Source organism: Sorex araneus, chromosome 1, assembly GCF_027595985.1.
Source record: "Sorex araneus isolate mSorAra2 chromosome 1, mSorAra2.pri, whole genome shotgun sequence".
NCBI classification, from domain to species: Eukaryota; Metazoa; Chordata; class Mammalia; order Eulipotyphla; family Soricidae; genus Sorex; species Sorex araneus.
In genome coordinates, this window is record NC_073302.1 from 175,352,525 (window position 1) to 175,929,240 (window position 576,716).

Genomic DNA, 576,716 nt, shown 5'->3' on the forward strand with positions numbered 1-576,716 from the left:
TCCTAGCATATCGATGGTAAGATACACAGTGTAAATTCTTCCTGATGTCAAAGACAAGCAGAGCTTGGCTTCGCTAAGTACATATTTGATGAGAGTAAGTATTACAGGGCTCCTGAAGAATGATGAGGAAAGAAAAATGAACATTACCATGATAATAATGCCCCTTGGTTTGGCGAGTCACACTTCAGCTTCAAAGTAACTGAACCAAGTCAGTGCCCAGAGTCCTCAGAGGAGCCATCTCCTCCTGGGGTCCCTCTGAGGTCACACTCTCTTTCTGAGAGGCTGCTGGTGTCCCACAGATAAGATTTATACAGATGGCGAACTTCCTTCTGCAAGGGTGCCCTCTTGTGGGAATTTCATTTATTATCTTGCAAGGGAAAGGATCATATAGACACTCTGTTGCTTTAAACAAGATGTAATAGCGAAGAGTTCCATTTCTTATGGAGCTTTATTCAAAGGATCTCATCCAGAAGCGAGCTGCCCCTCCTCCTCACTTTGACTGAACTCGTCTGCTTCTTGATCCTTTTGTAACTAAGGATCCCTAGAGTTCCCTATCAAGCAAAGTTGGTGTCTTGAGTGTATGCTGCTAACACCCTGTTTGGGCACCCTCCCCAAGGGCACAGTGTCCTGAATTCACCTATATCTTCCCTGCCTCTTCCAAGGGCATCATCTTCATTCCCAGGGTCTCGCAGCACCTGCTACTCTACTTCCGGGCCCTGATACCCACGCTCAAGTCTTTATCTGTTTCTCACTTTGTCTTAGACTTCTCCACACCTCCGTGGTCTTTCAGGTCTGATTGCACCTGGACCACAGGGCTTCCACACAAGTGGACCAAGCGCCTTTCTCGTTCATTTCCACGGGCCCCTCTTTCCCAGTTTCTGCTGGGCTCCGCACTGCCTTTCTGCTTACCAGTGGTTTTTACCAGGCCAGGTTCCCCGGAAACAGAAATCCTATCTATTCTGCTCCTGGTCGTGACGCAGCTGCCAGGCGCTAGACAAGCGCTGGGGAACCAGTGACTGAGCGCGGCAGGTGCCCCGACAGCATGCTTCGACCCTGGGACACCTACTCCGTCCTCCAATGCCTGCGTAGCTCGTACAAGTCCCAGCAATATTTGATTACTATCACTTACCTATAGGCCTAACAATAACACAGCACTTACTTTGCATCAAACACTGAAACGAGTCAGATACAGAAGAATGAGCACAGAGTAGTGGGACAATAACGATGGGAGAATGTCTCTGACACAGGAGGAGCCGGTGCCCGCCACCCCGTGCGCCCCGCCAAGCCTGGAGCCTGTTCTCCAAGGCTGTATCCCACTGGGTTGGCGTTCAGAACACGATTACGAGCAATTCCAGGTAAGCAGTGAAAATGACGGTTTGCAAAGCTACTTTGAGCCACATTTTTAGGTTCCAATGAAAAATAAAACGGGTTTCCAGAACAGTCCCCTAATAGGTGATCCTTTCTGTTGAACCTTGTGTGGATCTAAGGAATGTGTCTGGTTTGCCCTGGGGCTCTACCTCCATTCGGGACAGGTGTGAGCTGAAAAGCACCCAAATCACATTTGGACTGTCTTATTTAGTTCCTCACTGTCTCTTCAGGTCCAGATTTAACCTGAGACTGTGAGAGTGGGCTTTGGAGAAGGATGACTGCTGTGTGACTAAAGAAGGCGTCTGAGCACTGAAGCACTAAAGCACCACGAGCTCTAAAACCTGAAAACCATATGATAATTATTCCTGAAGGTGTTTACGCATAATTACTGTGTAATCTGTAAGTCATGTGATATTTTCAAAACAAACAGGAATGGAAAAGAAAGCTAAGGAATCCCTCCCTTTTTTTAGGATCTGCTCTGGGGTAAAAGCTAACAAGGCAATAAGCAGCAAGAAGTCACGCTGAAGAAAGAGGTCTCCTGAGATTAGAGAGATAGTACAGTGGGTAGGGCATTTACCTGGCATGCATCCAATTCAGGTTTGACCCCTGGCATCTCATACACACCCTTAAGCCCTCCAGGAGTGATCCCCGAGTGCAGAACCAGGAGTCAGGTCTGGGCTAGAGCCAGGGTCTGAAGACTCAGCTCCATATGCGGAAGGTCTTACCAAACTCGTCTTTGAGTGTGTGGTTTCAGTGAGCCCGCAGACATCTATCTGTAGAATTTCTTATCTTCTGCTGTACATTCAAAAGGCTAGTCCTTAATTACCAAGTGAAAGCTCCCAGAAATGGAGGAAAAAGTAACATTTATAATTTAAAATGAGCTGGAAAGGTCGGAGATAATGCTATGAGATGATAATTTTCTAATGCTCATAAGGAGTATGATAATACTCATAACAAGTATTATAATATGCTAATACTGATTGCAAATAATACCGAGAGTCTCTTGCCCGCACGCCTGGCTGTCTTCCTCAGGGCCCCTTGGAGGGGATGGACTCCAGCTTCCCTCCCCACCCCAGCAGAGCTCTCAGCGGCCGAAGACCACCGGAACCTAGCTACAGCCATGCTCGAGGCCCCTCTCCACATGTTCGGACAGGCCTCATGCATGAAGGTACCAGCAGAGAAACCCAGATGTGTGTAATCCCATCAATAGCCAACATCCAGAGAGAGACTTAAAAGCAAGCTCCCAGAAGTGATATCCTGTAGCCTACTTCTCCCTCTGGGAGAAACTGGCAAGCTTCTGAGAGTTTCCTGCCCACATGAGACAGCCTTGCAATCTTCCCATGGTGTATTCATATGCTAAATACAGTAACAAGCTGGATCACATTCCCCTGACCCTGAATGAGCCCCCAGTTGGGAGGGCCGAGTTGAGATAGACTTCTAAGATCTCAGGGAAAGGATGAAATGAGAGGTTACTGAGCCCACTGAGAAATTGAAGATTAATGGGATTTCATGATCGTGAATACTGATTGAGTATGATACTACTCAAAATGAGTATGAAAATGATATGAATATTATAATTTGCTGAAATGTAAATAACAAAAGCAACTAAGTCTTTTGCATCAGTAAATTATTGATTGGTCATGTGTAGGATAACATGGGGTTTGTCCTTTTAGCCTTGCCACAGGGAACTTAGTTTACCTTGGAGCAATGGCCTTTCTGTATGGACACAGGAAGACAGTTAATAGTATGCTTTGTATCTTGGGAGCTGATTGACTCCAATAATATTTACTCCTGGGCATCTGCTTTCTCAATTCAGTTGCCCTTAGTTACTAACACCCCAAAAGCAGGGTCCCGATGAGAAATGGAATGGACCCAGGGCAAGCTGTGAGCTACCCTGGCATCGAAATGGGCCAGGCCAAACCACCACAATACTCAACTATAAGTTGAGAGCATGGTCATAGACAAATGCTATGATCCAAAAGTAACCACGAGACTAGGACTCTGCTGGGATTAGGAAGACTAGCCTGACCTGAGGACTGTGGTCTGGAATATATAGTGAATGTCCTCAGGAAGAACCAAACTTAAAGTCTAATATGTCTCTTACTGTGCTCATACAGAATGACATTGCTAGAAATATTAGAAGTAAATTTACTATAACTATTTACACGGATTACTAGCTGAGGAAAGAAGAAAGGGACACACCCTGACACACCCTTGTTTGGACCCCACCCTTGAGCAGACCCCCTAGTAATCTCATGAAAATCCTTAGATGAGGTTTTGTTGATCTCCTCGAGAAATGGTCTTACCCTTCTTTGTTGATTTGTTAATGTTCAACCCACCTTTGTGTCACCACCCTGTGTAATTTGCTATATAAACTAAGACTGGGGGGCACTGGTGAGAGACAGAAGAAGGAGACAGAAGAAGAAGACAGAAGACAGAAGAAGACAGAAGAAGAAGACAGAAGAGACAGAAGAGACAGAAAAGAAGACACACGAGATTGCAGATCCTGCACAGGAAGGGAGATGCGTGCTGAAAGTAGATTGGAGACTCAACAGGATAACCACTCAATACCCCTATTGCAAATCACAACACCCAAAAGGAAAGAGAGATTTCAAATTGGAATGCCCCGCCACAGAAGCAGGGTGGGGTGGGGGGGATGGAATTGGGAGGTCTCTTTCATTTAGAACATTTTATGCAAGAAATCCCATCATTAATATATTGTAAATCACAGTACATAATTTTTTAATTTAAGGCATTTACAATCTGAAAAATTATTTTTGTGTGTGTGGACTTATGACCAGGTATTATTTGAAGTTACTCCTGTCTCAGTGCTCGGGGTCCCTCCCAATAGTGTTTGGGGGAACATGCAGAACCCGGGGACCAAACCCAGGGTCTGCATATGTACTCTAGTCCTTTTACCTATTCTCCTGCCCCTCTAAGATCTTTTTCCAGGGGACCTCTTAAGCAATGCTCAGGAACCCAGAGGCCATTCTCAGTGACAATTTGCTAACCAGGCAAGACAGTTCAATATGGAGGCCCAAAGAGGTAGTGCTGCTTGTCAGCACTGGAGTGCCTGACCAGCAGGACTATAGCTGGGAGTACCAATGGACCATGTGGTAGAGGGGAGCAAGCCAGTCCCTATTATTTAATTAATATGAGTTATTAATCATAATCAAATCATATATTTTATGTCAAATGAATTTATATGTAACTTCTGAAAAACACACAAAAGAATGCAAAATGGAGAAATTCTCTTTTTTCAAATGGCATTGAAAAATGCAGTTGGTTATCTGTCTAACTAGTGGGAATCCTACTGAATGGGAGAAAATAGTCACATCCTACCTATGAAAATGGGCTTATATTCAATTTGTACAAAGAACTCTTTCAGAATGGTATGTGTATTCCTATATTGATTGCTGGTCTATTTATAATAGCCAAGATATAAACAAATGCCCAACCTCAGATAATTTGGTAATTTTTTTTTATTTTAAGTAATAAAAATAAGGAAAGATAAAATAACAACTTTTGAAACAATATGAATGAAATTGGAGAAGTTCACTAAGTGAAATAAGTCAAACAGATAAAGATAACTATAGAATAAACTCATTCAGAATATAAATAAATAAACAGACAAAAGCCAAACCAGGAGTCGAGATGCTGTCCCCAGTAGATGCTGTTTGGACTGAACTCTGGTAAGGATCCTAATCTGGGTGTTATTGGTATAATTTGTCTGTGAGGGCAGTGTGTCTGACCGCCTAGTGTGTGTGTGTGTGTTGAATGACTCAGTATGAATCTGTTTCACGGATGGAGTGGTCTCTATTGTTATTTTTTGTTTGTTTAATCTGTCCCTTTCTCCTGATCATTATGGATCAGGCCCAGTTGACCGTGAAATCTGTCCTCTAAACTAATTTTTATCTGGGGATCATGCAGTGAAGAAATCCATGAGGAAGGAGGAAATCTGCTATGGAGGTACACTCCCTTGGAAATATCTAGAGGAGAAGGGGGAGGAATGTGATAACCTCTGTGTGAATGTGCGTGTACATGAGCACCTCAATAGGTCCTCTTATCAGGCATGATTTTGTGGCTCCATGACCTGGCACTCTTAAATCCCCTCTAAGTCACAGAGCTCAAGTGGGTTGACTGCGATTCCACGAAGGATGTACAGTCAAGGGTGGCACTGACATAGATGCTGGTAGCAAGTCACAACGCTGAACCAGTACAGCTAAGTCCTCTACCCGCCAGGCAAGCACTGAGGATCTCTGAAAAGAGGTACCCCTCCTTTGTCTGTCTTGCATCATTGTTCACTAGGGGAGGGACAGAAGGAAAACCCACTAGTGAGAAGATTCAGGGAAACTAAAGCAGATCACCTCCCAGGCAGAAATCCTTTACCCACCCAGTCTAGGTCTAACTAGAGGATCAGCTAGAGTTCAACTGAAATGCTAATGAAGGCCACCAGCAGGTTTAGCTCTAGGCAAAGTAAGGCAAAAAAAAAAAAAAAGAGAAGAAGAAGAAGAAGAAGAGTAAAAGGCAAGTAAAAAGCCTGAGAAGGGCAGCAAGCCAGCACAAGGCAGGAAAGATGTCGAAAGCTAAGAACGGTAGTTTTGCCAAGGGACTATCCTTTTTCATTGCTGGCACTCAGTAAATATGGAAAATTCCTACATTGATACCCAAAGATTCTCCTTTGGGTTGCTTATTAAAACATCAGAGGAGCTTCAAAGTATGTAATTTAAATAAGGAGTATCTTGTTAACCTCTGTAACACCATATGGCCTGAGAATAAGCTAGACCACAGGAAAAGATGGCCAGTGAATGGCAGTTTGCACTACCAGACCATCTTGCAGTTCGATCTTTTTTGCAGGATGCAAAAGAAATGTATTTTCAAAGCAGAGGAGGACAGAAAACGTAAGATCATATGAATAACTGTTTATAGTCAGTTCATTGTCTGTCTGTCTGTCTATCTGTCTGTCTGTTAGAACCAGATTGAAATCAGAAGTAAAAGTGCCCAGGTAAAGAATTGTACTAAGTTCAGTGAGTTTAAACCTGTGGGATGACTATAAGGAATATAGATGTTTGTCTTAAATCAGAAAGATAATGGATGGAAATATCATCAGTGGGAAAAAGGAGAGGAATCTTGTTAAAGTGAAGTTGGTTTTGAAATGGGATGAAGGAAAGTTACAGGACAGAATGAATGTTAAGGAATGTGTAGAAGGTTTGAGGTTGTGTTTTAAGGAATGGAATTGATCAAATCATATTGCTATAAGAAACTCTTTAAAATAGATCTGCAGAATTGTTCTAGTACCTTTTTGGCTAGCTCTATGGAAAAAATATTGGACAGGTTATTCGGACTCCTGGTACAGTGCTCTTAGAAAATGAAATTCTTTAAAACGTTGCAGAAAATTAAAAGTTTTTCAACATAAGATTAAATGAATTAGACATGTTAAACTGTACTCTGGACTCCTGGTACAGTGCCCTTAGATAATGGGAAGTCAAGGTTTTCAACATAGGATTGACTGAATTAAACATGATGCGATATTGTATGCTTTATCTCTACAGATTTTAGCTTCTTTTGACTAGGACCCACAGCAAATGAGTCTTATTGCATTTCATTGAGTAAAGTGAAATTCTTGCTTTTCTCTTCTTTTTACCTTCAGTATGTTTGATGCTCCATGGCACTATGTTGGTTTGCATAAATGCAGATAAAAGTCTTTCTTCTCTGTAATAGGATCTACCCCTCATGCAAACAGGAAAATCACCTTTGGGACCCCAAAGCCCTCTTCCAGGGAAACAGTCAAGGGATTGGTCTAAATGACAATGGCAGGTATTAAATAGGTACTGTTTCAAGTACCTACAAATCTCAGGGCAACCCTAGAGGCAGGCCAGATCAAGGAAAGGCTGGATATTATCTCTGTTTTGGAAAAGGAGGAATCTGGAAATCTACAATGACTGACTGGCCTGGGCCCTATAAAAGCCTGGAAACCAGGATCTCTCCTAGCCCTGAAGAAGGGAAAGGGTGGGCTCCTTTTTGTCAGGATACACCTACAGAGGGCGAGAAGCCTGAGGCACATCCAGTTCAACCTGAAGGCTTGAGGCTACCTCCAGTTTATCGTGGGACCTGATCTTATGGCCAGGTCTGAATAGCTCTGATGTGCCAGATGAAAATTAATGCCGTTATTAGTGTGTCTCCTGTCTTTAGCCAACCCCCAAGACTTCTCAGTAAAAAACAAGGTATCCCAAATGGAGATTTTTTTTAAATCTTGCTGTGTTTGTGCAAAAGAACAAGTCAGGTTTGTTAAGTCATCTGGCAAAATTTTAAAATGAAGGTGGAGAGATAACCATGTTTCTGTAACTTGCTTTTTGTAAGAATCAGATTCTAATTCTACAGAGGGGATTGAATAAATGTATTCTAATCTTGGTTTAAAAGGTACCCCCTTTGGAAAATTCAGATAAAACTTGGTTTTCTGATTGTAGAAAAGCAGCCTCGCCTATAAAGGAATTCAATGTTGTACATGCTGCCACTAGTCTGACCAGGGTATTGGAAGCCAGAGCTTTAGCAGGGGAACCTCAGCTCAAACAGAAGGATCAATTGCTTCCCCCAGACTGTCAATTGGCTAAAGTGCTGAGAGTGGACATCTAAACTGGTTCTAAGTATTCATCCGTAGTTCAATGAACATATAGTCATTTGGAAAGAACAGGGCATTTTTTTAAACAGGTCTTAATTCTTGTTGCATTATGTGATTATTAGCTCCTCATTTAAAGAATATTTCCTCTAAGTCAGGACGCTCTTCAGAAGAGGAAGAATGGGCATTGGAAAGAGTTTTCCAAAGAGAAATTCAAAATTACTGACCCCCTAGACTAAAACAGTGAAATATTGAAAGGATTGAAACAAGGCAATAAGAAGGAAGTAACTCAGAACTGTGTCTCCTATGCCATTGATAATTGGTTCTTATACCCTGAGCATTTGAGCATTTGTCATTTGCTTCTCCACCTTCAAGGGTTGGTCCTTTCAAAGTAGCTTTCCTTAGCCTAACTGATCTGATTTTTTAAACTCATTGCCTGGGGCTCATTAAAAACTAAGCTAACTTGAGGTTTCACCCCTTGTGCAGGCAGGGCCAGTGTCCCTGTGTCAGCAGGAAGCAGCTCCAGAAGATTAAACTTCACCATTTTCCCTTTAAAGATTTAAGGTGGTGAAATCTCTAGGGGAATATGATGTAAGTAGATCAATTAAGGAAGACACCTCCCCACCTGAAAATCCCAATTGCCTGTTGTGAGTGTGAACCCCCCTTTATGGAGGAACTCTGCTTCCTTTAAAATTCTTGAGGGTTGATTGCACTACTCCAACTTAGCCTTGAATAAGGAAGTGTAAGCCAGAATGTATGATCTCTCCTTTCCGGTCATTTCTTGCCCTACAGGTGTCAAGGCCTATGAGAAGTGGGGCTTGGTGCCCCACAGAGTGAACTCCTCAGCCATACACATTGGGAGATCTGGCCTGAATTAGGCGACGACATGAGACTGCCACCCACGAGGTCCTTACACCATGATCCTGACCACACCAACTGCTCTGAAGGTGGATGGAAGCAAGACCTGAGTCCATGCTTCACACATAAAAGCTGCTTCTCCCTTTGGAGATGGAATGACACCAACCAGTGGCATGTCCAGACAATGGGAGATGACACCCCTCAGTATAAGACTGAAGAAAGTGGCTCAAAGGAACCATGAGAAGGTCACCGATTATTCTCTTTTTCTGCATGCTCGTAGTGACTGATAGCTGCAGAGCGAGCTCCTTACATGCCCCAGTTTGGGCACTGGGTACTCTCTGATACTGAGACAAGTAGAATTAGCCTCGATCTGTGCCACTTATGACCCATGCTGGGACGTGTGTTTGTTCAGGCACCTACCGAGCCTATTGTCTTGCACATAACCCCTTGCTTGTCCCCTTCCTACTTTGCCAACTCCAGTCCTCCTGAATTGTGTTTAATGGTAAAGATTGCACTACAGGAATATTGTAATAGGAGAAGAGCTGGGAAAGTCAACTTGTCGCTCTGATCTCATCCCCTCTGTGACCCTAGTACTTCTGCTTTTGCTCCTGACTGAGGACCTCTGCATCCTGAATAAGTTGGTGTCTTTCGTTAAAGGTAGAATAAAGGATACAGTTGATGGTCCTCAGGCAAGAGTACCAAAAGCTCCTGAACCTGGGGAGCCTACACCTGAGTGGTCAGAATGAGGAAATTTCCTCATTTTGAACAGCTGAAAGGGGGAATGTTCTCTTAGCCAGAGAACTGCCATGGCAAGCTTTGGGGCCTCTGAGTGACTAGGCCTCTTTCAGGAACAAGAAGCTAGTTCATTTCTGGTAACCAAGGGTGGAGGGTCACAAAGTGTTAAAGCAGAAAAACCAGATATTTTTTGTCAAAGATTAGGTCCCCAGAATGAGGTTAGGTCTCCAGAATGTAACTGTCAGGAATTGGGCTGGATGTTGTGGCCAAAACATCAACAAAAAGTATGTTCTCTAAAGGTAATAGAAAATTGCTGAGTAATGCCTACTCACTAAAATGAAAGTATAAGAACTTGCTGAATCTAGTACTCTGGGTTCTTGTTGAAATCCGCTGTGCTGAGCGGATACTTGGACCCTAGCTAGTTGGAAAAATAAATCTTAGTATGTGATTTGCATTATCAGCTCTGTTCTCTGTCCTTGAGGGCTGGTCGACTCCAGACCCTAACATTAGCAGGTACACAATGACTTATTTTACATTGCTTGTTTCAACCAAAAGCCTATAGCATTTTATAATTTATAAAATTATATAATTATACATTTATAAAATTTTATAAAATTATCAAAAATATTTCAGCAAAACAAAATTGTTTTAATTATTTTATCACATAATGGGTTGTTAAGTCTTTGCCTAAGGATTTACTATGTCACTGGTTGAGTCTTCTGTGTTACTGCTTTTGTTTGTTTATTTTAACGTAGTTAAAATAGTAACATAGTAACATAGTTAGCTTCTATGTTACTTTATCTTCTTATTTGGTGTGGTCCTACTGGAACTTCAGTATGTGCAATTTAGAGGTATCCAGAAACTTCAGGATCTGTAGAACTGGGAGGAGTCTGCAGAAATTCTTAGTGAAGCCAAGCAATCAGGCTGTTGGTGTGGTGGCAGCAGTGGGTGAGGTACAGCTGCCAGGGCTTTGACAGGGTGGGGATTGGGCCCACTCCTGTCCTGGGGGCACTCCAGAGTTTTCATCCAGGGTAACTAGTGTGTTTGTGGTTACAGCTACTTGGCTTGCATCTCCTCAGACATTTAGGTCATGAAGAGCAGAGCCAGTGGGTGAGTTGATATGGCAGCTATGGGAGGTGGGCTAACATTACTCACTTTTAAAAAGAAGAAATTAAAAATAAATAAATAAATAAAAAGAAGAAATTATGCCATTTGAGACAACATAAATGGGCCTTCAGGGCATTATAATAAGTGAGATAAATCAGCAATGAGTATAAAATATCATATGAAATCATTCATATGTGGAATAAAACATACAAGCAAATGAAAATGGAGCAATGATACTGAGAGCAGATGGGTATTTGCCAGAGGCAGGGGGTTGGTGATGGTCATAAAAAAGGTATAAACTTCCAGTTATAAAGTAAATAAATCATGGGTTTGTAATAAACAGCATGTCGACTATGGAATTCATCTCCATGAAGCAGGCCGGTAGGTAGATAGGGATGGCCTCCCAAGGAAATAAGTTCTTGGGAAGTATTAAAACCAATAGCACTAAGGCTGTCAGTTCTCACCTTGTGAGCATAGGAACTAAGGCCTCATGGCCTTTACCTGGGTCCAGCACAGACCCAGAGAATGCTGGACGCCCTCTGAGAAGCTCCAGCAAGAACTTCAGAGAAGACCATCAACTGCTCCCAACTCTACCCCCTTGGCAACCACCCTAGCAATGGAATCTTACCTAGGTGGAAAGTCGCACCCAGGACAGCTTGGGAGAAACCCTATAAAAGCCAGTTTCAACAAAGGAAGGGCACGGATCATATGTAGGCTTCCCAAGCCGTGTGCTGTGTGTGTCTGTGGAGTGTCTGAACATGTATTGCCCTCTTCCCCTCTTGAGATGTGTATTTTCATATCTAATGCTGGGGTGTGTACTGGGGCTCTCTCTGAACCTTTTCAGAAGCCCCTGTTCACTCTCAAATGGGTTACTCTCTTCTCTCTCTTTCTCTTTCTCTCTCTATCTCTCTCTTTCTCTTTGTCTCTCTTTCTCCTTCTGTCTCTCTGTCTCTGTCTGTCTGTTACTCTCTCTTTCCTTCTCTCTCCCTCTCTTCCCTTCCTCAAAACTTCTAAATAAAATCTGTTACACTCTGCTGCTTATCTTCTGAAATTCATTTCTCAGAGACAGGCAAGAACCCAAAAGGCCTGGGTGAGTTCCAGGACTGATGGCATTTCCTGAAAGGAGCAAGGCTCACGGCTCTAGATTTTCCCCAGTTGGTTCCAGGTGGCAGAGATGGATAAAGAAAGTGGCAGATTTCCTTCTCAAGGCTGTCACCTCTCCTTCCCACTTTACCTAAGTAACTCCCCACTCAGCATCACCCCTAACCTTTCCCCCACAAAAAAAACCCTAAACGATGGGATATGTCCCTAAATAAAATAGTATAGGTATCGGAATGCAAAGGGTTTATAATCCTGACCCCAGGAAAGAACAGCATAGGAGACAAATATCTGCTGCTGCAGGTGTGTGCCAGGCAAGCATAGAATACAACTGTTGAGGGTCTTTTAGATATAGGGGCAAGACTGGGCATAAATAGAATAGGAAACTGTCACCGACTTTATTTGTAAGGGTGTCTTCTTACAGACTATGTGACACAACCCAGTCTAAGATCTCATGTACTTATTTTATGCCGATGTACTCACTAACTATCCTTAATGTCTCTGTCAACTAAAACAATGGATCATGTGTCAGGAGCTAGGGTAGGTGAGTGAGTGATGTGCTATTGAGCAAATGAGGGGCCTGTGAGAGCAGTGGTGGCTGCCCAGGGAGCCCCAAGTTTGGACAGTCTGTGTGTTTGTCTCCTGATGTTTGTTTGTCTAATTCTCTGTAGCTGACCTATGCCCTTTCAACTTGCTTCAGACAGCAGACTAGAATCAATATACTCAATATGGAATTGCAATTTTTTAATTAAAAACTAAAATCAAATAAATATTAAGGTTTGGGGGATATACCCAGATGAGCTCAGAGCTTAATCCTAGCTCTACACTCAGGAATCATTTCTAGAAGGCTTACAAACCATACGGAGATTGAATCTGGGTTAGCTCCATGCAAGACCTTAACCACTGTACTCTCTCCAGTCCAAGTAAGATATATATTTTTTAAATAGTGGAATGCATTGTATAAAATTTAGTCTCTTATTCTGTGGGCAGAGGTCAGAATTTGTTGGGGGTTTGAATACACAAAATTTAAGATTCTTTACAATATTAATATTAAATTATCTATACCTAAACATACCTATGTATGTGGATACCTATACAAAATTATTCAATATATTATTCTCTTTTTTAGTATTTTTAAAAGATTTGGTAAAAAATTAGGGTTAAAGACTTAGGATATAGTGCCCCAGCATCCCACCACTCAGACCCAAATCCTCCTAGAAACCCCGGACCTCCATTCTGCTAGCCCCCAGTGCCACCCTCCAACATCAATGGTTTGCTCCTTCTTCCAGGTATGTGAGCCCCAGAGCCAGCACCCCATCTACAGAGCAGCTGGGGCGTGGTCTCCACAGCAGGGGGCGTGGCCTCTGTAGAAGGGGGCGTGGCCTCCTGGGAGGTCTCGACCACTAATAAGGCCGCACTTATTTTCCCCTTTTACTGCACTCTGGACTTACATCTGAATTTCCATTACTCCATACTAATTCTGTGGAGCACATCCTGGCTATCTCAACCACACCAGGTCAATAGTCCACTAGCCTATATTCCAATCTCACCAAAATACCGGTGAACACAAGAAGCTGTAAAAGCCCAATATAAAAGAACACATCCTCCAAAGCTTCACTAGAGGACTCACATAAGCCACAGAGGAGCAACACAGAGGAAGGAGATATTCCAGAAGGGGAAAAAGGCAACCACCATTGACTGAGCTCATCCGGAATCCTTTCTTGCAGTGAGAGGGAATAGTGATAGTGAACTTGTGGGTCCCACCTCGATACTACCACCACAACATTAAGAAATAGTGCAAATCACCACCACGAGGAGAGGATGAAGAAGAGTCTAGAAGACTCAAAGGGGCTACCCACACACATGATATCTCCAATAAAGAATGCAAAGATGAAATGTTGAACATGTTCAATGAACTCAAAGAAACGGTGGAATAGGAATCCAGTAAGTTAAATGAGGACACGAAAGAAACAATGGAATGGACATCCAAGAAAATACAGGAAGAAATGAGAGCAAAAATAAGAAAGCTACAAACAGAAGTGTCACTAATAAAGGGTTTGGTAGATGAAATTAAAAACTCAATGGGTGCCCTCAACAGTAGAATGGCTACAGTCGAAGACTGAATCAGTGAGCTTGAAGATGAGCTGAAGAGAGCTTACAGCCAAAAACAAATAATGGGAAAAGACCTCAAAATAGCTCTAGGGTGAATCAGAGACCTAGTGAATGAATTCAAGAGGAACAGCATAAGAATCATCGGAGTACCAGTAGGACAAGGAGGCAACTCCAATAAAAAAGTCACAGTTAAAGATATCATTGCTGAAAAGTATCATTGCTGGAGAATGCAGGCATTCAGATCTAAGGAGCCCTAACGGTGCCAACTAAAAGAGACCCTAATAAAAAAGACTACAAAACATATCAAAATCAGAATGATGGATGCCACAGACAGAGGCACAATACTGCAAGCAGTAGGGTGAAAGAAGAAAATCACATACAAAGGAGCACCCCTTAGATTGACAGCAGACCTATCAGAGGAAGCCTTCCAAGCCCAAAGACAATGATGGGATATAGTGAAAAAACTCAATGAAATGAATGCCTCACCAAGAATACTCTATCCAGCAAAGCTCTCATTCAAACTCGAAGGAACAGTACACTATTTTGTGGATAAACAACAGCTTATAAACTTCATAGACTCAAAACCAAACTAAAAATAAGGACTAAAGGGGCTAATATAATACAAGAAAAACCCCTACAAGCACAACAATCCTCTACAGAAAGATGGCAAAAAAAAAAAAACCAATATCAATGGTCTAAATGCACCAATTAAGAGACACAGAGTGACAAAATGGATTCAGAAACTGAACCCAACATTCTGCTGCCTACATGAAACACATCTGAATAGTCAGAGCAAACACAGACTCAAAGTCACAGGATGGAAAACTATCCTGCAAGAAAACAACACCCTCAAAAAAGCCAGGATGACCATACTAGTATCTAACAACATAGGTTTCAGATTGAAAAAGATCAGATGGGATAGTGAAGGCCATTTTTTTATTAATTTAGAGATATATGCAGCAGGTAGAAATCACATTCCTAAATGTATAGGCACACTATGAGGGGCCAGCTAAATTCTGAAAACAATTGCTAACAGATTTTAAGGAGGATATTTCTAGCAATACAATAGTAGTTGGAGACTTCAGTACCACCTTATCACCTCTGGATACATAAATGAGAATTAAAATCATCAAGAAAACACTAGCTTTGAAGGTAGAAATAGAAAAGAGACAGTTAATAGATCTATACAGAGCTTTATATCCCAAAAAGAAAGTAGACATATTCTTTTCCAGTGCACAGGGAACATTTACCAAAATAAACCACATTCTGGATAACAAAACATACCTCAATAGAATCAGAAAAATAGAAATTGTATCAACTATCTTTTCAGACCACGATGCACTGAAGATAGAAGAGAACCAAATCAAACACCTGGAAATTAAACAACTCAATTTTGAACAATGATTGGGCCAGGAAGGAAATCAAAGAAGAAATCAAAAGATACCTGGAAACAAATGAGAGTGAAGACACGAGCTACCAGATCCTATAAGACACAGCTAAAGCTATATAAAGAAGAAAATTTATAGCTCTACAAGCAGATCTCAGGGAGGAAGAAAGGGCCCACAACAGTAACTTGACTTCACAGCTCAAGATCTTAGAAAAGAAACAAAAAATTGATTCCAAACGAGGTAGAAGGAAATAAATAATAAAATTTAGAGCAGAAATTAACAACATGGAAGCCAAAAAACAATCCAAAAGATCAATAAAACCAGAGTTGGTTCTTTGAGAAAATAAATAAGATTGACAAAGCACTAGCAAGACTCACAAAGACAGAGAGAGTACCCTAATAAACAAATCAGAAATGAAAAGGGGGACATTACAACAAAAACCAAAAAAATTCAAAACATCATCAGAAACTACTTTGAAAGTCTGTATGCCATGAAATGAGAGAACGTAGAAGAAATGGATAAATTTCAGGAAACGTATAACCTCCCAAGGCTGAACGAAGAAGATCTGGAATACCTGAATAGACCTATCACTATCAAGGAAATTGAAACTATGATCAAAAGTCTTCCTACAAACAAAAGCCCAGGTCTAAATGGATTCACTGGCAAATTCTTCCAAATATTTAAAGAGGACCTATTGCCAGTTCTTCTCAAACTTCCAAGAAATTGAAGAAACAGAAACTCTCCTAGGCAGTTTCTATGAGGCGCATATCTCCCTAATCACTGTATCACTGTCATCCTGTTGCTCATCAATTTACTCGAGCGTGCACCAGTAATGTGTCTTTTTGTCCCAGCCCTGAGATTTTAGCAGCCTCTCCTTACTTGTCTTTCTTGATTGGAGGCTTCTTTCAGGGTCAGGGGAATGAGACCTATTATTGTTATTGTTTTTGGCATATTGAAACACCATGGGGAGCTTGCCAAGCTTTGCTGTGCAGACGGGATACTCTTGGTAGCTTACCATGGTTAATAGACATCAGCAACAGGGGTAGGAGGCAGGGCTCACCAAGTGGGAGCTTCACATGCAGGAAGCTGGGGTCTGAGGCACAGCAGAGCATGGCATGGACATCCACAAACCCAAACTATGTCACCAGTGTCGTGCTGCTCAAAGGCACCAAATATCCAAGACTGAGATCTTCCCTGGTCTCAGCCCCACTTTCCCCCAGCTGTCCTCCCTCCACTCTGCCAACTGGAAGCATAAGCACAGTACCCGAGTGCCAGGTTCTTTAATGCCATGTGTCTGCACATCACTTCCTCTGTAGAGAATCCTCAAGTCACCAGTCAGCAATCTGACTCTTCCAGTTTAAATGTCACAAACTCCACGGAGTCTTTCAGACTTCCCCCGTCAGCCGCTTCCCCTAGGAAGCATGCTGAATCCCCGTCTCACTGTACTCTAAGGATCCAAGTTTGTCAAGATAATCACGTCTCCTCAACATGTCTCTGAGGCCCTAAGGATGCTTATTCTTAGTGTCTGACCCAGCAGGAGCTTGGAAAGGCGTTTCCAAGTTTCCAAGGAAAGGTGTTGGTACTGGAGCTATAGTTCAGCGGGTAGGGTGCATGCCTTGCAGATTTGATGAATGATATTACCATCATATAGAAAAGGTAAATTATCTTTTCCTATGGAAAAGTAATTAAGGTTAAAAAATATTTAAAATGAATTCAGGGCCAGAGAGAGTCCAGCAGGCGGAGTGCATGCTGGAGAATGTCCAGCTTTGTTCCCTGCATGCCATGGTCCCCTGAGTACTAGCAGGAGAGCATTTAAGAAATTCTGGCTGGGAGTAGCCCTCAGCACAATCAGGTGTGGGACAAAAAGAAAAATTAAAGATTATTTAAAACATGATCATTATGGAGCTAAGAAGATAGCTTCTAGCACTTGTTTCATGCACAAGGCCTCTAGTTCAAACACAGTTGCCAAAAACACTGAGCCAAGTCTATGTGCCCTAGCTGTGAGGGATCTCCATTTGGGCAGAGACGGTAAGGCATCTAAGGCGGCAAGAAGCTTGCCTTGCATGCAACTGATCCAGTCCTAATTCCTGGCACAGGTCACTTCTGAGCACAGAACCTCCCTAACCAAAAGCAGACAAAGACACCACTAAGAAAGAAAATTACAGGTCGATATCCCTGATGAAAAAAATGTGAAGATCCTCAACAAAATATTAGCAAATAGAATCCAACAACCCATCAAAAAGATCATACACAGTGACCAAGTGGGATTCATCCCAGGGATACAAAGATGGTTTATCATTTGGAAATCAATCAACATAATCCGTCACATCAACCAAAGAAAAGATAAAATCATATGATCATGTCAATAGATGCGGAGAAAGCATTTGACAAGATTCAGCACCCGTTTATGATGAAAACTCTCACCAAAATGGGTATGGAGGGAACTTTCCTCAATTTCATCAAAGCCATCTACCACAAGTCTATGGCAAGCATTACCCTTAATGAGAAAAAACTCATTAAGAGCCTTCCCTCTAAGATAAGGGAGAAGACAAGGATGTCCTCTCTCATCACTTCTGTTTAATATAGTACTGGAAGTACTTGCAATAGTGGCTAGGCAAGAAACAGATATTAAGGGCATCCAGTAGGAAAGGAAGAAATCAAGCTCTCACTATTTTCACATGATATGACACCGTATTCTAGAAACAATAGACATGTATAGTAAAGTTGCAGGTTATAAAATCAATACCCAAAATCCATGGATTTTCTATAGGCAAGTAATGAGAGAGAGGATAAAGTGACATGAATAAAGCAATCCTATTCACAATCATGCCTCAGAAAATCAAGTACCTCTGAATCAGCTTAACTAAGGAGATAAAGGACCTGTACAAAGACAACTACAAAACGCTATTTCACAAAATAAAAGAGGACATGAGGAAATGGAAACATATCCCCTACTCATCGATTGGGAGAATTAACATTGTCAAAATGGCAATACTCCCCAAAGCATTATACAAATTCAATATGATCCCCTAAAGATACCCATGAATTCTTCAAAGAAATGGATCAAACACTCCTGAGATTCATATGGAACAACAAACCCCCACGAATAGCTAAAGAAATTATGGGGAAAAAGAAGATGGGAGGAAACACCTTCCCCAACCTCAAACTCAACTACAAAGTGGTAATAATTAAAACAGCATGGTACTGAAAAAAAAAGGGAGAACTGAAGACCAATGGAACAGGGTTGAATATCCTTACACACACCATCAAATATATAATAATCTAATCTTCAATAAGGGAGCAAGAAATGTGAATTGGAACAAGGAAAGCCTCTTTAACAAATGGTGCTGGCAAAACTGAACAACTACATGCAAAAAAATGGCTCAGACCTCTACCTAACACCATACACAAAAGTAAGATCAAAATGGATTAAAGACCTCAATATCAGACCAGAATCCATAAGGTACATAGGGAAAAAGGTCGGTAAAACCCTCAATAACATTAAAGCTAAAGGTATCTTCAAAGATATCACGCCACTAACCAAGTAAGTGGTAACAGAGATAAACAAATGGGACTATCTTAAGCTAAGAAGCTTCTGTACCTCAAAAGAAACAGAGACCAGAATACAAAGACAATCTACGTAATGGGAAAGGATATTCACCCAATCCCCCATCTGATAAGGGGGTGATATCAAGGATATACAAAGCACTGATTGAACTCTACAAGAAGAAAGCATCCAACCCCATCAGAAAATGAGGTGATGAAATGAACCAAAACTTTCTGAAAGAAGAAATACAAATGGCAAAAGGCACATGAAAAAAATGCTCTTCATCACTATTAAAAGGGAGATGCAGATCAAAACAATAAGATATCATCTCTCACCACAGAGACTGGCACACATCCGAAAGAACAAAAGCAACCTGTTTGGCATGGATGTGGGGATAACGGGACTATCCTTCAGTGCTGTGGGAATGCCAACTGGTTCAGCCCTTTTGGAAGATAGTATGGACATTTCTCAAAAAACTAGAAATTGAGCTCCCATTAGGCCCTGCAATACCACTTTAGGGAATATATCCCAGACATGCAAAAAGGTATAATAGAAATGACATCTGCACTTGTATGTTCATTGCAGCACTGTTTGCAAAAGCCAGGATCTGGAAAATACCTGAGTGCCGGAGAACAGATGACTGGTTAAAGAAACTTTGGTACATCCACAAGATGGAATACTGTGCAGCTGTTAGAAAAGATGAAGTCATGAAATTTGCATATAAATGGATGGGCGTGGAGAGTATCATGCTAAGTGAAATGAGTCAGAAAGAGAGGAATAGACATAGAAGACTGCACTCATTTGTGGAATACAATGTAACAGAATGGGAAACTAACACCCAAGGATAGTAGAGATAAGCGCAGGAGGATTGCTCTATGGCTTGGAAGCCAGCCTCATGTTCTGGAGGAAAAGGCAGCTCAGATAGAGAAGGGACCACCAAGTAGAGGATGCTTGGAGAGCCGGCTTGGGATGGGTTATGTGTGCTGAAAGTAGACTATAGATTGAACATGATGGTCACTTAATACCTGCATTGCAAACCACAACACCCGAAAGGAGAGAGAGAGAGTAAAATGCAATGCATCTAACACAGAGACCAGGGGTGGTGGGGGGAGGGATACTGGGAACATTGGTGGTGGAGAATGGGCACTGGTAGATGGATGGGCACTCAATCATTGTATGACTGAAATGTAAGCACGAAAGTTTGTATGTATGTAACTGTGCCTCATGGCGATTCATTAAAAAATTTATTAATTGATTAATTAAAAAAAAGATTTAGGATATGTATTTGCCTTTCATTCAGCAAACCCTGTCTTGATCCTTGGCACTACTTTTAGTCCTGTGAGTACTGCCAGGGGTGACCTCAACCAGAGCCTGGATTCACCCTAAGCGTTGCCATGTGATCCCAAGACAACTTGATAAAATTTGGTGTAATTATGCTGTATGAATGCATGCATATTTATAGAACCTATTAATAGGAATATACCTATATATTCTATAAATATGCCTATGTATGCAAATATCTAAGCTAGAACATATGTCCACATCTATAGTACTAACACCATATATTGTTTTATAGGAACTGTTTTGAAAATCCCAAGATTTTTGTTTTATAATTAATTTGAATATTAATTTATTTTTAATTAATCATGAAGTACCAAAGAACGGCATCTGGTCATTATGATCAGTAAAATACTTTTACTGTCCTTTATGTTTTCTACAGAAAGAAACTGAATATTTGGTGATTTTGTTTGCAACTTTGCAATAATTCTGTACACCATAGAACTGATGCAAATATACAACCTAAGTTTCAAGATCATACTTGAATTTTCATTAATCTTTTTATCAATAAATGTATAATAAGCATTTTTAGATAGATTCATACTTCCTAAATAAATATTACATATTCATTTATATGTATGCTTTGTCTACATATTATGGCCTATTTATTAAAGAACATTAGATTATAGCAATTTATTAACTATGTCCAAAATTGCTTAATTGAATACTCAGGTTAAAATTGTCAAAACTGAAAAACTCAGTTTTCTAATTTCTGATTTTACATTGCTTTCCACTACACTTATAAGTGATATATCTTTCCAGCAGTTTCTCTAAGGAGGTAATTTAGTTAATATGTGCTTTTGGTTTCTTTTGAATAGTTTTACTATAAAATGTAAGTATGCAATAAATGAAAATGCCAGAAAAATAAGCCCTGCAGAAATATTATCTAATTTAAACATTTTTTAACATTCATTCAAAAATTATAGCACAAATTTTTAATAAATGTAATAAGGAAGCACTTAAATGTTTTCAATATCTGAAACTATAATGAAATTACAAAAAAAACCCTGGCATGTTTCATGACTTTTTTTAACTCCAAAATAACCAGATTTTGATTTCTGACATTGCAAATTTAATTATTTAGTTTATATTTTCATTTTCTGCTATAATTTTTTATCTATCAAAGGTATAAGTTCCCCAGGGGCCAGAGAGCTAGTACAGTGGGTAGGACATGTGCATTGCATGTGAGTGACCTACCTTTAATCCCTGAGCACAACCAGTAGAAATGCCTGAGTGTGGTACCAAGAGTAAGCCCCGAGCACCACGGAGTGTAGTTCAAAAACATAAGCACAAAGCAAAAACTCAAAGACGCAAGTTTCTAGTAGAAAGAAACAAATATACATACAAAAACCTAAAGGTTCCATCCAATACATGAGCTTTCCTTATGTGGGTACTTGCTAACCATTTTTCTCATTTAAGCCTGTATATTTTTTAGTTGTTTTTTACACGTCTTGGAGACTAAAGATATATCTACAATGTGTTTTCCTTCAGTGAATTTTTAGAGAGGAGTGATTTGAAAATGGCTACTGAGTTGAATAAAACATCAAACAGATGAGTTTATACAATATCCTACTAACAGATCATTGGCAATTTTCCACAACTGCTTGCTTCCCAGAAAAATGCTATTTCTTTCAACGTGGGCAGTCACTACATTCCGAATACTCTCTCACTCCTAAGAACATGCGTTCTCTTGGTGTTAGACTTCCTTTGGCTTTTTCTTTCCCTGTAAAGTAAGTGTTTTCCAGGATCCTCTTTCCTGACTCTTTATTCCTGTTCCACATTTTCACTAGTTACCTTCATTTTAAAATTTAGTTGTATGGGCCCTAACTGTCAATTGAGTTCTCAGTCTATGTATTTAGTGACCTGCTAAAGAACTTCATGTCTTCCTTGAAAAGTACACAAATAACTCAAACCGAATTTACTCTTTTTCCCTACCATGATTCCTTCCATTGTGTCTATCATTCATTTAGAGTTCTTGAGTCTTTCTGTTATCATTTTCAATATCTTGTGGTGAATCTGTCTTAATATATCTTCATATTGACATTCTATTTTTTCTATTTCATTGTCACCATTCTTATCATTTCTCTTCAATGATTTGGTTTCACAACAAATATGTGTTCTCACTATTAAAAAAATATAACTAGCTCTACCTATCTCTGCTTTAAATTACACTTCATGGACTCAGTCTTGTCCTTGGATAAAATACAGCCCCTCAGCAGAACTTTACTCCCATCATCTGACACTTTTTCCTTAACTAGCATCTTCTTTTGCCACTATGCATCAGGAACAGTAATATTAATTTAATTTTATTTTCCTACATATACTCTTATGATTACACATACTCTTATGATTACATATACTCTTATGATTACATATACCCTTTTGATTACATACCATTTCAGGAATCTCATGCACTTGAGTCAGATATTAAGGAAAGTTGTGAGAAATCTATACTTTCTACCCAAGAAATTTGGAAGGAACAAGACATCCAGGGACTATTTGGAAAAGAGCAATTATCAAGTAAAGAAGAAAGCCAACTGGCACCCAGAGATCTAGGACTAAGAAGAAAATTAGAGTAGAAGGTAGTAGTTGAGACATCTTTGGGGGTTTCTCCAAGAGAATGAAAGTTAAAGTCAATTCCTGGAGAAAAAAAGAATAAATGAAATGCCCTTTTCCATTTACAGCCAACATGAGAACTAAGAGAACTCACATTATTCCTTCTAGAAATTCCTGATTCACTTAGTTCTCCAGTAGCTATTAAGTAATTGCCATTCAGAAATTTTCTCGTGCCCTCAAGTCTCCAAATTAATAACAGCATTAACAATGAAAATATTCACTGAGACTTTAACATTCTTTATTTTTCTTAATTGCTTTTTAGAATGTCTCATTTAATACTCACCTCAGCTTAATTAAAGTTTTTCTTATTTTAATTTACAAATATAAGCAGAGCTGCACTACAGTCAAATGACTAATAAATCTCCAGATTAACAGGGCTATAAAGTGTTAGAAAATTGACATAACTTAGCCAGTCTTATCTCTAATAAACATGTAAGGACCCTTTTTTTCCTGAAAGACTTCTTATCTATATTGTAACATAGACAAAATATATAAGATAAGAAGTATTATATATTTTAATTGACAATTAACGTATAAAATTTTGTCTACATAACGATTTCCATGTGATTAGCATAAAGATCCTCCTTAAAAAAAGACGAGTAGGCTGATTTCCTTTGTTAGATCATTCTATTACCCTTTGTAGGAAAAATACATAGATAAAGAAATGTTCTTTGGGTCTGAGTTCTCTTAACAAAATTGAATTTAATGCTAAATGAATTCCATCAATTGGATCAATGGGCTTTGTAGAGACTGACCTTAATCATGAGAGAAGCAGTAGTAAAGTTGACTAATGGCATTATTCCAAACCTCTGAGTTCTAACAAAAACTCAGCCTTAAAGAGCTTCCAGAGAAATGTAATACCAGAAACCAGACAAAGTTGAATATGTTAATGACAAAGTTTTGACATTAGAGTCTTGTCTCACAAAAAACCCTAAAATGACAGTTGCATAATAACAGAGATTATTTTGTATATAAATATGTTGTCTTTTTTCTTTCCTACCATACCAGATATTCAGGAGAAATTATTTTTAAAAAATATTAAATGACTCTGAGGTATTTGATTTTCTGGGGCACGATTGTGAAAGGGATTGCTTTTTTCATGTTCCTTTCCTCTGTCTCATTGTTTGCATATAGGAAGGCCATGGTTTTTTGGGTATTGATTTTATAGCCTGCAACTTTACTGTACAGGTCAATTGTTTCTAAGAGTTTCTTAGTAGAGGTTTTAGGCTTCTCTAGAAGTATCTAGTATCATATCGAAGACGATATCTAGTATCATATCGTCTTCGAATAGTGAGAGTTTGACTTCTTCCTTACCTATCTGAATGCCCTTAATCTCTTTTTCTTGCCTAATGGCTATTGCTAGTACTTCCAGTACTATATTGAAGAGAAGTGGTGAGAGTGGGCACACCAAGTAAATTGTGAGTGGAGATCCCATGTGGTAAGGGAGATGCGTGCTGTAAGTGGACTAGTGTCCGAACATGATGGCCACTCAATACCCCTATTGCAGACCACAACACCCAAAAGGAGAGAGAGAGAGAGAGAGAGAGAGAGAGAGAGAGAACAAATTGGAATGTCCTGCCACAGAGGTGGGGTGGGGGGATGGGATTCGGGGGTGGGAGGGATACTGGGTTCATTGGTGGTGGAAAATGGACACTGGTGGAGGGATGGGCTCCTGGACACTGCATGAGGGAAAAACAAGCACGAAATATTTGAATCTGTAACTGTACCCTCACTGTGACTCACTAATTAAAAAAAATATTAAAAATCTAAAAAAAATATTAAATGACAAGCCTCTCATCAACAAGCCTATCACTACTTAGACTCCAACTCAAAAATAAACAAATGGGACCAAATCTGTCACTGTCATCCTGTTGCTCATTGATTTGCTCAAGTGGGCACCAGTAACGTCTCCACTGTGAAACTTGTTATTACTGTTTTTGGCATATCAAATATTCCACGAGTAGCTTGCCAGGCTCTGTCGTGTGGGCAAGATACTCTTAGTAGCTTGCTGGGCTCTCCGAGAGGGGTGAAGGAATCAAACGTGGGTTGACCACATGCAAGGCAAATGCCCTACCCGCTGTGTTATCATTCCAGCCTATAGAGACCAAATCAAGCTAAAATTTTTTTGCATGGCTAAACAAACTAAAAAACAGCCTTGCCAAGTAGTTGAAAGCATAGAACATATCAGGTGAAGGGCTAATATGTGAGATATATATTTTTTTAAATCGATAATTTCATCAAAGCAGAGAAAGGAGATAAATATACACTTTGTCTAAGAAGATATGCAGAGGGTCAGTAGGCATATGCAAAGGCCTTCTGATAATGAATACTAATAATGTAAAAGTCCAAAGTTTTCTCAAGACCATAAACAATGCTCAAATCCTCATGATTGAAATAGAATTCTATACCTGGGCCAGTAGTCAAATATATAACCTAGAAAGGTCTTAAATAAAAAGATCACCCCCTAAATGGCAATGTAAAATATTAGGTCACCTTTTTTATAATTTTAAAATTTTATTTTTATAAAGTTGTTCACAATGATTGATTACAGTCAATATTTCAATACCAATCCCACCACCATTACACCTTCCCACCACCATTATTTCAAATTTTCCCACCACCACTCAAGCTTGTCCCACAAGCAGATGCTAGATCATTTATTTTTTGTTGTTATGAATAGTATGAGATCTCTGTAAGGGTCTATCTCACAGCGATTCAACAAAAAAGTTAAAAAACAAAAAAATAGTCGATGTTGCTTGGTTGCAAAAGTGGCTACACTCCTGGAATTCTAAAATTTTATTTTATTTTATTTTATTTTTTGTTTTTTGGGTCACACCCGGCGATGCACAGGAGTTACTCCTGGCTCTTCACTCAGGAATTACCCCTGGCGGTGCTCAGGGGACCATATGGGATGCTGGGATTAGAACCTGGGTCGGCCGCATGCAAGGCAAACGCCCTACCCGCAGTGCTATCACTCCAGCCCATTCTAAAATTTTAAATAATTGGGGTTTGGAAGAATCTCTGCAGTGAGATGCTCTGTTTCAAGATTCATCTGTGAGTCTTGGATCATGGCCGTTAAGGAGCTTAAGTGGAAACCTCAGGCAGTTCATAGGCGTGACAGCCATCCCCATAACTGGTTTTTCAGCAGATTCATTCTCTTGCGTTGAGGGCTTGGGATGAGCCTGTGAAGATCGGCCATGAGGGTGACGGCAATTGAGTTCTGGAGGTTTGCACTCACTTGAGTTCATTTAGAGCAGGCAGGGGCACAATGCCTGCTCCCATCTGAGGTGCCCCAGTGAAATCAACCTGGTGCAACGCATAGAGACATATCTGCAGGGACTGCTCTGTTTGCTCTTTTCGAGATTCATTTATGAGTCTCTGGATCATGGCTATTAATGCGCTTTCACTGTGTTCTTTAGATGTGATTTTCACATGGGTAAAGACTCCAAATGATTTTCTTACGTACTTTAAATGACCTCTTTGAAGCATCTGAGGCCTTTTTTTGCAGGCAGGGTGTTTGCCTTGAATCACCATGAGATATAGTTACAAGCTTTCATGTTTGAGTTACAATCATACAATGATCAAATACCCATCCTTCCACCAGTGCACATTTCCCACCACCAATTTCCCCAGTATATCCCCACTTTCCCACCCTCCCCCAGCCTCCATGGCAGACAATTTCCCCCATACTTTCTCTCTACTCAGTATCTCTCTTCTCCCTACTCTCTACTTTCTACTCAGTAACTACAGATACTGAGAGGTTATCATGTTTGATCCTTTATCTACTTTCAGCACACATCTCCCATCCCAACCGATCCCTCTAACCATCATTTTCTTAGTGATCCCTTCTCTATTACAGCTGCCTTCTCGCCCTGCTCATGAGGCAGACTTCCAGATATGGAGCAATCTTCCTGGCCCTTGTGTCTACTGTCCTTGGGTGTCAGTCTCATGTTCTGTTTATACTGTTTATACACACAAATGAGTGCGGTCCTTCTATATCTGACCCTCTTTCTGACATATTTCACTTAGCATGACACTTTCCATGTAAAATATCTTCACCGGGGCCCCTTGGAGGGGACGGGTTGTTTTTCTCTCCCCGCCCCAAGCAGAGCCTTGACAGTTGAAGACCTCCGGAACCCAGCCACAGCCATGCTCAAGGCCACTCTCCACATGTACGAACGAGCCTCACACATGAAGGGACCATTAGAGGAACCCAGGTGTGCAGGAGCCAGGACTGAGATCTCCAAGCCTGCTCAGATTGGGACTGGGACTTCTTCACCCAGACCCCCCATTTTCTAGTAGCTTGGAAGCCACACCCACAAACTGCTCCTGGCGCTGTGTAATCCCACCAACGGCCAACATCCCGAGACTATAAACCAAGCTCCCGGAAGCACGTGGCCACAATGTGGCCAAGAGACATCTAATAGCCTTGTTCTCCTTCTTGGAGAATCTGACAAGATACCAAGAGTCTATTTCCCGCACAGGAGAGGCTTACAATCTCCTCATGGTGTATCCATATTCCCAATACAGTAAAAGATATATACATACCTCTTGGAGTGCCCGGCAAGCTACTGAGAGTATCCTGCCTGCACAGCAGAGCCTGGCAAGCTATCTGTGGCATATTTGATATGCCAAAAACAGTAACGATAGGTTTCATTCCCCTGTCCCTGAAAGAGCCTCCAATGGTTGCGAAAGACGAGTAAGGAGAGGCTGCTAAACTCTCAGGGCTGAGTGTAATAGAGACATTACTAGTAACCACTCGAGTAAATCAATGAACAATGGGATGACAATGATGATACTTTCCATATCTATCCATTTAAAAGCAAATTTCATGACCTCATCTCCCCTAACAGCTGCATAGTATTCCACTGTGTTAGATGTATTAAAGTTTCTTTAACCAGTTATCTTTTCTTAGGCACTTGGGTTGTTTCCAGATTTTGGCTATTGTGAACAGTGCTGCAATGAACATACAGGTGCAGATGTCATTTCTACTGTGCTTTTTTGCACCCTCAGTAAATATTCCCAGAAGTGGTATTGTGAGGTCATATGGAAGCTCAATTCCTAGTTTTTGAAGGAATGTCCATACAGTTTTCCAGAAAGGCTGGACCAGTTGGCATTTTCCCCCACATCCATGCCAGTACTGGTTGCTTTTGTTCTTTTGAATGTGTGCAAGTCTCTGTGGTGTGAGATGATATCTCATTGTTGTTTTGATTTGCATCTCCTTGATAATTAGCAATGTGGAGCATTTGTTCATGTGCCTTTTGGCCATTTGTATTTCTTTTTTTATGAGGTTGGAGATTTTTTTCTTGTACAATTCTACTAGTGTCTTGTATATCCTGGATATTAACCCCTTATCAGATGGGTATTGGGTAAATATTCTTTCCTATTCTGTGGGTTATCTCTGTATTTTAGTCACAGTTTCTTTTGAGGTGCAGAAGCTTCTTAGTTTAATGTAGTTCCATTTGTTTATGTTTGTTTCCACTTGTTTATTCAGTGGTGTTTCTGCCTTAAAGATGTTTTTTGCTTCTTTGTCATGGAGGGTTCTGCCTACATTTTCCTCCATGTACCTTATGGATTTGTTTCTGATATTGAGGTCTTTAATTGACTTTGATCTGACTTTTGTGCCTGGTATGAGACAGAGGTCCAGAGTTCATATTTTTGCAGGTAGCTGTCCAATTTTCCCAGCACTCCTTGTTGAAGAGGCTTTCCTTGTTTCCTTCACATTTCTTGCTCCTTTGTCAAAGATTAGTCGGTCATATATTTAAGAGTCTTTGACAGAATATTCAACTGTTCCATTGGTGTGCAGGTCTGTTTCTAGCCCAATACCACGCTGTTTTAATTACTACTGCTTTGTAGCAGAATTTGAAGTTGGGTAACGTGGTGCCACCCATCTTCTTTTTCCCATGGATTGCTTTAGTTATTCGTGGGGGTTTATTGTTCCGATGCTAGTTCAATCTTAATATTAAAATTCTGCAACTTAACAAGATATCTCTGGGAAATTATTAGAATCCTCTGAAACTTTGTAATAGCCATGCAATTATAAGAAATACAAGGACTCATGTGTGAGGTTCGGCCCAAGTGTCTGGAAAGCGTCCTGGAGCATGGCAGTGGCTGGGTAGTGAGGTAGACACCTCATAGGTAGGCCAGTGAGGTATTTATCTGGCTCTGGAAGGGTGTGTCATCTGGGTTTGATCCCTGGGCCAGGGCACCAGAGATTGTAGGACTTTCCGGGTCTCATTGAGCGTGAAGTACAAGGTTCCAAAGTTCTGTCTTACCTGGTTCTGTGGACTCATGTGTGAGGTTCGGCCTGAGTGTCCGGAAAGCGGCCTGTTATCTGCCTGTTATCTGTTGTCTACAAGTTGTTAATGCAAGTCATCCTGAATAGAATTGGCAGAACACTAGATAAAGGACAACCATGCAAGTAAGGCAGGTTTGGAAAAGGATTCAGTAACATTGACCATATCCACACAGTGACCAAACTCACTGAAGTTTCAAGAGAGTTCAAGATGCCACTCTGTCTAACGTTCTTCGATTTAAAGAAGGCATTCGAGACCCACCGCCTAGATGTGATCCCGGGGGCCACATGCGTGTGCGGCCTCTCCGCAGCTGCACGAGCGTGAATCCAGACCCAGCAAAACCTCTTTCGACATGGGCAACTCCTCGCAGAATGTCTCCAGCCTGAGAACTAAGCCTCGGCCCCTTGCCCGCCCAGGAGGGGAAAGGTATTTCTCTCTCTCACCTCTTTCTCTCCGGGGATGAAGGGTGCGGTGTCCGCCATATTATGACGACCACAGATTGGGTTTATAAGCCTGCAATGATCCAATATCTGGAAGAAATCTCCCTGGACTTAGTTTTTAAAGTACAGAAATTCAAAACCGCGCGGCCGCTATAGCGGCCGCATGACCTCATTTGTCTTCACAGTAGGTCTGAACCTAGTGGGGTACTCCTAACAACAATAGTGAGGTTTGTGTTGAAATATTGAATGTAACCAAAGTAAACAGAAAGTAAAATGAAACTTATCAGTTACAAGGCGGGGGATGGGAGGGCGGGATGGGAGGTGTACTGTGTGTTTTTTTTTCTTTTTTTTTTTTTGGTGGTGGTATATGGGCACTGGTGAAGGGATGGTTGTTTCAGCATTGTATAACTGAGACCTAAGCCTGAAAGCATTGTAATCTTACACATGGTGATTTAATAAAATAAAATTTTTATTTAAAATAAATAAATTAATTAATTAAATTAAATAAATAAATAAAATAAAAATAAAAATAAAAAATAAATAAAGAAGGTATTCGATTCTGTTGAAACTGAAGCAGTCATCGAAGCCCTAGCCAAACAGGGAGTTCAAACTCAGTACATCAAGATCCTCCTCAAACTGTATTACAGATTCACACCAGGATCTCTCCATTTTATAAGGAAGTGATCACTGACATAAAGAGAGGGGTTTGGCAGGGTGACACCATTTCACCGAAACTCTTCAGTGCCACCCTTGAGAACATCATGCGATGACTGGAATGGGAAAGAATGGGAGTGAAGATAGATCGTTGGCAATTACACCACCTCCGCTTAGCTGATGACATCGTTCTCATAACACCAAACATTAGCCAAGCAGCCCAAATGCTGGCTGACTTTGCAAATGTGGAAAGGTCAGACTGCAGCTGAATCTCAGCAAAATGATGTTTATGAAAAACGAACTATTCCCTGACATTCCATTTACTCTCAATGGAACAAATATCTCCGAATTAAGCAGCTATGTGTACCTGGGTTGAGAAATCAACATGAGTAATGACTTGGCACTAGAACTGAGAAAGAGGAAGAGAGGAGCATGGAATGCCTTCAAGAGCATCAAAGAAGTAGTTAAAAGGATGAAGAACCTCCGGCTCTAGGCATATCTTTTCAACTCCACCGTTCTTCCTGCACTCTTCAGAGACCTGGGCCCTATAAAAACAGGATTAGAACGCTATTTGGGTATCCCAAAGAGGAATTGAAAGAGCCATGCTAGGAGTATCATGTTTTACTCAAGTGAGAGAAGGAATGTGGAGTTCTGACCTCCATCGATGGTCAAGAATCAGGGATGCTGTCTCGTTTGCCAAAGCGTCAAAAATCAGATGGGCCAGACACGTAATGCAATTTAGAGACGACTGCTGGACTAGAGCTGTTAATGACTGGATTCCAAGGAATGTCAAAAGACCACGCGGCTGCCCACCAACGAAATGGTCAGACTTCTTCATCAAAACCCTGAATGAATGATTTGAGGATCTTCCTGTTTCTAGAGCGAGCAGATATCATTAGAGTACACTAGCATGCGACAGGGACAAATGGAGACGTTACTGGCACCCGCTCAAGGAAACGGAAGATCAATGGATGACAAGTGATACAAGTGATACAAGGACTCAATTTTCCCATGATAACCCCTACAAAACAGCCATACTTAGTTTATGCTACATTCCTCCCCAGCAGATGGGTTTAATTTTTGCTCTTCCAGTTTTTAGTAAACATTTGTCTTTCCAACTATGAGTTTGAAAATTTTATTACACAATATTTTTAATTAATTTATTCTTTTATTGAATCATCATGTGGAAAGTTACAAAGCTTTCAGATTTAAGTCTCAGTCATACAATGCTTGAACACCCATCCCTTCACCAGTGCACATATTCCGCCACCAAGAATCACAGTATACTTCCCCCCAGCCCCCCACCTCCCCAGCCCCCCACCCCGCCTGTGTAACTGATAAATTTCACTTTACTTTCACTTTAATTTGATTACATTCAATATTTCAACAAAAAACTCACTATTATTGTTTGGAGTTTCTCCCCCCAAAGACGGACCTGCTGAAAAGGAAACATTTGATAATTTGTTTTCCATTGCTGAAAATGAAGAGATATGAGGTCGAGTGGCTGCACTAGTGGCCACAGGGTTACGGATTTCTGTATTTTAGTATTTTAGTAACTAAGTTCAGAGAAATATCTGCCAGAAATTGCATCATTGCAAGCTTGTACCTCTCAGCTACTTTATATTCCATATATGAGTGCAATCTTTCTATGTCTGTCTCTTTCTTTCTGACTCATTTCACTCAGCATGATACTCTCCATGTTGATCCACTTATATGCAAATTTCATGACTTCATGTTTTCTGACAGCTACATAATATTCCCTTGTGTAGATGTACCAGTTTCTTTAACCATTCATCTGTTTTTGGACACTCTGGTTTTTTCCAGATTGTGGCTATTGTAAAGAGTGCTGCAATGAACATAGAAATGCAGATGTCATCTCTACTATACCTTTTTGCCTCTCCGGGATATATTCCCAAGAGTGGTATTGCTGGGTCAAATGAAAGCTCAATTTCTAATTTTTTGTGGTGTGAGATTATATCTCATTGTTGTTTTGATCTGCATCTCTCTGATGATTAGTGATGTTGAACATTTTCTCATGTGCCTCTCAGCCATTCGGATTTCTTCTTTGGGAAAGTTTTTGTTCATTTCATCTCCCTATTTTTTGATCGGGTTGGCAGTTTTCTTCTTGTGGAGTTCAACCAGTGCATTGTATATCCTTGATATCAACCCTTTATCGGATGGATACTGCATAAATATCCTTCCCAATTCTGTCTTTGTATTTTGGTCACTGTTCCTCTTGAGGTGCAGAAGCTTCTTAGTTTGAGATAGTCCCATTTATTTATCTCTGTTTTCACTTGCTTGGCTAGTGGCATGTCAGCTTTGAAGATACTGTTGGCTTCAATGTCGTGGAGGGTTTTGCCGACCTTGTCTTCAATGTACCTTAGGGATTCTGGTCTGATGTTGAGGTCTTTAATCCATTTTGATCTGATTTTTGTACATGGTGATAGTTGGAGGTCTAAGCCCATTTTTTTGCATGTAGCTGTCCAGTTTTGCCAGCACAATTTGTTAAACATTCTTTTCTTGCTCCACTTCACATTTTTTGCTCCCTTATCAAAGATTAGATGATCATATATTTGGGGGTGTGTGTCAGAGTATTCAACCCTGTTCCATTGGTCTGCAGTTCTGCCTTTGTTCCAGTACCATGCTGTTTTAATTACTACCCCTTTTTAATAGAGTTTGAAGTTGGGGAGGTTGATTCCTCCCATTTTCTTTTCCCAAGAATTGCTTTAGCTATTTGTGGGGGCTTATTGTTCCATATGAATTTCAGGAGCACTTGCTCCATTTCTTTGAAGAATGTCAAGGGTATCCCTATAGGGATCACATTGAATTTGTACAATGCTTTGGGGAGTATTGCCATTTTGACAATATTAATTCTTCCAATCCATGAGCAGGGGATGTCTTTCCATTTCCTCGTGTCCTCTTTTATTTCCTGAAGTAGCGTTTTGTAGTTTTCATTATACAAGTCCTTTACCTCCTTAGTTAAGCTGATTCCGAGGTACTTGATTTTTTGAGGCACAATTGTGAACAGGATTGCTTTTATCATGTCGCTTTCTTCTCTCTCATTATTTGCATATAGGAAAGCCATCTTTCCTATATGCAGAAAAGAAAGACATCTGCATTGGGTATTGATTTTATAGCCTGCAACTTTAGTATATGAGTCTATTTTTTCTAGGTGTTTCTTGGTAGAGGTTTTAGGGTTCTCTAAGTGTAGTATCATATCATCTGCGAATAGTGAGAGCTTGATTTCTTCCTTTCTTACCTGAATGCCCTTAATATCTTTTTCTTTCCTAATCACTATTGCAAGTACTTTCAGTACTATATTGAACAGAAGTGGAGAGAGTGGGCATCCTTGTCTCATCCCTGTTCTCAGAGGGAAGGCTCTTAGTTTTTGCCCATTGAGGATGATGCTTGCCATAGGCTTCTATTACACAATATTTTAATTCCTAAAAATACTTAAGAATCTGAGAGCCATAGATCTATACACAGACTGTCTCAACACTACCTGCATTGACATCGACTCACATGAGTGAGAATGGAGCATTTCAAAAAAAAACTTGGAACAGTCAATGTTGGCAGAAAACAATCATTTTATTGTGGTGGAAAAAGGAATGTTCAGTCACTGTAGGTGGAATGTCATCTAGTTCAATCTCAGTGGAAAAAATATAGAACCTTCTATGAAAAGTAGGAATAGAATCTGCTAGTCAATCAATGTAATATACCATATAAATACAAAGAAAAATAAAAATCATATGATATCAGTAAATTAAGAGAAATATAAACAGAAAGCCTGACCTCTAAGATCAGGCCCAAAACAAGTTGCCCATTCAAACCACTGCTCAGCACAGCATTGGCGTCTATGGCATAGCTATTAGGAGAGAAATTAATATAAATAATATCTAAGTTGGAAAAGAAGAAGTCGAATCCCCATTATTTACAGAAAACATAATACTGTACTTAGAAACCTCTAAAGACTTGACAAAAATATAAAACTAGAAAGACTAGGCTAGTATAGTAAAGTGTCAGGCTACAAAACCAATGAACAGAAATCCATGGCTTTTCTATAAGCAAATAATGAACTCGAAGAGAATTTTATTTAATACCATTCATTGTGCCTCAGAAAAATCAAGAACCTTACAATTAGAATAACAATAGAAGTGAAATAGTAACACAAAAAAAACTATGAATCTCTACTTTGAGAAATAAAAGAAGACATGAGGAAATGGAAGCAGCTCCCCGCTGGGCCCCATTTATGGGTTGGAAGCATAATCTATGCTATCCCTATAAAAATACTAATGACATTTAAAAAATTATACTTTTTATTTTTAAAATTTTATTTTCATAAGGTTGTTCACACTAATTGATTACATTCAATATTTCAGCACCAATCCCAACACCATTACATCTTCTTACCACCATTCTTTCAATTTTCCCCACCACCTTTCAGGCCTGCCTGCTGGGGCAGATGCTAGATAAAATATTTTCTATTGCTTATTATGAATATCATGTTGGGGTCCAAAGACATCTCTGTAGGGAACTAATCCATTTTGAGATTTATTTGGGAGTCTCAGTACCAAGGCCATTGATACACCGAGATGGTGCCCAGAGGCAGATTGTGGGTATGACAGCCAGGAATCAATCAGATGGGGAGACGGAAAGGAATGGCCCCTCTCTGCTGCTGCTATATGGCCTGGAGTCATGGCATTTTTTAAAGATATAAGTCAAGGCACTCAGCAGTGAAGAATCCTGAGCAGCGGGCAACAAACACCAGAGAATGCTCTGGGTCCCAAACTGAGCCAATAACATCGGGGTGCCCCAGATGAAGGAGATGCAGTCTCCCTACCTTCTCCAGATGGAATCCCGGCAACACTGAGCTTCTATAAACATGGCTTTGGTATGTGGGGACCAGGACTATTTCTCCAAACTGCATGGGGGCATTGGAACCCAGCCCACCTCTGACCCAGAAGTCACTCCTTCAACCTACCCCCCAACACCATCTTGCTGCACTCAGCAATGAAAAATCCTGGTCCGAAAACTCATGAAATGAATGCCTCACCAATAATACTCTATCCGGCTAAACTCTCACTTAAACTTGAAGGAACCATATACTATTTATGGATAAACAACAGTTCAGAAGCTTCATAGACTCAAAACCAAACTTAAAAGAAGGACTAAAGGAGCTACTGTAAGTAAGACAAAGGAAAACCCTACAAGAACAATAAACCCTACAGAAAGATGGCACAAAATGCCATGATAATAATCTATATCAATGTCAAAGGTCTAAATGCACCAATCAAGATACACAGAGTGGCAAAATGGATTCAGAAACTAAACCCAACTTTCTGCTGCCTACAAGAAACACTCCTGAACAGTCAGAGCAAACACAGGCTCAAAGTCAAAGGATGGAAAACAATCCTGCAAGCAAACAACTCCATGAAAAAACCCTGGGGTGGGCATACTACTATCGAATAACATAGATTTCAGTTTGAAAAAGATTAGAAGGGACAGCGAAGGTCATTTTCTATTCATCAAGGGATATGTACAACAGGAAGAAATCACATTCTTAAATGTATGCGCACCTAATGAGCTACCAGCTAAATACTTAAAACAACTTATAATAGACTTTAAAGAGGGTATCCCTAGCACCACAATAGTAGGGCATCATTAGCACCACAATAGTAGTCAGAGACTTCAACACTGCCTTATCACCTCTGGATAGATCAACAAGAACAAAACTCAGCAAGGAAACAATGGCTTTGAAGGAAGAAATGGAAGAGAGAGGGCTAATAGACCTATACAGGGCTTCACACCCCAAAAAGAAAGAGTACACATTCTTTTCCAGTGTACATGGAACATTTTCCAAAACAAACCACGTGCTGGGTCACAAAACATACCTCAATAGAATTGGGAAGATAGAAATTGCATCAACTATCTTTTCAGACCATGATGTGCTAAACATAGAACACCAAATCAAACACCTGGAAATTAAACAAATCATTATTGAACAATGTGTGGATCAGGAAATAAATCAAGAAAGAAATAGAAAGAAACCTCGAAACAAATGAAAATGAAGACACAAGCTACCAGAACCCATGGGATGCAGCCAAAGCTGTGTTAAGGGGAAATTTTATAGCTCTGCAAGCATTCATTAGGAAAGAAGAAAGGACCTACATATATAGCTTGACTTCACAGCTCAAGAACTTAGAAAAGGACCAGCAAAAGAAACTCAAACCAGATGGAAGGAAAGAAACAATAAAACTTAGAGTAGAAATTAACGACATAGAAACCCAAAAAATAATCCGAAAGATCAATGAAACAAAGAGCTTGTTCTTTGAGAAAGTAAACAAAATTGATAAACCACTAGCAAGACTCACAAAGAAAGAAAGAGAGAGAATCCTAATAAATTGAATCAGAAATGAAAAGGGGGATATCACAACAGAAACCAATGAAATTCAAAAGATCATCAGAGACTACTTTGAAAGTCTGTATGCCATGAAACAAGAGTACCTATAAGAAATGGATAAATTCCTGGATTTCTACAATCTCCCAAGACTGAACCAAGAAGACTTGGAATACCTGAATAGACTCATTAATATCAAGGAAATTGAAACTGTAATAAAACATCTTCCCAAAAACAAAAGTCCAGGCCCAGATGGATTCACTAGAAAATTCTTCCAAACATTTAAAGAGGACCTGTTGCCAGCTCTCCTCAACTTTTCCAGGAAATTGAAGAAACAGGAACTCTCCCAGTTTCTATGAGGCACATATCTCCCTAATAACAAAAGCAAATAATGACACGACTAATAAGAAAAACTACAGGCCAATATCCCTGATGAACAAGGATGTGAAGATCCTCAACAAAATATTAGCAAATAGAATCCAACAACGCATCAAAAAGATCATACATCACGACCAAGTGGGATTCATCCTGGGGATGCAAGGATGGTTTAACATTTGGAAATCAATCAACATAATCCATCATATCAACAAAAGTAAAGATAAAAAACATATCATCATTTTAATAGATGCAGAGAAAGCATTTGACAAGATCCAACACCCATTTATGATGAAAACTCTCACCAAAATGGGTTTAAAAGGAATTTTCCTCGAACCTAAAGAAATGGATGGATTCCTTGATTCCTACAATCTCCCAACACTGAAGAAAGAAGACCTGGAATACCTAAATAGACCCATCAATGTTAAGGAAATTGAAACTGTAATCAAAAACCTCCCCAAAAACAAAAGCCCAGGCCCAGATGGTTTCACTGGCGAATTCTTCCAAACATTTAAAGAAGACCTATTGCCTGTTTTCCTCAAACTTCTCCAGGAAATTGAAAAAACAGGAACTCTCCCAAACAGTTTCTATGAAGCACACATCTCCCTAATACCAAAAGCAAACAAAGACACCACTAAGAAAGAAAATTACAGACGAATTTCCCTGATGAACACCGATGCGAAGATTCTCAACAAAATACTAGCAAATAGGATCCAACAACTCATCAAAAAGATCATACATCACGACCAAATGGGATTCATCCCGGGGATGCAAGTATGGTTTAACATTCGGAAATCAATCAACATAATCCACCATATCAACAAAAGCAAAGATAAAAACCATATGATCATATCAATAGATGCAGAGAAAGCATTTGACAAGATCCAACATCCTTTCATGATGAAAACCCTCGCCAAAATGGGGTTTGGAGGAACTTTCCTCAAGATAGTCGAAGCCATCTATCACAAGCCTACGGCAAGCATTATCCTCAACGGGGAAAAACTAAGGGCCTTTCCTCTGAGATCAGGCACAAGACAAGGATGCCCACTCTCACCACTCCTCTTCAATATAGTACTGGAAGTACTTGCGATAGCTATTAGACAAGAAAAAGAGATTAAGGGCATCCAGATAGGAAGGGAAGAAATCAAACTCTCACTATTTGCAGACGACATGATACTATATCTAGAGAAGCCTAAAACCTCTACTAAGAAACTGTTAGAAACAATAGACTTATACAGTAAAGTTGCAGGCTACAAAATCAATACCCAAAAATCCATGGCCTTCATATATGCAAACAATGAGGCAGAGGAAAGGGACATGAAAAAAGCAATCCCATTCACAATCGTGCCCCAGAAAATCAAGTACCTCGGAATCAGCTTAACCAAGGAAGTAAAAGACCTTTACAAAGAAAACTACATAATGCTACTCCATGAAATCAAAGAGGACATGAGGAAATGGAAACATATACCCTGCTCGTGGATAGGGAGAATCAATGTTGTCAAAATGGCAGTACTCCCAAAGCATTATACAGATTCAATGCGATCCCTATAAATATACCCATGACACTCTTCAAAGAAATGGATCAAGCAATCCTAAAATTCATATGGAATAACAAACGTCCAAGGATAGCTAAAACAATTCTTGGGAAAAAGATGATGGGAGACATCACCATCCCCAACCTCAAACTTTACTACAAAGCAGTAACAATTAAAACAGCATGGTACTGGAACAAAGGCAGAGCCGTAGACCAATGGAACAGGGTGGAATATCCCTACACACAACCCCAAATGTATGACCATCTAATCTTTGATAAGGGAGCAAGAGATGTGAAGTGGAGCAAGGAAAGCCTCTTTAACAAATGGTGCTGGCACAACTGGACAACCACATGCAAAAAAATGGGTTTAGACCTTGACCTGACACCATGCACAAAAGTCAGATCAAAATGGATTAAAGACCTCAACATTAGACCACAAACCATAAGGTACATTGAAGACAAGGTCAGCGAAAACCTCCACGATATTGAAGATAAAGGTATCTTCAAAGGTGACACGGAACTAAGCAATCTAGTAAAAACAGAGATCAACAAATGGGACTACATTAAACTAAAAAGCTTCTGCACCGCAAGAGATACATTGACCAGAATCCAAAGACTATCCACAGAATGGGAAAGGATATTTACACAATACCCATCAGATAAGGGGTTGATATCAATGGTATATAAAGCACTGGTTGAACTCTACAAGAAGAAAACATCCAACCCCATCAAAAAATGGGGCGAAGAAATGAACAGAAACTTTACCAAGGAAGAGATACGAATGGCCAAAAGGCACATGAAAAAGTGCTCTACATCACTAATCATCAGAGAGATGCAGATCAAAACAACCATGAGATACCACCTCACACCACAGAGACTAGCACACATCCAAAAGAACAAAAGCAACCGCTGTTGGAGAGGATGTGGGGAGAAAGGGACCCTTCTTCACTGCTGGTGGGAATGCCAACTGGTTCAGCCCTTCTGGAAAACAATTTGGACGACCCTCAAAAAGTTAGATATTGAATTCCCATTTGACCCAGCAATACCACTGCTGGGAATATATCCCAGAGAGGCAAAAAAGTACAATCGAAACAACATCTGCACATGTATGTTCATCGCAGCACTGTTTACAATAGCCAGAATCTGGAAAAAACCCGAATGCCCCAGAACGGATGACTGGTTGAGGAAACTTTGGTACATCTATACAATGGAATACTATGCAGCTGTTAGAAAAAAAGGAGGTCAAGAATTTTGTAGTTAAGTGGATGGGCATGAAAAGTTTCATGCTGAGTGAAATGAGTCAGAAAGAGAGAGACAGACATAGAAAGATTGCACTCATCTATGGTATATAGAATAACAGAGTGGGAGACTAACACCCAAGAACTGTAGAAATAAGTACCAGGAGGTTGACTCCATGGCTTCGAGCCTGGCCTCACGTTCCGGGGAAAGGTCAACTCAGAGAAGCGATCACCAACTACATTGTAGTCGAAGGCCATGTGGGGGAAGGGAGTTGCGGGCTGAATGAGGGCTAGAGACTGAGCACAGAGGCCACTCAACACCTTTATTGCAAACCACAACAGCTAATTAGAGAGAGAGAACAGAAGGGAATGCCTTGCCACAGTGGCAGGGTGGGGTGGGGGGGAGATGGGATTGGGGAGGGTGGGAGGGACGCTGGGTTTACGGGTGGTGGAGAATGGGCACTGGTGAAGAGATGGGTTCCCGCACTTTGTATGAGGGAAGTATAAGCACAAAAGTGTATAAATCTGTAACTGTACCCTCACGGTGATTCTCTAATTAAAAATAAATAAATTTAAAAATTAAAAAAAAAAAAAAAGGAATTTTCCTCAAGATAGTCAAAGCCATCTACCACAAACCCATGGCAAGCATTATTCTCAATGAAGAAAAACTAAGGGCCTTCTCTCTAAGATCAAGGACAAGACAAGGATACCCACTCTAACCACTTCTGTTAAGCATAGTACTGGAAGTACTTGTAATAGCAATTACAAGAAAAAGACATTAAGAGCATCCAGAAAAGAAGGAAGAAATCAAGCTCTCACTATTCGCAGAGGACATGATTCCTAAAACTTCTACTAAGAAACTCTTAGAAACAATTGACTTATATAGTAAAGTCGCAGGCTATAAAATAAATACCCCAAAATCCATGGCCTTCCTATACGCAAATAGCAAGATAGAGGAAAGTGACAAAAAAAAATTCCATCCACAATAATGCCCCAGAAAATCAAGTACCTTGGAATCATCCTTACTAAGGAGGTAAAGGATCTCTACAAAGAAAACCTAAAAGCGCTACTCCACAAAGTAAAAGAGGACAAGAGGAAATGGAAACATATTCCCTGCTCATGGATAGCAAGACTTAACATTGTCAAAATGGCAATACTCCCCAAAGCACTACACAGATCAATACGATCCCTATAAGGATGCCCATGAAATTCTTCAAAGAAATGGATCAAACACTCCTGAAATTCATATGGAACAACAAACGCCCATGAATAGCTAAAGCAATTTGTGAGAAAAAGTCAATGGGAGGCATCACCTTCCCCAACCTCAAACTCTACTACAAAGCAGTAACAATTAAAATAGCATGGTACTGGAACAAAGGCAGAGCCGCAGATCAATGGAACAGGGTGGAACATCCCTACACACAACCCCAAATGTATGATCATCTATTCTTTGATAAGGGAGCAAGAGATGTGAAGTGGAACAAGGAAAGCCTCTTTAACAAATGTTGCCTGCAAGAGTGGACACACATGTAAAAGAATGGCCTTAGACCTTGACCTAACACCATGCACAAAAGTCAGATCAAAATGGATTAAAGACCTCAACATCAGAACAGAATCCATAAGGTACATTGAAAACAAGGTCAGCAAAACACTCCGCGATATTGAAGGTAAAGGTATCTTCAAAGATGACACGCAGCAACTGATCAACCAAGTGGAAACAGAGATAAACAAATGGGACTATATTAAACTAAGAAGCTTCTGCACTACAAAGGATATAGTGACCAGAATAGAAAGACAATATACATAATGGAAAAGGATATTCACCCAATACCCATCAGATAAGGGGTTGATATCAAAGGTATATAAGGCACTGGTTGAACTCTACAAGAAGAAAACATCCAATCCCATCAGAAAATTGAGCAAAGAAATGAACAGAAACTTTCTCAAGGAAGAAATACGAATGGCCAAAAGGCACATGAAAAAATGATCTTTATCACTAATCATCAGGGAGATGCAGATCAAAACAACTATGAGATACCACCTCACACCACAGAGACTGGCACACATCCAAAAGAGCAAAAGCAACTGGTGTTGGTGTGGATGTGGGGAGAAAGGAACCCTCCTACACTGCTGGTGAGAATGCCGACTGGTTCAGCCCTTTTGGAAAACAATATGGTCGCTTCTCAAAAAATTAGAAATTGAGCTCCCATTTAACCCAGCAATACCACTTCTGGGAATATATCCGGAGAGGAAAAAGTATAGTCAAAATGACATCTTCATCGAGCATTGTATAACTGAGATTTAAACCTGAAAACTTTGTAACTTTCCACATGGTGACTCAATAAAAAATTTAAAAAAAAATGACATCTTCAGTTGTATGTTCATCGCAGCACTGTTTACAATAGCTAGAATTTTGTAAAAACCCAATCATCCAGGAACAGAAGACTGGTTAAAGAGACTTTGGTACATCTACCCAATGGAATACTATGCAGCTGTCAGAAAAGATGAAGATTGAACTTTGCATATAACTGAATCAACGTGGAAAATATCATGCTAAGTGAAATGAGTCAGAAAGAGAGACAGACATAGAAGAATTGCACTCATTTGCAGACTACAAAACAACAGAATGGGAGACTAACACCCAAGAATAGTAGAAATAAGTACCAGGAGGTTTGCTCCATGTCTTGTAAGCCAGCTTCACATGCTGGGGGAAAAGGCAACTCAGATAGAGAAGGGAACACCAACTAAAATGTGGTTGGCAGGGAGCCGGAAGGTGGAGGTGCAGCCAGCACACCTTCTCCAGATGGAGCCCTGGCGACACTGAGCAGCAACTAACACAGCTCTGGGATTCGGGACTGGGACTCATCCACGCGACCTTTTCTAAAACCTGAAAACATACAATCTTTTAATGGAAAACTAATTATCAAATGCTTCCTTAGTAGGGCTATCTTGTTTGGGGGTATAACTCCCACAACAATAGTGAGTTTTGTGTTGAAATATGGAACGTAATCAAGGTGAAGATAAAATGAAGTGAAATTCATCAGTTATACAGTTGGGGGTGCGGGGGGTATAATGGGGATCTTGGTGGTGGAATATGGGCACTGGTGAAGGGATTGTGTTTGAATACGGTATAACTGAGACATAAACCTGAGAACTTTGTAACTTTCCACATGGTGATAAAATAAAAAATATATATATGGTTAGAGGACCCACTTGGGATGGGAGAGGCATGCTGAAAGCATATTTGCCTAGCACTCATCTGATAAAGGGTTAATAGTCAAGATATATAAAGCACTGGTCAAACTTTACAAGAAAACTAACAAACATCATCAAAAACTGAGGAGAAAGAGAGCATGAATTTCCTCAAAAAAGACATATATATGGCAGGATATGTATTAAAAACTGCTCTGAATCACTTATCACTGGGGAAATGCAAATCAAAACAGCAATGAGCTATCACCTCACAGCAGTGAAGGATTAGCGTGCTCCAAAAAGAGCAAAAGCATCTGGTTGGACTTGGTAGTGCAGAGAAAGGCGCCCTCATTCATGCCTAAGAGGACTGGCTACTGCTCCAGCCATTTTGGAAAACAATAGGAACTGAACTTCCAAATAACCCAGAAATCATACTTCTTGGCATGTACCCATGGGCCCAAACACCCTATTCAGAAAAGACATCTGCACACCTATATTTATTGCAGCACTATTCACAATAGCCAAAATCTGTAAAACAAATGAAATGTCCAAGAAGAGATGATTATGTAAAGAAACTATGGTATCACTTGTATCACTTGTCATCCCATTATTCATTGATTTGCACGAGCAGATTATGGCGCCAGTAATGTCTCCATTCGTCCCTGTCACGTGCTAGTGTAGCCCAATGACGTCTGCTCGCTCCAGGAACAGAAAGAGCCTCAAAACGTTTGTTCAGGGTCTTGGTGAAGAAGTCTGACCATCTTGTAGATGGGCAGCCCCGTGGTCTTTCTTGAGTCTCGTAGAATACAGTCGGTAACAGCTCTAGTTCAGCGGTCATCTCTAAATCACATTGTGTGTCTGGCTCATCTGATTTTCGACGCCTTGGAAAACTAGACAGCGTCCCTGATTCTTGATCATCGACAGAGGTCAGAACTCCGGATTCCTTCTCCCACTTGAGTGGAACATGATACTCCAACCATAGCTCTTTCGATTCCTCTTTGGGAGACCCGAATAGCTTTCTCATCCTGTTTTCATAGGGCCCAGGTCTCTGAGGTGTATGTTAGTGCAAGAAGAATGGTGGAGTTGAAAAGATGTGCCCACTGGTGGAGGGATGGATAAATGATCACTGCATGAGTAAAATACAAACTCAAAAGTTCCTAAGTTTGTAACTGTACATCACAATGATTCTCTAATAAAAAATTTTTAAAAAAAAAAAGATGTGCCCAGAGCCGAGGGTTCTTTGTCCACCTAACTACTTCTTCGATGCTCTTGAAGGTGTTCCATGCTGACCTCTTCCTCCTACGCAGTTCAGGTGCCAGGTCATTTGTAATGTTGAATTCTCAACCTAGGTACACATAAATGTTGCATTCAAGGATGTTCATTCTGGTGAGGGCAAGTGGAACATCAGGTACTAGTTTGTTTCTCATGAGCATTGTCTTCATGAGATTCAGCTGCAGTTTGACATTTCCACACTCACAGTTGAAGTCGGCCAGCATTCGTGCTGCTTGGCTGATGTTTGGTGTTATTAGAACAATGACATCAGCAAAATGGAGGTGGTGCAGTTGCCGACCATCTATGGTATGTATACACAATAGAATAGTACTTGGCTATAAGAAAATATGAAATTGTTTAATTTGTTGCTACATGGATGGACTGTGCTGAGTGAATTTAGGCAGAAGCAGAGGGACAGACACAGGAAAACCCCTCTAATACGTGGGTTATACAGTAGGGAATAGAAGTGCCCCAGGACAATAGAAATGAAGATTGGAGCAGAGTTGGGGTAAGGACAGTGGCAGAAAATCATTGGCACTTTGGTGGTGGGGGCATGCACCAACTGTCCATCAAAACCACACACTTCAAACAAACAAACAAAAAAACCCACACACTTCAGCACTAATGTAGTCATATTACCCGTACAATCATTTAGTTAATAATAAAAATAATTTCTCCCGTGCCCCGCTTCCCGCCGCCTGGAGTCCCCGAGACCCTGCAGCCGCCCCACCCCGTGTCCTGCGCGCCCCGTCTCCTGACCTGGCCCCCTAACTGCGGCCCGCCCTCCCAGGTACCGTCTTCCCGACTGGCTCTTTAACAAAAGACGCTGGGGGCGTGGCCTGTATCTTAGGGGGCGTGGTCTCAAAGTGGGCGTGGCCTCCTCTCGGAGCAGCCAACGCTAACGCTGCCGCAGTTATTCTTTCTTATCTCAGCACAATAGTTATTGTCTATTTCTTTGAAAATCACTTTAGCCATCTCAACCACTCATGCAAAATATCCATTAGCTTAGTTTCACACTATAAAAGCTGTCAGTGAAGAAAGAAAGTTTAGCACAATCAGAGCCCCTCCTTTCCACAGCAAGAAGGAACAGGAATAGATAACTACAAAGTTCCAATTCTATACTTCCATAACAATATGAAGAAGCAGCGAAAATCCCCTCCACCAAGAGAGGGAGAAGAAAGAATTCCAGAAACATCAACTGGGGCTACTCACATCTACGACCTCTCAGATAAACAATTCAGAGAGGAGATATGTAGGAGAGTTGACCTACTCCAAGCAACCATGGAACAGACATCCAATAAATTAAGGGAGGAGATGAATGAAGCACTGGAACGGTCTACCAAGAAAATACAGGAAGAAATGAGAACAGAAATCTCAAACCTACGAACGGAAGTCACACAAATAAAGGAATCGGTAGACGAATTAAAAATCTCACTAGATGCCCTCAACAGTAGAATGACTACAGCTGAAGACAGAATCAGCGACCTGGAAGATGAGCTGCAGAAAGCTTATAGACAACAACAAATCTTGGCCAAAGAACTCAAAATGGCTATAGAGCGAATCAGAGCCCTGGGGGATGACTTCAAGAGGAACAACATAAGAATCATTGGAGTACCAGAACCACAGGGAAGTAACCTCAATGAAAAAACACAGTCAAAGACATCATTGCTAAGAAATTCCCAGAGCTGGAGAAGGCAGGCATCCAGATACAAGGAGTCCGAAGAGTACCAGAAAAAGAGACCTGAATAAAAGGACTCCAAGGCATATCATAGTCAGAATGACGGATGCTATGGATAGAGACACAATTCTGCAAGCAGCAAGGTCAAAGAAGGAAATCACTTACAAAGGAGCACCCCTCAGATTTACGGCAGACCTGTCAGAGGAAACCCTCCGAGCCCGAAGACAATGGTGGGACATAGTGAAAAGACTCAATGAAATGAACGCCTCACCAAGAATACTTTATCCGGCTAAACTCTCACTCAAACTCGAAGGAACCATACACTACTTCTCGGATAAACAACAGCTCAGGAACTTCATAGACTCAAAACCAAACTTGAAAGAAGGTCTAAAGGGGCTACTGTAAGACAAGGTGGAGCCACATAAAAACAACAAATACCACAGAAATATGACACAACATCCTATCACAATAATCTCTCTCAATGCCAACGGCCTAAATGCACCCATCAAGAGACACAGAGTGGCAAAATGGATCCGGAAACTAAACTCAACATTCTGCTGCCTGCAAGAAACACACCTGAACAAACAGAGTAAACATAGACTCAAAGTCAAAGGATGGAAAACAATCCTGCAAGAAAACAACCCCCTTAAAAAAGCTGGAGTGGCCATTCTAATATCCGACAACATAGATTTCAGGTTGAAAAAGATTAAAAGGGACAGCGAAGGTCATTTTCTCATTTTCTGTTTATCAAGGAATATGTACAACAGGAAGAAATCACACTCTTAAACATATATGCACCTAATGAGTGACCAGCTAAATATTTAAAACAACTCCTAGCAGACTTCAAAGAGGACATCACTAACAGCACAATAGTAGTCGGAGACTTCAATATGGCCTTATCGCCTCTAGATAGATCGACAAGAACAAAACTCAACAAGGAAACACTGACTCTGAAAAAAGAAATTGAAGACAGAGGCCTAATAGACCTATACAGGGCCTTACACCCCAAAAGAAAGAATACACATTCTTTTCCAGTGCACACTGAACATTTTCTAAAATAGACCATGTACTGGGCCCCAGAACATACCTCAATAGAATCGGAAATATAGAAATTGTATCAACCATCTTTTCAGACCACGATGCGCTGAAGATAGAAGCTAACCACTCACTGACACGGAGAATCAAATCAAACACTTGGAAATTAAACATTTCAATGTTGAACAATGTGTGGGTCAGGAAGGAAATCAAGGAAGAAATAAAAAAAATACTTAGAAACAAATGAGAATGACGACACGAGCTGCCAAAACCTATGGGACGCAGCTAAAGCCGTGTTAAGGGGAAAATTTATAGCTCTCCAAGCATTCCTCAGGAAGGAAGAAAGGGCCCACATAGACAGCTTGACTTCACGGCTCAACACCTTAGAAAAGGACCAGAAAAAGGAACCCAAACCAGATCGAAGGAAAGAAATAATAAAAATTAGAGCAGAAATTAATGACATGGAAACCAAAAAGACAATCCGAAAGATCAATGAAACAAAGAGCTCGTTCTTCGAGAAAATAAATAAGATTGATAAACCGCTAGCAAGACTCACAAAGAAAGAAAGAGAAAGAACCCTAATAAATAGAATCAGAAATGAAAAGGGGGGCATCATAACAGAAACCAGTGAGATTCAAAAGATCATTAGAGACTACTCCAAAAGTCTATATGCCACAAAACAGGAGAACCTAAAAGAAATGGATGGATTCCTCGATTCCTACAATCTCCCAAGACTGAACAAAGAAGACTTGAAATACCTGAATAGACCCATCAATGTTAAGGAAATTGAAACTGTGATCAAAAACCTCCCCCAAAACAAAAGCCCAGGCCCAGATAGTTTCACTGGCGAATTCTTCCAAACATTTCAAGAAGTCCTGTTGCCTGTTTTCCTCAAACTTTTCCAGGAAATTGAAAAAACAGGAACTCTCCCAAACAGTTTCTATGAAGCACACATCTCCCTAATACCAAAAGCAAACAAAGACACCACTAAGAAAGAAAATTACAGACGAATTTCCCTGATGAACACCGATGCGAAGATTCTCAACAAAATACTAGCAAATAGGATCCAACAACTCATCAAAAAGATCATACATCACGACCAAATGGGATTCATCCCGGGGATGCAAGTATGGTTTAACATTCGGAAATCAATCAACATAATCCACCATATCAACAAAAGCAAAGATAAAAACCATATGATCATATCAATAGATGCAGAGAAAGCATTTGACAAGATCCAACATCCTTTCATGATGAAAACCCTCGCCAAAATGGGGTTTGGAGGAACTTTCCTCAAGATAGTCGAAGCCATCTATCACAAGCCTACGGCAAGCATTATCCTCAACGGGGAAAAACTAAGGGCCTTTCCTCTGAGATCAGGCATAAGACAAGGATGCCCACTCTCACCACTCCTCTTCAATATAGTACTGGAAGTACTTGTGATAGCTGTTAGACAAGAAAAAGAGATTAAGGACATCCAGATAGGAAAGGAAGAAATCAAACTCTCACTATTTGCAGACGACATGATACTATATCTAGAGAAGCCTAAAGCCTCTACTAAGAAACTCTTAGAAACAATAAACTTATACAGTAAAGTTGCAGGCTACAAAATCAATACCCAAAAATCCATGGCCTTCATATATGCAAACAACGAGGCAGAGGAGAGGGACATGAAAAAAGCAATCCCATTCACAATCGTGCCCCAGAAAATCAAGTACCTCAGAATCAGCTTAACCAATGAAGTAAAAGACCTCTACAAAGAAAACTACAAAACGCTACTCCATGAAATCAAAGAGGACATGAGGAAATTGAAACATATACCCTGCTCGTGGATAGGGAGAATCAATGTTGTCAAAATGGCAATACTCCCCAAAGCATTATACAGATTCAACGCGATCCCCATAAGGATACCCATGACATTCTTCAAAGAAATGGATCAAGCAATCTTAAAATTCATATGGAACAACAAACGTCCAAGGATAGCTAAAACAATTCTTGGGAAAAAGACGATGGGAGGCATCACCCTCCCCAACCTCAAACTTTACTACAAAGCAGTAACAATTAAAACAGCATAGTACTGGAACAAAGGCAGAGCCGTAGACCAATGGAAGAGGGTGGAATATCCTTACACACAGCCCCAAATGTATGATCATCTAATCTTTGATAAGGGAGCAAGAGATGTGAAGTGGAGCAAGGAAAGCCTCTTTAACAAATGGTGCTGGCACAACTTGACAACCACATGCAAAAAATGGGCTTAGACCTTGACCTGACACCATGTACAAAAGTCAGATCAAAATGGATTAAAGACCTCAACATTAGACCACAAACCATAAGGTACATTGAAGACAAGGTCGGCAAAACCCTCCATGATATTGAAGGTAAAGGTATCTTCAAAGGCGACACGGAACTAAGCAATCTAGTAAAAACAGAGATCAACAAATGGGACTACATTAAAGTAAAAAGCTTCTGCACCACAAAAGATACAGTGACCAGAATACAAAGACTATCCACAGAATGGGAAAGGATAATTACACAATACCCATCAGATAAGGGGTTGATATCAATGGTATATAAAGCACTGGTTGAACTCTACAAGAAGAAAACATCCAACCCCATCAAAAAATGGGGCGAAGAAATGAACAGAAACTTTACCAAGGAAGAGATACGAATGGCCAAAAGGTACATGAAAAAGTGCTCTACATCACTAATCATCAGAGAGATGCAGATCAAAACAACCACGAGATACCACCTCACACCACAGAGACTAGCACACATCCAAAAGAACAAAAGCAACCGCTGTTGGAGAGGATGTGGCGAGAAAGGGACCCTTCTACACTGCTGGTGGGAATGCCGACTGGTTCAGCCCTTCTGGAAAACAATATGGACAATTCTCAAAAAATTAGATATTGAGCTCCCATTTGACCCAGCAATATCACTGCTGGGAATATATCCCAGAGAGGCAAAAAAGTATAATTGAAACAACATCTGCACATGTATGTTCATCGCAGCACTATTTACAATAGCCAGAATCTGGAAAAAACCCGAATGCCCTAGAACGGATGACTGGTTGAGGAAACTTTGGTACATCTATACAATGGAATACTATGCAGCTGTTAGAAAAAAAGGAGGTCATGAATTTTTTATTTAAGTGGATCGGCATGAAAAGTTCCATGCTGAGTGAAATGAGTCAGAAAGTGAGAGACAGACATAGAAAGATTGCACTCATCTATGGTATATAGAATAACAGAGTGGGAGACTAGCACCCAAGAATTGTAGAAACAAGTACCAGGAGATTGACTCCATGGCTTGAAGGCTGGCCCCACATTCTGGGGAAAGGTCAACTCAGAGAAGGGATCACCAACTATAATGTAGTCGAAGGCCATTCGGGAGAAGGGAGTTGCGGGCTGAATGAGGGCTAGAGACTGAGCACAGTGGCCACTCAACACCTTTATTGCAAACCACAACAGCTAATTAGAGGGAGAGAACAGAAGGGAATGCCCTGCCACAGTGACAGGGTGGGGTGGGGGGAGATGGGATTGGGGAGGATGGGAGGGATGCTGGGTTTACTGGTGGTGGAGTATGGGCACTGGTGAAGGGATGGGTTCCCGAACTTTGTATGAGGGAAGCATAAGCACAAGTGTGTAAAAATACATAACTGTACCCTCATGGTGATTCATTAATTAAAAATAAATAAATTTCTTATAAAAATAATAATAATTATTATTATTATTCAAATAAAAATTAATAAATTATAATTATAAATTATAATTTTTAAAAATTAGTGGCTGGAAGTAGTACAATGGTTAGCATGCACCCGACACATGTTCAACTCCCAGCACCACATGGTCCCCTAAGCATTGCTGGGTTTATTTCTGGAAGACCACAACACTGCTAAGTGTTACCCTAGGGGTCCCCAGCATCCCTCAGGTGGCCGGGTTGTTTCCTAAGACCAGGAGGAATCTCACTTCTTAGGTCCTTGCAGTGGTCAGGCTGCAGAGAATCACTGATGGGGCTCCAGGGCCCCCTGAGCACCGTTTTGGAATCCCCACAAGTCCTTTACATCATTTATTTTCCATGTAATTTATTTATAAATTCCATGTGAACAAATAATTTAATATAGATTTCTGTATTGCTTAATATATTACTGAATTACATAAATAAAGCATTGTGTATAAGAGAAAAGAGGTAGTTAGATAAATGGAAGTATGTGAGGGAAGGACATTTTTCTAATCAGTAGCCAACGTGCTTTATTTCAAAAGATCCTTATTTAGTTACGATTCTTTTTAGAATTTATTTAGAAACAATTATCTCAAAAGATATCTATTTAGTAACAATTCATATGTTTTAGCCACAGCAAAATGAATTCACATTCACTTTATCATTAGACTTCCACATCATGTTATTTCCTTATTATTTGGTGGTCTGGACATAATCAAATTAATGAGAATTTTTAAAAACACAATATGTGAGTAGAGCTCATATGCAACATACTGGAAATATTACAAAATACGAATCCAGCGACCCATGGGAGGTCTTGGGACATAATTGCTAAATTAAATCTTATAAGACTATAGCTATCAATTGATATACAAACAAGAACTACATGTTACTCCACAACTCTGTTGTGTACCTGTTTGTATTCCAACTTAAATGCATTTGCCTATTAGCATAATAAGAGAAAGGATGTGGGCATAGCATGTTCAGCTCTCTGAAATAGGATTACTCCTGACAGTGACCAGATTTTGAAGCAAAACAGATGCTGGATATGACAAATTTTAACCAAAAGAATGATGCTTCCTCCTCTAGAAAATTATTTGAAGAGAGAATTTAAATTCAAGACCAGGAAACTCTTTAAGGATCCCTTCACTATGTGTGAAGAGTTTTTGACTTACTGGGATTATTGGAGGAATGATCTTAAGGAATAGTTTTTCACTCATTGACAATTGTGAGCCGTTTTGTTTCTCAAGTTCCTTTTTCAGAAAAGGTTTTTTTTTTTTTTTTCCTGACCATCCATGAAGACTGCTAAAAGAAAAAGTAGAAAACTTAATGGGAAAAAAAAGTACAAATTTAAATGAGTCTTTAGGATTCAAGCTGAAAGATTAGAAAAATATTTGGTCACTTACCCTGTTTATCACAGCCCATTGAGGCTGCTGTTTTTATCTCCTTTGCAGAAAAGTAACCTGAAACCTAAAATGATCCAGCAAGTTGCCCCAGATATTTAGGATGTGGTCAGGCAAGAACTTGCAATTTCACATACCTGGCAAATGTGGGTGGGTTGTTCCAAATATACTGCAGAAAATAAAGCCCTACCACAATCACCAAGGCGTGACCTCTGCTCTAACGATCGATTGTCCTTTCTTAAGGGACTTGTTGTCTATTGTTGAAGCAAAATTATACTGAACAGTTAAACAGGTAAGAAAGACTGTATGTTTTAAGACTGCTGTAATACAATGGGGTGCCAGAGATAACTGAATTCAACTTCCCTCAACAAAAGGAAAAGCAGTTTTAAAGAGCTGAAGTGAGTTCATGAAAAGTGTTGGCAGTGTGGGGGATGTTAATCAACTGAATGTATCTAAGTTTATATCCTTCCTCTTATGTTCTGGCCTAATGAATTTCACTTGGGACATGCTCACAGTGAAATATCATAGAAGATATTTTTGTGGAATATCATAGAAGTTTTTACATCAATTGATTATATCAATTGATTCTAAAGAGACTTAATTTGGCAACTGTGACCCAACACTTCCCATTGATCACTGGAGTCATATTTTGTACCCAGCACCAGTATGTAACATATGAGCTCTACTTCATATTGCTTCTCCTCCTCCACCACAACTGCTTCCTCCTATTGACATATGTAGGCAGAGAGGGAAGGCCCCTTCCCAAGGCAATGGCAGTAAATCTCCTGGGAAGTAACAGCCCTGACCTCATGGAGAACTCGTGCCAGTCTACAACACATCCTGAGGAGGATGGACCAACCCCCTCCTACAGAAGCTCCTGAAGAAACAAAGGTCAGGAGAGGAATTTCAAAGAAGACTATCACCATGCCCACCCCCCTTGGCAACCTCCCTAGCAATGGATTTTTACCTAGGTAGAAGCCCTACATGGGAGCAGATTGGAAGAAGTCCTATAAAGGCCACCTTGAACAAAGGAAGGGCATGCATGTGCTGCCCGAGCCCTCTGCCTATGTGGCCGAGCACATATGGTGCCTGCGTCTCCCTTCTTGAGATGTGTACTTTCATGTTTTCATGTCTAATGCTGGAATGTGTGTAGGAACTGTCTCCATCCTTGGAGAAGCCCGGGTTCTCTCTTGATCACATTACTCTCCACTTTCTCCCACTTTCTTTCCCTCTTTCCCTTCAAAACCTCCAAATAAAAACGGTGTAATTTCACTGCTTGTCTACTCCTGAAATACCTTTCTGTGAGGGGAGACAAGAACCCAGTAATCCTGGGTCCCGGGTGGCAGAGGCGAATCGGAAGAAAGTGACCATCTTTCCCTCTTCACTTCACATGAGCCACTCTGTGGGGCCCACCAACATCACTCTTACTCCTTTCTTCTTCTTTGTCTGGTCTATTCTCTAGAAGCTAGAGATCCATCAATGGCTTCTCACATATAACTAATGTGTTCTATCTTCTAAGCAATATTTTTCAGCCCTAAGTTATTCTTCAGTTTGTGATTAGGCTATCTGTATTTGCTACTTGACCTCCAAACCTTAGCTATCCTCCAGGGAGCAATGGTACTATCTTTGTAAATTATTTTATTTCAACGGATTGGTTACCGTGAGATTGTAGAAGACTCAAGATTCAGAGAAATATCACAGCAAGTAAGGTATTTGCTGTGTACACAGCTGACCTGGATTCCACCCTCTGCATCCCCTGCATTCCCGAGTACCGCCAGGAGGAATTCCTGAGTGCACAGCCAGGAGTAAGCCCTGGGCATCTCTGGGTGTGGCCTAAGTACAAAAAGAAAAAGAAGAAGATCCAAGACAAAAAGAGAAGATCCAAGAAGAGTTCTACAACACTCCAAAGTTTTGTTTTAGAAAATGGATTACAAAAAGTGGACACAGAAATCATTTTCAGTTACACATTTTCTAAACTAAGCCCTCTAAGAAAAAGCAAGGGAGGGACCTGGAATCATATAAAAGGTTACTAAAATCTAGTCAAAGGTAACATGCTGGGTAAATTTTATCTTTAAATTTTACTTATTGTCCCTGACAATGTGACACATATTCTGATTCTTTCCCCATCCCCAATGCTTTATTTCAACATCTATATAAATTTTGATTCTTTTTCATTTGCCCATATCCATGTGTGAAGCGAAACTGAAGTATTCATGCATATATTTCACAAACAAAACAATGAAAAACAATCTTCCTGGGAACCTGATTCATGAATACTAACAGTGTTAGCCACGAATACAGGTCATGTTTACACTGATTGGGAAAACTGATCTAAACCTGGAAGCTATTCTTCCCTTGACCGCCCCTTCAACCAGCCCTCCCACTAACAAATAGAGTGGAATGTGATTCTTTACCCAATTCCACATACATGGCAAATGGAACCTTCAAAACTTTCTTCCTATAAATGCAGAGGAGTTTCTTAGAAATGAATGGCTGAAGTCACCTAGGAAAGAATACATCCCAGAGCTTTACATACAGTAGTCAGTCACCAAAATAGCTCTGAATGTTAGGTACTGCAGATATAGAATCTATGGATATTTTCCACTTGCAAATCATTCTAATGATCCTGAGATACTTAAGCCTATCCCTGAACTTGCATTAGCTGCTCGATGAATTTAGATCACCTCCCCAGCATTAATCTTTCTCTTTGCTGGCTGTTTGTAGCTCTCTGTGGTCAGACTCTATGGGGGGGAACACCCATAGAACAGTGAGTCAGCAGGAGGCTATATTTGAGGAAACCTTGATTGGCAGGTAGCCGTGGATGGAAAAGTCAAGAGTCCTGTCCCAGTGCATAAGCGGAGCAGGCAGAACCGCTTATAAAGCACAACCTTTCTGGCTTCCAGTCTGGATTTTCAGAAAACTAGTGAGTTCCCCCAAATAGCCTGGCCCAGGTCCCCAGGCACTAAGAGGAAGAATTCTGACTCCTGGCTATCTTTCTCTCCTCTCTATCTCACAATGAGGGGGAAATAAGAAATTATGCAAATAGATATGAAACATTAAACATGTTTTAAAATCATGTTTCTTTCAGTCGACCCAAATAAAAGCAACAAGAAAGGAGAAACAAAACCAATATCATACTGAATAGTTCATAGCCACCTAGTGGCCAAAAAAGGGTCATGCTGTTGGATAATTTTCTTTCTTTTTAATTGATTGAGGTTCTGTGATTTACAATACTGTTAATGATGGCTTTGCATGTACATAATTTCAACACCACACTCATAACCATTGTACCCACCCCCTTCCCTCAAACTTCAAAGCAAACACACAGCAATTGGAAATTTTAAAGCACAATAAAGTGTAAAAATTAACATCACCTTTCAATTCAGACCTTATTTGTTTTCTAAATACTAATAAAAGACAGATAATATAGGGAAAAATCTTAGATTAAGTAAAGGAATTAGTTGACATAGATAAACTAAATAAAAGAAAGTATAATATGGGAGTCATTTCAGGATACTTTCTAAAATATTAAATTTCTGGATTTTCCAAATGTCTCTGCAACCTGAAGTTGGTGGGTCCTCACAGGTGGTTTAGGTGAAGTAGGGAGGAGAGAGATGGTCACTGGTCCCAACCCGGCTCTGCCATCCAGGACCCCGTGGGAAAGCTAGGGCTGACAAAATCTGGCAGTCAGGACTAGGCCTTACCCAGAGTTTCCAGGTACTTTGTCCTGTCGTGCAGAAAAGAATTCCAGAAGTAGATGAGAAGTGAAGTAAAAACAGATTTTAATTGGGGTGTTTTTAGGAAGCAGAAGGAGTGGGAGAAAGCCAGAGAGGGCAGCACACTCACAAAAGAACAAAAGCTTCTCCAAAGGTGGAGGAAGCCTCAGCACACATCTCAAGAGGGGATATGCAGGCGACATGTGCCTGGCCAAGTGGGCACAAGCAGCACACGGGCTTGGGCAGCCTTTGCTCAAATGGCTTTATAGGGTTTTTCCCAAGGTACTGCACAGCACATGGGGCTTTCTAGCTAGGCAAGGGTTCCTTGCTAGGGTGGTTGCCAAGGGGGTAGAGTTGGGAGGGGTTGATGATCTTTGAAATTCCTTTCTTGACCTTTGTTCCTGCTAGAGCATCTCTCAGAGTGGTGAATCACTTGGGTGTCTGAAGGAGACTTCAGATCCTTAACTGCAGTCTCTGTCTCTGCTGGTTTGTGTCTCTGTAAGGTCCTGCCTCCTCAGGGTCTTCACAGGCTCCAGTAAGATCTTGTCAGGCCTAGGCCTCAATTCTTGCAGATACAGGGCTGCTGATTTTATTACTTCTCAGAAATTCCATTGCCATGAGGACCCTTCCCTGTCCACTTGCCTACATCATGTCCACACAACTGAAACTGATTTGAGATTACATGCCCGAGTAACAAGCATTATAAGAAAACAGTTAGCATCTATTGAACACTTACTATGCTCCAAACTAATACTAATGCTACGCAGCACTGCTTATTTAACCTTTCAATAATGAGGGAAAATATCTTATTATAACAGCTTTTTAAAGGGAGAATATAAAACAAAGAGAAGGAAAACAACTTTTCCCAAGCTCAGTCACCTCTAACTGGTAAAGCCAAGTCAGCAAAGAATTATATTTATTTATTGAATCACCATGAGATATGCTGTTACAAAGTTGTTCATGATTGGGTTTCAGTTCTATAAGGTTCTAATACCTGTCCCTTTGACAATGTACATTTTCCACCACCAATGTTCCCAGTTTCCCTCCCGCCACCCCCACCCCCAGCCTGTTTCTTTCTCTCTCTGGGATGTTGTTGAAAATGAACCCTGAGTAATGAGCCAGGATTATTTCCTGAGCACCATCTGGTGTGGACCCCCCCCAAAAAAAAACAATAAAGCAAACAAATGAATCCAACAGACTTAAAGACTAATTATGTGGGAATCCATCTGTCTCTAAAAGCAGTGTAATTTTTAGGTAAAATTGTCTTTACTTTCATCATTAAAATAGCTACTTCTTTAAAATTTCCTCTTGTCAAGCAATGTTTTCTGTATCACTGTATCACTCTCATCCCATTGCTCATTGATTTGCTCAAGCGGGAACCAGTAACATCTCCATTGTGAGACCTGTTGTTACTATTTTTGGCATATCGAATACGCCACGGGTAGCTTATCAGGCTCTCCGTTCCGGTGGGATACTGTTGGTAGCTTGCCAGGCTCTCCGAGAGGGGCAAAAGAATCAAACCCGGGTCAGCCACATGCAAGGCCTTACCTGCATGCAAGGCCTTGCCTGCTGTGCTATCGCTCCAGCCCAATGTTTTCTAATTTCTCAAAAAGGATTTCTTTATAGATGATCACATCAAGTTGGGAAAACCTCATATAAATCATTTGATTTTAGAGGGAATGGGATTTTTTGGGTTGTTTTTGGTTTTGTTTTGTTTTGTTTGGGGCTACATTCAGCAATGTTCAGGGCTCACTCATGGCTCTGTGCTCAGGGATCACTCCAAATGGGCTCAGGGAACCATGTGGCATGCTGCAAATGGAGCCAGGTTCAGCCAAGATAAGTGACCTACCCACTGTACTATCTCACTGGCCTCAGAAAGAATGGAATTCTTATATGTCTATATGACTTTATATGGAATTCTCCTGGTTTTGAAATATTTTCCCCTTTAAATTATATTCCAAGCAGATAAGAAATAGCAATTTTGAAGGATTTCTAGTCATATCTTACTTTTATGTCTTATCTTGTAATGTTTAAAAGCAAACTTCTCAGTCTCATAGCCAAGCAAAAGGAAATTAAAGCGTTTTTCCAATTAATGTGCTAGAAAGGATATAGCTCATCCAAAGCTCCCATGGGGCTCACATGTTCTTGGAGCACTGCAGAGGATGGAACATTGCAGGGCATGGAGCACTGCTGGGGCTGGAGCACTGCAGTTCAGTGAAGGAAAGATGTATGTCTATGCCGCTAAGTCCTATCTGGACATGCTTATTCCCTTTTTGCACCTCTGTGACACCACTTTGACCTTGTAATTAAAAAATCTATAAAATAGGCATTATTGGCACATTTACACAATTTATCTTTTATTTTAACTGGTGATTTACTTCTTTTCTTAAAATTCAAAACACAAAGATGGCTGATGCTATTTCAAGCTCTCTCCTGAAAGCCGCTGCCTTGGCCAAGTCCCCACAGCCAAAGTGATGTAAGAAGGGATGCCAGTGACTTGGAAGATGCTCTCTTCAGAGACATCAGCTGGAACTCAGCCCGCTGACAAAGAAAACAAAGCAAAATAAATTAATGGAACTACATCAAACTAAAAATACTTTTTACAGAAGAATATATGGCTAAAATAAAAGTATTTTCCAGAGTGGGAGAAAATAGCTGCACTCTAGACATCTGACAAAGGGTATCTTTGTCAGATATCTAGTATATCTGAAGCAGAATATAACTTATTATAAACATAGAGAAGTACCGACTAGACACTTCCCAAAGAGACATGCAGACAGCTGAGGGCATGTGAAAAATTGCTCACCGTTACTGGTTGTCAGGAAATGCAAATCAAAATAACATTGAGATATCACCTCACACCAATGAGAATGATTCATATCATATAAGACCATAAGCTAAGAGAATAAAATAAGCTGAGCAAGAAAGCCTCAAAACATGGTGTTCGGAAAACTGGCCAAACAATTTTTAAAAAATAAACTCTGACCTCCATCTTGCACAATGTATAAAAGTAAATTCAAATTCATTTAAAGATTTTTGGGGTACAGGGGCTGGAGTGATAGCACAGCGGGGAGGGCGTTTGCCTTGCATGCGGCTGACCCGGGTTCGATTCCCAGCATCCCATATGGTCCCCTGAGCACAGTTGGGGTGGTTCCTGAGTGCAGAGCCAGGAGTGACCCCTGAGCATCGCTAGGTGTGACCCAAAAAGCGAAAAAAAAAGATTTTTGGGGTACAATTGGAGCACACCTGACTATGTGGAGTCTCACTCCTGACTCTGCACTCAGGGATCACTCCTGGCAGGGCTTAGGACACCAATGGAGGGAGGGGGTGAGAATCTGAACTTGAATGAGCTGTATGCAAGGCAAGTGTCCTACCCACTGTATTATTTGTCTTGGCCCTGAATTAAAAGATTTTGATATTAAACCTGAATACATAAATTAGACTGAAGAAAACATGGGCCAAATTCATCATGACATTTAGTCTAGAGGCATCTTCAGTGACTTAATTCATTTGCCAAACAAGATAAATAAATGGGACTACACTAAATAAAGAAACTTCTTCACTGCAAAAGAAACAATGACCAGAATAATAAGGCACCCCACAGACTGGGAGAGACTATTTTACCATCACTCAAATGGCAAAGGGTTAATATCTAAGATAGAAAGTCTGGAAAAGCATTGGTAAAACTTAACTATAACAAAACCACCATAAAAAGGAGTGGAAGAGGAAGTGAATACGATCACACAGATGGCTGAGAAATACATAGGAAAAATACTCTATGACACTGATCGTCAGGAAAATGCAGATAAAAACTACAATAAGGTATCACCTGACCCAACTGAGACTGGCCCACATAACAGAGATTGAGAATAAGCAGTGATGGGGTGGAGGTAGGGAAAAAGGAGGCTTCACTCACTGCTGGTGGGAATATTGACTAGTTTATCCTTTTTGAAAAACAATGTGGACACATAAAAAAATTAAGAACTGAGCTTCCATATGACCCAGCAATTTCACTTCTTGGCATCTACCTCAAGGGCCCAAAAACTACTCAGAGAACTCAGGGAGATTATTTCTGTTCCTATGTTCATTGTAGAACTGTTCATAATAAGCAAAATCAGGAAACAACACAAACGTCCATGAAGGGATGGTTGGATAAATTTACTCTGTATACATACAACATGGAATACTATTCTGCTAGAGGAAGAGACCAAATCATGCAATTTGTTGCTATATGGATGTAACTGGAGAGCACCATGATGAATGGAGGCAGCCAGATGGTGAGGAACAGACACAGATTTATCTCTCTCATATGGCGGTATCAAAACCCATAGTAAGGGAGCAACAGTTGCTCAAAAGAAACAAAACTAAGAACCCATCTACAGGCTGGAGCTTACTAAGGCAGTGAGATGTGGGAGTAGGATGGGGATGTTGAGGAAAGGAGGGGGCCTGGACCATGGGAGAAGGAGACCTGCACTCTGGAGGTGACTGTGGTGTTGGCATGCAGTGTGCGGGAAACCTTACCATTGGCAGTGCTATCCAAGTGTAAATCATGGTGGCTAACCTCAACTTCTTAAGAGAGAGAAAAGAAAGTATCCAAGTGCATACAACCCTGAGGCAAGACCATAATGGTGATGACTGACATGTTAAAGATAAAAATACAAGAACAGAAATCATCTGCTGCTGGTTTTGCTCCTAGGTAGCACTGTAGCACTGTTGTCCTGTTGTTCATAGATTTGCTCAAGTGGGCACCAGTAACATCTCCATTGTGAGACTTGTTGTTACGAATACGCCATGGGTAGCTTGCCAGGCTCTGCCGTGCAGGCGGGATACTGTCGGTAGCTTGTCAGGCTCTCCAAGAGGGACAAAGGAATCAAACCTGGGTTGGCATTATGCAAGCCAAATGCCCTACCCACTGTGCTCCTAGGTTAAAAAAAAATGCTACTGTTATTGGTTTACAATAGTCTCCCTCACTGCTTCAAGAGTTTCCCTTTCAAAACTGTGCCTTGGGTCAGAGGATGGTCTTCCCTGAACAGACTGACCATTTCTCCTGAAAAGGGCCAGAGATTATATTGATTTTCCTGAGGAAAGAGATGGATGTGGGGCTTAAATAACACAAAGGTTACTTCCTACTAAGTTTACAATAACCACCTCACCCCCAAATAGCCAGAAGCAACAAGTGGTGAAAAGTGTGTGGAGTAAAAGGAACCATCATTCACTTTTGATGAGATTGTAAATAGGTTCAACCTTTCTGAAACACTGTAAGAATATTTCTCAAAACACTAAACATAGGAATATTATGTAATTCAGCCATTCACACCTAGATAGTTATCCCAAGAACATAAAAACTAATTTGAAAAAGCTATGCGCATACTTATGTTCACTCACAATGCTGAGTGACCTTTATGCTATTTACAATCAAGGTTTTTATAAACCACTGTCCACTAACAAATGACTTAATAAATTATAGTTTGTGTACACAATGGAATACTACTCAGTTATAAGGAAAGACAAAATCTTGCCTTTTCCTATAGTCTGTATGCACTAGAGCATACCATCTTAAATAGAAAAAAAAAGTCTGATGTTCTCTCCTATGTGGCAAGGAAATGACAATATGAAGGGAGCAAAGCCTTAGATTCTGACAAGAGAACTGATGTCACCAAGCTGACAGGGAGAGGAGGAGAAGAGGGAAAGATACTCTGGACCATAAAGTAGTATGGGCACTTTGATTGTGGGTTTGGTATGGCAGTATACTACTAAAAAAAAATTGCACTCTAAAACAATTGTGTGTGTGTGTGTGTGTGTGTGTGTGTATGCACTTGCTGGCTTCCCTGTTCTTAGGAGATCTAATTAATTGGCCAGTTTAACTCATTACACTAAAAATTTTTTTTAAAAAACTTCTATCCCAGATGGGGCTGGAGCGATAGCACAGTAGGTAGGGCGTTTGCCCTGCACACGGCTGACCCAGGTTTGAATCCCAGAATCCCATATGGTTCCCTGAGCACCGCCAGTAGTAATTCCTGAGTTAAGAGCCAGGAGTAACCCCTGTGCATCCCGGGGTGTGACCCCCAAAAAAAGCAAAAAAAAAACCAAAACAAAACAACTTCTATCCCAGGAAAAAAAGGAGGCACACTGCAAATTTCTTTACTTCCCCCCAAAATTTAAGTATTCTCCACTTGCCAAGTTAAACCATTTTTACTTTTACTGAAGATCTACTTACACTAATCTAAGAAATCTGAAGAGAACTTCACTTGCACTACAAGAGGAGAAATGTGAGACTGGTGTCAAGCCTGTTTTATAAAAGCAACTATTCTAGAGGCAAATGCCTGCCAACCTCCCTTCCTTACTTTATCCAAACTACATATCCATAATATCCTTTTGTCTTTAATATATGCTAATGCAATTATAGGTTTCATGTATTATTTGATATGATTTTATAAATTATTTTTATACCAGACGTATTCCATGGCCCCTATTATTTTCCATATAAATGAATGGTAATTGTTTCTTGGCTTTGAAGTAAGCAGTCAGGTTGGGGGAACCCTTGGCAATAAATATGAGGATTCCATAAAACCAAGATATGATCTGAAAAGGAGTTATCCACTATTCCTCTATTCTAGCCCTCAGAAAACCCAGTCCAACCAGAAGGCCAGTTGAAATGCACAACTGAGACTTTAAGGGAATATAACATCAGAAGGATAAAATAACTTGCCAAAATCAAGCCATCAAGGCATAAATGTCTATCAAAGAATTAAAATTTGCTATAATAAATAAATTCATAGAGGTTAAAAAAACCCAGAGAGACAGGTCTAAGTAACACAAGACAACTCAGAGAGGCTAATCTAAACTTAGAAAAATAGGCAAGGAAGCTCAGAAAAACAATTCAATGAGCTCAATAATATAATCAATAAAAGGAGAAAGAAGTTGAAATTTTGTAAGAAATAAAGTCAGGATGTGAAGATATCAATAGATTGAACATAGAGCAAGAAAAAAGCTAGAGAAATAAGACATAAAAATAAAAAAGTCTATGAGAATATCCACATTAATTAGGAAACAATATAAAGAATTAATGGATATCCTAGAGGGAGAAGAGAAAGAAAAGGGAACCGAGATAATTGCAGTAAACTTCCCAAACTTCCCAGAAGTTGAATATATAAGTGCCTGAAGCTAAATGAACACATGCATTTCCACATAGAGTCCTACACATAAGCATCAAGAGTATAAGACAAAATAAGATAATTTAAGATGAAGAAAGAATATTCAAACAAATAGGTTATTTATCTTCCAACTGACTTTCATTGAACTTCTAAGAAGAAACTCTCCAAGACAAGACAGAATGGAATGAGGCATATTTAAAGTAAGTGAACACATGGCCAAGGGAGTATGGGCAAGCGGTCCCACATATGCCTAGTATGTGCAAGACCTCAGGTTTAACTCCCGGTACTACATTACTCCCCAGTCTAGCACCACTGGGGGTTGCATTGGTAACTCCTGAGAATGACTGGTTGTGCCCTAGTGGTCCTCAAGCACAGCTGAACCTGAGCAATGAACCATCAAGCCCAAACCAATGGAGTGTTAACTCCAGGCTTGGCACAGTTCCTAATGTGGACCCTATTTAAAAAAAAAGCCTTCAAAGATCATTGTCATCATGGAAAAAATATATCCTGCAAGACTCTCTTTCATAGAGAAGGGATAAATAAAGGCCTTCACAGGTCACAAATTATGAAAACTAAAGAGATTTGCCAATACTAGACTTCCTCTTTAAGAAACATTGAAAAAGGTCTTCAATCTAAATTGAAAAATCAAAAGTCCACAAAGTTAGAATAAGAAAATAGATAAAAATCAAACCTCTGAAGACATAGTGAGCATAGCAATCTTTCTTATACAAATAATCAATAGTGTAAATGGACATAATTCACCAATCAAAAAGAATTACCAGATGGATGATGCCAAATTCAACAATATATTGTCTGTGATAATTCCTTTTAATCTCATCATACTAAACTTTTAATTTTTTGTTTGGTTTTTGGGTCACACAAACCAATGCTCAGGGGTTACTTCTGGTTCTGTGCTCAGGACTTACTCGGGAGACCATACGGGATGCCAGGGATCAAACCTGGATTGACTGTGTGCAAGGCAAACGACCTACCTGCTGTACGTTCACTCCAGCCCCCAAAACAAAAGTAAATAAAGTTAGTTGGCAATATTATGTAATTAAAGCATAATCTAGGCTAACATTCCACAATTCAGGAAATGTTTTGACCTACCAATGCCCAGGAAGACTGTACTTAATACTATTATAATTCATATGGCACTAGATCTAAAATAGATTTAGCTTGTCAATATTAATATAAAATGTCCATCATACTAAGATATAACATGGTTATATCTATTTGATCTCCAGAGTTTTTATGGTTGGATGTGCTAGAACCCAGATCTTACAATGTATGGATCATGAATCACGAAATCCCGTTAATCATCGATTACTCGAGCGGGCTCAGTAACCTTTCCATTCATCCTTTCCCTGAGATCTTAGAAGTCTCTCTCGACTCGGCCCTCCCAACGATGTCGCACTGGAGGCTCTTTCAGGGTCAGGGGAATGGGATCCAGCTTGTTACTGGATTTAGCATATGAATACACCATGGGAAGATTGCAAGGCTGTCCCCATGTGGGCAGGAAAATCTCAGAAGCTTGCCAGTTTCTCCCAGAGGGAGAAGTAGGCTATAAGATTTCATGCAGCTGCTTCACAGCCGCCCATTCTGGGAGCTTGCCTTTAAGTCTCTGGATGTTGGCCATTGATTGGATTACACACACCTGGGTTCCTCTGCCGGTACCTTCATGAGTGAGGCTTGTCTGAATGTGTGGAGAGGGGTCTCAAGCATGCCTGTAGCTAGGTTCTGGTGGTCTTCGGCCGCCGGGAGCTCTGCTCAGGGTGGGGAGGGAAGCTGGAGCCCATCCCCTTCGAGGGACCCCAGGGAAGACAGCCAGGTGTGGGGGCAAGAGACTCTCCACTTTTAAGCCTCTGGATGTTGGCCGTTGATAGGATTACACACACCTGGGTTCCTCTGCCGGTACCTTCATGCTGGGCCTCACTCATGAAGATATGGATATTTCAAAACAAACCTAATTCTAAATTCTATCTCTAATATGTTATTTCAGTTTCTCTCCATTTAATCTATAGAGATAATCACATAAAAATTCTTTCTTAGGTAGTTGTGGAAAATTCTGAAGGAGAAGCCATATATTGGAACACAAAATATTTTCAATAAATTTATGAAGACTAAAGTCATTTTTGAATGTCTTTTTTTTTTTTTTGCTTTTTGGGTCACACCCAGCGATGTACAGGGGTTACTCCTGGCTCATGCACTCAGGAATTATTCCTGGCAGTGCTTGGGGAACCATATGGATATTGGGAATCAAACCCAGGTTGGCCGCATGCAAGGCAAACGCCCTACCCACTGTGCTATCTCTCCAGACCCTGAATATCTTTTTGATCATGTAGTATTAAATTAAAAATCAGCTAAAGGAAGGGGGAGCACTGCACGGTTGCAGAGAATAAAGCAGATGCTATGTAACTGCTATTTGGTCAATGAGAAAATCAAAGATGAATTAAAAAACACTTGGAGATATAACTGGAGAAGTCCCTGAAGAACCTATAGGATGCAGTAAAGCTAAGAAGTTTATAGCAATATAGACTTAGGGGGTCAAATCACACACAAACAAAAATCCTCTTCTATTTCCTGTAGGTCAATTACACCTAAAAGAAACAAAGAAAAAACAAAATCAAAAGAACATAAGACCAGAATTGGTGAAACAAAAAGAGTAAAGATAATCCTATATATATATATATATATATGATATGTAATATAATATATTTTATATATATAAAGCAGGTGATTCTTTGAAAGGCTTACAAATTAGATAAGACTCAGAAAAACACAAATATATAAAATCAAAAGCAAATAGTAAGCTACAACAGATACTACAGAAAAATAAAAAGATGTTCTATGAATACGGCAACAAACTGAACATCTGGCAGGTATGGTGAATTTTTAGAGAGAAAATTCTAAGACAGAATCAGGCAAAAATGGAAAATTTTTAACAGACCCATCATGAGTAACAGAATTGAAACCTGTCATTAAATTGCTCCCATAACAAAGGCTAAGCTAGTGACTCAATGACACAGTACATAGAAAGTAGAAATCTGGGCTCAATTTCCAGCACAGCCAATTAGAAATGTAACCCAAACCACTATTTAATAACTTTACCAGTGGATTACACCAAACTTTTAAAGAATAATTAATACTTAATTCTCAAATTATTTTATAAATTTGAAAAGAAGGAAAAATATCAAAATAACTTGTAATTCTAAATCTAGCAGGGACATCACAAAAAAAAGAAAAACAAAACCAATACCTCAGATGAACATAAAACAATATAATAGCAACAACAATTCAAAAATACATTAATAATCATACACCATAATTATGGGTGATTAGTTGTAGAGGAAGTTTAACAAAATAAAAACAATAAATATGATGTACCACATTAACAAAAGGGGAAAAAATCACAATACCAATCAATAGACAGAGGAAAAAAAACTTTTTTTAAGTTTTATTGGATCACCATGAGATACAGTTACCCACCACCACCACCTTACCCCACTCTCTACCTCTGTGGCAGGTACAATCCTTCTTTATTCTCTCTCTCTACTTTGGGGCATTATCATTTGCAGTATAGATACTAAGAGGTCATCGTGTTTGGTCCTTAGTCTACTTTCAGCACACATCTCCCATCCCAAATGATTCCTCCAATCATCATTCACTTAGTGGTTCCTTCTCCAGCCCAATGGCCTTTTCCCCCAGCACATGGGGCTGGCTTCCAAGTGACAGCGTGATCCTCCTGACCCTTATCTCTACTGTTCTTAGGTGTTAGTCTCATATTATGCTACTTTATATTAATAAATGAGTGCAGTCATTTTATGTCTGTCCCTCTCTGACTCATTTCACTTGACATGATACTCTCCACGTCCATCTACTTGTATGCAAATTTCATGATTTAATCTCTTTCTAACAGCTGCATAGTATTCCATTGTGTCGATGTACCAAAGTTACTTTTACCAGTCATCTGTTCAGTTTTTTTCCAGATTCTGGCTATTGTGATCAGTGCTGCAATAAGCAGACAAGTGCAGATGTTATTTCTAGTGGATTTTTTTTTGCATCTCTAGGGTATATTGTTGGGTCAGATGGGAGTTCAATTTCTAGTTTTTGGAGGAATATCCACATTATTTTCCAAAAATGCTGAACCAGTCGGCATTCCCACCAACAATAAAGGAGAGTCCCTGTCTCCCCCTTATCTGGGCCAGCACTGGTTATTCTTGTTTTTGTTGATGTGTGCCAGTCTCTGTGGTATAAGATGATACCTCATTGTTGTTTTGATTTGCATCTCCCTGATGATTAGCGATGTAGACAATTTTGTCATATGCTTTTTGGCCATATGAATTTCTATTTTGAGGAAGTTTCTATTCATTTCTTCTCCCCATTTTTGTGGGGTTAGAGGTTTTTTTCTTGTGAAGTTCTACCAGTATCTTGTATATCCTGGATATTAAGCCCATATCTAATGGATATTGGGTAAAGACTTTTTCCCATTCTATGAGATCTTTCTGTATTTTAGTCAGTTTCTTTAGAGGTGCAGATGCTTCTTTGTTTAATGTAGCCCCTTTGTTCATACTTGTTTCCACTTGCCTGTCAGCGGTGTTTCATCCTTGCAGATGTCTTTAGCTTCAATATCATGGAGGGTTCTGCCTACATTTTGCTCCATGTACCTTATGGATTAATATCTGATATTGAGGCTTTCAACCCATTTTGATCTGACTTTTGTGCTTGGCATAAGTTCATTCTTTTGCATGTAGCTGTCCAGTTTTCCCAGAACCACTTGTGGAAGAGGCTTTCCTTACTCCACTTCACATTTCTTGCTCCTTTATCAGAGATTAAGTGATCATATACTTGAGAGTCTGTCTCAGAATATTCAACACTGTTCCATTGTTCTAATTTTTCAATAACATGTTTCTATTCCAATACCATGATATTTTAGTTACTACTGCTTTGTAGTACAGTTTGAGATTGGGGATGGTGATTCCCCCATATTCTTTTTCCCAGGGATTAATTTAGCTATTTGTGGGGAATTTTTACTCCGTATAGATTTCAGGAGTGTTTTGTCTGTTACTTTGAAAAATGTCATGGGTATCCTTATATGGATTGCATTGAATCTGTACAATGCTTTGAGGAGTTTTACCATTTTGATGATGTTAATCCTCCCAATCCATGAGCAGGGGATGTGTCTCCATTTCCTAGTCCTTTTTTACTTCTTGCAGTTGTGTTTTGTAGTTTTCTTTGTATAGGTCCTTCACCTCTTTAGTTAAGCTGATTCCAAGGTATTAATTTTCTGAGGCACCATTGTGAATGGAGTCTTTTTTAATTTCTCTGTCTTCTTTTTCATTATTTGTGTATAGGAAAGCCATGAACTTTTGGGTATTGAAATTGTTACCTGTGACTCTGCATCACAAACCTATTATTTCTAGGAGATTTTCTGTAGAGCCCTTAGGGTTCTCCAAGTATTGTATCATGTCACCTGTGAATAGTGATGGCTTGACTTCTTCCTTTCATTTCTGGATGCTTTTAATATACTTTTCTTGCCTTTTGATGCTTTTGATATACTTTTCTTGACTTTGATATATTGCATGCTTTTGACATACTTTTCTTGCCTTTGATATACTTTTATTTGATATACTTTTCTATGGCAAGTAATTCCAGTACTATATTGAATAGAAGTGGTGAGAGTGGGCATCCTTGTCTTTTCCCTGATCTTAGAGGGAAGGCTCTCAGCTTTTCCCCATTGAGAATGATGCTTGCCATGGGTAGATGGCTTTGACTATATTGAGGAAAGTTTCTTCAACTCCCATTTTGCTGAGAGTTTTTTTTTAATCATAAATGGGTGCTACATCTTGTCACATGCTTTCTATGCTTCTATTGATATGATCACATGGTTTTTATCTTTACTTTTATTGGTGTATTATGTTGATTGACTTGCCAATTTTAAACCATCCTGGCATCCCTGGGATGAATCCTACTTGGTCATGGTGTACGATCTCTTTGATGAGTTGTTGGATTTTATTTGATAGTATTTTGTTGATGATTTTTTCTTCTGTATTCTTTAGGGATATTGGCCTGGAATTCTCTTTCTTTGAAGTATCTCTGCCTGCTTTTGGTAAGAGGGTGATATTTGTCTCATAAAAACTCTTTGGAAGTGTTTCTGTTTCTTCGATTTCTCAGAAAGGCTTGAACAGGATTAGGAGTTGGTCCTCTTTGTAGGTTTGGAAGAATTCACCAGTGAATCCTTCTGGACCAGGGTTTTTGTTTTTTGGGAGACTTTTGATTATTATTTTGATTTCCTTGATAGTGATAGATTGTTCAGGTATTACAAGTCTTCCTGGGTCAGCTTTGGGAGGTTATAGGAGTCCAGGAATTTATCCATGTTTTTGAGGTTGCCTAGTTTCATAGTATAAAGATTTTCAAAGTAAATCTCTGGTTATCCTTTTAATTTCTGTGGGTTCTGTTGTGATGTCTCCCTTTTAATTTCTGATTTTATTTATTAGGGGTCTCTCTTTTACACTTTTTGTGAGTCTTGCTGGTTGTCTTTCGATCTTGTTTATTTTCTCAAATAACCACCTCTTGGTTTACTGATCTTTCAAATTGTTTTTGGCTTTCCATTTCATTAATTTCTGCTCTAAATTTTATTATTTCTTCCTTCCTGTCCAGATTGGGTCCTTTTGTTAGTCATTCTCCAAGATCTTAAGCTGTGAGGTTAAGTTATTTATGTGGGCTCACTCTTTCTTCCTGAGGAATAAAACTATGAACTTTCCTCCTAACATTGTTTTTGCTGTATCCTGTAAATTCTGGTAACTTGTGTCTTCATTCTTGCTCGTTTCCAGGAATCCTTTGATGTCCTCTTTGATTTCCTTTCTAAGCCACTCGTTATTCAGTAGTGAGCTGTTTAATTTCCAGGTGTTTGGCTGAATATCTCTTTCTGGGTCTCATTTACTTTTATTTTCAGTGCATCATGGTCTAAAAAGATTGTTGATACAATTTATACCCTCTTAATTTTATGGAGGTATGTTTGTGGCCCAGTGTGTAGTCTATCTTGGAGAATGTCCAATGTGCACTTGAAAAGAATGTGTATTCTGCTTTTGGAGGGTGAAATGTTCTATATATATATATGTATATATATACATATATATATATATATCTACTAGACCCCTGTCTTCCATTTCTTCCCCAGATAAAGTATATCCTTGCTGAGCTTGAGTCTAGTTGATCTATCAAGAGGTGATAAAACGATGTTCAAATCTCCAACTATTATTATGTTGCTATCAATGCCTTTCTTCAAGTCTATGAGCAGTCATTTTAAATATTTTGCTGGTTCCTCATGAGGAGTGTGAGTTCTTCCAGGTGTACAGATCCTCTGATCATTAAGAAATGACCTTCACTGTCTCTTGTAACCTTCAGTCTGAGTTCTATGTGGTCTGATATTAGTATGGCCACTCCCGCTTTTTTGAGGGAGTTGTTTGCTTGTAGGATTGTTTTTCATCCTTTCACTTTGAGTCTGTGTTTGCTCTTTCTGTTCAGATATGTTTCTTGCAGGCAGCAGAATGTTGGCTTCAATTTTTGGATCCACCCTGTCACTCTGTGTCTTTTATTTGGTGCATTTAGCCCATTGAGATTATTCTTATGGGGTTTTGTTCCATCTTTCTGCCAGTTTTCTGTATTTGCGGGGGCTTGTCTTGTCTTAAAGTAGTCCATTTAGCTTGTAGCCATGGTTTTGAGGCTATGAAGTTCCTGAGTTGTTGTCTGTGAAGTTGTCTGTTGTTCTTTCTGATATGAATGAGAGTCTAGCCGGAAAAAGTATTCTGGGTGAAGTGTTTATTTCTTTAAGTTTGTTCACTATATCCCACCACTGTCTTCAGGCCCTTAGGGTTTCATCAAATAGGTCTGCTATGAATCTTAAGGATGCTCCTTTATAAGCAATATCTTTCTTTGATCTTGCTGTTTTCAGAATTTGATCTCAGTCTACAGTTTCCATCATTCTAATCAGGATGTGTCTTGGAGTATTTTCATTTGAATTTCTTTTAGCTGGAACTCTTCTGGCCTCCTGAATCTGACTGCATGTGCTTTTCAGCTCTGGGAGCGTCTTAGCAATGATGTCTTTGACAGTTTCTTCTTTGTCAGGTTTTTCTTCCTTTCCCTCTGGGACTCCAATGATTCTTATGTTATTCCTCTTGGCTTCATCCCAATTTTATCTTGACATCTGTTGGTTTATTTTCAGGCTCTCTTCCATTTTCTGCTGTAGTCTGGAGATTCTCTGCACTTCATCTTGGAGTTCAATGATTCTGTAATCAGCAACTGTTACTCTGTTGCTGAGGCCTTCCACTGAGTTCTTCATTTCACCTGCCAAGTATTTTAGGTCTGTCATTTGTATTTTTGTTCCTATTTTCCTCACCTCCACTTTTATATCCTCTTGTATTTTATCAGTAGTGTGTTCCATTCCTTCTTTGAGCTCCTTATACATCCATAAAAGTTCTAGTTTAAATTCCTTATCTGAGAGGTTATAGAGTTCATTGTTACTGCTTGATTCATCTGGGCTAGCAACTTCAATCATTAGGTTTGGTGAGTGTCTGTGTGGCTTTGCCACCATTACTTTTGTGGTTTGGAGTTTTTTCTTCTGTTATTGTATGTTATGGCCCCTGCAATTTGGCTTTCTTTGTGTATTGCCGTGGCTTATTTTTATGTATGCGTGAGGCCTGGGTTAACTAATACCTCAAATGTGGGGTGTAGAGAAAATAAGTTCTTCGCATGAGATGCTAGGCAGAGTTGGCCTTGTGGTGCCAGTCTGAGGTGCAGGCACAGGCAATGGGTCACTGGCTAAAGCAGTCCACACACCTGATGGAGGAAGCAGGGGTGGCGCTGATGGAGGAAGTTGGAGAGGAAAAAATTTTGACATCATTCATCATCCTTTTATGATAAAATTCTCAACAAAATAGGTAGAAAAGAAATATTTCTTAACATTTCTTATTAAGGACACTTTCTGACAAATCCACAAACAATTTTGGCAAACTGTTTTTAAGATCAAAACCAACATATACATATATAAATATATATACACACATATATATGTGTATATATATATTTATAATCCCACCCCTACTATGCAATACAGGGTTTAAAGTCTTAGCAAGAAGAATTCGGTCCCTAAAAAGAATATAAGGATATGAAATTGGAAATAAAGAGGTAAAACTAAACACCATTTACAGATTATGTGATACTATAAATAGAAAATTCTAAAGCTAGAAAGTAATGAATAGATACAGCAGAGTCAGGCTAAAATACAAAATTTTTGTTCAATCTCTATGTGCAAATTTTGAGCTAGCAAAAAGATAAATATGAAAAACACTTCTGTTTACAATTATATAAAAAATATTTATTCTCTTGGAATAAATTTAACCACTGAAGTGAAAGATCAATACATGAAAAATTAAAAGACACCATAAGAAAAATGGAAGACACAAAAAGATGGATTGTTTGTGTTCATGGAGTGGAATAATTAACATTATTAAAGTGGATATATTACCTAAAGTACTATAAAAATTTGATGCAACTTCTGTGTAATCATAGGAACTGTCTTCAGTAGACTTGTGAAATTTATTTGGAACTGAAAAAGACCTCAAACAGCAAAAATACTCATTTAAAAAAGAACAAAATTGAAAGAATCACTTTTCCAGTCTTTCACAATACAAAATGATAATAACTAGAATAGCATGGTACTTTAGTAAAAATAGATCAAATGACAGAATTGAGCACATATTGACAGTTAATTTACAACAAAGGAAGCAAGATCCTACAATGGAACAAGGAAGATTTCTTCAGTACATGATGCTGAAAAAACTAGGGCAGTTATAGGCAGACAATGAACGTAGACTATTATCTAATGTCATACAAAATCTATTCAAAATGCATTAATGAGGCAGAAACCATAAAATAATCACAAGAAAATATAAGTACCATATTCCTGGTAATCAGCATTAGGGATATTTAGAAGGTGAGACTTCAGTAGCAAGGGAAAACTGAAAATAAACAAATGGAATATACAAAACTAAAAATAAACAAATGGGAATATAAAACCTTTCTTTATCTGCACAGCAAAAAAAAAAATGGCATCAGGATGAAAAGACAGCATTTGAGAATTGCTCCATGACAAAAATAACTTCCGTCAAAGCATGAGGACTCAAGTTTGATCCCTTGTATGTGGCAAGTGTAGGCTTGACAGTCCTGTCTGGGACTCACAGCATAGTAACACAGAAAAGTGATCTTTGCAGTACTGTAATCACGAATGTGCATGGATAGCAGCTAAATTATGCAGTCCCTGTGATCTTCAGAACTAAAGATACACCATCACCATGACCAGAAGTGCAACCCTTTGTCCCAGTGATTCCCAGTGAGATTGATGACCAGAATGTCCACAAGTACAACTTGTAGGTACAGCCTCTAGAGAGTAACACAACTAAGTATGTGTGTGATCCCTGTCATCACAGCAGCAGCGAAGAAAAAAGAAGGGTGAAGGACAGAATGAGAGAATAAATTATACTCTCATTCTGTCCTTTGAAAGAATATACAAAGAACTCATAAAAATCAATAATAAGAAAGACAATAAACCAAATGAAAAATTTGATAAAGCTTCTTGAAAAACATTTTTCCAGAGAAGACATGCAGATGACCTGATTGGTAGACAGCAATAGGTCCATAGGCTCTTATTATTATGCAAATGAATAAATCATCAGAAAGAGCAGCACACACTGGTGAGGGCATCCCAGGACAAGAAGCCAATGTTGGAGACAGAAGAGAAGAAAACCCTCCGCACTGTTGGTTGGTTGGAACTAGATCAGCTACTAAGGAAAGTAGTATGGAGATTTGTAAAACATAAAATATTGAAGTCCCATAGATTCATTTACCGCTCCCCAAATAAAAACATTCCCATCATATTTTTGAACAAATACATAAACTCATGATTTATTGCTACCCGTGGCATATTTGATATGCCAAAAACAGTAACAAGTCTCACAATGGAGACGTTACTGGTGCCCACTCAAGCAAACCGATGAACAATGGGGCTATAGTGCTATTTTAACAGAAAAGAATTGCAAAAAAATCCCTAAGTATCCATTTTCAGATAACTAGACCATGAATATGTAATGTATAACAAATATAAGTTATGTAGCATGTAAGTATACATAATATACAATTAAAAACTATTCAACTACTTTAAAAGATAAAATTGACAACAGGAATGACTCCTAAGTCATTAGTGAAATAAGCCAGATGGAGAAAAACAAGTTTGGCACATATTCTCTCATTTGTGATATGTGAAAAACACAAAGGTCAATCAAGTAAGAAAGTAAAATTTGGGGCTAAAAAGACAATTGGTAGTTACAGAAAAATTGACAAATTAATGAGGACAAAGGAAACAAATGTGTGAGGAAGTACCAAACTGGATTTTCAGTGATCTCTCTAATTTTGGACATACATGTGTTGATTTTCAGTGATACAAACTGAAGTTTATGTTATAAAGCAATGCTACTTCAATAAGAACAAGTATAAAATATAAATAAAACACACATCAAAAAGCAACAAAACACATCCCACAGTCATACAATGAACCAGGGCTTACATTCTTGGATGTGGCTCAGCAGTCGAACATGTGTTTTACATGTAAGGCAGTGGGTTTGATCCCCAGCACCACAAAACAACAATAGAATCATGCTCTCTCTCTCTCCACTTCTCCCTCCCCTCGATTCCTAATAACCAATTAAAATATTACTTGTTCGGGTTTGGGGACCACATCCAGTCATGATCAGGCCTGACTCCTGGTTCTGTGCTCAAGGATCCTGGTGGTGGTTGGGGAATGATATTGGATGCCAGGGGTCATACAGATTCATATATGTGCTAGTCAAGAGCCCTACCCATTGTACTATTGCTCCAGCCCCAGTATGATTTTTAAAGTTATGTATATGAAGCTTTATTGGTTCCTCTTCTTGAATAGGCTAGTAATTCTATTATTAACAGGGAAGAGTATTATACATGGAAATGTTACATAGAAACTCTACACATAGAAACTTTCTATACTAGAAACTTCTAAGAACTTTACATGTACTACCATTTTGTTGTTGTTATGCTAGAGGTGACTAACCCTACACCTACGTGCAACCTTTCTATACTCAGGAAACTACATGCCCATTTGAAGTTGCTAATGTGGTTACTACTTTTGAAACTGCCTTTTCTCAACCATTAGCATAAAAACCTCCCTGTAGGTAAGTCAGACCTCCTCACTGCCTCCACCTGGATTGTGCCTTTACAATGCATGTTACTGGCAAAAACTAACTCATGACCACACCTGCAAGGAGAAGGCTTAGAAATAGGGATTTTATTTGGAGTAGTCTTGCATCCAGATTTTAAAAATAGGATTTTTCTTGTAGATTAAAAGGACAAAATAACTCGTGGAAGGCATCTAGCAGGATGTCCTAAACCATCCATTTCTTTCTGTGTGATCTGTGGACACTTTTTTCCTTAGAGAATTTTATACAAAAGGAAGGAACTCAAAACATATACAAGAGGTATGGACTCAAAATACAATCCATAGACTGAATTCAACCCAAGAATGTCCCTACCCCTGGTGAGACAACACATTGGCTAAGGCACTTGCCTTGCACACAGTAGACCCAGATTTGATTCCGGGCACCTGTGTGTATAGTTGTCGATGCCTTTCCTGGAGTGATCCCTAAGCACAGAGCCAGGAGTAAGCCCTGAAAATAGATAGGTGTGGCTCATCCCCACCTCCAAAAAGTTCCCTTCCATAAACAGATATTGAGTAAAAGTTTCAGAAACCTCCATCATGACCTCCATCAGAAACTTCCATCATATTCTTGGTTTTCATTCCAATAGTCTCCAGTTCCTTGTCTCCCTAGATCCTAGCTTTATTTTCGTATAAATGTTTTTGAATCTGTTATTTTACTTGATTGAATCTCAACGGGATATTGAAGGTCTGTCCTTCTTGGGCTATGGAATTTTTTAATTCTGGTGTTTTATTTGTGTTTGATAGTCTAGGTTTGGGTACTATAGTTTCCTCTGTACTTAAGCAGGTAATGTTTATGATATCTCTGGAACAGAATTTTCACATAAGCTTAGATGATTTCCAGTCATCTGATTAGCCCCAAAGTGAAAATTGTACCCAAGGTACTCCTCAGACACACTCATGAATGTGCATGTTTTCATGTAGATGTGGATTCTCTCAAGACCTCTATTCAATATTTATGGCCTGAATTTTGTTTGCTTCCCCTAATGGATATGCTTGTCATACCTCCAAACCTCAAATAGGACTTTATTTGGAGAAGGGATATTCTTTTCGCATCCCCTCTTTTTTGTTTATGGTTTATGGATTACAATGGCAGTGCTCAAGGATCACTCCTGATGGGGCTTGGGGCATCATATGGGATTCCAGGAATCAATCCCAGATCAGCCACATGAAAGACAAGCACTCTACCTGCTGTATTACTCCAGCCCCAGAGACAGGGTTATTAGAAAATAAGGTTAAAGGAAGATTATTCAAGTGACCCCTAGTCATATGACCAATGACCTTATAAAAAGGGGAAGTTGAACATAAACATACACAAAATAAGAACGTCTTCTTTGAGGAAGTTTCTGTTAATTTTCTCTACACAAATGCACGTGAAAAAATGTACTATATCACTAATCCTCAGAAAGATGCAAATCAAAACAAACAGTTACCATCTCACACCACGGAGACTGGCATACATCCAAAAGAATAAGAGTGACCTGTGCTGGCACAAAGGTGGGGAGAAAGGGACTCTCCTTCACTATTGGTGGGATGCCAACTGGCCCAGCCTTTTTGGAAAAGAATATGAACATTGCTCAAAAAACTAGAAATTCAGCTCCCATTTGACCCAGCAATACCACTTCTGGGCATATAACCTGGGGGTCAAAAACATACAGCAGAAACATTATCTGTACTCTTATGTTCATTGCAGCACTCTTCACAATAACCAGAATCTGGAAATAATCCAAGTGCCCGAGAACTGATGACTGGATAAAGAAACGATGATACATCTATACAATGGAATACTATACACCTGTTAGGAAGAATGAAGTCATGAAATTGGTTTACCAATGGATGGAAATGAAGAATATCATTCATGCTGAGTGAAATCAGTCAGAAGGAGAGGGGCAGCTACAGAATGACTGCATTCATTTGTGAGATATAAAAAAATATATTTGTTCCATGGCCTTCATATATGCAAACAATGAGGCAGAGGAAAGGGACATGAAAAAAGCAATCCCATTCACAATCGTGCCCCAGAAAATCAAGTACCTCGGAATCAGCTTAACCAAGGAAGTAAAAGACCTTTACAAAGAAAACTACAAAACGCTACTCCATGAAATCAAAGAGGACATGAGGAAATGGAAACATATACCCTGCTCGTGGATAGGGAGAATCAATGTTGTCAAAATGGCAATACTCCCTAAAGCATTATACAGATTCAATGAGATCCCTATAAGTATACCCATGACATTCTTCAAAGAAATGGATCAAGCAATCCTAAAATTCATATGGAATAACAAACGTCCAAGGATAGCTAAAACAATTCTTGGGAAAAAGATGATGGGAGGCATCACCCTCCCCAACCTCAATCTTTACTACAAAGCAGTAACAATTAAAACAGCATGGTACTGGAACAAAGGCAGACCTGTAGACCAATGGAATAGGGTGGAATTTCCCTACACACAACCCCAAATGTATGATCATCTAATCTTTGATAAGGGAGCAAGAGATGTGAAGTGGAGCAAGGAAAGCCTCTTTAACAAATGGTGCTGGCACAACTGGACAACCACATGCAAAAAAATGGGTTTAGACCTTGACCTGACACCATGCACAAAAGTCAGATCAAAATGGATTAAAGACCTCAACATTAGACCACAAACCATAAGGTACATTGAAGACAAGGTCGGCAAAACCCTCCACGATATTGAAGATAAAGGTATCTTCAAAGGTGACACGGAACTAAGCAATCTAGTAAAAACAGAGATCAACAAATGGGACTACATTAAACTAAAAAGCTTCTGCACCGCAAGAGATACAGTGACCAGAATACAAAGACTATCCACAGAATGGGAAAGGATATTTACACAATACCCATCAGATAAGGGGTTGATATCAATGGTATATAAAGCACTGGTTGAACTCTACAAAAAGAAAACATCCAACCCCATCAAAAAATGGGGCGAAGAACTGAACAGAAACTTTACCAAGGAAGAAATACGAATGGCCAAAAGGCACATGAAAAAGTGCTCTGCATCACTAATCATCAGAGAGATGCAGATCAAAACAACCATGAGATACCACCTCACACCACAGAGACTGGCACACATCCAAAAGAACAAAAGCAACCGCTGTTGGAGAGGATGTGGGGAGAAAGGGACCCTTCTACACTGCTGGTGGGAATTCCGGCTAGTTCAGCCCTTTTGGAAAACAGTATGGACGATTCTCAGAAAACTAGAGGTTGAGCTCCCATTTGACCCAGCAATACCACTGCTGGGAATATATCCCAGAGAGGCAAAAAAGTACAATTGAAACAACATCTGCACATGTATGTTCATCGCAGCACTGTTTACAATAGCCAGAATCTGGAAAAAACCCGAATGCCCCAAAACGGATGACTGGTTGAGGAAACTTTGGTACATCTATACAATGGAATACTATGCAGCTGTTAGAAAAAAGGAAGTCAAGAATTTTGTAGTTAAGTGGATGGGCATGAAAAGTTTCATGCTGAGTGAAATGAGTCAGAAAGAGAGAGACAGACATAGAAAGACTGCACTCATCTATGGTATATAGAATATCAGAGTGGGAGACTAATACCCAAGAACTGTAGAAATAAGTACCAGGAGGTTGACCCCATGGCTTCGCGGCTGGCCTCACGTTCCGGGGAAAGGGCAACTCAGAGAAGCGATCACCAACTACATTGTAGTTGAAGGCCATGTGGGGGAAGGGAGTTGCGGGCTGAATGAGGGCTAGAGACTGAACACAGCGGCCACTCAACACCTTTATTGCAAACCACAAGAGCTAATTAGAGAGAGAGAACAGAAGGGAATGCCCTGCCACAGTGGCAGGGTGGGGTGGGGGGGAGATGGGATTGGGGAGGGTGGGAGGGACGCCGGGTTTACGGGTGGTGGAGAATGGGCACTGGTGAAGGGATAGGTTCCCGAACTTTGTATGAGGGAAGTATAAACACAAAAGTGTATAAATCTGTAACTGTACCCTCACGGTGATTCTCTAATTAAAAATAAATAAATTATAAAAAAAAAGAAAGAAAACAACAGGGCAGAACGTGGAGAGAAGTGAGGGTCCAACTCCCTCCACTATTTGCCTTGGAGAGTATATCCATTATCATCTGGAACCACTTCACTATTCCCCTCCACCCCCCCTTTTCCCCCAACAGTTCTGTCCTCTGGCTCCCACTACTGCCAGCAGGCCCCTGGGGTCAAGCTTCCTCACTTTGACCCTGCTAGGAACTTTGGCTCCAGGTACCCAGTCACACTGAAGCTTTGGCCCTTGGGCCCTGGGGTACAGCAGCATCCTGTCATACCAATGTCTCTGTGGCCTAATCATGACTTGAGAAGCCTCCAGCCCTTTCATCACCTGAGAGGTGATTAATTGTAAGAGACATTGTCCATTTAAGAATCTGAGTGATGATTTATTTTCTAGATGAGCACTTGGCTAATAAGGGGAAGAAGTGGGAAATCTAGCCGATAGGAGTTAGAATAAATGAGAACATTCTTTGCCATTGGATATAGTGCAAACTGGCAAAGTGATGGACAGTCATTGGACCAGATCTATAAATCTGTCAGCATTACAAATGTATGAGCTCCTTTGTCCCAGAAGTTTCACTTCTAGAAATTTCTGTATATACACTGTACATGTTTAAATAATGTTTGTTTGTTTAATATGATTCATTTCAGTATTGTTTGTAAAAGCAAAATATTGGAAGTTACCTAAATTCCCTGATAGCAAACACAAGTTAACTATATACGAGATTCTTAAACTATGGGTTGTAACCCCATATAGGGTGATGTAACTGAACACTCCCTCCCAAAGCATGCCCCCCTAAAAAAATTAGCAAAATTTAAAGATTTCTGAATGCAATGACCAAAACTTAATTCAGATTAATTCAAAGTCATATTTGTTATGAATCTGAGGTGTGTCTGAAAGCTTGTCCATGTTGCATTTCTTGGGTGGAAAGGGGTCACAAGCAGAAAAAAATTAAGAAGACCTGAACAAGATTAGTATACTTCAATAAAGTGAACCAATACACAGTTACTCAACAAAATGAGGAAACCTATTATGTACAGTTCAGATAAATCTCTAAGACATGAAAAATCATGCAGTTTGTACCTCAGAACAGTACAAACAATGCAATCCTGGAAAAAATATACATCTACATATCTCCATGTGTACATATATTTATATATATATTCACAACATATATCTCTAGCAAGAAATTCATAAGCTCAGCTTTTTCTGAAAAGGGAGACTGAAAATTCAGCTGTTTATGGAAAAAAGATAGAATGAAATGAAGAGGAAAATGTTCATTGTTTAGTCTTTAGAATATCTAAAATGTGTTTCTATCTGAGGGATTTCATATATATATATATCAAACTGACACAAAATTTAAATTTAAAAAAACTGTAGCTCTCTGCTTCTTATAAGAGATACCCTTAAATTATACACAAGCATGGAAAGGTAGAAAAAGAAGGGGGAAAAAAGAAAAGTTAAAAACAAATAAATGGAAATTATTTATATTATTTGTCAAAAAAAATAAATATATATTTGTGTGTATATATATATATTATGAGAGTAATGTCCAAGGGAAGGATTAACGGGAGCTAGGAGGACTGGCCAATGGTTGGAAGCTTGCCACAAGAGTGGGGAGGAAGGGACCAACATGACAATAATAGTTGGAAATAGTTGGGGGAGAAATTGAGTGTTGAAAATAAGTAAAGGGATATTACCTGATAACCTTTCATTAACTATATTACAAACAATAAGATCCCAAAGGAAAGAGAGTGAAATTGAGAGAGAAAGAGAGAGAGAGAAGGAGGAGGAGAAGGAGGAGGAGGAGGGGTGGAGAGAAAGGAAGGGGAAAGGGGAGGAGGAGGGGAGGAGAAGGAGGAAGGAGGAGGGAGGAGGAGGGAGGGGGAGGGGAAGGAGAAAGGGGTGGAGGAGGAGGGAAGAGGAGGAGGAAGAGGGAGGGGGAGAGGAAGGAGAAAGGGGAGGAGGAGCTGGGAGGAGGAGGAGGAGAAGGAGGATGAGGGGGAGGATGAGGGGGAAGAGGAGGGAGGAGGAGGGGAGGTAGAAACAGAGGAGGAGGGAAGAGGAGGAGGAGAAGGGGAGGAGGAGGGAAGAGGAGGAAGAAGAGGAGAAGGAGGAGGAAGAAGAAAGGAGAGGAGGAGGAGGGAGGAGGAGAGGAAGGAGAAAGGGGATCAGGAAGAGGAGGGAGGAGGAGAGGAAGAAGAAAGGGGGAAGAGGGAGGAGAAGGAGGAGGAGAAGGAGAAGGGGAAGAGGAGGGGAAAGAGAAGGGGGAGGAGGAGGAGGGAGGAGAATGGGGAGAAGGAGGAGGGAGGATAAGGGAAGGAAAAGAGGAGGAGGAGGGAGGAGAATGGGGAGAAGGAGGAGGGAGGATAAGGGAAGGAAAAGGGGAGGAGGAGGGAGGAGGAGGAGAAGGAGGAAGAGGGGGGAGGGAGGAGGAGGGAAAAAGTGGAGGAGGAGGAGGAGGACAGGAAGAAGAAGAAGAAGAAGAAGAAGAAGAAGAAGAAGAAGAAGAAGAAGAAGAAGAAGAAGAAGAAGAAGAAGAAGAAGAAGAAGAAGAAGAAGAAGAAGAAGAAGAAGAAGAAGAAGAAGAAGAAGAAGAAGAAGAAGAAGAAGAAGAAGAAGAAGAAGAAGAAGAAGCAACCGTGTATTTACAGCGATTCAATAAATAATATTAATAATTATAAAAAACAGAATAAAGAGGCACAGTTCAGTACAAAAAAATAATAAAATAAGTTTTGTCAGCACAAAGGCGCAGATCAAAATTATGTACCCCAAAGTAAAGGAACCGTAAAATCCCCAAAAGCTTGAGGAAGAACTGTGAATTATCCTACCTCAGAGTTTGCACAAGAAGCCAATTCTGCTGGTAGCTTGATCTCTCTCAGATATCCAGCCTCTAAAATTGTATAACAATAAATTTCTATTCTGCCACCTAGTTAATGGTACTGTTACAGTCACCTTTGTACACTAATTCATGTAACTCATAAAATAAGGGCCTTGGACAGGACATATATTCTTAGTTTAATCTAAGTTAGGGAACTGATTCTCATTGCCTAGTCTAGAGTGCTTTGGAACTTCGGAGAGGTCTACAGCCGAGGTCACAGTTCTCCTTCCAAAAAGCACTTATTATTTGTTAATATGCAGTCACAGATACAAGAAACTTGCTCACTTCTGTCTTGCATTAATTTATTAGACAAGTAGATTTGCAACTATTTTATATTCTCTATCACAGGTTGAGATTTTCTGCTACAGATTTTGATTTTCTGAACTTCCTCTAGCAGAGGTACTTCAACTTTTCTCATTTAAAAAAAAAACTTTGATTAAAGAAAAAGAAGCATAAACAACTCATACTCTCATCCATATTTCCAGTGATTTAACCTAAATCTGTGTGGGTTTTGTTTTTTGGTTTTTGGCCACTCCCATCAGCACTCAAGGTTTACTTCTGGCTTGGTCTCAGGGATCACTCCTGGCCAGTCTCAGGGGACCACATGGAGTGCCAGGGATCAAATTTGGGTTGGCTACAATGCAAGGCAAGTGCTTTATCTGCTGCATTTTTGCTCTCGTTGCTGTGTGTATTATCTGCTTATAACCTGCCAAAGTATTTGGGAGTAAAATATTGGTCACATATTTTGCAAGTAAATACAGGGACACTCAGTTTTACAATATTCCACACCTGCTTTGATCATCTGCTACAAACAAAAAAATGAAATAATAGCTTTTATAGCAATGCTCTGCTTTTAAATTATAAATTTTATGTTGGTCAGAATTGTCTTGCTCTTTTAGCTATTTTAAAAATATTTGGATACATATTGCTATCTAAATCAGTTAAAATCTCAAGGGATCTTTTGAGAACAGTACTATAGATGCAGTCGATGCAAATGTTAGCAGGGATATTGGGAAATCACCAAGACTCTCCAGATCACAAAGAAATCCAGAACTTGAGCAATGTACTGGGATTAAAACACCTATGATAGATAATTGCAAAACACAGCATAAGCATCTGTTAGCGGCCAAAGCAGAGTCAACACAAAGCTTAACTATCAGAATATTGTTTCTCTGAACAATATTCAGATATGCTATGCTCAGTCAAAACTTAAGATTCAGTTTCTATGAAAGAGAAAGCATATTACTGCAAATACAAATTTTAAGCTTATCTATGACAGAGAGAAGAGCCAGAGTCATTGCTAATTTTATGGAAGCATAATAACAATTTCTCTTTCTGAGAGAAAAATGCTGAAATCAGAAATTGGAGAAAAAGATCTATGAAAGGTGAATATGACAATCACTTTGTGATTTTACTAAATACACAAGTGCAATTGTGGTTTCTGCACTGAAATCCTAAAACAAAGTTCATTCCGTTTTTTAAAACTTCTCTTTTTTAAAATTGAATTACCATAAGATACACAGTTACAAAATTCATTCTCTAAAGGAATATTGATTTTACCAGTCAAAAGTTCTGATGGAAGAAGTACAGCTGCCCCTAATTCAATCGCTAGCACCCCGGCTGGTCCCCCGAGGCCACTAGTAATGATCTCTGAACACAGAGCTTGGCATAAGCCCTGAGCACCACCAGGTGTGGCTTCAAAACAAGTTCATATCCAATTGGATACTTCTCTCTTTATTCTTTCTCAAGCGGATTGCACTGTCCATTTTTTTTTTTTTACATAAACGATCTCAGAGTTGTGAAATATGTAGAAAGTAGAGTACTGGAGCTATAGCACAGCAGGTAGGGTGTTTGCCTTGATTGCAGCCGACCCGGGTTTGATTCCTCTGTCCCTCTCAGAGAACCTGGCAAGCTACTGAGAGTATCCTGCCTGCATGGCAGAGCCTGGCAAGCTACCCGTGGCATATTCAATATGCTAAAAACAGTAACAACAAGTCTCACAATGGAGATGTTACTGGTGTCCACTCAAGCAAATCAATGAACAATGGGACTGCAGAGGCTGGCAATATTTTTATATAAAGTCTCACATGTTCAGCTCTGCAGGACATATCTACTTACAACAGGGTGCTTTGAAAGCATAGATGAATGAGTGTACTTAGGTTCCAGTCAAACTTTGTTTACAGTGCAATTGGGATACCTAAACCGGTACACTGGACATAATTCTGCAAGAGGTTTTCTAAAGTAATTGCATGAAGTAAATAATTAAACAACAACATTTGGGATGAAGTACAGGGCTTATGGCATTTACCTTGTGCACGGCAAACCCTGGCTCAGAAAATGCCCTACGTACTCACAAGCACCTTCAAAAGTGATTCCTGAGCACAAAGCCAGGATAAGCCCTGGGCATGGCACTTTGTGGCTCAAAAATCTTATTTTTATAAGGCCCTTCTTCAGAGGTCTGATACTGATCACAAACGCTGGACCACTTAGGCTTGCTTCTTCCAGCCATGTTCTCCCTTGAACGTTTCTTTCTGTCTCTGCTTGCTTGATTAGCTTGCTCTTTGAAACTTGTATTCTCTCTGGAACATGTACTTTCTTCCTTCTCCCCTTTCCTCTCCCCCCTTCTCCCCTGCTCCACTCAGATCTAAATAAGTTTCCTTTAATAAAAACAATCTTGTGGGGCCATAGAGATGGTACAGTGGGTAAGGTGCTTGCTTTGCACACAGTCAATCTGGGTTTGATTCATGACATCCCATAAGGTTCCCCCAAGCACAGACAGGAGTAATTCCTGTTTGCAGAGCCAGGAATAAGCCAGGGGTATGGCTGGGTGTGGCCCAAAAAACAAACTAATCTTGCCTCTCTCTCTCTCTCTCTCTCTCTCTCTCTCTCTCTCTCTCTCACACACACACACACACACACACACACACACAAACACACACACACGGCAGTCTAACACACTTAAGACTATTTTAGTCAATATTATATCATCAAAACAGGGTTGTTAGGAGTCACATATCTAGAGCCACAACCTCATGAAATTTTGACTCAATACTTTTGGGGATGACTTAAAAACAACCTTTTTAAACACCTCTCATGATACAGATGTGTGGGAAATTTAGGTGCAAGTGTTCCACATTTTGGCTATTGTAAACAATGCTTTGATGAACAAAGTTATACTGGGATAACATTGTAGTATATTAATGTTTTAAAGTTCTTGGGATGGTATTCAGGAGAAGGTTCATTGGATCATATGAAAATTTTATTTTTAAATTTCTCAGGAGTCAGTACACCTTTTTTCTAAAAGATATACCTTTCAAATGAAACCATTTATGCACAAGGGAACGAGTGGTATTAAGTATACAACACATTGAATTAAATAGTTACTCAAACAAGGATAATTAATTCAGTTATATTATCATTGAATTTGAAGGTGTAAAACAAAACTTTACTGACAAATAATAGCTAAAGAAGTTCTTGGTTACTAAACTGACTCTATAAGAGTCACTAAATCACATACAAAAGGGTAGAGAAACAAAGACAACTGCAGAAACATCCAGAATCCATGTAAAAGATGACATTAAATTCTTTTATTTTAATGATTTTATTTAGTATTAATGTCCTGAACTCATTGATCAAAAGGCACAAAGTGGGTGGATCAGAAAACTGAACCCAGCCCTTTCCTGTTTAAATGAAACTCACTTGAGCTGGTATGATAAGCACAAGGTCAAAGTAAAACATATAGTAAAAAGTAAAACAATCAGATAGGTAAAGGGTAGGCTTTAAGAGGTGAGGAAAGCTATACTCATATGAGACATAATAGACTTAAACCTAAAAAAGGCAATAAAATATAGAGATGGGCATTATACAATGATCAAAGGATCTTATGCCAAAAAAGACAGCATGTACGCGTCAAACAAAGTCTCATTAAAACATGTAAAAAACAATTACTTGCAGGAAAATATCAACAGGAATATAATAGTCATAGAGGATTTTAATACATCCTCGTCATTAGATATATCAACCAGACAATCAAAAAGAAAACAGCAATCTTAAAAGAATAGAGGAAATGCATCTACCAGTCTCTCCAGACCCTAAAGATGAGTACACACATTCTTCTCCAGGATCCATGGAACATTCCTAGGATAGCCCACATGCCAAGGTATAAAACAGCCTCCAGAAGCAGATGAAAATAGAAATCATATCAAATATCCTCTCAGATCATAATGCTTTGAAGCTGGAAATAAATCACAAGCATTAATCTGGGAAAAACCTAAAGAACCTGAAAACAACACATTACATATTACTGAACAATCACTGGGTCAAGAAGGAAGTTAAAAAAAGAAATAAAAAGATTACAGATATAAATGAAAATGTAGATATGAGCTACCAGAACTTATGGACACAGTAAAATCTGTGAGAAAAACTGATAGCAAGTTGTTCATAATAAAACAAGAGCAGTGACAAATAGGTGACCTAAACTCATACCTCAATAATCTAGAAAAAGAACAAAGAAAGCCCAAAGTAAGCAGAAAAAATATTTTGGATAGCCAATACTTTGGATAGATAAGAAAGACATTAGGGAAGTAATAGAAATTCAAGCATAAATAAAAGATAAGGAAATAAAAACCACTGCAAAAATCAATAAAACCAATAATTGCTTTTTAAAAGAATTAGTAAGATTGACAGCTCCCAGCTAGAATCACAAAGGGAAAACAATAGAGAGGGAAAGCCATGATACATCAAATCAGAAATGGAAGAATAAATTACAAGTCACCTTCGAAATAAATAATCATATGAGATAACTGTGAAAAACTTAGTAACACTAAATTGAAAGATCTAACAAAAATGGATAAATTCATAAAATGTTATAATCTCCCGAGGCAGTGTCAGGATGAAGCAGAAAACTTGAAGAGAACTGTTGCTGTTAAGGTAGTTGAGAGTTTTCTAGAATGTCTCCAAGCACAGGAGAGGTAGTACAGCAGTTAAGGCAGTTTGATCACCAGCACATTTATGGCTCCCAGAGGACAGCCAGGGACACTCCTAAGCAGTCAGTAGTCCTGAACACAGTGGGTGTGGCCAGAACACAATCTCCCCAGGGCAGAGGCACACACAGAATCCACACAGAAACCAAGCCTGAGGCCACATGAATTCAGCAGTGATTTTTCTTAAATCTCAAGGAGGACCAGCCACCCATTTTCCCCAAACTCTTCAAGAAATGAAAAAGGAACTCTCCCACTTTCTATGAGACCCATATTACCTTGATCCCAATAGCTGGTGGACATAACAAGAAAATGTTCTAAAAATTTAAGTGGCTGACAATATTTGTGCGTGTGTTTTTATGTTGTTTCTCTATGACTAGTCAGGGCTTGCCAGAGGAGGGTTTTTGTTTTGTCTCTCCTGGTGGCTTTCCACAGTGGGTGAAATAAATTATGTCTTTCTTACTGGAACTTTAAACAGAAATCTAATTGCTCATTTTCACTCTATCTGGAGGAGTGGGCTCTGTTCCCAGCCCTATGCAGTGCGTTCCTACGGGATGCTCTCATGCTGGTCACTGGTGGCATTCCCACGGGATGCGCTCACGCTGGTCACTAGTAGCATTCCCACGGGGTGCTCTCACGCTGGTCACTAGTGGCATTCACGGGGTGCTCTCACGCTGGTCACTAGTGCACAGGCTGGCCCGGGTTGAGCCCTCACCCTCAGCAGCGGGAACTGCAACTGGTGCAGTCTCCCTCCTCGGCTTCCCGCTCCTCGCCGTGTTCGCATCTGTCCAGGGCCTGCTTACTGCCCGAGAAGTCCTGCAGTCCGCTGGCCACAGCCCCCTTCAGGAGCCCCGGCCACACCCAGCGCCCAGAGGACGCGCTGCAGGGAGGCGCCGGTCGCACCACGCGGGATCAGTCCATCTGCAGCGACCAATCAGCGCTGCACATGCCAGCTCCAGCCAATGGGAGCTCTCGCACGTGGCGGCGGCCGCACCTGCCGTTCCACCCCGAGCGCCAGAGCTGGGCCGGGGCGGGGGCGGGGCGTTGCGCTCTCTGCCTCCTCATTGGCCAGGACCCGCAGTGCCTGAGCTCTCGCTGTCTTCCGATTGGTCAGCCTTCTGGCAGCTCGGCCCGCCCACTGGCTCCAGCGCGGGGACCTGGACCGGGAAGTCAGCGGCCGTAACGGGCTCGTCCTGCGGAGAGTAGTCAGTGCTGCGCTGTCCGAGCCCCGCGCTGCCCAGCCCTGCGCCGCGCGAGCCCCCGGCTCCACCTCAGGTAGCGGTGGGCGCGTGTCGGAGCGCGTTTCCCGGGAACAGCTGGGCTGGTGCGGTGGCGTGGGCAGAGTGGGGTGCAGAGGGCACGGGGCAGGCAGGTCAGAGACAGGGGAGGGCAGCGCCCGGACCCCGGCAGTCGGGGCAGCTCTGCCGCCAGCTTGCGGGGCCAGCCACCACCCCGCGCCCGTTAGTCCGGGATGGGCGGGCGCTGCGGTTTGGGGAAACCCAGTTCCAAGCTGGGGGTGGGGGGGGTGGTAAGAGGCCAGAGGGTGTCCTTGCTTCGCCTGGGGGCACAGGGAGGCCAGGTGTCCCGGGAGTCTGGGGGATCTGGGTACCCCGACAGAGAGAGACCGGGGTTTCCTGTACTTATTGGTAGTGCAGTTTCTTCCAGCTCTTTGCGTTGGGCTGGGTTTGTTTCTGCGGGCAGAAACTCTGACTGGGACTCCCTTCCATCACTTCTGAGCTGCGTGATGCTTCTGTTCTTCCCCATCAAGTGGGCTCGGAAATCAGAGGATCGGCTCTTAAAGGTTGCTTATGAAACCACACAATTTGAAACAGCCAGAATGAGGGGGTCTGGTTGCTCTAGAGAACGCAGTAAAGCCCCCTCCAGACGCCTGGGCCCACCAGGACCTCCCTCGGAAAAGAACACAGACCAACCTACCTGTGCATTCTCACCAAGGGCCTAGGACTCCCCTCGGCCTTTATTTTAATCGGCGACTAGAGTGCTGGAGCTTGAATATTGTCTGACTCGCGCTTAAGGCTGTGAGTGCTGGACAATTTAAGCGTTGGATTGGCGAGCTGGAGGGCTAGTACAGCGGGGAGGGCGCTAGCCTTGCACAGGGGCCACCCTGGTTCCCTCCCCGCATCCTGGAGGGCCCGCCAGCCTCTCAGGACGAGGTCCCTGAGTACGGCGCCAGGAGTCAGCCCTGAGCACAGCTACCTGTGGCCAAAACAATAAGTCGGGTTTTCTTTAGCCTGTCCTAGAAGAAGTGAACGTGAGCACCAAAACAGCCTGGGTAATCATATTCCCCAGGTACACCCAGTGAGAGCCCTGCTTGTTACAGCCAGCCCTCAAGTGAGGAATGGCTGTATTTGGTTGAGGTGGGAAAGACAAAGTACTAACTCAAGGTCAAGTGGAAATCAGACTTGCTGAAGCTCTTGTTAGGCAGGAAATAAAATGCTTAAGGCTGTATTGTAGTTTGTGCAATATCGCAGGGGATATCCATAACATGTTAAAATGCAACTTTGCTTGGAATCCACATCAATCAGGAGCTTTAAGTGACTTCTTCTTTGTATTGTTTGGTCTTTTTCAACAAATGATACTTTGTCTTTATTAGCATGGAGATATTCATTGTATTTAGTATTTGGCAAAGATTTGTGTTGTTGATTAGGTGCGGAGAGAAAAAAAAATCAGTTTGTCAATTCTGCCCACTTGATTTCAACAGGTATTTTCTACACTAGGAATCACTTAAACATGGACATAGATAGAAAATATGGACAGAATGGTTAAAGTTAGGGAAAAATTAAAGGTGGGCCACCCAGCCTTTGAGCATGTGTCTATTAAGAGTTTATAACTTTTTATAGAAGCTTTTAGGTTCTGACTTGGCTGGGTGATGTAATTTAAGTGGTAAAGCTGGACTGTTTTCTACTGTAAGATCAAGAAAGGGAATACAAAATAGAATTGTAAGAGGGACTTGTGAATGGCAGTTTAAGCTCTTCCCTGACATTCTCCACAGATGGAGATTGCAGTGCTGCATATTGCTTATTTTCCTTTTTGTTAATGTTAGTGCCTGTTATATTAGGATGTACTTAAGCCTTGATAAACCCAGTACTGCCTCCATCTTTGATTCTGGAATATAGTTTTAGATATCCAGTCAAGCTTTCCACAAACAGCAGTTTAGGTAGTGATCATTGTTGCCTTTACAAGTTAATTTTAATTAAAAAAATCATGCAAGAATTAATTCCTTGCCTGAGAACTGGTTTACAGAATTGAACTTACCATAGTAGGGGTGGTGTGGGCTGGGATGGAGGGGGTGATGAGGTGGGAATACAGGTGGTGGATTGGATATGGGGTTGAAGCATTGTATTCGGGAATCCTTTCATTGACAGTGTTGTAAATCATGTTTTTAAATAATTTTTAAATAACAGCCGGGTTAAATACTTCAGTGCACTAAAAGTGAGTTTACCATGTCTGTACTTTTTTTTTTTTTCATTTCCCACATGTTCTACCACCCTATGGAACTTACTAATAGTTTTTAATGTTTTTTGTTGTTGTTACTGTGATTCATAATGAATGGTATTTGAATAAGTCAGCTTTCAAAGTAAAAATTTTATTTCTGTAGTAATTAGGCTTCTTAAGAAAAATATTTGTTGCATTATGATAATGGAATATTTGTTTTAATCTTTCAGGTACTAGGAATGACTAATTTGGTCTGCTTTGGGTATTTGGAAGTCTTTCATGAATAAGGCCAATTCTTGCACCCCCCCTTTTTGTGGGGTTCTTAAGTATACAGTTTATTGTATTGAACAAGTCACATTTCTGACCTCACAATTAGCTGGGAGATGATAGAAAATAATTTGAAGAAGTATTGGTCGGTAACTCACCTCTTTAGGGTGCTCGGGAATGAGGAGCAGGCTGAGACCGTGACCCTCAGCAAGGCCACAAGGTAGTTCAGAAGTCAAAGACCGTTGAATGCTTGAGCCAGCCATGTAGTTGTGAGCCCTGGGCTCATTCCCCAGCTCTCCCTACACCTTATACTTTGAAAAATTCCTCTTTTCACTTAGTCTTGGCAAGAATTCTGTAAAATCATTGTGTCCTTGTAGATCCTGTCCAGGGGTTTGCCCCACCCCATTGTGGCCTATTTAGGAGTGCCGCCCTCAATTTGTGTCGAACCTGAACTCAATACCGATAGTGGGAATGAGTGATAAGTAAGCAAACAGGTGTCAGCTCTTCACGTTTCTAGGGAGTTTCTGCTTTCTTAATGTGTGCTGTATTTACTCAAAGATAACATCTCCGTTGATAATATCTTTTCATTTTATTTTTGATTTTTGTCAAATAGTGCTGGGAGAGTGCTTATTTATCTCCCAACCACAGGAACCTGTCAAACGACTTAGCCTTTGAGTTTAAAGAATACTGTCTAATTATAATTATCCTAGTAATAAAATGAATTTATCTGAATTCTTTGTTTTTATTTTTTGCAAATCCCTATAAGAACTTTTGCTTGTTTGTAACATACCCTTGCGTAGGTTATTATTGAATTTTATATCAAATTGGCAGTCTCTTGAATGAAAATTAAATCTGTGTTATGGACTTTTTGTTGAGTGCATCAGCTTTTAGACTGTGGTAAATCTACACCTATTAAACATTTCTCATCACACATAAATCCTAAATTCACTTAACTCATTTTTCTGTGTATTGTTTCTAATGGGAGATGCCATCCCAAAATATGCTGTTTTGGAATAAAAACTATTTTTAGTTTAAGGTAATTAAGAAACAGCATGCACCGAAAAAGACATCTCTTCCTTAGTTACCAGATGCAGGAATGTAAGATCGTTTTGTGAATGCCTGTCCTCTCCCTTACAAGGAAAATAACCCTTATATTTGGATAAATAGAAGTTGATACTAAAATGACTTACACAAACCTTTTAAAAATAAGCCTTGTCTTCAGTTTGCTTCCCTTCCAATAAATTTATTTTATAATTTTCCTCTTGCATATAAGAATGAAATATTAATTTCAAATTGAATTATGTGTCTTTTATTTTCTGATCATTTGCTTTGTCATTTTAGTTTACGGTTCTAAGAGAGTAGAGGCAAAGTTTCTTTACTACATTTCTGTATGATCCCAGTATTATTTTTAATGTTTTTATTCTTTGTTCTACTTAAATATTGACTATGCAAAATTGATTTGCTTTGGTCATCTTTAGTTTTTAGACCAGTGATGCTTGGCTTGCCTATACAGCAAAATAATTCATGATGCTTTTGAAAAGACCTGGATTTCTAGGGCCAACTCCAGAACAGACCCATTGAATCAGACTATCTGGTCTTGAAATCTAATACCTGAAAACAGTATTAGATTTTCAAAGTAAATCACAAAAGAAAACTTCAAAGAAAATCAGAGCCAGATAGAAGTTAAAGAAAAAAAAGGCACTTGTGTGATAAAGTTATTTAAGGTTAGCAGTAATATCCATATAAAAATATGTTGGACAGCAGTTTATCTTGAAAATTACTACTGATCATCATTTTTGCATCCATTATGTGTTCTGATGGTTCTAAGAGTTCATGTGATCTTCTTTCTGACAAACTTCACTGACTCTGATATTTGTATTTCATCAAGCAAAATAAAATAGTGAAAACAGCAAATTTCTCTATATTCTAAACCTTATTCAGAGTTCTGCAGCCCTTTTCATCAAGTGTCCAGTTGCTGTCATTAGTTTTCCACGGAATTCTAAATCTATTGGATGGTAAATAAACATTTTCAGTGGTGGAAGTTCTCAGGAATCTTTGAAGAATATGTATCTTACACATAGTGGAAGCAACAATCATTTTTTTATTTTTGTTATCAGGACTTTTATATTTATTCCTTATATTAGATTCCAGTAGAAGGGGAAATAGGATTGTCCTTTTGCATGAATGATCTTCACATCTCAGTACATATGATTCTCGTCCTGGATATGTGGGACTGACTTGGGGACTCATAGAAGAAAACCTCTGCACAGGCCCCATTTAGGAAGTTAGGGTGGGAGCCAGGGGGAGATGGACCCCATAAAATGATCTTTTGTAATTCCCAGGTAACTGTTATAAGGCCATATTTGAAACCCACTTGGCTGCTGAATGAAACTATAGTATTTGCTGATGCCAATAGTGCTTTTTGTTCCAGGAACAAAAGAAATGGAAGAATTGTCAGATGTTGATGCCTTTGCAACTAGACTAAAGAATACCCTCATCCAGTACCATGGCATAGAAGATGATAATTGGCGAATGGTTAAGAAAATGGTAAATTGATTAAATTACTTAAACTTGAGGTATAGCTTCTATATGATGAGCTGGTTGATAGCCATAATGGAATGCAAAAATACAGATGATAGTTTAGACAGGTGTGCAGGGGAATCATTCTGCTAAGATCAGTAGTGTGACATCTTATAAAGAGGAAACAGTATTGATCCACAGTGCTGACACACTAAATGTGAGAGTAGGTTTATAGTCAAGATCCTAACAATGTATTGCTGACGACTTATGTTAAGTATGGATATTAATAGCAAAATATTTCACAAAGTCTATGAGTATGACCAGTTAGTATTTTTCCGAACTATCCTGTGGCTAAGTATTGACAGAGCCACCCAAGAACTAGGATACAAAAGTGCTTGACGTATTCTAATAGTCAAAATTCCTTGGAAAATAATTGAAAAAAAAGAAAAAATATATGTATAGTGGTTAATATACAGTAACACTATTAAGACAGTAGATTTGTAGTTGTCAGGGTTGATGGTGAAATTAGGCAGCAGTTGCTAAAGTGAGTAGTTCTTTTTGGAATGATGATAGTATTTCAATACCGTTTTAATGACTTTAATTTTATTTTACACACCCTAGGAAAATTTTATGGTATATGAATTAGATATTATAAAGCTTTTTTTTAAAGTGCTATTGCTAAATCCTAAAAGTATTTGAATTTTGAGGCCAGAGTGGTAGCACAGCAGATAAGGCACTTTCCTTGCACGTGGCAGGTCTGGGTTTGATCCCTGGCACCCCATATGATACTCTGGCCCACCTGGAGTGACCCTTGAGTGAAGAGCCAGGAGTAAGCCCTGAGCACTGCTGTGTGTGACACAGGATTTGAAAAAAAGAAAAAGTATTTAGATTTCATTAAGTCATTGACTAATCTTTTTTGAAGGACTATAAATAATGTGAAGAACTTTATTATACAAGGTAAATTAAAATCATGATCATTTTATGGTATAAATGATTTATCTAATTTTTTTAAATGTTAAATTTGATTTTAATGCAAAACTGGTGCTTTATAAAAGTATGTTTAGTTACATCTAAAATTTCACCTGTGTAATTATCACTACATATGGTTTTTATTTTTCTAGAAAGATGTAATAGTTTGGAGAAAACCTTCAGAAGAATTTAATGGATATCTGTAAGTTCTTATAGTTTTATGTTGACTTTTTAAAACATAACCGACTTCATATTCATATATGTGTACATATACATGCATATGTATATTTGTGTATGTCTAATCCTTCATATATAATGTGTATATATACACATAATCACCAAAATAATTGCCAATAAAATTGAACTTTTGATTTTAAACATTTTAAGAAGTGTTTTTTACTTTATAAATTCAAGTTTGAAGGTTTTAAAATGTCCGTATCTCTGGTAAACAGTTTATGATATAGGGGTTCATAAATAATGATTGAAATCTTAATTGATTAGAATGGTATGTAAGAAAGGCCCTTTAAAATTTATTCTGCACTTAATATTTTTCTAAGATTTTATCTAAAGTCATCACGAAGATAATATTGTCATTTTATCCGGTCATCTGTTCTTGGACACTTGAGACACTTGTTTCCAGGTTTGGGCTGTTGTTAATAGTGGTACAGTGAGGTGTTCTTTGTTTTTCTTTGACCAAAAGAAGAGAGGAGGAGAGGGAGGGGTGAATCAGGGAAGGGAAAGAAAGAGAGAGACAGACAGACAGAGAGAGAGAGAGAGAGAGAGAGAGAGAGAGAATAAGAGAGAGAGAGAAAGAGAAAAGAAAAGTGCCTGTCATAGAGCCATAGAGGTTGGTGGGGGGAGGAGAGAAACTGGGGACTTTGGTGCTGGGAAATGTACATTTCGAAGGGATGGGTGTTGGAATATTGTATGACTGATACCCAATTTTGGACAACTTTGTAACTGTACATCTCAAGGTGATTCAATATAAATTAATTAATTAATTATTTTTTTAAAATGAAGAGGTTTCTTTGAGGTGCTCTTGAAATAGACGCCAAGAAATGAAACTGCTGGATCATAATGGGAACTCAATTCCTATTTCTTTGCTTCAGTTTTCTTGGCCAATAGTATGGAGATGCCTCTAGATTCAATGTCATGAAGTGTTCTGCCTATGTTTTTCTTGAGGTAATTTATGGATTTAGGTCTCATATCAAGGTCTTTAATCCATTTTGAATTCATTTTGAGCATGGTATGAGATAGGGTCTAAGCTCATTTAAAAAAATATGTGACTGACCAGGTCTTTTGCTACCATTTGTTGAAGAGACTTTTGTCTGAGGGACTTTTGAATTGTAAGCTAAGTAATTATTTTTCTTATATTCTGCTCAATCTGGACTGAAAGTTTATGATATATGTTAAATTTAATCTGATAGCTCGAAATGTGGAAATGAGCTTAGAGAGTTTGAAGAGACTACTCTGGAAATCCAGAACAGCAATTACTCTGAGATAATGTGCAAAAATTTTGACAGTGTGCATATATATGTTATCAGAAGATATTGTGGCTTTTCTTAGAGTCTTAGAGAAATATGTCCCAATTCAGAGTTAGATCCAGAGTTGAATTGGACACAGGATGCCCAAACTAAGGATTTAATGTGGAAGTTCAGAAGTTCAGAGGTTTGCAAAGGACACTTAATAATAGTGACAGTGGTTTTGGTGGTGATGATGGTGTTGGTAACTAATTTACTCTAATCACTACATTTAGGAAAGCATCTTAATGAAACATTAGTGATTTAGTAGTTCCCGCTATTGAATGGGTAAAGAATCAAAGACATTTTGATTGGTGTCAAATGGGGATTCAGCCTTTAATTTTTCTCCTAGGGTAACTATTGAACCTAAGCACTATTCATAGAATAGTGCTATAGTGCTTCCTTTCATCACTTATGTGTAAATGCCGCTTTGGAACACTTTAAAATTGTTTGTAAGTCAATTCTAGGATAGTCTGTTCCTTGGTAGCCATTTTTTTCCCAGTTCACATAAGGGTTTTTTTTTTTTTCTCTTTTTGGGTCACACCCAGCATTGCACAGTGGCCACTCCTGGATCATGCACTCAGCAATTACACCTGGCAGTGCTCGGGGGACCATATGAGATGCTGGGAATCAAACTTAGGTCAGACACATGCAAAGCAAATGCCCTCCCTTCTGTGCTATGGCTCCAGCCCCCCACATGAGTTTTTAAAGGTTAGGGTAAAAGTATGTATTTACTAATACATGTTAGAAAGTAAGTGGGAAAAGAATACATAAAAAATAAACTGAACCCAAATCATAACAAATTTTTCTATATTCATGATATCAGATATAGCATATTTCACTGGAAAATGCCCTTTCCAGTGAAGTAATTCTAGAACTTACTCTATCAGAAAAGTTGTTGGGATTGCATTAAAAAAATCTTTGATGGGAGCCAAAGAGATAGTCGGGTATCTTAGCACTTGCCTTTCATGCTGTCAAGCTGGGTTTGATCCCCAGCTTGGCATGTGGTCCCCCAGATACCACCAAGAATGATTCCTGAGCACAGCATCAGGAGTAAGTGCTGAGTATCATGAGGTATGACCCCAAAACTAAAATAAATAAGTAAAAAATCTTCTTTTGCCAATATTTCTAAGAAAACTTTCAACTGTGGTGGCATGTCAAAGGTTTTCATACTAATTCTGTTTGATGTTCATATTTTTTCTGCAGCTTCAAAGCCCAGGGTATCATAAATGACACTGTCAATGCTGTCATAGATCATATCCGCCCAGGGCCCTGTCGCTTGGACTGGGACAGTCTCATGACTTCATTGGATATTTTGGAGCAATTTGAAGAGGTATTTGTTTAAAACCATCACTTCAGATTGTGTGTGTGTGTGTGTGTGTGTGTGTGTGTGTGTGTGTGAGAGAGAGAGAGAGAGAGAGAGGGAAGTGGGGGAACATGGAAGTATGAGCATGTGCACACACTTACCTCGATGGTCACAGCAGAGACCTCACTGTGGCAGACTTGAGTTTTCTGCTGTTAACTGAAGAATGTGTATTGCACTGTTGTTGCTGCTGAAGCAAGTTGGCAGCATATATAATTGTAAAACCTTCATTTAGGAGGTAGTTAAAATGTACGTTTTAACTTCATTTACGTTAAAATTTTGAAACATCATCAGATTCAGGTTTCCAGGTAAAACTATGTAGGCTTTCCACTTAATTGGAACCCTAAATCGGAGTCTGAAGATAAAAATGTCGCCCACATTACAAACCTCCACATTATAAAGTGCTTGCTCTCCTGTTAGCCATATTTGAACTTATTCATGATACCATTGGCATTTTAGCCAGAGTTTTTGTGGATTTTATCTTAAAATCCTACACCTACTTTCATGTTGAATATTAAATAAAATGCCAGGCAAATGTATTGAATTAGAAATTTGCTTACTGGGTAATTTATTTCCGTGTGTCTTTTTATATCTTGTTTATATCCATATGGTTAGCAGTGTAATTGAGAAAATAAATAAATAAAAGCCTGCCAGAGGCTCCATGTGAATCACTATAATGGTGACATGTTTTCAGTGAACACTTCTTACTGGAGGTTAACTTAGGGTCAGTGAGCTTGTATTTGTGATTCCTAAGGTAATAATACCTATTCCGTATTCCTTTTCAGAATTGCTGTGTGATGCGTTATACTACAGCAGGTCAGCTTTGGAATATAATTTCTCCGAGAGAGTTTGTTGATTTCTCCTACACCATAGGCTATAAGGAAGGACTTTTATCCTGTGGTAATGATCACAAAATTTTCTACTTAAGTTTGTTTTAAATATTTGTGTTTTTTAGACTGGGTGTTCTTTCTATGTAAAGTATATTTTTTATTTTAGTACTTATTTTGTGTTACTATGCTGTGTACATGCTAAACGTAGGAACTATTTTGTTGTTGTTTGCGGAGTCATATCCAACTTGCTTAGGGCTCACTCCTGGCTGCTTGAGGAACCATATGGGGGACCAGGGATTGAACCCGGATTTGCCATATGCAAGGCAAGCACCCTACCTCTGTACTATCTCTCTGACCACTAACCCTAGGGTTTATAATAATAATATCAAGAAGATGTTTGAAACCTTTCTGGAAAGTTTTTTCCTAATTACACGGTGTCACCCAGTTCATAGCTAACAAATTTGGGTGTCATGACTACCTCTGAGTAAGAGACCCAAGGATAGAGACATACTGAACCAGTGAGGTGCTTCTTGCTTTGCATGTAGCCCACTCAGAGTCCAACCCCTAACCACATACGGTCCCTGGGTCCTTCTCAAGAGTAAGCCCCGAGCACCGTGAGGTTTGTGCCCCCATAACAAAAACAAAACAAAAAACAAAATAAACAAACAATAAAGCAAGAAAGGAAGGTTCAAAAAATATATTTCCTCTCAAGTAACTCTCAGACATCAGCTTCTGAGTTACATACATAGAAAAAAATAGGTATCACATGTATTTTTTTAAATTTATTATTTTCTTTATTAATGAATCACCATGAGGGTACAATTACAGATTTACATATTTTTGTGCTTGTGTTTCAGTCATACAATGCTCGAGTACCCATCCCTCCACCAGTGCCCATTCTCCTCCACCGATGACCCCAGAATCCTTCCCACCACCCCATCCCATCATCCCCCCATCCCACCCCACCTCTGTGGCAGGGCATTCCCTTTTGTTCTCTCTCTCCTTTTGGGTGTTGTGGTTTGCAATAGGGGTATGAATGCCCATCGTGTTTGATCTATAGTCTACTTTCAGCACGCCTCTCCCATCCCGAGTGGGTCCTCCAGCCACTCTTTAGTTGATGTTTCCTTCTCTATCTGAGCTGCCTTTTCCCCCAGCATGTGAGGCTGGCTTCCAAGCCATGGAGCAAACCTCCTGGTACTTATTTCTACTATTCTTGGGTGTTAATTTCCCATTGCATTGTTTTATATTCCGCAAATGAGTGCAATTCTTCTATGTCTGTCTCTCTCTTTTGACTTATTTCTCTTAGCATGATACTTTCCATGTTGATTCACTTATATGCATAGTTCATGACTTCATCTTTTCTAACAGCTGCATAGTATTCCATTGGGTTGATGTACCAAAGTTTCTTTAATCAGTCATCTGTTCTCGGGCATCCAGGTTTTTTTCCAAATTCTGGCTATTGTAAACAGTGCTGCGATGAACATACAAGTGCAGATGTCATTTCAACTGTACTTTTTTGCCTCTCTGGGATATATTCCCAGAAGTGGTATTGCTGGGTCAAATGGGAACTCAATTTCTAATTTTTTGAGAAGCAACCATATTGTTTTCCAAAAGGGCTGAACCAGTTGGCATTCCCACTAGCAGTGTAGGAGGGTACCTTTCTCCCCACATCCACGCCAACACTGGTTGCCTTTTGTTCTTTTGGATGGATATCACATGTATTTGATATTTTTATCTCTGAATTTTTTTAAGACAAAAATTTAACTGTTAGATAAGTCTTCCTTTTCTCCGTTTCTCCTTTCTTTCCATTTATTACAATCCTCAAGATTCATTTTACTAAAGAAATTTTAAAAAATTTGAAATTGTATGTTAAAATCTATCAATACTGAAGAAAAATGTACATAAATAGTAATTTTACAAGTGAGAAGATATCTCAGTCTATGAATTTTTGTGACATCTTTCCAACTGTCTTATCAGTATCTTTCCCCTCTACATCACTTTACATATCAGGACAGTAGTTGAAAGGAAAACAGGTACCATGAAGATAGAGATATAAATGGCTTCGCATTCAGTCTCTTATTCCAGGAAAAAAATTCAAGGCATGTATTGTTTCATAAGAAGGGTAAAAAATTCTAGATTGCTTTGAATATAGTTAAATTCTCTCCATCCATCTTTTTAATGCAAAACATTTTAAAAAATATGTAGTTCCATTTGTTTCTTTTCATTTCTGTTGCCTTATCCATTGGAATTGTATCACTGGAAAGAACTTTGAGGTCTATATCTTGCAGTGTTCTGCTAATATTATCCTCACATTTTATGGATTCTGGTCCGATCTCAAGGTCTTTGGTCTTCTTTAAATTGTTTTTTGTGTAAGGTGTGAGATATGGATACAGCTTCATTTTTTTTTAACCTGTAGATATTCATGTCCAAGAGTCACCCACAGATAGAATATGTGTCATGGTTAATAGAACCAATATTGCAAGTGTTACAACCTCAGAGACGCAGAAATTTCCATTGTCTAAACATCATGTTTTTTTCTTTATTTTGTTCAACCTATTGATATGCCCATTTTAGAAAATATAGAAATTGCTGCATTCAATTAAAAATACACTTTAACTTATATTCAATAAGTCAGTAAAGAAGCTGGGAAGCTCCAGTTGCTTCCTCATCAACACCCACCTATCCAAACATTTTAAACTTCTTGTTCTTGGTTTCATCATGAGTATGCATAATTACTGTTACGGTACCTGGCACACAAATTAGTGCCATGAAGATGATAGAAACCATTGGGAAACTTTGTTGCTGACCAAGACTGAAGTTGTGATTTGGGATTGGGGAGGGAGTGCAGGTACCCAAAGCAGTTGGTCAATGGAAGTGACGTAAGGGTGAATCATTCCCCTCAAAGAGCATAAAGTCAGCAGTTTTCAGTGGCAACACGACATTGATGGGGGCTTCTGTCTGTTGACACTCTGGCGGACAGCCATCTTCATCAGAATGCATTGTTTGTTGCATACCCAAAACCACAGGACTTTCCAGCTTTCCAGGATCTCCTGACTTTATTGAGGCTTTATTTGAGGCTTCTAAGCTTCATTTCCCAGCATTCTTAGTTTTGATTGTTTTCCATGGATTCGATAAAATTGTATGGTTTCAGCCACCCATTCTCTGGAATGACCTGACCTTCCCACACTACTCTCTTTGCGTCCTTATGGGTAAAGTAAGCATTTTCATATATGCTGGAGTTGGCAGTTGTCGACAAACAGACCCTTCTTCCCTCTTCACCTGCTCGCTGTCCACAGGGAGTAGTAGCGGTGTCGTAGGTCTCATTATCGCCATCTTGAGCCAAGATTTGTAGTTTCCATGGAGTCACCAAGATGACATGATGTCATCTGTTCTGAAGGGAATAAAACTTTCCCTGTTACCTTTCTATCTGCGTCCTGTCAGAATTCCGCTTGGTAATTACCTTTTTAATTCCTCAGTGTTCACTCTTGTGGCTTATTTTTCAAATACATGGATAATGAGACAAATATTTAGACAAGAAACCTGATAAAAAATAATATTTTGAATAATATATTTAGAGTAATGTCAATCATTGTTAACAATGTTATTTTTTTATTGCCTTACAGGGATCAGTCTTGACTGGAATGAAAAGAGACCAGAATTTGTCCGTGGGTATAACCATCCCTGTGGGTGGTTTTGTGTGCCTCTTAAAGACAATCCAAATCAGAGTGTTTTGACGGGATATATTCAGACAGATCTACGTGGGATGATTCCTCAGTCTGCAGTAGATACAGCCATGGCAAGCACTTTAATCAACTTTTATGGTGACTTACGAAAGATTTTACAAAAGGCTTAATACACTCAGATTTCAGTATTATGTTCCCCTCAATCTGCATGGTCTGAAAATTTCCTCCTTTTCTTTCTTCACAAACTGTAGAGAAAGTTGATATATTTTTGGTTCCTTTTCTTCCTAAAGTATCTTTGAGAAGACGTTTCCATTTTCTTAAGTGGTCATTTGTATGTTGTTTGGTGTGGCATTGTGTCTGGGAATGGGAAGTGGGGAAACCCACACAATAGACACAGTCCTCAGACCCAGACTCCCAAAAAGTTGAGTAATGCCTTGATATGAATATTCTGGCTGCTGGAAAATTAGAGAAAGTATACATTTTATGTTACTAGATTAAGAAAGTCCAATTCAGTGCTATAAATGTTTTGCAAATATTTTTTTCATTTTTTATAAGGTAAATATTAGTGCTTTACTTTTTGGTGTACTCTGTGAGTTTGCCAAGATCTTGGACTAAAGAAAAATCTCTTCTCTATATTTTATAAAGAGAAACTTTATTATCTGTTGACCGATACTTCTTTAAGTATTAAAAGGAGCAGATAAAAGATATGATATTATCTATAGTGATCAAATGCAATTCTGTTTTGATACCTAGAGAGCATTATTTTATAGGTATCTTAAAAATATTTGTATCTTTATATGTATTTATTTTGGGAGTCTTAAAAGAATCTACACATGAATGAGACGGTATAGAAACTCAGAGAACTGTATTTTATATACAGAGAACTGTATATAGCTCCATTTTGATTGGGCAGTAGTCTGTGTTGTATGAAATGATTGGTGATATTCTTTAGTCACCAGTAGAGAACCGTCTCTCCGGAAAGTCAGATGCAGTGAATGTTATGTATTTCTTTCATTTTCAGAAGTAACATTCAAACTCATAAAGAATTACCAACTGTATTACATGCATTTACAGTTATGATATAACTCCAGTCTGGAATTGTAACAGATGTGATCATAGATGTATCCTAATGTCTAAATGTGTCAGCAAATCCCTTGATTCTGTGGTCTCCTTAAATGAAGTTCATAAGTGATTTTAACATTCCAATTTATTTCTCAACTTCTGAACTGCTCATCTAGTTTCCTTCTGAAATGAGCAGTCAAGGCAATCTAGCGTGACTGTTCAAATCCATGTATGTATTTGCGTTTGTGTACATGTATATGTCTTGAAATCTATTTCAGTGTACAAAGTGAGTTTTATAGTATTGTTTCTGTTTCTAGTGCTTCTTTTGTTTTTTTGTTAGTATTTTTGGTTAATGGGGTAAAGTAAGCTCAGAAGCATGTTTAGACACAAAAAAAAGCACAAAGGTGTATAGTAATTCAGATGCATAAAAATTTGATGTTTTATTATTATTATTATTATTTTTTGCTTTTTCTGAGTGTAAGTAAAGAAAGCATAAGTGGGGCTGGAGCAATAGTACCACGGGTAGGGCATTTGCCTTGCACACAGCCGACCCGGGTTCAATTCCCAGCATCCCATATGGTCCCCTGAGCTCCGCCAGGGGTAATTCCTGAGTGCAGAGCCAGGAGTAACCCCTGTGCATTGCTGGGTGTGACTAAAAAAGAAAAAAAAAAGGAAAAAAAAAAGGAAAGCATAAGTCATTAAGTCATTTTCTTCCGACTTACTGTGATAAACTACAAAAAGTAGAACTGATCTCTATTTTAAATTATTTCCTATTAAGAATGATGATTTCAAAAATCAAAAAGGCAGCTGTAACACTACAATATCCGTAGTGGAATGTTTCTAGAATAAAATATTTTTTGCAAGATCTAACGGGAGCAGTTTCCATTGATCCTATCTTGGTTGAGTTTTATTAATCTTTTGCTAAGTTGACTATAACTTTTGATTTGCTAGATTTCTTTGTTACTTTTTCCTCTTTTGCAACAGGGGAAAAAACTTGACAGTATAGATTTCATTTAATTTTGTCAATTTTCTTTCATTTGGTTTTATCCATGTGATTTTGGGAGGCCTTTTATATGTCAGTATTTTGTCTAGGATGGTGACATACCAGCAGATGTCCAATTAGAGGGTTCTAGATTGGGTTAAAAATTTGCAACAAGACTGTGCATTAAGTAAGGGCTACTGATGCCTGATCTAGACACCCTTGAGGGTAGGTCAACTGTCCAGTCACAGCTGCACTGATATCCCCTTTTAACTTCTATCTTGATTAGTTTTTATGCAATCCACTGTTGAATGTAAACTACTGCAGGCAGGCAAAAGGACACTTACAGCAATTTTTTAATTCAACATTGTCATTCAGATGGATTAAAAATTATATTTGAATTACCTGAAATTTATACATAGACTCTACATGTCACTTTAGATCTGTTGAGCTCTAGTTCTTGACTTTAAAAAACACAGCTTTATTGAGGTGAGTTTACAGTTTACCAGTGATAAGTATACGATTCAGTCATTTTTAAATACTTTTATATTTGTATGTGTCACAATAAATCAGATTTAGTACATTTGCATCACTGGGAAAAGATCCTTTTTGCCCATTTGTAGAGTCATATTAACTTTTGCCCATTGTAGAGTTATATATTAACCAAAGTTTAGCATAGTTTACAGTAAACTGGAGATTATGAAAGAGATGAGGTTTTATTTGGCTTTCTTTTTTTAAAGGAGGAGAGTTGTGTTTAATCTAAGCTCAGGAATCCTGAGATAATGTATGAAATATATTATCTCATATCATAATAGTATATAATATAATGTGTGTTGGATTAATATTAGCACAGTTGATATTTCCATTGTAGTGCTGTAGAATAGAAAATATGAGTCATGTACACATTTCAAAATTTTTAGTAGCCATGTTAAAAAAGTGAACAGAACTTGGAGCTAGTTTTATTAGTGTAGTTAGTCTGACTCAATATATCTTTGATATTTTCTTCTCAACATGTAATTAATGTAGAAATGCTGAAGATAATTTATATCCATTTCTTTCAATTGGGTATGTATTTTATTCATTTGTACTTCCAGTATTGTAAGTCTCATTCTTGCATGAGGGCAGTGGTCTATAGTGAACAGCACAGTTATATAGTTTATGCATAAATTGTTTCTCTATGATAAGAATTAGAGAATCTGATAAAATTAGATTTTTTAAAAAATCTCTTCTTGTCTCTGGATCCTTTAGTGCTGGCTTAGTGGAACCTCTGACGTTAGGAATGAATTAGTAGTTGTCAGTAAATTAAAAATCATAACAAAATATTTCTCTTAATGGTTAAATTTTATAGGGTAGTTAGTGAGATGAAGGAATATAGTCATCCTACATATGTGGCTGTTGGGTCCCCACTGGCACTGCCCCTGAGCTATCTGGCTATGCTGCCCCGTTGACTGCACATCCCAGGTCCTGGAGGCAGGAGAGCTCCTGAGACATTGCTCAGAGGCAAAGGGCAGTGCCAGAGGGGCACCTTCTCCCGTAATTTATAACCGTTGCTCCTCTGTTTTGAGCAGTTTGACTTGGCTCAGGCCTCTTCCTCTTCTTCACTAGGATGTTATGTTAATTGTTAACAAAAGTGGTTCCCTGCCACCTTTGTCTCGCCACTGCAGTGCTGCATGGCTCATGGACTCCCCAGCAGACTCCCACTTGCCCACGTTTGTTGAACGTCTCCTGTGTGCCACACTGCCCCTGCGTGGTATTCTGTCAGTCACTGTCCCTCCACTCTCAGGTGGCTCCTCCTCCCTATAATTATCCTGTTGAAATGGGAATAAAGGTTGTTGATTATTGTCTGGCCATTTGTCTGCAACCAGTTTGTCTATCAGCCAGGGACCCTCTATGAGCCAGGATGCACCCGGGGACCAGTCACTGCAGGATGGTGACTCGGACACGTGGCTAATTATTTTCTCTAACTTATAGCTACTTTGCATTAACAACATGTATATACAGTAAATATTTAGCATAGTATTGTTTTCAGTACAGGGTACCTATATTTTTAAGGGAGTTAGTTTTTATAAAAGAAAAAATAATTTATCATAAGTGATACTATTATAAAAACTTAGTTCAGAGGGATAATTAACTGTTGATTTTAATACAGTACTCAGCAAAAATAGTTATGGAATTTAATTGCAGTTAATGTTTAATGTATTTTGCTGAAGTAGATTGTAAATGTTAAAATTCTTTTTGTTTCAACATTCTGCATATATGAATTTGGATATATATGAAACTATACTTCAATCGCAAAATTATCTCCCAATAAAATTCCCCCTCCCCCCCCAAATTCTCTCCATTAATTGAAAGACATCTTATCAACTCTGTTTGAAATAAATTAACATCTCAGCTTAAGACCTCTGTAGTTCAGGTTCCTATGAAGAAGATAGGAAAGTGTTATAGAATCAAGCCTCCTGCCTATTGAGCTCAGGTATGGGTAGATTCCCTTGGATATAGGGACAAGCTTTAACTTTATATCAACAGCACACTAACATCCTTAGACACAGTTAGGAAAATCCAGTTACTTTTCCAACTCTGAATTAATAAGACAGCAATGAGAGATGCTGATCCGGCTTCTGTCAGACCCTGTGGAGAGTTCTATACCCAGTGTATCCCCCATGCTTTTCTTACTCAACTATTTGAAGAAGAAAGATTAGATTCCTCCTACAGTGTAGGAAGTCGGATTTAGAATTTTTTCATTATTTTGCTTTAGTGACTTTACATGTGTAGTTAAAGATTTATTTCTTGCAATTAAATGAAAGCTATATTACATATGTAGTTTATTTCTTTAGAAGCTTCCAATTGTTTTATAGGCTGGTATGTAAAACTAGATGATTTATTAAATAAGAGCATGTATTACTGTAAATAAAAAGTTTTTATTTTTAAATTGTTTTGAAACATACCAAAATAAAGTTCTAGATACTTTTATCAGTGATTGTGTGTGTAATTTCCTACAACCTTAAGGTAATGAACAAATTGTATATCATTCAATTTCATGTATTCTTTTTAAAAAATTTTATTTTATCACCATGTGGAAAGTTACAAAGTTCTCAGGTTTATGTCTCAATTATACAATATTCAAACACCATCCCTTCACCAATGCCCATATTCCACCACCAAAATCCCCAGTATACCCCCCGCCCCCACCCCCTACCCCCAACTGTATAACTGATGAATTTCACTTAATTTTTTCTTTACCTTGATTACATTCCATATTTCAACACAAAACTCACTATTGTTGTTGGAGTTTCCCCCAAGAAAGACAGCCCTACTAAGGAAGCATTTGATAATTAGTTTTCCATTAAAAGATTGTATGTTTTCAGTTTTTAGAAAAGGTCGCGCGGCTGCATTAGCGGCCGCGCGGTTCAGATGTGTCCCAGTCCCGCATCCAGGAGCCATGTTAGTTGCTGCTCAGTGTCGCCAGGGCTCCATCTGAAGAAGGTGTGGTGGCTGTACCTCCACCGTCTGGATCCCCGGTGTTGCTGGCCCGGTTTCGGGTCCAGAGCATTCTCTGGCCACATTGCTCACCCAGAACGCCCGGCTTCTTCTCTGTTGAATGTGGCAAGATGGCGCCGAGGGTGGGTCGAGGGCGTGACTTCTGGCGGCCGGCACCATTTGGAGGCTGGGCTGGTGCCGCCCCACTCCAGTGCCCCCCCGCAGTTTGGATGTGTCCCAGTCCTGCATCCCAGAGCCATGTTAGTTGTTGCTCAGTGTTGCCAGGGCTCCATCTGAAGAAGGCGTGGTGGCTGCACCTCCACCGTCTGGATCTCCGGTGTTGCTGGCCCGGTTTCGGGTCCAGAGCATTCTCCGGCCATGTTGCTCACCAGAACGCCCAGCTTCTCTCTCAATTTCATATATTCTTTAAAAAATGCTTGACACTTCTAGTCCACATTTTCATTTGTTTATTTTTGTATTTATTTGTATGTAACACCCACTTGTGGTCAGGGCTTCCCGGGGTAAACGCAGCTTCACGACAGCATGTGGGAGGCATCCAGCACCAGAATCCATTGGGGGCTCATGTGTTCTGCCACATTAGCTGTTTCCCTATCCCCAGACTCCCTAACTCATAGGATTCCTTCCTTCACTATGAAGTCAGTGGGCTCCAGTGGGTGGCTTATGTGAGCCAGGAGGAGAGAGACCGTCCCTTTCTTCTGATCTGCCTCTGCCTGGGACCAACTCGGAAGGCTCGGACTGATACAGACCCGCACCGCATGTTCCTTGTGTCTCACCAGCCCACGAGGTGGCCGTCAAGCACAGCTGACGTCTGCTTGGTCTTGGTGCAGATTTCATCCGCACCACCCAATCTCTCCTGGAGTCGCAGACTCAGCTGGAGCGAGGAATTGCTCTTTGCAGGAAAGTTAATCAATCCCATGCCTTCCCCAGGTTTCTGAGTCCTTGTCTTTGTCACAGGAAGGAATTTTGGGAGTAGAGAACAGGCTTTATGTGGAGGGTTTTAGGAAGGGGAAGGAGGGAGAGAAAGTGAGAGAGTAATGCATTCAAGAGGGAATGTGGGCCTCTCCCTCCTCAGCAGTGCTCAGGGCATCATATGTGTAAGAGGGGATAGAACAAGGTAGGCAAGTGCCCTCTCTGTCTGTCCTGTCTCCCCAGCTCCAAACTTCCTGTTAGAAGAAAAATATGTGAACTGAAAAATAAAGTTGAAAACCAGACATGCTAATATCCCACCACTGCATTCTATAAAATATTAGTCACAATTTGACTTGCTATTGCTTAGCAAGATGTGATATATATTCTGCCCCTTTACAGCAAAATATGGGTACTATTTATATTACATTAATTATTTAATTATTTAAACTTATTAGAAATTGTAATCATTTTATTACAGAGAAACCCTTGATATGATAATTATGTCATGGGCAGTCTGCATGAGATAATATGCTGTTCAAACAGTTTTAGTGGTTAGGTTATTTTTCTCATTTAACAAAACTTTGGATCTAGGTAGTTATTAGTGTCTATTAGTTAAAGGTATCAGGACCCATTTTTTACAGTTCTCTAGGCATGAGTTGACTGATTAGCCCTAAAAAGCACATATGCATCAGCCAAGGAGAAGCTTGGGGAAGACCCGACAACCTGACATGTGTTTTTCTTTTCTCTTTTTCTCTTTTATGTTTCCTTTTTTTCTTTTCCTTTCTTTTCTTTTTTCTTCTTTCTCTCTTCCCTCTCTTCCCTCTCTTTTCTCCCTCCCTCCCTCTGTCCCTCCCTCCATCCCTTCCTCCGTCCCTCCCTCCGTCTCTCCCTCCCTCCTCCCTCCCTCCCTCCGTCCTTTAATATTTTTTTAAGAGCAGGAGATAATTCTGTATTTCCTTTCAGTGTATGTCAACTAATTTTTTTTTATTAAAGGAGGTAGTTCCTTGGTTGTACAAAATGAGATTGAAAATTGTTTTTTATAAGTCACAAATGGACTTGCAGATGGGAAACATTCCTGTTTGTTTTCCATCATTTCCATCAATTCTTTGAGTTGAATAGTTGTTTAGAACAAATGTATCCTCGGTAAAGCAAGGATTTGGAACCTACTGGGAGTAGCAAGCTGCAGGGTTGTTAAATCCCTCTAGCTAACTTCCTCCCTCCGCTATTTCACACGCATTTTGCTAACAGTGGCTGAGCTCAAGAAAGACTTTCAGATCTTTTGATTCTCATACTGCTAAAAATATTTTCTTTCAGAAGTGCAATTTTTATTCCATCTTCAATCCTATAGTATCGAGAGCGTCTTCATAAATGCCCACTGAATGACTTTTGACCCAACAATTGCACATTAGAGTTATTTCCTTAAAGTAGATTTTCCCAAACATAGAAAAGACTTCAAAGATCGTTTGAGATAATAAAAATTGAGATTTACTATTATACTCAAATGTTTGTGAAGATTATACAGAAATGCTTGTGCTCTAGTGATAATATAAAAGGTCTTCTAATATGACTGCAAACTTATAAGAAAGATTAAAAGTTTTTTCTAGAAAGTGATAATTTTTCTATACTTCAGTATTTTCAGTTTCCCAGTGCAATCGTAGACTTATTTTTATTTTGGCAGGGCAGGGCTCTAAGCAGTGGGGACTTATCTTGCCATACTGTAGTTCAGAAGTGCAATACAGATATCTTTGGACTAAAATTAGGGTTTTATCAGGGTTTCATTTCTTCCTGAAGGCTCTAGGGTACACTTGTGTGTACCCTTGAGATGGACCCACCATTCCCTGCTGTCTTCAAGACCTCTGAATCTCTCTCCTTGCTTCAGGTCTCATTTGGGCTCCATGATTTACAATACTATTCACAGTAACGTTTCAGGCACAAATTCAGCACGGTGACCACCACAGGATGACCATCCCTCCACCCAGTCTCTGGGTCCCCCATCACCCCACCGCTCAGCAGACTTCGTTCTGTGGCCAACTCTCAGAGCCTGTCACCATTGGCCATTTCTTATTCCCTCCCCGTGTTTTGGAAAATTAGGTTTTATGTGAATTGTTGCATTTATCATGTATTCAATGAATCAACTTTCCAATGGTGAGTGCTGGACTGAAAACTGAAAATACAGAAGTATCTCTTCTCAGTCTCTGTGGTCTCAGACATACCATGGCTCTGGGTGTTGTCATTCTTCCAAATGAGCTTATTGAATTAAGGGTTACTAAGTTCCCCTAGTAACTCTGTTAGATGTCTAGCCTGTGTGATCTAATTGTATATAGTATTAAAGTTACTGGGCTGCAGCGATAGCACAGCGGTAGGGCATTTGCCTTTCATGCGGCCGACTCGTGTTCGATTCTTTTGCCCTCTTGGAGAGCCCAGCAACCTACCAAGAGTATCATGCCCGCACGGTAGAGCCTGGCAAGCTACCCGTGGCGTACTGGATATGCCAAAAACAGTAACAATAAGACTCACGATAAGAGACGTTACTGGTGCCCACTCGAACAAATAGATGAGCAATGGGGGGATAACCAAATTAAAATTACGAATTGAAACTACTACTATGAAGTTCAAAGTATAATCTTCTTCTTTGGGGAAAAAATCAAGGAAATATTCAGTGTAACATATCAGATACAAGAAAAATGTCTGTTGTGTTATTCTTGAATTGTAACATTTCGGATTACAGAATGCACAATTTTGATGAACTCTTTGATGATTTATTATTATACTGTACATGCAGATAGCTTTACAAACTCCCCAGCAGCAAAATACATGCTTCTTTTGTCTGGCATGTTCTGACACATCTGAGTGAACTTAACAGAGTAACACAGGCCCTTGCTAAGGTCACTTCCAATAATCTAACAACATCCAATTTGCCTCAGAAGTCACATATTCTTTGTGTTCCCTGGGAAACATCAACAAATGAGTGTTATTTCATCATTTAATTGGGCTGTCCTACCTGAGTTCGAGGGGAAATAAACCAGTTATCTGCAGCTGTCAAGTCTGCCTCGGCTTTGGGTGGCAAGAAGCAGTGACTACTGTGTTTATTCAGGGGCAGGGACCGCAGTTCAACCAAAAGCAAATGGGCATGATGTTGCTGAGTTTTCTACAAACATTCTCTGTATTTACATTTGTGACCAGGTCAGGTTTAACATATTTTCCTGAAAACGCTGTCAGATATATATGTAATAAGGAGTCAATAGCACCATTTTGACAGGATTAAAAAAATGTTCACAGGTCCTTACCAGTGCTTTCCATCAGAAGCAGAGAAGCTAGTAGGTCCTCTTGGTTGTGTAAACAAGTTTTTTAAATTTGTCCTCCAAATTCTACATTTACTTATTTTTGGCTAGTTTTTTGCAGTCTAAAGTATGCTACTGAAGAAATTCATTTCCTGTTCCACATTGTAATTCAACACTGTGATTGAATTGCTTATGCCCTTCCAGTCCAGAAAACTTGCAGCATCCCACAAATATAAATTTTCCTCTGGGAATAACTAGAAAAGATACACCAAATAATGTCACATAAGCTTGAAAATCCCTAGTAAGAATTTATTCTTTCTCAGTCTCTTTAATGTTTCCTCTGTGGTGGATCTCTAGGTATTAGTTCCTCATCCATCAGACTATAGTCAATCTTTATTCCCTTATTTCTTTGCCCTGAACAGTAATTCAGGCATTCACTAATCAAAGACATTATCTTAAGCAAAGTGCAAGACAGCTAGGTACATGTGTGTTTATACAGATCTCTCTCTCTTTATATATATATGTAAATATATATGTGTATATATATATATATATATATGTATACACACATGTAAGATCCTGATTGGTAAATTGTTTTTAAAATGTTTCTTGAAGGTAGCTACAAAATACTGCCTAAAACTGAGTGATACACAAAGGACTTTATCAAAGGGTGTATAAGGGGAAAGTAAAGAGGAATGAAGAAAGGAATGATCCAGATTATTTGGGGAATACAATTCTGAAAATTTTTATTTCTGAGACTTAGCTTTGCACATTTTTTCCCTTAAAATTTTTTTGTTTGTTTTGATTTGTATGGAGTCTAAGCAGTACTCAGGAGTCCAGGACCACTCCTGTGACTCAGCCAGTGAGGTGAGATGGTTCAGTGACAGCGTTCTGGGGCCACCAGAATCACACCCACAACACTTGGAAGACATACAGTGTCAGATATTGAATTGAGACCCTTGCCAGGAAATTAAAATGGCCCACATATATGCTACAAATTATCCTCTGAAGTCTAAATTTTCAATTCTGTCTCAAATTTAGTGGAGACCACCTTTTCCATTCAGGTTTCATTAAATAACGACTACAATAGGAACCTTGTGTGGACCTCCTTCGGCAAGAAGTGAAGTGAATTTCTGGAAACCAGGAACTTATTTGGAATTTGAGTTCTGCAAAACTTGGTCAGATAATTACTGTTATTTACTCCTTTGTTGGAGTCCTGGCCGACACAGCTTTTGCTTTCAGCCACAGGATTGTTTCAACTGATGACTTGCAAACATTTCTTCAATGTGTTGGGTGGTAATTTCTATTAGGGTGCTGATTAGCTATATTTACAGGAGATCCCAGGTAGTTAGGTGCTCCGAGGAAAGGCTGGACACAGTCCAGCATAGGAAAGGAATGAGGGGTCTGACTCTCTCACAAGATGGAGACAGGTCAGCAGATTAGCAGCTTTCACAGGGGCAGTGGTACAGCCTTTCATTGCCAGTGACTCCCTCAGTACTTCCACTTTATACTCAGCCAGACATCCCTCTGCTCCTCCTCCGTACAAAGCCGCTCTCCATCCTTCAGGTGCAGCCTATGAAATCAAGAGGTTTCCTTTACCATTTCAGGCAGAAGGGAGCTTTCCCTTCATTTTAGAGTTCTCTGCCTGCCAACAGGGAGCAAAGGGTTTTCTCCCAAACTACAAAGCTGTCTCCTTAAAGGTTGCACTGGGTTTAATCAATCTCTCACTCCGTCAGCAAACAGTTTCTCTGTGAATTTAGTAGGAAACCAGGTTGTTGGAATGAGCTAATCCTGCGAAGTTTCACAATTAGTAAATCATGCCCCTTTGTTGGCAAACTAATTCCAGTAGCCTCTGGACTATTATTGTTTAATTCGTCGTTCTGGAATGGTACTAGGGAAAATAGCTACTTACTTTGTATTTGTAAGTCTATTCATCACTTGAAAACTGAGCTAGAAAGAAAACTGGGCAGGTGAAAATGTGGAATCTGAATGTACATTTTGTCACCTTTTGTCTCTGATTCTAGTGAACTTTTCCTCTTGAGGAATAAGCAGAAATTCATTTTTGGCTATTGTTGTTCCTGAGTTTAATAGTAGCTATCTTATGTTATTAGAGTTGTAATGTAATATTATGCATTCCTAATAATAATCTGATACTATCCCATTATCTCATTTATAATCTATTGGCTAGGGCATGCATGCTCAACTACAAACCTCAAAGATCCCTAAATTTCTCAATATCTGGGTCATCTGCTTCCCTTAAGACAGATTCTCTGTAATGAATAATTTCTCTGAGACAAAAATAGAGCAAGAGAAGGGCCCTTCTTAAGATTTCTAAGTGTCTAAGAAAGGTAAAGCAAAGCATTTACTCAAGCCCCACTCTGAGTGAGAAATGAAATAGATAACCCTCAGAAGAGCATGGATATTGGAAAATTTCTTTTACCTAAAAGTTTTCTGTTGACCAACATATCAAGCATGCATTTATAACTGAAATTCGGAAATTGCAATTTTTTTTTAATTTCAAAACATTTCAACATTTCATATAGACACTGGCTGAGCTACTATTGATCAGCAAGTCACTGCAGCAGAATGTTACAAATAAAGCACCTTATGTAGCCAGTGCTTAAATAAAATCCCAATTGACATGCTACCTGAAAATATTTGGAAAGACAGAATCAGTCGCACCTCAGGTTCTTAGTTTACTAAATGACAGCTGCAGACAGACTTAAATGTGAGCAAGTGTATGGTATAATTTACCTGATTACATAACATTTCTGAAATATGCTTAAAATGCTAGAAATATTTTTAATTCTCTTTATACTTTGTTAGTTTTTTCAGGAATGACTCAATTTAGAAATTTTCATTCATTAGGGAAATTTTAACATTCCACTTTCCTGCCAATGCAGTTATTATTGTGACTCTGCTAACTTCCTAAGAAGCAAATGGAGTTAAGAATCTTAATCTAAAATTCTTAAAACAAAAACAGGAGTATGGTAATCCATATTCCTAAATGTTACCAAAAAGGGAATGAGTGATGTGAAATCGGGCTTATCCTGGTATGTGTGTGCATGTATATTCTGGTAAAGTGTCAGATGAGCATTTCAGGCTTACTATGGACATCTGATCTCTAGTGAAACTATCAAATCCGTCCTACCAGTGTGAAAGCAGGCACAGACTGTACATAAATAAATTAGAATGATTTTGTTCTAATAAAATTTTATTTATAAATACAGGCCTCTGGTGGATTTGCCTGACTTCTGAAAATTGTTCATTTGAGATTTTATTTCCTTGGGTAATAAGGAAATTATTTTTCTAAAAATGCACATTTAAGTTTTATATGCATATTACAAAGATCATAGATAAAATGGTTGGCATTAAAATAAGAAAGAGTATAAACATTAGCCCCAACTCCTTTACTAAAAATCCTTTTTGCCTGATACACTGAGTTCATTGGACATAGGAATTATTTAACACCTGTCTATCCATCCGTTCCTACTCTGAACTCACAGACATTTTAAATTACAAGGGTAACATCAACACCAACCAGCCAGGAATTCAGTACTAGTATTACATTGTTTTGACTTAACTACATAACAAATGGACAGACTAGATAATTCTTTTGGCTTTGAGGAGAAACATAAAAATTTTACTGAGACTAATGGTACATGAAGAAAAGTAAGCATGAACTTCTAAGATAGTGACCTTGACAATAAAAACATAAAACTGTACCCAACCCCTAAATATGTTATTTTTTTCTATACTACCATATATTAATTGCCTGATAGAGTATAAAACAGGCCGGGTTAAAAGGAACAGTTATGACATTGTAGTTTTAAATTTATAGTTATACTTGTATTCTTTGTAAACCACATTAACTACTATACACATACCATGTATGGCCTTCAGTTACTTAGAGAAAACATCTTTCAAAAATTCTCAACAATGTGAAGCATATTGTATTTGAATAGCCTGAAACAGTATTTTAAATGAAAAATGAAGATTATTTGACAGACAGGACATTACAATAGAGCAAATCATTTTAACAATATAGCAAAGATAATAGGAATCTAAGTGTCCAAATCCTTGGGTTTTCCAGGTCAAACTTTAAAAATGTGCTTAAGACAACTATTAGGAGGCATTACACGAGTTTTCAGCTTAGCATTGATGTTTATATTTTCACATCAACTTTTGGACTATCCAGGGAACATGTCTCTCCAGTTTAGGATAAACTTCCAGGTTTGTTCAGGATCTCACTTTCCTAGCAGGTGACCTGATAGTCAGAGAGAACAAAACAAAACATTCACCTAGGGACAAGTGGTTGCAAACTAAGACATGCAGAGATCTTATGGAATCTAAGACTTGTGGAATCCCAGTCTTTCATTAATCACTAATGGCAATAATCACTACACCAGTATTCAAGCAGTATCACTTTCATCAAAGCATGAAAAGACGATTTTCCAATTTGGCACATTTGAACTCAAGCGGAAAAGATGCCCAGAGTCCTGTGGTGTCATAGCTGTGAGGGGATCAGGTGGACCACTCTTGGGGCATGATTTCAATTTGGCCAAAGGAGGACTGACTGCTGGGGCAGATGACAGGAAATAGGATGGAGGAAGTTAAAAGTCAGGCCAACCAAACTTTCTGGAGTATACCACAAAGTGTTGAATTTGTGAATTGAGATTAAATGATGAACTAAGTTACCATCAATGGGTAGCTAATATATTGCTAATGCTCTTTTTCTATTTGTTGGGGAGAAGAAACTTACCCTGAGTTTTGCCAGGGGATGAAGAAGACTTTGAAAAATTTTATAGAAACTATTGGTACATTCCTGCCTATCATGTGATTATTCATGTTATAATACGACTAGGTTTTCTGTGCATACGTGTTTAAAAAATATGACACACATAAAGTCTAGCCAATAACAGAATTCAATGGTAGACATTTAAATGTTAGCAACATTCTTGATCAGAAACATATTAATGATGATCATTAAGGAAGCAGGAATATGACCAATTATAGATGTTCATAACAAAGATATTAAAAATCCAACTATGTAGGTAAATGTCTGAAAAATTTGCAACATCAAGTCAGATAGCCAGGGTGAACACTCTGAAATGAGTTATGCAATATGGCCTTATAATTATGAGACTTATTCTGCTCAGTATATTTATGTTAATTATGAGGAATCAACCTTTAAGTAAAATTTTGTGTTCATTCATTTTGTTGACTTTTTTTTAACTTTGCAAGAACAATCATAAAGCATAATGGTGCATTAATTTTATCCTTTTTTTTCAATTTGACATGCATTCAGATGTTTTTGTGAAAAGCTGGATTATGGAGCAAAATGGCTCTCCCTGAATATAAACCTATGTAAGTAATCAGCCTCTGCTTGCTTTGGCAGATATATACAAAATTAAGCCACCAACTTGGCCTGTGAAACTGACAAAACGGATTTCCAAATGAACATCCTAAATCACAAAATGTTTTAAATATTATGTAAATGAGGTCATAGTAAATGTGAACCATCCCTCCTTTTGATGCCAGCCTAGAATGGCTGTCGCAGCCATCTTGAGAGTATTCTAAAACAGCATTAAAACTACAAAAGTTTTTTAAGTATTATGAGTAATGGCAGTGTTGATTATATCTTTCTAAGAAAATTTAATAAAATGCTGATCAACAGTCAAATTCACATTTTGGAAGTAACTAGTATGATACCATCATTATACAATCTTCCCAGTTTGCAGTGTTTCAGTACAATGAAGGAAATACTGTGACAGAGTTGGTGTCCACGCCTGTCCTAGTTTCCAGAACCTTAGTAGATGCTATGTGCTGTTCTTCCTGACCAGAGTTGGGACACGGGGTGCTCACAGTAGATTTGGGTACAGACGAATACCATGCTCCATGGCAGTGCTCAGGGGACTCCAGCTTGTGGTCAGAGTCCAGGGCTCAGAGAGGTGTTAGAGGAACTATGGCCAAGCAACATTGCATCTATACCTAGGAAAGTATTATTAGCTAAAAGTCACGTTAGGAAACACGTCCTCTAAAGCATTAGAATGAGCACAAGGGGCCAGTGAAGTTCTCACTTTGGGTCTATGAGTTTTCTGAAACGCTCTTTTTGGCTTTTCTCCAAGTTCCCAAGTATGGAAAATTGAGACAGCTCAGTGAAGCATAGAAGTTCAGGCATCATTTTTCTTAAAAAAATATCCTCAATACCAGTTTTTTGCAAGCTTCTCCCTCTCTTGTTTTCTTCCTGTGGCATTCTGTTCCACTTGCTCGGCCCTAGGTTCATGCCACAGAACCCTATTTATGTTATTGTCACCTTGACCCTTGGAATATCCTGAAGTCCCAAAGGCTCCCAGCTGAGAAACACTGCTCTGGAGTACTGTTACTCCTGGGTGAGAAACACCGCTCTAGAGCATTATTACTCCTGGCTGAGAAACACTGCTCTAGAGTAATGTTACTTTAGTACAGCAACCACTTAGTCACATGTGGCTACTGAGCACTTGATGTATTAAATGGTTAACATGTATTCCTGATCTTGAAAATTTAGTATAAAAATTTTTTAAATTCAAAATATCATGTTCCTTTTTATAATGATTATGTATTGGACCAATAGTTTTAATATGTTGCATTAAAATATACAATTATTTTGACATTTAAAAAATTTATGTGATATGAAAAAAATTTACTTATGTGTCTTGCAATTTTTATATTAGACAATACTTATTTTAGATGATAACTTCTACTATCATATTATTTTGAGGCCTATCATATCTGTGTGATAAATAAACTCTTACCGTTGGAGAAAAATCACAAGATCCCAATTAGACTTTTTAAATAGGCAAATAATGCAAATATATATATACCTTATATATATGCAAATATATATATATACCAAATATATATATACCTATATATATACATATATATACCTTTTTTTCCAAAACAAAACCATCAATTTTACCTCTAAAATGCAAAACAATTTATTTCTCTTTGCTGAAATTCTCTATTTTGTTTTGTGACTATATTGGGGTGACCATATGGTATAGTTTTCTGAAGTATTTTGTTTTTTCACTATATTAAGGTGATCTTATGAAGTAGTTTGTCAAATAGGGATCTATTTATAATCGTACAGCATTATTTAGGTAAGGGACTTGGAGATAGATAATACATCCCATTTTGACAAGCAAAATAAGCATTTGATTCCTCAAAAAGTGCTAACTTAATTATTCTCCTTGGGTTGTATTTTTATGAAATCTTGGGTGAACCAACTTTCGTGAAAGTTTGACTTGACTTGTTTCCACCTGATGACTGAAAGTGTTCTCTGTGTAGGCACTTCCATCCACAGGGCAGCCAGGCCTGAGGTGGGCATGGCAGTGATGGCTGAGCTGGAATTGGCATGAGAAGGGTTGGGGAGGGGTGGGCTGTTCTGATACCCGAACTGCCACTTGTAATAGGACTCCTTTCTCACTCCTCCCTCTTCCACTACATGGAATGCTTACTTGGTATACCTACTACTAGGTCTCATTGGGATAAACACACGAGGAAATTGATTGAAAATCTTGGTGATAAGTTAAGTAGCCACCCTTAATGTTAAAAATAGACCTTCATAATGACAACAGAAAATCTGAGAGAGCATAAAGGAGGAATAAAGAAAAATAGAAGACAGAGTTAACATCAGTAATGTGAAACACAAATTAATCTTTCTTTGAGTTCTGATGACATGCCTTTGTTCGTTGGTAATCTGTCGGAGTGAGACCTTACACTGGAAGGTAGGAAACCTACCCAGTTTTCCTCTCTTAAGTGTTCTACAGGAAAATTTGTATTTGAGAAGGACAATGGCTATTGAGGCCCAGTAGCCCCTAGAAACCAGAGATTTATTTCTAGCTTCTAATTCAATTGTCTTGATGATAATTTTTGATTTCTTAAGGAAATTTTTAATATAAAATTAAGGAAATATACTAGGAATATGTCATAATAAGATTACTTCCAACTCAATTTACAAATACATCTGGGGAATTGACTAGAAATGTTTCTGTAAGGGAAATGTATTTAATGAACATCAAAGAAAAATCTAAAAAATGATAGTGAGATATTTGACTTAATGCTACAGTTCTCAAGAGTCTAATTTTTAATTCAGAGATTTTTTTCTTTACTTTTGATTTTTTTCTTTAGGATAAATAAAAATCTGCATAATCCTACATTTCTTGACATGAAAATGTTCAAAACTATCTTGTGAAATGCGGGCATTTCCATTTTAAGAAGGAAAAATGTTATACTAGCTTTTCAGAAGCACCTTTAGTTAACAAGCTATATTCAGATACCATCAATTTTTATCAAAAAATTGCTTCTCTAGTTTTGTAAAGTTGACAATAATCTCACAATAGAACATTCCCATCACACCCAGTTATTGTGTCCCTAGCCCATGTGGTAGCTAGATTTCCTAAGTATTGAAACCTTGGTAACTGCAGAGCTCATCAATGAAAGCGTTCCTATCTTTCAAATGTGCAACCTCATGAATATATTCATTTTTTCCTGGAATATGAAGCAGAGCCAATATTTGCTAATTTAAATCCAATTCTTATCTCCTTTCCTTCCCTACCTTTCTTCATTTCATGCTACTTCATTTCATGTTGTTTCTCTGAGGGATATCTCATGAGCTAGAGCAGGTAAAGAAAAGAATACATTCCTCGGCATGGGTTTGTAAAATCTTTGTCCAGAACTGTAGATGGCAGAATCATAGGACAGGACATTTTTGGCTACTGGTAGTATTGTATGTTTAAGTTAAGACATAATTTATAAAAGCATTCTCCATACAAGCTTAAGGGATATAATGTTTCATGACCTTTAAAAGTATGCTTTAACTCATGTCATTGTAAGTAGAAATTTGTTTTTCACATACCATACAGTTATAATTCATAAGCATATTCCTATAAACAATTATAAAAACATTAATGAAAAGTAAAATGTGATGGTTGCTCATGGGAACACATCTTATACCTAGCATCAGCTGAGCAATGGTTAAAAGCAATCACTACCCTGGGAAGAAATACAAAGAGAATAAACAAGATTTTCAAAGCAAAAACATGTTAATGTTTACCTCAAATGTGTGCCACTGGTCCCTGAAAATGTATGTTTTTTTCTTTAAATATTATCTTGTGTTTACTTGCAATTTCAAATTTAACTCATCGTATGAAGTATCCATAACAAACCATAGAAGACACTATTTTTTTCATAAAGCAGTCACATGCATTGAAGTTAAATTACCAACTGATATATATGTATTTTTTGCACCTCAAAACAGAATCACGACAGTGCATATCATGCTTCCACACTTTCTTTGCTGAGAGACAAAATGCATTAAACGCAGAGATTGGGTTTCGAGCCAAGGACGCCAGCTCAGTCCTCTGGCAGGACTACCTCGCTCTGCTGGGCAGCCCCCAGGGCAGGCTTCTCCTCGCTCTTGGCTTCCTCCACAGACCTCACAGCCACCAGGCCCTCCTCCTCCTTCTCCTCCTCCACTTCCTCCTCCACAGCGTCAGCCTCCTTGAGCCCATCCTCTGGTGCCCCGGGCACCATTCCAGAGCCCTGGGCGGCACCTCTAGCCCCATCCGCCGTGCCTGCCAGCCGGGCTGCGCCCCCCTCAGCGGCCCCCTGGGCTCCGTCTCCGGGTGCTCTCTCTCCTGGGACAGCTTCCACGTCCCCGCCAGCGGTGCCGAGGAACGGAGACGGCTCCGGGCTGGCCTTCTGGTTCTCCTGGACGTTGCTGTGACTGCTGCTGGCACTGCCCAACCGGGAGGAGGCCACCACGGCCTTCACCGCCGCCTGGCGGGAGACAGAGAGGGGCAGGGGTCAGCTTGGGGAAACCCAGTGTCAGTGTCCCCTCTCAGGGGCCGCAGGAGAGCCTGTGGGAGGAGATGCTCCATCAGGGTCACCCACGGGCCTGGACCCTTGGTGACCCCAGGCCCATGGGCCACGCCACCCCAGCACCTCGATGTCTTTAACAGTTTGTCCAGATTGGCCACGTATCTGTGGTTTCTGGGCCACTGACCATTATTTATGAGCCTCCCCCATGCCCTCCCATCTCTCCCCCCAAAAAATACCTACAAAAAAACACCTTGCATGGAAAATGAATAGCAAAATCTCTTTATTCACAGACGAGTACATTTAATCTGGACAACTGAAAAGTTGTTTTCATGGTTGTACCCATGGAGTACTAGTTTTATAGTTTAAAAAAAATTAGGTTCTACTTCTCAAAAGTGTTTGTACTTATTTTTATGAAACAGTAGCTCTGTAGAGGTTCATAGGAATTATGATAGGGATAAATGGGTTCAATGGTCCAACTTATTTTAGAAACCAGACCAAGATAACTATTTCATCCGGATTACTTAAAATTAATCTAACAATGAGACTTTCAGGCTTATTTACATCAGTAGGTTTTACCTGCTCTGTGATCCCTCCGGCCCAGAACATTGCTTTCGAACCTTCACCGTTCTCGGTTATGCCTGCACTTAAGCACTTACTGATAGTCCTAAACACTTATTGAGGCCAGATAAACAAAAATGTATTCCACAGAATCCTATTAAAAAATATCTATTTGGTATAAAAGTTTCTGCATCATTTGAATTAATGCTGACAAGTATGGTCACTATTGATCTATATTACTAAATATGACTTCTGCATTGATAATTTTTAATTATACTTTTAAATGTGTAATTTTCACATATTCAGAAAGATGGAAATGTTCCAAATAAATATTAGTTTCCTAACAATGAGAAGCAATGAGAAGATGTTTGTTGGGTGATTAAATGTCAGGATGATAGCGCATTCCCTTTGTGGGGGACTCCTGTGTTGCCCAGGGAACCTGGGGCATGCCATGCGATCCTCAGATAAGTGGGCTCAGGGTTCAAGGGAGGAGGTGGTGCTGCTTGGGGCTTGCAGTGCCAGGAGTTTCCTGGGCCACCCCAGCCATACTTCGAGGCCACCAGGACTGCACCCAGGGATCCCAGAGTGCTGGGGTTCACACTGAGGCTGGCACCTGAGAGGCATCACCCCTCACTCCCAGTAATTGGAGCCCGTGTGACAAAGAATCCCGTGAGAGAGTAAGCTGCAGTAGCTTCAGGCTACATGGGGGCTATGCTATCAGGACTTCAAGGCAGAATTTTCCGGTATCACAGGATAAATACTAAAGGATGCTGGGGTTGCCTTTGACAGTTCAGAAAAGAGAGAACCACTTCACAACATTAAATGAAACAAGTCAAGCACCATCTTGCCTTAAGCTTGCGCCGGGCATTGAATTCCTGGAGCTTCTTCTGAGCAGTGTCCATGTGAACAAAATTGGCTGCTTTCCCGGTGACCCACGGGTGCTGGAGAGCTTGGAAGGTTGTTAGCCGTTTCTTGGGGTCCAACACAATTAACTTTTTAACCTAAAATGACAAAAAATCATAGACTTCTGAGGGATGTTTTTATGGTTATCTGGGCTTGCCCCGGTCTTATTCTATTTCCCAATGGAAATAGGAAATATGCTTTAAAACTCTGGCTTCTCCTGTGGGGCCGTGCTTGCAGCAGCTGAGGGACAGCACAGTGAGCCTGGCGACCAGCGGGCTCAGTCGCAGGCCTGGCTTGCCTGTGCTCAGGGCGACATCTGGACAGCACAACCTCGATCATTCTAGGCTTTATGCTGCAATCACTTAGAATTCAGAACTTCATAGCATCTCGCTGGAGATGGCATCACCCTTACTTCCAGCATCCTTTCCCTGGGGATCAAGTGACTAACAAAAGGGTAATGGTATAACCCTTACAGTTATAATGCCCAGTATTTCCTGACTCTGCCAGGGGATAATTTTTTTTCTCTACTTGATATCACTGTATCACTGTCATCCCGTTGCTCATCGATTTGCTCAAGTGGGCACCAGAAACACCTCCCTTGTGAGACTTGCTGTTACTGTTTTTGGCATATTGAATATGCCACAGGGAGCTTTCCAGGCTCTGCAGTGCAGGCGAGATAGTCTTGGTAGCTTGCCTGGCTCTCTGAGACTGACCAGTGTCTTATTCATGTGTCAGGTCTGGTTCACCTTTTTATGTATGTGCTGTGATCTTCAAAAAGCTTGAGGTATCATCTTTTGAAAAAACACCCTTCCAGTGGATCAGAGCAATAGTACAGAGAAAAGGGTGTTGCCCAGCTGACCCAGATTATTTTCTTTAATCTTTTGAGAGCACCAACGAGTAACTAAGAGCTAGAGTGAAAAAAAAGTCAGAATCAAAAGTCACAGTAGGCCCGGAGTATGACTTGGGTAAGGGATTAATCCAAGCCAAGGCAGCCATTCTAGCAGATCTACTTCTCCCTGTGAGGATGAGCAAGAAACAGAGTGACAGAAGCTGGAAGCCGGGAGGGAGAGCTGGGCTGAAATCAGGAGGTATTCCCAGCCAGGGCTGTCTCCTCCAGGCTCATTTTTGTTCCCAGTGAAGAGTGTTTCATGTTCTCTCATCAACGCTCATGTGCGGCCAGGAGGCCCAGCTGTGGGCATTGTCTGCTCAGACATAAGATGGGCGAAGGAGAGGGTAAAATTTAGATGAGGCATAAAGTTGTTGCTTTTCTAATCTAGGAATAAATGGACAGGTCACGTGAAGAATATCTGTTCCTTCCCTAACAGTTGATAAGCGATACATGTCTCAGGTAAAGGGCTTCGGCTTTGCTGGCATCTGAGGGGTGTGAGGTGATTAGGAGCAGAATGCCTGGTAATGAAATCTTAGAACCACTATTGCGCTCATCTGTCACACTGGGGACAGCAAGGCTGTGCAAATGGAAAGTCATCTTTATGACACTTAGTGGTTAGGGATTCCTTGCTCATTCGACAATCATTCTTTTCTCTTCCTCAACACGACCACAATCCTAATCATGCTACAAAGGATTACGAAAAGTCAGTCCACCTCCAAATGAAAAATTCTTTGTTACTCTTCACATCTGGAGATACTGATGCACTCAGTTAAGAAATTTCAGTGCTATCAGGTGACCTCGGGATTCCAGCCCCAAATCTGGCTGCTGCTCCAAGTGCGCCCCTGACAGGCTGGCTGCCCCATGAACTGACTCTCAGGCTTTACTGGAGACACAGCAGAGGCCAGCTGGGCTACCAAATAAACATGTATGAAACTGTGAGCTTCTTTGTTCTCTGTAAGTTATATAAGTTCCCAATAGAGCTACCTTAATGAAGGCACATCACAGTTAGCCTCTTAATAATTTAATTTTTATTTTCAAAGAACAGGGAAGAGGGAAAATCAAGGAGTTATTGTTACATTCACTGGTGGTAGTTGCTTAACAGGCATTATTATCCTTAATTCTCCCAACAACATAAAGGCAGGTGCAGTATAATTCCTGATAGGAAATGTAAAGAAAATAAAAGTTAGATAACAAGCTCAAGGTTATAAAAAAGGGGACTTGAATTCAGGCATGTCAGACTTTCAAGTAATGAATGAGGAAATCCAGAGGCAAAGAAACAGCAAGGCAGAAGAAAACCTAACTGTGGGAAGGGGCAGCGGCTGGAGGGGGCAGAGCCAGGCCTCATCTGCGTGTAAATGCATGTACATCTTTGTGTACATGTACATGCATGTGTATGCATGTAACTGTGGGGGAGGAAGGAAGAGAATTTGATACAGAGCAGCAGAGTGAATAGTAACCTGACAAGGACTCGAAGCCCAGTGCATGGGGAAGAGGGGCCAAAGGACATGGTGTGAATGGTGGTGCTGGGGAAACAGGCTCCAGAGCCAGTGTCGGACAACCTCGGTGGACACTGGATTTCAGCCTGGGCATTCAAGCAGAATGACACACCTTGACACTGGAAGGCCCCTGTGCAACGATCACTTGAGCAGGGCACCCCAAGGGACCAGGAGTCCCATCGGGTTGTTGTGGTGATAACCCAGTGATCCGGGATGGCCAAGACAAGGAGATGGATGTAGGATATGGGAAAGTGCAGGGCCTGAACTGGGGAGAAGTCAAGATGACAGATCCAAGCAAACACACAAGCAAACAGCCTATTTCTTTTCTTTTAGTTTTTGTTTTGTTTTGTTTTATTTTGTTTTGTGGGCCATACCTGGTGATGCTCTACACTGATGATGATGCTGGAAATTTGGGGGTCAAAGAACATTGGCTAAAAGGGTCTGGAGTTCTGGATGCTTGATCGTGAATGTCATTCTGCAGAAAGGTGTGTGCTGGCAGAGGCAATACACTTCTCTGGCTCTCTCATGCACATGATCAAAACACAACTTTGTGTGTGGTACAATATTATTTATTGATCTTAGGGCTCCTAAGATCCTCAGATCCCCTGGAGATTCAACGTTTAGAGATTCAAAACTCAGTCTTCTGGTTTTTCTAACATGTTTTATTCTCTGGAGGACTGATGCCAAGTGTTTGCCTCTTACTAACATCCCCTTAGTGTAGACCAGGTGAGCCATGCCCCTCGAGGGCACATGCTTCCTGAAGACAAAGACATGTTAATATTCACTCAGGTGAGATACCCTGAAAACAAGCAACAAAAAGCACTGTTAGCTACTGTTACTTGTGTATAATGCCAGCTGGCTGTTATTATTACCATAATACTTACCATAATAGCATGTGAATGAAATGTCAGGGAGCAATACTAGTTTATTCAAAGCATAACCAAATCTAGTAACATCAGATCATATTTCAACAGAATTCTGGGCAAATTCTGTTAGGATTCACCAATAATATCTGTCCTCATCAGCCAGGCTCTGTAGCGACAAGGGAGTCAGATTCTTTGTTTGGGAACCACCCCAGTGTTGCTACGGGCTCAGTGTTCAGGACTCAGTCCTGGTCATGCTCAGTGCTGGGGACTGAAGCTGAGGTCCTTGCTGCAATCATTGTAATATGTAATATATGTAATAAATTATAATTTATTACAATATTTAACATAAATGTGTCTTTTTCATTATTGATAAGGAAAATATCTTGGCATCCACTGTTTGGTTAAAATTACAATAAGAAGAAATATAATACTTTATAAGAAACAGATATGAACTAATTTGTCAGGCTGGGAAGATAGCTCACAGGCTGAGCACCAGGTCTGTATGCAGGCAGCTATGGTTGTATTCCTGGCACTGCATGGACCCAAGAGCACTGTCACAAGAGCATCCTAAATTCCTCAGCACTGCTAGCTATAGCTCCCCCGCCAGAAATAACTGTCCATCAGTTAGTTAAAACTAAATGTAGAGAACTTTATATAATTCTGCTGAATTTCTTTTAGTGGCACTTACCAAGTCCTTGGCGTTTAGAGATACTTCATCCCACCAGGGGGAAATAAAATAATATTCACAATTCAGAATTCTTCTGAACATGAATTGATCACCTCTTTCATCATAGAATGGCTCGAATCCACATAGTCTAAGGGGATAAAACATAGAGAATTTAAAAACATCTTTAAAGCTTAAGCACATTTCACACACTTTTTCAGAAACCCAGAACTGTCCTTCCTTCATATTCAGCACAGGTGCGGCTCTCAGGCTCATGAGGCCGTGCAGGCCCCAGCCTGGGCTCCACAGCAGCCGCACAGGCAGTTCAGTCCCTGGGCCTGGCGGGATCACAGTGCGGGGGCTCCAGGTTTCCCCTGCAAGCGCTCTATCAGTTTCAGGGCTCTGGCGCATTTGGGGTTCTCAGACTAATCCCTTAGCTACTGCCCCCCCCAATTGGTCCCTGTGACTCGTTTTTGATTGAGTAAACATGAACTCACATATTTTGGAGATAATAATAAATACACAAACCAATTCAGAATTGCTACAAAATGTTATAAATAATATATTTATGACCTAAAACAAAAGCCATGATCACTAACAGAGGCACTATAGCAAGTTTTCAGATTTTGTTTTCAACAGGTATTAGGAAAACACAACTCCAATTTATTGAAAAGTTGGAAGAGTTAAAATTTTGAGAATAAGTACTGTAAAAGGTGCAAAGAAAATGTTTCCAGCCATTTTAATTTAGACTCAATTTTGAATTTCCACATGGAAATATTTATATCCCATTTCTGTTGTTTGGATTTCAGAGTGAACAGAACAAACATTTCTCTCAGGCAGCCCGCCTTTTGTTTTGTTTTTCTTTTGGACCACAAAAACAGTGGACGACAAAAGCTCTTGGGCCACTCGCAGCAGTGCTTGGGGAACACATGTAGTACTCAGTCTGCTTTGAGGGGTGCAAGGTATTCTGAGCTGTCCATCTTCATATTCAGCAAAGTGTGAGGCTGTTGGGGTTCACTTTCTTGGATGTGCCTTACCCCTTGTAAGGCACCAGGGAAATCTCTTTGGAAACTTAAGAGAGTGAACAGATGCAACCAGTAAGACAAGTGCTCAAGAATTACCAGTATTTCACTGCTTAATCTTTGCCATTTTGAAGGGGGTCCATGGGGCTTGGTCATACCTGGCAATACTCAAGGGTTCCTCCTGGTTACTCAGGGATGACTCCTGGCAGGCTTTGGAGCCATACAGGATGCTGGGATCAAACCAGCCGTGTGCAAGCAAGCACCCTACCTGCGGTACTATTGCTCTAGCCATGTTTTTACCACACCATAAATTTACATTCACGTATTATGCAGCATCCTAATGTTGCACCAAATACAGTCTAGTGATAAATGAATTTTAACATGTATGTTTTTTTAAACCTTCAGGTAAGGGTTGAAGCTCACATTTTTGCAAAAATAGCTGTCATAAAATCTGCAGTGGCTCTGCAGTTAGTGTGGTACCTGAACTGTGTAAATAGCTGCCTTGATGATGTTTCACTATGTCCCCATCATCTCCCCACACAGTCTCAGCACCGACGTGAAGGGAGGAGAGGAAGAAGAGGGCAGTGGCCCAAGAGGAAGAGGGTGCATGGGCTACCGTGGCACTGCCAGGCCCCCTCTGTCTCCTACACTGCTCAGATATCTGCAGGCTCTGGGATTTTTAGGGACCAGTGACTGGGACAGCCAGAGCATGCGCTGCACATGACAAGGAATGGGTTTGTGTGGAGGTGGACTAAGACCAAATCTGTTAGCAAATGTTTTCCCTCTGGCGGCTTGCAATCAAAGCCCACAGTGCTCAGCTGCTGCCCCCAGCTCTGCACTCAGCTGCTTCCAGGCTGTGTTCAGGAGATCAGGCAGTGTGCGGGGTAGAGCCTGGGCCTTCAGTGTGCGCAGTGAGCACCCAGCCCATGGGTTCTCTCTCTCTAGCACCCAGCCCATGGCCTCTATCTCTCCAGCACCCAGCCTACAGTCTCTCTCTCTCCAGCACCCAGCCCGTGGGTTCTCTCTCTCTAGCACCCAGCCCACAGGCTCTCTCTCTCTCCAGCACCCAGCCCACAGGCTCTCTCTCTCTCCAGCACCCAGCCCACAGGCTCTCTCTCTCTCTCTCTCTCTCTCCAGCACCCAGTCCATGGGCTCTCTCTCTCCAGCACCCAGCCTACAGTCTCTCTCTCCAGCACCCAGCCCACAGGCTCTCTCTCTCTCTCCAGCACCCAGCCCACAGGCTCTCTCTCTCTCTCTCTCCAGCACCCAGTCCATGGGCTCTCTCTCTCCAGCACCCAGCCTACAGTCTCTCTCTCCAGCACCCAGCCCACAGGCTCTCTGTCTCTCTCCAGCACCCAGCCCACAGGCTCTCTCTCTCTCTCTCCAGCACCCAGTCCATGGGCTCTCTCTCTCCAGCACCCAGCCTACAGTCTCTCTCTCCAGCACCCAGCCCACAGGCTCTCTCTCTCTCTCCAGCACCCAGCCCACAGGCTCTCTCTCTCTCTCCAGCACCCAGCCCACAGTCTCTCTCTCTCTAGCACTCAGCCCGCAGGCTCTCTCTCTCTCTCCAGCACCCAGCCCACAATCTCTCTCTCCAGCACCCAGCCCACAGTCTCTCTCTCTCTCTCTCTCTCTCTCTCTCTCTCCAGCACCCAGCCCACATGCTCTCTCTCTAGCACCCAGCCCACTGGTCTCCCTATTCAGTGCCCATTTTTTTGCTAAGGTTTTTTGAGTGTTTTGTTTGAAACTTTGACCTTTGACAGCCAAAAACAAGTGGGAGATAATCTTGGTAAACAAAATACCCTGAGAACATCCTAAATCATAAATCTATCCATTAAGAGGCTAGTTATTTACCCTTTTAAAATAATTAACAGGACAATTATTCTGATATGATGTAAATTAATAAGAACAAGTTTGATTGCTGGACTTCAATTTTGCATTCTTATTACTATTAAAAATAACTTGTTTTTCCCAAAATGGTACATCCCCAGCAGGATGAGATGTAGCAAAGCCTGGGATGGAGTGATGGCCCAAAGAAAATTACAATTCAAAAGTAGCTCATGCCTGAAAATTGCTGTAAGTACATTAGATATATCACACAAAACTGCAAAGGGTTGAAAAGCGATCTTGCCTTTATGGAAATTACGGTCCCTAGAAATAGCACAGCAAGGAGACAGCATGAAGGCTTTCTCCACTTACAGGATGTAGGTGATCACCCCCACAGACCACATGTCCACCTCGGGCCCATAGGCACAGCCTCTCAGGATTTCAGGTGCTGTGGGAAGAGGGAAACTGTTGTTAAATTGGACTTTAAATCTATCACCCACAGTTTACAAAGAAGCATTAGGTAAAAAAATGAACTCATTCATTTTCCCCAAACCGAAGTGCAATACTGCCAATTCTTCTCATAAGCCATAGTGGCCTGTATTTAGGATATATAAAATTAATACTATTAACTTTAATATTCTATGTGGGAACAAGTTGATTCTGCTCAAACTAGGCAGAAAACTTATATCCCCGCTACAAGGGATCCTGGCCTTACTTCAAAGCAAGCGACACAGAGAGAAAAGAGAGAAATGAAAGTTGAGCAGAGTACAGCAGAAGACGCAGGGTTATGCAACCTTGAGCTCTATATCTGCTGGTGCACCACGTGGCCCTGCATGTGTGTCTGGCCATGCACAGGGAGCGGACCGGGGCGGATGGTGGGGTGGGAGGAACTAGGGCTGAAGGGGGCACAGCTTCAGGAGTCAATAGGCCTGTACAGCATGTGTTCTGATGGGACACTGAGTTCTAGTCTGGACCTGGCCTCAGCTGGTTGGGGAATGCAGACTGAAAGGGGCTTGTGTCTAACAAGGCTGCTCCTTAGTCCTGCTCATCTCTGTGCAGATAGAGCATCTTCTCAGCTAGGACATTATTTTGTGGTTTAGTAAAGAGTGACCTTTCTTGGGTTTTCTTTTCTTCTTTGGATTGGTTTTAGTTTTGGTTTTGGTTTTGGGGTTATACCCACTGGTGTTCAGAACTTACCCCTGACTCTGTGCTCAGGGATCACCACTGGCAGCATTTTGGGGGAACAATATGCTATGCCAGGGATCAAGTCCAAGTTGGCTGATTGCAAAGCAGACATTTTTCCCATTGTTCTATGCTCTGGTCCCCAACCTTTCATGCTTCTATTACATCAGAGCTGTGAAAGCAGATGGTTAACTGGGTCTAGTCACATGGACTGAGGACTAGAGGTGGTATTTCTTTGCCAAACTGTAACAAAGGAGGGAAGGAATGTGAGGGCTCCATTTCAGTACAGCCTTATGGCTTGGGCCTAGAGCCCAGAAAATGACTTTAAAAACCTTAATGAGAATATGATAAGTATCTGTGGGATAGATAGACAGCTGAGGAGAGAGCTGGTGAGTGATGTCTTGTGCCTTGGAGGGAGGCCATGGGCTCAGAAAGCTACTTTCCAGTGCACAAGAGGCTGTGTACACTCCATAGATGGGCAAGGGCGGCCTAAGCTGCCAACACGAGTGCAGGAAGGAAACCACCTTCAGGTGAAAGGGCACAGTGGCTTTCCCCTCGCACCTTCCCAGACGGTGTCCTCTCTCCAGTCTCTCCCATCTGAATGGTGTCACGTAAAACAGGCAATGACGTGCTTGCATCCTGCACTGAGAGCAAGGACTCAGCGAGATCTGCTCTTTAAGAAACCATATCTGGGGCCAAGAAACATTCTCACCTATAGACACATTCTTCCTAGAAAACCATCCTTTTAAGATTTAATTAACATAATTAAGAAAAATGCATTGGCAATGGAATTGGCAAAGCCATTCCACGGTGAGGTTTGCTTTCATTCCTGGGGACTCTGGGTCCCCCAGAGGGCTCAGACAGGCCTCAACAGTAGCACGACTCCCACGCACATTTTGTTCACCAGAATGCGAAAGAAACTCAAAATTGTCCAGCTGCCAATTTCAGAAGGCTGCTGCCTCTGTGTGTCTGCACTTGGTCCTGGTGTGGGTGTGAGAACAGGAGGGTGTGGTCGCCTCACCAGCACACCAGGCCAGCCCCACGCAGGACTGTACGACCGAGACATGCTGCACGTCCCACGCTGACATTTAAGCAGAAACACAGAAATAACAGCAGACCAAGTCCTTGACAACTCTTGCTTCCTAGGCTTATAACCTCAGAACTAAGTGAACTGAAGATGATTATCGCCAAGCTTTCTTGCAGGTTGACCTGCCTGCCACAGTAACAGAACATACTATGTGGCAGGAGTGACAGTGGCTCTAGCAGGATCAGATCAATGAGTCACCCCAGCGGCTGCAGCTCCCGGCTTTGTCAGGTGCCCGCTATGTGTGCTGCTGGCCTTTCCCTCCTGGGCTGCCTGTTGACCCTCTGCCCCTCGGTCCTGTCCAGCTGCTGCCTCCAGACCACAGGCGTAATGAATAATACAGAGCAACATGTGTTTGTACTCTCTGAACAGGGCATTTGCGTTTCTTTTCAATTGTTTGCCTGGGGCCTGCACCCAGCAGTGTCCAGGGGGCTGCTCCTGGACATGGGCTCAGGAGTGACCCCTGGCCAGGTTCTGGGGACAGTGTGTGGTGTCAGGGATTTACGCTGGGATTGGTCCACATGCAAGGGACAGGCCTTAACTCTTGCAAATGTTGCTAGACTGCATCTGGGTCTCTCACCTGACAGATACTATAGTACCAAGAGTACTATAGTATCTGGCAGTGTCTTCCTGTACAGACTGACACAGCTCTAGATCTAGAGGGAAACTGAAACAACAGCTGATTACCTCCTAAGGCATGGTGCTACAGTATGAATTGCCTTGTGGTGTGAAAAGCTAAACTTTACAAGAAAAGGGGGCTGGAGAGACAGTGCAGTGGGTGGGGCAACAACTGCCTTGCACAGGCCGGCCTGGGATCCACCTCTGACACCTTATATAGTCACCTGAACACCACCAGGAGTGATTCCTGAGTGCAGAGACGAGTAACCTCTGAGATTCACTGGTGTGGCCCCAGAAAACAGAAACAAACAAAAAGACCCCAAAACTTTAGAAGATGAGGCTACCCAAGACAAGGATAATAATCTTTGTGAATTGGATCACAGACCCAAGAACTGCAGGTTGGTGACAATGATGAGGTGAACTGGAAGTGACAAGGAGCTCTAGGGTATACTGGCGGTGGCAAAGTGAGGTCACCGTGTGCACCAAAACTATCAACAGCCAGCTGTAGTAAGGGCGAGAGGAAGGAAGACTGGATGAGAGGTAACAGGGACAGGAGTGGAAGGTCACAAGCATCTCACTAGCAGGGATATTCAGCAACTCTGTACACTAATACTATACACTTAAACACTATTATGACCCTCCTACATAACCATAATCACAAAATAAAAATATTTTTTAAAAGATGCAATGCATATAGATGTATACATGCATGTATATGTACACAGACACACACAATCATGCTTAGTGAAATGAGTCAGAGAGAGACTAACATCCAAACATAATTATTTCACTTGAAACAAAAAATAATTTAGACTATAGACAAAACTACTGGTTACCAGAAAGGAAGGGGAGAGGTGGGTAAACTAGGTGAGAGGCCAGGACTGGCCTTTCAGTGCCTAACTTAATATACAGGCAGTGATGACTTAGTGAAACAGGCCTGAAACATGTAATGCTATAAATATTTCTTCAATTAAAGAGTAAAATGGGTAAAATAATCTAGCTCTTGAGGATCCCTCTAGAAATTGGAGTGGGTTCCATTTCATCAAACAAAACCCCTGTATCCAGCTCTGGAAATCATCCTATAATAAAGAGAATCAGTGTGACTGACCCCCACTTTCCATCACATCCTGACACTACAGACCACAGTCTGCTGTGTCTCCTTCACGTCGATGCATTGGTCACTGTCTGTGTTTTCATTTCACCAGAGGTCAGACAGATGATATTTTCCTAACTATGGGCCTAAAACTTGAGCAGATTTCTTTATCAGATGTCTCTGAAAATCACTACAAATGATTTTCAAAAAGAAACCAGAGAGGCTGCAGTGAATGAAGCTGCAGGCCCTCTCAGCCCCTCAGTCAATAAGTCTTGAGTACTAACAGGGTTAAAGAAGACTAGTCCCTCTGCCACCTTGGAGCCAATGGCTGGAGCAGGGAGTAGCACTGCAGAGCGCAAGAGGAAGTGCTCAGGAGGACGGTTCCTAACGGGTCTCTGAGATGCTGGTGGAGACCAGGGGCTCTGACAGGAGAAAGCAGAGTTTGAACAGAGACTCAAAGGACCCAGACAGTGGGAAAGGAGTGTGGGAGCGAGGAGAGTCCCCAGTGGCTAAGGGAGGAATGGGGAGGAAGAAGGCAGGAATAGCAGCAGCTGTGAGGACACCCAGGCTTGCAAAGTACGCTGGGGCCGGGTTGCACATCACCGTGTTGAAGGCTCTCTCTCTAGCCAGAGCATTAGTACAGAAGATCAGGCATTTTCTTGCACATGGCTGTCCTGGGTCTGATCCCCAGCAGCCCGTGAGTCCCCTGAACACTGCCAGACATGAGGAGCAGAGATCAGTGAGCCCTCCTTGAGCTGGGAGACTGCGGCCCCTTCTGCTGTAGAGACTGGTTCCCAAGCGGAGCCTGTCTGGGGATAGGCACTCATGGCATCCCTACACTGGAAGTCTCTTCAGAATCTGTCTAGGGGTAAGCACCCATGGCACCCTTACACCGAAAGTCTCTTGGACCTGGCCTTGAGAGAGCGGCAGTGTGGGAGAAGAAGAAGGGGAGTTCACAGACAGAAATAGTGTGTGCCGATGCTCTGATCTCCCCTGCTGCTAACCCGGCCCGCACCTGACAGAGCAGGCCCTCAGAGGCCTCCTGTGGGCCACAGCAAGGCTGCCCCAAGGCAGCCCCAAGGCTTGCTTTCCTTAGCATCATAGAAAATGGCCTCTTGTGACTGCTGCGAGCACTTGGCAATAACTGGGACACAGCCCTTTTTAGCTCCGTCAAGTGCAGTCATTCACTTTGTCAGCACAGAGAAGGCAGGGTCCTGGGGTGGTGTGTCAGTGTTAGCTGAATGAAGGTCTGCTCACATACAGCTGATGTGCTTCCAGAGAAATGCCCTCTGGCAAGCAAAAGCCTTGAGATTTTGACAGTGAATCTCAGAAAACTATCAATTTTTATTTGTTTGGGGGCCACACATGGCTATGCTCAGGGCTTAATTCTGGATCTTGGTTCAGTGGACTGAACCCAGGTTTGTTGTGTGCCTTAACTTCTGTATTATCTTTCCGGTCACAAGACTATCACTTCTACGCAGGTCATATTGTAAAAGCTTGAAAAGGATCGAAGAGGTTTTTGAGTTCACCCCTTTGTTGGTTTATGCAGTATTACTTACTGCAGCACAAGAAAAAAAATAGGAAGAGTGCTTGGAAACACAAGCAATAATAGCGTGTGTTCTAAACCATGTTTTCCTTCCCAGAGCTCCTGATATTCTGCACTTCAAGCATCATCCACTTACTCATCTTCCCTTAAGAGTTTCCACTTAAACTGGTAAGATAAGTCCTTGCCTCATGAACTATAAAAAATCCAGGGATTGTATGATTCACTGTATAATTCTTAGAAATAGATGGAGAAACAGAGCCTGTTTATTTTTCTAGTTATTATTTTTAAAATTTCTAAATTTTTAATTACACATTTTCATTTAGACACCATGATTTACAACTCTGTTCATGCTAGAATTTCAGTGTCCAATATTCCAGTATCAACTCCACCACAACGTCAGCTTTGCTTCACCAGTCTCTGTCTCCCGGCCCCTATCCCCACCAAGGCCGTCTCTTAATGAACACATCTTTCAGGCTGATGACTGTCTTTTGGGTGTCATGCTTCAGCACTGATGTCTCCGTGAGCTAGATATACACATACATTACACCCTGACAGCACCCGTGTGCCCCAGGTCTCCACCCTGCCCCATTCCTTCTACTCACCTCCTCTATTTTTCACCTTCCTTGGACTTTTCATTATGGCAATCTACAGCCCAGGGGAGCCAAAGTGGAAGTCAAATACAACAATTGAGCTTTCAGAAGTAAAGAAAAAGACATTTTCCAGCAGCCTCCACCCCCAACTGCACCAACTCCACAGGTCCACCGCACTCGGGAACCTCTGCAGGTGAGGCTAGCCTCTGTGACATCTTGGGGCCTACTCCAGAGTGGGAGAAAGAGACACTCCCTTGGCTGGGTTCCAGCAGCCTCCACACCAGGCCTGCACCAGATTTACGTGCTGCACGACAGATATACTCAGAATTACATGATGCTCATAATTATATTCCCTGTCATTTGGTAAAGACAGCAGAGAAGAGAGATGCTCAGCTTAATCCCTCAACATCTACAAGAATATGAGGAAATCAATGGGGAAAACATATAGAAGCCCACCAAGTTCAGTGCGCAAACACAATGAGGAGGGTATAAACAGCACCTACCAACCAACTCAGTGAAGCCTCATACAATAACGTTAGTGACATCACTGTGAGGAATTTATATATATATATATATATATGTACATATATATATAAAATGACTGCTATTTATTCAGTCATTGATTAAGTTGACTGAATTGGGCATGAACACTTTTTAAATTTTTTTTTAGATTTTATAAGTTAGTTCATAATGTTTCATTACATTCAATATTCAAACACCAATCCCGCCATCATTACACCTTCCCACCATCAAATTCGAGACATTTCCATTCCAAACCTCAATCCCTGTCCCAAAACACAACCAAAATAATATATTTTGCATTGTCTGTTATGAAGAACAGCGGAACATGCTTACAAAAAAGTGTTAACATAGGAAACAGTGTGAAGATTGTTCTATTTTGGCAGGAACCATTAAAATATTCTATAGGATATCACTAATATGTTGTTAAAGTTTAGGTGATGTGAACTTTGGTATATATACCTGAAAATATGTATATATGCATATGTATATTTCACTTTATGATTTGTTGCCTACTATCTGAACCCCATCAAATGTGGTGTGGTAATTATGGTTAATGGTTAGGAAGTTTTTTATGATGTGTTGCAGGAGTATGTCTTACTCATATGTGAGGCTTGGCCCGAGCATGTGGGGAGCAGCCTTGAGAGTGGTGGTGGTTGGGTTCTGGAGGTTTTCAGCTGTCTGAGATGGGTCCCTTGGGGTGAAGAGGGCCTTCACCCACCCCTCTGGGGCCTGTGTGAAACAGCCTGGCATGGAGTCCAGTGGCATAGTTATGGGGGCCTCATGTTATGCTCCCTTTCAGGAGAAGCAGCCATGTGATCTGGACGGTGGCCGATGATGAGATTACCTGGCGCCGGCAGGAGGTGGCTTATGGGCATGACCCCTGGGTCGCCAGAGACTGGGGAAAGCAGGCAGGTGAAGCCAGAGTTCAAGGATTGTGAGGATTTTTAATGATCTCAAATAAATAATGGCACATATCAGCAGACTACAAGAAAATATTGGTCAAAATAAGAAACTACTACAATCAGAAATGAAGAGTGTGGTATGTGATATTCAAAAGCTCAATAGAAGCTTGTGAAACAGAGTGATGGGCATTGTAGCAGGAAACCCCACCTTGCAAAGCGACCCTGAAGTGAAACTTTGCAAGAGGGAGTAACTGGGCAGAGAAAGCAAAACAGGGTGCCTGCATCATGTGTCCGGCCTTGAACCTCACTTGACCCCCTAGTCACATATGCCTGAAACAGAAACCATCATGTCCCCCTTAAGCCAGTCATTCTAACCACAACATATAGCCTTGCAGGGGATTGGACCAGGGGCAAAGCAGAGTAGAAAAGGTGATATGACAGTAATGTTAAACTCTATGCGATTCGACCTCCTGTAAACTAAGAACTTCTATAAAAATGTTTATGTTCGGCAATAAAGTGAGCTGTGACCAGCTGCTCCCAGAGAGGTTTCTCTGCATGCTCATCCTCCTTTGCCCCATAGCCAGGCTCCTGCCCAGACCTGGTACACAATGTATCGGGACACATTGTGATAACTGTTCCCCAACAGAAGCACTGAACAGCAGAATAATAGTAGCAAAATATCAAGGAGCTCCACAGAAAGTGGAAAATAGTCTGAAAACAAATGAAAGCATCCCAGAGAACTTTAGGATGAGCTCAAGAGGAGCAATATGAGAGTTGTGGGAGTCCCTGAAGAACAGGAAGGCAATTTTGATGAAGAAACAATGTTAAAGAAAGAACCTATAAGAAATTCCCATAGCTGAGGAATACAAGCATTGAGATCAAAGAAGGCAAAATGGTTCCAATGAAAAGAGACTCAAGCAGGAAAACTCAAAGACTCATTGTACATGAAGTGACAAAAGCCAAAGACTGAAAGCAGCAAGATCAGAAAAGGAATTTACATACAAAGGAAAAAGCATAAGATGTACAGCAGATCTATCAAATGAGACACTAAGAGTTAGGAGAGAATGGAGTGATATAGTTACAAAACTCAACGAAATGAGTAGCTCATGGAAAATACTCCATCCAGCTACATGATCATTCAGATCCGAAGGAACTGTACAGAGCTTCTTGGACAGGCAACTGCTTAGGGAAGCCTTGAAGTCAATTTCACAGAAGCACTGAAAGAGCTTTCCCACAGGTGGCACTGGCTCTGGTACTCCCTAAGGTGCTATGGTTGCCTTCTACTAGATTTAAAAAGGTATGTTTATTCGTAGATTGCCAAGAAATTTTATAAACTTCAAATGATGAATTAATGTCTCATTTATATTGATTGTTCTGTATCTGATCAGTTTTCTTTTCAACAGAGATTTTTATTGGAATCTTTTACTAATGCAGATACTTAAGCAATATCTACAATAAATCTTTTTCTTATATAAAACCAATATTTCCTTTCTTAGGGTAAACTCTTTGAACTTTTATAGGCCTATTTATGTTTTTCCATTTAAATTTAAAAAAATTATCTTCACTATTACTGTTTTAAGTTTGTAGGTTTTGCCCATTTCCTAGAAACTCTAAAATATACTAGCACAGAACTATAAAAGAAAGTTTCATTTATGACACAAAAGACAGGACAATTAATACAATAAGATTGAAGTACAAAATAAAATTTAATGAAATATATTTTAGGTACCAGGGTTAAAAACTTAATTATATAAATGAGAATTGGCAGTATACTATATTGTATTAAAAGATTAGAATTTACTTACGTAGGTTAAAATCACATAGCAATAATCATAAATTGACTTTTATTCATTTATTTTCTGATAATTCCACTTGTTATTCCTTTAAATTTTGTTGGAACAAGTAATATGAAATAAATTTATATATACTTGCCAACTGATGGGCCTGGAGACTTTGATGGAGGGAAGAAAATACTGGTGGTGGGATTATTGGTGAACACTGTATCCCTGAAACAACTCTATTATGAACAACTTTATAAATCATGGTTTTAATAAAAACAATATTTAAATAAATAAAAACAACTTTTTTTACCTTGTTGAATTTTCAATTATAAAAATCTCACTTTTCTATAATTCCATTTAATACTTCCCATCTTAAGAATAGCAATATGCATTGCTCCAAACGTTAAAAACAATTATAGTTTAGGTAGTAGAATAGTATTGTAGTGTTGACATATAAAGTTACTGTACCATATTACTACCAAAGTGATAGAAACCCTCCACCACTGTCCTCTGTCATATTTTGTCATTCTCCATACTCATCCATCCACACCAATCCACCCACTGTTCCTTAATCAGCTTTGCAACATAAGGGTAAGAGTTTGTATTAATCAGAGTGAGTCTCTCAGTCATTTTAGAATAAGGCACTGGTAGGACTTTACAAGAAAATATCATCCAGCCCCATCAAAAAAATGGGGAGAAGAAATGAACAGAAACTTCCTCAGAGAAGAAATTCAAATGGCCAAAAGGCACATAAAAAATGCTCTACATAACTAATCATCAGGGAGATGTAAATCAAAGTAACAATGAGAAATCACCTTGCACCACAGAGACTGGCACACATCAAAAAGGACAAGAACTAGTTCTGGCACAGATGTGGAAAGAAAGGGAAAAGGGACTTTCATCCACGGATAGTGGGAATGCGACTGTTCCAGCCTTTTTGGAAAACAACATGGGTATTCCTAAAAAGTAATATTAGAAATGAAACTTTCGGGGCCGGAGCAATAGCACAGCGGGTAGGGTGTTTGCCTTGCACACGGCTGACCCGGGTTCGATCCCCGGCATCCTATATGGTCCCCCAAGCACCACCAGGAGTAATTCCTGAGTGCAAAGCCAGGAGTAACCCCTGAGCATCGCTGGGTGTGACCCAAAAAGAAAAAAAAAAGAAATGGAACTTTCATATAACCCAGAAATGCCACTTCTGGGAATATACCCCGGGGATCCCAAAACACAGCAGAAACACCATCTGCACCTGTACCTTCACTGTGGCACTGTTCACAATAGCCAGAATCTGGAAACAACCCCAGTGCCCAAGAACATTCAACTGGTTAAAGAAACTGTGTTGCAAGCCATAATGCCCAAAAGTAGAGAGTATGGGAAATATTGTCTGCCATGGAGGCAGGGGGAGAGTGGGAAGTATACTCGGGATATCGGTGGTGGGGGATGTGCACTGTTGGAAGGATGGGTGTTTGATCATTGTGAGAATGGAACCCAAACATGAAAGCTTGTAACTATCTCACAGTCATTCAATAAAATAAACAAATAAAAATTAAGAAAAAATAAAAAATAAAGAAACTATGATACATCTACACAATGTAATACTATGCAGCTGTCAGTAACAATGAAGTGATGAAATTTGCTTATAAATTGGTGGAGGTGAATGGGCACTGGTGGAGGGATGGGTAAATGATCATTGAATGAGTGAAATGCAAACACAAAAGTTCATAAGTTTATAACTGTACATCACAGTGATTCTTTAATAAAAAATTTTTAAAAATAAATAAAAGCTAAAAAAAGAAAAAGAAAATAAAATAATAAGACACTGACAAAGTTGCATCAAAAAATATAAGTGGATGGACATGGAGAATGAAATGAGTCCAAAAGAGAGGGGCAGACATAGAATGACTGCACTCATTTGTGGGATATATATATATATATATATATATATATATATAAACATAGTATGAAACTAATATCAAAGGAATAATAGAAACAAGGGCCAGGAGGATTGGTCCACAATTGGAAGTCTTCCTCAAGTGGTGTAGGAGAAGGCAATGGGAATAGAGAAGGGACAATTATGATAAATATAGCTGGATATGATCACTCTGGATAAGAACTGCATGCTGAAAGTAGTTAAACATGATAATCTTTCAGTATCTGAATTGCAAACCATAATACCCAAAAGGAAAGAGAGGGAGAAAGAAGAAAAGTGCCTGCCATAGAGGCAGTTTGGAGGACGGTAAGGGGAAAGAAACTGGGACAATGGTGGAGGGATGGGTATTGGAAATTGTATGACTTAGTCCCAACCATGTGTATCTCATGGTGATTCAATCCAATCAAAAAGAAAGTTTAATTTAAAAAAATTGTGATGGCTGTTAGTCCAGGAACAGCCAAGTAATATTCATTTTGAAAAACTGCCTTTCTGTGAAATGAGATGGAATATACATAAATAAATAAATCCAAATGATCCTACTATTAACATCATAAAAATTTTTCTTGTCTATGAAGATAAAAATAAAGCTTAGAATTCACTCTGTCTCTTGTATTATACATGGCAAGTTATGCAGTTCTTTTTCCTGTAAAAAAGAAGTTATAATTCTTAATGATAATTATCACTAATTCTTTTGAAACTCTTATTTTTGTCATGCATATGGATCTTTTTGTGGGTGTTCAGTGCCAAATACTTGAAAGTCTCCTCCCACTTGCCATCAATCACCTCTTCCTTTGACCTCCTTCCCTTCTATCATTCCTCCCTCACACATGCAATAATAGAGCTAAATCCTCACAGGACTCAGAATTCTCTGGTATGGTAGTTTCTGTACTGAAAGTGACTCCTGCACATATAAAAAATCATGCACAGTAAATGGTTATGCCATGCACTCCAAAAATTAAAGATTACTAGTACATTAAAAACTGTAAATTACAGAAACCCAAAACTGAGAGGCCGATAAGTGTGGTCACTCTACCTCATACCTCTTCATCCTCAGCAATGGAAAACAAATTATCTAATGCTTCCTTTTCAGCAGGTCTGACTTTAGGGGAGAGACTCTCCAAACAATAATAGTGAGTTTTGTTGAAATATTGTATGCAATCAAAGTGAAAGTAAAGTGAAATTTATTAGTTACACAGGCGGGGGAGGGGGTTAGGGTGGGGGGGCTAGGGGCGTGGGGGGGTTAGGGGTGTGAGGGGGTGGGGTGGAGCTATACTGGGATTCTTGGTGGTGGAACATGAGCACTGGTGAAGGGATGGGTATTCGAGCATTGTATAACTGAGATTTAAACCTGAAAACTTTGTAACTTTCCACATGGTGAGTCAATAAAAAATTTTAAAAAATAAATAAATAAATATTCTAAAAAAAAAAAAGAAAAAAAACTGTCTCTAAACAAGGGGGACATACAGGACGGAGAAGGATAATGTTGGGGCATCTTTTTAAACTCATTTTCCTCGCTTTACTTCCAAATGCTTTTATGAGTTTAGGTTCTTTATTCTTCCTTAATTCTTTTCCTCCACATCCTCCCCCATTACAGGGACTGAAGCCAGGTCTTAAGCATGTACTCTGCCACTGAGCCATAGTCCAAACACTTATTTACTCTTAATTGAGGGTGCAGGGTGGGGGATGGTTGGGTCACACCCTGTGCTGTTCAGGGTTCACTCCTGGCTCTGTGTACAGGGATCCTCCTGGAAGTGACTGGGGAATTGATTATATGTGGGTACAAAGATTCAAATCCTGGTCAGCCATGTGCAAGCCAAGCAGTTTAACTGCTGCACAGTTTCTGGTCCTCAAAGTTACCTTTTCTTCTTCTCCTCTTGGTGGTGGTCATTTTCCATATTTATTCTTGCAAAGTTACATATTTTTTAAATTACTGGAATTTCAGCAACATGGTTACAATGATGTTACTATTCATGTTTTTGGTGAAGTCACTGCAACTTCACCATCACCAAAGTCCTTATGTCACTCTTAATCCACCTGTTCCTCGCCCCATCCCACCCTCAGCATGACCTTCAGATTGCTTATTAGTCTCAGTTGTATAATTTGAGACCAAGGGTTTGTCACCATTTGCTGCTATTAGCCTTGAATTCTCCTCTGCATAGCACAGATGACTGGGGTCACACGCTATTTGTCCTCCCCCCTCAGGCTTACTCATGCTCATGCCCTTCAATCCTATTCAACTTGCAATGTGTGGAAGTATGTTACAAATATCTCAGAGAGTCTTTATCCATTCACCTGTTGTTAAATATGTGGACTGTTTCCATTTCATAGCTGTGCATATTTGTTAAATAATTTATTTTGTGTCCTTGGGGTAGATGCCAAGAATGCTGGTCACAGGAAACTCAGTTTTCACTTTCTAAGCAATCACTGGACTGTTTTCCATGGAAATAGAAACTGACCTGAAAACAGTCTCACCCACAGTGAGTGGGTTTCCTTTTGCACCATGTCCCCTCCAGCACTGGTCGCTTCCAGTCCTGTATGTTTGTGCCCTGCTCCTGGTGTGAGATGACATCTCAGTGGGATTTGAATCTGCACTTCCTGGACAACAGTGATGGGGAACAAGCCTACAAGTTGCCTAGATGTTTTCTTTGAATAAGTGTTTGTCTCTTCTCTCCATTTTTAATGGGGTTACTTTTGTTGTTATTTAGCTTTGTGAGTGTTATATATATCCTGGAGGTTAGTGCTTTATCTGAAATATGGTGTGAACATATTTTATCCCATCCTATAGCATGTCACAATTTTAAATGGTGCAGGGTGTCTTGATTTTAGATGGAGGGATTTTTTGGTTTTGACATGCAAAACTTTAGGCTCAAGTTTATCAAAATTCTATTAATGTGTCTTGGGCAAAAATATATCTGGTGAACTCTGCAAATCTGCAACTTCACCATCACCATCACTAACTTCTTGCCATAATCCTTAATTTAATATATATATATATATATACACACACACACAGGACCTATAGGTAATTTTAGTGGCCATATGATGTAATATGATGTACTATGTGTTTACTGGATGCAAAGACAGAAGTTGGTGTAACTGCTCCTCTCCAGCCCTTACCAGCAGCCAGGATCCTCCCGGAGGATCTGATCCCCTCTCGTGACTGCCTCTCCAGCCCAGGAAGCAGCCCCTTTCATTGCTGTTTCCGATATTAGAATGTCATTTTATACACTGAGTCTAAAACCATGCATCAGTTTCTATTCCTAATTCTCTGTTCCGTCTTGTGGAGCTTCCTCTATGGTGACATGCCATGAGTGAGAAGTGTAGCTCCTCCTTGTCGGGTCTCCAGACTTTAAGTAGCACCAGTGTGATGGTAAGGCCTACATTGATATCAACAGGCAAGTTTTTGATACTAAGCTGCACTCACAGAAACGTCTGCCCATGGCACCTCCACCTGCATGTCTAACAGGTCCTAATGTGTGCTCTGAATGTCTCCCCACGTCTGCAGTTGTTCTGCTCTTGCAGTCAGAGTCCTCTTTTCTTCTCTCCCATCTAGTCCTCCCAATGTGACCGAGCCGCAGTTAGCTAGTCTCTATGCTGGACTTGAAAGATACTGGGGCTAGTCCTGTCTCAGGCCTGTTATGCTCCGTCCATGTGCTGGTTCCCTGTATTAGCTTCTTCAGGCCTTTCCTCTACGGTCCTTCTCTCTGACACTCCTTAAAATGCAACCCAAGCTCCCAGCACTTCTGACTCTCCTTCCCAACTGTCTTCACAGAAACAACCACTTCTTCCTATTTGATTTATGCATATTTCTACATAATGAATATTCATATAACCTATATGATATGCTTATTGCTACCTTTCCTCACTAAAATGTTTTATTATTTTTTGTTCATTTGTTTTAGGCCAAACCCAGAAATGCTCCTGGTCACTCTGAGCTCAGGGTCACTCCTGGCTCTGTGCCAGGGATTGAACTAAGATCAGCTACAGGTAAGGCAAATGCCTCACCCACTGTACTATCTCTTCAGCCCCTAACTGTTTTGGTCTCGAATAATTTTGCTGTTTTTTTTTTAAACCATTGCACTATAGCACCTAGAGCAATGGTTGGTAGGAGCTCATTAATAAAAAAGTGGAAAAAAGGACTGAATATCTGCACAATAAAACATCTACACAACAAACTGTTTAGGTCAGGCTTATTCCATGTGGCTTACACCCATATAGACTTATTTTGATCCAGATATACAACTTCCCTTTAGCCCTACACTCAACTTATTCTGTGCAAGGCCAAGACTAATCTGATTTCGCCACTTCCTCATCACTCCCCTGTCTTCAGTGCTGTGTCTCCACTGCTGAGCATTTTTGCCTGGGTGCAGCACAGCAAGCATGTTTGGACACTTATGCTAATAACTGCACACAGCCCAACTCTGAGGGAGGAAGGGTCATGGGCAGGAACAAAAGATGTGGCAGTGGTTTCTTGCCTACTTACTCTGCTCATTCCCTCTCACCATTCTCATTCCTCTCCTTGCTGCTGGCAAAAGAAGCAGGTCATGAGAAAAATCACTGGGCTGAGGCTTCCCTTCAGGAGCCCCAGGGAACACCAGCCTGGCACACTGAAAGGCAAAGACACTGCAGCTGACACCTGTGTGATTCACCAAGTTTTCTCTTAGGTTCTCTTGAAAAAGAAAATCATCTCTGCATTTAACTCATTCTCTGATGATATCAGTCCTTACTTGATCAGGTTACCAATGTAGCTAAATATTCTTGTTAGTTGACTTTAGCTATTTAGTTCTCTAGAAATGAACCCAAATCTATCTTTCATGGAACAATCCTTAAAGCAGGTATTTTAGATTATTTGATTTATTTATTTAATTCTGTTTACATTTTCCCTTATTTTTCACATCTGTTTGTGCTCCTCTAGACTGAAATCTCTTCGCTTTCAGTCGTCAGTTATTTAAAAATTGTCTTCATGCCTGGAATAGTGAACCTATTTACAGTGGTGGTACGGGGTGTGGGTGCCGGGGTGGTGGCTGCTCGTGGAAAGGTAACTTCCCCTTTCATAGCGCTTTGGACTCATATCTCAACCTCTGTTACCTAATACTTCCGAGGACAGCCTGGTTATCCCAACCACATTAGGCCAATAGTCCACTAGCCTATTTCAATCACAATGTTCCCAAAATTCATCAAAATAATGGTGAACATGAGAATCTGAACAAGCCTAATGTAAAAGAACACATCATCTGAAGCTGTACTAGTGGCCCCACATTAGTCACACAGGAGTACTAAAGTGGAAGTTAGTATTCTTGAAGGGAAAAAGGAGACCACATTAACTGAGCTCATCCAGAATCCTCCCTTGCAGCAAGGGAGAAACACTGCTAGCGAACTGTAGGAATCCACTTCCATACCACTACAGAAACACGGGAAACCACAGATCTCCACCACAAGGAGTGGATGAAGAAAAGATCCCAGAAGCCTCAACAGGGAATACCCACAAATACAATCTCTCTGATAAAGAATTCAGAGATGAAATGTTGAGGATGTTCAATGAGCTCAAAGAAACGGTAGAAGAGGCATCCAGTAAATTATTTTTTGTATGTTTTAAAAGAATTTAGATGATTTTTTAAACCATGTCACTATCACTATCATCCCATTGATCCTCAACTTGCTCAAGTGGGCCCAGTAATATCTCCATTTGTCCTAGCCCCGAGATTTTAGCAGCCTCTCTTTACTCGTCCTTCCCAATGGTGCTGCATTAGAGCTCTTTCAGGGTCAGGAGAATGAGACCCAACATTGTTACTGTATTTGGCATATGAATATGTATGAATACGCCATGGAGAGCTTGCCAGGCTCTCCTGTTTAAACCATGATTATTTTTTTAAAAAATGAATGACTGTGAGATACAGACTTACAAACTTTTGTGATTATGTTTCAGTCATACAATGATTGAGTACCCATCCCTCCACAAGTGCCCATTCTCCACCACCAATGTTCCCAGTATCCCTCCTGCCACCCTTTCATCCTCCTCCTTCACCCTCGCCTCTGTGGCAGGCATGTTTCCTCTTACTCTCTCTCTCTCTCCTTTTGGGCATTACGGTTTGCAATACAGGTACTAAGTAGCCATAATAGACTACTTTTGGTCCATAGCCTACTATCAACATGCACCTCCCATCCTGAGCAAGCTTTCCAAGCATCATTTACTTGGTGGTCCCTTCTCTATCCCAGCTGCCTTTCCCTCCAGCATGTGAGGCCAGCTTCCAAGCCATGTAGCAATTCTCCTGACCTTTAACTCTACTATCCTTGGGTGTTAGTCTCCCATTAAGTTACTTATATTCCACAAATGAGTGCAGTCATTCTATGTCTGTCCCTCTCTATCTGATTCATTTATACTTAGCACGATACTCTCCATGTCCATCCATTTATATGCAAATTTCATGACTTCATCTTTTCCTAACAGCTGCATAGTATTCCATTGTGTAGATATACCAAAGTGTCTTTAACCAATCATCTGTTCTTGGTCACTCAGTTGTTTTTTCCAGATTATGACTATTGTAAATAGTGCTGCAATAAACATACAAGTTCAGATGTCATTTCTACTGTATTTTTTTACATCTCTGGGATATATTCCCAAAAGTGGTACTGCTGGGTCAAACAATAGTTCAATTTCTAGTTTTTGAAAAATGTCCAAATTGTTTTCCAAAAAGGCTGGACTAGTAAGCATTCCCACCAGCAGTGAAGGAGAGTCCCTTTCTCCCCACATCCACACCAACACCGGTTGCTTTTGTTCTTTTGGATGTGGGCCAGTCTCTGTGGTGTGAGATGATATCTCATTGTTGTTTTGATCTGCATCTCTCTGATGATTAGTAATGAAGAGCATTTTTTCATGTGTTTTTTGGCCATTTGGATTTCTTCTTTGAGAAAGTTTCTGTTCATTTCATTGCCCCATATTTTTTATGGGATTGGAGGTTTTCTCCTTGCAGAGTTCAACCTTGTATACCCTTGATATTAACCCCTTATCAGAAGGGTATTGGGTGAATATCCTTTCCCATTCTGTAGACTGTCTTTGTTTTCTGGTCACTGTTTCTTTTGAGGCACAGAAGCTCCTTAGTTTAAGATAAACCCGTTTGTTTATCTCTGTTTCCACTTGCTTGGTCGGTGGCATTTCATCTTTGAAGATACCTTTAGCTTCAATGTCGTAGAGCGTTTTGCCAACCTTTTCTTCAAGGTACCTTATGGATTCTGGTCTGATTTTGAGGTCTTCAATCCATTTTGATCTGGCTTTTGTGTATGGTGTTAGGAAGAGGTCTGAGCCCAATTTTTTGCATGTAGCTGTCCAGGTTTGCCAGAACCACTGTTAAAGAGGCTTTCCTTGCTCCACTTTATACCTCTTGCTCCCTTATCATAGATTAGATGATCATATACTTGAGGGTATGTGTAAGGATATTCAACCCTATTTCATTGGTCTTCAGATCTGTCTTTGTTCCAATACCATGTTCTTTTTAAAAAAATATTACCACTTTGTAGCCCAGCTTGAGGTTGGGGAAGGCCTCCCATATTCCCTCCCACCCCAAGATTTACTTTAGCTATTCTTGGGGGCTTGTTGTTCCATATGAATTTCAGGAGAGTTTGATCAATTTATTTGGAGAATTTCATGGGTATTCTTATAGGGATCATATTGAATCTGTATAATGCTTCAGGGAGTATTGCCATTTTGATAATGTTAATTCTCCCAATCCATGAGCAGGGGATGAGTTTTTATTTCCTCATGTCTCCTATTATTTCTTGAAGTAGCGTTTTGTAGTTTTACTTGTGCAACTCCTTTACCTTAGTTAAACTAATGCAGAGGTACTAGATTTTTCTGAGGCATGACTATGAACGGGATTACTTTTCTCATATCATTTGCTTTTCTCTCATTATTTGCATGTAGGAAAGCCATAGACTCTGGGTATTGATTCTATAGCCTGTGACTTTTTATATAAGTTTCTAGGAATTTCTTGGTAGAGGCTTTTGGGTTCTTTAAGTATAGTATCATGTCATCTGCAAATGGTGAGAGCTTGATTTCTTCCTTTCCTAAATGGATACTCTTAATATCTTTTTCTTCCCTAATTGCTAAGGAAAATACTTCCAGTACTATACTGAATAGAAATGGTGAGAGAGGGCATCCTTGTCTTATCCCTGATCTTAGAGGGAAGGCTCTTAGTTTTTCCACATTGAGGATAATGCTTGCCATGGGCTTGTGGTAGACAGCTTTGACTATCTTGAGGAAAGTTCCTTCAATGCCCATTTTGCTAATAGTTTTCATCATAAATGTGTGCTGGATCTTGTCAAACGCTTTCTCTGTATCTATTAAAATTATCAAATATTTTTATCTTTTCTCTTATTGATATGATGGATTATGTTGATTGACTTGCAAATGTTAAACCATCCTTGCATCCCTGAGATGAATCCCACTTGGTTGTGCTGTATGATCTTTTCTATGAGTTGATTCTACTTGCTAATATTTTGTTGAGAATCTCTACATCTGTGTTCATAAGGGATATTGGCCTGTAATTTTCTTTTTTTGTAGTGTCTCTGTTTACTTTTGGTATCAGGGTAATATGTGCCTCACAGAAACTGGAAGAGTTTCTGTTTCTTCAATTTCCTGGAAAAGCTTGAAAAGGGCTGGCAATAAAATTCACTAATGAATACATATGGACCTGGGCTTTTATTTGTGGGAATATTTTGATTAATGTTTCAATTTCCTTGATAGTGACAGGTCTATTCAGGTATTCCAAATTTTCTTGGCTCAGCCTTGGGAGGTTATAGGAATCCAGGAATTACCCATTTTTACAGGTTTTCTTGTTTCATGGTATATAGACTTTCAAAGTAATCTCTGATGATCTTTTGAATTTCTTTGGTTTCTGTTGTGAACTTCGTCTTTTCATTTCTGATTCTGTTTATTAGGGTTCTCTCTCTCTCCTTGTGAGTGTTGCAAGTGGTTGATCAATCTTGTTTATTTTCTCAAATAGATCTTTTGAATTTTTTTTGGTTTCCATGTCATTATTTTCTGCTCTAAGTTTTATTATTTCTTTCCTCCTACCTGGTTTGGGCTCCTTTTGTTGGTCCTTCTCTAAGATCTTGAGCTGTGAAGTCATGTTGTTTATGTAGGTCCTTTCTTTCTTCCTGAGAAATACTTGCAGAGCTATAATTTTTTTCCCCTTAACACTGCTTTAGCTGTGTCCCACAAGGTCTGGTAGCTCGTGTCTTCATTCTCATTTGTTTCCAGGAATCTTTTGGTGTCTTCCTTGATTTCCTTCCCGATCCACTCATTATTCACCATTGAGTTGTTTAATTTCCAGGTGCTTGATTGAATTCTTCATTTCTGTGTATGATTAAATTCTATCTTCAGTACATCGTGGTCTGAAAAGATAGTTGATACAATTTTTATCTTCCTGATTCTACTGAGGTATGTTTTGTGGCCCAGCATGTGTCTATTTTGGAAAATGTTGCATGTGCACTGGAAAAGAATATGTATTTGATTTGGGGGGGATTGAAAGCTCTCTATACATCTACTAGCTCTCTCTCTCTCTTCCATTTCTTCCTTCAGAGCCAGTACTCCCTTGCTGAGATTTAGTCTTGTTGATCTATCAAGAGGTGATAAGGCGGTGTTTAAGTTTCTAACTACTATTATGTCCTGACTACTATTATATTATTCATTAAACAATAATGAAGCTCTGGCAAATGCCAAGTGAAAATAAATTCTTCACAGTTTCTAGAGGCTGAAAATATAATCTGGATAAACAGAAAAGTAGAAATATAATATAGAACATACAATTTAATTAAGACTATGGATAAATTAGATAACTAGTATCAGAAAAAAATCTTTCGAGACTGGCACACATTCAAAAGAACAAAAGCAACCAGTGCTGGTGTGGATGTGGGGAAAAAGGGACGCTCCTTCACTGTTGGTGAGAATGCTGACTCATCCAGCCTTTCTGAAAAACAATATGGACAGTCCTTCAAAAACTAGAAACTGAGCTTCCATATGACCCCTCAATACCACTTCTGGGAATAGATCCCGAGGATGCAAAAGAGCACAGTAGAAATGACATCTGTACCTATATATTCATTGCAGCACTGTTCACAATAGCCAAAATATGGAAACAACCCGAGTGCCCTAAAACAGATGACTGGTTGAAGAAACTTTGGTGAAAGTAAAGTGAAATTTATTAGTTACACAGGCGGGGGGCTAAGGGTGGGGGGTAGGGGCGTGGGGGGGCTAGGGGTGTGGGGGTGCGGGGTGGAGATATACTGTGATTCTTGGTGGTGGAATATGTGCACTGATGAAGGGATGGGTGTTCAAGCATTGTATAACTGAGACTTAAACCTCAAAACTTTGTAATTTTCCACATGGTGACTCAATAAAAAATTTAAAAATAAATAAAGAAAGAAAGAAACTCTGGTACATCTACACAGTGCAATGCTATGTAGTTGTTATGAGAGATGAAGTCATGAAATTTGCTTATAAATGGATAAACATGGAGAGTATCATGCTAAGTGAAATGAGTCAGAAAGAAAGGGACAGACATAGAGGGACTGCATTCATTTGTGGAGTTTAGGGTAGCATCACATGAGGCTGACACCCAAGGACAGTAGATACAAGGGCCAGGGGGATTGCCCCATAGCTGGAAGACTGCTTCATTAGCGGAGGGGAGAAGGCAGATGGAATAGAGAAGGGATCACTAAGAAAATGATGGCTGGAAAAAACAGTTGGGATGGGAGATGCATGCCAAAAGATAATGGACCAAGCATGATGACCTCTCAGTGTCTGTGTTGCAAACTAGAATGCCCAAAAGTAGAGAGAGAGTATGGGGAATATTGTCTGCCATACAGGCAGGGGGAAAGTGGGAAAGGGGAGGTATACCCGGGATACTGGTAGTGTGGAATGTGCACTGGTAGAGGGATAGGTGTTTGATCATTGTGAGATTGTAACCCAAACATGAAAGCTTGTAACTATCTCACGATGATTCAATAAAATTTTAAAAAAAGAAAAAATTATTTAATCTAACCCATGACTATATTGATCTCTTGTCTAACATCTTGTCCTTTTGTGATAGGCCTGCATAGGTTTGAATCTCTGCAGATTTCAAGCTTTAAATAGCTCACCCAGCAAACATACTTTGTAGTTGCCATTGCATAGTTTCACTGTAGAAGCCATGGCTCAGTGATTTTCTTATGACCCTTTTCTTTTGCCAGAAGCAAAAATTGAGAATTTCTTCATCCTTTTATGGATGATTTTAGATCTCTAGCCATTAATTTAATTGATCTGGAACCACAAATTTTAATTTTCTGGCATTGAGTTACATTTCTACTGGGCACATTTCCCAGAAAATAATGAGTATTTACTTTAAACAATCAGCATCTGTGATTTTTGTTTGGGTTCACTTCTAGGAGAACCCTTAGTTATTAACTAATAACTAAGGTCAAAGGTTCTATGAATGAAGCCAAAGAGGTGACTTTTCCTTTTTTAATTCCTGCCAAATGACAGACGGTACTAACATAAACACATAAACACCTGTTTTCTCCAATTATTGAATTAAGAGATCTTTCATGAAAAGCAAAAACCTGCCCCAGCATTCATGCAGACAATCACCTGGTTGTACTGCTTTCAGGACCAGCTCAGGAAAAAGGCCTGCCCCCAGCCTGTCAATTATGTGGGTTTTAGACTAGTGGTGAAGTGAAACACCTGCCAGGATTCCAGACGGAAATCTCTGAGTAAAGGAAAGTCTTCTGTAGTGCAGCCTGCTGTCGTGTAGGATTTCAGCTAGTCTTGTACTTGGGTCTCATTTCCAACCCCTCCCAGGAAAGGGAAATGTCCTTCTGCCTGCTACCCCTTAGGAGCACACTTGCCATCAAAGCACAGTCTGGGCACAGAATGGAGAGGTGCTGGGGGAAGAAGGGCAAGGGTGGAGGACAACCTTCAAAGAAATATTAGTCTGCTGAGTAAATGATCAATTTATTTGTATGATAGGTAACTGCAAGTGTTACATTACGGTAAAAAAAATAAATCCATGAATGTTGCCTCTGCTCCAGGCCCCTTGAATCCACGGAAGGACTCTTTCCGTCACTCATCTTTCCATTCTGCTGTCCTAGGCACAGCAGCACCTTGGATACAGCCTCTCCCATAAGTGAGAAGTGCTCCTCCCATAGGCCAGGCAATGAGCATTTTGGGAAGGGTGCTTGGTTAGCACTTAGCCAAAATGTAGGATTTCAATACTGGGAGGATAAAAGAGCATTTATAAGAGCTTGTTAAGTTGTCTTCTTTTCATTTCTTTTCTCTTTCATATCTATCTATCTGTCATAATGGGTCATTTTCAGCCTCTTCTTGGAGGCAGGGCAAAATGGCTTGCAACATTACAAGTCCTGAAGCCTCTGAGTACTCAGGCAGGGACCCAACAATGAAAGACCTTACCTTATAATGCTCAGAAATGGGGCTGGAGCAATAGTACAGTGAGTAAGGCACTTGCTCTGCATGTGGCAGACCCAGGTTTGATCCCTGGATTCCCATAAGGTTCCCTGAGCCTGACAGGAGTGATCAAGTATGGAGCCCAGTGTAAGCCCTAAAACCACTGGCTATGGCCAAGTCTGCTCCCAGATAAAAATAAAGATCATAAATAGCAACCAACCCACTCTTTATCTAATAAATGCCTTAATCTCAGGCACAGCTACTGGGAAAGAAAGAAGTAAATGACAAGGGCACATGGTTTAATTCTAATCGTGAAACACTCCCCTTTCCCTGTCCTCTTCTAGTCACTAACTTCCCACTGCAGTGTCTAAAGGCAGGTGCTGCCCCAAACACCAAAATGCAGACTCAGGGCAAGCAGTATTTCCTCCCGAGGGCCCTGCTGCTCGTGGGTCCTAAACCCACTGTCATCCACACCATCCTGTCCAACAAAGGGTCTGAGTGTCCTTAACAAGGTCTTTCCTCATAGAGACTTGCACCAGACTCAAAACATTTTAAGTAAGGGGCCGATGCATCATATTGCTAAAAGAAATGGGTTAGAAAGACAAGACGATTGGAATGTGAGCATTAAGGATCATACCGCAGTACCCGGGGGTTCCACATACTGTCTTCATGAGCACCTGATGCTCCACGATCTTAGACAACCCGAAGTCAGCTAAAACACACAAGCAAGAAGTAAGCACTTCTCAGCACTTCAGCTACTCAAAGTGTAACTCACTTTCATTCAATTTTTTTTTTTTATATTTGATGATGAGGTGAAAAGGACACAGAATTTCAAATCTTGTTTAAGCTGGAGGAAAATAGGACTCCCAGATATATTTTATGCTTTTATGCTCTTCTCTGTGATTCTCAGCTCCTCGTAGACGAGCTATGCTTTTTGATTTGCCATATATATAGACATATATACATATCCTTTATAATTTTTAGATTTATAAAATAGCACCTCTAGATAATAATACAGAATTAGTGATATGATCTAGTATTTTAATCAATTGCAATATATAAAAAATTTTACTTTCATAAATGTAAAACATTTCAAAATATTTATTCTGCTTCAAAATATATTTATTCCTTAGCTGATTTAATGAATAAAAATCTATTCTCATATGAAAAATAGAAGTTTATTTTTTCAAAAGTTCTCTCTATAATTCCTCAAAATACTACCTAAATAAATCATCAAAGGTTGCTGCCACTCTGCTCTACTTGCTGGGCTGTATCTCTCTGACTCAGGACGCATCAGGATGTCATTCAAGGCCCTTCTGCAAGAGAGGCAGATGCAGAATTGATGCCATTTTCGACTTCAAAGACACACCCACATTTCCAGGGAGGTGCCTGATCCTTATCAGAGAAGCAGCAGGGGTCCTTCAGGAAGAAAGGACTGTCTACTTTAGTATCCATTCACTTAAAGAACATTCTTTAAGGATACAGCCTTTGAAAGTGATGTTAAAGGAAATGAAGGCCACTGCTGTCCACTGCCTTTCAGGAGTGAGTCTGAGAACAAGGGACTCCCCACAGGCCGTCAGCACCCTTCCTTGCGTTCAAACAGCACATTATGTTGTCTGAGTTTTCCCATGATCTGTACAATTTAATTTTCAAGGCTGTTCACATTTATAAATGCAGTGCACTCATCAGGTTAGACTCATAAAGGAAAGGAACACATGAGCAATGCCTTTCAGAGGATTTAAAACATATACTCTTGAAGAGAAACCATCTACTATAGTGTTTATTTATTCATTTATTTATTTATTTTTGCAATGAGGATTTACTTTGGGATGAATACAGGATGTAACATTTCTTCCCCTAAAATGTTGATTTAAAGGTCACCTCGGATCAATAAGAATTTCCCAATGTTCATCTTCTCTAGCAGAAATAAAGAGCCTGTTGAACTTTAGGAGCAATCTGGAGGCACCAGTCTCCAAATTAACATTCCAGAAAAGAATACAAACTACTAGACACGACATTATTATTTATAGATACCAAATACTGAAGTAAACTGTTTATAGATGACAAGAGATAAAGAAATATCTTAAAATTCAGTGAAATAAGTTTCTTCTGATATAGGTTAAGACATCTGGAAATGCTCTTACCAATCTTGAGTGGTGCATCTGGGGCTGGAGTTGCATAGAGAAGGTTCTCTGGTTTGAGATCACGATGGACAATTCCATTTTCATGGAGGTACTAAATAGGGGGAGAAAAATTAAGTAAAAACTAATTATTCATATGGTCCAAACACATGTTTAATCTTTTCAGATATATTCATGCACCATTTTATTTTAATGCATGCAACAAGGCTCTACTCACTTTTACTTAAAAAGTATAAATGCTTCTGTTTTCCTAACATGAAGATGAGAAATATTTTTACCAATATCTACCTTTGACTTTTATTGGATTGAAGCAGGATGACTGTATCAAGCTTTTTGTTTGTGTTTGTTTTGTTTCTTGGAGCCACACACAGCTGTGCTCAGGGCTTATTTGTGGCTCCATCCTTAGGGACCACTCCTAGCAAACTCGGACAGAACAGAGGTAGGCCACATGGAGAGAAAATGCCTGGCTGCCTGTATTATCTTTCAAGTCCCAAGATGGCGTCATTTGATTTGTCTTTCTCTCTACTAGAATAGAAGAGCTCTGTGATACATGTATTAGTCTATTCTGGTTTTCCCTGCCTATTATTTGGGGGCATTAGAAGACAGCGTTGTCCAAATGCTTCTTAGTCTTTCTACTTTCCTTCCTTCATAAGGGGAAAGAGGCCACCCCCACAAACACCTTTCCACTCAAGTGGAATGTGTGCTGTAACAATTTATGGTGCCTGATGTGTCACTTGGGAATTTGGAGGATCAGAAACTGGTGTTTCATTCATGAAAAAAAAATAGATGGAGGAAACAGGTGAGTCAGAAGAGAGTGTCCCAATTGCCCTCAAACTATAGCTGGATAAGTGTGTGTGTTTCTCATGGACCCAATGTGGACTCTCATCAAGGGAACTGGGTACAGGTCCTCCTGAGATCCCTTGCAGGAATGAATGATACTTCTCAGGGATCAGACACGAGGAGAGAGGCAGTCTGATGCACCAGGTATGAGCAAGTGTCCTCAGCGGCAGTGTTGAGACTGAGAATCTGGTTTATGGACAGATTTTCAAGATCTGTGATCACTGACCCTTTTATCCTATGTTTCCTAACACTGCATTAGTGAGTGAGGTCGGCTGCCCTCAGACTCCTGCCGTTTCCATCCAGGGTGGGGAACTGCAGGCTGCAGAGTTCCCCGTTGTGCATACATGCTGCCGTTTCTTTGTTCACTCATATGTTGTTGGGCACTTGGGTTGCTTCCAGTCTATACTATCGAAAGCAGTGCTTCAAATGGTCCTTAGAGTGCAAACAAATACCTTTCTGGAGTAATGTTTTTGTGTTCTTGGGATAGATGCCAGTAATCAGCCCTCTTCAGTGATTTCTCATTGCTTTATCCTGGCTTTTAAGTCTTGATGATCAGGCCCCCAAGCCCCTCATCAGCCTAATATTTAGTCACTTTCCTCCTTCTTGCTCTGCTCTACAAATACTTTCACTACCATCAAAAGCCTTACTCTCTTCCCCATTAAAGATCTTCAAGCATCCTTCATCCTTGTCTAATTATCCCACTTTCTTAAATGGATATCTAAATCAATTTTTAAGCCCCCCTCCCCAGGACACAGCTACAGTGTCAGGTCCTGTGTGACAGACTTTGTTCCTCCAAATGCAGATATGGGCCACATCTTTCATACTTTTATTTATACACCTATTGTTCTTTAAAGCATATTTTTGTGGGAAGGGGTTCTTAGGTTGTCTCTCTTACTATCTGAATAACTCCATGAAGACAAATGTTTCTGGTTTCCCTGGTACTAGGTATGCAACAATAAACACTTTTGAGCGGTTAATTCAAAAAGTTATTTATATTAACTCAGTTTTTTCTCTAGCGATGTAGTCCCACTTTTTAATCACTAGCTTGTAGAGATTTAAATAATGGTGGTAATTATTATCTTTCATAAATTTGCCACATTAATTTGTAAGTTGAAATTAGTTTAAAATATGGTAGTTTAAAGAAATGTAGATATGTTGTAGCAACATCACTTTGATACATTTAAGTGAAATTGGTACATTTGAAAAATGTTCCGCTCTCCACCTAGATGTAATCTGGGCAGCCGCACATGTGTGTGGCCTCTCCGCTGCTGATCGACCATGATCCGGAGCCCAGCTAAACTACTTTTGGTACCAAGCAGCTTCTTGCAGAAATATCTCTAGACTGTGAACTAAGCCCAGGCACCCCAGGAGAGGAAATGATGCAATTTCTGGCATAAATCCCCCTGGACTTAGTTACTAAAATACTAAAACACAGAAATCCAAAATTATATCTCTTCATTCTCAGCAATGGAAAACTGATTATTAAATGCTTCCTTTTCAGCAGGTCTATTTATTTTTGGGGGAAACTCTAACAATAATAACGAGTTTTGTGTTGAAATATGGAATGCAATCAAGGTAGAGACAAAGTAAAGTAAATTTATCAGCTACGCAGGCTGGGGGGCAGGGGGGTATACTGGGGTTTTTGGTGGTGGAATATGTGCACTGGTGAAGGGATGGGTATTCGAGCATTGTATAACTGAAACTTATGCCTGAAAGCTTTGTAACTTTCCACTTGGTGATTCAATAAAAAAATAAATTATAAAAGATAGTTTTATATTTGTGAAATATCCTAAAATAACTGGAAAATGACATTTAGTCACTTCAAAGGTATTTACTATCAGTATATGATGTTTACAAAATCACTTCTAGAAAAGCCAATGTATGTGTATATACATATATATATAGAGAGAGAGAGTATTTTAAAACTCAGGCAGGAGTTTCACCTTTAAAATGACATTTTTAACAATTATATAACTTGTGGATCTTGCTCTCTAATAGCATTAACATAACTGTAATAACTAAATTAATGCATCCAGATCCTTTATTGTTGATCTGAGTATACAATAATATATGTATGCATATATGAATATATGAACTCAGCAAAAATTGTCAATATGTAAAGTTTATATGGGATCAGAGCAAGAACATATTGTGCAGCAACTTTCTAATGGGTACTGAGAATGTTCATTCTCCCATTCCAATATCTGTGGCTAGGTCTGGGTGTGGTGTTGAGAATACTCACGCTCCCATTCCAATGTCTGTGGTCAGGTTTCCAAAAAGATGAAATTTTAGAGATACTGGTTATGGAAAGGTTTATCAGTTTAACAGGGAAGTTGCATCAGAAAATTAACTTAATAAAAGGCCCCCAAATGTTCTGGAGTTTCGGAGAAAAAGGGGACATCCAAGAGAACAATGAGCTGAGGATGGAAAAGAGAGTAGAGGGAGCTCCTTCACCAGTGGTGTGAATGAACAGGACTCTCCAGGCTCAGCTCCTCCCACTGTCAGAGATGCTGGCAGTGGCTAGCTGGGAAGAGAGTGCATGTAGATACATTCTGTCCTCACGCAAAGCCATGAAGTTTAAATCTTGTAATATAAGAGGTGACTTTACTTTCAACTATAGCACAGGCTTTACACATTAATGAATTAAGAGAGGATGTTTGGGGTAATTTCAAGAAAAATATATTTTGGAGGCAAGTGAAGTATGTATCAAACAGAAACATGAAAATCTGTACATTTTCCATGAAAACATTTATATCTCCAGATACATTAATGCTTCCTACACTAAATATGCACTGATGTAGAAAATGGAGAGAAAAAACAAACATCATACCATTTGGTCTTTGAAAAAGGAAATAACAAAAAACTCAAACTCTCTTCAACAGACAAAAATAATACTGCTGCTCTGAGTTCAGGGGGAGTCTAGACATATAATTAAACTCTCTCTATGGTCCTAACAAAAACTGTGTCATTGTGTAATGAAAGCTACTGCACAGTAATTTAGTTTAATTATAGCTGTGCTGTGTTCGATGGGCTGTGTGTGGTTAATTGATAATGTCTCAGGAGTTGGTAGGAGGAAGTTTGATCTCTTAAACAATCTCACAGTCCAAAGAAGATCCAATCACTAAAGAAAAAAATGGTATTCTGACCACAGTTCCACTCTTGGGGGAAAAAAAGAACTATATAATCGTTTTAGGTTCAGAAAGTTTAGAACCAATACACATAAACTTAAGAACATCAAAGAGATTTTGTGCCAGACTATCTAATTTGGAGTCTGCCTGTCATCATTATCTTTATCCCTAACTTCTACTCTACAGCGCCTTTAGACTTATATAAGAAGGATGGTTTGTGATGTCTGTCTACCATGTCCAGATCAACAGCATGGTTAGGGTCTGCTGTGAAACTCATAGTTAGCATAGATCTGAAGAGTTCCCCAGGGAGAAAGGAATTCACATTAGGTAATAACAAGCAGATCTGGGCCTCTTAATACCTTTATTTATTCCATGTCTTATTTCTTCTTCTCTTAGTAGACTTGGTTGATAATTTTTTATCTGAATTACATTACAAAAAGGTCTCATTTTTTTCCTGGGGGCCAGAGAGCTTGAGACAGTTTTGGATAATGGAGGCTGCAAAGCCCTAATGAATGCCCTAGAGGAGGGGGAGGCATTAATTTTCCCCACCATATCCTATATGAGGAAAGAAGAGACCACTAAACACCAAGCTCCCCCACATTGCTCCCTGGCACTGAACTGGGGCAAGGGGGTATTACAAAGAACCATCTCCAGACCACCATAGGCACCATGGCAAAACTGCAGAACCCAACCACAAAAAGTGGATAAAGATAGGAGCCCCGAAGCCTCAACAAGGAATGCCCATGCACATAATCTCTCTGATAAAGAATTCACAGAGGAAATAGTGAGGGAGTTTAATGAGCTCAAAGAAACAGTGGAATGGACATCTAATAAAACACAGGAGGATGGAAGGAGAACAGACAGCCAATAAACACAGGATGAACTGAGAGCAGAAATAAGAAAACCACAAACAGAAATGGCATTAATAAAAAATTGATAGATGAAATGAAAAACTCAATGGGTGCCCTCAACAATTGAGTAACAACGTCTGAAGGCAGAATCAGTAAGCTTGAGGATGAGATGAAGAAAACCTCCAGGCAACAGCAAAAGATGGAAAAAGATCTCAAAATAACTTAAAGGCAGAACAGAAAACTATGAGATTAAGTCAAGAGGAACAACATAAGAATCATCAGAGTCCCAGAGGGACAGGGAGGCACCCCCAAAGAGATGGTAACAGCTAAAGACATCATTGCTGAAAAGTTCCCAGAACTGGAGAACACAGGTATCCAGATCCAAGAAGCCAAAAAGGTACCAGCACAAAGAGACCCTAATAAAATGACTCCAAGACATATCCTAATCAGAATGATGAAAACCACAGAGATACAATACTGAGAGCAGCAAGATCAAAGAAGGAAATCTAAGGAGCATTCCTTAGATTTACAGCAGACCTACTGAATGAAATCATCTGGCCCAAGGTCAATGGTGGGATATAGTTTTTTTTTTTTAAAAGGAGGTTTCATCAAGAATACCTTACCTAGCTAAACTCTCATTTGCATTTGAAGGAATGATACACAAATTTATGGTAAAACAACAGCTCGGGAACTTCACAGACTCAAAACCAATTTTGAAAGAAAAACTCAAGAGGCTACTATAAGGCAAGACATACCCAAAAAACACAACAATCCTCTAAAGAAAGATGACACAAAACCTCATAACAATAATCTCTTTCAATATCAATGGCTTAAATGCACCAATTAAGAGACATAGGATGGATGGCAAAAAGGATTATAAATTGAGTCCAACATTTTGCTGCCTATAAGAAACACATTTGAATAGTGAGAGCATATACACACTCAAAATCAAAGGCTGGAAAACAATTGTTCAAGCAAACAACTCCTTCAAAAAGGCCAGAGTGGCCATAGTAGTATCTGATAACATACATTTCAGGCTGAAAAAGGTTACAAAAGACAGTGAAGGGGCTGGAGTGATAGCACAATGGGTAGGGCGTTTGCCTTGCACATGGCTGACCCGGGTTCGATTCCCAGCATCCCATATGGTCCCCTAAGCACCGCCAGGGCTGATTCCTGAGTGCAGAGCCAGGAGTGACCCCTGCATATTGCCAGGTGTGACCCCAAAAGAAAAAAAAATGACAGTGAAGTTCTCTCCTTAATAATTCAGGGATATGTACATCAGGAAGAAATTACACTCATAAACATATATACACACAATGAGAGAAGAGCAAAGTAATTAATAAAAATGCTAGTAGACTTCAAGGAGCATATTGGTAACAACAAAATAGTAGTTGGAGACTTCAACACTACCTTGTAAACTCTTGATAGATCAATGAGAGTAAAACTCAGCAAGGAAATAACTGGCATTGAAAAATGAAATGGAAGAGAGAGGGGTAGTAGATGTATACAGGGCTTTTCATCTTTAAAAAGCAAAATACACATTCTTCTTCAGTGCACCTGGGACATTCTACAAGATATACCACATACTGGGCCACAAAACATACCTCGATAAAATTAAGAGGATAAAAATTGTATCAACTAGCTTTTCAGACCATGATGTACTGAGAATAGAAGTTAATCACACACAGAAAGATATAATCAAGTCAAACACCTGGAAACAGAACAGCTCACTACTGAAGTACCAGTGGGTTATAGAGGAAATAAAAGAGAAAATCAAAAGATTCCTGGAAACGAATGAGAGTGAAGACACGATCTACCAGAACTTGTGGAACACAGCAATAGCAGTGTTAAGAGGAAAATTTACAGCTTGACAAGCATACATCAGGAAGGAAGAAATGAACCACATAAATAACTTGACTTCACAGCATAAGATCTTGAAAAATGACCCCCAAAAAAGGAGCCCAAATCAGGGAGGAGGAAGGAAATAATAAAATTCAGAGCAGAAATTAACAGCTGGAATCTCAAAACAACAATCCAAAAGATCAATGAAACCAAGAGCTGGTTCTTTAAAAAAAATAAATAAACAAGATTGATAAACTAATAGCAAGACTCAGAAAGAGAGGGAAAAAGAGAAAGAGGGAGAGAGAGAAAGAGAGAGAAAGAAAGAGAGAGAGGGAGAGGGAAAATGAGAGAGAGAAAACCCTAATAAACAGAATCAGAAATGAAAAGGGGGACATCACAACAGAAACCAAAGAAATTCAAAGAATCATCAGAGATTACTTGGGGAATCTTTATGGCAAAAAGACAAGAGAACTTTGAAGAAATAGATAAATTCATCGATTCCGATAGCCTCCCCAGATTGAACCAAGAGGATCTGAAATACCCAAACAGACTCATCACTATCTAGGAAATTGAAAAGATTATCAAAACTTTTCCCACAAACCAAAGCTCAGACCCAGATGGATTCACTAGTGAATTCTTTCAAACTTTTAAGGAGAACCTACTACCAAAACTTTTCAAGCTTTCCCAGGAATCTGAAGAAAGAGAAACACTTCCAAACGGTTTCTATGAGAGAAAGATCATCCTGATACCTAAATCATACAGAGACACTACAGGAAAAAAAAGATAATTACAGACTGATACTCCTTATGAACACAGATGTAAAGATCTTCACTTCCAGCAAATAGAATCCAACAACCTATCAAAAAGGTCATGTGCTATGACGGAGTAGGGATTCATCTTAGAAATGCAATAATGGTTTAATGTTTGCAATTCTATCCACATAATACAGCATCACAATAAAATATGATCATATCAATCAATGCAGAGAAACCATTTGACAATACCTAGCACCCATTCATGATAAAAATTCTCAACAAGATGGGAGTTGAAGGAACTTTCTTCAAATCCATCTACCAAAAGCCCGAATCAAGAATTATCCTCAACAGAGATAAACTACAGGCCTTCCACCTAAGAGCAGGCACAGACAAGGCTGCCCACTCTTGCCACTTCTATTCAATATAGTACCGGAAGTATTTGCCATAGCAGTTAGGCAAAGAAAAATATAAAAGTGCATAAAGACAGGAAAGGAGGAAGTCAAACTTTCACTATCTGCAGATGACATAATACTATATATGGGAAACCCTAAAGAGTCTACAAAAAAAGATCCTAGAAACAAAAAGTTTGTATAGCAAAGTGGCAGATTATGAAATAAATATCCAAAAGCCTTTCCTATATAAAAACTAACAAAAAACAGCGCTGCTCACAATTGTGCCTTGGAAAATCAAGCACCTCAGAATCAAGTGGTGAAGAGGTGAAGGACCTACACGAAGAAACTAAAGAGGTGAAGGACCTACACGAAGAAAACTACAAAACACTACTTCTAGAAATAAAAGAGGACACAAGGAAGTGGAAACATATCATCTGCTCATGCATTGGGAGGATTAACATTGTCAAAATGGCAATACTACCCAAAGCATTATACAGATTTAATGCAGTCCCTATATTTCAAAGAATTAGATCAAACACTCCTGAAATTCATATGAAACAATAAACTCCCACAAATAGCTAACAAAATCCTTGGGAAATAGAAGATGGGGGCATCACTGTCCCCAATTTCAAATGATACTACAAAGCTGTAGTAATTAAACAGCATAGTATCAGAATAAAGACAGACCCACAGATAAATAGAATAGAGTTGAATATACTAAAACAGATCATCAAATATACTATTACTTAATCTTCTATTAAGAAATAAGAAATATGAAATGGAGGAAAGAAAACCTCTTCAATAAGTAATGCTATGAAAATTTGGGAGTTACATGTAAAAAAATGAACTCAAATTTCTAACACCATGCACAAGAGTTAGATCAAAATGGATGAAAGAGCCCCTTTTGGCGCGGCTACCGCTCGAGCATGATCGAAGAGCCCAAAAGAGCTCCTTTGGACTCCAGCAGCCCACTGAATTACTTCCAGAATGTGAACTGAGACCTTATGCCGGGCTGCGACAGTGGGAGCCGGGAATTTCTCTATTTTTTTAACCTCTCTCTCTCAACCCCTTCCTCCTGAGCACAGCACAGCTTCCACCACTTTTTGAGCACAAAATGGAGACGCCGATCCAGCTCTCTCTAGGTTTTTCCATCTTATGAGCACCATAAAAGGGTAAAAGTTTGCAGTGATGTAATTTCTGGCTGTACTTTCCCTGGACTTTATACAGAAACCCAAAACCGTGCGACCACTGCTGCGGCCGCACGACCTAATGTCATCTAATCATCAGCAATATGAAATGGTTCCTTTTTAGTGGGTCAGACTTTGGGGGGAAATCCTAACAAGAATAGTAAGTCTTTTGTTGAAATATTGAAGGCAATCAAAGTGGTAGCCATCTCTCTAGACTGAACTAAGCCATATCCCCATGACGGCTGAGGAGGAGAAATATCCTTCTTTCTCAGGAAGAAACGCGGTGTGGCGTTAACCATAGTATGATGTCCATTAAGCAGACACGGACCTGGTGGCGTGGGAATGAGATATAAGGGAAAAAATTATTATGTACATGGAACAGCGGGACGCTGGTGGAATCTCGAGCCAGGGCCGATACCAGTGCACTACTTCTGGTTCCAGAAACTGCTTGCAGACATTCTACTAGACTATCAACTAAGTCATAGCCCCATGCCGGCTGATGACGGGAAGTAACCATTTTTCTCATTTTTTTTTCCCTTTGTCAAGCAGCGTGGTGATTAATAAGCAGGCATGAACTCGGTGGCGTGGGACGAGGGGGGGAAAAAAGAAAAGTTATGTAACAAACAGCGGGACTTAATATCTCTACATTCTCAGCAATGGAGAACTATCAAATGCTTCCTTGGCAGTAGGACTGTCTTTTTCTTTTTGGGGGGAAACCCCAGCAACTATAGTGAGTTATGTGTTGAAACATGGAATGTAATCAAGATAAAGCATAAACGAAGTGAAACTTATCACTTACAAGGGCGGGGGCTGGGGGGCGGGAGGGGGCAGGAGGTATACTGGGGGGGTTGGTGATGGAATATGGGCACTGGTGAAGGGAAGGGTATTTGAGTATTGTATAACTGACATAATCCTGAGAACTATGTAACCTTCCACATGGTGATTCAATAAAATAAAAAATTTAAAAAATATCACACTTCAATAAAGGTATTTTTGTTGCTAAAAAAAAATGGATGAAAGACCTCAACATCAGGTCTGAACCCATGAAGCAAATGGAGGAAAATGTGAGAGGAACTCTTCATGACATTAAAGCTAAAGTCATCTTCAAAAATGAAATACCACTGACTAAGCAAGTGAAATGAAAGATAAATAAATGGGACTACATTAAACTAAGAAGCTTCCACACCTTAAAAAAATGGTGACCAAGATACAGAGATAGCCCATGGAATGGGAAAAATTATTTACCCAATACCTATCTGATAATGGGTTAATATAAAAGATATATAAGGCACTGGTAGAATTTTTGAAGAAAAAAATATACAATCCCATCAAAAAATGGAGAGATATAATGAATAGTAATTTACTGAGTGCCCAAGACAGATTACTGGTTAAAGAAATTATGGTACTTCTACACAGTGGAATACTGCACATCTGTTAGGAGAAAATAAAGTCTGCTTATGCATGGATGGATACAGAAAGTACCATGCTGAATGAAATGAGTCAGAGGAGAGGGACAGACATAGAATGACTACATTCATTTCTGGGATATAAAATAAAAAAGTATGAGACTAATATCCAAGGCCAGGAAAAATAAAGGCCAGAATGACTGGTCAATGGGAAGTTTGCCACAGTATACGTGAGACAAAGGGAACTTAGGACAGAGAAGGGACCAGTATGACAACAATAGTTAGAAATGATCACTCTAGACAAGAACTGAGGGTTGATAAAGACACATATATATATTAACATTTCAGTATCAACGAGACAGAGAGAGAGAGAGAGGAAGAGAGAGACAGAGAGAGACAGAGAGAGAGGGAGAGCATTCCATAAAGGCAGGTGGGCATGGGGTAGGAAAACTGGGACATTGTTGGTGGCTAATGTACATTGGTGAAGGAATGGGTGTTGTAGCACTATGCGATGAAAACCAATCATGAACAATGAACAACTTTGTAGCTGTATATTTCACTGTAATTCAATAAAAAAAGTCTCTCCTCCTTAGTTCTAGTATTTTTTAATACATGTCTATTACCTCTTTTCTTTTCATTCGCATTGTGATGCTTAGAACAGTCCTTAAAAATCTCCAATGTTGGCAATAGGACTGTCTTTTTCTTTTTGGGGGGAAACCCCAGCAACGGTAGTGAGTTGTGTGTTGAAACATGGAATGTAATCGAGATAAGCGCAAATGAAGTGAAACCTATCACGTATAAGGGTGGGGACTAGGGAGGTGGGAGGGGGCAGCAGATAGACTGGGGGGGTTGGGAATGTAAGATGGGCACTGGTGAAGGAAGGGGTATTTGAATATTGTATAACTGACATAATCCTGAGAACTTTGTAACCCTCCACTTGGTGATTCAATAAAAAAAAAAAAAAAAAAAAGTTTAAAAGCACACACACAAAAAAAAAAAATCTCCAATGTTTTCAGAAACATTTGTCTCTTAACTACCTGCTTACACTCACCTAGGTCTTAAAAAAATCACACATTAATTCATGTCAGTTCAACAGTGTTAAAACAAACAAAAATTTGCCTTTGGTAGCTTCTCATTGCCTGCAAGTTAAAAGCGTAACCTCTATATCATAATTAAAGGTACTTCAAAACTTTGTCCTTGACTTAAAATTATGCATTATCCTGAGACAATTCTTATGCACTGGCCACAGTCTAATTATGCCATACACATTCCCACACTAGACCTTAATAATGATCATCTTCCATGTGTCAAATTGTATTTTCTCAATCTTATTGAAAATATATTGCTCATCTCTCCTGCTCTTCCAGAATCCTGCTACTCCTCAAAGAACCTAATTGTCCTCCCCTTGAGTCTGGTAGGCAACACCAAACAGTGGTGACACAAGGACAGTAGAGATAATATCTAGGAAGATTTTTCCATGGTTGGGACCTGCCTCATGAGCTTGGGGAGAAGGCACTGGGAAAGAGAAAGGGTCACTATGTCAATAATGATGGGAGGGATCACACAGGATGGGAGATGTGTGCTGAAAGTAGATAAAGGACCAAACACGATGGCCTGTCAGTATCTGTATTGCAAACCATATGCACAAAATAAAGAGAAAGTAAGAGCGAAATAGTATGCCATAGAGGCAGGGGAGAGATAGGCTGGTGGGGGGGATGCTGGGGATATTGGTGCTGGAAAATGTGCCATGGTGGAGGGATGGTGTTCGATCACAGTATGACTGAAACTCATGTATGAAAGCTCTTTAACTGTATCTCACAGAGATTAAAAAAAAAAAACAGTGGTGACAGTATGTGACATTTGACGTTACATCATAAGAGTTGCTATACTTTTAATACTTTTAACACTTTTAACACTTTTTAATACTCATTTTTAGATCCCTTGGGTGCCAAGTAAAAGGTCTGTCTAAAGGCTGTTATGCTGTAAAACAACTGACAAGTGCAACACGGAGGAGCAAAGACTAGACATCACCTTGTTCCCTAGCACCACTCAGCCAGGCAAGAATACAGATGGCTCTAGATGAATCACCATCTATCAGGATTATTAAGCCCATGGATCAATAATCTTGGTTTGTTTTTAATAATCTCATCTTAACCTGCAATTTCTAGTTTTCTCTCTTCATGTCTATGGCCCTATAGGTCCTACAGAGTAGAACTAGCCTACAGCTAAGGGACCAATGATAATCTGAAGCAACTAGAAAAGCAAGGCATATGGGACGAGCCTCATGCATGAGTGAAGTCCCACAGAACCCAGGTAATGCAGAACTTTGTGATCTTGGACTCTGGGCTCAATGGAACCCAGGAGCAGAGATCCTCTGCCTGCTTCCCCCAGGCTCCAGTGATCCGGGGATGACACTGGCGCCAGATAATCACCTCATCGGCCACCCTCCAGAATTCATGGCTGCTTCTCCTAGAAGAGAGCATAAAGTGAGGCCCACATAACCATGCCACTGGACTCTGTGCCAGGTTGTTTTCATTCGGGGTGCCCCCGAGGGGGCTGCTGAGAGCCCTCCCTGCCCCAAGGGACCCAGCCATGGCTGCCGACCTCCACTACCCAACCATCACCATGCTCCAGGCTGCTTACCACACACTCGGGCCGCGCCTCACACATGAGTGAACATATTCCTGGACACATCATCATAGAAGGAAATAAATATATATGCCCTCGGAGAGCCCAGCAAGCTACTGAGAGTATTCCGCCTGCACGGCAGAGCCTGGCAAGCTCCCCATGGCGTATTTTATATGCCAAAAAAGTAACAATAAGAGGTCTCATTCCTCTGATACTGAAAGAAGCCTCCAATCCTTGGGAAAGACAAGTAAGGAGAGGCTGCTAAAATCTCAGGGCTGGGACGAATGGAGACATTACTATAGCCTGCTCGAGTAAATCGACGAACAACTGGATGACAGTGATACAGTGATGGGACAGCCCAGAGAAGGGGAGTTGGAGTGCACACCTCTTGCAGGTGGGCCAATGGCGGTCCTTGGAGAAGCTTGAATCCATTGTGATCCAAAAATAAGCCCTTCCCTCTACCATCAACTACACTTACCATCAACTAAATAGGTATAGACATATTAGTATAAAGCGATAATACCATAGTATCCTGGAAAGGCAAACATCTTCAGATTACATCCTGCAGTCAAAACTTCTGATATAAGTGATACTCAGAAAGCTAAGGAAGAGCTGTTCAAGCAGTCCACTATAGTCAATATACACCATTAAAGAAAATGAGGAAACAGAGGAATTTGCTGTAGGTGATGGAGCAAAAGAAACAGCGAGGAAAGTTCCGATGTTAGGGGAATAGCGTGGTCTGCTGAAGGAAAGTTTAAATTAGCAGTTAATGCAAATTACGTGAAATTTAAAAAAAATCAATGAAATGAGATTCATAAGAAAGAAAGACATTAAAAATCTTCCAAGATAAATGGCAAATTGAAAAGGCATCATCACTAAGCTAAAGTATACAGTACAGTGGCTTAATAGGCAAAAGTCAACGGAGCTGATGATTTTCACAGTAAAAAGAACTGTAACATACAAAAACAGTGGGAGAGTGCTATGGTACCACATCATAAGTAATAATATTCACTAAGTTTGAAAAATTGTACCGTAGGTAGGGTACCCCAACACCATATATGGTACCCCGAGCTCTCCCAAGTGATCTCTAAGTGCAGAGCCCTAAGTAAACCCTGAACACTGCCTGCTATGTCTCCCCCCACCCTTGCAATTTTTTTTTAATACACACACATATAGAGATCCCAGAAGAAAAGAGAATAGGCAGAGAAAGGTAAAGAAAGTCCACTTCAGGAAATAATAGCTTGGCATTTTCCTAATTTGGGGAGGAAAGTAAACATCCAGAAACAAGAGGCACAGCGGGTAGGGCATTTGCCTTGCACGTGGCCGATCCAGGTTCAATTCCCAGCATCCCATATGGTTCCCTGAGCACCGCCAGGAGTAATTCCTGAGTGCAGAGCCAGGAGTAACCCCTGTGCATTGCTGGGTGTGACCAAAAAAAGCAAAAAAAAAAAAAAGGGGGGGGGGCTGGAGCAATAGCACAGCGGGTAGGGCGTTTGCCTTGCACGCGGCCAACCCAGGTTCGAATCCCAGTATCCCATACAGTTTCCCAAGTACCGCCAGGAATAATTCCTGAGTGCAGAGCCATGAGTAACTCCTGTGCATCGCTGGGTGTGACCCAAAAAGCAAAAAAAAAAAAAAAAAGAAACAAACAGGCCAGGTGACAGACATTGGTGCTGCAAACTGTGTTAAGTAACCACGTTCAAGGGGACCCCAATGTATGTGCCAACTTCAAAATATTAAAGTTTTCATAACTAAAGATAAAAATGAGAAACTGCAAGAATCAGTAGAAAATTTGTAAAATTTCTTGTTAAATGTTGGGTAGAATTAGTCTCTTCTCTTCCTTTTACACCTTTTTCCATCCCTAAGTTTGTCTGACTAAATTTTACTGAGCTTAAAAAAAATCTTTTGAGTTAAATGATTTATTCTACCTATTCTCTGACTTCAGCAACTGATGTCTGCTCCATTGCTCCTTCCTTTCTTCTGATACCTTAGATTTGAGTACTTTTTGAAATTTAATTTTTATGAATTTGTAAGTACTTCATAAGTACTAGTTATTTAAAGAATTTTAGAAGTTAAAAATAAAAGTCACACGCAGTCATAGTGTAAGAAAATAGACAATAAGATTGAAAAAAATATATTCCTGTAGAAGTCATATAATCAATCTCAGAGTTAAAGTTCATGAGGTGACAATAATGCAGAAATCTACCATCAAACCAAAAGCAAATCAAGGCATCTTATTACAATGTTCTTTCAATAAAATTTCATCATAAAATTTGCAATTTTATTGTCTTATTGGTCACACCCTACAGTATTCAGAATTTTTTCCTGGCTCTGACCACATGAAATACTAGGTATTACGAGAATAAGCTATGCACAGGACAAGTGCTCCCTGCATCTGTACTATACCTCTGACCTTCAAATAATACTCTTAGGGCTAGAGACAGAGTACACCAGTACAGTGCTTGCCTTGAACACAGCCAGCCTGAGTTATTTCCCCTACATCGCATATGGTCCCCTGGGCACCTCCAGGAGTAATTCCTGAGTGCAGAGCCAGGAGCAACCCGAGCATTGCTGAATGTGGCCCAAAATCCAAAAATATATTTATTATTTTAGTTATGTACAAGACAAGTCTCCTACATCTATATTATATTTCTAACCTAAAATGATAACTACAGCTATAGAAGCTTGATAAGTTAACTGTAAAAAACTAACTATACAATATCAAATAATATATTTGTAGTATTTTATACTTCCCCCAAAGCTATGATATTATGTATTTATCCTGATGTATGGTACTTTTAAAAACTTGTATGTACCTGATACATCTGTCTACATAACGAAACTATGGAACCAATAATGTGGATATCACGAGACTCAAAGTACAACAACCAAACTGAAAAATGAACCTGTCAAGGAGGGAACCCAGGGGCTGGAGCAATAGCACAGCGGGTAGGGCATTTGCTTTGCACGTGGCTGACCCACAGCTGACCCAGGTTCGATTCCCAGCATCCCATATGGTCCCCTGAGCACCGCCAGGGGTAATTCCTGAGTGCAGAACCAGGAATAACCACTGAGAATCGCTGGGTGTGACCCAAAAAGCAAAAACAAACAAACAAACAAAGAAAAAAAACGGAAAAACGGAGGGAACCTTGGGACACTGGTGAAGGGAAGCAGACACTGGTGCTGGGACTGATGCTGGAATATGCCTGAAACTCAATTATGAATAACTTCATAAATCATGGTGCCTTAATACAAATTTTAATAATAAAAATAAGTTTTTAAAAAGTTGTTAAAAATAAACGAGAAAACAAAAAAATTTTGGTAAGAATGAAGAAAGAACTTAATTCCACAAAGCTGAGCTCTTGTCTTTCTGTTGCTGGACTTAATTTCAAGGAGAAAGGAATTTATTGTACATGTACAAAGGGGAAGCTGTAGGTGTTTTATGTTTTGGTTTGGTGTTTGGGCAAGTGTTCGGGCCGGGGGTGGGATCTGGGATACTCTTCGTGGTACTGGAGACTGAATGAACCCCAGACCTTCGCGTTCTTTCCCCTCTACCTAGAGTTGCTATTTTTGAAGGTTAGATGGTCATCACCAGGCTCTGAAGTCAGATGAGTCATGTGAAATATATGAATAATCAGTCCACAGGTTCAGCATAGTATTTTATGATGCCTCACAAAACTGGTGCATAAAAAAGTAACTACTAATGAAATGATACAATAATCTGAAGCCAGCTGATTTGGGCAGCAAGAACTGAAAAAGAATCCACTGACTCACATGAGGGATGGTGATGACAACATTCTGGCTATTGGCAGAGTTACAGAACTAATAATACTTTAAAGAGTTACACCTATCTGGAGATTATTCCTACCTACACTTATCTTAAAAAAAGAGAACATATTGGGGGCTGGAGAGATAGCACAGCGGGTAGGGCGTTTGCCTTGCACGCGGCCGACCCGGGTTCAAATCCCAGCATCCCATATGGTCCCCTGAGCACGGCCAGGGGTAATTCCTGAGTGCAGAGCCAGGAGTAACCCCTGTGCATCGCCAGGTGTGACCCAAAAAGCAAAAAAAAAAAAAAAAAAAAGAGAGAACATATATTTTCCCAAAGACCCTCAACAACATATCAGTGAATTAAATCAAAAAACACATTAAAATACACCACAAATATACCACAACACAGTAGGATTTATCCCGCTGATACAAGAGGTTTTAATACATGCAAATTAATTAATGTATCATATAAATACAAGAATAAAAATTATAGTGTCATATCAATGGATGCTGAGGAAGCATGTGATACAAAATTTACCATTTATTCATGAAAAAAATCTTAATAAAAGGGGGAAAAAGGAATTTTCCTCAATGGTTTTAAAAACATTTACCACTAACTCACAGCCAAAAGCCTTTCCTCTGATATCAGGCATAAAATAAGGTTTTCCACCACTATTATTCAATATACTGGAAGTCCCTGCCTTAGCAACTAAAAAAAGAGATAGTAAATATAGCAAGGGTATCAGATAGTAAGGGCATCAAATCAGAAAAGATGAATTAAACTATCACTATTTACAGAAAACATAATACAATACTTAGAAAGCCCTAAAGATGCTATAGGAAAAGAATATCCTAGAAGAAATAAACTTTTATAGTAAAGTGGAAGGCAATAAAATCAACACACAGAAATTCATGGAACTTCTATATGCAAACACTGAAGTAGATAAGATAGAAATTTAAAAAATCCTATTCATAATTGCACCTCAAAATGAATTAACTAGAAATCAGCTTAACAAAGGTAAAAGACTCATAAAAAAGAGTATAAATCACCAAAAAGAAACAGCAGACACAAGGAGATGGAAATATCCCCTATATGCAGAATCAAGGCAATCTTTTATAAAAATGGCTGTAGCATAGCATAGTTTTGGAGATAATACCAAATGGCATTCAAATGTACATGGAGTAATAACATGCCCCCCACCTCCCTCCCATGGCAAGAAATTTGGCAAAGGAGCAAGAGAGTCAAAGGCAACAGAACTGGGTGGTTTGTCTAGAGTGAGCTTCACGAGGGAAGGCTGTGGGACACTTCCTCAGTACTGATGCAGCACAGCAAGTGTGGTACTGGAACTGCACATGCACGGAATTATCACTGACGGTATTATAAATTACAGTACCTCAGTGAAAATAGGAGTATTACTTTTTTCTTCAAGCTTAGAAATTTAAAAATTGGGTGGATTTTACTCATCTAGGTCTTGAATTAGTGCCATATTAGGCTTCATGTACTCGAAGCAGGTTATGGTATTAAGCAAAACAGGAATTAAGAATAGGAACTTTGAAAACATCTTTTATTTTATATTCTAGATAGATTATAGCATGACGAAGTTGTGTGATTTTATAAAAGTAGCTTAGCCTTTCTGACCTATTTCCTTATCTGTGAGTGAATACAATGAGATTGAAAAATTTGTAGGTGTGACTAGTAAGTGAAATTATGCACATAAAGTTTTTAGTTCATATAAGTTGCTTAATAGCATAAGATAATGTTGACTTTCAGTGTTATTATTGAAATCGTCATTATTAGGTCTTAATCACTTATATTCCAACTATATGTATCTTTCAAAATTATGACTTCTTTTGCATTAGAGCAATAGTACAGCAGAGAGGGTGCTTGTCTTGCATTTAGCCAACACAGGTTAGATCCCCAGTGCCCCATAGGGTCCCCCAATTCCTGCCAGGAGTGAGCTCTGAGCACAGAGCCAGGAGTAAGCCCTGAGCACTGCCAGATGTCGCCCAGAATTTATTTTCTAAATAAAATTCATCCAGTCTATTGTAGGACTAACTAGGATACACACTTCCGAATAATGTGTAACTCTGCTCTTCCCTGGCCACACACAGATTACTGTAAGCGTTCTGAATTCTGCAGGATCAAGAGCCATTAAGTCTTTGTGGCTAGATTCTAATAATGTCAAGTTCACAGGAAAAAATTAGGAAAGAATATAGGAGTTTTGGATAGGTTTCAAAAAATCAAGACAACATTTCAAAAGATAAATCACACATAGGTTAACACTTTCATGATGCTCAACTTTTACTTCAAAGAAATGTGAGTCAAAGTAAAAGTTTAAGAACTAGAGACCACATCTGTCCATAGGAGTAGCCTGAGCACTACTGTCCTGAGGTTCCAGTCAGCTTGGCCACTCCCAGCCCCCCACGCCATCCAAACAAAGCAAGTTGGTAATAGCAGGAAGGCGCTTCCTGCCCTTTGAATGCCAGGCAATTCCCTGGGGCACAATGCCCAACATCACAGCCAAATCTTCAGGACTCGATGTTTTATATTATTCAGTTCTATGTGCAAGTAAACTGTGAGGCTATTCCAAAAAAAAAAAAGTAAAGACAAAGACTACAATGAAAATTTTATTTGTGAGATTATATTGTTCAATATGAATTTTCATTCTTGGTTTTGTTTCTGGTTGGAAAGCACATCCATTGGGGCGCAGGGAGTACTCTTGTCTCTGTGCTCAGGAGTGGTCTCTGATGGTGCTTGGGGACATACTTGGTACAGAGGGTTCATTGGGAAGCAAGGAATCTGCACTATCCCTCCCTTGTACCAGGCAGAGCTCTATAGAATTAAAAGACCCAAAATATAGTGAAATATGTCATACACCCCCCCACACACACACATATACTGAAAAGCAGCTAGAATCCATAAAGGTGCCAGCCTGCAGAGTTGAATTTCCATTGTCATTAAAAAAAATAGTATGACAAAATAGTTTCTTGAACCATTAATTCTTTGTTGAGGTTCCATTACCTACTACAATTCAGGATATAAGAACAATCTAGAATAATTCCAGCCTGAACATGCTGAGATCTTAAATTTTCTGTAATGGTTTGGATGCAGAGTCTTCTCCAGAGCCTTTTAAAAAGGTGGAGCCTTTGCTACAGCTGATTAATCTTAAAAATCAAGTCATGCCTTACTTAACTTCTAAACTACAGAACATTGGGATAATAAAATGTCAATCTTTTGAGCTTATGGTAATCTCCTATGCAGTAACCAAAAGCTAATGCATAAATGAAAAGATTTCCAAGACATATTGTTATGAGAAAATTGAGAGAGCCACATGGAAAACAAGTGCATATGGGTATACTGAATATTTACACCTTTAGGTGCCAAAATGCCCACATGCCTCAGCCACAGACACCATTCATTCTTCTTTTTTTTTTTGTAAAAAATCACTAGTCTGAATTTATTTTCCAAGAGGTGGAAAACCTTTTTAGAAAATTTTGAAACCTTTTGAAATACTTGCTGCAGTTAAAACTCTGAAGCAGCAGTACTGGCTCACCACACAGGGCAGCAGGAAGAGCACGATCAGATTCTGAGCTGCTTTTTGGAAATGACAGGTGCCAAGAGCAGACAGTGGATAAAGAAACTGTGGTACACATGCACAGTGGAACCCCACCCCACTGTAAGAAAGGGGAAGTCATGCAGATTGCTGCTATGGAGATCATATGAAGAGTTTCACGCTGAATGAGGCTAGTCAGGAGGAGTACAGGCACAGAAGAATGTCTATCATAGGTGAGATATAAAGAAACAGCAAGGGAAAGACAAATGCCCAAAAGAAACAGAACCTGAGAACTGGTCCTCAATAGGAAGCTGATTACAGTCAGGGGTTTGGTGGGGGCAAGGCTACGAGGACACTAAGGCAGTGGTAGAGGGAAGCGGACACTCTTATGGAGGAGTTGGGGCTGGAATGCTTTATGCAAGAAACACTGTCATTAATAGAATTGTAAACCATAGCACCTAAAATTAAATATAATTTTGTAAAGCTAAGTAAATAATCTGCTGCCTGCTTCTACCAATCTTTGGTGACCCAGGGGTCACAGCCATAAAACCAACCCTGCCAGAGCCAGATAAATTCCTTATCAGCCGACTTCCACTACCCAACTGCCGCCACGCTCCAGACTGCTTTCCTGACACATCATAAACACTTCCTGCCCATTTTCCATCATTACCACACCATATTTGATGGGGTTCAAATATGACATGAACCATCAGAACACTTATAATGGTGATTATAGGCCGCCCTAAAAGCCCCCATCCCTCTTGGAAAGCCCAACAAGCTACCGAGTGTATCCCTCACCCATGGCAGAGCCTGGCAACCTGCCCATGGCATATTCAATGTGCCTAAAACAGTTACAACAATGGGCCTAATTCTCCTGACCTTCCAATATGGCTCTACCATATTGGAAGAGCCCCCAATATGGTAGTGTTGAGAAAGACAAAGAGAGGCTGATAAAATCTCAGGGCCAAACTAGGCTGCCAAAACGAAGAAGGACTAAAATGACTGTTTGCACTTTTAACACATGCATGCTGGCATCAGAAGCATCCATCGAGGACTTGATGGTGCAAGCGCAGAAGATCAACTATGACGTCATTGAATTGACCAAGACAAGAAGGCATCGAGCACATCACACCGTTTTTGACACTGGAGAAGAACTGTTCCTCAGAACATGTGACATAGAGGCATCGGCAGTGTTCGTGTCCTTCTCAACACAAACTTAGCCATGAGCATTGATTCTTTCAAATGCCTAACAACCTGAATCGGACACTTTTGTTTGACTAGATGTCGCTCATTGCCAGCAGTTTCTATCTTTGTTGTCTACACACCAACATCCAACTATGACAAAGAATAAATTGAGAAGTTCTACATAGAACTGGAAAAGTTCTATAAAGAAGACCACACAAGGTCAATGTTCATGATTTTAATGCCAAGATAGGACCTAGAAGGTCACCCAAAAACTCCACATCAGGACCTATAGAACGAACAGGGTGAGAAACTGTCTGAGTTCATCATGTTGACCAAGACCATCCATGGTGACTCGCAGTTCCAGAAGGCCGAATCTAAACGCTGGACACGGGAGTCTCCCAGTTGACAGTTCCACAATGAACTGACCACATGATATTCAATTGACAGTTTTGTCGCTGTTGTCCCAAAATTCCAAATTGAATCAGACTACCATCTCCTTTGTGCGAAATTCTACTTCATGGAGTAGGGAGAAAGGGCTTCAAAGTTTATGAAGAGAACTCCCAGAATGACCACCAACTGGGAGCTCTTTGGCATTATTGAGGCTATATGGGAAGATGCTATTGTTAACAACATCAATGAGGAATACTATCAACTGTTTCAGCACCTCCATGAATGCAGAGAGAGAGAAAGCCACAAAAAGTCACCTATTCTCGGAAACTCTTGAGCCAAACGTAGTCTGGCACAAGCCTCAGGCAATTACAAGCTAATATCTGAGCTTGCAAAACTGTGCAGAGAAACAATAAAGGAAGACCTCAAAGAGAGAAGAGCAGCAGTGTTGGTCGATGTGGCAGAAGCCGGGCAAAGTATTTGCAAAACCCGCCTGTCCTTCACCAACTACAAGACCAAGATGACTGCCCTCCGACATACTGATGGATCTATCACATCTCCCAGAAGGGCAATGGAAAAGGTTATCCACGACTTCTACTCAGATCTCTTTGATAGCCACGTCCACCTGCCCGCATACCAAATTTCACAGGATGGATATGTCGTTCCCAGCATTCTTCCTACTGAAATCTGACATGCCATTTCATTGGTAAAGAAATGTACAGGTGTATAGTACCTGGTCCAGGTGAGGTCAGACCTGAACACCTGAAGAATCTGCTGCCAGTACTCATCAATACACTGGTTTAGCTCTTCACACACTACCCGTCTTAATGCAAGGTTCCATCCCAATAAAAAACCAGCAGGACCATCCTGTTGTACAAGAAGGGAGACATCCATGACATTGGCAACTATCGCTTGATCTGCCTGTTGTCCATATCGTCTACAAGTTATTAACTTGAGTCATCCTGAGTAGGATTGGCAGAACACTAGACAAAGGACAAGCATGCAAGCAAGTTGGGTTCCAAAAAGGATTTAACACGATCAACCATATCCACATGGTAACCACGATCATTGGTTTTACAAGAGTTCAAGACACCACTCTGTCTAGTGTTCATTGATTTAATGAAGGCCTTTAATTCTGTTGAGACGGAAGCAGTCATCAAAGCCCTAGCCAAACTGGGTATTAAAACTCAATACATCAGGATCCTCCGTGAGCTGTATTACAGATTCACCACCAGGATCTCACCATTCTACAAAGATGTGGTCATCGACGTAAAGAGAAGGGTTCAGCAGGGTGACACCATTTCACCGAAACTCTTCAGTGCCACCCTCGAGAACATCATGTGACTACTGGAATGGGAAGGAATAGAAGTGAAGATAGATTGTCGACAACTACACCACCTCTGCTTTGCTGGTGACATCATTCTCATCACATCAAATATCAGCCAAGCGGCATGAATGCTGGCTGACTTTGACTGTGAGTGTGGAAAGGTTGGACTGTGGCTGAATCTCACAAAGAAAATGTTCATGAGAAACAGACTAGTTCCTGATGTTCCATTTGCCCTCAATGGAATGAACATCTCCGAATGCAGCAGTTATGTGTACCTAGGTCAAGAATGCAACATGACAAACGACCTGGCACCTGAACTGCACAGGAGGAAGAGAGCAGCATGGAACACCTTCAAGAGCATCGACGAAGTGGTTAAGAGGATGAAGAACCTCTGGCTCTGTGCACATCTTTTTGACTCCACCATTCTTCCTGCACTAACTCAGAGACGTGGGCCCTACAAAAACAGGACGTGAACACTATTCAGCTATCTCAAAGAGGAATCAAAAGAACTATGCTTGGAGTAAGACATTTCACTCAAGTGAGAGAAGGAATCCAGAGTTCCGACATCCATTGATGATCAAGAATCAGAGACACTGTCTCGTTTGCCACAGCATTGAAAATCAGATGGGTCGACACGTAATTCGATATAGAGATGACCGCTGGACTAGAGCTGTTACCAACTGGATTCCATGGGACGTCAAAAGAACACCTGGCCGCCTACCAATGAGATGGTCGGACCTCTTTGTCAAGACCCTGAATGAACAATTTGAGGCTCTTCATGCTCCCAGAGTGAGCAGATGCCATTGGACTACACTGGCATGTGACAGGGACAAATGGAGACATTACTGGCACCCACTCGAACTAGTCAATGAACAACGGGATGACAAGTGATGACAAATAAATAATAATGAGTTTCTGAAGGATCTAGTAATCAATGACAGTTAAGTTTTTCCTGTGTCTAGATCAACATTCGGATACTTAAATTACTTTTCTATAAAAAGTATGTTTGGAATTTATTAGAATAATTTATTACAAGTGGATGCATTGCAACCTGATTATTTAAAAAGCTTATTTATAAAAAGTGGTAAAATAAGTAAAACTAAGCACCAGTTCTTTGAGAAAATGAATAAAATTGAAAAACTCTAGCTGGAATCATTAAATTTTTTAAATAAAATTATAAATAACTGAGAAGAAATTACAATGTATACCACAGGAATATAAAGGATATTATGAGCATCTAAATGGCAACAAACTAAAGAACCCATTAATATATAAATTATTCCCTTCTCCAGATGGAGTCCCAGCAACACTGAGCTTCTACTAATACGGATCTGTTATGTGGGACTGGGACATTTTCTCCAAGCCACGTGGGGGCACTAGAACTGGGAGGCGCCATCCCAGCCTCCAACCCGTCCTTGCCCCTGGAAGTCATGCCCTCAAGCTGCCCACGGTGCCACCTTGCCGCAGCAGTCTGCAGTGAAAAATCCGGGCCGGTGGGCACCGCAAGCCAGAGAATGCTCCAGGCCGGGCCAACAACACCAGGGTGCCAGATGGAGAAGGTGCAGCCACCCTGCCTTCTCCAGATGGAGTCCTGGCAACATTGAGCTTCTACTAACATGGATCCAGTATGTGGGACTGGGACATTTTCTTCAAACTGCGAAGCTGCTTAGGCGGCCACTTGACCTTTCCTGATATACAAAAAGCCGCTCAGGAACGGCTCCGCCACCTCTGAGTGGCCATTATCCCAGAGGCACAGAAACCAACTTCAGAACGCAGCGGCTGCTGGCAGATATACTCCTTAACTGTTAAAATCCCAGAAGCTCACAAACCAATCTAGGAATGCAGCGGCTGTGGGCAGAAATATCTCTGGACTTAATTACTAAAATAACAGAATCCCCAAACTGATCTGATCCCTAACAAATTGATGAGCAACAGGATGACAGGTGATACAGGTGATATTTTAGCCTTAACTATGTCTTAGACTATAGAGAGTTAATTTTCTCTTTTGTAAAACTAGTTACCTTACACTGGATATCTTTTTTCATTTCTATGGACAATTTATTACTGCAGCATCTCTTTTCTTTTTCCTACTAGATACTGGACATACAGATATCCAAATAAGTAACTCCATTATCTACAAAATTAATTTTACATTTTGATATTTTAATTGTTATCATTTGGGGTTTTACCAACTTGTGTGATTGCATTAAGCTACTCTATAAATCTATGATGACATATGAAGATTTCTATTTCTATTTCAAATTGGTGATTTATTAACAGATTGATCAACATCCAACTAGTTTCAACATAAAAATATGTATATCAGCACTCTATTACCTCCATATCTAAAGTGTTTAATAGATTTTAATACAAAGTCTTCCTTTAGCCAAACAATTTAAAATAGACTGAGACATGTCTCATTTAACAAATAAGACAAGTCAATTTCCCTTGTAGTTAATACTATCTACTTCTTAGTTTGGTGCTGAGGATGTGATGAAGCTATCTAGACACATTTCCAACATCTGAAAAATCTTCAGTTGTAGATTGGTGGCACAGAGAGGCTATTTTCTCCTGTATTTATGAAGAATTTCCCTGAATAATTTGTACAAATGTGCTGATTTTTCTTGCCTGGAAAATTCATGAAAATACATAGCTCTCAGAGCTGATACTCTATAATTCTGACTCTCTTTCAACTGTGTTATGTCTGATGTCATATTCCAGTGTCCCCTGTGTCCTTTCTTGCATATATTGATTTAAAATTCAAGGCAAACTTTAATGAATGGAGAAGAAAAGAGCTGAAATATACTTGGCAGTGAGACAAAAAGTTCAGATTAAATAGATGTTAGTTCTCTGTCTGTGTGCTATGTCACCGTCTCAGAAGGTTCCAAAAGACAGGCGTGATTCACCCAACTTGCTCCTGGTCCTGGCTTGCTTAATAGAATCCTCACTGTAATTTCCCCATAGCTGGGAGCCTGCTTCATGAGCAGAGGGAAGAAGGCAGATAGAATAGAGAAGGGATCATTAAGAAAATGTTGGCTGGAGGAATCAGTCGGGATGGGAGGTGTGTGCCAAAAGTAGGTAATGGACCAAACATGATGATCTCTCACTGTCTGTGTTGCAAGCTATAATGCCCAAAAGTAGAGAAAGAGTATGGGGAATATTGTCTGCCATGGAGGCAGGGGGAGGCTGGGAAAGGGGTCATATACCGGGGATATTAGTGGTGGAGAATGTGCACTGGTGGAGGGATGGGTTTGAACATTGTGTGATTGTAACCCAAACAGGAAAGCTTGTAACTATCTCACGGTGATTCAATAAAATTTTTTAAAAAAGAAAAGGTACAGAAAGAAATAGAAATGGGAGAACTATTTAGACAAACTGTGAGATGTAAGAGAACAGACAGAAAATATCAGCTGGAGGTGGGGTAGGAGAGGGAGCTTGGGGACATCAGGCTCAGATGGCTGGGGGCGGGGTAGGAGATGGAGCCTTGGAACACTGGTGGAGGGAAGTTGGCACTGGAGGTGGGATTGGGGCTGGAAAACTGTGTGTCCTAAACCCAATTATGAATAACTTTGTAAATAATGGTACTTTAATAAAATGAAATTTAAAAAAATATTAGAGAAAAGGAGGGAATGTATGGTAAAGGGTTAAAAGAAGTGAACAAGTTTGATAGGTTCTTACCAGTCCTCTAAATCCTGTTTTCTGCATGTTTTCTGCTCTTTTACATAACCCCAAGTCTTTCTATTTATAAGATTAAAAAAAAAATTACAGTGAAAATCTAAAGGGAATTCTGTGCTTAGCTTGTCAGAGCATCTCATTCATGGAAGCACCTACGTTGTCTCTTCATGTTTTTCATCTTTTGACAGTCTTACACCCTCTTAAGGTATCTCACTGCTCTTGGACTTCATGCTGTGATCCTGAAGTGATCAGCGGCAAAGTCCTCTGGAAGCACCAATCTGATGAACCAATGAGCCTCTGCTCTCTGAAGTCAAGTAAGGCCCTCATGCCAGAAGCTCCCCACTGGGCTCCAGTTCTCATCTTTGTTCCTTACTTTCCAACTATATCTGAAGACCAGAAGCTCCTGACTTTGCTCTTGAGTCCATAAAGTTATCTAAATTTTTTTAGGAGAAAGGACTACTCTGGGATTCCCTTTCTTCTGCCTATTAAACAGAACTTTTTCTGGAAAAGTCCAACTCATATATAATTACCTTTGCTTATATTTTTCTCACTCAATTTCTCTCTAGCTGTGCCAGATAGCTTTCAACCTCTCTAATGCCCCTGAGCCTGCAAATGCACAGACTGTGAGCATGAGCTACTATGTGTGCAAATGTGTTTATTGACCCTAGAAACTTAGGAAAGTTTGAATATCTTTAAGATTCTGACACAGGCCAGAGAATCATGGTTGAATTAAATTTTTGACATCATCTAACATTTATGAAACTCAAGCCACAAATTCAATCAGATAATTTTCTGTTGATATATATTTTTTGAGTGATTAGAAATTTCTAGATAGATGGTCCAGAATTTATTATTACTCTCTCAGTAATCAAACTGGAAAAGGCCACTTAGGAAGAATATAATGTAGTTTTGACATCATTTTTATCATTATAATAATTATCAATGAAAACATCTAAATTTTTTTCTGATTAAATCTCTCTCCAAGCATTAGACTAATAATGAAATTATTTGTTAATTATTTACTAACAAATGGGATCTCTCAATTATTTGTCTACAAAACCACATTTAATTTTTATTGGCAAGTGTATTATTACAGTATTTCAATATTTTAAGCCTTGTATTAAAATCTATTCTTCATTGGCTGGAGATACAGTACAGTGAGTGGGACACTTGCTGTCCATGCAACTCACCCAGTTCAGTCTCTGGCACCACATATGGTCCTTTGAGTATGACCACTAGTGATCCTCAGAGCAGAGTGAGAATTAAGTCAGGTGTGGCACTCAAATATATACTTCATCGATTTTTTTTATTTGCTCGAGCGGGGACCAGTATCATCTCAATTGTGAGGCTTGTTGTTACTGTTTTTGGCATATCGAATATGTCATGGGTAGCTTGCCAGGCTCTGCCATGCAGGCAGGATACTCTCGGTAGCTTGCTAGGCTCTCTGAGAGGGATGGAGGAATCGAACCCGGGTCAGCTGCGTGCAAGGCAAACGCCTTACCTAGTGTACTATAGCTCCAGTATACATACATACATACAATAAACATATAATATAGTATATATATAATAAACATATAAAATATTGGTATATTACATATAAACAACATATACATAATAATAATATATACATATATTCTCTAGGAATCAGTATTCAAATGGCACTCAAGAAAAAATTTCTCTAGAAAGAAGTTTTTAAAAACATACAAAATGAGGATTTTTGTTTTGGGTTTTCATCCAATTGAACTCTCAGAATTGTTTTACTGGCAATAAAAGTACACCAGAAGAAATAATAGCCACAAATACAAAGATGTAGGCTTAGTCTGAAAGATCTTTAAATCCCACATTGTCCAATCAAATTATATTCAATTCTGACTTAACAGTGTATGTGCTTAACTTTCAGTGAACTTAGTTCTTAGCAATTCATAGAGAGAATCTTCTTAGCAGAGTGGAGGAGTGGAGCTTGGGTCACACCTGGTAGTGCTCAGGATCTGTCCCTGGCCCTGAGCTCAGAGGTAATCCCTGGCAGTGCTCAGCGGACCATCTGTGGCACGAGGAGATTAACTGGGGTCAGCCAGAGGCAAGGCAAGCACCTTAACGCCTGGATTGTCTACAGCTCCTGGGGAGAATCCTTAAGCCTAGGAGTGTTTCTCTGCTTTATCTTTATAAGGATAGCATACAACTTGCTCTGTATTCAAAAGTGTTTTCAAGAATTTCAGTAGCTTATTGCTTCAAGTAATAGACTATTCCATTTAAAGAAGCAAAAATACCAAGAAATTATTATCCTCCATGAGATATGAAGAGAAGGAAAATCATAATAGTATTATTTTCTTTGCCTTATTCAATAATCACATAATTATCTTCATAATCACAAAGTATTAGCATTTCCCAATATTCTATGCAGAGTTAACTAAGACTACGAAAAATAAAGAGGACATTTTACCCTCTGGGTTCTCTTTGTAGTTCCTAATTCTTAGAAGGAACTTTCTCTAGAATTCTCAGGCCACTCAACAAAGCATTGGTCAAGAGCTGTCTAGCTTAGTTTCAAGGAATATTGGAAAAACAGCTCTGGAATTTTCCAGTTTTATCAAAGTAGACTGGTTCTGCCAATAAGGAATAAGAAGGTCAGGATGGGACATGGCTTAAATGTGCAAAATAATGTATGTACTGTCCATTAAGTCTACAAATTTACCAAGCATAGTACTCAGTACTAAATATAGATAGCAATTTTTTTAGTGTTACAAATGTTTTGATTTCATTGACTCCTTAGAACATTTTATGCACTTAGGTAAGACTTTGAAACACCCTGAATAGAAATAGAAACTTTGAGAATTTATTTTTGGTTTTGAATAGTGTTTGCTCCCATTGACTAAGCTATAGCCTTTCCATGTTACACCTATTCCCTGTAGTATATTTTGTGAAGCAAGGGTGTGAATTATAAGCCACACGTTTCCTTTTTCTGTGGGCTGCTTGGTCTGGCTCTGCCTTTAGATGAAAGAGTGGTCAGCTGAGAGAGAAAGAAGGGACTTTTTCTGGCGTATTTGCGTTCTTCGTCTGTTTTCCATGGTCAGACCCAGGAAATACAGTGGCACTTTTTCACCTTCTCACTGGAGTTACGGGTCATTCTTGCAGCAGCCACTGCCTTCAGTTTGTAATTGAGCTTACAAAGCTAACCTCCATGTCCCCCCTTGGCAGAACCTACAGCAGATGGTCAGAACATGCCTCAGAGGTTGGGGAACCCATGACAGGGGCAGCTCAGAGATGTTGGCACGAGCCACACCGTGGAGCACTTTAGTCACATATGCAAATCTGAATCATCTCCACTTTATAATTTGCTCCTGTAGTTGAAGGGATGCTGCTTCCTAACGCTGCTGCATAGCTCAGTGTTTTGTTCTTCCAGTTCTTCAAATTCTAGTCATCAACTCTTTACCACTTTATTCTCAAATAAAGTAACTGTTGAATTTTAAAGGGAAGTTACAGGTCCACAAGATGGTTTTGTTTTGTTTTGACCAAAAGCAATCTTAATGGTTTCATCTTTTTTTCTGAATCATGTCTATCTACCAGTTTTCTTTGAGAGAGAGAGAGAGAGAGATAGAGAGAGAGAAGAAAGGATGCATCAGGAGTGGGACAGCAAGTGGACAGTGACTTTTGGGAAGCAGAAGAACAATGGCATCTAAGTGATGACAGGGAAAGAACTAGAAGGTGGAATTAGACAGAGACGTCAAAGGAACCAGAATATGTCCTGGTTCTTTCTAAGTAAATGGGAAAAGGGCGCTTTAAGGCTTGCCATGTGTTTCATGAGAGATGTGGACAAAGTGACCTTTTGGAATATTTAGTCTGGTTTAGATCACTCAAGTTTGGAATGACATGGCTATCATTTCAAAAATAATGCTCATGAAAGCTTAAGGATCTGTCCTTAAAACTGAATCAAATGAACTACAACTCAAAGCAAGGAACATCTTTGAAATTCGCTGTTTAAAAATATTCTATACCGGCCCCCCTCCCCGCCCCCTGCCCGCCGCGGCTCGGGGCTTCTCCTGAAGCCCCTGCCTGGCACCTTTCCGCCGCCGCCGTCGGATCCTGACCAATCTCCATCCTGCAGGTAAACAGGCAATCCCTTGGAGAGCCTGCCTCAGCGCGGAGAAGCCCCCCTCCCCGCCCCCTGCCCGCCGCGGCTCGGGGCTTCTCCTGAAGCCCCTGCCTGGCACCTTTCCGCCGCCGCCGTCGGATCCTGACCAATCTCCATCCTGCAGGTAAACAGGCAATCCCTTGGAGAGCCTGCCTCAGCGCGGAGAAGCCCCCCTTCCCGCCCCCTGCCCGCCGCGGCTCGGGGCTTCTCCTGAAGCCCCTGCCTGGCACCTTTCCGCCGCCGCCGTCGGATCCTGACCAATCTCCATCCTGCAGGTAAACAGGCAATCCCTTGGAGAGCCTGCCTCAGCGCGGAGAAGCCCCCCTCCCCGCCCCCTGCCCGCCGCGGCTCGGGGCTTCTCCTGAAGCCCCTGCCTGGCACCTTTCCGCCGCCGCCGTCGGATCCTGACCAATCTCCATCCTGCAGGTAAACAGGCAATCCCTTGGAGAGCCTGCCTCAGCGCGGAGAAGCCCCCCTCCCCGCCCCCTGCCCGCCGCGGCTCGGGGCTTCTCCTGAAGCCCCTGCCTGGCACCTTTCCGCCGCCGCCGTCGGATCCTGACCAATCTCCATCCTGCAGGTAAACAGGCAATCCCTTGGAGAGCCTGCCTCAGCGCGGAGAAGCCCCCCTCCCCGCCCCCTGCCCGCCGCGGCTCGGGGCTTCTCCTGAAGCCCCTGCCTGGCACCTTTCCGCCGCCGCCGTCGGATCCTGACCAATCTCCATCCTGCAGGTAAACAGGCAATCCCTTGGAGAGCCTGCCTCAGCGCGGAGAAGCCCCCCTCCCCGCCCCCTGCCCGCCGCGGCTCGGGGCTTCTCCTGAAGCCCCTGCCTGGCACCTTTCCGCCGCCGCCGTCGGATCCTGACCAATCTCCATCCTGCAGGTAAACAGGCAATCCCTTGGAGAGCCTGCCTCAGCGCGGAGAAGCCCCCCTCCCCGCCCCCTGCCCGCCGCGGCTCGGGGCTTCTCCTGAAGCCCCTGCCTGGCACCTTTCCGCCGCCGCCGTCGGATCCTGACCAATCTCCATCCTGCAGGTAAACAGGCAATCCCTTGGAGAGCCTGCCTCAGCGCGGAGAAGCCCCCCTCCCCGCCCCCTGCCCGCCGCGGCTCGGGGCTTCTCCTGAAGCCCCTGCCTGGCACCTTTCCGCCGCCGCCGTCGGATCCTGACCAATCTCCATCCTGCAGGTAAACAGGCAATCCCTTGGAGAGCCTGCCTCAGCGCGGAGAAGCCCCCCTCCCCGCCCCCTGCCCGCCGCGGCTCGGGGCTTCTCCTGAAGCCCCTGCCTGGCACCTTTCCGCCGCCGCCGTCGGATCCTGACCAATCTCCATCCTGCAGGTAAACAGGCAATCCCTTGGAGAGCCTGCCTCAGCGCGGAGAAGCCCCCCTCCCCGCCCCCTGCCCGCCGCGGCTCGGGGCTTCTCCTGAAGCCCCTGCCTGGCACCTTTCCGCCGCCGCCGTCGGATCCTGACCAATCTCCATCCTGCAGGTAAACAGGCAATCCCTTGGAGAGCCTGCCTCAGCGCGGAGAAGCCCCCCTCCCCGCCCCCTGCCCGCCGCGGCTCGGGGCTTCTCCTGAAGCCCCTGCCTGGCACCTTTCCGCCGCCGCCGTCGGATCCTGACCAATCTCCATCCTGCAGGTAAACAGGCAATCCCTTGGAGAGCCTGCCTCAGCGCGGAGAAGCCCCCCTCCCCGCCCCCTGCCCGCCGCGGCTCGGGGCTTCTCCTGAAGCCCCTGCCTGGCACCTTTCCGCCGCCGCCGTCGGATCCTGACCAATCTCCATCCTGCAGGTAAACAGGCAATCCCTTGGAGAGCCTGCCTCAGCGCGGAGAAGCCCCCCTCCCCGCCCCCTGCCCGCCGCGGCTCGGGGCTTCTCCTGAAGCCCCTGCCTGGCACCTTTCCGCCGCCGCTGTCCGATCCTGACCAATCCCCCCACTCTGCTGCTTAGGGGCGTGTCCTCATCTCAGAGGGCGTGGCCTAAAAGTGGGCGTGGCCTCTTTCCAGAGCGGCGGCCGCTAACGCGGCCGCAGTCATTCTTTGCTACCTCAGCTCAATCCGTACTGTGCATTCCTTTGAAAACTCACTTTTGCGATCTCAAACATTTACGCAAAATAGCCATTAGCTTAGGCTGACAGTAGAAAAGCTATCAGTGAATAACGGAAGTTTAGCACAATCGGAGCCCCTTCTTCCCACAAAAAGGAAGAGGAATAAATAACTACAAGATTCCAACTCTGCACTTCCGTGACAATATGAAGAAACAGCGAAAATCCCCTCCACCAAGAGAGGGACAAGAAAAGATACTAGAAACCTCAAAAGAGTCTCCCAACATCTACGACCTCTCAGATAAACAATTCAGAGAGGAAATATGGAGGAGAGTCGACCTACTCCAAGCAACTATGGAACAGACATCCAATAAATTAAGGGAGGAGATGAATCAAGCGCTGGAACGCTCTACCAAGAAAATACAGGAAGAAATGAGAGCAGAAATGAGAGCAGAAATTTCAAACCTTCGAACGGAAGTCTCACAAATAAAGCAATCGGTAGATGAAATAAAAATCTCACTAGATGCCCTCAACAGCAGAATGACTACAGCCGAAGACAGAATCAGCGAGCTTGAGGATGAGCTGCACAAAGCTTACAGACAGCAACAAATCATGGCCAAAGACCTCAAAATGGCTATAGAGCGAATCAGAGCCCTGGGGGATGACTTCAAGAGGAACAACATAAGAATCATTGGAGTACCAGAACCACAGGGAAGTAACCCCAATGAAAAAAACATAGTCAAAGACATCATCGCTAAGAAATTCCCAGAGCTGGAGAAGGCAGGCGTCCAGATACAAGAAGTCCAAAGAGTGCCAGCAAAAAGAGACCCAAATAAAAAGACTCCAAGGCATATCATAGTCAGAATGGCGGATGCTGTAGATAGAGACACAATTCTACAAGTAGCAAGGTCAAAGAGGGAAATCACATACAAAGGAGCACCCCTCAGATTTACGGCCGATCTGTCAGAAGAAACCCTCCGAGCCCGAAGACAATGGTGGGACATAGTGAAAAAACTCAACGAAATGAATGCCTCGCCAAGAATACTTTATCCGGCTAAACTCTCACTCAAACTCGAAGGAACCATACACTACTTCTCGGATAAACAACAGCTCAGGTCCTTCATAGACTCAAAACCAATCTTGAAAGAAGGTCTAAAGGGGCTACTGTAAGACAAGGAGGAGCCCCATAAGAACAACAAATCCCACAGAAAGATGACACAAAACCACATCACAATAATCTCTCTCAATGTCAATGGTCTAAATGCACCTATCAAGAGACACAGAGTGGCTAAATGGATCCGGAAATTAAACCCAACATTCTGTTGCCTGCAAGAAACACACCTGAACAAACAGAGTAAACATAGACTCAAAGTCAAAGGATGGAAAACAGTCCTCCAAGCAAACAACCCCCTTAAAAAAGCTGGAGTGGCCATCCTGGTATCCGACAACATAGATTTCAGGATGAAAAAGATCAAAAGGGACAGCGAAGGGCATTTTCTGTTTATCAAGGGATATGTACAACAGGAAGAAATCACACTCTTAAACGTATATGCTCCTAACGAACGACCGGCTAAATATTTAAAACGACTCCTAACAGACTTCAAAGAGGACATCACTAACAGCACAATTGTAGTCGGAGACTTCAATACGGCCTTATCGCCTCTAGATAGATCCACAAGAACAAAACTCAACAAGGAAACACTGACTCTGAATGAAGAAATTGAAGAGAGAGGCCTAATAGACCTATACAGGGCCTTACACCCCAAAAAGAAAGAATACACATTCTTTTCCAGTGCACATGGAACATTTTCAAAAATAGACCATGTACTGGGCCCCAGAACATACCTCAATAGAATCGGAAAAATAGAAATTGTATCAACCATCTTTTCAGACCACGATGCGCTGAAGATAGAAGCTAACCACCCACAAATACGGAAAATCAAATCAAACACCTGGAAATTAAACAATTCCATGTTGAACAATGAGTGGGTCAAGAAGGAAATCAAGGAAGAAATCAAAAGATACTTAGAAACAAATGAGAAGGAAGACACGAGCTACCAAAACCTATGGGACGCAGCTAAAGCCGTGTTAAGGGGAAAATTTATAGCTCTCCAAGCATTCCTCAGGAAGGAAGAAAGGACCCACATAGATAGCTTGACTTCACGACTCAAGACCCTAGAAAAGGACCAGAGAAAGGACCCCAAACCAGACCGAAGGAAAGAAATAATAAAAATTAGAGCAGAAATTAATGACATCGAAACCAAAAAAACAATCCGAAAGATCAATGAAACAAAGAGCTGGTTCTTTGAGAAAATAAATAAGATTGATAAACCGCTAGCAAGTCTCACAAAGAAAGAAAGAGAGAAAACTCTAATAAATCGAATCAGAAATGAAAAGGGGGACATCATAACAGAAACCAGTGAGATTCAAAAGATCATTAGAGACTACTTTGAAAGTCTTTACGCCACAAAAAAGGAGAACCTAAAAGAAATGGATGGATTCCTTGATTCCTACAATCTCCCAACACTGAAGAAAGAAGACCTGGAATACCTGAATAGACCCATCAATGTTAAGGAAATTGAAACGGTAATCAAAAACCTCCCCAAAAACAAAAGCCCAGGCCCAGATGGTTTCACTGGCGAATTCTTCCAAACATTTAAAGAAGACCTATTGCCTGTTTTCCTCAAACTTTTCCAGGAAATTGAAAAAACAGGAACTCTCCCAAACAGTTTCTATGAAGCACATATCTCCCTAATACCAAAAGCAAACAAAGACACCACTAAGAAAGAAAATTACAGACCAATTTCCCTGATGAACACCGATGCGAAGATCCTCAACAAAATACTAGCAAATAGGATCCAACAACTCATCAAAAAGATCATACATCACGACCAAGTGGGATTCATCCCAGGGATGCAAGGATGGTTTAACATTCGGAAATCAATCAACATAATCCAGCATATCAACAAAAGTAAAGATAAAAACCATATGATCATATCAATAGATGCAGAGAAAGCATTTGACAAGATCCAACATCCTTTCATGATGAAAACCCTCGCCAAAATGGGGTTTGGAGGAACTTTCCTCAAGATAGTCGAAGCCATCTATCACAAGCCTACGGCAAGCATTATCCTCAACGGGGAAAAACTAAGGGCCTTTCCTCTGAGATCAGGCACAAGACAAGGATGCCCACTCTCACCACTCCTCTTCAATATAGTACTGGAAGTACTTGCGATAGCTATTAGACAAGAAAAAGAGATTAAGGGCATCCAGATAGGAAGGGAAGAAATCAAACTCTCACTATTTGCAGACGACATGATACTATATCTAGAGAAGCCTAAAACCTCTACTAAGAAACTCTTAGAAACAATAGACTTATACAGTAAAGTTGCAGGCTACAAAATCAATACCCAAAAATCCATGGCCTTCATATATGCAAACAATGAGGCAGAGGAAAGGGACATGAAAAAAGCAATCCCATTCACAATCGTGCCCCAGAAAATCAGGTACCTCGGAATCAGCTTAACCAAGGAAGTAAAAGACCTTTACAAAGAAAACTACATAACGCTACTCCATGAAATCAAAGAGGACATGAGGAAATGGAAACATATACCCTGCTCGTGGATAGGGAGATCAATGTTGTCAAAATGGCAATACTCCCTAAAGCATTATACAGATTCAATGCGATCCCTATAAGTATACCCATGACATTCTTCAAAGAAATGGATCAAGCAATCCTAAAATTCATATGGAATAACAAACGTCCAAGGATAGCTAAAACAATTCTTGGGAAAAAGATGATGGGAGGCATCACCATCCCCAACCTCAAACTTTACTACAAAGCAGTAACAATTAAAACAGCATGGTACTGGAACAAAGGCAGAGCCGTAGACCAATGGAACAGGGTGGAATATCCCTACACACAACCCCAAATATATGACCATCTAATCTTTGATAAGGGAGCAAGAGATGTGAAGTGGAGCAAGGAAAGCCTCTTTAACAAATGGTGCTGGCACAACTGGACAACCACATGCAAAAAAATGGGTTTAGACCTTGACCTGACACCATGCACAAAAGTCAGATCAAAATGGATTAAAGACCTCAACATTAGACCACAAACCATAAGGTACATTGAAGACAAGGTCGGCGAAACCCTCCACGATATTGAAGATAAAGGTATCTTCAAACGTGACACGGAACTAAGCAATCTAGTAAAAACAGAGATCAACAAATGGGACTACATTAAACTAAAAAGCTTCTGCACCGCAAGAGATACAGTGACCAGAATCCAAAGACTATCCACAGAATGGGAAAGGATATTTACACAATACCCATCAGATAAGGGGTTGATATCAATGGTATATAAAGCACTGGTTGAACTCTACAAGAAGAAAACATCCAACCCCATCAAAAAATGGGGCGAAGAAATGAACAGAAACTTTACCAAAGAAGAAATACGAATGGCCAAAAGGCACATGAAAAAGTGCTCTGCATCACTAATCATCAGAGAGATGCAGATCAAAACAACTTTGAGATACCACCTCACACCACAGAGACTAGCACACATCCAAAAGAACAAAAGCAACCGCTGTTGGAGAGGATGTGGGGAGAAAGGGACCCTTCTTCACTGCTGGTGGGAATGCCGACTGGTTCAGCCCTTCTGGAAAACAATATGGACGACTCTCAAAAAATTAGATATTGAATTCCCATTTGACCCAGCAATACCACTGCTGGGAATATATCCCAGAGAGGCAAAAAAGTACAATCGAAACAACATCTGCACATGTATGTTCATCGCAGCACTGTTTACAATAGCCAGAATCTGGAAAAAACCCGAATGCCCCAGAACGGATGACTGGTTGAGGAAACTTGGTACATCTATACAATGGAATACTATGCAGCTGTTAGAAAAAAGGAGGTCAAGAATTTTGTAGTCAAGTGGATGGGCATGAAAAGTTTCATGCTGAGTGAAATGAGTCAGAAAGAGAGAGACAGACATAGAAAGATTGCACTCATCTATGGTATATAGAATAACAGAGTGGGAGACTAACACCCAAGAACTGTAGAAATAAGTACCAGGAGGTTGACTCCATGGCTTCGAGGCTGGCCTCACGTTCCGGGGAAAGGTCAACTCAGAGAAGCGATCACCAACTACATTGTAGTCGAAGGCCATGTGGGGGAAGGGAGTTGCGGGCTGAATGAGGGCTAGAGACTGAGCACAGCGGCCACTCAACACCTTTATTGCAAACCACAACAGCTAATTAGAGAGAGAAAACAGAAGGGAATGCCTTGCCACAGTGGCAGGGTGGGGTGGGGGGAGATGGGATTGGGGAGGGTGGGAGGGACACTGGGTTTACGGGTGGTAGAGAATGGGCACTGGTGAAGGGATGGGTTCCCAAACTTTGTATGAGGGAAGTATAAGCACAAAAGTGTATAAATCTGTAACTGTACCCTCACGGTGATTCTCTAATTAAAAATAAATAAATTTAATAAAAAAAAAATAAAATCAATCAACCCCTTTCAAAATAATCAGAGAAGAGAGCAAACAGAGTATGCCAAATGGCTTATTTTAGAAGACATGATCGCTTAAATTCTCTTTACAATCAAAACAATCTCTAATTGGTAATGGTAATGACGCTTATTTAGTGCTTTTCACCCTGCAAAAGACACTTTTAAAGCAAAGATGAGAGCGTGATTCCTCATCTCTTGATGCTTTTTGGTTTCCCAAGGATTCTCCAGAGGGAGAGGCACATTAAAAAAAAAAAAATATTCTATACCATGTGAAAAAGCAGAAGAAACAATATAATTGAGAGGCAAATACTATAAAATATTTGGGACAATATTCAGTATAGAGGGGATGCAAGAGAAGGATAGAAAATTTTCAATATAACCTAAGGGTTATAATTGTGAATGAAACTGAACTTTTCTTTTTAAAATTTTTTTTTTAATTTTATGGTGTTTTTTTTTTTTTAAAGAATCGCCATGAGGTACAGGCTTACAAACTTCTGTGCTTATGTTTCAGTCATACAATGATGAGTACTCATCCCTCCACCAGTGCTCGTTCTCCACCACCAATGATCTCAGTATCCCTCCCACCCACCACCCCACCCTTGCCTCTGTGGTAGGCACATTCCCTTTTACTATCTCTCCCCCTTTGGGTGTTGTGGTTTGCAATAGAGGCATTAAGTAGCCATCATGTTCGGTCTATAGTCTACCTTTAGCACGCATCTCCCATCCTGAGTGGGCCCTCCAAGCATCCTTTACTTGATGGTCCCTTCTCTATCTGAGCTGCTTTTTCCCCCAGCATGTGAGGCCAGCTTCCAAGTTTTCAACCACCAAGTTCTCTTCTTATGTGGTCTCAAACACAGGTTAGTCTTGTGTGTGATGCAGAAACAATGTGAGATTTTTCACTGAATACTCTGAGTTCTTAACTGTCCTACTTTTTATAGCTCTCACATAGCTATATAGTTAACAATAAACTGTCAGAAATGTCAGCCACATCTCACAGGGTTTAAATTGCTTTCTGAGATAGGGAAACTGCTTTATTTTTTTCTCCAAATTAATACTTAGTTGCAAATCGAGAAAATTTGATTTTAGAAAATATATTTCAAAGTGCTTCACTGGAAGACAGCACCCTCATTGCTAACTTGGAGCTGTGTGAATTAGGAAACCAATGCTTCTTTGTTTTGCTTTTAATTTTCAATCAGCAATAGCATTAGCAACCCATCTTTGCAGAGCTAGAATAGAGGTCTTGATCTCTGATTCCTCTGCTCTATCTGGGTCGCCCTATCTGACCTTAATTACTTATGTGTATAACTCCAATAAGTACGAAATTCTGATGCTGAAAGCATTTATTTTTCATTCACTGAATGAAATGAGAGTCTCCCAGTCACCTATCACTAAATGAAGAATTTCTGCTGTGGGGACCAAAAAGAAACAAGAGCTGGCCTAAATGAACAGATGGAGGCCAGCAGAGTTAGCGAATAAGGAAAATTCTGGAGAGTAGGAGAATAAAGTAAGAAGAAAATAATTTCATGTATGGAAATTAATTATATTGCTTTGTTTCATATAAAAACAGTAGAAAATGATATCAAGGATCTCAGTAAATGCATCATCATTTATAATAAATAAAAAATGAAAAATCTTTTATTTTTACTTCAATGTCTTTATTTAAAAAATTTTTCAGTAAGGACTTTTTAAAAATAGGAGTTATTTCTGACTAATGGATAAAAATTAATCAAAATATTTAATAAGTATTTATTAAGCACATATTTCATGTTTGTATCATTTTACCACACCTAGCAGATCTTGAAATGATTACACTAAATATGAAGTTGATTATCATTATTTCCCTATCTGTTGAATATTTGTATGATAAGATAAGAATTTTAGTATGATTAGATAGTATTAGTATGATAAATATTAGTCTGATAAGATAGTATTAGTATGATAATTAGTATGAATATTAGTATGATAAGACCTTCCAAGCTTTATATCATTAATTTTCTCTGAGTGACCTATTGGATTGAATGTTACATTTACTTTACATGAAGAGATAGGCCCAGAGATGTTTTGTGAAGAGTCAGGCTTAAATATATAGAAAATTTAGCAGTTTCATTTGAGCTTCAATGTACTAGAATTATTATCTCAGCTATCTGCCTTATTTGAACAAAGTGCTGATGGACCATCACAAGGAAACTTGCTCAGATAATCTATGGCATCTTGTCACTAGAACTAGAATTCCAAGATATTATTTTAAACGGGAAGTTAGCTGATACTACTGACAAAATGAAGTGATTGCACAATAGAATTCTAGGCTTACATACTTAAGGATAGAAATTTAAAGCAATGAAAACAATATAAGCCATTCCAGAAGCAGTCTTAATAATATCAGGGAGCAAGATTATCTCCATGTGTATTTGAAGGAGGATTAAGCTAAAGTTGGAAAAGTATAAGATAATATCAAGGAGAGAAGTACTGAAAATGTTGAAAATCATACCTAAGTTAACAAGTTTAAAATCATACCTAAGTTAACATTTAGGGATCATGAATGTATTGATGAAAAATCTTGAATGGGGCAGTTATTCTGTGATGATGTATTTGATCATCAGTATTTATAGAGTAGATGCTGAATTGTGTATTATGTAAAATTTCACAGAATCCTCTACAAGCCTCTTATGCACCCCATTTTACCCCATTACCACCTACAAAGCAAAAAGACCAAAACATTTAACAGGAATAAATCATTTGAGAAAATAAGCTATAAGGTTAACTGAACTTGGCGTCAACAACTCAGTATGGATTTGGTGGTTTCTAATCTCTAGCAGTCCTGTGAAAGGTGAAAAGACTTCCCCCCCATCACTGACTCATAAACTAGTTATCAAGTCCTTCCATCCTTCACTCTGTCCTTCTCTTTTTCTCTCCCACTTTTCCTCCCTCCTTTCTTTTTTCCTTCCTTACTCTCTTTCTCACCTTCCATTTTTTATTGTGAGAAAATTCATTTACAGTGTGTTTCTGTCATTGTGACAAATTTCCAGAGAGACAATAATATTTTAGTCAATAATTAACTGGATAGGGGCCAGAGCGATAGCACAGCGGGTAGGGCATTTGCCTTGCACGCGGCCCACCCGGGTTCGATCCCCGGCATCCCATATGGTCCCCCAAGCACCGCCAGGAATAATTCCTGAGTGCAAAGCCAGGAGTAAACCTTGAACATCGCTGGGTGTGACCCAAAATGCAAAATAATAATAATAATAATAATAATAATAACTGGATAATACAATATATCTCAATTGTGTACACATTTTATATATGTTTCTGATTCTGATAAGTATCTATATTTGCACCCCATTCTTTTATATTCATAAAATAATCTGTTCTGGCTTTATATTCAATAAATCAGTTAATGAAGTGTTCCAAATGTATTAAACACCATGAAAAATGTGGGAATATTTTCACCAGCAGAGTCGATTGCAAACAATTTCTGATTAATTCAATCCAGAAAAGCACTTCAAAGTTATAAATTTTTTATAAGCATGTGTTCATTGGTTTCCATTACTAACTTACAAAATTTGATGTAGTTTAACACTGCAATATATATTTATTTCTCTTAAAACTAAATTACTGAGAATGACATGCCATAGAGATGCCTCCAGACCCTGCCCTAGGCTGTCTTATCTGGGGTAACCAGACAACGGGTGAGTTCCCCTCCCTACCCCAACCAAGTCCCAGCAGATGACAACCTCCAGAACTCAATCATTGCCATGCTCATGGCCGCTCTTCACAGGCTGGGATGAGCCTCATCCATGAGTGATCTGCTGAAAAACTCAGGTATGTGGGACTTGTGACCAAAATCTGCAAGCTCAAATGGAGTTGAGAATGGTGACCTCCCCCCATCTCCCTTTTCTTCCGGGAGCCTGGCAGTCATGCCCAGGAACTGCCTCTGGCACCATATAAGCTCTTTAATGGCCATGATCCAGTGACTCACAAATAAATCTCGGAAAAGAGCAACATGCTGCAGAGATGTCTCCAGACCCCAAAGTCACCATCCAGTTAAAAAATTAACTCCAGCTGTATCACCCTATTTAAAAGTTTAGAATTCCTGAAGCAACATCTCATACTCTATACCACTGATGTACCAAAAGTAGCACACCACATTGGATGGGGTATAAAGTAGAAGGCAACTGATCTCCAGGAGAAAAAAAATATGTAAATAAGCACACAAGGCTCAAACTTTAACATTTTAGTAATCTCTTATACAAGGGCCTAATGGCTCCAGGGTGAAATACAACAACCTTTACACACTTTGCTTTAAGGAAACTCTTTTGGATGATCTTTAGTGGATTATTCATAACAAGTAATACAAAATAAATTATTTAGGTCCTGCTTGGCAGCAGGGTTTGAAGGTCAGGGTAGAAATATTTGAGATCTGATGGTGGGAAGGTGTAATTTTGGTGGGATTGGTGTTGGAATCTTAAATGTAATAAATTATTGTGAACAATTTCATAAAAATAAAACTTAAATAATAGCCTGCAAAAAATTAAATTACTAGTTTTTTCTTGATTTATTTATAGTCTTAAAAGAGATATTAATTTCTATTCTCCACAGTCTCTATCTCTCCATTTTCCTACCTAAGAACAAAAACAATTAAAAATAAATAAAAAGACAAAAGGAACAATTAAAGGCACCATAGTCTGATTTGGTTTCATAGTAATTGAATAAGCATTTTTTGAGAAAGCTTGTCATATCATTCAAAGCTTGTATAATAAGAACATATTAATCCATTCAATATATCTTACAGTAAATATTTTGTTGTTTTTCTGTGAATTTTTATGGCTTTTCAGACAGATGGTTTTAAAGTCTGAATTTTCCTAAGAGGGGATGACAAACAATCCCACCACAGCTTCCTCTTATACTTACAGCAACAGCCTCCAGGATCTGCTTAACTGCATCTGCAGCATCTCGTTCACTATAGTATCCTTTTTCCACAATCCTAAGGAAGATAAATGATGAAATGATTCTCAAATATGTGCAATCAACTGAGTCGCCGTTTACACATCATCCACGAAGTTAATGGCAATGAAAATGCATCCAGACAGCTGCCGGGGGCCACCCCAACTCCATGTGAAAGGGCCTCACAATCTATAACCCTTGGGTCTAGCAATAAAATGAAAAGCACTTGCTCTCCCATGGGTTGAACTGTCCATCCCACTTGAAGAAAACATGCTTTTAAACTTCACATACACAGGCATTTGTAACCTATCCCAAGGAAAGAATATACCATGAACTATCTCATAAAACTGTCACACAGCTTCGACAATTATTGAAAATATGGCAAAGCTTGTTTATCTACTTATTTCTCACTTCTTTAGTATTTTCAAACAGCTACCAGAAACTGAAATTTTTATTTATAAATATTTAAGTATCTCTAAAAGATAAAATTATTTAAAAAATTTAACAATACCATAATAAATCACAAAAACTTCTTAGCCTCCAATGTTGTATGTCAAATTTCAAATTGTCTTGACAAGCTAAATATTTTGTGTGTGTCTTGTCTCAATCAGTATGCATACAATTTGATACGTTGGAATCTCTTTTCCCGTACCTATAGAGTTCTCTCTCTCTCTCTCTCTCTCTCTCTCTCTGTCTTTGTCTCTGTCCCTGTCTCTGTCTGTCTCTGTCTCTGTCTCTCTTTCCCTAATTTTCTGCATCTCTGTATATGTGTCAGTGTGACGGGATTCAGACCCAAAGCCTCAGGCATAAAAGGCAGGTGTTCTACAGTGAGCAACATCACGAGCCAACCTGGTTTTTCTTGCCTCTTTCTAATAAAATATTTGTTACTTTATCTATTTTGAGGCCCTTCCCTGCAACCTACAAGGTTCTAGGGGTCACTCCTGGTGGACCTTGGCCAGCAGCGAGGGCAGTCTGTGCAGTGCTGGTCCAGTGATGAGGTGCTGCTTGCTGGCACTCAGTGGGACAGCTCCGCAGAGCACGGGGGTCCTGCAGAGCCTGGTCAGGGCTGGGGGCTGGGCCCCGCTGGGCATGCACTCAGCCTTGGAGTTTCTTCCTCAGCCCCAAAATAAACAACGTGCTCTTTCTGCAGCAAAGTGAACAAAGAATTTTCTAAACTTCTTGTGAATTTCAGGAACACTCTCCCAAGATGCTTTGCCTTTGTTTTCAGGGACTGCTGCATAACATTTTTTCTAAGAAGGGGGAGCACACCAAGTAAGTCTGGAAGAGGCTGAAGGAAGCATTCTATGATTCTTAAAATCATTTTGTACTGAAATTAGTTGATACAGTTCTATGCTATTTAAAGACAAACTGCTTTGTACCTAAGATTTTAACAGTTAAAGGTCAGGGTATCTTTCTCGTTCCATGAGTCTTGCCTTTCTGGTTATTTGGATAAGATTAAAACTATGACTTATGAGATCGCATTTCTGTGTGGGACTGGATTCTCTGCATGTATACACCGATTGCTGGATTCTTTTCCCTCAGACTCTTCTGACTCCAGGAGATACTTATTTCAGAGATTCCTTAGCCTTGGCTACCTAGTCTGGGTAAACATTAGGTGAGTGGTGGCACCTCTCCCACTCAGGTTCTAGTGTCTGAAAAAAGCCCTCACAATGTGGGCACTGATTCATTGCTTTTTGTCTTCCCAGAATTTCAAGAGGAAACGCATTAATATAACTATCTATGACCAGGTTTTATAAGATGTTTTCATCTGGCAAAATTGTAAACACAAGTTTGAGAAAATTCCATTCAAAATATATAGATCCATCTTTAGGTGACACTCGGCAATGTTTTTGGCTTACTCCTGGCTCTGCACTCAGGGACTGCTCCTGGCAGGGCTCAGGGGACCACATGTCACGCTCGAGATAGAACCTGGGTTGGCTGCATGCAGGGCAAGCACCCTACCAGCTGGACTATGGCCCACCTGATGCATTTCTGAATAGAACTATAATGCGGACCACACACACAATTAAAACTGTTTCCAACAGCTACCATAAAAGCAAAGTAGGGAGACAGTAACTTTACAGCAAAGGGGACAAGATCATCCACTGGAGAATGGAAAATCTCCTCAACAAATGATAACACTTTGAGTTTAAATCCAGGCACTTGCACAGCTTTGAGAACCCCACAGTGCACCCTCAACACACCCTATGGGGAGCCCTAGAGCCTGGAAGGGTTTGCCAGGGTTTGCATAAATATTTTTCAGAAAGTATTCTTTGTTTGTTAAATACTTCAGCAAAAAATTGTAAGTTCTCAAAATAGCTGCAGTTAAAAGCTGAATTTTAAATTGATAAAATGTTTCCAAAATAGGGGATGGAAGAGGAGGAAAAGCAAAACTATGCACATGGAAAAATTAAACATTTTTGTATCATTTTAAATCACACACTAATATTATTTGCAATACAAAAACTACAGGCTGTGTACAAGAAAACAACTCAATAATATTAAATTCAGAAAAACTATACCAATTCAAAGCTTGCAATTATTTCATTTTCCCCATTCAATTATTTAGAACATTATCAAAGAAACTTAAGGTTGAGGTCAGGGAGACAGCACAGAGATTGGTGCTATGGGCATTTGCCCAACCTAAGTTCGACCCGTGGTACCACATGGCCCTTTAGCACTGCTAGGTGGTCCTGAGACCCCCACCCCAAGCTATACTAGGTGACCCAGGTGGTCCCAGCTGAGCAGCACTGACCAGACCTGGCATGGAACTGCCAGCCAGAAGCACTGAGAGTCATCAGGAGAGGACCCCTGGACTTCTAAGCAGCACTCCCACAAAAAGAAGTAAGAACTCATGTTCTCTAAGGACAAAATATGGGACATATTTCCAAATCTCTTTACATCTTGGATGACCATTATATGCTATGATCAAACAAAAGGTGAAAATAGATCATCATATTGGGAACTGGTCATAAACAGTTTCTTAAAAACCTATGATGTATTTTGCTCTAAGAAGGCAATTATTTTCCAGTTCATGACTAAATTGCACAGTCTACTCACTACAAATCCAAGTGGACTAGCCCTGAAGTACACTCCCAAAATGTTAGTTTTAGTATAAAGGATCTCTGTCAGAGTGCTCGGGGGCCTTGCCTCCCATTCCATCATTCCTAAACTTGGTTCTAATTGTGGGTTTTGTGGCTCATCCACCTACCAGCCTAATTTTCATCAGTGTCCCCTCCCTCTAAGCTGTGTCCGCAGCCTCACACTGTGGCTTTCTTTACTCCTGTGTGCAAGGAGGCAAGCTATTAAAGCGGCGATGGAAAGGAACGGCTGTGCAGGGGGAAGCTTCTGAATCATTAACTCCTGCAAACAGACAAGCACAGTTTCCCCCAAAGCTCCTTACGAGGCTTGGGAGAGCTCTACCATAGCTGCCCTGGGCAACCCCTCAGGGGCTTTCTCATGGCCTTGATGACTACAAGTGGCGGCATCAGTTTGCACAACCGCAGAGCAAACCTTATTTCATGTGCCATGGCCGCTGCCCCAGGGAGGTCGGGCACCACCCCACAGGATTCCCTCTACTTCACTCCATCACGGTCTCCAGCTCTGTTACACGAGGTGCCGTTGGTTTTCCTTTGGACATAATGTGGGGCGCTGTGTCTGTGTTCAGAATATGACCCATGTGTATGTCTCAGCTCTGTGTGGATAGAGGAAGGGATTTCATTTGGAGCCATTTTCAGGTGGGAGAGAAGTAGGTGTTTGAAGAACAGTTCATGGATTTTTTAGTCAACCAGGTATGGCTTACTATAAGTTCAACTTTTAGAATAACACTGGAGGTCTGTGGTTCAGAACCTTAGCTCTGTGACAATGTTAACAAGGCACGTGACAGACAAGCAGGTATGAGCTGAAGGCAGTTGGCGGTGTGAGTGCTTCTCTGAGGTGGGCTGGGAAGGGAAGCCTTGCTGGGCCCCTGCTGCACCCGTCAGGCCTAAGCTGAGTCTGTACCTACCCTCCCATCAGAAGAGACTGTCTGCCCTTCCTAGGGCCTCTTGGTCCTTCACCACCCTCGTCACAGACTCAGCACACATCTGGTCTGCCTGCTCACTAGTGAGTGCCCAGCACCCAGAAGTGATCCCAAGATATTTGCTGAGTCAACGAGATGGAGAGATGGATCTGTTAGAAGGCATTCTCCCCACTACCTGGTGAAGTATTTAATTAGCTTAACATTAATTGTGGAAAAATAGCAAACTTGCAAGGTTGCCAGTTCAGGATGTTAACTTAGAGCTGAGTTGCTAGCAATGTTAGCAGTGACCAACCACAGGAGCAAAGACTCACAGTGATCGATACCTGTTTAGACCTGATGACAGGCGTGGGCCCGGCACGCCCACTTACGGGAATTATGGTGGGATTCTTCAGCTACTCCCTAAATCAATATTCTCATTATCCACAAAACACAACTGCAAGCTTCCTCAGGGTAAACAGCCAAATCCTTGAGGGGCACCAGAAGAAAGTGCAAAGGGGTGGAGCACATGCTTTCACATCACGCCCCCAGTTTGTCCAGCACTGTGTCCCCCCCAGCCACCACATCCCGAGCCTCACTGGGTGTGGTCCTGACAGCCCCCAACATCACTGGGTGTGACACACAGTGTCTGCAGCAGGGCTGAGTGCCAATTAGAAAGCTTTCCAATTTCTTGGGCACTGCTGATGAGGCCTCCTCAAAAACAACTGTATACATGAGTCAACAAACAAACAAATAATGTAGAATCATTATCAATTGCCCACTCAATGGATTTTGGAATACTATCGCATGTAGGTTTGAATTCTGACAATTCCTTGCCTGTGTTCTATTTTTTTTTAATTGAATCACCGTGAGATACAGTTACAAGCTTTCATGTTTGAGTTACAATCATACAATGATCAAACAATGATCCCTCCACCAGTACACATTCCCCACCATAATATCCCCAATATACCCTCCTTCCCCACCCTCCCCCTGCCTCTATGGCAGGCAATATTCCCCATATTCTCTCTCTACTTTGGGGAATTATGGCTTGCAACACAGACACTGAGAGGTTATCATATTTGGTCCTTTATTTACTTTCAGCACACATCTCCCATCCCGAATGATTCCTTCAACCCTCATGGACTTAATGATCCCTTCTCTATCCCAGCTACCTTCTCCCCCCTCTCATGAGGTAGGCTTCCAATTGTGGAGAAATCTTCCTGGCCCTTGTGTCTACTGTCCTGGGGTGTCAGTCTCATATTATTTTATATTCTACAAATGAATGCAGTCCTTCTATGTCTGTCCCTCTCTTTCTGACTCATTTCACTTAGCATGATACTCTCCATGTCTATCTACTTATAAGCAAAGGTCATGACTTCATCTCTCCTGACAGGTGCATAGTATTCCATTGTGTAGATGTACCGTAGTTTCTTGAACCAATTGTCTGTTCTCAATGCCTGTGTGCTTTACCATGAGGAATTCAGCATTGCTGAAAGGATGACCTTACCACGGAACTCCTGAGTGACACTCATCACAAGTATGCTGTCCAGGGAAAGAATGTGCACTCGGTGTTACTTTGGCAAAATCTCCAGAGTGACTGGGGCCGACGTGGAATCCCACAGACTCTTGTCTGGAAAGCCTGCTCTGAGAGTGGCTCTGCTCCCTGTTCTCCTGCTGGCCAGGAGGGATATGGCGGCAGCCAGAAAGAAGCAGGAGGTGACCTGTGGGTGGTGACAGCGGCTCACAATGTGGCCTCCAGTGTGAAGACTCCTTTCAGCCAAGTCGCCAGCCTTCAGACTATGACTCGAATTCAGACCAGTTCTCTGCTTGGCCCCCTAGGAGACCCCTTGCCCGGCCCTGGTGGAACAGACCTGGAATGGCCCTGTGGCAATGGCCCAGGACAGCGTCTAGATGCTGCTGTGGTGCTGTCGTCACTCCCCACAGTGTGAAGGGGACGTGGATACGTGAACACCCAGTGCAGAGGTACTGCCGCCTTGGACGCACTCTCAGCACCGATTTCTTAGATATTACTGCTCTAACATAAAGTATTTCAGAAGCTTATTTTCAAATGAAGTGATTAAAACTTAGCAGAGTATATCATTTGTCTTACAAAGCAACAAAAAATGATTTCTATGTAAACTTAGTTCAAATCAGAAAACATAAAGCCGGTAAAATTGAACCATGGATAGACAGCTTACAGCTTAGACAAAATAGACTAGCAACTTCAATTTTTAGAAGCCATGAAGTAACCAATCACTCTAGAAGTTTTATTTCCCCCTCCCCACTGTAGAAATTTTGAAGATATAGACATATATCTTAACATATACATTCATATCTATAAAGCAATATACACAGATCGTTGCTGATCTATGTATTTATAGATAAATAGTCTTATAAATAAGAAGAATACTCAGGGAGTGTTGTAGTAGGCTGTGGCGCCAAGTGGGTAGAGGGTGTAGTCCAAAGTTTAAGCCTGGCCCAGAGGAAAGGTACCCAGTCATAAAGGACCATGAGAATACTGGGGCTGGGGGGTAAGAGCCGATAAACTAAAGCCTACAGACAGACACTCCCCGCCTTGAGTGCCTGGATGGACTGCAGGGTCAGGCCAGTGTGCCTGGACGGAACATGAGCACGGGGTCTCGCCCACATGCGCCTGTGGGGCCAGGAGACCAGGAAAGCAGTCATGGAACCGCAGGGTACAGTGCACAAAGGCCCTGACAGGGACAGGGCTCAAGGGCCTTGCCCCAGGGTCTAAGGAACACTGCGGCATTGGGGAACCACGGGGGCAGCACCAGGGAGCAGGGGCAGAGTGCAGGCGAGGACAGCAGATGCTGAGAGGGGTCTGCTGAGGGGCGCCCAGGCACAGCAGCAGGAGCCATGCGGTGACTGCAAAGGGCAGAGCCAGGAGAGTGCACATCTCTACGGTGAGACAATGTTTCCTCCTTACTGTCCCAGAGGACTGGCATATTAGAAGAAAACAGACAAGTGAATAGAAAGGAATTCTTAATATCATACATATTAAATTTTTATCCATATCAACGACATAGGAGAACCTTCCCCCAACATAAGAACAATAAAAACATGTTAAATAAAAAGTATTTCCGGAGCTGGAGAGTCAGCGGACAGGGCACTTGTGTTGCACTGGCAAACCCAGTTTGTTCCTGGCATCCATTAAGGTCTTCTGAGAGTCCCAAGAGTGACACCCGAGGGCAAAGCCAGGGGCAAGCCCTGAGCAATGCCTAAACTAAACCAAATTTACAAAGTCTCTTGAAGACACATATAAAAACATCAAAGGGGGAGAGAGAGAGGAAGAAGAAGAAGGAGGAGGAGGAGGAGGAGGAGGAGGAGGAGGAGGAGGAGGAGGAGGAGGAGGAGGAGGAGGAGGAGGAGGAGGAGGAGGAGGAGGAGGAGAAGGAGAAGAAGGAGGAGGAGGAGGAGGAGGAGAAGGAGAAGAAGGAGGAGGAGGAGGAGGAGGAGGAGGAGGAGAAGGAGAAGGAGAAGGAGAAGGAGAAGGAGAAGAAAAGAAGAAAAGAAGAAGAAGGAGAAGGAGGAGGAGGAGGAGGAGGAGGAGGAGGAGGAGGAGGAGGAGGAGGAGGAGGAGGAGAAGGAGAAGAAGAAGAAGAAGAAGAAGAAGAAGAAGAAGAAGAAGAAGAAGAAGAAGAAGAAGAAGAAGAAGAAGAAGAAGAAGAAGAAGAAGAAGAAGAAGAAGAAGAAGAAGAAGAAGAAGAAGAAGAAGAAGAAGAAGAAGAAGAAGAAGAAGAAGAAGAAGAAGAAGAAGACGACAACCTGCTATAGAGGCAGGCAGGGGGCGGGGAGTGGGAGGTTATAGAGGGAAATGTACACTGGTGGAGGGATGGGATGGGTGTTGGAACACTGTATGACTAAAATCCAATCATGATCAGCTTTTTAAGGGTCTCTCTCACAGTGGTTCAATAAAAAAGTTGTTTTGTTTTTTTTTTCAAGAAAAAAATAAGCCATCAAAGAGTTACTAAGAAAAGGCTCAGGAGCCAGACCCAGAAGGGAAGAGTGCAACCAAGCCCGGCTGATAGCTGAGGTCTCTGCTTCCCGCCAAGAATCTTCTGATTACAAATCAACACCCAACAAGCAGAGCAAAGATTCCAGCCACCTCACAGGGAAGAGGGAACAAATGTCACCAATCAGGGTCTGGAAGAAGAAAGGCCTGGAAAGCCCCACACTCCCTTGGGATCCTTCCAGTGCAGGAGCTCTCTGGGGAAAAGTTCACAGGAAGACCATCAATCCACCCTCAGGAGCTCAGCCTGAATCAGCCTGCACAAATAACTAACTGCTGAAGCATAAAATCTGCTCCTGCTCTTTAGTGTAAAGGATTTGAAGAAGACACACCCTCCCCCTTGCACCCCTTAAAGATTTACAGGGGTGAAATCTCCAGCAGGAAGCATTGCAGGAAGTAGAAGGGACTGATTATATACATTCAGAAATAATTAAAACACAACAGATTACCTAGCCCTGAAATAGCCCAAAGGCACGCAGGCCACGCCCCATGGCACACCCATCCTGAGCTCTGCAGAAGGGACAGGCCCACCTTTCCTGAGATAGAGCCCATGAAGCCTGTGGACTGCACATCTCCAGGGAAGCTCATCGGAAACAACTGTCTAAAGCTCTCCCTGCTTGTCTCCACTTTCGTCCTACTCTGGAGAAGCCCGTGTCTCTGGAATAGCATCTTCCTTTCTTTCTCTCCTCTCACTTCCTAAGCAAATTTCACTCAATAAAAAAGGAAATTTCATTCAATTAAAACTATCTTTCCTCACCAAGAGAATAAAATAAAATGTGCTCCTGTAGTAGATGACAGCACTCAAAGCTTAACAGTCTCAGACCTATGACACAGTTTCAGCGTCGCATATGGGTGCCCAGCTGAGCAGGAATGTCTTTTAGGAGAAACTGAAGAAGAAAGGTTTAGTCTGAGGTAGCCCAAATGCTTGAAGACCATATTCCTCTGACGTACAAGTCCTGAGCTCTTTGGAGAAGAGAGACTGAGACATCTGCCAGAGGCAGAAATCCAAGGCCCAACCCAGGGAAGGGAGGAACCCTCAAAAAGGAGAAGCTACAGAAGTCTATGGGGTTATGAAGAGGCCATCCACAGTGCAAGGGATGAGATTATAAAAGGACCATCCACAGTCAAGGGATGAGATTATAAAAGGACCATCCACAGTACAAGGGATGAGATTATGAATGAGGCCATCCACAGCACAGGAAGGAGATTAAGAGACCATCAACAGTGCTTTCCTGTGGCAGCATCCAGATTAACTTATGGATGCAAAACTTCAAGGAAAAAAACGAAAAGAATTGTCTAGGAATCTCCCTAATGGGGCTCTACCAGCCTGCACGCCCTTCAGAACTGCACCTCCCTGGTTTGCCCTGTCTCTGTTCTTCCTCTCTGAAGAATCCCAGTTCTCTCCTGAACATCTACTTCTCTTCTCTCCCCTCACATCTTTTCGAATACATTTTTTTCAGTAAAAACCATCCTGCTTTACCATTTTGCCTCTTCCTGAAATTCTTTTCTGTGAGGACTACCACATGCCCGCGGCCTGGGGTCAGTCAGGCTGGCACTGACTTGATCTGAGTCAGGCAGTTCCCAGAGTGCAGGTGCCAGGGCTGGTGGAGCAGAAAGAGGGAAACACTCTTTTCTGAGGTCCTCTGCCCTGAGTCATGCAAGACAGGGGCCTACACATGGTAATATTTTTCTGGCCCCATTAGTTATTAACTCTCACAAAAGAAAGCAATATATGGAAAATATGTTAGATATAGTTTTAGTCTGATATAATCTTAAAGATAAGTCTTAATTAAGAAATTTGATGAACAGGGCAGGGGAACAGTGCCTGACCCAGCAGCATGCTGTGAAGTAAAGGAAAATCGGAGACATTGGTGGAGGGCACCAATGTAGGGACTGGTGTTGGAACAATATATGCCTAAAAATCATATATGTCTTTGCAACTTTGTAATTCCTAAGGATATGATAAAAAATAATAACAAAAAGTTCCCCTCAGATATGTCATTGCTGTGAACAATACCTGGGGGCTGCAGATAAGGTCTGCCTTAAGACCACTGAGAACTTAGAGTTGTTGAATGCTTTGCTGGACGTGTGCCATTCTCTAGATCTTTTTGCTAAAAGAAATATAGCACTGTCTGCACTGTCAACAACTGTCGATTTAAATTTAAATTTCATCTATTTAAATTTGTAAATGCAATGTATCAGTAACATGTAGTTTTTCATTTTTATCTAGAGCCGAATTAACTCTACCCTTTTAAAACTACCTAGTCTACATGTTGAGAGAACCATAATTCTTTCATGGAACAAGACTGGGAAGAGGGAGAAAAGATTATCTTGATGACAAAATAATTTTAAAAAATAGAGTGAGGTGAATAAATAATAAGTAACTTTATAGATAACTTCAGTGTGAATTTTTGTCCTGCAAGTATATGCAATTAAAGAACACTGAAAAAAATCATTCAAAAACAGCATAGCTGAAATAAACACAATTATCAGAAATCAGAATCTTTTCTAATCACAAGGGAATGAGACTTCTGAAAAGGCAAGTCTGTGAGAGCATGTTAGCTTTCTTAGCAACATAGAACTATTTCAGATTTGCTGTCCAGGAGCCGGAGCTGTAGTATAGCAGGTAAGGCAGGTATAGCAGATATAGCAGGTAAGCCTTGCACAAAGCCGACCTGAACTCCATCCCTGGCACCCATCTGCACCCTCAGTCTGCAGGGGATCCCTGAGCAGATCATTGTGGGATGGGGGCCCCAAACAAAACAAAACAAATTTGCTGTAAGATTTATATAAATTAAGTACTTAAGTTTGGTTTTCTCATTAAGATTTAGATGTCACTCCATAGATTGCAGAAAAGTATTTATTTATGTCTTTGGATTACTGATGCTCATTTCAGTCCATTCATTTACTTGTAAAGAATAATATTACTAGTAATTTGGGGCTGGAGAGATAGTACAATGGGTATAGTGCTTGCCTTATATGTGACCAGGGTTTGATCCCTGGCATCCAGCATCACATAAGATCCCTCAAGAACCACCAGGTGTAACTCCTGAGTATTGCCACTTGTGGTCCCCAAACAAAATAAATAAAAATGGACAATTATACCAATAATTAAAATGTTACTGTTTTTAGATTGACTAATTTGGTTAGCCTGTTCTAAAGAAACTTCAATAAATATATTTGTTAATATTTTAATAAAACTCCCTCTTGATGGTTCACTGCCTCATCGCGGCTAGGGGGTGGCAATGGTGCCAACCGGTGAAGAGTGAACCAATAGGACATGTCACCACATGGCAGAGCCTGGCAAGCTACCTATGGCATATTCAATATGCCAAAAACAGTAAAAAAATGGGCCTCATTCCCCTGACCCTGGAAGAACCCCCAATACGGCAGCATTGAGAAGGATGAGGAAGGGAAGGCTGCTAAAATCTCAGGGCTGAACTAGTCTGCCAAAACGAAGAAGGACTAAAATGACTGTCTACACTTATAATGCATGCATGCTGGCATTGGGAGCAACCATTGAGGACCGGAAAGTGCAAGCGTAGATGATCAAGTACGACATCACTGGATTGACTGAGACAAGAAGGCAGAGATCACATCACGCCGTTTTCAACACTGGAGAAGAACTGTTCCTCGAACATGTGACAGTAGAGGTGTCGGTGGTGTCAGTGTCCTTGTCAACACAAACTTGGCCATGAGCATTGATTCGTTCGAAGGCCTAACAACCCAAATTGGACGCTTATGTTTGAATAGATGTGGCTCATTTCTGGCAGTTTCTATCTTTGTCATCTATGCACCAGCATCCAACTATGATGAAAAATAAATTGAGAAGTTCTACATGGAGCTGGAGAAGTTCTATAAAGACCACACCTTCTACAAGATCAATGTTAGCGATTTTAATGTCGAGATAGGAAATAGAAGGTCACCCAAAGAACTCTACATCGGGACCCACGGCTTAGAATGGAACGAACAGGGTGAGAGACTGTCTGAGTCATCATGTTAACCAAGACCATCCATGGTAACTCACAGTTCCAGAAGGCTGAATCTAAACATTGGACATGGGAGTCTCCCGGTGGACAGTTCTACAATGAAACTGACCACATCATATTCAATCAATGGTTTTTCCTGACTGATGTCCCTGTTGTCCCAGAATTCCAAATGAAATGAGACCACCGTCTCCGTGCAAAATTCTACTTCACAGAGCAGGGAGAAAGGGCTTCAAAGTTTTAGAAGAGAACTCCCAGAATGACCAGCAACTGAGAGCTCTTGGCACTATTGCAGCAATATGGAAAGATGCCATCATTGACAACATTGATGAGGAATACGATCGACTGGTTCAGCACCTCCATGTTTGTGCGAAGAACACCCAGAGAAAGAAAGCCACCAAAAGATGCCTGTCTTTGGAAACTCTTGAGCTCATTCACCAATGTGGTTTGGTGTGAGACTCAGGCAATCACAAGCTAACGTCCGAGCTTGCAAACTGTGCAGAGAAACAATAAAGGAATACCTTAAAAAGAAAAGAGCAGCAGTGTTGGCCAATGTGGCAGAAGCAGAGAAAAGTATTGGCAATGCCCGGCTGTCCTTCGCCAACTATAAGACCAAGATGACTGCCCTCTGATATCCTGATGGATCTATCACATCTTTGAGAAGGGCAATGGAAAAGGTTATCCACGACTTCTACTCAGATCTCTTCAATAGCCATGTCCAACTGCCCACATACCAAATTCTGCAGAATGGATATGTTGTTCCCAGCGTTCTCCCTTCTGAAATCTTACATGCCATTTTGTCAGTAAAGAAGTGTACAGCACCTGTTCCAGGCAAGGTCAGACCTGAACACCTGAAGTATCTGCTGTCAGTACTCATCAATACACTGGTTCGGCTCTTCACATGCTACCTGTCTGAATACAACGTTCCATCCCAATGGAAAACCAGCAGGACCGTTCTGTTGTACAAGAAGGGAGACATCCACGACATCAGCAACTATCTCCCAATCTGTCTATTGTCCGTCATCTACAAGTTGTTCACTCAAGTCATCCTGAATAGGATTGGTAGAACACTAGACAAAGGACAACCACGTGAGCAAGCTGGGTTCCAAAAAGGATTCAGCACAATCGACCATATCCACAGGTGACCAAGCTCACTGAGATTTCATGAGAGTTCAAGATGCTGCTCTGTCTAACATTCATCGATTTAAAGAAGGCCTTTGATTCTGTTGAAACTGAATCAAAGTTCAAATGAAACTGGTCATCAAAGACCTAGCCAAACAGGGCATTAAAACTCAGTACATCAAGATTCTTCATGAGTTGTATTACAGATTCACCACCAGGATCTCATCATACTAAAAGGAAGTGATCATTGATGTAAAGAGAGGGGTTAGGCAGGGTGATACCATTTCATCAAAACTCTTCGAGAATGTCATGCAATGACTGGAATGGGAGTAAAGATAGGCTGACGGCACCTATACCACCTCTGCTTCACTGATGACAGTGTTCTAATAAGACCAAACATTAGCCAAGCAGCACGAATGCTGGCTAACTTGGACTGTTAGTGCAGAAAGGTGGGACTGCAGCTGAATCTCACCAAGACAATGTTCATGACAAAGGGACTAGTTCCTGACTTTCCATTTGCTCTCAATGGAGTGAACATCTCCGAATGCAGCAGTTTCGTGTACCTCGGTCGAAAACTCAACATGATGACCAACCTGGCACCTGAGCTGTTCAGGAGGAAGAGAGCAATGTGGAACACCTTCAAGAGCATTGAAGAAGTTGTTAAAAGGACAAAGAACCTCCAGCTCTGGGCACATATTTTTGACTCCACCATTCTTCATGCACTAACATAGCCTCAGAGACCTGGGCCCCAATGAAAACAGGTCTCTGAAAGAGGAATCGAAAGAGCTGTGCTTGAAATATCACATTTCACTCAAGTGAGAGAAGGTATCCAGAGTTCCGACCTCCATCGACGATTAAGAATCAGGGATTCTGTCTTGTTTGCCAAGGTGTTAAAAATCAGATTGTCTGGACACATAAGGCAATTCAGAAACGACCACTGAACTACAGCTGTTACCAACTGGATTCCACAGGATATCAAAAGAACACCTGGCCGCCCACCTACGAGATGGTCAGACTTTGTCAAGATCCTGAAGGAACTGTTTGAGGCTCTTCATGTTCCTGGAGTGAGCAGATACCATTGGGTTACACTAGCACGTGACAGGGATGTATGGAGACATTACTGGTGCCTGTTGGAGCAAATTGATCAGCAACTGGATGGCAAGCAAGTGATTAACAATATATGCATATTGAAAATAAGTATGCAGGCCCACCGAAGCTGGACCATTTGAATCTGTTACCAGAAGGTAACAAATCTGTACTTTGTAACATTTATAAATAAAGAGGAACTTTAAAAAGCAATGTAAGTACTTTTGAAATTTCCAGAAATGGTAGCAAATATTAACTGGGTAAAGCTGAATTGGAAAGGAAGGGGTGGAATGTGCATCTCCAAGGAGTCTCAAGACCCTTTAGATATCATTAGATATCTTTATATATCTTGCTCAACACAGCCCATTCAAAGGAGCAGGTGCTCATTCATTCATTCAGTCAGTCAGTCAGTCAGTAAAACATTTGTTGAGCATTTTTTGTGATTCAGGCACTCAAGCTCTATCAACAACTTTATATCGATCTCTTTCTGGTCTCTGTCTGCCCTTAGCTCTTAACCTATTCTCAACACAAATTTTATACCAGAGCAGTTTCATGACCGTTGGTAATATAGATTTACTCAACATTTTCTTTTAATTTGTACTTTTTTTGTAAAGTTCATTTGTATCATAAAAAACTACTTATAGTAAATTTTTAATTTATGTAATTTTTATAAATTGTTTTCTCATAAAATGGTGTGGTAAGGGATGAAGAGAATTTTTCATGTATCTTTTGACCTTCTGTATGGTTTCTTTAGAGAAGTGACTTCATCTCTCCCCCACCCCATTATTTTTATAGGGTTGTTCAGGACTTTTTGCTGTTGACTACTCAGTCAAATGAGCAGTGAGCAAATATTTTCTCCATGCACACAGAGTGTCTATTTTTTCTATTCATCATTTCAAATGTGGTGCAGAAGCTTTTTCAATTGATGTTCAACTTGTTTATTATTGGGCACTGGCAGCTGCCCAATAATAACTGTAAGAATAACTGTCATCCCATTGCTCATCGATTTGTTTGAGCGGGCACCAGTAACGTCTCTCATTGAGAGACTTATTGTTACTGTTTTTGGCATATCCAATACACACGGGTAGCTTGCCAGGCTCTGCCATGCAGGCTCCATACTGTCAGTAGCTTGCCGAGCTCTCCGAGAGGGGCGGAAGAATAGAACACGGGTTGGCCACATGAAAGGCGAAAGCACAGTGGATAGGGCATTTGCCTTGCAAGTGGCCGACCTGGGTTTGATTCTCCGGCATCCCATATGGTCCTCCAAGCACCGCCCAACAATAGGTATATAAAAATGCTCCTCATCATTTATCATAAGGGAATTTCAATAAAAGTAATGGGATATCCCCTCACACTAGTGAGGCTGGCACATCTCAGAAAAGAACAAAACCAATGTAAATGCCTGGAAAGGGGACTATCTACTGCTGGTGAAGGTCAAATGGCTCAACCTCTTTGAAAAACAATAGAGACACATCTCAAAACATTAAGAATTGATTTGTCACACAGCACAGCAATTCCACTTATTGGCACGTATATATACCAAGGCCCCCCAAACACTAATTCCAAAAGACATTTGTGTTCCTAAGTTATTAATGTAAATTACAACACTATTCACAGAAAAAACAAGATCTGGAAACAAGAGTTTAAGAACAGATGAATGGATAAATAAACTGTACTGTTGACACGCATGCATACACACACTCATGCACACACACGCAAACACACACACATACACCCTGGAATACTTCTCAGCTAGAAGGATAATGTCATGCAGTTGGCCATGGTGTGGATGGAAGCAGAGGTATCATGAAGAGTTAAGCAGTCAGAAGGAGAGGGACAGGTAAGAATGGGCTAGAAGAACACATAACACGGGATTTTAAAATTTCCAAAGGTGACAGGCCTGAGAATTTGTCCACAGAACTGAGCTTAGAGGGGTGGGAGGAAAGTGGTGGGTAGAGGAAACCTTGCTGGAGGGAAGTGGTCTTCTGAGGGTGGTACTGGAATATTGTATTCATGAAACCCATCATCAACAGTATTGTAAATCATGGCATCTCAATAATAATTTGGGAAATATTTGGATAGATCTTATTGTTCATTTTTAATTTATTGCAGCTATAAATTTTTAATTGCTTTCTTTTCTTTTGTTTTGTTTTTCTGAGCCACACCCAGTGGTGCTTTGGGCTTTATTTATGCTCAGGGATCACTTCTGGCAATGCTCAGAGGACCATATGGGGGTGCCAGGGATTGAACCCCATATCAGTTGCATGCTCAAGCTTTACCCTCTGTATTATCTCTCCATCCCTGAAATTTCAGTTTTTAAACTAGGAAATAGATGCATTAAATATTAAACTGGTTTATTCTATTTCGCTCTTGTTTCCTTTTACTCACTCATTCAGCATCACAAATTTTGTCCACTGACAATTTTCACTCTCTCTTTACTTACAAAAAGATTTTTTAAATGAACATTTTTAATAGTGGCACAATCAGCATATGAAATTCCGAAGAGAATTTTTCTTTTATTCCTATAGGATAACATTGGCTTGTTGTTTCTCCCTGGTTGCAGGAGCTTAGGTTTATATTGGGTTACACGCATCACAGTGCTCCCAAAGCACTCCCATTCCTTTGTGTGTATCTTTAACTTCTCTGTTCTCTTTTCCCCAATTGATTAATCACCAATTTCCCCTTAGGACACCTGTGACTTGTAAAGTCAAATTCCTCAAAAACCTCTGATTTTGTATTTGTAAGTGAAATATTGCTATTTTCCCCTTCCTTTATGTCCTTTTGCATAGTTCATTTCAGAGCAATGTCCTTTTTGTATAGACACAGGAAGATAGGTAGTGCTATGCTTTTGTAACTTGGGAGTTAATTGACTTCAAATAATATTCACTCCTGGGCATCTGTTCTCTCAACTTAAGCCTCAATTGCCCTTAGTTCCTAGCACCCCAAAAGCAGGGTCCCAATGAATGGATTGGATGGCCCCAGGGCAAGCTGTGAGCTACACTGGCATTGAAAAGGGCCAGGCCAAGCACCATATTTAACTATAAGTTAAGAATATGGACATAGACAAATTCTGTCATGAACCAAAGAGTAACAACTGGATTAGGACCCTGCTATAATTAGGAAAGACTAATCTGGCCTGAGCACTGTAGTCTGGGATCTACAGCAAGATTTCCCCAGGAGAGCCACCCTATTAGATTAAGGTATCTCTTACTGTGTCCATAAAAAATGACTAGAAAGATTATTTAGAAGTAAAACTAAGATGAAGGTTGTTGGACTAAGGAAAGGAGAAACACCCCTAGATGGTATTTTGCCCTTGAGCCAATCTCCTGGCTGCAGGAGATCTTTATTTTATCTTAGAAGAGCTTCTCTCAGAAGGAAGGGCTTTCATTTGTTTATTGTGCTACCTCACCTACCTGTAGTTGCTACCCCCAATGCTTGGAGGTTGGGCCCAAGACCAAGGTTGCAAGATGGAGCATGGAGAGACTAGGATGGGGCATAGGAGGGGATGGGAATGAGGGGCAGTGTGAGACTGGTATGGGGCACTTAGTGAGACTGAAACAGACACATGGGGAGAATAGAATATATGGCAACTGATCACAAATCAGCCTGGCAGCCCTGTTCCTTCCTTCTTGAATCTGTTGGTGGGTAAGAGAGACTGCCACTGCCGCCGCTTGCTCACTTATTTATTTTGTGAGCATATACAATTAATTCCTTCTTGGTATGAGAAGCAAAACCTGTCTGCATCCTAGGACCACTCACCTGTCAAACAGCTCTCCTCCTGTCACGAGCTCTAGGACCAAACTGATTTCTGCAGGAGTCTCAAAGATCTCTTTAAGTTTGATCTGAGGAAAAATTTATAGAAGAGTTTTGAAAATTCCTTATTTTTCAATGTTTAAAAATAGCTACACTATGGCTATAGAACTGCTCCTGTAATGGTATAAAGCTGAATTCTAAGTCAGAACTCGATTTCTAGTGCAGGTAGACATTTGTCATGCTGATTTGCTTTTTTTCTTTCTTTGTTTTTTTTTTATCAGTTTCCTTACTTTTTCAAAGATCCATTTAAGCTTTTACATTTTTCCTGCCAAGAGTTGAAACACTCCTTAAAATATTTTTAAAACATGGAGCAATAGCACAGCTGGTAGGGCATTTGCTTTGGACGCGGCCAGCTCAGGTCCAATTCCTCCGTCCCTCTCAGAGAGCCCAGCAAGCTACCAAGAGTATTCCGCCCGCACGGCAGAGCCTGGCAAGCTACCCATGGTGTATTTGATATGCCAAAAACAGTAACAAGTCTCACAATGGAGACGTTACTGGTGTCCACTCGAGCAAGTTGGTGAACAACGGGATGACTGTGCTACATTGCTACTAATTTCTGCATTAATCCAGAATTTAAAAAACTTAGCAAATGTAACAAACAGTATTTTCTAAGACAGGGGCATGATTATTATAAGAAAAGCAAATACCTATTTTTCCTAGGAAAGAACTTGGAATGTGTAGTCTGAGGTAAAAGAGTGTCTCAGAGAGTCTGTAGGGAAAGGGTGCTCTCAACAGAGAGAACGTTGCTGGAGGAAAATGAACTTCTTAGGCAAATGAGAGTGGCAGGGACTGACTGTCCACAACAAAGTTCGCAGCACATTCCAGTGATCCACCCAATTCTGGATATTTTCCTCCTACATTTTAAAATTTACATACCAAGTTTGATCTAATTATATAAATTTCATATTGATTTCCATCTTTAAAAAAGGACAGATAATGCCAAAATGGTGACTGCACACATCAATGTGCTCATTGTTTACCCATAGCCCTCACCACCTAACCAAAGCAATAAGAATTCTGAGTTGACTCCTGGAAGCAAGGTTCTGAGCCCTCAGTTCCAAGTCACAACTGGTTTAGTCACTTCTTACCATCCCGTTTCCTGATCTTCTTGATGGCCATGAAAGTCTGAAGGGAATCAGTTTAGTTGGAAATTCTTGTAAAATATTTTCTTTTCTAATCAGAGTACTTTGGTGAGGCCTTTGATGACTATGGTGTAACCACATCCAGGTCATGAAATTGTGTATCAGTGTACCAAGAACAGTAGCATGGGTGGACAGCATCTGGGTCCTGTCCACACCCTGTGGTTATGCAGGAATAATAATTCCTGTTATGCAGGAATCATCCACCACTCCCAGGCTCATGGGTGTATGTGCCTATCAGAGGAACCACCCACCTCCCCGTTACCAGCCATGAGTTTGGCCATGGAAACCCAGAGGCAATCTCTAGGGAGAGAAGCAGGTTCTGGGAAAATGCTTCCTTGACTTTCTTGGAACCCTCAAAGGAGGTAGTTTCTCTTCATCCCATTGGAATTATTAGAGATGACTACTCTCTTCCCCTGGCAGTCCCAACCAGTTACCCCAAGTCCCACTCTAGATACACCCTCTCATTTCTGGTATCAGAAGAAACCAATTTTAGACCACCATATTCAAGTTTTAAGACTTTGCTGGTCATCTTGGATACTACAACTCTCAAAAAAATGAGTTAAATATATTTAAATATATATTTAGGTAACTCAGTTCCTAAAATCATTGAATATACCTGGAAAATAATTATGGTTTATTTTACTTTATTTTATTTTTACTTCATCTGGCCCACAAAGATTGCTGCCAGACCCCTCCTTAGTACCTTTGACTGGACACAGCGTAAAGAGAAGCTGCTGAGGGCATTTTATTTCCCCTATCCAGGTTAATCCTTTATTTGAATCCTCACATTGTTTCTGTAGCAGTCTTTCAAAGAATACTGAAATGAATTTGGAAAGCAGTGCAATTTTTCTGCAATGTTTTTCAGTGGTGGCATATTAATAATATAGATACACAAAAGAAGGGAAAAGCCAGTGTGCTATTAGGGTGATAAGGAATGCTCCTAATCTCAGTGATTGTTTCACCACAGATATAAAGAAGCTGCTCCATCCAGTTTGCAAGTTTTAGAGGCTGTTATTTTAAAATTTATTCAACAAAAGAATAAGAAAAAAAAGAGAAAGAGAGAGAGAGAGATAGAAAACAGTACAGCAGGCAGGGCGCTTGCCTTGCAAGCTGCAGAGCTGGGTTCAGTCCTGGCTCCACATCTGGTCCCCTGAGCCTCATCAGGAGTGATCCCTGAGCCGGAGCCAGGAGGAAGCCCTGAGCACTGCTGGGTGTGATACTCCCATGCTGCCTACAAAAAAAAAAATTGACAAAAATGATGAGGATAAGAGGTAGGTCACAGTGGTACTGGTTGGGGGCGAGGGGGTCCTCTTTAATTTATCAGCAAAGAACAAAAATTCCTTTCTAGAACTGTGAAGATCATTTGAAAACAAAGATGAAAAACCACTTACAATGTTTGGATGTGAGAGGCGAAGAAGAACTCCTATTTCAGTTCTCACGATTTTTTTGTCCACCTAAAAAGACAAAATAAAAGACAGACTGAAAGGAACTGTCTGCAGCAAGAATCAGAAACAACCATGCCCAGGTCCATCAGGGAACGGCAGAGGCTAGTACCTAAGCATTTCTCTGGTGCCTCTTTCTTCCCTCACCTTCAAACTCCAAGCCATTTTCCCGCCTTTACTGTGTGCTTCAGATTAAAGAAGAACAAGTTACAAACAGGAGTCGCCTTTGTTGGAGCCGGCACTCTTCCCTCTAGGAAAAGTCAGCCCATTACCATGGACATGAACATTCACCTCTACGCCTCCACTTCCATCTCTTCCTTTCTTTCATGACTCCGTCTCCCCAGCCAGGAAGCCCTGTCAACTGCCTGAGGACCTGGAAGTGGCATTCAGCATGCCTGACCCATCAGAGCAGGTTCCGGGCCTAGGGAGAGTCACCAGACAAAAACCATGCAAGCAGTGCCCTCCACAGAAACGCTGCTTAAGTGATTGAAAAATAAGTGCTTCTTTTTCTCTAAAACCATGAGAATAAAGTAAAAAAAAGAGAATAACATTTCTCACTACCAGTGACTAGTTTTAATACCGTGTGATGATTACCACTTAACTGAAAATAAAAAGGAAGACAGGGAGACAAAAGATAACATTTGTGAGATGAAAATAAGCAAATGTTGCCACAGCTCAATCCATCCACCCTCTGAAGTGTCCTGTTAGATGAACACTACGTCCTATTCTACTTAAGCTGCCCAGGTTGGTTTCTGCTGCCTACAGCTACCAACAGGACCCATCAAACAATATATCAATAGAACCTGCTGTCGAACAGGGCTCTACTTTCTGAAGCTACCCAGAATGCTTGACTGTCAGACTTCATGATTTTAGAAACAAATTTAAGAGACTTAAGTGTAATCTGCTGCCAAGCTTTGGGGGCAGAACCAGGAGTTGCTTCTGTAATGAAGAGTGAGGGCCAGGGACACAGGGCAGCACCTTTACAGGGCAGCGTACATATTAAGACTCGCTAGGACATACACAAGATAAATGAGAATGAATTCTACCCGTGTTTCCTCTGGGAAAGAAACAGGGCGCCAGACACAAATTTTAAGATGATGATATACAGCATCTATTTACTTGGTTTTTGTTCTCTAGGAAAACTTTTTTAAAATTTTTTATTAGTGAATCACCATGAGGTACAGTTAGACTTAGAAACTTTTGTGCTTGCATTTCAATCATACAATGGTCAAGTGCCCATCCATCCACCAGTGCCTATTTTCCACTGCCAATGGTCTCAGCATCCCTCCCACCACCCCCACTTTGCCCTCCCCCCACCCTACCCTGCCTCTGAGGCAGGGCATTCCCTTTTGCTCTCTCTCTCCTTTTGGGTGTTGTGGTTTGCAATAGAGGTACTGAGTGGCCATCATGTTCGGTCTATAGTCTACTTCCAGCACGCATCTCCCATCCTGAGCAGGCCCTCCTAGCACCCTTTACTTGGTGGTTCCTTCTCTATCTGAGCTGCCTTTTCCTCCAGCATGTGAGGCTGGCTTCTAAGCTGTGGAGTAATCCTACTGGTACTTACCTCTGCTGTACTTGGGTGTTAGTCTCCCATTCTGTTACTTTATATTCCACAAATGAGTGCAATCTTTCTATGTCTATCCCTCTCTTTCTGACTCATTTCATTTAACATGATACTTTCCATGTTGATCCACCTATATGCAAATTTCATGACTTCATCTTTTCTAACAGCTGCGTAGTATTCCATTGTGTAGATGTACCAGGGTTTCTTTAACCATTCATCTGTTAAATTTAACCAACAAAAAAATCTTTAAAAGTTTAAGAAATGTGTCTTGTTTTTTGAAACAACTAGTGTTTAAAATTCAGTGTTCTCAACCAAGGAAATGGATAGAAATTGAAATTGAAAGGAACAACTGTACCAAATAAAATGTACATACACATGATTGAATCAAAGACTGGGGCCAGTAATTCCCTGACACTAAGACAAAGGCCATTTGTCAGATTTGCATTTCCTAGGCAAGCCTAATTCTGGGGTAAGATAAAGGGTGCTATCCAGGTGTGTCCTGACAGCCACTGCATCACACCCTCCCAATATCCTGATGTCCCAGAGGCTAGTGTTTCCTTCCCACTTCTGATTTTGCTTTTCAGGCTCTTGGGGAGTGCAGGAGACGATCTGGGTTTTGTCACTACAATTTGTAATTAATGATTTTCCTAGAAAATAATTATCAAGCAAGCCACAAAAATAAATGGGCAGCTATCCGAACAGTCATTACTGATACTTGCAATTAACTTCCAAGTACTACTATAATTAGAATCATGAGATGCAACAACAGATGGCTCTATCAAACCAGTGCTACAATAATGACACCTATAAAATATACTTTCAGTATCTAGCAATTTTCATTGCTGATAATTTACAATGATAAGAAACACAATATATTTAACTCAAATTCTCACTAAAATAATAGTTTGGTGTAGGTTTTCCAGAAAAAAAATGTATGACCAGGATCAACGAGCTTGTGTTTTAGTGAGGGGCACAATCCCAGGGTGGTAAGCATAGAGACAGACAGGGGAAGCATGGGAAGAGAGTGTCTGGCAGAGAGCAGGGAGCACACAGGCTGTCCCAGGGAAGGGAGCATGCAGACAAGCAGTGCAGCAGGAGACTGGCACGGAGCAGTCAGCACACAGGCTGTGCATGGTCCGTAAAGACACGGGAGGACATGAGAGCTGTGTCTGCACTGCGGGAATGATGGATGCAGACAGAAGTGGTGAATGTGCTGAAACACGGGAGGAAAGGAGAGAGAGGGGCCATAACTCCAGATCTCTGCTGGACTCAGTCCCTTGGTCTACACGAAGACACTTAGGTCTGAGCCTTGCACCAAGAAACCCTTGAGGTGAGCTGCAGGAGTGTTCTCAGCCACAGCACTGTCAGACACAGCAGCGCTGCCACGTAAGCCTCATTTCATTTTCTTTGCAAGAATTTATGCTATGTTTTTTTCTTAACCTCACTATTCCTTCTCTGGCTTCGTTGACTAATTTTCTATTTCAGTTCTGACCAGAATACATTATATAAAGTTCAGAACAGTACTCCTCAAATTCTTCCTGGAAAAAACAAAACGTTCATTCTGTTTTTTTGTTTGTTTGTTTGTTTTTGGGTCACACCCGGCAATGCACAGGGTTTACTCCTGGCTCTGCACTCAGGAATTACTCCTGGTGGTGCTCAGGGGACCATATGGGATGCTGGGATTTGAACCCGGGTAGGCCACGTGCAAGGCAAACGCCCTACCTGCTGTGCTATCACTCCAGCCCCCAAAACGTGCATTCTGAATGGATGCATAAATGTGACCATTTTCTGAGTATCAACACTCATGCTGGCATGGCCATGCTTGATGAGATTTGACACCCAAGACTATGCTGAACCCAAGAACGACCATCAAGAGGCCGGGAAGACAGTAACAGAGCTCAGACTCATTCCTTGCTTGCAGCTGGCCCAGGCTCCTTCCCTGGAATCATATGATCCTGGGGCACTGCATGCCACCAGGAGGCACCCTCGGACCTCCTGAACATAACCGGTGACCATGCCCTGCCTGACCCCACCACTACTGGAAAAAAAAAAAGGCAAAGAAAGCTGGTGTGCCCCACAAGGAAAGCTATGAATTACTGTTCCAATGTGCAAAAATCAAATGTGACGCAAGACACAAATGTTAACGTTTTCCTACAAACAGCTATTAATTTACTCAATTTAACTAAGCATGCCTGTTCTCTTTTCTTCTTGGTCTAACAGAATCCTGAACACCTAATGACTGCCCCACCCTTGTCACAGTCTGCTCTAATAGTGACTAGCATTTGTTCCAGTAGTTGTTCTCGACCCTCCTTGCCATTCAACCATTTCTCCTTTAAAATTCCAGATGCTCTGAAATGCTGCCATCAGCCTGCAACTTCTGTGATAATCACCTCGCCACCTCCTGGTCACTCCCATACTAAAATATTTTAGCATATTTTGGCAACTGAACCTTGACTACCAGTCCAACCATTTTAACAGCTTCAACGTTCCTGCAGATGCTCAGTCCAACATTCCTGCCTGCCTCCTCCCTGTTTTTTCAAACTCTTTCCCTACATTTCTTCAGAAAACGCTCCTACAAGTATTATCATTGCCATCCACTCTACCAATTTTTAAAAATGTATTTCAAACAACACTCTTTACTTTTTATTTCTCAAGTTCTTACTTGGCTTGCGTACTGTGATCCATTAGTATCAGTACTCACCATTACATTCCCCCAGCAGCTTTACTCTTGTCTGCCCTTGTACATGTCAAGCAAAACACATAATCTGATCAACTCTACACCTCTCTAATTCCTTGTCTGTGCCTAAACTATCTAGAAGAAAAGGCAGGCTGTGTTAGCTGGTCCCATTTTAAATGTATCACCCCAAACCTCAAGTGGCCCATGATTCTCCCAATGTTCTACAATATGTTTTACACTTACTCCTTCAGTGTCTCACAACCTTCTGCTTCCCTTCACTTACTTATCAAAAGCTTGCATATAACTCACTGAAAAGGTATAAAAATACAAAGACATTGAACAAATAGAAAAACATTCACTATGTTTTCATCAGCCACTCTATCAATATATCTTATCTTCAATTAATTTCATTTATTTATTCCACAAATAATCCTAAGCATTTAATGTGTATTTATGCTATTCTGGACATGAGGATACAATAATGAACAAAATAAACATTCTAAGAAATTTAAGACCTAAGCTTAGGTTCTAGAGAAGATAGCAAATAAATATCATACACTAACTGACCACTCCCAACTTCAAGCTGATCTATCTAAGTCACCGTTCTGGTATGACTTGTCTTCTGCTTTAAAGACTGTAGAGTATCCCAAATTTTCCTACTTCCTACTTGTACTACTTTTGATTTCTCCATGCTTTGATTCTTACTTTTTTAAAAAATTTTAATGAATCATCGTGAGATACACTTAAAGACTTACAAACTTTCATGATTGTTTCAGTCAAACAATGTTCAAGTACCCATCCCTCCACCAGTGCCCATTCTCCACCACCAATGTTCCCAGTATCCCTCCCCTCACACCCACTTCTTCCCACCTCCTGCCTCTGTGGCAGGCACAATTCCTTTTACTCTGTTCTCTCTCCTTTTGGATGTTATGGTTTGCAATAAAGGTAACAAGCATCCATCATGTATGGTCTATACTCTACTTTCAACATGCATCTACCATTGAGTGATCCCTCCAACCATCATTTATTTAGTGTTTCTCTCTCCATCCCAGCTACCTTTACCCCCAGTGGATGAAATTGGCTATCAAGCCATAGGGCAGTCCTCCTGACCCTTATTTCAACTGGCCTTGGGTGTTAGTCCCATATTATGTTATTTTATATTCCACAAATGAGTGCAGTCTTTCTATGTCTGTCCCTCTCTTTCTGACTCATTTCACTTAGCATTAGCATGATACTCTCCATTTGTATCCACATATAAGCAAATTTCATTACTTCATCTCTGTTAACAGCTGCATAGTATTCCATTCTGTAGATATACCAGAGTTTCTTGAACCAGTCGTTTGTTCTCAGGCACTCAGGTTTTTTTCCAGATTGTAAATAGTACTGCAACAAACATACAAGTGCATATGTCATTTCTACTGTATTTTTCTGCATCTCCAGGATAAATATCCAGAAGTGATATAGCTGGGTCAAATGGGAGCTCAATTTCTAGTTTTTTGAGAAACATCCATATTGTTTTCCAAAAAGGCTGGACCAGTCAACATTCACACCACCAGTGAAAGGAGAGAACCTTTCTCCCCACATCCATGCCATCACCAGTTGTTTTTGTTCTTTTGGATGTGTCTTTTGGGTATGTCTTTTGGATGTGTCTCTGTGGTGTGAGATGATATCTCATTGTTTTGATCTGCATTTCCTTGATTATTAGTGATGAAGAGCATTTTTCATGTGTCTTGGCCATTCAATTTCTTCTTTGAGAAAGTTTCTGTTCATTTCATTGCCCATTTTCTGATGGGATTGGATGTTTTCTTCTTGCAGAGTTCAACCAGTGCCTTGTATATCCTTGATATTAACCCCTTATCAGAGGGGTATTGGGTGACTATCCTTTCCCATTCTGTAGACTGTCTTTGTATTCTTGTCACTGTTTCTTTTGAGGAACAGAAACTTCTTAGCTTAAGATAGTCCCATTTGTTTATCTCTGGTTCCAATTGTTTGGTCAATGGTATTTCATCCTTGAAGAAACCATTAGCTTCAATGTCAGAGAGGGTTTTGCTGACATTTCCTTCAATGTACCTTATAGATTCTGGTCTGATATTGAGGTCTTTAATCCATTTTTATCTGACTTTTGTGCATTGTTTAAGGTAGAGGTATGCACACTTTTAGTATGTAGTTGTCCAGTTTTTCCAGCACCATTTGTTAAAGAGACTTTCCTTGCTCCACTTCACATCTCTTGCTTCCTTATCAAAGATTATATGCTCAGATATTTGAGGGCATGTGTAAGAATAGTCAACCATATTCCACTGGTTTGCAGGTCTGTTTTTGTTCAAATACCATGTCATTTTAATTATTACCACTTTGTAGTATAGCTTGGAGTTGGTGAAGGTGCTCCCCCCATCTTTTCTTTCCCTGAGAATTGCTTTAGCTATTCATGGGGGCTTGTTGTTCCAAATGAATTTCAGGAATGTTTGATCCATTTCTTTGAAGAATGTCATAGGTACCCTTATAAGGATCGCATTGAATCTGTACAATGCTTTGGGGAGTATTGCCATTTTGACAATGTTAATTCTCCCAAGCCACGATCAGGGCATGTGTTTTTATTTCCTCATGTCTTCTATTATTTCGTGAAGTAGTGTTTTGTAGTTTTTTTTGTACAAGTCCTTTACCTCCTTAGTTAAGCTGATTCCGAGGTACTTGAGTTTCTGAGGCATGATTGTTAACAGGATTGTTTTTTTCATGTCACTTTCCTCTCTCACATTATTTGCATACAGAAAAGCCATGGACTTTTGGGTATTTATTTTATAGCCTGTGACTTTACTATACAAGTTTACTGTTTTTAGGAGTCTCTTGGTAGAGGCTTTAGGGTTCTCTAAACACAGTATCATGTCATCTGCAAATAGTGAGAGTTTGATTTCTTCCTTTCATATTTGGATGCCCTTAATGTATTTTTCTTGCCTAACTACTATGGCAAGTACTTCCAGTACTATATTGAATTGTAGTGGTGAGAGTGGGCATCCTTGACTTGTCCCTGATCTTAGAGGGAAGGCCAATATCCTCAATTTCCCCATTGAGGATAATGTTTGCTGTAAGCTTGTGGTAGATGGCTCTGACTGTATTGAGAAAAGTTCCTTCAATTCCCTTTTTTGTGAGAGTTTTTAATCATAAATGGGTGCTGGATATTATCAAATGCTTTCTCTGCATCTACTGATATGATCATATCATTTTTGTCTTTTCTTTTATTGATATGATGGATTATGTTGTTTGACTTGCTAATGTTAAACCATCCTTGCATTCCAGGATGAATCCCACTTGGTCATGGTGTATGATCTTTTTGATAAATTGCTGGATTCTATTTGCCAATATTTCATTGAGGACCTTTGCATTCATGTTAAGTAGGATATTGGCCTGTAATTTTCATTTTTTGTGGTATCTCTGTTTTCTTTTGGTATTAGGGTGATACATGCCTCATATAAACTGTTTGGGAGAGTTCCTACTTCTTCAATTTCCTGGAAAAGCTTGAAAAGGACTGGCAGTAGGTCCTCTTTAAATGTTTGGAAGAATCTGGTAGTGAATCCATCTGGACCTGGGCTTTTTTGGGGGGGAAAGATTTTTAATTACAGTTTCAATTTCCTTGATGGTGATAGGTTTATTCAGGTATTCCAGATAGTCTTGGCTCAACCTTGGAAGATTATAGGAATCCAGAAATTTATCCATTTCTTCTAGGTTCATTCTGTGGCATACAGACTTTCAAAGTAGTCTCTGATGATCTTTTGAATTTTATTGGTTTCTGTTGTTATGTCCCCCTTTTCATTTCTGATTTGGTTTATTAGGATTCTTTCTCTCTCTTTCTTTGTGAGTCTTGCTAGTGGTTTATCAATCTTGTTTATTTCCTCAAATAACTAGCTCTTGGTTTCATTGATCCTTTGTATTTTGGGGGGGTTCCATGTTGTTAATTTCTGCTCTAAATTTTATTATTTCTTTCCTCCTGCCTGGTTTGGGCTCCTTTTGTTCAACCTTTTCTAAAATCTTTAACTATTAAGTCAGGTTATTTATGTGGACCCTTTCTTCCCTCCTGAGAAATACTTGCAAGAGCTATAAATTTTCCCCTCAACACTGCTTTAGCTGCGTCTCACAAGGTCTAGTAGCTCATGTCTTCATTCTTGTTTGTTACAAGGTATCTTTTGATTTCTTCCTTGATTTCTTCTCTGACCCACTCATTGCTCACCATTGAACTGTTTAATTTCCAGGTGTTCTATTTGATTCTCTGTTTCTGTGTATGATTAACTTCTATCTTCAGTGAATTGTGGTCTGAAGAAAGAGTTGATACAATTTCTATCCTTCTGATTCTATTGAAGTATGTTTTGTGGCCCAGTGCATGGTCTACCTTGAAGAATGTTACATGTGCACTGGAAAAGAATGCATATTCGGTTTTTGGGAGATGAAAAGCTCTGTATACATATATTAACCCTCTCTCTTTCTCTCTCTTCCATTTCTTCTGTCAAAGCCAGTACTTTCTTGCTGAGTTTTGTCTGGTTGATCTGTCAAGAAGTGATAGAGCGGTGTTGATGTCTACTATTGTGTTCCTACCAATGTCTTCCTTAAAGTCTATTAGCAGTTGTTTTAAGTACTTGCTAGCATGTATATGTTTAGCAGTGTGATTTCTTCCTGATGTATGTATTCCTTGATTATTAAAAAATGGCCTTCATTGTCCCTTCTAATATTTTTTCAGCCTGAAATCTGTTGCTGCATACTAATATGGCCACCCCAGTTTTGTTGAGGGAATTGTTTGCTTGAAGGATTGTTTTCCATCCTTTTACTTTGAGTGTGTGTTTGCTCTGATTCTTTAGATATGTTTCCTGTAGACAGTAGAATGTTGGGTTCAGTTTCTAGATCCATTTTGCTACTCTGTGTCTCTTAATTGGCACATTTAGACCACTGACATTGAGAGAGATTATTGTCATGGAGTTTTGTGCCATCTTTCTAGAGGTTCGTTGTGCTTTTAGGGTTTTTTTTCTTGTCTTACAGTAGAACCTTTTAGTCCTTATTTTAAGTTTGGTTTCGAGTCTATGAAGTTCCTGAGCTGCTGTTAATCCATTAGTATATTGTTCCTTCAAATTTGAGTGAGAGTTTAGCCAGATAAATTATTTTTGGTGAGGTGTTAATTTCATTTTTCCCCCACTACATACCCCCATTGTCTTCGTGCTTGGATGGTTTCCTCTGGTAATTCTGCTGTAAATCTAAGGGGTACTCCTTTGTATGTGATTTCCTTCTTTGACCTTGCTGCTTGCAGTATTGTGTCTCTATCTTTGATATCCATCATTCTGATTATGATATGACTTAGAGTCTTTTTATTAGGGTATCTTTTAGCTGGTACCCTTTGGGCTCCTTGGATCTGGAGGTCTGAATTCTCAGCGATGATATCTTTAACTGTTGCTACTTCATTGGGTTGCCTCACTCTCCTTCTGGTACTCTGATGATGCTTATGATGTTCCTCTTGAATTTATCTTCTAGGTCTCTTATTTGCCCCAGTGTTATTTTGAGGTCTTTTGCCATTATATCTTGTTTACTGTATGCTTTCTGCAGATCATCTTCAAGCTCACTGATTCTATCTTCAGCTGCTGTCATTCTACTGTTGAGGGCATCCACTGAGTTTTTTATTTTGCCTACCAAATCTTTTATTAGTGACACTTCTGCTTGTATCTTTCTCATTTCTGTTCTCATTTCCTCCTATACCTTGTTGGCTGTTCGTTCCACTGTTTCTTTCATGTCCTTCTTTAATTTTCTGGATGCCTGTTCTATTGTTTCTTTTAGTTTATTGAACATCCTCATCATTTCATCTCTGAATTCTTTGTCAGAGAGATTATATTTGTGGGAATTTCCTGATGAGGATTCAGGGCTCTTTTCTTCATCCACTTCTCGTGGGAGGAACCTGAGCTCTTTCTTCATGTTCCTGTGGTAGTATGAAGGTGGGTCCCTCCAGTTCACTTTCATTGACCCCCTCTTGCTGTAAGGGAGGATTCTAGATGGGCTTAGTCGATGATTGTCTCTTTTTTCCCCTTTAAGAATACTACCTCTTCAGTGTTCCTCTGTGCCTTATGTGGGGCCATTAAGTGTAGCTTCAGAGGATGTGTTCTTTTTCATTGGGATTGTTTGATTCTTTGTGTTCACTGTTATTTTGTTGTTTGTGGGGAATATTTTGATTAAAATAGGTTAGTGTACTATTGGCCTAATGTGGTTGGGATAGCCAATATGTTCTCTTCAGAATTAGGTAATGGAGGCTGAGCTGTGAGTCCAAAATGCTGGAAAAGGGAAACATAACTGTGGCCACCGCTGCCCCCAAAGTCTACACTCACCAACTGCCTCACCTGTGCAGGGGGCTTTGGGTCGCTTCAGTGCTTGCACAGGGTTTGGAGCTAATTTCTGGCACTCATAGGGCTCAAGGGGTTTCTCCTGGCCAGGTGTTCCATGGGGGCCTTGGCTGGGATGGGGGCCTTCAGGGTCCTGATTCTCATTTTTTATGAGCATTCCCTCTACAGATATCTGCCAGAGGGATGTTTTGTAAATGTAAAACAGACTATGTCACTCATTTAAATGCCTTTGTTGGCATTCTTTTGAGCTTGAAATGAATGCAAACTTTTACACTAATCCATGAGATTTAGTGTTCGCTTGTCAAACCCTCTGATCTAATTCTTTCTCTCTACACATTTCTATCTTTCTATACAAACCATCCAATTCCCAAAAGAGACACCTAGATGTTCTACTTCCTCTTTCCCTGAATACCATTTTATGCAGAAGGTAAGTGAGAGAACTTCACGGGTGACTGATCAAAAGTAGCTGTGTGCCCATATATATACCATAAATCACATCACTGGAGCTTTTTAAATAACATTACAAAATCTATTATCATTTCATTCTTGTTTCTTCTACCAGAACATTAGCACTATGACAGTGAGAGTTTTTATCCATTTTTTATACATCCTACACCCATATCTTCAACATTACTTGCTAATATTTGGCAGATAAAGATTTGTTGAATTAATTATGGATAAAGCTAGTGTTTTAATAAAAAACTGAGACTCAAAGCAAAATATCCCTTTTATTTAATAGCACCAGACAGTCAGATATTATTGTTATTCAACTCCATGTAACGTTTTTCATGTTATTGACACCAGTGAAATGGAGAATTTTCTCAGCCAGAGCTAAGTATCCAGATCCTCTAGAGTAACATTTAATAAAAGTAGCTTTTGATCTATGAACTGTGAGTCACAAAGGATTATTAATTTATTATTACATTGTCCTGAGGTAAGTAAAAATGTTAAGAGTTATTGACTTTTCAAATCTACTTATTTCACAGAGAATACTGAACGTTTTATCTTGCAAAAGAAGGCAATTCTGCTATTCTTCTTTTAACAACACACCTCAACTTTGATCTATGCATCTCATATGTTGTATCAGACACAAGCACAGAAGATGTTAAATAAGAATAAAATAATAAAAATGATGAAAATTAGAAAGCAACAGGTGTTAAACTGAAATACACTATGCAGGGCTATAGAAGGTGCTGTGAGATACTTGGGAAACAGAGACAATTTCTAGGTATGCAACTATAAACATCTAACTTGGTCTCTGTGCCACCGGGGTCTAATGCCAGAGAAAAGTTTTCCTGGGTCCCTAGTGTCCATATTCCCCATGAGGAAATAAAAACAGTTTGTTTAGATTCTGTTATAAAATAAATGTATTTCCTGTAATATAAAAACTAATATAATGCAAGTATCCAAAATAATCTCTTCAAATTCATACTTCCATGAATGAAAAAATAAGCAGAAATTATACTTTAAATAAAATTATCATAGTACATAAAAATGTAAAATATAAAAAACAAGAGAGATGTAGGCAACATTGTAACACATTATTGGTATTTGAACTTATTAATTTTCTGTTTTTTATCCATGAATATTTCTTCACAGATTTCACATTTGTAAATATATGTATATATAGTAAACATTAATGTATATATTTACACATATATATTTTACAGTTTTCACTAAAAGTGCATCATTTTATGGATACCTTGGGGCCAGAAAGATAGTCCAATGGGTAAGGCACTTGCCTTGCACATGGGTGACCCGGGTTTATTCCCAGAATGCCACCAGGTCCCCTGAAACCACCAAGAGTGATCACTGAGCACTGTCAGGTGTGAACCAAAAAACAAATCCCCCAAATTTTATGGGTACCTAATATTCATAGTCAGAATGCTAAAATTTCTTTATGATCCATTACCATCAATGACTATTCTTCTAGTTATGATTTCTTAAACTCTGTTGCTAATATAAATCATTCTGTAATGAACATTCTTGACTGTCCACTTTTCCAAAAGCAATTAGAGTCCTCACTCTGCCATTTAGAATACTTTATAAAGTCACCTAACTTGTCTGATGATTATTTCCAATTTTGTGTGAATAAAATGGGAATACAACTCTTTCTCCTCACAACATTATTACTGTAAGAATTAAATATGTGTCAAATATCTTGACCCGTGGTAGATATTTAGTATCTTTTCAGAAATAATTTGAAAAATTAAGGTAAACATTTTTTAGTCTTCTATTTCTAATTTTCTCTCTCTCCATTAAGAATTCCTGCAATTGAATTAAACGGAATTTAGAAATACTGAAGACAAGCTAGTGTTTCAGTACTAAGAAATGAAAAATTATTAAGAAGCATAAAATACAATTTTGTTTCTTCTTTTTCAAAAGATGGAAGACAATTTTTTCAAATCCTAAATGTAATCTTCTTATTTGGCAATAATGAAACAGGGGGATTAATGATCCCCTTGTCTCTCTGAAGATCAGTTCAAGTGGTGCTACCATGGAAGCTCCAAGCAGGTTTTAAGATGATTTATTAAGTTTGTTAGTTGCTACTGACCACCAATGTTACACCTGAGTTACTACAGACCTATGTGTCATCCATGTCCTGTGGAAATTCAGATTCTAATTAAAATTTTTAAAAGCATGGTCATTTATTTTTAGTGCATTTTAGTAATTTTACAATAAATATTCACTCAAGTGAGAGAAGGAATCCAGAGTTCCGACCTCTATCGATGGTCAAGAATCAAGGATGCTGTCTTGTTTGCCAAGGTGTCAAAAATCAGATGGGCCGGACACGTAATGCGATTCAGAGATGACCACTGGATGAGAGCTGTTACCGACTGGATTCCACAGGACGTCAAAAGACCGCATGGCCGCCCACCAATGAGATGGTCAGACTTCTTCATCAAAACCATGAATAAATGATTTGAGGCTCTTCCTGTTCCTGGAGCGAGCAGATTCATTGGGCTACACTAGCACATTACAGGGACAAATGGAGATGTTTCATGGTACCAGAGCAACTGAAAAAAGGGCTCTGGTGGGTTTCCTTTGTCTCAAAGATTGGGAAAAAAAACAGCAAGTGAATCTGGATTTACCCAGTGATCTAACTGGCATTGCCTCCATTCTAGAACAAAAGTACCCAACAATCTCCTATAACATGTCCTGGAGAGTCACCTATAAAAATTCATAAAAAGGATTATGAACAGTCTATAGTCTATAGCAAACTTTCAAATTTTTTACAACAGCACAGTTTAATATACAAATTTAATATACATAACATTTTTCAAAAAAGAATATAAGCCCCAAACTAAGACACAGAATTACTGCACCATGTGTAATTTTTCAACTGAGAAAAGGCTAAAAGATTTAGCCTCAACCCCATTTTTCAAAAGATTGAACTAGCACATAATAGAGATTTTCATAAAAATTTAGGGGATTTGCTAGGTGAATTTAAGAAAATATATTCACAAATTTATAGGCAATTTTCTATCATAATAACCAAAATATGAGATTACTGAGAACTGCAGCAGCTTCTTCACACTGTACCTAGCCACAGAGCCTCCACGGCAAGGACAGGAGTAGAGCTGGGGGACCGTAAGCACTTTGGATACAGGAGATTACACGATCCCAAATAATAATTTAGTGCCAAATTAACTTTCAGAGAAATCAATAGTAAATAATATTGTTTCTTAGAGAGATATTAAAACCACTCAAAACTTTGTAATTTATTTTACTCTGCTGGTATAAGTATATCTTGTACTTTTCACTGCCTGACTTCATATCAAGAACATTAGGAGAGTCTGGAATTAACTGATACTACTAATATGCCAAATGCCTATGCAGGACCATAAGAGTTAAGAAGAGGCCAGAGTCATGGTACGATAGGTAAGGTGTTTGCCTTGCATGCAGCAGACATGGGTTCAATCTCCAGCAACCCCCAAGCACCACCAGAAGTAACTTCTGAGCACAGAGCCGGGAGTAACCCTAAGCATTATTGGGTGTGTCCCATAAAAGAAACAAAACAAAAAGAGAGTTGAGAATAATGTTCACTATTTACTAATATCTCCTGGTTTAGGAGATATTTTACATGAATGATCTCATCTTTTATCTTCACTAAAATATAAAGCATCTATACTCAACCCCATTTTTCAAAGAAAAAGCTGAATAACTGGTAAATTCATACTGATAATATATTGTACAAGTGATTCTGAACATAGTCTGATTGGTTACAAAGCCTAGGATCTCACCCCCAAAATACAGTCATTTTAAGAAGAATCAAAAATACCTGTAAATTCTAAATTTGCACAATGAGATTGAGTGCTAAATTCATCACTTGAATGTCTTCTTAAAACAACTGAAAATGGGGCCAGGGTAATATTACAGCAGGCAAGCAGTTGACCCAGGTTCAATCCCAGCACCACATAAAGTTCACCTAGAGAACTGGGCACTAGGAGGAGCCACCAGTGCTAATGAAGAGACAGAATAAATATTTATTTAATAAGTAAATAATAAGTATTATTATTAAATAAGTAAATAAGTATTTATATAAGAGACACAATAAAGAAGTATTTCTAACATTTTATACTAATTTAAACCAAGTTTGATTTGAGAAAAACAAATTACATCCAAAATTCCAGGGGCACTATACATGACTCAAGAGTAATATTTCCTTCCCCCCCCCCCCCCGTTTCTTGGATCACACCTGGCGATGCACAGGGATTACTCCTGGCTCATGCACTCAGGAATTTCTCCTGGCCGCGCTCAGGGGACCATATGGGATACTGGAATCGAACCCGGGTCGGCCACCTGCAAGGCAAATGCCCTACCTACTGTGCTATCACTCCAGCCCCAAGAGTATAGTTTTCTTAAGTCTCAATTGCTGCTTGAGTATGAGCCCTACTGAGAGAGCAGAGTGAGTGCTGACTTCCTAAGGAAGAAAGGGAGGCAGAGAGTCACTTTTGGAAGAAGGACTCCAGCATGACTGAATCCTTTCATTTCATTTTGACTCGGGGGAAGGTTCCACTGCTTTCATACATTGAAATTTCCACATTTTCTTATATCATTTTTCCTTTCTTAGACCAATTAAGTCCAGAATATTAAAAAAATCATGAATGTCACTAAAAAGATTCCATCTTGTAAATCACTAGTTGCTCCACCAGCTGTATCTGTTAGAATCCTTTAAAGTCCAAACGTTTTCTCTATGCTTTAATTTCTTCTAAATATAACACAAAATGGAGATGATTTATAATTAGATGGAGATGATTACAGCACAAAATGGAGAGGCTCACGCATGAATAGAAAAAATAGCTGTGTTTCCTTCACCATTGATTTATATTTTACCAAGTTCATTGTGAAAGTTTCACTTATATTTGCAAGCCAAACCGTTTCTATGTGCAAGGGAATAAAGCATTAATGACAGCAAGCCAAAATGAAATTGCTCATAAGTCTGTAGTTGATTCAAAATTAAAATTTATAAAATAGACTACATCCTTCCCCCCAGGAATATGGATGCGACTTCCAGTGATTCAAAAACCTCTTCAGTGTAAAAATAATCAATATTCAGTGGACAAAAACTAAATTTCAAAAAGACCTTCATTTAAACTTTTCTTTTTGTTTACTCAAAGCTTTACTCTTATTGATGATACAGTGAAATAAGTGGATGTTGTTATTGAAAATATACATTTTTTTGAGAAAGCAAAACTTGGTGGCTCAATAATCATTCTCTCCCTCCCTCCTTCTATCTCTTTGCCCCTCCCTCTTTGCCTTTGTTCCTCCGTCCCTCCCTTCTTCCCATTCTTCTTTCTTTCTCTCTCTCTCTTTCTCTCTCTCTCCCTCTCTCTCTCCCTCTCTCTCTCTCTCTCTCTCTCTCTCTCTCTCTCTCTCTCTCTCTCTCTGTCCACTTCAAACCCAGGGGTGATAGGAAAAGCTGCTGAGATACTTAAGAGAGGGAGTGGGTACACTTGTGATAAATGTGGTGTTCAATTATTTGCATAAGAAACCAATAAAGTCATTGTAAATCACAGAACCTCAATAAAAAATGTTTAAATAGGGGCCGGAGCGATAGCACAGTGGGTAGGGCGTTCGCCTTGCACACGGCCAACCCGGGTTCGATCCCCTGCATCCCATATGGTCCCCCAAGCACCGCCAGGAGTAATTCCTGAGTGCAAAGCCAGGAGTAACCCCTGAGCATCGCTGGGTGTGACCCAAAAAGCAAAAAAAAATGTTTAAATAAGTTTTAAAAATCTATAATCGTGAGTCACTAATATTTATGATTAACATTTCATACCTACAAGCTCTCAAAATGCATTCCAACATGATCTTAATGTTGAAGCATATTTTTACCCAAACTTATTGGTATGAGAATTTTCATACATACTAAACTACTATCAGTATGAATACTAGTATTTGTATTAACTCCAACAATTGCTGAATTATTAACTTTAACAATTTAACTTTGACCATATGTTTTTCTTTCTTTCTGCTTATGTACACACATAAATGCACACTTTCTTTTTATTGTATAACTATTTTAAAAATAAATTAAGGATATTAAAACTTGGTTGATATGTGTCTTAATAAGTCCTATAAAAGGTAGCTATATACTTATAAAGTGCATGGCATGATTTTTTATATTTATGTATTAGGTTTCCATAATGATACTTTATTAGTCCAAGCATATGACTGAAAATGGCAATTTATTTGATGTTTATTATTAGTGTTAATTCTGTCCCCTACTCTATAACAGAATATGAATTTCTTTGTAAGAGTGGTCATTTTTCCTATGAATTTTTTTATCATACAAATTATGTCACAAAAGTGTCCAATAGATTATCAATGATGATCAGGAAAATAGGTCTACTATTGCCAATATAAACTAAATATTTTCTAATATAGAAAGTTGTAGGAAAAGTGTTTAATATTGTAAAAATAAAAGCTGGGTAAACTCTGGGGAAGTGTTTAAACATCTCAGGAAATAGCACTACTATTATCAAATAATTAACTCCAAAAGAAATAGAAAATTTTCTTGGATTTAAACACATTATTCAATCACCTATAAATTGGGTCTGAGTTCTTATGCTGCTTAACATTCTTAAATGTGGTATATTTTACTCATCTTCACAAAAAGTACTGAGTGGAATATTTGTAAATTTACCTTCAAAAAATCCTTCTTATAATAAGTTAATGGATGAAATTGTGTTTCTTGAAAAGGTCATTTTGGAAATCTAGTATTGAGTTAACTCAGGAAATACGAGGAGTTCACCCTATTTCAGTCTCACTTATTTAGAAATAGGGTTGTTATAGATTTGTTTAATTTTTCTTTTGGATATTGGGCCATACCTGACTCTGCTCAGGGGTGTTTCTGTGTTTCTGTGTTTCTGCTCAGGGGTCACTTCTGGTAGGTTTTAGGACCGTATGGAGGTCTAAGGATCAAACCTGTGTCAGCCCTGTGCAAGCAAGCTCCCTGCCTGTTGTACTGTCTCTCCAGCCCCAATTAGTTAATTTAATGAATATGAGATCATAAAAAGTATGGTAGTCCCTTAATCCAACAGGCTGGACTTCCTACTGGATACAGATGGAATTGAAAATATGAAGCCAGGCAAGAAGATGATAGCTTATGACAACAGAGTCAAAGATGACAATGTAACAGACCTACAAACCAAGAATGACCAGCACTGCTGGCATGAGTTAAGACTGAAGCAAGTTTTTCCCCAAAATCCTCAGAAAGAACCAACCTTGCCAACATCTTGACCTCAGACTCAAAACTCCAAGAGAATAAATTTCTACTGTTTTAAGTTTCTCAGTTTGTAGTAATTTACTGTCATCCCTAGGAAACTCCACATATAAAGATAACAGATATAGATATAGATACATAGATATACAGATACATGCTTAAATATAATAGACTCACACATGGGTAGATTGATAGGTACATACACACATGCTGAAAGGCTGTCTTAGGTTCATCTGTCCCATAAGATGAGGACATGAGAAACTAGATGGGGGAACTTGTATGGCGATCCCAAAGTGCTTTTATAAACTATATGAATTTTTCATTTATTTATAGGGTTAAATGAACTATTTGGCAGAGCTCAAATGGTTGATTTTTTAAAAAATTTGTACTGAATCACCATGAGATAGACCATTACAAAAATAGATGTTCATAACTGGGCTTCAGTCACAGTGTTCCAACATTTCACCAGTATACATTTCCCATTACCAATGTCCCCATTTTCCCTTTCTGCAACTCCACCCCCCAGCCTGCCTCTATGGCAGGATTTTTCTCTCTCTCCCTTTTTCCCTCTCTCTCTCTCTCTTCCCCTTTTGGACATTAGTATTATGGTTTGTAATACAGATACTGAGAGGTTATAATGTATCTTGTTCTGATTGACATATGACATTCACGTTTTCTAAAACCCTTTTGTCCCTTAAGAATGGAGTTTAACCATAAAATCTGCCTATAAGTGGATAGACCTGAAGAGTATCACACTGAGTGAAATGAGTCAGAAGGAGAGGGTCAGATATAGAATAATTGCATTTATTTGTGGGATATTTAAAAACAGTATGAAACTAATATACAAGTCCAGGGAAAATGGGTCAGGAGGACTGATCACTGATCACTGAAATCACCGCAAGGGTGTGGGGGGGGCAGGGTGGAGGATAATTAAGATAGAGAAGGTTCCATTATGACAACAAGAGTTGGAAATGATCACTCTGGACAAGAACTGAGTATTGAAAGTAGGTTAATTGATATTCATGATAACCTTTCGGCAGCTGTATTGAAAACCATAATTCCTAAAATGAGAGAGAGAGAGAGAGAGAGAGAGAGAGAGAGAGAAGAGAGGTGCCTGCCATAGAGGCAGGTGGGTGGTTGGTGAAGGGCTTGGAGGGGTTGGAAAGAAACTAGGGACATTGGTGCTGGGGAATTACACTGGTGGAAGGATGGGTGTGAGAATGTTCTATGACTGAAACCCAGTCAAAAAATAATATTAATTAAATGAATTAGAAACAAAGCTTCCAGAAGAGAGCGATGCAGAATCTTGAATGGCAGAGCCTGGCAAGCTACCTGTGGTGTATTCGATATGAAAAAAAGTAACAATAATGGGCGTCATTCCCCTGACCCTGAATGCGACAGGGTCAAATGAGACATTACTGGCACCCGCTCAAGCAAATCGATGAGTAACAGGATGACAGTGATACAATTAATTAAAAAGAAGAAAAAAAGAATGGACTTTCCCAAAATTTGCTAGCAAAATATGTTCCCTGAATTGCTTTTTCTTCAAATTGATTCTTATTGTTTCATTCCTTTCATTTAGATAAAGAAAGCTCTGTCTCATGACATGGAATTAAATAATGGGGTAATCAGTCTTTGAGGTCCTGCCCATGATTTTTCTAGACTTACACATTTCTGTGCATGGTTTATTCTATAAGACATTGATGCAGATTCTATCAAATTCACGTTCAAAGCTGAGGTTTTTATAAGGGTTTTTCTATTTGGCACAGCAGTGACTATTTGACAAAATCTGTCTCACAGCTCACTGCTGTTTCATCTGACATTTGATTTTCTCTGCATTTCACCCTGTCTGTCTTCTAAGGAAGCTGTTTCCACAGCAGAGGTGATGTGGAGAAAGCAGGGGAATCAACATTGTACATTATCGAAGAATAGGAGGCTTTAAATTACCCAATGTCTTCACCTACTTCTTATTTCCATTCATCCCAAATTTTCTGCTGTAAACCAGTAGTCACTCCATCAGCCCTTGCTCCTTTGGTACTCCTTTATTCATTCACAAATCATGTCTAAATGTTGGTTTGTCTTATTTTCCCTTCAAAGTTTCCTCAAACCTGAAAATACTCAAATTTTACAATTTTTTTTTATCAAGAAGAGAGGATACAACCCAATTTTAAAATGTTCCATGTAATGACTGTTAAAGTGTGCTAACTGGTTTTTATAAAGGGTATATATGTAACTGAATAATTTACTTCAGAAAATTTTCACTAAACCTCAAATCATATGAAGTTAATCACTTTAAGACATTTATTTTAGACCAGAGAGATAGTACAAGGGTTAAGGCAGTTGCCTTGCAATCAATTTACCCGCACTGCCAGGAGTAAGCCAGAGCATAGCAAAATGTGGCCCAAAACAAATTTTTTCTTTTAGAAAAATTTCTAAGACTTACTAATAAGAGTCTACTGCATTCTGAAATAATTTGATAATAAAAAGGTACCCAGAATAGAGTTTATCAGTAGCAATTTAAATTATTACTTCCTTCAATCTTTGTTAACTTTTATCTTTTCTAACTTTTATCTTTACTAATTTGCTATGGCCATCACTGTCACTGTCATCCCGTTGCTCATTGATTTGCTTGAGCAGGCACCAGTAATGTCTCTCATTGTGAGACTTATTGTTACTGTTTTTGGCATATAGATTACACCATACCATGGGTAGCTTGCCAGGCTCTGCCATGCAGGCAAGATACTCTCAGTAGCTTGCTGGGCTTTCCAAGAGGGGTGGAGGAATCGAACACAAACAAGGGTTGGCCACGTGCAAGGCAAACGCCCTACTGCTGTGCTATTGCTCCAGCCCACTATGGCCATAAATTCTACAAAATATTATTCTACTTATATTCAACTAAAGCCCCTGTATTATTACTCCCCTTTTCATTATATGATATTCTAAAATTTCCCTCTTCCAGACAATAAGAACAATAAGCTTGTGATACTACTCAGCCTTGAGGAGAAAACACCTCTTGGTTTAAAATAAGTATTACTTGAATTATCCAAAATACATGATACTGCCTGTTGTGCTTTACACTAGATTTTCAGAAGCACATATACCCACATATTTGTTCACATAAAGCTGGGGGTGAAGGGTGCTTCAATGGTTAATGAAGTGTCTCTCTGGTTTCAGAAAGTACAAAGAAGGTGATGCAGAGACCAGGACTCTCACATGGGCTCTTCCATAAGAGCTGGTATTTCTATTCTGAACTCTTACCTGTTGCAATTATCATTCATTGAAAGATAAAACCAAGACTCTTTTACCTTGGTAACACCTATAAATAAAGGGCAATAGAATCAATCTGAAAGTAAAATCCTTCCTTAATCAATATCAAAAATTAGATGTTAAGTTGCACCCAGAAGCATTAGTACTTGCCCAATTGTACTTGACTCATGTGAAGCCAGTATTTAAAAGTTTAGGGAAATTAGAGGGAATGAGTACTTCAACAAAAATATCTATTTGTGTTTCACTGAGCAGTTAAAATGGCAAGCTTGGAAGCCAAAAAATAAGAGGGGGCTGGAGTGATAGCACAGTGGGTAGGGCATTTTCCTTGTATGTGGCCGGAGCCAGGTTCGATTCTCAGCATCCCATATGGTCCCCTGAGCACTGCTAGGAGTAATTCCTGAATTCAGAGCCAGGAGTAACCCCTGTGCATTGCCAGGTGTGACCCACAAAGAAAAAAATTGTATTTAAAAAATGGCAAGTTTGGACTGAAGCAATAGTAGAGTGGGTAGGGCCTTGCATGTAGTCAACCTGGGTTCAATCCCTGACACCCCATATAGTCCCCCAGGCTCTGCTAGGTGTGATCCCTGAGTGCAGAACCAGGAGTAAACCCTGAGTATCACTAGTGCAGCCCAAAAGGCATTTTTTTAGAAAAAGCACTCTAGCACTGTCATTCCGTTGTTCATCAATTTGCTCAAACGGGCACCAGTAACATCTCATTGTGAGACTTGCTGCTACTGTTTTTGGCATACTGAATATGCCACAGGTAGCTTGCCAGGCTCTGATACGTGGGTAGGATATTCTACGTAGCTTACCGGGCTCTCCAAGAGGGAATCAAACCCAGGTCAGCCGTGTGCAAGGCAAATGCCCTACCACTGTGCTATCACTCCAATCCAAAATCATTAACATGTGATTAGAAATAATGTTCAAACACTTGACTGGTGTGTAATATTCACCCACCAGCCTAATTGGTTTTCCTTTTTGCAAGTGTCCTGCCAACAAGCAAGTCCAGCCTGAAGCCCAGCCACCTTTCATTCACTGTGCTTTTATAAGCAGACGGAATCAAGCGAGCCACAGCTGTGCTCGGGTCCCTTGCTCCTTGGAATTGGAGCTTCTAGCTTCTGTAGGTCAAAGATCCCTTAGAAACTCCATCTTATAATGAAATAACATTCCACCATATAACGAAATAAACTTACTGTTTTCTTTAACACTTTGAGGGCATAAGGCTTCTGAGTCCCCTTCTGTTTGCATCTGTACACAATGGATGTAGCACCCCTTGAGGTGGAAAAAGACAAAAGGAACATATTATGGTCTGGAAATTATATAAAGGGGAAAATGTAGTAATAAGTACTCTTGCATATTTCTAAAAGTTCTAGGATAGTACTAGCACAACTGTCAAGAGTATTATTTTTTCTTATATTTGCCTCAGAAAAATTCTAGACTTTACACTCTGCTCTTTTCCTAGCTTCTGGGACAAACCAGATACTCAGGCACCCAAGAGGTCAAACATGCATCAAATGCACGAAACACTTCTCAAGAAAGTTGGCAGGAGAGACAAGCTGTATGGATTCAGGAAGAAGACTGGGCCCAAGCTTGGCTTAAGATCAGACTGGACCCTCTGCTATTTGGCAAGACTTCTGGTGTCCCTGGGATTGCTCTGATGTCCTGACACCCTTTCCAAGCCACAGTGAGCAAAACTGAGATTCTGGATTCTTGCTGAATAAATATCAACTCAACTCCTTACACATGCACTAACACAATCTCATGTGAAATGTCCAGGTAGATGATAAAAAATGATATTAAAAGTAGACATAAAATATAGAATAACTGCATTCATTTGTGGTGTATAAGAATAATATATAGTAGAAGACTAATACCCATGGCCAGGGAAAACAGGGGTCAGGAGAACTGGTCAATGGTTGGAACTAACCACAAGTGTGTGTGGGGAGGATGAGGCTCAGTAAGATAGAGAAGGGACAAGTATGACAACAGTAGCTGGGACTGATCACGCTGTACAAGATCTGAGGATTAAAAATAGGTAAGGGCTATTTTTGATAACCTTTCAGTATCAATATTGCAAACAATGCCTGAGTGAGAGAGAGAGAGAGAGAGAGAGAGAGAGAGAGAGAGAGAGAGAAAAGCACCTTCCATAGAGGCAGGAAGAAGGTGGGGGTTGGGGGTGATGGGAGGGAACCTGGGGACACTGGTGCTGGGAAATGCACACTGGTGGAGGGATGGGTGTTGGAACACACTGTATGACTGAAATATAATCATTAGTAGCTTTGTAAGGGTCTATCTCACAGTGATTCAATAAAAAAGTAAAATTTTAAGAAATTTTAAAAAATTTTAAAAGTAGACATATTTTTAAACATAATATAAGATAATATATAAGATAATATATATTATATATATTATATAATATATATAAGATAATATATATTCAGAAATAAGGAACTATAAAAATATAATTCTCATTCATTGATCTGACCCAATCAGTGGGTCAGAATGGAATACCCTAAAACAAAACCCCGATCCTATGGGCAGATAATTTTTGACAAAGGAGCTGAGAACACAAAATGGAGGAAAGTTGCCTCTTCAACAAATGGTGCTGGGACAATCAGACACTACGTGTAAGAAACTGATGCTGCCCACAGGACAGTAGCCTACTGGCTGTACTGCCTTTCCATCGCTTTATGCACTTTATGCCAGTCTTAAAAAATAAGATTATTCAAGAATTACTATAAAAATATAGTCCCTATTCTAATTTCCTCATTGCATTAAATTATCCTATCAATAATTTAAACATACAAATTGGCTTTGAAACATAATCTTGAATATTTTAATAAAAGTCATGACTGATAAACTCCAGGAGACAAGCATAGTAACTTATTTAACTATTTATTTTATGAGAAACACAGTAAGAAATTTTATTTTGCCATGTAATGGATTTATTTATATAAAAGGCCTTTCAATTTTTCTCACTCTATGGATATATAAGGGATATATATCATTGTATAAATTTAAGGTATAATTTGATAATAATCTAATAGATATATTTATCTCTAAGTAATTACATTAGGATTCACAAACACTTTTGAAACCACATTCTAGTTGCTCATTTGTTTCCCAAGTGAGGGTGCCAAAGTCCATCCATATCGGGAACAAGTAACCTCGAGAGCTGTTGTTTGCTGCCTGTGCCCAGCGGCCACTCCTAGGGCCAAACACATGGACTTCCTGCAACTCTCAACATGCACACCTAGACCTCCTGCCACAGGGTGGGGCCAGAAGGGTGCAGTGTAACACAGGCTGGTTCCTCAGAGAGCCCCTGTGGGAATGAGATGCTCAGACTGACCTCAGGTCAGAGTAGGCACCAAGGGAAAGCCCCTGAGAAGCCCCCCAAGCTCGTGATGGGAGTAAGTCATGGGACGTGGCACCAGGACCAGCCAGCAGAGACCCTCAGAGGACAACTACAGGGACACCATGTTTAGGTTGTTTCATGAGCTCAAAGAAATAACATACAGGTGATGAATAAAGCACAAGAAGCTGTGAGAGCAGAAATAAAAAGTAGAATAAGAAGCAACAGAACTGAAGACTAGGGTAGGTGAAATACAAAACTTAATAGAAGGCCTCAACAAAAGAGCAAGAACAGCTGAAGAAAAATCACTGAACTCCAAGGTGAGATGCAGAAAGCCTCTAGAAAATATCAGAAGATGGGAAACATTCTCTTTTTTAAGAGCCAAAACTCTTATTTATTGCATTTGAAGTATTCCTCGATGATATCCTTAACCTGGATTTTTTGCTATGGTCCTTAACCACAACACAAAGGATGGAAAACATTCTGAAAAGAAATGAATAGGACACTAAAAAACTATGGAATGAGTTCAAGAAGAGCAATATAAGAATCATCAGGGAGCGGAGAGTGTAGCAGGTAAGGCAATGCCTCCACATTGCAGACATGGGTTTTATCCTGGCACCTCAGATGGTCCCCTGAGCACAACCAGGAGCAATCCCTGAACCTGGAGTCAGGAATAAGCCAGGAGGAGAGTCCGACACCCCGACCCACTCCTGCAGCCAAATCATCTTAGTCCTGAGGATCAGGAAGCAAAGTTAAAGAAGAACACCAATCAAAGATAACACAGATAAGAATTTCTCAGAGTTGAGGAGTGCTTGGTACCCAGGTCCAAGAAGTCCAAAGGGTTCCACTGCAAACAGTCCCAAAAATAGAAAAACTCCAAGACACACTCTAACCAGAATGATAAAAGCCAAAGACAGAATATTGGAAGCAGCATGATTTAAAAAAAAAAAAAAAAACTTACCCACAAAGGACTCCCATAAGAGTCACAGCAGAGTTATCAAATAAAACTCTACAGGTCAGATGAGAATTGGGGATATAGTAAAAACAAATCAAAGAAATAAGCACGTCACCAGTTAGATTAACACTCAGATTTGGAGGAAACATACAGAGCTTCGTGGTCAATCATTAAATTATTGAACTCAGAGCCTTGAAACCAGTTTTTCAAGAAACATTAAAGAAATTTCTTTAAAAGCGAAGACAAACTTCTCAACACTTCACATCATGTATGGCACTCACAGCGCTTATGGTTCCTCTACTAGATTAGAACATTTTGCTTACTCCTAGCTTGCAAAAGGTTTTACACCTTAGCATAATTAATTAAGTCTCCCTGATTCTGAATATTCTTTTTATGTCTATTCAGGTGCTTTTTTTAACATCTAAAGAATATTACTTTAACTTAATAATTAGCATTATCTATAGTATAATATTTTCTAATGTAAAACATTACCTCTTAATGATAAAGCATACTTTTGTAGGCTGATTCAGATATATTATTACTCTCAATTTTTAAATTATCCTCTTTCTTTCTAAATTATATATTGGTGGGAACTGTTCCTCATACTTGCTAAATTGTATATTTATAGGACTTGCTATTTTATATCAATATTAAAATATATCAATGTAAAATGACTAGTATTATCAATATACACATATGTAGAATAAATGCAGTTTTTTGAACAACTTTAAAAACATCACTGATTTACAATTTTGTGCAATTTCAATTTATTCATTATATGTGTATAGCAGTCACTCTGTCCACAGTAAAAGAACTCTCATATGTGGGCTATAAAAGAAAGCAGTAAGGCACCAACAGAGGGCAAAGGCATCAGCACTCAGGAGTCTTTCCAAACCACTGAGCTTCCCCTCTTCTCCTGGGCAGAGAGACAGAACGGGGGAGGCCTTGGGCTATTTCTGAGGTGAAGAGGTAGATCTGACAGGTGAGGCACTGGAGAGCTGCATGGGAAAGCTATCCTTGTCAGTACTGTGATCGTAGCATCTCAATAAAAATGGGGAAAATACATCCATCCGCCCCTGAGCCACCCTCCAGCACTGCTCCTGGTTTTCTCCTTTTCCCAGGTTCATGTCCCACCCCACACACACACACTTGGCACCCCACCCACATCGCTGTAGGGGGGAATGGCTTCTGCAAAAGTGGGTGTGGCCTCTTTTCCAGCTGCAGTTATTTTCCCCTTTCCTGGAACTCTGGACTCACATCTTCATTTCCATCACCTGATTCTGTGGAGAATATCCTGGTCATCTCAAACACATTAGGCCAATAGTCCAGTAGCATATTCCAATTGCACCATAGTACAGGCATCATAAGAAGCTCTACAAGTCCAATATAAAAGAACACATTCTTCGAAACTTCATTAGAGACCTCATCTAAACCACTGAGGAGCACCTGAGAGGAAGAGGGCAATACTGATAGTGAACTGGAAGGTTCCACCACCACACTACCACAAAAACATGAAGAAACAATGAAAATCCCCACCACAAGGAGAAGATGATGAAAGGGTCCAGGTGCCTCAACAAGCATTACCCACAAACATGATCGCTCCAATAAAGAATTCAGAGATGAAATATTGAACATGTTCAATGAACTCAAAGACATAGTTCAAAAGATATGCAGTAAATTACAGAAGGACATAAAAGAAACAATGGAACAGACAGCCGAGAAAATACAGGAAGAAATGAGAGCAGATATAAAAAAGCTACAAAATGAAGTGTCATGAATAAAGGATTCTGTATATGAAATTAAAAACTCAGTGAGTGCCCTCAATAATAGAATGGCTACAGCTGAAAACAGAATCAGTGAGCTTTAAGATGAGCTGCAGGAAGCTTACAGGCAACAAGCAAAGGGAAAAGACCTCAAAATAGTTCTTAGGTGAATCAGAGACCTAGGGGATGATTTCAAGAGGAACAACATTAGAATCATCAGAGTATCAAAGGACAGAGAGACAACCTTAAAGAAAAAAGCCACAGTTAAAAATATCATTGCTGAAAAGTTCCCAGAGCTGGAGAATGCAGGCATCCAGATCCAAGGAGCCCAAAGAGTGCCAGCTAAAGAGACCCTAGTAAAAATACTCCAAGACATATCATAGAATGATCGATGCCATGGATAAAGACACAATACTGCAAGCAGCAAGGTCAAAGAAGGAATCACATACAAAGGAGCACTTCTTAAATTTACAGCAGACCTGTCAGAGAAAACCCTCCAAGCCCGAAGACAATGGGGGGATATAGTGAAAAAAACTCAATTGAAATGAATGCCTCACCATGAATACTTTATCTGGCTAAACTCACTCAAACTCGAAGGAATGGTACACTATTTTGTAAATAAAGAACATCTCAGGAACTTCACAGACTCAAAACGAAACTTAAAAGAAGGATTAAAGGGGCTACTGTAAGACAAGAAAAAAACCCACAAGCACAACAAACCCCTACAGAAAGATGGCACAAAACCATGATGATAATCTCCCTCAATGTCAATGGTCTAAATACACCAATTAAGAGACACAGAGTGGAAAATGGATTAGGAAACTAAATCCAACATTCTGCTGCCTACAAGAAGCACATCTAAACAGTCAGAGCAAACACAGACTCAAAGTCCAAGTATGGAAAACAATCCTGCAAGCAAACAACTCCCTCTAAAAAGCTTGCATGGCCATACTAGTATCTGACAACATAGATTTCAGGTTGAAACAAATTAGAAGGGACAGTGAAGGCCATATTTTACTAGTCAAGAGATATGTACAGTAAGAAGAAATCACACTCCTAAACGTGTATGAACCTAATGAAGGACCAGCTAAGTACTTAAAATAACTGCCAACAAATTTTAACAAGGATATTTCTAGCAACACAATAGTAGTTGGGGACTTCAACACTGCCCTATAACCTCTAGATAGATCAACAAGATTAAAACTCAGCAAGGAAACACTGACTTTGAAGGAACAAATTGAAGATAGAGTGCTAATAGATCTATACAGGGCTTTGCATCCCCCCAAAAAAAAGAATACACATTTTTTTTCCAGTGCACATAAAACATTTTCCAAAATAGACCATGTGTTGGGTCACAAAACATACCTCAATAAAATCAGAAGATAGAAATAGTATCAAACACCTTTGCAGACCACAATGCACTGAAGATAGAAGTCAACCACGCACAAACTGCTGGTGGGAATGCCGAATGGCTCAGTCCTTTTGAAAAATAGTATGGACACTTCTCAAAAAATTAGAAATTGAGCTCCCATTTGACCCAGCAATACCACTTCTGGGAATATATCCTGGAGATGCAAAAAGCTATAGTATAATTGACATCTGCACTTATGTGTTCATTGGCAGCACTGTTTACAATAGACAGAATCTGGAAAAAACCTGAGTTCCTGGGAACAGATGACTAGTTAAAGAAACTTTGGAACATCTACACAATGGAATACTATGCAGCTGTTAGAAAGATGAAGTCATGAAATTTGCATATAGGTGGAGCAACATGGAAGTATCATGTTAAATGAAATGAGTCATAAAGAGAGGGCCAGACATAAAAAGATTGAACTCATTTGTGGAACGTAAAGTAACAGACTAACACCCAAGAACAGCAGAGATAAGTACCAGGAGGATTACTCCACAGCTTAGAAGCTGGCCTCGCATGCTCGGGGAAAAGGCAGCTCATATAGAGAAGGGACCACCAAGTAAAGGGTGCTAGGAGGGCTCGCTTGGGATGGGAGAGGTGGGCTGAAAGGAGACTATAGATTGAACATGGTGGCCACTTAATACCTCTACTGCAAACCACAAAAGGAGAGAGAGCAAAAGCAAATGCCCTGCCACAGAAGAGGTGGGGGTGCTGGGAGGGATGTTGGGACCATTGGTGGTGGAAAATGGGCACTGGTGGAGGGATGGACACTCAACCATTGTATGACTGAAATGCAAGCATGAAAGTTTCTAAGTCTAACGGTACCCCACAGTGATTCACTAATTTTAAAAAATGGGGAAAATATTAATTGCCATAATGAAGGCTGTCATGTATTTAGTCATCTATAATACATATATGAGTGTGATAGTGTATGTATGCATAAGCGATTTTACATGGTGCATTATCATTATGTACATGCATAATATTGTCTCTAAAAATGTTTGAGCAGCATCTAGCAGATGCCAAATATAGATGTGGAAGAAAGTTTCAGATAAGATATTTACTGCCTGGAGACAATTCAGCACAGCATTCCTGAATGCCACATTAGGGTGACAGTACAGAATAGGGGGCTTTTATCCTTCTAGAGAAAGAGACTCACCTTTGCATGTTTCTGTACTTAAGGAACATTCACCACATGCTGTCATCTCTCTTTTAAGACAGGAGATGTTTCTTTCTCTCATAATCTCACCCCTTAATGAGATACTGGATTTTTCTTCAAAAGAGATCCAAGCACACCCACATATCTGTCCTCCCACCAGCTGATAATGCAGACATATTCAAATGTTTAAATCATAAAAGTCGTAAAGTTTAAATCATATTTGAAATGGCAGAAATAAGTGGAAAATCTGGATTCACGGCAGTCATTTAGGAAGTGAGGATGAAAAGGCAATTTAATATCATGGTCATTCTATCATGAAGGAGGGTTATAAATCTGAGACTCATGTCCTGAAGGCACACCAAATAGACGTGTGATTGTTTGGGATGAAGCAACAGAGCACGGCTTCCCAGGTCATCAATCGTACAACTTGCTTTATGTAAGTGCACAAGAACTTCAAATCTCTAGAATGGTCTGAAAGAGACTGCTGACTTCTATTTCAGAGTTCCTGTCATGTTTCTGAAAAGGTGCTTCATAGCCATATAAAATTTTCTTATTATGCATATAAAAGAGTGACTAGTGAATTATTATAAAATTTCACACATTTTAAATGGGACGCATCTTGAAATGGAACCAAATAATTGCATTGCTCTTTCTAATATTGAAGATGTGTGGTTATAGAATATAATTTGGTCAAAATAATAATATTAAACATTCCAATGTATTTATTTCTTATTATTCTGTTTAGTTTAAAGTTGACTTTTACATTTTTTATTCTCAATATTATTTTTATTCTCAACATATATTACGAAAGACCTGCCCAAAGTCATTATGAAAAAGCTTAAAAGTAAAGCACTGCACTGTAGCACTGTCATCCCATTGTTCATCAATTTGCTCAAGCGGGTACCAGTAATGTCTTCATTGTGATACTTGTTGTTACTGTTTTTGGCATATCGAATATGCCACGGGTAGCTTGCCAGGTTCTGCCATGCAGGTGGGATACTCTCGATAGCTTGCTGGGCTCTATGAGAGGGACGGAGGAATCGAACCCAGATCAGCCGCATTAAAGGAACATTAAATAATAATAATTATTATAATAATAATTCTTCCTCGTTAAATAAGTCCTATCACTCCAGTTCAAAAGTAAAGCATGATTTACAATAACTGTCAATCATATATTGAAAAAAAATTTTCTTAATCATTACTGTTGTTTTTTAAACTGTTTTTTTCTTAATCATTACTGTTTTTGCACACATGCAATTTGTCATTGATTAGATTAGATAAATTTTAAATGAGACTAGATTTTTTTTTAGTTCTGTTTCATACCCGAAAGTGTTTAGGACTTACTCCCAGCTCTGCTCAGTCCATATGGTGTGCCAAGGATCAAACGGGGTCAGCTGTGTGCAGGGCAGGATGCTGTAACTTTTTACATAGATAACAGATATTTTAACACTATTGAAACCATGTTACCCAAGCTGTAAGTTTTTAAAGACAACCTAGCAACTGGAGACATTATCTGCCTATGATGCTCTGATAAGACATAAAACAATAACTCACACATTTTAACAAAAAGCAAGCAACCAATCAACAACTGGGCAAAACCTTAATAGAAATGTATTCAAGAAGACACACAGGTGCCCCAGAGATATACAGGAAAAATATTCAACCTGGGCTAAAGAGATGCAACAGTTGGTGATACATCCATCATGTATGTGGCTGACCTGGCACCACAGGGACCCAAGTCCCATCAGGAGCAATCCCTGAGACTAGAACCATGAGTAAGCCCTGTTACTCACACCTAAGTACCTCAGGTATGACCCCCAAACAAACAAAAGCCCAAAGCCTTGAGTTTGATCCCAGCACCACATGGCCTCCAGGTGTTGACACATGCAGCTGGTTACCACAGCATCACTACTGGCTGAGCATCTGGCACCCCCAGGTCTGAGGACCAAAAATTCATCAGGGCAGCACTCCCAGGCTGACCATCAATGGGAGGGGTGCCTTTCTCCTAATTACTACTTGGAAAGCCCCCCCAAATATAAAGCTAAAAGTTACATACGACCAACCACTAGCACTAAACACTAGCTTGAAAGGGCATGTGTATTCCTTTCATAACAGTATTCACAATAATCAAACATAAAAACAAACAGACTGACCATCGGCAGTTAACTGAAGAAGCTGGTGTGTGTGTGTGTGGGGGGTGTTATTTAGTGGAATACTATTTTGCCACAGGAGAAAAATCAAACAAAGATGAAGCCGTGCTCTTTGGGACAAAATGGATGTTATTATGCTATGTGAACTGAATTAATGGATGGTTTCACTCACATGTAGAATATGAATTACTAACTGAAATAGCCTATCATAAACTATTGAATAGTCAACAAAGAACAAATTAACTTCTAGATCCAGTGACTATTTGATATTATGTAGATAGGAAAAGGTCAGAGGGCAAGGAGAAAGGAACTGAGCATTCTTCTGAGTGGTGGGATATCATGACCTTAGATGTGGAGACAATCACACACATTTAATTCCATGATTTCAGAAATTTCATAATATTGCAAACTAATGGAAAAGCTACAAAAATACACACAAAAAATGTAAAGGATAAAGTTAAAAATAAAATATATTTATTTTTGAACAGTTAAAAAAATCTCCTTGCTCCTGTCCAGTTTATTTAGTTTCATATGCTAGAGAAGATCTATTTAAGTTTTCCCCTTGGCCTTATGTGATAGCCATGTTCTGGCATCTGGTCTTTACTCCAAATGTGTGATCTGTTTGAAGAAGCAATCAAATATCTGAGGTATTCAGTCATGAGTCTCTGTCCTAGATTGATGAGAGGTTGAATGTCTCTAACAGTACACATTTACCCCTTGAGATCTGTTAGCTTTGGACCATGCATGGACTCCACCTCAGCCTCAGAAAGTCTTCCGATAGGATCTTCCTCATTAGTCAAGTGAATGCAGTCCTCAACTTCTATCTCCCTGCCCACTGAGTTCAGAGCCCACAGCTGTCTCGTGCTGTATCATTGACAATGGAAAGGTAAGCATAGTGTCTGTCTCTTCCCCATTGCCAGAGTAGTTATTCTCCCACAGTCTATTATTTTCACCTTATTGAGTTTGAATTAGACATTATTCTTGCAGAAGAGAAAAATAGTATGTTTACACTTTAGATTATGAATGTTGGCAAAACTTGTGATAAAGGAAGATTAGCAAATGATAAATCTATAAGAGCAGAATTAAGAAATTCTCATTTTGCATTCCAGGCAGCTTTTAAACATCAACAGATTGTGTTATTGTTTCCAGAGAAGAAAGGAATTTCTAGACATGAGACATAATTTTATTATGTCAAAACACTATGCCCAAGAATTTTTCCTGTTGAATAATCAAACTGACATATTTTAGTACAAAATAACCCATTTTAGATCACAGACCTTGAAACTACCCCCACTGCAGCTTCTCAGGGATTCACATGGCAAAGAGCTGTACCAGATGGCTGATACAGTCAAGAATAAAATTTCATCTCTCCCAGATGTGAGTTACTGTTAGTAGCATTCAGTGATATCCAGCACTCAATATTATGAATCCATAAGGTCTGGAGATCAATATGACAGGGCCCTCAACAAAATGTTTAGAAGAACCATGGCTGGAAACTCATTTTGTATACAAATGTATTTTCTTTGACTTGTGTGGCTTTTTGTTTTGTTTTATTTATTTATTTTTAGTGTTTGGGTCACACTTTGTAATGCTCAGTGGTCAGTCCTGGCTTTTCATTAGAAATTACTCCTGGATTCCTCCTTAGTATAGTGGTGAGTATCCCCGCCTGTCATGAGGGAGACTGGAGTTCGATTCCCCTATGGGGAGATAAGGTATCTTTGGGCTGGAGTCATAGATCAGCTGCTAGGGCGTTTGCCTTGCACATGGCTGACCCGGGTTCGACCATCCCATATGGTCCCCTGAGCACTGCCAGGAGTAATTCCTGAGTGCATGAGCCAGGAGTAACCCCTGTGCATCGCTGAGTGTGACCCAAAAAGTAAGAAAGAAAGAAAGAAAGAAAGAAAGAAAGAAAGAAAGAAAGAAAGAAAGAAAGAAAGAAAGAAAGAAAGAAAGAAAGAAAGAAAGAAAGAAAGAAAGAAAGGAAGGAAGGAAGGAAGGAAGGAAGGAAGGAAGGAAGGAAGGAAGGACGGAAGGAAGGAAGGAAGGAAGGAAGGAAGGAAGGAAGGGAAAGGAAAGGAAAGGAAAGGAAAGGAAAAAGAAATTACTCCTGGAGGCACTCAGGGGACCACCTGGGATGCCCATCATCCAACCTGGTTGAGGGCATGCAAGGCACAATGTCTCCAGCCCTGTACCTTTTTGTTTGAATATCAAGAGTCTTGTCAACACTAAAAGTTAGTTTTCATTTAAAAGCTAAGATGTCCAGTTTCTCTTGAATTTGGTAATAGTAATTTTTAGCAATAGTAATCTGTGTCTAGGTGCAGATGCTCAGATGCTATGCCTTAGTATCCACTATCCTTTATGGATAATGTGTGAGGACCTTACCATGTTCATGCATGCAAACCATTGTCCTGCTTCTGCTGGCAGAAATATGGTTTCTGCTGCCTAACATATCTTCAAGAAACTGAAGTAGTTAGTAAACAAATAAGCAAAAGTTACCTTCAAGAGATACAGGCGGAATGATAAGTTCCTATAGTTTATTCCAATTCTATTATTTTTAAACCAATAAAAGGATTATTTAAATAAAAGTAATTAAGAGAACTGTGAAAAAAGTGAGAGAGAGAGAGAGAGCAAGAGAGATACATGTCCAAGAGAGAACATGACTTCTCAAGAGGGGGGGAAATGTCTAGAATTCACACCTCAGGCTGAGATGGTCAGTCTCCAGAAGGGAGAATGAGCCCTGCATGTTTTGTTTTGAATTTACTGTGATGCACAGTTTCACAGTCTGCCAATGACTGTGACACCACAGCCCCTAGAGGGTGTCCATGGTCCAATCCCTCCACCATTGTCTCAAGATCGACTCCCTTCTCCACCGTATCAACGCCTCTCTCCCTTGGTGCATCCACCCCATCAAATCTCACTGCCACGGGAAGTTCAGTTCTGTAGACCAGTTCTTGGACTCTATTTCATCTTACCCTTCTAATTACCCTACTATGCTTCTTTATGTCCCACGTATGAGATAGATGACCTACCTGTCCTGTCCTGTCCTGTCCTGTCCTGTCCTGTCCTGTAGCTGATATCACACATACCCTCCAAATTCCATCTAAGGAACACAAATAGCATGATTTTATCTTTTCTTGTAGTTGACTAGTATCCCGTTGTTTATATATACAGCACAGTTTCTTAATTCATCTGTTCTTGTACATATGAGCTGTTTCCAGATTTTGGCTATTATGCAAACAGTTGCAATGAAAACAGAAGCAAGAATGCCTCATCTAAATAGAGTCTTTGGGCCCTTGTGGTAGATGCACAGAAATGGGACTGCTGCATCATATGGAAGCTCACATCTTATTTATTGTAGAAGTGTCCATATTGTGTTCTAAATGGTTGGAACTCATCTGCATTTCTACCAACAGTGGGTGATGGCTCCCTTTTTCTGCATTCATGTCAGTAGTGATTCTCTTTTGTTATTTTTATGTGTGCCTGTCTTAGTGGTATGAGGTAATATCTCATAGTTAATTTGATTTAAATTACCCTGATGAAAAGTGAAACAGAGCAGTTTTTCACTTATTGAGTGAAAAAACTTTTTGCTCACCTATGTGCCTTCTTTAAGAAAGTTTTTATTCATTTCTTCTCCCCAATTTTCAATGGGGTTGATTTTTTTTCTAGTAAAGTTCTACCAGTGCTTTATATCTTGATATAAACCAACCTTTCATCAAAGGAGTGGTAGGCAAATATTCTGTCCCAGTCTGTGGGTTTCTATTCTAGCCATTCATTTTGCAGTGCAGAAGCTTCTCAAATTGATATAGTTCCGTTTATCTTTGCTTCTGTTTGCTTGATCAACGCCATTGAATAACTGAAGATACCTCTAGATTCTGTATTATGTAGGGTTTTGCCTACATCGTCAACATACTTAATGGATTTTGATCCAGTATTGAGTCTTTATTTGAATTAATGTTTATGGGTAGAGTGAGAAAAGGATCTGAGCTCTGAGTTCATTTTATAACATCTGACTGACGAATGGGCTGGAGCCATAGCACAGCGGTAGGGTGTTTGCCTTTCATGTGGCCGACCCATGTTCAATTCCTCCGCCCCTCTTGGAGATCCCAGCAAGCTACCGAGAGTATCGAGCCTGTGCAGCACAGCCTGGCAAGCTACCTGTGGCATATTGGATATGCCAAAAACAGTAACAATAAGTCTCATAATGAGAGACATTACTGGTGCCCGCTCGAACAAATTGATGAGCAACGGGATGACAGTGACAGTGACTGACGAATTTCCACAACATCACTTGTTGGAGGCTATTTCACTCCATACTCCTAGCTCCTTTGTAAGATTTCAATTCTATCCCACTTTCATAATTTCTTGTGCTTTACTGACAACCTCTACCATTGTTTCTTTGAGCTTATTGAACATTCTCATGATGGTATAGCTAAAATTGTTATCTGAAGGGCTCTAGAGGTGGTTGGTACTAATAGAGCCTCTGGCAATTATCTTCACTCATTAAGCTTGGTGAGTTTTTTGTTGTTCTGTATTTTGGTTTTTTGAATTTGCTGTTATTGTTGTTGTTGTAATTGTGTCTAACCTGGTGATGCTCATGGTTACACTCAGGGATCTTTCCTGGTAGGCCTTGGAGGATCATACAGGGTACAGAAGATTGAATCTGGGTCAGCAGCATGCAGGGAAAATGCCTTACTTTCTGTCCTCTCACTCTGGCCCCAAGTTTGGTGAGTTTCTACAAGTTTTCTCCACTGAGTCTTCTGTGGACAGAGGGCGATTCTGTTCACCCCTTCTCCCCAAAGGAGCTTCCTAAGGGATTCAGATGAATGTGTCTCTTTTCCTTATCTCTTGGGCCTAGCCCAGTGCATTTTTGCTGTTTCTGGTTTGCTGCCTCGAATTCTGGGTGCAGAGAATAGGGTCACTTTAATTATAATGGCCCCACCTCTCCTAGGGCTGTAATTTGAGGTTTGAGGCTCAGTCGTTGTTCATTCCCAATTGTTCACCATCTCATGGTCCCCCCATGCCCACTGTGAGATAGGGACAAGCTAAGGATGGGCTCTGATTGGCACTCTAACCACTAGAGGCATGGGATTATCTCTGTGTCGGAGGTTAGTCCTTGCAGGCTCTCTGTAGGAGGTTAAAGACCTATGTCCGTGTGCCCTGCGAACAGTGAGGCAGAGAGCTGCTGCAATGCAGGATGGCTCTTATGGACCACCCAGAATGGTCCAACTGGAGCGGGCAGAGTACTCAGAATCCAAAGGCCCAGTTACCAAGAAGGTGATTCTGGGAGTGCAGATCACAGTGATGGAGGAAGGGGCTTCTGCCCAGCACTGTAGCTGAGGTGTGGGTAGGGTTGTGACTGATGCAAAGCAGCCATGATGGTGGAGGGGCACTAATGGGCCTCTGACTTGCAGGCAAAGCCAAGTTGGTCAGCCAGCCAGTGCCCACCTAGGACTTAAGGGTGCAGCTGCCAGAGGCACTGGACGGAAGAGCCAAGAACTTAGCAGTGGTGAGAAGAATCAATGAATGATGAGCCCCCTGATTTAAAATCCGCTGTGGGCAAACTGAGTGTAAGGTAAGCCACTGAGCTTACCAATAGGTATATGCGAATTTCCGGCTGGTGGAGGCGAAGGGGCTGTCCAATTCAGGGGAAGGAACTCCAAAATGGCTTGGAAAGAGAGCTTTGGGGTCCTTTAGTAATGCACAGTGGCTCAGAGGCAGGGATAGAGACCGGGTTGCCTTTTGACAGCTTGCCCACACACTGGGAGAGAGTAAGACCTGGATCAAGCAGATGTAGGGAGAAGGTGTGTCTGCAGCCTCCCTAGAGAGAAGCAGGAGCCAAGGTCAGGCTGAGGATGCCTTCTACCAGTTCCAATTCACTTTTAAAATACAATACTGAATTTACCATGGCAGGGGTCTAGGGAGTGGGAAGTTTTAGGGGGGAACCCTGAGACAAAAGGTGGAGAAAAGTGGTCACTCTGCTTGACAGAATATTGAATCCATGGAATCCTATACTGAGAAATGCTGCAAACCATGGTGACAAAAATAACATCAAAATATAGTTTCAGGGATATACCGATATAAATTTCAAGACTATTATACCTTCCTTAATTATAATAAATAGATTTATTAATCACTGAGCACAGAGCTAGGCATAATCCCTGAGCATTGCTATGTGTTACCAAAAAACATAAAGAAATAAAATTTTACAATATTAATTACTCCCTTCCACTAATCAAAGACAACACCAACTCTAAGAGAAGCAGCTGCACCTGATCAGTAAGAGCAGAAACAGGCTCCCCCTGTTTGAGCTCGGACCACCAGGCACTAAAGGTTGCATCCTGGAAGCAGATGAAGGGCTATACAGGATGGCCTTCCAGCATCAAAACCGCAGGCCACAGTGCCAGTGTGAGGGAGAGAAAAAGAGAGAGGGAGAGGGCATGAGTGAGAAGGAGAGGGAGGAAGAGAGAGAGAGAGAGAGAAGCGAGGTAGGTGCCTACCACCAAGGCAGGCAGGGGATGGGGTGGCTTGAAGGAATGGGAGGGAAATGGGGGTCATTTTTTTATTTAATATTGCTGAGATATTACATTGGTGGAGGAATGGGTGTTGGAATACTGTATGATTGAAACACAATCATGAACAATTTTTAAATGCTCTATCTCATGGTGATCAAATAAAAATAAATAAATAAAAGAAAGGTTGTGTCTTGCATGGTCAGGAAGACATGCAAGGAGCAGACCGCATGCCTACGATGCACAGGCCTAGGTGTGACCCTCGTGGCACTATATAACCTCTGTGGCAGTGCAACGTGTAGGCCTGTGACCCCCAGCACCAATGGGACACCCCCAAAAGGCTGCATCTTAATAAAAGAAATGTTAAAATGTGAAATGTATACATTTTTGATTTAATATCAATTAAAATGGAAATGTCATATATTACAGTAGCACATAAACAGGAGTAGGATAGTTTCTAGATTGCAAATCAATGTCCATGGTTTCAGTTTCTGTTCCTGTCACAGCTTCATGGTCATTCCAGGACCTCAGCCTCCGTACTCTGCTGCTCCTGATCCCAGCACAGTGTCTGTGGAGCAGGAGCCCGACCCCACCTCCCCCCATGCTCACTGTGACTGTTTGCCTGGTGCCCTGTTCTCACTCCTCGTGTCCTCCATTCTCTAGCGAGCAGCAGCAAAGTCACTGACTCTGAGCACACCACCATTTCTGCTCGACTCTACTCTGGTTTTCTGTTAGTTAGATTTTGGTGATTGCTTTAAGCACAAATGTTAACTCTTGTGAATGACTTTCCCTGGCACACATTCCTCCCCCTGTCCATTCTATGCTGTAGTCATGTGGGGCCAGCCTGTACCCTTCCTGCACCCCTCTGACCCGGGGATTGCATACAGGCATGACATCTCCTTCAGGAACTGCAGTGATCACACAGGAGTGCACAGAGGGCATCTCAGCAGACAGAACCCAAGTTTCACCTTCACACCCAAGACATACAGTAGGCCCTGGTCTTTCTGGTGATCTGATGTAACAATATTCCTGAAACTGATGAGTACTATGTTGTTTAAGAACCTACTGCTGCAGAAATTATTAACATCACTTCCTATTACAGAAGTGCTGATCATGTGACTATGTCTCTTGGGCACGACTTGCACATAAAGGTTGGCACCCAGCTAATGGCATTTAGACCACAGAGTCACCACATTAGCGCAAACTACAGAAAGCAATGGGATGAATGATACACATTAATATTTCTAGCGCAGTAATTAATGCCATACATGCAATATGAGAAGGGAGGAAAATAAGAGAGAATATTATTACAAAAGAAAACTTTAAGTGTAACCAATGTCAACTATTTTCATCATTAGCAACTGTATTTCTATAAAATACATATTATTTTAACAAATGTATTGTTACAAACTGAATAATTTAGATTGTTTCACCTATACTACTGTCATATTTACACATAGGTGGATTAGTTCCTATCATCCATTTCTCTGTATTAACATTATCCTGTGGATCTTTCATTAATACCAGGCAATTTGTTCCTTTAGTGACATTTCATAGCAACTTGAATCTATCTTATAATTAGAATGGACAGTACTCTTCTGGGAACTGTATTAATTGAATTTTCTCTGACTGAGAGCAGAGCCTGGAATATTCACTTTGTTAGAACTTTCCCTCCCTATAACATAATGTCTTATTGTCTCTCCCTTTTGGTAATAAAGTTGACATGGGAATAAAATAAACGTCATACAAGGTCATTATTATGCAACCAATCCCCAAAGAATCTAGTGAATCCTAATCAAGACAACAGGAGCCATATAGTATCTGACTCTGCGATGCCTACCAGCTACACAGAAATATGGCCAGACGCAGGCTCAGAGGTGACTCAAGACACCATAAAATTTACCAGCATGTAATTTAAATAGGCAAAGCTTAATCATTTCTTAGCTATGACCTAAAGTAAGTCACTTCTTGTCATAGATAAATATTTCCTTCTAATGTCTTTAAAATAATGTACCTAAAGTCTATTTAGCCAACAATCACTACTCATAATTATCTTCTTGCCACAGATAAAAAGCTAGGGAGTTAAGAGATTCAGTGAAGGAAACCAAGTGCTTCCATTCTTCATGTCTGTATATACAAAAGTGTCCTTCTTTCCTAACCTATTCTTATATACGTTACTAAGAGATTTCCTTTCATAAAATGCTATGTTTTTGTTTACTGGTCTTAGGATTCTAGATTCTGGACTTATTTGACATAAAATGTAATTTTGCACCTGGACAATAAAAGACACCTTGTTAAAAATTATTCAGGATTTCTGGGCGGGGGCCAGAGAGATAGCAGAGAGGTTAGGATGATTGTCTTGCACCTGGTCACTCCTATTAGAATCCCAGGATTGCACATTTACCTCCAAGTTACTCCTGAACTCAGGGCCAGGAATAGCCCTTAAGCCCCAATCACTGCCCACCATCAAAAATCAATCAATCAATCAATCAAAATGGTGATGGGAAAGCCTTAGAGAAGGGCAGATTTCTTCTGCATATGGCCCTGTGTGAAGCACAGGTCATGAGTCCACGATGCTGTCCCTAACTATACTCAGTGACATGGTCTGACCTTCTTGAATCTTGGATTGCACCTCTAGAAGAGTTAGCTAAGCACCTTGCCCCTCACGTGGGGACTGTCTGAGTCCTCATGCCTTAGACTCCCCAAACTTAACCAGTAAATTCTTAATACTTCTGTATTAAGAACTTACTGGTTAATGAACACAATCCTACCCCCTTAATTTAACAGAATTTTTTTAATCAAAATTTTTTAAATTCACATTTTACCTACAATTTGAAACAAATGAGTGTTATTCCTATTAAAACCTAAATTTATTGTTACTTTTCTTGCTTTAGCTGCCCTGTGAGGCTGGGTTACTGGGGCTACATGGAAGTGCTGGGATGAAACTTGGGCTGTACTCATGGGAGCATCTGGTCTACAGCTGGAGTGTTGTTAAATCAAACACCCCGAGGCAACCCATGGGGAACACAAGGTCTTCATTACACCGTCTGATTGGACCAGTGGGACCAGGCAAGGTGAGGTCCTGTGTCAGGGGTCCAACAGCCTTTTTTATAGGTTATCACTACAAACTCATCATTACTTGGTTTCATTCTCATGCAAAGTGGGAAGCATGCACATGGTATATTATCAGTATGGTTATAGAGTTTCCTAACATTAGCCTTTCCTTAGCTTGGAACAGGGGAGTTCATCCCAAAAGCAGACAGAGTGGGCATCTTCTAAAACTTACCATCCAAAAGCAAAAACATCTCTTTAGAAATCAATTATAAATCGTCAGGCCTCCAAATTGTCTTATAACAAGGCATGCCATGATTTTATACTAATCACACACTCTGAGAAAATAACTACATACATCCTTGATATTAAAGCCAAGATCTACCCAAACACAAATGGAAACTAACCTGAACTCATTCAAATTAACATAATATAAATATGAAATTTTACATTCACTACTGACACATCCTTGTGTTAGTTGCCCTAATTTCACATACCTCTCCTCACCCCAGCTAGTTTCTGGGGAGAAATTCTCTGAGCATGTGTTATGATTAAAATGCATTAATGGTTATGATTTTTCCTTCCTATTATTATGGTTCATGGAAAGGGAAATTCAAGATCTTTTCAGTTCTGTGCTCTGGTGCCCTTGGGGATACCACAGGATTTTCCATCCCATGGAAAGACAGTTTTTCCTAGAGTTTGCTTTCAGAAGTAACGCAAAAGAGACAAAGGTAGCTGAAAGTGAAAACAAATGTCTGTATGTCCTAAATCAGAACACAAACTATTTCAGGATCTAATTACAAAATTGACCCTATTTTTTTACTTTGATTTTTGTTCTTTGATATTTTCAAGAAACATAATTATTTTTGTAACTATGAAGATTATAGCATCACTAGTGTTCTCTCTGAAAATGTAATATTAATTTAAATTTCAGGTTTCTTGTTGCCAATAATTTATCAATTGTTGTAAAGTATTGTGCCCTATCAGCTCCCTCGATAAACATATTACCCTAATGTTATTTAAGAAAACGTTAAAAATAACTTAAACAAACAATGGAGCTGTCTGTGCATCAGGAAACGTGGCCCAGCCAGCAGAGTCTCTGCAGATTCTCCCTCTCTGCCCTCAGCACCCATTCGAAGCTAAAGGGTTCACACCCACAGAGCTGGAAGAAGACCCATCACTCAACTTCTGTCAGAGACTCACTGTCCAGAGAAAGGTCACCTCCGTGTCCTAATCATCAAAGGAAAACTGAACGTAAGGAGGTTACAAGTGTGTTTCTACACTGCCAGCTATCTCCTCCCAAAGGTCTGGGGGAGGAATAAGTGGTTGAAAACAGATAAGTGGGACAGTGGTAAGCAGAAAACACCCAGACTAAGGCCTCAAAGGTGGTTACAGGGAAGGAGCCCTGGAAACAGCACCTTCCTGGGGGGCTGTGACATCTCGTCATCTCCTCCCAGTTCCTTTGGAGAGCAAATGGCCAAAGGAGATTAGAAGGGAGGGGGCCGCAGCATGAGGCCACCACCATGACATTGATTTGATTAGAAATGATTGGAAATCTCTTGAGAGAATGTCAATTTCCTTATTATTGGTAATGCTTGCCTGGGGTCACAGAATCATTTGAGCTGGCCTAAAATGCAATCTTTAATGACTAAAACGCTGTGTTCTATTCTGCTTCCTCCATTAATTAAGAAATGACATCTAATTATTGTTTAATGAGCCAAACAATATGATAAGCTCCTTTGTGCCCTTTCTAAGTTTTTCATCCTAGAGTTGCCTCCTGAGGAAAGCAGGGAAGCACATGTAACTTGAGCAGACAAAAAGGCTGGGCTGCAGCCCTCTGGGATCATTCGCAGGGCAGGCAAAATCATCCAATGAAAGAAGCTGCCAGTGACTGCAGACTGAGGAAAGCCGAGAACAAGTGATGAAAAAAGTATGGGAGAAGTAAAACACTGGGCAAGAGAAAAGAAAACTATTAATTTTCAAAAATAACATTAACTTATGTCCTTATTCTCTTACCATGAAAGAAAAATTCAAGATTGAGAATTAAAAGGAAAGAAAGGTAAAAATTAGGCTTGCAGTTAGGTTTAGAAATTTTTTTCTTACATGTTAAAAAGAAATCATAATCCTCAGCAACTAAGGCTATGTGAGATTTTAATTTGTTATTTAATATAAAAAGAATTACATAGCACAGTTGAGCACATATATGAAGCTAAATTAATTTAAATTTTCTGCTTTTTCTGCATACTCTATCTGACCTCAAAATCTTTAGTGAAAATTAACCTACTCTGATAAGCAAAAACTCATTAATAAATGAATGTCTCTGTTCTGTTTACCACCCATTTCAAATTAATCTGAAAAATCAATAGTCATTAAGTTGCACAAGTTAAACAGTACATTAAATTAATTTAGATCAACATTTCTCTCCCTAATCAATTGAAAAGCTAATGCTGGCAACAGTTTCTAATTACCTGTGCAAACCATGACCTTTCCCTTTGGCTACTAATCCAATAGCTCCATGGGGTCATAAATGTCATCCACTTGTCATGTTGCTCGCTGCTGTGTTCTCTTGTTCTTATAAAACACCATGGTTTCAACTGATTTAAGAAATGACATTTTGTCATCAAAATTAGTAGTTCCACCTTATAAAACTGTCAAGATTGAGAATACTCTCTTTGTATTTGTTTGTGGATAATTTTAAATAAGATATAGTAATCATACTGTTAAGTGTCTATCGTTTATGAACTGTGAATGAATCCATTTTTCAATTATTCACTATGATGATGGAACAGTAATATAAACTTATTAACAAGACAGTTGTTCGACGAACATAATGCTTTTTACTATACTTAGGAATGTAAAAATTAAAACAATACTATTATGTTGATTACAGCTAATTCAATAGCTTGTGCATATTTTTTAAGCTACAAAGTTTTTTTAATTTCCAATTTATCAGGATACTATTCTGACAGATAATAGATTGTTTATCTTTTCCTAAAATAGGGGCTCTATTAAACTAGATGATCAAGCATAAAGCAAAGTTTTGCAATATACAATGTGTATTATGAGTCAAATGAGCAACACTTTACATTTGGCAGAAAAATATGAGGCAATTTACATTCTTATAATTACACTACAAAAAAGAAGATAAATACTTCATGTTCACTATAGATTTCACTTTTATAAAATTAGATTATGACACACTATTTTCTAAAAACTTAATTTTCAAACTCAAAAATTGTAGGTTCTTTGTATTAAAATGTGACTTTTATAATATAGATTTTAATGTGCCTTTGTTGAAATCTTCTCTGGACAGAGATGGCCAATGTGACTCCTCACGAGTCCTCAAGAGCACCAAAGAGTATTACTAACTTTCCCTCAAAATTACAGAGCCTAACTACCAAAGTCTATAAAGAAATCTAGTCTAAGAACTAACATAGACACTTTCCTCCAGAAGTTCAGAACATTTCCTTAATACTGGGTTACCTTTTCCATTAACTTCTATTGCACTTTTAAAAAGTACTATCTATATACAGGGGAATACTGCCCTAATTAATAAAAAATACAGGTGTATAAGAATCCTAATATTTACCTGAATGTACTGGAGAAACTATCAGCTAAGACAGTATTCATTTAAAGAGGGTGTTTTGCTGAACTCAAATGATAAAGCAGAAACAGTCAACATATGTTATAAATGACATCCTACTGACTGCTTTGCATGAATATGTTCATAACAATAACGTGTTCATTTGAAGCCAGGAGAGAACTGAGGTGGAGAAGTAAAATAACATAACCAAGATCACAGAGTTAGAATGCCATGCAAGAGTGCAACAGCTGACGGTGGGGCGCAGGGTGGGAACTGGAGAAAATGGTGAAAGGAAGGTCACTGGTGGTGGAATTGGTGCTGGAATGAAACGCATGAAACAACTGTCTAATGAACTACTTTATTTAAATAAAGCTTAAAAGAAACCAAAGAACCTCCAGAAATTATGATTAAGCCTGATGAGATCAGCACAAAAATGAATAAATACCAGTCCCTTGGATCACAATAACTAACATTTATAAGCGGTTACTTTAGTTAAGAGTATATTATATTTGAGTATATTACATTATAATACATAGTATTATATATTATATGATTATGTATATTAAGCTCTTTACTAGCAGTCTCATCTAATATCTAGGACTCTATGAGCTAGCTATCTTATGCTCATTTTACAGGTGGAAGCATAAAACCAAAACAAGGTCACTTACTTTCTCAAGGTCATACGATTAAGTGTTGTCTCGGGTCTCATAGCTGGTGGCTGAAGCCATCCTTCTATCTACCTCATCTGACACCTCCTCAAACCTACTTAAGTCCTCATACTTAAGTCCCACTTTGGAACTTAAGGTTCCAGATGCATAAATGTGCAACAGCATGGACAGAATTAGAGTATATCATACTGAGTTAAGTTAGAAAGAAGTGGTCAGATACAGAATAATCTCTCTCATATGTGGGACTTAAAGATGCATTAGTGAAGCAGCAACAAAAATCCAAAGTCAACATAATGGGGGAACTCTCTCTCTCTCTCTCTCTCTCTCTCACACACACACACACACACACAGATGGAGGACAGGTGAGAGGGAGAGGGAGAAAAGGGGTACACTGGTGATGAGTGTGTAACAGAATTATGTCCGTGAGAAACCATTATTTACAGTATTGTATGCCAAAAAAAAAGTTCTAGCTGCATGAACACCTCTTTGGCACCTTGAAGGGAACATCAACCAGCAATGAAAAAAATAATCCTAGGATAAGTGAGTTATTTTGTACCAAAACTCATAATTAGAAACCCAAATAGTTGCTTTAAGAAAGATACTAACATTTCTAATTCAGAAATTCATATTTTTGTTTAACTTTTATTTAAAATGGCATTAAGTTTTAATCTAGCTTTCCTCAAAAACATGTTTAAAAGCAGCTGAAAAACAACAATAAAAGAAAAAATAAAAACAGAAGCGTCAACCCCACCTCACTGCCTCTGGGGACTGAGAAGATGGAAAATCCCCCACATCGATTCTCTTCTGGAATGAGATCAAAGATGATAGCAACAGAGCTGCTTTATAGAATATTCTGATCAGTAGGCTTTGAAAAACTTCCTGCGAAAAGCAGAGAATCCTGTTCAACTGAAGCACAAGGCGAGCCACTAACTCTGCAAGCCTGGAGCACCCACTCCAGCCCCAGTACACACACCGCAGGGTCACGACTGTCCAGAATCAAACCTGCTCCACTCCATGAAGTAGTTGGCTGCTCTCCTGCACCATTTTCCTTAAGGGAGAAGAGGCTTCTGTGAAAAAACAGCTCATTGCCACTTTAGGACATTAGGGAAATGCAAATCAAAACATTAAAGTATTGTCTCAGGATTGGCAAGATAATACAGGGGGTAGGTCACTTGACTTGCAAAAGGCTGTTCCAGGTTTGATTCCAGAATCATGTATGATTCCCCAAGTCCCACCAGGACTGTTCCCTATGTACAATGCCAGGGGGAAGCCCTGAGCGCTGCTGGGGGTGGTCTAAATGCAAAAATAAAATAAAGTAAATGTCATCTCACACCAGTGAGAATGGCACACACCAGACAACATGGAGACAGCAGTGTTGATGGAGATATGGTAAGGAAACCTCACCCACTATTGGCAGGAACGTCATCTAGTTCAGCCTCTGTAGGAAGCTACATCAAGACTCTCTGAAAACAGGACTAAAACTTCCACATGACCCAGTGACAGCATTTCTCCACGTCTATCCCAAACAGGAAAAAAAGTTAACTCGAAAGATATGGAAACAACCCAAATGCCCAACTATGGAGCAAGGCGTTGCAGTACACACACACAAACAGTGGGAAACTATGCAGGTTTAAGAAAGAGCAAAAGCACACATGATAGGTGTGTGCTATCTAGCAAGAGGGAAGCAGAGAAGGTCCTGCTGAAGGAGGCGGGTCAGGGTGATCCTTCATCCTCAGACTCCACAGCCAGGCAGCAGCCAAGGGTCAAAGGCCACACAGCCAGAGAACTGACACCCATACCTGGGAGCACAGGCACCTCTGCTGACCCTCCAACAGTAAATCAATTCTAGTATTTGAACCCCTGTGTTTCTTCCCACCTAGCTCAGTTCATATCACCACCAACTCAGCTTCTGAATATAAGCTGACAGGGCCAGGGCGGCAGCTCAGGAGTGGGGCCGCATGCTTTCCATGCCTGCAATTCTCAGCTTTCAGGTGCTCCTCTGAGCACTGACAGGTTGACTCGGGGAGACTCCCACAGCTATTCAGAGTCCCCTCCAAACACAAGCACAATAAAATGAAGCATATTTTTGAAAGAGATGATGAAAGCGAAAGGGCATTGGCTGAGGACAGTCGACACCGGGACATGCTGGAATGAAGAAAAGGAGATCGGCGTGGGGGCACAGCAGAGGCCAGCGGTCCTGCTGCCTCGGCCCAGCCCCAAGGGGTGCACAAAGCCTGGGGGACAGTGGAGGGACGATGCCCAAACTCACCCACTGAGGGTGGAGCTGCAGAAGATCCAACTCGACCACCTTCAGAGAGAGGTTAAAAGGGGGAAATGAGTAAGTGGGGTAAGTGGGCGCATGGCTGTCCTCTAGGCAGGCAGGGGCGAGGGAGCCGGGGCTGCTGCAAGCCAAGAGGCACCGTGCAGGGACACTGACAGCCTAACAGGTGGCGGGCCACTGGGCCCAGTGTCCCTGACCTCAGAGAATTAAGTTCCAGGCCCTCAGCACTTCCTTCCACATGAGGACAGCCGCAGGCGTGCTTAGGAGCCAGACCACGCAGACAGACACACAGTCCCTGCCATCAAGGATTCATTAGTTTGTTCGGAGCCGAGGTCAGTCAATCACTGGTGACGGATAAGCACGCCACACAGATAAACCCCGAAACAATTGGGAAGTAAGCTACACCTCAGTTATATGTCTCATCTAGAATTAAACTTTACTTTATAATTGCTAGATATTTCATTTTTCTTTCAAAGAACTGTATTTCATTTTGAGATTATAGGATGCATTTTTAATGAGTTCAATATCTCGCACTAACACTCAGATAATTAGCCATTACTCTCCATTACATGAATGCTTCCAGGGGTATTGCACATAATTAACATTTTACAACAACAGAGTCAATCAATTGGACATCTTGGAGTTAACCATGTTTTTACCACTGCATTAAATTCAAATTCTAGAGATGCTTTGATTTTGCCTTGGATTGATCTTCAAAAATAAACTTACTTATTAAATTTTATATTTTCTCTACTAACATTCTGACCTCTAGCAAAATATTCACAAATACACAATAAAATTAATTAAAATTTTAAAGGAAACATTATTTCAGTCTTCTATGATTCTTAAAATCACTTTATGTTTTTAATTTCTACATATTTAGATTATAATACTAAATATTTAGCTGCTAAAATATACTTATAATAATGTACATTTTTAACTGATGACCAGTTTTAATATACTTGTAAGGCAATCTTGGGATACACTTTAGGATCTTGACAGATTCAGGCATTTCTCAAAATATTTTTTTATTGTGACCTGAAATAATGTAAAAGTTTATTTAATTTTACCGAAATTCACTCATCTAGCAGACATTCTTATTGAAAACTGTCTTTTTGTTAAAAAGAGTTGTAATGAGCTTGAGGAAAATATTAATAATAGGAAGACATGCATTTTATGTTACATATACAAAACAGTATACACACAATGTAACCAGAAAATGCTTTCAGTCTTGGGAGATATTAAATATTTAAAAGGAAACAAAAAACACAATCAGTAAATTAACATGTTCAGTCAAAACTTTCTCAAAGAAGAAATCCGAATGGACAAAAAAAGCACATGAAAAAATGCTCCTCGTTACTAATCATCAGGGAGATGCAGATCAAAACAACAATGAGATACCACCTCACACCACAGAGAGTGGCCCACATCCGAAAGAACAAAAGCAGCCAGTGTTTGCACAGATGTGGGTAGAAACGCACTGTTGGTGGGAATGCCAACTAATTCAGCCCTTTTGGAAAACAGTCTGGACAATTCTCAAAAAATTAGAAATTGAGCTTCCCCATTTGACCCAGCAATACCACTTCTGGGAATATATCCTGCAGATGCAAAAAAGTATAGTAGAAATGACATCTGCACTTACATGTTCATTGTAGCACTGTTTACAATAGCCAGAATCTGTAAAAAAACCCAAGTGCCCAAGAAGAGATGACTGGTTAAAGAAACTTTGGTACATCTACACAATGGAATACTATGCAGCTGTTAGAAAAGATGAAGTCATGAAATTTGCATATAGGTGGATCAACAGGAAAAGAATCATGTTAAGTAAAATGAGTCAGGAAGAGAGGGACAGGCACAGAAAGATTGCACTCATTTTGGAATATAAAGTAACAGAATGGGAGACTAACACCGAAGAACAGCAGAGATAAGTACTAGGAGAATTACTCCACAGCTTAGTAACTGGCCTCACATGCTGGGCGAAAAGGCAGCTCAGATAGAGAAGGGACCACCAAGTAAAGGGTGCTAGGAGGGCCCGTTCGGGATGAGAGATGCGGGCTGAAAGTAGACTATAGATCAAACATGATGGCCACTTAATACCTCTACTGTAAACCACAACACCCAAAATAAGAGAGAGAGCAAAATGGAATGCCCTGCCACAGAGGCAGGATAGAGGGGTGGAGGATGGGGTAAGGGTGGTGGGAGGGATGCTGGCACCATTGGTGGTGGAGAATGGGCACTGGTGGAAGGATGGGCACTCGGCCATTGTATGAATGAAACACAAGCACAAAAGTTTGTAAGTCTGTAACTGTACCTCACTGTGATTCACTGTCACTGTCACTGTCATCCTGTTGCTCATCAATTTGCTCAAGCGGGCACCAGTAATGTCTCCATCGTGAAACTTGTTGTTACTGTTTTTGGCATATCGAATATGCCACGGGTAACTTGACAGGCTCCGCTGTGAGGGTGAGATACTCTCAGTAGCTTGCCGGGTTCTCCGAGAGGGGTGGAGGAATCAACCCGGGTCGGCCACATGCAAGGAGAATGCCTGGTGATTCACTAATGAAAAATTTAAAAAAAAAGATTTCAAGTATGGGCCCAATCCCCCCATCACCCTGTAGAGTCCCCTGAGTACCATCTGGAGTGAACCCTGAGTACAGAGCCAGGAATCAGCTCAGCAATCATACAGCCAGGAATCACACAGCTAAGTGTGGCCCAGAAAATAAAAAACAAAATAAAAAGAAAAATATAATTGGGTTGTTAATTAAATGGAAAATACCCTATATCACAACATGATGCATCGTGTTATACATATAATATCTGTTCCAAACAGTATTCCACATATTATAGTATCATCATAATAAATACCATTTGCTTTGTCAATCATTTTATTAGCATTTTTATCTGACTTCTAATAAAAAAGTGTTCCTCTTTATTATGACCTGACTTAAACATCATGCAGACAGAACTTAAAGATGTCATTAAATATATATATACTTACACATATATTAATTTAAGTATCTCCAAAGACATTTAATTCCAACCAAGTAGTAGAATGAATAAAGAGAAATGTTACTATAAACTTCCTTATATTTAAAGGCAAAATATAATTTAAAAAATATATAATTGACTTTCAATCAAAATACAATGATAATTTTCAAGATTAAATATTCCAAATCATACAATTTAAGAACATTCATTCTTTAGTAGGTATCTTCAACTAATACAAGTGCTAACTGAATAATTCTACACAATGCTCTTCAGAATAAATGATCTTTAACAGAACAAAGTGACATCTCTCTTTCTTGTATGAAAAGCAGCTCAGTTTAATCTTTTTCAAGAATACTTCAGAAAGAAAAACAAGAGACAAAAAAAAAGAAAAAACAATAAAACAGTTGCATGCTTGGCAATCAAGCATCTGTCTGCCTGTGTGAGGACATAGGTTCAATTCCCAGCACAGAAAGAAAGATGCAAAAAACATCAATGGATAGTGCCAACAATAAATCCAGGTCTACAATAGAACCAAGTTTATGCAAAGGTAAACACTTCAAAGACTAGTTAAAAACAGCAGAAAATCAACAAATCTCCCTGACTGTTAGAAATAATTCATTTGTTGATTTTCTGCTTTTTAGATGCAGGTCTTCCTATAAAATAAAGGTTTATTTTTTAAAAAGTTCATCTTCCTACCTAGATCTTTTCCCACTACCTTTAAAAGGAAAACAATTATTTTCACTCAGAAACATTCTAAACACAGCCATAGTTTGAGTAAGTCTGACTCTGAGTCAGAGAAACAGTCCAGCAGGCTAGGTGCTTGCCTGGCTTGGAGTGCACACAGGTTTAATCCAGGGCACCCCATATGGTTCTCCAAGCCTTGAAAGGAACGAACAACACTGGTACACCTCCCAGCCACAAGAGTCTAACTCCCAGATACTCTGTCACTCAGGAATGAATGAGCTTCTTCAACACCCAGATAAGAACAGGACTGTAGGCATGAACAAACCAACTTTTGTTTTTCAGCTCCTCAAATTTGAGGTTAAATATACAGGAGAAATTCAGAATAGATATAATTCCTAAATATTCCGCAAGTAAACATGGAACCAAAAAGAAAAATCTCTGCTATGAAAGATATGGGTACAAAACTAGGAGTTAAAAGATGGCTTAATTTGGGGGCTGGAGCAGTAGCACAGCGGGTAGGGCATTTGCCTTGCACGCGGCCGACCTGGGTTCGATTCCCAGCATCCCATATGGTCCCCCGAGCCCTTCCAGGAGTAATTCCTGAGTACATGAGCCAGGAGTAACCCCTGTGCATCGCTGGGTGTGACCCAAAAACCAAAAAAAAAAAAAAAAGATGGCTTAATTTTTGCAAACTGGAGATAAGAGTCTTGCATCTACTAGCTATGAATGATGGCATCATGTAGTTTAATATGCCTACTACTCATTTTAAAAATTAATAATAAATGGTGAAATTAATTTAAATAATAAATTTAAAATGTATTGATATAAAAATTAAAAATATCCAACTACAATCATTTCCACTACATATCCCATAAAAACTGTATCTATCCAAACTATTTTTATTCCAACAGGTAACTAGCATTTTAATTAAAGACACTTTACCTTCCTTTTGGCCTTGTGACTCGAAAATCTAGCATGTTCTGTGCTAGTGTGACCCAGCTCCAGTGATACAGGCCACATTTCCACCCCTCAACAGCCCCACTCAGCAGTAACAACTGCCTTAGATGGTCTAGAATATGAAAAACTCAGATTATACTTCTGTCACTATGTAGTTTATCTTTTCCAGCTAGCCCTTTTTATTTTCACAGTGAGTTGTAAAATCAGGCCTTACCATTAACCCTGCAAGACACACCCACGACCCCATGTGGGTCTTTCCCTCGACTTCTCCCCAGGATACTTTCTTAGTCTACCTAAACTCATCCAGCACAGTCATCCGCCAGGGACCACCCGCTCCTCCTAGCTTCACACAAACACTCCAGTTCCATCCTCCCCTTTTTTTGAAGCACTTCTCCATTCTCACAATCCCCAACAGAAGTCCCTGACCTCAGAACATAGTTTTCTGCATGTATTAAGCACTCAATGGTTGCATTTCAAAAATAAAACAGTATTATTTTGGATGTGTTTGTCTGGGGCCACCAAGGCAGTGCTTAGGAGTTACTCCAGAACAGTGCTCAAGGATCACTAACTGAGGTGCTGGGAATCAAACCTGAGGCTCCCTCATATAACTCCAGCCCTTTGAGCCATTCTCCAAGCCCCATGCTGGCACTCAATCCTAGATTCCTTGCACTGTAAATCCAAACATGCATTTCCAATCTTAAATTAAATCTTATTCCCATAAAGCAGTCTATACTTAAATAACCTATAATAATGTAATATATGTTCTCCCTCAAGAAATCTCTGAGACATTTAATAAAGTATTCGAGGATCTCTATCAACTCCGAGAACAGAGTCATATTCCAAATGCCTCCCAAAGATGCCAGTTTGTTTCCCAAATATACTTTCAGTATATCCTCTGTTTTGACTGAGTTCCGTACATTTTCTTCATCCCACATTCCATTGCTTTTCAACTCAAACCTTAAGCTTTCTATATTTGAAACACTGCTGGTAGACAGAAAACAAGAGCTGCACCCAATGAAACAGCAGCAAAACTGCCAGTAATGGTTACCAACAGGAGCCTCAGTAATGTAACAAGAGGGTGACGAGAGCAGCTCTTTCCTTATTTTCCACATAACCAATGCATCGTTTTCATCTCTTCTTCACAAATCACAAGACAATAAATAAATACTTGGTCTTAAGTATGCTCATCTATAAAGGATCAATCATACTAAATATTGTGGACTACACTCTTTTCCATTTGTTTGTGGCCATACTCAGTGATGCTCTGGGCTTTCTCCTGGATGTATTCTCAGAGGTCACTTCCAGTGATGTTCAGGGGACCGTGTGCAGTTCTGGATTGCAAACCAGGGTCAGCCACATGTAAGGCAAGCACCTTACTCTCTACTTTCTCTTTGTTTTTTGAAAGTCTAAGGCCATTGAAACAAATCATGACTGATTTTAGTACATGTCTTGCCTGGAATTTTATAGTAAATAGGAACAAAAATTACACAATGACAAGGATTAGACAGAAGTTGGAAACAGACAAGTCAGGCATTTAACCAGAGTCAGCCACATGTAAGGCAAGCACCTTACTCTCTACTTTCTCTTTGTTTTTTGAAAGTCTAAGGCCATTGAAACAAACCATGACTGATTTTAGTACATGTCTTGCCTGGAATTTTATAGTAAATAGGAACAAAAATTACACAATGACAAGGATTAGACAGAAGTTGGAAACAGACAAGTCAGGCATTTAACAGGTTGCTCATTATTGAGCCATCAATCTCAGCAGGGGAGCGCCATGGCTGTCTCACAGCCCTGCTTACCACTTGAAGAAATGGCATGTATTCTGATAATTTCCTGCCCTGGCTTCTACTTGGGCTCAGAACTTAAACCTATTCCAGTCTTGTCTTTGTTCTCCATTGCCACCCTTGCCTCTTCTGTCAGGCTTCACTTTTGCTGGTATCCATTAGCTACAATTCCAGGGTTCACCTTAACAATGATTTTCATTTATTTATTTATTTATTTATTTATGTTTTACTTCTAACACAAACTCAGTATCTCAGGGGAACACCACTTCCATTTAAGTGGCTGCAGGACTCCCACCCCGTGCACCTCACCCTAACTCTGCTGGAAAGGCCCACTGCTGCATGACCAGGGTCTCTGAGCATCACAGACTGAGGAAAAAGGAAGTTAAACATGATCTAAAGCAGAGGTCACTGGCAATTCCCAGAGCTCTTCAAAAGAGAACAAAGTATTGTGCACTGATTATATTTCAACAAAAAGTATACTGCTCTCTTTACAAACTATTTTCTTTTGCTGTTCTTTTATATGGGATCCAATTTGGCCATACATTTCTATTTGAATTTCTTTGGTGAGCATTTTTATCAAAAGGTGTATATTATCACTAAAATATGTACATGATTTTTAAATTTCCAATTTAAAAAATCCATTGAAACATACAGAAACTCAGAATTTTAATGAATCATAATTTTAATCAATATTCCTATCTATGAGAGAACTGCATTTCATTAATTGAGAAGTGCTACCATTTTTAAGATACTAAAAAAGAAAAAATTGTAAGACTGTCAATTAAATTCTAAGATGTCTTTCTCATAAAATATATCATTATTTCACAGATGGTAAAACATGCAACTCCTGTGTGTCTAATTATTGGTAAAACAATATTTCTCAATGAGACCAGCAAAAGTGGAGACAAGAGGGAGGGACTTCAGTCAGCAATGCATACATGCCAACAGGGCTAGATACTCTGCAAAGCCCTGAGCACCAACAGGGAGGGCGGCCACAGCAACACGCACACATTTCTGCTAGAACAAGACATCTACCTCTCAAGGCTGCTTCTCAGGGCCAATAGGGTGCAAGAGTGAGGCACCAGTCTCAGATGCTGAGTTTAAAGATAAAACAAATTAAAGCAATCATAACAAATTAAAAAGTCAAGATTAATCCTATCTCCATGAAAACCAATGTTAAGGTTCATACCAAATAAAGCATTGGCATTTCAACTTTTAAAAATCATATCATTGAATGCCTCCCTGTCTCAGCCATAAGATGGCTCACCAGATAATCATTCATGCATGAATTAAAACTTATTTCACATTTACCAGTTACACATGCGGGGTGGGTGGCTGGGGAGGTGGGGGGAAGGGGTGATTATATATCGTGATTCTTGGTGGTGGAATATGTGCACTGGTGAAGGGATGGGTGTTTGAGCATTGTATAACTGAGATTTAACCTGAAAGCTTTGTAACTTTCCACATGGTGAATCAATAAAAGAATTAAAAAAAAAAACTTATTTCACATGGGTTTAACAAAGTGCTTTGTGATTTTACCACCCCTCCCCCCACACACACACATTAGATTTGCTTTGGAATACCACACCGCCCTAGGAAGAGATATTTTAGAAATAATGAATGAATTATTCAGTTACCTACACAATCAAATACTGAAAATTAATTTCGTGGTATACCAGAAGTGTTTATTAATTCTAGGAAAAGTAGAGACTGTGATTATATCTGTGACTAAAATGTATTCACTCAGAGTTGGTTACTTATTCAGTAGGAGGCGCATACTAGGCACTATTGGTGCTGAGTTAGAGCTGTGAAGTTCTATGGGCATTGAAGACATGACCCAAAATAATGGTGCAAAGGTTGGTAATAGAATCATATGAAATCACTATTGTGAGGGTTTATTTCTGCTTTGGCTGAGACTCCCACTCATTCAGTTTAATATATTTTCAACCCCATTCAGTATCTTTCGTGATATGCCAATCTATACTAATTATAGGAGGTATTTATGTGATAAAACCATAGAATAAAAATGAAAATGTCAATAATTTTTTAAAAAGACAGTTGACAGCAAGATTAGAATCATCTGCTCCTCTTAAATGATCAGCTGGAGCAGGAATTCTTGGCTGACCTTGACTACTGGGCTACCACTATCTCTGTAAATTTTACTGCTTTCCTAAAGCATGAATTTAAGCATAGGATTAACTGATTTGCTCATTTTTCAGGTTTAAATATTCCCTTACATTTCCTGAAGGAAAGCCTGATTTCTTTTAAAGGAAGCTATGTTGAGTTACCAGATGCCTCTTTCCCCAAGACAGCCAATGAACACACTGATATTTGCCATAGCCGCAGGGGTGGTGGTGGGAGGCTGATAAGATGCCAAAAAAAGCTGCTAATTTTCTAGAGGAAGAAGTGATGTGGGCTGTTACTTGTTTTTGTTTTCAGCAGGAGAACTTCCCAGAAGAATGTATATCTCATCTTTCCAAGTAAAAACAGTTTTGTGTCACACCCTTATCCAGTTTGGTTATATAATCAATTAATGAACTCATTAAAAGTGAAATAAGCCAAATATAGAAAGGCAAATACAGTGCAGTATCATTTACATATGGAAACCAGAAAGCAAAAGGACTCTTAGAAACAAGTAGAAAACTCTTAAGGAAAAATAGAGGTTGCTAAATGGGTACAAACTTTCAGCTATTGGGTGTATAGAGTCTGAGGAGCTAATTTAAAACACTATTATGTAACTGAAATTTTAAGAAAGTAGAAATTAGGGCTGGAGAGAGAGACAGTACAGCAGATATGGCACTTGCCTTGCACATACCCTACCTGGATTTGATTCCCAGCACCCCCAATGGTCCCAGCTCACCCCATCTCCACCAGGAGCAGAAGACGGAGCACAGCTGCTTGTGAGTCCTCCATCCACTGCACCCCTCCACCAAGTAACATGAAAATAGAAGTTACCAAGAAAAAAAATGCATGTCCTCACCAAGAAAAACAAGAAATAAAGGCCAGGTTTAAAAAAAAAATGTTAATACATTCAATGGCAGAAGGATCTTTTCTCAATGTAAATCATCAAATGCTATAGTAAGCAAATCCTTTTTGAAGAAAGTCAGTATAGGCAACGGCACAGTAAGTCAAGACGAATAACAGAATTAGAATTCATAGATAAATCAAAATGTTCATTTCAGGGGCTGGAGCGATAGCACAGCGGGTACGATATTTGCCTTACATGCATCCTACCCAGGTTTGATTCCCAGAATCCCATATGATCCCCTGAGCACCACCAGGAGTAATTCCTGAGTGCAGAGCCAGGAGTAATCCTTGTACATCCCCAGGTGTGACCCAAAATTTTTTTTAAAAAAATGTTCATTTCAGCTGTATACTTCAAAAACAAAAGAAGCCAGAGAACAGATGAGTGGGTAAAGAAATTATGATACATCTACACAATGTATCTATATATCTGCTAGTAAAAAATGAAAAATGAAATCATGAAATTTGCCTATACATGGAGAACATAGAGTATATCACGCTGAGTGAAATCAGTCAGTAGGAGAGGAATAAACATAGATTGCACTCACTTGCAGCATACACACGCACATACACACACACACATATACACAAACCACAGTAGATGAATAATAGACAAAAACAGTAAAAACAAGGGTGAGAAGGACAGGTCCATGGTAGGAAGTTTGCCACGAAGCGGGAGGAGGAAGACAGTCAGGCAGAGAAGGCGCCATTGTGACAATGATCATTGGAAATGATCATCCTGTTCAAGGTACAAGAACTGAGTGCTGAAAGGATGGAAAGTGACATACAAGATAACATTTCTGCATCTGGATTGTGAACCACAGTGCCTAAAAGGAAAAGGAAGATGAGAGAGAGAAAGAGAGGAGAGAGAGAGAGAGAGAGAGAGAGAGAGAGAGAGAGAGAGAGAGAGAGAGAGAGAGAGCACAAAAAGTGTCTGCCATAGAGGCAGGCTGCAGGGGCAGGGCGAGGGGGTGGGCAGGAGGAAATCTGGGGACATTAGTGGCACAAAATGTACACTGGTAAAGGGATGGGTGCTGGAATATTATATGACTGAAACTGAATCATGAACAACTTTGTAACTGTGAAATAAAATAAAACTAAATAAATTTAATAAAAAACAAACAAAAAAAACAAATCTTGGAAGAAATGCTAAGCTGATGAAAATTTCAGGAACACCGATCTTCAGGCTGAAAACTCTGGGGTATTCTCAGAGTGAGGGTAGACATCCACCCCAATGACCCCCAGACTGTCACACCCCGCACCCTCTACGTTATACATGGCCCAGTTTCACAGATTCACAACCAATCTCAAGAGACACCAAGCAAAACAATCATTCTAGTTCCATCACTTGTATCACTTGTCATCCCATTATTCATAGATTTGCTCTAGTAACATCTCCATTCATCCCTGTCGTGTGCTAGTATAGCCCAATGGCATCTGCTCACTCCAGGAATATGAAGAGACTCAAACCATTTATTCGGGGTCTTGGTGAAGAAGTCTGACATCTTGTAGGTAGGCAGATATGCAGTCTTTTGACGTCCAGTGGAATCCAGTAATAGCTCTAGTCCAGCAGTAATCTCTGAATCATATTACGTGTCCAGCCCACCTCATTTTTGACACCTTGGCAAACGAGACAGCATCCCTGATTCTTGACCATTGACGGAGGTCGGAACTCCGGATTCCTTATCTCACTTGGGTGGAACATGATACTCCAAGCATAGTTCTTTTGATTCCTCTTTAGGATACCCGAATAGCGTTCTCATCCTATTTTCATACGGCCCAGGTCTCTGAGGTGTATGTTAGTGCAGGGAGAATGGTGGAGTCGAAACATGTGCCCAGAGCTAGAGGTTCTTAACCACTTCTTTGATCTCTTGGAGGAGTTCCACACTACTCTCTTCCTCCTGTGCAGTTCTGGCACCAAGTTGTTCCTCATGTTGAGTTCTCGACCCAGGTACACATAGCTGCTGCATTCAAAGATGTTCGTTCCATTGAGAGTAAATGGAACATCAGGGACTAGTTTGTTTTTCATGAACATTGTCTTAGTGAGATTCAGCTGCAGTCCAACCTTTCCACACTCACAGTCAAAGTTAGCCAGCATTCGTGCTGCTTGGCTAATATTTGGTCTTATTAGAACAATGTCATCAGCGGAGCAGAGGTGGTATAGTTGCCGACCGTCTATCTTCATTCCCATTTCTTCCCATTCCAGTCATTGGATGACGTTCTCGAGGGTGGCACTGAAGAGTTTGGGTGAAATGGTGTCGCCCTGTCGAATCCCTCTCTTTATGTCGATGAACACTTCTTTGTAGAAAGGTGAGATCCTGGTGGTGAATCCGTAATACAGTTTGTGGAGGATCTTAATGTACTGAGTTTGAACACTCTGTTTGGCTAGGGCTTCGATGACCACTTCAGTCTCAACAGAATCAAAGGCCTTTTTTAAATCAATGAATGCTAGACAGAGCCATATCTTGAACTCTCTCAAGACCTCAATGAGCTTGGTCACCATGTGGATATGGTCAATATCCTAGTTCCATAGTTCCTGAAATATGTAGCTGCAGATGAGTGCATGTGGCCCCTTCCAATTCCACAATGATGACAGCCCAGCAGGAGCACAAAACATTAGATAAGAAAACAACAAAGGTGCTCGCTAAGCTCAATAAGCATACACAAAAACACAGAAGGCCCAACTAGCAACAAACAGCTCAGTATATCCTCAGACAATGACTCAAGTAAGTCCAAGGAGAGATATAAGAATTTTCACAACTTTTCCTTCACTGAACAATTTTTTGATAATTCCACTAACCATTTTGTTGTAATAAGCAATATAAAATAAATTATTCTGTGTCTGCTAATGGTGTAGGCTGGGGGGTGGGGAACTAGGGACAATGGTGGAGGAAAGGTTACATAATGGTGGGATAGGTTTTGAAATAATGAATATCTGAAACAACTATTATGAACAACTTTGTAAATGATGGCATTTAAAGTTAGAAAAATAAAAATATTTTAAAAAATAAAGCAAAGTCTGTTAGTTTGGTGTGTTGTTTGGGTGTATTTTATGTATTGTCTCAACTTCTCATAACCAATCAGACAACAACCAGGAGAAGTCGATCACAATCCCAATTACTTTAAAATACTATTAGGTTTCTCCAAGAAAATAATATCCAAGACATGCTATAGAATATTCTTTCCTACAAACACAATTCTGCTTTAAAAGGTACTTCCTTAAAATGCATTTGCCTTTTTATAGGTAGAAATTTCACAGACTGGAGGAAGTTGTCTCATTTTGTACACTACCAGCAGTCATAACTTTTCATAGACACCAAACTCAAGGTAGATACTACATAAAGCTATGATTTTAGTCATCATTTTAGGTGAAATTTCTTGAACTTCTCTTGAACCAAAGTTCCTAATCCTTCACTTCCAGCCCTAGCATTGTAACAGAATACTGTTAATTCCAAACTGGAAAGTGAATATGGAGATACAACTAAGTAGGAAATCTGCTGAACATGGAAGGTCCTGGAAAATAGATATTTATGGCTGGACCTTCCAGCTGCAACTGCATCCCTTCCAGTCATCTGAAGATATCCTGGCTTGCTAGTTTGTTTCAGTCTTAAAATGGAAGACAAAGAGGCAAGATCAGCTTGGGAACATGAACATAAGGAGTAACAAATTGAAATCCAGAACACTCCATATAGGTCCAACCATAGCAGTTGACAACATGATTTTTTTATTTGAAATCTGTACATACTTTTGGAATCACACATTTCTAAAATAAAATTTGCCTTTTAATGTTTTAAATGAAGAATTACTTTCCTCTCTTTATATATAGAGCTGAAAGTTAATCAGATTTTTATCACTTTACCTCTAAAGTGAAAAATATAACAGTTTCATGCACTGAACATAGTTTAGGAGCATCTGCAGCAATTTCATAATTAGTTCATAATAACAATATCTTGACTTTTTTATAACCTTCTCATGAAGACACAATCTGCCTTTATTTAAAAATAATTTTTTAAAGAAGCTCAGTCTGCTCCTAGCTAAGGGACCCAAAAAAAAAAGAATACAAAATAATTCTGCCACTCACCATAATCGGTATATTTAAGATATATTTTTTTCTCAGCCCCACTAAATTCTCTCCAAAACAATAGGCAGAAGTATAATTTTGGACAGAATACAAAATCACACATACATTGTGTTTCTACAGTCTAAAGAGTGTGATTTATCACCATCTTGCTTTTGAACTTTAATAATGTCACAAATATTTCATTCGTGACTCTGGAAATTCTGGTCTGAAAATAAAAGAATGAGAATATTTATGGTATCCTGCATTTTCTCTTCTAACTTAATATTCCACAAATTAATGCTGTTATAAAATAATACACAAATTTCGCATATACTGATTCATCCATATAAAATTATGCACACATATGTAAAACACAAGGTAGCACTGTGTGTAGCACTTTTGTAGCACTGTCATCCCATTACTCATCGATTTGCTCGAGCGGGCACCAGTAACATGTCCATTGTGAGACTTGTTGTTACTGTTTTTGGCATATTGAATACACCACGGGTAGCTTGTCAGGCTCTGCTGTATGGTTGGGATACTCTCAATAGCTTGCCAGTCTCTCCAAAAGGGACGGAAGAATCAAACCTGGATTGGCCACGTGCAAGGTAAACACCTTACCCGCTGTGCTATCAATCCAGTCAAAACACAAGGTACTGTGCAAAATTTAATGTAATGGAATTTCCTATGATTTGTCCCTCAAATTTCTCACCTATAAAGTATTTAACATAAAATTTGTGGTTTCACAAGAGTAAGAGTTAGGGCTACTGTGATATTACAGAAAATCGTGTGCTTGCCTTGCACACAGCTGATCTAGGTTCAATCCGTGGCATCCCACATGTTCCCCAAATCCCACCAGAAGTGAGCTCTGAGTAAGCCCTGAGTACTTCTGGGTGTAGCCAAAAAAAAATTGCAAGAAACTTAACTTTCCTACTCAAGCATAAGGGGCTAATATTTCTATTTCCTTCATGGCATCAAATCAACTGTTGAGTGCTTTCTATGTATTTATCTGAAAACAAGTGTGAATGAATAGATATGAAAACAGTTAAAAATCAAACCACTGCACATTTTTTTACCATTTTCAAGAAAGGAAATCACTGCTAAAAGTTAGAAAAATATTGACTATAACCTTCCATAAGCATAGTATTTTCTTTTAGGAAATAAAACTCACTTTTATTTTGAAAGTTTAAAAACCTGAAATATTTCTTTGCAGGAAAGTCTACTCAGCTGCGTCAATCCCCACAGATTGCATCTCTGTCCTCCTGGCACCCCAGAATCTAGAACAGCATGTGGCATATGCTATGTCTGAGTCTGGGAAGATGAAATGTGGGCTGCAATTATGTCTCTTTAACTGACTCTCATATCCCTTTTAAAAATCAGTATGTAACTGAATTAAACCAAATATCAAACACTATCAGCTCTTCCAGCCTAAAAATATAACGAACTTCTAGGTCATTAGTGCATAATTAAGAGATTTTATTTAAATAACACTACAATGCAACATTATGTAAGTTTCAAGTGTGTGCCGTTAATTACAAAATCTCATCGACACACCCCTTCATAGGTCCACCTCCAAGAGTCCCACAATATCTGTCACTTTACAGGGTCACCTCTCTTCCATGACTTGCACTACCTCCTTCTCCCTTCCCTGGCAGTCATCGCTAACTTGGTTTTCCAGTCTACAAGTTTGCTTTTGTTCTGTTCAACTCACTTTTTGTTTTGTTCCCCTATGTGCTATATATCAATGAAATCACATGGTGTTTGTCTTCCTCCATCTGTTTTATTCCACTAAATAATATCCTCTAGGTCCATCCATGTTATTATCAGTGGTCAAGAATTCATTTTTTCCTCAGTTTTAAAGGCTGCATTTAATATTGCTGCATTTAAACACAAATTACACAAAGTTCAGAGACAGTGTGGGGCCGGAGATCAGGACCAGAGGGGTGGGGCACAACCCAAGAGGACGAAGAGATTTCAAGTACATTCAAAGGTCCAAATTCATGACTACAGAAATATAAGGAAAAAAATAAAAATTTTATAGAATTATTTTACTAAAATTATATTCTTATTTGTAGCATTAAAATAATAAAATAAGCTCTTACTCAACATGTCCTAATTTTTTTGTTTCATATTCTATTTTGGATCATTGAGTTTCTGAGGAAAGGTTATTTCAGTGCCTTTGATGTTACAAATGTCCGGGTAACTTTATGACAAATTGCATTCACATGTTTTAGACAAGTCCTATTTATACATATTACTGTTGAGGCTGATATTGTATGGTTTAAAAGCACAAATGTGTAAGGGACTTAAATAAATTCAAACATGATATAAAAAGAGATTTCTGATGTCAGTCTGTTTTAGATACACTCCAAGCTTTGAGTACAGCATCAGGGAGATAATTATGAGCAGATGCTATTCCTTGTGTTATCATAACTGGATGGGGCCACATAGTGTCAGGATGACCTAGGTTATGCAGTTATGGTTGGAGGGAATAAAAGTCCCTGCAAATTTGTCTTTGTCTCTTTTTATCCTACCCATCATATATTTGGGTGCAGGATTTTAGGAATGTAACCTTCTATGGCTTTTGTATTTCTTTCTCAAGCTTCCTTTAAGTTATTGTAAAACAAGTTTTATGTGTCATTTAAACATTATTCCTTATAAAATATAATGCTTTCAAAAGGAACAATGGATCTCAAACAATAAAAATCATAACAAGAGTAAATAATAAGAGACTTTCGAAAAAAGTTCTAGTTTTAAATATGCAGAATGATTAAAATACAAACTTTAGATACTCAAAAGCAACAGGGAGAGAAAGAGCAAGCATATGTGATTGATTAGAAATTTGCCCTTGCTATGCTTAACTTTAAAAGAAAGGAGATGCAGTATATCCTTTTTTAAAAAAAAAAAAAAGATTACACACATAAGACAGGAGAGATGTACAGTAGGTACAGTACTTGCCTTACATGCAGCCAACTTGGGTTCAACGCCCAGCACCCGTATGATGCTGAGTCTCCTAGGAGTGATCTCTGAGTGCAGAGCCAGGAATAAGTCCTGAGCACAGCTGGATTTGCCCCACACCATCAAAAAAAATAGATGTCTACACACGCGCACACACACACACACACACACCATTTTTACTCAGATCATTATTTCATTAAAATTCTTTCTCACCACAAATAAAAGTTCCTATTGAATGTTCAAAGAACATATAAAAGATGTTTTCTTCTTCTTATCAATGGAGATAACCAATTTACAGTAATTTTTCAACTTCCATGACTTTTTGACCACTTAATAACATATTTATCAAATCTAGTGAAAACTTAAAGTATAAGTATACTTAACTGTCTAAAATTATTCAGCTTATTTCACTGCAAATTTTAATCTTATGTTCAGGCAGACCACAGGCACTTTGCCTCTGCTATGCTTCCCTGAGAATTTCCTGCAATGCACATGGCATCTCCCACACGGCATTTCCAAATTCTCCTCAGTAGCCATGTGGAACTTATTGTAAATAATATTCAGACCATCAGCCTGAGTACCATGATAGAATTCAAATATGCACATGTAGCTGCTCAAGTTCACTTTTATGTAAGTCTCCTAAAGAAGTGAGATTTCAGACCTCAAGGAGGACAGAGGGGAGTGGTGGCATTTCACTCCGGAGCCTCTCCCCTGGGTTTTCTCTGCTGAAATCACATTTGGACCCCCCTGTCATGAATGTGCGCACTGTCACATAGAAAGGTCACACATGTGGCAGTCATGCACACCTGTTGTTTATACATGCATCACGTATTCATGGGCAGTTAACACTCCTTAATGCTCAGCTGTGATCAATTCAATAGTCAAAGACAAATTCTTCCCCGTTCTTTTGCCCCCATCCCTATCTCTGATAGATACACCAGAGAAGTTATTTCTAAGGTTTCTCAGATGTCACAACCCTGGAATCAAGCAAGTGTGAATAGTGCTTGTCAGCATAGTAGATGACTCTCTCTCTCTCTTATTCTTCACTCCTAATGCCTAGATGAAATTCCTTAACTAAAAGATAGTTATCAACTGCCACCACACTAATGACCTCTCTCCACACGCTTGGGCCAAGTGTCAACCACGCATTCATGGCCCTGCGACACTTCATACTTCATACATGCCCTACCTATACTTCAAGGTTACCACACCACATTTGATGGAGTTCAAAGTAGGAGGCAACCAATCTTAGGGGGAATTTTTTTCCACAGATAGATATAGTAGAAGCACACAGGTTCAACCTCTAACAACATGTTAGTGATCTCTTACACAAGGGCTTAGTGGCCCTTGGGTGAAATATAACAATCTTCACCCTCTTTCCTCTAAGGATACTTTTTTGTAGCATTTTCAGCATTTTTTCATAACAAACAGTACAAAATATATTATTTCGGTTCTGCTTTGGTGCAAGGATTGGGGTTTGGAATGAAAACACCCAAAATATGGTGGTGGCAAGGTGTAATGGTGGTGGGATTGGTGTTTGAATATTAGATGTAATGAAATATTGTGAACTACTTTATAAAATAAAAAAATTAAAATTTTTAAAATAAATAAAAGATAGCTCATACAAGCTTGCCTTGTGCTCTGGGTTCTGGCTTTTTTTATGACAAGAAAAAGGTATAAAAATGCTTTCATTAGAATGGAAATTACCAGTCTTACTTATAAGATTGTAAGCAGACAGTCAATGAGGTGGTCAGTTATTGGATATTTTAGATATCAGCTAAGACAAAATTTGATGGAGTTGGGGGGAATCTATTCTGAAAAACAAGATTTATATCCTGACCCAATGACACATACAGGTAAGTACAGTCAGGACACACAGTTCTGGGCACCTGCAGTTAGAGGTAAGTCTGGCTCCCCTCACCACTAACACAAGAGGTACACTTGTGGAATATGTACTTCCTGTTCTCATCATATTATGTGCAATATGAATTCCCGTGGAGATGCTGCTATACTAGAATATATAGCAATGTGAGTATTAAAATTGTAGTATTAAAGTTCAATTATAAAGTTTCTTGAGGTTCAAATGAAAAGTAATTTACAGTACTATCAGGGGTGTTCCGCTTCGTGAGGCTGAGGAGGGATAGAAACACGTGGTGGTTCACTGGGTGTCTCACTGAGCATCGGTGATAACTGTGGGAGGCACCACAGCAGCGACAGACCAGCAAAAAACACAGCAACTACAGATTTAAATCTCTCAGGCATCAAGACAGAACTGCCAATAAGACAAGCGTCTGTAAGATAGAACTATCCACCAAACAATCAGAATGGCTAAATTATTATCTCCTAGCAAGGAAACAATATAGAAATAATGGTAGAAAAATGTACAGTGATTATCAACTACAGCCTTGAATCTACCTACAACAATGGAAACTATACCTTGTTTCCCTAATCCACAGTCTCAGAATCCTAACAGGTCACTCCCTGGAAAGGGCTAGTACAACTGACTAGAAAAGAGGAGGGCAACTATATTTTTAAAAATTAAGGAGCTGGAGTGATAGTACAGTGGGTAGGGCACTTGCCTTGCATGCGGCCAACCTGGGTTCGATCTCCGGCATCCCATATCGTCAGGAGTAATTCCTGAATGCAGAGCCAGGAGTAAACCCAGAGCATTCCTGGGTGTGACCCAAAAAGCAAAAGAATAAAAATTAAATTTAGATTCCTAGAGCCGGAGCAACAAATATTACAGCTAATAAGATGTATGCCTTGCATACAGCCAATCCAGGTTCAAACACATATGGTCCCACAAGCACCATCAGGAGTGATCCCTGAGTGCAGAGCCAGAGCTCTGCAGATAATATCCCTGAGCATTGTTGGGTGTGGTAAAAAATAGCAATAAATTAATTAAATAAAAATTAAGTATAAAATCTAAATGTGCTAATCATGCACAAGTTTTAGTCTATCTTCTCCTACCTTCCCTGTTGGCATCAGACCACAGAAACACACTGGTTGGACTTTAATCAATACACTGAATAAGCTTTCAGACCAATATTTTCCTTTTCCTTCTGCAGTGAAAGCTTTTTAGAGCATGCCTGGCTCTTATGGGAAAATCTAAGCCTGAGCATTCAGCTGTACATAGTGACAATTGGCTCAATAATGCTTGCCTTCGATGGTTCTTTGTATTATTCACCCCTCCTTTCGAGTCACAATCCCTAGTAAGATAACTGCGTAGGAGCCATCAATTCATGCCTTTCTGTGAGGGTAAAGGAGACTAGAGAGTAAAAAAGCTAATACGACATATTTTCAGAAATCAACACCAAAAGCATCATAACAGAAAAAAACAAGGCAAAGACATAAAAAAAGTAAATCTAAGAGGGCAATGATTATATAAATAACAATGTCATAAGTAATGATAAGAATAGAAATTGCAATTATTAAGAAACGTCTAAAACAATGTGGTTTGGGTAGGATTATTAGTAGATTTAATTTCCTGGGAAAAATGAGAATTGGCAAGTAAAGCTAACATATATCCTTGAGCATCAATTTCACTTCTGGTTATCCACCTGACATAAACTGTCAGCTGTATACTAGGCTAGAAAATAAGGACCGGAGAGATAGTACAAGGGTTAAGGTGCTTATCTGGCAAGCAGTCGACCCCCACTTTATCCCCAACACCCTATATAGCCCTTCTACCATAGCATGGAGTGATCACTGAGCACAGAACAAGGAGTGGACCCAAAGCACAACCGTAACCCCTACCCACCAAATACAGATTGTATAATAAATAGATTCAGAGCATCATTATTTATATAGTCAAAACTTAAAATCTATCCATAAGAAGAACAGAAAGATTAATCGTGGAATTTTCTGCAATAGAATTATTATATCACAACAAAAATAAATAGTTACAACCATTATCCAAACATGAATGAAACCCTTTTCGAGATGGTAGTTTACATGATTACACATTTCAGGGTGCAATTTCACTCATCTTCAAAGTATATGTTACCACACCACATTACCAAAGTTCCAGTATTTCCCCACCAAAGTCCATTAGACTTTCTCCCCCTCTCTAACCTCTTCTTTCCCCTCTCCCTAGGATAAACACAGTTCTGCAAACTGAGTCCACAGATTTTTTTCATGAACTTTGGTCTGTTTCCATGCTATTCTTTATATCCTACAAGTAAGAGACATCACTGAGTATGTCTTTAACCTCTGTCTTATTTCACTTAGCATGACACTCTCTTGTTCTAACAATTATTGAAAATGGTAGAATTTAATCTATTCTTATAGCTAAGTAGTATTCCATTGTGCAAATATTTCATATTTCCCTTATCTACCCATTTGTTCTTGGGTACTTGAGCTGCTCCTAGATATTGCCGATAGTAAATAATGGTGCAATGATGCATTAATAGATCAAAATATTTTTGAGTCAGTACTTTGTGTTCTTTGGATTAAATTCCTAAGAGGAGAATTATTGTATCATACAATGAATTCATTTTTATCATTTAATAGTTCTTTGCTATTTTTTCCATAGAGGCGAAACCCATTTACATTACCAACAGTAAATGAGAGCCTTATTCTACACCCAATAAAAACACTTGTTTGTGGCATTTTGTTTGTCAGAGGTTTATTTTATTTTTGTTTCATTATGGTTTGGTTTGGGATTTGGGCCTCACCTGGTAGTGCTCAGGACTTACTCCTGGCTATGTGCTCACGGATCACTCTTAGAAGACTCATGGGACTATTTTGTGGTGCTGGGTACCAAAACTGGGTCAGTCATGAGAAACAAAGGCCCCACTCATTGTACTGTCGATCCGACCTGTTTCTGGTGATTTTGATGTACATTGTTCTTACAGGTGTGAGATAGCTCAGTGCAGCTTTTATTTGTACTTCCCTAATATAATAGGTCATAATGAGGATGTTTTCATGATCATTTTTTTATGGAGTTGTCTGGTGTTTTTTTTATAAATTCTTTATCTAGTTCTTAGTCAGATGTCTGGTATGTGACTATGCTCTTACATCAGTTGGATATATTTTTGTTCTAGTGTTTCTTTTGCTGTGCAGAAGTCTTTCAGTTTGATGTGACCCTACATGTTTATATAGTTATATATCCTTGCACTGGAACCAATTCCCTGCACACATCAGAGATGCCTATATAATAGAGTGCTTTGCCTGGAAGTTCTTCAGAGAAACTTGTGGTTTCAAGACTAACATCCAAATAGTTTTAGTTAACTTTTGCTTATGGTGTGAGAGAGGATATATTTTCATACTGTTGCAGGTGGCTATTATTTGCAACAGTTTGACAGACTTTCCTTTCTTCATTAAATGCTCCTGGCTCCTTCACATAAATTAACTGTCCCTATGTGAGAATTTAATTTAGGCTCATAATCCTACCCCATTAATCTGTGTCTCAGTATTGATTTCAATACCATGTCATCAAAACACGAATAAGTATGTAAATTTAAGCAAATACCAAAATGGTATTTATACAAAATTTTATTCATATAAAAATTTAAACAGGCAAAACTAAACTCTTTAGGAATGCATAATAAGTGCTCACAGTATGAAGAAAGCAGGAAGTTGATTACTATTCAAAAGAAGGGAAAATGAGAAAGGAAGGGGCTATAACCAGGAAAAGGCAGGCAGGCACCTTACAGGGTGCTGACAATGTGTATTTATTTTCCAGGATGGTTGCTATGGGTTTATTTTATAAATCAGCTCTGCATCTGTAGGAAGGTTTCAATAAAAACCCTTTATTTTTAATTTCCTATGAGAGATGGCCATCTTGTAAATAGTTTACATCTGTCATAATAACTATCACGGCAAGCTACTGGGGAATAGCACAGTAGGTAGGGCGTTTGCTCAGGTTAGATTCCTCCATCCCTCTGAGAGAACCTGGCAAGCTACTGAGAGTATCCCGCCCACCAGGCTGTGGCGTATTCCATATGCCAAAAACAGTAAAAATAAATCTCATAATGGAGACATTACTGGTGCCCGCTCGAGCAAATCAATGAACAATGGGATGACAGTGCTATAGTGCATAATAACAAATAATATAAATATCTACAAGACAAACTATTGTATAGGCATCTAAGTCATTAGTTTTACCACTTTTTAAAGTATTAGAATACAAAATAAAGTGTAAATATATTTAGACATATTTTACCAAAAAGTCAAAATAATATGACTGTCACAATAAACATCTGAATCATGATTTTTAAATACCTAATGATTCATTCTATCACCATAGTTTTAATATTCAAAAGAAAAATTTAAAAGTCTAAAATTACTCTAAGATCTCATGTAAACTATATTTCTATTCAAGTATTTTTTTTGTTTTTGTTGAATGCTTCAATTCTAATTGCAATTGCTCCCTCTACAGTGATAGTATAGAGTTACCCCTTAGTCCTGCCAGGTGTGGCCCCCCCAAAAAAATAACAAAAAGAAAGAAAGAAAGAAATTGGTTTCCCAGTATTTTTTTCTAGTGTGCATCAATGAGCAATTTTATGCTAGGATTATTCTACATTTTAGTGTTCTAAATTGGAATTACTGGCTATAAGAAATACAGAAACATTGCTAAAACAAATTTATAATATTAGTGGTTTAACAAACTTTAGAGAAATAAATTTTTCACAATAAGAAATTTCAGATCACTGATACTACAAATAGTATGAACTTTGGGTCCTGAGGATCTAGAGTTGAACCCTGACTTTCAAACTAAATGAACATGTGATTTGGTGCAAAACTCTTGAACATCTGTGCATTTTCAGTAACTGCAACAGGGGGTGGATTACAAAGAGCTGTTAGAATAAAGCATTTAAAATCTGCTACATGTCATCAAAGCATTACATAAAATGCCCAAATAAGCATGTGAAATTTAGTCTACCTATAAAATAAGGACATAATTAAAAGTCAACTACGTGTTAGCAAATAAAAAGGTGATGTTACCATGAAATGACAAGTGGACAAAGGTTTTACTGTCTCTGAAGCTCCAATCTTCATCTTTCCCAAGAGAAAATGCCTGGGAAAGCGCCGAGTTACTGGTGTGATTAAATGAGATGTGACCTGCTGTTATATATAATCTAGATTTCTCTTAGATGCAATAATCATTAGTGGAATACAGGTTCCACTGCATTTTGCATACTCCACTTTTTCCTAAAGGACTGTGTCCCCAGTTTAATAACATGCTTTGGGAACTGGTGACATGTCAGCAGATGTGACACATTCTCAGTAATGTTCATTTTATCCCAAGCGAGGTCAACAGTAACAGCACAGCAATACTGCTGCCAGCAAAGCAGGAGGAGATCAAACTCACTACAGGTTTACTTCACCTGAAATTCAATTCCAATGGCAACACAATGCTCTGCATGCTGTCATGGGACATCCATGCAATCACAGAGCTGAGATGTAACAAGAAGAAAGCTGTCATTTGACCATAATACAAATTAGCCTTCAGGAAAAAGTCTACCACTGAGGAGAAATCATAAAGTATAGATAAGTATGCCACTTCAACTAAGAGCAAAGCAGGATTAGAGCTGCAGAGAACAAGAGACAGACAGACAGAGACAGAGACAGAAAGAGAGGATGAAGAAATAAAAAGCATGCATTTTGAATGCCTTAAGAAATTTCAGTGCATACTCCCAGCTCTGTGCTCAGAGCTGACTCTGGTGGGGGCTCAGGAGACCATCTATAGTCCTGGGAATCAGACTCTGGTCGACTGAGTGCAGGGCATGTATTTTAGCCACTGTATTGCCCCCACCCCGACCCAAAATACTATCATTTGAATCACATTGGGAGGTACATATTATTCAATAAACTTCATTCAAAATTTATCTGAGGGGCTGGAGTGATAGCACAGCGGGTAGGGCGTTTGCCTTGCACACGGCCAACCCGGGTTCAATTCCCAGCATCCCATATGGTCCCCTGAGCACCGCCAGGAGTAATTCCTGAGTGCAGAGCCAGGAGTAACCCCTGTGCATCGCCAGGTGTGACCCAAAAAGCAAAATTAAAAAAAATTAAAAAAAAAAACAAAATTTATCTGAATAAGAAAATGAAAAGAAACCCCATTATCTGTGCAAGACTCTGGGGACTGGAAAGAATTAATGTGGCATGGCTTATTATAACGCACAGGTAGCTCAGGCATGCTGTGAGCTTCATTTCCTAACCTTAAGCTGCTTCTTCCCCTGCACAGTCTGGGATGAACAGCACATTTCCCCTTCTGGTGCACCACACTCAATTTCTGACAACTTTCATTTCCTTGGTACAGCGGTATTGTTTATAAGCTCCAGCCAAAACAACAGTCAGTACATAATAGAGCTCTTATTTCCATCTTAAGTACCACAAAGAGATGTTGAAAAGTTAAAAATAATACAGTATTTCTGGGCTTTGTACCATATGACAGATTTATGGATTCTACGGGTATAGCATTATGATCCATATGGCATGGTGTGATTCCGGAGGGGGAGGTGGGAAGGTAAATGTGATTTAAAAAAATCTTTTGCATGACTTAAAGATGATCAGGAAATCAAGAACAAAAGAAATTATAAATTAGGTGGCAACAAAAATGTTTCAAGAATTTTTCCTGATTTTCGCCAAAGAAATCAGTAACATTGGAAGAGTACTATGTTTAATTTCCAAATTAGCTAAAAATAACATCAGGAAAAAGAGGCAATAATGCATTCAAATATCTTTCCCTTTATCAGGATTCTAAAGTGTTAGGAGTCACCAAATCTTAGTAGTGGTCCCAGACACAGCGCTGAATTAAGGATCCTGAAAGCGGGGCAGGGGGGCAGAATTGATGTGGCAGCAACGGTGCCCATGCACCTGACAACATGGCCTGCACCTGCCATTCTCACCTGGGAGGAGTCTGATGTGAAAAGTGAAAAAGAAACAAGGATTTCTTATAGGATCATGGTGCTGAGGAGAAAAAGCTTTTCATTATTTCATTGTTTTTGTTCTTCCCATTACCCGATATGGTGACTTTAACTGTACCAGACTACCATCATTCTTGAACTACATTTTTTACTTTACTTAGCTTCTTACTAATTTTTTTCTTTTAATTACATGTTAATGTTGGGCTGGAGCAATAGCACAGCGGGCAGGGCTCTTGCCTTGCATGCAGCCGACCCGGGTTCGATTCCTTTGTCCCTCTCGGAGAGCCTAGCAAGCTACCGAGAGTATCTCGCCCCCACAGCAGAGCCTGGCAAGCTACCCGTTGCTTATCCGATATGCCAAAAACAGTAACACATCTCACAATGGAGACTTTACTGGTGTCCGCTCGAGCAAATCGATGAGCAATGGGATGACAGTGACAGTGACATGTTAATATTCAATCATATTTAAAAGGTATTTTTAAATAGAATCCAAAAACATCAAGGCAAATGTTAACTTTATAAAAATCTCACAACTTCTGTCTTAAATATCATAACACACAATTTACCAAACTAAAAATGTCTTTCATGTAAAACAAAACAACAAAAGAAATGAAACAACAAAAATGCTGAAGAATACAAAAACACATAATTTTATTTTTTATTATAATATCTTTCTGGAGATAGAAAGAATTTGCTTCATCAATTACTAGATGCATGCTTTTCTTACTTTATTATTTGAGATGAGGTTGCTTCTTATGGTTGACTGGATTCTTATTATCTAGGCGAAAGGAGCGCTTTGGTTGGTTTTGTTTGTTCATGAAGATAACTATTTGTCATCCTGATGTCATGTGTGGACACTACTCAACAAGCTACTAAAAACTATAGGAATAATAAACATGAATCTTGGAATTTTCTATTCATCTTCTTGACATACCAAGAAAAGTCTAACATCAAAACTAAGATAATGGGTATCAGCTGTCTGAAGAACACCCGGACCACGTAGAGAGCACTGCTTATTAGGTCTCTTTTAAGCAACACTGCCGCAGTCAACACCATTAGGAAATCACAATCAATAACTGAGTCAGTGGTGAGCCAGAAGACTAACTCTGAAAGCAGAGAGGTTTTAGAAATAGCTCAGCTCACCCTTCTTGTCCTTCACACTCTATATTCAGTAAATGAAATAAAATAATCTACATTCACTTACATGTAAAATAAGTCTAACGGAACTCTTTCAATAAGAGTGACAGTTTAACTGGCGTTTTTTTTTTCAGTGATAAACAATACTGATGACTCAAATTGGGTATATCTATATGAAGTACTATCAAAACATTGTTGAAGAAAAAGTAGGCTGCAAGCATATGCACCACGACATGCAATGATTCTTTTACTACAAAAGAAAACCCACATAAAATAATAAAATTTCACACACAAATATATACAGATCAAATTTTAAAATACACTGAAAAAAACAAAGTTAACTATGGAAGTCAATTTGGGTTAGGTGTAAATGAGAGAATTAGAATTAAGGGTTACAGAAAAAATGCTATTTAAATTCATTAGATTTAGGGATGCTAGAAAAATGTGATTTAAATGAATCTTCCATAAGATTATGCTTCTGTAATGGGAAGTACACTTTTATGCAACTGATTTTTCCATCACTGAAAACACCTAGAAAAACTAACCAGAGGAAAATATATTACACTAATCCATGGCTGGACTGGAGCAATAGCACAGCGGGTAGAACATTCTGCCTTGCATGCAGCTGACCCATGTTCGATTCCTCTGTCCCTCTCAGAGAGCCTGGCAAGCTACTGAGAGTATCTCACTCGCATGGCAGAGCCTGGCAAGCTATCCATGGCATATTCCATATACCAAAAACAATAACAACAAAAACAATACAAACAATGTCACAATGGAGACATTACTGGTGCCCACCTGAGCAAATCGATGAACAATGGTATGACAGTGCTACAGTGCAATGCATGCCTAATTATCAGCAGCTAGTGGATAATCAGTCATTATGTGTTTTTCTTATTTTTTATTTGTTTTTTGCATCACACCTTGCAGTGCTCTGCAGATAGATACTCCTGGCTTTGTTCTCAGGAATCACTCCTTGTGGTGCTCATGGGACCATATGGCATGCTGGGGGTCACACCTGGGTTGACCTTATGCAAGGCAAGAGCCCTACTGACTGTACTACCCTTCCAGCCCAGACTTCTTTATTTTTAATCTCTATATTCTAATATATATATATATATATATATATATATATTGTTTTGGGGCCACACTCAGCTATGCTCAGGGCTTACACCTGACTCTGAGCTCAGGGAACCCTATGGAATACTGAGGATCAAACCTCAGTCCGCCGTGTGTAAGGCAAGAGCCCTACCTGCTATAATATTGCTCCGGCCTTTATATTCTTAATTTTTAAAAGTAAAACAAGATGAAAGAAGTATGCAAGCGCATGTATTTTAAACGGCAGGTAAAGCAGCCAAGCATGGAGCGGGAGTACAGCATCAGGAGACAAGGTGGCATGCTCCCGTTCAGCTTTGATCCCAGCACTGCGTGGCCCTGTGAGCATCTCTGCTGTGGCCCTGGAGCCCCAGGCACCACCGGTGGCCCTGTGCCTGCCTTGGGAGCCCTTGCCCAGAGCCACCTGTCAGCTGGCCAAGAACCACAGTGACCACGAACTTGCTGGACTCTCGAACATTTCTCTGAGAGCCTCCAAGGACAATGCAGCCAATAACATGCTTACTCCATCCCTTGACTCTGACTTCAGAGGAAAAATAAAGCAGCATCTCATGTCCTCGTTGCTCTAATTCAGGAGAAACCCCGTCCTTTACCAAATGTGGCTGTCTAGCGGAAGCCGTCTTTCACCTGAAGCCACGGCAGCTGTGAACAGGCCCCACGTGCCGAGGGGCTCGGCTGCTCACTCAGGCACCACGGAGGGGCCTCTCCGTTACAGATGCCTCATGCTCTAAAGACCTCTGAAATCCTGAATAAGGTTAATACTTCTCTCCCAAATAAAAGTGCAACTTTTGATAGGATTTACTCTGTAAATATTAATTTTACAGAAAACATAATTTTATTTCATATAAAAGGTCTTTAATACTCTCCTTCTTTCCCTTCCATGTTGATAAAGATGAGTGAGATAAAGACATATATATGCTTTGCAGCTCAGCATAGAAACAGAGCTTGTGAAAAACTACCGTTTTGTGGGATGGGTGCAGCGGGAAACAATTTTACTTCAGTACGTATGCTATAGGTTTAGGTTTTAGGTAACACACTTTTTTCTTGTTGATTTAAGCTTAGGAGTTAACACAGGAAACTGAATTTGACTCAGGACCCCAGAGTTGTGTGGGTCTGGAGGCACAAATGCCTGTTTCAATGATCTTGGGACTAACCAACTAGCACCTCAGGCAGAGAAAGCTGTAAGGGAAAAACAAAACTCTTCAATCCACGTGCCAATATGGCAACTTTGCTCCCGGTTTACTTTCCTGTACAGAATGGAATTGAATGTATGCAAACAACAGGGAAAAGAATCACACCCAGAATCAGGGATATTTAAAGAAGACTGTAAACCTCTCAGCTTTCCAACTGCTGACATCAGGGGTCTGTGAGTAGTGCAGCAGACACAGCCCTTGCCTTAATGTGGCTGAGGCAAGTCCCAGACCCAGAACCCTGTGTGGCCCCTTGAGTACTGCTAGGAGGGATCCCTGAGTACAAAGCCAGGAATAAACCCTAAGCAGAACCACTGGGTGTGGCCAAAAAACACAAACACAAATTGGCTGATAACAAAGCAATATTATAACCAATATGAACATTCAACTAATATTCCACAGAAGTATATTTTACCACCCTAAATTTTGCTCTGTTCTTTATTTAACACAGAAGGTCCACAATTAACTCCAAGGTCCACAGTGAAGTATTTCCTCTCTAACTTGCTTCCTTTCTGATCTTGGTCTCTGCCAATTTGCATGGAGAGCGCAGTGTTAGCTACCATCTGTTTAAATAACCCACATCAGAGACTGCATGCTGCACGTGTCTCAGGAAACCTTTTGGTTTGGAGATCTAGGTCAGTCAGCCTAGAATTTTAAGAGAACAGTTGGTTTTCTATAGAAATAACTTTTAAATTTAGGGGTGTTCATTTGCTTTGCCATGTTCTTCATCATCTGCATACATTTTAATCATAATGAGATGGCATTAAAGATAGAAAGAAGCTGGGCATTAAAGTTAAATCTTCTCTAAGTCCTTTTCAAGCTGGTTAAAACTGGAGACTTATTTTCAGTATAAAAGAAACAAAATAATTTAAACTAATGAATTAGTTTCTGCCTTAAGAGGCACAATAATGTTTGCCCAATATCTTAAGAATGCTTCATATTATATCAAGCCTATAATTTGCAGAGCTGATTTTTAAAGCAAAGAAGCTATGAATGTTATCTGATAAACCACCAGAAGAATAAAGGCTTGCTTGGTATTAAAATGCACTCTTTGCTGAGCTGTCTGGGGAATGTTATTCCATTAGCAAACCACAACCAGAAAAACACATAAGAGAAACATCCTTATGCTTTTTGATGGTTTTGTTTACAAGCTGCACACACAAAATTGATCATTTCTTTCCATAATCTTTGGCCCCACTAGCAGTCCAAATTCTTTCTCTGTAACACTCCTTTCAGCATGACAAGCCAGATCTATTACCAATCCCACCTAGTCAGGGTGGTTTTATCACTCATTTGCTGGCTCTTCCTGACCCAGGCAAGCCTTCAGCCCATATTATGGAGGGCCTGCGTGCGAGGGGCGGCAGCGGCACACAGCATAGACAGTGGGTCATCCTCATCCTTAGAGTACCCAACATTTATTGGGGAAAGCACACAGACACCGAATACTCTTTTCACACTCAGGTACATGTTCGAATGTGTACTGGAAGCAACAATACAATAATAGTGCCATACTCACAGTATAGAAAAAAAGTTCTCTAGGAGCGCCGAAGATAAGTAATTCTATAACAATGGGAGTCAGAACTTGCTTAGTTAAACACTGAGACAGAATAAAATTTATGAACTATGACCACTAATCATTTCAAACATATAAGGAAAAAATAACTTCCAGAGAAAATGTTCCTCTCCCCGCCCCCTCTCTTGGTGTGTCTTTCAGTACTTAGCATCTGGCTTTATCCTAAATGATTTGGTGGCTCAGGGCCGGAGCTGATTGGCAGACAAGCAAAGATCTGCAAAAGTGGCTTGAGTTGCTATGGAAACGGAGCTCCTGATTCCAGATGGCTCAGGCAGGGTGTGGCATACTGAGCTGCAGCCACTGGACGGGATGCTGGGTCTCTCGTGCCCAGCCTGACCCACCCCTGACCCCAGCGGGCTCCACCACTCTACCTGGCTCCTCCACTACACAAAAATATCCATGTCTAACATTAAACATGCGTCAAAAGGAATTTACAGTGCAAATGATTCATTTCAGGTAAAAGATAGAGTTCATCGATCTAAATTTCAGCTTCCAGATTGCCAGACTCTAACGGGTGCCAATCAGTCATCCAAGGGTTGGGTCTGGTGTAGCACTGACTGCAGCATTCTCGGAGTATCAGCTCCAGCAGCTGCACGAGGGCACGGCTGCCTACAGAACTCGGGTTACGTCTCTGCTGTATGTTTGCATATCCGAAATGCCTGATAACTACTGTACTGGGGGAGGAGCATCAGGCCACAGCCTGCAGTACTCCAGGCTTAACTCCTGGCTCTGTGCTCAGAGTTCATTCCCGGTGAAGCCTGGGGAACCACAGTGGTGCCTGGGATTGAGCTGGGATCAGCTGCACACTGGGCAAGCTCCTTACCTGCTGGAGGGCCTCTCCAGGCCCTGGTGGGGTGGTTGGTTGATTTTTGTTTGTTTTTATTGAGTCACCATGAGATAAGAGTTACAAAGCTGATCATGGTGGGGTTTCAATCAGACAGTGTTCCAACACCCATCCCTCCACTAGTGTACACTTCCCGCCCCCAGTGTCCACAGGTTCCCTCCCACCGCCCCTCCGACCCCTTTCCACCCTGCCCGCCTCTGTAGCAGCACCTCCCCCCACCCCCGCCCCCATATCTCTGGCCTTTGGGCACTATGCTTTGCAATACAGGTACTGAGCGATCATCACGTTTGTTCCTTTACCTGTTTTCAGCACGCAGTTCTTAGCCAGACTGATCATTCCAAGCCATCTTTGTCATGGTGTCCCTCCTCGTTCCCGGTGTCAGCCCTCTCCCCAGCACTGAGGAGCTTCCCACAAGGGCCAGTCCTCCTGGCCTTGTTTCTCATGTCCCTGTGTGCTGGTCTCATGTTATGTTTCTCACCCTTCCTGGCATACTTCGTGTGTATCCTGCCCACGGCCTGGCACAGCTGCCACAGTCTGCACATGGAGCCACCATGCTGTGAGGGTCATCAGGCTCCCCCGCCCCACTGTAGCCGGCCTGGGTGGGCTCTACTCCCACCACACAGGAACCCAGTCCTCCCTCCACCAGCCTCCCAGCCTAGGGAAGTCTGGGGCGTCAGGATGGTGGTCCCAGGGTGCAGGTCTCCTTCCCCAGCTCCTCTGATGAAGAGATTGATCATTCCTGCTGCCCAGCCCCGGCCCCACATCCACTGTCTCCTCCTGGGCCTGGACCCAACAGGATTTTAAACCACCCGCTTTCCCTTAAATGTAAAGAACTGAGTGATTTCTAGCAGGGGCTGAGGCCCAGTTTAAGAGGCCCGGTAAGTCTTGCTGAGAAAATAATTATAAATTCATAGTATTTATTCAAAAATATTTTGATTCAGTGCTAGAGTGATAGCACAGCAAGCAGGGCATTTACTTTGCATGTAGCCAACCCAGGTTCCATCCCTAGCATCCCAAATGGTCCCCTGAGACCACCAGGAGTGCTCCCTGAGCACGCAGCCAGGAGTAACCACCAAACACCTCCAGGTGTGGCCCCTACCCCTCCAAAAGAAACATTTTATTCAGTTCTCTTGATGATACAGAGATGTCACAGAATTTCTCTTTCCATATAAACCTAGTACAGTATTTAAAATGCACATATATTTAAATGCTACGGGTCACGTTTCTTTTAAACTTGTCACTAAACTAAAGACTTCAGTGATTGGAAATGTTTTTTTCCCTTTTCTCTAAATTATTCTGAACCATTTACACTTCACTGCAAAAACAGAAACAAACAAGTCTAAATTCTCTAGATTTTATATTGAAGCTTATAGCTGTGTAATTCCCTGGGTTTGAATCAGCATCCTGCTCCCACTCAGATGCTCCTCATTGTGCCTGAGGTAGACAAGGAGCCGCCAAGCGCCCACACAGAAAGCAGCACTGCTGTCAGTTCCACGTGCGGAGAGCAAGGGCAGGATGCCAACTCCCATGAGCATCGACCTCAGAGCTGGGAGGAGTGGAACATGCAGAAAAATGACCTATGCACTAGGAGTAGCCTCGTGCGGTAATGGAAGATCACAACTACTGAAATAAAAAAATAATAGTACAGCTGATCTTTTAAGTTCTGAGATGGCAGAGTTCACCATATATTATTTTTTGTCTTTTTTCCAAGATACACCATTCCCCAAATCATAAACAATTATGTTACAAGGTACAAATGTTGCCTCTGATCAAACAAAATTAATCATCGTTAGATTCACACTTAATATGTAAACATAAAAACACTCTCACAACACATTCTAAATTCTCACCACTAAAAAGTAGACTATAATCATTTGATACTCATCAATAATACAAGTAGTGAGATGATAAAATTTATTAAATAGTATGTACATGGTAGAAGCCACAGTTGAGACACAAAAAAAAATTTGTAATATGATCTTAAAGAATAAAAAGTAACTGAATATCATAGTCAGTTCTTAAAGATCCATAATTTGTGTAAGCTGGAGAGGTGGGTGGCATCCACCTAAAACATATATTGATTACAAATTGATGATGAATTTGGAAATCCCTTTTATCAGTTTTCTTACCAAAGTTAGATAACTGTGGATCTTATACTGGAATGGCTTCAAGTTTGTTGAAATTACAACAAGCAAATGGCTAAGTGACAGATAACTTTTAGTCCCAGAAAATCAGCTGCAGGGACTCTCTGTGATGTATTGTGCTCCTAATACTTTATGACAGCATCCCCACACCCACACACAATTGTTTAATTCAATGGGTGTTCTTCACCCGATTGCTTCAAGAACAAGTCAAGGACTATCCTGGCCGCTAACAGATGCTAGATCAAGCAGCTGAAAGCCTGCAGCCTCCAAACAATAGTCAACATCTCTTGGATTCAAGTACATGAATACTCAGAGAGCTTTCTGGACAGTCTAACTATAAAATCCAGTTCCCTGAAGCTTATTATCCATGTGTTAAAATCTTAACAAAAATTAAGTAGATAACTTTCCAATATTATATTTTGGGGTATGTGAACACATCTGGAAAACAGAAATTCAGTTAGCGGAGATTTTAATTTATAACTGCTAACTTTAATCTAGTAAAATATTATTGTCTATGGCAAAAGAACAGGAGTGTGTGTGTGTGTGTGTGTGTGATACAGGCAGCATTTCTCAGGGCTTACTCAGTAGGGGATCATATGGGTCCCCAGTATTGAACCCAGGTTGACCACCTGCAAGGCAAGAACTGTCATGCTGCAAGATCTCTCCAACCCCTTTTTTGAATTTTAAGATCAAATTGTTTATTGATTTTGAAGGCTAAGGGATTAAACTCATGTGACTGCAAAGACTACAAGTTATAACAGAAGATGGTTGAAAATTGCATTTTTAAAAATATTTTGGTTAGAATCTTTAGTCTTAACATCTCTAAGGTTGACAACGTTTATGATGGAGAAGTTATTACATCATAGGACATATTAAAGAAGCAACAGAATTAAGATGGCAGAAAAGAATCCACTGAAGCTGCCCACTGCACTCTAAACACATACAAGTGACAAAAAGGCTTTTGAAAAACAAAAATCACAAAGTTGGTTAAAACAATGGAGTCACCTCAGTGAGAAAAATTCTATATAAATGAAATTATTCAGACAACTGAAATGGAGGACAGCTTGAAGGACTATAAGCATTTGATACGTGTCTGTGTCTGAGCAAAGGCTAAGTTTGTTGATCTGCACATGACTATTTGAGTGAGGTCCACACTGTGAAACCAGAGAGGCTGTTCAGGAGTGAAGTTGGCTGTGTGGCTGTACCACAGCTCTGGAACACAGGGTCTTCACAACCAGCAAACCTGTCTCACGAGAACACTGAATCCTTCCTTGTGTCCATGGAAAGGCTCCAGGGAGACCTGAACATGGGACTAGCTGAGCAGACATGGCCAGGCAGTGTGCCGGAAGTGAGCTCACAGCTGCTGTCTGGTGGGGAAGTACAGCCACTATTATGAAAAATCCAAGCAGAGCGCATACACACATGACCCAATCTATGAACAAAAAGAGAACAAAGAATAAGTACCACATTTCTCAGAAAATCACCCTTCACATGATTTAGAAGTATGCTATACACATACCATGTTATACTACACAATACACTAAAACAATGGAAAAATCTCTAAAATGAAAAATATGAATGAAAATAAAACCCTGGATATGACAAGTTACTCAAAAAAGATACAACTGAAGAGAAAACTAGGTATAAAAGAAATAATGCCTATCTGCACAAAATAGTTTACAAAAATGTTGAATAGTGCCCTTATTTTAACAGTCCAAATGTTTATCTATAAGAGTTTGCTGAAAAACTGTGGCAATTTCATTGAATAACATAGTTCTTAGAAAAGGATAACCTTGAGATTGACGTCATTTTGAAGGAAAATCTCACAGACTGAAACCAGACATGAAAAAATATGTGCTCGACATAATTTCATTTATAGACACTCTGAAATGGAGGAAGCTTTTCTATGGTGACAGAGTTATCCAGGTAGTAGTTTTCTTTCTTGAAAGGTGTGATTGCTGGGAAAGAGACCCAATATCACTTTTTGGAATCAAAACTGTTCAGTACTTGGATTATAATATTAAGTATTGGTAATATGTACACACTTAATATATAAATTGTTATAATTTTTAAAGATTAAATTATCTTAAAAATAAGCAGAGTATATGAGATATGAGAATGAATTGAAAATGAAAAGAAAATAAAATCTGAAATAAAAGCATAGAGAGATCTAGAAGATGGATATAGATTTAAAAACTTAAACATATGAAATAGTTGTCCTGAAGTAGAAAACAGACACACAAATTGCCTCAATAAATTATAGCAGAACACTTATCAAACTTAAATAAAGGTATTAGTTCTCACAATCAAAGTGATGGAGGTAGTACAGAGATAAGCAGACATACATTTCAGCCAACCTGGGAACAAAAAGATAAAGAAAGAATACTAATCCTCCAGTACAAACACGCAGGAAAAATATTAATATTTTATTTAAACAAAATGTCAATAGTCTTCTATACAAAAAGACAGTGGCACTACATCTTTAAATAAAATACACTATTTCAACAATAAAACTCCATGCTCAAACCGTAATTCATAGTTAAAAGCAAATTAAACTTTCAGGAAGTGAGGCCCTCTAACATTATCTGAAGGAATTACTGCAGAAGATACCAAAATGTAAGTACACAGAATTCTGTGACTGGAAACTCTGATCGGAGATCCTCTGCCCACTTCTCATCTCCCCTGTCTCCAGTCACCCAGCGGTCACACCCACAAGCCTCCTCTGCTGGCGCCAGATAATCTCATCATCAGCCACCAACCAGATCGCATGTCCTTCTCTCCCAGCATGGAGCAAAATGAGGTTTGCCATAACCATGCCGCCTGACCCTAGCCAGGCTGATTGACTCAGGGCACCCCAGAGGGGGGCGGGTGAGACCCCTCCTTACCCCAAGGGACCCAGCCCCAGCAGCCAAAAACCTCCAGAACCCAATCGCCACCACGGTCACGGCTGCTCTCTACACACTCTGGCCAAGTCTCACCCACGAGTGGACTTACTTCTGGACCTTGGCCTTGAAGACACACCCTATGCATAATCCAAAACAGCAATACCACATTTGATGGGGGTCAAATAGTAGGCAACTGATCAGAGGGAAATATCACTGTATCACTATCATCCCATTGTTTGTCGATTTACTTGAGCAGGCACCAGAAATGTCTCCATTCGTCCCAGCCCTGAGATTTTAGCAGCCTCTCCTTACTCATTTTTCCCAACAATTGGAGGCTCTTTCAGGGTTAGGATGAGACCTGTTATTGTCACTGTATTTGGCATATTGAATATGCCAGGGGTAGTTTGCCAGCCTCTTCCGTGCGGGCGGGATACTCTCGATAGCCTGCCGGGCTCTCTGAGAGGCATTATTTCCCTTTATGATGTTGTGTTGCTCAGTGGCTTTGTGGCCACATGGTCCAGGAATATGTTCACTCATTCGTGAGGCTCAGCCCAAGCATGTGGAAAGCGGCCTGGAGCGTGGCGGTGGTGGGGTAGTGGAGGTTGGTAGGGAGGCCCCCATAACCATGCCACTGGACTCTGTATCAGGGTCTCTCAGAAGAGGGTGGGTGAGAGCCCTCCCCACCCACCATGCTCCAGGCCATTTTCCACACACTCGGGCTGAGCCTCATGCTTGAGTGAAGTCCCACAGAACTTCAGGTAATGCAGAACTTTGTGATCTTGGACTCTGGGCTCAATGGGACCAGGAGCAGAGATTCTCTGCCTGCTTCCCCCAATCTCCAGCAACCCAGGTGTTACACCCATAAGCCACCTCCTTCTGGCACCAGATAATCTCATCAGCCACCCTTGAGAACTCATGGCTGCTTCTAATGGAAGGGAGCAAGCATAAAATGAGGCTCCCATAACTATGCTACCAGATCTGCACCAGGGGTGCCCCAGAGGGGGACAGGTGAGAGCCCTCCTCATCCGAAGGGACCCAGTCCTGGCAGCCGACCTCCACTAGGGGGAAATAAATAAATATATATATATATATACACATATGTATATATTTACAGATATACATACAAAAGTTCACAAGGCTCAACCTTTAACAACATGCTAGTGATATCTTATAGATGGTCTTAATGGCCCCTGCCAAAATAGAATAATCCTCATACTCTTTCCTCTATGGACTTTTTTTTTTGTAGCATTTTCAGCAGTTTTTTATAACAAACAATACAAAATATATTATTTGGGTTCTGCTTTGGGACAGGGATTAGGGTTTGGGATGGAAACATTCCAAATATGTTGGTGGGAAGGTGTAATGGTGGTGGGATTGGTGTTTGAATATTAACTGTAATCAAATATTGTAACTACCTTATAAAATTAAAAAATAATTTAAAAAAATTTAATAAATAAAATTTTTTAAAGTTTAAAAAGTAAATATATATATATATATATATATATAAAATGTAGCACTGTAACATTGTCATAGCACTGTCATCCCATTGTACATCAATTTGCTTGAGCGGGCACCAGTAACATCTCCATTGTGAGGCTTGTTGTTACTGTTTTTGGCATATCGAATACACCACAGGGAGCTTGCCAGGCTCCACTGTGTGGGCGGGATACTCTTGGTAGCTTGCTGGGCTCTCTGAGAAGGACAGAAGAATCGAACCCGGGTTGGCCGCGTGCAAAGCAAACGCCCTACCCACTGTGCTATTGCTCCAGTCCATATATATAATGTTAGAGGAAAAATAAATATGAGAAAAAAACAAGCAGTGAGGAAATTTTTTTTCTGAGTGAAAGAAAGAAAGATAATAGTAAACTGGAAAAGAGTAAATACTTTTGTTTTGCAAATTGAAGTACAAGGCCTGGGGGTGTCACGGGGTGTGGGGGAGGTCCAGGACACTTCGCAGCTGGGGATGGGGGAGCAGGCAGGGGCAAGTGTTTACACTAAGGCCATACTGTCAACGCATTGTAAACACATAATCTAAATTTGTGGGTTTTTTGCTTTTTGGGTCATACCCAGCGATGCTCAGAGGTTACTCCTGAGGTCTCTGCACTCAGGAATCACTCCTGGCAGTGCTGGGGGACCATATGGTATGCCAGGTGCAAGGCCACGCTCCAGGCATATCCTTTGACATGAGACATATAAGGAAGAAGGTATCACTACAATATTGCTAATTAAGAGTGTATCCTAAAATGTTTGTCTATAAAGGAAATGGTAAATTAAGAAACTGCTAGATTAGTCATTAGTGTATTCTTAAATATTTACCAAACAATCATGTGCCAGTCATGTTCTGGGTCCTGAAATTTTAGACATAAAATCTTCATTCTAGTTGAGGAAGGTGGTCAGCAGAGAAGTAAGTAATGTGCGGCAGGTATCATGACGTATAACAAAGAAAAAGAAAGGAGGAGACAGACAGAGCACAGAAGATGGGAACCACAGGGTGTTTTCTGTTTCTTTTTTCATATAATTTATTTTAGGGTAAGTGTTTTGTGAATACAAGCTGAGTGGATAGCATGTCAAGATGACGAAGTGGTCTAAGATGCCAGACTCAGACTGAGTGGATGCTCAAAGGAAGAGAATGAAGCAGGAAAGTCTAAGTGGAGCTTTGCCATCAGGAATGTGCTGCCCTGGTTATTCCTGGGTCAAGAATACACAGGCCAGGAAGGAGTGAACAACAACTGTGTAAGGTCACAGCCATGGAGTCATTGGGTAATGACCCGGGATCTCATTCTAAATTGTGCAACACATACCTACTAGAACTGGTCTAGGGTTGTATGCCCTGCTACAGAGATGCATAGCACACAGACTGACAAAATATTTAAGTATCATACAAGCTTTATATGAAAATATACACACAAGATAAAGCTAAAATATTATCTGCATATATTTTTGAAATGAAAAAGATATATTCTGAAGAGGAAGCACTAATTTCCCTGGGAAAAGCTCTGAGGTGTAGAAATCAGAAAAGTAAACATGTTACCTACATTATAATAACTAATTATTTAAAAGAAATCAGACAAGAGAAATTTTGACAAACTTCATAAACTTTCCTATTTATTTAGGAGGAAAATGGAGCAACTGCATTATATGTTAAATTAAGAATTAGATTTATAAACATGAACATCATCTTTAGTCATCCAAGAGAGTTTTGTAACTCTAAAGAATAAATTTTATCATTACACTTTATTCCAGGTGAGCTCTTTGAAATTCTACAAGTAAATTTCTATATTAACATTGCATTTACATGATAGCAACCCATACCAAATAACTGTTTGGACAATACGCCCTCTATTCAGGTGTGATTATTCAGATAATATGTTGTTTAATATTTTATTATGTTAATATACTATTATATATAAGACCACAATAAAATTCCTGAATTATTGTTGATGCCAAAATATTAGTCATACAATTTGTCATGTGCCCATCGTGACAAATGTATAGTCTAATAGAAATTTGAATCACAGCAAGAAAGTCCTTTATTCCTAACTCAGGAAATATAGAAAGAATTATAAAACTTATTTAATTTGATATGATTCCCAAATTCACTTGGTTGACTTTCTTTCAGAAAAATATATCACTCAGTATCTCTCCCTGGAAATCTACATTCTTTATGTGAACAAACATTATGCTCCCCAATTGTACCCCAGGCTACGACTGCCCCCAAATCCTTCCAGTGCTGATACTGCCCATTCTGAGAAGCACTTCTTTAGAGAAATAGTAATAATTAAGCTGAAATCCTGAGCTGATGAGCCATACCTGAGGATGTCAATGTGAGGAAAGGTTATGTACGTATTCCTAAGGTTGGATGTGAAATGTCATCCCAAGTATGGGACAGGCCCTGTGTGCAGAGACCAGGACTGTGCAGCAAGACAACGCGAGGCTCCTTGGGAACACAGTTTCCTAGACATTCTCTGCAGGCTGTAGAAATGCCTGTGTCCTCCCCCTTTTCCCAACAAAACTGCCTTTCCCATTTCAGGAAATTAAATTTCTTCAAGCTGACACTTGCAATTTTGTTGAAATACTTGAATAATTTTATTTACAACACTTCCAAGTAATTAACTTAATTGCAAAAAGTCAAATATGTAATACTGCCTGATTTCTCATTTTCAGTCACTGGATAATGCATGACAAGAATATGTTAATCAAGTTAAAGTTTTATGTGAGTTTAGATAGGCTGTATAGTCCCAAAATATGTTCAAATACAGGTTCCTATCATAAAATAGCTATATTTAAATGGCAAATTTATGTAATCTATTTATACTTCCATTTTCTCACATATAAATTATGGCAATAAAATAAGTCTCTAGAATATTAGTGCGAAAAATCACATTTTTTAAAATTTTATTTTATTGAATCACCACGTGGAAAATTACAATGCCTTCAGGTTTAAGTCTCAGATATACATGCTAAAACAACCATCCCTTTACCAGTGCCCATATTTCACCACACAAAACAAACAAACAAACACCAAAAACCCAGTATACCTCCCATCCCGGCCCCCCACCACTGATAAATTTCACTTTACTTTCTCTTTACTTTGGTTACATTCAATATTTCAACAAAAACCTCACTATTATTGTTAGGAGTTCCCCACTAGAGTCAGACCTGTTGTGAAGAGATATGAGGTCTCTTTGGATTTCTGTATTTTAGCAACTAAGTCCAGGGAAATTTCTTCCAGATATTGGATTATTGCAAGCTTGTAACTCTCATCTGTGGTCGTCATAATATGGCAGTCACCACGCCCTTCACCCCCGGCAAGAAAAGCGAGAGAGAGAGAGAGAGAGAGAGAGAGGGGGGGGGGGGAGAGAGAGAGAGAGAGAAATACCTTTCCCCTCCTGGGCGGGGCATGGGGCTGCAGCTTAGTTCTCAGTCTGAAGACATTCTGCAAGGAGCTGCCCATACCAAAAGTAGTTTAGCTGGCCTCTGGAGTCATGCTCCTGCAGCTGCGGAGAGGCCACACACGTGCGGCCCCTGGGATCACATCTCCTCGGCAAGCAGGGCCAGTGCCGCCCACAAAAAATCACCTTTTTAAGTGACTACATAATACATACCAAACTGTTTAACCATTATTGGAAATTATATTTTTGTTCCTTTCCTGAGAGCATATAGTAGCTAGAAGAAAGAAAAGAGAGAAAGGAGAATGGGGGGGAAAAGAAAACAAAAGAAAAAAGACAAGAACAGAAAAGAAGAGAAAAGAAAAGAGAAGAAAAGGAAAAAGAAAAGGAAAAAGAAGAGAAAAGGAAAAAGAAAAGAAAAGGAAAGAAAGGAAAAAAGAAAAGAAAAAAAGAAAAAACAAAAATTCATAAAATTTTCTTAAAGAAAAACTCAATGAAGAATTTGGCTAGTGAACTCTCTGGGAGAATTCAAGAAAATTCAGAATACATACACTACAACAAAAATTTCTGTTATACCTCTCTGGATAGCAATAATACAACTTTTAAGTCCATTCAAAAACTACACACACACACACACACACACACACACACACACACACACACACACACCAGTACAGCTGTATATGGGCCAGTATCACCCAAGCATAAACAGGCCATACCCCATGGTGAGAGGCACTCAGAGAAGATTTCTGGAGAATGGGGTAGAAAAATAGGTTGCATTAAATGAGAACTGAAAAAGTCTCAATAGCATATGGAAGACTGTTACATTTTGCTGGGTTTTTGATGGGCCCTGGAATACCTATCATCTGTAACTTTGCATGGCACAGACAGTGTCTGGCCCAGGAGGAAAACTCAGGAGCTAATCAAGATGGAGGGAGAGAGGATAAAGCATAAACACAATAAAAATTTAAGAATGAATTTGATAAAAGTTAGGATAATTCTGTTCTCCTGTGAATTTACTTACTTAGTAATCAATAAAAATTCATATACGAAACTTGGCACTGGATAGATGCTGCTGTGAAACCCTGCACTGGGCTATGCCGGGGGCTCTCACAGCATCCCACCTGCCACTTGCCCCAGCTCCTCCCGCTGGCCAGGCCTCACGGCTACCCAGGCCCCCTCCACCATCACAGTGACACTCTGGACAGCATGTTCTGAAAGGAAATATCTGCCAGGCCCTCACCAGGAGATTTCCACTCATCATCCCGGAGTATCCACATAGGGCAGACATTTGTATCTTTACCTATGAGGTGAATAAATAAAGAAAAGAGAGAAAGGGCCTGAGCGATAGTACAGCGTGTAGGGAACTGCCCTGCATGTGACCAACTTGGGTTTATTGGTCCATATGGTCCCCGAGCCCTCTAGGAGAGATCCCTGAGCACAGAGCCAGGACTAAGTCCCGAACACAGCTGGGTGTGGCCTAAATACAATAAATAAATAGATAGATAGATAGATAGATAGATAGATAGATAGATAGATAGATAGATAGATAGATAGATAGATAAATAAAACCCAGAGAAAGTACATGTCCAAAGTCCTAAACTTTGTCCAAATTCCATGGCATTTCACACTACGCTACAAGTGGTCCCCTGAATTTCATTCACTCATCATATACTGGATAATTACTCATATGCTAAGAAATCTGGGAAAGGAACTGAACAATTAATTTGATAAAAACTGCAGCTTTGCTATGCCAGTGAAATAAAAAATAGTCTAGAAGCTCTGGAAGGCATGTGCCATGGATTTAGGGACAAGGCCAAGGGAAGTGCAAGCCCAACAGGAGCCGCCTTGTGAGGGCCTGAAGGGACAGTCTCCACATCTGTGACAGCTGGAGGCCAGGGGCAAGGTGACAGCTTGAGGTGTGGGCCCATTCGACACTCGGGGCAAGTCCCTTCGGATAAGGAGGTGGAGAATCCGAAAGGTCGGGGTGGGGCAGACGCAGGAGACAGGAAGGTGAGCTGAGGAGGAGAGTGAGCCAGTGAGAGCCAGGTGAGAAGGTGGTGGGACGAGCTGCTCGTGGCCATTCATGCCAGAAGCGCTGACATTTTTCATTTTCACAACGTGGCTGACATCTCTGAGATGTTCCCTTCCAGTGTTCACCTCTCCTGCTGGAAAGACTTTTCCAGAAGGTCTCTGGGCAGGATGAGGAGAGCGAAAGAGAGCAGTGCTGCCAGCAGGAGTCCCAGGAAGGCAGCTCCCGGGTGCGGGCGCGTGGGAACAGCAGAGGTGGGTGGGACAAACATACACCTTCAGGCCTTCATTCCCCTCCCAGGGAAGGAAACAAAGGTCCAGACTGGTGGAAGGAAGGGCTCGAGGACAGCGGGCAGTGGCTACTGGCACTCTCTGTGGGCACCCGAGAAGAGGTTCACAGACTCTCTAAGTAGAGAGAGGACAGCTCAGAGGGGGCAGTGCAGGCTCGCTCTCACCCTCCACCCTGTGCTCCTAACCGGGCATGCAAGACATGCAAACTCCATGTCTCTCAGGAGTTAAACATGAGCTACACTCACTCGGGGCTGAAGAGGGCACACCTTCATCTCGGCATACACATCAATATAACCAAAACATTTTCCTTACTTTATATTGGAGTATGTTATATACAGTATATCTCCACCTTTTTTTTTTTTTTGCTTTTTGGGTCACACCCAGCGATGCTCAGGGGTTACTCCTGGCTTTGCACTCAGGAATTACTCCTGGCAGTGCTTGGGGGACCATATGGGATGCCGGGGATCGAACCCGGGTCGGCCGCATGCAAGGCAAACGCCCTACCCGCTGTGCTATCGCTCCGGCCCCATCTCCACCTATTTTTAAATGTGTTCAGAATTTTTTCATCTAAGTAGGGCTTAAACTGGTGTAATTCTAGTTGTACTTATTTATGTTTGTGGTGAATTCTAAAAATTTTCCTTTTAATAAATGATCATATTTAGTGAATTCTATTTTGTTCTGCTCTCCACCTCATTTTTCTTATTTTTAATTCCTCCCAGATACAGAAGTAGCTGGGATGGAACGCCTGGTTCATTAATCAGAAGTGAAAAAAGTAAAAAGAAGTGGAAAGCAATTATCCTGATAATTATCCTGATAATTGATAATCTTATAATCCTGATAACACATCACACACTGCTCTTCTCCACTACTAAATCTAACCCTGAAGCAGCAAGGGGGAGGATACAAGAGGCCAGTGAGACTCACATTATATGTGTTTATTTTATAATATTTTATAATTTAAGTTTAGTTGCCCTAAAATCTTCTGCATGAAGGTGAAAACTCTTACCAGTTTCCATGAATTCACTGCAAATGATACAATTTCTATGTCCAAAACAATTTTACAGAGAAAAACCCAGAAGTGTCTTTCTTTAAATTCCTATTTCTTCTTTAATTTAAAGCTATTATTTTTTTAAACTGGCTAAAATAAATTAGTGGAAACTATCTGGGAGTTGGAAACTCAAGGAACATAGTCAGAGTGAAACTCCAGCCTTCTTACTGTTCCCAAGGAAATTTGCCTCAGCTTTCCTTTTCAAAAGGACAGAAACTAACAGGTGCTTTCCCAAAATGCATTTAAACCCTTCTGCTATCCTACCTCCACCATAAGTATACCTCCATGCACATCTGAACAAAGTCAAAGAATTATCAAGATCCTCTCAAAGAGACTTAAGAGAATTAGCTACATAACTTGGCAAGAATAAGCAAGTTAGGACTCTCCTTTTGGGGGAAAAACCATGTAAAGGGGAAAATGCTAATTCCTAGAGTCTGGAATTTTTCTTTTTATGAGAAGAATAAAAATAATGAGCAGTAGAGGGTGTGCCTGTAACTTAGACTAAGTGCCTCGTTGGGGTGAAGTAAACTGACCCTAGATATACCAACATCTTACTGAGTGTGCTGTCCCACCAAGCTTCTCTAGGAAATCACTGAGCACTCTTAGTACAGAGAAGGGAATGTGTGGAGGAAACTCATTCCTTGTAATCACACTCATTTCTCACACAGAAAAATAATACAGAAGTGTGTATCTTTAGCACAATCATTCTGACTACATTCTCACTCCATTCCCGAAGTTTGTAAAGCAGTATAAATTCAATCGCATGGTGGTAACTATCATAATTATTATTATCACGCTGTTAGGTATGTAATATGGGATATTCTATAATATGGGATATTCTTTAGAACTAAGAAATAAAACAGACATAATATATAAGACAAAGTAAACTGTGTGGTCCTAAATTAGAATGAGACATATGAGCAGTTCATAAAAACAGAGAGGCCTAGAGAAGCAGCAAATCCTGCTGCTACAGGCACCTCTAAGGCCCAAACTGGTCTTGAAATGTCATTCCTAACCAAACAAAACAAGGAGACTTCAAAAAATACCCTATCCCAGATCTAGGACAAAACACATGTAAGAAAAACCTGGAGACTCTGGTGGATGATGTGGTTTTAGAACATTGTATACATAAAACCTGTTCATTAACAGTATATTAAATCATGCTGCCTAAAATAAAATTTTGAAAAGAAGAAACTATAACGTCTTAAACTGTATAGTAAGTGAACTATCAGAGACTAACAGGGTCCGTTCAAAGGGATCCAGGTGGACTTGGGGCCCAGAGCGCCTGCTTTGCACACAGCTGACCCAGGTTCAATCCCTGGCATCCATATAGCTCGCTAGAAGTAATCCCTGAGTGCTGATCCAGGAGAAAGCCCTGAGCACAGCTGGGTGTGGCCCTGAAACCAAAAAAGTAAGAAAAGAAAAGAAAAAAGAAAGGAAGGAAGGAAGGAGGGAGGGAGGAAGGGAGGGAGGGAGAGGGAGTGAAGGAGGGAGGGAGAGACAGAAGCAATAGTATAGTGGGTAGGTGCTTGCCTTGCATAAGGCTGACCCAGGTTTGATCCCCATATGATTCCTTGACCCTCACCAACAGTGATCTATGAGTACAGAATCAGGAGCAAGCCCTGAGTACCCCCCCACACACACACACACAAAAAAAAAAAAACAATCAAGAAAAAATTTGAAGAGTGGCCAAAATTGTGAGGATGAATGTAACAGCTGGGAGAACATGAAGAATTCAGAAGGAATCTCCTCCTTGGGAAATGTCAATATTTTAGGATCAAATAGAGAATATTCCTGAAAAGTAGAAATTGATGAAAAGGCAGGGAGAAATGAAAATAAGAGGATATTGTATCACAGAACCCAATGGAAAACATTTCAAGGGCAGAGTGCTGGCGGACAGCAAATATTAATAATTCAAATAAAGATTTGGATTCAGTTTTAATGTTTCAACTTAAATAAGAATAGAAACATATCCAACAGATTTTAACATTCAATGTCCCTAGTTGGTACAATGGCTCATAGCTCAATCAATGTACATAAATGAATCACATAAAAAACATCACAGGGCTAGGCATGTTTTATGGCAAGACTTGTTCTTTAATCTCATTAAACAGTCTAATAAATCATAATTTGTTAAGAATAAAGAACATTGGTGGGCAAATTCAAGTGTGGATGATTCACAATTCCATAAATAGTGGAGGATTCGTAGGATTTTTAAATTTGTGTTTGGGGGCACACCCAGTGCTGCTCAGGGATTACTTTTGGCTCTGCACTCAGGGATCACTCCTGGCAGACTCTGAGAACCAGATGGGGTGCCAGGATTGAATCCAATTTGGCCGTGTGCAAGGAAAGCACCCCATCCAGATTCACATAAATCTTATGCATGCTTTTTAAATACCTGAGAACAATAAACGAGACATAAAAATCTATTCCTAAAAATGTAGCTCACAGTCTGAAGAAAGTACGTGAATGTGAAGGTAAATAGGCCTGGCCTTGAGTATCTTCAATACAGAAAGTTAAGTTGTAAGGAAAAAGTTCCTTGTGATCACACGATAATCTCCCTCTGAATGTGTATCCTGAAATATTCTTATTCTTTAAATTTATTTTATTGAGTCACCATGTGGAAAGTTGCAAAGTTCTCAGGCTTATGTCTCAGTGATACAATGCTCAAACACCCATCCCTTCACCAGTGACCATATTCCACCACCAAAAAAAAAAAAGAAAAAAAGAGAAAAAACCAGTACACATCCCACCCCTCACCCCCCACCCCCACCTGCATAACTGATAAAATTCACTTCATTTTCTCTTTACCTTGATTATATTCCATATTTCAACCCAAAACTCACTATTGCTGTTGGTTTTTCAACACTGAACTCACTATTCTTCTTGGAGTTTATCCCCCCAAAATAGGGCCCTATTGACAAGGAAACATTTGATAATTAGTTCTCCATGAATGAGAATAAGGAGGTAAAAGGCCACTCGGTTTAGGATTTCTGTGTTTTAGTAATTAAGTACATGGAGATTTAAGTGGGAAATTTCATCATTTCCCTTCCTGGGGCAGCATAAAGCAAAAGCTTGGTTCACGGTCTGGGGACATGGTTGCGAGCACTTGCTGGGTTCAGAAGTCATCTAGCTGGCTCTGGATGTTGGGCGTTCAGCAGCAGAGCGGCCATGCAAACGCATTGTCCTGTTTCTTCTCAAACCCCTGCTCTGGCTCCTCTTGAAGGTCCTAAGATTCCTGCTGTCTTCCTTGCTATTATCATCTTATCTGCTACCCTTGTGTCAACCCTACCTCCAGGCTCTCTACGTAGAAGAACATTCCATAATGCAAGCTGCTGCTGATTCCCAACTGGAAATCTTATTCTCCCTTAGTTATCTTCTCCAGGTGCTACTTCCTCCATCTGTCAAAATTCATTCAACTTACGCAATAACTATGCCCTGCATGCCCATCTTGCTCTGTGGGATCTCTCTTTTCTAGATTCTTCTTTGTTTTGTCACTTATGGAATTTACAATAAAAATGTTATTTGATGTTTATCAGAAACTAGATTTTACCATTCCTATTAAATGTCATTTTTTTAAGCACGGTGTAAGCAACCTACTCTTATGTATACACCTCAAAGGAAAAGTACAAAGCATTGAAGTAGCTGCTGGACAAAGTCTGATTAAAAATAATGAATTATGTATAATTAAAGTAAAATTTTAGGGATCCCTGATAAATATGTATAGATTATACTCAGAAAAGCAATTGTATCTGTCTATTCAAGGCTCATATCAAATCATTGTGACTCAACAACAAACATAAATATCAATCAAATAGATGGTAGGTAAGCAGATACCCAGAATATGGCAATCAAGAAGCTACACAGAGTTTGGACCCACTCAGCAATGGTTCTCAAGACACTCTTACATTGTAACTGGCTGATGGGACATCAACCAATAACATTTAGAAAACTTACTGAGCGTGAAAATATTCACTGAGCATACCAGTGCTCCAAGAGTGTTTCAGCACTTGGGATACAGTCATAAGTTCCCAAACAAATCATCAAAATGCCCCTCCTTTTCAGGAAAAAAAAAATATTTCAATCCTCTCCTAAAATTTATTGTCTTTAAATGAACAAATAAAAGATTCCCACCAATTTCACTGAATGCTAACACCCCTCTGGATGGTTCCAGCACGCTACTTCAGACAGTGCTGCTTACTGAGATGGGTTATAGCTGTATGTTTGTAACTGGTAAGACCTTTGCCCTCACTGGGTTCACATCAGCAGAAAATAAGCAAAACAAAAATTAACAGGAAAATCACACACAATTGTTAAGTGTTAAAATGCAAACAAAATCAGATGATGTTGATAGGAGACAATAAACATATACATATACATATGTATATACAAAATGATCAGAGAATCTGATGAGGGTCATTCATGAGATGAATGGGAAGAAAGGTTGCTATACAACAACCAAGTAGAAAATTTATCTAGCAAGAGGCAACAATAAGGGAGAAGACAACATGGCAGAAATAATCGTGGATATTTTGAGAAGAAAGTACAGTGCAGGGGGCGGGTCGTCAGGATGAAGGTAGGCAATGAGGTGGGGAGGGCAGGCTGAGTCTGAACACTGGGGCTTTGAGGGTTGGAGTTTTTTCAGTTTGGAATTTCGAGTTCATCTTGAGAATACAGAGAAGCGACTGGTGAGTTTGACAGGTATTAAGACAACAATTAAGTCTAACATTTCTCAGCATTTACTCTGTACAGCAATAGGTGCTAACGAGGTAGTGAAAACTGGAGTGTCTAATTTTTTAAGTAGCCAAGCTTAGATGAGGGACAAAGGCAGAGAGAGAGACAAGACAGTAATAATCAGGGGGTTAACAAAAATTAGCACAGCTGCAAGATGATAAGGAAGAAAGGACTAGTGGGGCAGGAGCAATAGCACAGCAAGTAGGGCATCTGTCTTGTACATGACCAGCCCAGGCTCAATTCCTGGTGTCACATATGGTCCCCTAGCGTGCCAGGGGTATTTCTGAGCACAGAGAGAGAGCACTGTAGGGTATCACTGTATCACTGTCATCCGGTTGCTTATAGATTTGCTCAAGCGGGTGCCAGTAACATTTCCATTCGTCCCTGTCGCATTCAGGGTCAGGGAAATGAGGCCCATTATTGTTACTGTTTTTGGCATATCGAATACACCACGGGTAACTTGCCAGGCTCTGCTGTTCGAGATTCTGCCCACTGTAGGGTATGGCCCAAAAACAACAACAAAAGGATTAGTAAACAAATATGGCAGTACAAAAAAACCACATGAGTGATGGAATAAAAATGGTATTTTCTAGAGAGCCCACAGTATCACCAAACACTGCCAATGACCTCCTACTCATATAGTCCCTCATCAACGCCTGCATTTTCATTTCCTCATCTCAGGCAACTTATCTAAAGGTCAGGTCACAATGATAATGATCATGTATGTAATATGATTTTAAAGGTCAGTATGGCTATTGGATCATTAGCTATACTCATAAAGTCTCTTTCTCATAGTAAGCGTGGAAAATTAAGTCAAAGACCATTTCCACCAAGAGAAAAAGAAAAAATTCACATGATGCACTCAGGATTCACCATTGTTTGTTTTTTCTTTTTCTTGTTTTCTTTTTGGGTCACACCGGGCGATGCTCAGGGGTTACTCCTGGCTCTGCACTCAAGAGTCACTCCTGGTGGTGCTCAGGGGATCATATGGGATGCTGGGAATCGAAACTGGGTCGGCTGTGTGCAAGGCAAATGCCCTACCCACTGTGCTATTGCTCCAGCCCAGGACTCACCCTTGGATGTTGACATTTATCTCTCCTCTCTGCCTTCACTGCTTCTTCCTCTTATCTACCTTCTGGCTTAGTATGATTCACTTATATTAGAAACATTCTGGCTAGAGCACTAAATTCTTATTTTTCTATGCCTCATAAAAAGGCTTACCCTGATGGGTACTTCCACAGAAAAGAGAAAGCAACAATACAAATTAATTCAAACCATTGAATTTTTCTGCATAATAAATGTGCATGTCTTTAATAAATATCAAGTCAAAGAAAAAAACGAGTGATCCTTGCGCTCATTTTGAAGTGTTTTATTATTTCTCTTCAGAAGGTCATAACCTAAGGGTGAAATTTTTCATAGCTATAGCACTTTATTAGAATAAATTTTATATTTAATTTAAAAAATAAACTGCATTGTCGATTAACTACCTCATTGTTACTGATGGAATAGTAAAGTCTGTTAAATGGGTTATTACTTACCCTTTAGTTTAAGCTTATGCATCTGTCAAACACAAACACAAACAATTGCTCAGCTAAAGAGTTGGCAGGTGTCTTCCTAGTTTTCCATCTTTGAACCTTCTTTTGCCCTCCTGACCCCCTCCCTCCATTCCTTTTATTTTCTTTTAAAAACTCTGTAAATTTTGTTATGTCTCTCTGAGAAAAGCTTCTATAACCCAGGAGGTTTTCTTCATTATACGGGAACTACCACTTTGAAATGCAATCACCGAGAAAGATAGCATCATCTCAAATCCCTGCAGAGATCTTGGAACCTAACCTTCAGAAGCATTGATTAGCAAACACAGATGGCCTAATAACACTGACCAACCTCTCCATCAGTGTCATCTGGTACTTTTCCACTAACTCATCCCAAGCCTTCTGTTTCAGGGGAAATAAGTTCAAGCTTTTTCCTATCATAACAGTTTCTCTCATGTATTGTAATTGCCTTGATACAGACTTCTCTGCCTATTCAGCTGGTTATTTTCTTTTACACATCAAAATTTCTGAAGGAATATCTAAGTTGGGTCTCACAATCCATGGAGAAAAGTCAGTGCAATTAGAGGCCTGGGGAGCAGAGCAAGGTGCAAGTGAATGGACATCAGGAGTGTCTGCAATGCTTGGACTCCTGAACTGCTAAACCGTCAGGGAGAAGGCCTCTTTCTAATGCCCCAGATTTAACTGATTATCTAAAACAGTTAGGAAGGAAGTATAGTAAGTAAGTTTTGCCTTGGACAATGGTTAGGCATGTGGAGGGAGAAACACTTTTAAGAACAGAATAGTGGTGTGCCAGAGAAACTGTACAGTGGGTTAGGTTCTTGCCAGGGTTAATCCCCAGCACCCTGTGTGGTCCCCAAACACTGCCAGGAGTGATTCCTGAGTGCAGAGCCAGGAGTCAGGCCTTGAACATTGCCGGTGTGCCCCCAAAACAGAAACAAACAAAGAAGTAAGAACTTCATGGTGAAAATCTCTCAGTTTGTTTACATGTTCAGTCCCCAGGAAATTGATTTTGTTCCCAGGAAGAGATGTCTATAAGAAAAAAGTGAGATATAAGGTCCTTGTGACTGAAGGAATCAGCATTCTTGCTTGTGATCAATACACAGGTAGGATACATGTAAAATAATCGGGGGCAGAGGGCCTCACTCTCACTCTCACAGTAAACATGAGTACCACATAGAAACAGGGACTTCCTCCCAAAGGTAGAAGCACCTAAACAAGACATCACACTGGTGATGGAAAGGAAACTGCAGGTGCAGAGAATGAACTGCCAGGGATGATGAAGTGGGGACATGACAACTATTGTTAAGACACTTGGTGGGAGTTGTCAGCTTTACAAAATCAGAGAAACTTCACCAAGTATGACATGCAACAAGAATTATAGAGAATGAACATCAGTTCACCAGAGCGACGTAGCCTGAAAAAGAACATTCATGAAAGAGGAAGAGTGACAACACATTTTATATTAGAAGCATCAAATACTAAGTTGAATGTTGACATAAGAACCAATGTATCCAGAAATGTAGGAAGGGGTCATATTGTAAAAAAAACTCACAAGTCATGAATATTTGTGGTATATAAACAACATAGTATGAGACTATTACTCAAGGATGGTAGAAACGAGGGCCAGGAGGACTGGCTCATGGATGAAGCTTGCTACAAGTGTGTGTGTGGTGGGGGGGGGCAGGGGGAGATGACAGGATAGAGAAGGGACCACTATGACACTATGACAATGATAGTTGGAAATGTTCACTCTGTACAAGAATAGAGTGCTGAAAATAGGTAAAGGGATATACATGACAACCTCTCAGTACCAGTTTTGCAAACCATAATGCCCTAAAGGAAATAAAAAGAGAAAATGGGGGGGGTGTAAGTGCCTGCCATAGAGGCAGACTGGAGGTTGCAGGTGGGAGGGAAACGAGATACTGGTGGTGGGAAACATACACATGCACTGGTGAAGGGATGGGTATGGGAACACTGTATGATCAAAATCCAATCATGAACAACTTTGTAAATGTGTATCCCACAATGATTCAATAAATTTTTTTAATTTTAAAAAAGTAAATAAAGAAACCCAAAAATATTATGATCATGTGTTGATTATAAAGATTATTCTGAACTCATCAAGAGGGTGTATATTAAAGGAAAGAAGTTAGAGACTAAGTACATGTCAGGATGCCACTGAAATAATTTAAGTGAGGAAGGGCTTTAATAAAATAGTTCCAGAAGAGATGCAGAAAACGTGGGGGGTACAGCAGTTTTAAGTACTAAGAAATGAGAAGCTAAAAAACTAAGGAGACTGAAATAACCTACTTTGTGAATTTAGCTGTAAGGTAGGTAAACTGAGGAAAAGCTAATCTTTATGAGGATAAAAAATTTTCAGATAGAAAATCAGGTCTACAGTGTGAAAGAGTTAGGGCTAATAATACACACTTATGTCAAGAGTATTGAGTTTTAAGAAAAATGTTTCATCTTCAAGCCACCCAGGAAAACCTGTAGTGAAAGTCAATCAGGCTGAGTGTGAAAGCTGAGGGGAGGCCCATCTTCAAGGAAAATATAAAGAGAAAGAAGGCAGAGAAGCTAGGGAGGGTGAAAAAGGAAGGTGAATGTGCCAGTAGCAAGGGCATAAGCAGAATCGAAAATGTGTGAAGAAGTGTTGTATAATTAAGACTCAAACATCCTATAAATTTCAATCCTTTTCTTTTCTAGTTTCAAAACTAAAAGACTTTCTAATGGAAGCTTAATTCCTAGATTTTTTAGGAAAGTCCCTATTATTTTCCAATAAGACACCATTCCCACTAGCAGTGAATATGGAAGTTTTTGTGTTGTGGATTACAATACTGACATTGACAGGGCTTGTACATGACACTTCCCCACCTCTTGCCACCCCCTTCTCCTCCTGGCTGAAGGCTTCTTCCATCACAGATGTTGTTCCCTTCAATTCCCCCCACCTCCTCTGGGCATGCTTCCCACTGAACATCAGTCCTCAGGTTTTTTGTGTCCATGGCCTTTGCGCATTTGTTATTCCCCATTGCTTCCTTATGCATATGAAAAATCATTCTCTGATCATCTCTCTACCTCTGTCTAACTTCAGTCAGCAGATGTTTCCTTGTACCTGAAAACTGCCTGACTTTATGACTCAGAGAGGCAAACTGGTAGGTGGGAGGCAAGTATGGAAGGGAGTTTTGGTGGAGGGAAGTGGGTAACGGTGAAGGGACTGGTGTTGAAACAAATGCCTGAAACCAAACTATGAATAATTATGTAATCTCACAGTGACTAACACAATTCTTATTTTTTCTTAAAAAATTCAAAAATAAATTATTCTTTCAAATACCACAATGAAGCCACATATTATAGAAATGAAAAATCATTAGTTGAGTTTGAAAAGAAAAGAATTCCAAGGTGTTACAAAAAACAATGTTAGGAAGTAATGCCATTGGAGATCGATCAAAAACAACAACTAGTACATAAAGTATTGCTGGAACCTTTAAATGATGAAATGAATTAAGTGGAAAAGAATTCAATTGATTTTTAAAGAACTTTTTGTAACATGGTGGAACAGAATCAGGATTGATCTTAAAAAAGAAGAAAATAAGAGGGAAGAATGAGGAGAAAGCAAATGGGCTGACTTCCTCTAACAAGAATGTCAGCCACAAGGGAAAGAGTGAGGCACTGTTCTCTCCTTTAAAAGTCTTTTTAGCTATTATTTGTGATGATACTAAGATAATTTATACATTGTACAAATTCAAATAGTGGTTATGTTCTTGCAAAATGGTTTATCAACTGAATTCTTTTCTGCTTAATTCATTTCATCATTTAAAGGTTCCAGAAACACTTTATGTACTTGACTTTGTTTTTGATTGATCTCCAATGGCATTACTTCCTAACATTCTTTTTTCTTGCTCTCTGAAACTGTCAGGCTGTTAGTGATGTATAAAAATCCATTTTCACATCTTAAATGAATGTCACAGAAAATCTTGTGTTAATGTGAAATCCTTTTATAATACTCCTTTGTACAAAGAAATTTTGTAGGTAATTTTAGTAATTCAAGTCAGAAAGGTAATTTTAGCTTATGGACAGATTCCACTAGACACCACAATCCACACACAAATCACCAATGGAATGCTCACACATGTTTTCCTCTCTCCATATCAACATCCCCTATCTCTTACAAACACTAATCTGCTTTGTTCTCCTGCAAATTTAACATCTCAAGTCTGCTATATTAATGGTCATACAAGATATGACCATTAATGGTCACAGAAGATATTAATGGTCATACAAGAATCTCCTGAAATTTTTTTAGCATAAGACCCCTGAGGTCAGTAGCCATAGTATAATAAGACTGGCTCATGTTTTGCAAAGCATGCAGTTAGATTTTTATGATCAGTGATTCAATATCAAACTGAATGTAGTTTATATTTGCATATTCTATATTCCTGTATGTGCATATCTAATTATATGCAGGTGTGTGCAAGCATGCGTGTGTTCTAAAAAAATACTTGGTTTTGGAAATGTCTTTAATTTTTATCTCATTAGCCTTAAAATCATTTACTTCCCACAACACTCCTCATTCCAATCCAATCCCCACATATTTAAAGGCCCACCTGGGGACGCTGATGTTTTAAGTAATGTAAGAATGTTATGGTAGCTAGGAAATACGCATTTAATTTTATCTCCATCAGAGACTCCAAAAGAGGAGTCCATAAATGCAAAGCTTCTGAGACCACAAACAATGAAGTCTTTACAAATACAGTTTGAGGCTTTGGGGATCTAAACACACAACTGAGCTCCCATTTCTGTTCCCAAGACAGTCTGAGCTATGGAACTACATAAATGTTTACACTGAAGAAATAAACTATAAAGATCTTAGGGACCTTTAGATAATGCCTGTTAAATGCCCCACTGCATTTAGCCAAAACCTGACCCAGTTTAAATTGTCAGTAAAGACAATTTGGTAAAAACTACCAAGAAAAAGACATCAAATTTAAAAATCAGTCTTCTGCACATAAAAATAAATTTTCTTGGCCTGACTCCAAGAAAACCCACTCAGATTCTAAAGAAGATTGCTACAGCATCTTATTTGTAAGGAGAAACATCACTGTTTGGTACTTGGAAAAAACTTCCCCACTCCACTCACCTAAACAAAAAAATCCAACGGAAATGATGAGGAAGACAGGCAGACCAAAAGTAATTATAAAACCGTTAATAAATCAATACAAAATGTACCTCAACCAAAACAGAAATTCCAGTAATCAGTCCCAGTTTCAAATGCACAAAACTCACTTGTTGATTGTTTTTTGGTTTTTTTTAAAGGCTCTAAATAAAAACTGGACAAAGTTCTCCTTCTGGAATATCGGGATTTTCCTGGGTTTTTCCAGTTACTGAGGTAGGAGCAATGCTATCATCCTGAAGTGCCTCCTGTAGCCTCCCCCACGCAGCACTGGATGTGGGACTCATCCACATCAGTGTAAGTGATTGCATGAGATACTGACATAGTCCCCCAAACACACAGCAACCCTGAGGAAACCCCATGAAATAGAGAACAGCACTTTCCTAACTCAATGAACCACAAAAAGAATGAGCTTCATCTTCTTCACCATCACAGTAAGAAAAATCAGTGTGGCTGGGACAGTGCTGAGCAAGAGGCAATTACCTGCTTTTATGTGCTGGTAACCGTAGGTGAACGCCTCTGCAGTACAGAGGTAAATAGAATGAGCTAATGTACATTGAATTTCTATTATTCCTGACAAACTCTTGAACTCCAGTTTTTATTCCAGCTTGTTAATCTCTGCATTTTTCATAAACATTTGCCACATTTTAAAATGTTGAAATTGCTATGAATTTTAGCGTACGTCATCAGGAAGGTGAAGGGCTTAAATGAAATTACAGATCTGCTGCAGTATCTCATCAGGGACTGATTCTCGTTCACAACCCAAGAATGGATTCTAGGCACAAAACTGAATCATCACCCATCACACATAGTAATAGGACCATGCAACAATCTCAACCAATGCCTACCCACAGTGGGTTCCTCTGGACTACACAGCCCTCACTCAAGCTCCATTTATTAGCTGTTTCTTTCTTTTCATCCAACGCCAGACATTAACTAAGCCAGCACATGCTAGTCATACACCATAAGGCAGAACTAGGACCTGTACCTCCACATCCCAAATAGAGAACTGGACCTGAAAACAAAGTATGTGCCACTGCTACATTCATGCCAGGCAGCCATGATCTCGACGATCAGTTATTCTGGGCTTCTGTTTTTTTTATTATAAGACAGACAATATTCATATTTTTAGCTACAATAGTTTCATGAGCACCATTTCTAGCACCATAAGATATCTGAATTGGGGCTGGAGCAATACTTTATAGCAGGAAGAGCACTTGCTTTTCACATGGCTGATCCAGGTTTCATTCCCAGGACCCCATATGGTCCTGCAGGCCCCACCTGGAGTGATCCCTGAACACAGAGCCAGGAATAATTCCTGAACAAAGAGCCAGGAGTAAGCCCTGAACATAGCCAGTTGTTTCCCAAAAACCAGAAGAAGAAAGAGAGAAAGAAGAGAGAAAGAAAGAAAGAGAGAGAGAAAGAGAGAGAAAGAGAGAGAGAAAGAGAGAAAGGAAGAAAGAAAGAAAGAAAGAAAGAAAGAAAGAAAGAAAGAAAGAAAGAAAGAAAGAAAGAAAGAAAGAAAGAAAGAAAGAAAGAAAGAAAGAAAGAAAGAAAGAAAGGAAGGAAGGAAGGAAGGAAGAAAGAAAGAAAGAGAAAGAGAGGGATGGAGGAAGGAAAGGAAGGAAAGGAAGGAAGGAAGGAAGGAAGGAAGGAAAGAAGGAAGGAAGGAAGGGAGGGAGGGAGGGAGGGAGGGAGGGAGGGAGGGAGGGAGGGAGGAAGGAAGGAAGGAAGGAAGGAAGGAAGGAAGGAAGGAAGGAAGGAAGGAAGGAAGGAAGGAATCTGAAATGCTTTCTAGGTATTAAGAAAATATTTTTCTGTAATATGTATGATTTTTTAAAAACTAGAATTTATCTGGAAATTGGTCCAATAATAAATCTATTATATAGTTAAATAGATTTAATACTAAAAAGTCATTTTAAGTTGAAAAAGTATCATATGCATAAAAGAATCAAATTTTCAAAAGTAAAATAGAAGTTTACCTCATGAAAAAAATAAAAACTTCATTTATAAAATCACTCAACAACTTTTCCATAGCTAAATCTTCTGATTCTTCCATAAATGCAATAAATAAAATCAAGATCAGAGACTTGCAGCCAAGCATTTTAGCAAGTGTGCCATGTTCACTTCTGTTCTTTTTCTTTTCAAATATTGTTTCACTGTTATCACTGCTGAAGCTGATGGCTAAATTGATATGGCAATGTGATTCCCTTTTTGTCCTTTGAAATGGAAAGTAACTAACAGAACAGAACACAGATTGAAGTTCACCAGGTGACAGGACCCCGGAAACCAAATGCTCACCATATGGTGAGAGGGACAGCCCAACCCTGCTCAGGACTGGAACCGAATCTCCTTCCAGCCTCAGGGGACAGGTCGAGAGGCCAGCATCTGTCCTTGACAAATCTGTGGACTGGAGGCTTCTGTTCAGAAAAGACACAAAGGCACAGGCGTCAAGGCTTCCCCATATGCTGCTGCCAGAACCCAAAGGTGCTTATTGGAGAGAAAGGAGGGCTATGCCTGGAGAGCATGCTGGGCAAAATGACCTCCATGGCCGAGACACCACCACCTCGAAAGTGAAGGCATGTGGCACTGTGGGCCAGTTATGCAACTGGCAGAGGCCAAATGATGTACAGAGATGTCTTTGTAGACCACGGCACAGACATGAAAACACAAGAAAACTGCAAACCATCTGCAAAAGCCATTTCCATCCTGAGTGCTAGATCTCTGTGTGAACTGTGCAGCAAAGCTGAAACCAGTACATGGAACATCACTTGTTATTGCTAAGAAATTGTCAGGCTGGTGAAAATTGGTGGACTACTTGAATTATTTTTCTAGTGCATGCAATGTGGCTTAAATAATGATCATCCTATTAGAAACAAATTCCTTATCCAGTGCTTATTCTAAAGATCAGGATAATCAAATTTTTAAAAATTCTCAAAATATGTTGTGAACTACAAATAACTTGTTAGTAAAAATTTTCTCAAAAATTATTTTGCCAACTTTACATCATAACTAACTACTCTAACCTTATTATTACAGTGCCAGTTAGACTATTGTTAAGAATGCCATAGATTTCTTGGAACTATCTTTCCTGGGACCAAAAAGCAAGACTCACGGGATTCTGTTATATTAATTCCACTAGTAGCAAGTTCCCTAAAAGTGATGTTCAAATTGGAGTTCATTAAATGGAGATATGCAGAGAAAAATGAAAAAGATGGTGTTGGGCTAGAGAGAGTCAGGGATCAAGGCACTTCTTGCCTTGTATACAGCCAATCTTGGGTCATCCCCCAGCACCAAAGATGGTTCCCTGACACCACCAGGGGTTATTCCTCATCACAGACCCGGGGGTAGCCCCCAGTAACACCAGGTGTAGCCCAAACCCTCCCCTCATAAAAAAAAATAGTGTTGGTCTTGACTACAACATGAAGATCTAAATAAGGAGCTCAGTTTGTGCTGTTATGTTCTTCTCCATACTAAAAAAAAAATACTTAAGTTGGGATAAAAAAGGGAAGGGACCACCATGACAAAGATAGCTGGAAATAACCAGTCTGGATAAGAACTGTGTGCAGAAAGTTGTAAAAAAACAAATATGATAGCCTCTCAGTACCTGTATTACAAACCATTATGTCCAAAAGGAGACAGAAAGAGAGAGAGAGGGACAGAGAGACAGAGACAGAGAGACAGAGAGGGAAAGGGAGAGACAGAGACACACAGAAAGAAGGTGCCTGCCATAGAGACAGGCTGGGGGTGGGGCATGGCAGGAGGGAAAAGAGGGACACTGGTGATGGGAAATGTACACTGATGGAAGGATGGGTGTTGGCATACTGTATGACTGAAAGCCTATCACGAACAGCCTCGTAATTGTATCTCATGGTGATTCAATAAAATGTACTTTTTTTAAAAAAAGAAGACACTCACTTTTCATAGTTTACTATAATCCAAATTATTTACATCAAGAGTCCTATAGTTTTCTGTGTACATTGCACTACAGCAGCGAAGGAACAGAGCCCCCATGGAATTAACTCTAGATGCCAAGTCAGATGACTCTGACAAGGTTTAAAATACATCTCCAAATAGATTCATTCTTGGAAAGTGGATGACTACAGACTGGGGGGTAATTCCCTGAGTTGCCATGAATATGATGGTATCTTGGCATCTTCTAATTATGACTGTGCCTTGGCACCCCACAACTCTGTCCTACCCCAGATGCCTTCTGTTAAGCTAACGTGACTCAAGTTAGTACAGGAAGCATGAAGTATAAAGAAAATGAAAGTGCACAGAGACATGAGTTTGAATTCAATAACTGCCTGTTTCCTGCCTTCAAATTCATAGTGGCAAAGATATGAATCCTGAATAACTGGCAAAGACTATGTCGAAGACCCCAGAGTCACACCGCCAAGTCTCCAACATAACTGCACAATGTGCACTGGGAGAATGCGCTTCCACAAACCTTCCCTGGTGCTCACACAGAGGAACCTCACAGTCTGAACTTGGGGTTGCTAGTTAGAGACAGACATCCATCACTGTCCTATTACGGTATTGGGATTTACGTTCCTGTCAGTGAATTTGTATATTTCCAAAACTAACTTGAAACAATTTTGGCTTAGTCAACATAGACAAGACTAAAGACTAGAATAAACTAGATCTCTCAGAGAAAAATTCAAAATGAACACCTCTTTACTCTGTTTCACTGGTATAAATGAACTATATTGTGTTCTTTCAGTTCAAAGCCTTTCTGAAAAGCACCACAGACTGTTGAAAAGTGCAACATGCAATGCACTGTGCACGCCTTGCATCAGAAACAGAACAGGTCATGAAAGTACAGGTCCCTAGGGAGGTGGCAGGTACGCTAGTGATGGGTGTGATGTTGGAATTATGTGGATAGGAAACCACCAACAACATTGGTTTTTGTGAATAACAACTTTACTGTCACTGTTACTGTCACTGACATCCCGTTGCTCATCAATTTTCTCAAGTGGGCACCAGTAACATCTCCATTGTAAGACTTGTTGTTACTGTTTTTTGCATATTGAATACACCACGGAGAGGGAGCTTGCCAGGCTCTGCTGTGTGGGTGGGATAGTTTCGATAGCTTGCAGGGCTCTCCAAGAGGGGCGCAGGAATCGAACCCAGGTCAGCTGCATGTAAGGCAAATGCTCTACCACTGTTTTATTGCTCCAGCCCATTTACAATTAGTTGACCACAGCCAGTTACAGAATAACAACTTAAATCAATAAAAAATAAGAAAATACAAGGTACTCTGAGAGTGTCACCACCAAAGACGGGGAGGCAAGATGTTCAACATTCCACAGGAATGGTAAATGTGAAACACGGCTGTCCGCGGTATTTCTCAAAGACAGTGAAATGCTCTCCACACTAGAACCTACAGTTTGAACTTAAGCACAGCAACAACAGCAAAGAACTTCCCAAGGGCAACTGCCAGGCTATACAACATCACCTTAGTAAGGTCAAGGGCAGGCACAGGCACTGAGTATGGCCTGAAAAGGAATCAAAGATGAGAACAGAAGAGAAATGGAAGTTGGGACAGGAGATAATGCTAAGGAAATAGAAAACTGAAGAACAAAAAATAAGGAAAAAGAGAAGTAAATGGGATCAAGAAAGAAAAGAAAGTGTGACAGATGAGGTCATATAAGGAAGTGGAGTAAAAGATGCAGATAAAGAGAGTGCAGGGGGACACAGCTCCAGGGCCTGGTGTTGTTCAGCGCTCACTTCCTCCCAGGGTGTGGAGAGCACAGGGGGCAGACAGCCAGAGACGCTACCAACAATCTGGAATTCACCAGCTGGGATTCTCTGATGCTATTTTGATACCATTATCCAAAGACCTGACTTTTCAAAGAGGAAAGTGCATGGCAGGCCCAGGGGGAGTGCTGGAGCGGCTGTGAGCACAGACAGGCCAGGAGCTGGACTCCCAACACCATCCCACATGCTGAATGCTGCCCTCTGCACTGGTGAGGGCCCTGCCACCAAAAAAAAAGAAAAGAAAACATAAGTGTGGACTCCAGTCATCAAAACAACACAGGAATGGGCAGGGAACCAACAATGAAAGAGCGATTTTTTTAAGGAGACATAAAACTGTACATGGAGAAGATCTCCCTTCTTTCGAGAGTATCAGAGTGTGGCAGGTGTGCCGGCCAACCAGATCTGGGTCCAACACCCCTTGAGGTTCCCCACCGCACCCCCCACCCCCGGCAGAGCTCTCTGAATGCAGAGCCAGGCGCAAGCTCTGCATGAAGTCAATTGTGGACCAAACAGCTCCCTGCAAAAAAGAAAAAGAACTGAGCATAAAGTGAAGTATGACCATTTCTGGGTAATGAAGTTGAAAAGTAATTTTTGTCTGCTATTTCCCACATTCTATACTCAAAAGAAATTTTCTCTGTAATTGCTTATTTAGTATGCTTTTTTTTTCTTTTATTGAATCACCATGTGTAAAGTTACAAAGGTTTCAGGTTTAAGTCTCAGTTATACAATGCTCGAACACCCATCCCTTCACCGTGCACATATTCCACCACCAAGAATCACAGTATAGCTCCACCCCGCCCCCCCATATTTAGTATGCTTTACAAGAAATGTGTTTTTAGTAAAAATATATATTATGATGTGTTCACAGAAGAGCCCGGCAAGCTCCCCATGGTGTATTTGATATGCCAAATATGGTAACAATAACAGGTCTCATTCCCCTGACCCTGAAAGAGTCTCCAGTCATTGGGAAAGACGGGTAAGGAGAGGCTGCTAAAATCTCAGGGCTGGGACAAATGGAGACATTACTGGTGCCCGCTCAAGCAAATCGATGAACAATGGGATGACAGTGATACGGTGATTATGATGTGTTATATAAAAATATGATAATACTTAGGTTGCTCATTTGTCAGACTGGAAGTAAAGATTTTATTGTTGGCCTGTTTCAGTTTTCAGATCATAGTCTTGAGAAAATCAGATAATTCCCAGGTCATCTGCCACTGGAAAATCTACCCTTTGGAGCTCTATAGACCGAGCTCTTGCCCAGCCCCTTGAGGGCGGGCAGCCTGAGAGGCAGAAAGGAAACTGCCCATTTCTGCATGCCTAAACTCAAAACCAGCTTTTAAATAGCCTGTCTGAATTCTAGCAGGCTGATTATCCTAAAAATAATCACATGATGTGATTTAGAGATGACTGCTTGACTAGAGCTGTTACCGACTGGATTCCATGGGACATCAAAAGACCTTGTGGCTGCCCACCTACAAGATGGTCAGACTTCTTTGTCAAAACCCTGAACAAATGGCTTGAGGCTCTTCGTGTTCGTGGAACGAGCAGATGTCATTGGGCTGCACTGGCACACGACAGGGACGAATGGAGACATTACTGGCGCCCACTCGAGCAAATCGAAGATCAATGGGATAAAAGTGATGCAAGTGATTATTCTAAAATAATAACCTCTCCAGATATGAGCACTTTCTTTCTAACTAACTCAGACCTGAAGTTTTTGTTTCTAATATGTTCTGTACATGTTCACAACACCCATTTAAGCTGTGATTTAAGCTGTGGCCCCATTTCAGAGCAACACAGCAGACCTGACAGGGTCCAAACTGGAGGATCCCTCCTTGGGTCCAGGCAGGGGCCACTCAGGCCTAGACGGACCTCACTCCTGGTGAAGGAGGGGCCATGCACAGCTCCATCATGCGCAGAGCCCAGGACTCGACCTGTGCTGCTTGGGTGGACGTCCACACCGAATGGAGTGTAGACCCTCAGAGCTCTCTCCAGCCCCCGTCTGGACTCTGCTCCCTCTCTAGACCACCTGGCATTACTGAGGCATTTCTGGGTAACAAATCCTACTGTGTGATCTAGTCCCGTGCCACACAGTATGCGCTATGTAAGCAGAACTCACAGGAAACAGTTCCCTCTGCCATGACTCGGAGACAATATCTATGTGGCACCTCCAAGAGGAAAAGAACAAGCTGCCTCGGGGCTGTCCAGGAAAGCAAACAGATGAAAACAAACTTCTCTTGAGACCTTAGCCCTTTTATGGTCTTTCCATTTTTCCCTATGAGTTAAATCATATCTTACTTAGAATAAAGTTTAGGTTGTCACATTCAAAATAAAAGTACGAAGAACAGATTTATGTGTAAGACATGGAAGGTGCCCAGTCATGCTAGCTGGCTCCCGCCTGCGGACCTTCGCGGGCAGCAAACATCTTAAAGCTCTTACACTGGAATCCTGCCACAAAACAGGCTGGCTCCACGCAGACAGACAGATCATTAACCCAAGATAGTTCCCAGTCAACAGTCTTGGATTTCTGTGAAGACACGAAGTGAGGTGATAAAGAGATTTAGATGAATGAGAGGGATGAAGAAGTGTTAATACACTGAAGAGCGGAAACAAAAGAAATATACAAATAGAATCTCCATAACTAGAGCAAAGCCCTTCTTCTTACTCATTATTTAATCTGGTGTTTTCCAAATGTATTCCATGAAAATGACTCCAGTGGGATATTCTTTAGCAGGAAAAAAAAATGCCCGTGATTAAATGATTTTGAAAAAGTAGCCAAAAGTCACAATATGCTTAATCACATTAGAGAGTGAAAACTGTGAATCAGATACTGCTTGCTGGTGCCACTTCCCATCACCCCCAGCCGTGGTGCCAGGATCCTGTACAGACGGAACCACTATGCAGAACCAGCAGTGAGTACTGACGTGGCCACACCTGGCAATGCTCAGGGCTCACTCCTGCTCTGTGCTGAGACCACCCTGCCAGGACGTGAGGGGCCACAGGCAATGCGAGAGACTGACCCACGCCAGGCACATGCAAGGACACACCTTACACCCTGCACTAAGTCTCTCACTCACCAGAGACATTTTTTCCTTAAATTTTATCTTTTTCATACTTTATTTAAAGATGATGGTTTACAAAATTGTTAATAATACAGCTGTTAAAGTCTTCTGATATCCAACACCAATCCCACCTCCAGAGTCGCCTGTCCTCTATTACTGTCCTCGTTTTCCCAACCACTGCTCAAGCCTGCCCCCTCAGCAGGCACACAATAAATTAGTTTACACTTCGTGTTACAACTAAATGGCTAGAAGAATTATCAAATATAGTTCAGTGAAAGAAAATTTGTGCAAATTGTTGCATTGCAGAGTTGTTAATTCCTTGTCTGAAGTTTTACTGTTTGTTACTAGTTGAGCCTTCTATGTTATTGTTTTTGTTTGCTGAGTTCAGTTGGCTGCTACATTACTTTCCCATCTAATTTGGTGTGTTTCTGCTAGAATATCAGCATTGAGGAATTAGGAGGTCTAAAAAATTCAGGGTGTGCTGACATGGGGCGATGGTGGTGGCTGTGGGAGAGGATGTGGTTGCTGGGGCATTCCAGAAGTATTCGGGAAAAGCAGGCAAAACCGAAAACACCCCCAGTGTCAGCTTTCCCTGCAGTGTTCCCAGTCTCCGCCCACTCCAAGAAGATCCTGGAATTCTCAGCCTGAACACCATGAACCTGGATCTTTCGAAGTCTGGTGTCTCTGCACAGATATAGACCCTGGAATTCTCAGCCTGAAGACCAAGAACCTGAAACTTTTGCAGTCTGGTGTCTCTGCAGAGATATAGTGAAGCCTTGGGGTTCGGCTGTGAGCATGTGGCAGCAGCTGAGTGTGTGTGTGCCTAGTGGGCTTTTGGTAGGGTGGGGACCTGGCCCACACCAGAGTTTTCAGCCAGGGGCACTAGTATGTCCAGGAATTTTAGCAGATTGGCTTGCATCTCCTCGGAGATTCAGCCACGAATCGAAAGAACAGGGCTGGTGGGAGAGTCAAGCTGGTGGTGACTGTGGGAGTTGGCACAGCTGCCAGCCTCCCTCCATCCCCTCCTCATAGATTTTATTTTATAAAAGCAGCACGATTTATAAAGTTATTTAATATTTCAGTTTTAGACACGCAATGTTCCACCACCGAAACCACCCCCAGTGTCAGCTTTCCCCGCAGTGTTCCCAAATGCCCCCACACCCAGCCCAGTCTTGACAGGTATCTCTGGACTTTGGTTATTAAAGTTCAGGCTTGTGATCTCATTGTTGCTGCTCTGTGGGTAATATCTCTCTCTCTCTCTCTCTCTCTCTCTCTCTCTCTCTCTTTCTCTCTCTCTGCCATGCTGCTCGTTTTCAGCACTTGGATCCTTTCTGTTATGGAACTGTGCTCCATTAATAAATACCCATCTGTCCATTCACTAGCTGGTAGACATTTGGATGTTTTCAATTGTGGATTAAAAAATGCTACAAAATTGGGGCTTGAGGGCATGAAAATCACAGAGCAATGCTCAATATAACATTTCTCACATTACTCTAACCACGCCACTCGTTTGGCCTTCAGATTCCTAACATCTGTGCTGGTTCATTTTTACCCACCAGCTTGGCTGCTGTCTAACAGCCCGCTGTTCAATTAAATACCAGTCTTAATGCTCCTACAAAGATAGTTCACAGATACAGTTAACATCTATAATTAGGTGGCACTAAATATTCTGGTTGGGCTGCATTTAAGCAGTTGAAAGGTTTATAAAGAACGAACTAATGTTTTGATCAAGAAAAAGGAATTCTGCTGAAGATAGCCATATTAACTCCTGACAATGAATTTCCATAGTCTCTGCAAGCCTTTCAACTCCAAACTCGCCAGCTTTCAAAAGCACATAAGCTAATTCTTAATGTAAATATGATTTATGATTACTAACAGAATTTTACAGAACTACATCTCCAAGGATTTATTCTGATATCTCATATATTAGTTACTGATACTGATTGTCTGGCAGAATTCTTCTAGTAAAACATACTCAAGAATTATACCAAAATATAACACAATAAATTCTGCTCTTCTGCTGCCAGAAAATTCTGTCTTCCACAGTGCACTAGAATTATAGGTCGGGTGCTGTCTGGCTCCACTCCTCTGGGTTCATGGGCGCTGGGCATATCATTTGTAAGATTATTACTTAGTGGGGCCACCTCCCAAGTATGCCCAGAGCCTCAAATGCACCCTGGAGATTGGCGGCCAAACTGTAATCCAAAGTGAGGCCCGTGGATGCAGTGCTGGGAATTATTGGGTCTCCTTCTGCGTCTTGGGGGCCTCCAGGATGGCACCGGATGGGCTGGTGAGGGCCGAGCACAGAGGAGCTTGAGGGCCTTGTGCTCTACTATGTCCCCACCCCCAGGTAAGCAAAATTCCTAGCAAAAGAATTGGTGTAGAACATTGTACATTAAAACGGAATCATCAATAACTTTGCAACTTTGTAATTCATAGTTATTCAATGAAGAATTTGGTTGAAATAAAATGTTATGTGACTGAACATGTTACACACAATGTGAGAACCACTTCCTGCCAGGGTGCCAACCTTCCTTCATGATTAGGAGACACACATCCAGTAGACTTCTTTGCTCAGTTTTATCTCCACTCATGAGTGCCAGGGCCAGCTTACGTATGTAGGAGAGAGGGGAAAGCTGTTACCGCCAGCATCACCAGCCTTTGAGAGGTTTAGTAAGTCAGATATGAGGGGTCAGAGTGATGGGACAGCAGCTTGGGCACTTGCCTTGCAGGCAGCCAAACCAGGTTCAATCCCTGGCACCACTTGTGGTCCCCTAAGCACTGTCAGAAGTGATCCCTGAGTGCAGAGCCAGGAGGCAGCCCTGAGCACTGCCAGCCGTGGCCCAAAAACAAAACAAAACAAGTTAGAGTTGGAAGTCAAGTGATAATCAACTGTAGCAGGGAGTAGAGGGGATGAAACCATACTGAAGATGCCACAGTCAAAGCTTGTGACCTGAAGCAGATGGCAGAGAAGGCAGCGCGGAGAGGAAGGACAGACCCAGCCCCAGCCTTTGCAGGCACATGTGTCAACCCTGGCCCAGAGCTCAGACACTGCTACCGTTCCCGTCATGGGTAAGGAGAACACACGTGATTCCTACCAACAGGAGAGAGAAATGCTTCACCATCTGCATAAAAGATGTTTGAACATTTTACAGTTAACAGAATTTAAAACCTTACTTGTGAGTCTATCTCTGTAGCTGGCAAAATGATTGGGATAAAGAAGAAAAAGTATTTATTTAATGCAGAGCACAGATGGCACTGCCACAGGAAACTGATCATAAATATCTGGTGCTTTTCTCTCATCTGTAACATGGGACCAACAATACCCCTATTGTAAAACAGGCTTGGGTTCATGGCATGTGCGGGCACCATGGAAACATTTCTACTTCCACATGCCTTGTTTCCAGCCCTGAAGTTCTGTTAAATAATTGGAGAAATATGTCAGTCTATCTGCTCATACATTCAGATTTTAAGAGTTCAGGGAACAAAAGTGATTTAAGTCATATTTTAAAATAGAAAATCTTTTTAAAATAGGTGACACACGTACATCTGATTAGTTTTGTCCACAGTTATAAGATGAGAATCTTGATCTCAACTTTCTCCATTCATGCTCTGATCCTTCAGGGACAGAATCATTTAAGGACAAATGCATGACAGGGTCTGAAATGTGAAAGAAGTCAAGTGTAGAAATTAGGTTTAGTAGTTGACATCACACGTTAACATTTCAGACTACTATGCAGAGGCAGGGGAGTGAGTACAGTGGGCAGGCGCTTGCCTTGTATATGCCTACTCCGGTCTGATCCCCAACGCCCACTTTGTCCTTGAGCACCATCAGAAGTGACCCCTGGGAACAGCTAGGTGTGACAAAAAGCAGACGAACAGAAAACTATTTTGTAGTGCTAGTACCACCACTCACAGGGGAGGGACATTTCCTGCACCTCTACCCATACAGAAAGATACTGGACTGGTGCATTTTTTTTTTACTATCCACTTTTCATATTCACACCTAAATATCTAAGTCAGAATCAAATTAAACATTTTTAATTTTTACTTTTACATTTGGGACTGCAACGATAGTACAGTGGGTAGGGCATTTGCCTTGCATGCGGCCAACTCAAGTTTGATTCCTCTGTCCCTCTCGAAGAGCCCGGCAAGCTACTGAGAATATCCTGCCCGCATGGCAGAGCCTGGCAAGCTCCCTGTGGCTTATTCTATATGCCAAAAACAGTAACAACAAGTCTTACAATGGAGACATTACTGGTGCCCACTTGAGCATATTGATAAACAATGGGATTACAGTGCTACAGTGCCACTTTTTCATTTAATTTATAACTGAATCATAGTGACAAACACATCTATAAAGTTGTTCATGACTGGATATCAGTCATATAATGTTCCAAACCCATCCCTTCACCAGTGTACTCTTCCCACCACCAATGGTCCCAGTTTCTCTCCCACACACCCATGCTGTCCCACTGCTGGCCACCATGGCAAGCACTAAGTCAGAATCTTCAACATGGTACTGATATATACACACTAAGTCACAAAGCAACAAGAATAGGACACTATCACAACACTTTCACTGTCTTTGCATCATAAGGCTTGATATCAACTAGCAATTTCCCATTTTGAACTGACAGTAGCATTTCCTGTGCTTCTTGTCCAGGTGTGTTCCTGTATCCTGCATCAGCCTCTGGGGTGGGTGTGGGAGGTGGGGGGCTCTAAAGGCACCTAAATAAATAAGTAAGCAGAGAGAGAGCAATAAATACTGCCCAAAGATGAGGATATTTCCCAGTAGGTCAACTCAGTCTTGAGGAAGCCTGTATCCTAGGAGTAGCATCAAACCCTAGACTGTGCCGGAGTCTGTGGAGACAAGCGGGAAGCAGTCTTGGGAGCTCTCAGGCACCACACTCAAGGTAGAGCCCAGAGGCAGAGGCAGAGTGCAAGCTCCAGGAAAGATGGTCTCTCAGCAGAGCAGGAGGAGAAGGTGCAGTGAGGGGAGAGGCTTGGCATGGGACAGTGGAGGTGTAGACACGGGAGAGCACATCTGCATGGCCAAAAGCAGCTGGCGGAGCTGCAGCCCCAGGCTGGAAGTCGGGTAAAGGAAAAGCAGAGAGAAAGACAGCTGCCATCATTCTGAATGACTACGTCCATGTGGAACAACTCCATGTGTTGGGGTGAGAGTTCATGGACTCTAAGCATGGGAGGGATATGGTCAGACCCTGGCCCTGTGATGATCGCCATACAAACAGAATGAGAGGCACATGAGAGCAGAGGTGAAAGTAAGTTCATGTGAAACCATCTTAGCATCACAGAACCTGAAATCAATCAACAAAAAGTTAAGAGAACAAAAGAACTGATGCTAGGAGAGAGAGAGGGAGGGAGGGAGGGAGAGAGGGAGAAATAGAGAGAGAGAGAGCTGAAGTAAAAGGTCTTACAGAGAAGGGAGCTGACTCAGAAAGTAAAGAAAGAAATGATCCAGCCTGACTCTGTGGAGCGTGAGCATGTGCAAAGACCATCTCGTGCAGGACCTCCCTGGGTCCTCATGATAGATTCATTCATGTGCCTCTTCTGAGACTCAGAAAAAACAGCTACTTGTCTAGAGTCCTGTCAATGGAAGAGGATGTCTAACGAGTCACAGTGAGGAAGGAATCCAGACTCCGTTCGTGGCGGTGGATGGCAACCGCTACTGGGATGGGGCACATGGGGGTCAGTTTGGAAGCCTAAGTGAAAGCTCTGTGTGTGGATTCCAACAGTCCTCAGCAATAAGGGCTGTTTCTGTTAGGAATCAGGCACCTGCCAGTCACACAGGCACTGCTTACCCGGACCCACATCCGTGAGGACAAAATGCTCTCACACTGTTTCCACTCCAATGTACCGAGGAATTCAGCAAAATAGCTGGTAAGATCAGATTTGAATGTTTCTCATTTTCTAGGACAGTTCCACTTACATTATTTATGGTGACTGTATATTTTTACAAGAGTTTTGGGAAATTAATTAAGATATCCAACCATTTTATATTCACATTAAGAATTAATTAGTGATAGACTAATACCTAACAAATCTTAAGAACTCAAAAGACCGCATATGGAGACTCCTCTCTCTAGTAAGTGAGGCTAATCACTCTCCCTCGGGTCACTGTGCTATCCTTACTGATCCAGTTCCAAAGACTCACCCGAGTAAAGTGGTAAACTAGTTACTGTAAGTGGATAAACCTGCAAGCACCACTTTGACTAGTGAAGGTTAATATCACCAGTAATGCTTTGTGAGATCATCTACCCAGGAAAATTTTTTTTTTTTGCTTTTTGGGTCACACCCGGCAATGCACAGGGGTTACTCCTAGCTCTGCACTCAGGAATTACCCCTGGCGGTGCTCAGGGGACCATATGGCATGCTGGGGATCGAGCCCAGGTCGGCCATGTGCAAGGTAAACGGCCTCCCAGCTGTGCTATCGCTCCAGCCCTACCCAGGAAAATTTGACAAGAGGAAAACTTCACATTTGTGATAGTCTTTCCAAAATCCTCATTTTCTCACATAGAGAAAGGGGCAGGGAACCGGTCATTCTACAGGATACTTATCTAGTACTCTCTATGACTCTTAAAAATTATTTTCAAAAGAGAAAAGAGCCAATGATAAAGTGTGTTGTATCAGAGGAGGCAAGGAAAAATGTGAAAACTGAATGTAATATGGTTGCCTGGACTGGATTCTGAGAAACCAAGAGGAGCTGGTGGGAAAGCCGGCTAAGCCCAAATAGGCAGGCACTAACAGTGAAAGAACCACGAAAATTATTCAAATAAAAAGCACCACATGTTGTAATACACAGCTTTTTTAATTAATGTGGTCACATGATTTATCTTTTTTAAATCTTTGCAAGTCTCACAAGAAAAAAATCAGAAATATTTTCATTCTGAAGATAAGGAAATAAAAGATTATTAGAGTTTAAATGGACCATTAACAAACAGCTAATAGTGACAGAGTTGGATTATATTTTTATGCCACCATAGTTGGGACTGGGGTTCTCTGAATATCCATTTGAGTCACTGGTTAATTCCTGGCGGGCAGGAAGGCAGCTTCACCTTCTGTTCTCAGTGTCAGCCTATTGTTGATGTTTCTGGAATCTCAGGACCAGAGACATCTTGAAAGGTTGTGCTATGAGATTACTTGTGCCACCAAGTCCTTCGTGACAGAGATACTCCAGAGCTGGTGTAACACACTACGGAGTCACTTGCTCTGCACTTTCCTCCTTCTTCCTCAGTGCTTACCAGTTTGCTTAAGGGATGCAGAGAAATCCCTTCACCACAACAGACACTAGGACAATAGCAGATACTAACGAAATAATGATAAAAACTAGATTTCTGACATACTTTACTATTTATATAACAAAGTAGAGAACTATTTTAGGTATAGACAATAGACTATTGCATTATTTAAATATCAGAAGCTTCTTCCCCCAAAGAGAATTTTTTTAAATAATTAATAATTGGGACTAAAACAAATTTAAAAGCTATGAAAAAATACAAAAATAAGGAGAACAAAAATGCTGTCTACTTATTAAAAGATACATACATTTGTACATAAAGAATTCTTCCAACTCAACAACAGAGAAATAACTCATTTCTTCAATGGGCACATCTAAATCAGCACTTCTCCAAAAAGCACATAGAGATGGTTAACAGGGACAAGGAAAAAAAGTTCATTATCACTTACTATTTGGCAAATGCAAATCAAAGCTACAGGCACATAAGAAAATCCATTATCACTCATTAGCAGGCAAATATAAATCAAATCATCCCCCCATAAGAATGACTGTCTCAGTTCCTGTTGGTGAGGGTGAGGTGACCAGCTCGAGACTGGTAGCTGGAATGTAAAGTGAGGAAACCATTTGGAAAAAAGCATAAAACTGCCTCAAAAAAGTTGAAAATAGATATTTACACAGAAGTGGGGAATTGAACAAGCAATTAATTTTAAATAGCCATTATGAAGAAAACTAAAATGGTACATCATAATGAAATTAACACAGAATTTAAAAATTCATAAAATAAGAAAGAAATGTAGAAGTAGACAGAGGTATTGGCTAAAGAAATCAGTCTTTAAAACACTACAAATATGGTGCGAGAGAAAAAAATTCCCAATAGAAATTCTGTCTAAGAAAAACCAATGAATGAAATATTCCATGGGAAAATAACAAATGGGCTTATTTTTCACAGTAGAAAGAATAAGTAAAATTGAAAATAAAGTTCCAGAAATGACTCAAATGGGAGAGAAAAAAGAAAAATGATTTAGGAAGAATGAATAAACTTGAAACTATCAGGCTCTCATTGAGAGGAAAAAATTAAAAGAATAATGGCATACCAGAAGATGAGAGCAAAAGGAATACTGCCTAAAAAAATAACCTTCCCAAATCCAAGGAAAGAACCACAGAAATCCAGGAAGCTAAGATAACCCCAAAATTTCTAAATGCTAAGAGACATATACAAAGACACATCATGAAGTATCAAAAGTCAGTAACAAAGGAAATATTAAAGGATACTAGGTGTAAATACATAATATACAAATGCATCCCTATCAAAATGTCATACTTCTCATAGAAACTCTACAGATTGAGATGGTGGAATAACATTCGCAATTCTAAAGATGAAATCATCCAACAAAAAATGCTGTTCCCTGAAAAACAATGATTCAAAAATAGTAGAGGAATAAAAGCATTCTTTAATACATAAAAGTCAGTGATGTTTACCACCACTTAACCGGCAATGCAAAGAAATGTTGAAATATTTTCTTCACTGGAAGGTGGGGGGGAAAGAACATCAACAAGACTTATTTCATAGTGATAAACAGTCATAAAGAATCAAATCCCAGAAGCATAAACAAAAATAAAATTAGACAACAAAAGCATCCAAAGGGAGAAAGACCAGGACAGAAACTTTCTAGTCTAAAAATTACATGTTTATAACTTGCCCCCAAAATATCATCTTGGATACAGTTAGCTCAATCCTCACCATGACCACATATGCAGAGACATTCCAAAGAAAAGCTGTGCTTTGCATGCACTGGCCCCAGTTTGATCACCAGCATTACATATGGTCTCCTGAGCACTGCCAGCAGTCACCACCAAGCACAGAGCCAGAGTATGCCCTGAGCATCACAAAGTGAGCCGAGAAACAGAAAGACAGGAAAGGAGGGAGGGAGGAAGGGAGGGATGGAGAGAAGGAGGAAGAAGCCGCAAGAACCTCCAAAGGAAAATATCCAAAGTAAAGGTAGATGGAAACTCACAGGAATACACCAAGTAATTAGCTTCTTCTATCAATAATCAACCAAAATGTGAATATTCTGAATTACCAATCAAAAGACACAAAGTGGCGGTATGAATTTTTAAAATTAGAATTTGTCTATATTTTCAAATAAGAAACTCAAATATTGAGATAAACAAATTCACAGTAAAACACTGGAATGAGGTATTTAAAGTCAACAGACAAGAAAAGAAGAAATTTCTATACTGAAAAAAGAAGTTATGATATACACTACATGGAATACAACTCAGCTATTTAAAAAATAAAGTTGTCTTTTGAAACACACACTGAACTTAAGGTGATTCTGCTTAAAAGAGATAAATCAGAAAGTGTAAGACCTAATTGTCCTGCTAGTGTGGAATATAAATAACCAAAGCAAACAAGCTGGGAAAACATGATGAAAGTTACTCTTAAACTTTGTGAAAATCATGGTAGCTACCAGAAGGGAAGGAAAATAAGGGGAAAGAATGGGTAATGGGGATTCATTGGATAATATGATGGTTTTAGAACTTTGGTGTAGCAGACTTTTTAAATACATGTAAAGGTGTAAATCTGTACTTCTGAAATTTTATAGTATTGTAAATCAGTAGGAAATCAATAAAATGGGATTTTCAAAACCACCATATGATCCAATAATTCCATTCCTGGGTATCAATTTAAACAATATGAAATCAATAACATAAAGAGTAACATGTACCCGAGTTTACTGCAGACTATGTTCAAGAGCAATACATGAAAAAACAAATATAAGTTCCCATGCACAGAGTACTGAGTATAAAAGACATAAATGTATAAATACAGTGAAATGCTATTCAGCAATCAAAAAGAAGAAATTTGGGGTCTAAATCAATAAGACTTGTACACAGCCAACCCAGTTTTGATCCCTAGAACCCCATATGATCTCCTGAGCCCTGCCAGGAGTGATCCCTGAGCATCGAGCCAGGAGTAAGGCCCAAGCACCTCCAGGTGTAGCCCAAAATCAAAATTTAAAATAGTAATGTTTGCCATGTGTAGAAAAATAGAAAAAAAAGAAAGGTTTATGAAAAAAAGTCACAAGGAAAAAAATATACTTGATAAGTCCATGATGTGAGCAATATTATTGAATAAAGCAAACTGAGTGACAAAGTGACATAAGAATTAAAAATAAATGCGTTAAGGCATATTCTTTGTAATATTTGTATCAGTGTATACTGAATACTGTATATTACAACTTTAATATACTTCTTATTTTAAATGTGTCTGGTATCTTAAATATTTTCAAGATTTTTTTATTTCTAAATTGAAGTCAAAATGCTGAGATTCTGGCTTCAAATATTTAAATTTCTAGTGAGAAATTCTGACTTAAAATATTAATGAACTTAGAGTAAAATTAAAATAAGTTCTCAAAGTAAGAAAATGGAAAACTTTTTTCTTATGAAACAAACTGTGAAAATAAAAAGACCCACCCAAGGAAACTATTTATACTACCTTAAATACTTGTCCTCAGGCATGGAAAATCTTAAGGTTATGTCATGCTACTTGGTATATATAATAGAAGAAAAACATTAGTCAAATATTATGATATCTCTCCTCGAATCGCCTGATTTTCTTGCTAAGTCATGTTTTAGTAAGTGAATCAGACACACCAGCATAAGAAATGTGGCCCTTATTCTTGAACATTTGCTATTTAATACATAAAACTGTCAGATAAAGCCATGTTTTGCTAAAGAAACCCGGAAAAGTTAACAAATTCAGACCAAGTGAAATATTTCATAAGCTTCAGTTAATCCTCAACTCATCACCAGTACCATAAATGTTTCAGGACTAACAGCTGCAACTGGAACAGGCGGGTGAGAGTGTGGCCAGGGACCAGGGGAACACAAGCTCTCACTCTTGAGACAGGTACCCAGGTGAGACCTGAGGAGTGCCAGACACTGACCCAAGTCCCAGTGGAAGCATCTGATACTCAAGATGAGCCACATTTCAGTGTTTAATATCTGAGCCTTTATTTGGCAATAGAAGAAACCCTGTGCCAGATGCTGAGGAAATACTGCCCTGCAGCTGGCAGGTGTGAGCACTTAGCAGCCAGCAGGTACAGAGGTGCAGTCCACCAAAAATGAGGCCAGAGAGGGCGGGGCCTGAGCAGGGGCCGGTGTGCTCAGGAGCTCTCTCGGCTTGCAATAAATGCCTAAGTGAGTCCTAAAAACAACTCAGAATCCACTCCAGCCACTGTAGGAAAGCAAACACGCATTGCCCTTCCAGGGAGGGTCTCTGAACTCCCGATCCAGGTCTCTGCAGTAATGATGAGCATCTGGGAAAGCAAGAGCACATGACCTGCCTCCACCTCACCTTGTCCCATTAGCAGAAACCAGCTGGATTTGAGAGAAAAGTCAGGTAGACTCTGATGTGGTGAGAGTCTTGGATATAGCGCTCCTGAAACAAAAGAGCAGAGTCTGTGTGGCCTAAACTGACAAAAAGTTAGTCTCTGACAGCTCTGAAGGCTGGACATTCAAGAGACCCTCCAGGAAACTCAGAGGCCCAGCTTGGCTGGGGTCAGAGCACTCCCACTGGCTGGTCCAGAGTTTCCTGCTGTCCATCACACGGGAGAAAGAGCAGAGTCTCCAGAACCTTTTCTTAGGAAGGCCCCAATTCCTCCAAGAGATCCCCCACTGATGACTCCTCAAGGACCCCTCCCCACTGCACCGGGAGTAAGGGCTTCCACGCGACGATGCTGAGCTAATACAGCACTAGTCCTTAACAGAGGGGTGAGGCAGGAGGAGCCGGGCTCCGTGTGCAGAATGTGGACAGAGGTAGGCAAGGCGTGTGTGCTGGGGTCAACAGGAGCAGAAACGGAAGCGGACGCAGGCCAGACAGGTTTCTATCTGCCCTCTGCTTCTTTGCGTCTGCCCTTCCCCACACTCTTTTTCTGTCCCCACACACCCCTGGTCTCTGCTTTGAAGTAGAGGTGAGGACATTACATTTCTCAGAATGATCACATTGAGTATGTAAACATAATGAACATGAGGCTAATGATCAGTTGCAACCAAGTCAATGAGGGATTTATTTATTTCATCAGTTGCGGGGAGTGGGGTGACCTCCCCAGCAGTACCTGGGGGCCCATGGTTCATGCCTGGAAATAAGGTCCTAGTGCTCGACATGTGAGGCCCAGTCAGTATCAGCCATCCTGGTGATACAAGGACTACACCCAACTGTGCTGTGATCCGAAAAGTACCCAGAGTGTCTGCAGGGGGTCACGCAGTGCCAGGGATCAAATTTAGGACTATGCCCTCCATCTCCTGTGTGCTAGCTCCCACCCATTCCCCACAAGTCAAGCTTTTTACAAAGAATTTTTAAATTCTTTAAAACTTTTATGAAGTTTAAAAAAATATTTTTTAAAGAATTTTTAAATTCTTTGAAAACAAAATTAACTAAAGGACTTGGGAAAGCTGGAGAACACACTTTCCTGCTAACCCCTGACTTGAATATCAGTACCTGTAGCCAGAACTTGTACGGTCCATAAAAGGAGAGAAAACAAGGTCAAATACAATAATGAGCACAAGTTCTAGCATAAATCAAGGCTTTTAAAATGCACAAAACTACTCAAGAGTTCTCTAAAACTTTGCAAAATCTTTGGAGCTTTAAACCCTAGTCACTTTCAACAAGTGTTCTGCCTCCTAAACACACACTGAAAGGTCATGGAATCACCCAAAATTTTCCAGAGCAGGAAGAGAAAACTGTACAGATGTCCAGAAGGAATTCAAGAGGTGAATGATCTAATAGCAGGCAGTCTCCCCACCCCTGAGTAATTAGACTGGAGTCTTTGAAGCAGATGAGACTGACAGGGACCAGAACTCGAGTTCAAATGGGCTTTCAAGGGCAGAAGTCCTGGCAGTGCAATGAACTCACCTAAGTATTGACTGAGTTCTCACACCTCGAAGGCTTTGCAATGGGTATTGGAGACACTGCAGTAAGCAAGAGGACAAAGCCCAGCCCACGACAGTGTTCATTCTACAAGGAGGGAGGGGGTGTGGCTGAAGGGGGACTGGCATCCGCAGCAGGCAGGGAAGCAGCCGCAGGAAAGGCGAGCACTGCTCCTGTCCCTGCAGCTGCTCACATAACTCCCGCACGTTTACTCACTTACCACCTCCTTTGAAAACACGTACTCAGCCCCTACAGGGTCAGGCAGTGGGCTAAGGAACGGGGGAGGTGGAGGGGGGGGAAGATGGATAAAATACTGGATTATTTTGACCAAGGAGCAGATACTGTGCTGCTGAAGACCAATGAGTGTCCACTTGTAACTCATTTTTATATGAAACTGTAAAGAAGCAGGGCAGTAAGAGAAACCTCCCTCGGGGGCAGGATGACTCTTGGAGGAATTAGAAAGGCAACTCAGGCCAAGAGTTTCACCCACAACACCAAAGACAAGAGGCTTCCTTTGAAATTAAGAGAGCAATGGAAAGAACAGAAGTGCTGAATCTGGTGGACATAGACTGACCCCCACCCCCACAACCCCCCCCCACCACCACCATGCCAGCTCTGTGAGTTTGCACAAGCTGCTCCAACCAGCCTGGGCCTTGCTGCCGACTTGTTGCTGATGATCATCTGGAGTATTTAACAATATTCCTGGAATAATTAACAATTTTCCAAGTGCTCAACACTAGGCCCTGCTAAATACCCCAGGCTGATTATCACGAGTGATCAGGAAGACAGCGGCTTGGGCCTGATGCTAACAGGGTCCTGTAAGCTGGACAAGTCCGCACTAGAAATGCGGACCCTTCCCCCACTCCCATGCAGTGTCTGGGGAGCGCATTCACGTTAGATTCCAGTTACATATCTGTGTGTTTCTACAAATGACATCTCGTGCCATGAAGACACTCCATCAAGAGATGCGAGGGCTAACCCTAACCCTGAGTCGAGGCCCGGCGTGGGCCTAAATGGATAGAGCCAGCAGGAAGCAACTTGTTCCTATTTCCTGTCCACATCTCCCACCCTTGGGCTCAGTTCTTTTCTTACCTCTGCCCTGCTAGTCCCAGCGCAGCAGCTGTCCAGGGCGGGTGTGGCCGCCCCAGCCCAGGGGCTGTCCAGCACGGTGGCTCAGCACCCCTTTCCGGCTGCAGGGCCCTGAAGCTGAGTCCCCTGCAGCACTGCTGTCTCCCAGCTGCCACACACCGCAGGCTCTGGGGACAGAACTCAACTCTGCTGGGTCGGCTGTGGTAATCCTGCAGGCTCCTCAGGGGCGTGTGGCACACAGGCACAGCCATGTTCCGTTTGTTATGTACTTAGTTAGTTTCCAGCCACAGGTCACGCTTGGGAGAGCTCCTTGGAGTCACCGCATTTTTAAGAGCTGCTGTGCTCCTGGAGAGGGAAAAGCAAAGACCCAGAGGAACCACCCAAAATGTTTCCACTCACACAGGCAATCTTCAGAGCCGATCGTGACTGAAGACACTGAGCCAGGCTGATTTATTGAATTATTTGAATTTGGTCTCAGTTAATAACACAGACTTATACTCAGTGCTGGTACTGACGTGGAGTTCGGAGAAAACAAGCAGGACTCGCTGACTGAATAGTAACACTGCCTTTACAACCTTGAGAGATCAAGCCTGTGCTGGAAAGCAGCCATAATTAAGGCACAATTCTGTATGTTTCTTAAAGTTCTAGATGGAAATAACCACTAAAGTGAAGGAGACACTGAGTACCACAGGGGCAAGTGAAGGGATGAGAAACGCTGCTCACGGGGGCAAGAGGTGAAACACGGCCCTGCTGGCCCTGCCGTCCACAGAAATCAATCGTGCACATGCTACAGTCAACAACAAATGTGCAAACAGATTTCTGATTCCCTATTCCTCTTCATCTGGCTTACAATAGAGATCAAGTTCTGTCGTCTATCATCACAACATAAAGGGCACTTTCAACAAATGTTACTACAAAGTAGTAAAGATGTTATATTCTTTTCTCTTTTTTATTTTTGTGTTTTGTTTGTTTGTGGGCCACACCAAGCAGTGCTCAGAACTTACTCCTGGGTCTGAACTCAGGGATTACTCCTGGCAGGTCCGAGGACCTTATGTGATGTGGGAATCAAACCCAGCTGACCTCATGCACCGCAAACACCATACGTGCTATACTATAGCTCTGACACCTCACTCCCCTTTTTATGTGACTATTTCCTTTTAGACGCAGAGAGTCTCTTGCCCGCATGCCTGGCTGTCTTCCCCAGGGCCCCTCGGAGGGGATGGGCTCCAGCTTCTCTCCCTGCCCCGAGCAGAGCTCCCAGCGGCCGATGACCACCCAGTGGAACCTAGCCACAGCCATGCTCAAGGCCCCTCTCCACACGTTCGAACAAGCCTCACACATGAAAGTACCAGCAGAGGAACCCAAGTATGTATAATCCCATCAATGGCCAACATCCAGAGACTTAAAAGCAAGCTCCCAGAAGCAATATCTTATAACCTACTTTTCCCTCTGGGAGAAACTAGCAAGCTACTGAGAGCTTCCTGCCCACATGGGAGAGCCTCGCAAGCTTCCCATGGTGTATCCATATGCCAAAGCCAGTAACCAGATGAATCTCATTCCCCTGACCCTGAAAGAGCCTCCAATGCGGCATCTTTGGGAAGGCCGAGGAGAGGCTTCTAAAATCTCAGGGATAGGACGAATGTAGAGGTTGCTGAGACCACTCAAGCAACTCAACGATTAATGGGATTTTGTGATTCTTGATTTCCTTTTACTATTTTTTAAAAATTTAAAATTACCATGAATTAGAGTTACAAAGTTATTCAGTATTAAGTTTCAGTCAAAACGTTCAGGATAAAATAAAGTGGACTCCACCAGTGCCCACTTCCCTCCACCAATGTCCCCAGTTTCCCTCCCATCCCTCTGCTGCTTCTTGAGCAGGGACTTTCTCCCCACCCAACTTTCCGAGTGTTCCTGTCCCTAATTTATGTCCCACTCACCCAGTAGCCAGCTCCCTATATGAAGAACAGTTCTCCTCTTTCTCTTACCCATGAGTTTCATTACTCCCTTCAAAGCCCCTTTATGTTCCACACAGGTGAAAGATCATCTTGTAATTGTCCCACTCCCTCTCCCTCACTCAACATGACACTTTCTAATCCAAAGCTGTATGATTACCCATATTCTTTTAATCAGTGAGTTGCCACTAGTCAAGCCTTATTTATTTTGTTTGAAGCATTTTTGTGAAGCTTTGAAACCTATCACTCCATAGCGTGACTTAAAGAATAACCAAGTGATGATGATGATGCACCTTCTCAACTCAATATCCTGACAGGAATATCCACAATTCTTCAAGTCCCTAACCCACCCAACATTCAGGCCAATACAGTCCACTGTCTGCTCCATCAGCAGGAAGCATTTACAATGAAATAAGGCAGCTATAGTTGGCTCTTGCAAATAATAAAAGTTTGAATCAACAGCAACAGCGAAATTCACTTAAGTGTCTGCTTGGTGGCCAACTGATATTCCTTTCATCTTTTTCCGTGTTCTGCTATGTGACTTTTGGTTGCAAAGCCAGTTCTTATCAAAACCTTTCATCAGAGAGTCTTTAAATGCATAACAGCTCACACATGTACCCACTTCCCCTTTCTTAAAAAAACACACCTTGAAATTTCTCTTTTGTTTGCATTTCAATCTGTATATCTGCTATAAAATCATTTAAATGCTAAGTAGAACCCTGGTTAAATATAAGAAGCTTATTCAGTACCCATTTATAACTACCATCTTCAATCCACTGATAATCTAATGCATTATTTTTGAGAGCATATCCTCTCAAATTATGTATACTTATGTACTTATTAGTACTATACTACTAAATAGTATTTGTTGCCTCTTTGTCCAATATTATGTTACTTATTCAGCTTGAATCCTAGGCACTATTTATGGTCCCCAAGCCCTACCAGTAGTGATTCCTGAGCACAGAACCAGGAGTAAGCCCTAAGCACAGTCAGATGTAAGCCCCCTACTCCAAAATAAAATCAATGCTAAGAGCAAAACTTAGAAAATAAACAAAAATTGATTCTCTGATACTTTCTTCTAGTTCTCAGGCTGGGCATGGACATCTTAAGAAATTTGTAGAAAATTCAACAAAAGTTTAGCTTTAAAGTTAACTCAAACTTTAAAAAAAAATCAACATTGTTTTTAAAAATTGCTTACTTAGGGGCTGAAGCAATAGCACAGTGGGCAGGGCGTTTGCCTTGCACACTACCAACCCGGGTTTGAATCCCAGCATCCCATATTGGTCCCCTGAGCACCGCCAGGTGTAATTCCTGAGTGTAGAGCCAGGAGTAACCCCTGTGCATTGCCGGGTGTGACCCAAAAACGCAAAATAAATAAATAAATAAATAAACAGAGCACTAATTTAAAGAATTCTAATTAACTAGCCTATCTGAGCTACATATATGCATGGCCTGGAATACAGAAGGATTATTCAACATGAAAATATTAGTAAATAGAAACAAATTAAGCTCTTAAGTAAAAGATAGATCTTCAGTCAGCAGTTTATTCCTTCACTTCAAATACAATAGGAGACTTATCGACTTGAAATCTTCTTGTTATATGCAAAATAAATTGTCCTCCATAAATCTTTGGATGTGAACACTAATCATGGTGTGTAACTTCAGCTGCACTACACTTCAGAACAGGAATTATACTCAACACACCACACATGTGAGCACTGCAACTCTGAGTTCCACAGCTTGAGGGAAAGGCTGATTGTGCAAGAGGCATGTGCCCACCTGAAGAACTAATATCAGAATGATATTTCCAAAATGACAAAGAGATACTTCCTCCAATAAAGCCTTGGTGTTTTTATAAGCCAAAATTCTCACGAAACCAAAAAGAACTTTAGTTTGCCTGTGAGGTCCAACGGCCAAATCTGGGAGCTGCTTAATTCCATAGTCTGCAACCCAAGAGGAGAGCTTACCTTCTCTAGTGGTCTTTTTAAGAAACAAAGGAAGCATATTCTGTGCTGTGAAAATTAGAGGAAACTCAAATGTCAGTGTCAGAGTTTTGTTGGTCCTCAGCCCAGTTCATTCCTGTGCTGTCTGTGGCTGTCTCTGGTGCCCTCACAGAGGAGCGTGCCTCAGGAGGAGAGAAAGGAGGGTACTCACTGCCACCCCCACCCAGGCCTGAACCCAGCCTCAGCTCACATGCATGGTGCTACCATGGAGCCCAGGGGCAAACAGGCTCTTTCTTACCAACACAGTCATCCTGAGCTCCTACAACTGCACCCCCACAACTACAGTCCAGGAGGCAGCTGCTTCCAGAGCACCCTTCTCTCTCCTAAAGTCACTTTGTGGGGCACATGTGTGTATGTGGGGGAAGGGGAGAGGGTGGTTAGCACATATGTGGCTCCAGGGACCAGGGCTTCCTCAAAGCAGCTCTGGGTATATGGGTCAGCAGCTCACTGCATGGGTGGAGAGTGTGGCACTGTCTGGCACTGCATCCCACCCCAGGACTCCTAGGCTGCAGTCTTTGATACACTGGGATGGGCTTGAGGTCAGCGGCACACAAGTCAGACCCTGACCCCTGACCCACACACACCATCTCCTCGGCACAGTTCACAGTTGCTTTCTCTTCATCTGCAACGAAGCTTTTCTAGCAATGTACACTCAGGCACCTTTTCTGTAGTCTGGATTCAGTCTGGCATCAACTTACCCTCTCAACCTTGTCTGCCATGCAGTGTTCATGCTTTGTAAAGCTTGTGAAATAAAATGTATATTCTGCATTTTTCTGCCAGTTTTTCACTTTCTTTTTTTTTTTTGTCTTTTGGGTCACACCCAGTGATGCACAGGGGTTATTCCTAGCTCTGCACTCAGGAATTACCCCTGGCAGTGCTCAGGGGACCATATGGGACGCTGGGAATTGAACCCGGGTTGGCCGCGTGCAAGGCAAATGCCCTACCCACTGTGCTATTGCTCCAGCCCCCATTTTATTCACTTTCTTGACACACATTGCCCTCCATGCTTAGTTCAGAGAGATTCAAAGGCCAGAATGTTCCCAGAGAGGCCTTCAGTTGGAGAGAGGGCTGCACTTCCATGCCGTACAAAATAGCAAGGAAGCAGAAAGTGAGAATTTTATTCTTTTTAAGATCAAATGATACTCACTGATTGGCTTTCAGTATCATGGACTTTGGGGCGGGAGCCCCCCCTGTATCCCAGCAAAGGCCAGCACCTCCCAAATGGATGACTCCCTCTCCTCACCCTTCCCCCTCCCTCTAGAAGCTCCAACTCTTCACAGATCCTACGCGGTATTGTGTTGTGCTTTGCTGGTTCATTTCTTGGTTATTTATTTATATTTCCCATGAGTGAGGTTACCCACTGATTGCTTTCCACTTCTTGACTTAGACTCACTTGGCCTGATGAGCTCAAGGTCCATCCATTTGCACACAAAAGACACAAAGTTTCATATCTAACAGTATCCTACTGAGTACAAAGAGGAAGCATGTACACACATGTCCTGAAACTGCTAGTCTCCTAATACAGCCACCTGCTCACCAGCGCTTAGGTTGAGTTCATGTAATGGCTGTTGTGAATATAAAGAGGTAAACATTCTTCTGAGTTAGTTTTTTGGATAAATGCCTAGTAGCGGCACCGCTGGATCAGATGGCATTTTTTTTTCAGTTCGTTAAGGACTTTCCATGCTTTTTTCCATAGGGGATTCACCAATTTACATTCCCTCCAACATTGGGCAAAAACATCATTTCAAAATTTTTAAACCATCTGTGCTACTATTGTTTGAACCCCGCTAATCTTCCATAATCATCTTTCCAACAAAGAGATAATCCTCAGACTGGGAGCCTGTGCAGGAAAGCATTTCTAGCTGTAATTTAATAAGAATGCTTTGCTTTGATCACAGTTCCTTCTTTTGGCAATGAATACTGGTTTTCAATTTTAAAGAAAATAAATCATCTCAGTGGTAAGTAAACTCAGGTAAACAAAACTGAGGTGATTTGTACAAAACCATCAAGGAAATTATAGCACACGTGACAGAAATCTTATTGGCATTACATAGAAGTGGAAAAGAAATTTGGTGGTAGCAGATACTGGATAAAGCCAGAGGGATTTAATTCACCAATATCTCTGCAGTTCACCTTCTATACAGCTAATAGAAAAATAGTGCAGAAGATTCATTTTGAGTTTCTGAGACAGTTCTCAACAGGAGAATGTGGTGACACCTGACAAGCCCAGAGACATTCTGGTCACCACCTCGGGGCATGGAGCTGCCCCGGGGACCCAGAAGCACTGGCCGCCACGCTGCAATACAGGGCTGCAAGGGGTCCTGGGGCCCCACGTCCACAGCACCAGCCGTCAGCGCCTGTGCTTGCAGAGAAAGTAAGTGCCACACAGTCTGTTCTCCTGCAGGGCTGGGGGCCTCCTCTGTCCCGCACGGCTCTCTCCCCTGACCGCTGCATGGGTCATGCCCTGGACTGTGCCTAGTAGCACAGAGCGCGGCTCACAGGTGCAAGGTTCCAGGTTCCCCCTGCACCACAAGGTGACATCCAAAGCACCCCAACTCCTCATGCCCCCTCCTGAGCCTCAGTCACACAGTTTATGGACTCGAGTGAATAGTAACACTACACTGTAGCACTGTTGTCCCATTGTTCATCGATTTGCTCGAGCAGGCACCAATAATATCTCTATTGTGAGACTTGTTGTTGGTTTTGGCATATAAAATATGCCATGGGGAGCTTGCCAGGCTCTGCCATGCGTGCGGGATACTCTCAGTAGCTTGCCCGGCTCTCTGAGAGAGACAGAGGAATCAAACCTGGGTCGGCTGCATGCAAGGCAAATGCCCTACCTGCTGTGCTACTGCTCCAGTCCGACTGAATAGTGTATTTTGCAAAATAAACTGGTCTCAGAACTTCAATATTCTTTTATTGTACATGTAAACTTTTCCCAGAGGAAGTCTACAGAGAACACTTTCAAAGCTAGAAAAAATATCTAAAACATCGAGTAGCTGAATCGTTTCAGTCAGTACTACTTGGTCCTTCACCTTCTAACGGATCACTGCAAACACAATCTCAATACAGGACTGAAAGCACAGTGCTTAAGCGCTCTTAGGAGAGACCTTTGAAGCTAGTTTGTGGTTAGTGCTTTTTTGTGACGTTCTCCAGTTTGGTTTAGAAGCACCTGTGCCTTTCATCTCCTCTCCCCTCCCCCATCTCCCCTGACCTCTCCTCTTTTCTGTTTTCTGTTTGTTTTGGGGCCACACCTGGCAGTGCTAAGGGTTTACTCCTGGCTCACAGCTCAGAGATCACTCCTGGCCAAGCTTGAGGGGTCCTACAGGGCAGCAGGGATCTAACTTGGATGGGCTGCATGCAAGGCAAGTTTCAGACCCATTTTCATTTTTTCAATGCTCTAACTTTAAAAATCACTTTTTAGGTGTTTTGGTTTGTATTACAGTGCTGGGAATTGAACCCAGAGTCTCACAGGTGCAAGACATGCCTTTTCCCACTGACCCACACTCCCAGAAGGAGGAAATAATTTTTTTGGTGCAGGGGGAGGGGTACACGGAAGAAGGGAAAGGAACAAGCATTTTCATAGAAGTTGTGTTTTTAAAATAATGATCGTATTGGGCCCAAGAGATAGTACAGTAGGTAAGGAGCTTGCCTTGCACACAGCCAACCAGGGTTAGATCCCCAGCATCCCTTACAGCCCCCCAAGCACCACCAGGAGAAATGATTGTATCATCTTCATTTGACCTGAATGCTCTTTACAGAGCATGCAGTGTCTTTCCAAATCTAGCACAGATTTTATATAGAACATAACATAATGTTATTGCATGTAACATATATTAGCTATAGCAGTTGGAAGGGTGCAGAGGTACTTGAAGCCCTGAGTTCCAAGGCCTTAACTCCTAATTCTGGCGTGTTCACGGTGAAATGGTGAGTGACATGGAAACGGGCCTGAGCACACCTTGAATGGAAGAGAGCAACTGCCGTCACTGCCGTCTGCATGGGTGAGACTGGAGCCATGCTTACATACATCCAGGGAGAGGACAGACAAACCACAAGAACCCAGATGGCCACACCAACAGAGATGACAGCCCAGGAAGAAGTGGGCACACCTGCTGACCTGGCCCTTTCAGTGTCATTCATCCATTCTCTTTGATGAATCGTCACTGTACACACAGTGAAGCAGCTGAGTCCACACAGGGGCCCCCGGGGCCTGTGGAGCCCCTCTCTGCTCTCCCACCTGCAATCTCCTCTTCCTCTGAGTCAGCTGCCTGAGAGAGCATCAGGTGTACAAGGAGAAGAGAAGTGCCAGCCAGCTGTACTGTTCCTTGGAGTCAGCCAAGAAGCATGGGCCCCTGCCCAGAGAAGCAACTCAGAGGGTGGGGCATGCTTGTGGCCCTCCGTGGGGCACGTTCACCCTCCACCCCAGTCCACAGAGCCCCATGGCCCCGCAGCACGGCTTGAACACCAGGAGCGGTACTGGGCGTCAGGCACTGTGTGGAGGGCCCCCAAAAATGCAAATCAATAAAAATTTAAAGCACTGCATTTCCCCAAGAGTTGGGAGGTGCTAAATGTACTGTGTGTGGCCAGCAGCACATGTGAGAAGCTCTGGGGCTGTTCTGGACATCCTGAAGGGAGCAAAGGGCACCTGAAGCAGGGGTAGCAGACAGCCGAGGAGGGGAGCAGCAGGGCCTGCTTCTGCTCCATGCACGACACTGGCTGAAATGCGCCTGGGCCTCTGAAAGGCAGCACTTGCTGGCCATCGCCAGGGCCTGGTGCTGTGTGGAACCACCCCTGCTCAGGCCTCCGAATCCCCTGCACTGCAGCAGACGCTCTGAGGGAGACAGCAGAATTTTCCAAAAACATTTAAAAAAGGAAATTCATAATGATCCAAGGCAAAGAAAGGAGACAGCTTCTCTACAGAGCGACAGGCGTGAAGACTCATCCCACTGTTACCAAATGCCCACCAGACGTTTCTGAATTAAAGAACTCTTCAGTGTGTTTTCATCTGACAGACACAGATCAATGCTTGAAATGACACATTGGTGGGGTGTGAAATCACGTAGGTGCAGGGAATATTTTTAATGAATCCTGTCACTGTCACTGTCACTTTTTTAATGAAATCAAACAATAAAACAGGCAATAATGTAGATTGTTGGTGATAAAGATTAACACTGCCTGAAAAGTGTTTTGAGTATATAAAATGTGTATTTTGTGTATGTCTCGCTATCTAAATTCATTGGTTTCTAAGCAATAACACACCTAGCAAGGAATCTTATAGAAATACGCCTCTCCCCACCAACATATTCCCCCTCAGAGTAGGCTCACTCACCCGCCTGCTCAACTGGTCCACAACTAAATCTCGTGGACACAACCGTCCCCCACCCCATTCCCTGGCTGAAATTCTGGGGCACCCTCGGGAGGTGGCCGGCCAAGTCCCCACCCTACCAAAGCCCCAGCCCCAGCCACGCCTAGAGCCCAACCCTACGGCTTCACTCAAACTCTCTGCAGAGACACCACACCATGAATGATCCCAGCTACTGTCAGCAGCCGGGTCGTCTCATCAGCCCCGTGCTACAGATCATGTATGTGGCCAGGAGACACCTCCAAGCTCTACAATACTGACAGCCTAGCAGGAGCACACCAGGTCAGAGGTGAAAGTGGCCTAGGCCATCCAAACACAGCCAACAGAGAACACCAGCACAGGAGGCCCCGCTAGCAACACACAGCTCAGTAAATCCTCAGACTCAACAACCCTGGGGTGAGGGACAATATTTTGCACAAATTTTCTTTGACTGAGTACTTTTGTTAATTCCATTAACCATTAGGTTGTAACAAGCAATATAAAATAAATTATCGTGTGCCTGCTAAGGGGGCAGGCTAGAGAGGTGGTTTGGAAAATGGTGGAGGGAGGGTCACTCTGGTGGGGGGCTCGATGTTGGAACCCAGAAAGCCCTTGTCAATTCTATTAAGAACAACTGTGTAAACTACAGTATTTAAATAAAGTACTTTATTTTACAAAATAAATATGCCTCTGTAAGTTCTTCTTTTATTATTGAGGAGAGAATTAGGAGATGGGCCAGGATGTTGAGAGATACTAAAGTAATTATAAGAATATTTAAAAAATGAATGATTCTAAACAACAACACATACTTCTTTTGTTATGATTATTTTTCCTACGTTTGTATGTCCCTTAGTTTGTATGTTTAGTAGCACATCTTTCTTTTTATAAATTCTTAAAATCTTGTACACTCAAGGTAGGAAAGAACCGAAACCTAACTCTGGGCTCGCTGGGAGCCAAGCCCGCCCCAGCAGAGCAGCCACCCCTCTCTCTCTGCAAGGGGCAGGAGCTTCTGCCTTAGCGAAGCCTTTCCCAGCACCATCTCTCACAACACTGGGCAAAGAACCAACAGCTCTCGAGGACATGCCACCCCAAATGGGCATGGCCACTGCCATTTTCAGTAAGAACGAATTTTGTCGTGTGTCATGAGTTTTGGAAACCCTCTGGAGAACTATAAAGTCATTTTCAAATGCAGCTTTAGAAAAATTAAATTTCCTAGAACTCTTACAGAACATCCTCACGCCCATCTCCAGCTTTTTCCCCACCCTCAAAAAGACAGTTTTTACATTTGTCAGTCTTTGTAGCTACCTGTGGGTCAGTGCTATCAGCCACTATAGTCTTGGGAACTGAGTTCTGGAATCCCCAAACACTGCCCTAAAAAACCCAAATTAGAACATCTTGAAATCAGGAGTCACTGGTTTAGAGCAGGATGACAGCTCACAATTCACTTAATCTAAAGGGGATTGTCGACACCCTGGAATTAGCCACCATGGCACCCACCAACACCAAGACTTATTCTTTGAATGTATCTTAATAACAATTGTTACAGTTAAGAAGGAATTAATTGTTTGGTACTTGCAGACAAATTTGTTCCTGGTTGGGTAAAGTCTTGTAGTTAATTGACTTAAGATCAATTTTTTCACTAGTTCAAGAAAGAAGGGTTTTGCCACTCAGTCAATTACTTAATTATAATTTTATTGCATTCTCTGATTTTATAAAATCTTAGTCACTGCATCTGTAACACGGCTTGCTTTATGTCTTAGTTCACTCTGCTGAAAAAAACAACGGCTGATATGAAGTGATATTTCTCCTCTGAACTCTAAGCATGCACTTCACCAACACTGCCACCTACAGAGAACTTAATATATGTGAAAAAGGGAAAAGCAGAGAAGTATAAAATGTTAGCCTTTTTGTCAAAATAAGTGTTCTTGATTTTTAAAGTAATCAGATGACAATACAGCAGATTAAGAGTTTGGTGTTGCATGTCTTGCAAAATATAACACCATCCTTTGTTTTTAAAATAAACTTCAAATTCATTAGGTTTCTCACTTTGAATATTACCATCTTACATATGTCTGAAGTTTTCTGTTTTGTTTTTGTTTTTGTTTTTTTACCGTGACAGGAATCAAACCTAGGGCATCACATGCAAAGCCCTGAGCCACATACCCAGCCCTATCCTACACATGCATATAATTTTAAAGTTCTTTTTCTTTTTCCTACCCACATTACATGGCGTGGTATTTTTTTTCTCACACATTCCCATGCCTTACGCGCTATACTAAAGGAAATTCTTAAATATCCTGATGGTGAAGACTGAGGGATGATGAGTCTGACCCAGTTTGTGACATCTGGGGCAAATGTTGCTGAGAAAGCAGTTAGATTTGGCGGGGGGACAGTCCCCAAATCACCAGCAGGCACTTCCTCTTGTAGGTGGCAGTTTCTAAAGCACCGAGTAACCATTTCTGAACATTAGCTCTTGAATCAGAAGTTTATGCATCTCCAGTACATTATACAGTCATTGCAGGTTTCAAATCCTACAGAAGTCATGGATTGAACACTGCCTACTAGCAAAACAGACATCAGCAAATCCTCAGTTAAACGTCAAAAATGGGTAAAAACCAGATGCTTGTGTAGACTTTATTCAGCACTTGGATATTTCTAAATAACTTGAAATGGTGGCAATCTGCTATTTTTTTTTCTGAAGTTCTGCCCTTCTTACCTACTTCCTATCTGCAGTAGGAGCGGCAAACTGAGGCAAGGCAGGCCTGCACCTTTCGAGAAACACCAGCACAGTTGATAGCTAAACTCTCTTCAGCAAGGCACAATGGCAAATGGAATCACACAGAAGCTTCAGCTGCCAACAGTCAGAACTGCATTTGCTCTATAAAGGGGTGTAATACCAGTATTGAAAATAAGTCCCCTTGCACACCACAGAGGTACAAAGGGGAGGAAGAAAAAGAAAGAAAAATTGTTTCCAGCGGATAAAACATGAGAACATATGGCGTCATTATCCTGGTAAAAATGCTATCTGGCTTTTTCACCTCCTCTGCTACCTCAGAGGAAGGAGAGGAGTATCTGCAACCCCAGGAGAACGGCGTTATGCTTCCAGGATCCGAACAGATCACCCTGCACACAGGGACAGCAGAAGTCTTCTCACTGACCACCAGTGCTCTCGCTCTCGCTCTCTCTTTCTCTCTCTCTCTCTCTTTTTCTCTCTCTGTCTCTCTAGGTCTGTCTCCCTCTCCCTCCCCCACCTTTCAACTTTCTTAAATGATTCATCCCCTCCTCAGCCTACTGCAGGGAAGCTGCTATTGAAGTTTCATTGCTAGCGCCACTTGCTTCTGCCCCATGCGACCAGCTAATTCCACCCTGAGTTCCAGGTGCCCAACAAACCAGACCAAGAGGACCCAGAGAGCCAGGGGCAGGGAGCGACATCTGGACAGGGCTCCCCTGCACAGTTGTTCAGCAAGGGAGCGCTGGAGAGGAGGAAGAGGAGGAAGAGTAGGGGAATAAGAAAAAGAAGAGGAAAACGAAGATGAAGAAGAGGAGAAGGAAAAAGAGGAAGGGGGAAATTATGAGAAATACGAGACGGAGGAAGAGGAAGAAGAAGAAAATAAAGATGAGGAGGAAGATGTAGCTGTGTAGGAGGAAGAGGAGGGAGATGTAGATGATAATGAGGAGGAGGAAGATGAGGAGGAAGAGGAGGAAGATGAAGAGGAGGAGGAGGATGAAAAGGAGGAAGAGGAGGAAAATGAAGAGGAGGAAGTGGAGGAGGAGGAGGAGGAGGAAAAGAAATAGGAGGAAGATGGGGAAACAGAGGAGGGGAAAGAGGAGGCAATGGGGGAGGGAGGGGCGGGCCGCGGGGGTCCCTGGGCGGTGAAGCCTGTTGTGCCCCGTGGGCAGAGTCCGGCGCCCCCCGCCTTACCGTCCCAGCTCCGCCTCCACCTCGAAGAAATCGCTGAGCGCGTCCCGGTTGGAACCGTCGATCCAGTAATCGGCGACGGGGCCGGTAGGGGCCGGGGACACGGTGGCGGTGGCCGACGGGCAGGTCGCGGCGGAGCACGAGGGCACCGTGACTTTGAGCATCTCGGCAGCGGGACTCCGGGAGCCGCCGCCAACGCGCGAGCCGGAGGGACGCCCGGGCCGCGCCAACGCACCCGCCTCGCCGCGCCTCGAGCGCCCAGCCGGCCCCGCGCCCACGCACCGGCCGAGGGATGCCCGGGCCGCGCGCACCGACGCACCGGCCGAGGGATGCCGGCCCCGCGCACCGGGACGCACCGGCCGAGGGATGCCCGGCCCGCGAGCACCGGGACGCACCGGCCGAGGGATGCCCGGGCCCCGAGCACCGCGATGCACCCGCCGAGGGATGCCGGGACGCTCGGGCCGAGGGATGCCCGGCCGCGCCGACGCACCCGCCGCGCCGCGAGCGCAGCACCGAGCCCCAGCCCGGGCGGCCGAGCGTGCGGGGCGGGCGCGGGAGGCGGGGTTGCTGCGGACGAGCGCGGCGCTCCGGGCGGCGCCTCCCCCGGCCCCGCGGCTCCGGATGCGGCGGCGGGGGCGGGGATGCGGCTTGGGGCGCAGGTGCCCCCGTGCCCAGAGCCGCCGCACCCGCCCACCGGTCCCAGTGCCCGGCGCCGGGCAGCTGCCGGGGGTCGCCGCGTCGGCCTGACTCACCTTTACGCGCAGGCCCGGCGAGAAGGGCGCGGTGCGGGCTGCCCCCCGCGCTCTGCCCCCCGCGCTCCCGCAAGGCCGGGTACCGCTGCAGTCAATCCTCCGGTCCGGGGGCAGCCGGAGGACAGCCTGCGGCAGGCCGACTTCTTCCCCCACCGAGCCATGGTCTGCCCATCCACCTCCCGCCGGCTCTCTAAGGACTGGCTGGTGGCGCAGCCTGGCCATTTCCAACCTGGGACTTGCCCTGCACCTCTTCCTTAGCAAGTTCCCCTTCTCCAAAACCTCAGGGAACACAGTCCAATATTGTTCTATTTCACTGGTTCGTCTCTTGCTCTTAAGCCTTTTCCTGATATTTTAGTGAATATGCCCCTCATTGAACCAATTAGTAACAGTATCCCGAGTTTACTAAAAATTGAGGATAAATCACAACTATTCCTTACTAGTAATTGAATAAATTGGTCACATGTTCCATTTACAAAGGACAAGAAAGCAAGCAAACAAGAAAGAAAGAAAAAGGGAAGGAAAGGAGTAAGAGACAGAGAGAGAAAGAGAGGGACCATGTCTATAAAGATCCATACCAATATACCAATTCAGTTAAGGGACAGATTATTTAGTATAAGATTGGAAAATGCTCATGATTTGCCATTTTCTGAAAAAAAGGATTCATTAATCTTTATGTTAGAAAAATCGAGTTAATGGAAAAGTAAGCCAGAAAAGTTTTCTAAAGTAAATGCCAGTTCTCAGGAAATAAACTCAGGTGGGTTGAGTTGAAATTGAGGTGAAATAGATTCAGGTGAATTGCAGTGACTGGCGAGCAGGGCGGAAGCCACCGCCTGCCCACTGTCTTCACATCTCTGAGACAGGCATGCTGGGGGCCTGGCCTGCGTTGAGCACAGCAAGTCTCTGGCGTTGAGAGAAAGGGCCAGCCTTTTGCCCTCCCGGCGGCAAGAACAGGAGAACATGCACCACTTCCATGTACAGAGTAACTGCACAGTTAGGTTTGCCTTCAATGTTGGCTTAATCGTTTCACAGCTATGCTTTGCTTACCTGCCTTTTGTAAATGCGCTATTACTTTTAGCTTAAAAATAAGGTATTTGGTTTAATAGTTGCTATTTATTTTTATTTAAAAATACAAGAGAAGAACCTCAGGAATGCTCCTAGGCAGAGCCTTGAGTTTGTTCTGTGGTGTCTCCCAGGTTACAACAGTTAAGATCCCCAGTGCCACGAGAAGGTGTGATCTCTGGCACATGACAACCACACTATACAAGCTCAGCAAGCACCTCAACCAAACATCATTTTGTGCCTGTGTGTGCCTGCGGGAGGGGTTGTCGGGGAGGTGGGGACACCTCTCCTGTGTTCAGGCCTCATTCCTGGCTCTGCACAAGGGATCACTCCCGGAGGTACTCAGGGAACCACTTATCGTGCTGGGTGTGGAATCCAGCTTGTGTCCTGCAGGGCAGGAGCCTTACCTACTGAGTATCTCTCCATCCCCACCACAGTTAATTTTTTTATGCCTGCTGATGATCACAAGCAAGTGAACAAACCTAGCTCGGCTAAGCACTGCAGCCAAAGTGTGTGAGATTGCCAGCCATTACAACACCAAAAGAGGCAATGCAAAGAGGGGGAAATGAAAAGGAAGGGGGAAGAGGAAAGGGGAGGAAGAGGAGGACAAGGGAAAGAAAGACTACTTAGAAAATAAATTTTCTAATTAATAAAAGGATTAAAATAAATATTATTTTCAAAATACAATAGGAATTGAATCCATGCAGTTTATCTTCTCTCCCTAAAAATAAAAATGTCACTAAAATGACCAAAAAATAAAGGTGTATATCCACAAAAGGAAAGGAGGAATAATACCAACTAAATCTTAGGCTAGCAGATGAACAAACAACTGGATAGGCCTGAAACACAGATTTGCACTGGGAAAATCAATAATAAATTTATTGATATGGAATTCCAGAAATGTTTCACTCTATTAGACTACCAAGTATTTGTATAGGTGGAGCAGAGAATAGCTCATTGAGTTGATGGACTTCTATGTTACATTCAGGTCTATAACATTTTTTCTCCTGCCATAAAACTCAGAAAACATTCTTCCCAAATCCTTGGAAAAGACTGTAGAGATTCTTAGCTTCAAAAAAGGTTTAACAAATGTGATACATGTTTTAGATCACAAGAACAATTGAACCCATATTGAAAAAAGGACTTTATGAAACTTGACATACAAGCAGGCTTTCAGGCCCATTAAGTCTCTCAGAATACTGGAGAGGGCTGGGGGGATGTTTGTATTGTATCTCAAGCCAAACATAAAATTGAGGATTCATTACTAAAGAACCAACCCACCTGGAAAGGGACACCTATGAACATACACTTTTAAGATTATGTACTCATTCCACCAACAAAAATTGTGTGTCTCTCTGAAACATGAATGGATGCTTCCATTTGGATTGGCAGAATCGCTGGTAATCTGGACTAGCACTCTTGCATTTAGTAATTTGAACCTCTGCACTATGTCTAAAAACAGCTCTGCAAATGTGTAAAAAAGCCAGCAAAATCAAAAACTAGAGCTGACACAGCAAGTCAGAGGAGTCCTCCCTGAGAGGTCAGCTGGTTTGCCTCTTCCCCTGGAGGTGTACCCCATGCAGTATAGAAACAGAATACAATGGGACTGTCAGAAACCTTGGCAGTAGAGAAGGAAAATCAAAATATGAAGGGACTATAGTGGAGAAATAAAATAATCTACACACTAACTACTCAAATACAACTATCTCTGAATACAGATTTTCTGGGGACCAACGGGTGGTGGTGGGGAGATCGAGGAACCCAAGAGAAAAAAAAAGCATATGGAGCTATAATTACAAGGTTGAAAAGTTGAGAAGAAATTTTAGTTATTGCTCACCACAGAGCTATGGACTGCATGAGTCCTACCAATTCAAAAATCTTCAGAAAAAGATAACAAAAACCAGAATTTCTTCAAAGAGATGCAAATACTGTACTTTATAATAAAAAGTGACTAGTAATATAGGAAAATGTGGAACAAAGTCAAAAGAAAACAAAATCAAAAGAAATAAACCCCAGTATGGATGCAGCTCTATATTTATAAACAAGAGATTTAAAACAGTTATAATAAATCCAGTCAAATAATTAAAGGAAAGTAATCATAGTGAAGGCAACAATGATAATTACCAAAGAAATAGAAACTAATGGAAAGAAATTATCAGAGGTACTGGAGAGGAAGCTCAGTGACCCGAGACGTGGGAGGCCCAGTTTGACCCCCAGCACATCATGGTACCTGAGCATCACTGGGATTGACCCGGAGCATCACTGGGTGTGCTCCTCCCAACACACACACACACACACACACACACACACACACACACACACACACACACACACACTGTCACTGTCATCCCTTTGCTCACCGATTTGTTTGAGCGGGCACCAGTAATGTCTCTCATTGAGAGACTTATTGTTATTTTTTTGGCATATCCAATACGCACGGGTAGCTTGCCAGGCTCTGCCTTGCGGGCTCAATACTCTCAGTAGCTTGCTGGGCTCTCCGAGAGGGGCGGAGGAATCGAACTCTGGTTGGCCGTGTGAAAGGCAAACGCCCAACCGCTGTATTATCGCTCCAGCCCCACCCCCCCCACACACACACAAACCATTTATGACTAGAAATTTTAAACCTGGACAAGAAAATTTTCTGAAATTTGAAAAAAAATTATTCAAATGGCTTATAGAGTGCAAATTGTTGGGTGAATGTTGGGTGGAGCTGAAGATAGACACATCTGGCTTTCAAATTCCCCCAGTGACCCTGACCTACAGCCTGCACCTTCTGAGCTCGCCTCCCAAACTGCATATGGGTTAACTTAAATGACACGGAGAATATGTTGAAAGAGAAGGTGTGTGACTTCCCAAGTCACAAAAGCATCTCAGAGTCTGCCTTGGTGTCGAGGACTGAGCATTCTAAGGAAAGCCAACTTCCTGGCATGGAGATTCTTAGACAGCCTCTGCAGAGACTCCTGGAGAGAGAAACCTGATCACAGCAAGGAGTGAGCCACAATGGGAACAGATGCCCTGGACACAATCACACCTTAAATCCCTGTGACACACCCCACACGACTGTACCTCCTAAGATACCTATGCAAAACCAAAGAAGAACTCAGAATATCAGATATTTTGAAATTCTGTGTCTCACAGAAACTGAGTTGTTTTAAGTCACAAAGTCTGGGTAATTTGTTATGCAGCAATAAAAACTAATTTAAAAATCCACATAACTATAATAATTATCTAATCTAGAGAACATAAAGAAAATACTGAAGAGATAAGCAAGTCCCAATGAATTATAGGGCAAAATTAAGATATATTACAGTAATATAAACATATAATATGTGATATATACATATTATCATGTTATTATATGTACATATTACATGTAATTGAAGGAAAAGTAGTGGAGCACAAAATATATTTAAGGAGTGTGATCCTGCACCCACAGAGATAGGCCAGTGGGTAGGTTGTTTGTCTTGCAAACACCAATCCCTGACACATAGTCCTCTGAGCCCACCAGGAGTGATCTCTAAATGCAGAGCCAAGAGTAAGCCCTGAGCACTGCTAGGTATGTCCCCCCCACCCCGCCTTGAGAAAGAAAAGAGAGAAAGAAACGTGGTCCTGAGGTAGCTCCATTGAGAGCAACTATCTTGCAGGCATGAGGTAAAAAAATCATTTCCAGCACCATGCCCCATTAGTGCCAGTGGGAGTCCTCATGACCAAGTGTGGGTCACCACAACCCAGCGTGCATGTTCTGAAGAGCACCACAACCACAGGTGTGTGACCCCCCCACACACACACACCACAACAATATCAACAGGAGAGGAAGGAGAAAGAGAATAAGAGGAAAATTAGACTATGGTGGAGGAATGTTGGTACTAGGGTCACGGGGATGGAGGTGAGGGGTAGCACATTTTGAAAGGGTGTGAGATTGGTCTTATAAACCAAGGTACTCACATAAGTTTTGTAAATGGTCCAATTTCATGGGGGCATCCTGATGTGATGTCCCCGAGCATTGCTGGTCTCAGGATGCTTTTGTGTTTCATAGATTCCTTTCAAGGAACAGCCAACTGTAGCTCCTTCAAAGGAAGCAGAAATCTGTCTTTGCCTCTCCACTTAGAATTCTTCCCTGAGATTCAGTATCTAAGAGTTACGACCAGTCTCACTTTGGCCCATTGGAAGCCAGGTGGGCCCCTTTCTCTGGCCTCCGGAAGCGCCTTCTCTCTGGTCTGTGCCAGCAGAAGCAACTCTGCTTTTTTCATGCAGCTCTACCCACGGCATTCATTTTCTAAATGGTGCGTATAAAATTATGCCTTGGGCACATGAAAAAATGCTCTTCATCACTAATCATCAGGGAGATGCAAATCAAAACAACCATGAGATACCACCTCACACCACAGAGAATGGCACACATCCAAAAGAACAAAAGCAACCGCTGTTGGAGAGGATGTGGGGAGAAAGGGACCCTTCTACACTGCTGGTTCAGCCACTTTGGAAAACAACATGGACGCTTCTCAAAAAATTAGAAATTGAGCTTCCATTTGATCCAGCAATACCATTTCTAGGAATATATCCTGGAGAAACAAAAAAGTATAGTCGAAATGACATCTGCACTTATATGTTCATTGCAGCACTGTTTACAATAGCCAGAATCTGGAAAAAACCGAGTGCCCTAGAACAGATGACTGGTTAAAGAAACTTTGGTACATCTATACAATGGAATACTATGCAGCTGTTAGAAAAGATGAAGTCATGAACTTTGCATATAAGTGGATCAACATGGAAAGTATCATGCTAAGTGAAATGAGCCAGAAAGAGAGGGACAGACATAGAAAGATTGCACTCATCCGCGGAATATAAAACAACAGAGTAAGAGACTAATACCCAAGAATAGTAGTATATAATACCAGGAGGTTGGCTCCATAGCTTGGAAGCTGGCTTCACACGCTGGGGGAAAGTCATCCCAGGGAAGACCAAGTAATATGTGATTGGAGATCCTGCGCAGGAAGGGAGATGCGTGCTGAAAGTAGACTAGAGACTGAACAGGATGACCACTCAATACCCCTATTGCAAACCACAACACCCAAAATGAAAGAGAGATATCAAATTGGAATGATCCACCACAGAGGCGGGGTGGGGTGGGGGGGACGGGATTGGGGAGTGGGAGGGATACTGAGTTCATTGGTGGTGGAGAATGGACACTGGTGGAGGGATGGGCTCTCAAACATTGCATGAGGGAAAAACAAGCATGAAAATGTGTGAATCTGTAACTGTACCCTCACTGTGACTCACTAATTAAAAGATAAATAAATTTAAATAATAATAAAATAGAGATCTAGAGGGTGAGGGAAGAAAGTCATGAATTTACACAATAATGTGATATTAAATAAGACCTCAATTATGCAATATTGTCAAAAATATAATGTTCGTAATTTAAAAAAAAAGAAATTGTGCCTTGGCCCATCAAACACCAGAGGCAGTGTTAGAAGCTGTACAGACCCTCTTACAGCCCCTCTCATCTGCCTTGTGATCACCAACTCTTATTCTCGAGGGCAATGCCAAGTAACACATCATGAAAGATCTTTCATTCCCTCACTTCCAACTCAACTCTCGAAACCCTGTAAGTTTGACATAGGACCAACGGTCAAAACATATTCAGTTTTTTCTTTTGTAAGTTGTACAAATAAAATAACAGCTAGTTACCAGCCCTTCACTTTAAGATGCCAGGTCCTTGCCACCTGTTTTTTTGTTTTTGTTGTTTGGCGCTCAGACAAAATCAAGAAAGCAAAGAACTGACCTACTGATCTGTCACAAGCATAATTTAAGAAATTGGAAAATGTCCCAAATTATGCCAAGAAGTAAAAGAAAAGAATTAAGTATTTTTATACTACATATTTTGAATGCTAGGTAAAATTTATATTATACATAGGTAAAAGCATGTATCATTACTACTCAGAAGTACAAAAATAGGAATACAAGTATTATTAGTAAAGACAAGGTAACTAAACTCTATTATTTAAAAGATCTTATATGGGGGCTGGAGCAATAGTACAGCAGGTAAGGAGTTTGCCTTGCACGCAGCCAACCCGGGTTCGATTCCCAGCATCCCATATGGTCCTCTGAGCACCGTCAGGGGTGATTCCTGGGTGCAGAGCCAGGAGTAACCCCTGTGCTTTGTCGGGTGTGACCCATAAAGGAAAAAAAAAGAAAAAAGAAAAGATCTTAGATGTCAGTAGCATCACAGAAGAATTCTACTAATTACAATAGCAGATAGTAAAAGAGTAGGGTACTTCCCCTGCACACAGCTGATGCCAGCATACACAGTCCGCAGAGCCCTGCCAGGAAGGGTCCCTGAGCACAGAACCAGGAGAAAACCTGAGCAGTTCCAGATGTGGCAAAAAAAAAAAGAAAAAATATATAACATATATGTTCTACCACATTTTAAATGATCCAATGCAGAGAAAAAGAACAATTTTTGAGTCATCCTGTGCGAACAGCAAGATTCTAACAAGAAAAGACAAACTGTGGGGCCAGAGCGAAGCACAGCGGGGAGGTCATTTGCCTTCCCAGGCTGGATCCCTGGCATCCCATATGGTCCCCTGAGTGCCACCAGGAGTAATTCCTGAGTACAGAGCCAGGAGTATCACTGAGCAGATCCTGAGCAGCACTGGATGTGACTGACCCAAAATGCCCCCCAAAAAATGTTTTTCTAAAACCTTTAAAAAACTTTTCTTTTACACACACAAACTGTGTGAAAGAAATACTAGATATCTTTTCATAAGCATGATTATTAAAATATTAAAATAATATTTGCTTTTAAAATCAAGCAGAGAATTAAAGGATACCTCATAACAAGAAGAAGCTACCTCTGTCTCATACATTTATAAGAATCAAGGAAAACTTAAAAGATTAATTTAAAAAAAGGCAAAAAAAGTTCAATACACACTGAGACTGGGAAAATCTGTTAATAGAGTATGATTCCACTGATCACTTATTCTGTGTATAATGCTGTATTCCCCATAATTCAGAATTGTCACACTGGTTTCAGAATTTCTCAGAACACCCAGCTAAAATTAAAAAAATAAATGTCCATATTATCATTTGCAAGCTACAGGAAAATCCATTTGATGACAGTCAATGTGCTTCAAAGATTTAAAGCACCAGCAAGTGGAGACTAGACGGGGACATAATCTCCCGGATTGGATGTGCATATACGAGGCCAATAGACACCGCCAGCTGACCCTCGAGAGGATTCTGAGTAAGGACAGAGAAGAATGGCTGGAGGCAGTGCTGTGTGTGCCACTGAGAGAAGGAATAGAGAGGCAGCAGCCAAGGCTGACACACACAGCCATAGGAGACACGGAGTAAGGAAATGGGCCTCGCGGAAAGTATCATATACCTGGGAATTCATTCTCTTATATGGAAAATCTCCTATCTTGTATATGAAAGAAAACATGCTCCTCCAAAGACCCAAAAACATCTGAAAGACTCACAAATGAATCTCAGAAGAGAGCAGCACGCTGCAGAGATGTCTCCACCTCAGCAGGCTGATTTCATCCAGGCACATCGGAAGGGGGCAAGTGTGTTCCTCCACCTACCCCAACAGAACCCCAGCAGCTGCAAACCTCCAGAACCCATTCGCAGCTACACTCAAGGCTGATCTTCACAGACTTGTGCAGAGTACCCTGCTCATAAGATTGAGTCTACTGGAAAACCCAGGTATGTGGAACTAGTGACTGAAAACTCCACTCTGCACAGAGTCGGGAATGAATCTCTCCTCCACCATCTCCCTGTGCTGGGTTCCTGGCAGTCACAACCACAAACTGCCTCTGGGCATCATATAAGCGTATTAATGGCCTTGATCCAGAGACTCCCAAATGAATCTCGGAAGAGGCAACACGCTGCAGATATGCCTCCGGAAATGAAAATCACCATCTTGTCAAAAAAATTAACTCTCGGGGCTGGAGCGATAGCACAGCGGGTAGGGTGTTTGCCTTGCACGCGGCCGACCCGGGTTCGATTCCCAGCATCCCGTATGGTCCCCGAGCACCGCCAGGAGTAATTCCTGAGTGCATGAGCCAGGAGTAACCCCTGTGCATTGTTGGGTGTGACCCAAAAAGCAAAAAAAAAAAAATGTAACTCTCTTGGGCTGGAGTGATAGCACAGCAGGTAGGGCATTTGCCTTGCATGCCGCCGACCTGGGTTTGATTCCCAGCATCCCATATGGTTCCCTGAGCACTGCAGGGGTGATTGCTGAGTGCATAGCCAGGAGTAACCCCTGTGCATCGCCAGGTGTGACCCAAAAGAAGCAAAAAAAGAAAAAAATTAACTCTAGTTCTAGCACCCTATTTAAAATTTTAGAATTGCACAAAAGTGGCAAGGCAACATTTCATACATTATGCCATTGATATACTAGAGTAGCACACCACATTTGATGGGGTTTTATGAAGGTAAAAGACAACCAATCTCGATCAAAATACACACACATATACATGTATATGTATATATGTACAAATAATATATGTATATATATGCATATATAAGCACACAAGGCTCAAACTCTAACAACATATTAGTGATATAGGGACTTAGTGGCTCCAAGCTGAGATACAGCTATTTTCATTTTCCTCTAAGGAAACCTTTTTGGATCATTTTTAGTCAATTATTCATAACAAGCAATACAAAATAAATTATTTAGCATAGGCCTTTGGGGCAGGCTTGGGTGGTAGTGGGAAAATTTGAAATTATGGTGGTGGGAAGGTATAATGGTGGTGGGATTGGTGTTGAAATACTGAATATAATAAATTACTGTGAAAAACTCTATGAAAATAATATTTTAATCTGAAAAACACTTTATCCCTTGAGATAGGCCTTCTGAACAAATCTGATAGATACTTTAAGCCTGTAAAACTAAGAGCTGTAGAAATAAAAAAAAATCAATACAATTTAATATGGTATTTAGGCAGACTCATGGATATGCGTGATTTTATAGTTAACTTTGCCTTTTAATCAGTGGGATTAAAATCTGCTTATTTATGAAATTATAGAAGAATACTTACCATAAAAGTGTAATGCAATTATTTTAATGCCAAAGCACTACCCAAGAACTTTCTTTTTGTTGGTAGTTAGCAATAGTAGCTTTTTTAGTAGTTGATTTCTGTCTGATATTGGAATATACTGCATTCTGACATATGTAGGTGATTCATTGTGCTCTCAGGGAAAATGCTTAATTAGCGCTTTGCACCATTATAATAAAACTTTTGTTGTTTCAAAAAAAAAGTGTAATGCAAGATATTATTTAAGTCTCATATTATTTATTAAAACAAATCCCAGTGACTTGAATCATTAAACGTGAAGGAAAACAAAACCATAAATGTATTAGGGGAAAAGCCAGAATAGTTACAGAGCCTTCAAATAACAAAGTTCTCTTCCAGTAAGACCACCACCCAGAAAGTATTAAGTATATGTGACAGATTATTCCTAAAAATCTTAAAAGTTGAGCTGGAGCAGTAGTATGGTAGGTGGGCACTTGCCTTGCACGAGACCAATCGGGTTTCGATCCCCTGCACCACACAGGGTCTCCCAAATTCCAAAGGAACTTATTCAGAGTCGAGTAAACTCTGAGCACCGCGAGTGTGGCCCAAATACAAAAACAAACAAGTAACAAAAAGTGTAAAATTTTCTATGCAATTGAAGGGACGAGGGGGGAGGGCATCAAAATATATAAAACACATGTAACAAATATAACTTACTGGAACACATTTCACAGACGAGGTATTAATAACTGTGATGTATAAAGACTTCTATAAATAATTTAGGAAAGGCAAACAACTCAACACTAAAATGGGTAAAGAATATCATAAAAATTTACAAAAGTGAGACAAAATCAGCAATAAAATATTTTCATCCTCATGGTAATTGTGGTTTATGTTTGTGTGCATTCACTTATCAGATGGCATAAATATCATATTTAGGAAGGATGCAGTGAACTGGCATGTTGATCATTCAGCAAAAAAAGTCTTTTCTGAATAGTTTTTGGAAACAGGAACTATATATTCTAACTCCTTTGGGTTAGCAATTCTGATTTTTTAGTAAATTTTTAATTTTTTTCAGAGAAATTATAAACTTAAGACCAATCATAATTTTATTGTGTGTTTTAGTAAGTATCTGGAACCAGGGCACTAAACTGCCTTACCTACCCCGATTTGAACCCTGGCATGACATGGGATTGCCCAAGCACTTCTAGGAGTGATCCATGAGCACAGAGACAAAAGCAAGCCCTGAGCTATACTGTGTATGACCCCAACCCCACAAACAAATTAATCATGGGGCTGGAAAGGTGATACAATGGGTGAGGCCTCTGCCTTGCATGCGATTGACCTGGTATCGATCCCTGGTATTCCATATGTTCCTCTGAGTTATACCTGAGCTAGGAGTTATACCTGAACACAGGGCCAAGGGTAGTTCCTGAACATCACCTGATATGGCCCCTAAAATAAAATAATAATAATCAATTAATTTTTAAAAACCTAAATTCACAAAGAAGACAGAAGATGCACACCTGGCCCTTGGCAGGAAAAGAAAGGGCAAAGTTCACTGCAGGGGTGAATTCAGTGCTTGCTCTTAATTCTCCTGTACTTTTAAAAATTATTTACATGGGCCTGAGCAAATAATTGGACAGCAGGTCCAGCACTAGCTTTATAAATGCCAATCCGAGTTCAATCTCCAGCATCCCATATGGTACCCAGAGTACCACTAGGACTAATTCCTGAGTGCAGAGCTAGGAGTCAGCTTTGAGCACCTCTGGATATGAGCCAAAAAACAAAAATCAAAACAAAAAATATTTATAATTAAAATGTATCCATACTTCTGTGGAATAATTGAATGTTCAAAAATAGAAAAGAAGGAACAAAAAATTTTCTTGTTGAGGCCTGGACGTTTTTGTTCATAATGAGAAAACTGCTTCCCTGTTTGACTGCCCCATTCATTTTGGCCGCTTTATCAGTCAAGCTTTGAGATAGGGCTAAATGTTTTACATATGTAGAGGAAACCCATCAGTCTATTTCTCAAGGCAAATAACAACAAAATCACCTCTCAAAAACCTTCACAAGAAGGTATTTACCTACATTCCATACCTTCCATACCTTCCCCCACTGGATTTTGGAATTTTCCTTCTTGAAACTTTGGTTGCTAAGCAACATTTCCTTCTCTGGAGCTTGGTTGTTATATTAACTCTTTAACCATCCCTTCCATCATTTTTCTCTTCTCCCCCTAACAAACACACAGAGATTTTTATAGCTCCCCCACATCTGTGGTGTTTATTCATTTGTTCTGTAAAATTTGGTCTCATCTTTGTAATGGTTGCAAATGCAAAACTAAAAGGATAATGAGAGATTCTTTTTCCCTCTTCCAAGAAGATGACCACCTTCGAGATGTATTTCCAAAGTCTTAGAAGGGGAGTTGAGAGTTTGAGGATAGACATCTAGGTTTTCATACTACTTTAAGGTGGGCTTTCAGATGGTAAGAGTCTTTTATCGTTTTATTCAGTAAATATTTATTGAGCTACTACTATATTGAGCTATCCTATAATCTGCTGGATATTGAAAATGCAATGGTCTGCCTATAGAAATAATCACTATTCTCAAGCAGGTTGCATTCAGTTGTTGATACTCTATGAATGAGTGTCTCTTTCTCCAGTTACCCAAACTCTGATCCAGCTTTCTGAGTTGGATGGTGGCTGTCAGGGAAGGAGGCTTTGTAAAGGGGTGGGACAAGACTCTGCCCTCACGGGGAATGAAGATACAGGACATTTCCTGCCTTTGGTCAAGTAGACCAAAGAGCAACAGTAAAAGAGTCTCAGTCAAAGATGTGTTCTGAGGTTGGGAATGAGGTACTGGTCTCTGTGACTCTGAGTACCCACTGAAGGTAACATGGAACACTCATGTGGGTGGGGAGCAAAGTCCCACTTGCTATGAACAAAGACATTTCAGGCCGATTCCACTGTTTTCTTGTAACTCCTTCATAAGATTAAGATAAGAGCCTATTTCAAAGGGTTGCCATTATAATAACCTTTAATTTTTTTACAGTTTATAGAACATGATACACTGAATGTACACATTGTATCATGTATACATCGATATATAATACCTGATCAGTCCGATTCTTGAAAACATAGGAAAGAAGTTATGTAGTTTGAATCTACTGACTCACAAAAGTATAAACATATGCCTCCCACCCACTGGGGGCATGCTGCTGTTTGGAGTGCCCAGTTAGGTCACCTGCCTGGTGAAAATCATACTCTGAAACAATCCATCACCAGATGGATTAGCAAGTGGCATTAGGGGTAGTACTGGGCCATACAAATAACACAGCGGGGAGGGGATTTTCTTGGAGGCAACCCACCTAGATTCAATTCCCAGCACCCCATATGGTTTTCTAAACCCCACAGAAATTGACCCTGATCACAAAGGCAGGAGTAAGTCCTGAGCACCACCAGTGTGCCCCCCAAACAAAAATAATTGAGTAAATAAATAGAAAGGTAGCTTTCAATGCTGGCGGCTCCCCGTGAAAGGGCAGCTTCTAGGAGTAAGAGCTGCTAATGAGGATAAGACCATTGAGCACCACTTACCAACTGCCAAAGCAGTACTTTACTCTCTGTAGACAGGGACATAGGACAGCAGTAAGAGAGCTGTCCCTGCACATGGTTCAACCCTGAGCACTACCGGAGCTAAGCCCTGTGCATAGCCAGTCGCCCCACCTAAACAAATCTCTTTCGGGGGGAGTGGAGGGGGTAATACCACAGCAGCAGAACACTTCCCTTGCAAGAGGCAGGTTCGAGTTTGATCCTGGGTGCCACCTATGGTCCCCTAAATCCTACCTGAGTTCAGTATCAGGAGTAAGTCCTGAGTACAGTTAGATGTGTTCCCAAAATCAAACAACAGCAACAAAATACTGCTGGGGGGGGGGGGCTGGAGAGATAGTACAGGAATTAGGCACTTGTCTTGTTGACAACTCACACAACCTGATCCCCATAGGGTCCCTAAAGTCCACCAGGAGTGCCCGACTGTGAGAGCAGAGCAGAGAGCAAGTCCTGAGGACTGCTAGTGTGGCCTTGCCCTCCTGCCCCCAAATAGCAGCAACAATAACAATAAAACACTTCCTGGAACTTTTTTAAGAATAAATTTTTATTTTAAAAATATTGCATAAATGAAATGGTGAACAAGAGACGATTGCTTATGATTGGTTCATTGTTGAGGATTTTCAAACTACAGAAATGTTTCCAAAACAGGACAAAAACATAAAATATAGAAAGATCTATGGTAAGAGAAGTGAATGAACAAAAGTTCAAGTAAGCAAACAACAAATAATCAAGAAGAAGGGAAAGAAACCAAGGGGAAGAGGCAAGAATCAACAGTAAACAAAGTCCTTAACTTCAAGGAAGCCTCTGTCATGCTGATCCAGAAACCTCACTGCACTGGAGAAGGGCCATTGTTAGAGACAAGACCAAGCAAGATCCGGAAAGCACAGGAAAGCACAGAAAGCTCAGGAAAGCCCCGGAAAGCGTAGGCGGATAAAGAAAATTGGTTATTGTAGTGAAAAGAACATGTGATGTCAGTTTTCTTGTTTGTGATCTTGAAAATTAGATGGTATAATTTAGTATCTAAAGGGGTTGGGGTCAAGATGGCAAATCAGAAGAACATGTGCTTCTCTCTCTCTCATGATCATAGCACATAAACTCTCAAAGTTGAATTCATCTACATAGAAACAAATAAGGAAATCAAAGTTACATGAAGTATCAAAACAAAAATACTCAAAAGAAACAAAAGCAGCAAATGCTTGTGTTCTCCTGACAGCACTAGTGTCTTCAGGGCTGCAGGACAGCAGGTCAGGGTGCCGGTTATATGCAGGCTGACCCAGCACCCATATGGTCGCCAGACCCAGCATCACATCTGATCCCTGAGCCCACCAGGAGTGATTCCTGAGTGCAGCACCAGGAATAATCCCTGACCACTGCTTGAGTGTCCCCACAATTTTTTTAATTAAAAAACAACTTAAAGAAGCAAACGGAAGCTGACCACTATTAAAATAAAAACTGCAAAATCAAAGTATAAGGGCTAAAAGAAGTAAAGTGAAATAACAGACATAGTACAATTAAACATTGGATTACCCACAAGATTGACAATGAATTATTTCATGCTAACAATTTCACTAAATGTTAATAGCCTAAACTCACCCAGCAAAAGGTATAGAGCAGCTAGATGGATCATAATCAAAATCTGGGCCAGACAAAACAGTAGGTCAGGAGCTTGTCTTGTACATGGTGACCTTAGTTTGATGACACATACATGTTCTTTCCAACAGTACCAGGAGTGATTCCTGACCACAGAACAAGGAATAAGCCCTGAGCACTGTTCAGGGTGCCCCCATCAATGAAAAACAACACACAATGATCAAACACCCATCCCTCCACCAGTGCATATTCCCTACCACCAATATCTCAGGTATACCTCCCCTTTCCCACCCTCCCCCAGCCTCCATAGGAGACAATATTCCCCATACTCTCTCTCTACTTTGGGGCACTATAGCTTGCAACACAGACACTGAGAGGTCATCATGTTTGGTCCATTACCTACTTTCGGCATGCATCTCCCATCCCAACTGGTTCCTCCAGTCATCATTTTCTTAGTGATCCCTTCTCTATTCCATCTGCCTTCTCCCCTCCACTCATGAAGCAGTCTTCCAGCTATGGGGCAATCCCCCTGGCACTTGTATCTACTGTCCTTGGGTGTTAGCAGCTTCATGTGATGCTATCCTACATTCCACAAATGAGTGCAGTCCCTCTATGTCTGTTGCTCTCTTTCTGACTCATTTCACTTTGCATGATACTCTCCATGTTTATTCATTCATAAGCAAATGTTATGACTTCATCTCTCCTAACAGCTGCATAGTATTCCATTGTGTAGATGTAACAAAGTTTCTTTAACCAGTCATCTATTTTTGGGCACTCGGGTTGTTTCCATATTTTGGCTATTGTGAACAGTGGTACAGATGTCATTTCTACTGTGCTCTTTTGCATCCTCGGGATATATTCCCAGAAGTGGTATTGCAGGGTCATATGGAAGCTCAATTTCTAGTTTTTGAAGGACTGTCCATATTGTTTTCTAGAAAGGCTGGACCAGTCAGCATTCCCACCAACAGTGAAGGAGCGTCCCTTTTTCCCCACATCTATGCCAGCACTGGCTGCTTTTGTTCTTTTGAATGTGTGCCAGTACTGTGATATGAGATATCTCATTGTTGTTTTGATTTGCATCTCCCTGATGACTAGGGATGTGGAGCATTTTTTCATGTGCCTTTTGACCATTTGTATTTCTTTTTTGAGGAAACTTCTGTTCATTTCTTCTCCCCATTTTTTGATGGGGTTGGATGTTTTTTTCTTATACAATTCTACTAGTGTCTTGTATATCCTGGATATTAATCCCTTATCAGATGGGTATTGGGTAAATATTCTTTCCCATTCTGTGGGTTCTTTCTGTATTTTGATCACTGTTTCTTTTGAAGTGCAGAAGCTTCTTAGTTTGATATAGTCCCATTTGTTCGTTTGCTTCCACTTACGTGGTCAGTGCTGTTTCGTCCTTAAAGATGCCTTTAGCTTCAATGTCATGGAGAGTTCTGCCTACATTTTCTTCTATGAACCTTATAGATCCATGTCTGATATTGAGGTCTTTAATCCACTTTGATCTGACTTTTGTGCCTGGCATTAGACAGAGGTCAGAGTTCATTATTTTGCAGGTAGCTATCCAGTTTTCCCAGCACCACTTGTTGAAGAGGCTTTCGTTGTTCCACTTTGCATTTCTTGCTCCTTTGTCAAAGATTACGTGGCCATATATTTGGGGGTCTGTGACAGGTTATTCAACTTTGTTCCATTGGTCTGCAGGTCTGTTTTTATCTCAATACCATGCTGTTTTAATTACTACTGCTTTGCAGTAGAGTTTGAAGTTGGGGAAGGTGATGCCACCCATCTTTTTTTTTCCAAGGATTGCTCTAGCTATTCGTGGGGGTTTATTGTTCCATATAAATTTCAGGAGTGTTTTGTCTATATTTTTAAAAAATGAAATCAAACACCTTGAAATTAAATAGCTCACTATTGATCAATGAGTGGCTTGGAAAGGAAATCAAAGAGGAAATCAAAAGATTCCTGGAAACGAACGACAATAGGACACGAGTTACCAAAACCTATGGGACACAGCAAAAGCTGTGCTAGGAGGAAAGTTCAAAGCTCTGCAAGCATTCCTCAGGAAGGAGGAGCAAGCCCACATAAGTAACCTAACCTCACAGTTTAAGAGCTTGGAGAATGACAAACAAAAGGAGCCTAATCCGAACAGGAGGAAGGAAATAATAAAACTCAGAGCAGAAATTAATGAGATGAAAATAAAAAAAAACAATCCAAAAGATCAATGAAACAAAGAGCTGGTTCTTTGAGAAAGTAAACAAGATCAATAAACCTCTAGCAAAATTCACAAAAAAAAAGGGAGAGAGAAAACCCTAATAAACTGAAATAGAAATGAAAAGGAGGACATTACAACAGAAATTACAGAAATTCAAAGGATCCTCAGAGATTACTTTAAGAATCTTTATGCCATGAAACATGAAAACCTTGAGGAAATGGATAAATTCCTAGACTCCTATTTGGAGTCAATTAACTCTCAATTTACAAAAGCATAGTATTAACTGTCTTCCTTTATATCTATACAAAAAAGACATTGGTCTGAAGTAAACTATGCAAAAGAACATAAGGGAAGGAGAAAAGCAATGGTTCACTTACAAATACAAAACCCCAGAGTTCTTAGGAGGATCCGACGTTAGAAGTCAACAGAGTCTGATTTGGGGGTAAAGGCAATTGACTGGTTGGGAAGCAGAGCACAGAGAAGATGTTACAGATAAACACAGAGGAATGGCAGTGACTCGGGAGCATTGTGAATGGAGTAACCCAATAAACCTAAGCTCCCTGCGGCCAGAGAGAAAGAACAAACCAATGTTATCCCACAAGATCCCAGAATAAAATTATCAATTACATGGACAGCTCTTTAATGAAAAATAAGTCAGGCATATAAAATAGAGAAAGAAAAATTGATTCAGTAATGGTATTTGAAAAACTGGATAGCCACATGCAGAAAAATGAAACTGGATCAGAATCTTACATTGAATAAAAATTAACTCAAAGTTGTTTGGAAGATTGTATATTAGACCCAAACTACAAAGAAGAGCATAAAAAGTCCATGGCATTGGCATCTGTGCACCGTTGGGATTTTGACTATAATGGTAAGAAAGACAAAAGTAAAAATAAACAAATGGGATCATATCAAATTTAAAAAGTTTCATGAAGTTTCATGATGTAGGAAATTATCATTAATACAAAAATATGTCCTACACAATGGCATAAATCTTTGTGCATATATGTAATAATATTAGGATATTAAAAATATCACAAAACTTGGGTCTGGAGAGAAAAGTGCTTAAGTTTCAATTCCCAGCATTAGATATGGTCCCCTTTTTTTGTGGATGTAACCCTCAAAAAAACAAAATAATTCAGAAATCTCAACAAGAAACAACCATATCCCCAAAAAAGGGGAGAAGACCTTAACTAACATTTTATAAAAGATGTCAGATGGCCAAAGGCTCATTGAAAGTGTTCATCATCATTTATGATCAGGGAAACACAAACCAAAATATCATTTAGATATTGCCTCACACCTGTGAGAATGGCCTTTATCAAAAATACCAAGAACGATAAAGTGTTGGCAGAATATTGAAGAAAAAAGAACTCTTATTTTTTTACTGTAGATGCAATTAAGTTGGATGTCTCTCTAAAAACACTGTGAGGATTTCTGAAAGTACTAAAAATAGATGTATTACATACATATACAATTCTACTCTTATTTTTCTATCCAAAATAATAATAAAAAAACTATTCAGACATATTTGTTTACTGCAGCACTATCCACACCACCCAAGACACAGAACAATCCAAGTGTTCAATACCAGATAAGTGGATAGAATGGATGCGGCCTATCAACACAAAGGCATGCTCTTGGCCATACGAGAGCAAAATCTTGCATTTTGCTTCATGGATGAAATAGAAGAGTCATGTGCAGTGAAATAAGTCAAAAGAAGAAAGACAAATACCATTGGCCTTACTCGTAAAGTAAGCACATAAAGGAAGCAAAACAAGGACATTGGGAAAAAAATCAAATCCCTATCAATCCTTGGGCTCTGAGTATGGAGACTGAGGTTACCAGAAGGAAGGGGAGAAGGAGAGAGAGGAGAGTCCAATTGACTGAAGTGGACAGATAGTGCTCTTTTCTGGTGTTAGTATAGTATGCTAATATTTTTGAGGACAGTGAAACCGCACCTATGCATCATCATGAAGACCCTCAATTCCATGAATGGATGACCAAATGAATGAATGAATGATATCCACTGGCTGCTGAAAGCAAAGCACTGAGGGCCAATAAACAAGAATTGACAGAATTTGGGAGTTGAGCAGTGGGAAAGGTACATACTCGCCTTGCATGCAACTGATCAGGGTTTGACCCCTGGCACCACATATGGCACCCCAAGCCCACCAGAAGAGATCTCTAAGATCTGAGTGCAGAGCCCTGAGCATGGCCAGGAATGGCCCCAAAACAACAAAAAATGAATTGAAGTAATTTTAAGTTGAACCAATGAACAATGAACCAGAACAGAATTATTAACATAAGAAAAGCAAAGAAGGAAGCAATTGGCAAGAAGAAAAGAATTTTACAATATATGGAGAAAGGTGAAATAATGAAGGCTTTGAAGTCAGATTAAATTTTCCAAAATAACACAAAATTGTAGTTTGGATTTAAGGCATAAAGTGATTCCACAAAACTTTTCACCAAACCGTTTATATTGAAAAAGATCAAAGATGAGAAAGAGGGCGAAGTAAAGGAATTCTATCCCAGAGGGAGAGTGGGAATTGGGCTTTGACCTGCTCAGCTGGCCCTGGGACTAGCAGGGGCCTGGCTCAGGGAAATGTTCTCTGCAGTAACTTGCCTGCACCACACAGCCTGTGAGCACTGGAAACCCAGCATAATCCCCCACCTAGGATGTAAACAGAGCCCCACCAAACCCCTATTTGTTGGGGCTTTAGGTACTGTGTCATAACACAGTTGTCCCTTCTCTGGCCTAATCTCTGCATTTTAGGAAGAAGAAACAAAAAGCAAAAATTCTCAGCAACTGAGTGGAATGAGTTTCTCAGAGTCCTTTTCCCTAACAACCCACTGTGAGCCCTGGTGGGCATGTCTTTAGTCTAAAAGCAGCCTCCTGATCGCTCCCACTCCAAGAAAGCACAGGGGGATGGAATGTGGCAACCCCCAAAACCCCCAAATCTGTATTCGACGGAAAGGGAGAGTGGCAGTGGTTAAGGACTGCGTCAGGGACGGGACGTTACTATTCGCATATATAGAAAAAGCGAGAACCGAGAGAATCTAGGTTTGAGTTAGAAAAGTGGTGCCCAAAGTGACGGAAACGGGAAACCAAACTTTCAAATTAACGGGAGAAATAACATGAAAACCCGAAAACTGAAGACAGAATAAAAGAAATAGTAAACATTAAGGATATTGTTGGCCCCCCTCGGACTGCCGCCCTAGTGGCCGGCATGCTGCCCCAAGCACCACAGCTGTTCTGTCTTCCGGCACAGGTGTGTGACATCCCCTCGACCCGCCTTTCAACGTCCCAGCATGCTCCTCGTACCCTGAGCACCCCAACCTTTCCCCCACACCAAAGAAATTGCCGCCCTAGTAGCAGCACGCTGCCCCCAAGCACCGCAGCCGTTTTCTCTTCCAGTACAAGTGTGTGCTATTGTGGGGAAGGGGCGTGGCCTAATCGTCAGGGGACGTGGCCTAGGTGAAGTGGGCGTGGCCTCCTTTTGGGCCAGAAATACTCTCCTGAAACCCACAATACGTTGTTTCATCTCAACCTTCATTACCTGTGTCATGTCCAAGAGTAACATCCCAGCTATCAGTAAACAGTAGGACAATAAAACAAAAGACTTCACATAAGGATTAAAGGAACATCTGAGTAAGAGGCCATGTTCTAGAAGGGGAAAATAAAAAGACAAGCACCATCGACCTAGCCCACCCAGAGTCCTTTTTCGCAACAAGAGGGAACAGGGATACTGATCTTGAAGGTCCCTCTTCCATACCTCCACAACAACATGAAGAAACGGCGCAAATCCCCACCACAAGAAGAGGATGATGAAAGGAGTCCAGAAACCTCAGTAGGTGTTTCCTGCAAACTTCAGCTCTCTGATAAAGAATTCAGAGTTGAAATCCTCAAGATGTTCAATAAACTCAATGGAAAGATTGACAACTTAAAGGAGGACCTGACAGAAACAGTACAACAGAAAGCCGAGAAAATATGGGAAGAAATAAGAGCAGAAATAAAAAAACCTACAAAAAGAAATGAAGGAGACGGTAGATGAAATAAAAAACTCTGTGGCTGCCCTCAACAATAGAATGACTGCAGCAGAAGACAGAATCAGTGAGCTTGAAGATCAGCTACAAGAAGCCTACAGGCAACAACAAACAATGGGAAGAGACCTCAAAATAGCTCTAGGGCGACTCAGAGCTATACTAGTATCAGACAACATAAATTTCAGGTTGAAAAGGATTAGAAAGGATAGGGAAGGCCACTTCTTATTAATCAAGGGATATTTACAGAAAGAAGAAATAACACTCCTAAACGTGTACGTACCCAATGAGGGACCAGCCAAATTCCTACAACAACTGCTAACAGACCTTAAGAAGGACATCTCGAGCAACACAATAGTAATTGGAGACTTCAACACTGCCATATCATCCCTGGATATATCAAGAAGATTAAAACCCACCAAGGAAATACTGGCTTTGAAGGAAGAAATAGAAGAGATAGGGCTAATAGATCTATACAGGGCTTTATATCCCCCCCCCCAAAAAAAAGAATACACATTCTTTTCCAGTGCACATGGAACATTTTGCAGAATAGACCATGTGCTGGGCCGCACAATGTACCTCAACAGAATCAGGAAGATAGATATTGTATCAGCTATCTTTTCAGACCATGATGCACTGAAGATAGAAGTTAATCACATACAGACGCAGAAAACCAAATCAAACACCTGGAAATTAAACAAATCAATGTTGAAAAATGAGTGGGTTAGGAAGGAAATCAAGGAAGAAATCAAAATGTAACTGGAAACAAATGAGAATGAAGACACGAGCTACCAGAACCTGTGGGATGCAGCTAAAGCCATGTTAAGAGGAAAATTTATAGCTCTGCAAGCATTCCTCAGGAAGGAAGAAAGAGCCCACATAAATAACTTGACTTCATGGCTTAAGACTTTAGAAAAGGACCAATGATAGGAGCCCAAACTGGGCAGAAGAAAAGAGATAATAAAACGTAGGGCAGAAATCAAGGACATGGAAAACCAAAAGACAATTCGAAAGATCAATGAAACCAAGAGCTGGTTCTTCGAGAAAGTAAACAAGATTGATAAGCCATTAGCAAGACTCACAAAGAAAGAGAGAAAGAGAACCCTTATAAACAGAATCAGAAATGAAAAGGGGGATATCACACAGAAACCAAAGAAATTCAAAAGATTATCAGGGACTACTTTGAAAAGCTGTATGCCACAAAAGAAGAGAACCTAAAAGAAATGGATAAATTCCTTGATTCCTACAATCTCCCAAGACTGAACCAAGAAGACCAGGAATATCTGAGCAGTCCTATTAATATCAAGGAAATTTAAACTGTAATCAAAAATCTTCCCCAAAACAAAAGCCCAGGGGCTGGAGCATAGCACAGAGGGTAGGGCATTTGCCTTGCACGCGGCCAACCCAGGTTCAATTCCCAGCATCCCATAAGGTCCTCTGAGCACTGCCAGGGGTATTCCTGAATGCAGAGCCAGGAGTAACCCCTGTGTATTGGCAGGTATGACCCCCCCCAAAATAAAAGCCCAGGTCCAGATAGATTCACTATCGAATTCTTCCTAACATTTAAAGAGGACCTATTGCCAGTTCTTCTCCAGCTTTTCCAGGAAATTGAAAAAACAGAAACCCTCGCAAACAGTTTCTACAAGACTCATATCTCCCTAATGCCAAAAGCAAACAAAGATACCACAAAAAAAGAAAACTACAGGCCGATATCCCTGATGAATACGGATGCAAAGATTCTCAACAAAATATTAGCAAACAGAATTCAACATCTAATCAAAAAGATCATACACCACGACCAAGTGTGATTCATCCTGGGGGTGGAAGGATGGTTTAACATTCGGAAATCAATCAACATAATGCATCATATCAACAAAAGAAAAGAACAATATGATCATATCAATAGATGCAGAGAAAGCATTTGACAAGATCCAGCACCCATTTATGATGAAAACTCTCACCAAAATGGGTATAGAAGAGACTTTCCTTAATATAGTCAAAGCCATCTACTACAAGCCTACAGCAAGCATCATCCTCAATGGGGAAAAACTAAGAGCCTTCCCTCTGAGATCAGGGACGAGATAAGGATGCCCATTCTCTCCTCTCCTGTTCTATATAGTACTGGAAGTACTTGTAATAGCAGTTAGGCAAGAAAAATATATTAATGGCATTCAGGTAGGAAAGGAATAAATCAAGCTCTCACTATTTGCAGACAATATGATACTATACTTAGAGAACCCTAAGACCTCTACCAAGAAACTCTTAGAAACAATAGACTTGTATAGTAAAGTTGCAGGCTATAAAATCAACACCCAAAAGTCCATGGCTTTCCTATACGCAAATAATGAGGGAGAAGAGCGACATAATAAAAGCTATCCTGTTCACAATCGTACCTCAAACGATCAAATACCTAGGAATCAACTTAACTAAAGAGGTAAAGGACTAGTATAATGAAAACTACAAAACACTACTTCAGGAAATAAAAGAGGACATGAGGAAATGGAAAGATATACCCTGCTCATGAATTGGAAGAATTAATATTATCAAAATGGCAATACTCCCCAAAGAATTGTACAAATTCAATGCAATCCCTATAAGGATACCCTTGACATTCTTCAAAGAAATGAAGCAAGCACTCCTGAAATTCATATGTAACAATAAGCCTTCATTAATAGCTAAATCAATTCTTGGGAAAAAGAAAATGGAAGGAATCAATCTCCCCAACTTCAAACTCTACTACAAAGCGGTAGTAATTAAAACAGTATGGTACTGGAACAAAGGCAGAGCTGCAGACCAATGGAACAGGGTTGAATATTCTGACACACCACCCCAAATATATGATCATCTAATCTTTGATAAGGGAGGAAGAAATGTGAAGTGGAGCAAGGAAAGCATGTTTAACAATTTGTGCTGGCAAAACTGGACAGCTATATGCAAAAAAATGGACTCAGATCTCCACCTATCACCATGTACAAAAGTCAGATCAAAATGGGTTAAAGACCTCAATATCAGACCATCATCCATAAGGTTCATTGAAGACAAGGTGGGCAAAACCCTCCATGACATTGTAGCCAATGGTATCTTCAAGGCTGACACGCCACTGGCCAAGCAAGTGAAAACAGAGGTAAATAAATGGAACTAACTTAAACTAAGAAGTTTCTGCACCTCAAAAGATACAGTGACCAAAGTACAAAGACAGCCTACAGAATGGGAAAGGATATTTACCCAACAGGTATTCGATAAGGGGTTGATATCAATGATATACAAGGCACTGATTGAACTACACAAGAAGAAAACTGCTGATCCGATCAAAAAATGGGGTGATGAAATGAACAGAAACTTCCCCAAAGAAGAAATCCGAATGGCTGAGAGGCACATGAGAAAATGCTCTATGTCACTAATCATCAGGGAGATGCAGATCAAAACAACGAGATAACATCTCACACCACAGAGACTGGCCCACGTTCAAAAAAACCAAAGTGACCAGTGTTGGCACGGATGTGGGGAGTAAGGAACTCTTCTTCACTGCTGGTGGGAATGCTGACTTGTTCTGCCCTTTTGGATAACAATATGGACGATTCTCAAAAAATTAGAAATTGTGCTCCCATTTGACCCAGCAATACCGCTCCTGGGAATATACCCCAGAGAGGCAAAAAGATATAGTAGAAATGACATTTGCATTTCTATGTTCATTGCAGCACTGTTTACAATAGCCACAATATGGAAAAAAACAGAGTGCCCAAAAGCAGATGACTGGTTAAAGAAACTTTGATACATCTATACAATGGAATACTATGCAGCTGTTAGAAAGGATGAAGTCATAAACTTTGCATATAAGTGGATCAACATGGAAAGTATCATGTTGAGTAAAATGAGTCAGAAAGAAAGAGACAGACATAGAAAGATTGTATGCATTGTATGTATTGTATGAATATTGTATTTATATGTGGAATATAAAGTAGCAGAGAGGTAAGAGCTAGCAATGATGCAACTTCTGGCAGAAATTCTTCTGTACTTAGTTACTAAAATACTAAAATACAGAAATCCAAAACCTCGAAGCCGCTATTGAGGCCACACGACCTCATATCTCTTTATTCTAAGCAATGGAAAACAAATTATCAAATGCTTCCTTTCCAGCAGGTCCGACTCTGGGGGCGGGAAACCCCAAACAATAATAGTGAGTTTTTTGTGTGAATGTAATCAAAGTAAAGAGAAAGTAAAGTGAAATTTATCAGCTACACAGGCAGGGTGGGTGGCTGGGGGGTGGGGGAGTGGGGGGGAGGTTTACTGTGGTTCTTGGTAGTGGAATATGTGCACTGGTGAAGGGATGGGTGTTCGAGCATTGTGTAACTGAGACTTAAGCCTGAAAGCTTTGTAACTTTCCACATGGTGATTCAATAAAAAAATAAAATTAAAAAAAATTTTAAAAAGGATATTATTACTGATATTGTTACTGATCCCAGGGGTTCTTGGCTCATAGAAGGAGCAGAAACTAACATCAGCCAAGGAGAGAGGCAGGCATGGGGAGGGGGGTACGGGGAAGGGGGCAGGTAGGTGGACGGGGGCACGGGAAAGAGGGTCGGGCACAGGGAGGGGCGGGAACAGAGAGAGGGCCCTGTCCTAACTGCCTCCTCGGGACTGCTCGGGCACACGGGAGGCCAGGGCTTGAGAGGGGCCTGTACAGCATGCAGGGCAGGCGGATCAGGAAGCTGAATTGCAGGCACAGAACTTTTGCATGCATTGCAAGTCTTACTGATGTGTTAGATATCAGTGCTAATGAGATTTAACTTTTAATATAAAATGAAGAAAATCAATCCAGGTTACCATTTGGCTTAGTCTGATTTGGTCTGGTTGCCTTCTGCAGAACTGTCTTGCATGATTAAACACCCTGTTCCTGATTTTAGATGTATAGTTTCGTTCTTCCTTTAAGGTACAAGCTCTGAGCGTCCTGTGGTCATGACATGGGTGGATACTAACAGAACTATTTTATCTCAATGCAGCAGGAAGTTTACAAATTCTTATTTCAAATTCGAAAGGGTCAAATGCTATAATTTGTTTTAAAACAACACCCAATGATATTTATAAGAAATATTCCCATTGAAACACATTTTAAAATGACATTTAAAAGATAAATCATTATTGAATAAGTGTATATGGAAAAAAACAGAGCGAAATACATATTTTGAAAAAGACAAAGAAGGCAACTGCTACTCAGACAAAAGTACAAAAATACATTGTTTTAAAATATGACAGATTTTAAGGGATGGGTGTTTGATCATTGTATGACTAAGACTTGACCCTGGAAGCCCTGTAACTCTTCTCATGGTGTCTCAATTAAAAAACATAAAATAAAAAAATAAATAAAATATGACAGACTTTTTGGAGAAGGTAAAATCATGTATATATTTGTACACATGTAATATGCATCTAGTGACACTGTAGTCAAAAAGACATCACAGTGAACTATTACAGCCATCAAACTGAAAAAATGAGAGTGAGATGTTACTGTATCACTTTAAGAAGTAGGCCAGTCATACATAGAAGCTTATTTTGCTGTAGAGCTATTGGGACTGAGGGAGTGGCACAGAGTAAGAAAATTACAATGTAAGGAAATAATTGCTCTGATAAAAATAAAAATGGTGTTCCTAACCCACTTTCTTTTCTAATAGGTGCTACACATGCAAAGTAGGTTAAATAAAGCAATGGTTTCTGATTTCTAGGAGTTTATGATTAGGGCAGGTAATTCTATTCAGGGACAGACTTTAGAGTCAAGTCTTCCTGTTTTTACAGAATTTCCTGGTTTAGTAGTGAATGGTTAATAAGTATTCTGAAAATATCACATCAAAATACTCTGTGGGAAACCTTATTAATAGAATGCATGTCACTAGATGCATATTACATGTGTACAAATATATACATGATTTTACCTTCTCCAAAAAGTCTGTCATATTTTGTTTTTTTTTTATTTTATGCTTTTTTCTCAAAACAGAGGATTTAATTTCTTCCATTAAATCCTTGACCACTCAGTAGATGATTTGACAGAGCGCGCATGAAGCCATTGGTCTGCTGAGCATAAGAGCCATCACTCTGACGGCTCTGTGGGCACGAGCTTCGGGGAGGATCTGAATCCTTGTGGGCTCTGAGGGCCCCAAGAATGTTCTGGCCCTCTGCTCACTCCTTTGTCCTCTCAGAAGAGGTCCCTGTAATGCTCCTTTGCTCCTCTAACTCAGTCCTCCTCTAAAGTCAACCATCATAAGTTTTTCTGAACTGTTCTGATGTATTATTGACTATGTTATAGTGTATACTCAATTGTCATTTGAATATGCAATAATTACCAATGCACATTATATTGTAATTTTAAATATAATAGAAACAGACTGGGGCTGGAGCGATAGCACAGTGGGTAGGGCATTTGCCTTGCACTCGGCCAACCCGAGTTTGATTCCCAGCATCCCATATGGTTCCCCGAGCACTGCCAGGAGTAATTTCTGAGTGCATGAGCCAGGAGTAACCCCTGTGCATTGCTGGGTGTGACCCAAAAGGAAAAAAAAGGATAGAAAACAGACTTATGAGTGACATAATCCAGTATTGTTTTTAAAACATTGTCTTTGTAAAATGCCAAAACAAAATATGCTTATGACATATATGTACCTAATACATATATGCATTATATGATACATATATTATATTATACATATATGGAGATACCTAACAGTGACTGCTCTTAGTAGTACAGTACTATATATTTGAAAGTTTCTTAGAGAGTAAGACTTAAGTATTCATATTAAGAACAAGAATGATTATTCCCAGTAAATTTGATATGTGCCATTCTCACTGGTGTAAGATATAAGTAACAGACAATTTAATAATATTTTATACATATTTTTTTCTAAAATTAATTACAAATCACTATTTTCAAGTAAATTTACTTCTTTGCCTTGATGCTTCTATTTTGCATTATGCATATTCATATACGTGACAATTTATCATAGACTTGGAGGAACCCAGAAAAAGACTTCCCGAGTCCCCAGGACTTGACTGGCAAACAAATGACAATCAGCAGAAGTGACAAATTTCATTACAGACATATGTATAATTTACATGGCTGTAAATTCTGGAGTAAATTGAATTTTAAAAATGAGGGGTTTTTTATTTGTGAACTAATGAGTAATATAGGGCTTGACAGATTGAATAGGAGGGGAAGGCTGATTCATATGAGAAAACCTGATGCTGTAGTTATTTTACCTATAGTTTCTCTGATAAAAAAAAAACTTGTGTGGATGGCTTCAAATCTGGGTGATCTTTATTCTTTGATGGAATAGGAACAGGTTCTCTCAAAGACCTGGCACCGGGCCTCAACTGACCATATTCCCATGTGCCATGGTGGCACTGTAGAAACAATTGCTCTGGGTATCTTGGAAAAACCCATCTAAAGATTTTGGGGGAGGTACCATCCTTAGAGTTGCAATTTCCTTGAGTGCATAACTTATCATTCCTCCACTACATGTTTTTCTTAACGAAATGAATAAATCATCCAGGACCCACCAGAAACCTGAACTCCTAGTATAATTAAATAATCGTAACATTGATAATGGCACCCTTTTTCTTCTCATGATAACTGAGATGGACTCTCTGGGGTGGAAGATGGGTCTACCTCTGGAGAGATCTCGGGAGTGGGTGGAAGGGGCCAAGTTCCTGCCCTACCAAAGTCCAGCTGCCACAGTCACGTCCCAGTGGCCACTGCCATAGCTCTGGCTGGACTGACAAGTTAAATATTCTACATCTTCTGGTGAGACATCTCCAAACTCTACAATACTAGCATACTAGAATGGATGGGAATGTAATGTAGAAGCCTCAAATAACAAAAATATTAACACAGAAAGCTTAATTAGCAACATCAGCTCAGTAAACCCTCAGACAAGGATTTTATGTTCCCAGAGTGAGAGACAACAATTTTTTTAATTTATCTTTTTATTGAATCACCATGTGGAAATTTGCAAAGCTTTCAGGTTTAAGTCTCAGTCATACAATGCTTGAAAACCCATCCCTTCACCAGTGCACATATTCCACCACCAAGAATCACAGTATACCTCTTCTCCACCCCCCACCTCCCCAGCCCCTAACCCCGCCTGTGTAACTGATAAATTTCACTTTACTTTGATTACATTCAATATTTCAACAAAAAAATTCACTATTATTGTTTGGAGTTTCTCCCCCCAAAGTCGGACCTGCTGAAAAGGAAGCATTTGATAATTTGTTTTCCATTGCTGAGAATGAAGAGATAGGAGGTCGAGTGGCTGCAATAGCGGCAGCATGGTTTTGGATTTCTGTATTTTAGTATTTTAGTAACTAAGTTTGGAGAAATTTCTGCCAGAAATTTCATCATTGCAAGCTTGTACCTCTCAGCTACTTTATATTCCACATATGAGTGCAATCTTTCTATACCTGTCTCTTTCTTTCTGAATCATTTCACTCAACAAGATACTTTCCATGTTGATCCACTTATATGCAAATTTCATGACTTCATGTTTTCTGACAGCTGCATAGTATTCCATTGTGTAGATGTACCAAAGTTTCTTTAACCAGTCGTCTGTTTTTGGGCACTCTGGTTTTTTCCAGATTATGGCTATTGTAAACAGTGCTGCAATTAATGTAGAAATGCAGATGTCATTTCTACTATACCTTTTTGCCTCTCCGGGATTCCCAGGAGTAGTATTGCTGAGAGACAACAATTTTTACAAATTTTCTCTTTACTGAAATATTTTTGATCACTCTGTTAGACATTTAATGATAACAAACAGTATAAAATAAGTTAAAATGGGCTGCTTTGGGGGCAAAAAATATGCTCAACTTAAGTTTTCATTTCCAAAGCCTACTAGACTGAGCCCCCCCCACTTGCTAATAAAACCAGCTGTGCCCAGGGGGGCTCGAGTAGTGCCACCACTGCACCATTCTGCCACACAGTTTCCAGAACTGCCCAAAGCACCCCTGCCTTCTCAGTCTGACCCCAAAAGACACACACTCTATACCTTTGCCACCAAATGCCTAGAATTCTCTTTCCGGGATAGGCTTAAATGATTTTACATGTATTTTATTATCTCCATGTGATTGGCTTAGAACATCTTATAGTTGATCCAAATTACTATGTGTAATTCTCATACTTTTTATGTGATTGCCTTGGAATATTTTGTATACAATTTATTATTTTCCTAAAAATTGGTTACAGGTTTCCTGATTGCTCCCTCCCAGACTAACTAATCCATAAAGCACAGATTTCCACTTGAAGCCGCCCGACGTGCTACACTAATTGGTCCCCATGCCTACCAGACAGGCCTCTGGGAGCCTCTCATCTGACTTTGCTCCACCTAGACGCCCTCCCTCTCCTGCTGCATTCTTTTCCCACCCCACAGCTTGACGCCAGCACAGTCTGTGTGCAGCTCCTCATGACCCTTTATATTTGGAACAGACAGAGGAGAAAACCCAGAGGCAAGGGGCAAGGACTCCCACATTCTCCCGGGGCACTGTGCCTGCACCCCACAGTTCCCACATACCCACAGTCAGAAAGGTTTCCCAGCACTGTTCTTTTCGGCGGGGGGGGGGGGGTGAGATATAATTCCTCTAGAAAGGACACCTTTTCCCCAACCCCTGAACTGAACTGGGGGTACCCTTGAGTACTTAAAGGTGATGCCCCCAAACTAAACAAAACAAAGAATGCTATCTTTGGTGGGTTTTCATGCAGGCTACATTCCAGAGCCATAACTGAGTAAATCAGTAATGTTGGCAATTGATTCAGCTTCTAGGCCTTCTCCCCTCCCCAGAGGTCAGTGAATGGAAAGGAGAGTTTCAATTTTAATGAGCCTGTCTGTTCTCCTGGAAACCAGCCCCATTCTTAGGTGGGTTCACAAGCTACCTCTTTAATAGACAATGCTCCTCTAATAACTTAGGAAATTCCAAGAGCTATATGCCAGAAGACCAAATTTATACTTATTATATATCATAATATCACCAGTTCAAATTTCTGAAGGATGTTTCTAATAACAAAAAGGAGAATGGTCCTATTAATATCACAGTGGAAAGATCACATGGTTTAACAGAAAGAATGGATCGTTCACAAAGGGAGATGTTATTTGAATTAATGGGTAGGTGGAAACATCTATTCTAGTTCTTTCTTTAGCAGAATGCTGTAACAAATTGTGCTTGAATGCAGAAGCATTTATTAGAGCAAATTCTCTTTGCAGAATGTCAATGATTTTATGTACTCCTAATTACTCTGTCTCTTACTTTTGAACCTTATAAAATAAAAATTACTTTTTGGAAGAAAAAGCAATCAAAAACAGTGCTTTAGTTATATCTCACAAATTTCTAGTGGAGGAATCTTTTAGAATATAATGAGAGGTCATGAGTGAGGAGCCTCCAGGGACTCTCATTCAGTGACAATAAGCAGAACAGAACTTCTCAGTAATTAATTTTCTATCATGAATGAAATACAGTTAAGAATTTACTCATTTCATATTTTATTTTTAAATTATGCTGACATTTAAAACATGATTTCTCTTCCAGTCCCCCAAATTAGGATTGCAGTCTCTCCCTCACTATTTTTGTATTTTAAATGTTACTGCCATCTACATTAAGAAACTAATAAAATGTGTATACCTTTTCTTGCCTTGTAAAACTAAGAAACACTGATTAGGATTTAGAGATAGAAATCAAGCCTACACAGTTATTTTAAGACAGTAAGTTTAAGGAATTAGTTGAAGATCTTGATGACTGAAAAAGCAAAAAGGAAACATTCCCCCCACAGATAGGAACTAAAGAAATCCTCTGGAAACATCGGACTCCAACTCACCAATGGGTGGGCTGTAGAGATGGTACAGTCGGTAGGCGCTTCCCTTGCATGCAGTCAACCCAGGTTCGAATCCCAGGTACCATTACATATAGTCCCCCAGCACTGCTCCTGAGCACAGAGTCAGAAATGACCCCTGAGCACCATCGGGTGTGGCCCCAAACCAACCAAGCAAAGTCCATAGCGCTGGATACCAGGAAGCTGCAGAGAATCCTCGAGGAGCACCTTGCAGGTATCAGGGGCACAGGTTCCGTGCAGCGAGGGGGCAAATGAGTTTCCTTTTGGAGAGGGGGAACCCAACTGTCACCACCAGGTTAGAAACCTGGAGCTGTTTATGCTGAAAAGTGCAGCTGCCTGAGCCAGCCCTGGCCTGCCTCCTGCCTGTGTTCTGCCTCTGTGTGGGGACTGGCAGGAGCCAGAGAGCGAAGACAGGCAGACCTGTTTGTGAAGACTGTGTTTGAAGCTTAGGCATTCCGACAGACACACAGAAAGTCTCAGTGTAACTTTTATACTTGTATATCAATACCCCCCGAAATATGTGTATCTCCAAAAGTTGTTCTTTTATTGGAGGGCCACACCCAGTGGTGCTCTGTGCACTCAGCAATCCTGCCACAGTGCTGAGGGGCCCTCCTGGTGGCTTCAGAAGATAGAACCCGAGGGGGCTGCACAGGAGCCAGCCCCCTGCATCACTCTCTGGCCCTCATTGAATATTCAACTCTTAATTATTTTTAATATTGCAAAATGCAATCTTTCAAAAGTATAGAATTGGAAATTAACACTTTGGGTCAATATTACATTCATGGATCTATAAAATGTGGTATTTTCCCTTGTTATAGCAAATAAGCATGAAATGGTCATATTCAAGACACCAGTGACAGTCAAATTAGCTTAACCTTTGGCTTATGACACTGAATTTTATGATTAAATTGCAGCCTTTCAACCCAACTCTATGTATCAATTAGTTTTGCATGCTCTATCTTCAGTATCAGTAGCACTTATAAAAATAACATCAGAATTTCAACCTGGTAGAAGAGGAAGAGAGCGTGTCCTTCAAAGCACGTGCAGAGTGGAGAGGTTTTCCTCGCGAGGAATTCGAGCTGTTTGGGTCTGAACAGAGACAGTACAGTTGGGAAGGCGTTTGCCTTGCATGCAGCCGGTCCCAGCTCCAGGAACTCCGTGAGGCAGGCAGCCGGGGCTAGCTCTCGCTCCATGCCGTGCCCACAGCGGGCCGCTGAGCCCCCGACATGCTTCCTGCTGATTCCATAAACGGAACTGGCTTCTTGGGGAGCTATTTTCACTGAAGACTTTAGGAATCACTCTCATTTTCCCTGTTTGGGATTATCACTGAGAATCAGCCCAAACCTGCAACTCCGGCACCTCCGTCCTCTGGTCTGCAGGCCTGGGAAGGTTTGCGCCCCAGAGTCACAGCGCAGGACGGCGTGATTCCCAACCGACGCACAGGAAGGACAAGCTGCAGACCCCCTCAAGGAGCAGGAGACTCGTACAGAGCAGGAGACCCCTTCTGGAGACCCCAGAGGAGCAGGACCCCCACAGGACGGGAGACGCAGCCCAGCCCGCTGTCCAGAAGCCGAGGTCGCTGCCCCAGCAGCTGTCCGTCTGGGCACTGGCCTTAGCTCTCCTGGACAGCTGCAGAAGGGCCCGACACCGCAGCGTTCCCTGCAGTTCCTGCAGTTCACACAGAAGGTCTGCACAGCAAACCAAGGGAATGTGCGGCTCAAGTGAGGCACGTGAGATTTTACAAACTTTATAAAATTCTGGTGTGTAGGTTTGAAACAACTGGAACACAGCCGTTGTGTGTAAATATGTATTCTACTCCAACTTTAATTCTAAAACGTAGACACGTTTTCTGTCAGGCTTTATACTTCGGGATAAAGCATAGTACGGATGAAATACCTACCTTGGGCGATAGTAGAGTAGGTGGGCTTACCTTGCAGTCAGCAGACCTGGGTTCGATCCTCAGCATCCCGGATGGTCCCCCAAGCACTTCCAGGAGTCATTCCTGAGTGCAGAGGCATGAGCAGCCTCCAACACAAAAATAGATTCCCCTGGTGAGTTTCTGGTGCCAGTAGCCACCTGCCCTGGCAAGGGTCTCATTGCATCAGGCTTGGAACACAGGACACAGGAAAAAGGAAAAAATAAATAAAACCACAAAATAAATCACATTCTTTCTGCAGAGACAAAGGAGCAAACACATTGAATTACAAAGCAGAGTCCTTCCTTAGGGTCTGCAATAGTGATATTTAAAATCTATAAATTATTTTTAAATATCAATGTTTATATTCGATTAAATTTATATATAAATATATAATAACTTACACATCAGACTATGTTTAAAATACATAAATCCATATATATGTATATGTGTGTGATTATTATATTTCATGATTTATTTTTGTTTACTTTTTTAATAATTTTTGTAAATTTTATGAAGTAATATTCAAACACCAATTCCACCACCATTACACCTTCCCACCACTGTATTTCGGATGTTTCCATGCTGAACCCCAAACCCTGGGCCAAAGCAGAACCAAAATAATATACTTTCTATTGTTTTTATGAAAACCCACTGAAAATGCTACAAAGAAGTATCCTTAGAGGAAAGAGGATGAGGATTGTTGTATTCCACCCAGGGGCCATTAAGTCCTTCTATAAGAGACCACTGAGGGGACTGGAGCAATAGCAGAGCAGGGAGGGTGTTTGCCTTGCATGTGGCCGACCCGGCTTCTATTCCCAGCATCCCATATGGTCCCCTGAGCACTACCAGGGGTAATTCCTGAGTGCAGAGCCAGGAGTAACCCCTGTGCATCTCCAGGTGTGACCCAAAAAGCAAAAAAAAAAAAAAAAACAAGAGACCACTGACATGTTTTAGAAGATGAGCCTTGTGTGCTTATATGTATATACATGTACATATATATACCTGTAAATAAAAATATTACCCTCTAAGATTGGTTGTCTCCTACTGTGAACCCCATCAAATGTGGTGCAGTACTCTTGGAGTATGGCAAGGGTGTGTGGTATGAAGTGTCACATGGTCCAGTAATAGGTTCACTCGCGGTTGAGGCTCTGCCCAAGCATGTGGAGAGTGACCGTGAGTGTGGCGGCAGTTGGGTTCTGGAGGTTTTCGTCTGCTGGGGTTGGGTCCCTTGGGGCGGGAAGGGCTCTCACCTGCTCCCCCTCTGGGGTGCCCCGAATGAAACAGCCTGACACGGGGTACAGCCACTACAGGACATCTTAAGACCTGACTTATCCCCTCAAATTAGACGTTACTTTGTATGATAAAAGGAACAGTCAGGAAGGTGGAAGGGTCACAGAGTGGAAGTATGCTGGGCATGTAGAGCGAGCAGTCTTGAAACATGGTCAGCATCACAAAATGTTATCTATCTTATCTGCTAAGATGATGAGCATTGACTATAAGCATAGTAAGTGTTTTTGAAATGTTTGTAACTGATAAGTCAAGGTAAATTGAGAACAGTTATGGAAGCAATGTCTCTCTATGCCTAGAATATGAAGAATGAGTAGAATTTGGATAGATAAAGAGCAATGGAAGGAGCACAGAGAGGCCATATTAGGGTCCAGAATGAAGGTACAAAAATAGAAATGGACAGAGTTTGTTTCTCTATAGAGGGTAAGATTAGCCCATGGGAAAAAATTAACATTTGGGACAATGGTAAAAATTAAACTATGATAGGTTGGGTGGGAACAACTTCCAAAGGTTCTTGAAAATAATGGCTAGATTTCAGATAGCATAAAAAACACAAAAATTATAAAAACATTAGAGCATTAAAGGAAAAAAGAAGTGTGACATGAAAATATAAGCTTACTGAGGAAAGGACACAGAAAAATTAAGAAAAAAATCAGTGACTACTTTACTCTGATGACTAAGTCCTTTATTTGTTCATTCACTAGCATTTAATAAAACATGATTCAATGAAATGTGTGAATGCCTATTATATGTAGGACTTAAACTGGGTCTTCAAATTACAACCCTTAAAAACAAGTCAAACCAAGTAAAATAAAAAATTTGATTATGAAGACTACAGTGAAAGGATCTTCAAATACTGAATAATTTTACTTTTGACTTTGTGTTCTTAAAACAACTTAAAACCATGCAGTGAAAGAATAATGTAGTGTTGGATGTGTTACCTAATTTGATTTTATACTACAAAGACAAGATATATAAAATGAAAAGGACAAAGTAAATATAATAATTGTATATAATAAAAATTAATTTCTGGAAGCCACAATAAAATAACCTAACATTCCTCATAGTTGCAAAACTAATACTGAAAATCTAAAAGTTTATTTATATAATAAATACTTTATCATAAAACATAAAAATGGCAAGCATTTCAGTTATAATTCAGAACAAATTTTAAATGTATATAAGATCTATATTCTGGAAGCTATGAAGCCAATTAAAAGATATAAAAGAAACTTTTATAAACAGAAATAAATATGGGTTCATAGTAAAGAAAAGCAGGAACTAAATTAGCTTGTGATTTAATATGCTCAGAACAATGACTGGCATCCAGTAAGAACTATTTTAGAATGCTGATTATATATTATAGATAGATATTATATACAATAATATATTATATATTATATAAAAATATCATAGACAGATAAATAGAATGGATTTTATGGTATAAGGATAAAAGTTCTTTGTATAAATATAAATAATAAAATTCTGAAAAATAAGTTATAATCACTAATGGTTGGATTAACTGTCACTGTCATCTGTTGCTCATCAATTTGCTCAAGCGGGCACCAGTAATGTCTCCATCATGAGACTTGTTGTTACTGTTTTTGGCATATCAAATATACCACGGGTAACTTGCCAGGCTCTGCCGTGCAGGGGAGATGCTCTCAGTAGTTTGCCGGGCTCTCTTGGTAGCTTGCTGGGCTCTCCAAGAGAAACAGAGGAACTGAACTCAGGTGGGCCACATGCAAGGCAAACGCCCTACCCGCTGTGCTATTGCTTCAGCTGATAGAAATAGTTGACATATACAAAAAGGTCTAAAAGTCTATGGGAAACTAGTGTATGATAAATATGGCATTTTAAGACAGTGGAAAGCAAATTGTTTAAAAGATAAGTATAGCACGAAAATAAACATCAGTTAAGAATTGACCTGAACTAATTCAGGTCTGTACAGTTAAGTTGGGCACTAGCCACTGAAAACAAGAGAGAAGATGATGAGAAGCAGTCATTACTTTGGCTGTGAAGTAAGTGTACTTACACATGCACACACACATATACATACACATGCACATGGGCCACGTATTAAATAAATATTTTAAATGCTTCAATCACTACCTTGATATCAGGCAGCCTTGAAAGAACTCTTTAGACACCATCATCAACACCATGCAATCAATCAAACATTTTCATAAATGGCTGGATCCAGAACTACTTGAAAATTCAAGACTGGTGCTTTATCTCTATGGGGATAATGTGGAATCAGCATGAATTCTTAAGTTCTGTTTATGCATAGTAGAGTGTTTTGAGATTTTTTTTTACTGACCCATATAATTTGAGTATCTTTGTGGCCACGTGACTCAGCAGAAGACATTTAATACCCATTTTCCATAATTTCTGCACTGTATTTGATGGGGTTCAAATATAGCATGAACCATGGAAACACCTGTAAGGGCAATTGGAGGCCGCCCTAAAAGCCTCCATCCCTGGCAAGCTACCAAGAGTAGCCTGCCCACATGGCAGAGCCTGGCAAGCTACCTGTTGTGTATTGGATACACCAAAAATAGTAACAACAATGGGCCTCATTTGCCTGACACCAAAAGAGCTCCCAATAAGACAGCGTTAAGAAGGATGAGCAAGGAGAGGCTGATAAAATCTCAGGGACGAATTAGACTACCAAAATGAAGAAAGACTAAAATGACTATCTGTATATTCAATGCACATATGCTGGCATCGGAAGCATCCATCAAGGCCCTGATGGTGCAAGCTCAGAAGATCAAGTACGACATCATTGGTCTAAATGAAATGAGAAGGAATTGATCACATCATGCCATTTTCGACACTGGAGAAGAACTGTTCCTCAGAACATGCGACAACAGAGGTTTCGGTGGCATTGGTGTCCTTGTTAACATGAAGTTGGCCATGAGCATTGATTCTTTCGAATGCCTAACAACCTGAATTGGACAGTTACACTTGAATACATGTGGCTCACTGCCAGCAGTTTCTATCTTCATTGTCTATACACCAACATCCAACTACAATGAAGAAGAAATTGAGAAGTTCTACATGGAGCTGGAGAAGTTCTATAAAGAAGACCACACTTTCTACAAAATCATTGTTGGTGATTTTAATGCCAAGATAGGTAAGGTGACCAAGAAGGTCGCACGAAGAACTCCACATTGAGACCCATGGCCTGGAATGGAACAAACAGGGTGAGAGACTGTCTGAGTTCATTATGTTGACCAAGACCATGCATGGTAACTCACAGTTCCAGAAGGCCAAATCTAAATGTTGGACCTGGGAGTCTCCCGGTGGATAGTTCCACAACAAAATTGACCACATCATATTCAATCAAAGGATTTGCCTGATGTCTATGTTGTCCCAAAATTCCAAACGGGATCAGACCACATCTCCTTCATGCAAAATTCTACTTCACAGAGCAGGGAGAAAGGTCTGTAAAGTTTAAATTTAAGAAGAGAACTACCAGAATGACCACCAACTGGGAGCTCTTTGGCACTATTGTGGCAAGGTGGGAAAATGCCATCATTGACAACATTGACGAGGGAAATGATCGACTGGTTCAGCACCTCCATGACTGCAAAGAATGTTGAGAGTGGGAAAGCCACAAACAGATGCCTGTCTTTGGAATTCTTGAGCTCATTTGCCAACCTGGTTTGGCACCAGCCTCTGGCAACCACAAGCTAACGTCGGAGCTCACAAAACTGTGCAGAGAAGCAATAAAGGAAGACCTCAAAGAGAGCACTGTTGGCCCATGTGGCAGAAGTTGAGAAAAGTATTCACAACACTCACCTCTCCTTTGCCAACTACAAGACCAAGATGACTGCCCTCCGACGTCCTGATGGATCTCCAGAAGGGCAATGGAGAGGATTATTCACCACTTCTACTAGGATCTCTTTGACAGCCACATCCACCCATCCACATATCAAATTTCACAGGATGGATTTGTCATTCCCAACATTCTCCCTTCTGAAATCCAACCCACCATTTTGTCAGTAAAGATGCATAGAGCACCTGGTCCAGACAAGGTCAGACCCGAACACCTGAAGAATCTACCACCAATACTCGTCAATACACTGGTTCGGCTCTTCACATGCTACCTGTCTGAATGCAAGGTTCCATCCCAATGGAAAACCAGCAGGACCGTTCTGTTGTACAAGAAGGGAGACATACATGACATTGGCAACTATTGCCCAATCTGCCTGTTGTCCGTCATCTACAAGTTGTTCACTCAAGTCATCCTGAATAGAACACTAGACACTAGAACACTAGACAAAGGACAACTATGTGAGCAAGCCGGGTTCCAAAAAGGATTCAGCACGACCAACCATATCCACACAGTGACCAAAGTCATTGAAGTTTCTCGAGAGTTCAAGATGCCGCTCTGTCTAATGTTTATCGATTTAAAGAAGGCCTTCGATTCTGTTGAGACTGAAGCAGTCATCAAAACCCTAGCCAAACAGGGCGTTCAAACTTAGTACATCAAAGATCCTCCTCGAGCTGTATTATGGATTCACCACCACTGTGTAATCACAAAAAAGAAATGATGATGATCCTCTGGTGGCTGCTGCTTCTGCTGCTGGACACCTGTGTGTGTTCGGTAGCCCTGAGCCGCCTCCCTGCCTTCCCACCTCCCCAGGGCCCCCCAACAGAGACACAGAGATAAGGGGGGAGACGGGGAGGCTGTGGTCACAGTCAGATGGTGAAAATGGCCCGTTTAATGCAGAGTTGCTAGCATACTTATAGAACATCTGAAAAGGGGTTGAGGTAAGGACCGATGTGATGGTCATTTACATAGATAAACATTTGGCAGAGGAAATTCTCTTAGGGAGATCAACTCAAGGAGGCACTCTGTCTCCCAGGGGCAACTGTATTGCTTTTATGTTTCCCTCTAATTGTATAAGTTATCGATACTAGCAGTTGTTCAGATAAACACAGTAAGAGACAAAAATTCCAACACTTAGTTCTCTGGGCTGAGAGCAAACAAGGCTTTAAACACTGGTTATCTGGGCTCTGAGTGCAAGCAAGGCTTTTACCGTAAATCCCAGATTAAGTCCTCAGGCAAGTTCAGCTAGTCCTTCCCCAGGGGGATCCTGTCTCTAAAGTTGTAACAGTTTGCATGAAAACCATGCATTTATGCTTTCTAGAATGTCCCATTTCGCTGCTGGGTAGTTTTGCCACTCGCCCCGGGTCCATCCCAGTCCCACAGCAGGACCTTCCTTTTGGGGTGTCAGGAACTACAGAAACTGAAGCCTGAGTCAAGTAGTTATGATCAAGTAATAATGCCCAGGAGCAGATATATTTCAGAGTCAATCAACTCCCAAATATTAGGAGCATAGCAGTAATGGTGTTTAACCAAAGAACATTGCTCTATGGTAACATATAAAAAGGCTATAGGGGAAACAGAAAAGCAAGTACAAATATACAGCACTTCAAATACAAAGCAGTATCAATACAAGCTCAGAATTACCAGAAAGTTTTGTTTTACAAGCAATCGAGATTAACATGGGGGACTGTGACAATGTGAGGTAAAATACAAGGGAAATATTATAAATAAACTTTAACTAAGAGATGCTAGCAAGGGTAATATAAATTCCTCTACGAGGAGGAAAGGAGACAAAACACTGATTAAGCCTAAAGCATTTAGGATTAATCTACAACACAAAGGGGAGGTTGAAGATAGAGACCTTGGCTAAATTAAGGATGTTAGCAAGGGCATGGTAAGCTTCCCTGGGAGGAGGAAAGGGGCAATTCACTGATAAAGCCTAAAGCACTTAGGGTTGATATCCAACAACCAGGATCTCACCATTCTACAAGGAAGTGCTCAATGATGTAAAGAGGGGTTTGGCAGGGTGATACCATTTCACCGAAACTCTCCAGTGACACCCTCAAGAATGTCATCCGAAGACTGGAATGGTAAGGAATGGGACTGAAGATAGTCAGTCGGCAACTACACCACCTCTACTTCGCTGATGACATCGTTCTAATAACACCAAACACCAAGTGGCACAAATACTAGCCAACTTCAACTGTGAGTGTGGAAAGGTCGGATTGCAGCTGAATCTTGGCAAAACGATGTTTATGAAAAACGAGCTAGTCCCTGATATTCTGTTCTCAATGGAACAAACATTTCCCAATGCAGCAGCTATGTGTACTTGGGTTGAGAACACAGCATGAGGAACAACTTGGCACCAGAACTGCGCAGGAGGAAGAAAGCAGAGTGGAACGCCTCAAGAGCATCGAAGAAGTGGTTAAGAGGACAAAGAACCTCCGGCTCTGGCACATCTTTTTGACTCCACTGTTCTTCCTGCACTAACTTACACCTCAGAGACCTGGGCCCTCCGGAATAAAAAGACCTATCTTGGAGTATCACGTTTCACTCAAGTGAGAGAAGGAATCTGGAGTTCCGACCTCCGTCAACGGTCAAGAATCAGGGACACAGTCTAGTTTGCCAAGGCATCAAAAATCAGATGCGCCGGACACATAATGCGATTCAGAGACGACTGCTCCATTAGAGCTGTTACTGACTGGATTCCAAAGGACGTCAAAAGATCTCGTGGCCACCCACCTAGGAGATGGTCAGACTTCGTCAAAACTCTGAATGAATGGTTTGAGGCTCTTCCTGTTCCTGGAGTGAGCAGATATCATTGGGCTACACTAGTACTTGACAAGGACTAATGGAGACATTACTGGTGCCTGCTCAAGCAAATAGAAGATCAACAGGATGACAAGTGATACAAGTGATCTTTATTTTTACTAGCTTGATTTTATTTTCAATCTTTATCAAATTGGCAACAGGTGATAATTTTCAGTCACTGTCACTGTCACTCCGTTGCTCATCGATTTGTTCAAGCGGACACCAGTAACATCTCTCACTGAGAGACTTATTTTACTGTATTTGGCATATCCAATATGCACGGGTAGCTTGCCAGGCTCTGCTGTGTGGTCAATACTCTCAGTAGCTTGCTGAGATCTCCAAGAGGGGCGGAGGAATCGAACTCGGGTCTGCCGCGTGAAAGGCGAATGCCCAACCGCTGTGCTATCGCTCCAGTAGAAAAAAGTTTCAGTAGAAAAAGCTTTTAATAAAATGGTTTTTACATTTAATATGCTAATTAGAAAAGGTTTTCCAGTAGAAAAACTTTTTAATGAAATGGTTTTTACATTCAATATGCTAATTAGAAAAGTCTTGAGTTACAAAATCAATGTGCACAGATCCCCTTATTGCACTACAGGTTTTCAGATATGTTACCTGGCCTAGGTTATATCCCAATTTAATATGAAGTACAATTGATAGAAAATCTATTTTAAATTAATAAGAAATAATGATAAACATTATTTATAACAAAAAAGTAAGTGGGATTCCAATTTTTAATCAAATTGGATGTTAATAACAAAGGATATGTGGGGTGGGAAACCAGGGTATCTACATATTGCCAATAGGGCCACAAGCTGGAAAATTAAAAAATAATATCTATCATAATATTAAATTATGGTTTGTTTTGTTGCTTATTTATGGCCTGGCAGTCCTGAGGTCTTACTCCTGGCCCTGTGCTCAGGGATCACATCTGGCAGTGCTTGGGGAACCCATATGTGTTTTCGGGATTTAACCCTGGCCAACTCTATGCAAGGCAAGAGTATTACCTCCTGTACTATCTCTCTGGTAATAAACAAAATAAATTTGTGAATTTATTTTACAAAAAATTATGTACTAATATATATTATATATTATGTATATTATATACATATATGCATATATACACATATGTGTATAGAAACACATATGCATAAATAATATAAAAGTGAAGGGGCTAGAAAGATAATACAGCAGAGAAGGTGCTTGCCTTGCTGACAGCTAACCCAGGTTCAATCCCCAGCACCACATATAGTCCCCCTGACCCAGCCCACCAGGAGTGATCCCTGAGTACAGAGCCAGGAGTAAATCCTGAGCACCACCACATATGGTCCAAAACAAAAACAAACAAAAAGAAAAAAAAATAATGAAATTTTAAATTATGTGAAAAAAAGACAAGGAATCAACTTCAAGTGATAGTGCCAGACTAAATCCTACTGGATAACTGGTCCCAACAATAAAATAGGTGTATAGAAATATATATATGTATATGTATATACATATACACACATATATATAAGAATATATTCTTATGCTGACATAAGTTTCTTATGCTGTGATAGTCATAGAGTGGCAGTCACGACGGGTGTATATAGGAGCATTCCTAAATATAGAATGTCATATATACATTGCATACCTAAGGACCAGAGAGATCAGCCAATGGCTGGGATTCATACATTGCACTCAGAAGGCCTAGATTCAATTCCAGCACTTTATGGTCCCCTGAGCACTAATATGAGAATAGCCTCAGAAAAACAAAACTTTTTGTGTATAAAAATGTTGGAAGACATTCAAAATTTTGAGACAAGATAAATTTTTATACCTATGTGTAAGCACTAGAATAAGATAAATCCTCTAAAATTATTCATAAATAGATGGGCTGTAGGATGAAGGATGAAGAGATCATTTGCAGGCAGAAGCATATTGTAAATCTTTGTACTTTAATTTTTGACTGTACTAAATATTATCTGTACTATCTCTCTGGTAGTAAATAAAATAAATTTTTGAAGGTAGGAGTGTGAGGGAGGTAGAAAAGGAAGAAAGGAAAGAACAGAAATTTGGAATGACTTTTGAATTTCAAGGCTTATTGAGTCAATATTAAGGGTTTGTGACATGTGAAATAGTCATTCTCCTGGCATTAATCACAGTAACATTTATTGATTCTGTAGTAAAATGAAAATATGATAAGCTCTTTCAGTGTATGATGCAAATGGGACTCTCCACTGAGAGTCAACAAATGTAATCATAAGTGTATCTGACTTCATTTATGATCAGCTAAATTCTCTCTTGTTGCATGGGAACCAATGTATATCCATTGCAATGAATGAATGTAGGACTTCTGTATCAAAAGTGCATAAATCCAGTTACTTTGCAGAAACAAAAAGCTAATTATTTCATAAACATATTTACATTGTTGAAAGTAGTTTATGAAACAGAACATTTACATTAAAAATGAAATAGGGCATAAAAGAGGGAATTCTGTAATGTGCTACATATCATCATAAAAAGAAAAAATCATTTTCCTTACAACAAAAACAGCAGTTTGTCTGTTTCTATGCAATAGGATTTTGTTCTACATGAGATTTAATCTCATTTGAAATTTAAACATGTTGCCATTATTGAGCATAAGTTGATAAAAGTAGGAAGTGAGAATTAAACGCTGTCACCTCCTTTGGGACCCAAACAGCTGTAGTGGAGCATAATACAGTCTGATGGGAGAATCTCTACCAACATGAACTTTCAAAGTCCCTGTGAAAGTCCAGCTTTCACAGAGGGACTTCGAAATATAGCACAATAAAGTCCCTCTCTTGTGCCTATGTTCCACAGTACAAAGAATTCATTAAAATAAGATTTATCAGCTAAGAACTGTGCTGGCACACCAGGGGTAGAGATTTGGCTATAGAAAGATGAATAAGTCATAGCATTTTTACCAGAGAATGTTTAAATTATTCAAAGACACAGAGGAACAAAATAATAATTAAAAGACTATGGGAATATTTTTACTTGAAGTAATTGTATTAATATAGGCATTTAATTTCATTCAAATTGAAACCACATTAAATAACAATAAAGATAAAATTCAAGCTGGGATTGTAGCTCCGAGGTGAGTGCCTGCTTTCCTTAAACTGGCCATACATTTTTTAACAACAGCAACAAAAAATGTAATTTCTAAAACAGGACAGGTGGAGAAATTTATTGTAAAATGCTTCAAAGTTTACAGTGATAAAACAGATAAATCAGTGGTAAGTTAACCTTGCAAACCTGAACCAGCATAAAATTAAGATTTTACCAAAGTTCCCCATGTTGTTCAACAGTGTCAAAACTCCTTGCTAGATTCACTGGGACAAGGTGATGAAAAGTTGATAAGACACAGGCAACTCATCCTCCCGATTAGATTATATTTAGTTTTAGGCATTTATTTTCACTTTTTTCAAGTGATAATATTATCAATTAAAGTGTGTTAATGATTTTCTATACTTTTTGCAGCTGAGTGGGTACATATGAATATATTAAGACACCATAATAATTGGCAACAAGAGATATCTATATCTATAAACCAATTTTGTGTCTATTATCAGAATCAGGGCATATATTTTATAACATGTTGTAAATATGTCTTGAACAATCCCTAAAGATCCAATAATGCTTTCCACAGCACTCAGAACTAATGAAAATATAGAAGGCAAATGAAATTGGAAAAGTAATTCACCATGGTTTATGTAGAAACCAGACTTACTATCCCAGCTCATTCAAGTGTGCAATAGTCTCCTTCATTGAATGCTTATAAATAGGTCTATTACTTCTCTGGTCAAATAAAATAGTAGACCCAGTTGGAATTCACACATGACATGAATATATTTATATACATAAAATGGAAGTAGAAGAAAAATTCTGCTTCTCAAATGTTACCTTTCCTACACCAATTCTAAAATTGTTAAGGAGTAATGACAAAATTGATTTAAAGGAGCTACTTATTGAATAGTTGTGAAAGTTAGGTAATCCCAAAATGCCACACTAAAATTATTCAGTTTTTAATATTTCACTTTTGGAAGTCAATCTATTTCTACTTTACATGTTTCTCTAGACTATAAACTTTGCTCTTTCTTTCTTCATAAAGTGTCCCCCAAATGATTTTTCTATCTTCCTTAGCAATGGAAAGCTTTAATTTGGCTTTAGTTAAACTACTAATGTTTCTTCTGACTTTCTATTCTGTTGAAAGAAAAGTTTTTAAAGCAATAAATGGGAAAAGTATTCATCATCACTGATTATTAGAGAAATGGAAACCAAAATAACAGTGATATTATCACTTCATATGGGGGGGTTGTTTAGAAAACAATCTCAAAGTCTCCCATTTTATTTACAGATCCATGCTTCCTATGATTATCATGAGACTAGTATGTCTTATGTTGTATAAATTATTTAGTCCAGATAAATGTCAGCTTCTTAGAGAAGTGAAAAATGTGAAAATCTGTCACATTTTTAAACTGAAACACACTAATATTGTGGATGCAATGGTTTCTGATATTGAAACTCTTTAAGACATATAAGGAATTAATCTTTTGGAACATAACTATTTTGCCAGAGTTTGTACAACTGAAATGGTGAACTGGTGTACCTTCTCCAGAAGTACATGATGGTGGTTGGGGGCAGGGAGGGAAGGGTCAGTATATGGAGGAAGGGGGGGGAGGGCAAGAGAGTGTGCAGCAGGTAAAGCTCTTGCCTTGAATGCATGCCAAGAGCAATTCTTGAGCAGCCCTGGCTGTGGCCAAAAAAAAAAATGAAGCAAAAGACATAAAAAATTTCAGGAAGAATTTTATTGTCAATGATAAAGAATTTCTGAAAGTTCAGAATGTATTCCTGATTTACTGGCCTCCATGCTAAAGGTAAAAACATACAATATGAGAGCTGTAATCTATATAAATTGACTGGTAGCCTTCCAGGATTTAAGAAATAAAATTTGCATACTGGGGTTGAAATGTCACTCACGTGGCAAGGCACATGCACGAGTGAGACCTTGGCGTGGTGCTCAGTACTGTACTGTACTCCCAGCATCATTGGGCCTGGCCCTCACAACAACAACAACACAAAAAATGTGGAAAGAATTTGAAAAGAAAAATAACAATACCAATAACAAAAGAAGAAAATACATCTTATTAAGAAATTAGAAGTGATTTACATATAAACTGTTTCAGAAATTGCAAACTTACACAGGACTATACTAATTTATTTGAGTTATAAGCAATCAGTAAATATTTTGCATGGTAGAATTAAAAGAATTCTGGAAATAAAATATGAAAGATAGAAAAACATTCTTTATGCTACATACCAATGTCTATGCAGAAATACTCCAAAGAGACCTCAATAGGATTTTTGAGGAAACAGGACTGGAAATTCACAGGCTATGACAACTGAAGTCTGCTGAGGGCTAGAGAGATATGAACTTCACGTGGTGAGACCTCTAAGATCTATCGAGGGATTCACTTGAGGCTTCGACTGAATATTGATAGATGTATTGCATGATACTGACCCAGTCTGGGGAAATAACCACTTGAGTGGGCCAAGTAAAACAGTCTCCATGAGTATGAATGTACAAGGGGACTGGAATGAGGCCTTGTTTTCATAAGACAGAATGGAAAGACTTTCTAACACAGGGATTATTGGGTAGTCTCTAGAACCTTTAGTATCATTTGTATCACTTGTCATCCTGTTGCTCATCGATTTTCTCGAGCTGGCACCAGTAATGTCTCCATTCATCCCTGTCACATGCTAGTGTAGCCCAATGGCATCTTCTCGTTCCAGGAACACGAAGAGCCTCAAACCATTCATTCATGGTCTTGACAAAGAAGTCTGACCATCTTATAGGTGGGCGTCCAGGTGTTCTTTTGATGTCACGTGGAATCCTGTCAGTAGCAGCTCTAGTCCAGCTAGAACCTTTAGTGGCAAGACTATATCAGCCCTACACTAATCCTTCTTTGGGCCCCACATAAAAGAGGAGTCCTTGAAAGAATGAACTCTTAAAAAGTCACTGTGTTCCATCAATCCTCAAAAATGTTTAAGGAAATATTTTTTAAATGTCATCAACTGACAATGAGAAATTAGGACTATCAAACATTTAATCAAAAGGTGGAAAGTACTTCCCAACCAAGAAAGGACTAAATCAATAAATCAATAGAAACAGGCACAAAAAATGTACATATAAAATTAGGAAAATAATACATCAAGACATTATATATGTATGGACATACAGTAATCTATATTTATATGATATAAGGAAACATAAATATAATAACTGTAAGATACAAACAAAAGTTCCAAACTGAACTTTTAGAGGTATAAAATAAAGTATCTGAAATTAAAACTGCAATTATCAACATTGAGACACTGAAGAATTAAATAGCACTTAAAATCTACAAGACATTATAATTCAACATGTGTATGCACCTAATAATAGGCAGCCCTAAATAAAAGAGGCAAGATTGATGTAACTTTGTGGTAAATTAAGTAAATCAGGAGGAAAACATTAGGAAGAATATAGAATTTTTTAAAAGATCAGTACACAAAATTAACGAATGGAATCAGAATATCTAATACCAAGGAGTAAAATAAAGACATTATTAGACTTTAAAGTTTTGTATTGCTGCACTTACTCTTTGTTCAGAAGCTCCTAAAGGAGATATTTTATTAGAAGTTGACAAGCTATAATCACAGAACACAAGTGAGAGATAAAAGTATCCAGCACGATGGGGGGCAGACAATCCACAGAGTAATGACTCCAAATGACAACGGAGCTAATAGCTTAAGAGAGAAACCACTCCCTATTGTGGCAAGGGCATGGAAATAAAAGGAGATAAAAATCAATAAAAATATATATGAACTTAAATTATTGACAGAACTTTTTTATTTAAGGTAATGAGTGTATAGATTATTTAGTGATAACTACATAGAAAGCTACCAGGACAAGAAAATTAAACAATTATTCTCTTCAAAGAAAACAAAGGAAAAGCTACATAAAACATAATCACAGTATATTACATTACTCATCTGCGATACATCTAGTATACTGTGTAACATCTATTAGCAAGATTGTAGAAGGGATGTTTGTGTGTAGGGCTCTGGAAGATATGGACAAAATACATTATTATTGTTACCTACAAAAAGAAGACTGAAAATTTAAAAAGTAGAAGTAAATGTATTTAAAACTGTCGCTTAGACTGGTGTATTAGGGCCAGTGCCCAGCAGGGGGGGCAGTTCCCATAACACCCAAGGACAGCAAAATCAAGGGCCAGGATGAATGATCCACAGTTAGAAGCCTGCCTCAAGGGCTAGGGGAGAGGGCAGTTGGGATAGACAAGGGACCATTAGGACAATAATGGGTGGAAGTGATCGTTCTGGATGGGAGATGTATGCTGAAAGTGGGGAAAGGACCAAACATGATGGCCTCTCAGTATCTGTATTGCAAACCATAATGCCCAAACTGGGGGAGGGTGGGGGAGGGGGAGAGAAAGAGACAGACAGACAGACAAACAGAGAGAGGAGAGAGAGAGAGAGAGAGAGAGAGAGAGAGAGAGAGAGAGAGAGAGAGAGAGAGGGGGAGAAGTGCCTTCCATTGAGCATAGAGGCAGGCTGGGATAGGGGGTGGAGGGAGAGATAAGAGGACGCTGGTGGTGGAGAATGTACACTGGTGGAGGTGGTGGAGGGATGGATGTTGGAACATTGTATGACTGAAACTCCATCATGAAAGCTTTGTAACTGTATCTCACAATGATTTGATTTAAAAAGAAAAGGGAAAGGAAATCAAAAACCTGTCATTTAGAGATATGTAGTGAGGAAGGAAAATACCAAAATAAATTAAAGGCATCACACAGACAGGGAAAGAATATTTGCCCACCACTCATCAGATAAAGGGTTGTTATTCAAGATATATAAATCACTAGTAGAACTCTACAAGAAAATAACGAAGAACCCAATAAAAAAAAAAATGAGGGAAAGAAATACACAGAAACCTGCTCAAAGAAGGCAGCCAGCCAAGAGAAAAATATGGGGAAAAAGTGCTCTGCATCACTTACAAATAAATAAAAAAGTAATGAGGGGGTCAGAGAAATAGTATAGCAGATGACACACTTGCCATATATGAGACTGACCTGGATTTAATCTCCAGCACCCCATATGGTCCCCTGATTCTACCAGGAGTGATGCTTTAGGCAGTGCCAGGAGTAAATCCTGAGCACAGATGGGTGTGGCCCAAAAACTAAAAACAGAGAAGAAACAATAATGAGATATGAGATGTCTTCTCACATCAGTGAGGCTGCCACATGTCACAAAATACAAAAGCAATGAGTGCTGCCTTAGATGCTGGTGGAAAGGGACCTTCAAATCACTGCTGGTGAGAATGTCAACTAAGGTCCAATATTTTTGGAAAACAATATGTACACTTCTCAAAACACTAGAGAATTGAACGACCATATGATTCAGCAATTTAATTTGTTTGTTTTATTGAATCACTGGGATATAGTTACAAAGCTTTCATGATTGCGTTTCAGTCATACAATGATCAAAAACCTATCCCTCCACCAGTGCACATTTTCCACCACCAATGTCCCCAGTAGTGCTTTCGTCATCCCCACCCCATCCCACCCCCTGCCTCTATGACAGACAATTTCTTCTAACTCTCTCTCTGCTTTTGGGCATTATGGTTAGGTTCGCAATACAGATACTGAGATACCAGCATATTTGGTCCTTTATCTACTTTCAGCACAACTCTCATTCCAAAAGATCCCTCCAACCATTACTAACTTAGTCATCCCTTCTCTTTCTCAGCTGCCTTCTCCTCAAGTTTGTGAGGCAGGCTTCCAACCATGGAGCAATCTTCCTGGCCCTTGTCTCTACTGTTCTTGGGTGTCAGTCTCATATTATGTTATTTTATATTACACAAATGAGTACAGTCACTCTATATCTGTCCCTTTCTTTCTGACTCATTTCACTTAGCATGATACTCTCCATGTTCATCCACTTATAAGCAAATTTCAAGACTTTATCTTTCCTAACAGTTGCATAGTATTCCATTGTGTAGATGTACCACAGTTTTTTCAGCCAGTTGTCTGTTCTCAGGCACTCAGGTTGTTTCCAGATTCTGGCTATTTTAAACAGTGATGCAATGAACATACAGGTGCAGATGTCTTTTCTACTGGCTTTCTTGCATCCCCAGGATACATTCTCAAAAGTGGTACAGCAATTTAATTTTTTGGCACCTACCTAAGTGTCAAAAAATATATATTCAGAAAAGATGTTTGTAATTAGATGCCCATTGAAATATAGTAGCCAAAATCTGGTAACAGTCTGTGTGTCTAAGAACAATAACTGGATAAAGAAACTGGCATAGACACACAATGAAATACTACTCACCTATAGAAAAGATTAAATCACACAATTTGCTGCTATGTATCCATATAGCAGTGGATACATAGTCTAGAGAGTGTCATTCTGAGTGAAGTTAGTAAGAAGGAGGGAATAGATACAAAATAATTTCCCTCATATGTGGGATAAAAAGAAACATAATGAGAAAACAATAAATGTCCAAAGGCAACAGAAACTGAGAAATGGCCTGAGTAGGAAGGAGAATTGGGTGAAGGAATAGTGGAACAATTGTGGAGGGACATGAACACTCTGATGGAGGGTGTGGTGCTGTATCATGTCATGCAAGAAACCCTACAATTAACAATCCTGTGAATTACAGTGCCAAAAATTCAATTTTAAAAATTTTAAGAGAAAGATATATATTTTCATTCAAATGTTCTGAACCATTAATTGTGTTCTTCTGGTCACATGTACATACCAGTTCCAAAACCTTAGTCTCCAGTGTGATGCTATTGAAAAGCAGGGCCATGAAGCGGTCATTAACCCAATAGCGTGAGTTAGAGTCTTCTTAAATGGAACCAATGTCCCAAAAAGTCTCCACAGAGCTTGCTTCCCTCTGTGCTGTGAAGATACAACAAGGAGATAGCCAGGTGCAGGACATGAAGAGTCTGGCAGACCCTGGTCCTCTCAGGCTCCAGAGCAGTGTGAGATAAATGTCACCTAGATGTCCAGTGTGGTGATATATTAGAGCAGCCAGAAGTGATGAAGAAAAACCAGAATGGCAAGCGCCTTTCATATTTGTGTAAGATGTTCAATGTGTAGGTTCAGGCACTCGCTCCACAAAAGGTTCAAGAAAACAGTGAAGTGTGCACCCAGACCGACTGGAACCTGAGCAGAAATGAGATCTAAAGAGTAAACAGACGGCCCACCCAGCTCTGCAATGTGCCTGGCAAGGTGGCAGGTGCGGTGAAGCCTGGGGACACTAGGGGAGGGATTGGTATTGAAATATTATATGCCTACTTAACTATCAATTACTTTGTAAATAAATTAAATTTTTTAAGTATGAAGAGTATAGAGAGGGAGCAGAAAGATAAATCAGAAGGTAAAGCACTTGCCATAGACATGGCAGACCCAGGCTCAACCCCAACACCCCATGTCGTCCCCAAAACCTGCCAGGACTGACCGTAGAGCAGAGTCTGGAGACTGCTAGGTGTGACCTCATAAATAAATAAATATACAAATAAAGGAAAAAGAGTATATAGAGAATTTCTGGGAAAGAACCCCCCAAAACACCAAAAGTTAAGGGAGGGAGTCTAGAAAAATAACTAAAATAAATGACACAAGAGTCTGAGTAGCCCTTTGTGCTCGGTCCATCTGGTCAACCTCCATCAGGTATTTATTGTCAGGTGTTGTGTGAGTCCTAGATAACACACCAGACTCTGGGCACCCCCATCACCAGGACAGCCCCAGAACCTCCTCCTACTGAAGCCGCAAAGAAGGAGCTGTGTTGAGAACTAGTATGCCTATTTTGAGACTAGTTTTCCTGGTAGCTTTTGAGAGTCTTTTGAAAATAAAGCATTTTTTAATAAAATGAAATGAATGACAATGGAATGACTAGTTGTCAGAGGTAGCCCTGAGCAGTTCAGAGGTAACCCTGCAAAGAGTAATAGTTCAGGAGTCAAGAGAATGTTTCCCAGGATGAGGAAAGGGCATACTGTGGCAAATGCCACAGAAAAGACTAGAACAAAAAATGTGATTGCAGAATGTCACCGTTAGAGAGTAAGGATGTCTGCTGGGGGCTCTGGTGACTGCTCTTAGCAGTCCAGGGAATTGGGAGGAGTAAGAGGGGAAAACGAGGCACTTCATTCAGCTCTATACGGGTCAGCTCTATACAGTCTTATTCTGGCACTTTCAACAGCTGGTTTTGAACTAGGATTAGTTGCATAATGGCTTCATTCTTTTAATACTCAAATATTAAGTCTGGAATGAGAATGTGAATGAGAATGAAAATGTGAATGGAATGAGAATATTCTAAGATTAGCAGCGCTGGGATTCAAAGTAGACCTTTAAGAGATCTGCGCCATCACATGCTCAGGACACTGTGTTCATCTTCCCCAAACCAGACAGGAAAGGAACAAAGCTTGATCCACTGACTCAGGAGGGAAAAGGCACTGGAGCTGCTGGCTTAATGCTCCAGGCATTTAGATCTGCAGAAGCCAGATAGTCCCGGGTTCACCAGATACACAATCCAAACCTGCTGTTTTGTCATTGTCTTTTTGAGGTGACTTACACAAGAGCGTGTTGATATGTCTTAGAGATATTTACCAAACCACTCTGCAACCAAAGTACCCACATTCTGCCATATTGTCCTCAGGGTCCCCTGCTTCGGAAAATCCACTTCTCTCCAAGTAGTTTTTTGTGGGTTTTATTCCTGTGGAGAGGTGCACCAGGAGTGCTCAGGGCTTACTCCTGGCTCTGTGCTCAGAGGTCAGGGAGTGGAACCCTGGTGACCGCATTCACAGTGAGTACCCACCTGAGGTATTATCTCTGTCCCAAGCCTGTTCTGACACGCACAGTATTACCAGAAGAAAGTGTCACTTTGATTTTAAAAATACCATAGGGAGGGTGGAGAGATGTACAGCATTAAAGTGGGTGTCTGCTGCTTCCAGGAACCACCCCAGCCCCCACTTCATCAGCCGGCCTTGGGGAGGCCTGAGCAGCACTACACTCTCGGTGCTGACACAGAGCCACAGACCAGGTCTTCCAGACGGTGGAACACCCCCCTACCCCACTCCACCCCACCCCACGTTTTTGTTGTATTGCAAACAACAACAACAAAAATACCGTTTTGATCCCACAGAATTTCAACTCAGGGTCTTCTTTAAATAATGCCAAAGACCCTCATACGTTGTGCTTATTTTGACTTAATTCCTTACAGCCCAAAAGGCAAAGTGAGTCTAGAGATGTGGATTGCATAATGAAAGAGGGCACTGTAGCACTGTTGTCCCCTTGTTCATCTATCTGCTCGAGCGGGCGCAGTAACTTCTCCATTGTGAGACTTGTTACTGTTTTTAGCATATTGAATATGCCACAGGTAGCTTGCCAGGCTCTGCCATGCAGACGGGATACTCTCGGTAGCTTGCCAGGCTCTCCAAGAGGGATGGAGGAATCGAACCCGGTTCGGCCACATGCAAGCAAATGCCCTACCCTCTGTGCTATTGCTCCTATCCTGCTATCACTCCAGTCGAAAAGAGGACTGTGTCAATATTTAGAGATTATACAAGGCAAATTAGGCTGATGAGAAGATAAATTTGCACCTGGAACTATGTAAGAACATCATCTTTCTCTTTGGGAAATTTTCTTCTTAGTCCTTTTCATTTCATTTCTTCTGCTTAGGCTTCTCGCCTTTCACCCTTCTTTTTGCCTCATTTTCCTCCCCCCTCTATGTCTTTTACTAACTCTCCCTCCTTGTTCCTTGTCTTTCATCCTTCTCTCTCTTCTTAATTCTCCTTAAAATTAATCACACCTGGTGATGTTTTAACATTGAATTATAACCCTAGTGTCATCAGCAATAACCCACGTCAAGAACAACAACAAATGTTTTTATTTTCGATTTTTTCCTGTGATTTTTTTTCTCAAATTTTTTTTTTTTTTACTTAAGTGAAATTCGGGGCAATTCTCAACCAGTGATTCAGAATGAGGGTCAATGATGTGACATTGCTCGGGTCTCCCAGGAGCAATGGATTCCAGCGGCAGCTGTATCCAGGGGTGTCCAGAGGTGCACCCACAGTCATGCACCTCTACAGACCCCTGGAACCAGAATGCAGCAGGGTCAGAGCATACTAGGTGCGTGCCCTAACTATCTCCCAGACTCAAACCACCAGGCTTATCTGAAAATTCTAGCACTGAGGTGGGAGGAAGAACTGAAGCTGCTCTTAATATCAAGTTATTTTCCCATTGGTCTTAAAAGACTTTCACATTATTAAATTTTTTTTGCCTTATGCCAACAAAGTTGCATAGGATTGTATTATAAAATGTACCGGACGGCCAGAGGGCTTGCTTAACATGCTAGTTGCACGCCATGCACTTCGGAATCTGGAGTCTGATCCCACTACCACACAGTCCTCTGGGCTCCATCAGAATCATCAAAGCCCTAGCACCATCAGCTATGCCAAAAGTAAAGCAAGGAAGAAATCAAAAATAAAGAAAATAAGATATAGAATGAAAACAAATTGCTGACTATTGGATAACATTAGGTTGTCCTTGCTTTTCCTGCAGGGAGCTTAGGTTTATTGAGCTACTCCCACAACAGTGCTCCAGAGGTGCACTCAATTCCATCAAGCACTAATAATCTTATATTGCTTTTCTCTTTCCTTTATGCCACCTGCATGGTTTAACAATGTTCTTTTTGTATAGACACAGGAAGACAGGTCATGCTATGCTTTGTAACATGTCAGTTAACTGACTCCAAAATAATATTTACTCCTGGGCATCCATATTTACTCTACTTAAGCCTCAGTTGCCCTTAGTTCCTAGCACTCCCAAAGGAGGGTCCCAACGAAGGGACTGGAGGGACCAAGGGCAAGCTGTAAGCTCCCTGGCATCGAAAGGGGACAAGCTAAGCACCATAAGTATAATAAATTAAGCGCATTGTCATGGGACAAGCTCTGTCATGACCCAAAAAGAAGTAACTGAATAAGGACGCTGCTGGGATTAGGAAAGACTAAACTGGCCTGAGGACTGAGGTCTGGAATATACAGTGAGATGTCCCCAGGAAGAACCAACCTTTAAGCTTACTGTATCTCTTGCTGTGCTCATACAAAATGGCTATAAATATTATAAGTAAATTTACTAAGATTGTTTAAGTAGATTACTAGCTGAGGAAAGGAGAAAGCAATGCAACCTGGATGGAATCCCGCCCTTGAGTGGATCTCCTAGTAATCTAGAGTACTGAATTCTGAAATGAGATTTTTGTCCTTGAGTTAATCCTCTAGAAATTATCCTGAAGGAATGGCTTTATATCTGTTTGTTGCTATGGCAATGTGCAGCCCCACCTATGTGTACCCCACCCTTCATAATTGCTATGAGGTCTATGATGACTGGGACGACGACCAAAACTGCAACTACAATTGTGCTGTAAGAGGATCAGACTAAGCTCGGAAGGAGAGAGAAATAGCCTGTCTGCCAACAAGCCTGGGGCCCTGCTTCTCCGTTCCCAGGTACTTTGTCTGTTGCCATGGGCCAGCCTAGGAAATGGTTCTGGGCCACCAAACGCTCATGTCCCATGAGGCCCCACCACACCTTTCTTTGAAACTCACAGCTGACCATCAGATTTTATCTTCAGAAATCTTCATAATTGTTTTTAGACCACAAAAATAAGCATTCAGAATAACTGAGTTGTCACTCTTAGTAATAGTATGAGAAACAACTTTTTAGGAAAAGATCAAGACAGAAAGCTTTAGTTAAAGAAGAGAAAAGAAGTCACATGTGGAATGGCTGCTGGAGCCTCAAATCCTACATCCTACTCACAGAAAAACAGCTAGAGTTGGGTCGGGGGCGAATAAGAAGCCAGGTCACAGGTGTGCAGGAAGAACATTCTGAGAGTTTCTGTGAGCTGAATCCCAAGCGCCACCTCACTGAGAAGACTGGGAACTGCAGGAAACAAGCTTGGCTCTACTGTCAGCAGAACATAAAAATAAAATTCTCAGTTCTATAGAAAAGAAGCAGTGGCCAGATACATTTCTATCTGGAATTTCATAAGCAGAGGATGCCACTGACTGAAGTTAAAGATCTTTTTGTAGCTCAACACTTTGATGCTGATACTGCAATTTGTGTTCACTGAACCACATTTAAGTGTGAGCCACTACACACCAGCTTTAACATATTCGTGAGTATGATATTCCTTAGCAGAACTTCCATTTTTTAGTTTGTTTATTCATTAAAACCCAAAATTTTGTCTCTTGTCCTCTTAATCAAGACTGTCTTAAGTGTAAATAAGCATATACCAAAGACCTCACAATGATTGTTTTTTAAGAGGAAAAAAAATGGGGAGGGTGGTTGCATTACTTAAAAGGATTAATGAGGGATTATAAAATAAAGAAGTTAAAGTACACTTGGGAAGTTCTTGGTTAAAGAATAGGGAGTTGGTAAAAGTTTTTGGCAAAAATAAAGAATACTTTTTTAACTTAATGGCACAGATTTCATTAATAGTACTGATTTTGATGCCATAAACATTTATTCCCGACCTCCAGAGTGGAGAAAGAACACAGCGGCTAAGGTGCTTGTATGAGGTATTTAAATTTGTGGCTTCATCAGAAAAGGAGATTGTCTGAACAGCTAAGTCCAGATGTGGAAAATAGCTAAGTATGAAACTGCCAAACATGTGTGATGGGAATTAGTTAACTTTTGGAATCATCAGACATATTTTGGGAAAGCAAATATATTTTAAATAGCCTTTGAAATTTGCATCCTGAGGGCAAGAACTAGAAACTAGGATTTCATTTGCTGAATCACTGCTGAAGTCCATTCACAGTATCCAGTGATCTAAATCTATGTTGTACCATGTTACAAAATCATCAATTTTGTATAATTAAAAAAACATTTTCAATTCATAATTATTTGAGTTTGCCTACATGAATAAATATGTTGTTTGTTTTTTACCTAGCCTCTGCCTATATCTCATGACCAACTTTATGTATACACATGATTTTCTAGAGAAATTTAGATCCCCTAAGTTTTCTGGAAAAAATTCATTTCTTTTTAGTTAATATTTTCAAACATAGTCACCAGATATTATAAAATAAAAGACAAATTTGAACATTAAGAAAGATCTAGTGCACAGCTATTAATTATTCACAGGAGAAGCAGTTGTTTTCTTTAGGAAAAAAATAAAATATTTTGTATTGACACTGTATTGATTGCAGACTCTCAGGAGACTCTCAGGAGACTCTCAGAGAAAAGCAGCACACAGACACACAGACAGTGGGAAAAAAATAATGCAGCAAAACTGGCCCACTCGAGATATCAAGGCATTGCTGTCACATTATTTTGTGGACCATCTCTGAGGATGCTTCTTCCACTGCACCACCATTTGGCCACAGGCAGCCCTGTGGCTTCTGCTCTGCCTTCCCAGCTTGCAGCATGCAGACTGGTCACATGCCACTGAATGGCAAAGTAAGGTTCACAATTTTGATCCAAGGAAGATTTTGAAAGAAATGTCTTACTTTAAACACTAGATTCAGAAGTAAGTGCTCTGCAACAATATTCACAAGATGAGAAATTTCATTAACAGGAAAAGGATTTCTTTGCTGGGTAGGCTAAATGAGTTACAGAGATCAACCCCCAGTGTATGGGTGTATACCTATGTGTGTTCATTTCTCCCTGATCACTTTCATGGGGTCCTTCGACATCAGAAATAAATTTGTTAATACTATTATAACAATGCCACTAAATTTCATAAAGTATATAGAGGCGTTGCCTTTACTGTTTATTTTCTCTTCTGTATTTGCTCTCTGGAGATCTCATCCAACCTCATAGTTTAACAGATTACATACTTATGCACAGACATTTTCTGACTTTGGCAAAAACTGCTCATTGCCCCCCTAAATTTATTCTTTTTCTCCCATTAACATAGAATTTTGGCTTCTCATGGAGCCATTCAAGCATATAGAATTTTTTCATCCTTCTTGAGGTTACTATGGCCACATTGAAAACTTCTATACAAGGAAATATGAACAAATTTATGTGTACTACTCCCAGCTCTGTGATGTTAGATATCCAGATGTGGTTCCTCTCTAAAAACATCTTTCCAATGTGCCCTCACGGTGATTCACTAATTAAAAATAAAAAAATTAATTAAAAAAAATCTTTCCTCCTCTGTAATAGCTGGCACCGGTGGCAACCTCACCTTCGACATTCTGGTGCTAATGAAGCTTTAGGATGAAGCTAGGGAACCAAGGCATTGGAAACAAACGTACCCAACCACCAGGAGGGCCAAATTTGGGCATAGAAACAAGATTTATCTTTGTATGCAACTGAACAATTGTGGGGTGTCTCTTTTTCCAGTCCCTTGGTGCTGTGCTAATCCATATACATAAACGCAAACACATGCAAACCAAATTGAGGTAGGGTACACTAAGACTTACTCCCCAAGGTCAGCAGATCTAAACATACTCTCAAAAGAGGAAGCCTCAGTTTCCCCTTGCCAGCAGTTCCATTTGTCTGAGTGAATCTGACATATTCCTCACCCCCAAGGTTCTATCTCATATTTTGACCCTCCTATAACTACCCAATACCATAAAATTCTGTCCAGATCTTAAGCTCATGAGAGACAAGATAATGGGCAATGCCTGAGGCAAAGGGCCAGACTACTCTGCATGATCCTCATGTTCTCTGTAATATTATTGTCAATTGATCAGAAATATAAGGAGCCCATTTTCATTTATAAGAATTCACATACAAACACACACACAGCCTTATCTTTAACTTCCCTGCATTCTTTGTAAAATTCTTCTCACTCAGTAACCTATTTTCCTTTAAAAAAAAAAAACCCACAAAAGAACCATAGTTAACTTAGCCTTTTTTTTAATTGAATCATCCTGAGATACAGTTACAAAGCTTTCATGTTTGAGTTTTAGTCATACAGTGATAGAACACCCATCCTTCTACCAGTGTACATTTTCCACCACCAGTGTTCCCAGTATCCCCCCACCTATCCCAACCTTCCCCCTGCCTCTATGGCAGAAAATTTCCCCCATACACTCTGTCCACTTTTGGGCATTATGGTTTTTATTTTATGGCATTATGGCATTTGGGGCTTTGCAATATAGATACTGAGAAGATATCACGTTTGGTCCTTTACCTACTTTCAGCACACATCTCCCATCCGGAATGATCCTTCTAACCATCAATGATTTAGTGATCTCTTCTCTATTCTAGCTGCCTTCTTCCCCAGCTCACGAGGCAAGCTTCCAACTATGGAGCAATAATATAACATGAGATTGACACCCAAGGACAGTCAATTTCATGTTATGTTATTTTATACTCCACAAAGGAGTGCAGTAATTCTATTATCTGTCCCTCTCTTTCTGACTCATGTCACTTAGCATGATACTCTCCATGTTCATCCACTTATAAGCAAATTTCATAACTTCATCTCTCCTAACAGCTGCATAGTATTCCATTATGTAGATGTATCAAAAGTTTCTTTAACCAGTCGTCTGTTCTCAGGCACTTAGGTTGTTTCCAGATTCTGGCTATTGTAAACAGTGCTACAATGATGTCACTTCTGCTATGCTTCTTTGCACCCTTGGTATATATTCCCAGAAGTGATATTGCTCGGTCATATGGAAGCTCAATTTCTAGTTTTTGAAGGAATGCTCATATTGTTTTCCAAAAAAGTCTGGACCAGTCAGCATTCCCACCAACAATGAAACAGATTCCTTTCTCCCCACATCTGGGCCAGAACTCGTTGTTCTTGTTCTTTTTGATGTATGCCCATGTCTGTGATGTGAGATGATATCTCATTATTGTTTTAATTTGCATCTCCCTGATGATTAGCAATGTAGAGCATTTTTTTTAATTGAATCACTGAGAGAACAGTTACAAAGCTTTCCAGTCTAAGTCCTGGTCATACAATGATCAAACACCCATCCCCTCACCAGTGCACACCCTCCACCACCAAAAACCCCAGTATACTCCCCATCCTGCCCCTCCCCCCACCTATGTGGCAGATGATTTCCACCTTACTCTCTCTCTGCTTTGATCACATTCAATATTTCGACAAAAGATCCACCATTATTATTTGGAATTTTACCCAACATTCAGAACTGCTGAAAAGGTATCATTAGATAATTTGTTTTTTATTGCTGATATGAAAAGCATTTTGGATTTATGATATTTTAGTAACAAATCTGGAGGGCTTTCTGCCAAAAGCTGCTGGGTTCTGAGATTGTTTTGCGTATCTCTGAGATCATGGCCATTCAAGAGCCAGGAGCCACTCCTGAGAAGCAACTCGGGGCCTCGTCAGGGTGGGGTGAGGGGCTTGTTCTACCCTCCATCCTGTGAGGCCCGATGTGTCATGTCATTGCAATCTCATACTTGGCTGTCCAATATGCTCTGAAAAGGTGGCAGCCACCGCATCTTCTAGGAGAAAAGGCAGAAGGGACGAACACCTTTCTCCACCCGGAGTGGCATGGCACCATAGTTTAATGCTCAGTTCAGATGCATTTCTGCCAGAAGCCGCTGAATTCTGAGGTTGGTCTGTGTGCCTCTGGTATCATAGCTGTTCAGGAGCCAGGAACTGTTTGTGGGTGGCAGCTCAGGACCTCATCGGGGCAGGGAAAGGGGCCAGTTCCACCCCCATCTCATGAGGCCTTGCATGTTGCCACTCTCTCTCTAGTTTTGGGCAGGGGCAGACGCTAGATCATTTATTTTCCATTGCTCACTTTGTATATCAGGAAAGATTGCGCAGCTGCATAAGTAGCTGTATGCTTTGGAGGAATAGTCCTGTTGCCATATACCAGAGTATGCTTATAGTATGCTCATGTTCGTTAGGATTCCATCTGGAGAAGACGTGTAGAGCATTTTTTTTTATGTGCCTTTTAGCCTTTTGTATTTTTTTTCTTGAGAAAGCGTCTGTTCATTTCTTCTCCCCATTTTTTGATGGGATTGGAGGTTTTTTTCTTGTACAATTCTACTAGTATCTTGTATATCCTGAATATTAACCATTTATCAGATGGGTATTGGGTAAATATTTTTTCCCATTCTGTGGGCTCTCTCTGTATTTTGTTCACTGTTTCTTTTTTTTTTAATTTTATTGAATCATAGTGACGTAGTTACAAGCTTTTATGTTTGGGTTACAATCACACAATGATCAAACAACCATCCCTCCACCAGTGCGCATTCCCCACCACCAATATCCCCGGTACACCCCCACTTTCCCACCTTCCCCCTGTCTCCATGGCAGACAATATTCCCCATACTCTCTCTTTCCACTTTTGGGCATTATGGTTTGGAATACAGGCAATACTGAGAGGTTATCATGTTTGGTCCATTATCTACTTTCAGCACACATCTCCCATCCCGACCGATTCCTCCAGCCATAATTTTCTTAGTGATCCTTTCTTTGTTCCACCTGCCTTCTTCCCTCCACTCATGAGGCAGGTTTACAGCTATGGAGCAGTCTTTCTGGCCCTTGTATCTACTGTTCTTGAGTGTCAGTCTCATAGTATGTTATTTTATACTCCACAAATGAGTGTAGTCCTTCTATGTCTGTCCCTCCCTTTCTGACTCATTTCACTTAGCATGATACTCTTCATGTCTATCCATTTATAAGCAAATTTCATGACTTCATCCCTCCAAAAATCTGCATAGTATTCCATTGTATAGATGTACCAAAGTTTCTCTAACCAGTCATCTGTTCTAGGGCACTTGGGTTGTTTCCAGATTTTGGCTATTGTGAACAGTGCTGCAATGAACATATAGGTATAGATGTAATTTCTAGTGTGCTTTATTGCATCCTTGGGATATTTGACCTCTGCCTAATGCCTGGCACAAAAGTCAGAGCAAAGTGGATTAAAGACCTCAATGTCAGACATGAATCCATAAGGTACATAGAGGAAACTGTAGGCAGACTTCTTCATGACATTGAAGCTAAAAGCATCTTTAAGGATGAAACAGCACTGGCCATGCAAGTAGAAGCAAACATAAACAAATGGGACTACTTCAAATCAAGAAGCTTCTGCACTTCAAAAGAAATAGTGACCAAAATACAGAAAGAGCCCACAGAATGGGAAAGGATATTTACCCACTACCTATCTGATAAGGGATTAATATCCAGGATATACAAGATACTTGTAGAATTGTACAAGAAAAAAACCTCCAACCCCATCAAAAAATGGGGAGAAGAAATGAACAGAAGTTTCCTCAAAAAAGAAATACAAATGGCCAAAAGGCACATGAAAAAATGCTCCACATTACTAGTCATCAGGGAGATGCAAATCAAAACAACAATGAGATATCATCTCACACCACAGAGACTGGCACACATTCAAAAGAACAAAAGCAACCAGTGCTGGCGTGAATGTGGGGAAAAAGGGATGGTCTTTCACTGTTGATGGAAGTGCCAACTGGTCCAGCCTTTTAGGAGGAATATAGACAGTCGGTCACTGTTTCTTTTGAGGTGCAGAAGCTTCTTAGTTTAATGTAGTCCCATTTGTTTAATGTTTGTTTCCGCTTGCTTGGTCAGTGGTGTTTCATCCTTAAAGAAGTCTTTAGCTTCAATGTCATGGAGGGTTCTGCCTACATTTTCCTCCATGTACCTTATGGATTCAGGTCTGATATTGAGGTATTTAATCCACTTTGATCTGACTTCTGTGCTTGGCATTAGAGAGAGGTCTGAGTTCATTTTTTTGCAGGTAGCTGTCCAGTTTTCCCAGCACCACCTGTTGAAGAGGCTTTCCTTGTTCCACTTCACATTTCTTGCTCCTTTATCAAAGCTTAAGTGATCATATGTAAAAAACTAAAGAGCGCCGAGGGGGCTCGAGCACTCGCGGGCTCTCCGGGCGGCTCTGTCTCACCGCCCGCGTTCGGTGCCCAGGAACCGCTGTGTGTGCCGTCGGTCGAGGGCAGGCGACGGAAGGAAGAAGGAAGAAGGCCAAACTGGTTGCTCGATCCGTTTATTTCATTCTCTCCCTCCGCTTCTCTCCCGCTCTCCTGGATCTTTCCCCATGGATCTGCCCTGTGGATCTGGCTCGTGGACCTGGCCCCCCAACCCACTCTCACAGTCTAGTTAAATCTCCACAGCATGAGGGGGTTGGGGCGTACACATAGGTGTGGTCACCATCAATAGGGTAAGGTCCTTTCCCTTAGGGGATGCTTCTCCTAGGACTTAATTCTCTTTCAGCAGGAGGATCCACCCAAGGGCGGAGTCCCATGAATGTGTTTCTCTTCTCCTCAGCCAGCAAACATATAAGAATTCATAATATTAATTATTTTGTATGGACACAATAAGAGATGCATTAAAGCTTATAGAATTGCTCTCCTGGGGCCATCTCAATCTCAGACTACAGTGCTCAGGCCAGATCAGTCTTTCCTATCCCTGGCAGGGTCCCAGTCTCATAATTACTATTGGATCATGACAGCATTTGTCTATGATCAAGCTCTTAACTTATAGTTAAGCATTAGGCACTTTGGCCAGGCCCATCTCGATGCCAGGGTAGCACATAACTCACCGCTTGCCCTGGATCCTTCCTGTCCCACGTCGGGGACCCTACTTTGGGGTGCTAGGAACTGAGGGCAACTGAGGCTTAAGTGGAGAAAGCAGAGGCCCGGGAGGGAATAATATTCGAGGCCAATCAATTCCCAAGTTATAAAAACATAATATTGTCTTCTTGTGTCTATACAAAACAGTCATAGCTTTAAAGTAAATTATTCAAAAGGCACAAGAAGAGGAGAAAGGCAATATTAGCTTATATAATATAAATTCAGTATCCTAGGAAGGTCTGACCTTGCAAATTAGCAGAGTCAGATTAAGGGAAAGCCGAGGATTAACTCTTTTGGGGAAGAGAGCATGGAGAAGTGATTATAGCTAAACAAAGGGATGGAAGAGATTCGGGAACACCTTGATGGGTGAGACTGGGGTAAGCCTAAACTCAGGGTAAAACGGGACAAGCTACTTGTGGCAAGGAGGGAAAGGGCAAAGTAATGTCATCCTACAATCATATATTTGAGAATCTGCGATAGAATATTCAATTCTGTTCCATTGGTCTGCGGGTCTGTTTCTAGTTCAATACCATGCTCTTTTTAACTACTACTGCTTTGCAGTATAGTTTGAAGTTGGGGGAGTGATGCCTCCTATCTTCTTTTCCCCAAGGATTTCTTTCACTGTTCGTGGGATTTATTGCTCCATATGAATTTCAGGAGTATTTTGTCTAACTTAGTCTTATATTAGTTTCCTCTGCACAGGGCAAGTTCCTTTTCCTTTCTCTTCTTCAGTCCTTGGGGGTTACTCGTGGCTTGCACTCAGGAGTTACTCCTGGCGGTCTTGGGGGACCACATGGGCTGTTAGGAATTGAACTCTTGTCAGCTGTGTGCAAGGCAAGTGCCCTACACACTATACTATTGCTCCGGTCTCTTTTCTATCTTCTAACTCTGAGTCTAACCATCTTTATTACTCAATACTTTCATCCTTGAAAATATTAAGAACTTAGGAGCCTTGGGCCAACACAGAGACCTGCCAACACCGTTTCTGCATCACTCTTTCCTCTCACTTATGTACCTCATTTATCTCTTCCTCTAAACAAAAGCTAACATCTCAGTTTCCCTCTCCTGAGCTGAGTTCCGTGTCATATGCGTCGACTTGCACTACCTTGAAAAATACTTCCTCACACTTCTGGAGACTTGGAGTGATCGAGGTTCTGGTGGCCTGCCTCTGCAGAGGGCCCTTCTCTGCAGGACACCCAGGAGGACACCAAGCAGGCCCTTCTACTGGGATAATATTCACCCTGATCTGAGTGAGGACATCTGAGGGCCATACAGCTGCATTTGGGATTGGGGTTTCGTAGGATAACATTGGTTTGTCACAAAGAGTTTAGGTTTATCTGGCAATAATCTCTAAATATTTTAAGACAACATTGGTATGTCCTGTTCCCCTTGCCACAGGGAGTTTTAGCTTTATCACAGTACTCCCAAGTCACTCCCCTTCATTTATCTGTAACCACTTCTTTATGATCTCTTCCCCAACCAGTTAATCAGCTTTCCCCCCTAATCAGACTCTGTTAATTTGTAAGGTCAGATCTTTCTAGGGCATTGAACTTGTATTGTAAGTTAATATTGCCTTTCTCCTCTCCTTATGTCTTTTGAATAGTTTACTTTTTTTTTTTTTTTTTTTTTGCTTTTTGGGTCACACCCAGCGATGCTCAGGGGTTACTCCTGGCTTTGCACTCAGGAATTGCTCCTGGCAGTGCTTGGGGGACCATATGGGATGCTGGGGATCGAACCCAGGTCGGCCGCGTGCAAGGCAAACGCCCTACCCGCTGTGCTATCGCTCCGGCCCCCAATAGTTTACTTTAAAGCAATGCCCTTTTTGTATGGACAAAGGAAGACAATATTATGCTTTTGTAATTTGGGATTTAATTGGCTTTGAATATTATTCATTCCTGGGCATCTGCTTTCTCAACTTAAGCCTCAGTTTCCCTTAGTTCCTAGCACCCCAAAAGCAGGGTCCCTACAAGGGACTGAAGGGACCTAGGGAAAGCTGTGAGCTACCTGGCATTGATATGGGCCAGGCCAAAGCACCACGATTCTTAACTATAAGTTAAGAGTTTGATCATGGACAAATGCTGTCATGATCCAAAAGCAACCACAAAACTAGGACTCTGCTAAGGATTGGAAAGACTAATCTGGCCTGAGCATTGTAATCTGAGATCAAGATGACCCCAGGAGAGCAATTCTATGAGCTTAATGTATCTCTTACTGTGCCCATACAAAATGATTAATATTATGAATGCTTATATGTTAGTTTGACAAGGAGAGGAGAAACACACACATGGGGTTCTGCTCTTGGGCGGGTGTCCTGCTGAAAGAGAATCTGTCCTAGAAGAAGCATCCCCTGAGGGAAAGAACTTTAACCCTACTGATTGTGACCACACCTATGTGTAAACCCCAACCCCTCATGCTTGGGGATTTAACTAGGCTGTAAAGAGTGGGCTGGGGGTTCCAGGGCCAGATCTGGAGAAGCCAGATCGAGATCCAGATACAGAGGAGAAGGAGAATGAAGTAGCATGGGGGAGGAAGAAGCAGGAGGAGAATGGAGATGGGAATGGAATAAACTGCAACTGAGACCAACAAGCCTGGCTCCCGTTCCTTCTTTTGCCTGCTTCATCATCGCCATCAACCTCCCCAGGGTAGGGGAAGCGGCTTGAGACTACAGAATGCGGGCAGCGGGATAGAAATAGAGTCCCGCTGTGCCTGTGCCCCTCTTTTTTGTGTTTACACAGGGTTTCATCACATAAATCTGAGGAAGTGTCAGAATTCAGTTCATAAGCATCTTTGCCCCCATTCTGGGTTTTTGCTGGTTTTATTGGGGGAATTTTTTGGGTGTCTTTTGGATTTTTAAGTTTTGTTGGTTCCCTCTCCTTTCCCTTTGCTGTTTCTATTGAGTCTCGCAATGGCCAGTGTTTTCACACACCCTTGGTGCTTGCACTGTGCTGTCAGCTGCTTTGTTGGGCCCCAGGAATCCCAAATGGCAGTGCTTGCTGGTAATGCTGGAGGCATGGGCTGCAGTGCTGGGCAACCACTTGGACAGCGAGATGTCCCTCTGTCAGCTAAGTCCTCTGCATCCTCCAAAGTCCACTTAGCTTTCGTCTGCAGAAGAGCCTGGGTGCTGCGCATGTCCGTCCCTGGGATCACCAAACTTCCCGCGCTGTTCTCTAACTTAGCGTTTGGTCTAACACTCTGAAATCACAACAAATATGTCCAGGGAAGTTCTTCAAAGCACTGGAGCCTGTGCCTGCCCTTTGAGATGCCCTGTGGCCTGCCCTGGCTGCACTGCCCTGTGTGCAGGAGCAGACTGTCTCTTGGAGCTGAGCACTGCAGGGACAGGTCTCGCAGACCAGCATACATGATGAGCAGCGAGTCACATTTATGCCATCAACTATAGCTGGAAACATGTGGAGGTGAGAATGATTATGTTTTTAGGGTGACTCTACAGCACCACGCAAAAATACAGGAAAGGTGTCACAGCTGCATCCCTTCCAGTAACATCCTTGTTGCTGGGCTCTCTTGGAGATGCACAGGGAGTTCTGGTCCCTTCATGACACAGGAGGACAGAACAGGGACAGAAGTAGCCACTGCTGCCAACATCTCTCAGTTACCACAGCCCAGAATCTGCTAACCTGCTCAAAACCTTTCTAATCTGGTTGGGAAAGAGCCAGGGAGGTTGGGAACCCATCCTGCCTCCAGAACTGACACCTAGGGAGACCCACACGTCATCGTTTCCCACCAGATCCAGAATAGAAGGGCTTTTCTTACTAATTTATTTGTTTGTTTGTTTTTGGTCTGTGCCAGCGGTGCTCAGGGCTTGGAGGATTCTTAGCAGGGCTTGGAGGACCAGATGGGTTTTCTGGGGTTAAGCCAGGCCCAGCCATTTGCAAGGCAAGTGGCCATTTCATTGTATTATCATTTCAACCCTTTTCTTACCTTATATGTTCTTTGATTGAAACCTTCATTGATTCTCTTCATGCTCTGACTTTAAATTAACTAGTATCTAGAATCTCACCAGGCTTCCTCTTCATTTGTTATTAATTTTTTTTGTTTCTCTTTGGTTTTGGTTTTGGGGTCACACCCATTGGTGCTCAGGGCTTAATCCTGGATCTAAACTCAAAGATCATTTCCAATAGACTCGGGGAACCATATGAGGTGCCAGGGATTGAACCTGCACTTCTCAAGGGCAAGACAGGCACCCTACCCTTTATACTATCTTTTGGTCCCTCCTCTTCATATATTAAGTTTAAAATCTGCAAAGAGACTTCAAATTTTCCACTTTCCTTTAGCTCACAATAAATCCTGGGTTTCAATATTATTATTTTGATGTGGGTTTAAAACACTGATTTGGATTTCAAAATTGACTCGTTCCCTCCTTCCAACCCTCCATTTGTTCTTTCTTTCTTCCCTTCTTCCCTTCTTCCCTTCCTTCCTTCCTTCCTTCCTTCCTCTCTTTCTCTTTCTTCCTTCCTTCCTTTCTTTCTTTCTTTCTTTCTTTCTTTCTTTCTTTCTTTCTTTCTTTCTTTCTTTCTTTCTTTCTTTCTCTTTCTTTTTTCTTTCTTTCTTTTTTCTCTACTTCCTTCCTTCCTTCCTTCCTTCCTTCCTTCCTTCCTTCTTCCTTCCTTCTTTCTTTCTTTCTCTCTTTCTTTCTTTCTTTCTTTCTTCCTTCCTTCTTCCTTCCTTCCTTCTTTCTCTCTTTCTCTTTCTCTCTTTCTTCCTTTCTTTCTTTCTCTCTCTCTCTTTTCTTTCTTTCTTTCTTTCTTTCTTTCTTTCTTTCTTTCTTTCTTTCTTTCTCTCTCTCTCTCTTTCCTTCCTTCCTTCCTTCCTTCCTTCCTTCCTTCCTTCCTTCCTTTCTTTCTTTCTTTCTTTCTTTCTTTCTTTCTTTCTTTCTTTCTTTCTTTCTTTCTTTCTTTCTTTCTTTCTTTCTTTCTCTCTCTTTCTCACTCTCCCTTCCTTCCTTTCTTTTCTTTTCATTGTCATGAGCAAATTATATAACTGTTTTTAAGCCACTTTGTTTTAGTAATGTAATAGAATGAAAGAAAAGTCTATACCATTTTCTGTAGAATCTGTCAGATATATACCAACTTAAATCTGCATGCGAATGTCTTGATCATCAGCCTGCACTAAAGACTTTTCAGTCATTTTAACTTCCAGCATTTGAGAGTCAGGGTGGAATCCTTCTGTAACAGATAAAAATGGATCTTCTCACTTCACTCTCAGCCTCTCCAGCTTTCTCACCACTTCTTATTTCAGTTGAAATCATGGCTTTTAAATCAGACCAATTTCAGTTCCTTAGGGAGAGTTTTTGGAGTACCAGAGCCAGTCCCCTATGAAAATGCTAATGGGAAAGATAATTACAGAATCCTGAAGCATGAGGCTTCCTGTTTTGATTGCAACAGAGATTTGTGGATGTTCTATCAGAGAGCCACTCCTGGAATATTTTTATAATTGAATTCCAAGGAAAGAAGAAAATAAAATTTAGCTCAGTTCTCCTGGGTTCTCCATGTTTGTCCTTATTTTAAATTTGTCACACATCCAGATGAGGTATCCTAATCAAGGATGCACCACTTTATTGCTTTTGTTTTCTAGGTCACATTAAAAAAGATAATAGATAATTCTAATTTCATGATTTGGTTGAGTGGAATCGTCTCATGTAAATACCAAGACCTGGAGGACTCAGGAGATGGATTAACAAGATTCTGATCTTGTAAAGTTATCACCATCCATCATTATAGAGCTTTTACATGGAGGTCATGGTGGTCATCAAATTTCAATAGGAGACAAAACATAAAATATGTGTCATATAGTCACACTGGTCCAATAGTATCTCCTTAAGTTGTTGACTTCTATAAATAGCAACTTGATTGGCTGCAACCTAATATAAATAAATATATTCAAAACGACCAAAAAAAGAAACTAAAGTCCATAGCAAATTAAGTAGTTTTTGCCAAAGAAGTTGGACAGTGGCAGAACTTTCCAATCTCCATATTTCCCTTTAGTTTTTGCTACAGCTTAACATTTACCATTATTTTAATGAGTTTAGATGGTCAGAACAAAGAATTTGGAACTCATAATTAGTCCAAAGTAGAGTGCTCCAACTCACCTGAAATCAGGGAGTCACTGACACCATTACAAAATGGGAACAATAAGTCTCAAAACATAAATATTATATAAAGCATCTAGCTAAGAGTACATGATAAATTGATATTTTTATTTTGCAGAAGAAAAAGGTTGCTTTCAGTTTTGCAGGAAATGTTATATTACAACAGTATTTAAAATCTTTATCAAAGTTCTGTGATTTGTAATCCTGTTCATGATGGTTTCGTGCACACATCTTTTGTACACCTACTTACCACCAGAGTACCCACTACCCTCACTAAGATCCTAAAGAACCCTCCCATTCAACACCCCCAGCACCTTTGCAAACCCTGTTCTCTAGACCAACTTTTTGGTTACAAGCCCTTTGCTGTTTGTTGCTCCTTTGTTGTGTATCTTAAAATCTCACATATGAGAAATATTATTCTGTTATCTATCTTTTTCCTTTTGATTCACTTCACTAGCAGATAATCTTTTGTTCCATCCACATAGCAGCAAGTTGAATGATTTTGTCCTTTTTTACAGATGCATAGTATTACGTTGTGTATATATACAGCAATTTCTTGATCCATTCATCTGTAGTTAGGCATTTGTGTTGTTTCTGTATCTTTTAATATAATACTAAATCATGGGGTTAACCCAGGATGCTTGATTCTGTTTCATCAGTCCATGGATCTCGCTTAAGTCCAGCATCGTGTAGCTTTTGTTATAGCTTTGTAGTATAGTTCAAAGTTGTGTTGGAACATTATATGACTGAAACCAAATCATGAACAACTTTGTAAATGTGTTTCTCACTGTGATTCAATGAAAAAGTACCCCTAACCATATAATATTCTAACTTCAAAAAGCAAAACAAAACAGAGGGGGAAAAAATCTTTAAAATATGGGGAAGGGCCAGAGCAATAGTACAGTCAGTAGGAGGCTTGCCTTACACAGAACAACAAGAAGGTTGTTTAAGTTACTCATCATTTTTTGATAGTTTGTTTTCCTTTAGAAATGTTTTGGCTATGTGGGAGTTTTATGGTTCCATACAAAATTTATGCAGCTGGCCTAGGTTTGATTCCTCCGTCCCTCTCGGAGAGCCCAGCAAGCTACCAGAGTATCCCGCCCGCACGGCCAGCCTGGCGAGCTACCCATGGAGTATTCAATATGCTAAAAACAGTAACAACAAGTCTCACAATGGAGATGTTACTGGTGCCCACTCGAGCAAATCAGTGAACAATGGGATGACAATGCTACAGTGCTACCATGCTACAAATTTTAGTAGTTTGTTCCAAGTTTTGAAGAATGTCATTGGAATTTTCACAGATATTGCGTTGAATTTGTATAATGCAGATTCGATGCACTGAGTCGGAAGGCCATTTTGACAACCTGTGAACAAGAAATACCTTTCTATTCATTGGTGTCATCTTCTATTTCAGCAGTAACATAGTTTTCACTGCATAAGTACTTTACATCCTTTATTAAGTTTATTCCTATGCATTTGATGTTTGTTGAAACATTTTGAAAGGGATTGTGTTTTATTTTATTTTAATTCTAGTTCATTACATAGGAATACCACATATTCTGTGAATTAACTTTGTAATATTCTATTTTGTTTCATTGGTTTATTGTTTGAAAAGTTTTTCGGTGGTCTTTAGGGTTTTCAATGTCTATTATAATGTCATCTGCAATACTGATAGTTTAACATCTTTTCAAATTTTGATCCACTTGACATATTTTGTTTGTTGCTGTGTCCAGGACTTCTAAAATGATATTAAATAAAAGTAATGAAAGTGTGTAATTCCATCAATGGCTAACATCCAGAGACTTAAAATCGAGCTCCCAGAAGAGAGTGATGCAGAGTCTCTTACCTGCACGCCTGGCTGTCTTCCCCGGGGCCCCTCGGAGGAGATGGGCTCCAGCTTCCCTCCCCACCCCGAGCAGAGCTCCCGGCAGCTGAAGACCACCAAAACCTAGCTATAGCCACGCTCAAGGCCTCTCTCCACACGTTCAGACAGGCCTCATGCATGAAGGTATCGGCAGAGGAACCCAGGTGTGTGTAATTCCATCAACAGTCAGCACCCAGAGACTTAAAAGCAAGCTCCCAGAAGCGATATCTTGTAGCCTACTTCTCCCTCTGGGAGAAACTGGCAAGCTTCTGAGAGTTTCCTGCCCACATGGGACAGCCTTGCAAGCTTCCCATGGTGTATTCATATGCTAAATCCAGTTACAAGCTGGATCACATTCCCCTGACCCTGAAAGAGCCTCCAGTGTGACATCTTTGGGAGGGCCGAGTGGAGAGAGACTTCTAAGATCTCAGGGAAAAGACGAATGGAGAGGTTACTGAGCCCGCTCAAGAAATCGACGATTAACGGGGATTTCGTGATTTGTGATTCGTCAATGAAAGTGGGTATTCTTGTCCTGTGTCTGATCTCAGAGGAAAGCCTCTCAGTTTCTACTACTAAATATGATATTTTATGTGCATTTTCATAGTTGGACATTACTATATTGAGGCATGTTCCATCTATCTCTATCTTTCAGAATATTTTTATCATAAATGGATATTATTTCTTGTCTGAAGACACCTATGCAGGGCCAGAGTCATAGTACAGTGGAGAGGGCCTTCGCCTTGCACAAAACTGACTAGGGTTTGATCCCTGGCATTCCATGTAGTCCCATAAGCAACGCCAATAATAATAATTCCTGAGTGAAAAACCAGGACTAACCCCTGGGCATCGTTGGGTGTGAAACAAAAGCAAAAAAAAAAGAAAGAAAAGGAAAAAGAAGATATCTCTGTATCAATTTATAGAGCCAAATGATCATTATTTTTCCTTTGTTGATGTATTTATTGCATTGATTGATTTGCATATATTAAACCACCCTTGTATCCCTGGATAAACCTCTCATTTGATTATGATGTATGATTTCTTTGATATATATTTAGATTCAACTCACTAGGATTTTGTTAAAGATCTTTGATCTTCATCAGAGACATTGTTCTACAATTCTTTTATAGTGTCTGCATGCTTGGGTATTAGTATGATGTTGGCTATTAGGTTATTAGAGACCAACATGGAGACTATCAGAGGGATTTCTGGTTTTATATATTTTGGAAGAGCTTGAGGATTATGGGCATTGAGTCTCCTTTGAAGCTTTGTTAGAACCCACAGTTAAATCTATCTGGACCTGGACTTTTGTTCTTGGCAGAATTTTAATTATTCACTGTATCACTGTCATCCTGTTGATCATTGATTTGCTAGAGCAGTAATGTTTCCATTTGTCCTAGGCCTAAGATTTTAGCAGCCTCTCTTTACTTGTTCTTCCCAATAGTGCCATACTGGAGTCTCTTTCAGGGTAAGGGGAATGAGACCCATCATTGTTACTATATTTGGCATATCAAATATGCCACGGAGAGCTTGCCAGGCTCTGCCAACCCGGCAGGATGCTCTCAGTACCTTGCCAGGTTCTTTTTTGCTTTTTTGGGTCACACCCAGAAATGCACAGGGGTTATTCCTAGCTCTAAACTCAGGAATTACTCCTGTCGGTGCTCAGGGGACCATATGGGATGCTGGGAACCGAAACCGGGTCGGCCACGTGCAAGGCAAATGCCCTACCCGCTGTGGTATTGCTTCAGCCACAGGAGCATAGTTTTATAGTCTCTGGATCTTGACCGTTGATCGGATTACAGGTTGCTGTGGGCAGTTTGTGGGTGTGGCTGCCAAGCTACTGGAAAATGGGAGGTCTGGGTGGAGGAGGCCCAGTCCCGATCCGAGCAGGCTTGTGGAACATAAAATAACATAATATGAGATTGACATCAAGGACAGAAGACACAAAGACCAAGAATATAGCCCCATAGTTGGGAACCTGTCTCATGAGCTGGGGGAGAAGACAGCTGGAATAGAGAAGGAATCACTAAGTCAATGATAGTTGGAGGAATCATTCGGGATGGGAGATGTGTGCTGAGAATAGATAAAGGACAAAACGTGATAGCCTCTCAGTATCTATACTGCAAACCATAATGCCCAAAAGTAGAGAGAGAGTAAGAGGGAAATTGACTGCCATAGAGGCAGGGGGAGGGTTGGGGTGGGGTGGATACTGGGGATATTTGTGGTGGAAAATGTACACTGGTGGAGGGATGGGTGTTCGATCATTGAATGACTGAAAATCAGACATGAAAGCTTCATAACTATATCTCACAGTGATTCAATTAAAAAAATAAAAAATTAATGATCTGTGCTGGGCCAGAGAGGCAGTCCAATGAACCTGAGTACAGGCTTTGTTCGATCCTCAGTACTGCACAGTACCTTGAATAAGCATCAAGTTGAGAGTAACCCCTGAGCACTACCAAACACAGTCCCAAAACAAAGTATGAGCTTCCAGAGTAGTAGATGGAAGAGTTGTAAAGATGATTCCAAAGGAAAGTGGAAAGTTCTCCCTTAAGAGCTATCATAAGTGGGACAATGTGCCACTGAGTATGGAGGAATTTCATTAAGCAGACACACGCCTCTCTCCCCTAACCCCATCTCCAAAACCCATCTCATTAAGTGCTCATTAAGTACTATTTCTTAACAAGACGGAAATAGTAAAGGGTGCAAAAGTGAGATACAAGAATAAAATTAAGTTTAAACTCAGGGGAATTGTGGGGTCCAGTCCTGACCGGCAGGGAGGACCCTTTGTGGGACTGAGAAGGGGACACAGCCGAATGAACAGACGCAGCCGCAGAGCCAGAAAGCAGCAAGGAGAAAGAGAGAGAGTTTATTCTACTAGCAGCTACTACTTACACCTTTCTGCTGGGAGGAAATGGTGTCTGGACCCACATACAAATGCAGATTGACATGTCCTTTTGTTAGGCTATTGAGAAACAAATGGCAACCATAGTGGCAACCTTGCTACAAGCCTCTGTTAGAATCAGAGAGCCAGGCTATCTGACTAGGAGATAAGAGCCAGGCTTGTAAAGCGGCTCCCTACAGGGAATCTTTTGCTATCATGCTTTTAGTGGGGTACAGAACAATAGCAATCGACCAATAACCTCAAATTCTTACTCCAGTCTTGTCCTCCTCACCAGACACCTGTGACATCTGTTGTTTATTAAAGACATGTGTGTACAAGCACACACACATAACACACAGACATGCTCTTCCCTCAAAAATATACCTTGCCATTAATTGCTCTCTGTTCAATACTTCTCTTTTTTACCAAGCAATAGTCAGTAATTAATTCAGTTATTTATTGAGGAGCTATTATGTAGCAAGCTCTGTACTATAAGGTAGTAATATACTGAAAAGAGATGAAATTGCCTTCATGAAGTGGATATCCAGTGCACATCAGCACACAAACAATACCTCATCTTTCAAGACCAGCGTATTCCCCCATTTTAAGTATATGCAACAATTATTTAATGAGTCCCTTACTGATGAATATTTAAGTCACATTCCAGTTAACACACTTTGTTTATAAACACTGATCTGGCCTCATCCTCTCCATTTATAAACAAGTAATTTGGCCAAATGCTAGACCCTTTACCCTTTTTAAAAAATTAATCTGTGTCAGCATTTTACTATAAAATATTTCATGTCCCTATATAAATAAAATTATTTCATTCTATGCTTTTTTAAATTTACCAACATGTATAAACCCACATCAGAGAAGATATTTATTCTATAGTTGTTTAAAAACTTCAGTGAATTATTTGTAACAGTTTATCAGAATTCATTGCAGTTTTAAAGAGCCTATGAAGAAAATTTTATAGTCAAATTGATGTAGGCAGGTAGATAGGGAAAGGCCCTTGGCAATGAAAATTGAGATTTAGCAGAGTCTCTGGGAAAGAGACTCTTAAAATGTGCAGATTCAAGAAAACAAAAGACCCGGAAGAAACCATCAGCAGACCCTGAGGACAATAGACCCCTCCCCAGGGGGTTCCCCAAAGAAGGCCATCACCACTCCCAACCTCCCTGGTAACCTCCTTAGCAACGGACTTTTACCTGGGAAGAAGCCCCCACGTGGGGGCAGGTTGGAGAAACCCTATAAAGGCCACCTTGAACAAAGGAAGCGCGCACATATGCTGCCTGAGCCCATGTGCTGCTTGTGCCATGTGGCCGAGCACATGTGTCGCCCGCATCTCCCCCCTTGAGATGTGTACTTTCATGCTTTCGTGTCCAGTGCTAGGATGTGTGTAGAGCTTCCTCCACCCTTGGAGAAGCCCGTGTTCTCCCTTGAGCGCGTTATTCTTACTATCACTCTCTCACTTATCCCTTCCTCCCTCCCTCAGAAACTTCTGAATAAAATCTATTTACTTCACTGCTTGTCTACTCCTGAAATTCTTTTCCGCGAGCGAGACAAGAACCCAGTAACCCTGGGTCCCGGGTGTTTGAGGCGGTTGGAGAGAAAGTGACCGTCTTTCTCCTCCCCGCTTCACGAGAGTCACCCGTGGGGCCCACCGACATCAAAATCATGTTTTTTTTCCTCCTGCAACTGTTAGGTGTTGTGTAAATACTTCCAGCTGGTATTCAGATAACTTTTAAAATTAACTTTTAAATTTCTCAAACCCTTAAAAATTAAACCCTTTTAATTATTATTCCCATTTTTTTCTTACTCAAATTTAGTCTATTCAAGTTTCTACTTCCTCTTGTTTCATTCTCGGGAGTTTGTCAATCTTGTTTATCCTTTCAAACAACCAGTTTCTTGTTTCATTGATTCTTTGCATTGTTTTCTATATCATTGATTTCTGATCTAATTTTAAAATTTACTTACTTCCACTAAGTAAGTAGATCATTTGTTGTTCTTTTTCTAGTTTCTCTATCTATATAGTTAGGCCATTATTTTGAGATATTTTATTCCTGGTTTGAGCCTGAATGTCTATAAATCACAGTACTTCATTTGCTGTGTTCCTAGTAGATAGATGCAGGTAGCTTCATTCTCATTTATTTTGAGGATTTATTTTTTATTTTTTATTTTATGTACTCTTTGATCCAATTGTTATTTAACTGTACATTATTTGGATTCCAAATATTTAAACTTTTCCTGATTTTCTCTTTATAATTGATTTCTACTTTTGTGGCTTTGTAGTCTGAGAAAATACTTCGTATTATTTCTGGTTTTGAAATTTTACAGATATATGACTGTGTGCTCATATGTCATTAATCACAGGTGACATTTCATGTACATTGGAGAAGGAAGTGCATTCATATTTTTGGGGGTCGGGGGCTAATACCAAATATGTCTTATTAACTCCTATTCTTTCAGGCTCTTGCTTTTTATTGATATTTTGTTTAGTCTGTTCAGAGATGAGAGAGGAGGTATTGGTTGTCCCACTACTGTTTGGCTGCCATAGCAGATCTCTTCAGGTCTATTATCAGCAGCTTTATAAACTTTGTTGCCCCTTCATGTGGTGCATATTCGTTGGTGAGGGTTAATTCCTCTTGAACTATTGATCCTTTACCCAGTTTATAATGTCCTTCCCTATCTCCTTTAGTTTAAATACCATTTGGTCTGAAACCAGTAGGGTCATCTCTGCTTTTTAAGTCTGCCATTTTTCTGTAAGCTTGTCTTCTAGCCATTCACCCTGAGCCCGTGTTTATTATGAAAGTTTAAGTGAGTTTCCTGTAAGCAACATCAGGTTGAGTTCTGTTTTCTTATCTAGTCAGACAGATAACCCATGGGAGAGTTTAGTTCATTGACATTTAAAAAAATGATTGACACAAAGGAATGTCTCAGGATGTCTATGTCAGACATTCAGTTGTTTCTGCTATTGATGTTTCCTTTTCATATATGGCCTTTAGGTGTCCTTTTCAGAGCTGGATTAGATTCCAAATATGTCATTATATGCTGTTCTTTGAGAATGTTTTTAATCCCTCTTTCCAGTCTGAGCAACAATCTTGCTGGGTAAAGGATTCTTGATTGAAAGTTTTTTGCGTTCAACGCTTAAATGTTATTTCATTCTATTCTTGCTTGCAAGATTTTGCTGGAGAAACCTATAGTGCATCTTGTATTGAAGGCTGTGTTCCTTCTCATGCCTTTCTTCTTGTGTGTCAAGGCTGTAAAGAGCTTGTCTGTGGTCTTTCTATTTGATGACAGAATGTCCTGGTGCTTTTCTGTTTGGGTTTACTTTGGTGGCGCTCTTTGGTCTCTTGTCTCAGTGCTCCCATTTCAATCTTCAGCTTGGGGAAATCCTTACCAATTTGTAGGATAACATTGGTGCATCCTTTCTACCCTCCCACAAAGAATTTGGGTTTATTGGGTTACACCCATCACAGTGCTCTCGAGCACTCCCATTCCTCTGTGTTTATCTTTAATTTCTCTGTGCTCTGTTTCCCCTATTTAATCACCTATATCCTCATATCAGGCCCTGTGACTTGTAAGGTCAGAACCTTCTAAGAATTCTGGATTTTGTATTTGTAAGTGAAATATTGCTTTTCTCTTTCCCTTATGTCCTTTGCATAGTTTATTTTAGAGCAACATCCAGGAAGACAGTTAATGCTATGCTTTTGTAACTTGGAATAAATTGACTCCAAATAATATTTACTCCTGGCTCAGTTGCCCTTACTTCTTAGTATCCGCAAAGCAGGGTCCTAATGAAGGGACTGGATGGATCCAGGGCAAGTGGTAAGCACCTTGACATTGAAACAGGACAGGCTAAGTACCATAAAACTTACAATAAGTTAAGAGTACAGTCATGGATGAATTCTGTCATGACTGAAAGAGAAATGACTGGACAAGGACTCTGCTGGGGTGAGGAAGGAATAATCTGGCCTGAGGACTATAGTCTAGGATCTATACGAGATGTTCCCAGGAGAGCACCCTATAAGCTTAATATATTTCTTACTGTGTCCATACAAAATGACTATGATTATTAAGAAGTAAATTTAAGATGACTGTTTAAATGTATATGGACTAAGAAAAGGAGAAATATGCCCTTTGATGAAATTCTGGCCTTGAGCAGATCTCCTAGCAGGAGGAGATCTTTGCCTTAGTAGCGCTTCCCCTGAAGGAAGGGCTTTCATAGGTTGGTGGTGTTGCCTGCCCTGGGGTTAGTTGCTACCCTCAACTTTGGAGGGTAGGTTCTTGACTAAGGCAGCTACAAGGGGTGTGGGGAGAGTAGCATGGGGGAAAGTAGGAGACGGGAATGAGGGACAGTGTGAGACTGTAATGGGGGTTGCAGTGAGACTGCAATAGGCGCTTGGGGAGAATGGAATAAATGGTGGGACGAAGATTGGGATAAACAACAACTGATTACCAACCACCCTGGCGGCCCTGCTCACTCCTTCATGCATCTGCAGTGGTGGCTGCAGGCCGGAGTGAAGTGGCCCATGGCCATCGAATGCATGTGGTGAGAGGCGCCACATTCATATTTTGTGAACACACACCAATTATTTCATCAATATTTTTCTCTTCTTCTATCTTATCCTTCTTAAATTTCTATGATTCTGAAGTTGTTCTTCTTGACATTGTCAACAATATCCCTTATATTATCTTCTTTTTTCTCATTTTCTTTTCCATTTTCTCTTTTTGGCTGGAGTATTTTACTGTTTTACTCTGCACTTTGAATGTAACAGTTCACCTTTCAGTATACAATTCCTTGGCATACTGTTTTTGAGGCTTATTACTGCATGCTTCAATTTCTTTACTTCTTTTTGAAATAATTTCTTTAATTTTTACATCAGGCTATCTTGAAGTTTATTGACTCTCTGGTCAAGTGTCATATTCAAATCATTGAGGACTGATGATGATAGTTGTCCTGAAGGTGTTTTTAGGCAGATCACAGAGTCTGATGTCACTGAAGACCTCGGGGTATTGGTTGTTGTCTGATTGCATTTCTGTGTTCTTTAATGTTTCCATTACCTTGGGTCCAACACTCATTATTGATGAGGGTTGGGTTAGGGTGATGTTGTGTCTAGACAGCACTCTCGTGCTGTTGCTGAAAATGGACAGGTATCTGGAAGAGTCCAAGACCTTGGCTACTATGGCAGTGTGCTCAGGGCCCACATCGTGATGTTTTTACCCTGGAGTCTGAGGATTTCCAAAAGGACTTACAGTGTCTGAAGAGAGTGGAATACAATTGTTGTATGGCCATTTGCAGAGATAAGCAAAAGTTTTGGGGGGAAATGGGTCAGCATGCAAAGACTGGGGCTTCGTAGGGAGAAGTCTCCAGGGAGTGCTCCCGCAGATGTAGGCAGCCACCCAGCAGTCTCTCCACCACCACCACCAAAGAAATCCAGTGGCCTCACAGTCAGAAGATAGAACAGGAGTCATGGACAGTTTGTTGTTTGTGTGGGGCCCAAACCCAGAGGTGCTCAGGGTTTAGTCTTGATTCTGCATTCAGGGATCACTCTTGGCAGGTTCAGGGGAGCACATGTGGTGTCAATAGTTGAACCCAGGTCAGCCATGTGCCAGGCAAGCATGACCCACTGTACCATCTCTCTAGCCCCCTGGTGGACATCTTTAAAGCAAAGAATGGATCAGATGGTTAAAAAATACTGACGTTTCCTTTATCTTCCTTCCCAATGTAAACACAGGAACATGCACACACTGGCCCAGTCCCCCGCTATACAAACACACACACATGCGTGCACACACACAAACACAAGCACACAGAACACACATGCACATGCATGCACACATGCATAAACATCACACACAACACACGCACAAATGCATGCACATAGGTATATATATGAGCACAAAATGCTTACACATGCACATATGCACACACACAAATACTTACATACTATACATACATAAAAATATCTTCCTTTGAAAAACCTTACTGTCAAGTCTACATTCACTCTTCTGTTATGCATGATTACGTGTAGACAGAGTGCACTGCCCCACATCTAGAATATTCCTTGGCATCCCCAGAGGGAATTAGCCTCCCCATACTATCAGGTACTAGTTTGATGGCTAAAGAACTATATGTTGCTTATTTGTTAAAACACCTTTTTCCCCTTTTTGTTCTTGTTGTTGTTGTTGTTGTTGTTTTGCTTGGGCCTGCTAGCCAGATGATGTTGGTGCCTCTGGCATCCCAGCTGGTGGTGATCAGGGGACCATGTGGATCTGAGATCTGAGTGTCCTGAGCTCTCGATGGGCTTTGTGCTCAGAAATCACTCTCGGTATATCTCAGGGTACCTGAGTCAAACCTGGGTCAGCTGATGCAAGACAAGTAACTTACCTCTTGTCCTTCTCTGGCCCCTAGAACTTTTTTTAAAATCTAGAAGTTTTGCATTTGTTCCTTTATTTAGTTTATTGTGTTTGCCATCTTTCATCTTACTCAGAAAGTTGATCTAATTAATTCTATTGCAATCCTGAAGAGAAAAGGAGGGAAAGAGTAATGATAACAAGTAATCAGTGCCATTAGTCATAGGGTTCAAAAAGAAGCAAATTAATTACAAATGAAAGGTTTCACAAAAAAGAAACTGTCAAAAGTTTAAAAGAAAGAATCGGGGCTGATAATACAGTTCAAGTGACACAAGTTTAGCATTTGCAAGCCATGGATGTGATCTCAAGCTCAGGCCCCCGTGGTCCCTGAGCCCCACCAGCTGGGGAGCCAGGGTGCCAATACCACCAGGCAGGCAGGATACATCAATGGTCCAAGAACTGAGTCTGGCCAGTTCCCGAGTGTCTCTGAGAGGGACTCACAGGACCCTTGAGCAGTGCTCCCTCCACCCAAACAAAGAGCACAATCAGGCCATAAACCTAGGCAAAGAACCAAGCAAGATAAAATAGAATAAAATTTAGAGTCTTATGAGGAAATGCTTCACTAGACTCTGGTTTTACAAATAATGGAAAACCGCTCTGGTCCCTTAAGCTGGAAGGGAGTACCTCAAAGGGATTGCAAGTAGCTGATGTAACACGGAAGGAGAGAGCTGCATTTGAGGGCAAGAGCTGCACCTCTGTGGAAACAGCATCTTTAGTCTATGTGTCATTTGAAAGTCCAGGGCAAAGCAAACCAATTGGCATAATGTAAGTGACGGGCAATAGACTCAGGTGTGAGTACCTGACTGTTCTTCCCCAGTTAGAACTGCAAGCCAAGACCTTACCCCACTTTTCTGCCCCCTATCAGCCAACCAACTAATAAGTCACCGCTGGAGCAGCCCTCACTGCCCAGTCCAGTCAGCCAGCCTCACCTTCCCGCAGACATTAATCACACCAGCGACGAACTTCTCATCTTTGGGAAGCAAGTGGGGTTCAGGTATTTGGTTTTATTAAGATCTTCAGGCATGGGAGTTATTTTAACAGCACTTACCAAGTATGAAATATCTAGACTATATCTGAGCCTCAGTGAGAAGTTATTTTTGACGCTGAGAATTTTTTCAGGACAGTCAAACTACTAAAAGCTGACGTGTGGGCCAGCTCACTAGGCGCAGACTAGTGAGGGCCTAGAACAGGCTCAAGATTCAGTCCCAAACTCTCCATGGAGGTGCTAGTCTGGGTGTGGCTGTCCCATCCCACTCAGCCACTCAGGACTCGAGATCTGGGTCAGGGCATGGGTCTTCCACAGCATTCCTTTTTTTTTTTTTTTTTTTTTTTGCTTTTTGGGTCACACCCAGCGATTCTCAGGGTCACTCCTGGCTCTGCACTCAGGAATTACCCCTGACCGTGTTCAGGGGACCATATGGGATGCTGGGAATCGAATCCGCATCAGCCACGTGAAAGGCAAACACCCTACCCTACCCGCTGTGCTAGCACTCCAGCCCCAGCATTCCTTTTTATCAATCATCAGCTGTGCTGACAAGGGACCACAGGAGCAGGATGAAGGTGTTAAGTGCTTGCATTGTGCAGTTTCATGCACACTGTGGGAGGAGCGGGAGCTGAGAGCCTTCATGCCTTCAGGCTCACATCCTGGCACTCCCCTCCCCCCCCCCCTTGTTCTGACGCATCTGTGGAGTCTGGAGGTAGACTGAGCCTGTCCTCCTGCTACTGAGACTCTGAGCAAATCATGAGACCCTCTGTGCCTTAGCATCCTCACCTGTTATGGTTATGTCATTAAAACTTGCCTCATAAGTAACATGCAAGAAATGGTATGCTGTGAAGTATTAACTAGTTATATTAACTTATAATGAGTTACCTTAACTTATGTGAGTTAATATTAAGTACATACAAGGATTTAATATTTGACACCACTGTCTGCAATTGCATTGCATTTACTTGTCTGCATTTCCAGATTATAAAGTCCTTGGAAATAGGATCTGTGACTCATTTAATTCTGTATTCTCAATCCAAAAGTTGGTACAAAGCAGGTGCTTAGCAAATGTTTGATCAGTAGATAAATGAATATTTTTAATTTGTGCTAATACTTGCATTTACCACAAGAGTTGTGTTATTTGATTGGGTTAAAACTTTGGAGGTTTAGTGGAGCTCGAGAAGTAGCAATGCCTTTGAGAATAAGGGGAAGGCCTCTAGCACCGGGACATGATCAGGGGGTGGCCACTAGCACTAGAGCCTCATCAGGGGTGACCCTGGCTTGGGGCACCAAAGGCAGTGCCCTCTGGCAGTAGGCACGAATCAGCAGGGCCTTCACCGGATCCTGGTGGGCTTGCGAGGGCTGCCCTGCGTGTTTCGCTGGGAGCCGAGGCAGCGGCGGGGTCCCGAGACTAAGCAGAGAGAGGGCAGAACCCACTGGCCGGTCTGGCTGTCCGCAGTGTCCCGTGCAGGCGCGGTTCTGACCCGCTTTTCCCGGTGCAGTCTGCAGGCCCTGACGGCGGCCCCCTCCGCACTCAGATTCCCGGGGGCCTCCAGAGCCGGCCTAACAGCAGGGCTATCAGTCAGGCCACCAGCACCAGGGGGAGGGGCGTGGGGGTGTCAGCGGGACGGGCCGGCTTTGTTGGCTTCCGTCTCCCTGTCACAAAACTCGTGGCCACGGTGCTCAGTGTGCGGCCCACGGCCTCTCGGTCAGTCCCCCGGCTTCCCTGCTGGTCCCACAGCCTCACCGTGGGTCCCACAGCCTCCCTGTACGTGCTCCCGGCTCCCGCGTGTCCCCCTCCTCCCGCGTCCCCCGCCTCCCGAGGGTCCCCCGTCTCCCCGTGTGTCCCTGGCCATCCGCATGTCCCCAGCCTCCCGCGTGTCCCCCGACTCCCGAGGACCCCCCGCCTCCCGAGGGTCCCCGGCCTCCCGCGTGTCCCTGGCCTTTGCAGAGAGGAGGAGGCCTGGCCGGCCCCTGCCCACAGCCCGCGCGGGTCAGCCGGGAAGGCGACCGGTGACCGTTGGGCCCCCAGCACGAGCCTGGGGACAGCCTGCAGGACGCGCGGCCACTCCCCGGCCAGCGCCTGAGGTCCAGCACGAGCTGCTCCTCCGCCAGGACGATGCCCACACAGCAGGTGGGCAGGGCGCGACCACAGGGTCAGCGCACGGACCGAGTCCCCGCGGGGTCACGCCCCTCCCGCCACCCCCTGACTCGTCTGGAAAGTGCTCCCAGGCCACTAGCGTCCGCGCGGAGATCTGGGCTTGCCTAGACACCGGTTACTCCGGATTAAAGGAGTGGAAGGTAGCTGGATTCTGGGGCCAGTGCTGCTATGAAAACAGGCGTGTGTCGTTAAAGAAAACCGACTAATAGCCAGTCAAGCTAACGTGATCGATGACGAGAAATGAGCCCCCTCACTCAGCGTCCCCCACTAACGGGCTCGCCAGCCAGCATCGCGGTCGGCGCCGCCACCTAGTGGCCCTGTGCGGTACTGCGGCTCGGGCTGCTCCGGGGAATTCCCTAAACGCAGGCTCCACTGCAGAGACAGGAGAGTGGGCGCCGGGAGGGCGCGGGAGGCTCGGCGCAGGGGGCTGCTTCTGCCCTGGACCCTCGGGCTCTTCGACTCCCTGTAGTCTTGGCTCGTTTAAATAGAAACTGGAATAGTAACTACAATAGGATGCGGGGCTCGGGGAGGAAAGTTGCTGCTAGAGCAAATTGTGCTTCTGCGCAGAAAGAAAATATTCATTAGAATAATACAGAAATATATTTATTGATCACGTAATTTAAAACGTTTAAGTGTGTAGGTTACACTAAAATATCGCAGCTTCATAGATGAATGCGTTACGAACCCCACCTGACTTTTTCTTTCTCCGAAAATACTCTTTGGAAGTTATTATCAGCCTATTGGGAAGGCACTGAGGCGAGCACCGTGAGCCGCGCCCTGCCCATCCTGCTCGCTAACAGATCCAGGTATGTTCCAGGCAATAATATGCCTTTAAAGGTCACTGTCCAATCCCAGATTCCTACCAGCAATCCCATCCCTTCAGTTGGGGGGTCTCCATATGAAGTGGTTCCCACCAGTGGGATGTAGGTGATGGAATTTATGGTGCTGTGATTTCCTCCTGACAAAAACACATATCCCTCCGCACCCCTCTGCTTCATCCTTTATGGCAGCAAGGTGAGAACAGACAAGAACCACGAAGACAGAAAGTCTGAAAACTTCTCCCCTTCTCTTTACATTCCTCCTCATTCTCTCCCTTCTCTTCTTCTCTCCTCTTCCACCCCACCTTCCTCCTCTTCCTCTCCTTCTCCTTCCTCTTTCTCTCCCCATCCCCTCCTCATTCTCCTTCTATCTCCTCCTTTTGTCTATTCTTCTTTCCCACTCTGTTCCTGTAGAAGCATGGACACATGAAGTCAGTCATTTGCTGTCAGGATTTCAACTCTCATTAGAAACCCAGCCATTAGCTTCTTAATGTTGTACTTCTCCACCTCCAGTACTCTGAAAAATCAAGTTCTGTTGTTTGAACTACTCAGTCTATAACTAAATAAGTAGATTAATAAAAGTTCTGCCTGACTGAGCCAGTATAATGTTTGCTGTCACTTGGGCATGAATTCTTCACAGATACAAAAATGTAACACATAATAGTGGAGAGTTGTGGGCAACAGGATAAAATGTGAATTTTTTCAGGCATTAGATGAATCTCTACCACTTCAAGCTAATTTTGGAGTTTTACTTGGAAATTAAACATGTAATTGTGCAGACTCTGAGTTCACTGCAGTGATAGTACAAGGAAAATTCCGAAGGCATGGACTCACCAGTCAGTGTCCACACCTTCTGCAAGTTGGCTACACACTCTGGTCACCTGGGAAACTCACAGTGTTGGAACAAACAAGGAACCCACACCTTCTGAAGTTGCCTCATTCATCACTGAGGGAGATGAACTTAGACAGAGCAGAGAGGTCTGACAGCAGAAAGCAGCTTTCCATCTTTTACCGGGAAAGGGCTTAACTACAGCTGGTTGCGCTTAGGTCTTACTCCTTGCTCTGTGCTCAGCAATCACTCCTGGGAAGCTTGAGAGACTCTGTGGGGTGCCGGGGATTAAACCCAGGTGTGCCACGTGTGAGGCAAGAGCCCTCCCCACTGTACTATCTCTCCAGCCCCTGGGAGAGTTTCCTGCTGTGCCTGCCCCTGGCATTGTGTGAGAAGGCAGTTTGGATGGGTCCTCTGGGTCCTCTGGTTCTGGGGGACGGATGCCACTTCCCAGCTCCAGGATAAGCCTTTCCTGCCCCTGTAAGGCAGTATCCAATGAAAAAGGGGGTCAGTTTCCAGACACTTCTTCAGGCTTTGAGCTAGATAAGAGGCAAACCTGCTGGTTAAAGACTTCGGGGGTTCTTTTCCTCTGATTTTATGATTTCACATTGCTAATGGCACCTAGGTTAAAATGAGAAGATGTATAGCAAATGAAGACCTACTACTAGAAACCCATATTTCAAGCCTTAACATTATCACTTGGCTTTGGGTTCTGAAGAACCTGCAGACCCACTAATGGAGCCTCTGTCTCTCTCTCTTTACTGGAAACGGTGTTTCTTGTATTGTACTTTTATTAAGTCATTGTGATTTTCAAGGTTCTTCAAAACAGAGTTGTAGATATACAATGTTCCAACACCAATGTCAACTTCCACCAATGTCCCATAGTTCCCTCCCACTCCCACACTGTCGTAAACACTGGAAACAGTCTGTGCTGGCAGGCTGTGCAGAGAAGTAGCTGTCAGCCTCTGCCCATGGGACTGCCATCTGGTTCACCCCCATGGAAAACAGCATGGAGATTTATCATTAAAAGAGAAAAGAGTGTTTCTAAAGAAATAGCAAATGCTAGTAACAATTAAAACAGCATGGTATTGGAACAAAGGCAGACCCGCAGACCAGTGGAACAGGGTGGAATATCCCTACACACAACCTCAAATGTATGATCATCTAATCTTTGATAAGGGAGTAAGAAATGTGAAGTGGAACAAAGAAAGTCTCTTTAACAAATGGTGCTGGTATAACTGGATAACCACATGCAAAAGAATGGGCTTAGACCTCGACCTGATACTATGCACAAAAATCAGATCAAAATGGATTAAAGATCTCAACATCAGACCACAATCCATAAGGTATATCGAAGACAAGGTCAGCAAAACCCTCCATGATATTGAAGCTACAGGTATCTTCAAAGACCACACGCAACTGACCAACCAAGTGGAAACAGAGATAAACAAATGGGACTATATTAAACTAAGAAGCTTCTGCAAAAGATACAGTGACCAAAATACAAAGGCAATCTACAGAATGGAAAAGGATATTCACCCAATACGCATCTGATAAGGGGTTGATATAAAGCACTGGCTGAACTCTACAAGAAGAAAACATCCAACCCCATCAGAAAATGGGCCAAAGAAATGAACAGAAAATTTTCTAAGGAAGAGATACAAATAGACAAAAGGCACATGAAAAAATGCTCTGCACCACTAATCATCAGGGAGATGCAGATCAAAACAACTATGAGATATCACCTCACACCACAGACAATGGCACACATCCAAAAGAACAAAAGCAACCGCTGTTGGAGAGGATGTGGGGAGAAAGGGACCTGTGGAGAGCCTCCACAGGACCAGGTGCTTCATAAACAACACCTGTTCTTGTTAATTTCACCGTGCTTTGAAAAACAGGATGTCCTGTCACGCCCACAAGGTGTAAGAAAACAGGATGTCCTGTCACGCCCACAAAGTGTAACTAGCCTATCAGCTGCAGACACTTGGGCGTAAACAAGCAGCGAGAGGTATATAAGGAGGGAAGCTGCCTAGCTAGTGGGTTCCCCCCTGATTCCTCTTCCTTCGTTCGTCCTTTGTCCAGTCTTCGTTCGTCCTCTTTTCCGTTTGCATGAGAAGGTTTCTTAATAAATCGCTGCAAGAAGAATCTCCGGGTTGCGTGTTATTTTACAGCTGGCGTCCCTGGGTGGGCACGAAGGGACCCTTCTACACTGCTGGTGGGAATGCCGACTGGTTCAGCCCTTTTGGAAAACAATATGGATGCTTTTCAAAAAGTTAGAAATTGAGCTTCCCTTTGATCCAGCAATACTACTTCTGGGAATATATCCTGGAGATGCAAAAAGGTATAGTTGAAATGACATTTGCACTTATATGTTCATCGCGGCACTGTTTACAATAGCCAGAATCTGGAAAAAACCCGAGTGCCTGAGAACAGATGACTGGTTAAAGAAACTTTGGTACATCTATACAATGGAATACTATGCAGCTGTTAGAAAAGATGAAGTCATGAACTTTGCATATAAGTGGATCAATATGGAAAGTATCATGCTAAGTGAAATGAATCAGAAAGAGAGGGACAGACATAGAAAGATTGCACTCATCTGTGGAATATAAAATAACAGAGTAGGCGACTAACACCCAAGAATAGCAGTATATAATATCAGGAGGTTGGCCATGGCTTGGAGGCTGGCCTCATATGCTGGGGGAAAGGCAGCCCAGATAGAGAAGGGAACACCAAGTAAAATGTGGTTGAGGACCCCATGCAAGAAGAGAGAAGCATGCTGAAAGTAGACTAGAGACTGAACACAATGGCCACTCAATACCCCTATCACAAACTACAACACCCAAAAGGAGAGAGAACAAAATGGAATGCCCTGCCACAGAGGCAGGGTGGGATGGGGGTGGGAGGATGGGAGTGGAGGGTGGAAGGGATACTGGGTTCATTGGTGGTGGAGAATGGACACTGGTGGAGGGATAGGTTCTCAAACATTGTATGAGGGAAACACAAGCACGAAGATGGGTAAATTTGTAACTGTACCCTCATGGTGACTCACTTATTAAAAAATAAATTAAAAAAAAGAAATAGCAAACACTACGTAATGTATCAATCCAACAAAAAGTAGCAGAACCATCAAATTTGTGCCCTTGGTAAATAAATTGTGGAGGTTGTATAGCCCTCAAGGGGAGACTGTACCCACACCTTCCTTACACGTTACCATGGAGCAGAATCAACAAGTGGATGACCCAAATTTAGCTCACCAAGGAATTTTTTCTCTCCTGGAATGTGGAGTCCACATCAGCAAGCATGACAAATCCTGGCCCACTGCCTAGATTCTCTCATTCTTCCTGCTTACAAGTGGAGGCTTATAACTTCTCAAGTTTCTGATCACCATGGTAAGGACACCTCAAAACCACCTAAAAACAAACACACAGCACAGAGGTGTCTGTCCTTGAACCCGGTGGGGTCACTGATGTGGGCAGCTCAGACGTTCATTTATAGCAGGAAGATGGTGCCTGAGTGTCACAAAGCCAATGGGTTAATGTGCTAAAACAGTTTCCTCCTCTTTTTCCCCCTTATTAACAGAACTCCAGTTTAGTTCAAGCCCGTAATGTGTCCAAGACTTAGAGAATACAAGATTGATCAGTTTCCCTACAGGAAGGATTAGAAGCAAAATAGTATGGTTCATCTTCAGTAACCAAGACAGTGTGGGTAAATGTGTGACAGAGAAAGAGGATAAGGAAGACAAAAGGGAGGAAATTAAAAGAGAATGAGAAAAAAAAAACAGGGTGAAGAGAAAGATAAGGGGGGTGGGACATAAAGCATACAATATTCAGAGAAGAGAGATCTGTAGGTCCAAATCCTAGGAGGAACAATAAATGCATTACCAGAGATGACTCACTAAAATAATGAAGCATCGTTGATAGATAAAAACTGATAAGAAATGGGAGAAGCTTCAAAGGGAGAGAAACAAAGTAATTGCCTGAGGTAGATGATTAGTTTCAAGCTTTCTGGATATCTTTTTCTCCTTTTGGCTTTGTATGAAAAATGACCTGGTGTGATGCTTGCCTGTAAATTCACTATTAAGCAAACTCTCCCGCGTGTGTTTGAGAGCTTGTGCCCACCACATTGTTTGCAGTTTATTCTGAGGAGCAGCTGTGATTTTTTTCATCTGACAGACTAGTTGAGGCCAGACTGAGTGTTGCTAATGGGGTCCTGGTTTAAAATCTCAGACACCCAGATTCCATATAGAGTTAATTTGTTCTTCCATGTAGAGTTTTTTTGTTAATTAACTCCATATAGAGTTAATTTGTGAATTCTGATTCACACACATATTACTTTATTTATTTATTTATTCATTTATTCATTTATTTATTTCTGCTAAGGGCCAGAGGAGTATACATGGGTTAATGCAGCTCCCTTGCATGCCGCTGACCCTGGTTAGTATCTGAAGTACCACACGTGGCATTTTGAGCACTCTAGGGGTCACTCCTAAGGAAAGACAGGACTAGCCCCAATGTGCTCCCTCCCAAATTTTATCAATATCTATGTTTAACAAAGATATGTTATTCCACCCATTTTAACCTCATTCTCTGTTGTTTAACCTAATATCTTAAATAAAGGGACACCTCAGATGACACTGGTTTTATATATATGTATATATATAATTTATATACATAAATATATATATATATATCAGGTAACAATGCTCCTTTCCACATTCCTACATAGGAGGGGACTAATATCTAGTTTTTAATTAGCTATGAATATCAATAAAATACATATAAGCTTGAACTATGATTCACTTCACTGACTATACATATTTATATCTATATATCTTACTTGGCTTCTCAGGCTTATTTTATTATGCAATAAAGTCCTCTAATGAAAACATTAGAGAGATGGAAAGATAGTAAAGTGGGTAAGGCCCTTGCCCTACACTCAATCCACCTGGGTTCGATCCCCAGAATCCTATATGAGGAGTGCAGGGTCAGAGTAACAGAGTAACCAATCAGCATTGCTAGGTGTAACCTGAAAGCCTATATACATATGTATGTTAGAATTCCTCTTGGAATTTCCTCATATAGATTCCTCAATCAGTAGCCATTTTGAATCAAGAATTAAGAAGCTCTTAGACAAGGTATTTCATTAACTTACACAGTTAAAATTGTCTTCACTGTTCTGATTGTGTTTGATGTCTGCATGTGCTCTTACAATTAATTCCTGGTACCAAAACAGACATAGTTGAAGAGCCAAGACATTTCATTTTTAAATAGACGCCTGGTTATTACTGCTTCATAGGAATACCTTTTCCTAAAAATAATTGTAATTTCTTAGTTACACTGAACAGGAAGTTAAAAGAGAAAATTTTACTTAAAAATGGCACAAAATAGTTATTGGTTTTTGTTGCACTTTCTTTCAATAAAAAAGTACAGTTTCATTGTTGGATGAACTGATGTTATGTGTCTATGGTATAGAAAACAGGTGTCAAAACTTTCTGGCCAACTGTTTCTGGAGACTTTAGTGTTAATGATTTATAATAAGCATAATTTATATCTGTAACCTTGTTAATATTCATAGAAAACAAAAACAGATGTTAGCATCTACATAAAAATGTGCTGTGCTCATGTTATAGCTAAGTTTATGTAGCAACCCAAAGGTACTGTTTGCAATGTGCTCTTCTGAATGGTAGATTTCTGCTCAAGGATCAGTCACAGTACATTGTTCAATAGACATACTACATGGAACAGAATGACTCAGACTGAGTGGCTTAAACTACACACGTTTCGGCCCAGAGATGAACCGGAGCCGCGGCACGAGAAGCAGACCCTCCGTGCCTATTGACTGTGATCCTGAGGTCTCCTAACCCATTTTGGCACCAGAGCAGATTCTTGCAGCCATGCATTTTGACTGTGAACTGAGCTAAAATATTAGAAACCCAAAACCCAGACTCAAAGTCTTCACTCTTAGCAATGAAAATAAATTATTAGATGATGCCTATTCAGCAGGCCTGATTGTGGGGGAAAATTTCCAATCAATAATAATGAGTTCTGTATGGAAATATGGAATGTACTCAATATATATATAGAATAATGGGAATATCATTAGCTACTTAGATGGGGGGTGGGGTGGGAGGGAGTGTATTGGGGTTCTTGGTGGTGGAACGGGTGCACTGGTGAAGGGATGGTGGTTTAATCAGTATTTGACTGTGACTTAAACCTGAAAGCTTTGTATTTTTTTCTTTTTTTCACGGTGGTTCAATAAAATATTTCTTTAAAAAATAAAAATAAAAAAATAAATATGTTTACAAAATGTATATATATGTATATATATGTATATATATGGAACACTTCACGAAAAAAAAAACTACACACGTTTCTTTAATTGACATTTTACACTTGGAGACCTGACATCCAAGGTGAAGCTGCCAGTATACTCGGTGTCTGGAGCAGACCCTCTCCTGTTTGAAGATGGCTGCTCAGAGGACCTGCATCTCTTATTACACAGCCTGCTGCCATCCTTACAGCTCCACTCTCACTACCTAAGGACTGTTCTTTCTATCAGCACATGCAGGGTACACAGATTGCAGTATTAGTCTGTGGATCTAGGAGTCTGAGAACATGTACTCTTATAATAGACATTGTAGAGCATGGATCTGATTTAGGAATGCTTGTAGTGGTTAATATTCCCAATTACTGAGAAACGTCTCAGGCCAAAGAGTTTTCTTCTTTTTATCTTTATTGTAGTTTTGTGAGTGCTTGCATTTTAAAATTATAAGCGTCTTGATAAAGAAAAGCATCCAAATTCGACACAGACCACTTTAGTTCATGTTGTTAGAAATCCATATAAGAAGAACCTTTGTGTAATCAGAGTCATCTGGTAATGTGAAGGGAAGAGTCATTCTCTTATTCATTAAGGTTCCAGTACTATAAGTACTATAAGTCATTTGTCTACTTGGAAAACATCAATAAAAGTTTTGAAATTATTGTACAGTCAAGATGTAAATTATTTTGAGAAGAAAAGTAAGCCCAAAGTTAGAAATGAGCTTTAATAAATTCCTAGGTTATATAACTTAAAAATTTATTTTAGTGATTTTTATTAACTTTTATTTAATGTCTTTTTCATGTTGTTTTGGCTCCCATAGGGCTGAAGTGATAACACAGCGGATAGGGCGTTTGCCTTGCACGCAGCCGACCCAGGTTCGATTCCTCCGCCCCTCTTGGAGAGCCTGGCAAGCTAATAAGAGTATCTCGCCCGCATGGTAGAGCCTGGCAAGCTCCCTGTGGCGTATTCAATATGCCAAAAACAGTAACAACAAGTCTCACAATGCAGACGTTACTAGTGGCTGCTCGAGCAAATCAATGAGCAACAGGATGACAGTGATGACAATTATACGGTGATTTAATCTCATGTATTTTCTTTAAACCAGCTGTACTTTTCTGCTAGTTTACTTCATTAAAAGGTAAAATTTCTTTGTCATGTATATATATTTCATGTACTTCATTATATATTTTTACAAGATATATTTTTAATTTTTGGAGAGTCTCACACCTAGTGGTATTCAGGGCATACTTCTGGTTCTGCTCGGGGTCACTCCAGATGGACTCAGAGAACTATATGGGGTGCCAGGGATCAAACCCAGCTTGGTTGCATGCAAGGCAGCACCCTCTCTGCTGTCCTATCACTCCAGCCCATTTGTTTTAATTTTAAATGGTATTTTATTGAATTCCTCTTCCCGTCATTTCAGTGCAAATTAAAATAGAAAACTGATTTTTATAAATTCTCTAAAGATGGCATGTGTAAAGATAATATGCCAAAATACCTACTTCTTGTTGGGTAACTATTTTTAAAGAACGTGATTAGATCTGGGGCTGAATGGTTTTCTCATATCTTACTCTTGTATAGACTCTCTAGCTCCCGGCGAAACTGGAAAGGTTTGACTCCACACTGCAGAGGCAACATGGCTGTGCCAGGCAGGGAAGCACTGACATTGATACTCTAAAGAAGAGGGACGAGAGAGACAGTAACTCGAAGTCACAATTGCACTTTCTCTACCACGCGCCACTCAGCAAAGCACAGCTGCAAGACCTGGCAGTTCAGCGCCCAAGCAGTCTGGGACCTCATGTTACCCACCCCGTAAGTTGAGAATCAGAGTGAAGCCCTCAAGCCTCCTGAACACTGCTTGAGAGGCAGCCCAAAATAAGTAAATAAATGCAGAATGCACAATTCCTTCATCCAAAACCATCCGCTGAGTAAGACATTCATGTTCCCCATGGCAGAGGAATTGAGCAGGAGGGGGATGAAGATGAGGAAGTTGCTGAATGGATTAGACTGTATGACCTTGTGGAAAAGGGATGATCTTCCAACCTGGAGCCCTGCGCAAGCCAAGTCTTACCACAGCACATGCAGTGATCAACACCTACTTAGTACTGCAAGTACACAGCAAGCAACAGTATAGAACACTTTCTAAATGGGCTTCACATCCGGGAGCCTGGCACTCACACCCACGAACTGCCTCTGGCACCTTATAAGCTTGTTAATGGCCATGATCCAGAGACTCACAAATAAATCTCAGAAGAGAGTAACAAGCTGCAGAGATGCCCAGGACCCCAAAGTCACCATCTGGTTAAAAATTTAACTCCAGCTGTATCTCCCTATTTAAAATTTTAGAACTCCTGGAGCGACATCTCAAATTCTATGCCACTGATGTACTAAGAGTACATCATGTACATGTTGTACTAAGAGTAACACACCACATTGGCAAAAAATCTCGATAAAACCAATCTCGATTAAAAAAAAAAAAAGAAATTACACACAGGCTTAACCTGTAATAACAAGTTAGTAGTCTCTTAATGGCTCCAGGGTGAGATACCACAATATTGACCCACTTTCCTCTAAGGAATACTTTGGATCATTTGTAATGGATTATTCATAGCAAGCAATACAAAATAAATTATTTAGGGGCAGGCTTTGAATGAATACTCCAAACTATGGTAGTGGTTAGGTGTAATGGCAGTGGGATTGGTATTGTAATATTGAATGTAATAAATTGTTGTGAACAATTCTTTTAAATAAATAGTTTTTAAAGGGTTTCACAATAAGCTCAACAAGCTCTGTTGTGGTGTGAGGAGTAAATCCATGGGTTCACATATGCAAGAGAAGTGCTGCACCACGCAGCTACATCCCTGCCTCCATGGAATGCTTTTATATTGGGTTGTTACAAGAGGCCACAATCAATCAGTTCAGGCAATGCCAAAGAAGTTTTAGTCAAATTTTGCTCCAGCAAAGCTGAGTTGGTGTGCAAATGTGTTAGGTGAATGAATGAATGAACCAACACATGAATGAGGCACCTGATGCAATTTCAGTTTATTAAATTAATTGGAGCTTTTTCACAAGTCAAGTGGAGTGTAGTGGGTCTGCAACAGCCAACTCTGGGGCTGGATTAGTCAAACTTGTGGTTGCCTAACATCACAGCTGAAAAGGAAACACTAATTTTGTTCTTCTACCTCTGGCCTTCATCTAAACTATTCCAAATCAACCAGAATGAATGCTAAGTGTTTTCTATAAGAAAGATGCCACAGGTTCCTTGGAAGAGAATTGTACTGTTGCTTATAGTTGAGAATTTTAGAAAGGCCATTTGAAATTCTTTCTGCTACAAACCAATTCAATTCTATTTTCTCTTCAGAAAAGGAATGTCCTTAAGAAAAACTTCCTCTTTGCAAAACAAATCATTTCCTTCCACAATTTTGCATGAATTCTACTCCAGTTCAAAATTTGAATATTTGAAAAAAGAAAATCTAGAGGTCTGAGGGAAATCTTGAGAGACTCATGCTTTGCCTCTGAGAGCCAGGGTTCCATCCCAAGCACTGCAGTGTGTGGGGCCCGAGAGAGAGCACAGCAGGGGGGCGGCTGGCCTTGGACGCAGTCAACCTGGGTTCAATTTTGGCACCACATACCACATATCCAAGCACTCCAGGAGAGATCCCTGAGCACAAAGCCATGTCTGAGCCCTTAACCACAGCTCAGTGTGGCCTAAAAACCAAAAAAGAATGAAAAAAGAAACTGTACAGGTTTCTTTTTTACAGGTAGTGCTACTCAGCTTTAAGAAAATATGAGCTTATGCAATTTGCTGCTATGTGGACAGATATGCAGAGTATCATGCCGAGTGAAGTAACCAGAAGGAGGACAGACACAGAATGATTTCCCTCAGATGTGGGATACCAGGAAACACAATAAGGTAGTAAGAAATAGCCCAAAAGCCACAGAACCTGGGAACTGACTCTGGGAGCAGACTCTGGCAGAGGGTGTGGTATTGGAACACCACATGCACAAAACTACATCATTAACATACTGTGAATCATGCTGTCTAAATTTTAAAAAATCAATATATGTATTAAATTCAACTAAAGCAGCTTAGAAAAAGAAAACAAAAGTCTATCTGACACTGTCAGTATTTCCCATAAATCAAGAACCCTAAAATCCCACTTGCCTTCTGGAAATCTGAGAAGAATGTATATATAGTCAGATTTTGGCTAGCTCTCATTTTTCTTCTCTGAAATTGTGAGGTAAGAACAGGTGAGTCAGGAAGCCAGCTTCCATATAATTCCCCACTCCTGAGGATGCTGCGCTCTGAAGGGGATCAGTCAGAGTTAATGAGGTCTGACCTTTATTAGTCAGGTTGTTTTCCTGACATACTTCCCTCCCAAAAAAACAACACAAAACAAGTCAAGCTTTTCACAGATATTCCCATCAAGGAAATGTCAGAGACTTCTCCAGCCTATGAGAAAATCAATAAATAATTTCTTTCATCTGTACATTTTTATCATCATCTTTGCCCAGGGTGAAGAAAAGGGACTTTCCAGTACTAATTAGTCTCAACTAGGACACCCCAGAACTTATGGGATGTACAAAAATACTCTTGTTCAATATTAATGACACCGTGCCAGTTTCATCAACAAGAAATGTTTTGAACAGGAGACAGGGAGACAGGGAGACTGCTCCTAACTAGAAAATGATCTTGGCCAAACTACTCCAAATGACTTCACTTCTCAGAGGTAATGGGCAGATTAAATATGATGATTCATTTAGAGTGATTTTTCGAGGGAGGTTAATAAATGAAAATCTTGAGATGAGCTTCTTTCACAACTTGCTTTTCTATATCTGCAGGCTCAACATACAGGGAATGATGGTTTTTGATATCTTTGCGAGGAAAATTCTGTCAGAAACATAACTGAGCCTTCAGTAAGCTGTGCCACCAGTCTATCGGGTGACTTTCTTCTGCGGTATCATAATTCTTCGAGAGAGAGTCAAAATCTCTGCAAGTGCTGATGAAGAATAAGAGGAGAAACCAGGGAAATGATTCTTAGTTACTAGGGTTTTTCCTCCCTTTAACTTAGAAATTCATGTCTGTGGTTGTATAGGGAGCCAGTCCTTTTGAAGGAGGATCAGGAGAAATTGCTTGCCTAGTGGGTTCTTACTGCAAGGACAGAACAATCATACTTATATGACGCCCCTGACCGTCAGAAGGTAAAGTATGACATGCTAGCAAAGTTGAGATCATTTTAATAGATTCCTAAACTGCATTATCTACCAGCTCCTGCTATTTGGGATTTATATACATTAAAAGTTTGAGCCCTCTAAAAATCTGTTAGAGAACTCATAGCTTTCTTCATCAATTGACAAAACCTATGAGCATCATACATATGCCTGTCATGAAATAGCCAAAGTCAAATTCAGGCATCACTGCCTCTACATGCAGACGTGAATGGCCAGGGAATGACATGATCCATTTGTCTATTTAGAATATGGACATTTGAACCAGATAGCATATGTGAATTTTGGTTCATTATACTAGGATTATTCAATCTTTTTAAACCCGCACACCAGTGCTCACACCAGCAGTTGGAACCAAGGGTAGATGGGTATTTTACAAGCTTTTTACACCTGTGAAACTGAGGGCCAGTGGCTGAAGAATGCTGAGTGATCAATCCACAACTCAGGGACCATAACTCAAGACGGATAAAGGGGAAGGCATCTGTGTCCTGTCTGAATATTACCCAAGTGGTTATTTATTACACTCTTTAATAATTAAGGGAGCAAGAACATACATTCCGTAGATGCCAGGTGTCCTGTTTAACCAACCTCTTTGATACAGGTTCAAAGTGTCCGTGGCCACAGAGGCAAGGATGTAGGTAGTGCAGAAAATCTTTTAAAAAGCCTAGAAGAAGCTGGAGAGTTAATACAGTAGGTAGGGTATTTGCCTTGCATGCAGCCGACCCAGGTTTATTCCCAACACCACATCTGATGCCCCATGCTGAGCAGGAGTGATCCCTGAGTGCAGATTCAGGAGGAACCCCTGAGTACAACTAGTGTGGACCCCCCAAAAAGTGTCTAGGCTGATAAATGCTCTGCTTGTGCACAGCAAATACTGCTCCTGAGGCCACTGCTCCTTTGGAAGACCAGCAAGCCTCCCAGTTGTAGGCTGAGGGGACAGAAATATGACCCCACTGGAACAGAACTATGTTCTTTGCCAGCACCATGAATTGAAGGAGTGTCTAATTCATCACCATCAAATTTCCATAATATTGTCTTTAAGAGACTCATGACATAGCAAAGGAAATGCTCACGGTTCTGGTGCTCAGGGGTCTCTGGTCTGACCATGCCCTGAGACCCCGACAGACATGACCTGAAGGACAGGTGGGCTTTCTGAGTGGGGACTTAGAGATCCTCTCACTGGGGACACCCTGAAGAGAGACCAGAAATATTTCAATGCCCAGTACATGACACTGCTTCTCGCAGAACGAAGTGTCCAGATCCAGATATTCAGTGACGGAAGTGAGAATGGCTCCTTCGTCCCATCACTAGCCCCCTCCCGGGGTTCTGGCTTCCCTTCTGCTCAGTCCAAACTCCTCTGCTTAGAAAGTCGGTTTTCACAGAGGGGAAATTGGGTGTGGAGTCTCTATTTACCTTATAGGTGCTTTGTGCCACTGAGCAAACAGGAAAATCCAGGATGGCAGAACTCGTCGTGGGTGATGTCTTCAGGTGCCTGGGGAAGGTGCAGCATCTCGGGGGGGGGGGGGAGGGCCTGGGGCTCCCTCCTGTGTGCTGCAGGGACGGATGATGGTACCTTCTTGCTTGCTTCCTGCGCTGTCCACAGGCCAGCAACTCTCCCATGATCTAGAAGCAGCGATTACCTCCAGAGCCACAGCTGGCTCCAGTGTGAAGTTTTGCAGACAACTGGGATCTCAGAGCACTGGTCAGATGTGCCAAGCGGGTGTCCCCTCCTGTCTGCTGCTCCAGCACCCTGTCCTCAGGGCTCAGGTCCGGGACCCAGGCATGGCTTCAGCACGTGGACAAGTCTCTCTAGGGTGTCCTAAGAGGTGGCTTCCAGGCCGTCCCCAGGCTCTGGGTGCCACCCTTTCTCTTACAATGGGTAATTTCTCACTGGGGCCTGATGAAGTCAAGGTTAGCAGCTGCTCCTGCAGAATAGACATACCCAAGGAAGTATTTTCTAGTTTTTCTATTTGTTTTCTAAATGAAAATTATTTTATAGTATCTTCTAAATAATATTTGTTTTCTAAAGTATGTTTCTGACAAAACACTTCAGGTATTGGTTTCAGTTCCTGTATACTATTTGCTTTACATTTTTCATATTTATTTCTTACTGTCAGAAAGAAAATGAGCAAAATTAGTTTTAAGTGGTGCTTATGATGATGATGGCGGTTACTATTATTATTTACCTGGGCCCACACCTAGAAGTACTGTGGGCTTGGTCCTGGCTCTGTACTCAGGGATCACTTCTAGAGATGCTCAGGGAACCATATGTGGTACTGAAGATGGAACCCAGGTCAGCCATGTGCAAGGAAAGCACATTACCTACTGCATTATCACTCTGGGTCCTTGAACAATATTTTAAGAAATCTGATAATAAAGTTTTCCCCTAAAATTTATCAACAAGAAAAGAAAAGGCCATAGACAAAAAAAAATGCAAACTGGTATTGAAAACAGTGGCACCTAAAAGACATAATGGAATAGTACTCTGTTTCTTTGATGATGAATGTGCACAGCATATGGCCTAGAATATCAATAATAATTAAAGATTTCATGAATAAAAGTGGGTGCTTGACACCTGCACATGGAAGACTGCAACAGCAGACTATTCCCTATACACAAGTCTTCAGGGTGTCCCAAGAGTTGTATGTACAGGTGTCCTGAGAAGTGCATGTATATGTGTCATGAGAGGTGGGTACACAGGTGTCCTGAGAGATGGGGTACAGGTGTCCTGAAGAGGTGCATGTACAGGTGTCCTGAGAGATGAGTGTATAGGTTTCCTGAGAGGTGGGTACACAGGTGTCTGAGAGGTAGGTGTACAAGTGTCTAGAAAGGTGGGTACATAGGTGTCCCAAGAGATGGTTACACAGGTGTCCTGAGAGGTGGTGTATAGGTTATCTGAGAGGTGGGTACACAGGTGTCCTGAGAGGTGGGTGTACAGGTTACCTGAGAGGTGCATGTACAGGTGTCCCAAGAGATGGGTATCCTGAGAGGTAGGTACACAGGTGTCCCGAGAGGTGGGTACACAGGTGTCCTGAGGGGTGGGTACAGAGGTGTCCTGAGAGGTGGATGTACAGGTGTACCGAGAGGTACATGACAGATGTCCTGAGTGGTTGGTATACAGGTGTCTCAAGTGATGGACATCTAAGGCCAACTGAGGCCTTTTGACATGCTATATCTTTGGTGGCATTGATGAGAAACCTGATGTTTTCAGAAGAAAGAACAAAGAGAGAGGGATTTACAATCAAAAAAATTAATTTCATAAACCCAGTACATATGTGAGTGCTTTTTTAGAGTTTTGGATATCATTTTTATTGAAATAATATTACATTATACCATTCTATAATTTCAGGTATGAATAATATATCAGTGTATATTCTGTGTAGCCTACATTAAATTTTCCACTGAAATTCAAATTCTCTCCCTCTCTGTGTCTCTGCCTCTGCCTCTGTCACACATACAAGTCTCTCTTTTTCTATTTCTTCTTCTTTCTTCTTCCTTCCTTCCTTCCTTCCTTCCTTCCTTCCTTCCTTCCTTCCTTCCTTCCTTCCTTCCTTCCTTCCTTCCTTCCTTCCTTCCTTCCTTCCTTCCTTCCTTCCTTCCTTCCTTCCATTGAATTACTGTGAAATACACACAAAGCTGTTCATGATTGTATTTCAGTCATACAATGTTCTGACACCTATCCTTCTACCAGTGTATATTTCCCAACACCAATATACCCAGATTCTCTCCACTACCACCCCCTCTATAACAGTCACTTGTCTTCTGCCTGTCTGTCAGCATTAAGGTTTGCAATACAGGTACTGGGAGGTATCATGTTTGTTCCTTTACCAACTTTCAGCATGCAGTTTTCTAGACTGATCGTTTCTGACTATCATCATCACAATGGTCCCTTCTCTATCCTAACTGCCTTCTCTCCCAGCACTTGAGGCAAGCGTCCAACCATGGACCAATCCTCCTGGCCCTTGAGTGAGTACTTTGGTGGCATTGCAGGCCTGGAAAAGGTCTTAGTATCTCTTGGGGTACCTATTTATGTCTTAGACACAATTGTCATCCCAGCTAACCTGACCAGTACTTATCCAGCACTCCAGTCTAGCAGGTAAGGCCTCCACATTTATTACTTACAAGCAGGACTTGTAATGTACCAATTTTCAAAAAAACAAATTATTCATCAAAATTTGGTGACCAACAGTCTGAAACAGAGCCTCTAGGCTGTGCCAAAAATAGTGTTCCTGCTTTCAAAGATCTTACACAATTGTGGGCAAGAGAGATGCACAAATAGTTTAATTTCAACATGTTTTGATAGAGACATAAGATTACTCTTAGAATTATGGATAGGATGCTATAAATATACAGGTTAGAAAGATCTAACTCAACTTTGTATGGTTGGTAATGGTTAGTAGCAAAAAATATCTTCCTGTGAAAGAAAAATTAAGTCCTGATGATAAGTCAATTCTAGCCTGGTTGCAGAAGCAGCAAATGTACAATTTGGGGAACAACAAATTGGATTCTGCAAAAGCACCACAAACTAATCCCTCCTATTTCACAGTCAACTATCTCCATGTATGAAACCATGTATCTCTCTCTGTCTTTGTCTCTGTCTCTGTCTGTCTGTCTGTCTCTCACACACACTCTCTCTCACACACAGACACACACAAACACAATAAGGCAAGTAAGGACTCCGTGTAAAATATCAAAATTCAAGATTTGATAAGAAACTCGAAATAATAAGAGCACAGAAGCAGATTGATAAGAAGATTAAAGTGTTGGAGATCAAAGAATTAAAACTTGTTGCCTTCCTTCTTCATATATGCATGCATCTAAGTGACTGAGGGGTGTGCATACATATGCCCACAAAAAATCCTTCTCTTCCCCCCACCCAGATCTATAAAAGAACAACAAAATCCACTTCATTCTGATGGAAATCTAGTATATGTTGATTCTAGGGATTGAAATTTAATGCAATCCCTAAAATCCATAAAAGTCAAATTTTGTAAAAATATATATATATAATTTTAAGTTAAAAAATAAAATGAGGGGCTGGAGCAGTAGTACAGCGGGTAGGGTGTTTGCCTTGCACGCAGCCGACCCGGGTTCAATTCCCAGCATCCCATATGGTCCTCTGAGCACCGCCAGGGGCAATTCCTGAGTGCAGAGCCAGGAGTAACCCCTGTGCATTGCCAGATGTGACCCAAAAAGCAAATAAATAAATAAATAAAAATAAAAATCACTGTCACTGTCATCCCATTGCTCATTGATTTATTCAAGCGGGCACCAGTAAGGTCTCTCATTGAGAGACTTATTGTTACTGTTTTTGGCATATCCAATATGCACGGGTAGCTTGCCAGCAATAACAGAGCGGTTGGGCGTTCGCCTTTCACGCTGCTGATCCGAGTTCGATTCCTCCGCCCCTCTCGGAAAAATAAAAAATAAAATGATAGGGCACGGTATGTGGCTCAAGTAGTACGGTACATGCCCAATGAGACCCTGGGTTTTACTTCTACATCAAAGACCCCTCACTCTAACCAAGTACCACTGAAGTAGCTCAAAGAATAAAATATAATGCTGTTTCTGGTGTTTTTAATGGTTTTGTAGTGGTTACTCTCTTATTGTACATTATTTCCTCACTTTTCTAACATACATTTTTGAATGTTGAAAATCAGGTATTTTTTTTGTACTAGATAAATACCTGGAATAGATAAGTACTCAACAATATAGACTAAAAGATCAAGGAGAGTAACAAGGTTATATATAAAGTTACTTTATGTTACCACCATTTATTTCCAAAAAAAAAGTTCCAAGAAGTCTTCTGCAGTGAAAGCTCTTGAAGTTGGAGAGATAGTAGAGCACTTGCCCAGCCTTGCCAGTCAGGGTTCGTCCCATCAGGTCCACAAGCCCAGCAATGCCTTGCTTTCGGCTCTATCCCCGAGCACAGAGCCAGGAGTAAGCTCAAAGCACAAATGCATGTGTCCCAAATCCCATTCCTCTCAAAAGACTAGCTAGTCAAAATATTTGCCTCTCTTCCATCAGTTCTTCTTAGTTTATGTTCATTTAAATAAATGTTGATATCAAGGTCTGTCCGGAGGTCCATGGGGTCACAGGGAGGAAGGATTTACCTTCCTCTCCACCACCTGCGTTCAACCCCCTTCCAGAAGCAGCACCTGAGAGGTGGTCAGACTACACCTGGCCTCGGACTGGGGGTTGACAGGCTGCAGTCGCCTGCTCTGTCTGTCCCAGACGCCTGCAAGGACCGCGGGAGACAGGCCCCGGAGGGGCACTTCCCAGCGTGCTGGACACCCAGAAGGCGCAGCCTCCAGCCGCGCGCCTGCTGCAGGACGGGTGCGCGGCCGGGCAGTGGTCCAGCTCTCAGCCCAGCCTGAGATCATTCACTGAACCCACAACGGGTCCCGGCGCGCCCGGACTCAATGGGTCTTGTTACAAGAGAACAAACGCTTGCCGTTTCCAACAAAGTGAACAACTAAGTGAAATATGTCAGAAGGAGAAAGACAAATATTGGCATATGTTTTCACTCACTCGTAAAGAGAGAAACAAAGTTCGAGAATGAACAGCAAGGAACAAAAGCAAAGCCTGAGAAGGCATCACTGCAGGCGCCTGGCCACCGGGTGTGTCCTCGGCCAGGGGCAGTGAACGCCTGGCGGGGGCAGGGAGGGGCGCGGGCTCCCCCACGGGGGCCTTGTCTCCCTGCAGCTCTGACAGGCGGGAAGGGAGCAGGTCAGTGGAGAGGCTGAGTGGGGCCGGAGAGTGGGCTCTTGCTCCGGTCTGTCGGGGGCCACACCCAGCAGTGCCCAGGGCTTCCGCCCGGTGCGCTCGGGGCCCATACTGGGTGTAGGGCTACCCGAGTCAGCTCTGTGCAGGCAAGTTCTGTCCCTCCAGCCAGAAAGCAGGCTTTCCGTGGGCATCACAGCGCTGGACAAACACACAGACTCCAAAATAGAAAGTTGAAACTTACACAATGTTGGAACAAGCGCTACCTTGAGAAGGGAAAGGAAGGGGCGGGAGTATTTTACATAGGAAGGGAGGAGGTGTAAACTATGTTCAGACTAGCACTTAGCATCCCCCTCTAGGTGCAGAAGGTGGTTCAGCAGAAGTCACCTAAGACCGGTAAGCCAAGCCCTGCAGACACAGGAGGGAGCCGAGCTGCAGAATCCCACAGACAGAGAAAATGCACCTGTGGGCTTGGCGCCTTCCGCAGGCCCTAATGAATGAGCCTGCTTGTACCTTCTGTCAGCGCTGATGGCATTCCAAAGTACCCAGCAGGCCTGCCAGAGGGGAGGCCACTCCCGAAGCAGCTCCCCTCCCTCCCCTCCTCTCACACTGGCAGACCGGCGTGAGAGCAAAGTGTGAAATGCGAAAGCTGTGGGGACACCCGGAGAATCCCAAGTAGGCGGCTGGAGTGAGCGATAGCACAGCGGGTAGGGCATTTGCCTTGCATGCGGCTGACCCGGGTTCGTTCTAACTTATCTCTTTAAAATACATCACTATCCGTTCTGTCACTTATTGAAGGGAAAGAAAAAATAGTTATGTCTTCACTTTTTTAAAGAAAACTTCTCCATTTAGTATCAATACAATAGTATTGAGATGACTTTAATTTGACATGGTCCTCTGGAAAGTGTTGTAAACTTTTGATGACCTCTTCTTTCTAACATTAGTTCATTTCTAGATGAGAGAAAGGAAGAGACTAAATCAGCCCGGTTTGCTGCCCTCATCTTGTTGACATTTCCAGAGTGTTGCTACTGACAGCAGAGACACTGAGAGCACTGACTCATCAGCACTTTCCCTCAGCCTGCCTGGAACTGAAACTGCCTTCACTTCCCCCCACCAAATGAGCACTGGCTGTAGCAATCAGCAGAGGGCACTCTCACTCAGCCAGAGGCAGTATTCACTGGTTCAAATTCACCAAAAGTCTGCATTAAATAAGCATGTGTAATTCTGGTATATGTATTTTATATCAATAAAGTTTTAAAAACCCAATTATTGGAGTTTCTAAGCTCATGCTAACTGCAATAACAGGGTGAGAACAAGATCACCTGGTACCAGCCTCTAAGTGGAAGGAATCCTGAAATTCAGATTGCTAATAAAAAGTAAAATCAAAGCAGAGCTCTCCAGTACACCGAAGCTAGAAGCATTTTTAAAGATTCAGCACTTGGGAGGGAGACTGGGTATATTGGTGGTGGGAAAAGTACACTGGTGAAGGGACTGGTGCTGGAAAAAATTTGACTAAAACCCAATCATGAACAAATTTGTAACTGTGTAATCTCACTGTGGTTCAATTTAAAATATATATATATATATTTTTTAAAAAAAGATACAATGGAGACACATTCCCTGCTCATGGATAGGGAGGATTAACATTATAAAAATGGCAATACTCCAAAAGCACTATACAGATTTAATGTGGTCCCTGTCAGGATACCCATCACATTCTTCAAAGAAATACACAAAACATTCCTGAAATTCATATGGGACAATAAACCCCCATGAATAGCTAAAGCAATCCTTGGGAAAAAGAAGATAAGTAGAATCACCTTCCCCATCTTCAAATTGTACTACAAAGCAGTAGTAATAAAAACAGCATGGGCTAGAAACAGACCCAAAGAGCAATAGAACAGAGTTGAATATTCTGTCACAGACTTTCAAGTATATTATCACTTAATCTTTGACAAAGGAGCAAGAAATGCAAAGTGGAAAAAGGAAAGACACTTGTCTTCAACAAATGGTGCTGGGAAAACTGGACAGCTACCTGCAAAAAAAATGAACACAGACCTCTGTCTAATGCCATGCACAAAAGTCAGATCAAAGTGGATTAAAGACCTCAATATCAGACCTGAATCCTTAAGACACATAGAGGAAAACGAAGACAGAACCCTCCATGACATTGAAAATAAAAGCATCTTTAAGGATAAAAAACCACTGACCAAGCAAGTGAAAACAAACATAAACGAATGGGCATTAAACTAAGAAGCTTCTGCACCTTAAAAGAAACAGTGACAAAAAATAGAGAGAGCCCACAGAATGGTATAGAATATTTACCCAATATCCATCTGATAAGGGGTTAATATCCAGAATATACAAGACACTAGTAGAATTGTTAAAAAAAAAAACCCTCCAATCCCATAAAAAATGGGGAGAAGAAATGAACAGAAGTTTTCTCGAAAAATAAATACAAATGGCCAAAAGGCACATGAATAAATGTTCTACATTGCTAATCATCTGGGAGATGAAAATCAAAACAACAATGAGATATCATCTCACACTAGAGACTGGCACACATCAAAAAGAACAAAAACAACCAGTGCTGGTCTGGATGTGGGGAGAAAGGAACTCTCATGTTGGTGGGAATGCTGACTGGTCCAGCGCTGTTTTTGGAAAACAATATGAGATTTCCTTCAAAAACTAGAAATTGAGCTTCCATATGACCAAGCAATACCACTTCTGGAAATATATCCTGAGGGTGCAAAAAAGCACAATAGAAATGACATCTGCACCTACATGTTCATGGCAGCACTGTTCACAATAGCCAGAATCTGGAAACAACCCAAGTGCCCAAGAACAGATAAAGAAGCTGGTTAAAGAAACTTCAGTACATCTACACAATGGAATACTATGCAGTTGTTAGAAATGATGAAATCATGAAATTTGCTTATAAGTGGATGATCATGGAGAGTATTATGCTAAGTGAAATGGGTAAGAAAGAGAGGGATAGACATAGAATGACTACTCATTTGTGGAATATAAAATAACATGAGACTGACACCCAAGGACAGTAAACACAAGGGCCAGGAATATTGATCCATTGTTGGAAGCCTGCCTCATGAGCTGGGGGAGATGGCAGCTGGAATAGAGAAGGGATTATTAAGTCAATGATGGTTGAAAAGATTGTTCCATATGGGAGATGTATGCTGAAAGTAGATAAAGGGCCAAACGTGATAGCCTCTCAGCATCTATATTGCAAATGCCCCAAATGCCATAATGCCATAAAATAAAAACCATAATGCCCAAAAGTATAGAGAGAGTAGGGGGGGAAATTGTCTGCCATAGAGGCAGGGGATGGTTGGGATGGGTGGGTGGGGGATACTGGGGACATTGGTGGTGGAAAATGCACATTGCTGGAGGGATGGGTGTTCTATCATTGTATTACTGAAACTCAAACATGAAAACTTTGTAACTGTATCTCACAGTGTTTTGATAATAACAATAATAATAATAATAATAATAAAAGGATGCAATGTCATTTGTCAAGCAAGTGGAAGCAGACAGTAAGCAAACAGTACTACTTAAACTAAGAAGCTTCTGCATCTCAAAGGAAACAATAACCAGAATACTAGGACACTCCATGCACTAGGAGAAATTATTTGCCCACCACTCAATAGGGAAACAGTCAATATCCTCCCAAGTGCTGCATCCTTAAAGATGCCTCTAGCTTCAGTGTCATGGAGAGTTCTGCCTTGATTTTACTTTTTGTTAGCAAACTGAATTTCAGGATTCCTCCCACTTAAATTCTGGCACCAGGTGATCTTATTCTCACTCAGCTGTTGCAGTTAGCATGAGCTTAGAAACTACTCCAATAATTGGGTTTTTTAAACTTTATTGATATAAAATGCACATACCAGATATGTAAAGCACTAGTAGAACTTCACAAGAACAACTAAACACCAATCCTATCAAAAGTATGTGCAAAAGAGATGAACACACTTTCTCAAAGGCCAAAATCCATGTGTAAGGAAAAAAAGCTTTATATCATTGATCATCTGGAAAATGCAAATAAAAAATCGATGATAGAACACTTTACACCAAAAATACTGGCATACATCAAAAAGAAAAACAAAACGTGTTGACATGGATGCACTCATTATTCATTCACTGCTTGTAGGAATGTTGACTGGACTAGTCTTTTTCGAAAACAGTGTGGACATTCCTCAAAAATCAAGCTTCCACATGACCTAGTAATCCCATTCCTTGAACTATCCCCAAGGAAAATCACAATGCAGAAAAGACATCTGCTCACATTTGTTAATTGCAGCACCATTAAAAGCCAAAATCTGGAAACAACCCAAGTGCTCAAGAACAGATGACTGAAAAGAAACTATGGTACATTACACAATGGAATACTACTAGCTGTTAGAAAAGATGAAGTCGTGCAATTTATTACTACAAGAATGGATCTGGAGAGTATCATGATAAGTGAAGTCTGTCAGAGAAAGCAGGACACGTAATTATCTCTCATACAGGATACAGGATATAAAGGATATAAAGAAACATAGTGGTAGAATAACATGCCCACGGGCAACAGAAATGATGAGTATGACACCTGCACTTCAGTAGAAAGCGCGCCACAGGTCAAAGAAGGAGCACTACTAAAATGGTGGAGGGAAGTGTCACTCTGGAAGAAAATGGGTAGTGAAAGAAGGTTAAAAGTATGTGCCATACGCGGGGCAAGGGGGGAAAAGAAAAGTTATGTAACAAACAGCAGGACTTAATATCTCTATATTCTTAGCAATGGAGAACTATCAAATGCCTCATTGGCAATAGGACTGTCTTTTTCTTTTTGGGGGGAAACCCCAGCAACGGTAGTGAGTTGTGTGTTGAAACATGGAATGTAATCGAGATAAGCGTAAATGAAGTGAAACTTATCACGTACAAGGGTAGGGACTAGGGAGGTGGGAGGGGGCGGCAGATATACTGGGGGGGGGGGGTTGGTGATGGAAGATGGGCACTGGTGAAGGGAAGGGTGTTTGAATATTGTATAACTGACATAATCCTGAGAACTTTGTAACCCTCCACTTGGTGATTCAATAAAAAAAAAACAAAAACAAAAAAAAGTATGTGCCATAGAGGCAGGCTAGGGACAGGAGGGAAACTAGAGACATTGGTGGAGGGAGGTGGGTAGTTATTAAGAAATTGGTGTTGGAACATTGTACCTTGAAACTCAATCTTGAATAACTTTGCAGTTTTTGTAATTTATGGTGATTCAATTTTAAAAAGTGAAATAATAATACAGGGAAGTAGGGTAAGACCTTGTCACAATCCTCTGTTGGCTTTAAATAATATATTTTAGATTATTTCTATGTTCTATATTGCTGCTAGTTGTAGAAGAACTGTGTTAATCACTCACATCTACTTAGAAATAGTTCCTGGGTTCATAGGTCAGACAGAGAAGATGTGAAGCTTCTCTTCCCCCAAGTTTATACTATATAAACTTTATACTATAGCAGTCAATCCACTATGGTACTGGAGTAAGAACAGATTCTCAGACCAATGGAACAGAACTGAGAACCCAGAGACAGACCAGATATGTTTATATAACCATTGAAAAAAAAAACTAAGAGTACATAGTAGAACAAGGAAAGTACCTTTAACAAATGGTACTGGGAAGACTGGTCAGTCACATGAAAAAAAAATAAACTCACACCTTCTATAAAGTCAATTCAAAATAGATAAAAGACCTTAATAGCACATCCTAATTGATAAATTATATCGAAGCATAACCTTCATGACATTCAATCTAGAGACATCTTCAAAGATCCAGTGTCATTGGCCAAGCAAACTGAAGCAAAGAAACAAATGAGATTACATCAAATTAAGAGACATCTGTACTGCAAAAGAAACAATGATTAGAATCAAGAGATATTCCATGGACTAGGAGAAAATATTTTCCCACAATTCACCTTACTAAAGGTTAATATCCAAGATATGTAGAGTGCTTGCGAAACTTAAAAACGACTAACAACCCCAACCAAAAATGTGGAGAAGGGATAAACATTTTCTTAAACAAGACATACAAATGGTCAGTAGGTATATGAAAAAATACTTTTTGTCACTTATCATCAGGAAAATGCAATTTAAAACAACAGTTAAATATTACTTCACAACAGCAGGACTTGCACACATCAAAAAGAACAAAACTGGGGCTGGAGCAATAAATAGCTGGTAGGGCGTTTGCCTTGTATGCCGCCAACCCAGTTTTAATTCCCAGCATCCCATATGGTCCCCTGAGAACTGCCAGGAGTAATTCCTGAATGCAGAGCCAGGAGTAACCCCTGTGCATCGCTGGGTGTGACCCAAAACCAACCAGTCCTGGCATGGATGTGAGGAATAAGAAACTTTCATTCACAATTGGTGGTAATTTTGACTGGTTTGATCTCTTTTGAAAATGTTATGTACATTTCTCAAAAAACTAAAGCTTTAAGGTCATGTGACCTGGAAATTCCACTACTTGGTATATACTCAAGGGCCCCAAGACACTGTTTCAGAAAAGATATTTGCACTCCTATTGTTCGTTGAAGCACTGTTCACAATGGTGAAGGTTTGGAGACTGGAGTCTTCAAGAACAGATGGTTGGATAAAAGTCTATGATACATATACACAATGGAGTACTATTCAAGAAAAAAATATCTAAGAAAAAAACAAAATCATACAAATTGCTGTTACAGGGATGGAAGTAGAGGATATCATGCTGAGGTAAGGTTAGTCAGAAGGAGAGACAGGAACAGAATGATCTCTCTGGTACATGGGATATAAAGAAGCATAGCATGGGAATGACAAGTGGTCAATTGCAACAGAATCCAGAATCTTAGTACTTATTTACAGAACTGAGCTTGCCAAGGGTAGGGGGCAAGGGGGAGCCCTTGAGACACTGGTGGAGGGAAATGGACACTGGTGGAGTGTGTGATGGACAGTCGATGACAGGGCAGAGCCTTGGGATGTGACTGTCACATTGGCAGAAAAGAGACAATTGACCAGGCTGGGCACTTTGAAGATGGGGTAAATTATGAGACACTTTCTCATATGATCTAATTTTCACCTAAATACCTTCAGCAAAGCTATTTGTTCAGGGGTTTTGCTGCATGAAATACTCTAGGAGGTTCCCCTGAACCTACTGGGTGCGCAGTGGCGAGTGTTGGTGTTCACTACTTTCAGGAAATGCCTGAAACCACAAAGAGTACTGACCCCCCCCACCCGCACATGTGTATTTATACAGATTTTTCTTGTGCACATTCCAGTGATAAAGTTCAGTTCATAATAGGCACACTAGGAGCATAATAGTTAATAATAAAATGAAACAAGAGAACAATGTGCTATTACAATGAAAACTTCAACCGAAATTACATGACTGTGCTTGCTCAGAACTCCACCTCCATAGTATTGTACTCAGTTACTTACTGAACGTAGTTCTCTCACTGTACTTGGTATTTTAAAATCAGAGTTGAGTGATGAGTAAATGGAACCCTGCAATTAAAAACATAGATAAGGCTAATGTAAAAGAAAAAAAGTTCCTTTTGAACAAAAGAAAGAACCATACATGTGTTCAAGATTAGCTTTTCTTTTTTTAAGATAAAATTGGTTTGAAACTCTCAAGGTGTGGTGCGGTTGATGAGTGGTTGTCATTTCCCAGCAGGAAGAAAAATGCTAATTTGCTCCTTGAGACTCTTATAAAGGGCAAAGAGATAAGCTAATGTGAGACTGTGTCTTTCTATGCCATTTAATTCATGTGGAATCAAGTAGACTATTTCTGTTCATTGTTGGAAAGAGAAACTCTCCACCCAATATTCTTCATGCTTTCTGGGAAAGCTCAGGCATGTACCACACCATTTTGGTGAGCATCTTCTTGCCAAGAGCTGCCTTTCCCACCACTTCCTGGAAGAGCCCAGGTGTAGCCAAGTGTTAAGTGAGTCAGGCCACTTGATGGGCTTCCTACTTGGTGTCAGCCATGGCCAGAGGGAAGAGATGGTACCTGAAGATCAGATGTTCCTTCCAAAGAGAAAATGCCTAAGACTTACATCCAAGCACATGTGGGCAGCTCGAAGCAGTGCCTGGTGGTTCTGGAGATGTCCACTGATTTGGACCACAGGCAGCTAATACAACTGCAGCTTCAGGGCTGCCTTCTGGAGGAAGCACAGTTCTGATGTCCACAGAGAATATATGTGCAAAAGGATCCATGTTACGGAAATGGATGCCAGAAGTCCGTCTTTATACATACACAAACACAGAACACATTCCTTTTGGAAAGTTTAATGAGACAAAAGGCAAAACAGAGTAAAAACATAAAGAATACTTAATGGAGGTGGAGGTACCTAGATCACCCATGGACCCAGAGTATATGGAGGAGGACAGAGAAGGAACGGAATTGAGCAGGGAAGTACAATGAGAGTATGTATGAGGGTCAGTAGCAGGGGAGGGGTCAAGGAGAATCAGGTACATGCGTGATGTAGCAGTGTGGTATGACTGAATATCCAAACCAGCCAACACTGAAAAATAAGATCCAAACTACAACAACCAAACTTAAAAATGTGCCCACCAGGGAGATGGGGGGAGGGGAAGAGCTGGCAAAACTGGGAGGGAACCTGAGAACATTGGTGGAGAAATTGACACTGGTGGTGGGATTGGTACTGGAACATGATATGACTAAAACCCAACTACCAAGAACTTTGTAAATCATGTTGCTACAATAAAATAAAATAAATTTTAAAAATAATACTGATATTTGTTGCAATTATAATTCTGAAGTCAGTAATTGCTAATTTTGAGGGGTCTAATTTAAAATAGGACTGGAGCGATAGCACAGTGGGTAGGGCATTAGCCTTGCACGCGGCCGACCCTGGTTCGATTCCTTTGTCCCTCTCAGAGAGACTGGCAAGCTACTGACAGTATCTCACCCGCACGGCAGAGCCTGGCAAGCTCCTAGTGGAGTATTCGATATGCCAAAAACAGTAACAACAAGTCTCACAATGGAGACATTACTTGTGCTTGCTTGAGCAAATCGATGAACAGGGGGATGACAGTGACAGTAGCAGTGAAATTTAAAATAAAAACATATGAAATGGTGCACATAAAATGTCCAAGACTCCAGGAGATAATGATGAGCCTGTGTTCACTCGGCAGCTCCTAATTCACAGCAGACACATACTGCCTCGCTTTGTCTCACTGGCCTTAGCATCGCCAGCATTTTGTTGGACCCACACAGGGCTGCTAAATAAACCAGAGGAAAGGGGATGTAACAGTTGAAAAGAGTGCACGAGTCTCCACATGTCTGCTGCTTCCCAGTCAGATGCCTCACCTGGGCTACACCACAGGTCTGGACTGCCTCCCAGTCAGCTGCCTCACTACACACCACCTGTCACAGCAACAGCACCAACATTTTGCTTCTTCCCCTGACCCACCTACCAACTGAGAGATGGTTCTGGGACTTCAAGAGCTACAACGGCTAGTTCTGATGAGTAAATTTCATCATAAGCCCACGCTCACTACGGGGCCTAGAGTGAGCAAAATTACCAAACAAAAAGTATCAGTCTTTCACAATAACTTGACTGCAAATACCAGTGACGTTTTATGCTCATTTTCGTTACCAAGAACATGCCTTTCTTCTCAGTGCTCCTCATACTCAAGTTGGTGTGGGCTGAGGGAAACCTGCCCTTTCCTCCACCCACTGCCTTTCCTCCATCCACTGAGTGTGTCACTACCTTCCAGCCAGGCCTTGGATTAGCTGCTGCAGTCATGCTATTAGCTCATTGCTCCCTCTGTGCCCTGGCACTGGTGCCAGGATGCTGGCACTCAACACCCTGCTCTCTCCTCTGCTCCCCTCAGGAAGCAGGTAGAAATTGCCAGTTTCCCAAATGTCACCCACAGTCATGTAAAACTGTGTGTGGGCTGCCTGGATATCACTACACAATTACCCTTGATGATCATGGCTGAAAGTTTAAGTTGACTCATCGAGATTTTATTTCAAGATTCAGGACAATCACTTTAATTTACATGAAAAATATACAAATTTAGTGCTGCTGGCTCCATCTTAAGTTATGTTCTACGCACAAGGAAGATTCTCACACATAGTAGGACTTCTGCAAGTATTCAATCAACCAGGGAATGAGTAGAGATCTTGACAGATAGCTAATAGAGCAAAAGCAGGAGATGGAGAAACTAACTTCTGGGGAGGCTGTGGATCTAGCAGGAAGTGGCGCCAGTCTGGGTCCTGCACACTAATATTCCTGAATTGGATTGCTGTTGATTGCAACCAAACCATCAATAAAAATAATAATAAAAATGATGAAACCCTAATAAAATGTAGACCAATAATTAGAAAATTTAGAGTATCAAGTCATGATTGGTAAAGTAAAAAATAACTTAACAATACTGGCTTTGTAAGAGATGGAAAAGTCTATTCAGCAATATCACCTTATAAAAATACTTCGAACAAGTCCCTGCTTTATTAGGCCAGGGTTTTTGAAAATATGAGATTGAACAACATGACAGCTCTGTAGTCTGTGGCCGCTTATTGTTCCCTTGATGTGTACCCTGAAACCCCACCCATTAAGATCACTCTGCATCCGCCCTTTCCTCGTCATCAGCCTCAGCGTGATGCCCTTGAGTTCTATCCATGTAGTGGCACATTGCATGGTGTGTGATGCTGGCATGATGTCTGCATGAAACTGATGACAGTAAACTGCAGCATATAAATAGATTAAAATAAAAATTTAAAATATTAAATACAGATAATTCCATGTAGCAGGCAAGTCTTTATCTTATAATTATTTCAATTAGAGGAATGAAATCTTTGAATAAAAATGACTAAATTACATACTAATTTAAAGATACATACTTTCCAATGGTGCCAGTCTGTTTTCACTTCGGGTGCCCCAGACGGGGGCAGGTGAGAACCCTCCTCGCCCCAAGGGACCCAGCCCCGGGAGCCGACCGCCACCAGGCTCCAGGCTGCTTTCTGGACCATGTAGCTGCAAAGCAACACATTATAAGACACTTTCTACCCATTTTCCATAATTACAACACCATATTTTATGGAGTTCAGAAAGTAGGCAACAAATCATGGAGAGCTTTATATATATATATATGTATATAATATTATATACATATATATATGCACACCTCTTGGAGAGCCTGGCAAGCTACCGAGAGTATCCCTCCCACACGGGGCAGAGCCTGGCAAGCTACCTGTGGCATATTCGATATGCCAAAAACAGTAACAATAGGTCTCATTCCCGACACTGAAAGAGCCTCTAATCATTGGGAAAGATGAGTAAGGAGAGGCTGCTAAATTTTCAGGACTGGGAGGAATAGAGAAGTTACTGGTGCCCACTCGAGTAAATCAATGAACAACGGGATGACAGTGATACAGTGATACTTTCCAATATATGTTGTCAAATCACTTGATAAATTTCTATCTTTGGGTCTACTTTTTTACTAATTTTAAGTGCTGAAAATTGAACCCAGGGTCTCACTTCTACTTGGCAAGTGCTCTATCACAGAACTACATCCCTTGCCCTGCTCTAGATAGTAAAACAAAATATAACACCAGCTAAGTAAAAAATTAGGAGAAATCTAGGACAAAGAATATCTACCAGAAATTCAGATCACAAAGTTTCCTTATTATGTGACATTAAAAAATCTTGTCCTGCAGTGTCAAAAGCATACAAAGATTAACTTTGGGGGCAGGGGTGATGAGTCAGATATCCAGCCATTGTTTAGTCCCTTGCACCACGTGCCCCAAAATATCACAATAAGTGCTGGAGCCACTGACCTCTGATGTCCCTAGTGCCACAAAGCTAAGAAGCACTGCACCCTTGGGTCCTAGCATTGAGCCTGTGGGTTGGAAGCAGGGTCTTCTGAGTACAACCTGGGAGTTCATCACTCCCTACCCAAATAAGAAAAGACCAGTTTGCTTTTAGCATGGGAGTACCCAATTATAAAATAAATTAGAAAACTGTACATAACTATAGTAAAAAATATATAATCTCAGCGATAAATTAGTTGAAAGATTTTATAAAGGAAAATATCGGGAAACTAAGCCCACAAAATAACTGACTTAATAAGAATCATACATTCTTCTCGAAGAGGAATACTGCTATAATTCTCTAAATAATTCTTGTAAATTTGGTAAAACCAAAGGCAGAATAATTTCAAATAGATATGCTTATAATATACAAGAAATTTTTGAAAAAAATAACAGGAATATTTATGTCACTAAATCTTTAACATACTTATACTCCTTGCAAAAATCAATTCCAATGAGGATCCAAATGTATAAATGATAAGTAAGAATAATTTGCTTTACATTAAAAGAAATTTTATTGAGGTACCAGGATTGATAATGCTGTGAATCACACTTTTTAAAAAAAATTTTATTAAATTACCATGAGATAGTTACAAGCTTTCATGTCTGGGTTACAATCTCACAATGATCAAACACCCATCCCTCCACCAGTGCACATTCCCCACCACCAATATCCGGGGTATACCCCCTCTTTCTCACCCTCCTCCTGCCTCTATGGCAGACAATATTCCCCATACTCTCTCTCTACTTTTGGGCATTATAGCTTGCAACACAGACACTGAGAGGTCATAATGTTTGGTTCATTATCTACTTTCGGCATGCATCTCCCATCCCAACTGGTTCCCCCAGGCATAATTTTCTTAGTGATCCCTTCTCTATTCCATCTGCCTTCTCCTGTCCACTCACGAAGCACTCTTCCAGCTATAGGGCAATCCCCCTGACCCTTGTATCTACTGTCCTTGGCTGTAAGCCTCATGTGATGCTATCCTACACTCCAAAATAAATACAGTCCCTCTATGTCTTTCCCTCTCTTTCTGACTCATTTCACTTAGCATGATACTCTCCATGTTTATCCATTTATAAGCAAATTTCATGACTTATGTCTCCTAACAGCTGCATAGTATTCCATTGTGTAGATGTACCAAAGTTTCTTTTACCAGTCATCTGTTTTAGGGCACTCGGATTGTTTCCATATTTTGCCTATTGTGAACAGTGCTGCAATGAATATATAAGTACAGATGTCATTTCTACTGTGTTTTTTTGCATCCTCGGGATATATTCCCAGAAGTGGGATTGCAGGGTCATATGGAAACTCAATTTCTAGTTTTTGAAGGACTGTCCATATTGTTTTCCAGAAAGGCTGGACCAGTTGGCATTTCCACCAACAGTGAAGGAGCGCCCCTTTTTCCCCACATCCATGCCAGCACTGGCTGCTTTTGTTCTTTTGAATGTGTGCTAGTTCTGTGGTATGAGATATCTCATTGTTGTATGGATTTGCATCTCCCTGATGTCTAGGGATATGGAGCATTTTTTCATGTGCCTTTTGACCATTTGTATTTCTTTTTTGAGGAAACTTCTGCCCATTTCTTCTCCCATTTGTTGATGGGGTTGGAGGTTCTTATCTTAAACAATTCTAAAAGTGTCTTGTATATCCTGGATATTAATCCCTTATCAGATGGGTATTGGGTAAATATTCTTTCCCATTCTGTGGGTTCTTTCTGTATTTTGGTCACTGTTTCTTTTGAAGTGCAGAAGCTTCTTAGTTTGATGTAGTCCCATTTGTTTGTTTGCTTCCACTTGCATGGTCAGTGTTTCATCCTTAAAGATGCTTTTAGCTTCAATGTCATGGAGAGTTCTGCCTACAGTTTCTTCTATGAACCTTATAGATTCATGTCTGATATTGAGGTCTTTAATCCACTTTGATCTGACTTTTGTGCCTGGCATTAGACAGAGGTCAGAGTTCATTTCTTTGCAGGTAGCTATCTTATTTTCCCAGCACCACTTGTTGAAGAGGCTTTCCTTGTTCCACTTTGCATTTCTTGCTCCTTTGTCAAAGATAAAGTGGCCATATATTTGGGGGTCTGTGAGAGGATATTCAACTCTGTTCCATTGGTCTGCAGGTCTGTTTTTATCGCAATACCATGCTGTTTTAATAACTACTGCTTTGTAGTAGAGTTTGAAGTTAGGGAAGGTGACGCCACCCATCTTCTTTTGAATCACACTTTTTCTATGAATATACAATTCCAACTCCAGTCCCATAGTCTGCTTTCCTCAACCAGTACCCCAAGGACCCCTCACAACTCCCCCACCCTATCTCTTCAGTCTATAAAATCATTTCAATTGATTTGCACCATTTATTATTCTCTTACTATGTTTTCTTATATCCATAAACAAGAGAGATCTCTTCTTTGTGTGTGTGTGTGTGTGTGTGTGAGATCTACACCTATATATGTATATGAAGAGCTACTCTGAAATACTACAAAATTGTAGCACTGCACTGCACTGTCGTCCCGTAGTTCATCAATTTGCTTGAGTGGGCACCAGTAATGTCTCCATTGTGAGACTTGTTACTGTTTTTGGCATATCAAATACGCCATGGGGAGCTTGCCAGGCTTTGCCGTGTGGACGGGATACTCTCGGTAGCTTGCTGGGCTCTCCGAGAGGGATGGAAGAATCAAACCCAGGTTGGCTGCGTGCAAGGCCAATGTCCTACCTGCTGTGGTATCAGTGGGTGTATAATATGCAGAACTGACAGGTTTGCACTTCTATAGTTATTTATCTATAAATAACTCCCAAATATGTTAATATTCGGCATTGTCCAGAACCTTCCTTAATGTGTGGCAGACAGAGGGAAGGTCCTGGAAGATTACCTGACCAAGCAATGCTATGGTACATTAAACAGAATCCCATATGGGCCCCTAAGCACTGCCAGGAAGTGACTCCTGAGAACAGAGCTAGAAGTAACCTTTGAATATCGGCAGGTATGACCTCAAAAAGAAAATTTACTTCTGTACTCTTAAGAAAAAAATGCATTTGAGATTAAAGTTATTTTCAGTTCAGAACTTTCAGTTATTTGCAGTCTTCACATGGAATATGGCCGTGTAGTGAATTGTATCCTTAAAATATAGTATAGGCAATAGTTTCAAAATTAAAAATTTTGAAATCATTTTAAAAATCATTACTAAGGCAGTCAGTGGCCTTATTATGTACTTTTAAAAATCATAACAAAATTCAGTTGTCTTATTTTCACTGGGCAATTTACTACTTCTACCTTCTACCTTATACCACTGAATGGAAACACTTAAAAATTATTTTATTAAAAAGCCATGACTTACCGAGTTACTCACAGTTGCGTTTTAGGCATTCGTACAATAACTCAACAGCAATCCCTTTACCCGTATTCCTAGATTCCCCCCCAGCCCCGCCTGCCGATGACTAGACCGGTGCATTATAAAGTTCAGGGCTGCAGCTGAGATGTCATTTCAGTTCTGTTGAATCTGTCTCGGATATATGTCTATACCCATTCTGGCTGGATAAGCCCTGCGGTTTTCAAGCTTATGGTCACGAGTTCAATCCCGAGAATCATACACGCATCTAGTGCAATTCTGGCAGCTCTGCTCTCTCCGAACCTGGTGCCACAGGTGATTTCTGGCCACACGGCAAAAACTATTCTGGGCCACTTACACTGATGGTGCCTGAAGAGGCAGCAGGCGACTGAAGATGTGCTGGCGCCACAAGCAGACTGTGCTGCACCCGGGGAAGGAAAGGTGAGCACGAGGGAGCCCACACCGCTGATGCGGCCAGCACGTGAGCACCACAGGGTGTGTGGCAGCACACCAGCCATGGGCAGCCCTGTGTGGAGCCCTGCTCACTGAAGCACCAACCACGCGCAATAACATTTTAAAAGGAAACAGCCTTAGCGAGGATGGAGATAGTACATGAATGAAGGTTCAGTTCCTAGCACCCCCACAGGACCCTGAGGCCCCCAGGAGTTATCCCTGAGTGCGTCAGGAGCAAGTCCTGAGCACTGCTGCTCAAGCCCTGAACAAAACCCCTCCCCCAAAACAAAGAAGACCCTTCGCTATTCAGTGTTCTTTAATTACATCCTTGGGCTGCTTCTCCCATAAGGGAGCATAAAACGAGGCCCCCACAACCATGTCATCGGACTTCACGCCAGCCTGTTTCCACTCAGGGTGCCCCAGAAGGGGGCGGGTGAGACTCAGCCCCAGCAGCCAACCTCCACTACCCCATTGCCGCCACGCTCCAGGCCGCCTCTTTCCACACGCTCGAGATGAGCTGCACGCATGAGTGAACAAATTCCTGGACTGTGCGGCCGCAAAGGGGCCACGTGACACATCATCATAGAGGGAATGTGTGTGTGTATGTGTGTGTGTGTGTGTGTGTGTGTGTGCGCGCGCGCGCACCTCTCGGAGAGCCTGGCAACCTACCGAGTATCCCGCCGCCCACAAAGCAGAGCCTGGCAAGCTCCCCATGGTGAATTCGATATGCCAAAAACAGTAATAATAACAGGTCTCATTCTACTGACCCTGAAAGAACCTCCAATAGTTGGGAAAGACGAGTAAGGAGAGGCTGCTAAAATCTCAGGGCTGGGATAAATGGAGAAGTTACTGGCGACCACTTGAGTAAATCGATGAGCAACAGGATGACAGTGAGACATCCTTGTGCAGACAGATGTCTGGGAGGTTAGTCTCAGAAACCTCATTCCAGTGAGAATGCTACTGGTGTCTAACTATAAGCTGCATTTTAAGAATGACACTAATTTTTGAATGTATACACTGAAAGTTTATTTAGGGAACTCTGCATCTAAAAACTGCTTATTTTTTAGTTTACAGCTGCTTAATTCTTAAGTCATTAAAATAAACTAATCTTCATGGGAAAAGAGAAATTCCCAGAGCTAGCTGATTTCGCAATAGGTTTGAGAGAACAGTGAGAGGCTTCCTATGCAATAACAAAGTGTGTCAGCGGCCCGGAGTCCTGCTCCACCGCTCTGGCCTTGCAGTGCAGGCTGCAGCCCTGTGGTCAGGGGCTTGGCCAAGTAAGCGCAACCGTGCACTGCATGCCAGGAAACAGTCTCTCTAGCGAGGAAGCATTTTCTCTTTGATCCAACAGTGCCTCATGCAAATCCCCTTCAATATACAACGCTCAAATATTAGCTAGGGATGACTCTGATATGACTCACAAGTCATATCAAGGTGCACAGAAAACAGATGATTAGAGTAGTTTAACTCTTTAAAACAAGAGTAAGGAGGGGTGGGGCTGGCTATAGCACAGCGGGTAGGGCGTTTGCCTTGCACGTGGCCGACCCAGGTTCGAATCCCAGCATCCCATATGGTCCCCTGAGCACGGCCAGGAGTAATTCCTGAGTGTAGAACCAGGAGTAACCCCTGTGCATCACGGGTGTGACCCAAAAAACAAAACAAAAAAAAGAGCAGGGAGGGGTATAGTTTTACCTCAATAAGATTTAACATCTCAAGTGGATAATTCAGTCAGTAGAACTACCAATGATTTTCTTTTCACATTAAAAACTTGAAAAATAAGATATGAGTTAAACTGGAATCTTTTAATATAAACATTTATTTAATCACTTAATCTTTATAATAAGGCACTTTTTATGTAATTTAAAACACACATGCTTTGATTGAAGAGTGATTGTAAATGGACCCAGTTTTCTTCCACCTGTGATGACAACTTTGTCATTTCTTCTAGGAGAACAGGCTCTGAAGGAAGCATTTTAAGGTGTAACTGAAAAGGAAAAATAGATAATAATTGAATATATACAATTCTACCTATTCTGAATTTAATGTTCTTACCAAGGAACTTCAGAAGATAACTGAGTCTCTGTAATTTATCACCATCTTCATCAAACTTTGTGGCTGAACTTCTGTGCATTTCTCTACCTCAGGGCAGTCCTGAATCAGACAGAAACATGGCCCTTCTTCTAAACAGCACATTTTTTGTGCTCTTTAAGCTTTTCTTCCTTATTACCAGTAACCCACCGGTAATAAATAGCAAATTAGCCCTCTGTCTTCTAAAAATTTAAGTAAATTTAGAGGCCTGAGAGATAGTACAAAGTTAGGCTCTAGCTCTGCTTGTGGTCAACCCATATTCAGCCCCCAGGCCTTCCACGAGGCCCCCCCAAATAGCCAAGAGTGAACCCTGAGCATAAAGCCAAGACTAAGTAAACCCTGAGCACAGCTGGCTGTGGTCCCAAACCAAATAATTTAGAAATGAAAAATTAAATTTATATTCAGGAAGTCTTATAAATCTGAGAAAGGATAGGAAACAACTTGTGACATTTTTTTTCACCTTACATACTATCATCACATTATCAACTTTATGAACTATCTTATGTTTTATTTTTGTTTTGGGCTTACTCCTGGTTCAGTGCATTAAGTGTCAAACCCGGTGAGCCTTGTCCAAGGCAAGCACTGTATCTGCTGTGCTATCTCTCAGCCCCAATACAGTATATTAAGAGGAAGAGGAAGAGGAATTTTGAGTTACTTGAGCAATGCTCCAGGCACAATAGATAAGAATCATTTTAAATATCACTGAAAACCAACATCTGCATTATATTAGTCATTAAATCAGCTAAAATACTTAAGACTCTCAACCAAAACAATGGTAAATCTTTTCATTTCTGCAAAACAATAAAGCCAAACTTCCTCTTTATAATGACAGAAAAACTATCAGAATAAATGATATTCTTTATCAAGTCAAAAAAGTCTATGCTATGTTAATTAAAAAAAAAAAAAGCCTACAAAGTGAAGCTCTGCTTGCACTGGTCTAACACCGCTGTCACCAGGCACAGGGTCACTGAAATGCAAAGCCTCCATATCAGCTCAGTCACTCAGACACTTACAAGCAGGATTCTCCATTCCCAGACATCAGCAGCACATGGCCATCATGTTGAACAGAGGAGACAGGGAACACTGCCTCATGCCATAGGTTGTCTCGACTCTCGAGTCTTACCTTTAGGAACAGCGCGAGATATGCCTGAGCTAACTCAAAGTCCCGCTTCCTGGCCAGCATCATGCCGATCATCCTGAAGAAGCTCTGCATGGCAGCCACGGACCCACCACAGTCGGGAGCCAGGCCTCGCAGCTCGGTCTCAATTCTTGAGGGGCCAAATTCTTTCAAAAGCCTAACAGCAGCTTCATCTGTGTTGTGTTAGAAAGAATACAGCTATTAGCTACAAGCACCTCACTAAGGAGATCAGTTTTCATTCCTTATCTTAATTACACAGAGAATTCTTTCTGTGGCTACCTGGTGGTACTCAGGGGACCATACGCTATGCCAGAGATGATGGCAGAAAACGGAGTGGACAGAGAGCGAGTACCTGGGACTCCAAAACAAGAAAACACACCTAAAACCAGAATTAGAATCTGGTGGGCAGTGAGTGGGTTTGCCCAGCCGCCCTCTCAGAGAGCCAGAGCTATGGGTGAGGAGTGTGGCTTGGGTGGCAGGGCCCGGCAGCCCTGACCAATGCCAGCAGGGCTCTGCGCCCAGAACAGAGGGTACAGCAGAGACCTGTGTGGCTACTGGGAGTCAGCGGGGGACAGGAGAGAGCCAGCAGGGTGCAGTGCGGGGCCTGGGGAGACAAAGAGCCCCACTCCAATCCACTCCATCCAGCCCCAGGCAGCCGATGCCCGAGGGGAAGACGGCAAGCAACGTCTCCATCACCAGCTGGGGCCGAGGTTACTCTTCTTTGAACAGCCTGGTTCTCTCAGGCTTTAGGCTCACGCGCAGAGTGTGGAGCAGAAAGAAACAAGCAAGGGAACAGGTAATGACCAGAAACTAACACTGAGATTCTGCCAACAGGACCAAGCCCTGGACCTGGAAGTAGGGCTGTGGGCAGAAAGCGATGAGACGGGACCCAACAGTGACAAAAAGCGGGACTGACACAAGGTCAGTAAGCGCAGTGATGCTACCTGCTGATAAACATGCTTACGCACTGTGGTAACTCCAGAAAACAGACATGGTAAAAAAGAAATAAAAGATACATACATTATACATATACACACACACATACACACACACACACACATATAAAATGTATGTATAAAGGTGTTCCACACAATCTTAAAAACGAAAATAGAATTTCAAATACATTTACCTATTCAAAAAACAAATTATAAATTAGGCTGTTTATGAGATAATCTGGGGGTAGCTGAATGTGCCCAAGACCAAAGTCCCTACTGTATTAAAACAGCAGTTAAAAAAAAAAAATCTAGAAAAAAAATTTTCAAAAAGTGTGCAAGATTCTCAGTAGATCGTGTAATATCACCTAAGTTTAGTGCCAATAATTTTTTTTTCCCCTTCTTAAGTCACACCCGGCAATGCACAGGGGTTACTCCTGGCTCTGCACTCAGGAATTACCCCTGGCGGTGCTCAGGGGACCGTATGGGATGCTAGGAATCGAACCCTGGGTCAGCCGCGTGCAAGGCAAATGCCCTACCCGCAGTGCTATGGCTCCAGCCCCTAATGCCAATAATTTAATTTAAAATAACAAACAAGTCTAAAAACTATTTGGGATAAAGCCAAAATTTCTATCCTATTGGGAGAAATCTGCTAATATTTTGTCCTCATATGAACAAACTGGTTATTTGTTAAAATATTTTATAATTTGTTGGATAACACTGGGTTGTCCTTGCTCCTCCCGCAAGGAGCTTAAGTTTATTGAGTTACTCCTATAACAGTGCCCCCGAGGAACACCCAATTCCATCAGGCACTAATAATCCTATATTGCTCTTCTCTTTCCCTTATGTCATTTGCATGGTTTAGCAATGTCCTTTTTGTATAGACACAGGAAGACAGTTCAAGCTATGCTTTGTAACATGGGAGTTAATTGACTCCAAAATAATATTTACTCCCTGGGCATCCACATTTACTTGGACTTATGCTTCAATTGCCTTTAGTTCTAGCACTCTAAAAGGATGGTCCTGAGGAAGGGACTGGATGGACTGAGGGCAAGCTCTAAGTTTTTTTACCCCGTCATCAAAAGGAAACAAGCTAAGCACCATAAGTATAGTAAGTTAAGAGCTACGGTCACAGGACAAACTGTCATGAACCAAGAAGAAGTAACTGAATAAGGAGCCTGCTGGGGTTAGGAAAGACTAACCTGGCCTGAGGACTGAGGACTGTGGTCTGGAATATATAGCGAGATGTCCCCTGGAAGAGCCAAGCTTTAAGCTTAATATATCTCTTACTGTGTTCATACAAATTGACTAGAAATATTATTATAAGTAGTAAGTTTACTGTGAGTGTTTAAATGAATTACTAGTTAAGGAGAAAGGAGAAAGCAATCCACCCTGGATGGAGTCCCACCCTTGTGGATATCCCAGTAATCTGGAGAGCTGACCCATAAGATGAGATTTTTGTCCTTGAGTTAATTAATATCCTAGAGAACTTCCCCTGAAGGAGGGGCTTTACCTCTGTCTGTTGTTATGACCATGTTCAACCCCACCTATGTGTGCCCCACCCGTCATAATTGCTATATAACTCTGCTGTAAGGAGAAAGAGGGACTAGATTAGAAGAGGACTTGGAGGTCTGCGAGACTAGGATGGTGGAACTATGACGACTGGGACTATAATCAAAACTACCATGACCAATTGCTGTAAAGGGAGAGGTCGGACTATGTTGGGGAGGAGAGATAAATAAACTGTCTACTGACCAGCCTGGGGTCCTGCTTCTCTGTTCCCCTGGTCCTTCATCCGTCCCTCACCATGGGCTGGCCTTGGGAGGCAGCTCTAAGCTACCAAACGTGTGTCCCATGCACCTTCTTTTGAAACTCACAGTAATCGACTTACGTTTATTATTTTCCATGCCTTCTTCAAGTTTCAAGCAGAAATCTGATTTCTGAGCCAAAACGCCAAGGTTTACCACTTTAGACTTAAACAAAAACAAATACACATTAATCAAAAAAACAAGTATAACAAAGATGTGTATTTATAATTAAAAGCTCTTATAATTGTGGCTATATATCTGCACAGCTGGGTCATGGGCAAGACCTACAAATGTCCAACCCAAACACCCCCCTACCCCCCCCCCACAATCAGAACACTCCAGCCTGGCTCTCACCTGCTGGGGATCACGGCTGGGCTCAGGTCCAGCAAATCTGGGTATAAGGCCAGGAACTGTTGGAATAAAAAATGGGGCCGATTTGGGCACTTTGGGAGGTTCCTTTGGTTTATTCTTTTTCTAACAGAAAATGAGAAAGAACAGAAAAAATAGTAAGCACATATAGTGTCAATAGTTTCTAGTACTAAAATCTCTAAATTAACACAAAGTCTAACGAATTTTTAAAAAGGCTATTAAACATTTTTAGATTAAAATAAAATTCCACCTGATAAATACCACAGGTATCCTTAAACTGGTTTTCCTAGAGCTCTTGCTGACAAGAAAAGGAAGGCTACAGGGCACAAGACAGATACAGGGGCTGGGCAGGCAAGTCATGAGCCGGAATGCAGACTTGGGACACAGCAGCCTGGGCACTTAGAATAAGCACTGTGGGGTAACCCCTAACCGCCCAGCTGGGAGCAGGTCCTGAGTCTCATGAGCGGGGCCAGACACAGAAACAAAAAAAATAAATATCTAGATAAAAGATGAAGAAAAAAAGTAATTGACTTTCTTTCCATCGATATTTTTTCCCCAAAATGGGCTAGGAAGCAAAATTCACTTTTAAATGCTCATTTTCTCCAAAAGAAATGTGTACCGTCTTCATTCTTCTGTTTTCCTAAATCCCTTTCCTCTCTGTTCCCGTTTTAAAAAAGCAAGAGAATACCACGACTGGCTTATAAAGTATTGAAACATTGTGAAATTCTATCAGAAACAACTACCGTGTTCGGCTGAGCACAATCACAGAAGCCTGTGCTCAGCCCCCACCAACGCTATTCCTTCTGCTCTCCGTCTCTGTGCTCTGGAGCGCCGGGAGAGCCTGGCCGGCTGCAGCCTCCCGGAAGCACGGCATGGAAGTCATTATCCGCACAGAGACCGAGTGCTGCCAGTGCAGTATGGCCAACAGGCCTGCCTTAGGACAGCAGAGAAGACTCCGAGGGAAAACAGAAGATAACATTGAGTCCAGCTACTTGAACTGTTCCTGACTCTGAAAGGGGGCAGTCAAGCAGGAGCCAAGTAGGCACAGGGCTAACTAAAATACCTGCTTTGCATGTGATTGTCCCGATCTAATCCCAGCACCACAGTCCTGAGCCCCAAAGGAGCAACCCCCAGAAACAGAGCTAGGAGTAACCCCCACCCCCAGGCAAGGCCTCCCAAGCACCATTAAGGAGTCTGTGCACTACCAACCCCCGCCCCGCAATATCACAAACAAAAAGGCTTTGGAGGAGTTTCAAGGGACCTGAAAATAGAATGTCTCAAGGAAAAGCAAATGTAGAAAAGTTACCTGTAGGACAAATAAAAAAAATTTTGACTTCAGTTTAGTAGGGAATAAAAACAGGTTTCAGCACAATTCCCTCAGAAAGACTGCCCATTCGGGTTTCTAGTCATGTTGTGTGCAGAGCAAGTGGAGCTCAGTGACTGATCTGATGGCTACTTGTAGGCACACTGCATAAAGCGCTCTCTCTGCATGTGACGGGTGGGATGAAGGAAGAGCATTCCGCAGTGCTCCCGACCCACACAGCGAAAGCCAAAGGCGGCACCTCCCCTCCTCACCAAGGCGTCTCTCTGTCTGGACACGAGTGCTCCTGAATGGATTTACACCAGTCACAACGTAGCTGACAACACACATTATTCCTATGTGTATATCGAGACAGATGAGGGAAACTGAAGCTTAATGGAAGTAAATTAGCACTGTAGCACTATCCTCCCATTGTTCATTGACTTGCTTAAGTGGGCAACAGTAACGTCTCCATTGTGAGACTTGTTAACTGTTTTTGGCATATCGAATACGACACATAGCTTGCCAGTCTCTGTCGTGTGGGCGGGATACTTTCGGTAGCTTGCCAGGCTCTCTGAGAGTAATGGAGGAATTGAACCTGGATCGGCCACATGCAAGGCAAATGCCCTACCCGCTGTGCTATCGCTCCGGAAAGAAAGTTAAGTGTCACCTAAATGCCCAACAACAGGAATAACACAGTGTATGGCTCTTTCTTGATTTGGAAGTTAAAAAAGTACTTTATTAGGCTGGACTGGAAACACCCTATTTCAGGGGTCAGAAAAACAGTCCAAGGGTGACCCCTGCTTGCCCCCAGCCACCAGCAGATGGGGCTAGGTGCTCCTGGGTACTGCTGGCATTTTGGGGGTAGGTGGCAGATCAAATGTGGCCAGCTGGTCTTGGTGATGCAGAGGTGCAGAGCAGCAGTGGTCACTGCAGGTGCCACGGCTCCTCTTGAAGCCCTCTCTCACTGCTGAGGCAGCTCGGGGAGGAGGTTCTCGAGGATGTGGAGAATCTCGAGTATGTGGAGTACATCAGAGCTTTACCTTAATGACATCAAGGTTCAGAAGATTTTTCCACCGTGACTCAGGGAGGAGCGAGAGAGTCACCAACTGCTCATGCAACTGTTCTGGGGACTCGTACGTTATCATCTCATCACTCGGCTCACTGGGCTCTTCTGGCAAGTCTGCATCTTCAAGCCAAACAAAGCCATGCACAGTCAGACCCTTAGCGTATGAGCAAATTCAATCCACGCCATTCCAGTCTCAAAGGAGAATGTCCAATACATTCTCTCGGGATATACTCACAAACTCCTGTTTGCTTCCCAATCCCTTTCTTTCTTATCTTTTTTCAACTGAATAAATAGCAGGAGTACTGCTATTTATTCAGCCACTGATTAGGCTAATTGAAGCAGGCATGAACTCTGCATCACTTTTTTTAAATTTTCAAAATTTTAAAAATTTTTCATAGTTGTTCACAGTAATGTTTACACTCAGTATTTCAACACCAATCCCACCACCATTACACTTTGAGACTTCCCACCATCACCCCAGACTGCCCTTTATACAGATGCTAATTAATTTATTTGGTATCGCTTGCCATGAATAGTATGAGATGTTATGTAGCGGCAAAAGTGGCCACGCACTCCTGGAATTCTAAAATTTTTTAAGTATTTGTGGTCTGAAGGCATCACTGTGGTGTGCTGCTACTCTTCCGAGCCTAATCCCTTTCTTTTATTCATTGGGTTTGTCCTTTTAGCCTTGCCACAGGGAACTTAGTTTACCTTAAAGCAATGTCCTTTCTGTATGGACACAGGAAGACAGTTAATATTATGCTTTGTAACTTAGGAGCTGATTGACTCCAATAATATTTACTCCTGGGCATCTGCTTTCTCAACTCAGTTGCCCTTAGTTCCTAGCACCCCAAAAGCAGGGTCTTGTAGTTCTTAGCACCCCAAAAGTAGGGTCCCAACAAGGGACGGGATGGACGCAGGGCAAGCTGTGAGCCCCCATGGCATCGAAATGGGCCAGGCCAAAGCACCACAATACTTAACTATAAGTTAAGAGCATGGTCATAGACAAATGCTGTCATGATCCAAAGGTAACAACGAGACTAGGGCCCTGATGGGGTTAGGAAGACTAACACGGCCCGAGGACTGTGGTCTGGAATATATAGTGAATGTCCTCAGGAAGAACCAAACTTTAAGTCTGATATAACTCTTACTGTGCTCATACAGAATGACATTGCAAGAAATATTAGAAGTAAATTTACTATAACTATTTAAGTGGATTACTAGCTGAGGAAAGAAGAAAGTGACACACCCTGGATGGGATCCCACCCTTAAGCGAATCTCCCAGTAATCTGGAGTAATCTCCTTAGATGAGATTTTGTTAAACTCCTGGAGGAGTGGTCTTAACCTCTTTGTTGATTTGTTAATGTTCAACCCATCTTTGTGTCACTACCCTATGTGATTGCTATATAAACTAAGACTGTAGGAGAAGACATGGGGGAGAGAAGACACAGAAGCAAGAGCGAAGACATATAAGCGAGGGAAGACACGGAAGCAAAGCACAAGGAGAAAGAGAATCAGGGAGTCATCAGAGCCAGAAGCAGGGGAAAGAAAGGGCACAAAGCAAGTGAGAATCAGAGTCAGAAGTGAGAGCGAGTGGGGCTCCAGAGACCCAAGCAGAAGAGCTCCGGAGAGAGATCAGAAGAGACCAGAGGAGAGACGACAGAGACAGAGACAGAGATAGAGAGACAGACAGAAGAGAGCACAGCGGCACACGCAGAAGCAGAGCACAAGGAGGAGCCATCCCGATCCGGTCCATACACAGCGGCTCGAGAGCACTGAACGCGAGCAGCAAAAGACAGAGAGCTGTCCCAAAAGCCTGTGAACAACACACATCATCACATCACCCCCTTTCGAGCATGCGCGCATATTTGTAGTTTTTACAGATTTCTTATAAGAATCACAATTCACATCACCAGACCCAAAGCACCTCTCCTCCAGAAAACCATCCAACAGCACTAGCAGATGATCTTTTTGTCTACCTTTGTTTCATTCAAAAGGCTCTATATCTTTAAATACTTTCTGGATGAATGCATTAAACTGGGCCTTCAGTAACAATATCCCTCATGCTAAGCTTATAGAATTCTACTTCAGGGGCTGGAGCGATAGCACAGCGGGTAGGGCGTTTGCCTTGCATGCGGCCGACCCGGGTTCAAATCCCAGCATCCCATATGGTCCCCTGAGCATGGCCAGGGGTAATTCCTGAGTGCAGAGCCAGGAGTAACCCCTGTGCATCGCCAGGTGTGACCCAAAAAGCAAAAAAAAAAAAGAATTCCACTTCAAAGATTTTACAATTTTGTTATTACCTTGGCTTTGACAAGTTCCAGGAAGCATCACCACTGAAGGAACATAATCTGCAGGAAGTGGCCTCAATGAGACAACTGAGTATAGGGAAATATTGGACCTGAGAACAAAACAAATGGAATGTAAAGACTTACAGATGGTTTTCCAGAAAGACTTCACTCACTAGCAATCACCATCAGAATTCTGAGTGGCCACTAATTCCAAACTTACAAGAAAACATCTTGGAAAAATATACTATTTAGAGATGCCTATTAGGCCGTATTTGTTATTCAGAGGAAAAATCCATGCAGGGGGAAAAAAACCCCATGCATCAGCAATATTAATGGAGTATTTTAAATATAAAACAAAGAGTGTTATTGGAAATTTGCATCGTACACAGAATTTCATAAAGTAACATGTAAAAGTTGTTTCAACAAGTTGTCAGCCTGTGTTTACGTAAGTGAAGGAAAAATGACCTTGGAGAACTACATCAGAGAGTGGTTCTCTCTCTTCCAGGCTGCTCACAGCTGGCCTTGCTGAGTGGCGGTCTGCAGCTGGCTGTGCCTCTACACTGGGTCCTGACGACAGACTGGGGCGGACCCGGATGCAAACACTTGTCCCAAAGCAGCCTGATCATTCCCACACACTAAGAATCTGGGATGCAAAATGGAAATCAGAATCTTCTGTGCTAGACTCATTAGCAGCAGTACTCCATTCTCTGGCTGCTGAGGGCTCCTGGTCATTCTTCAGGAGATGCTCTGCTTTAGATACTGAGGTGAACAGGGCCAATATCCACTCTACACTGGAATGAACTTTGCATCTTAACAATATAAACTCAACATTTTATAAATAGAGATCAACTTTTATCTTTCTCCATAAGACCTTTGAACTCAGGAAATTTTTCTAAACCAGATGATAAACCGTATTTCAAGGGACCATATCTCTTGTAAACTTATCAGTAGAACTGTAAGACCACACTAAGTTTATTTACACAGTTAAGAAGAATTACAAAATTAGAATAAATCTCAGTAGGCAGTGTGCTCATTCTTACTTTTGATTTTATAAGTAGGTAAGGTCAAATAGCATATATTGGGATGGTGTCAAAAAGACAGGTAAGTGCTAAGGATTGCCCGATTCTAGTATTTTTTTAAATCCATTGACCTTTTCTGAAAATAAAAATCAAGTATGGTAACAAAGAATCAATCATGAGTTTTAAAATGCACACTGAACAATGAAAACTATTAAGCAGATGTTCAATTAGTTTGAAGATACATTATACGTGTTAACTACATAACATTTCCTTTTCATGGGTTAAAAAAATAATGTTAGCAACTATGATTGCCTAATAACATCCTCCTCCTCCACATCCTCCTCCTTACCTAAAACAAACTGTATCAGAGAACTCACCATAAATAAATTCCAAGTTGGTCTACATGGGACGTGGCCAGGAAGTCTCCAGTGGGAGACATAGTAACATTGAGAGGAGCTGAATCTACCAGAAAACTGTCTATAAGGCTGTTAAAGAAAGAAAAATTAAAATTACATTAAAAAGAATGCAATTGACAAGTTTTATTTTTACTAAAAGAACCAGGGTAAAGAGATGTAGGCATTTACATTCTGGTTCTCTTGAAACCTGTCTCCAAGTCATCACTAACAGCTTTAAGATCTCTACATTAAAATGGCCTCTAGGTTTGTTTTGGTTTTTGGGTCACAGCTGGTGGTTTTTATTCTTGGCTCATTCTGGTTCTGAGCTAGATCACTCCTGGTAGGGCTCAAGAACCATGTAAACATGTGAGGTCAGAGAGCCGTCTGAGGTACTGGGAACTGAATCTGCTGGCCACATGCACAGTGAACACCCCAGCTCACATGCAAGTCTGGCCCCTATCACTGCTCTGAAACAGGCGGTGCAGGACTAAGACTTCCCACAGAGCTGCACCTGCCTGTGCTTGGGGGTCTCAAGAATCGACCTTAGGGCTTTACCATGCCAGGACTGTGACTCGCCCTGTGTCAGATCCTTGGCAACCTCCAGTAACTTCTCAATGAGAATGCTAGCAGCAAAGAGACCAGTACACGGGAGGAGTTCAACAGTGCAGTGCATACAGGAGCAAATGTTGTTTCCTGGGCCTGTTCTGCTAAGCTGTCCTAACCTGTAGACAAAGCTGAAATGTCACACATTAAAAGTAAGTCCGAGTATGGTAGAGTCCAGGAAGCAAAGGCTTGTAAGCTGGCACTCCCATTTCCAGCACCACATACAGCAGCCTGAGCACCATCAGGGACAGAGCAGCAAGAGGTCCTGATGGTGACTCCAAACTCTAAACAAATTTGATTCCTTTATTTTACTGCTCTCTCAGTGCAAATAAGAACTGCAGCTATCAGCAACAGTACAATAAGATGATGATGAATAAAAACACAAGAATGGCTCTTCGCAGCTGCACAAGCGTGAATCCAGACCCAGAAAAACCTTTTTCAGCATGGGCAACTCCTCGCAGAATGTCTCCAGCCTGAGAACTTAGCCTTGGCCCCGTGCCCGCCCAGGAGGGGAAAGGTATTTCTCTCTCTCTCTCTCTCTCGCCTCTTTCTCTCCGGGGATGAAGGGTGCGGTGTCTGCCATATTAAGACGACCACAGATTGTGTTTTCAAGCCTGCAATGATCCAATATCTGGAAGAAATCTCCCTGGACTTTGTGTCAAAGTACAGAAATTCAAAACCGCGCGGCCGCTACTGTGGCCGCGCGACCTTATTTGTCTTCACAGTAGGTCTGAATCTAGTGGGGTACTCCTAACAACAATAGTGAGGTTTCTGTTGAAATATTGAATGTAACAAAAGTAAACAGAATGTAAAATGAAACTTATCAGTTACAAGGTGGGGGGGGGCGGGATGGGAGGTGATTTAATAAAATAAAATTTTTATTAAAAAAAAAAACACAAGAATGGCAATCAGCAACTCCAACTGATTTTCAAGCAAGTAGTTGAGATATACATGAGACTAATGGAAATTCAACCTGCAGAGTGAAAGTCATAGCGCAACATATGGAAACTAGTGCCATGCTTAAATACTTGGAGGTTAAAATGCGGGGGTGGACAGATGGTGAGCACGCCCAGGTAAGGAGACTGAGAGGAGGGCCCTCAGATGACGTGAGTTTGCAGTGACTAGGAGAGAGCATTCTTCAGTGATGGCGCTCTGAAGGGAATTTGAAGGGGAACACAACAAGGTAAGTACCGTGTGCAGCTGCTGCAGACTTATGCACAGATGTGACAGAATCCTCATGTTCCCAGGACAATTTCCCATCAGGACCAGAGTGATGGTACAGTGGAGAGGGCACTTGCCGTGCACATTGTCAACCGGGGTTAAATCCCCAGCACTCCATACGGTCCCTGGAGCACCATCAGGACTAATCCTGAGTGCAGAGCCAAGAGTGACCACTGAGCATCACCAGGTATGACCACCGCCCCCCCCCCCCAAAAAAAAAGCAAGCAAACCCTGTTTGGGGGCAGGTAAGGCACCTGCTTTGCATGCAGGTGACCCCAATTGATATCAAGCATCCTACATGGCCCCCAGAGTACACCAGGAATGCAACTGAACACAGAGAAAGTCCTGAGTTCCTCTGGATGTGAACCTCCAAAATGAAAACAAAACAAAAAGCTTTCCCATCAGAAAGCTAGTAGGGAAGAACAGTAAATCATGAGGCAGCAAGTAAAACAATGAAGATTTAAGGAGCAAAGAGGTAGGTCGAAGGGAGACATTCTGCAAGGGAAGCTTTTGTTTCTTTTGTTTCTTTTTTTTTTTTTTTTTGCTCTTTGGGTCACACCCAGTGATGCTCAGGGGTTACTCCTGGCTTTGCACTCAGGAATCATTCCTGGCAGTACTCGGGGAAACAAATGGGATGCTGGGAATCAAACTCGGGTTGGCCGCATGCAAGGCAAACCCCCTACCCGCTGTGCTATCGCTCCAGCCCCTTTTACTATTTTTGTGCTGCATCCCTTGTGCTCAGGAGGTTTACTCCAGGTTCTGTGCTCAGGAATCACTCCTGGTAGGATTCAAGGGACCATAATGGATACTGGGGATTGGTCAAACCTGGGTCAGCTGTGTGCACAGCAAGCGCCCTACCCACTGTCCAATCTCTAGCCCAGGGGAAATTTCTTCAACTAAGAGTCTAAGAGCACAAACACTTTGTCACTGATCCAATCTTTAACAACAGCATATCATAAAACTTTCATCAAGTATGGGAAGGCACTGCCAAATAACTAAAGTTTACAATCTATAGGAAATAAAACATATCAAGAGAAAGTAACCATGATGAGCCAGTTTTCAGGGCTCTAAGCATCCTGAGCAGTTGGTCTACTCATTTATCCTGACAGTCCTATGAAAGAGTCTTCCAATACACACACTAAAACCTGAGACCCAGTATGAGTTAAAAACTTGCTTGAGGTGGAAAGCAGGGACTGGCACCCAAGCAGACCATACCCTTAGGCAGCACACACTCACACAAAGTCACGCATTTAAACTCAAAGTGCACATGCAGCTGGGCAGCTACCATGCCCAGGCATCGTCTCACTGCTGACTCACAGGACACAGGCTGGCAGCACCAAGTAAGCTGAGACAGAGACCTGTCCATGATACGAATCTTTCTCAATTTGTTCAGGAATCAATTAACAATGTAAATCAAGTGCAAAAATCATTAATGCTAATTCATCTCACCCAAACTACTCAGCACAGAAACACTGTCACTCTATCAAGATCAAACCTAGAATGCTGCAACTTTGATCTTACTAAAGACCTTGTGTGGGGGAGGTGAAACTTTCTGAGAGGTTTAGCATCTTTGGAAAGGCCAATCTACGTCTGAAGCAAACTTCTTTTACTTGGTACAGTGCTTGTCAGATTCATTGTGCAACCTGATTTCCACAGCTGCTGTGTGTGGGCAGCGTCCTCCCATTATATGAAAACAGCAAATTGAGGAAGGTGCTTTCCACATACACAGCAGATTGTATTTACACCAAGTTAGTTTATAAGGAATATGTGTTCAAGCTTAATTCCTGATTTAACTGCCAGAGGGTCCTGCTAATCCCACAAATGGAAAGTCCCAGGTAAATCGTAATTTTTTTCCTCACAGAACATTAACAAAATCCGTGATGAGAAAGGTCAGCTTTCGATAGTTCCCTTCAGTACTCCTGACACTCGTAAGTCACTTCTGATTCGATTTTGAATAAATTCAGAAAGTGTCTAGGAAAATTTATTTCAAAGAAATGGCCCTGAGGACGGGTCTGATTCTGGAATATGTACATGGGAAACCATCATCAACAACATTGTAAATCACAGTACCATTATCAATTAAAAAAAGAAAAAAGGAATCATTTTATTTTTGATATTTGGACCACACCTGTCAGTGCTCAAGACTTACTTTCCACCAATGATCCCAGTACCCCTCTCACCACCCCCACCCCATCCCCCACCACCCCACCCTGCCTCTGCTGTAGGGCATTCCCTTTTGTTCACTCTCCTAATGGGCACTGGTGGAGGGATAGGTAAATGATCACTGTATGAGTGAAATGTAAACACAAAATTTCGTAAGTTTGTAACTGTACATCACAGTGATTCTCTAATAAAAAATTAAAAAAAAAAAAAGACTTACTCCTGGTTGGGGCTGGAGCAATAGCACAGCGGGGAGGGCATTTGCCTTGCAAGTGGCCAACCCGGGTTCGATTCCCAGCACCCCATATGGTCCCCTGAGCACTGCCAGGAGTAATTCCTGAGTGCATGAGCCAGGAGTAAACCCTGTGCATCACCGGGTGTGACCCAAAAGACAAGAAACAAAAAACAAACAAACAAACAAAAGACTTACTCCTGGCTCTGTGCTCAGGGAATCACTCCTGACTGCGCAGAGGCCCACATGGATGCTGGCAAAGCAAGCACCTTACCTGCTATATTATCAATCTGGCCTCAAAATGTAATCATCTTATATAGAAATACTCAGTGAATAGAAAAATGGGATGACTGACTCAATGAGAAAAGCAAAGTAATGCTTTATTCTATTTTTTCTCATGTAATGTTCCTTCATTAGGAATTAGAGGGTGAAACCAAACAAATAGGAAACTCTATTATAATAAACTACCTAATTTGTATTTTCCTCATTCCCAAAAGTTCAACTTGAACTACCAGAAGATCACTAAGGTATACAAGATTATTGATACTGAGGATGTCAAAAACAATTTCAGAGATTAAAAACTTCAATTGTTTCTTTGGGACTCCTACAAACACACCAAAACATCTGCACTTAGAACCCTTTCCAGGAAACAGTCTGCCCTGCAGTTATGTTTCCGATAGGCACAGTGCCAGCTGGACATACCTCTGCGTCACCACTTCCAACCATTTACTCAGACAGTTTCATTTTCAGCTACGCAAAGAGTTTATTCATTCCTTAAATATTTAACATGCAGCAGGAATGATGAAACTGCTTATTGAAGGAAGAACTAGGAATCTCCAAAGGTTACCAATTTGGATTAGTAAGTGAAGGGAGTGAAAACACAAAAAGTCCAGCAGTTATCTATGGTTAACTCATTTCCGTATTTTCTGTATCAAGAAAAATCAATTCATCCTCAGAACATATGACACAACCAAGCAAGGCTGACATCACAACTGGTGGGAAATCTATTTCGTCCTGTGTTTATTTTTCCTTCTCTCACAAACAAATTTGGCAATCCAGTTTTACTGAGCCTTCATTTCTTCACTTTTTGTAAAATGGGACTATTTTGTAAAATAGTAATAGAACTTTACCAACCAGGATTACACCCTGAGTACAGCTGGGTGTGGCTCCCAGACCAAAATAAACCAGCATTAAATGCCCAGGGCTCTGGGCACTCAGGCTCTGCTGCTGAGGCAGCGGCCACAGCTGTGTGACCTCCCTTCCGAGGTGCCATTTGTCCCACTTCAAACTGAACAAAGTACTAATGTTTTTATTCAACATAGCTTCATCCAGAATAGATTTGGTCTTTATAAAGAGATTTTCTACTTTGTGAATTTACATAGAGAGTGTATTTTTCTTAACAGTCCTGATATAACTTGCTGCTAATTTTTGCATTTCTCCCAGCTTTGTGCCTCTATCTACTCACTTTAAGACAGTCCCAGTGTTCACCAAAAATACCAAAGCTGAAAACCTACTGGACTTAAATCTAACCAACTTTGCACTGAAATAAGAAGTTCAGCAAAAAGAGTCACGCTGAGTCAAAAGCTGCTTTGAATGCTACTTTCAGATCCTAATTCTTTCTTCCACTCCAAAGACAAAACTTAAACACTTTTAAAAATATTTTTCCAATTTAGTATTACTAAACAGTAACCTATCTCTCCCACCTAACATGAAATAAAACTACTAACATGGCAAACAAAAAAGGGCATATTGCCAACTCATTACTTAATAACCTTCCTACTAAAAAATGATTCAAATGAAAATATTCATTTTCAGCATATTGCAAATGTCTAAAAAACAGCAATGGACTACCAGTATCTCTAATGGTATCTTTCTTTTTCTCTTTTTATTTTTGGGTCACACCAACAATGCTCAGGGCTTACTCCTGGTGGGTTCAGGGGACACACAGAATGGGTGCTGGCATGGGATAGAACCTGAGTTGGCTGTGGGCAAGGCAAGTGCCTTTCCTGCTATACTATTTCTCCAAACCCTCTAATGGTATCTTTTCAAGAAGTACCAACTTTTGTTCTAAGTCCTAAAGGACACAGCCAACTAACTCATTTTGCCAAACACAGTTTTGACTGAGAGGCATACCTGCAGACAAAAGGACCTGTGACAGCTGAGCCTACTAGTGGCACTCTTCCTGGGTATGTATGTAGGTGTGCCCGTTCCTATGCTACACTTGAAGGAAATGAGGCCATCAGGGTTTTTCCTTTCTAAAGGTCAAATGCTTTCAGGTAGGAGCTTACTCAATTCCTAAGAAAGAGAAGGAAGCATATAGAACAGAGATTAATTTGGGACTATTTTAGAGAACTGAAAATCATCACCTTCTTTCTTATTTTTCTCACCCAGTTTTGTGTACTAAGCTTTATGTTAAATTAGATGTGCTGAGTATTTACAAAACTCCTTCATCTCAACCTACACAATTCTATGTGAAGTGGTGTGACTGCAAATGATTTCTACCACTATATTTTTAAAACAAAATTCACATACACACTCCCCACCTCCTCAGTGTAGGTCTCCACTGTTCCAATTACTTAGTGGAATTAAAACTTTGTCTTGGAGTACTGTTTCACTCTGAGTTTCAATCCATGAAGCGGGGCTGGAGTGATAGCACAGCAGGTAGGGTGTTTGCTTTGTATCAGCCAACCCGGGTTCAATCCCCAGCACCCCATATGGTCCCCCGGGCACTGCCAGGAGTAATTCTTCAGTGCATCGCCAGGAGTAACCCCTGAGCACTGCCAGGTGTGACCCAAAAAGGAAAAAAAAAAAACAACAACAAAAAAACTCAATCCATGAAACAAATTTCTGAACATTGCTGGGTTTTACTAAACAAAGTTTCTAACATATAATTACTCAAGGATTGTGTTAGAGACAGAAAACAGGTAGCAAACGCAAAGGAAAGCTAGGGTATTGACGTTTTTTAACTAATTCCAATATAAACTAATGAGAAAAATTACAGGAGCCAGAGAGAGAGGACAGTAGGTAAGGTGCTTGCCTTGCATGTAGCCAACCTTGGTTCAATCCATATGATCCCCAGAGCACGTGTGATTCCTGATCATAGTTGGGTGTGGTCCAAAAATAGGTCACTAGGTCACCCTCCTTCCCCCCACCCTCAAAAATGAAGTTACAAACTCAAAATAAGAAGCTTATAGTTAAAGTCTGAGTTCTACGGTAGAGTGTGTGTGTGTGTGAGAGTGTGTGAGTGTGTGTGTGTGTGTGTGTGTGTGTGTGTGTGTGTGTAAAATACAAAATAAGCTTTCTAAGTTTTTTTTAATCTTAATTTTACAGGCACAGAAAACCCAAGATGCATTCTATTTTCTTTATCATTTTTTATGGCACTACTCCCTGTTTAGAATATCAAAACACTTCAAGGATAAAACACTTCAGGATCGAAAATGCCCCAAAGCACATAGCTGCATAAAAATACATTATTGATAGTATTAAAATCCAAACTACAGAATCTCAATTTAAAAAAAATAAATAAAAAAAATAAATAAAAATAAATAAATAACAACAAAGCACATAACCTGTTATTTTATACTTAGAAGTCATACATAAAGACAATGCAGAGAAATCTTTGATAGACTTTAAGATTTAAAACTAAACTCACCATCCAGATGGAAGGTCCCAAGTTCTAATTGAGCAATCCATCGAAGCACTTATTAACCAACGGCCATCAGGGCTAAAAGCCTTAAAATTTAAATAAGTAAATAAATAATATACAAACACATGTACATTTTGCACACATAACAGTTAAATAGATGCAAGAAATGAAAAGATAAAGCAAGCAGATTTTGAAGATAGGAAATACAAATTAAAATAATGAAAGCTACTAAGTATAAAATCCTTTTACTTGTGATGATAGTTTCCTGTTTTTTGTTAACATTTAATTTCCAAACACAACCTAAAACAAAATAATCAGGTTTTCAAAATAAGTAAATTTTTCATGCCACCTTGAAGAAGTTGCAATTTTCTCTTAATACAACCGATGACAACAGCTGTCCCTGTCGGGAACACTCAAGGGTTCTGTTTGAGCTTTAAGCAGACTGTGCATACAGGAAACTGAACGGAACCAACTAAGACAATGAACATTAGCAAATGTGTTCATCAGACTGCTACAGAAGCACACTGTAGCTATTCCAAGTAGATTTGCATACTCAGATGCCGGAAGATTAACTGAAGATAGCTAAAAGCTGGGAAAAACAAGTTTTCCAAGGGGAAAACTATTGTAAATATTAGATTTAAGTCAACTGTAGGAATTTATTATCGTCAGAGAAACTTGGGTAATATGTAGAATAAAGAGTTTGAAGAGAAATAGCAAGAGCAGGTAGCACTTCCAAACGTTCCAGAAAACATCATTTCCTCTGAGACTATCCACTCCTAGCCTCCTGCCTAGAGATGTGCTAGCAGAGAACCCAGCCAACCTTTCCTCTGCACACCAACGGTTTCCGACCACTTTCCCCCTAATTTTCAAAGAAAAGGCTATTATGCATTGGAAGCTCTGATTTTTGATGTGAGAACTAATAATCAAATGTTGCTGCTTGGGCTACCACAAGTAGTTAAGATAATTCTTTTCTGTTTTTATAGAAAACATTGCAAAACGGTAACATATTCAACACTTTTCAACTGACCAATCTGAAATTAAAAAGCTGCTTTATTTCTTAATGTATCAAACAGCCCAACATAAGATAGTAAGTAAAAGTTTTGTTAGTTTTGTGGTAAGATATATTAGCCAGAAGTTAATTCCTCCAGCCTACTTTAATAGTAATTCAATTAATAGTTATGTTTAAATCAAACATTTATTGCCTGATTTTGTTTTAGCATTAAGAGAAAAAAGATGAACCCTGGGATTTATACTTCAATCTGATAGCAGTAACTCCCTGAGAAATAGCAAACTGCCTTTACTTCTGAAGTTTAAAGGAAAAAGCATCACTTCTTTAAAAATCCATGTTCAAATTATAGACTTTGAATATGTATAATTTATATAGCATTTCCTCGTAAGTTTTATGTCATAACATTCACAATGTAAAAAGTGAATTACCTGAGAAGATTATCTGAATGCCTAACAGTTTCAATTATTTGAACATATTTAATATTTAACCCAATTAAGAGGAAAAATTATCCAAGTTTTGTTTTAAGAACAGATCTGTTTTACCATGTCATTTATTTGGCCTTGATGTCCTGAAAACTCTCTTACAATCTTCCTAGTCTCTATGTCCAGGACACTAATGGAGAAATCATCCAAGGCAAGTCCCAGAATGCCACTGCAAAGCAAAAACAAGAGTTTTAATAAAATTTAAATTAAAATCTCAGTAGCTCTGTAGGATAACATTGGTTTCCCCTTCCTCCATGGCCACTGGTAGCTTGTGTCTGTTGATTGCCCCCCAACCTGTTAATTACCTTTGTCTTCTGATCAGACTCTGACTTGTAAATATTGTCTTTCTCTTCTCCTTACTGTCCTTTGCATTGTTAGTTATTTCAAAGCAGTTGCTTTTGTATGGATACAGAAAGACAGTTAAAAAGACAAGCCTGTGGCTTGGAAATTGATTGACTCCAGATAATATACCTCCTGGACATCAGCTCTCTCGACTTAAGCCTCAGTTGCCCTTACTTCCTAGATCCTCAAAAGCAGGGTCCCGACGAGGGACTGGATGGACCCGGGGCAAGCGGTGAGCTATGAGCTACCCTGGCACCGAAATGGGCCTGGCCAAAGTGCCCTAATGCTTAACTGTAAGTTAAGAGCTTGGTCATAGACAAATTCTGTCATGATCCAAAAGTAATAACTAGATTTGGATCCGGCTGGGGTTAGGAATGATTGATCTGGCCTGAGCACTGTAATCTGAGTCTGGTGAAATGTCCCCAGGAGAGTCATCCTACAAGCCTAAAAGTGTCTAATTACTTTGTCCATACAGAATGGTAAATATTAGGAAGGAGAATTAAAGATGCTAATTAAGTTACTGGTCTAAGGAGAGGAGAAACACACCTTAAGACTGGAAAAACATTTTGACGGCCCTTCCAGGGAGGTGGCAAGGTTGGGGAGGCGTGGGGAGTGAAGAAAAAGAGCAGCCGCGGGGAGAAGGTAGAAACCTGCTCTGGGGTAGAGAGTGGAAGGAGAGACAGACAAGACAAATACAGCGGGAAGAAAGAATTGCGGGGTGAAAGTGAGACAGAGTTCGAGAAAGACTGAGGAAGAAACAGAGCAAGAGACACACACAGAGACAGATGATTACAGAGACAGAGAAAGAAGAGGACAGGAGATTGCGAGAGACGCCGAGTTAGAGAGAAGGCTGAGAGTAAGAGTGGCTGAGGGAAAAAAAAAAATTGACCCCTTACATTTTAAACTTCTCTTTACAGACATAAAAACATATACATATATATATATAAAAAGGTTATATTATCATTATTTCATGTTATGTAAATTTATGATAGTACAATATTATTTTTCTCTAGGATTACGAGTGGCTGGGGAGATAGGAGTGGAGTCACGGAGAGCATTGTAGAGTGAGTTAGAGGGGTGGAGAGCTGAGAGTGAATGAACGGCAACTAATCAGTAAGCAGTCTGGCCCTCATTCTTCCTTTGTCTGTCCAAGGCAACAGCCGTCTCAGGTGGGGAAGCGGCTAGAGAAGAGCCCGCGAACATCTGTTCATGTGTAATCCCCGAGCTAAGGAGTTACACAGCTCCACGCATGAAGGATTTACACATGACTCCAACGGTCTTAACCAAGTTATATCTCTGAGGAAATTAGGCAAAATCCTGGAACATTAAAACTCATTGTCCCCACTTATAATTATGTGGGGACAGAATGTACACTTGTACCAAGAACACGACGGACAGTTCATCAGGATCAGAAAGATCTTACCTGTCCCTATGCAGCAGCAGCATGTTTGGCGATGAATCCAGGTTCAGTGACTGGATTAAATTTTTGGTTTTGAAGTTCCAGAATTTGAGTAATCCTTCACTACCAGCTGAAATTACCATCTGGTTCAATCCATCCACTGCAACGCCTCGGACAGACCCTCTGTGGGCTTTAGAGCACTTCCGCATCAGAAAATCAGGGCTAGTGACACCTCACTCAAATACCAAGATTCAAACTCTACACCCTACTCTGGAGTTAAGAGATAGGGAGATTACTACATTGTTCAGGGTAAAAGAAACTCCTGGGCCAGAGCAAGAGCTCGGAGAAGGTGGGGGTTTGACCCCTGGCACACAATGCTGCCCAGGCAGCGCCAGTAGTAAATCCTAAGCACTGAGCTGGGAGCAGGCCTCAAGCACCCCAGGTAAAGTCCTAAAACCAATCTCCCACCCAAAAGAAAAAAGACTAATTTATCATATACAACAATGGTTAAAGAAAACAACATTCAAATTTTCTGCTTAAAGAGAAGCAAGTTTTAATTTGTATAATATTCAGTTCCCCTTAATTTATACAACTTTATTCTCTGAATATTTCAATATAACGCCTACAAAAAGGTACAATCTGACATATCTGAGATAAAGATTTGATAATAATCTATAACTTCAGCAAAATGCCTTGCACACAAATATTTAAGAAGTACCACTGACAGTGTTAGCCTCATATCTATCTATCTGAAATAAGGGAAGGAAAAAACCCACTCAATACCTTGCTCCTTGCCCAGACTTCCTCGATGTATGCCAGACTGCATGTTGTAAACATCTACTGCTCCTGATGACAGGCCGATCACGGCAAAGTTCCCACAGGAAGTTACATCTACTGCCTTATGGGGGAGGGGGGGACACCACAACAGAAACACAAATGATACAATGCTTTACTGCATTTTATGGTTTGCAAAGTGTTATCAAATTTTACTCATATTTTTAAGAGCATCATAAATATCACTACAGTGTTCCTAAACATAATGCATTTATGTTTGGGTATAAACTATTTGCTAGATTCCAAGTCCATTCTCAAAGAAAGAAGCATGAAAATTATTATTCTAGATAATAAAATATGACCATGTTCTGAAATATAGTGCAATTTAAAATATAGGTCTTAAATTTATTGTTTAGACTAGCACCAGAGTCAAAGTATTTTATTGCCCAATCTCTCTTTGCCTTACTTATAATTCATTAAAAAACTAAAAAATTAACCATTAGCTACAATGTCAAATTCAAGGGCTGACATTTTTAATTGTCATATTACATAACACAATATATAATAAATACCTGTTTAGAAGCAGTTTCTAGAAAAGCAAACTTAATTTCTTCCAATTTTTTACTGATTCTGTGGTTTACAGTACTAGTACTATTAATAATGGTTTTTTATGCACATCTTTCCAACACCAAACCCAAAGTAAACTATTTTAATAGCTAAATCATCAGTATTACTGAGATGTCTTCTTTCCTACATTAAAAATGAGATTGGATTAAGACCAAGAAATTCCAAATTATTGAATTTTAGCATAAATGGATGCCTAACTTATCCCAAATACCTACAATAAAGTACAGTAATACCTATTATGTGAGTCAAAAGATAGATATATACTATAACATAGCATTCATATCAGTATGTTCCATTTATAATTCAGTAATTATATTATCTGACAAAATAGGCAGAAAACCACAACCAAATCTTTAAAAGAACCCAATGTTCTAAGTATAGCACAAATCACAACTTAGCTATTTGAGTGATTCCTAAGTGCTGAAGCGGTGCTCTATGGCGGTAATCTCCAGAACTAACCGTGTACCTGACCAGAACCTGCACAGAAGTCCTTTTGTCCTTGCTATACTTTTATAACTTGTCATTTATTTTAATGGAATTAATCGCTTCAAATGGGTTCTTTCCTAGTCATCTCCTTTTCTAATTTATTCATTCTAATCTAATACTTGAAGATACCATACACAAAGCAAAACTGAATAAGTTAAAGGTATCTTTGAATAACAAATCACACATGAATACATAGGCTCTCTGATAAGTCTGTTTACTACTTATAGGTTACTAGATTTGTCTGAGGAATGAGACAAATGACTGGGTATCAATTTGGAGTTAGTGATTCCTGCATTGTTCGCTCAGCCTGGTCTCAGGTGGTCTGAGGTTCAGATTCAAGTCGTCCATATACCCTTTATTGGCCTCAGGCATGGAGTGCATTGTTTATGAAATTCAGTCCATAAACAAACTTCATGGACAATAAATTCTGTTTTGTTGTCCATAAAAAAGATATAACAATAGATTGGTGTGAGGATAATATAATGTAAAATGTGCAAGGCGAAAAAGAGCAAAAAAAAAAATATATATGTTTTCTGTAATTACTACTACCACTACTACCACCACTAAGTTTATAAAAACCAAACTGAAAAACTTATGAGATAGAACTGCTACGATTTAGGAAAGAGTATTAAAGCTTAAAACTGGATTCCATACTCTGGGGAATAAAGCACATTTATTTGCACAGCTGTTTGTACAAATAAACAAGATTATATTTGTAGTTTAAAGCTTTTAATAAGTATTTTCAAAGGTAGCTTTTAGAAAAACCACAAAAACTGACATTTAGAAAAACATGTAATCTCAAGATACAACACACAATTACCTGTTACACTGGGAATGAAGAATAGAAATGAAATTAAGAATACTATTTATAACAGCTTTTATCGAATACAATGGCCACTCAATGCCTCTACTGCAAACTACAACACCCGAAAGGAGAGAAAGAACAAAAGGGAATGCCCTGCCACAGAGGTGGGGTTGGGGGCAGAGTGGGGTGGGGGTAATGGGAGGGATACTGGGATCATTGGTGGGAGAGAATGGGCACTGGTGGAGGGATGGGTACTCATCATTGTATGACTGAAATGCAAACATGAAACCTTGTAAGTATGTAATGTACCTCATGGTGGTTCACTATTAAAAAAATTCTGAAGATTAAAAAAGAATACTATTTATAGCAGCTTTCAAAGAATAAAGTACAAAGAATACTTAAAATAAAGTATAAAATGTACATACTGGAAACCATAAGACACTGCTGACAAATGTAAGGTGCAAATAAACGGAAAAACATACTATGTTTATAAATCAGAATAATATTAAACTGATCTGCAAAAATCAACAAAATCCTAGCTGCTTACTTGCAAAAACTGGCTTATCCTAAAATCCATACAGAAATATAAGGGACACAGAGTCAACTTCCCTGATTTCAAAACTTGCTACAAAGATACCATCATCAAAACTGTGGACTAGCACACCAGAACAGAAAAAAATTGGTACTACAGGTTGTTCTTCACAAATATTAAAGTCACATTGCAAATGACACCACAAAAACCAAAATGATAATCCACAGAACCGGAGACAGAGCTGCAAAAGCCAAATTAGATTAGGGAATTATACCCAGATTACATAAAGAGGTACTCAATTCATTAACAACAGAAGAGAGATTATTTATAATACCTATTTTTTAAAAGGCTGCAGACAAACTCCATCAGTGTATCTCTAAAAAGCATTGCATCTTTTTATGTTCTTGTTGGGGTTTTTTGTTTGTTTGGGCGCCACATCAGCAATGCTCAGGAGTTACTCCTGGCTCTGCACTCAGGAATCACTCTTACCAGTGCACAGGAGACCAGATGGGATACTGGGGATTGGACCCTGGCTGGCCGCATGCAAGCCAAGTGCCATACCCACTGTACTATCTCTTCAGCTCCTAAAAAGCATTTACCAGTACAAACAAAAGATGAAATAAAAGGTATAAATAAGTCTATAACTTATAGACAACTTAGCTAAATATACTCCTGTTTGGAAAAAAATTTAAAAAAAAGCAAAAATTAAAAAAAGAGGAAGAAACCACTGGAGTCAAAGAAACTGAATATTATACACACAACATACATTTAGGATAAACAACATAAACACTTAAATCATATTCAAAGGCTATTCTGAATAATCCTATACTAGTTAAAATAACAAATACATTGCATTTAATTAAGTAAAATAGTTCTCGGCAACTTAGAAAACTTCACACTATCAGGGAAGAACTTAAGAACTTAAGAATGCTAAACTATATGCATTCATCTTGGTGTTGAGGAATAATCCCGAGCCCCCTCACATGCAAGTCTGAGCTCCATGCTGAGCCCTAACTGGCTTCCTTTGAGCAGTATCACCAACGAATCTTAGAATGACAAGCCCACGAAATGGCAGTTACAGGAATTACTTCTGGCAGTGAGCAGGGGAAATATATGAAGTGCCCAGGATCAAATGAGGGGTTGGCCACATGTGGGTGAGCACCTTAACTAACCCCTTTGACCATCTCTTCAGGCCTTGCATGACAGCTTGGTAAGGAAAAACTGTATAAAAAATCACTTACTGTCGCAGTTATATCATCTTTCTTCAGATCCTTTGGCTTCAGAAAGTAACTGCCTATTGTAGATCTTTGGTAGTTCCAGGTTGAGCAAGAAAGCTTACCCTGATGGCAAGCAATGATACCATCCCAGTCATTCTCACGTGCTTCCTCTAAAACAATTAAAATCATGAATCAACTAATTAACTTTTCCTACTCATTCACCTATAATTTGTTAAGCATCTAATATTCCATTAGTCTCAGTACTGTCAACACTAGGGTGCCACAGGCACCGCTGCCAGCAAGCAACAAGATACTGAGTAGAAGCTATCCCAGCAAGTATGGTGGTGTGTTGGAAGGGCACCTAGGTGTTAAGAGAGCTGCTCCAACTCAGTAATGGGCATCCTAAAGGAAGCAGTGAAAGAAGTAGAAATTAAGTGCCAGATAGAGCAGGAGGAAAGACATACGTATCGCTACGAGGAAGCGCAAGTACATCATCTTCTTAGAGAAGAGGAAGGCAAGCCCCAATGTTACCGATTCTGGAAGTGTGCTCCCTAAAGGAAGTGAGGTGCAGCTGACACACTGTTTGCACATGAGTGACATGTGTCGGGTGACTTGTTTAGATGCATGTTTTCGAAAGATCACTCAGGCTCTAAGGATTGCAAACAGATAGGATGATGGCCAATAATAAGGTTACTTAAAAAGAAACAAAGCTGCCATAGATTGTTCTTCTACCACAGAAGAACAAATAACAAATTCACATTGTAACTAATTCAACATACACCTGGGGTTACAGTCTCTGATGACTGGTATTTCTGGTATTTGATTAAGATGGAGGAACTAAGACATGTACAGAAGGAAAGAAGGGACAAAATTCCTGAGATACAGCAGTTACTGACCCGCAGCAAACTTCGTGATGGGCGGCAGTCTCACTGACAGCGTGTTCTGAAGACCTTTACGCTTGACTCTCTTTTTATTTATTAACCCTGGGATAAGGTAGAGAAGAATATAGCCATGAATCATTTTTAATGAAGGATTTTCATGAAACAAAATACCGACGGTCTCAAAACTATGTACCGCATTTTAAGATATTCCCATTTAAATCTGGAGTGAAATAAAGATGATGCTACTTGCCATTATTATTAAATGGCTCATGAAGCGGTAAGAAAACAAATCCTATACATAACTTTTAAGAGTAAAAGTAAACATTTTTGTAAATAATATAATCATAAAATCACATGAGCAAAAAAACACAGAAATGTTACTGTGACCACAGTTCCAGAGCCATGGCTCCAAACCGTGAAAAACACTCCGAGCAGTGAGGAGGCTCCACAACTGACACCGCCAGGTCTGGCAGGCCGCCAGCACCATAGCCCCAAGCACTGCAGAGCCACAATGAACCCACCCACAGTTCGGTCTGCCCCCATCAAGTACCAATACAACTAATCACACTGGTCAAAGTTCTAAAATGCAGCAATATTTGATATGATTACTGGAATAATACAATGCCAGTATATTTCATTTTAATGCCATGTAATATTTCAGCCAAAAACATGTAAACTAAATAATATAAGCCAAAAAAAGAATTTATATTCAGGAGATTAAGCAGTATGGGAAAGAGAGTTCAAGAGCTAAGAACACATTATACCTGCAGGTGGCCTGGATCTAACATCCAGTGCCACACGGTCAAAAGAAAAAACATCACAATCTGATGAGTCAATGAGTATATAGGGCCAAAAGGAGGAAAACAAACCAAAAGATGCTCAAGAACATAAAAGATAATCTCTCTGACAATATTTCTAGGTGTGGAGATTCTTAAAAATAACAAATATCTCCGATTTAAGTGCAAGAAGAATAAGGATTTAAAACTGAACTGAAATTCAATTCTAAGTACAAAATGCATAAATAGAACATTAGCTTAAAATCACTGTATCACTGTCATCACATTGTTCATCGAATTGCTCGAGCGGGCACCAGTAATGTCTCCATTTGTCCCAGCCCTGAGATTTTAGCAGCCTCCCCTTACTCGTCTTTCCCAACAACTGGAGGTTCTTTCAGGGTCAAGGGAATGAGACCTGTTATTGTTACTGTATTTGGCATATCGAATACGACACAGGGAGCTCGCCAGGCTCTTTCATGTAGGCGGGATATGCTCAGTAGCTTGGGCTCTCCAAGAGTGACAAAGAATGTATATCAGAGAATACAAGCAAGTATGTTAAAACCAAACACATGTGTGCTGCTTTAGGCACATCAGTGGGCTAGACTATAAGAGGTCACTATAGAAATAAATTCTTTACTTCATAAAAATCTTCCAAGATTTTGAAAATGACCTACCATGTCCCAAACTCTTGTTAAATTTTTCATGCACAGTGGAAAATGACTGCAGAGTTCCATCTTGACCTGTTGACATACAGATTCAAGATCAAGCAAAATCAAAACAACGGGCCATTTGGGTAAAGGTCTTATGAAACTAGAACTATCCTGAAGCTAGTTTCCCTCCAGTTTCAATGGAGAGCTGGAGGCAACTACATGCTTCTTCACTGTATTCAACTGTGTACAGAATGCCATTTAGCAGGAACAAAGGAGGATGTGTAGCAATCACAATTTTTAGATGATTAAGAAAAAAAAATACATTTTCAGAATTTGACCAGTCTGAGGATACTCAGAATGTCACTTCAAATAAAGATAATATCATATACAATACTTCCTGAAGCATTCAAAAAGAATCATCTCTTACCCAGATAATCTCTGAAAAGAACATTTGAAACTAAATATGTATTAAATGGTGTTAAATATGAAGTTTCCTGCTTTCAATACTTGCTAAAATAAACCTTCACATCTGAAGCACTTACTTGCGCTAAGAATCTGTTGTCCATTTTGTCCATAATACCTGATTTTGGTAAGAGAAGCACTATGTCCCATTCTGAATCTCAAAAGTCTGCCTTCACCAGTGGGACCATCAAAGATCCATATCTGCCAAGAAATAACAGGGCGGAGTGCTAAGTGACCTACAAGAAGTCAAGCCATCTGCTAAATCGCTTGGCCATGGCGGGGGTTCTGGGGGGAGAGAGAAGCTCCAGCTCCTTCTCACAGCACTGTAATACAACCTCCAGTGCTTTCTGTTTCACCTCTGAAGATGTTGTGGGTCCAGGCTGATACACAACAGCAAGCGTGTAACAACCTATAGGACAGGTAAGAGGAGTCAGGAAGTGGTATAGCAATCAATACCCTAAGAGCATTGTCAGCGCCATTTGTGACAAGAAGTGGTTCCCTATGCAGAAATGTCAGTCCGGCAATTGCTGTAGAATGAGCATTTCTCATCTGATTAATTAACTTTTTGTCTTCTAGATCCCAGAGTCCAATATGGCCACACGGGCTTCCAGCTGCCATGATTGGGTGGCCATCTGTTATCCAAAAAAAAAAAAAAAAAAACCAGTAAAAAGAACATGCATTACAAACAACTAGACATGACAATCCTTTCTACCCCCTTAAACTATAATTATAAAATTAGAAAAAACTAAATACGCAGTTAGCTACCCTTTTTTCTTTTATTTTTGTGGGGTCCTTCCAGAACCCTGGCCAGCAGTTCAACACAAGGACCCACAGAGCCTGCAGTGTTTTAGACATCGGTGCTCAGCCTAGGGCCAGGGATTAATGGGCAACCCACCCTACCAGTGCTGGGGCCTTTAAGGCCGTACCTGGCAATGTACCTGGGTCATGTTCAACCCAGGGCAACACAGAATAGAGGGCTGGAGGGATGGCACAGGGTGGTAGTGTTGGTTGAAGCTCATGTAAGGGATGGGCCTTAATTCCTACATGATCCTTTCAGTCCCCATCCATATTATTTCTCTTTACACCTTTGATCTATCACCAGTATCTATTAGAAACATGTTTATGACCTTGAGAATGAATTTTCAGTGTCCTTAACTCTCAGATATAAGTTAGAAGTTACCTGTACGAAAAGAGATGGAAGTGATAGGTCCCCAGTCCTGACGAAACTTCATTAACGTCTCATCGAACTTGATGTTGTGAATGATGACCTGACCCGACAGAAGGCCCACAGCAACAACATCCACAGCTGGGGCCTAAAATCAAGCCACAAAACTTTTAGTTTCCTTAGTCAAAACTGTTTCAGTGATCCTAACACGACACTAACCAAGAGGTAATGGTATATCATCCTGGTGGGCAAAAGGGCAGCTAAGTTTTATCATTCTGGCAACTTTAACTGCTCTCTAGCATGAGAATCCCAAGAAAGTATTTCTTCCGTCTTCAAGTCTGGCAGCCACCTCCCTAACCTAAGGTATAGCTGATTTAGGAAGAAATAGCAAGCGAAAAGAACCTCATCGATAAAACCACTGTTCGGAAGAGGACAGAAAAAAAGGTAACTCTCAGAAAATACAGTTACCGTACGGCAATGTAACAAGTCAACTACTAAGGAAGAATTGATTAGATAAAGAAAATTGGAAGAATCTGTAAAAAATGTTAAAATCTGTGAAAAAAAAAAGCCAGAAGGCAAAAAAGTTAACAAGCATGGCCACAGAGAGGGCCAAGTGTGTGCTCCATGCCAAGAGGTCTGCACCCGGCACCTAGCACCACGTGGGCCACTGAGCACTTGTAGACTAACTCCTGAGCACTGAGATGGTCTCATTCTCACAAGGGTTTATTCCAGTTCGAATAGTCTAGGATCTTAATCCTCACTTTATACAATTTTTACACAATTCTGCACACATCTCATTATCTATTTTTTGCATAGCAAGATCTATGTCCAGTGCCATTACAGAATGGAATCAAGCTTCATATTCTATTAATCTGCCAGCACTTAGCTTACTGAAAATTAGAAACCAGTACAGAAGCTGTTGGTAAGAGAACAGTATAAGCCCATGCTCACAAGGGACCCAAGTTTCTGCTACCTTTGGATTCTCTGGGTAGGCACAAGCAAAGAGGGCTAAAGAGGATGAGGAAGAACAAAGGAACACTTGTGAACTGAAGAGTTTCAAGCAATGGACTTTTACTCAGAAAGTGTCGAATGGCCATATGTGTCCATACACACATTTCTCAGTTTGATGAGAAATCCAAGTCTTGAATCCAAGTCTCCTTGAAATTCACCTGAACTTATTTCCATTCTGCTCGAGGCACTGGGATACTTGCTACCTGTATGACGGCAATACTGGCATCTCACCTGAGGAATGACAGGGCTAGAGCCCAGGCTAAAAGGAGTCTACAGGTATTTACAGCAAGATGACGCTCATTTTTAGGTACATTTCCCAGACACAACATTCAGGCAAGTATTTATTGATATTTTATATCAGACTCAGTTTAAACTGTGTATTACTTTTCTTTATCACAAAGATCCTCTCATGAACTTAAAGAGAAAAAACACTAACCTGCTGAAGAGCTGTCACTCCAACTCTCCATCCTGGAAATGTATAGAGAAGTTTACTGCAAGAAAAAGAAAAGAGGTGAATGCTACTTTTGGAAGGAGCAACACAAAATCAAGTGCATCTTCAGAGGTAAAATAAAGAGATACCACCATTCCAGGTAGACCTAGTCTCTGAGCTGGTGTCTCTGGAGCTTTCTGGGGATGGGAGTAGGCCAAGCTCCTGCCCTGCAGGAAGGCCCAGCGCCCCTACACACTATACTTCCTCAGGTATTTGAACGACCCATTTGCAGAGCTGGGATGTAACCTGGGTGAGCTGCATCAAGACCCTGTACTCTTTGCAGAACAACTTTAAGACTTCAATCTCCAGTAGCTAAGTTAAAGATTAATCACCTGAATCTTATTGTACCCAACATGCAACTTGCTGTAGTTTATTTTCAGGATGAATGCTTTCCAAGAGGAGGGGGAGGGGAATCACATGACTAAAAACTAATAGGGCCTTGAAAGACTAATTCCATACCTGAAACTTATTTCTTTCAGAAATGAAATGAAGAGTAAAAGGAGAAAGCTCAAAGGGTCGAAACAGATTCTGTACCTGGTGCCAGGTCCCTAGCACTGCACAGTTCCCTGAACACCTTACCAAGAGGGGTTCCCCAACACCCTTGCATGCATGTCCTCCCTCCCCCAACCAAAGGAAATCATAGAGAAAAAAGCCCGTAAGTAAATATTTGTAATATAGTGTATTGCAGACCTCTAAGCCATGCCTCAGGGGTGCACAGGGAGCTGTTAAGTGGTGCCTGAACAGCACAAGTGCCCTCCCAACTCTACTATCTCTCTGCCCCACCTTCCCCCTTTTTAAATTGAATCACCATGAGATAAGCCATCACAAAGCTATTAGTGGTTTGGTTTCAGTCATACAATGTTCCAACACCTGTACCTCCACCAGTGTATATTCCCTACCACCAATGTCCCCAGTTTACCCCCATCCCCACATCCCACCCCACCTACCTGGCTCTATGGCAGGCACCTTTCTTTCCCTCTCTTCCTTTTGTGCATTATGGTTTACAATATAGGTACTAAGAGGTTATGTTTGTTCAGGGGGCTCAGTATTTTTATCAAGAAGGTACAGCTAGCATAGATTTTTAACTGGTGGCAGCTCTGGAGTGTGAATGTGACTGCCGGGGCTTCCAGAAGTACAGGGAAGTGGGGGGAGGTAGCCCATCCCAGCCCTGAGAAAGCCTGCAGGCTTGTCACAAACTCTGCATACCCCAATTTTCAGCAGATCTGTAAGAAGTCCATCCCGAGACAGATAAGTCCGGCCAAGGGCACTGTGGAGATTTTGGATTATGGGAGCAAACAGCTGTCAGGGGTTGTTTCGGTGGGCACTGGGATAACCCATCCCCTCTAATGTACCCCAGTCTGTTCAGCCTTGCACAGATCTGACATTAACTCTGCTTTTGGTCTCTTTTGACATTTATTTATGGGTCTCTGAAGTGAGGCCAGTAGAAGAGTTTACATGACCTAAGTTTGGTTTTTTAGAGCATTCCAATTTGTTCTCTCTCTCTCTCCTTTTGGGAGTTGTGGTTTGTAATAGGGGTACTGAGTGGCCATCATGTTCAGTCTCTAGTCTACTTTCAGCGTGCATCTCCCTCCCCACTCGGGATTTCCAATCACATTTTACTTGCTAAGTTTTTTTAATGTTACAAGGAAACCTAAATTAATTTTTTCCCTTTAACCAAATGTTCAGACAACAGGTAGGAGTATTCAAAACCATGTACCTTGTCTTGAAGCTGTGCCAATCACGTTGCAGTAGATGTCCACAAGCAGGTGGTACAAAACTACCATTTCTAAAGCTAGAGCTGTAGCACAGCGGTAGGTTGTTCGCCTTTCACGCGGCTGACCTGTGTTCAATTCCTCTGCCCCCTTGGAGAGCCCGGCAAGCTACCGAGAGTATCGCACCCACACGGCAGAGCCTGACAAGCTACCCGTGGCATATTGGATATGCCAAAAACAGTAACAATAAGTTTCACAATGAGAGACGTTACTGGTGCCCGCTTGAACAAATCGATGAGCAACGGGATGACAGTGACAGCACTAATTAATAGATTTTGCTTCATTTCTCTTACTTTTCTATGAAAACGAGAAATTGCTTAGTGATAGTTTCACTAATTTCTTTCTCATTTTACTTTACAAGAGCCGCTCTATAGCTTTGTGAATTCTTGGTATTAATGAGGTCACAAGCAGACACACTGCCACTGGCATTCCTGAAGGTGACTACAGTGTGGCGGGACCAGATACCCAAGGCAGAGTGACAGCCAAGAAAACAATATTACTCCCTTTTAGAGAAGATCAGGAGTAGGGGGACTGAGTCAAACATGCAATAAGGAGCAATAAAGAATAGTAAGTAGGAGCCACTCCTAAAATGCTTACTTGGATTTTACATTCCACAACTGCAGGCTTCCTTGTTCACTGCCGAGAAGTATTTTATTCAAGTAGGTGCTTGGATGCAAAATTGCAGAAATTTTAAATACTGATTTATCAAAAGTCAACTGCAGGTATTCCTCTATAAAAGAAAAATCATAAATAACATTAACATTATTTTAAACGTCTTTAAATATTTTAATATTCCATATATGGCACTTAAAGTAAACTTACCATGTAAGATTTATGTACTACAGACGCAGGGAAAGCACTTAACAAGATCCAACATGCAGTTTTGATAAAAACTCAACAAAATGGGGAGATGAAGGAACTTTCCTCAACATGTTTAAGTCATCTAACACAAGTCTACAGCCAGTTCACTACTCCATGGTGAAAAACTGAAAATCTTCCCTCTGAGATCAGGACTCAGACAGGCTGCCCAAGCTCGCTACTCTTATTCATGCTACAGTATGCACTGTAAGTACTTGGAACAGCAACTAGGCAATAAAGATTTATTAAGGGCATCCAGATCCAAACTCTATTTGCAGAAGACATGATAGTACACCTAGAAAACCCAAAAGACTATGAAGAAGCTCCAAGAAACAGTGGGCAGATAGTAAAGTGGCAGGTTACTAAATCAATGTGCAGAGATCCATGGCTTTCTAATACGCAGATAATGAAATAGAGGAAGAGGAAATTTTTTTTAAAATACCATTCACAGCTGTTTCTCAGAAAATTAAGAGCACAGAAATCAATTTAACAAAAGGGGTGATAAACTTATACAAATGTAACTATGAATCACTACTAAAAAGTACAAGAGGACACTAGGAAATGGAAACATATTTCCTGTTCATTGACGGGAAGAATCAACATGGTCAAAATGACAATCTTGCCCACCACATTATACAGATTCTATGTAGTCCCCTATAAAAATACTCAGGACAATCAAAATAGCAAATGCTCCTGAGGTTCATATAGACTAATAAATCCCCCAGCACAACCAAACCTATCTTAACAAAAAAGATGATGAGAAGTTTCTCTTTCCCCATTTCAAACTATACTATAAAACTGTAGTAATTGGGACGGTATGGTACTGGAATAAGGAAAGATTCTCAGACCAATGCAAGAGAAATCAAAGCCCAGGACGGATTCTCAGGTATACGGCAGTAATTTCTGATAAAGGAACAAAAAAATATGAAGTAGACCAAGTGGACTTCAGCAAATGATTTAGGAAAACTGGTCATATAAAAAAAAATTAATGCAGAACCCATCTGATACCACACACCGAAGACCTAAGTAATCAAAGCTGAATTCATAGACTGTATAGATGAAAACATAAGTAGAACATTTCATGACAAAGAAGAGGTATCTTCTATGACTCAACACCAGTGGCCAAGCAAACAGGCACAAAGATAAAGAAATGGGGTTATATGAAACTAAGAAGCTTCTGCACCACGAAAGAAATGACACTTCACAGAGTGGGAGAGGGTATTTTCCCAATACTCAATGAGTAAAGGGTTAATATACTAGACATATAAAACACTGGTAGAACTTTATAAGTAAAACAACCCATCAAAATAGGGGTGGAAAGGGGTACAAAAATGAGCTTCCTCAAAGAAGACAAACAAATGGCCAAAAGGCATATGAAAATTCTCTATATGATTCATCTATATGACTCTGCAAATCAAAACATCAAGATATCATCTCATACCAGAGACAGACAGGCACACATTTCAATGAACAAAAACAAGCAGTGCTGACAGAGAAGTAGGGAAAAGGGGAATAATATGAACACTCCTCCAAAAACTAGGAACTGGGCTTCCCTATAAACCAGTAACTTCACTTCTTGGCAACTACCCAACACAAATAAATTCAATACAGAAAAAGACATCTGCACCCTTGTGTTCAACACAGCATTATTCACAATAGCCAAAATCTGGAAATTATCCAACTGTCCAAGTACAGATGACTGGATAAAGAAACTATGGCACATACACATGATAGAATATTATTAGGCTACCAGAAAAGATGAAGTCTTGCAATTTGTTGCTACATAGGTGATCTAGAAGGTATCCCATTGGGAAAAGTGAGGAGAAGGACACAGAATGGTCTCATATTTGGGATATAAAGAAACATAGTAAGAAAATCATACCCAAAGTCAAGAAAAAGAGAATTGGTAGAAAGCTACAACAAGGGAGAGGGGGTTAAGTTGAGGGGGGAAAATGGGATAATGGTGGAAGAAGTGGGCAGGGAGGTGGTTTCAGGGTTTACTCCTGGCTCTCAATACAGGGCTCATAGGACCATGCAGGGTGCTAGGAATGGAACCTGTATTAGCTACATACAAGGCAAGGCAAGCACCCTCCCTGCTATACTATTTCTCTGGTCCCATCTTTAACTTTTTCTTAATTGATTACATATACAATGTCTACAGAAAAGTTTATGCAGGCTTTTACTTAACTGCACACGTAAGATAAAAGAGTGAGTTCATTCTTACCTTCTGAATATACATGCCAAATAATAAGAACACTGTCAATATCAACAGAGATGACATGATCCCCAAAAGGTTGCAAAAGATGAATTTCCGTTTTATGACCTCTGTAGGTGTGTACAATCTACAACAATGAAGATCAAAAAGACTGCATGTTATTGCTCATCACGTTGTGTTCATCTTCACAAGACACATGTGACTACTGATGCCCAACAGCTGATCATGCAGCAGCCTGAAAGCATGTACTTCCTTCTGCCCGCTGCTTCCTCAAACTCAATGCTAAGGAAAGGAAATGCGTGGACAGGAACACAGGAATGAATCTTGAAGCTCAGCAAACCATTAGTCCTTCACCCAACCAGCACTCTCTCTACACTCCAGAAAAGCTGCATGTTCAGAACCAGAATGTGGATGTTACTGTTCAAGCCCAGGCTACTTTATCCCTCTGATTTTTTTGACAATTAACCCTTACAGTAACTCACATCCCTCCATAACTCATTTATCTCTGGTTGCAGTTCTCAGCAAGTCACACTCTTTCTTCTCCCTGTCCCAATAGCCCTGAGAGTGACAGCAGGTCTATAAGTGAGCCCTGAGAGTGACAGCAGGCCTATAACTGAGTCTCCAGTGTTTCCCCATCAGTGCTTTACACACATTCCAGGGAAAACCACACAGAGCAGGTCTGCAAAGAGATTTCTTTTCCCTGACTCCCAAGTGAACTCCACAAGTAATCTGCCTTCCCCTGCTCCAGATAGTAGAGTCTACTGCCACGGTAGACTCTGGGAACATGTGCATTACTGCCAAGGCAAACATTGACAAACTTCCCAAGCATCCCTGGTGGCACACTGCCTTGATTTTCGACCACCAGCCTGTCAGACCAGCGTCAATCTGCAGAAGTTTCTTGCTCATCCATGAAAGTTATAGTTTCTTATTGCCTGCCAGTCCACGGCTCTGTACTCATTGGCAGGTATTAAAAAGTTTAAAAACACGGCTCTAGAGAATGCTTGTGGATAAGTCTGCATTTCTACTAGACACACAACGTTGGCAAAGGAACAGGGGGACGACCTGACTTCAATTCTGTTTGGTGGTGGTGGCAGGTGGGCCTGCAGGCGTTAGGGACACACCTGGCTGTGATCAGGGCTTACTCCTGGTGGTTCTTAGGGAATACAGGTTGCTGGGGATAGAACCTGGTTTGACAGTGCACAGGTCAGGCGCCCTACCTGCTTTCTCCAGCCCCATGATTTGAATTCTTGACCATTCTCAACAGCCCTTTACAAATGTGATCATTTGGATGAACGATGAATGAATTTGGATGAACAGCAATGAATTTGGATGAACAGCACGTCATGAGATTAGGAACTGCTTCCTGTTGCTGCCCTCCAAATACCTAGTTTCTCAGTAACACCATGAGTTTAAGTTCAGACTAATTTATTACTCAGGTTGGCCAGTGCTAGATTAATACAGTAAGTTAAGCAAATGTTTACACCAGCGATTTTTACCTGGGTTCAATCCCCGGCACCCCATATGGATCCTGAGCCAGGGATCAAGCTCTGAGCACTGCCTGGTGTGGTCCAACCCCTCTGTCCCCCAGACCCCCTCCCAAAAAAAGGAAAAAGAAAAAGAAAAAAAAGAATGGAGAAAACAGATTTTAGTTTTCATATACTTGAATTGGTTCTTAAAAAAAAAGTCATTCTTAATGAATTAAGTCATTCTTAATGAAAGAGCCAATTCACATCAAACAGTAATAGATATATGAATCTACCAGGAAAGCACTTTTAAAACATACTAACTGGGCCAGACTGATAGTAGAGCAAGTAGGGTGTTTTCTTGTATGCTACCAACCCAGGTTCAATCACCAGAATTTCATATGGTCGGTTCCCCTAAGCACTTGTCAGAAATGATCCCTGACTGCTGATCCAGGGATTAACACTGAGCAGAATCAAGTATGGCTCAAGAACACAACAACAACAAAATAGAATTTTTTTCAAATACAGAGCCTATTTTCAGATATATACACATATATACAAATTCTATTTGTAAATTTTCAAATATACAAATAACAAAATTCTACCTCACCAAATATGTGAAGATAGGTGTAGAGACTGGACCTGAATGATGGGAAATGAAAACTGCCAAAGTAGTTCTCATCTGTCTCTGGCAAATAAAACTGAATAAAGCATCAGCTTTACCTAATTTTGATAATTCAATGAAATAAATCTCTCTTCTAACAGAAAACAGAATATGGCTCTGTGTATGGGTGCACTTATACATACATATCCGAGCGCGCACACACACACACCCTGAAAAATGGCAACATTAACTTTCCTTCCACTATAATAACAATCAAAAGTAGCAGTACAAAAAGAAAAAAGTTAAAATGATTCAGTGATGCTAACCTCTTTATTACGGGCAAATGCAGAGAAAACATTCCCATATGCAGCAAAGACTAGCTTCCCATCAGCTGCCATACAGCAGATATCCTGTGGGACAGAGTTACCTAGGAAAAAAGAAATATGAAGTGGAAGAAATACTTTAAGATTTGGGAAAATAAAGAAAACCTCAACTACACATACAAAACTTTACATAGGTACATATATGTGAAATGAATTTCAACTTCATTGCTATTTTAGACATGTTAGGTATAACTTTCACATTAAGACTATGAAACCTCTTCTAAGAGAATATATCTAGTATTTTAGACTCGCAGGCATAGAAACACAAATAAAAGAACAAAAAAAAGCTTTTTGAGCTTATTTGGGGGAGGACGGAGTTATCTGGAAAACAATCTGAACAAATGGTCATTCAGCAATCCAGCATTCACAGTAATGCTTCCAGAAACAACTAGTTCACTAATAACTCCAAGAAAATAATTTTAGTAAGTCAAAACCTGGATTCAACTGGGGTGGGGTGGCAGGGGGAACTTCCTTATGATATGACCTGCTGACCCTTCATATAAACCTCACTTCCATTTGGTCTCCTCAAGGTGATTCTGCCTATGACCTGTAGCTATTTCTTTCAGGACACCAGCTTCCTGAGCCCTCGGGCTACCAAGGCCACACTGGCACTTTCTGTCCAGTTCCTCCTCTGAGAACAGCAGACTTAGAAGACAGGACTGCTGCATGCAGCATGTTCCATTCTGGGATTGCATTTCTTAAAACTATTTAATCATTTACTTTAGGCTACAGAGGGATGCCTCTACCCTCCACAGTCTTAAAATATTTAAGTTTAATAGACACTAGATACCTTATAGTTGCCCTTAATTCTATTAATCTGTTTTGAAAGCTGGATATGGGCTAGAGGGGCAGTGCAGCAGATGGGGCACTTGCTCTGCACGCATCCAACCAAGCTCCATCCCCACACCCCACAGGGTACCTGATTCCTACCAAGAGTGACACCTAAGCACAGAGCCAGGTTACAGGTCACAGTAAGCCCTGAGCACTGCCAGATGTGGCCCAGAAACAAAACGAAACAAATTAAAACACACACACACACACACACACACACACACACACACACACACACACAAATAAAAGGAAATGTAGCTCAGTGGTAGAACACACCCTTTGTATGAATGAGACCCTAGGTACACTCCCTGCACCATAAAAGCATACATGAATACACATGTATGAATCAGTAAAAGCCACTTTAAAAAACACTAACTACTCCTTCTAGGAAAAAAAACTACAAAAAAAAAAAAGAAATCCATCCTTAGGTATAAGTTATTACTGACAGGACTACAACTAAAAAAGAAATATGAAGTGGAAAAAACCACACCATGTCTTCTATATGGCTTACTGAAAAAAAAAATCAGTATTTCTTTGTTATCCCTGCTATAGTGCAATAACTAAATCTAGTCAAAAGAGACCATCTGAAGTGTCCAACTGAGGGTCCTTAAGAAGAACTAGTGGCTTCCCGAGAGCCCCACTCTCCCCAAGCACGATCCTTTCCACCCCGAAGAGGCCTGCATTCTCTCCTGAAAACCTATTCACCCAACCCACGTCTGCCCCAAGAAGAACTAGCCTTGGGTCAAAAGCCTGCACATAGGGCAGCGCCCAGGCAGAGGGCAGGGTCAGATGGCAGGTCCCCATGCACCTCTGGGAGCAGGGGCCCTGAGAGCCCCTAAGCGCTGGGGTATGGGCAGGGATGCCCATGTCCCCCCCACCCAGCCAGAGAACTAGCCCTTATACCCTTTAGAAGGCACAGCACTGTGCGCCACAAAGTCTGAAGAACGATTCCAGATAAAAGAGGATTAAAGACACACGGTAACAATCCAGTACATGAATCTGTCCTGCACTTTTGAAACTAAACAAGAATATATGCACAATGAAGTCTACACTTACTTACGGCAACCAGACTAAGTTTCTGGACCTGTTTTAAAAAAAGAAAAAAAAAAGATTAAAGTTTCACTAAGTACAGTAGCTACTATTTTGAAGATTAACATCCACTCATACATGTCAATCTGCTATGCTGTCCCTTCTGAAAAGGACACTAAGTATAATTCACATCACCAGAAGAGTCTGTATTTCCAACTATCCCATCAGGAGCATGAGTTGTATCTAATCATCACAGTAAAATAGTCCGTAAGATAGCAAATATTTTAGAACTCTGTAAGCCTATCCATCTTCCTTCTTGCAGCCCCTGGACACCTCACACCCGATCCCGGCCAGGTACCGTATTCTATGTAAGCAACGGCGCGTGTGAATCCCAATAAACTTCATGATCGCATCTTTACATGCCGTAGAAAGAACCTCTGGGTTTGTTCACCACTTTTTTTTTTTTCCCTTTCGGGTCACACCCGGCGATGCTCAGGGGTTACTCCCGGCTTTGAACTCAGGAATCACTCCTGGCGGTCCTCGGGGGCCCTAAGGGATGCCGGGGATGGAACCCAGGAATGGAACCCGGGAGGCAGACGCCCTCCCGCCGCGCCGTTGCCCCGCCCCGCTCCCCCCACCCTCCTTAAATCACAAGGCCGCCTTCGGCGCAGCGGACAGCGGACTCGGCCCCCGGCCCGGCACGGGTACGAGCATGTTCACAGAGTCGCCGGTCCCAGGACGCGGACCCGCACGCGCACTCACGTCGTACGTGTGGAAGCTCCGGCCCACGCAGCTCGTCACGTAGAAGCGGCGGCGGAGCGCGCTGAAGCGCACGGCGTGCGGGATGGGGCCGCTGAAGAGTCCCAGGGCCCGGAAGCCCGCGAAGAGCGCGCTGCCCGCGCGCGCGCCGGGGCCCGGCTCCATGGCGGCCTGGCGCGGCTGCTAAGAGCGGGACACGGCGTGTGGCTGCCGGGGACGCCGCCGCTCCGCACGGCCGCGCGACTCCTCCAGACTCCGCCGCGCCGCACGCGCCGTCCGCGCCGGACCACTACCAGGAGCGCTTCCGGCACCACAGCCAATCGCGCGACCCGGCACCGCCCTCGGCCCGCCGGAAACAGCGCCCTCCGCGCCCTGGCGGGAGCCGCCAACTCGGTTCCACCGGAAGGACGCGGGCTCCGAGCCTGGGGTGCGGGGAGGGGGGGGCAGCATCGCGTTGCTACGCAACCGCAACCGGCCTATGGGTCGCTCTCACAAACGCTTGCTCCCTGCTGTCCCACTAGATTCTTGTCAAGCGCTCTATGGGATAGGGTTGGCAAGTCCACCCTTGTTCGTGTTCAAAATCACTGAAGATGGCACTTACGTACTTCGAAGTGATTGGAGGTGATTTTTTTTTTGTTAGTTGCATTATTTATTTATTTATTTATTTTTATTTTATTTTTTAATTTATTCTTTTATTGAATCACCATGTGGAAAGTTACAAAGCTTTCAGGTTTAAGTCTCAGTTATACAATGCTCAAACACCCATCCCTTCACCAGTGCACATAGTCCACCACTAAGAATCACAGTATATCTTCCACCACCCTCCACCTCCCCAGCTCCCCACCCCGCCTGTGTAACTGATAAATTTCACTTTACTTTCTCTTTACTTTGATTACATTCAATATTTCAACAAAAAATTCACTATTATTATTTGGAGTTTCTCCCCCCAAAGTCGGACCTGCTGAAAAGGAAGCATTTGATAATTTGTTTTCCATTGCAGAGAATGAAGAGATAGGAGGTTGAGCGGCCGCTATAGCAGCCACACGGTTTTGGATTTCTGTATTTTAGTAACTAAGTCCAGAAAAATTTCTGCCAGAAATTGCATCATTGCAAGCGTGTACCTCTCAGCTACTTTATATTCCACATATGAGTACAATCTTTCTATGTCTGTCTCTTTCTGACTCATTTCACTCAACATGATGCTTTCCATGTTGATCCACTTATATGCAAATTTCATGACTTCATGTTTTCTGACAGCTGCATAGTATTCCATTGTGTAGATGTACCAGAGTTTCTTTAACCAGTCATCTGTTTTGGGGCACTCTGGTTTTTTCCAGATTGTGGCTATTGTAAACAGTGCTGCAATGAACATAGAAATGCAGATGTCATTTCTACTATGCCTTTTTGCTTCTCCGGGATACATTCCCAGAAGTAGTATTGCTGGGTCAAATGGAAGCTCAATTTCTAATTTTTTGAGAATCGTCCATATTGTTTTCCAAAAGGGCTGAACCAGTCGGCATTCCCACCAGCAGTGAAGGAGAGTCCCTTTCCCCCCACATCCACGCCAACACGGGTTGCTTTTGTTTTTTGGGATGTGGGCCAGTCTTTGTGGTGTGAGATAATATCTCATTGTTGTTTTGATCTGCATCTCCCTGATGATTAGTGATGTGGAACATTTTCTCATGTGCCTCTCAACCATTCATATTTCTTCTTTGGGAAAGTTTCTGTTCGTTTCATCACCCCATTTTTTCTATCAGGTTGGCAGTTTTCTTCTTGTGGAGTTCAACCAGTGCATTGTATATCCTTGATATCAACCCTTTATCAGATGGGTACTGTGTAAATATCCTTTCCCATTCTGTAGATTGTCTTTGTATTTTGGTCACTGTTTCTTTTGAGGTACAGAAGCTTCTTAGTTTGAGATAGTCCCATTTATTTGTCTCTGTTTTCACTTGCTTGGCCAGTGGTGTGTCATCTTTGAAGATACCATTGGCTTCAACGTCTTGGAGGGTTTTGCCGGCCTTGTCTTCAATGTACCTTAGGGATTCTGGTGTGATGTTGAGGTCTTTAATCCTATTTGATCTGACTTTTGTACATAGTGATAGGTGGAGATCTAAGCCCATTTTTTTGCATTTAGCTGTCCAATTTTGCCAGCACAATTTTTTTAAACATGCTTTCCTTGCTCCACTTCACATTACTTGCTCCCTTATCAAAGATTAGATGATCATATATTTGGGGGGGAATGTCAGAGTATTCAACCCTGTTCCATTGGTCCGGAGCTTTTCCTTTGTTCCAGTACTATACTGTTTTAATTACTACTGCTTTGTAGTAGAGTTTGAAGTTGGGGAGGTTGATTCCTCCCATTTTCTTTTTCCCAAGAATTGCTTTAGCTATTTGTGCGGGCTTATTGTTCCATATGAATTTCAGGAGTGCTTGCTCTATTTCTTTGAAGAATGTCAAGGGTACCCTTATAAGGATCGCATTGAATTTGTACAGTGGATAAAGCAGAGTTGATAGCTGGTGCATCCGAGGAATGTGTGTATAGAGAGCATAATGAATGAGAGCGTATTATGTTATCTCATGTGCAGTGAAAATTTTCCATAAGATTTGTTTGCCTTGTGTTGAGTTCATTTACACTTTAAAAAATAATATTAATATAAGAGTTGGGGAGAATGTGGTGGAGCAAGTTAGAGAGAGAGTTGTGGAGAGAGTTTGGGAGAGACAAGAGCTTACAGCTTCTTTTCCCAGAAGGGAGCATAAAATGAGGCCCCCATAAACATGCCACTGGACTCTGTGTGAGGTTGTTTCCACTCAGGGCACCCCCATAGGGGGCAGGTGAGAGCCCTCCCTGCCCCAAGGAACCCAGCCCCGGCAGCCGACCTCCACAACCCAACCGCTGCCACGCTTCGGCCGCTTTCCACATGCTTGGGTCAAGCTTCACGTATGAGTGAACATATTCCTAAACCACGTGGCTGCTTTTGACACATAATAAGATACTCCCTACTCATTTTCCATAATTATCACACCATATTTGATTTGAGGCAAGATGGCTCCAGCGCTACCCAAACCCTTGCACTTTCCTGAACCTAGCTCACCATCTCGTCTTAGACAATGCGCAGCTCAGTACGCCAGTTTTAATTACTACTGCTTTGTAGTAGAGTTTGAAGTTGGGGAGGTTGATTCCTCCCATTTTCTTTTTCCCAAGAATTGCTTTAGCTATTTGTGCAGGCTTATTGTTCCATATGAATTTCAGGAGTGCTTGCTCCATTTCTCTGAAGAATGTCAAGGGTACCCTTATAGGGATCGTATTATAAATACTTATAGGGAACTTTACGTGTGATTCTGCTGGAACTCTATGCATGGTTCCTGATGGAGATTGATGGCTGTTTTGCAAATTTGGACAGAATGACGTCAGCGAGGCACTCCCTCAATCTCAAAGAGATCAACCTGAGGCCACAGATATCCCAGGTGCTGCCCAGAGACACAGGCAGGTGCATGTTTGTCAGTGTGCAGATCATTACAACATGCCAGTCAACCAAAAGCTTACATTCGATAGACTGGGAACACCTGTAAAGGTGATTCGAGGCCTCCCCAAAAGGTTCAGTCCCTCTCAGAGAGCCCAGCAAGCTACTGAGACTATTCTGCCCACATGGCAGATCCTGGCAAGCTACCCAGGGTGTACTCGATATACCAAAAACAGTAACAATGACTAATGACGGTATTCATTCCCCTGATCCTGAAAGAGCCCCCAATACTCCATTGGGCTACACTAGCATGCAACAGGGATGAGTGGAGACATTACTGGCACTCGCTCGAGGAAATCGATGAACAACAGGATGACAGTGATACAGTGATAAGAAATTATTAACAATAAGTTACTGCTTTTATGCTCATGAAAACAATTTATAAATACTTATATTCACTTAGTTATATTAAGCAGAAGCATCTCAGAAATCCAAGGAAATTTCAGTATCTTAATAACTTCTCCCTTATTTTCTTTTTAGGTTTTTCTTTTTTAGTAGGGATCACACCCAGTGATGCTCAGGGATCACTCTGGCTCTGTACTCAGGAATTACTTCTGGCAGTGCCCAGGATATCATGTGAGGTGCTGAGTATTGAATCGGGCCCAGCACATGCAAGGCAAGTGCCTTACCCACTGTACTATCTCTCCAGACCCTAATTTGTCCCCTTATTTCAAATAAAATTGAACTACTATGAATTATAACTGTGTAATTAGATTGTGGGAAAAGTAGTACAATATAGCTGTTCTTTTTATTCTCATTCAGGCCTCAGTTTCTTATAGATTTCATTCTACTGCCTCATCTCCAGCTGTTCTCTCAGTAGTTCAATAGTACCCCTGAAATATGAATTGTACCAACGTTTACAAATGGGGTAAAAATAAGGTATTTGTTGAATAGTTCATACCTTTCTTTCTTACAGACAAGCGCACATATTTTAGTAAGACGTAGGTAGTAGCAGCTCTTACCTAGAGCTGGGGAATGCTTGTTTTCTTATAAAACATCACCCACATGCTGTAGTATAGAAAAGCCTCTTTAGTGCAAAACCATTCATTAAATTCTTTTCACACATATCCTTTTAAAATACAACTCTCTGCTTCAAAGTTTTGCCTGCAGCCAGATATGGAATAGCAGTTTATCTCATGATCTACACTGATAACAGTACATTGGCAGTAAATGCAGTCTGGAAATATCAATGGTGCTTTGTTTATGAAAGCTAAACATGTAATGGATAGGGAATACCTTACACACACACACACACACACACACACACACACACACACACACACACACACACACAAACCTTTTACCTCAATGAAAGGAAAACAATAGTCCTCAGTATGCTATGCTGTACTTAGCCTGAAAGGAGAGTAAGTTCCCTAGAAACTTTATGTTTAGGGTTTCTTATTATGGGTGTCCATGTGGACTATCTTCTCCCATTGTCAGACTGGAGCAATTTTGCTTGAAAGACGTGTTGCTTTTTCAATCATGCCAAAGGTTTATTCTAAAGTAATAAGCTGAGATAATAGTACATGGAGGCAAAATGCGTCAGATGACAATATTGTAAAAGTAACTTCTAATATTCTGCAATGCTATTGAGGACAGTTTTGACTAAATTTTCAAATTAACTGGCCTCCAGTCATCTCTAAAACACTGGATATATTGCTTTCAGGTAGCAGCTTTTCTTCCCCTCCCCCACCTTTTTATGCAGGGAGCTCACATTCCTCGATGCTCAGGGCCCATTCCTGGCTCTGTGTTCAGGAATCACTCCTGGTGGTGCTTGGGGTTCATATAGGGGGTGCTGGAGATCAAACCCTGGGTTGGTCACGTGCAAGGAAAATGCCTTACCACTGTATCATTGCTCTGTCCCCCTACATAGCTTTTAAAAAATATTTCATATATAATCTCCCTGTAGAGGAACCCAGGTGTGTGTAATTCCATCAACAGTCAGCACCCAGAGACTTAAAAGCAAGCTCCCAGAAGCGTGGTTGAAAGCGGCCGCGCGATATGTTGTAGCCTACTTCTCCCTCTGGGAGAAACTGGCAAGCTTCTGAGAGTTTCCTGCCCACATGGGACAGCCTTGCAAGCTTCCCAAGGTGTATTCTTATGCTAAATCCAGTAAAAAGCTGGATCTCATTCCCCTGACCCTGAAAGAGCCTTCAGTGTGACATCATTGAGAGGGCCAAGCCAAGAGACACTTCTAAGATCTCAGGGAAAGAACGTATGAAGAGGTTACTGAGCCCGCTCGAGAAATCGATGATTAACGGGGATTTCATGATTATTTCCCTGCAAGGAATATGTGGTAGGATATCAGAGCCACGTAAGTCCATTGACAGTAATGTCATTAGCTTTTTTTCCTCTGTTGCAAAAATCCTATTGTACATCTAAAGGAAAATAAACTTTTCTCCATTAATATCAGGCCTTAGGCTGGATCGATAGCACAGCAGTAGGGCATTTGCCTTGCACGCAGCCAACCCGGGTTCGATTCTTCCACCCCTCTTGGAGAGCCCGGCAGGCTACCAAGAGTATCTCTCCCACACGGCAGAGCCTGGCAAGGTCCCCTTTGCATATTCGATATGTCAAAAACAGTAACAACAAGTCTCAAAATGGAGATGTTACTGGTGCCCGCTTGAGCAAATCGATGAGCAACAGGATGACAGTGATACAATGACAGTGATTATCAGGCCTTAATACTACTAAGCACTGTCATCCGGTCGTTCATCAATTTGTTTGAGCAGGCACCAGTAACATATCCATTGTGAGACTTGTTACTATTTTTGAGCACATATTTAGGTGAGATCGATATAATTTAATCACATTTTAGATACATAATAAGTATAAAATGAGAAAATTATTAAAGATGGTCATCATACTGGAGAACTAATAGGATGAATTATAAGCACATATTTCCAATCCTTATCTTATTGGTTAAAAATCAGTGTCCTCAACTTTGGTACATCTATACAATGGAATACTATGCAGCTGTTAGAAAAAAGGAAGTCAAGAATTTTGTAGTTAAGTGGATGGGCATGAAAAGTTTCATGCTGAGTGAAATGAGTCAGAAAGAGAGAGACAGACATAGAAAGACTGCACTCATCTATGGTATATAGAATATCAGAGTGGGAGACTAATACCCAAGAACTGTAGAAATAAGTACCAGGAAATTGACCCCATGGCTTCGAGGCTGGCCTCACGTTCCGGGGAAAGGGCAACTCAGAGAAGCGATCACCAACTACATTGTAGTCGAAGGCCATGTGGGGGAAGGGAGTTGCGGGCTGAATGAGGGCTAGAGACTGAGCACAGCGGCCACTCAACACCTTTATTGCAAACCACAACAGCTAATTAGAGAGAGAGAACAGAAGGGAATGCCCTGCCACAGTGGCAGGGTGGGTTGGGGGGGAGATGGGATTGGGGAGGGTGGGAGGGACACTGGGTTTACGGGTGGTGGAGAATGGGCACTGGTGAAGGAATGGGTTTCCGAACTTTGTATGAGGGAAGTATAAGCACAAAAGTGTATAAATCTGTAACTGTACCCTCACGGTGATTCTCTAATTAAAAATAAATAAATTATTTAAAAAAAAAATCAGTGTCCTCTTTTTACACACAAAAAAAGGTCTTCTCAGCAGTACCCTTATCATCAAGACCTTTCCAAAACGAGTTAATCAGAATTCAAATTGGTCTTATAACTCTCTTCCTTGTCTCCTTTTAATTTGTCCTGCTATAAATTTCAGAAGACCATATAAAAACTACACCTATGGACAAGTTTAGCACCTTTTTTTGACTCGTTGCTCTGCCTGGAACTTCCAGTAATATATGTAGTAAAAGAGGTGAGTGTAAGCATTGTGTTGTACTGCTAGTCTCAGATAAAGGCCTCTGTTTTATCCACTGAATAGAATATAGGCCCTCAGCTTAATCTATTTGGGTTTTATAATGTTGGGTTCTGTTCCTTTTTATACACTTTGTTGAGAGACCTTTTTTTTTCATAAATGGATGTTAAATTCTTTTCAATGGTTTTCATGAATTTATGATAATAAAAATATTTTTATCCTTCATTTTGATGATACGATGCATGACATTGTTTTTTTTGTTTTGTTTTGTTTGTTTTTGGGCCACACCCAGTGATGCACAGGGAGTACTCCTGGCTCATGCACTCAGGAATTACTCCTGGCGGTACTCGGGGGACCATATGGGATGCTGGCAATTGAACCTGGGTCGGCCGCATGCAAGGCAAACATCATACCCGCTGTGCTATCGCTCCAGCCCCTGTTTTGTGAGAGAAATATCACCTTTGCACCTTAGAATTAATTCTACATTTTCAGAATGTATGAGTTTTATTATCCTATTTAATTTATCCTACTTAATTCATAAAATAAAACTTAGAAGTATTCCTTTTCAACGTTTTTTAACTAGTTTGAAATATACAGGTGTTAAACCTTTGACTGTTAAAATTTTCCAGTAAGTCATCTCTCCGTGGACTTTTAATTTGGGAGAGTTTTTGGTTTTTAAGCCAATCTGCTTGCTATTCATTTGTCTATTCATATTTTATATCTCTCCTTATTATATCTTAGAAAATAGTATGATTCAAGGAATATGTTTATTTCTTCTGGGTTGTCTAATTTGTTGGCATGAAATGTTCTTAGTCATCTCATGATCCTTAGTATTTCTGGTTTAGCAATTATAATTTTTCTACTTTCATTTCTGTTTTTATTCTTACCATTTCTCTTTTTTTTCCTTAGTGAGTTTAGCTGCAGTTTTGTCTTATTTTTTTAAGAGCTCCTAATGTTTATTAACATATAGACCTTTTAAACCTTTAATATATTTCTACTCTATTCTTAATGATTTCTTCTTTTTACTAATTTGGACTTCCAATGTTCTCAACACCTGGCCTCCGGTGTTTCAGTGGGTCACTTCCACATCTTATGAACTTCTGTTCACTGCACCCCACTCTGGGTAGATCTCCCAAATAACAGCTCAGAATCTTCTTTGAAACTGCAGTCTCAGCAGACTCTTCTCCCTTCCAGCTAGGCCACATTTCAAATTTCTCACTACTTACAGTTATACTCCCTGCCACTGGGTAAAGGAGTGGGAGGAAGGAAAAGAGCAATTTCGATCTGATCCTCTGAGTCTCCCAGGGGGCTAACTACAAAGATTCACCCTCAGCAAAACAGAAGCACAGCACACCCAAAGGAGAAGATGCTTAAAAGCCCACTAAGTTCAATGAATAAAAACAATCACGCACAGAATGCTCAACCAGCCCCAGCCAGCTCAGTAAATCCTCAGTTGTAATGGTGTTTAATGAATTCAAAGAAATGATGACACAGGAAGTCAATAAAACACAAGAAATATGGGAGCCAAAGTGAAAAAACTTCAAACAGAAATGAGGAGTAATGAGGGGGTATTTAAAAAATCTCCAAGAATATCTGAATAGCTGAGAATAATAACAGCTAAGGAAAAGATTAAGGTGAGTAGGAGGAAATAGCTTGAAAAAAAGTTAGGTGGAAAAAAAGTCTGAAAAGAAATCAGTAGCGTATCAGGGAACCATAAGATGAATTCGAGGGGGACAATATAAGAATCATAGGAGTCTCTTAGAAACAGGAAGGTGAATTTGATCAAGAAAAAAATATTTAAAACATTATAGATAAGAATTTCCCAAAGTTGAAGAGTATAGGCACTGAGATCCCAAAGGCCTGAAAGGTCCCAATGAAAACAGATGCAAATAGGAAAACTATTATAGCACTGTAGTACTGTCCTCCCGTTGTTCATAGATTTGCTCGTTGTTCACCGATTTGCTCGAGTGAGCACCAGTAACGTCTCCATTGTGAGACTTGTTACTGTTTTGGCATATTGCATATGCCATGGGTAGCCTGCCAGGCTTTGCCATGTGGGCAGGATACTCTCGGTAGCTTGCGGGGCTCTCAGGCTGTCTGAGACGGATGGAAGAATCAAACCTGGGTCAGCCAGATGCAAGGCAAATGCCCTACCTGCTGTGCTATCACTCTGTACAAAAGATGCATTATATTCTAAATGACAAAATCCAAATATAGAGACAGTTTTGAAAACAACAAGATAAAAAGGTAACTTATGTTCAAAGGAAAACCCAGATTCATAGAAGATCTATCAAGGGAGACTCTGAACCAGAAGGAAATAGTGAGATGTATACAACTAAATGAACTGAACATGTAACCAAAAATCCTCCATCCAGTGGATTGTCATTTGGATCTGAAGGAACAATAGAGAGCCTCAGGGACTGGCAACAGTTTAGGGAACTCACAGTCTTGAAAGCAGTCTTGCAAGAAGTGTTAAAGGAGATTCTTTAAAAGGGATAACAAACTCCTCAGTACTTGGCACTAAGTATGACATTCACTGTGGAACTTATGGTTGCCCACTTGTAGGTTAAGAAAGGTGTGTTTGTCCCAACAACAGTAGAGTTAAGTACCAAAAGGATTATTCCACAGCTTAGAAGTTGGCCTTGAATGCTGGGGGAAAAGGCAGCTCAGATAGAGAAGGGACCACCAAGTGAAGGGTGCTAGGAGGGCCCATACGGGATGGGAGATGTGGGCTGAAAGTAGACTACAGACCAAACATGATGGCCACTTAATACCGCTACTGCAACCCACAACACCCAAAAGGAGAAAGAGAGCAAAAGGAATGCCCTGTCACAGAGGCGGGGTTGGGTGGGCGGAGGACGATGGGGTGGAGGTGGTGGGAGGGATGCTGGGACCATTGGTGGTGGAAAATGGGCACTGGTGGAGGAATGGGTACTCGACCATTGTATGACTGAAATCTAAGCACGAAAGTTTGTAAGTCTGTAACTGTACCTCACGGTGATTTGCTAATAATTTTTTTTTTAAAGAATGGTGTATTTGTTCCTATTCTGGTAAGAGATTTTATACATTTGCAATAACAAATTAACATTTCATTTATATCAAACATATATCTTAGGGTTTTTTTTACATCTATAGAGGTCTTATTACAAGTCTTTCCTTATTAATGCAGACACTTAAGTGGTGTCTATAATATATATTCTAACATAAAGTCTATATTCCCTTAGGATAAAACATAATTTTATACTTTCAGATCCTGTACTTTCAGAGACCTAATCAGAACCTCCCCTTAAAATTTTTAAAATTTTCTTAACTTTTACTAAATTTTCCATTTGTAGTATTTATTTCATGTAAGTCTTAAAATGTATTAGCTAGAGATTTACTTGTAACATTAATTTTTTATTTATATGTATAAAATTTATAGTTTAAGGAAAATACTACTTTATGATTGATTTACAATTTTGTGAAATTCCAGCAGTTTAGCTCCATTTACCTCAGCATATAGGTTTTACCACTCAACAATTTTAAGAAGAGAGAGATCTATCCCAAATATGAGATTAAAAAAAACACATAACAAATGGTCAAAGTTATCAGAACTGAAGATTTTGGTTATAGAATTGAGCTTGCATGGACTTGGGGTTTGGAGGGGTACTTGGGACACTGGGGAGGGGAGCAGGCTCTCTGGTGGCAGGTGTGATGATTTGAATGATGTATTCCTAAAAAAGTATACGTAACTGTATTTCAAGTTAATCTCAGCACGTCAATAAAATTGGTTTAAAAAAACATTTGAAATGTCCTTCAATTCTAAGTGAAAAGATGACTTTATAATATTTGGGGCTGGGAACCTTTTATTTTCTGTACTTTGAATACATCACACACTACTTGTGTCCTAAAGTGTTTCTGTTGAAAAATATGGTATATTATTTTGTGTGTAACATGCTCCTTTTTTTCTTGCTCCTTTCCAGATACTTCCCTTAACTTAGACTTTACTAATATCTGTTTTGATGTGGATCTTTTGGGGTTCCTTTTATTTGGAACTTGGTTCTTCTTACACTTGGTTCTTTGTTTCCTCCAAGCAATGGCCTGGGAAAGTTTTCAGATACATTCTTTTTTTTCTAATACATTCTCTATACCTTTCTCTCATTTCTTCTGGAATCCTCATTCATGAAACTACTCTTATACTTGCTGTTCTATGGTTGTCTTTTTTTGATAAATTTTTCTCTTTTGTTGCTCTCTTTGTGAGCTTTACTGCTATCTGCCCTTGTACTAATATGTATTCATCTGGTTTGTCTATTTTTTTTTTGTTGATCTCTTTGTTTATATTTTTAAGTTCTTCACTTTGACTTCGTCTTGGTATATTCTTATATTTCCTGTTTTAAATTTTTCACTTTATTTATTCTCTTGAATTTGGAAAAATTCTTTTTGATTTTTACTTTAAAGATTTTATCTCATAAATTACTTATCTTGGCCTGGAGTGATAGTCTAATGGAGAGGGCATTTGCCTTGCATGCGCCAGACCTGGGTTCGATACCCAGCATCTTGTATTGTCCCCCAAGCACTGCCAGGAGTAAGCCCTGAGCATCACCAGGTGTGACCCCCAAAGCCAAAAAAAAAAAGTAAAGAAAGAAAGAATAGCTAGCTTTTGAGCACCGCTAGATGTGTCCTGAACACAAAACAAAACAAAACAAAACAAGAATAAATTACTTCAGTTTTCATTTTTAGATAATACTTATGTTTCTTCATTTTTCTACATTTTCTGTGTTATTAAGTGAAACATCTTTCTCACCCTTGAAACAGTGTCTTTATTAAAGGGGTAATTCTTATAATTAAAGTTTTCTCAATTTTTGTTGTCTCTGAAACATTTGTTGTGTTTGTCCAGACAGCATGTTTCTTCATGACAGTACCTCATTATTGAGGGTACCCCAAGACCTTTCAGCATGCCATGGGGTGAGAAGTGTTTAATGCCAAGGTCCAGGATGTCTTGAAACCTTGTCTCAGGTGTTCCCTTTTGAAAGTATGTCAGTATGTATGTTCTGCAATACTAGTTTTCAAAGCAAACAATAGAGAAGTGTTCCCTGGGGCTAACTGTGAGAATCTGGGTTGTAAACAAGTTTATAATCTCCTCCTGGGCAAGTATTGTGAAGCTGTAGCAAGCCAAGAGAAAAGACCCATGTTCCCTTAAAGAGCCTTCACTTACACTGGTGCCATATTAGGGCCAACTCCTTTGCCAGTTCGAGTCTGGTAATATCTTTCAAAAGTCAAAGCAAAATGTAAAGGTTTTCTTTAGGTTCGTAGAGAAAGGAAAGTTACTAATCACCTATTCTCATCTTTGAAACTTACCAAAATAACCAAAACAATATCGCCCACTTCACATGTTATTTATACATAATTGACATCCTGACAATACTACCACCAGTTCTTTGGATATTGATCTCATTGCCTTGAAACTGGATCATTCTGACTGATTCACACTATAAAGCAAGGTAAGAATGTTCCTAGATGATTTCTAAGAGTAAATATTTAAAATTCTTTGCAACACCATCTTGATCCCTTAGAATACCCACTCTTGGAGTTAGCCTTCACACTATGAAAAAAAACAGACTCATTCAATTGGCAATACCCTCAAAAGAAAACTAGGAAAAAAGACGGGATGATAAAATAGAGCATTAGAAAAAAATATGAAACTTTGATAATATCTTAGAGCTAAGTTATGTACTAAGTCATATAATCTTGAAATAATCTTATTATGTGAAGCAGTACACTTTCTTGTTATTTATGTCAGCTGAATGAGGGCTATACATTATATGCAGTTGGAATCTATTTTTATGCTGAAAGTTCCAGAATATTGAATTGTGTTTAGACAATAAATATATCTATTATCTCATGTTTCAAGAAATCAGAAGTTGTGTCATTCTGGAGTTGGTTGCCAGTTCAACAATATTATCAGAGATCCAACACAGTCTAACTTTCTATTTTTCATTTAGTCAACAAGCCAGTAATTGCATTTATGTTGCAAGACAGAAGCATCCAATCCAAGAAAAACATGCAAAAGCAAATGCCTAGTTAATGAAAACCACAAAGATGGAAAACCTGTTTGAGAATCCCCACAGGTCCTATTGACTAAGATGATAGTATACTCACGTCTTGGTGGTGAGGGAAAGAAGGTAAGAAACTAATAGGGATTTAATATCCCCTAAAGCTGCTCTCTGCCACCAGCCACAGAAAACATCGTGAATGATTTTCCTTTATCTTCTGGCATATTATAATTGAGATGGATGAAAAATCTCTAACTTAGAACTGTAATTTGTAATCATTAAGGAAGTGGAAATCTCTCCCTCTCTCCCTCCCCACTCCTCACCCCTGCCATCTTGGTTTTAGTCCACACCCAGCGATGCTTAGATCTTACTAGCTCTACACTCAGGAATTACTCCTGGTGGTGCTCATAGACCCTATGGGGTGACAGAGAAGTGCGATCATCCTGAAAAGATTTGGAGTACAAATTGGAAGCTTAAAGAAGATAAGAAAAAATTTAGAAAAAAATTTTCTTCTTTCTTTTTTTCTAAAAACAAGGAAAGAAAGAAAAATCAATGCAGTAAGATTTTAGAAGACAATTTTTCTAAGGTATATGAAAATGTATTTTTTATTAATGAATCACCGTGGGGGTACCGTTACAGACTTACAAACTTTTATGCTTGCATTTCAGTCATACAATGATCGAGTACCCATTTCTCCACCAGTGCCCATTTTCTACCACTAATGGTCCCAGCATCTGTCCCGCCACCACCACTCCGTTGTCCCCACCACACTGCCTCTGTGGCAGGGCATTCCCTTTTGCTCTCTCTCTCCTTTTGGATGTTGTGGTTTGCAGTAGAAGTATTAAGTGGTCATCATGTTTGGTCTATAGTCTATTTTCAGCTTGCCTCTCCCATCCAGAGTGGGCCCTCCTAGCACCCTTTACTTGGTTGTCCCTTTTCTATCTGAGCTGCCTTTTCCTTCAGCATTTGAGGATGGCTTCTAAGTTGTGTTCCATTGTTTCTTTCATGTCCTCCTTTAATTTCCTGGATGTCTGTTGAGCCATTTCTTTGAGTTCATTGAACATCTTCAATATTTCATCTATGAATTCTTTATTGGAGAGATCACATTTGTGAGTAATGCTTGTTGAGGCACCTGGACCCTTTTCATCATCTTCTCCTTGTGGTGGGGATTTTCATTGTTTCTTCATGTTTCTGCAGTAGTATGGTGGTGGAACCTTCCAGTTCACTATCAGTATTGCCCTCTTCCTCTCAGATGCTCCTCAGCAGCTTAGGTGAGGTCTCTAGTGAAGCTTCAGAGGATGTGTTCTTTTATATTGGACTTGTAGAGCATCTAGTTATGCCAGTATTATGGTGCAATTGGAATACATTACTGGATTATTATCCTAATGTGTTTGAGATGGCCAGGATAATCTCCACAGAATTAGGTGATAGAAATGAAGATGTGATTTCCGAGTGCCAGGATGGGGAAAATAACTGCGGCCTCAAAATACGCCATGCCCACTTCTGTGGAGGTCATGCCCACTACCTTGATGTGGGTGGGGTGCCAGGTGGGGGGGACAGAAACCTGGGAAAGGGAGAAAACTGAGTGCAGCCAGCACTGGAAGGTGGCTCAGGGGTGGATGGATGGCTCTCAGGGAGTGGGGCAGTTCAGGGTCCAAGGAGATGCCTGAGGCTCAGGCGCAGGGGAAGTGGCGTCTGAGTTCGATTATTGATCTGGGAAAGGGAAAAAACCGGGAGCAGATCTGGAGGGTGGCTCGGGAGTGAATGGGATGGTGCTCGAGGACGTGGGGTGGCTCGGGGTCCGAGGAGATGTCTGAGGCTCGGGCATGGGGGAAGTGGCATCCCGGGACTATAAAAGTATTTCGTATTACTCGCAGCAGTAAAACTTACATGGCAAATAGAATGATCAGAAAATAAATAATCAATTTGTGATGATTAATGCTATATGTTTTTAACCTTTCTTAATCTAATAGATGAAAACCATGAGCACTTTAGATACGAACTTTCTCCTGTCCTTTAAAGGAGCTCTGTTAATGCTTCTTGCAAAACTGGTTTCAGAGCTATAAATTCCCTAAGCTATTGCCTATCTATGTAATTCTGTATAGTTCCTTCAAATCTGAATTATAATCTAGCTGGCTAGAATATTCTTGGTGAGGTGTTCAGTTTACCAAGTTTTTGTATTATATCCTTCCATACTCCCCTGCCTCATAGAGTCTCTCTTGGTAGATATGCTGTATAACTTATAGGCTTTCTTTGTATATAAGTTAGTTTTTGATCTTGTTGAATTCAATATTTTGTCTCTCTCTTTAGATTTTTGTCATTTTGAGTATAAATGTGTCTTTGAGTTTTCCTCATTGGGATCCTTCAGGCCTCTTGGATCTCAGTGCCAGTATTTCTAAACTCTGAGAAATTCTTTTTTTTTAATTACTTTTAAAAAATTTTATTTTTAATGAATTGATAATTTCTTTATTGTTAATTCAATCAATTTGCCTCCCTATTCTTCAGGAATTCTGATTATTCTTACGTTGTTTGCTCCTCTTAAACTCATCCTATATTTCTCTTGTTTGCGCTCATTTCTTTTCAGACTATTTTCCACCTTCTGCTGTTTCCTAGCAGTTTCCTTCTTCTCATCTTGGAGCTACCAGATCTTCTGCTCAGCTAAGACTATTCTGCTGTTCAGATCATCTGTTGACTTTTAAGTATCACCTACCATGTTATTTATTTCTGTCATTTCTGACCATAGTAGTTTTTGTGTGTCTTGTGCTTTGCTGACTACCTGTGCCATTGTTTCTTTGAACACATTGAAGTTCCTCATTATAGTCACCAAAGACACTGTCTTACAATTGGTGTTGCTTATGTCTTCTGTTATACTATTTTTGCTTACTGAACTTGATGGGCTTCTTCATGTTTCCCCATTAGTCTTCTATTGCTCTTGTTGTGCTGGGGGTGAGTCATTTCTAACATTTACTGATTTATCTTTTCATTTCATTTTATCCATCTGTCAATTTTATATTATTACATACAGCAAAGTTATCCAACATTGTATTTTACCTTCTGATTTATATTGATTCACATTTTGCTGGAAAATGGCAAATTTTCACATTTCAAGTGTCTGAATAGAATTCTATTGTGTAAATAAATTCTACCTTTTCCAAAAAAACTATATTGAAGATTTCTATTAACTCTTTATTTAACTATTGTAAATAAAGCTTCAATGCACACTAAGGTGGATATTACCTTTGGTGTAAATATTGCTGGATAACGGACACACCAATTTACATATCCACAAGAATGTACATTGGTTATTTTTTCTCCACACCCTCTTGAATACTTGCTACCAGTAATTTTGATGTAAGCCATGCTCAAACCTATATTTCTCATTGTATTTTTGATTTATATTTTCTTAATAATAAGTGATGAGTTTATTTTGTGTCTATTGAATGCCCTTTCTTGTGAAGTCTCTTTTTAGTTTTTCTACCTACTATTAATTTAATTTTTGCATTCTGCCAATCTGTATGGTTTGGATTAAATGCCTTGAATTTAACATCTCCAGTTTTCTATATGATGTGCAAGTATTTTCTCTAATTCAGTAGGTCATATTTTGCTCTGCTCATATTCTTATTTCACTGAAGAAAAGCTTTTTAATGTGATACAGTCTCAGTTTTCTATCTTTAATTTCACTTAGGTCATTACTGGCATTGAATCCCTAAAACATCTATGTTAACATCATGATCAATTTAACCCATATTATCGTCACATATTTGTTATTTATGTTTTTTTTTTTTTGCTTTTTTTTGGGTCACACCCGGCAATGCACAGGGGTTACTCCTGGTTCTACACTCAGGAATTACTCCTGGCGGTGCTCAGGGGACCATATGGGATGCTGGGATTCGAACCTGGGTCGGCCGCGTGCAAGGCAAACGCCCTACCCGCTGTGCTATCGCTCCAGCCCCCAATGTTATTTATGTTTTTACATAAAGTTGTTCAACACATTTTGAACTTGGATTTTGAATATGTTATTATATAATAGTCCAGTTTCCTTTTTTTGCTTTTGGCTGTGCAGTTTACTCAGCATTATTTGTTGAGGACACTCCATTCGTGATTGTATGCATTTAGACTCTTAGCTACAAGCTAAATTTTAGAGAATTTAACTCTGGGTTTTGCATATGCAAAGCATATGCTTCACACTTCTGAGTTATCTCCCAGGCCCTCACTAAATATTTAGTGATATTGAATTTAATCTGTATATTGCTTTAGTTAAAATAGATATTATGATTATATTAAGCCTCCTTATCTATATACATAAATGTCTTTTTAATTTGTTTATTTATTTTATTGAATAACCATGTGGAAAGTTACAAAGTTCTCAGGCTTATGTCTCAGTTATACAATGCTCGAACACCCATCCCTTCACCAGTGCCCATATTCCACCACCAAAAACCCCAGTATACCTCCCACCCCCCGACCCCCTCACCCCTGCCTGCGTAGCTGATAAATTTCACTTCATTTTCTTTTTACCTTGATTACATTCCATATTTCAACATAAAACTCACTATTGTTGGAGTTTCCCCCAAAAGACCCAGCCCTATTGACAAGGAAGCATTTGATAATTAGTTTTCCATTGCTGAGAATGAAGAGATATGAAGTTGCACGGCTGCAATAGTGGCTGCGTGGTTTAGGATTTCTGTATTTTAGTAATTAAGTCCAGGGAGATTTATGTTAGAAATTGCATCATTTCCCTTCCTGGGGCAGCGTGGGACAATGGCTTAGTTCACAGTCTAGAGACAGGGCTGCAAGCCGTTGCTGGGACCAAAAGTAGTCTAGCTGGCCTCCGGATAGTGGTTGATTAGCAGCAGAGTGGCCGCACAAACATGTGACCACCTGGATTGAATCTCGGCAGAGCACGTACTGGTATCGCCCCCAGCCTGAGACTGCCCAAGCGTCCCGCTGTTTCAAGTTCATAACTCTTTTTTTTATCCTTCCTGCGCCACCAAGCTCATACCTGCTTAATGGTCCTCATAATATGGCATACGCCACGCCGATTTTCCCCAAAAAGGGGAAAAAAATGAGAAAGAAGGATCTTTCCCCTCCTCAGCTGGTGTGGGGCTATGACTTAGTTCACAGTCTAGAGACATGGCTGCAAGCAGTCTTTCAACAGTATCTTATAGTTTTCATTATATATCTTTTACCTCCCTTATTAAGTTTAATACAAAGCATTTGATTCTTTTGTACACATTTCTTACTACACAGCTCTGACTGCTAGAACTGTCTAATTCATTTCTTCTTTTAACTCTTTGTGTATAAGAATTTATTTTGCATATTGACTTTATAACCAGTCACTTTGCTGTACTTACTGTTTCTAACATTTTAGTAGATGCTTAAGAATTTATATATATAAATGTTATATCATCTGAAAATAATAAGTTTCACTTTTTTCTAATCTGAATTATTTTAATTTATTGCTATTGTTTAATTGTTTAATCTAATATCTCTAATAATAAATAGTGCTAATGATAATTGACATCCATCTCTGCTCCTTATTTTAAGAGTAAACGTTCAGATTTTTCTTTTTTTTTTTTTGCATTTTGGGTCACACCTGGCATTGGTGGTGCTTGGGGGATCATATGGGATGCTGGGAATCGAACTCAGGTCGGCTGCGTGCAAGGCAAATGCCCTACCCGTTGTGCTATCATTCCAGCCCAAATTTTTAGAGTTTTCATAATGAATATGATATTATCTGTGAGTTTGTATGGTCTTATAATTCTGAGATAAGTTTTTTCTATAACCATTTTATTGGTAGTGTATATTTTGAGTGTATATTTTGGGCTGATTCTTTCAAATGTCATTAATGGTTCTTAGAGCAACACACAATTATATAAATCAGTGCAGTAAAGTGGAAAACTACAAAATCAGCATTTGATTTTGGTACACATCAATTTGTAAGCAGCACATTAGAAGAGAAAGTAATCTAGAAAATGAAAAATCAAATAAAAATCATTAAATATTTCGTGGGTCGACAGAACACATCTGCTGATGGAGCTCTGGCATTATGCCAATGTCTGCCTAGTTTGAAGCAGCTCTGAGTGCATTCCCTGTGCAGTTGTAAACAATAAGCTGTTGGAGAGAAACAGAGCAGGAGAAACTGGAGCCATAAGTGCACACTGCAGACCATTTGGTAGGCCTCAGGGGGCTTCCCACCTCCCTCTAGCCCTAAATAAATCAAACCATACTCACCGGTGAAAGACACACTGACGTGAGCAGAATCCCACCCCTCAGACAATGAAGCAGTAGGAACAATAATTACATGAAGTATACTGACTATATCGATAGAAACTTACAAACACATTAGAAAGATTACCCAATTACATCAGGCCCTTTAATTCTGCCTGAAGATGTTAGAACAACAATCCTATCAATATTTAATGATCTCAAAAGATAAATTGAACAATGGATCAATAACCTTGAGGAGAGAATGATAAAAATAATTAAAGAATTCATTCAAATAGAAATTAAGGAACAAAAGAATACAGTATTATGTATCAGCCAAAGAATGTGTGAAGTTGTAAATGGAATAAGTAACCTCAAAGACACTGTATATCTTCGTCAATAGAGAGAATAGAAAAAATGTTTGAAGGAAATAATGAAGAGGTATCATTAACAATTATTTGGAGGTATTAAGGTATTATTGACAATTATCAATAGAGGGAATAAAAATGTTTGAAGGAAATTATGAAGAGGTATTTAAAAAAATTTTTTTATTGAATCACCATATGGAAAGCTACAAAGCTTTCAGGCTTAAGTCTCAGTTATACGATGCTCAAATACCCATTCCTTCACCAGTGCCCATATTCCACCACCAAAAACCCCAGTATGCCTCCCACCCCCATCCCCCACCCCCGCCTGGGTAACTGATAAATTTCACTTTACTTTTCTCTTTACTTTGATTACATTCAATATTTCAACAAAAAACTCACTATTATTGTTTGGAGTTCCCCCACCACCACCAACAAAGTCAGACCTGTTGAAAAGGAAGCATTTGATAATTTGTTTTCCATTGCTGACAATGAAGAGATATGAGGTCGCACGGTTTTGGATTTCTGTATTTCAGTAACTAAGTCCAGGGAAATTTCTGCCAGAAATTGCATCACTGCAAGCTCGTACCTCCCTTTTGGGGTCATCATAAGATGGTGGCCGTGGCTCAGTTCATAGTCTAGAGACATTTCTGCAAGAAGCTGTTGGTGCTCAAAGTAGTTCAGCTGGTCTTCGAGGCCATGGTCATGCAGCAGCAGAGAGGCCATACACGTACAGCCGCTGGGGTTACATCTCAGCGGAAGGCCTGAAGAGGTATTTTTGACAATAATTTGGAGACAACCGCTGGACTTGAGCTCTTACTGACCGGATTCCAGTCAGAATGCCTGGCCGCCCACCTATGAGATGGTCAGACTTCTTTGTCAAGACCCTGAATGAACAGTTTGAGGCTCTTTGTGTTCCTGGAACAAGCAGACACCATTGGGCTACATTAGCACACAACAGGGACAAATGGAGACTTTAGTGGTGCCCACTCAAGCAAATCGATGAACAATGGGATGACAAGTGATACAAGTGATTATTGACAAAACTAGGAAGAGAAATTTCAGAATGATAGGAATCTCAGAAGGAGAGGAAAGAGGGAAAAGAGAGAAAGTCAAATTAAATAAAACCTGGGAACTTCCCAACTCAAGGACGGAGATTCAAGTACTAATCTAAATGGCCCAAAAAATGCCAAGCAAAGTAAACCTCCCCAAATAGATCCAAGACACATTATGATAGAAATAGCAATAACCAAAGACAGAGACAGACCTCTTAAATTGGAAAAGAAAACTACTATACACAGGTAAAAAATATTCACAACATATTTTTTTTTAAATTTATTTATTTTTAATTAGAGAATCACCGTGAGGGTACAGTTACAGATTTATACACTTTTGTGCTTATACTTCCCTCATACAAAGTTTGGAACCCATCCCTTCACCAGTGCCCATTCTCCACCACCCGTAAACCCAGTGTCCCTCCCACCCTCCCCAATCCCATCTCCCCCCCACCCCACCCTGCCACTGTGGCAAGGCATTCCCTTCTGTTTTCTCTCTCTAATTAGCTGTTGTGGTTTGCAATAAAGGTGTTGAGTGGCTGCTGTGCTCAGTCTCTAGCCCTCATTCAGCCCGCAACTCCCTTCCCCCACATGGCCTTCGACTACAATGTAGTTGGTGATCGCTTCTCTGAGTTGACCTTTCCCCGGAACGTGAGGCCAGCCTCGAAGCCATGGAGTTAACCTCCTGGTACTTATTTCTACAGTTCTTGGGTGTTAGTCTCCCACTCTGTTATTCTATATACCATAGATGAGATTCACAACATATTTTAATTGCAACTTTACAAGCAAAAAAATAATAGAAAAATTAACCAACTTATACAAAATCTTATACAAAAGAACCTCCAGCCAAGAGTTTTCTATCCTTCAAGGTTATCACTCAGAATAGGAGGTTGGATAAAAATATTTTTAGACAAATAATAACTGAGGGCAACTGCAGTATCCAAATCAATCCTGTTAGGGACACTTAATGACCAGCTGTAAAAAAGTGAAGACCAAATAGCATAAGCAACCATACTCCTCATAGATATTCAGCAACATTCTTTCAAGTCAATGATTTCCCTGAATGCCGTTTTTTTTCCCACTGCTGCACGAGCATGATCCCAGGGGCCAGCTAAACTACTTTGGGCACCAGCAGCTTGCAGAAATATCTCTAGAATGTGAACTGAGCCACTACCCCATGATGCACCAGGAGGGGAAGGGTTTTTCTCTCTCGGCTTTTCCACTTTATATGCACCACGAAAGGGAAGTAAAAGCTTACAGTGATGCAATTTCTGGCAGAAATTTCCCTGGACTTAGTTACTAAAATACAGAAATCCAAAACTGCGCAGCTGCTGTCGCACCATGTGACCTCATATCTCTTTATTGTCAGCAACGGAAAACATTATCAAATGGTTCCTTTTCAACAGGTCTGACTTTGGGGGGGGGGGGAATTCCAAACAATAATAGTGAGTTTTTTGTTGAAATATTGAAGGTAATCAAAGTAAAGTGAAATCTATCAGCTACACAGGCGGGGGTGGGGGGAGGTATACTGAGGCTCCTGGTGGCGGAAAATGTGCACTGGTGATGGGATGGGTGTTGAGCATTGTATAATGGAGACTTAAGACTGAAAGCTCTGTAACTTTCCACATGGTGATTCAATTTTAAAAAATCAAATAAATAAATAAAGACAGAAGAAAAAATAATTTCCCTGATGCCAATGAATGAACTCTATACCCAAAATGACAGGGTGACTGGTTGAATCAGGACACAAAATGCTACCTTCTCTCTCTCTTTTTTTTTAATTAAAAAATTTTATTAGTGAATCACCATGAGTTACAGTTACAAAGTTATGAAATTTCATGTTTGCATTTTGTTTATATCCCTCCACCAGTGCCCAGTCCCCTCCACCAATGTTCCCAGTATCCCTCCCATCCTCCCACTCCATTCCCCCCCCATCCCACCCCACCTCTGTGGCAGGGCATTCCCTTTTGTTCTCTTTCTCTCCTTTTGGGTGTTGTGGTTTGCAATAGAGGCACTACGTAGCCATCGTGTTTGGTCTATATTCTATATTTTCAGTACTCATTTCCCATCCTGTGTGGGTCCTCAAACCACACTTTACCTGGTGTTCCCTTCTCTATGTGAGCTGCCCCTTTCTCCAGCTTGTGAGGCCAGCTTCCAAGCTTTGGAGCCAACATCCTGGTACTTATCTCTACTATTCTTGGGTGTTAGTCTCCTATTCTGTTATTTTATATTCCACAGATGAGTGCAATCTTTCTATGTCTGTCTCTCTCTTTCTGACTCATTTCACTTAGCATGATACTTTCCATGTTGATCCACTTATATGCAAAGATCATGACTTCAGCTTTTCTAACAGCAGCATAGTATTCCATTGTGTAGATGTACCGAAGTTTCTTTAACCAGTCATCTGTTCTTGGGCATTTGGGGTTTTTCCAGAGTCTGGCTATGGTAAAAGTGCTGCAATGAACATTTGAGTGCAGATGTCGTTTCTACTATATTTTTTGGCCTCTCCAGGATATATTACCGGAAGTGGTATTGCTGGGTCAAATGGGAGCTCAGTTTCTAATTTTTTGAGAAACGACCATACTGTTTTCCAAAAGGGATGAAACTGCTGGCATTCCCACCAACAGTGTAGGAGGGTCCCTTTCTCCCCACATCCACGCCAACACCAGTTGCTTTTGTTCATTTGGATGTGTGCCAGTCTCTGTGGTGTGAGGTGGTATCTCATAGTTGTTTTGATCTGCATCTCTCTGATGATTAGTGATGAAGAGCATTTTTTCATGTGTCTGTTTGCCATTCTTATCTCTTCATTGAGAAAATTTCTGTTCATTTCATCACCTCATTTTTTGATGGGGTTGGGAGTTTTCTTCTTTGTAGATTCCAACCAGTGCCTTGTATATCCTTGATATCAACCCCTTATCTGATGAGTAATGGGTGAATATTCTTTCCCATTCCGTAGATTGTCTTTGTATTTTGGTTACTGTATCTTTTGCCATACAGAAGCTTCTTAGTTTAATATAGTCCCATTTGTTTATCTCTGTTTCCACTTGGTTGGTCAGTGGCATGTCATCTTTGAATATACCAATAGCTTCAATGTCGTGAAGAGTTTTGCCAACCTTGTCTTCAATGTACCTTATGGATTGTGGTCTGATGTTGTGGTCTTTAATCCATTTTGATCTGAATTTTGTGCATGGTTATATTTTTAACGAAAGACAAACTCTTACAATAAACACAGAATGAAGTGTTGGAAACAATCATACAGGCTAATGGTAGACTGAAAACTGCAGGATAGTTATGTTTGCATCAGACCAAACAGCATTCAAGCTGAATAAAATAATATATATATAGATGGGCGTTATATACTGTTTAAGGTATCAATAGATAAAAAGGACTCAGCTCTTGTCAATTTATGCATTAGATGAAGAGGCAGCAGCAAGTTTATAAAGTGACTGTCATCAGATCTGAGGAGAAGCATTGATGGCAATACAATAGTAATGGGAGACTTTAATGCCCACACTTGTCATTGGATAGGTTAACCAAACAGGATATACAGAAAGAAACGAGTGCTAAATGGGAAATTGGAAGAGCTAAGACTAATAGACAGGATATCCATCTCCCCAGAGTCAAATACAATTCTTCCCCAGTGCACATGGGACCATTTCTAGGAGCTATCACATGTTGCTACACAATTTAAACATCCAAGTTAAAAAATAGAAACCATAGTAAGTATCTTCCCAGACCACAAATGTCATGAAGGTGGAAATTTACTATATAAAGGAAGTTGAGAATAGCTCCAACATCTGGACACTGGAAAATATACTGTTAAGTACTAAGTGCATCAAAGAGGAAATCATAGAATTAAAAGAATTTCTCAAAATTAATGAAACAAAATGTGAAATGCTTACACATTGAGAACTATAGATCGCTATTGAGAGAAATAAAGAAGGACAACGGGAAATGGAAAAATATCCCATGTTCATGAACAGGTAAAACTAGTGTTGCCAAAATGATAATCTTACTTTAACATTTTAGATGCCTTGCATAAGGACATTATTCAAGTACTTGAAACAAACTCTACTCAGCTAAATCCTATATAATGCTTTAGGTAAGATAGTCATGTTGACAATGTTACTTCTACCTATTCACAAACATGAAATATTTTTCCATTTCCTGGCATCTTCTTTTATTTTTTTCAATAATGTTTTATTTTGTTTATCTTTGATTTTGGGGCTACATCCGGTAATGCTCAGGGGTTGCTCCTGGTTCTTCACTTGGGAATTACTGCTGGTGGTGTTCAGGGTACCATATGTGGTCCTAGGGATCAAATCCAGCCACCTGCAGGTCAAACACCGTATGTACTGTACTATTGCTCTAGCCCCTATAGTATTTTACTTTTCATATGTAACTTTTTCAAGAGTTTTGTTAATTTTATTCTGTTATGTATTTTGGACATTTTAAACTGGAACAATCTTTTTGATTTCTTTCTTTTTTAGATCACTTTTGCACAGAAATGCTACCAATTTTTGTGTATTGTTTTTGTTGCCTGAAAATTGACTGCATTGTTTCTAATAACTTTTTTAGTCCAATCTTTGGGCTCTCCTGTGTATATTATAATATCATTTGCAAATAGTGATGTTTTATTTTACAATCTGGATTCCTTTTGGCTTTTCTTGCCTAATTACTGTGGCAAGTACTTCTAAGACTATATTGAATAATAGTGGAGAAAGTGGACATCCTTACCTTGAGTTTTATCTCAGAGAGAAAGCTTTTGATTTTTTGCCATTGAGCATGATGACAGCTGTAGGTTGGCTGCAAATGGCCATTGCTCTCATAAAGTACATTCCTTCTATTCATATTTTGAGTATTTTATATATAGTGAAGTATTTTTAATCATAAATGGATGTTGAATCTTGTCAATAGTTTTATCTTTATCATTTATATAATAATGTGTTTTTATCTCAATATTTATTGATATGGCATATTACATTATTTGATTTTTATAAATGTAACAATCCTTGCATACCTGGAATAAATATCACTTGATTATGGTTTATGATCTTTTTGATATATTATTAGATTTGGTTCACTAAGATTTTGTTGTAAATTTTTGTATCAATATTCATATTAATATTCATCAGGAATATTCATCTATAATTTTCCACTTTTTTTAGTGATGTCACTATTTGCTTTTGGTACAAGGTTAATGATTGGTTTCATAGAAACTGTTAGGAAGGAATCCAGTTTATTTAATAGTTTCAAAGAGCTTGGGGAGTACATTTAGTAACCTTCTTCAAAGTGTCGATGGAACTCACTGGTGACCCTATCTGGAACAGATAGGTTTTGCTCATATGAAGATTTTCAATTAGTGTATCAATTTCCTGTATTGTAATTTGTCTGTTCAGTATTTTGCCTTCTCGTTATCAAATTTTGGGAGGTTATTTGCTTCTTCTAGGAATTCATCCATTTCTTCTAGTTTTTACAGCTTGACAGCATAGAGCTATTTGTATGAACCTTTTAATTCTTTGTACTTCTATGTAGTTTGTTGTAATTTATTTGTTTTCACTCTGATCCACATTTTTTTTTATTCCCCTCATGAGTCTAGCTGAGAATTTGTCTATCTAGCTAATTCTTAAAAAAAATAAATAAATAAATAAAAAGAAAAAGCTCCTGAAGCTCCAAAGAGATGCCAAGCCAATGAAACTCCCAGTCTCTGAGACCTTCTTGGAGTGCTTGGAGTGGGGACAAGCAGCCTTCCCCATCCCACCATTCTGCCCATAGGACCAACAACCCTACCCATATGCCACAGCCTTCTGCATATGAAGGGCCCAGCTCCACAGCTTCATGATTGCATATGAGACCTCTCCAAACTTCACAGTACCGACAGCAGAGCAAATTAGATGTGAAAGTTGCACAGAAATCCACTAAGCTCAACAATCAAAAATAATAATGCAGAAGGCCCAGCTAGCAACAAACAGCTCAGTAAATCCTCGGGCAATGGCTTTAATAACACCACTGTGAGATGTAACAATTTTCACAAAAATTTTTTACTGAAACATTTTTGATAATTCCATTTTTTGTTTTGTTGTAATAAACAATAAATAAAGTAATTTATTTCATGCCTGATATGGGGGATGGCTTGGGAGGTGGGTGGAAAACTGGGGACATTGGTGGAGGGAAGGTAAGACTGGAAATAGTACTGTTTATACTCCTAAAACTACTGCATTATAACCAACTTTGTAACTCATGGTTTTTATTTAAAAACAAGCTTCTTGTTTCACAGATCATTGTTTTCTTGATTTCTGTATCATTGATTTCTGTTCTACTTTTATTATGTCATCCCTTCTACTATGTGATACATTTGTTGCTACATTTCCAGGTTTTAAAGATGAGTGTTTAGGTTACTGACTTGAGCTTTCTCATTCTTTATGTAAGCTTGTATTCCAAGAACTTCGTTTAATAAAACATTTTTCATACCCCATAAAATCTGATAGAAACTTTTTCTTTTTTGTGTTAAATAGTATTTGTAGTTCTTCTCTAATTACCTTTTTGATACTATAGTTTACTAACAGCATGTTGTTCAGTTTTCAAATGATGAAATTTTTAACTTTCTTTTTATTATTAATTTTTACCTTTATGACATTGTAGCCAAAGAATGTACTTGATATCCTTTTTATGCGATTTTATGTATGCTAGAATTATGCCTCACTATGTGACCTGTTCTCAAGGACATCTCATGAGCATCAAAAAACAAAATATATTTGGATTTTGAGGGTGGAGCAAAAAATACAGAAATTAAATATAAATTAACACTGAATTTTGAGAACTGGCTTTAATTCATATAACTATTTTATATTTAGTGATCTTTTTAATATAAGTTGTCTATTATTACAAGAAGTAAACTTGAATATGGAGTTAAATTAACATATTTTAGTCTGTCAAACTTTGATCAATATTTTGATCCCAGATTGTCTCAGGGAAAACAGAAAAGAAAACAATCACCAACAACAATATTCATAAAAATACAGTTCATTTATCATGTCTGGTTACTTCAAAACAGTTTTCTAGAATAAAGGCTAATGTATTTCTTAGACGCTTTGAAAAAAATTAAGATATTTATTTATTTAGCTTTTGAGTCATACCTGGTGATGCACAGGGGTTATTCCTGGCTCTGCATTCAGGAATCCCCCCTGGCGGTGCTCAGGGGACCATATGGGATGCTGGGAATCGAACCCAGCTCGGCCGCGTGCAAGGAAAACGCCCTACACACTGTGCTATTGCTCCAGCCCCCAAAATTAAGATATTTAAAAGCTCAATGTTTCTCTGTTCTTCTTTCCATTCCTTCACTACCATTTTCAGAAATATAGTTTTTAGTAAATACTATTTATCTTGACTCTATTAAGTGTATACATTTAGAGTTCAAGATTACTGAGTTTTTCTTTATATATTTTATTGCATCAACATTATTTTTTCTCTCTGATAAAGTTTGTTTCTCAAGTATGGAAATAGGGAACAGAGTGTCATAATAATTGAAATATCTACTTCTGTCGTGAATATATCACTGGTAGAAAACAATTTTCTGAGGTGTATAAAAAGTCAAGAAAATATGGTGCTGTAATCAGAAAAGGATGTTGAGATAGTCATGGAGGGATACTTGCATTGTGGTGATGGGCATAGTATGGAAAATAAAATTTAAAATGTAGAAAAGGTTAAACAAAAAGTTAAAAGAGTCTAGATGTTGTATTTATGTTTAGTAGGAAGGAGGACATATATGTGCAGTGAAAATAATCTGGGATATTTGTGGACACTTCCATCAATAAAACCTATGATCCTGCAATTTTTATAAACCATCTTCTCAGCTTAGATAGAGTACATATAGAACCAGAAATCATGACCTCACATAGGGCAAACACTTAGCAGAGGCCAGAATCTGAGAAAGAAATTGCCTAAGAAATTGAGCCAATAATGGGAAAAAGTAAATTCTAGAGTAGACTGTCCTATACAACACATTGTGTGATCAAATTGGTGTGATTCCATTACATATCTGTGCTGATAACATGGAGAATTATATGGATTGCCTGTGCCTTATCCCCAAGCCCAGGAGAGATTCTCATGGACACAGAGGAGTTCTGAATATACAGATATCTGACTCACAGGAGGCAGGAAGTGTCACATAGCAGAAAGACACTGCTCTAGGGGTTGGAGAGATTCACTGGGTAAGGCACTTGCCTTCCACACAGCTGGCTCTGTTCAATCCCTGGTATTCTAGAAGGTCCCCAGAGCCCCACAAGGAGTGATTCCTGTGAGTCAGGCAGTAGTAATTCCTGAGCATCCTTGGGCATGCCCCAAAACCAAAAGAAAGAAGAAAGAAAGGAAAGAAAGGAAGAGAGAGAGGGGGAGGGAGAGAGAGAGGGGGAGGGAGAGAGAGAGGGGGGAGGGAAGAGGTGAGGGGAGGGAAGGAAAGGAGAAAGGAAGGAAGGAAGGAAGGAAGGAAGGAAGGAAGGAAGGAAGGAAGGAAGGAGGAAGGAAGGAAGGAAGGAAGGAAGGAAGGAAGGAAGGAAGGAAGGAAGGAAGGAAGGAAGGGAGGGAGGGAGGGAGGGAGGGAGGATGGAAAGGGGAAGAAAGAAAAAGAAAGAAAGAGAGAAAGAAAGAGAGAAAGAAAGAGAGAGAGAAAGAGAGAGAAAGAAAGAAAGAAAGAAAGAAAGAAAGAAAGAAAGAAAGAAAGAAAGAAAGAAAGAAAGAAAGAAAGAAAGAAAGAAAGAAAGAAAGAAAGAAGAAAGAAAGAAAGAAGAGAGAGAGAGAGAAAGAAAGAAAGAAAGAAAGAAAGAAAGAAAGAAAGAAAGAAAGAAAGAAAGAAAGAAAGAAAGAAAGAAAGAAAGAAAGAAAGAAAGAAAGAAAGAAAGAAAGAGAGAAAGAGAGAAAGAAAGAGAGAAAGAAAGAAAGAAAGAGAGAGAGAAAGAAAGAAAGAAAGAAAGAAAGAAAGAAAGAAAGAAAGAAAGAAAGAAAGAAAGAAAGAAAGAAAGAAAGAAAGAAAGAAAAAGAAAGAGAAAGAAAGAAAGAAAGAAAGAAAGAAAGAAAGAGAAAGAAAGAGAAAGAGAAAGAAAGAAAGAAAGAAAGAAAGAAAGAAAGAAGGAAGGAAGGAAGGAAGGAAGGAAGGAAGGAAGGAAGGAAGGAAGGAAGGAAGGAAGGAAGGAAGAGAAAGAAAGAAGGAAAGAAGGAAAGGAGGAAGGAAAAAATAAAGAAAGCCGATCTAGGTACTGCCCATATGACTCAATTTGTTAAGGTTTTCTTCTTTCACTGGTGCTGCTGGTTTTGCTTGCAACAGGAGCCAGGTGTTCTACATGAAGCTGATAACCTGAATAAACTCACTCCTTAATAGAATGTGGAGAGTGTGTGTGGGGTCCAGTACCTCTGAATGTCCTGGGTGTGAGCTGCAGTGGAACATTTCATACACGACAGGGAGAGGGTCTCAGAGACTCCCTTGTGGGTAACCTGGGAGTGATAACCTGATTACTCAGGGAGAGTAGCTGGTTCCTTGGGAAGCATGGATGGGTACAAGTCACTCTAGGGTTGGTGGGGGTGGGAGTCAGGGTGAAGCCCTCTGAAATCTGAAAGCAGACAGATTCTGCTGAGGAGGAAGGGCGGCCTGGACAGGCCGCAGAGTGAGGGAGTGTTCTGCAGCTTTGGAAATGGTGGTGTAAGGCATCACAGAGGCTCCTTACCAGAGAAGCTACTCCAGCAGGAAATAGGTGCTGACAACGATTCTGTGGATGTGAAAAATCAACAATACAGACCTCAGAAACCAGAACCAAAGTTCAACGTACAGACTAACCTTTTATCCTAATAATTTATTTCTCTATGCCTTTTGTTTATGAATAAAGAGATTGAGTATACCCTAATAAAACCTGGATCAAGTGATTAATATAAGTTAAATGACCATATTTGAACTTAAAAAATTTTAAAGTTTTAAACACTTATATTTAATGAACAGAGGCCTGAGTACATATCATATATGTCTTATCATTCTAATATCCCTGATCTGAGGAATATTCTCATATTATGAATATGAGACAGACTTAATAGTTGCATTGAACATCTGACCCATACATATTTTTTAAAAAGATCCATACATTCTTGAGCAAAAAAAAAATATTTATTTAGTTTATAGTACTTGTTACAAGAGACTTGAGCACTTGAAATAACAAACAATTTGGAGAACAGATACAAAGATAATAAAACCCTATTATTTGACTTTTGATTTGTACTCACTTGAATTTTAATTTTAAACCACTAGTATGTGATTTCACGATATAAATGCACATTTCCAGCCATATTTGGAACATGTCTTCTCATTGACCAAGATTCTTGTTATTTGTAAATACTTATTCAAATTCAAAAATAGAGAAGAGCTTCTATCCACCTATAACTCATTTATTAGGTTTATTTCATTTTTATACTTTATTGGATAAGCTTCTTGAGAATAATGATTTTTTTCTTGGTTTTCACAATAACAAGCAACCAGACATTCCTGGAGGGGGGGGCAGGGGGCGGGCAAGAATCACTCATAAATATTTGTTTAACTGAAAACCCCTGTAAGTATACAAAATGCTAAAACCTTATTTTTTTATATTCGGTAATATTTTTTCCAAGAGTAATGAATCACATAACTTTTAGCAAATTCCATATTTGAGCTTCATCTCTGTAGGAAGATTTCTAGCCCAGCCCTCTCCTACTTTGCAGCAAGTGCTTCTCAGAGGGGTGGGGAAGGAGCTTTGCACTTAATCTGGTCACAATACATTAGTGGGTGTGAAGCACCACGTTCCAGAAGAAACTTAAAGAGCTGTTGCATGTTTCTGCTATCACTAATTTTCTCCTAACTGTCACTATCCTAAGGTGTATTGGGAATCGGGGCTGCCTTTTTTAGCCCCATGCTGAATGAGCAGATATATGGGAAAGAGGTGGAGCCCAGTTGGAGTTGTGAATTGCAATTTAAGTGAGAATTCCCTTGTTTTTGCATATCAATGGGGGTATGTTGGCTATTGTTTTCCCAGAACCAGGTAGAAGCTGATATGAATTCTCAAATGTGTGAAAATTCTCAATAAATGTATGATACCAAGTTGAATTTTAAAAAAATTATAGCTTGTCTTTCTTAATAGAATTGTTATACCTGCTTTGTAAGACCAAGAAAATGTCTCAACTGGCCGAACTCATGCAAGAGGCCTAACTTCAATCACCTCACCGTGTAATTATCGGAGAACCTGGAGGAGTGACTGCTAAAGCATAGCCATAAATCACCCACAAGTATCACCAAGTATCTTCCAAACCACAAGAGCAAAAAGATCAAAACTACATTGTAAAAGATGCGGACTTGGCATGAAGCTTGCAAATGATAATTATCCTTCTGTATTATTTAAATATTTTCAATTTATTCATGTTCTCAGTGGTGTTAGGGTTGTCTTGAGGTTTCAGTGGATATTTGATGCTTGAATGAATAAGTTTTTGTATTCATTTTGCATTAGAAAGCTAATAGAGAATTTTGCAAAAGAAATCTTTGGATAATAGTGTGAAACCGAATTACCTTGTTTAATTTGGGTTATATGGTAACTTTTCCCCTTTTCATATCTGTAAAAGAATGAGGGGAAAAATCAAGTGACAAATATTATATAACTCCAATGACACTGCTACTACTATTTCAATTTCTGGCTCCAAATGATCTTTAAGGAATCGTTTACTCACAGAAAACAACTATTTAACTTATTATTTTTATCTTAATGTTCTTAATCAACACAGTAACTGAGATCTACTGTGTGTTAGAAATGATTGCAGTGTTAGGTATGAGGTGTATTGAAGATTTCACCAGATACTCAAATTCTGCCCCTACTACAGATTTGTCCTCATATTTTTATGTCAGGGTACCTGCTTCCATAAGGTTTAGACTTTTCCTTAGTACAATTTGAGATGTTTTACCTTTCTCATGACATAAACAGCAGAGTCTGTGGAAAGAAGGGCATAAGGAAAGAATGGAACAGGGTGACAGACACTGCAACATCAAGCACATTCTGGAAAAGGAAGAATTTCAAATATAAATCTACCAAGGTATTGCTTAATTGATGAGCTTTCTTGGAAGAATTGAGGTAAAACATGCTAAAGTGTGGCATCCATTCACATACCCACTTCCTCTGTCTTCCCACCCTGAGGCACAACTCAGGCTTTTCTCCCGTGATGCTGAGAGAATCAACTGGCTGGCAGCATGTGGCTGGCTTCATCTCAGGTCTTCATGGCTGACACTCAGCTACAAATCCCAGAGTGTGGTTCTGCAGTCTCACCTTATTCCTTGGCTGGCACAGCATCCTGTCAGCTGGACCTGTCAATACCAGCTAAAAATAAGATGGCATGCAGAGATGTGCACGCAGAGAATTACTTTTCCTCTACAAGATCCACTTTTCTAAGTTAACTCTAATCAGGATATATTTGTGTGGTCAATGCACACCTACCTGCATATGAAAACTTACAATTATGATGGCAACCCCTGGATAGAGTCTAATAAGGAATTAAAGTGGTTTGATCTGTGGTTCTTGGGGAAGTGACCAGTCCTCACAGACCCATGAATAAATCTTCCCCTGCTTTATATATCAATCAATGATGTTCATAAATAACTCAGTGAAACTCTCCTCAGTGGGATCAACTTGAACTTTGTCCTCTTTCTGCCACTCTCTTAATTTACCCAAAGGTTAACCTTTCATCCTCATTCACTGCTCATGGGAATGTTGACTGATCCAGCCTTTCTGGAAAACAATTTGGACGTTCCTTAAAAAATTAGGAATTGAGTTTGCACATGGCTCAGCAATTCCACTTACTGGAATATACGCAAAGGGCCCCAAAACACAATGCAGAAATGACATCTGCACTCCTATGTTCACTGCAGTACTACTCACAATAGCCCAAATCTGGAAATAATCCAAGTGTTCAAGAAGAGATGACTGGAGAAGGAAACTATGATACAAATGTACAATGGAATACCAGTAGGGCATAAGAAAGGTAAAATCATACAATTTGTACTATGTGAAGGATATGAAGACTCTCATGCTGGGTGAAGTTAGTCAAAGTGAAAAGGGCCAATGGAATGCTCTCTTTGGGATATCTCTGTGGGATATAAAGAAACATAGTAAGGGGGTGGGACCAAAGCAATAGTACAGCAGGTAGATCATTTGCTTTACATGTGGCCCACCCCAGGTTTGATCCTTGGCATCCCATATGATTCCCTCAGCACTTCCAGGAGTAATTTCTGAGTGCAGAGCAAGGAGTAAACCCAGAGCATACTGGGTGCACGTGTCCTCCCCCAAGAAACATAATAACGGAATAACTAATGTCCCAGGGTATTAGAATTGAAGAACATGAGAACTTGCCCCTGGAAGGAAGCATGCTTCTGGGAGGTGGGGGGGGGGCGAGGGAGATGATACAGGGAAGAGAACTCTACAACAATTGTGGAGGGCAGTGGTCAGCTGGGTGGGGAGGGGATTGCTGAAAGGTGGTCAAGTGTGATGCATGTGAACCTTTAAATCACAATGTTGTAACAGTACTGTAAATCACAGTGCCCAAAATTCATTTAAAAAATTACCTGTCTTGGAGAAAGGTTGGTGGATGGCAGGGAAACTGGGAACATTAGTGGAGTGAAGTGACACTGGTGAAGGAACTGATGTTGAAACATTGTTTGCCTAAATTCAATCATGATATACCTTTGTAATTCAGAGTGACTAAATAAAAATGTTTATGAAAATACATACAAATACAGGTTTAAAAACGTCTCTTTCAATAAAGACTTATTCCTTGCTTTCTCTTTATGATGTATCCTAAAGATTCACAAAACCCTCCTGTTTTCCCATAGTAATTTTAAAGCTTGGCTTTACTATGGTCAATATCCCAAAGCCCTCTTTAAGCTATTTACTTTAAGCTATTTCTTAAATCAGAGCTTAACTTAACCTCTTAATTGTATTCAAATTTCAGATTTCAATAATGTCTAACACAATCACACATGGATGAAAGCAAACAAAACCTTTACAGAACTTGATGGAAAATAAAGGCATTGTTGACTTAAAAATTGATAAAAGCTAAGATGGATTTATAAAAGATCTAGTTTCTTAAATTTTTATTTCTCTGCTATTTATAACTTTATCTCAAAGCCAGTCTTAGTATAAGTGCCAATTATAATTTGCTCTGCATGCCTTTTTTTTTCATTTCTTTTGAGAGGAAAATCCAGTAAGCTATGGTGCCTCTTAAAAGTGGAGAAATATTTCCTAGGTTTCTCAAAATGGCATACTAACTTTTATCGAACCTGTAATACACTTAACCTTGGACACAAACCACTGGGGGAATCCCACAAGCTTCTAGATATTAGTTTGATTATCTTTTTCAATTATAAACAAGGATTAAATAAGACTATAAAACTTAGATTAATCAAGTTTTACCGAAGAACTTGGACTGATACTTAAACCGTATGGAAGATGGGGGAAATTGATGCATAATTGACAAGTGGACTTATGTAATTTGAGAAAACTGCATGATCCTTTATAACAGGACACATTTATTCCCTAAGAAGAGGGGCAGTTTTCATTTCAGAAGATTTACTTAAATATCTCAAGTTTCTTATAATAGAAGTGCCTCCAATGTGCCTTGGAACCAGCCAGATATTTCACCTCCTATATGAATATTTTACGTGCAGAACTGTAAATGATACCAGCACCTATCTCACAGAATTATCACAAAGATTTAATAAGACCCCACGAAGAAAGTAAATGATTAAGGAATTCAATTAATGCTAGCTCCGTTAATGGCAATCCTTATCCTTACTCAAGAATGGCAGAAAAATCAGTGCAAGTTTTCTCTCTACTCATCTGCCTAAGCAGAAGATTGAAATAACAAATTAAATATATGTAATACTAAATTCATTCTATTTAATAGATAATATTATATATTTTAATAGAAGAATGTACAGAAAATACAGAGGAACTGATAAAACAAAACTATAGTGCTAAGGAAGAAGAGGTAGTTCTAAAAAGGTCATTCCAAAGGCTTTTATTATCTCCTTGGATGTGTTTTAAGATCTTTCTGGTTTTGAGAAATTTGATTACTATAAGGATTGATGAGAACGGTTTTCATTTCTTGTGCTTCATAAGCTTCTTGGAGTAATGAGAATCTTGGAGTAATGAGGAATCTATTTATTAGCTTTATAATTTTTATTGCTTTTGTACATATTTTTGTATCTTTTTTACTCCTTGCTTCTGTTTCAAAGTTCACTGGTAATATTTTAATAATTTCTATTATTTTATTTTTGTTTGTTTTGTGTCCACACCTAGCAGTGTTCAGTACATATTCTTAGCTGTGCTCAGAAATCACTCCTGGCATACTCAGGGGACCATATGAGGTACCAGAGATCAAACCATGGTCAGCTGCCTGCAAGGCAAGTGCCCAGCCTGCTGTACTCTCTCGCTGACCCAGTTTTTAAGTTTTAAATTACTATGTGTTCTGTACACTTCAGATATTTTTGTCATGTGTCTTTAAGTTTAGTTTTCTTCAATAATATCTAATATCCCATTAATGCTTTCACAGTATTTTCTCTCGTGCATTGTTGTACATCTCATACATTTTGTTTCTGAAAGATAGATTTGTATCTTTATATAATCCCTGCATGTTTTAGAAGTATTAAAATAGTAATTAAAATTATTTTAGTGACACTTTTTGCAACACTTAACTTATATGCATGTTAAATGCATGATTCTTTTTTCTCCCCAACATGGGCTGTATTTTTTTTACTTTCTTCAGGGCTTACTGTATGCCAAACATTGTGAATTTTGCTTTGTTAAGACCTAGATCGTTTTAGTTCCTGTGCATATTCATTTTTCTCCTCAGAATTATTTTATAATTAATTTATTTGAATTTGGACTACACCCTGGGGTCTTTCCTGGCAGTGCTTGGGGGACCAGGTGTGGTCCTGAGGATAAAACACATGTCCTATTTGCTATGCTATGTCTCTGGACCTTTATCCTTATTTATTATAGGAATGCTTCCAAGGGTCTTTGAGGAACCTAGGGCCACAGCTGGTGATGATAGGGCTGGTGGCGCAGAATTCAGGTTCTGTACAGAGATACCCCCGCGCATGAGGGATGTGTGTTCATAGGCTCTCCGGGCAGCCCTCTCTCACTGCCAGCATTCTGTGCTCTTGAGCCGCTGTGAATGGACAGGATCAGGACGGCTGTAGGTGATGGGCAGGCGAGGGAAGAACAAGGACCAGTCTGGTTGCTGATTAGTTACTGTTTATTCCATTTCTCCTCTCTCCCATATCATTCATTCTTCCTTCCTTAGCCCTCATTCCTCAATCCCAGTTCTCTGGATTCAGCCTCTCACTACTTCTCTTGGATTCTGACCTCCACTGCTTCTCTTGGAGTCTGACTCTCCTGGCTGCTTCTCTTGGATTCTGACTCGACCTTCCCCCCCACCCCCCCGCCACCCACTGCTCTCTCCACCCTTATTTATATCTCTCCACCTTGCCCTCCGGGCCCAGGTGGTAGGGCAGCTCTCCTGGGAACATCTTGCCTCAGACTCAAACTACAGGCCTCAGGCCAGATTAATCATTCCTAACCCTAGCAGGGTCCAAATCTAAGTTACTACCTTTTGGATCATGACAGCATCTATCCATGACCAAGCTCTTAACTTATAGTTAAGCATTAGGCACTTTGGCCAGGCCCATCTTGATGCCAGGGTAGCACATAGCTCACCGCTTGTCCTGGGTCCATCCAGTCCCTCGTCGGAACCCTGATTTTGGGGGTTCTAGGAAGTAAGGGCAGCTGAGACTTAGGTCGAGAGAACAGATGCCCAGGAGGAAAGTATCACTTAGAGTCAAATGACTCCCACATAACAAAAGCATAGCATTTACTACTGTCTTCCTGTGCCCACACAAAAAGGATATTGGTCTGAATATACTATACATAGAACTTAAGGAGAAGAGAAAAACAATATTTACAAGTCCACTGAGCACAAAGAAAGAAGTTACAAATAAGCACAGAGAAAAGGGAGCACTGTAATGGGAAAACCCCAATAAACCTAAACTACCTGAGGATATGTTATCCTATTAGTTTCCATGTTTAGATGATGCTTGTGGGGCATGCAATTCTGGGAATTGAACTCAGGGGCTTGCATAAGATTGACAAGTGCTCTTACCACTTGAACTACCCAAGCCCCAACCCCCCTGCTTATATTCTTGAGGGTTTTTTATATAGTCTATAAAATTCAATAAAATTTGAAAATTGTTGGATCATTTTGAGTCTTGCTTTCAAGACTTGTTGAAGAAAATAATTACAGTAACTAGACTTGTTAATTAATTGTTCATCACTGAGGAAGGATGAAATGTCTTGGTCAAAACCTGGGTTGGCCTCTTGCAAGGCAAACACTGTAACTGCTGTATTGTCCCTGTGGCCCAGTTTTCCCCTTTTTAATTACTCTGCTGAACACTCAAAGACTAGCATCTAAATGTCTCTGGGGAATATTTTTTCCTGATTACCTTTCTGTCCTTTGATACTTGGTCCCTGAGCACACCCAGGCCCTTAAGCCCTTGTTGTTCCTATGACAATAAAAGTATTATTTCATATCTTATATTTTAAAATATTTATATTTTGTTATGTATCCCATTGATGATTTAATATAAAGCTGGAATAATACACAGCTCTAAGGAATGATGAAATCATGCAATTTGTGGTGACGTGGGTGGAACTGGAAGACATCATGTTAAATAAAGCCATCCCAAAGGATAAGCAACAGTGAGATGTCACTTACATATGGTATCTAGAATAACTGGATGGGAGAAAGCAATGTTTTAAATGGGGGATATCTAGATCATCCTTGGTCCTGTAGTATAGGAAGGAGAAGGAAAGGAAAAAATGGAGGGGAGGGAGAGAAGAAACTGATGAGAAGCAATGGGGGCCAGGTTAGGGGGTTGAGATATCATTTACACTATGGAATACTATGCAGCTGTTAGAAAAGATGAAGTCATGAAATTTGCCTATAAGTGGATCAACATGGAGAGTGTCATGTTGAGTGAAATGAGTCAGAAAGAAAGAAACAGACTTTGAAAGATCGCACTCATATGTGGAATATAAAGTAGCAGAATGAGACACTAACACCCAAGAGTAGTAGAGATTAGAACCAGGAGGTCTGCCCCACAGATTGGAAACTGGTCTCACATGCTGGGGGAAAAGGAAGCAGAGACAGAAGGGAACACCTAGTAGAGAATATTGGGAGGACCCAGTCGGGTTGAAAGCCACGTACCAAAAGTGGACTATAGACCGAACATGATGGCCACTCAATAGCTCTATTGCAAACTACAACATACAACAGGAGAGAGAACAAAAGGGAATGCCCTGCCACAGAGGTAGGGTGGGGTGGTGGGGTTTGGGGTGGAGGTGGTGGGAGGGATACTGAGAACCTTGGTGGAGGAGAATGGGCACTGGTGGAGGGATGTAAACCAAATACAAACATGAAAGTTCATAAGTTTGTAACTGTACCCCACAGTGATTTACTAATAAAAGTTTTTTAAAAAGTGATTTTAAGAATGATAGATCCAAATATCCAAACCACAGAGTCAACAACACTGAAATCAAGAAACCCAAACTTTAACAGCCAAATTTGAAAAGATGCCAGTCAAGAGAGCAGGCTGGGGTGGGCAGTTGGTGGGGGATAACGGAGGAAATCTGGGAGCATTGGTGAAGGGCATTTGGCATTAGTGGTATGATCAGTGCTGCATTATTCTAAAACTCAACGATGAATAACTTTGTAAGTCAGGTGCTTTAATAAAATTTAAAAAATAGATAATGAAAAGCCATGTAAATTACTTACTCTTCTTGTAACATAATTCACTTAATCAGTCACACTGAAAACATCCTTAGTCGAGACAGCAATAACATTCAATTATTTAATGTCAAAGTGGACTGTAACTAAGCAATCACCTGAAATTGTGGCCCTGAGAGAGGGTATAGAAAACTTTTTATAGGAGCTTTTCTTGCAATCATGGCAATGGTAAAACAAAGAGAAGCAGGTCACAGGATGGTGTTTCTCTATGGGTACATCACCACAGTGCACTGAGGGAAACCGTGGCAAGGTGGGCACAGCACAGGGCTTGGGGGAGGTACTTGTTGCTAGGAATCACTGTGGTGGACACATTCTGCCTGAGGTCTCATGGAGACATGTGTTATTCTACCAGTTTTTCCCATGGTCCTGCTCTGTTTCCTGCCAAAGTAACAGATTGGTTTGGGTTTTTCTGTTCTGAATCATAACTTATGATTTGTAACCTGTTCATCATCTCTGCCCAGTTCCCAGAAAGGGCCACTCAAAGCTCCCGCCTCTGGCTGCCTCCCTGGTTACCTGTGCCTAGTCAACTGCTTATGTTTCTAACTTTCCCATTATAATAACAGCACATCAGGATAAGGCATTTCTTGATTCAAAGGGATAGGAAGAGCAGAGCAAAAACTGCAGTTTAACCTTTGCATATCACACTCAAGTAAAAACTATGTGAAGATGATGGACCATCTTAATGTAGTAAGAAAATTTTCAAAGGTTTTAACACTTGGGGATCATACACTGCTTTTTGAAATTCATCAGTTGCTTTTTATTTCGGCAGTCTAGTATGGATTCAATGTGTTCCATGGTCAGTGGAAAGAAAGTTTTTACGAATTCTGGTCTTAACATAAAGGGTTGGAATCCATACTGAAGTTTTTTTACATTGGGGATTATACATACAGATACTTACATGATCTGTATCCTTACTTCTCCAGCCCAGATTTTGCTTCCTAATTGTTCATACAACTTTTATTTAATGCTTAAATTTTTTGCAATTTTTTGGGTCACATCAAGTTGTGCTTAGGGTTTATTCCTGGCTCTGTGGTCAGAGATCTCTCCTGGCCATGTGCAAGTAAAGCACATTATTCGCTGCATTATCTCTCCAGCCCTGCTCAAATATTTAAGTGGAGCTTTTAAATCATCATCATCATGATCATCATCATCAACATCATCCCATTGACCGTCTATTTTCTTGAATTGTCTCAGTAATGTCTCTATTTGTCCTAGCCCTGAGATTTTAGAAGCCTCTCTTTACTCATCCTTCCCAACAGTGCCTGTGCATTGCAGGCTCTTTCAGGATCAGGGGAATGAGACCCATCATTTTTATTGGGTTTAGCATATGAATATGCCACACAGAGCTTGCTAGGCTCTCCTATGTGGGCAAGAAACTCTCAGTAGCTTGCCAGGCTCTCTGAAAGGGAGAGGGAGAACTAGGGTATAAGTTCTCGCGGCTGCGAAGTGGCGGTGCTTCTGGGCACTTGGTTTTATAGTCTCTGGATGTTAGCTGTTGATGGGATTACACGGCACCAGGCGCAGTTTCTGGGAAATGGGGAATCTGGGCAGAAAAGGCCCAGTCCCGATCTAAGCAGGCTTGGAGATCTCAGCCCCGGGTCCCACACATCTGGGTTCCTCTTCCAGTTCCTTTATGCGTGAGGTTCGTCAGAATGTGTAGAGAGGAGCCTTGAGCATGACTGTGGCTGGGTTCCGGAGGTCATTGGCTTCGGGGGCTCTGCTCGAGGCAGGGAGGGAAACTCAACCCACCCCCTCTGAGGGGCCCTGGTGAAGACAGCCAGGTGCTGGGGCAAGAGACTCTGCGTTGCTCTCTTCCGGGAGCTTGGTTTTAGTCTCTGGATGTTGGCTGTTGATGGGATTACACAGATTTGGGGAGGGGGAGGGCAATTTCTGGCTGTGACCACCTAGCTACTGGAAATGAGCTTTTAAATAGAGGCTTTAACCCCGGGGAAAGGTTTTCTCTGAAAGGTTTTTCTCTCTTGGTCTTTTCTTTTGGTGGCAGCATGGCGGCCGCCATCTTATGGAGTCCACTAACCGGAGGTACAAGTTTGCAGTGACGCAACTTCTGGCATAAACTTCTCTGGACTTAATTACTAAAATACCAGAAATTCAAAACCACACAGCCACTGTTGTGGCTGCGCAACCTAATATGCTCTTCATTCTCAGCAATGGAAAACAAATTATCAAATGATGCCTTTTCAGCAGGTCTGATTGTTGGAGGAAAATTCCAAATAATAATAGTGAGTTTTCTGTTGAAATATTGAATGCAATAAAAGTAAAGAGAAAGTAAAGTGAAAATCATCAGTCACACAGGTGGGGAGTGGGGTAGGATGGGAGGTATACTGGGGTTCTTGGTGGTGGAACATGTGCACTGGTGAAGGGATGGGTGTTTGATCATTGTATGACTGAGACTTAAACCTGAAAGCTTTGTAACTTTTCTCATGGTGATTCAATAAAGAAAAAAAAAAGAGGCTTTAATTACACAGGCAGGACTAAGGCATTGTCAATGACAACTGATCAGTTTCCAACTCTTGCAGAGGCTCAAGAGACTGGAAAAGTTCCATCTCTCCAAAGATGTGGTGGTTTCTCTAGCAACCTCCTGTATCCTTAGGTGACTCAGGGCATTCTCAAATGTCATCTTGTTACCATAACAAAGAAGGTCAAAACTTGTCATCATTTAGGAAATTCCCAGGGTTTTAGGAACTCCTTGCAAGAAATGGAAAAAGACCAAATATATATTTCTTATTTATCACAATATTGCATATTCCTTTTCTACCTTTGTTTCCTTTATCTGTTTCAGGTCTGGGAAAGCTCAACAGGGAGTAAAAGGAAAGACTTGTGATATATAGTATATGATTGTGATGTATAATATATGATTTTATCCTGAAGTCCCCTATACCCAATTATTTTCTCTACAGTCAGTGACAGCAGGTACAAAGCAAGAGAGGGTGGTCACTGGGTTCCAAGGTTGGGGAAGGTAAAATTCTTAAGAAAAAGTACTGACTGAGAAAAGTATATATGAAAATTATCTATGAACTAATTTTAAAAAAACATAAAAACCAAAATTGTTTTATTATGAAATATATAGTTTTAATTATAAAGAAACATACATTTTTAAAAGTGCTTTAAAAATAAATTAAGAATATATTTGACAAATGCAAAAATACACGTATTTCAGCATTTACAATGGTACTTTAACTCGGTCTGGCTGCATGTGTCACTCCTCTTACACAAAATATGACTTAAAATACTTTCCAATATATTGCTTAAAATTATGTCGTTACTTCACTATGTAGACTGTTTTGCATATTTTTGACCCTTTGCTTTTAGTTTCCTCCTTGTTAAATTTCATTATGAAAAAGCTAGAAGAGTTGGAACAAGTGAACAAATGCCTGCTTTTGAAATACTCTTATGTACTCTTTAGAAACAAAGACAACATTCTTTTTTCTTCTTACTGTATTTTGGACTCTTCCCTGAAAATAAGACTTATGAATCTAAACTGGGAATTACTGCCACAAGCCAGGGCGGGCATCCACAATTGGGAGAGAATGCTCTAGAATGTAGTAAGTTTTACCTCTAAAACTTACTTTAAACAAAGGCTTACAAAAATAAATTTTAAAATACCCTCTGTAATTTAAAAATAGCTATTTGTGGTCTTTTACATGTCACAGTTAAACTAATGTTCCATCTTCCTAATAAAGATGCTTGTTTTTTTGAGGGGCGGGGCAGGGAAGAATATAGTTAACATCAGGATTTGTTTCTGCGTTGAGAGGAACACCGGCTGAAACGACGCCAGGTTTGCACTAAGTATGAGAACTGTTCCAGGCACTTTCCTGTGACTTCTCTTTTCTTCTTTGTTTGGGTATTACTTATCTGTGGAACAGAAAGATCAATTAATCAAAATTGTCACGATCTTTAATGACCACTGAGAGGCATATTCTCTGTGTTAAACTCCGTGTCTCTATGTATGTTTACTTTCTTTAGAAGAAGCAACCCCAGTCTCTACCTAGCACTGCCTCCTTCACAAGGCCTCAGCTAACTGCTCAGCCCTTTCCCTTTGGAAACTTTGCCAGGGATCCAGAACATGTGTCATTGCATCTGACTCTCACTTCCATTCTGTTTGTAGTATTGTGTCATGGGTATTCCCCACCACATCTTATGTATTGGAAGCACCAAATGTTTATCAAGTGATGAAAATAATTAACAATATAATGATATCATGTTTCTGACAAGATTAAAAGTTCCTCAAGGGCAGAACTATTCTTGTCCCTATTTATAAACCTAATATATAGACTTGTTATCTGCATTATTTTTAATACTTTACACTCTTTCCCCCTCCACCTAAAAGTGCTACAGTCATGCAAAAGCTTTCTTTGAAGAGAAATATGAACTCAAAACAACTATCAGGTACTTCTCATCTAGTCATTCACTTAGGAAGTGACAGACAGGGCCCTCTAGATAAGGACAATATTCAACTTAAAAATAAAATGAGAGGGAAAAATTAAAAAATAAAAAACAATAAAAAATAAAATCCAGGGAAAATCAGCTTACTAGACCAACAGTAAGTGTGCTACTAAGTAAAACTCTTAGTCTAAAATCTCCTAAATTTCAACAAAACATGCTTGGTTCTCTGTAGGCCTGCTGTGATTTTGAGGAGGGCAGAAGTAGATGATCCCAGATATGCTTTATCTCTCATGTCCTCGCTTCCCTGTGCGATGAACTGCAGTGTGGATGGTAATAGACGGATCCTGGTCTTCTTAATAAAAAAGCAGAGAGCCAAGCCAGGTTTCTAAACAGGCTGTATCTTAGTGAGAATTCAACCCCAGCTCAATCTGGATGGCCCAATAGTTTCAATAATTATCCCCAAAATGTGATGGGTACTGTGTGCCTAGGGTTGATAGAGAGCAATTGTACATAGTTGCACTCATCTCTTTTTGTGGCATCATGGATATACACATATGTGTGTGTATATATATATGCACACACACACACACACACACACACACATATATATATATGTCATGTCTGTGGAAATAAATGTTTGCTTTATTTTGCTGCAGGGGTCACACCTGGCTGTGCTCAGGGCATATTCTTTGTGAGGTTTGGAGGACTATATATATATATATATATATGTATATATATATATACATATATATATATATAAAGTGCCAAGGATCAAACTTGGCAGTGTGCTAGGCAAGTAAATGACCTACTCAATGTACTATATCTCCAGGCTGAAATAAATGTTTATAAAGGACTTGCTGCCAGGCACAATTTCAAGTACATATATTGACTCACTTAATCCTCTAAACACTTTATATAGTCTTGCTCCTCTGATCCTTATTTTGCTGTTGAAACTAAGTACACAGAGGCTAAGTAATTCATCTGACTTTTCAGTTAGCCAGAGTTAGCTAAACCTAAAAACCACAGACAAGCAGGCTGTCTCCCCACTTTCTGCTCCTAACTCTGTATTACCGTTTCCACAATTAGCTGCACATTCATTCAGATGAGCGTAACTGTATGCGCAAGCTACAAAGACACAAAAATACTGCTCATGAAAGCAACTAAGTTCACCAGGGGTAGAGTTAAGGTATAATTTAATATTTTAAGGAAGAAGCATACAAACAATAAACCCAAGCAATTCTGTTCAAATTCTGAATACATAAAAATCTCCTAAGAAGCCACGTTGGTCCAGGGACTGGTTTTTGAAAGTTCAGGCAGTTGCCCTGCGAATTGTATTTTGGAAAATCTCCTTCCGTTCCCAGGACATGAGGAAGGATGCCTAAGGCTCAAGATCCTCCAAACACTGACCAAAAGTTTAGAGCCCTTATTCTGTTCCGAAGCTCTAGAAGTGGGTGGAGTTTAGAGTCCTAATGGGTAAAGTTTAGAGCCCTAATTCTAATCAGAAGCCCTAGAAATGGATAGGTTTCAGTCCAAGAGGTGAACCTAGAATCTACAATGTTTACCCTCCTCCAGAGTCAGGACCTGAATCCATACCACGACTTCTGCACAAATGCTACACTTTCTTTTCATCTATTTTTTTGTTCGGGGGTCTCACCCGGCGGCGGTGCTCCTGGTTCCAGACCACGTAGTCCGGGAGACCGTCCGGGATGCTGGGTCTCGAACCCAAGTCCACCAGGTACCAGACAAGCGCCCCGCTCTCTGTCCTGTGCCTCAGACCCCAGAATTCGCCCTCAGCCTCAGGTTGTGGGGGCAGCGGATTACCTGCGCGCCCGCGTAGCCGGGGCAGTTGTTGGAGAGAGAAGCCCTGGTGCTCGCAGCCAGCGCTCCGTGGGCCAGGGACTCGCAGCCGCCGGCGGGGGTGAAGGTCAGGCGCTGGATCAGGCGCAGGCAGCCGGGCTGTGGGGGGACCGGGCGGGTAGAGAGACGCGGAGGGTCAGGGGGGTGGGGCGCGCGGGGATGGGGCGCCAGGGATGGGGTGTCGGGAGGGAGGGAAGATGCGGAGGGTCAGAGCGCGCGGGGATGCAGCGACAGGGATGGGGTGTCGGGACAGAGGGGAGACGCGGAGCGTCAGGGCGCGTGGGGCTGGGGCGTCCGGCTGGTGGGGAGACGCCGAGCGTCAGGGCGCGCGGGGCTGGGGCGTCCGGCCGCGCACGGCGGGCGGGGAGGAGCCGTGCGCTCACTGTCCGGCCGACGGACGCCCCCGCGCGGAGACTAGCTGCCCGCGGGTCCCCAGCTTGCCTCCCGCTCCCGGCCCTGCTCACCGGGTCCTCACAGCTCGGGGGCTGGTAGAACTTCCAGCTCTTGCTCTGGAGAAGAGGAGAAACAGGGCGTGAAGTCAGAAGAGCAGCAGTCCCCTGCTTCTGCGCCCTCACTGCCGCAGGATGAAGGAGGCTGTGAGCGCAGGTGCCCCTTGGGCACGTGTTTCCTGGAGAATTTGGGATCTTCCCAGGTACCTGCTAGTGTTTGCAAGAGAGTATCTCCCTCTCAACCAGAACCCACGCGTCTACTCGGCATGTGCACTGCAGCAATGAATGGCACTTCCCAGTGGCCATACCTGCCCTGGAGCCCTTTGTACACTTCATGTTCATGTTCTACCTGGATATGAAGATCATCAGGAAAAGCATATATATATGTATATATATATATGCATAAATACATTGTGTGTGTGAATCCAACGGCTGGGTTTTAATGGCCTCCTAAGACATCTAGAACACCAGAGAAATTGGAGAGAAGCTGGGCCGGGCTCGGGGGCAGCCCACCTCACTGCTGCCGCTTAGCTTAACCCATTTACTCCCCTTGTTCAAGCACTTGCCCACCCTCCCTTCGCCCCCCCACCACCTCGTCTCTCCGAGGCGCTGGTAGAGCAGTACTTTAGCAGCTGGACATCCTTGACAAGTTACCTACAGCAGCTATATGTTTCATGTGGACCGACTGTTACTAGTTATTAAAACACACACACACACACACACACACACACACACACATACACACACACCCCAAAGCTTAGTATCTTAATATCATTTGTGAAAGAAACTAGACAAATTGCTGAGCCAAAATTTTTTTCTCCTAGAGGAATCTTCTTTTGCAAGTTAAGTGAGAGGATTACCCTGGGTATGCCTATGCTTTCCATGAAAACATATTGTTTCAAAATTACCTTGGGTATTACCTTGGGTATGCCTATCCTTTCCATGAAAACATATTGTTTCAAAATGTTTTCACTTACCTTATTTATGTATTCCTTCAGGACTTTATCAATGATGTTCTGATAATCCATTTTAATCTTTAAAATATTGCAGTCAGTGAAGTTGTAGGTTAGTACCAGTCCTACCATTTGCAAGAAGAAGAGTTTCCTGAAAAAGACTGACAAGAGAAATACAGTCAGGCATGCAGCAGAAGACTTGGGACCCATTTCCATCCTTTCCACACTAAACTTTCTACCCAGACTGAGCAGCCTCCGGAACTGAGAGCCCTGCCTTTAGGGGCAAGGGCCAGGCTCCGGTTCCTGCCCCTCTCATTCCCCCTACACACCAAGTCCATTTTCCTCCATCCTGTTGCCTTAAGCTGGATTCTCTCAGATACTCCTGAGCTTTCTGGCCCCACATATATAACACCTAAACGCCTACGGGCTCTTTTCTCCTAGGCCAATGATTTTCCTTGGTGTCATTCTCTTCCTTTATAGAATACTAAATTGATGACATAAAAGAAAAAATAGGACTAGCCAAATCTATGGGATTTTTTAAGTCTGGTAAGCTTTAGCTAGAAACCTTTCCCACCCCCTCACACACATTAGATTGAGAAATAATTGACATACATTTATCCTGTATTCATCTCTATAGATGTAAGGCAAGCAGATGAGTCGGATTACATAAATTGTGAAATGATTGCCACAATAACTTCAAACTAATTGCCATTTTCTCCTCCAGGTATGAAATTTTAACCTTGGTAAAAATCATCAGAATTTTGTCTCACCTTCCCCCACCACCCCGATTTTTTTTTTTTTTTGTCGTACAGTCTGATGTGTATCTGAATGTGCTTTAAGAAAAACATTCCTATCTTTCTTCTTCAGGAGCCAAGTCCCTATTTTGTGGGGGGGGGGAAACGCCAGGTGTCTGCAGATGCTCGGAAACTGCTGAGCGCTCTCCGTTCTGAGCTTTCCGTTGGCCACTTCGCACTAACACTTTCCCTCTCCGGCGCACTGAGAGGCCCCGCGGGCAGCAAGGATGCACTGCTGCGTCCTCTGTGAAGGCATCATGTGTGCCAGACTGACCCGGACTTGGGGGAAACGGTTTCGGATTTGGACTGAAGGGGGAAGAAGCGTCCTGGCCCTGGCGCCAGGGAAACTCCCTTTCCGAAGCGCCTTTACTCCTCGCCTCTTTAAGGCTGAGGGCGCCTGGGGGGCGGTGGTCTCCTCTGGCCGCTTCTACGGCCTTAAGGATTTCGAAAAGCAAGTGCCCCGTGCCCTTTCCCAAGCCTGCGGACCGGGGGACAGCGTCGCTCGGGGTCAGGGGCGGTCCAGCGCGCAGGGCGCACCCGCGGGGCCGGCTCTGGGCTCGGGACCTGAGCCGGCTGCCTGCCCGCTGCCTCCCGCTCCTCCTCCCCGGCGCGTGTCCCGGCCTGCGGAGCCAGGCCCGGGACTTCCTGGGAGCAGAGCGCAACGCGTGCGTTCCGGCCAACGTCACAGGCCCGGAGGGGCCGCACAGCTGAACCCAGCTTTGCTCCGACTAAAGTCGGGAATAAATATTGTAGCAACGACAGAAGTTGTAATCTGTAATCAGGAAAGTCGCTGATTCACCGCTGACTTCAAAATGCGCTTTTCTGGAATGCTTCTCCTTTAACTTTCTCCTGGAAGCATCCCTTGCGTTGAGGCATCCCCATCACGATCTCTTCAGGTTGTTAGACGGTGATGTCAAAGCGTGATCCTCCTGCCTGACATCAGAGACGTTTCTGGAAGCAGTGCGACGCGGGGTAAGAAGACAGGAACTGAGGTCAAAGGTGTCTCCGCTTTTGGAGGTTCGCCAGAAGGTGTAACTGAGGAAGTCAGCTTCCTCTTTCTGCCTTCCAACCTCCCTCCTGCCCCTCTCTCACTTGTGCTGGCTCACACTTGCTCTAAATTTCTTGCTCTCTGTTTCTGTTCCTTCTTGAAAACATTGAGAGCAATATATATAGAGAGGTAGACAGAGACAGAGACAGAGAGACAGAGACAGAGAGACAAAGAGAGAAATAAAACTTTGCTTATGTGCACACCTTTGAAGAAATGAGGCCAGGAGGGAGGAGGGCATCTTTATGTGTCTCTTTCCTGTTACATACACTCTACGCTCTTTTTTTTTCCTTTTTTGCTTTTTGGGTCACACCCGGAGTTGCACAGGGGTTACTTCTTACTCATGCACTCAGGAATTACTCCTTGCTGTGCTAAGGGGACCATATGGAATGCTGGGAATTGAACCCGGGTAGGCCGCGTGCAAGGCAAACGTGCTACCCGCTGTGCTATCACTCCAGCACCCCCACTCTGCACTCTTGACTCTAGCTAGTTCCCTCCATTTATTCTTCTGAAGACTCAGCACTTTTCTGCTCAAAAACTCTTGGGAAGTCCAAGGAGACAGTGCAGTATTGAGGAACTTGTCTTGCATGTGGGAGCCCTGAGTTCAATCCCTGCCATCACATTGTCTCTTCAGCAGGAAGGAAGTGACATTCTCAAGAGATGCTCTAGGAGCAGCCTGTGATCACAGCTGTGTGTGGCTCCTAAACCCCAAACAAATGAAAGACTCTTGATACATGCAAGTGTCTTAACACATACTATCATGATTCCTTCTTTTACTCAAGCTACTTTTTCAGCCTTTGCTCCTTTGTTTTTCTAGGCTTCTGCAAAATAGCATGAAGCTAATAGACTTGAAATATGTACTAAGCTTTCTTCTCCCTAGCCTCATGTATTTAGGTACTAGCATTCTCCTGTCATTTGATGCTCCTATCATTGAACATCTCCAAAAGCATTCTCTGACTTGACTTTACCTTCCTTTAAATCATATTTTTGTCTTCTGGTCATTTTATAACTTTATGTGATTACTTAATTATATAACTGATATTAGATAATATTTAAGTTATGTTTCCAATCTTTTCTATTGACTCTAAGTTCCTCTGAAGCGGAAAATATTTTATAGTTACTGATTTATTCACTATATACTTGCTTTCTGAATGCTAGAAAGTGGTAGAAGGTGCTGGAAGGTAAAAAAGAAAAAAATACCAGGCAAGGTGAGGCAGAAGAAAGGAGCCCGGGTATACTGGAAGAGGTTCAGGTGCTGAGAAGGTCAGAGGAGGACATTATTAAGAAGTGGAAAGTTAGACCTGCCCCAAAGTGAGGTCTGATCTTCCAAATAGACATGTTAGAGTACTCTAAAGTTAGAAGTCAACTTCAGCTGGAGGCCATTATTATTTTTTAAGGAGTGGTCATGAAATAGATATCATTATGTTTTGAAGGCCATTCATTGTCAGAAATCAGACCAAGTCTATCAAGGTCTACTTCTCTATTTGTTAACGTTGTTATTGCTGCTGCTGTCATTCTTTTGGAATTGACTATGCCTTGTGTGGAGCAAACATTAAGGTAAGCAAACACATTTATGAAAGTTTCCCATGGGTAAAGAGTATTCTTTTAATTTCTCTCTTCATTAATCTGTTTATCTACCCATTTTCTCTTCATTTTTCTCTTTCTCTTTTCAACATCCTCTTCATTTTTCTACCTGGTTTTCTCTTTTGTTCAAAGGGTAAAGGTGTGTGCAGTATCTAGATGTGCTGTTTGGGAAATCCTAGGTGAGGTAAAAAAATCTTCTTCGCATGGTAGGAAACAGAACTGACATCATATATAGCAGTCTGATTACTCAGAGAGATTATGCAATACTCTCATCAAGAAATGAGCCAGAAAAAGAATTATGCACAACTTTGTTTTCTCCTAGCCTCACTAGAAAGATTTATCTTACATCTATTTCCTAAACATTTTCTAATTTTAATAATAGTTCCCCTTTTTTCAATTCTGATTTATTTCTTCTTCTAGGTTTATTTATTTTGTATTCTTAATGTCCTAAGTATTTAGAGTGGACTCATTTTTTATGTAAGCCTCATGAAATAGTTTTCATGTAAACTTTTAAAGGAGCGGGTCAAATATTCAAGAACAAAAATCTTATTAAATTACAGGATCATTAGACTTAGAAAAATAGAAGGAACAACAAATTGATGCTTGAAAAACGAGTGAGATCTCTTCTATAGAGTA

General features: G+C 40.7%; 4 protein-coding genes across 7 annotated transcripts; 1 reads left to right on the forward strand and 3 right to left on the reverse strand.

Annotated features, from left to right (window-relative positions):
• Positions 1-88,219: 88,219 nt before the first annotated feature.
• Positions 88,220-106,690, forward strand: STARD4 (StAR related lipid transfer domain containing 4). The gene is made up of 6 exons (XM_004615784.2): positions 88,220-88,349; positions 93,226-93,341; positions 94,436-94,485; positions 97,010-97,136; positions 97,952-98,066; positions 101,620-106,690. Exons 2-6 carry the CDS (start codon positions 93,237-93,239, stop codon positions 101,847-101,849), a joined length of 627 nt encoding a protein of 208 aa, XP_004615841.1. The 5' UTR covers positions 88,220-88,349; positions 93,226-93,236; the 3' UTR covers positions 101,850-106,690.
• A 4,043-nt stretch (positions 106,691-110,733) lies between these two features.
• Positions 110,734-360,796, reverse strand: CAMK4 (calcium/calmodulin dependent protein kinase IV). 2 transcript variants are annotated; one of them, XM_004615785.2, is made up of 11 exons: positions 360,223-360,796; positions 242,279-242,357; positions 219,436-219,498; positions 216,849-216,931; positions 198,833-198,905; positions 155,326-155,416; positions 153,819-153,893; positions 129,870-129,945; positions 126,673-126,799; positions 122,679-122,831; positions 110,734-121,230 (listed from the first exon to the last, which is right to left on the reverse strand). In XM_004615785.2, exons 1-11 carry the CDS (start codon positions 360,381-360,383, stop codon positions 120,805-120,807), a joined length of 1,407 nt encoding a protein of 468 aa, XP_004615842.2. In that variant the 5' UTR covers positions 360,384-360,796; the 3' UTR covers positions 110,734-120,804. The 2 variants fall into 2 exon arrangements, with proteins under 2 accessions (XP_004615842.2, XP_054980112.1); XM_055124137.1 differs by lacking the exon at positions 360,223-360,796 and adding an exon at positions 347,008-347,304.
• A 122,806-nt stretch (positions 360,797-483,602) lies between these two features.
• WDR36 (WD repeat domain 36) lies at positions 483,603-525,378 on the reverse strand. 3 transcript variants are annotated; one of them, XM_004615777.2, is made up of 23 exons: positions 525,106-525,378; positions 524,371-524,398; positions 522,427-522,527; positions 520,043-520,160; positions 517,558-517,690; positions 515,135-515,189; positions 513,703-513,835; positions 512,979-513,154; positions 512,603-512,723; positions 512,085-512,150; positions 510,650-510,736; positions 509,778-509,923; positions 506,096-506,210; positions 505,337-505,502; positions 503,632-503,740; positions 502,087-502,166; positions 494,201-494,308; positions 492,817-492,914; positions 490,488-490,633; positions 488,130-488,249; positions 487,859-487,940; positions 485,021-485,208; positions 483,603-483,793 (listed from the first exon to the last, which is right to left on the reverse strand). In XM_004615777.2, exons 1-23 carry the CDS (start codon positions 525,265-525,267, stop codon positions 483,644-483,646), a joined length of 2,688 nt encoding a protein of 895 aa, XP_004615834.2. In that variant the 5' UTR covers positions 525,268-525,378; the 3' UTR covers positions 483,603-483,643. The 3 variants fall into 3 exon arrangements, with proteins under 3 accessions (XP_004615834.2, XP_054998568.1, XP_054998561.1); XM_055142593.1 differs by lacking the exon at positions 525,106-525,378 and adding an exon at positions 524,702-525,050; XM_055142586.1 differs by lacking the exon at positions 525,106-525,378 and adding an exon at positions 524,539-525,050.
• Positions 525,379-568,131: 42,753 nt separating this feature from the next.
• Positions 568,132-572,873, reverse strand: TSLP (thymic stromal lymphopoietin). Its single transcript, XM_055126688.1, has 4 exons — positions 572,682-572,873; positions 571,720-571,764; positions 571,220-571,354; positions 568,132-568,867 (listed from the first exon to the last, which is right to left on the reverse strand). Exons 1-4 carry the CDS (start codon positions 572,871-572,873, stop codon positions 568,742-568,744), a joined length of 498 nt encoding a protein of 165 aa, XP_054982663.1. The 3' UTR covers positions 568,132-568,741.
• Between the last annotated feature and the right edge of the window lie 3,843 nt (positions 572,874-576,716).

Bases quoted from the DNA above. Each gene is read 5' to 3' on its own strand.
- WDR36 (XM_004615777.2), bottom strand. From the start codon at position 525,267: ATGGAGCCGGGCCCCGGCGCGCGCGCGGGCAGCGCGCTCTTCGCGGGC. The intron at 512,724-512,978 runs GTATTGATTGCT...ATTTCTTGGCAG, and splicing joins GCGCTGACAATGCTCTTAGG to ATATGGATCTTTGATGGTCC. The intron at 485,209-487,858 runs GTAAGTCGATTA...AACACAACACAG, and splicing joins AGGCATGGAAAATAATAAAC to ATGAAGCTGCTGTTAGGCTT.
- CAMK4 (XM_055124137.1), bottom strand. From the start codon at position 347,255: ATGGCTGTGCCTGTGTGCCACACGCCCCTGAGGAGCCTGCAGGATTAC. The intron at 153,894-155,325 runs GTAAGAGCATTT...TGTGTGTTTTAG, and splicing joins AGATGCACCACTCAAGATTG to CTGACTTCGGGTTGTCTAAG. The intron at 126,800-129,869 runs GTAAGTGGAGAA...TTATCCCCTTAG, and splicing joins GGGGTGATCACCTACATCCT to ACTATGTGGATTCGAGCCAT.
- TSLP (XM_055126688.1), bottom strand. From the start codon at position 572,873: ATGGAAATGGGTCCCAAGTCTTCTGCTGCATGCCTGACTGTATTTCTC. The intron at 571,355-571,719 runs GTGAGCAGGGCC...GTCCCCCCACAG, and splicing joins CCCCGAGCTGTGAGGACCCG to CCCGGCTGCCTGCGCCTGAT. The intron at 568,868-571,219 runs GTAATCCGCTGC...TCTGTTCCACAG, and splicing joins CCGGCTACGCGGGCGCGCAG to ATAAGTAATACCCAAACAAA.
- STARD4 (XM_004615784.2), top strand. From the start codon at position 93,237: ATGGAAGAATTGTCAGATGTTGATGCCTTTGCAACTAGACTAAAGAAT. The intron at 93,342-94,435 runs GTAAATTGATTA...TTATTTTTCTAG, and splicing joins GGCGAATGGTTAAGAAAATG to AAAGATGTAATAGTTTGGAG. The intron at 97,137-97,951 runs GTATTTGTTTAA...ATTCCTTTTCAG, and splicing joins TTTTGGAGCAATTTGAAGAG to AATTGCTGTGTGATGCGTTA.